The 446,636-nt window shown below is 44.6% G+C and overlaps 1 protein-coding gene across 6 annotated transcripts; it reads left to right on the forward strand.

The window, feature by feature from the left end:
- Nucleotides 1–94,522: 94,522 nt before the first annotated feature.
- GLI3 (GLI family zinc finger 3) lies at nt 94,523–361,320 on the forward strand. 6 transcript variants are annotated; one of them, XM_082692494.1, is made up of 15 exons: nt 94,523–94,671; nt 109,157–109,321; nt 183,352–183,594; nt 245,259–245,364; nt 272,865–273,067; nt 275,638–275,784; nt 280,654–280,855; nt 291,703–291,916; nt 292,852–292,965; nt 294,947–295,087; nt 342,700–342,849; nt 343,950–344,114; nt 349,348–349,638; nt 354,137–354,467; nt 355,534–361,320. In XM_082692494.1, the coding sequence occupies exons 2-15, from the start codon at nt 109,198–109,200 to the stop codon at nt 357,861–357,863; spliced, it is 4,761 nt and encodes a 1,586-aa protein (XP_082548620.1). In that variant the 5' UTR covers nt 94,523–94,671; nt 109,157–109,197; the 3' UTR covers nt 357,864–361,320. The 6 variants fall into 6 exon arrangements, with proteins under 6 accessions (XP_082548620.1, XP_082548618.1, XP_082548616.1 ...); XM_082692492.1 differs by having other exon boundaries at nt 94,649–94,758; XM_082692490.1 differs by lacking the exon at nt 94,523–94,671 and adding an exon at nt 94,882–94,971.
- Nucleotides 361,321–446,636: the final 85,316 nt, after the last annotated feature.

Genomic DNA, 446,636 nt, shown 5'->3' on the forward strand with positions numbered 1-446,636 from the left:
CCAAGCAAACAAGGACACAAGCTATCATATAAGAAAGGTGAAAAAAAGGGGAAAATAGATCATAGAGATAGAAATATATTCTATCTGTTAGATATATAAAATTTTAAAATAAAGCTCCTTCTTATGTTTAAGAAGATAAGGTAGAAAAATTGACTTGTCCTAATTTATATGAAACTTTTCTAGTTTCAGTGTCGGAAATCCTAGCAAATCAAGAGGGTTGACCTCCTGAGAAAAGACAATATTGAAAATTTCCACAAAGAACTGGAAACTATTTTTTTAAATGTCAATTCTACAAATGAAAAATATAATAACTGAAATTAACGACTCAACAAATGGGCTAACTAGTGCAGTAGGCACACTAGAAAAGAGAACTAGTAAATTAAAATTAGGTCAGAAGAAAATATCTAGAAAGAAAAAAGTATCCAGAAGGAAGACAAAAGGAAGTACAATACAAAAAAGACAGTAAGAAAGAGAAGTGAGAAGGGGACTAAAAAACACATAATTTGAGTTCTAAAAAAGGAGAGAGAAAGTGGGTCATGACCAATATTTTAAAAGATAATGACTGGAAATATCTTAATACTGATGAAATACATCAAGACTTGAATCAAAATGCACTATGAACCCCCAGCAGGATGAAATCTTCAGCCCATCAGAGTGCAAGTGCTGAAAAAAAAGGAAAAGAGGAAAAGTTTTGAAGTCATTAGAAGACAGTGACAAATGACTTACTGTTAATAGTGACACTTGGACATCTGACTTCTAAACAGAAACAGTAAGATCCAGAAAACAATGGAAATACCTCCTAAGGCCGTAAAAGAGAACCATATCTAAGACTTCTAGAGGATGAGATGGACACCTGAATCCGAATCTCTTAAAAAATCCTTCAAAAACTAGCTAGAATAGCAAGGAAAGCCAATTAAGCCCTCTGTAACTATGCCTAGAGAATGACTAAGAAATAGACTATCACAAACATATAACTCCCTGAGAGTAGGAAACAAATCCTTCAAAACCAGCAGTGCCAGCTCCAGGACACATGCTTAAGCCTTATCACAGGATGCCCCAAAAGATCAATAAAACAGGAAACGGTATCACGGTATTAACAGTGATGACAAAGGATGAAGACACATTATCTTCTCCCCCCACCAAAAAAAAAAAAAAAAAAAGAGAGAGAGAGAGAGAGAAAGACTTCAATTCAGAATAGAGAAATTCTTACAACCGGTCTGCAACCTAGCAGAATTCCCTGAAAAATAGGTAATTAGAAGAAGTACAAGCCCAGAGGTTGGGTCTCAGGAAGGCAACACTTCTAAGCAGGGGGTGTTGGTGGGGAAGTGGTAGGACTTTGTAGTCTCAGTGGTCATGGAAAGAAGGAATTACAAACAATGAAAATTAGGGGGCTATCGGGGAAAAAATCACAAATTCAGGAGATAGATCAAACTCTGCCCTTACCCCTGCATAGAAAAGGAAACTATTGTTTTTTTTTTAATTGAAGTTTATTATACTAAAAGAAAGGGACATTCCTGAACTAAGAAATCAAGTAAGCCACCTAAACCCATCATATCTTCCTACAAGTGTTTATCCAGAAAAAAAATAAGACCTTTAAAAATGAATAGAAAATAGCAAATAACATCCACACAAGCTAGTAATAGAAGAAAACAAGAAGTAAGAATAAAATATTTCAGCTAAGGAAAATTCTCACCATAAAATAACCATAAAATATAATACTCCAAACTGGAATAAATATCTTTAAGCAAAAACCACATATGTATTCCAATCAGAAATTTTTAAAAACAAAGATTAAAAATACATGAAAACACTCATGTGAAACAGGAATTAAGAGAACTTAGGAAGAAATTTTTTTACAAAGGACAAAATCCTCTTGAAAATAAAAACATAATTAGATGTCAGAAGAAAAACCAATTTGATTAAAAATATATTGGAGGAATTAAAGAGACGAATAAAAATAACAAAGGGAAAAATAAACTCAGAGGTAAATAGGAGCAAAGTAAAAAAAAAAAAAAAAAGGACATAAAAAGACAAGGAAAGAATTGGAGTCACATAATTGGAGTTCCTGGGCATTTAGGCAGGCTGGGGGAAGAGGGACAGTTGTAGAAAACAAAGACAAGGTAGTTAAAAATGTATTTAAAAGTATAATAAATAAAGTTTCTGTATATAAAAGAAACCTGATCCACATATAATATATCCTGCCATGTACCTGGAAAAATTGATCTGGAATGGTTAACTCCAGCATATACCATAATAACTTTATTAGACTTGAAAGAGAAAAGTATTTCTATGCCTGTAAGCAAAAGACCAAGTCACAAAGGAAGGCACAGTATGTCAAAAGCATTGTAACAGAAGTATTCAATGCAGGAGAACACTAATTCAAAATTTCTAAGAAACTTGAGGGAAATGTGATTGAAGAATTTTATATGCAACCAAGCTTTCCTTGAAATAGCAAGGCTAATCTATACATGTGCAAAATTAGAAAACACTGTACTCACAAGCCACCCCTAGGATGCTAGTTAAGGATCTGCTTCATATAGTCAAGAGATAACCAGGCAAAATTCAGCCAAAGCGTTGTTGATGACAGTTGAATATATTTAATTATGGATCTAAGACCAAAGCAAAAGCAGGGACAAGGAAAAAAGGACAGTATGTAAATTCTATACATTATGACCAAAGTAGGAACAGCTAAAATAATTTGAAAGAATAAGGAAGAATAAAAGAGAAAAGTAGAGAAAAAAATCTAATTTACTATTGCACTGAAGACCTGTGAAGTCAAAGTGTATCTTTTAAACAAGCAAACTAAATAGTGGAAACCTAAATGAAGAAACCTAAGTGCTAAGAACATTGTATAACATAATAGTAATTAGTAACCAATAGAATAAAAACAGAGAGTTTCCTAAATATATATAAAAAAAAAACTATAAAAGGGAGCAAAGAAAACAGATCATGTAAAGAAGGAAAACAGTAAATACAACAAAATCTACACAATAAATAAAACATAAAATAATGCAGCATATGAGCAAAGTAAGTCAATCGGAGAAAGACAATTATCATACGATCTCTGATATGAGGAATTTGAGAGGCAGGGTCGGGGGTTGTGTGGTAGGGGGGTAGGGAAGGAAAAAATGAAACAAGATGGTTATCAGGAAGGAGACAAACCATAAGAGACACTTTACCTCGCAAAAAAACTGAGGGTTGCGGGGGGTTGGGAGGGTAGGGATAGGGTGTTATGGACATTGGGGAGGGTATGTGCTATGGTGAGTGCTGTGAAATGTGTAAACCTGATGATTCATAGACCTGTACCCCTGGGGCAAATAATAGATTATATGCTAATAATAAAAAATATATAAAATAAAAGTAAAAATAAAAATAAAAAATAATAACAAAATAATTTAAAATAATGCAGCATAACTATTGTATCAATAAATAATTGATGAACATGAAACATTCATTGGATAAAGGACTTCCAGATTGGTCTAAAGGATCAATCTGGAACTGGAATTCTATAACAAAGAGATTCATAGAGTCTAAAAATTAAGGGGATGGACAAATATATAGCAGGCAAATGCAAATACTGGGAAATCAAGTAGAGAGAGCTTGATATTAGATAAGATTAAATATAGACCAAAAAGCATTAAACATGGTAAAGAAAAACATTTTATTATGCTAAAGGCAACAAATTCCAGTGAAGATAAACAGTTACAAATGTCTATGCAACAAATAACTTAAGATATCTTTGATAAAGCAAAGTATAGAGATGCAAGGAAAAAAATGGACAAAAATACATTAATAGTAAGAGATTTTGAAACAACATTCTCAGTCTAAGATAAACTAAGTGGGCCAAAAATAAGTTATACTATTAAAGTTATAAGCAATATAAGCCATAAAGCAGAACTTTTAGGTATATATTGAAATTTTCCTAGTGTGGTTAACCTTAGCATAATTAAACCATTTACAAAGATTTACCATATGTAATTAGATCATGAAGAAAATCTCAAAAAATTCTATGCAAGTTTTAAGTTAAAATTAATAGCAAAACTTTAAATGCATTGGAATTTTTAAAAATCATATAAGAAGTAAAAAAATAAAAGACCAAAATGGTAGAATGTCTAACACAAACATTTGCACTACCTATTGAAATATATGAACTGAGATTAAGTAAATGATTAGAGAAAACCTAATAACCTTAAATAATAGCCTTATAGCCATCAAAACTGAAGAATAAAATTATAAGAATTAAATGAAAGCCTCTATAAAACTAGAAAAAAGTATAAACTGAAAAAGGATAGAAAAAATAATAAAAGAATAAATGTAATAGAAAATAGAAAGATAACACAACTAGTGAACAAGCCAAAACGCTTTTTCATTGAGGAAAAAATTACTAACATAGACAAACTACCAATTTCTATAATAGAAATGTATTTAAGAGAAAAAAGGAAAAAATATAAAGTAAGAAATACAAGGGAGTAATAAACATTAAAAGAGATGAAATTTTCAAAATAATAAGGCATTACTTTGCAAAATTATGTAATTTGAATATCAAGATCAAATGAAGTAAATAATTTCATAGGGAAATACAATTTGCAAAAATTTACTCCAGTAGAGACAGAAAGTCTAAACCAACCAATTTCCAAGGAAATTGAAAAATTGTTAAATAATTATCCCACAAAAATAAGTCCCAGTCCTGATAATTTCCTAGGAAATTCTACCAAATACCCAAAGACCAGTTAATCAAAATGCTACATGAATTGTTCCAGAAATAGGAGAGCAAAAGTGAAAAACCTCAAAACATTTTTATGAAGCTAGTATACAATGATACCCAAAACAAATAAAGCTAGCATAAACAAAAGAATCTAGAGATAAGTTATTAGAAATAATACTTGAAGTAAATATCTAAAATGTAATGGTATTACTGTGTATCAGCAATCAAATTTGCAGTAATATTGCTTGTATAACATCAAAATTACCAAATACATATGAATAGATCTAATGAAGAACACACCAAATCCTATGCAAAAAGAAAAACTATAAAAAATTGAGAGTTCAAGAGAATGAAAAATAAACCAGAGACTGGGGGAGGAAAAAACTGGTATGAAAAGGACATGTGTTTAAAACTATACAAAGAACTCTTAAACTCAATAAAAAACTGAACAACCCAATTAAACAGTTGGCAAAAGATCTAAATCAACAACTCACCAAAGAAGATACATAGCAAATAAACATATGAAAGGCTTACCAACAACATACATAATTACAGATTGCAAAATAAGACAATGATGTATCACTATACATCTATTAGAATGACAAGAAAAAAGAACAGAAACCATACCAAATACTGGTAAGGATGTGGAACAATAGGAACTCTCATTCATTGCTTGGGAAGACCACAGATTGGTACAACTATTTTGGAAAATTCTTTGACATTAACTGCTAAACAAAAATACATTACGACATGACCAAAACATTTCACTCTTGATTTTTTTATCCAATAAAAATATTATTCCAAGAGATATGTACAAGAATGATTATAGCAACTTTGTTTCCAAAGGCCCCAAAGTATAAACTTAAGTATCCTTTTACAGTAAATGTATAAACGACAGTGAGTTCATTCACAGGGTGGAATTCTGTGCAGCGATGAAAATGAACAAAATGAATAACTTACAGCTACGGAGCAACACTGGTGAGTTTCAGAAACACAGAACTGGCAATAGAAGCTTCACACAGAGGAGTATATACTGTATTAATCTCTTGGTGTGAAGTTCAAAACATGCAAAACTAAGTTGCAATGCTTTGATGAGAAAGAAAAGCAGAAAAGTGATTATCCTGGGAGTCAAGATCCTGGCTGCCTCTGGGAGGAGGGAAGGGGGGTGCCTGGATGGGGACACAGAACAGCTTCCAGAATGTTAACAGGGTTCCATTTTTTCCTCTGAGTGGTGATTGCCTACGAGCTCACTAAGGGATACATCACCAAGCTGCACCTTTTCTGTTTTGTGCAAGTTCTGCTGAGCAAAGAAAACAGTTGGTAGAGAGTCGACAGCTTATTTCACAGTAAAAAGATTCAAATGAAAAGTTATACATGCTTTTTTTAACCTTGTTTATCTCAAGTTTTTATTTAAATTTTAATTAGTTAACCTATATGGTAAAGTTAGTTTCAGGAGTAGAATTTTGGGATTCATCACTGACATTTAACACCCAGTGCTCATTAAGACCAGCACCCTCCTTAATACCCATCACCCATTTAGCCATCCCTGCCCACCTCCCTAATACATACTTTTGATATGATACAATTTAGGGAGTATCAAAAGGTATAGGATGAAAATGAAATATCTCTCACCGGTAATGTGTCTTGTATATCTTTTTAAAGTTTTCTATATATAAGCCGAAGAAAGGAAGGGAGGCAAGGAGGAAGGCGAGGAGGGAGAGAGAGAGGGGAAAGGAGGAATGAAGGAAAGAAGGGAGGGACGGAAGGGAGAGGAGAGAAGCAGGGGTGGAGGAAGAGATAGATAATAGAGGGAGAGAGTATAAAAGAGAGATGATAGATAAAATAATAGAAGGATAGAAAAATAGGTGTTCTAAAGGAGAAACATGCCATGAAAAAGGGAACATAAACTGTATTCACACTCCTCTGCATTGTACCTTTTCCATTGAACGAAATGTCTTGGAGGTTATTCCATATAAGCATATAAAAATATAGCATGTTTTTTTTTTTTTCATTTTGATGTATTTTTAATTTATTTTTTTATTTTCAGCATAACAGTATTCATTATTTTTCACCACACCCAGTGCTCCATGCAATTCGTGCCCTTTATAATACCCACCACCTAGTACCCCAAACTCCCACCCCCCACCCCTTCAAAATCCTCAGATTGTTTTTCAGAGTCCATAGTCTCTCATGGTTCACCTCCCCTTCCAATTTCCCCCAACTCCCTTCTCCTCTCTAACTCCCCATGTCCTCCATGCTATTTGTTATGTTCCACAAATAAGTGAAACCATATGATAATTGACTCTCTCTGCTTGACTTATTTCACTCAGCATAATAATCTCTTCCAGTCCTGTCCATAGCATGTTTTTTTTTAATGACAATATTATACCTGCAAAAATGTACCAAAATTTTTCACCCAGTCATTACTGATGGAGACTTAGATTGCTTCTATTCATTTGTCAATACAAATAATTCTGCAATGGACCTGATATATGTGTTGCATTGATACATGGAACTATATGTAGGCATGTTTCTAGAAGAGCCATTGCTGTCACAGAGTGTGCTGATAGCTACCGATCTCCAGATTTGGATCCATTTACATCCCAACAACAGTGTATGAGAGGACTGATCCCAATCTCACCAACACTGTAATCCTCAATGTTTCGATCTTTGCCAACAAATTTGTAAAAATTGACCTCCAGTTTAAACTTGGGCTTCTGTCATTAAAAGTTATTTTGCACATCTTTTCATATCATTCATATATATATATATATATATATATATATATATATATATATATACTTCTTTTTCTGGAACCATCCATCTCTACCTTTTGCCCACGTATATTTGAAATAAATAACACAATTTTTTAGCTGGGAAGTCGAAGAATGTTAACAGAATGTTAACAGGGTTCCATTTTTTCCTCTGAGTGGTGATTGCCTACGGGCTCACTAAGGGATACATCACCAAGCTGCACCTTGGTGATGTACAAGACTTAGTAAAATTTCCCTCCCATCCTTTGACCTCCATTACCCAGCATCCCTCTCCCATAAGCAACCAATTCTATTACTTCAGCATATATCCTTCTGAAAAAATCCTATGTATAAGTGTGTAAAAATATGCAGGTGTTTGTTTCCCAAATAGTAATTCACTCTACACCTTCTTCAGTACTTAAACCAAAGATTTCCAAAGACTTCTGAGGCCTTCCCCACTCCCAGCTAACGAAGCAGAAGCATGCCATAGCGAATAATTCCTACCATCCAGTGACAGCAAGGAAGGCTTAAATATGGATGGCAGAAAGAAACCAGGAGAAAAAAAGATCTGTTTCTAAGGCGTTTTTCATAAGGCTCTGCCCTGAAACCGCAGGGATAAACAGCCCCTCCCAAAGTGCTGAGGAAAGCAAACAACAGATGTACAACAGGGACCTGAGCACATTGGGAGGGGGGCAGCACAGACGTGGGTGTCCTAGCCAGCAACGGGGAGGAAGGATGGTCAGTGTGAGGCCAGACAGGTGGGAATGTAGCTCGCACAGTAGGGTTGGCAGTGCCACGGAAGCAGAGCTCCGACCCGTGAAGGCAGCCATCGGTCCTTTGCCTGGGTGTATGGTGACGCAGTGTCCAACGGCAGAGGCCCAGAGGAGCAAGGGCAACAACAGCAGCACAAGTCAGAGAAGCACGAGATGTCCTATAAGAGTGGGACAAGGACTTGGCACCGAGAATGTGCAGAGCAACACGAGATTCTAGAACAGACAACATGAGTCAGACAACATGAGCTCAGGGTGGGGCTTAGTCCCACACCAGGATCCCAGCAGAGACATGGCTGCTAGGCACTGTGATTACCAGAGCAGGGATGAGTGATTAAACAAGATCTTACCTGCACTCTGCATATTATAATTAGCTGTGTGCTGATCTAAATTAATTAGGAGGTAGAGTTTTATGTACCTCCTCCATAGGATTGTCTGGTTCTGCTCAACTTAATTCCCTTTCTTGTTTTTCAATATTCCTAATTGAAGAACTTTAGCCATTATTGGAGAACCGAAATACCCAGCCTAACTACCTGACCATCCAGTCGGGCTCTTGAATGCATCAGTGGGGCTACCTTTGCCTCAGTTCAATCATCCATTCTTTGTCCACTGATCACTATTAAGCACCTACTGTGTTCCAGGCCAAGCAACAGAAGCTGAAGGCAGGACAAGTGAAGCAGGGTGTCCCTACTCTCCAGGAATCTAACCTGCTGTGGGTAAGAGAGACAGATAATTAAAGCAAATCATTAAAATCCAGTACAAAAAGTTCTGCAATAAAAATATTAACTGAGTGCTTTACAAGTACAGAGGAAAGAGTCACACCAATTCTGCTTAATGTTGTTAGAAAAAGACTCCCAGAGGAAATGACATATGAGCTAGGTCTTAAAAGGGGATTTATAGGAGCTTTCTGGCTGAGGAAGGGAGGAAGACGTTCTGGGCTGGGAGAACAGCGGTTATAAATGTGGAGTCATATGTAGGCGTAGCATTTCCAGGGAAGACTTAGAAGTTCATTGCAGCTGAAGCAAAGATGTATGGCAAGAGAAGGCGCCAGAGAAGAGGGAAGTGAAATCCCACTTGCCAAAGCAATTGGGAAACCAGCAAGACACAGCCTGTATGGATTCGAACGAGAGAAACCAGTGGCCAAGAAGGTAGTGCAATCAACTTCAGAAAACAAGGAGGGCCACCAGCGACGCACGTACTTGGGATGGACCATCCAGCTAGGACCTGCCTCAAGTGGAATTTTGCAGGTCATCTGACTTTACACATCAATCCTGAGCAGGAATGACCCCTCCCATCCTTTCACCGGTGGTTCTCAGCAGGAGTGGAATGGAGGCCAAGTGTCCCAGGTCAGGGTGCTACGGGCATCTGGTAGGTAGAGGCCAGGGATGTGACTGAACATCTCACCATGCACAGGACAGCCCCCACAACTGGGATAAGCTGGTCCAAATGTCAATCATGCCAACACTGAGAAACCCGTCCCATACACATAATAGAAATATTTAACTCACATACGGATCTCTCCCACTACTGCATAGTGGTTACATCTCTTTTAAAATCCAAAAAATGAGGCCACATGGGTGGCTCAATCAGTTAAAGCACCGAACTCTTGATTTGGGCTCAGGTCATATCAGGGTCCCAGGATGGAGCCCCACTTTGGCTCTGCACTTAGCAGGAAGTCCACTTGATTCTCTCTCCCTCTGCCTCTCCCCTCCCTCACTCACATTTTCTCTCTCTCTCTCAAATAAATAGATCTTTAAAAAATAAATAGATAAACTCTAAGAAATGCCATTTTATCATTTATGTTGACTTCGGTATCACTTTCTCAGTCTTTCTATCTCCTGCCCTTGCCTTCTACCTTTAACTTCCTGAACATCATTTTATCTGTGAACAACCTACTTCCTCACTGCACTATTCTGAAGCTTTTGGCATCATGTCTTTTCATGTCCATAATAATATCCTGCATTTATATTATCTTCACAGTGTTCAGCCTGTTCTCACCTCCATTTTGGAATTTGATCTGAATAGATAGTTCTCCATAGAAGATATACAGATAAAAAACAAGAACAGGAAAATATACTCAACACTAGTAGTCACTGAGGACCTAACAAAACCACAATAAGATACTACTTAAAACTCATCAGGAGGGATATAATCCCCCCCCCAAAAAAAGCAAAAAATAATAAGCATTGGCTAGGATATGAAGAAATTGGAACTCTTCTACATTGCTGGTGAGAATGTAAAATGGTTCAGCCACTGTATTAGTTCAGACTGCTAAGACAGAATACCATAAAGCAGGTAGCTTAAGCAGAAAATGTTTATTTCCCACAGTTCTGGGGGTTGTGAAGTCTAAGATCAAGGTGATGGCAAATTCAGTTCCTATGAGAACCCACTTCCCAGCTTCAGACAGATTCCTACTCCCTATATCCTAACATGGTGTGGAGCGAGGGAGCACTGCTCTCTTCGTCTTATGAAGACATTAATCCCATCCTTGAAGGGCTGCACTCACGATCTCATCTAGACTTTCTACAGTTCCCACCTTCAAATATGGTCATATTTGGGCTTAGAGCTCAACATATGAATTTGGGGGAGGAGAGTAGAGAGATTCAGCCCACAGTGATTTGAGAAAGTTTGACAATTTCTCAAAACGCTAAACATAGAGTCAGCATATGATCCAGCAATTCTGCTCCTACTTATATGCCTGAGAGAAAAAAAACCATGTCAACATGGAAACTTGTGTACCAATACTCATAATAGCCAAAAGATGGAGACAGCGACAACATCCACCAACTGATGAGCTGATATAAAATGTGGCGTATCTATACAATGGAAGAGTTTTGGGCCGAAAAAAAAAAAAAGAAGAAGAAGAAGAAGAAGAAAGTACTGGTACACACTACAATATGGAATGAACCTTGGACACAAAGGAAATAAATAAGCCATGAAGCCACAAACCATATGATACGTTTCTGTGAAACGTCCAGAATGGGCAAACCTAAAAACAGAAAGCAGATCGGTGGTCGTCAGGAGCTAGTGAGGTTAATGAAGATGATGAAACATTGATTCTAAAAATCTAAATCTAAAATCAATTCTAAAATTGATTGTGGTGTTTGGCTGCACAACTTTGTGAGTACACAAAATACCCCTGACTTGTAAACTTTAAATGGACGAATTGTATGACGTGTATTGTATCTCAATAAAGCTGTCACAAAATGAGAAGAAATGAAGAGAGCCCGGATGGCAGTCTCGGGTTTCGATCCACTCCTAGACATTGTATGCTAATAATTATGTTGCTTTTCTTGAATGAGCTAGTTCAAATGGATCTACAATAGTTGTTTCCAAAACTATAGTTGAGGACTGCGTCACCTGCCAAGAATGGGTGTTTTTCACATCAAGGGAACACAGTAAATATTATACTCTGGTCTCTACTTGAGCTGATCCCAACACAGCCTTTAGCTCCAGCCTTTGGGTTTCCCTGCTCACCCTAGAAAGATTGTATGAAGCTTTTATATACAAGATACAAAAGTTTTTTATAAACTTAAAAATTAGCAAATACATAATTAACATCTACTTCCTGGGCCTTTCCATTTTGATATTAGTTTTTCCATTGGTTTTTTATTTTAGTTGATAGCAGAGGAAGAACATTTTAAAGGCCAGGCACACATTCCTTTATAAGTCGGCATGCCATTCATTAAAGCTCAATCTTAAAAATTGAGATACGAGATCAGGGCCTTACAGAACTGATAAAACTTCACACCCGAATGGACAAATGTAGACACCTTAGTGAAGAAGCACTTACACATTGGGTTACATTTGACCACACTGGTCCTCCAGAGATCCCACTCTGGTAAGGCCAGCAGAGAACAGGCAACTGATCTCAACAGCCCTTCCCAGTGAACTGATGGGACGATTACTCTTGCTTGAGGGTCAGTAGGCCTATTCTGTTCCTTTAGGGTAAGTGTAGCCACAGGTTTTATGGCATGGCTCAGACATGAGCCTTTACATCTGGCTCGGCCATCAACCCCTCAGCCCACAGAAAGCACTCACGTCCCTGCACTCTCTCGTGCTGACTTGCTGGTCACCTCCTGACTGTCTGAGTTCCTTCACACATGCTTCCGAGTCATGACCTCCACCTCAAGTCACACACAGAATGAACAAAGACCATTCCAGCATTATTTCTCATGTGAACCTGCTCTAGTTACCCCAGGGTCTTCAGTCATCCTGTCTTCTAAACTCTTGTCTCTCCCTGTGTAAGTCTCTCCTTAACGCTATATGATACTGGTTTCTCATTCTTTGCAGGAATACCAACTTTCTAGGTAGTGAGTTTCTTTGTCCAAGTCTCCCTGACCAGGGGCCCAGGAAGGGCTGGCAGGGATTCTAATAAAGGGGACAAATGACAGGGTGTTAGTGCAAGGCCAGGATGTGGTCAAAGGGGTAGTTCCCAGGCCAGCAGGCAACAGGTGACGAATCAGTGTCCATTGTGAATGATTGGTGCCCATAAAGTCTGGTTGTGAGGTATTTTGAAAATCAACCCTCATAAGAGTTTACCCATATCAGCCTGGAGCAGGACAAGTTATGTACTTGGGCTTAGCACAGTGTCAAAAAGAAGTTAAAGCTTTAGACATAGAAAATAAGGCCAGGAGCTAAAGAGACACAAGAAAAGAAACAAAACCAAAGTGAAGGGAAGGACCCAAGTAACCAGATCTAAGTAGAGAGAAAGTGGTAGTGAAAGAATGGGAGCGTTGCATTCCCAGTTCCAACACCCAAACATTCTCCTCACTTGCTTGGGTCAACCTCATTCAAATTACCATTTTCCAAATTAGTAAAACAACAAACTGAGGTTGCTGGGGGGGGGGGGTTGGGGGGGAGGGATGGGGTGGCTGGGTGATGGACTTTGGAAAGGGTATGAGCTATGTATGGTGAGTGCTGTGAAATGTGTAAGCCTGATGATTCACAGACCTGTTTCCCTGGGGCAAATAACACATTATATGTTAATAAAATAAAATAAAAAAGAAAAGAAAATTAAAAGAAAAAAAAAGGAACCTTTTTAAAGCCCGCTTTTCAGAATTACTGAAAGACCTGGAGGAATAAACATTTTCTCTTCTGTAATAAGATAATAAAGCCCTATGGGGCATGTTCACATGTGGTGGTAGAATATTTCAAGAGTCCGGTAACTACCTATTAATCAGCAAAAACTCACTATTAATCATTATCTCATGGTCTCTCTAGTTCTTGGGTATATTTCCATCGTTATGCTTCTCAGGGTGCATTATCGTTAATTTCCTCTCATTCTTTCTCTCACACTAGGCTGTGGGCTCTTTGTGGACAGGGACATTATCCCAATTGCCTCGCACAATGCATGCCTGTCCCAAAGGAGGTGCTCCATAAGGATATGGTGAATGATTTAAGCGAATGGACCTCCGCAAGATCAGGAAGAAACAGCAGAGGCAGGACAATATAAGCAAATGCAAAAGCTCCTATGGAAGGAATAGAAGAATGTGTCCTCTGCCTTTAGCTGAATCTTAAGGGATAAGTGGGAATTAGCCAACCCAACAAGATGGGAAAAAGAATTTCAGGCAGAATTTCAGGCAGAGGGAACAGTATGGTGGCATGACAATGTGAACAGATGAAAGAAGATAGTTTGTGTGCATCTGGGGAAGTGAAGACAGCAGAGTGTAGGGTCAGGGGCAGGGCCATTGAGCCTTGCCATGGACTTCAAACTTCATCCAAGGGTAGAGGAAAGCTGTTACTTGGGGCTCGGGCAGAAAAGGTGACAGTGTTGCCATGAAAGAAAGGCCAATATGGGGCATAGCAGATCTGATGGAAGGGAGCCCAGTTTGGAGGCTACTGCTATCCTCTTCTTGGGGGAGCATGAGAGCCAAACCAATGCTGGGAGAGTGGGAATAGAGACGGAGCTGTTCAAGGATTCTCTGAGGTGATTCCCTAAAGCAGGGCTCTGTTTATAAGCACAGAACGTCACCAATGATGGGGAAGAAGAGTATTAAAAGGAGACATTTTCTTAATTAAAACGATCCCTTCTGAGTAATTTACATTAGAGCTGTCCTAATGGAGACATAAGGGAAAAATACCACCTTTCCAGTGAACTGCTCTACTAAGTCCAACAGATGGATAGAACATACAGCCACCCCCACAACCCATACATAGCACAGTTCCATCACCTTTAAACACCCTCTTAAAGCCTTCCGGGGTCAACTCCTCTCCCCGTTCCCAGCCCCACCAATCTTGTCTCTGTCCCTATAGTTCTGCTTTTTTTGGACTGCCAGACAAATGGAGTCGCGCAGTACATGTCTTCTGAATCGGATTTTTACCCATTTATTTTTGACTTGTCACAATGTATTTGACAGGCGTCCATTCTGCTGTGTGTGTAAGTAGTGTAACCCTTTACACTACTGAGTAGTACTGTATTGTGTGGATTCCGTTGTTGGCTTAGCCATATGCCTGTTTAAAGGCAGTTGGGGACTTCTGGTTTGTGGCTATTATGAATAAAGCTGTTATAAATACACTGGTGCAGGTTTTATGTGACCACAAGCTTTCACAGCTCTTGGGTAAGTAAATAGGAATGGGTCCCCTGGATGGTAACGGTAAGTATGTATTTAACTCTAGAAGAATTGGTCAACTTTTGTCCAAAGGGACCGCAGCGTTTTGCATTCCTACCGGAAGCTTGACAAGAGTCCCAGTTGCTAGGGTCAGGTACTGCCAGTATGTTGGCGGGTTTCTTTTGACTTTTGTTTTGTTTTGGGGTTTTGTTCTTGTTTTTAGCCATTCCTTTTTGTTTGTTTTGTTTTTGAGTGTGTGTGTTTTAGCCATTCTAATAGGTGTATGCCAGTAACTCATTGTACTTTTAATTTGCATTTCTCTAATACTAATGCTTTCAGCATCTTTTCATGTGCTAATTTGCCACTCATATATTATCTCTGGTGAATTGTCTAATTAAACCTCCACTCATTTTTTTAAATTAGATTGTTTGTTTTCTCATTATTGAGTTTTGAGAGTTTTTTATATATTCTGGATGTAATGTCTGTGTCAGATAGGTGCTTCATAAACATTTTCTCCCCGTTGATGGCTTGTTTTTCATTCTCTTAATAGTGGCTTTCAGGGAGCAGAAGTGTTTAATCTTGATGGAGCCAATTTATCTTTTTTTTTTAATCTTTTATAGATTGTGCTCTAGGTACCACATCTGAGATATCTTTGCCCCACCCAAGATTACAAAGTTTTGTCCTTTGCTTTATTCTAGATGTTTTGTAGCTTTAGATTCTATATTTAGATTTATAATCGCATCCTGAGTTATTTTTTATATATGGTGCCTGATAGTAGGTTTTTAACTACAGTCTAGAAAATGGTAGTTTATAGTCCTAGTCCTAATAATTTTACCTAAATACTAAGGAAGGAAGTCCCTTCTCTCCAAACTTAACTGCAAACAGATCCAAAGTGGAAGAAAGAACATTTGGTTAGATTCCTTCTAAAACAGTAGACAGTTGGGTTTCCTAAACATTTCTTATTTATCTAGAATAAATAATCAGTGAGCCTTGCTTTATCATTATATTTATTTTTTATGATTTCTCTTCTAGTATAATACTGACCTCAAGATAACTCTTTCATTTGTTTATTTCTTTTTTTTTTCATCTCTAATTCAAGAGTTGTATTCTAGTAGCAAGTTTATCTTTTGTATGTCCCCCATACTATTCTGTGATAAATTACTGGGAATTAAATTAAAAGCCTTAAATTCCCCACCAAAAAAAAAAAAAAAAATCTAATGTGGTTTGCTCTTCTGACCACAAGTTCTTAGCCCTGGTGATACATTCATTAAGAGGACTGCTGGTTGGTTTTATAGCCAAATGGTTTATATTTGGAGAAATAAAGCACACTACTTAAACTAGGACAGCAAAACAGAGAGTCACAAGCTTGTTTGCCTAGGTCAACAATAACAGTTTGAGGTGGTTTGGGTTTTTTTTGTCGTTGCTGTTGTTGTTGTTTAACAAGATAGAACTAAATGCTTTCAGCTAGATGAGGTGACATTGGAATCTCAAGCTAAAGTGGTGTGCTTTGTATTTGGGCCAATATTTTTAGAGTTGAAACTGAAATTATTAAGCTTGTCATTGAAGGCTTTTAATTAGCATTACCATTAACAGAGCTGGGCTAAAAAGCAGGCCAAAAAGAACTAGGCTTCCGATCTAAAAGGGACAGGAAAGCATTACTATGACCTTGACTTATGCTAAAAATCTAAAGAAATGGAGCAGGGGGACATTATTTTGTAGCATTTTCAATGAGAAAACTGTGATTAGAGGAATTGTGATGGGTCACATAGGGGTGTGCTGGAGGCGGGGATGGAGGCCTCCACTGAAGCTACTTCAGCATGTGAACTGCCCGCTAAGGCTGGGGGGTGTTTCTGGGAGAAGTGGACATGTGAGGTCCTCCTTTCCAGCCATTTGGCCTCTGCCCATAAATGGAGGCCAAATACCCAGTTTATAAATATTATGTTATGGTCCCCCAAATTATTGGCCTGTGTGGAGGTTCACATACTGCCAGCTTTGCCTAAATCTTGAAGGAGCAGATGACATTGCTGATGCATTAACCCATATAGCAAAGGATTTCAAGAGAGGTTTAGTAAAGACAGATATATGCCACCTAAATTTGATATCCAAATTAAGCTTACACGCTGAGCTTCCCCCGTTTAGGCATCAGTTAGGAGAGACATTACACCTGGGATCAGAAGATGAGCTCATTTGGTTGTTTGGTTGGTTGGTCGATATGGGAGTTTGTTTCAGCTGGGGGAGGGGACCGGGGGTCTATTTCCAGCCACCTTAAAGTCTGATTATCTTAAAAGGTAGATGTGGATATTACTGTGAGAGCTGTCGTTGTCTGTACCCATGATCTCAGAGATCTGTAGAAACGAAGGAGGAAACCCTCACACTGTCTTATAATTTGTCATCGAAAAGCTGCTCATGTCCCCAAGTTCTGGGACGTTGGCATTACCCCCTTTCAGGGAGTGGGTAATGCTGCAAGGATATGTGGAGCACAGCCGGGCTCTGGATGGCATCTGCTGAGCATCCCTGCCCCGTCCCAGAGCTCCCCACGGCAGGCCCCTGAGGGAGGGAAGAGCTCCTTTTTGCCTCCCTATCCCGGCAGTACCAAAAATAAATAAACACACACACAAACAAACAAACCAAGAGTCCATCGGGGCAGTAAATGTCCAGAGAGGGCTGGGACGTGGGCCCTGCATTGATCTACCCGAGGCAGACACTTAGCTGGTGAAACAATTCAGTATTGCTGTTAGGACTTGGAGTTCCTGTTAGTCTCAAATCTCCATTCTGCAGGATCTCCTCATCATTGTGGCAGGAAATAGAAAACGTTTCCCTTTATTTTAGGTTGGCTGAATTCCCCACGAAGAACTTCTAGAAATATACACGACAACGTAAGAATGACTATGAACCCCGCCATTTGGTTAAGAGTATAATCATTCCTAGAAGTGGGAGCCAGCTTGCATTTGTTGTCTGTATTTCTTTTAATTCCAGGAGGAAATGTAAACCATGTACTCATATTGTATTTAAATGAATCATTCCCATGACAAGAATCTGAAAGTGTTGCCAACCACCGGGCATCTGAACCTCCCAGGGCTGCCAAGAACAGCTACTGACAGCTATTAGGTCTGGACTTCAGCGAATCACACGCCCTCTGACGCTTTCTTTGCTCTGGTCGTAAAGGAGTGCGTTAACCTTTGCGGCTGCTACCCCCTCCCTCCTCCCCCCAACGCACTCGAAGCCGACTCTGAAGATAAATAACATGTTGTGAAGTGACTAGGGATGAAAGGTACTAAAAGAACAGACAGGGGCATTAGTGAACCAAACTCCCACCCTGCAAACTCAAGCAGGTGAGAGCTGAGCACCCATTATTATTAAATAATATTGTCCTGGATAAGAGCCAGGGCGTCCAAGACTCATTCTCTATAGCACCATTAAGTGCATGAGAATCAAAAGGAGGCAATTTCCCACCTATAATCAGCCTTTCATTACAAGCCGGTTCTGGGGGCGATTAGTCTCTTCCTCAGGATTATTTCCACCACCCCTTACAACACCCCTACTGTACATCTTGGCTGTGTGACTTACCCTCCAGGAAAGACAGCTCTCCTACCAGTCACTTCCCTCCACCCCTGAGACATCTCTGCATTTCTGAGTTTCTCGGCTGCTCTAGAACGGCCAGGATCTACTTCCATCTTTTTCAACTACAGGCATGCCTCGGAGATGCTGTGGGTTTGGTTCCAGACCACTGTAATAAAGCAAATATCGCAATAAAGCTAACATTGCAATAAAGCAAGTCAAATGAATTTTTTGGTTTCCCAGTGCATGTAAAAGTGACGTTTACATTAGACTGCAGTCTATAAAGTGTGTAATAGCATTATATGTAAAAACAACGCATGGACCTTTGGTTAAAAATACTCTGTTGACAGAGACACAGAACATGAGTAAACGCTGTTGGATAAATGACACCAATTGACTTGTTCAACGTCAGACCCCATAAACCTTCAAGCTGCAAGAAACGCAGGATCTGCGAAGGGCAATAAAGTGAAGCATAATAAAATGAGGGGTGCCCGTGGTTCCTCCCAGTGCCGGTTACTGAAGGACAGCCTTCTGCTTCTAAACACGCATGTGAACAGGGATAAATCTATAGTCAGTTTTTGGAAGTGATTAGAAAGAAAAAGATATTTAATTTGTTGCAGTAGTGAGGAGGCAGAAGATAGAGTGGCCCGGGAGGAAGGCATCCGGCCAGCTGCTCAGAGCTGCCACCACCAGAATGGGGTCCACATGTTCCGGGAGCTGGACCCCGGAAGATGGAGAGCGGACTTGGTCAGTTACGCACAGGGCACCGAATTTAGGGACATTGACCCAGATGTTAATATTAACTGACCAGACGAAAATGGGCTACAAGACACAGAACTTCTGCTCATTAATTTTACAGGGTAAAAAGGAGCATCCAGGCAGACCCTCCTGTTTCTGTCAACTGTTAGAACAACAGAGAGAAAGTTGTCTATTGCAGGCCCTCTGGGATGGCAGGTGTCACCAGCTTGGGGAAGGCGCCTCGGCTTAAGGAACTCTCCCAGGCATCCTTATGCCTGCTGCTTTAGCCAGCACGGAACCCTAGCAAAAACCTCCACAAACATTAGCAACCCGTCCTCTGTGGGAATGCAGTGGTTAAAAGGGACTCCCTGTCTTATCTGGGGACAGATTGTGTAGAGCAAAGCAATGCCCCGCAGGACAGTGTGCTAGAACGTGCACACCTGCCTGGAAAATCTGACTGGGTTGAGTTTAAAAAAATAAATAAATAAATTTCCCATGGGAGTGGGAGATAACATCTAAAAGGCTTTTAGTGAAAGAATATGAATTAGCTAGATAAAGAAGATGGAGACTGCCTTGGGTTCAGGTCATGATTCTGGGGCCCTGGGGTCAAGTCCGGTTTGGGACTCATGTGGGACCCATGTGGGATGAATCCTGCTCAGCAGGGAGCCTGCTTCTCCCTCCGCTTCTGCCACTCCCCCTGCTTATGCTCACTCTCTCTCAAATAAATAAAACCTTAAAGAAAAATACCCAACAGTAGAAAACTACTAAAGTCATTCAAATTGAAATTTGAAAACATTTCTTTAAATTATGTTATTCCCAACATAAAGTTGGGAATAATAATAATAAAGTTATTTATAAATATATAAAGTTATTCCCAACTTTATAAAGTTGGGAAAATAAATTAAGTTATTCCTAACTCTAAACAAAATATGAAGCAGAAGCCCAATATGTAAACCAGCTGAAAACCAAGTTGTGCTGTCTGAATTCCAGGTGAGGGGATCCTAAGACCCTTCCCCATTTCTCATGCCACCCCCACCCCCACAGGAGCTCTGGGGAATCCGAAATGTGAGAACACTTGTGAAAGAGCATGGAGCCGGAGGGAGACCTCATCCTGCATCGTGTACAGCTAAGTGCAAGCAGCAGATTACAGCCCCAGGCAGCCTCTGGCTAAGGTCATGTTCCCAGACAAGTGTACATCCTTAGGTCTGAAGGGTGGACCCAGGGCAGGTTTTGGGGTTTGGTAGGGAGACAAACAGGCTGGGGGCCTCACACAGTGCCAGGCCCTCATGGGAAGAGAAGGGGGCAGGACTGGCATAGAGTCTCAGCTCAGCAGGCTCTCACTATGTTGTCATAATCCGTCGTGGATCTCAGAGTTGTCCAAGAATTCTGGTTTGGGCTCTGGAATTCCAGATTGTTCTGAAAGTTGAGGTGTCAAGGGAAGAAAAGAAAATGCGTTTTAGGGGCTCAGTCAGTTAACTGTCTGCCTCTGGCTGAGGTCATGATCCTAAGGTTCTGGGATGGAGCTCCACATCAGGCTCCCTGCTTTTCCCTCCCTCTCTCCCCCTGCTTGTGCTCCCTCTCTGGCCGTGTCTCTGTCAAATAAATAAGTAAACTCTTTTTTTAAAAAATGTGTTTCATTTAAGGTTGTTGACTTGACTTTTAACCTTTGAAAACTGAGACACTTTGTACATGGACTTCCATTTCTGCTTTTATCCAAGGTCCTTCAATATCACAGGTGCCTTGTTTTTCTTTGATGGGTGATGCCATCTCTTGTTTTCTTTTGGGTTGTATTTGCTGAATAACTATTCATTTAAACTTTTATTATAAACTTTCTGTGTCATTACAATTTAGTTGTGACTTTCAAAAACAATGTATTGGGGCACCTTGTTGGCTCAGACGGTTAAACATCTGACTTTTTTTTTTTTTTTTAAGATTTTATTTATTTATTTGACAGAGAGATCACAGGTAGGCAGAGAGGCAGGCAGAAAGAGAGGGGGAAGCAGGCTCCCCGCCGAGCAGAGAGCCCAATGCAGGGCTCGATCCCAGGACCCTGAGATCATGACCTGAGCTGAAAACAGAGGCTTAACCCACTGAGCCACTCAGGCACCCCAAGCATCTCACTCTTGATCAGGTCATTGATCTCAGAGTCATGAGATAGAGCCCCATTGGACCCCACACTGGGTGTGGAGTCTGCTTGAGATTCTCTCTCTCTCTCTCTCTTCCACTGCCTCTGCCTCCATTGTGCATACTCTCTCTCTCTCTTAAATAAATAATTAAATCTTAAAATAAATACATAAAAATTATAAATCCCCAAAATAATGTAATGCTGTATGTCGATTAAAACTCGATTAAAACTTTATAATTTAAAAAATATTAGAAATGCGATGTTCTTTTTGACTCCTCACAGGTAGAAAAATAAACCATTCCTGTTTTATTTCTTTCCCTTCCCATTCTTTGCTTACATAAAATGAGGTTTTTAAACCAGATTGCTGCTGTTCATTTTTTTCAAAAAGTATTGACATTCAGATTTCATTCTATAATGATATTTATGCATTCTTCCAAATTTCCATCCTTCAGATCTTAACTTGATTAAACTACCAGTAAGGAGAATACACTGCAAGGAATTTTTTACCGGAAATTGAGTTGAGGTAACTAGGACTGTGTGCCATTGTGAGGAAACCTACATGAAATCCCCACACACACTTACTTGGTTTCCCCCAGTGTCCTGCAAAACTCTAGGACAGGCACACTTCATTTTATTGATTTTTCTAAATACTGTGTTTCTTAACAAATAGCAGGTTTGTGGCAACCTGGCCTCCCCCAAGTCTACGGGGCCCGTTTTTCCAACAACATTTTCTCACTTTTTGTCTCTGTGTTATGTTTTGGTACCTTTCACAATATTTCAAACATTTAATTATTTTTATATGTGTGACTGTGATCTGTGTCCAGTGATTTTCGATGTTCCTTGTTTTTAATGTTGCTTGTTATTTGGTGTACTTGTTTTGGGGTGTCACATACCACAAATAAGCGACAGTGAATTTCATAAATGTGTGTTTTCCAACTGTTCCACTGGCTGACCATTCCCTCATCTCTCTCCCTTCCTAGACTCAGGACTTCCCATTTCCTGATACACAACAATATGGGACTTAGGCCAAGGAATAACACTACGATGGCCTCTAAGTGTCTGAGTGGATGGAAGAGTCCTGAGTCTCTCATTTAAAGTCAAAGGCTAGAAATGATTAAGTGAGGAAGGCATGGTGAAAGCCAAGACAGGCCAAAATCTAGGTCTCTTGTACCAAACAGTTTGCTAAGTTATGAATGCAGAGCACAAGTTCTTGAAGGAAATTACTAGTGCTACTCCAGTGAAAAACAGCCTTATTACTGACATACAGCAGGGTTTAGTGGTCTAGATAGAAGATCAAACCAACCACAACATTCCCTTAAGCCAAAGCCTGATCCAGAGCAACTCTCTTCAGTTGTAGGAAGTCTGAGAGGTTGAGGAAGCTGCAGAAGAAAAGTCTAAAGCCAGCCGAGATTGGTTTATGAGACTTGAGAGAAGCCATCTCCATAACATAAAAGTGCAAGGGAAAGCAGCAAGCACTGACAGAGAAGCAAGTTCTCCAGAAGATCTAGCTAAGACAATGAATGAAGGTGGCGCCACCAAACAAGATTTTCAGTGGAGACAAAACACCCTTCTACTAGAAGAAGATATCATGTAAGACTTTCATAGCTAGAGAGAAGACAATGCCTGGCTTCAAAGCTTCAAACCTCAAAGGACAGGCTGACTCTTGTTAGGGGCTAATACAGCTGCTGACTTAAAGTCAAAGCCAATGTTTATTTACCATGACCCAGATTGTAGGACCCTTAAGAATATGCTAGAGAACAGTAGGGGGACCCTGAGCTTGCCTAGTCCCCCCAACACGGCTAGATCAATATCAAATCATTTTGAACAACTAGGAAATTGATCTGAGGATTAAGAGAACAATCCACACAGGTAGAGGGAGAGAACATGACAGAAACAAGGTTTGGAGTCATGAACGGGGGGCAGGGGAGAAAAGCCAAGATACTTCTAAGGGAAGGCAACATTTTAACAGATGAAATCAAGGAGAGAGAAAACAGCATGTAGAGTCCACACAACATCTGTGGTGAGGGGATCCCCTAGGATGCACGTGGAGAGATCACTCCCCTTCCTGGAGTACATTTGAAAGAGGGTAATTTGCCTCTCCAAGGACAAAAGGCCTACCAGGAAGCACTGGGTGGTTGTTGAGCAGCAAGTGTCAGAAGCACTTGCAGAGGGCAGATACCCTGACTGCAGCTTTCCACCATGCATCACAACTGATTCCAGCCACAATGCACACACTGTGCAACTACTTTTCTGGAGCAGAATGGGACTAAGCCTGCCAGGAGGCTCCTTTCTAGAGGAGGGAAGGAGGTTTGCACCTTGCCAGGCCCCTTAAGACTTGGAGTCTTGAATTCCAGCTGTCAGACAGAGATAAAACACAAGAGAACTATGGTACCAGGCAAGTCAATGGCTAGCCACAAACAGGTGCAGGGCAGGGGTCTGACAAAAGTCTGGAACACAGGAGAGGAGATTCTTCACTTTTCTGTGAGGACCTCCTGAACAGTGGCAGCCACCATCTCTTGCCCTCTTCAGGGAGAAACACAGCACTTCTCGTGGAGGCTGGAGTCACTGACACCAAAACTTGCCCTACTGTGCTGGGCAGGGGCATCTTTACAAAGGCAGGTCTGACTGTGAGCCAGCACAGTGGGCCTCCCCCTCAGAACACCAACATAGGCCTCCCCATGTATACCAAGTCTACTGATCATAGAGTGTGCCAAAGCGTCAGCTTCAGTTCTGGTGCAAATAGGATCAGGTTTGTTTGTTTGTTTGTTTGTTTTTTCCTTTCTTTCTTTCTTTTTAATTTTTAAAAATTTTTATTTTATTATTTTTTTATTTGTGATTTTATACTTTTTAAATTTAATTTTCCTTTTTTGGCCTTTCTTCATTAGTATCAGTCTAATGAGTATTTTACTCATTTGTTGATTTCTTTGTTTCCTTTTCTTGTTTTTTGGCTCACAGGCTCTTTTTTCTTTTCTTTTTGCCTTCTTTCCTTCTTATTCTTTGGAATCAGACTTAAGGTTTTGTCTGTTTGTTTTTATGTTCCTTCTCTTTTTCTCTTTTCTTGGGTCAGACCTTTTTATTTATTTATTTTTTTAAATCAAACTTCTTTTAACAAACAAATCAAAGCAGACCTAGTTAAGAGTCCAGACACTCTCTCTCCCCAACAGCAAACATGGAGGAACTCTGTAAAGGACTAGCTTGTGGGAAAGAGCAGCAGAGTATAACAGCAGAGTGCAAACACCAGAAACACCAGACACCAGAAACACCTCCTGAAGAGCCGGGCCCTGTACAGTGCATGACTCCTTCATAATATACTATTACTCTCAGGAGCACAAAACATAACAAGCTTTTATAATACACAAAAGACAGAAACCTAGACATAATGACAATACAGAGGAAATCTCCTCAAAAGAAAGAACAAGAAGAAATCACAGCCAGGGAATTGCTCAAAACAGATATAAGAAATATATTTGAACAAGAATTTAGAACAACCATCATAAAACTACTAGCTGGGCTTGAAAGAAGCATAGAAGACACCAAAGAAACACTTGTTTCAGAGATAAAAGAGCTAAAAATTAGTCAGGCCAAAATTAAAAAATACTATAACTGAGATGCAAAACTGACTGGATATAATCAAAATGAGGATAGAAAAAGCAGAGTATCAAATAAGTGAGAGAAGATAAAATTGTGAAGAGTAATGAAACTGAAAAGAAGAGGGGGAAAAATCTATTAAATTATGAATATAGACTTAGGGACCTAGGCAATTCCACAAAGTGCAGTAATATCTGTACCATAGTAGTCCCAGATGAAGAAGAGTGAGAAAGAGGGGCAGAATGGTTACTTGAACAAATTATAGCTGAGAACATCCCTAATCTGAGGAAGGAGATGGCATTTAAGTCCAACAGGCACAGAGAACGTCTCCCAAAAATCAACAAAAACAGGAAAACCTGTTTGACATGCCATAGTGAAACTTACAAAATACAAAGAGTGAATTCTGAAAGGAACTAGGGACAAAAGGACCTTAATCTGTAAAGGTAGACACGTAAGGTTAGCAGCAGACCTCTCCACAGAAACTTGGCAGGCCAGGAAGAAGTGGTGTGATATATTAAATGTGCTAAATGTGAAAAATACGCAGCCAAGAATATTTTATCCTACAAGGCTGTCAATCAGAATAGAAGGAGAGATAAAGAGTTTCTAAAACAAAAACTAAAGGAGGTCATGACCACTAAACCAGCTCTGAAGAAATATTAAAGGAGACACTTTGAGTGGAAAAGAGAGACCAAAAACAACAAAGACTAGAAAGGGAAAGAGACAATCTGTAACAACTTTACAGTAAACACAATGACACTAAATTCATATCCTTCAATAATTACTCTGAATGTAAATGCATACAATGCTCCAATCAAAAAACATAGGGTATCAGAATGGATTTAAAAAAACAGTACCCATTGATATGCTATTTACAAGAGACTCATTTTAGACCCGAAGACACCTCCACATTGAAATTGAGGGGGTGGATAAAATATAATAATAGCAGGGTACCTTAACACCCCCCACACAGCAATGGACAGATCATCTAAGCATAAGATCAACAAAGAAAGAATGGCTTTAGGGGCGCCTGGGTGGCTCAGTGGGTTAAGCCGCTGCCTTCGGCTCAGGTCATGATCTCAGAGTCCTGGGATCGAGTTCCGCATCGGGCTCTCTGCTCAGCAGAGAGCCTGCTTCCCTCTCTCTCTCTGCCTGCCTTTCCATCTAATTGTGATTTCTCTCTGTCAAATAAATAAATAAAATCTTAAAAAAAAAAAAATGAAATCCATTAAAAAAAAAAAAAAAGAAAGAATGGCTTTAAATGATACACTATAAAGGATGGACTTAACAGACATATCCAGAACAATTTATCCTAAAGCAGCAGAATACACATTCCTTCCAAGTGCACATGAAACATTCTCCAGAAGAGATCACATACTAGGTCACAAACCAGACATCAACCAACACAAAAAGACTGAGATCATACCACACATATTTTCAGACCACAATGCTATGAAATTTGAAGCCAACCACAAGAAAAAATTTGGAAAGACCAAAAATACATGGAGGTTAAAGAACACTCTACTAAAGAATGAATAGGTTTACCAGGAAATTAAAGAGAAAATTTAAAAATGCAGAGAAGCAAACAAAAATGAAAACACAACTGTTCAAAACCTTTGGGATGCAGCAAAAGTGGTCTTAAGAGGTATATAACAATACTGGCCTACCTCAAGAAGCAGAAAAATCTCAAATACACAGCCTAACCCAACATCTAAAGGAGCTGGGAAAAGAATAGGAAATAAAGCCTAAAATCAGCAGAAGGGAAATAATAAAAATTAGAGCAGAAATAAATGATGTAGAAATTAAAAATAAAAAACAGTAGGACAGATCAATGGAACTAGGAGTGCTTCTTTGAAAAACTAAACAAAATTGACAAATCTCTAGCCAGACTTATCAAAAAGAAAAGAGAAAGGACCCAAATAAATAAAGTCACAAATGAAAGAGGAGCGATCACAACCAACATCAACAACGCAGGAATACAAACACTTTTAAGAGAATATTATGAGCAATGATATGCCAACAAATTGGGGAATCTGGAAGACATGGACAAATTCCTAGAAACATATAAGCTACCAAAACTAAAACAGGAAGAAATAGAAAATCTGAAGAGACTGATAACCAGCAAAGAAATTGAATCAGTCATCAAAAATCTCCCAAGAAACAAGAGTCCAGGGCCAGATGGCTTCCCAAAGGGGGATTCTACCAAACATTTAAAGAAGTAATACCTGTTCTTCTCAAACTGTTCCAAAAAAATAGAAATAGAAAGACAACTTCTAAACTCATTCTATGAGGCCACATTACCTTGATTCCAAAACCAGAATTACAGACCAATATCTCTGATGAACATGGATGCATAAATTCTCAACAAGATACTAGTTAATCAAATCCAACAATACATTGAAAGGATTATTCACCATGATCAAGTGGGATTGATTCCTGGGCTGCAGGGGTTATTCAATATCTGCAACTCAATCAATGTGATACATCACATTAATAAAAGAAAGGATAAGAACCATAAGATCTTCTCGAGAGATTCAGAAAAAGCATTTGACAAACTGCAACATCCATTCTTGATAACAACCCTCAACAAAGTAGGGAGAGAGGGAACATATCTTAACATCATAAAGGCCATATACAAAAGACACACAGCTAATATCATCCTCAATGGGGAAAAACTGAGAGCTTTTCTTCTATGGCCAGGGACAAGACAGGGATGTCCACTCTTGTCCTTATTATTGAACACAGTACCAGAACTTCTAGCTTCAGCAAAAAAAACCCCAAAAAGTGCAAGGAAAAAGTCAAAATTTCACTCTTGACAGATAACATGATATTCTATGTAGAAAACCCCAAAAACTCCACCAAAAAATTACTAGAACATCAGATACATGAATTCAGTAAAGTCACAGGATATAAAATCAACATACAGTAATATGTTGCATTCTATACACCAACAATGAAACAGCAGAAAGAGAAATCAAGGAATCAATCACATTCACAATTGTACCAAAATCCATAAGATGTCTAGGAATAAATCTAACCAAAGAAGTAAAAAATATCTGTACTCAAAACTACAGAATACTTATGAAAGAAATTGAAGAGGACACAAAGAAATGGAAAAACATTCCATTCTCATGGATTGGAAGAACAAATGCTGTGCAAATGTTTATACAACCCAAAGCAATCTACAAATTCAATGCAACCCCTATCAAAATAGCACCAGGATTTTTCATAGAGCTAGAACAATTCTAAAATGTGCATGAAACCAGAAAATACCTTGATTAGCCAAAGTAATGTTGAAAAAGAAAAGCAAAGTGAGAGGCATCACTATTCTGGACTTCAAGCTGTGTTACAAAGCTGTAGTCATCAAGACAGTATGGTACTGGCACAAAATCAGACACATAGATCAATGGAACAGAAAAGAGAACCCTGAAATAGACCCTCAAATCTACGGTCAACTAACCTGTAACAAAGCATGAAAGAATCTCCAAAGGAAAAAAGACAGCCTTTTCAAAAATGGTGTTGAGAAAACTGGACAACCACATGCAGAAGAATGAGACTGGACCATATTCTTACACAGTACACAAAAATAAATTCAAAGTGGATGAAAGACCTCAATGTAAGACAGAAAACTGTCAAAATCCCACAGGAGAAAACAGGCAGCAACCTCTTTGACCCCCGGCCACAGTAAAGTCTTACTCAACATGTCTCCAGAGGCAAGGGAAACAAAAGCAAAAATAAACTACTGGGATATCATCAAGGTAAAAAGCTTCTGCAGGGCAAAGGAAACAATCAACAAAACTAAAAGGCAGCCCACAGAATGGGAGAAAATATTTGCAAATTACATCAGAAAAAGGGTTATTGGGGCGCCTGGGTGGCTCAGTGGGTTAAGCCGCTGCCTTCGGCTCAGGTCATGATCTCAGGGTCCTGGGATCGAGTCCCGCATAGGGCTCTCTGCTCAGCAGGGAGCCTGCTTCCTCCTCTCTCTTTCTCTGCCTGCCTTTCCGACTACTTGTGATTTCTCTCTGTCAAATAAATAAATAAAATCTTTAAGAAAAAAAAGGGGGGTTATTACCCAAAATCTATAAAGAACTTAGCAAACTCAACACCCCAAAAGCAAATAACCCATTAAGAAATGCAGAAGGCATGAATAAACTTTTCCAAAGAAGACATCCAGATGGCTAACAGAAACATGAAAAATTACTCAACATCACACACCATCAGGGAAGTATAAATCAAAACTACAATGAGACAATGAGATATCACCTCACACCTGTCAGAATCGCTAAAATTAACAAGTCAGGAGACAAGAGATGTTGGCAAGGATGTGGAGAATGGGGAACCCTCTTGCATTGTTGGTGGAAATCAAAAGTGGGGCAGCCACCCTGGAAAACTGTATGGAAGTTCTTCAAAAAATTAAAAATAGGGCTACCCTGTGACCCAACAATTGCACTAGTAGGTATTTATCCAAAGGATACAAATATGCTGATTCAAAGGAGCCCATGAACGCTGACGTTTATAGCAACATCATCAATAGTAGCCAAACTATGGAAAGAACACAAATGTCCCTCAACTGATGAATAAATAAAGTTGTGGTATGTATATACAATGGAATATTACTTGGCGATCAGAAAGAATGAAATCTTCCCATTTGCAACACCATGGACAGAACTAGAGGGTATTATGCCAAGCAAAATAGTCAGTCAGAGAAAGACAATTATCATATGATTTCCCTCATATCTGTAATTTAAGAAACAAAACAGATGAACAAAGGGGAAGGGAGAGAAAAATAAAACAAGATAAAAACAGAGAGGGAGATAATCCCTAAGAGACTTTTAAATTTAGAGAACAAACTGAGGGTTGCTGGAGGGAAAGTAGGTGGGGGGGATGGGCTAAACAGGTGATGGACATTAAGGAGGATACCTGTTGTGATGAGCACTAGGTGTTTCTGTTAGTGATGAATCATTAAATTCTACTCCTGACACCAACACTACACTGTATGTTAACTACCTTGAATTTAAAATAACTAATTAATTACCATGGGTATATAATAAAGGAGGACTCTGTCCTACAGATAAAGATTGAATAATTCTGAAATTTTGTGATTTACATATAGAACAAATGAATGTATTATTATTATTATTACTGTTATAGAACAAACGAATTTTTTTAAAAAAAGAATTCTGCTAAATCTACTCAGCATGTGCTCTACCAGTGAAACAACAAAGCCTTGATCTGCACATCTGCTTATTACATAGTTTACTAAATGTTTTAAGTCCACTCTTGAGACCTACCATTCAGAAAAAAAGACTCCTTTCAAAATACTACTGCTTATCGACAATGTAGATTGGTCACCCAAGAATTCTGCTGGAGATATACAATGAGATTAATATTGTTTTCAGGTCTTCTGAACACAACATCCACTTAAATGCACCAGAAAACCAAAAACATGGCATTTGACTCGCTTTACTGAGGAGTTTGATTTCTGACAGTGGTCTGGTACTGAACTTGAAATATCTCTGAGGTAGGCTTATACATATCACAACCAGGATATGGACATTGATACAACCCACAGATCTTCCTCAGATTTTCCCAGTTTTACTTGTACTCACTCATTTGCATCTGTATGTGTGTGAAGCCTTTTACAATTTTATCATTTGTGCAAGTTGGAGTATCCACCATCACGGCCAAGACAGAGAATAGCTCTCTCACCACAAGAATCCCTCAAACCGCCCTTTATAAACACACCCTTTATAAACTCATTCCCTTACCCCTCCAGCCCTATCCTGTTCCTGGCCTTTGGCAACGACTAATCTGTTTTGGTTTTGGGGGTTTTTTTCCACTTCAATAATGTTATATAAATGGAATCATCTGGTAAATTACCTTGGGGGACTGCTTTTTTCATTAATCATAATTCTCTAGAGTTGCCGTTGACATCAATAGTTCGTTCCTTTTTATTGTTGACTAGTATTCCATGGGTAGATGTACCACAGTGAAACCATTCATCTTTTGAAGGACATCTGGCTGTTCTAGTTTCGGGCTATTACAAATCAAAATTCTACTAACATTCATGTTTTGTGTGAATGTAACTTTTCATTCCTCTGGGACAAATCCCAGGAATGCAATTGCTAAGTCATAAATAATTGCATGTTTAGTTTTATAAGAAACTGCCAAGTTGTGTTCCAGAGTGGCTACACTATTTTACTCAAGCAATTAAAAAAAAAAAAAAAGAAAGAAAGAAAGATATGAATTTATATTTTCTGGGCTCTTCCTTATCTCAGAAGATCTCTCTGTTGCCTTCACACATATGATAAATTGGCTGGGAAAATATACTTGTTTCACAATAACTTTTCCTTAAAGTTCTGTAGACTCCGCTCCAATGCCTTCTAATAATCTGTTTCAGAGACATCTGTGTCTAGCTCAATTTTTGTTTCTTTGCAAGCAACCATTTTGTTCCGTTTATTTACTTTATAGGATGCTTTCTTTTTCTTTGCTTTAAAAAATCCCCATAAGGTATATCAAAATGGTCTTTGTTCAATGATATTACCTGTCATGTTGTGTTTTCTAGATCTATTTTTAGACTTTTGGTTTAGCAGAAAGACATTCTCACTTGTTGTGGATCGCTGAGGAGTGTGCTGTTCCCGTTGTCTCGACACCGTCATCGTGTCTCCTACTCGTTCTTTCTTTTGGCATTCCGAGAGAGCATCTCAGGTTCTTCTCATGCGACGATGGTTCACTTCTGCACAGTGTCAATCCAGCTTTTGAGCACCTCCCACTGGATTTGAATCCTATTCTGCAATTTCGATTCTATTTCAAACCTTCCATATCACATATAACTTCTTTTCATATTGTTCCGGTGTCTTAACCTCAGAGAAACCCCGCATTAGATCTCTCTGCACCTGTTCCAAGGGGTGATAACTTCTCACATTCAGTTGAAGTTACTGAGAATGCATTCCCCCCCCCCTGCTTCTTATAATAAGTCATTTTCATAGACAGATTTTCCCTCTGAATTTGCAGGATGATGTTTCTTTCTCTAATGCTGCCTTACTTAGATGTTCCTTGTAATTGAAGTAAAATTCACATAACCCAAAAGTTACCATTTTAACTACTTTAAAGTGCATAATCCAGAGGCTTTTTAGTACACTCAGAGTGTTGCACAACCATCTCCCTGTCTAGTTCCAACACATTTTCAACACCCCAAAAAGAAACCCTACACCTATGAAGTAATAACTTCCCACTCCCCTCCACCCTCTGAGTCCCCCGACACCTCTAATCTATCTTCTGTCTCCGTGGATTTACTTCCTCAGGATATATTACATAAACAGCGTCATGTGATATGTGACTTTTTGTGGCTGGATTCCTTCACTTAGCAAAATGTTTTGCAGTATTTGTTAATGTTAAATTTTCGGTTTTGGTCAATATTCTCACCTACACAGACTAAACTGGCCACCATGTTTGACAAGAGATAGCACGGCTGAATGGCCACAGTGATATTTGCGTGGTGGCTGGGATAAGCCCCTTCCCCACTCTTCATCGGGAGCGCTCAGAGATGTGCCAAGATCTTATCCCGGCCCCCCTGTCTGCTGGCTTTCATTTAGTGTTTCCGCCGGGATCCCACAGAATCTTTTCTCCCCTCCACTAGCTAACTGAAAAGCCTGAATTATTTGAGCAAAGTAGTTTCTTTGACCAGTTTAAATAAATGTCTGATAATAATAGCTTTGAAAACTGGCTCCTTCTGGAGCACTAGAGAGCAAAAGAAATGTTTCGAAAGAACAAGAATTCTGTGTTGAAGATAGTTTACGTCATTGGAAGTTTCCAGAATCTGGCAGTCTGGGTTGAAAGCTGTTCTGTCACTTATAGGAGACCTTAAACAAGGAAGCTCCATAACTTCTCTGTACCTACCTAGGTGGAGGGAAATAATAATACTTACTTCACTTATCATTCGGGGATTAAATGAGCTAACACGTTTAGCACATAGACATATGGGGAAAAAATAGATTGACCACTGTCAAATTTTTTAAAAAATGGTTTATAATTATTAACCTTGGGCATGCATTCTCAATCAAATCATAAGACAAATTATCATCCAAGTCCCATATTTTCCATCAATTCAGACAGCCCATGATTTTTTTCAGATTTCTTGTACTTTTTGTACAACATACAAAAGAAGAGAGTAGTAACTAAACTTTTCTGATTTTTGCCTTCTAATCACAAAGTTTGGTACTGATCTTCCTTTCTCTACTCCCAGAAATATCCTTATCCAATAGCATCAGCATTTTTTGGCAACTCGTAATAGGCTTGCTACACTTTCAACTGTGATACCACTATGTTTGATGGAGGTGAATCAGGCAAATGTGTCCTCATTCAGGGGCCCTCTCTGCCTGGTCCAGCTCGGCCCACCTTCCCGGAGCAGACTGAACAATTCTATCACCCTTTGGAGGGTGAAGGCGCTGGGTTCCTTGGGTGCAGCCAAGGGGAAGGACATCTCTTCTGAAGAATCCATTTCTAAAGGCTCTTCCACCTCTACTTTTCCATGAATCAAAGTGAATTTTCTTATTCTTCTTTTTCTTTTTAGCCAGAACTCTCGACTTCTATCATTGCAGAAAAGGACATGCTGTAGACTCTTATTATTCCTCGGGTTTGACACAGTCGTATTTGGGCAAGGACCTGAGGATATATTTCTGCAAAGGAAGATTATTTTCCAGGAGAAAAGTTGACAATACTTGGAAACCTAAGGCCTTCTAAAAGATCTGTGTCTGGGGAAGCACAGCAGGGAAGACAGATTCAGGGAGGAGCCACATTGCACAGACTCAGAGATGAAAAGGTCACGGAGGCCTTTGGGTTTCGCACGTTAGGAAGGAGCCACTTACCTACCTCACTAGATAAAAGACTTCCAATGCCTTCAAGCAAAGTGACTGGGAAGGGATGTTTCTGCCTATTTGAGGTTTTCAGAGCTAAAAATAGCAAGGATTTTTTAAATGTTGTATGTGTGAGACAAGTACTGTACAGCGATATCATCCTGGCCAAGGATTGTATCCCATTTTGAGCCTAGTGGGCTGACCATCTTGGCTCTCATTTTACAAATGGTCAGGGCTCTGAGCCAGGTGTACCTTAATTACTCTCTCTATCAAAATATCTAATTCAGAAAATCATACAGGTGATTAAATAATGCAGTTACCCCTCACCCCCAAAGAATGTAACCATCCAGACCCCATATTATAAGGGAAAGATCACTGAATAGAGAGCCCTAGAGTCAGATGCAACTTTGTTACTAACTAAGTATTTGGTTTTCCCATAATATGTAAATTCTCTGAGTCCTGGTTTCCTGACTTCCTGGCACATGGGCCAGCATCAAGGAGTATTAGTCCGTGCTGTGAAGGAAGGAAGGAAGGAAGGAAGGTAGTTAGCTCTGCCTACCTACTAGGACTACTTGAGATAAAAATGAGTCAACAAACAGAAGAGTATCATAAAATGTAAAGTATTGTCATTATTTAAATTAATAATAATAGTCATCTAAAACTGATAAAGCATGTAAGCAAAAAAAAAAAAAAAAAATAGCAAGCCCTAAATACAACCAAAATACTGCCTTCAGATCCAAGCACTTCCATCATGATTTTTTAAATTATGAGTTGCACAAAATGCGAACACACTTAGAATATGTTTTAAAGCAGAATCGTTCTTTACAAGACAGCAGTTTTTACATTCTGATCAGAAAGCAGTAAGTTAGAAGGCTGGAGAGGCTAGAAAATTGAGAGGGGGATTTCAAGCTGAACGTAAGAAAGGAGACTGGGGAAAAAAAAAAAAACTATGAAATCTCCTGGATTTGAGGGGAAGATTATGATTATGTAATTTAGGTGCAGGTATCCCACTCTTAGACAGCCCTATGGGTATCATTTTATTAGAGCATTTTGCAACAACTGATTTTAATAACAATGATGAGGACAACTTAATTGGTACGAGGATACTCTAGTTAAAAGGCAAAGAAATGATTAGTGCACGTCTTCAGAACAATTTCCATTAAAAACGCTTCTTTAAAATGTTGGTCCTTTACAGAACAGCTCTCAACATGTGGTGGGAGAATATTACATCATTCTAGAGTTCGTTCCCCAGGAGTCAGGTTTTCCCTGCCTTGCCGGTTGCTAATAAGTGAACCTACTAACCCCAAGTAAAACCTTTGTCGTCCTTCCTCTGCCCAGGACATTGCCGCTCAACAGTACCTGAAGTGTAGTCCTTGAGGGTCCTGCTAACATGTTCCAAAGTCCTTTTGTGAGTCCTGACGGGCAGGGGACTCATAATTCCATAGATCCTTGCTACTTCCCAGTATTGTACTTAAAACTCACTAATTGAGATGTTAACGATCATTAACTTCGGGGTTCATTGATGAAAATTAGTGATTCTTTGAGTTTACTGAGGATTCTAAATCTCTGTTTTTATGACTATGTCTGTCTCTCTGACCTGCAAAGATCCTACTGTGTGTGCACACGTAGATTTCAAAATGTCCAGTGTGGGGGGAAATTTCCATTTTGTTTGTAGTTTGTCAGTTTTGCTCTCTCGAGTCGGTGGCATTTCTTAACTGCTGCTGTTTTTGCTTTTTTAAATATAAATTACTCTTTAACCTCTGTTATTATTTCATTGTGTTGTGGGTTGTTGGGTTAGTCTGACCGCGTGGTGAGACATCGTTGCGTCAACAATATTTCTGACATAAAATGTCCAATTACTAGGCTTTACCACATGCATGTTTGTATTTCAAACATGACTCATTCTCTATTACTAAAACATATAGAAAAGTCCTCCTCCGTTTTGTTTTGCACAATGCCTTCGTATTTGTGCTGTTTATACTATTAAAGGTAACCATAATGAAATTACTGGGCCATTTTTTTAAGTTTATAGAGCATAATTTCATAATATAAAACTGTGCTAGAAGCTAATAATGTCTCCTATAAAGTAAATAATAAGCAATTCCTATATACTTCTAGCAACTTTACTTGTGTAGTTTATCCCTGTCTGGTTCTTTGTTATCCCAAAATTATTTTCTACTAAAATCCAATGGAAGGTAACACAGCTGAGGTTGGAGGGGAAGTGGGGAGACCTCTAAAATAGAAAAACATGCCACCCTCCAGAATGCCTCATGCCCCGCAGATTCCAGATAACTCAAGTCGTAATACACATGGAAGCCCGACCAAAGTATCGTTGCCCAGGAGCTTCGCGAACAAGTTCTCAACAGACATGGGTAACTCTGTCGTACAAACTCTGTGTCCCCTGATTCTCCCACTGGTAAGCCAAACCAGCAGAGGAGAATTTACATCTGGATCATTCAAATCAGCCCAAGGTTCTCCCCTGACCAAAGAAATGTAGGAATTTACATTCTCCAGAACGCACGGTGGTCCCCACCACCCAGCTCGGCTTCCTCCCCACGCTCCCTGTGGAGACCTGTTCTAACTGTTCCCTTCTCCCTTCCAGAACCAAGGCAGGCCTCCTTCCTCTTCAGCAACAAGGCCCACTTTTAGTCTTGGTTCTGTCCCTCAGCCTTGCCTCTCTTTGTGGATCTTATAAACAAACCAAAACACTCTTCTCTTTCAATCATGACCTTAACTGCGACATCTACGCTGCTTTGAAGATTTTCCCTGGATAGTCCACTTTGGGGATGTTTAAATCCACTTTTCATACCTGTTTTCACACCTGTTCCGTGGGCGGAGCTTCCAGTGCTTTCCCAAGCTGCACTGTGTACAATGTCATCTCTCTGGCTACAGGGCCCAGCTTCCCTCTGTTCCCTTTCAGAGTCAGGAGGTAAGTTAGAAATAGGGACAGAGAAAGGCAAACATACTGTAAAGTGATGACCATTTAGCTTTCTGGTTGGGACAGATCCTGGCTCTGAGTCGCAGAGTGGGGAAGCAGGGGGAGAATGGGTGTCTTCTCTCCTTCCTTCCTTCGATGTCACAAGCAGAGATGTTCTGAACTAGGGGAGGGGGGTTAGCTACTCTCATTCTCAAATCCATCTCCACTAGTCTTAGAATTTTAAGATTTCTAAAAGATTCTGCAGACTCCTTTCTTTTTTTGAGAAATATTTGTGTACTTCTGCACCATTTGGGGATTTTTGGTGATATGCTAGAAAAGGCCAGACACTATCACTTTGTTGCAAACTGTATTGAACAAAGTATTTAAATTGAAAGGAGGGGCATTCACTTTAAAAAGGTCTTCATCCGGGGTGCCTGGGTGGCTCAGTGGGTTAAAGCCTCTGCCTTCAGCTTAGGTCATGGTCCCAGGGTCCTGGGATCGAGCCCCACGTTGGGCTCTCTGCTCAGCAGGGAGCCTGCTTCTTCCTTTCTCTCTCTGCCTACCTGTGATCTCTGTCTGTCAAATAAATAAATAAAATCTTAAAAAAAAAAAAAAGTCTTCATCCACAGTCCTTTTATAATGACTAGGAAAAAAAAATTAAAACCAAAGATCACAGGCAAAATTTTGAAAAACTCTTGGTAGTATTGCCAAAATTACTACCAAGCATATTTAGTTGCATTGAGAAACTGTATTTCTACATGCTTTACCCTTCGAAATATAAGATCACCTTTCACAAAATAGGTAGGAAAAAGCTTCAAACTTCCCCCACTATTGACTCCTAGCTGGGCCATCCATGGTCTGCAAATGATGGAAAAAAGAAAGAAAAATTCATAGACCCATCACTGCCAAGATACTGATTGATAACGCAAATATTTTTGCTTATCGAATCCATTCAGCAGTGCCCCTAGCAGCATTCTTTTCTACATTTGTCCGGAGGTTCCGACTCTTGGGGGGAAAGGTGTGTTTCATGGACTGAGTGTCATGTCTGTTTGGAAGAAGCACGGTTTCAGCTGGCTCTGGTACCAAGCGAGAGGGCCACCCAGTCCTACAAGTGATTCTCAGATGTGATTGACGGCCATCTACAAAAATCCTATCCAGTCCAGTGGACCTTTCCTTTCTCTGTCCTATGCACGGAGCCAGAAACAGAAGAGTATGAATCTTATTGACAGGTAGGTAGTTCCTTTTACACCCAACAGGACAGGTGAAGCAGGATGGAAAGAGCCCTGGGAGTGTGTGCCCTGGCCTGAGCGCTTTCCCTGTTTGTATCTGTTGAAGGAGTTTCTGTTCACAGAAAACATCAAGGTTTCCCCACTTCTGAGAAAACTGGGTGAGGAACAGGTGAACACTCAGCTTGAATCCAGAAGAATAAAAGGCCTGTTCAGAGGGAACACTGTGTTGGGCTCCGCTCCTGCTTCCTAGCTGGGAGGAATGAGTCTTCACGGGCTCAGTGCAAGTGCACAACCAACGCTCTGGGTGGGTCTCCTGTTGTGAGACGGAGATTAGAGAGAAAACAGCCGCACGATCACATGGCATGGGGAGGGGGGTGGGTACACACGGCACCCCAGAAAGAAGAGTATTACCTGGATGTTTTGCAGGCACAGTTCACCTCTCAAAATTATTTCTGACAGGAGACACGAGAACCTTTCAAGAAAAGGGCTTCCTGGTGTTCTCAATAAGGCGGGCCTGCATAGCTCCTGGAACCAGGACAATAGGCTCCTCTGGAGAGATCAAAGACAAAGAGGGGGGCAACCAGCACCACCTGAGAAGGAGGCCGAGGGGTAAACTCAAAGCAAAGCAAGGCTAGTTTTGAAAAAGTGCAGCAGTGCAAATTGAAATACTCACAGCAGGATTAAGGATAACTTGCATTGGATTATTCATGGTCTTCTGCATTATCTAGGTTTTGTAAAGTGGCTATTTTGTCACAAACAGGAAAACTAAGGGTAATTAATAATGCTACTGTGTTTTAATTATAAAAGCAATATAATAATGGAATAGAAACACTTAAAAGAGGAAAGATGTAAAACTCAACCAACCATCCATTGGGAATTCTCTTCCTTATTTCCTTCCTACTTCTATTTTACATGTTTTAATCGTGCTATTAAAAAAATTGGGGGTTTCTCCTTTTTTAATTTATGTTATTTAGGCATTTCTGTTCATTCTATTTTGCTGCATAATCTTCCCAAGTGTTCATTTAATGGCTGCAAAACATTCCACCAAAACAGCTGTTCAGTAATATGCTTCATGCATCTCTTACTGAAAGACATTGAAGTAACTTTCAAAGTTTTAAATTATAAGTGATTGTAAAATAAACATCTTTGTATATGCAATCTTTTCATTCTTTTAGATTCACTACATAGATTCCCTGAGCAATTGTTAGTTTTATTGAATCTGAAAAACAACACTTCTAAAATAGGTGTTATCATCTTCATTTTCAGAAGAGGTAGTTCAGCTCTAGAGACAGTAAGCGCTTCCTGAAGTCCCTCGGCAGATGTGGTGGAACCGTGCTCCCACGAGGGTGGCTGTGGGATCAGTTCATGCTGTCCTCTCATTTTCCAAAACTGGTCCTTTGCAGATTACCATTGCTAATTGCCTTGCCTAACAGTTCCCATTTTATGCCACTCTTACCAGCAATTGGGTCCTTGTTTTATTTTTTTGATGACTTAATGAGCAAGGCAGGGATGGGGAACTAACACCAAATTTTAGTCTTGATCTTAGCAAGCTACACAATGGCACTGTTTTCTTTGCTGATTATTTAGATCACTAACAGTACCATCTAAACACAGCACAATGCCTACACTTTTTGGGTAACTATACAGATCTTACTCATTCTACAGGGTCACATAAGCTACATCCACTCAAAACAAACATGAAAGCAGAAAAAAAAAGAAACGTAAATTAAAATTGTTGCAAGAATAAAATTAATGCATGGAAAGTAATCTATATGATGGGAGAATACAATGTTGTAGGGAGAAGGTATTGGGCTAAATAGCTTCTTCAAAAGATTGCAGAGAGGTGGCTCAGTGGGTTAAAGCCTCTGCCCCCAGCTCAGGTTGTGAACCCAGGAGGATCAAGACCCACATCGCATGGCATCTCTGCTCAGCAGAGATCCTGCCTCCCCACCTCTCTCTGCCTGCCTCTCTGCCTACTTGTGATTTCTGTCTGTCAAATAAATAAAATCTTTTTTTTTTTTTTTAAGTTGCAGAAAAGAAATTCTGTGGATTCACTGAACAGGGGTTTTGGCTGGAAAGCCATGACTCAACACTGCAGATTTCTACATACCAATAATCATAATAGCCTTTTGTACCTCTCACATTGCCTTATACATGTACAAGTTGGCTACGTCCTCAGGGGAAAAGGAGAGACAATATGTAAGCAATCATTAAAATGAATTCTAAGGGAAGAAAGAATAAAACAACCCTCTTATACTGACATAACGTGAAGATCACAAAATACATATTTCCCCCCACAGTGCTTGTCAATTCCAAATTTTTGTTTTTTAGCTGCTTCTCTGAACATAATGCTCAGGTGTTCCCATGCTGCCAGGCCCACCCCTCATGCCTCTCTTTCACAAAACAGCCATATCTACCTAGCTTTGCCCAATCCCACACAGGGTCCCAGCTCAAAGAAGTACATAATCAATATAAAATCAGCCCTTAGTCTCTGACTTTCTCAGCGAGAAGGTCTAAAAACCAGCTGTGGATGGTAAGGCTTGGGGAGAATAAGTAAGACTAAGTAGTTAGAAAAGGTCAAAAGCCCAGAGGCCAATGGAGAACCTAAAAATATTGGAGAACTCTTAACCAAGTTTTTTGGACACCTGTATGTTTGAGCTCTAGAATGAACATACCAGGCTTTGCAAAAATCTAAGAGGCAAATGACCAATAAGAATATGCCAAAATTCTCAACATCACCTCACTAAGGGAAATGAGAGGAAACACCACAATGAGACATTACTTCACAGCCTTTGGGATGGCTACTATTAACAAGTAAAATAGGGGGCACCTGGGTGGCTCAGTCAGTTAGCGTCTGCCTTTGGTTCAGGTCATTATCCCAGGGTCCTGGGATCAAGCCCCACATTAGGCTCTCTTGTCAGCGGGAAGCCTCCTTCTCCATCTACTTCTGCTTTCTCTCCTTCTCCCTCACCCTCTACCTCCCACTTCCCCTACTTTCTCCCTCTCCCTCTCCTTCCCACTCCCCTGCTTTCATTCTCTCTTTCTCTGTCAATTAAATAAATAAAATCTTCAAAAACATAAAATAAAATAAATAAAAAAGCAAACAAACAACAACAACAAAAACCCTCCAGAAAATAACAAGTGCTGGCAATGATGTGAAGAATTAGAACCCCTGTGCACAGTTGGTGAGAATGTAAAAGGCTGCAGCTGCTGTGGAAACAGGATAGAAGAGCAGGGCCTCAAATAATTAAATCATAATTACTATAGGATCCAGCCATTCTGCTGTGGGTATATTATCCAAAATAACTGAAAGCATGGTCTTGAAGAGATACTTATACAAGGTGGAAAGAATATGGGTCCATCAGTGGGTGGATGAAGAAAGAAAAATACAATGCACATGTTGTGCAAACACACACACACACACCAAAATACTATTCAGCCTTAAAAAAGGAGGGAATTCTGACACATGCTACAACATGGAGAAATGTCGAGGACACTGCCCTCAGTCAAATAAGCCATTCCCAAAAAGACAACAACTGTGAGTCCATTTTATAGGAGGCATTTGGAGTTGTCAACATCACAGAGACAGGAAGTGGGTGTGGGGGGCTGGGGAAGGGAGAACAGAGAGTTGTTGCTTAATGGGCAGCATTTTGGTTTGTAAGATGGAAAAGTCCCCCAAGATTGGTTACACAGCAATATGAACGTATATGATGCTGCTGAACGTATACTTAGAACTGATCCACATGGTAATAAATCAGATGACCGATAACACACGTTGCATCTGTGCTGTGTTCCAGGCTTTATTTCAAATGCCATGACAGGAAAGCTTCTTGAAATACAAAGGTCTGTGCTTTGCTTTTCTTCTCGTCCTCGTACAGCTCCCAGAGAACCTGAAGGAGAAGGGGAACAGTTGAAACCCAGAGAGAAAGAAAGAGTCAGTGTTCAGTTGTTTTGCTTCCAAAATAAGCTCTTGATCCCACATCAGAAACAATACTCTTGAGAGCCAAAGTTTTTGATATGCAAGAGGAAGGCTTTTAACAGAAGAAAAGGCTATTAAGAAGCAAAAAGAGGAGGACTTGGAGAAAGGAGGGCAGAGCATTGGTGCCAGAAGAAGGATTGAAAAGAGGATGGAGGAAGACCAGACTCCCACGCTCCACTCCCACCCCCATGGAGGACAGAGTAGATGCAGTTCAACCTTTCTCGAAGACTGGAACATTCCAGCGGTAGGAGTAGAAGGAGGCCTGGACGGGGACCAGCTGTGCAGGCCAGCCAAGGCCCCAAGACCATCCCAGTCCAACAGCAGCGAGGCTGGAGGACCATGAGAGCCAGGCCCTGTGAGCAGCTGGCTGCGGGGTGAGCCCACGTGGTCTGCACACCTGTGGCGGGGCCAGCCGTGAGCCGCAATCCACCTGGCTCAGAAAGCAGAGCAGGTTCTTTGTGCACGTGACATACAGAGGAGATCGTTCTAGTGCAAAATCTGGAGGAGGTGAAGGGACTGTGGCAGAAGGAAGAAAGAGAGGTTCAGGGAAGGTGGGCAATTGGGGGTGCCCCTGAAGTGCAGCCTCAGAGACTTCATCTCTTACCTGAGAAGAATTCCACGGCATGTGGAAAAGGACTCAGCAGTGAGGCAGGACTTCGTGAAAGACCAAATAGCTCAGAATTTACCAGAATGAAATAAAGACATGAGTCTTCCCAAGAAGTATGCACCAGGTGTTAAGAATATCTACAGTGAAACGGACGAATGCAATTGGTGAAGTTGCATAACATTGAAGATAAAAACAAAATATTAAAATATTAAAATCTAAGAGGAGAGACCTATTACCCATAAAAAATAGCACTTATGGAGACAGCAGTGTTCTTACAAGCAACAACTGAGCCAAATATCAAAGTAGTGTGCTGAGAAGAAGGAGGAGGAGAAAGGGAAAGAGGATGCAGGGGAGAGGGGGAGGAAGGGGGGGCAGGGATTGGTGAAAGGGGGGAGGGAGGAAGGAGGGGAAGGGAGAGAACAGGGAGGAAGGGGAGGGAAAGGAGGGGGGAAAGGGGAGGAAAGGAAGAAGAGGACTGGGAGGGAGAAGAGGGAAGGAAGGAGGAGGAGGGGGGGAGAACTTAGAGGGGGAGAAAGAGGAAGAGGGAAGGGGGACAAGGTAGAAGGGCAGGGGAGTAAGGACTGGGAGGGAGAGAAGGGGAGGGACAGAAGGAGCTGGAAAAGAGAGAGCAGCCAAAGGAAGACTGGGGTGGGGAGAAAGAGAATGGGGAAAGGAGGGGAGGAGTGGGGAGAAGGGGGAGGGGAGAAGGGGGAGAGGAAGGGGGAGAAGAACTTATTCACCTAGATTTCTACATTTTACTAAAAGGTTATCCAGGAGTGAGAATGGAATAAAATCATTTTCAGCCATTCAAAAACTAAAAACAGTATATTACCAACGGACTGTCCTTGAAAGAATTACCAAAGGATGAGATTTAGCAAAAAGAAAAATCAACTGCAAGGACAGAACATGATGCAAGAAGCAATCATCGGCAAAACTAACAGGAAAATACAGCTGCGGGGTGATTAATTATTCACCAAAAATATAACAACAATATGAGTAAGACCCAATTTTGGACTACCCAAAAGGTAGACTAGAGGGAAGAATTTGAAAAAGTACTTGAGTAAGCCAAAATATTTGGTTCTCGTCGGGGGTAAACCAGAGATACTGACTTATCTCCTATTTCATCAGAACACAGAGTGAAATGTTTGTGGTAAAAACTGGGAGATGGCCACTGAACATAGAAATACCAGCAGCAGCTCAGGGATTAGCAGGAGGAGAAAAGTGAACACATTTCATTGGTCACAAAGAGCAGGGAGAGAACAAAAGCATGAAGGGAAACCATGAATGAAAGGCATAAAATAAGAGGGCAGAAATAAGCCTGGACTTATCGATAATCATAATGACCACAGATAAACTGAACTCATCCATCAGATGACACTACGTGTTGGATTGGAAGAAGAAGGCACAGAGAGATGTTTTTGTGTTACACGAACACACTAAAAATTAATGAGCAAGGATCCAAGTACCCATACTGGCATTAGACAAAATGAAGGTGAGATCAAGAAGATGTGGTATATATACACAATGGAATACTATGCAGCCATCAAAAGAAATGAAATCTTGCCATTTGCGACAACATGGATGGAACTAGAGCGTATCATGCTTAGCGAAATAAGTCAAGCAGAGAAACTCTTAAGGCAGAGCGAGACATGCTACAGCATTCTCCAAGGAAGACCCATCACCACGAATTTGAATGCACCTAAAAACAGTTTCTAAGCTTATGAAAAACTGTGTATCTTTGTTCCTTTGACTTTTCAAAAAATCGTAAAGATCAAGGCAGTTTTTTAAATTCCTGCCACTACCTATGGCAGATGCTGTAAAATTCCCAGTTGGGTTAGATCAGGGTGATTTTTGTCCAATGTACCAGGATATTTTTCTGTTGTGATCACACAGCAACAGCAACGAAAGAAAATAATGGAATAAAGTTACTTTAAAAGGTTTATTGTTAGCTCACCTAACTAGAAAGCTGGAGATAAAAATTTCTAGAATTGATTAATCCAGCAACTCAACAAAGACAGGATTCCTGGTCAGTTTCACTCGGATTGCCTGGGCTTCCTCCTCATGATTCCAAGTATTGCCAAAGTTTCCAGAACTTCTACCTTATTCATGGATATCCATAAGCCAGAAAGAAAGCAGGAAAGACCATGTCTCAGAAATCTATTAGCAGACTTCCCAATATGTCCACTGGCCAGCCAGGGGTCCCATGGCTATTCCCAAACCCATCTACTGGCAAAGGGCTAAGGGCCCATAAATGGCAGTTATGGTTCAAACCCTGGGGTGGGGAAGGGGGCCCACGGATACCCACAACAAAATCCATTCTCCTGGCAAGGAAGCAGGGTAGTAACTTTTGCAAAGGCCCCTGAAAGTGTCTGCTAACCCCTGAGAAAGGATTGTTACTGAAGGTTTGTCCTTTACTTGGTTCCTGCTGCCCTAAGAGAGCAAATCTGCATCTCACAGCCTCCTGTTGATTTACCCATTCTCCTTAACATTCTACATCTACTAGGCAGAAAGATAAATACACCTGGAATATACAGTATGAATAACTACAAAGTTATGTTAGGAATGATTCTTCAGAATTCTTAGGAAGTGGATCAAGCAAGCAAGTGGTATTTGGGCAGATAAATGAGGACTCTTGCCCATGTTTAAGTTTGTTTAAAGTCATTAATAAAAATGATACATTGGCATTATTTGTAAGTCATGCCTTAAAGTAACTCTTAAACACCCAGAACCACCGAGAGGTTCGGCCTCAGAAATTATGTGACTCACCCAGCGTCCAATTAGCAAATAGAGATTGAACCTCAGATACCAGAATCGAGCCAGACTACAAGTCACTTTACAATTCACTCATCCTTGGCCAAAAATCCTTTCCTGGCTCCTCCTTACCTCAGACACATAATCCAAACCTCTCAGCAGGACACATATGACTGGACTTTGTCTTTTCCTCTAGTCTGTGGCTTGCTCACTCAACAGTAACCCCCTGAGGACAATGTGAAATAATGTAGTGAACCTGAGTGAATTATTTACTTGTTTGCTTCTTGTCTATCTCCCCCCCACCCATGAAGCTTCATGAGATTAGGACTTTGGCTACTCCTGAATCTCCAGTGCTTAGAAGACTGGCCTGGTGTAGAGCAAGCAGGAAGTCAATTTTTGAGACTGAGTGAGTGGGTGATGGGCGGTAGCCATCTTGGAAGCCTGGGAGTTACCTCACTTACCAGACTGAATACGGTGAGTAACAACACCAACTGCCCACCTTCTCAGAACAAAAAAACAGGATTGCTCATTGTCTCCATTCTGTCCCTCTCTGCCTGTACCCTTTCCCTCAGGAAGTCCTCTTGTGTCTATCTGCAAAATGCATCCCTAATCCTTTCTTTGCCTCCATTTTCACTCTGGTACAAGCCAACATAGTCTTTCGTTGGGATGTCCTTCTTGCTCTACCAACTCCTGTTCTTATCCCATCTCCCATTCTCCACATGTTATTAAACTTTTTAAAAATGTAATTGAACCCACACTACTGGTCTTTCAAAATTACATAATAGAGGGAGTAAACATTCTCACTGCCTTGTTCATCAAAACTTGATCCACTAGAGGTAATCAGGCAGTGCGCACTCTTCCTAACATGTCTCATTTCTACACTTGCATATATTTGTACACACACATGTGTCATGCACATATGACTTTTAAAAATAGCATGTCCTTCATACATGGACATACTATGGACATCTTTCCACTGTCGCCTTGACAGTGAATAAGTAAAATAATGAATAGTTTCCTACATTACTTTTGTTTAAATGAAACACAGTATGTGCAAGGAGCAGTGGGAATTTCCACGGATATGTGAACATCTGTGGAAACACAACTTGATGCTGCTGGTGGGATTATTTGCAGAAAACATGGAAGAGTAGGAGGTGCTTGCCCTATATGTCATTCCCCACACAGTAGAAATGATCATACTCTCTAGAGATTGTGTAGCCCATATGATTCACTACATAATCGAAATCTATGATTTTGATCCTTGTCCCAGTACCAATAATGCTCTTCTTGGTAAATATTTTTGTTTAGAAGATACAGGGCCTTTGGGGCCAGCATTTTCTCATGATAAATTTCCTACTTATTTTTTCTAGATTCAGAAAGAAAGTATCACCCCCAAAAGCTGTGAGAGCACAGGTGTACAATGCTATCCACACTAAGTCATTTTGCCTGAATGTGGAACCAAATGATGAGGAAAAGATACGAACCTAACAGACTATTTAATAAAGATCAAATTTTTGATAATTGAATCCAAGATACTTTGAGTCAAAAGCCCAAGGGAAAGCACCATACAGTTTATTGATTTAGATCCTAAATGCTTTCCTTCATCAGAAATCCAGATTGGAGAAAAAGGTACGACCATCTATGTTTTCTCAAAAAGACATCATCCCAAACCTTAACCACTTGCATGACAGGCCACAAATAGTTTTTTTTCCTATAGAAATCTCTACAAATGCAGACAGCATGCTTTTACTGGTAAGTAATAGTAAATAATAATTTTTAAAAAACTAATAATATATTGTGAGGTTACTATGTGTCAGGCACTATACAAGTGCTTTCCAGAAGTTACATCATTTGGTCTTAACAACAACCCAAGAATAAATTACAACCTTTATCATCTTTGTTCTACAGATTATAAAACTGAGTGAGGATTAGAGCTTGAGTCTAATCAGAACTAGCCACATTCTTAACCACTTCCCTATAAAATACCACAAAAAGCATGAAGTTATGGTTCTAAGCCCTAAAGATAATGCTACCATTTATTTATGAAGGAAAGTACCCCCATTAGATGTTTATATTTGTTGAATGTCAGAGTGCAGTAGACAGGCCCATGAATTGCCTTCTTTATTCTACTCTGCAGACACAAAAATAGTAGCATTTATTTATAAGAATAACATCACAATAGTCAAAGCTTAGATTGAGTTGAAAATTTGAGACCATGCTAAAGACAACAAAAAGATTCTTTTAGTTAAGCTTGGAACAAGATGATAGACAAGTTGAGAATAATCTGACTGCTTGGAGAAGCTAAAATATCAACAGATGACCAAGTTGGTGAACATCTCCCACTGGCCCAGATCTCCAGCCCAGAGATGTAGAGCATAAAAGAGTAAACAACAAACTGGTTCATATGTGCTTAGTCGCATTGTGAACAATAATACAGACTAAAACAACAAGCACAACATTCATGCACCAAACAGGAAGAAGAGTTATGGCGACATCTTGATTGTGAGAAGGGAAACAAAGAAGGCATTCTCAAAAAATTAAAAATAGAATTACTATATGAACCAGTAATTCCATTACCGGGTATTTACCAAAAAAAAAAAAAAAAAAAGGCACTAATTTAAAAAGATATATGCATGCCCATGTTGACTGCAACATTATTTCCAATAGTCAAGATGTGGAAGCAGCCCAGGTGACCAACAGTAGACAAATGAATAAAGAAGGTAGGGTATATATGTGTATATACACACAATGGAACATTAGTCATAAAAAAAGACTGAAATCTTGCCATTTCCAGCCACAGGGGTGGATCTATCTGGTATAATGCTAAGTGAAATAAGTCAGAGAAGACAAATACCATATGATTTCACTCACATGAGGAATTTAAGAAACAAAACAAAGGAACAAACAAATGGAAAAAAGAGACAAACAAAAAACAAGACTCTTAAATACAGGGAACAAGATGGTCGTTGCCAGATGGTAGGTTGGTTGGGTAAACAGATAAAGGAGATTAAGAGTATATTTATCATGATGAGCTCTGAGTAATGTATAGAATTGTTCAATCATTAAATTGTGCACTTGAAACTAATGTAACACTGTATGTTAATTATACTTCAATAAAGAGTGATAAAAATAAGAAGGTATTCCAATACAGTTTGAAGTTTGAAGGTAATGCAAATAATTTGTGAAAGATAACAGATTCTGGATTCAAAATTTGAAAAGATTTAGACATATGTATATCTACACTCCTTTCATTAACACATTCAACAATAAAAAAGACAAAATTGAACTGAACCACAGTATATGGAACAGAGCTAAGTACTAGCAAAAAGCCCTAAAAATGCTGAAGTCTTACAGGTAGTATGTGTATCATGTTCAGATCAATACATAAAATAGTGGCACTTGGGTATCATACCTGTTTATATTCACTCAACAATTGACTTGAGTGTGTATAATACCCAGAGATATACAAGACAGACACATTCTCTAACCTTACAAATCTTGTAGTCTAGTTAGAAAGACACATATTAAAGAAATACTGATTAATCTCTTTATGGTCAAGACTGTAAAGGAAAATCACAGGGTGCTGAGGCAAAGACATCACAAGCAAACTATGGATCAATATTCCTCGTGGACAGAGATACAAAACTCGTCACAAAACATAAACAGACCAAATGTAGCAACATGTAAAAAGAGTTACACACCATGACCCAGTGGGTTTTATCTCAGTAATATAAGGTTGGCTTAAAATCCAAAAAAGCAATAGATGTAATACACTGATAAGCATAGGATCAATGACAAAAAAAGACATTCATTTCAGTAGATATAGATAAATCATTTGACAAACTGAACATTCATTCACAATAAAGCAACAACAATGCACTAGGAATGGAAGGGAACTTCCTCAACTGATCAAGAGAATCTATGAAATGCTCATATCTAACATCACTCTTAACAGTAAAGGACCACAAGCTTCCCTCCTGATACCAGAGTCCTGCTCTCACTTCTATTCAACAATGTGTTAGAGATTCAACAGTAAGGTAAGGGAAGAAAATAAAAGAAAATTAAAGACATCTAGATTGAAGAAGTAATACTGCCTTTATTCACAAATGATATAATACTGTATGTAGAAAATCCCAAAACCACAAGAATTAATAAACCACTTTAACAAAGTTGCAGAATGCAGGATCACCAGATCAATTTAGAAAAGTCAGCTGAAATATATAGAAATATATTTATAGAAACAATATTTATATTTAGTAGCAAATATAGATTTGCTACATATATTTATAAATGCATAGAAATAGTATTCCTACTTATTAGCAAAGAAAACTCCAAAAACAAAATTAATAAAAATACAATTCATGACAGTGTCAAGAAGAATAAAATATTTAGGAATAGATTTAACAAAAAATATGGAAGTCTTTTACACTTAAAACTACGAAGGACTGCAGAGAAAACCTGACAGAGATCTAAATAAATAGGGAAAGATTTCATGCTCATGGACTGGAAGACTTAAAATTAGAAAGACAGCAGTTTGGGCGTGCCTGGGTGATTCAGTCAGTTAAGTGTCTGACACTTGGTTTCAGCTCAGGTCATGATCTCAGGGTCCTGAGATTGAGTCCCTTGTCTCTCCCTCTACCCTTCTCCACCTCTAAAGAATTAAATCTAATTAAATTTAAAACACACACACACACACACACACACGTGCGCGCCAGAAGATAGCAGTTTTGAATAATTAAAATGAAATTGAAATCAACCTTACTAAAATCCCGAGACAACTTTTTTTTTTTTCAAGCAGTTGACAAGCTGATTCTAAAGTATACATGAAAAACAAAGGACCCAGAATGGTCAAAACAGTTTGAGGGGGAAAAAAAAGAACAAATTTGGAACTCATCACTAGCAAATATCAAAACTTACTACAGGGGTGCCTGAGTGGCTCACTTGGTTAAGCGACTGCCTTCAGCTCTGGTCATGATCCTGCAGTCCCAGGATCGAGTCCTCATCAGGCTCTCTGCTCGGTGGGGAGTCCGCTTCTCCTACTGACCTCTCTCCTCTCATGCTCTCTCTCTCTCTGTCTCAAATAAATAAGTAAAATGGTAAAACAAAAAAACAAAACAACAACAACAAAACTATAAGTGGTTAAAAAAAAACCCTATAATCAAGACAATAGAGACGAAAGGAGAGCCATCTATCAATGGAATAGACTTGAGTGTCTAGAAATAGGTCCATCTATTTATGGTCAGCCTGTGCTCAGCAAGGGTGCCAAGACACTTCCAAAGGGAGAAGATCTGTGCTGCAGTTAGTGGATAGCCACACACAAGGATGCACCTGGACCCTCACATCACACCAGGCAAACCCAAACCATGCCTTAGTCAACTGAGTGTCCAACTGTTGATTTTGGGTCAGGCCATGATTTCAGGGCTGTAGAACCCAGTCCCACATCCAGCTCCACACTCAGCAGGGAGTCTGCTTGGATTCTTTCCCTCTCCCTCTGCCCCTCCCTGCCTCAAATAAATAAATGAATCTTTGAAAATATAAAAATTAACCCAACCCAGGTTATAAGCCTAAATCAAACACATAAAATTATAGAACTTCTAGGAGAAATTATAAGAGAAAATCTTTAAGACCTTGAGATGCACAGAGAGTTCCTAGGAAAACAAAACATGATTCCTTAAAAAAAATAAAAAACAAAAACAAAAACTGATAAATTGGATTTCATCAAAATGAAAAATTTTGTGCTTCAAAAGACAGAAAAAACAAGGTGAACCTCACATTAGGAGAAAATATTTGTAAGTCATATACCTCAAAAATGGCTTGTATCTATAATATATAAAGCACTCATAACTCATTTAGACAACTTAATCATTTTAAAAAGCAGAATATTTTAGTAGACATTCCACTAAAGAAGAGATACAAATGGCTAATATGCACATGAAAAGAAGCTCATAGTCATTGCTCACGGGGAAAATACAAATTAAAACCACACTGGGATATCATTACACACTCACTATTTAAAAAGACAGCATCAGGTATTGGTGGAGATATGGAAAAACTGGAATCCCCATATAGTGCTGTTTACAATATAAAATGGTACAGCCATTTTGGAGAACAGTTTATCCGTTTTTTTTTTTTTTTAAAGAAAATGTAACTTACCCTTTACCCTGCAATTTCACTTCTAGAAATAAACTGCAAAGAAAAGAAAACACGTGTCTGCATGGAGATATGTACATGAATGTTCATAGCAGCATTATTCGTCTTAGCCAAAAATAGAAAATGAGTCAAATTTCCATCAACTGATCAATGGATAAGCACAATGTGGACTCCACATGACAGAATACTATTCAGTGATGAGAAAGGGTAAATGTGATACAACATGGGTGAACCTCATAAACCTCTTCAGTAAATGAATCCAGACATTAAGAAGTACATATTATGTGATTCTATTTTTCTAAGACATTATTAGAGTGAGAGCAAGAGAGCACAAGCAAGGAGGAGAAGGAGAAACAACATCTCTTTGAGCAGGGAGACTGATATGGGGCTCGAACCCAGGACCTCAGGAGCATGAGCTAAAGCTAAAGGCAGATGCTTAACCGACTGAGCCTCCCAGGTACCCCTATGTGATTCTATTTGTATGAAATGTCCATGAAAGGCAAATTTAGACAGAAAGCAGTTTGTTAATGTGTAAAGCTGGAGGAAGGAGCAGCAATGGATGGCAAGTGGTCTTGAGGATTTTTTCTGAGATGATGAAAATATTCTAAATGGTGCAATGATGGTTGTACAACCATCACTTTATTGAAAAGTATTGGATTCTCTACTTATAATGTACATACAATGCTGATGGCATGCAAACTACACCTCAGTAAAGTTGTTTCTATGAATAACAAGGCTGAGTGCCATGAAAGAGCATAACAAGGTGACCAAACTAAACTGTGAGGGCCATGGAAACATCTTTAAGGAAAAACACTGATTTTTTTTTTTTTATTAACATATACTGGGGCGCCTGGGTGGCTCAGTGGGTTAAGCCGCTGCCTTCGGCTCAGGTCATGATCTCAGGGTCCTGGGATCGAGTCCCGCATCGGGCTCTCTGCTCGGCAGGGAGCCTGCTTCCTCCTCCTCTCTCTCTGCCTGCCTCTCTGCCTGCTTGTGATCTCTCTCTGTCAAATAAATAAATAAAATCTTTGGGGCGCCTGGGTGGCTCAGTGGATTAAGCCGCTGCCTTCGGCTCAGGTCATGATCTCAGGGTCCTGGGATCGGGTCCCGCATCGGGCTCTCTGCTCGGCAGGGAGCTTGCTTCCCTCTCTCTCTCTCTGGCTGCCTCTCTGTCTACTTGTGATTTCTCTCTGTCAGATAAATAAATCTTTAAAAAAAAAAAAGGAAATAAATAAAATCTTTAAAAAAAAAAACCATATACTGTATTGTTGTTTCAGGGTTACAGGTCTATGAATCATCAGTCTTACACAATTCACAGCACTCACCATAGCATATACCCTTCCCAGTGTCCATAAGCCAGCCCTCCCAGCCCCCCAACCCACTCCCCTCTAACAACCCTCCATTTGTTTCCTGAGAGTAAGAGTCTCTTATGGTTTGCCTCCCTCCCGATCCCATATTGTTTCCCCTAGTCCCTTCTCTCCAATTCCTTATATCAGAGAGATCATATAATTATCTTTCTCTGCTTGACTTATTTCACTTAGCATAATACCCTCTAGTTCTATCCACATTGTTGCAAATGGCAAGATTTCAGGGGTTTAATGGCTGCATAGTATTTCATTTTATATGTAAACCACATCTTCTTTATCCATTCATCTGTTGATGGACATCTAAGCTCTTTCCATAGTTTGGCTATTGTGAACATAGCTGTTAAAAACATTCAGGGGCACGTGACCTTTCGGATCACACTACATTTGTATCTTTAGGGTAGATACCAAGTACTGAGATCGCTGGGTCATAGGGTAGCTCTATTTTCAACCTTTTGAGGCACCTCCTCACTGTTTTCCAAAGTGGTTGTACCTGCTTGCATTCCCACCAACAGTGTAAGAGGGCTCTTCTTTCTCTGCATCCTCGTCAATGCCTATCATTTCCTAATTGGTTAATTTTAACCATTCTGACTGATGTGAGGTGGTATCTCACTGTGGTTTTGATTTGTATCTCCCTGATGCCAAGTGATGTTGAGCCCTTTTTCATGTGTCTGTTGGCCACTTGGGTGTCTTCTTTGCAGCAATGTCTGTTTGTGTCTTCTGCCCATTTTTTAATTGGGTTATTTGTTCTTTAGGTGTTGAGTTTGATAAGTTCTTTGTAGATTTTGGGTATTAGCCCTTTATCTGATACATCATTTGCAAATATCTTCTCACATTCTGTTGGTTCTCTATGGTTTTCTTGACTATTTCCTTTGCTGTGCAAAAGTTTTGATCTTGATGAGGTTCCAATAGTTCATTCTTATCCTTGTTTCCCTTGCGTTTGGTGATGTTTCTAGGAAGAAGTTGCTGCGGCTGAGATCAAAGATGCTGCTGCCTATGTTCTCCTCAAGGATTTTGATGGATTCCGATTGAATTGAGGCCTTTCATCCATTTGAGTCAATTTTAGTGTTTGGTATAAAGAAATGGTCCAGTTTCATTCTTCTGCATGTGGCTGTCCAATTTTCTGAACACCATTTATTGAAGAGGCTGTCTTTTTTTCATCGGACACTCTTTCCTGCTTTGTCAAAGGCTAGTTGATGATAGAGTTGAAGGTCCATTTCTGGGTCCTCTATTCTGTTCCATTGGTCTATGTGTCCGTTTTTGTGCCAGTACCCTACTACTGTCTTGGTAATTACAACTTTGTAATAGAGTGTGAAGTCTGGAATTGTGATGCCACCAACTTTGGCTTTTATTTTTTCAACATTCTTCTGGCTCTTCAGGGTCTTTTCTGGTTCCATATAAATTCTAGGATTATTTGTTCCATTTCTTTGAAAAATGTTGATGGTATTTTGATAGGGATTGCATTAAATGTGTAGATTGCTCTAGGTAGCATAGGCATTTTCACAATATTTGTTCTTCCAATCCATGAGCATGGAATGTTTTTCCATTTCTTTGTGCCTTCCTCAACTTTTTTCATGAGTTCTTTATAGTTTTCTGAGTACAGATTCTTTGCCTCTTTGGTTTATTCCTAAGTATCTTATGGTTTTCTGTATAATTGTAAATGGGACTGACTCCTTAATTTCTCTTTCTTCTGACTGCTTGTTGGTGTATAAAAATGCAACTGATTGCTGTGCATTGATTTTTATATCCTGATACTTTAGTGAATTCCTGTATGAGTTCTAACAGTTTGGGAGTGGAGTCTTTTGGGTTTTCCACATAAAGGATTATATCATCTGCACAGGGTGAGAGTTTGACTTCTTCTTTGCCAATTCAGATGCCTTTTATTTCTTTTTGTTGTCTGATTGCTGAGGCTAAGACTTCTAGTATTATGTTGAGTAGCAGTGGTGATAGTGGACAGCCCTGCCGTGTTCCTGACCATAGGGGAAAGGTCTCCGCGTTGAGAATTATATATGCTGTGGGTTTTTCATAGATGGCTTTTATGATATTGAAGTATATACCCTCTATCCTTACACTATAAAGAGTTTTGATCAAGAAAGGATGCTGTACCTAGTCAAATGCTTTTTCAACATCTATTGAGAATATCATATGGTTCTTGTTCTTTCTTTTATTAATATATTGTATCACATTGATTGATTTGCAGATGTTGAAACAATCTTGCAGCCCAGCTTATATCTCACTTGGTCATGGTGAATAAACCTTTTAATGTACTGTTGGATCTATTCGGCTAGCATTTTGATGAGAATTTTTACATCCATGTTCATCAGGGATATTGGTCTGTAATTCTCCTTTTTGATGGGGTCTTTGTCTGGTTTGGGGATAAAGGCAATGCTGGCCTCATAAAATGAGTTTGGAAGTTTTCCCTCCATTTCTATTTTGGAACAGTTTCAGAATAGGTATTAATTCTTCTTTAAATGTTTGGTAGAATTCCCCTGGGAAGCCATCTGGCCCTGGGCTCTTGTTTGTTGGGAGATTTTTGATGACTGCTTCAATCTCCTTACTGGTTATGGGTCTCTTCAGGTTTTCTACTTCTTCTTGGTTCAGTTTTGGTCATTAATATGTCTCTAGGAAGTCATCCATTTCTTCCAGATTGTCAAATTTGCTGCTGTATAGTTGCTATAATATGTTCTTATAATTGTTGGTATTTCTTGGTGTTAGTTGTGATCTCTCTATATCATTCACAATTTTATTAATTTGCATCTTTTCTGTTTTGTTTTTGGTAAGTCTGGCCAGGGGTTTATCAATCATATTAATTCTTTCAAACCAGTTCCTAGTTTTGTTGATCTCTTCTAATGTTCTTTTGGTTTCTATTTCATTGATTTCTGCTCTGATCTCTATTATTTCTCTTCTCCAGCTGGGTTTGGGCTTTATTGGCTGCTCTTTCTCTAGCTCCTTTGGGAGTAGGGTTAGGTTGTGTAATTGAGACCTTTCTTCTTTCTTCAGAATGGCTTGTGTTGTTATATACTTTCCTCTCAGGACCGCCTTTGCTACAGCCCAAAGATTTTGAAGAGTTGTGTTTTCATTTTCATTTCTTTCCATGATTTTTAAAAAAAAAAATCTTCTCTAATTTCCTGGTTGACCCATTACTTTTTTGGTAGGATGCTGTTTAACCTCCATGTATTTGAGTGTTTTTCAACTTTCCTCTTATGATTGAGTTCTAGTTTCAAAGCATTGTGGTCTGAAAATACGCAGGGAATGATCCCAATCTTTTGGTATCTGTTGATTCCTGATTTGTGACCCAGGATGTGATCTATTCTGGAGAATGTTCCATGTATACTAAAGAAGTGTATTCTGTTGCTTTGGGATGGAATGTTTTGAATATATCTGTGTTGTCCATCTGGTCCAGTGTGTCTTGCTTAGATGACCTGCCCATTTCAGTGAGAAGGGTGTTAAAGTCCCTAAATTTCATTGTATTATTATCAATGTGTTTCTTTGATTTTGTTATTAATTGGTTTATATGGTTGGCTACTCCCATGTTGGGGGCATAGATACTTAAAATTGTTAGATCTTCTTGTTGGACAGACCCTTAAAGTGTGATATAATGTCCTTCCTAATCTCTTATTATAGTATTTGGCTTAAAATCTAATTTTTCTGATATAAGGATTGCCACCTCAGCTTTCTTTTGATGTCCATTAGCATGGTAACTTGTTTTACATCCCTCACTTAAAATCTGCAGGTGTCTTTGGGTCTAAAATGAGTGTCTTGCAGACAGCATATAAATGAGTCTTTTTTTTTTAAGATTTTATTTATTTATTTGACAGAGAGAGGGAGAGAGATCACAAGAATGCAGAGAGGCAGGCAGAGGGGGATTGGGAAGCAGGCTCCACGCTGAGCAGAGAGCCCAACGTGGGGCTCGATCCCAGGACCCTAGGATCATGACCTGAGCTGAAGGCAGAGGCTTAACCCACTGAGCTCCCCAAGTGCCCCTGGGTTTTGTTTTTTTTAATCCATTCTGATACCCTGTGTCAGGGCGTTTATCCCATTTACATTCAGGGTAACTATTGAAAGATATGAGCTTAGTGCCATTGTATTACCTGTTAGGTGACTGTTACTGTATATTGTCTCTGTTCCTTTCTGGTCTGTTACTTTTAGGCTCTCTCTTTGCTTAGAGAACCCTTTTCAGTAATTCCTGTAGGGCTGGTTTGAGTGTTTGCAAATTCTTTTAGTTTTTGTTTGTCCTGAAAGCTTTTTATCTCTCCTTCTATTTTCAATGACAGCTTAGAGGGATATAGAATTCTTTTGTTTTTTTTTTTTTAAGATTTATTTATTTACATGACACAGAGAGAGATCACAAGTAGGCAGAGAGGCAGGTGGTGAGGGGGAAGCAGGCTCCCTGCTGAGCACAGCACCCAATGCAGGTCTTGATCCCAGGACCCTGAGAGCGTGACCTGAGCCAAAGGCAGAGGCTTAACCCACTGAGCCACCCAGGCGCCCCAGATATAGTATTCTTGACTACAGATTTTACTCATTTAGTGCTCTGAATATGTCATGCCAATCCTTCCTGGCTTGCCAGGTCTCTGTGGATAGGTCTTCTGCCAATCTAATATTTTTACCATTGTTAGTTACAGATTGCTTGTCCCAAGCTGTCTTCAGGATTTTCTTCCTGTCTCCGAGAATTCTAAGTTTTACTATTAGATGACGGGGTGTTGACCTATTTTTATTGATTGTGACGGGGTTCTCTGTGTCTCCTGGATTTTGATGTTTGTTTCCTTCCCCAAGTTAGGGAAATTCTCTGCTATAAATTGCTCCAATATACCTTCTGCTCCTCTCTATCTTTCTTCTTCTTCTAGGATCCCAATTATTTAAATATTGTTTTATCTTATGGTATCACTTATCTCTTGAATTCTCCCCTCATGGTCCAGTCATTGTTTATCTCTCTTTTTCTCAGCTTCTTTTGGTCTTCTAAATCACTAATTCTTTCTTCTGCCTCATTTACCCTAGGAGTAAGAGCCTCCATTTTTTATTACACCTCATTATAGCTTTTTTGATTTCAACTTAGTCAGATTTTAGTTATTTTATTTCTCAAGAAAGAGATTTATTTCTCCAGAAAGGGATTCTCTAGTATCTTCTATGCTTTTTTCTAGCCCAGCTAGCATCTTGATAATCATCATTATGAACTCTGGTTCTGACATCTTATGAATGTCTGTATTGATTGGGTCCCTCGCCATTGGTATAGTCTCTTATTCTTCTTTTTGAGGTGAGTTTCTCCACTTTGTCATTTTATCTAGATAAGAATAGATGAATAAGAGAACAAAATACTAAAAGAGTAAAAGGAACCCCAGAAAAATATACACTAACCAAATCAAAAGAGACCTGAAACCAGGAGGATAAGAAAGGAGAAAAATATACATATATATATATTTATATTTTTATTAATTTATATATTATATATTATTTATGTATTATATATAATTATATAATCTATATAATTTATGTATTATATATTTAAATATATACACACATACATATATGTGTGTGTGTGTGTGTGTGTATATATATATATATATATATATATATATATATATAATTTAGACTAGTGAATAGAACAGAGCCACACAATTGGTTTGGGGTATATTTTGGTCTGTTAGAAGAAACTGCTTCCTAAAATTTTAAAGAAAAATTCACATATATATACAAAAATAAGGGTATACATGATGAAGGGATGGAATATGACTATAAAGATGAACATTTAAAAAGATTCTAAAAAAGGAATTAATAAGATAAGTTGGTTGAAAAAAGAGAGAGAGAGAGAGAAAAAGGAAAGGGTGTGATTAAGCTGGAGACTAGAACAAAGCCATGTGCTAGAATAAGGGTATATTTTGATCTGTTAGAAGAAAGTATATCCCAAAATTTTAAAGAAAGAAAAACTTATATGTATTTAAAAAAAATAGGTTAAATACAATAAAAGCATAGAATGTGACTACCTCAATGAAAATTTTAAAAAGATTTTTTTTAAAAAGTTACTGATAAGATGAAATAGTTTAAAAAGGTTAAAATAAGAAAGAGAAAAATTTAAAAAATAGAATAAGAAAAAAATATAATTAAAAAAAATTTTACTTTGAAAGACTAAGGAATCATGGGGAAAAAGCCATGAATTACATTCCCCTATTTCTGGAGTTCTGGAATTCTCATTGATTGTGAAGTTGGTCTTGCTAATATTCTGAGGGAGGGGCCTGTTGCAATGATTCTCAAATGTCTTTCCCCTAGGCAGAATTGCACCGCCCTTGCCAGGGGCCGGGCTAAGCAATCCGCTTGGTTTTGCACTGGGGAGCTTTTGTTCCCTGAACACTTTTCATAGAGCTCTAGAGGATGGGAATGAAAATGGCGGCCTCCCAATCTCCAGCCCTGAAAAGGTTGAGAGCTCAGGGCCCCACTCCTCAGTGTGCCCTCAGAGGAAAACAGTCAATCCCTGTGGCCTCCCGCATTGTTCCTCCCAGGGGAGGAAGGGAGGTGTCTCCCCAGATCTGTCACTTGTGGGGTCCTTAGTAGAAGAGCAGTGTTCCAACTGTGCCTCGTATCATGGTTTAAGGTAGCCCTGAGCTGAGAGCCCCCTCCTCAGCTCCATCTCTGTAGCTGGCTTCTCCACTCCAATACCTGGGAGCTCTGCCACCCTCAGATGCCCCCAATCTTTCTGTGACCTTGCGGGTCCTGAGACAGTACTGTCCCTGTGAGGGCTCCACACTCATCCCCCTCCTCCCTTAGTCTCTGGAGTGACGTTCGCCAGTGGAGCAGACTTTTAAAAGTTCCGATTTTGTGCTCTGCTGCTCTCTCACTTGCCAGGAGTCAGTCCCTCCCCCGGCAGTCTATCTTCCTGGAAAGCACCTCAGATTCACTTCTCCACATGTCCTACCTTCCAGAAAGTGGTCACTTTTCTGTTCCTAAAATTGATGCTTTTCAATCTCCTGTCCAGTTTATAGGTGTTCAGAATGGTTTGATAGCTGTCTGGCTCAATTCCTGGGACCTGATGAAATTTAGGTCTCCTACTCCTCTACCATCTTGCTCCACCCCTCAAGACACTGACTTTTTTTAAAGATTTTATTTATTTATCTGGCAGACAGAGATCACAAGCAGGCAGAGGGGCAGGCAGAGAGAAAAGAGGACGCAGGCTCCCCACTGAGCAGAGAGCCCGATGTGGGGCTCGATTCCAGGACCCTGAGATCATGACCTGAGCCGAAGGCAGAGGCTTTAACCCACTGAGCCACTGAGGCGCCCCCAGACATTGACATTTTGATCTGAAAGAGGACTAGGATTTTGCCATGTAATGTGACAGTGGGGTGAAGGGAGAGCAGAAAGCAGGGAAAAGCATTAATAGTATCCTAGCCAGAAAGAATCACACAGACAAGGATCTTGAGTGCGAGAAGGAGACTGGCAGGCCGTGAAGAACACAAAAGATGTTAGTGCAGATGGAGTGCGGCAAAGGGGGAAGATAACTGTTAAGGAACTTTGGGCAACTACTTAATGTTGTCTTTGTGGCTCAAAAGCTGCCCCTGACAGACATGTAAACAGATGACGTTGGCTAGGCTCCAATAAACTTTATTTACAAAAATAAGTAGAGGGGGCCAGATTTGGCCCTCAGGCTATAATTTGCTGCAGATAGGTAATAGGTTAGAGAAATGGGCAAATCTGGGATTAAGGCAACCAGTTAGAAGGCAAGCAAAAAATATAAGTGGGATCACATAATATTTGTCTTTCTGGCTTATTTCACTTAGCGTAATACCTTTCACTTTCATCCATGTTGTTGCAAATAGCAATATTTCTTTTCTTTCTTTCTTTCTTTTTTTAGGCTGAATAATATTCCGTTGTATATTGATAGAAATGGAGAATAGAATGGTAGTTACCAGAAGTTAGGGGTGGTGGAAAAGGGGTGACTTTATAAAAGTAGAGTGATGGTTACCACATGCTGGAAAGAAGGAATCATGGGAAGGTATCGTGTAACAGGGAGAGTTAGTTCCATCAGACAAAAAGAGTTCTGGAGATGGATAGTGGTCATGGTAGTACCACAATAACCAGCCGTGTCTGGCATGAGTAGCTGGAAGATGGTGGTCACCTCAGTATCTTGACTGAGAAGTGAATGAGGGGCTGAGGTAACAAATTACCATATTTGGGGAAAATGAAAAGAAAACCATAGCAGATTGACATGTAAGTGAAATAGTCCAACATTAAGTGGTTCTTTGAATAATGTTTTGCAATAACACAGAAGACCGATAGAATGAATGAAGTATACTCATATCTCCCTAGTATCCCTGAGGTTCCCTCCACTCTCTTTGACCCGTTGAGACTCTAATAAATTCACACAGGTAGTTGGGGCCAGATTATGGGATTTGGATCTTATTCTATAGGCAGTGGGAAGCTATTGGAAACTTTCCTTCAAGGGGAGCAAACAGATGACAGCCATTTTAGGAGCTGTAACAAGGATTCAGGCATCAAGGTTTAAAGTTCAAGTTTATAGTTCAAGATTTAAAGTTCAAGATTGGCTGAAAGCCAGTCAGTCAATAAATATTGAGTGCCTACATTATACCTAACACTGTGGTAAGTGACGGAGTGCTACAGAAGAAGAAAAGATGCATATAAGAAGCATTTTGAAGGAAAATTGTGAAGCAACTTGCTCACTGCTTAAGCACAGTGAATTTGGGATGAAGAGAATAATTTGAAATTAAACTGAAGTTGTGAATTTCAGCGAGTGGGAAGATTAGTACCCTTGAGGGAAACCCGAATTGTTAAAAATCAGCTAGTGTGAGGGTCAAGGTGAAAAGATCTACATTCTTGTTGGCTCATGGTGATTTGGGGCTTCCAGTAGGTTGAGGGGAGCCATCAGCACCGAGACGTAAGCTAATGTTGCGGGAGCTCATGCGTTTTCAAAGGGAGCGTAAAGAGAAACCAACAATAACAACAAAACAAAACAAAGAACGAGATTTCCTCTCAAACTAACTTGTCTTGCTGTGAACCAGAGGGCAAGAGCTAGACGAATGCAAAGTTGAAAAAGCAGCAGAATGAAGCACTTTCCTGGGGAAAGCGGGATCATGTGGCCACGTGAGGACCCTCAAGAGTTTTTATGTATGATGTTTGTCTCTCTTTCAGATGTGTTCACTTCTTTTCCACGGTGTCCCTTAGTTTGGGCCCCCAGCACTTCCCACTGAACTACTGCATATCCCTTTAACCCACCTCCATGCTCCCAGCCCATCCTCATTCAATCCAGACCCCAAAAGTCCTCCTCCTTCTGTGGCTTCCCCCTCTCTCCACTGGATGACAGCTTTCCATTGGCACAAAGGCCTGAGCCGGTTCCTTGTCTATGCTTCCTGCCTCGCCTTTCTCTCCTACCTGCAGTACGCTACTACCCAGCCCTGCATCTCTGAGCCTCCTAACTGTGCTTGTCTTCTTTCCTCCAGTTTGTGTGTATCATAGGGCATGTGTTATTAAAAATAAAGTCCTGAGGTTTGTGAACATTTGCCTTTTTAATTAATTAGAATGGGTTCAAAAGTGTCACTAAAATGTCACTTTCCCCTGTTTGTACTCCAGTAGGCCACGCTTTCTTGACTAAAATGGAAAGGAGTAGAATAAATTCATGAAACTTGTCATACGTGTGAAAGCTACACACTGTGGGATCAAGATAGGGCAAAGGAAGCACCACTATTCTAGATGACATAATGAAATACACAGTGTTCTGCCCACCACCACTGTCACACTTAATTATAATTATTTATCTCTGGCTCCCACGGGGAGCTGGTCAAGAGTGTATCACTTTCACTTCCGCGCCTGGTACCTGAAAATGCCTACTAAAAATAGAAGGGATTTATTTTCCTACTGACCAGATGAACTCAGAGATTACGGGGCTTCTCATGAAGACTGCCAGGGGTGCCTTCCGGAAGTGGGAAACACATTTCGTAAATGTGTGAATGGCTTTGGCTGGAAATGGAGGAAGGAACGTGTGGGTAGGAAAGGTGACAGCAGAAGCAGGCTATCATTGCAATAATTCTGGTAACCAAAGGAAGGACAAATATAGGGCAGGGAATAAGGAATAGGTTCAAAGGAACCCTCCAGCTTCCTCTCTTCCTCCTCCCTCCAGCCCGGCTCTTCTCTAACCGTTTCACAGAAACTGTTCTGGCCAGCGTCACTAATAACTTCCGTTGCCAAATCCGTGGCTCCTTTAACCGCTTATCTTCTTTGATCGCGTAGCAGTGTGCAACTCAGTAGACCAGTCATCCTTTTGGAAATACTCTTTTCTCCATCCTGTAAGATAGTGTTTCTTCCTCGCTTTGTGGACACTGGTTCACCTGCATTTACTCTACACGAGGCAGTTCAAGACCTTGAATGGAGCCATCCTGTCCTTCCCACTGCGTGCGAGTCGAGGTGATCTCATTCATTTCAGTGACTTTGAAAGCCAACCATACGTGGATGATTTCTTTCTCTTTAAAAGAGTTTGGACTTCACGATTGTACAGACAGAGTTAACTGCATATCCAGACAGCTTCACCTAGCTATCTCACTAGTCCCACAAATGCATGTACAAAATTAAATTCTTTATCTTCCTTTTCAAAACCCAATAGAAGGACACCACTGTCCACCTACTTGCTCAAGACAGACAACTGAGAATCGTCGTTCTCTCCTCCCTCTTCCTCATCTTGCCTCCACATTTTTAACCAGATCTCATTGATACAATTTGCAAAATATACCATCATCCATCTGCTTCTCTCTCTCCTCTTTCCCTAGGGGGTTTAATCTACCAGTACCTTTCCCTTGGAGTTACTGCAAAGAGCCACTAACTAGCTTCCTTGGTCTTCTAATCCATCAGTTTGGCTCATATTTCTACTCCCTCAAAACTCTTCCAAACCTTAGGTGAAAATGAAACTCCTTGACTTGGCCCAGAAGGGCCTGGCAAGATCTGACCATTTCATATGAACCCAGCCTATGGGGTTAGCCTACTAACCCGGCCACTCCTGTCCACAAAGGCTCATGATGCTCAGCCTATTGGTTTCTCTATTTCTGATGCGGCCGGAAGGCTTCGTGGATGTGATTTCTTTAGCCTAGAATTCCTTCCCTGTTCCTGCCCACATTTTTGCCAACTCCTACCCAGCATGCCTTCAGCTTAACTGTCCCTTGCTCAAAGGGAAATCGCCCACCACCCTCCAAGCAGAATGAAGGCATGAAACGACCCTGGTAAGCTCTCGTTTGAAGTCCTGTGTTTTCTTTCTTGATACTTAGCGCAGTCAGTCTGTATAATGTTTGGTATCTTTCTTCCCTGCTAGACTGTCTGCTCCGTGAACACAGGAACCATGTTTCATCTCTATAACCACAAGCAGTTGGTCCAGGAGTGGTAATATGCAGGTTTGTTAAATGAATGACCAGACACATAAAACATTACGTGATTATTTGAGACTAAAAGAGAAAAAGCCTGAGAGCTCAAAGCCTTCATCAATGAAGCCCGTGGCTGAATTCCATCCCTAAACAAGCAAGGCTGAATTCAAGGACTGGGGAGTAATTACTGTGACTCCCCTTTACCCAGCCCTTCTCATCCTTCCAGAACAGGTTTAAAGCATTTCAAGTGCGAAGTCACTGAACTCCCAAAGAGCCTGTGAGCTTACACGCGAGAAAGCCGGGAAATAAAAATTTTAATTAACTTACCCAGAAGACACAGAGCTGAGAGAAGGAGAAGCCAGGACTCCTCCGATCGAGGCTGTCTGGCTCCACAGCCTTCATGCTTAAGCACTGTTTAATTCAGAACTTCCCAGTCGGTGAGCCCCGAATGAGTTGCAGATGTGCTCCCAGAAATCAATTGGTTCGGCCATGGGGAAGCCAGCCCGGTGGCCTAAGGCTGTGAGCAGCCCAGTCCGGGGTTCCTCAGCGGGTAGCAGAGGAGTCTGAGGGCAGACCCCAGTCAGTCCCACTGCAGGAGCGGAGTCCCCGGTGTCTGCATCAGCGGCAGCTGCAGAGGGGGCCACCGTGCACTGGGGACAGGGTGCAGGTGTGCCCCCGGGGTGTGGGGAGCAAACCCAGATGCTGATGCTTGAGGGGCAGGGTGGGAGAGGAGATCGGCCAGGAAACTCTGTCATCCATAAGTGAATACATCTGTCGGGTTCGGCTGACATGACTGTCCCTCGAGGGGGCTCAGCGGGCAGTTCCATGGCCGCCCTGACACGCCCTGAGCCTCCTGCCCATACAAGTTTCATCCATACCTCGAAATGCTTTATTTGTCACTGTCGGACCGCTTTGGAAATCCATTCTCACTTCCACCTTTGTCAGTGAAAAACAAGAAAGACGTTTCGATAGTTTAATACAATTTTTAACTTTTGTATCATTCTGAATGGTTGTAAAAGAAAATGTTTTAAATGTTTTTTTTCCCTGTGTGGGTAAGTTTCTTGTCATGGTGATTATCAAGACTTTGAAGAGAAGACCCTTAGAAAATCTTGGGAGGGGCTCCTGATAGAAGTTTGAAACATAAAACCGGTTTTAAAATAGTTATGTTGATGGAAACAAGCCAAGTTCTTTACCAAAAATGTTGGAAAGATTTTATATAAATTTATATTAAATTTTTCTTTAATACTTTTTCCTTTATTTTTGCCATAATTATGTAATATAAAGAAAATGTAACTGATTTTTCATCAAGCATCATAGAGATGCCCCCAAATTCTCTCCAGCTCCTCCCGCTGGCTGTCCGTGTGTGTGCTATGATCAGAATGAGGTGAGAGCGCATCTCCACACAGTTTAGCTCCAAAGGAAGAGTGTTCAATTTCAGTACATCTATTTCGTAGGTGTGTCCCTGTTCAACTGTACGAGGTAACTCGGAGTTACTTCTGAACACCCCATCCTCTCTCCTGCTGTTTCTCTGCGTAGTGGGTGGCTTTGGGACCAGAATGCCTGGTTTGAACCAGGCACTGCCAGTTACTGGCTGTGGACCCTGAGCTGGTTACCTAACCTCTCTGTTTTATCACGTGACAAGGGCATCATCATCCTAACTACCTCATACACATAGACACCTCGGAATGACGCCTGGCATATAGGAAGCCCCCATATGATGTCAGCTGTGGTGGGTGCTTCTGTCTCCCTCCTTCTCCCCTCTCCACACCTTCTTATCCTCCCTTTGCCTAGCAGGAGCGTACTCAACTTTATGACCTCAGCTTATTGTCATTTCCTCTGGCCGACCTTCCCCGCCCACAGTAGATGAGGCTAGCAGATTCCCTTAGGAGCTCCAGGAGGCCGCGGTATCATGTCACTTATCACAGTGCATGGAAACGTTCACTTTCTTGTCAACTGCCCACCGCTGCCTCATTAGGGCAAGCAGGAACTTTGCTTCGGCTTATGAATTCCCAGCACCTGTCATGGCGCCTGGTCCTCAACAACCGGCCAACAGATGTACCTGAATGGAAGAGCCCTGTCTGTCTCCTGTTTCCATAGCAGTGACACAGGAAGACAGGAGGAGATCAACAACTTTTCTAACAGGTTTTTGGAAGTCTGATTACAGAGGCAAGTATTCATGATATTTACCCACTGACTCTCCCACATTTATGTGGAGAAAAATGGCATCCTCTCCCTTCCTACAAGTGCATCCAATTGCCCTCATGTGACTTTGCATCCCCTTCAGAGTTGTCCATGGATCAGAAAAAGGTCTGGGGCACTTTGGTGTCAGCCATGCGCTAGGCTTTGTGGGAACTTCTCGGGGCGTGTACAGTGTACACATTCGTCATGTGTGAGATTGCTCTGGCTGCTTGGAAGTCAGTTAATGTGGTCCCTGAGTCAAGGCCTGAGAAAGGGAGTTGGTCCAGGAGTCTGGTCCAGGAGTTAGACCAGACCTTGCTGCACAGTGATAACTCCTGACTGATGGCTACAGAAGGTTCTGGCCTCTGACTCCATCAGAAAATTGAAGTACATCTACTTTGATGTAATACAAGTTTGTGAAAGCTTTCTCGTTCTTGCCTCAATGAACCACACATGTCCACCTGGCCATTGTTTCCTACATCTGGACTCCTGAAGATTCAGAGTTTTGTTTGTGGTTTCTTGTTATTGTTTTTATGTCTCTTTTAAGAGCTGAAAATAGCAAAGGGAAAACAAATGGTCCATATTATAGAGAATACCAATTTTCCAGCCATCACAGTTGGGTCTTGCATAAGCGCCACATACTTTAGCGCCATGGGTTAGGTTGGAAAAGGAAGACGGGAAGGAATAGGAAGGAAGGAAAGAAATGAACTTACAAAAGGTGTGAGTTTGAGTGTGTGGACTGTGTGAAATTGCATGGGGCTTGGGGAGTAAAAGGGATGTGCGCATGCACGCGAGTGTGTGTGTGTGTGTGTGTGTGTGTGTGTGTGTGTGTTTGCAATGGAGTTAGGAAGCCGAAAGGCAGCAAAGGGAACTAACACACACTCAGCAGCTGCCGTGTTGACTCCACACTGAGCCCTTAGTGTGTCAACCCCCTCGGTCCTCACAGCCTTCCTCTAAGGTAACTGGTATTACTCACATTTACAGATGGTCAAAGTAAGACACAGCCAAGTTAAGTAACAACCTCAGGGCATGAAAAAAAGTTGAAACCAGGCCTTTTTAACTTGAACCCCTCACCCTTTTGTCCCACTAAGGCAGGTTAGCATGGATTTGGCCTCCACCTGTTTTTGGATAGCCGAAGCAAAGAGCTGTTTTTCTATTTTTAAATGATTGGGGGAAAGAAATTGAAAGAAGAACAACATTTTGTGTCACACAGAAAATATGAAAACTGTATGAAATTCAAATGTCATTGTCCATAAGCAGATGGCCCAGAACACTGTCCCACCCATTCTCCTGCCTGTTGCCTCTCGTGATTTCTGCACTACAACTACGAGGTCTTGTCCCCTAAAATATTCTCCTAAATTCTAAAAAGAATAAGAAAATTATCAAGTAGATGTCAGATTCATCCCTTATTATAATAAAAATACTAGTATTTGGTCATACTGATGAAAAAGTCACTCTTCTGTCTCCTCTATGCATGTTTTTATTCCTTTCTCATTGGTCTTTACGTGTTTAATTTGCAGGGTATTGTTGAGGAAGGACTTAGCGGAGGAGGGGAAATGGGGATCTGGTTATGGCTCTGCTTCTAACTAAATTAAGCGAATCACTTAATCTCCTCTGATTTAAATTTCCTTATCTCCAAATCGCAGACTGGACCAGATAATCACTGAGGTCCCTTGCAGTCATAAAATTACAGGCCTCTGTGACTTAGAACATAATTTTAAAATGTTAAGTGATCACTGAGGTTTATAGCAGTTACGGCTTTGCATTCATGGTAGATTGGTGGCCATAAATTTATGATTTATTTTACTCCATATCCTTAGTCAGTATCTCAACTCCCAATTATGCCACTGTCCCTATAGGAAAATATGAGCAACTTTATGATGATTTGCTCCTCAAGAAGATTTCCAGGGATGCATTGAGGGAAAAACTGTAGAAACTTTTACAGTTCTGTAGTTTAATTACCAATTTGAGATTTGAGGGTCTTTAGAAGAGGACTGAAAACTACGAGCTTCAAATTGGCTATTTATTTATTTATTTATTTTAGTTAAAGAATGTACTTGTAGTAGTTGACAGTTAAAATCTTGAATCTCTTTTCCAGAGTGTTCTGTCCATTGACCTGCAAACCCAAACTCTACAATGAGTACTCATTGCATTTCGTAGTTGTACAGATTTCCATCAGAAGTCTGGGTCTATTCTGATTGATGGATCAGGAAGGGAAACTCAGAAACAGAATTGTAATTCTACCAAGGGCAAGTTCACATTTCATTCTGCATTGCCACTGTGCTGTCAGGACGATCAAACAGTCTGGAAAGAGAAACTCCCCCTACAGGAAGCCTGCCCAGAGCCGGAACTCTAGACTTAACATGTTATGTCAATCTTCCCTGGGGAGGGAGCCGGTTTTTAGGGATGATGGGGGGGCGGAGTGTTCAGTAGTCCCTGCTGGATAGAGCATCAAGGATTTCTCACCCTTTTCTAACACTTGGGGTGTCCTGTAACCCATCAAAGAATTAAGTACTGGATCATGTACAAAAAACTTAAAAGGAACAAGAGACAGAAACCTGGCTGTAGGTTGAAAAGAAACGGAATATTTTGCATTCTTCCCTTTCTGCTGTTTGCTTTGTCTCCCCTGAAATCTAAGGATGTTTGCAACTGGATGGGACTCGTAGCCTTTCAATACATTGGACCGTAATGGTACGGTGTCAGGGTTACTAGTTCTTCATCAACAGGTAGCCTGGAAACTCACAACGACTAGTCCAAATCAGTCCTGGGCAAACTTTTATGCAAGTCAGAACAGAGGAGGGACATCGCATCTTAGTTCAGTGAGCACAGAAGATAGTTGACATTGTTCATTCCCTCCCCTCTACTTCTACTCTACAAACCTTGTCAATGTCCCCTCAAAACAAAAGAATGATATTAGCAACTACCTCTACCCCCAGGCCTTGGAAAGATAAGCATTATACCACATTAGGCCTGCCCCTATATAACCAGTTTAAGGAAATCAGTTAAAATTTATGGTGCAGATAATTTGAGGCTAAATTAATTTTTAAAATGTTGACAGATAAACCACTGGCCCAAGAAATCAACATTCCAAATTCTCAAATGAATCGTACGTGAATGTTTCAAGTACAATCTGTTTGGGTTTTGCTTACACAGTTGTATGCTCCGATAGGCCAAATTCTAAGCAATACACCTGGTGAACACTAGAGAGGCCACGAAAATGGCACACGCCATGTTTGAAGAGGATGGGAGGAGGGAAGGGATGGTTGAGGGATGGAAGGCATTACCTGGAAAACCCTTCTGCTTGTTATGGTTGGCTGACCACAGCGGTACACGTACAGCCATCCGAGCTGCCAGAAAGTTCCCATTTCGGCCCAAACTCTCCTTCCTTTCAGTATTTCATCTCTACTCTCTGACTTCCCAGTATAAACCGACTGCAGTCCCACATTCCCCTAAAACTGCTTTCCAAAGACACCAATAGATCCCACTCTTTCACTGAAAGCCAACGCATTAGGAGCTATATGAGCTATATGAGCATATGTCTGACCTCTTGAGGGTCAAGGTGGGACCTACAGATGAACAGCATGGAATCAGCTGGGGCGGGCTTGTTAGAAATGCAGGATCTCCGGCCCTCTGCAGGCTCCTGCAGCAACCCACCCATGACACCCAGATTCCCAGGCAAGTGAGATTCACATTCAAGTTAGAGACGCATGATGTTTAGCTCCTGCCTTCCTCGTCTTCTCCTCAGCATCTAGAGCAGTGCTTGACCCCTATTAGAGGCTCAATAAATGTTTATTCAGGAAGCCAAATTGCCAAGTTTGTTAGCTACTTTTTTTTTTAAATACTGTATTTTTTTTAATTTTTTATTTTTTATAAACATATATTTTTATCCCCAGGGGTACAGGTCTGTGAATCACCAGGTTTACACACTTCACAGCACTCACCAAAGCACATACCCTCCCCAATGTCCATAATCCCACCCCCTTCTCCCAAACCCCCTCCCCCCAGCAACCCTCAGTTTGTTTTGTGAGATTAAGAGTCACTTATGGTTTGTCTCCCTCCCAATCCCATCTTGTTTCATTGATTCTTCTCCTACCCACTTAAGCCTCCATGTTGCATCACCACTTCCTCATATCAGGGAGATCATATGATAGTTGTCTTTCTCTGCTTGACTTATTTCGCTAAGCATGATACGCTCTAGTTCCATCCATGTTGTTGCAAATGGCAAGATTTCATTTCTTTTGATGGCTGCATAGCATTCCATTGTGTATATATACCACATCTTCTTGATCCATTCATCTGTTGATGGACATCTAGGTTCTTTCCATAGTTTGGCTATTGTGGACATTGCTGCTATAAACATTCGGGTGCATGTGCCCCTTTGGATCACTACGTTTGTATCTTTAGGGTAAATACCCAATAGTGCAAATGCTGGGTCATAGGGCAGTTCTATTTTCAACATTTTGAGGAACCTCCATGCTGCTTTCCAGAGAGGTTGCACCAGCTTGCATTCCCACCAACAGTGGAGGAGGGTTCCCCTTTCTCCGCATCCTCTCCAGCATCTGTCATTTCCTGACTTGTTGATTTTAGCCATTCTGACTGGTGTCAGGTGATATCTCATTGTGGTTTTGATTTGTATTTCCCTGATGCCGAGTGATATGGAGCACTTTTTCATGTGTCTGTTGGCCATCTGGATGTCTTCTTTGCAGAAATGTCTGTTCATGTCCTCTGCCCATTTCTTGATTGGATTATTTGTTCTTTGGGTGTTGAGTTTGCTAAGTTCTTTATAGATTCTGGACACTAGTCCTTTATCTGATATGTCGTTTGCAAATATCTTCTCCCATTCTGTCAGTTGTCTTTTGATTTTGTTAACTGTTTCCTTTGCTGTGCAAAAGCTTTTGATCTTGATGAAATCCCAATAGTTCATTTTTTCCCTTGCTTCCCTTGCCTTTTGCGTTGTTCCTAGAAAGATGTTGCTGCGGCAGAGGTCGAAGAGGTTGCTGTCCGTGTTCTCCTCAAGGATTTTGATGGATTCCTTTCGCACATTGAGGTCCTTCATCCATTTTGAGTTTAATTTTGTGTGTGGTATAAGGAAATGGTCCAATTTCATTTTTCTGCATGTGGCTGTCCAATTTTCCCAGCACCATTTATTGAAGAGGCTGTCTTTTTTCCATTGGACATTCTTTCCTGCTTTGTCAAAGATAAGTTGACCATAGATTTGAGGGTCTATTTCTGGGCTCTCTATTCTGTTCCATTGATCTATGTGTCTGTTTTTGTGCCAGTACCATGCTGTCTTGATGATGACAGCTTTGTAATAGAGCTTGAAATCCGGAATTGTGATGCCACCAACGTTGGCTTTCTTTTTCAATATCCCTTTGGCTATTCGAGGCCTTTTCTGGTTCCATATAAATTTTAGAATTATTTGTTCCATTTCTTTGAAAAAGATGGATGGTACTTTGATAGGAATTGTATTAAATGTGTAGATTGCTTTAGGTAGCATAGACATTTTCACAATATTTATTCTTCCAATCCAGGAACATGGAACATTTTTCCATTTCTTTGTGTCTTCCTCAACTTCTTTCATGAGTACTTTATAGTTTTCTGAGTATAGATTCTGTGCCTCTTTGGTTAGGTTTATTCCTAGGTATCTTATGGTTTTGGGTGCAATTGTAAATGGGATTGACTCCTTAATTTCTCTTTCTTCTGTCTTGCTGTTGGTGTAGAGAAATGCAACTGATTTCTGTGCATTGATTTTATATCCTGACACTTTACTGAATTCCTGGACAAGTTCTAGCAGTTTTGGAGGGGAGTCTTTTGGGTTTTCCACATATAGTATCATATCATCTGGAAGAGTGATAATTTGACTTCTTCTTTGCCAATTTGGATGCCTTTAATTTCCTTTTGTTGTCTGATTGCTGAGGCTAGGACCTCTAGTATTATGTTGAATAGCAGTGGTGATAATGGACATCCCTGCCGTGGTCCTGACCTTCGCGGAAAAGCTTTCAGTTTTTCTCCATTGAGAATGATATTTGCGGTGGGTTTTTCATAGATGGCTTTGATGATATTGAGGTATGTGCCCTCTATCCCTACACTTTGAAGAGTTTTGATCAGGAAGGGATGCTGTACTTTGTCAAATGCTTTTTCAGCATCTATTGAGAGTATTCTATGGTTCTTGTTCTTTCTTTTATTGATGTGTTGTATCACATTGACTAATTTGTGGATGTTGAACCAACCTTGCAGCCCTGGAATAAATCCCACTTGGTCATGGTGAATAATCCTTTTAATGTACTGTTGAATCCTATTGGCTAGTATTTTGTTGAGTATTTTCGCATCTGTGTTCATCAAGGATATTGGTCTATAGCTCTCTTTTTTGATGGGATCCTTGTCTGGTTTTGGGATCAAGGTGATGCTGGCCTCATAAAATGAATTTGGAAGTTTTCCTTCCATTTCTATTTTTTGGAACAGTTTCAGGAGAATAGGAATTAGTTCTTCTTTAAATGTTTGATAGAATTCCCCCGGGAAGCCATCTGGCCCTGGGCTTTTGTTTGCTTGGAGATTTTTAATGACTGTTTCAATCTCCTTACTGGTTATGGGTCTGTTCAGGCTTTCTATTTCTTCCTGGTTCAGTTGTGGTAGTTTATATGTTTCTAGGAATGCATCCATTTCTTCCAGATTGTCAAATTTGTTGGCGTAGAGTTGCTCATAGTATGTTCTTATAATAGTTTGTATTTCTTTGGTGATAGTTGTGATCTCTCCTCTTTCATTCATGAATATTTATTTGGGTCCTTTCTCTTTTCTTTTTGATAAGTCTGGCCAGGTGTTTATCAATTTTATTAATTCTTTCAAAGAACCAGCTCCTAGTTTTGTTGATTTGTTCTATTGTTATTTTGGTTTCTATTTCATTGATTTCTGCTCTGATCTTTATGATTTCTCTTCTCCTGCTGGGCTTAGGGTTTCTTTCTTGTTTTTTCTCCAGCTCCTTTAGGTGTAGGGTTAGGTTGTGTACCTGAGACCTTTCTTGTTTCTTGAGAAAGGCTTGTACCGCTATATGTTTTCCTCTCAGGACTGCCTTTGTTGTGTCCCACAGATTTTGAACCGTTGTATTTTCATTATCATTTGTTTCCATGATTTTTTTCAATTCTTCTTTAATTTCCCGGTTGACCCATTCATTCTTTAGAAGGATGCTGTTTAGTCTCCATGTATTTGGGTTCTTTCCAAACTTCCTCTTGTGGTTGAGTTCTAGCTTTAGAGCCTTGTGGTCTGAAAATATGCAGAGAATGATCCCAATCTTTTGATACCAGTTGAGTCCTGATTTAGGACCGAGGATGTGATCTATTCTGGAGAATGTTCCATGTGCACTAGAGAAGAATGTGTATTCTGTTGCTTTGGGATGAAATGTTCTGAATATATCTGTGATGTCCATCTGATCCAGTGTGTCGCTTAAGGCCTTTATTTCCTTGCTGATCTTTTGCTTGGATGATCTGTCCATTTCAGTGAGGGGAGTGTTAAAGTCCCCTACTATTATTGTATTATTGTTGATGTGTTTCTTTGATTTTGTTATTAATTGGTTTATATAGTTGGCTGCTCCCACGTTGGGGGCATAGATATTTAAAATTGTTAAATCTTCTTGTTGGACAGACCCTTTGAGTATGATATAGTGTCCTTCCTCATCTCTTATTATAGTCTTTGGCTTAAAATCTAATTTATCTGATATAAGGATTGCCACTCCTGCTTTATTCTGATGTCCATTAGCATGGTAAATTCTTTTCCACCCCCTCACTTTAAATCTGGAGGTGTCTTCGGACTTAAAATGAGTTTCTTGGAGGCAACATATAGATGGGTTTTGTTTTTTTATCCATTCTGATACCCTGTATCTTTTGACAGGGGCATTTAGCTCATTAACATTCAGGGCAACTATTGAGAGATATGAATTTAGTGCCATTGTATTGCCTGTAAGGTGACTGCTACTGTATATGGTCTTTGTTCCTTTCTTATCTACCACTTGTAGGCTCTCTCTTTGCTTAGAGGACCCCTTTCAAGATTTCCTGTAGAGCTGGTTTGGTATTTGCAAATTCTTTCAGTTTTTGTTTGTCCTGGAAGCTTTTAATCTCTCCTTCTATTTTCAATGATAGCCTAGCTGGATATAGTATTCTTGGCTGCATGTTTTTCTCGTTTAGTGCTCTGAAAATATCATGCCAGCTCTTTCTGGCCTGCCAGGTCTCTGTGGATAAGTCAGCTGCCAATCTAATATTTTTACCATTTTATCTTACAGACTTCTTTTCCCGGGCTGCTTTCAGAATTTTCTCTTTGTCACTGAGACTTGTAAATTTTACTATTAGGTGATGGGGTGTGGGCCTATTCTTATTAATTTTGAGGGGCATTCTCTGAACCTCCTGAATTTTGATGCTCGTTCCCTTTGCCAAAATTGGGGAAATTCTCCCCAATAATTCTCTCCAGTATACCTTCTGCTCCCCTCTCTCTTTCTTCTTCTTCTGGAATCCCAATTATTCTAATGTTGTTTCGTCTTATGGTGTCACTTATCTCTCGAATTCTCCCCTCGTGGTCCAGTAGCTATTTGTCCCTCTTTTGCTCAGCTTCTTTATTCTCTGTCATTTGGTCTTCTATATCACTAATTGTTTCTTCTGCCTCATTTATCCTAGCAGTGAGAGCCTCCATTTTTGATTGCACCTCATTAATAGCTTTTTTGATTTCAACTTGGTTAGATTTTAGTTCTTTTATTTCTCCAGAAAGGGCATTTATATCTCTCGAGAGGGTTTCTCTAATATCTTCCATGCCTTTTTCGAGCCCGGCTAGAACCTTGAGAATTGTCATTCTGAACTCTAGATCTGACATATTACCAATGTCTGTATTGATTAGGTCCCTAGCCTTCGGTACTGCCTCTTGTTCTTTTTTTTGTGTTGAATTTTTCCGTCTTGTCATTTTGTACAGATAAGAGTATATGAAGGAGCAAGTAAAATACTAAAAGGGTGACAACAACCCCAGGAAAATATGCTTTAACCAAGTTAGAATAGATCCCAAATCGTGAGGGGGGATAAAGGGGATAAAAAGAGGTTCAAAAAGGAAGAAAAAGACCGGAGGAGTCAAGATGGCGGAGAAGTAGCAGGCTGAGACTGCTTCAGCTAGCCGGAGATCAGCTAGATAGCTTATCTAAAGATTGCAAACACCTGAAAATCCATCGGCAGACCGAAGAGAAGAAGAACAGCAATTCTGAAAACAGAAAAACAACCGCTTTCTGAAAGGTAGGACCGGCGGAGAAGTGAATCCAAAGCGACGGGAAGATAGACCCCGGGGGGAGGGGCCGGCTCCCGGCAAGCGGCAGAGCAACCGCGCACAAAATCAGGACTTTTAAAAGTCTGTTCCGCTGAGGGACATCGCGCCAGAGGCTAAACCGGGGCGAAGCCCACGCGGGGTCAGCGTGGCCTCAGGTCCCGCAGGGTCACAGAAGGATCGGGGGTGTCTGAGTGTCGCAGAGCTTGCGGGTATTGGAACGGGAAAGCCGGCTACGGAAACAGAGCCGACAGTAAGCTCACAGCTCGGTGTTACCTTGAACCGATCCCAGGCTCGGTGAGCTCGGAGCGCGGCCGGAGGTCAGGCAGACGGTAATAACTGGGCGCTGTTCTCTGAGGGCGCACTGAGGAGTGGGGCCCTGGGCTCTCGGCTCCTCCGGGCCGGAGACCAGGAGGCCGCCATTTGTGTTCCCGTCCTCCGGAACTCTACGGAAAGCGCTCAGGGAACAAAAGCTCCTGAAAGCAAACCCGAGCGGATTTCTCACCCCGGCCCCGGGTAAGGGAGGTGTAATTCCGCCTGGGGCAAAGACACTTGAGAATCACTACAACAGGCCCCTCCCCCAGAAGATCAACAAGAAATCCAGCCAAGACCAAGTTCACCTACCAAGGAGTGCGGTTTCAATACCAAGAAGAGCAGCAGAATTCCAGAGGAGGAGAAAGCCAAGCACGGAACTCATGGCTTTTTTCCTGTGATTTTTTTTTTAGTCTTGCAGTGAATTTAATTTTTTCTTTTCCATTTTTTTTTTTTTTCTTTTTCTTCTCGCCTTCGGGTAAAATTTTTTTTTTTTAACTGTTACCTTTTTCTTTTTTAACGATTTTTTACTAGTTTATCTAATATATATATTTTTTCTTTTTTACATTTTTCTCAGGTGTTTTCTTTTTAAAAAAAATATTTTTTTCTTTTCTTTTTTTTTTCTTTCTTTCTTTTTGAACCTCTTTTTATCCCCTTTCTCCCCACTCACGATTTGGATCTCTTCTAATTTAGTTAAAGCATATTTTTCTGGGGTTGTTGCCACCCTTTTAGTATTTTACTTGCCCCTTCATTTACTCTTATCTGGCCAAAATGACAAGACGTAAAAATTCAACGCAAAAAAAAGAACAAGAGGCAGTACCGAAGGCTAGGGACCTAATCAATACAGACATCGGTAATATGTCAGATCTAGAGTTCAGAATGACAATTCTCAAGGTTCTAGCCGGGCTCGAAAAAGGCATGGAAGATATTAGAGAAACCCTCTCGAGAGATGTAAAAGCCCTTTCTGGAGAAATAAAAGAACTAAAATCTAACCAAGTTGAAATAAAAAAAGCTATTAATGAGGTGCAATCAAAAATGGAGGCTCTCACTGCTAGGATAAATGAGGCAGAAGAAACAATTAGTGATATAGAAGACCAAATGACAGAGAATAAAGAAGCTGAGCAAAAGAGGGACAAACAGCTACTGGACCATGAGGGAAGAATTCGAGAATTAAGTGACACCATAAGACGAAACAACATTAGAATAATTGGGATTCCAGAAGAAGAAGAAAGAGAGAGGGGAGCAGAAGGTATACTGGAGAGAATTATTGGGGAGAATTTCCCCAATTTTGGCAAAGGGAACGAGCATCAAAATTCAGGAGGTTCAGAGAACGCCCCTCAAAATCATTAAGAGTAGGCCCACACCCCGTCACCTAATAGTAAAATTTACAAGTCTCAGTGACAAAGAGAAAATCCTGAAAGCAGCCCGGGAAAAGAAGTCTGTAAGATAAAATGGTAAAAATATTAGATTGGCAGCTGACTTATCCACAGAGACCTGGCAGGCCAGAAAGAGCTGGCATGATATTTTCAGAGCACTAAACGAGAAAAACATGCAGCCCAGAATACTATATCCAGCTAGGCTATCATTGAAAATAGAAGGAGAGATTAAAAGCTTCCAGGACAAACAACAACTGAAAGAATTTGCAAATACCAAACCAGCTCTACAGGAAATATTGAAAGGGGTCCTCTAAGCAAAGAGAGAGGCTACAAGTGGTAGATAAGAAAGGAACAGAGACCATATACAATAACAGTCACCTTACAGGCAATACAATGGCACTAAATTCATATCTCTCAATAGTTACCCTGAATGTTAATGGGCTAAATGCCCCTGTCAAAAGACACAGGGTATCAGAATGGATAAAAAAACAAAAGCCATCTATATGTTGCCTCCAAGAAACTCATTTTAAGTCCGAAGACACCTCCAGATTTAAAGTGAGGGGGTGGAAAAGAATTTACCATGCTAATGGACATCAGAATAAAGCAGGAGTGGCAATCCTTATATCAGATAAATTAGATTTTAAGCCAAAGACTATAATAAGAGATGAGGAAGGACACTATATCATACTCAAAGGGTCTGTCCAACAAGAAGATTTAACAATTTTAAATATCTATGCCCCCAACGTGGGAGCAGCCAACTATATAAACCAATTAATAACAAAATCAAAGAAACACATCAACAACAATACAATAATAGTAGGGGACTTTAACACTCCCCTCACTGAAATGGACAGGTCATCCAAGCAAAAGATCAGCAAGGAAATAAAGGCCTTAAACGACACACTGGACCAGATGGACATCACAGATATATTCAGAACATTTCATCCCAAAGCAACAGAATACACATTCTTCTCTAGTGCACATGGAACATTCTCCAGAATAGATCACATCCTCGATCCTACATCAGGACTCAACCGGTATCAAAAGATTGGGATCATTCCCTGCATATTTTCAGACCACAATGCTCTAAAGCTAGAACTCAACCACAAAAGGAAGTTTGGAAAGAACCCAAATGCATGGAGACTAAACAGTATCCTTCTAAAGAATGAATGGATCAACCGGGAAATTAAAGAAGAATTGAAAAAAATCATGGAAACAAATGATAATGAAAATACAACGGTTCAAAATCTGTGGGACACAATAAAGGCAGTCCTGAGAGGAAAATATATAGCGGTACAAGCCTTTCTCAAGAAACAAGAAAGGTCTCAGGTACACAACCTAACCCTACACCTAAAGGAGCTGGAGAAAGAACAAGAAAGAAACCCTAAGCCCAGCAGGAGAAGAGAAATCATAAAGATCAGAGCAGAAATCAATGAAATAGAAACCAAAAAAACAATAGAAAAAATCAACGAAACTAGGAGCTGGTTCTTTGAAAGAATTAATAAAATTGATAAACCCCTGGCCCGACTTATCAAAAAGAAAAGAGAAAGGACCCAAATAAATAAAATCATGAATGAAAGAGGAGAGATCACAACTAACACCAAAGAAATACAAACTATTATAAGAACATACTATGAGCAACTCTACGGCAATATATTTGACAATCTGGAAGAAATGGATGCATTCCTAGAAACATATAAACTACCACAACTGAACCAGGAAGAAATAGAAAGCCTGAACAGACCCATAACCAGTAAGGAGATTGAAACAGTCATTAAAAATCTCCAAACAAACAAAAGCCCAGGGCCAGATGGCTTCCCGGGGGAATTCTACCAAACATTTAAAGAAGAACTAATTCCTATTCTCCTGAAACTGTTCCAAAAAATAGAAATGGAAGGAAAACTTCCAAACTCATTTTATGAGGCCAGCATCACCTTGATCCCAAAACCAGACAAGGATCCCACCAAAAAAGAGAGCTATAGACCGATATCCTTGATGAACACAGATGCGAAAATACTCAACAAAATACTAGCCAATAGGATTCAACAGTACATTAAAAAGATTATTCACCACGACCAAGTGGGATTTATTCCAGGGCTGCAAGGTTGGTTCAACATCCGCAAATCAGTCAATGTGATACAACACATCAATAAAAGAAAGAACAAGAACCATATGATACTTTCAATAGATGCTGAAAAAGCATTTGACAAAGTACAGCATCCCTTCCTGATCAAAACTCTTCAAAGTGTAGGGATAGAGGGCACATACCTCAATATCATCAAAGCCATCTATGAAAAACCCACCGCAAATATCATTCTCAATGGAGAAAAACTGAAAGCTTTTCCACTAAGGTCAGGAACACGGCAGGGATGTCCATTATCACCACTGCTATTCAACATAGTACTAGAGGTCCTAGCCTCAGCAATCAGACAACAAAAGGAAATTAAAGGCATCCAAATTGGCAAAGAAGAAGTCAAATTATCACTCTTCCAGATGATATGATACTATATGTGAAAAACCCAAAAGACTCCACTCCAAAACTGCTAGAACTTATACAGGAATTCAGTAAAGTGTCAGGATATAAAATCAATGCACAGAAATCAGTTGCATTTCTCTACACCAACAGCAAGACAGAAGAAAGAGATATAAAGGAGTCAATCCCATTTACAATTGCATCCAAAACCATAAGATACCTAGGAATAAACCTAACCAAAGAGACACAGAATCTATACTCAGAAAACTATAAAGTACTCATGAAAGAAATTGAGGAAGACACAAAGAAATGGAAAAATGTTCCATGCTCCTGGATTGGAAGAATAAATATTGTGAAAATGTCTATGCTACCTAAAGCAATCTACACATTTAATGCAATTCCTATCAAAGTACCATCCATCTTTTTCAAAGAAATGGAACAAATAATGCTAAAATTTATATGGAACCAGAAAAGACCTCGAATAGCCAAAGGGATATTGAAAAAGAAAGCCAACATTGGTGGCATCACAATTCCGGACTTCAAGCTCTATTACAAAGCTGTCATCGTCAAGACAGCATGGTACTGGCACAAAAACAGACACATAGATCAATGGAACAGAATAGAGAGCCCAGAAATAGACCCTCAAATCTATGGTCAACTCATCTTCGACAAAGCAGGAAAGAATGTCCAATGGAAAAAAGACAGCCTCTTCAATAAATGGTGCTGGGAAAATTGGACAGCCACATGTAGAAAAATGAAATTGGACCATTTCCTTACACCACACACAAAAATAGACTCAAAATGGATGAAGGACCTCAATGTGCGAAAGGAATCCATCAAAATCCTTGAAGAGAACACAGGCAGCAACCTCTTCGACCTCTGCCGCAGCAACATCTTCCTAGGAACAACGCAAAAGGCAAGGGAAGCAAGGGAAAAAATGAACTATTGGGATTTCATCAAGATCAAAAGCTTTTGCACAGCAAAGGAAACAGTTAACAAAATCAAAAGACAACTGACAGAATGGGAGAAGATATTTGCAAACGACATATCAGATAAAGGACTAGTGTCCAGAATCTATAAAGAACTTAGCAAACTCAACACCCAAAGAACAAATAATCCAATCAAGAAATGGGCAGAGGACATGAACAGACATTTCTGCAAAGAAGACATCCAGATGGCCAACAGACACATGAAAAAGTGCTCCATATCACTCGGCATCAGGGAAATACAAATCAAAACCACAATGAGATATCACCTCACACCAGTCAAAATGGCTAAAATCAACAAGTCAGGAAATGACAGATGCTGGCGAGGATGTGGAGAAAGGGGAACCCTCCTACACTGTTGGTGGGAATGCAAGCTGGTGCAGCCACTCTGGAAAACAGCATGGAGGTTCCTCAGAATGTTGAAAATAGAACTGCCCTATGACCCAGCAATTGCACTATTGGGTATTTACCCTAAAGATACAAATGTAGTGATCCAAAGGGGCACATGCACCCGAATGTTTATAGCAGCAATGTCCACAATAGCCAAACTATGGAAAGAACCTAGATGTCCATCAACAGATGAATGGATCAAGAAGATGTGGTATATATACACAATGGAATGCTATGCAGCCATCAAAAGAAATGAAATCTTGCCATTTGCAACAACATGGATGGAGCTAGAGCGTATCATGCTTAGCGAAATAAGTCAAGCAGAGAAAGACAACTATCATATGATCTCCCTGATATGAGGAAGTGGTGATGCAACATGGAGGCTTAAGTGGGTAGGAGAAGAATCAATGAAACAAGATGGGATTGGGAGGGAGACAAACCATAAGTGACTCTTAATCTCACAAAACAAACTGAGGGTTGCTGGGGGGAGGGGGTTTGGGAGAAGGGGGTGGGATTATGGACATTGGGGAGGGTATGTGCTTTGGTGAGTGCTGTGAAGTGTGTAAACCTGGTGATTCACAGACCTGTACCCCTAGGGATAAAAATATATGTTTATAAAAAATAAAAAGTTAAAAAAAAAAAAAAAGAGGTTTCCAAGGGTCAAAAAAGAAAAAAAAAAATGCATTGAGTTGCATACTTATAATTTGTTTCCATTTCCATAAGTATGTTATGCTTCAATAAATTCTTACTTTAAAAAAAAAAAAAAAAAAGGAAGAAAAAAAAAAGAAAGAAAAAAGAAAAAAAAAGAAAAGAATTAAAAAAAGAAAACAAATAAGAAAAATATAAAAAAGAAAAAAGATATATATTAGATAAACTAGTTAAAAAACGTTAAAAAGAAAAAGGTAAAAGTTAAAAAAAAAATTTAACCAGAAGGCAAGAAAAAAAACAAAAAACGAAAAAGAAAAATATTAAATTAACTGCAAGACTAAAAAAAATCACAGGGAAAAAGCCTTGAGTTCCGTGCTTTGCTTTCTCCTCCTCTGGAATTCTGCTCTCCTTGGTATTGAAACCGCACTCCTTGGTAGGTGAACTTGGTCTCGGCTGGATTTCTTGTTGATCTTCTGGGGGAGGGAGCCTGTTGTAGTGATTCTCAAGTGTCTTTGCTCCAGGCGGAATTGCACCGCCCTTACCAGGGGCTGGGGTGAGTAATCTGCTCGGGTTTGCTTTCAGGAGGTTTTGTTCCCTGAGCGCTTTCCGTAGAGTTCCGGAGGACGGGAATACAAATGGCGGCCTCCTGGTCTCCGGCCCGGAGGAGCCGAGAGCCCAGGGCCCCACTTCTCAGTGCGCCCTCAGAGAACAGCGCCCAGTTACTCCCGTCTGCCTGACCTCCGGCCGCGCTCCGAGCTCACCGAGCCTGCGACCGGTTCAAGGTAACACCGAGCTGTGAGCTTACTGTCGGCTCTGTCTCTGTAGCCGGCTTTCCCGTTCCAATACCCGCAAGCTCTGCGACACTCAGACACCCCCGATCCTTCTGTGACCCTGCGGGACCTGAGGCCACGCTGACCCCGCATGGGCTTCGCCCCGGTTTAGCCTCTGGAGCGATGTCCCTCAGCGGAACAGACTTTTAAAAGTCCCGATTTTGTGCGCGGTTGCTCTGCCGCTTGCCGGGAGCCGGCCCCTCCCCCCGGGGTCTATCTTCCCGTCGCTTTGGATTCACTTCTCCACCGGTCCTACCTTTCAGAAAGTGGTTGTTTTTCTGTTTCCAGAATTGCTGTTCTTCTCTTCGATCTGCCGATGGATTTTCAGGTGTTTGCAATCTTTAGATAAGCTATCTAGCTGATCTCCGGCTAGCTGAAGTAGTCTCAGCCTGCTACTTCTCCGCCATCTTGACTCCTCCCACCCCCCTGTTAGCTACTTTTTAATCCTCGCCCCGTTTAACCTTTCATTGTATTTGAACTGTGACTACTCCATTCTGTAACAGCCTTTCCTTCCCCAGCTTCATTTCTATGCTCCAGCTTCCTCTTCTCTGTCTTCCTGGGTTTATTGTCATCCTTAGTCTGACACTTAGTGTGGGCCTTGCCCCGGGTTGTGTCACATGGTCTTCCTAGGGTCTATATGACTTTCCTGCTGGATCCATCTTTTTTCCAGAGTTTTCCCTTATACATATTTAGGATTCTCAAGCCTTTATCTCCAGCTCAGACCTGTCCCCCGACCTAGACCCAACTCCATGTTTATAGACCTAGTATCCAAAAATTATTTCTAACTTTTATGACCACCTGGACTTCAAAGCTGAAATATCAAAATGGTACCTCTTCTCCCTGGCCTGCCTCTCACAACAGCCTTCCCTCTGCCACCACACAGCTCTTCAGCTCCATACTCTACCTTTAGTTGGTGTCATCATCTTCCTACCAACACGAGAATTGGGAACTAGCGCATACTCTCCCTCCCCCGCTACAAATCCGACCAATCAAGAAGTCCTAATACCTGCATCTAGGTTTATTGCATTTATTCCATGAGGATTGTGAAAAGAATCAGAGGTCGAGAGTCATTCCCTCCCCAGGGTCTGAAGCCCTAAGTGGTAGATTTTCTTCCCATCCGAGGTCATGTGTTCTACATGTGGTTGGAGAAACACAGTCCTCAGCCAAGGCACAGGGATAAGAGATGAAGAGAAAGTCTCAACGTGATACTCTGGGGGTGTCTGGGTGGCTCAGGCAGCTGAGTGTCTGCCTTCAGCTCAGGTCGTGATCTCCGGGTCCAGGGATCAAGTCCCACATCAAACCCCACATCAGGTTCTCTGCTCAGCAGGGAGCCAGATTCTCCCTCTCCTTCTGGCCTTCTCCCAGCTTGCATTCTCTCTGTCACTTATGCTCTCTGTCTCTAATAAATAAATAAAATCTTAAAAAAAACAAAACAAAACAAAACAAAAAGAGTGATTCTCTGAAGGTCATGTGCATTCTTCTTACCTGAGGCTTGCTCTCATAGTATCCTTTAAATGATTTATTCTTTTTGACTTAAAACATTAGGTTTCCATGACCTGCAAATAAAGACCCATGAGCATCAGGTATCTGAAAGGCCACAGGAGAAACTACCATGTTCAGAGCTCTGTGACTACCGATGGGTAGCTTCGGGGGATGGCACATAGAAATGGGCGCCTACAGACCTGGTCTCAGAATATACTGGGGACAAACTTTTGCCAGACTGTTGCAGCAGAAAGGATAGTATCCAAAAAAAAAAAAAAAAAAAAAGACACTTATTATCCAATAAGCCTTTAACTTCCAAAGGACTAAAAATTTGTCAAATGTGGAAGATAACACCTGGTTTCAGGGCCTTCATAAAGATATTATTTAGAGAGGGAAAACAGCATTGAGAATTCCCTCAGGTACAAGAGTCACAGGTCCAGTGTAGTTCTGTTTTATATTGTATCCAGAGTCTGTTCTCTTAAAATAAATATGATTGGGCCCTGGGTGGCTCAGCTGTTGACAGGGTCCTGGGAATAAAAAATTAAAAAAAAAAATTAAAAAAAATTAAGAAAGAAAAAAATATATTAAAATCAATAGGACTCCTTGATAAGGCACAGTCATTTCCTCTTTCCCTTTTAGGAGGCCACATGCTCAAAGACAGCCTTGTCCATCAAAAAGAACGGATGCAGTTGTTAATAAATACATAAATAAGAACAAAAAACTCTTGCGCTTGAACGATTCCCTTTAGACCATGCCTACATAGAGAGAGAGGCTGGGAGACAGAACCGGAGAGGTCATAAAGCAGTGTTTGGGGCTTAGGTGGTGGGTGGGACCATCCCAGGGGTAGGCTGATGTCAGCCTGACAGCATGACTAGCCATTCCCCTGTTAAGAGTGTGGTATAGTTTCATGGCTTTGAATGGTGACTACAGAAATACACAAGATGGACTGTGTGCCACACAAACCCTCCAGTCCCTATTTGAGCAGAACACTACCCAGCAATGAAGCCGAGTGAACGGTATGGTCTTTCTTTCCTTCTCTCTCGACCGTCTCTGTCATCATCATCTGTTTTATTCATTTAACAAAGGTTTATGGAGATCATACCCTAGAACTACTCTTAAGTATTTTTCAGATAAGAAGGAAAGAAATTAAGTTGAATATCTATGTATTGTTTTATTTCATTCTTTAGATCTTGTTATTAAGTAGGTCTTAGGATCCCATTTTCCCTAGGAGGAACCTGCAGCCCAGAGAGTTGAGTGGCTTGCCAAAAAACATCTGGCCAAGAAGGCACAGAACTAGAATTTACCAAGGTTCTTTGAGCCCAGGCTGTGTCACCAGCACTGAGTTAAATTTTCTGGATAAGGGAGCTCCCATACGGACTTGGTAGCAAGTGGATGGACAATTCCCTTCCATTACTTCCATCGTTGGGTTCTTTCCAAAATGAGCGAGAATGGAAAGCCCAGTGCACCATAAACCAGTAATAGACCCTTCTGTAAAGGCTCCCAGCAAACAAGCTGGAGCTGAAGGTTATGATTCTGGAACACAGCTATCTAGGCATGGTATAACTGGCAATACCAAAAAAAGGCTCGAAAAACCCTAAAACCTTGCCCCTCATAGAAGCGCTATTGTGAAAGGTGCCTTGTCCAAGCTGAATGCCTCTCTCTGGGTTGAAGAAATAGGCAGGAATGTAATTCTTTGCCCAAGTTCCTTTTCTTTGGGCAAGCCTGAATGGATCTTTCGTGGCCTGGCTCCTTCTTTGGGAGACAAACCTTGATGGCTATACAGCCAGCACTTTTCCAGTCAGCACCGCGATTATTTAACGTTTTTGAAAAAAGAGGTGTTTTATTTTGGCTTTCTGATGCGGGCTCCTGATAAGAGCAGAATCTGGCTATTCCAGGCTAACTAACCACTTTTTTGCCTAACTATAAAGATAATTGGCTCATGTCTCCACTCCTTTTTGCTTGTGTAGGTACAATCAGACTGTGATCGTTCAGACCCCGTTAATTCCAGTTAATGGGCAAATAAGGCCGTGGTGTTCTGGTATTTCAGGGTCAACCCTGATTTCCCTTATAGCCTTCATGCAAACGTGCTTGTTGACGGGCCTCACAGATAGACACCACCTGTAACCTTGTATACTCATGCTCTACAACGTACCCAAAATGGTTGGGCTTACAAAGTGGGCAGAATGAGTCTTTCTCATTTGGTATTTCAAGGTGTAAGTAAGTCGAGCATGCTTCTCCAGACGGTGTCTTGGGAACCAAAGCATCACGTAGAATCAGTCCTTTCCAAAAGGCGTGTGAAGCGTTGAGGAAATGCGATCTGTGGTTCTTAAATTAAGTAGGAGTAAAGTTATTAACTAAGCATATGCTGACACTTTAATTACAATAACGTGCTTTCTCAACCAGGATCCTGAAAGCCTATATATATATATATGCTGCCTCTCCCCCTACTTGAGATCTCTGTCTGTTAAGTAAATATAAGTAAGTATAAATATGTACTTAATATATAATAATAAATATATACTTAATAAATAAATATAAGTAAGTAAATATATATGAGATCTCTGTCTGTTAAGTAAAATATATTTACTTAATATCTCAAATAGGGGGAGAGGCAGGCAGAGAGAGAGAGAAGGAAGCAGGCTCCCTGCTGAGCAGAGAGAGTCTGATGCAGGGCTCGATCCCAAGACATTGGGATCATGACCTGAGCCGAAGACAGAGGATTTAACACACTGAGCCATCCAGGCGCCCCTCCTGAAACCCTTTTTGACATCAACTGAGGCTGTGGGGTGGATTTCCTATACCAGGTGGAATAGAAGTAGACCCAACAGCAAGTTTCTCTCCTGGGATCTAGCAAGCTATGCTTAGCTCAGCACTGGCCACTGCTGATCTGGTGGTCTCCCTCTGCTAGGGCCACACTGTCAGCCTATCACTGCTCATTACTCTTGGATCTCAGCCCCAGACGCCTTCTCAGAGAGCACCCCCCTGGGGGTGACCCATTTATGGTAAGGACTTACCTTGCTCTCTGTCCTATAGCGTCCTGCTCTTTTTCTTTCTAGTGCTCACCACATCATGTGTGTTTGCACTGGTGTTTGCCTTCCCCACTGGGTTCTCAGCCCTGTGACGGCAAGGGCTGTGATTTTGGGCTCATCCCCACATGCCCAATGGCTTGTGCAGCTGCTCACGTGGATTCCACTCACTTGCTTGTTGAATGAATCAACGATCGAATGGAGACTTGAGCTAAGTTTTCCCAGATGTATGTAGTCAGGACTAGGAAGGAAACCTCTTCTCTCTGTAGAGCTCTTTCTGCACACTGTCATCCTGCGAGCCATGCTTGCTGATGCGTTTGTATAAAGAAAAACCTAGAGGACCTAAGGGTCAGGCGTTTTGACTCTTCGCTCTTTCTGTACTGGTGAAGGACTTCTCAAAGATCACGAGGGAGGAAGAGTATCGAGCTATCTGGAACTGGCAGTAGTTTCTTTGAAGAAATGTTTCTCCAAAGAGGTCTTTGTGACTAACAGACTCTTGAGATAGCTCTGTGGCTTTGCTAACTTCAGTAGAGAAACTATTCACAGCAAGTCCCACTTTTATAGGTGAGGTAGAACAGAGACTTAATTTCCCACATCTCCAGTGTCTTCCTTAGGGGCTTTCAAAATCTGTACCTGGTAACCTGTGGCTCAGCTGGCATAAAAAAGAAAAGGAAGAGGAAATTTTCTTTTTTTTGGCATCTCCTAGACCAGCCAGAAGGCCCGCCCCTTTAGATATACCATCTACTTTCCTTTCCACAATAACTCTGTAAGATGGATATCATTATATTTCCAATTTACAGATGGGCAAACTGAGTCTGCTGACCTGGCAAAGCTACAAAGATAGGAATGGTGGAGAACAGATTTAAATCTAGGTCTGTTCTGTCTTATATGCTTCTGATTAATATTCAAACCCCAAAGAAGGGAGATGACACTCATTAACATAAAAAGCAGAGTCGTGTGTTTTACCGTAGGGATAGACAGATGAGGAGACAGAGATCGAGAAGGCCTCCCCTTCACCTTGTCCATAGAATGTGGTCTACCCTCCTTAGCCAGGCTGGATCCTGGAAGGGCCCTGAGAGGGCTCTTACAATAACAAAGGTATAAAAGTAATCACCGGCTCTCAGCTCTCAGCCACTGGGTGACGAAGCACAGAGCTACTGTGTCCTTCATTTCCCCACTGTGTGCTCTGAAGCCCGTATTCTCTGTAATGTTCATTCACTTTCTTCCACAGACACTATAAACACTGTTCTACGAGTCCCACCGCTGCAACTTTGCGGTGGGCGGGAGGTACTCACTGTTTGTTCCTCACTACTCATGGGAACCTCTCACTGATCTCAGAGCCCTGAACTCCACATCCGTTGAGGAGAAAGAGGTTCCTCTTCCTACAGGCGTCATGGTTCCCAAGTACATGACCACTGCTTCTTGTCTTTTCTTAAAATATCTGAACTCTTCACGGAGTTCCCAGGTAGGAGGGCTCTGTTTTCCCAGTTTCTTATGTAGCAAATACGGGATGTTTTAGTTATTGAAATTCCTCCTAGGAATTCTTCATGTCCTACTTGGAAAAAGGATGAGTGGCTGGGTACATGTGCGGAGGGCTAGGAGTGAGATCCAGAAGAAAAGATGACAGACCTTCTAAACCTCTTTCTAAGGAAGACGAATCCTGTTGACTGAGGGCCCTTGGTTTGCTGCACATTGGAGTCTCTCAAAACACCCAGTTTAGAGGGGCAGAAGTGGATTGCTCTGCCTGAAGAGAGAGAAATCGGAGCATTGAATGGGAGAAGAGCAGAGTCAATTAAAATAGCGTGGTGGGAGCATGGCCAGAGACAGACGAGAGACAGAAATTCTAGTGGGAAATATTGGTCCTTGTTGCTAGTGATGGGTTTGAGATGACATCCTCTCCTTTACAGCCCATTCAACAAAAAGACTCAAGATAAAACCCACAGTGTGTGACTGGATCGTGGGGGCCAAACCACACAACCTCAAATGCTTTCAGCGGGGAGACAGATCACGTCAATGAGTGTAGCTGCAAGTATGGGAGCGGTGGACACCACAGCAGAATGAAGACGTCAGGGTCAAATTTACTCCCGCACCTCCAATAGTATACTTCGACAGACCACATGTGCCCCGTGGGTCACTGCTTGACCTTTAAGGAAACTCAAAGAAGGCTGAACATTGCCTCCAGGGAGATGGGAGATGATCCCGACAGGGGTAGGGCAGACCTGGGCAGAGGGACACTGAAGAGGTGAACCAGAAAGCCACAAAAAGGAAAAGCAGGAGAACTCTCCGGAAACAGATGCTCTTTGCTCAACTGCTCTATTTGTGACCCAGAAAGAGACATATTTTATCTGTTGGAGAAAATCCACTGAAGCTACCCAAATCGTCAGGAAAATCTACCAGACTGGCCCCAGGCCCACTGTGGGTGGGTTTCCTGTGGAGGGGGAGCTTGTCCTATGGGGCTCTGAACTTTGCAGAAATCCAGAGGGAGGGTTTGAGGTCTTCCCCGACTCCTGGGACTGGCCGAGGTCCAAGCCAATTACAGCTACATCTCCAAGGTGAAGAGGGACACAGCTGACATCTGGGTTACATTTATAATCCCAGTGTTCCAGGAAGATGGAAGAATAAATTATGGGGGTGCTGAGTGAGAGACCCTGGGGAGGGCACCTGTGTGATACATATCCCCAAGCTGGCAACCAGCCAGTCCGCGTGGGGAAGCTCACGTGGGGCCACTCTGCTCCCCACTCAGGGAGTGTTTCCTTCCCAGGGACACTCCTGAGATGTTTGTGTAGCCAAGGATCGGAGGCAACCCCCAGCGCTTTCCCGCCCTGCACCCTGGCTAGTGGGTGCAGTGCGCACCCAGCCACGATGTCAGGAAATGAGAGAGGGCAGCAGGAAGCCGACATGGGCCGGGTGTTGCCCTCGGGAAGTCAAATCAGCTCAGTCTAGGAATCATTTGTCATGGCCCTGGGAGCACGTCCAGGAGACAGCACTTGAGGAAATGAGGAGGTCAGAGTGGGGAGGGTGAGTAGCAGAGAGTGCAGTGAATGGGAGCTACTGGAGTCTGGAACCTTGGTTCTTGCTCTGTCTCCTTGTATGCCTCCCACTGACTTCCCCTCTCTTAGTGACATCCATGGGATGGCTCTGTGCATCAGGGCTTTGTGGCCAGGGAGGGTGGGGGGCTGCCTTTTCCAGCTGCTCTCGCTCAGGGGCAGGTCAGTTAGGGGAGCAAGGACAGGCTTAAGAAACCTTATTTTTGTTCTGGAGCCTAGTGCTCAAAGGTAGGCAATATAGTATCTGAATTCCCACCATTTTTCAAGGTATTGAGAATCTCCAGGGAACGGTATCTTAACAAGTACCTACAAATTTCTGAGATGATCAGATAGACACCCCAGTGGTCCTACTTTCATTGTTAACTGTGTTCTCTTGCTGTAATTCAGAAAGGTTTGGAAATGTTGGGGAGACTAGGTATGCTGTCTGTACGTAGTCTGTTTGCATGCTAGACTGAGGAGCCTCATGGGAAATAACTCACCATAAATGAAGAAAGCATGCAGCATGTAGACTTAGTCCAACAGTAGAGTCTCACTGGTGGATGGGTAGGTGGGTACTTATCTGGGTGTGTGTAAATGTTTGTATGGCCATCATGAGAGCCTTTGTTATCTTCAGTTTAGGGATATGAAAGAGGTGTCAGTCCTCAAGCAAAAAAAAAAAAAAAAAATGTCCTCAGCGCTTCCAAGCAATTTTTAAAAAGAAAATTGGTTAAGCTATTCATACATTAGGAACAACATATTCTGAGCCTTGTGATCAAGTATAACCCCAAAGACCAAGAGAGTCTGTCTTGTCACACAGGCATGGGATGTATGGAAATTTAGAGTACTGGGGATGCCTGAGAATATGTGTGGACAGAAGGCATCACCCCTCCAGCAGGTAGCCCTATGATGGGCAACCAAGGCAAAGATGGTAGTCTTGCATTCGGGGAGGAGACCAGCACAAAAAAGGAAGAAAATGGCAGGCATCATGGTGGGTTTTATACAGCATATGGGTTCATCCTATACCTGGCATGCAACTCTCTCTTTTGTCTGGCCAAGAGGAATAGTGTCCCCTTGGACAAGGTGCTTAATCTCTGGGAATGCAAACAATAGGATTGCCTAGGTAAAATGCAGCTATGTTCAGCCATCTCCTTGGTAGCCTAAATAAAGTCTGTCTTAATGTGAATAATGTCCAGGTGAAAGACACAAATAGAATTTAGCAGACCTCAGTTGAACCCCTGGATCCTACCTTGCCTGAAGCTTACCTACACACATACAGACTTTTTATCAACACCTTCCCGTCCCCTCCTTTAAATTTAAGTTCAGCCAATCTGAGTTGGAATTTTGTCCTTGCAGACAGGGGATTTTCAGTACACATGACATATCCCCATGGCATTTTCCAACAATTAATTGGGGACCACTGTGAGGAGATGGAAGAGCTACAGCAGTAAGGAAGGGCAAGAATGGTAGTTGTGCACAGCACACATGACAAGGCAAAGAAATGCAGAGGAGCGTCTGGGATTTGTTCTCAGGCCCATCCTTTGTCCTCTCATTGCATATTCTTAACACTCCCCCCCCACACACAACTAAGTCTTTCAATGTGATTATGAATTACTCTGGAAAAAAGGTATGTTGCAGTTCTAACTCCGGGAACAGCAGAATGTGATCTGATTTGGAAAGGGGGTTGTTACAGATGTACTCAGTTAAAATGAGGTCATGCTGGCCTAGGGTGGGCTTCTGTATGTATATCCTGTATGACTGATGTCCTTAGGAAGAGGAGCAAGAGACACACGGAGCATGCCGTATGATGAGGGAGGCACGAATAGGAGGGAAACAGCTTCAAGCCAGAGAATGCCAGGGACTGACACACACCAACCAGAAGCTAGGAAGAGGCAAGGAAGGATCTTTCTTTAGAGGCTTCAGCGGGAGCAAGGCCCTGCTGAGACTTTGATTTTGGGACTTGTAGCCTCCAGAACTATGAGACAATAGATTTTTGTTGTTTTAAGCCACCCAGGTTGTGGTAGTTTGTTAAGACAGCCCTAGGAAGGAAATACCAATATCTTCAAGTCTCCTACTTGATCCAATTTTTGCCAAAGAAGAAAAAAAAATCTGTCTTACACCCTTAATCATTTTGAGGACTCACTATATTAAAATTTCCTGGGATATTTGCATTTGAAAAGAGAACTGATGAGACAGAGCAATAATGAATGTACCATGTTGGAGTTTTGGATATGGAGGAAGGGCAACCTCAGAGCCCAGCACATCTGTAAGTGCCTGTTCATCATTACACGCAGGTTCCGGTGTTTTCAGCATGGTTTTGGGATTTTTTGAGATATCTTAGGAGCCACTGCAGAAAAAGGGTGGATGACAAGAGAAAGGCAAGCGGGCTGGGCTCTGAGACCCTATCATTCCAATATGACGGGAGTTACTCTTTTTTTTTATACTTTAGGATTCCATAGAAGATTTCATTGGGAAGAAGAGTTTTTGTGTTAAAATAGAAAGTCATAGCATTATGGCATTCTTTAATTCACACTGAGGCAAATCATTTTTTTTTTTTTTTAACTCCACCATTTTGCAAAATGTGCCCACTTACATGTTTACCACTAAGGCGGAGAGTGGTCAGGCTCCGCCAAGGACCTAAGCTGGAGAAATGGGCCCGCACAGGAGACAGCCAGCATCTTTCCCTTTTATTTTTTCCCTATTCCGATGGGCAAAAGAGGAGAGATTAGCTGCTTTTCCTTTGTTCTTGTCTTTTAGAAAAGTGCGAATCGAGATCTTCATGATCCAAAATGTGCTGTTTTAAGTAAAAGTCAAAATATCTAGTTTATTCAAGTTGTTGATTTATTGGCTGTCTTTCTTCTTTTTATTTATTTTTTGCCAGTGGGTGAACAGAGGAGGCTATCGGGATGTACTATTTGCATTCATGTGATTGAGGCAGACGCAGTACTCGAATACAAAAAAAAAAAATTGTGACTGATGTTGGAGGAGTTTGCATGGGAAAGAGAAGCTTGCAGTTCTTTGCAGTTGCAGAGGATAATAATTCTTACACATTTGTGTCCCTTTCACATGCATTATCTCATTGCAAACCCACACACATCCTGGGAGGTTTGTGGCCTGGTTTTCCTATCATCATCCCACAGATGGACTCAGAGCCCACGGAGCCTCAGAGAATCCTCCCTGGCCTGGGCCTGAGGCCAGTTAGTGAGGGGAAGCTGGGACCACCACCCAGGTATCCTGAGACACCCCCCTCCCCTGGGGCTCTGCGTGATGAGTGAATGGTGGTTTATTTATTTATATATATTTTTCCAAAGAGTGCTGAGGTAGAGAGAGGAATCTTAAAAGAAATGGCTAAAAAGGTGCTTCCACCCTGCTTGATTTCCAGCTTCTACCATAAAAGCTGAAGTCAGGGTCTCCTTCAGTCGAGTCTTTGAGATAAGCCACAAGTCTCAGGAAACAACTAGTGAATACCACCATCAATTTTGTTAGAAAATTCTCCAGTTAAGCATTTGAATCTCAAAATGCTCTTCAAATCATAATAGCTAATCATTCACCCACCCACGTTCTTCCTTCAGTGAAGCAGCTCTGCGAGTGAACACAAGTGTGCCCTCAGCTCCCTGCATGGCTGGCAGGCGGCTGGTGGGTGGGGTAGACTCTCCGCTTACCCTGGGAAGAATGGATTTTGGAATGTCACAGGGTTTTCTTTTCTTTCTTTTTCATTTGTTCTCCCCCCCAACCAATTCCTTTTTTCAGCTACAGGTCTAGGTTGGGTACTTTCAAAGGGAACTGAGGAACGCAGCCTGCCCGGTTGAGGAAGGAGGGAAAATAAATTTCACTAGTATGGGCCGCTGCAAATAAACCCGGGACAGAGACACTTTGTAGCTCAGGGGAAAGCACCACGTTGTCGTCCAGGCTCCCAAGCCGCGGGGTCTTTGTTTTTGTGTTCTTTTATGAAGTGGCCCATGGGGACTGTAGGCTGTGTAGTGGGAGCTCCCACTTCCCAGATTTGGCCCCAAGGGCAGATGAGTCCTGTGGAGAGGAAAACCCTGAACTTCCAAAAGCATCCTCTGGCAAGCAAGGGAGTTTCAGGGTTGGCTTGGGGAAATGTAAAAGGGGGGGCAATGAGGGGTGTGATGAGAGAGAGAGGCCTTAAAAGAAGAAAGGGGAGCCCAAACTGGGAGCAAGAGAAAGGAGAACAGAGGCGGGGTGGGAGGCGATGGGAGCAGACAGGACGCAACAAGGAGCGCGGGGCGCTGGGCTAGGGGCGGCGGGGGCGCCCGGGCGGGGCCGTGGGCGCCGGCGGGGAGGGCGGCCGTGACATCACACCCGGGCCCCCTTCCCCTCACCGGGTGGGTGGGGCCTCGGCGCGCCGAGCGGGCGCGGGGTCAAGGAGGGGGAAGAGGAGGAGCAGGCATGAATATGTCTGAGTGAGGACCCGGGAGGGGCGGAGGAGGCGGAGGAGGCAGAGGGCGGGTATAGGCGCGCGCGTGGCTCGGGGTGTCCGGGCTCCCCGCCCCCCTCACCCCTAGCTCCAGCCCCAGTCCCCGATCCCGGCCTGCGCGCCGCCTCCTCGCCGCCGCCGCCGCCCGCGTCGCAGCTGGGACCCGCTCCCGGCGCGGGGACCCGGCGGGCGGGGAAGCGCGGCCCCCGGCGCGGCCTGGAAGGAGCGAGAAAGCAAAAGTAAGGCGAGCAGCACTCCCAAGTTTTCCCAACTTCGCCCCCTGCGGCGGCAGGCGTCCTGCAGCTCGGCGCGTCCCCACCGCGCTGGCGAGTGGCAGAAAGAAAAGGGACGGGGCGGGGGCGGGGGCGGGGGCGGAGGCAGAGGGAGCGCGGGGGAGAGGGGAGAGTCCGGCAACTTCTGTTAAAACTTGGGGGAGGAGGAGCGCGAGGAGGAGGAGGAGGAGGAGGAAGCGGAGAAGCAGAGGGAAGGAGGGAGCGCGAGGGAGGGAAGCGAGAGCCGAGGGACAACTTTTCCACCCCGTGAGTAGCGCCGGAGGCGCGGGGTCGGGGCGGGGGGCTCCTCCACCCTGCGCGGGCGGCCCGGCCGGGATGGGACCTTCTTCCAGAAAGTCGATTGGATGCCAGGAGGGGACTGCGGTGGGGGCTCGCTTTCTTTCTCTTTCTCCTCCCTCCCGCGGGTGAACCAAATCAGAACTGTCACTCAGGGCCTGTGAGTCAGAAGGGATCGGATTACACGATCCCTGAAACCGATGCCTGAGCTGCACGAGCGGGAGGGAGCGGGCAGGGGCAGCGCCACCGGCACCGGCGCGCTCGCACACTCGCCCTCGCGCACACTCGCCGCCCGGACTCGCCCTCGCCGCTCGCCCGCCCTCCCCGCGCGCCCGGCGGCCGCCCGCGCCGCACCATGCCCGCGGTGGGCGCACCCCGCGCCCGGCCCGGCCGCTCGCCGTAGCCCGAGCCGCCCGCGGCCGCGCGGAGCCCGAAGCCGCCCGCCCGCGCCCCGGACGCGGGTCTATGGGAAGTTCGGGGACTTGACAGCCGTCGCCGCTGCAGGTACGTCCCGCCCGAAGTTCTTTGTTCCGCGGGCCGGGCACCCGGCAGCCCGCTCCTGCGGCCGCGCCCGCGCCTCGGGGTCGAGAGCGGGGTCCCCGACGCGGGGAGCGGGAGGAAATGAAAATGGCTGTCAAAAGGCGCCCAGATTTGGAGAGCAACCCGCGCGGCGTCGGAGCGAGGCTCTTGCATTCGTTTCCTCCACCTCGGAGCTCCCTTGCCCAGCGCCTGAGCCCGGAGCCGGACCGGAGAATTTCCCATCCCGGAGGGGGACGAAGTTTGCAGCAGCCGCGCCCCCGCTCCCCGCCCGGAGCCCCGGCGCCCTCCCTCGTCCGGCTGCGTCTCCCCCATCGGGTGGCGGGCGCAGGCGGCGGCGGGCGGCGGGGTGGGTTTGCGCTGGGAGCGCCGCTGCGGGGGCCGCTCGCAGCCCGCGCCGCCTCCGGGGGGCGGGGGTGTGGTGGGCGCGGATGCGGAGGGGCGCGCCGCGGTCGTCGGAGAGGAAAAGTGAAAGTTGTACCATCTGTGTATGATTTGGGATTCTTTTATTTCTCTTCCTTTCCAGGGACAGCGGAAAAAGAGAGAGAGGGAGAGGGAGAAAAAAGAAATGAAAGCGCGTTAGAAGCGGCAGGGAGTGTGTGCAGGGGTGCGTAATCGTGTCCCGTGCAGTAGTCATTCAGGAGACCGCATTTTTGCAGGGCAGAGCTGGGTATGAATCGCTCTGCAGGGAACAGTTACTTTCTGGAGTTGCAGAGCGAAAATGGGCGGGAGGAAGTCGAGAGGGAGTAAATATTTACCCCAAACTTGGAGAGTTTTTGAAGCGACTTTTAAGCAGATTGCCAGATGCCAGAGAGCACCAGCGCACACCCAGGCCTTTTATCCTTCCCTGAACTTTGTGCTCCTGTCCTTGATTGCACCTCCTCCAGGAGATGCCCTCCAGAGAGGGGCTGGACCCAGGCTTCCCTTGCTGACCCCGCTAGAGAGAGGATCAAGGAGGCATAGCCCTCCTGCCGCCCGCAACTTCTCATCCCCTGGTGTGCGGTGCCGAATGGATTCTGGCCTTGGGTACAGTACTTGTGGCCCTCTGCCAGTTCATATGTACATATATTTATGTAAAACATTTTCTCCCAGCTCTTTGCCAGCTGTTCCACATTTTCCAGCTGCCAGTTCAATTTGAAATGATGGACTGTCCGCATCTCCAAGTAAAAGAGCCCTTTAGCTGGAGGTATGGAGGGCCTGCCTCTGTGCAAAGACATGGGCAGTGCCATTATCTGGACGGGTATTATTAGTTCTAAAAATCACCTTCTGCTCTCCTTTTCCTCTCCTCCTTCCTCTCTCCCCAATTAGTCTTTCCCAGAGTGGTCTGCTGGAAATTCACAATAACTAGGCTTTTCCCTCCAAATGTGATTTTGCCCCAAATTTGGATGAGGCCATTTTTTTCCCCCGTCCTGAAATGTGTGTCTGGTGGAAATAAATTAACTTTTAAAAAGGGTTCCAGCTTGAGTGTGTTGGGCATGGCTGGTGGGGGCCTCTGCCATGGCCAGTTGAAATGATCTCATTTCGGTCTGTTTAAGGCAGAAACTATTCATCGTTTCCATGTTACACTTTTTAGGTTGTTTGATGTCTTAGCATAGTATAGACTGAAATCTTCAAGAACTGGCCTAAAGTATTAATTCTGAGTATTTATGTAATTGTTCTGTAATTTGAATAGGTGCCTTATTGATTGATTCCTGTAATTATTTCATTTAGGTTTTAAATTAAAAATTAATAATAGTCTGACAGTTTCTTAATTACATGTGTCAAGATTATTTTGAAGGAAGAAAGTGCTCTGTTTTAAAGTAGTGAAACAACCTCGAAATCTCTTCATTTTTCTAAAGCAAAACAGTATTACAGTCTAGGGGCAATATTAAAGCTGTGGTGCTTGGTCTTAACAATGTAAACTGTGTGAAGCAGCTAAAGAATTTGTTTACATTAGGAAATATTGTTCTTAATAACGTGGTACACAGATGCTTTGGCCAGTTAGACTATAGTCAGACCTAAAGCAAACATGAAATAACATTTAAATTAGTTGTAATAGCATACTTACTGAGAGAAGAGAGTTTATTTTATACTAAAAGCTATTTAATTAGAAACTCCCTGCCTAAGGGGAGATCCTTTCAGGGTCTATAATTCTTAAAGTCAGCCTCGGGGAGCTTTGGTTTAAGATGCCTGGAGGAGTCCAATATGAGAGGTGTCTAGTGAAATTTCACACATGCAGAAGCACTTTACAAGGTATAGATTGTGTTATTATTCATGGGCTAGCTGGTCTGACTCGGATACCTACCATTTCCCAGCACCTTTGACATGTGTGTATTCCTCGATCGAGTCCTGATATAAACACACTTTCACCGTATGCCTCCTTTACAAAGGACTACAGACAGAAATGAGAAAATTCAGTACTGATGAAAAATGGCTCTGAGTTATTTCATTACTTATTTAATGAAAGGCTCATTAATTTATCAACTTGATGCCCGAGCCTAAAAGTTGGACTTTCCTTTGTTTCTTGGCCCCTTTTCTTAATTACCTGCACGCTGGAAGGGTTTCAGACTTCCTCTGTGCTTAGCCTTTCTGAGGTCCCTCCCTGGATGTAAAGTATGCTGCTTACTGAGATTCTCCCCCCCCCCTCCCTTTTTGAGGCTAGGGTTTGGAAGTGTAGGAAAGGAAACAATTTAATGATCATTGTTCCATGCACTCACTTATACGGAGACAGTAATGGACTAAGGAAAACCAGTCTTGAAGGAGAAGTGAATCAATGAGTCATGAAATCCTCAAGAAAACCTGAGCAGTGGAATGTTAATGCTTTTAGACTATAGTAGATTATCTTAAAAGTCAGACTTTTCTTCTTTATGCAATTGTTGTAAATCCCCAGCTAAAGAGTGCTTTGAAGGAGGTTTTAGTTTTGCTAGCTTTCATAGTCCATAGTCGGTCTGACTTGTTTTGGAAGATTCAAGGAATTTTCTGCCAACTTATATCATGAGAAGCAATTACAATGCTGAAATGACTAGAGAGGAAGTGTGTGTAAATGTGTGTGCATGTGTGTGTGTGTGTAAGTAAATTTAATTTGTTACGCAAAATATTCCACTCTCATGATGACTTCAGGTTGTCTTTTCATTAAAGGCTAGTAGAAGATGCTGCCCTTCACTTGATATCATTTTCCGAGAGGAAAATTGATTTGTTCGAGTTTCAAAGCAAATAAAGGGAGACAGAATAAACAACAACAGGGCAGGGGTACTGCTGCAAACTTTTTCAAGTACTTTCAGTGTATTTTTCATCTTTACTTTTATGTGATGGGCCTGTGAAATAGAGCTGTAGACTGGCGAAGACTTTAAATGAAATTTCACACTTTGATGATTTTTTTTAAACTTTGATATATTGACAGCAAAAGGAGCTGCAAAGCTTTTATATAACTTGAGCAGTAACGCCAAGCAGCAGTCAAACGTCTCTATGCATTTGTGTTTAACTGCAGAAGAAAAACATGTCCATGGGCAGTAGAGGTTCTTATCAACCCCCTAATCCCAGATCCCAGCAAACCTTGAGGGCATGCCTCAGATCTTACTGAAATCACTGTAGACTCCCACAGTTTGCAGATTAAATATGCTATGTGTTCCTGGCTCCAACAACAGTTTTATGAGCTCACTAAGCTTCCTGTTTTAAGATCCTTTTCTTAAGTTTTTAGGAGCTGCTAAAGGCAATGCTGTCTGGAGTAAGTAGTGTTGTTAATTTAGAGACACTTAGGATATTTCATTCTCTCTTTAAAAATTGCCAAAATTATTATTTGTAAATTGAAGGGCTCGTTAGGCAGGGAAGAGGGAAGGGAGCCCTTTTCAACGAGATGGGATGTTAGATGCTTGCCTAAGTGCAAACTTCACGTGGTGTCTCAGTTGTTCTGAGGCACTCTTCCTTCACCCAACCCCTTAAAATTAGACTTTTTCCACTTGTAATTCCAAATGTACTATAGTTCAGTGCCATACTTCTTAGTTACTCGTGACCACGTCTAAGTTTTTTTTTTTTTTTTTTTTTAAATGTGAAAGTGTTTTTTGTTCCATGTGTGTATATTTCAACCCGACAAAATGTCCCAGAAAATCTATGGCTCTCTAAAGAAACTGAATGAACACGCCATTACATATAGTTAATAAGGTGGCACTAGAACATTGCAGGCCCCTCCTGAAAGGCAACATTGTGTGGAGCTCCACATCTGCATCTGTCCTATCTATGGTCGTGTCCTCCTATAGGGCACTTTTGCATTTTGCATAAGAGTCATAATTACCAAAGAAAATACTTACATCATCGTCCAACAACATGTCATCTAATTCCCCAGAGAACTCAGCCAATTTTGTGCTTAAAGGTTATTCAATGAATGAAATTGTGAAAGCCCATTTGTCAAAGTACTGCATGGTTTCTGTTAGTTTTCAAGCCCCAAATTCATTGTCTGCCCTGGCCCGGCCATTAGTCATCAGTGTATTAGCGTTGCCTTCAGGCCATGCTGCCCCGCACTTCTTCACACCATTATAGCTTTGAAAGTGTACTCTGTCGACTTGTAGAATTACTGCTCTGATTTCCGCTTGGCTGGGTTTGAGGTAAGTCCCCTCCCTACCTTCTAGCTGACTGTAATCCTTGCTTTCTTTTAAAGCTCCTTTGCAGAGATTTAGGGGAGAACTTTCTTAAGGGCCCTGTTGGCATCATACTGTGGTTTTGTTGTGGCATGCACTGTACATATAAATCGTACCTGAAGTAAATTGGATTGATTGCTGGCCTGAAACAGCTTTGGGGCTTTTCTTTTCTTTCTTTCTTTCTTTTTTCTTTTCTTTACTTTTTTTTTTTTTTCTTATGGGAGGGGGTGGCAATGTGCCTGTATGTGAGAGAGAGAAAAAGGGAGGGAGGGAGAGACTGAGAAAGATGTATTGTTTTAAATAGAAGCATTTGATTGTATATATTTGAGTCATTTTTATGCCACAAAATTAAATAATGGGAGACAATTGTAACTTTGAAGCTCTGGCTGTTGACATACCTTCAGAATGCAGTGGGATCTCTTAAGTGCTTAGTTTTAGCTTTAGCCACTTTGACTGGTTTTGAAGATTGCATAAAATACTTAAGGATATTCCAGGACCCCTACTGGTTCTTACAACAAGGAACAGCATCTACTCCCAACTTGGATGCAAGATAACTTTCCAAAAAGGCAGTCATGAAGGCATGGGACGGTTAAACCGTCTTATTGATTTCATTTGGTGATATTTTTAAAAAGAGTAATTCCCATCTCAGGAGAGCTACCTGTGTGGAGAGAAAGCTCAGCCAGCCTCCTCAGAAGGAAGCAGTAATGAACTCCCATGAATGGAAACCTGAATGGAGTGGCCAGGAGTGTGGACCAGGTCGTGCACCTCAGAGCAGCATCTGCTGTTTGAACTGTGGGTATTCAAATGAAATTCCATACCCAGGCATCTCACTGGCAGAGTGTGCCACTGCGGGTGTAGTTTGCACTGACTGTTTTGTAGCTGATCGAGGGTGTGGGGGGCTGGTGTGAACGCTAACCTGAAGAATTCTGTCTGCGAATAAGCCAAGTTTATAGGCTCAGAGGACCAGGGCGTGGCTTGTACTGAATAAGATTTGATGAAACTTCTGTACATTTTTGAAAATTTGCCTTTAAAACTGCATCTAGGATTCAGGAATCACAAGCTTAAAAGTCGGAAGGTTAAAGTATGCTGAATACATCACCAAAAAAATGCACTGAGTATCTCTGGGATATCTGTAGCTGATTTTGACACCCAACAGGTATTACTAGTCTAGGATTTAAAAGTAAATTACTAATTCATGGGACATGAATAGTAGACATCCATCCCCTGAAGCGTCATTGTAAAGATGCACGTGACTTTAGAAACCAAAAGTTAGGTCAAGTTGAAGAAAAATTTTTAAATTGAGGATTTTTTTTTTCCTTGCAAAAATGTGTGAAAACTTTTAATTCCCTTAAACCTCAGTGAAGTGAGACAAGGAACACCTTTGGGCAGAAGTGATGTTTTTGTGTGATACGTGGGCTTCAGAGAAATACAGTTTTCATGAGCTTAGCGGGTCTGGGGACAGATAAGTGACTTCTAGATCTCACTTTCTGTCTGAGGACTGCCTGTCTCCAGCACCCCCCAGCAAGTGGGGGGCCAGCTTGCTCGCCTTATTGCTCTTTTGTTAATGGCCCCTGCCATGCTGGGTGCTTCCTGCAGAGCCTAACCACAGTACATTGGTTGGTGTTTCCCAGTTTTGCAAATGGTAACAGGTATTAAATCGAGACCTTATACTCCCCTCGAATATTTCTCCCAGAGTCCTACTGGCAGCAGAGAGAGTCAGAGCAGCTGATGCTCTTTTAAGTACAGATGGCAGAAAAGTAAAACGGGCGCACAGAATGCCATTTGCGATGCCACCCATAATAGCAGTGGTCACTTCATGTCCAAGAAGATTTTCAGCAGTTGAAGGTAAATATGTGGAGTTCGTAAAAGTTTAGATGTCATTGATTTACTAAAGCCAAATTCACTACATCCATAGCCAGGCAGTGATTTCCCCTTAGAGGAATTCCATTCCTTTTGGGATGTCGATCATGAATACTGCTTATCTGAGATTAGCAGTCTCAGAAATATAGGAAAGAAAGATTGAAAACACCAGGCAGCAGATTGGGGGAACGTTCTAGGATACCAAAGACCATTTCTGGCAACTTGAACAGCTCTCTTATTTGCAGGCAAGGCTTTAGGCTTATCTAATTAATGAAAAGTCAAATCATATGGAGAGGTAAAATAATCCTACATTCAAAAATACTATAATTAAAGATTCATGAAGGTTTCATTAAGAACTTATGAAGTGAGCTTCTTTTCTTGCAGAAAAGGAAAGCAGTGCAGACAGGGAAGGGTGAGGAGAGAAAAGAAAGCTGTTGCTGTGGGTCACAGGTTCTGCATATATAATGGATCTGAAGTTCAGGAAAGATAGTTGGAGCTCAAGGAAATTCCACCACATTACAAACCTGTAAGAGATTTTCTACAATGCGTGTTTACATGAAATCCACTGAAACATTTTAAATTCCCTCAATTTTGCTCATTGAAACTCAGACCATTTTGTACTTTCAGAATTGATCTGAAGTTAAAATCAGCATTAGTTTGTGCTTCTTGATTTTCCCTCCCTCTTTCTGAAGGATTTTCATTAATGCTACAGGAAGGTACAACTATTTAATAGGAATTTTACCTAAACAGTTGCTCCAAGAGTAGCATCTTAAAGTAGCAGCTAATCTGCTAGTAATAAAATGTGAGAGCAATGTCACTACTCAGTGATACAGGGGAGACCCCTCAGAAATCCTTACACAGGCTGGCTCCTTCTGGCTTTTTAAAACACGAGCACATTAAGGAGATCATTCAGCTCATAAATATACAGGCAGGTGTAAGTAATGTAATTTCTCTGGAGGAAAGCCTTATTCCACTTGAGCAATAGTTCCCTAAGCTGCACAGAATAATTTCTCACTTAAGGCCTAATCATGGTGCTGTTAAGAGCTCTGCTCTGCCCGTGGAATGCCTTCTCTCTGATCCCTCATTGGCAGGAGCTGTTTTAACCCATCAGAAACGCCTCAGGTTCCCACATCAAGCTTTTAGCTTAGTTTTTTACATCTTTAAATGCATTAAGACGAAAATGAAAGAGAATTATTGCCCAGGTTCAGGCAACTTAAAAATAAACCAACTGAATTAGGGAGGTAAGTTGTCTGCTGTTCACAAAGGATGTATTATCAGTTTATAACTACTGCTTCAGTTCACCTTAGATGAGAAAGTTGTATACAGCTCAAACATTTTGCATGTTGGTTTTAGCCCAGGTGCTGGCTTTAGAAATTTTTTCTGTGTAAGTGGTGAAGAAATCTTATTTGTGTGGCTCCCAGGTTTCACTGCAGGGCCCTGCCATGGGAAAGGCTGATTTTGCCCATGTTCCCAGAATTGTGATTTTTCATCCTCCCCATTGACTAAGTAAAGCCTCCTGGTGGAGGCTGAACTTTGGAACCCCACTGAGCGCCTCCCTCCCTGCGAGACAAGGTGCTGTGTCTTAACCCTGAACCATTCACAAAGCCTGAATTGGCTTAGGGCAGCAGGAGGAGAAACAACACTTGGGGGCCAGGTTAGGTTAATGGACAGTGAGTTGGAAGTTTGGGGAGTGAAGCCCTGCAGTGTTCCCCAGTGTTTTAGTACAATGAGAAGCACAGGGTGTTTCATTGCAAAGTACCTGGAAAGTTGCACCTCCCTGGGTTCAGCTGGTGCAAACAGCTGTGAATGAAAGCAGGGCTCCCGCACCTCCCCGGATTCAGCTGGTAGAACAGCTGTGCGAACGAGAGCAGGGCCACCTCGGACAACTGTCTGCTGGAAATGCTGCCGGGCCAGCTGCAGACAAGAGCTTTCCAATGCCCGGGACCATTCCCAAGGAGCAGGGCAGCCAGGGCGATCAAAGTGATAAGGGACGCTTCTCCCTGCACAGAGGCCCTGGCCGGTGGCGATCGTTCAGCCCCGCCGTTCGCACTTCCGGAAATGCGACTCGGAGCGGGGCTGCCGACCCCGCGGCCCCCGCCACCCCCACCACTCCCGTGGCTACTGGGAGCGGGGCCGGTGCCGGGGCGCGCGCGGGGCCGGGGGCAGCCGGGCGGACGCGGGGGCGCGGCGCCCCGGAGGCGCAGCCGAGGCGCGGAGCCCTCTCCCGGGCGGAGTGCGGCGGCCAACTGGGGAGCGGCCGGGGGCCCGGAGCGCCGCGCGTCCGCGGAGATCCCGCAGGCCCGCCGGGGGCGGCGCAGGGAAGTGGGACAGCGGTGAGGACCGGGAGCCTGGGACCGTCCGCGGCACCGCACGCAGGGCTGCGGGCGCGGAGGCGCAGGCCGAGCCGGGAGCTCTCCCGAACTGACCACGGTCCACAGCCTGCCCAAGGATGACAGGAACTGGGACTCGTCTTTGCCGCGATCAAAGTTCCTGGGGGTTTGTTCTGTGTTTTGTTTTCTTCCCTGCAGCTCCAAAGACAGGGCCCCTGGAGGCTTTCTGTGCGAAAGCGCCGTTTCAAACGTAGGTCCCCACGGGCCTGGCCCCGTGGGGTCTGTTGCATGTGGAGCTGAGCACGAACTCCACCTTGACCAGGTCGGGGCCTCAACAAGCGTGCAGAGGCTTCCTGGTGTAGGAGGTTGATGCAGGTTCGGATTTGTAACTCAGAGACGGAGGACCACCTGCAGGCAGGTTGCTGGTGGGTGAACGAGTAGGTTTGAGAACAAGATCTGGAATGAATTGTGCCCTGGGTTTAGGCCTCTGGGAAATGACCAAAAGTCCAGGGACAGCTGAATGGGGAGAAGCCATGACTGCTCTCAGGAAGGAATTTTTATCCCAATATTTATTTACCTATGCACTGCGAGTTCCTTGGCGGTTTTGTTTTGTTCATATACTCCAGCTGCTGGGACTTCCAACCTCAGCTACAAATATTTTTTCTCCCCCATAAGCATAAAAAGTGAAGGGGCATGCCTGCAAACCTCGCTGGTAATGTTGCAAGTGCTACAGGGGCCTAGGAACAGCGTGGAGCTCTGAGAGGAGGAAACGCGGTGGGGTGGGGGCGGGGTGGGCAAAGTCGCCTTTCATTCCCATCTAAAAACCAGTGGCATGTTTTTTTCAGAGAAAAGTCTTTGAAGTGAAGCAGAACTGAAAAGTTTTCCTCGCAACTTGTGTTCTAAACAAATTACATGTTCTTATTTTAAGAAATCCCAGGTTTTAAAACCTGGTTTCAGTTAGTTTCGAGATCCCACGATGAAGTTTTACTGGTCACTTCTGTATCTCACGCCCTCAAATACCAAGTCAGGACTGAGTTTCCAAACTGAGCTTAATGTTCTATGGAAAAAAAACAAAAAACAAAACCACAATCAAACCTGCCACTGCAACTAGAAGCAGACCCTTTTCTGATACCTCTTCATGCATAGTTTTGATGAGGTGTGAGAGCCTAGAATGTTAAAACTTTCCCCTTTGTAACGGACAGGGACAAAGTTGTGTTTTTATCAGTAAAATAAGCTGATAGAACTTAGAGGGATATACAGGAAGCAGATGTCTACCTTGGCAAGTTGCCATTTTTATAGTCCTGTTCCAAGCCTAAACCACACTTTTAAATAATTAGTTACTATCTAATGAGATCCAAAAATAAGTTGTCAAAATAGAAGAAGGGGGTAGATTCTTGAGTGACCAAGGGCCCATTTTCAAAAAATCCCTTTCAAACAGGGGGAGGGGGTAGGAATTAGTATTCTCTAAGACCATTAATTAGTGCAATTTCAGTCAGTGCCTGGGGCTTTACCTCTTCTCACGTGAGCCTCTCTCTCTGGTGATGAGTACTTGGAGGGTTTATTGCTTTGTTAAAACCAAGTCCTTTGCTTGGGGGAAAAACCAACAACTCCACAAAACCTAAGTTTGTCAAGGAACTTTGGTGACTTGTCACCTCACTAGTGTTAATTAGCTCCCTCTACTAAAAGAGAGATTTACTTCTTAGCCAGGAAGGAATCCTATCTCTTCATGATTTTTTCTTCTTTCTGATCCATTGGCTTATTTCCATGTGCAGTTTTAACAGCAAACTCCATCCAGATTTGACCAATAAAATTGTATGGTGGGTTTTGAGGGGATCAATTATAGTAAATGCCTGTTCGTCCAAAATGGGTGTGAATGGAGTGTTGTGGTGAAATATCCCTGTTAAAAACTAGTTAAAACTAGATAAAAACTAGTTTTTGTGGAATCTGTCAGTTTTCAAAGGAACACTGGATATAAAAGAAAAGATACGTAGTGCAGTCAATGGTGATCAAAAGTGAAGACACTGCAGAATTGTCCGGGTCACCAGGTCCTCTCAGGATCATGTATTTACTCGGTACATATTCTTAGGGGTATGAGGTGCTAGGAAGGTAAAACATGGCGCTTGTCTTCATGGAGCTTAGGATCTGGAGGGGAAGCTGGGCATGAAGCCATTCGGCAAAGATTCCGGAAGATGACTTCATTATTGTGATGGGTGCTGGGAAAGGCTTAGGGCAGGCTGTTGAAATTCAGGAGTCTGGGGTACCATTCATCGTTTCTTTATCTGGTTGGCAAAAGCTTCACAGGGTACCTGTTGCACTGGGTACATAGCAGTAAAGAGAACTGTGTGGAAACGTCCGCAAGCTTTGGTGAGCCTGGTGCTTACCGGTGCTGGCTAAAATAAAGGTTCTGGGCACTACCTCTAAGACATCGGGGACTGGACCTGGGAATCTGAATGTCTTGCAAGCACTGTAGCAACACTGATTTGGGTGGCTCTTGTCCGACCTTGGGAATCAGTGCTCTGGATTGGGTTGGACTGTTCTCATGGCATACCAGAAAGATGATCTTTCCATCAATTTGGGGGGAGCTTTCCGAAAAATTAGAATCGTTCTGAGATCATTAGGGCAAAAAGAGACTGTTCAAAGTCTCTCCTTCAGGGGTCCTCTGTCTGGATTCATGGAAGAGTTTGGAGGGCCTGTGACCCTTGGAAATCAAATGTACACTCTTTGGTGTGTGTTAAAGAGTGTTTTTCTGGGGGAGAGGATCCATGACTTTATTATTTATTTTTTTAAAAAATATTTTATTTATTTATTTGACAGAGGGAGATCACAAGTAGGCAGAGAAGAAGGCTCCCTGCTGAGCAGAGAGCCTGATGCGGATGCAGATGTGGGGCTAGATCCCAGGATCCTGGGATCAAGACCTGAGCAGAAAGCAGAGGCTTTAACCCACTGAGCCACCCAGGCGCCCTGATCCAGGGCTTTAAACATACTCTTAAAGAGGACTGTACCCACCTTCCCCCAAGGTTAAGTCCCAAGTCCCCGGGTGTGATTCTGGTCATGTGACAGATGAGAAAACTGAGATGCAGGGTAACTCCAGGCGGCACCACTCAGGTACCAGTCTCTGCAGAGGTTAGGGCCTCTGGACCAGCGCCTGGCCTCAGCCCAGTGGAAAGCTCAGCAGCTCCTTTGCTCTGGGACTTTGTGAGCCCTCTTTGAGGGATGTTTCAGAATTTGGAGTGGATCTCACAATTGATATGCAAATTCAACTCAGTGCTGCTTTTTTTTTCTTTTTTGTTCTAGAAAAGCTGTTCTTAAGTAACTTGTGTGTTTTACAATGAATGACAGTGGATAATCAAGGCAAAGAAATGGAAGTTAACAGAAGAGGGAGTTCTCTAGCTCTTAGCAGCCTCTGGACCTTAGCCTTCCCAGTTACTTGAATTCCAGACCAAAGGCAGAATGGCTCACACAATAAAGAAAGACTTGGCAATTCCCTTGCAAGTCTGAGTTAAGGATGACTAGAAAGATTTCATCTGGTATTTCAACCCTTTCAGTTGGTTAAGTAGTTTTTATTTATTTTATTTTATTTCACTTATCATTGTTTGGATTGAATACGGTGGCATCTGCTAATGCCCACCGTGAATGTTGCATTGTAGACAGCTTGAGGAAGACATGCTGGAGAGGACTGTTTTCATCTTGCTTTCTTGGTAGTTCTTGGTAGGTGCAGCTCACGACTGCAAAAAAAAAAAAAAAGAAAGAAAACAACAAGAACCAGAGAGAGTGAAAATTGATGAATGATGAGTTAGGACAATTATCGCTTGAATGAAGCAGCCAGTGAAAGAGGACCCACTCGCCCCACTTGCTTGGAGCTGGGTTTTCATATTTCTTAAGTGGTCTCCCGTCTTGGCTGTTGGCAATCTTTTGACTTTTCCTGTGGCATCCAGAGCACGTTGTTCTGTTGCCTTTGTTGGTTTTCAAAATGTAGCATGAGTGAATTGAAACGTTCTCATGTGTTTAAGAAAGCCTGCAGAGTACGGTTCACCTCCGTGAATTACGATGGAGGGGCGGATTGCAGTTCAGGTAGCTCAGAAAAGGGGAGCATATAATATCACGGGCTCCTTGGCCCACATCACTCTCTGTTTCCAAACTTGGATTGGGCTTGGGTTTGAGAAATGGCCATGCTCTTTGAAACTTCTAATTAATACTTAAAAACCTTCCCCCTTTTTGGGAAGTCGTCACCATGCTTATAAATTTGGCTACCTGAAGAGACATTTGTAGATGTGGCATAAGAAAGCCATGCAACCCTTGGGTTTCACACCGTAAGCACTGCTGAAAATTGAGATCTTTAGACCACTTAATAACAAATGTCCAGTAGAAATTTGGGGAGAGACTCATGTTATGGATAATTCCCTCCCTTCCCCTTTTGCATGTGTAGACAGGATTCGACTGGCTTGGTATTACAACTTGGAGGTGTTTTTGCAAGGAAACTTGTGGGCAAGGTTCTTGAACTTGCTAAAGTTCTAGGCTCCCCTTCTGGCCAAAGGTGAAGTGAACTTTCTTTTTTTTTTTTTTAAGATTTTATTTATTTGACAGAGAGAGATCACAAGTAGGCAGAGAGGCAGGCAGAGAGAGAGGGAGAAGCAGGCTCCCCGCTGAGCAGAGAGCCCAATGCGGGGCTCGATCCCAGGACCCTGAGATCATGACCTGAGCCGAAGGCAGAGGCTTAACCCACTGAGCCAGCCAGGGGCTCCCTCAAGTGAACTTTTAAGTGAGATTTTTTTTTGTCCACCCTTGCTGGAAGTTGATGGCACCATTGTTTTGTTTCAGGCGTTCCTGGTAGCAGAGAACTGAAGTAATGAGAAGGCATCATGGAGGCCCAGTCCCACAGCTCCACGACCACTGAGAAGAAGAAAGTGGAGAATTCCATAGTGAAATGCTCCACGCGAACAGATGTCAGCGAGAAAGCCGTGGCCTCCAGCACCACTTCCAATGGTGAGCAGCCACGGGGATCTCCCGCAGCCATGCCTAGGGTCGCTTCTGTGTTCTCCGCATTCCTTGTACACTGAACATTTGCACCTGGACCAGGGTTTGCTCCTTTAGAGGCTAAAGAAAGCAAAAGGGGGGTGAGGGATGGGCAGGCTTTAGTAATCTCTACTTTGGCATCGAAACTACATGTTTTCTTCCAAATTTTCTAATTTGAGATGTAAATGTGATAGCTTATTTATTATAGGAAGTTCCTGTTGTGGCATTTTGGAAATCATCTTGATTAGTCTGGCAAGAGTTCAAAATACTTTGCATTTCACATGGAAAATCTACACTAGTTGGAATAATTAGTTAGTAGTTATCACAAAAGACACTGAAGTTGCCTTGTCAGGATTTGGTGGGAGGATCCGTGTCTCCCCCACCAACTCCATGCAGTTTGCTCCAAAGGATTTTAAAAGTTGTTCATGATTGGACCTCAAGGTGACACTGGTGTGTGAGGCACAGGTTTTGCTGTTGGCTTATAGAAACGGACTTAACTGTGTTCACAGGCAATACCTAGCTGCTGTTTTGGGGCACTTTTTTTTTTTTTTTTTTTTTTAATATTTTAAGCACAATGTCGAGAGGAATTTCAATTCAATCGTGGAGCACGGCAAACAAATTCCAGAGCCCAGATTGAACAGGTTCATGGTGACCACTTCCTTTTCCCGCTTTCGTACTCTCCTAGGCCAGTTGGTGCCTTTACTTGTTGTAGATTTCCTAGCCTCCCCAGCCTGGCCCCTGCTCCCTGTGCCCATCCTTGTCCGTGGCTCCCATTCCTGGCCGTCACCAGTGTGCGTTGCTGGCTTTGCTGGCACAGGCTGGCGTTCAATCCGCCACTTATGAGTTTTGAATGGATGCTTGGGAACATCTATTTACATCGGAGTTAAAATAATGAATTTACATACATGTGGAAATTTGTTCCTGTTTCTTCCTTTATTTGTGGTATTTGAAATCCGGGCTGGGTCTTATTTTAGTGGGGCTGGATCGTTGTGTCATTCTTCTGGCGTGCTTATAGAAACCCTGTTTATGCCTTAAGAAACATTACGGGACCCTCGTTTCATTTTTTCCTGGAATTCGTAAAAATTAGGCAAATTGCTTATTTCAGAGATAGAGTCAGCACCTGCAAGGTAGGTTGGACAACAAATGGTTGTCCAGTCATTTCCGACAGGGACGTCACAGGAATAAGCCCTGTTGGGTGTTAAGCTTCAGGAAACATCGACTTTGGTTATCTTGACAGCTTGCAAGCGTGTGAGGGTGTGTGAGAGTGTGCGGAAGTGTGTGGGCACATGTGAGCCTGTGTGCATAGGAGTGTGCACGTGGGTGTGTGAGAACAGGTGAGAAGGAGAACGAGTGTCAGCTGGCCGTCCTGTGGGGACCCCCGGGAAGGCGCTGTCCCCCCGTGGTCCATCTGTCCCAGTGAAGGCACTGCTGCTCCTGTTGGCCCCACCCACGCCTGGGAGGGTTTCGGTGCCACCGGGTTTTTCCTGAGCCACACTGACCACAAGCTCCTCTCATGAACCTGTTTAGGGTGACTCAGAACAGAATCAACCTAACCAGCCCCCTGGGAGCCCAGCCGTCCGTCGAGGACATTAGCCAGTCTAGAAGGAGCGGTCTAGATTTACCAAGTTGGGCCTGTCTTCTGAACGAGTCACGGACCCTGAACCAAACTCTGCCGGCTTTTGGCCCTGAGCGGCCCGTGTCCTTGAAACACATGTGGTCCCCTGCGCCTGGGTGGGGGTGGGGTTGAACCTGCCCTATTTGGGGCAGATGTTCATGAGGTTTGTGGGGCACAGGCCTGCAGGAGGGCTGTTCTGGCAGCTCTCTGTTTCCAGTGTTCCTTTATCTCCTAAGGGCTTCATTAACTTCTGATATATATTGGGTAATATAAAGACCCAACCAAGTGAAAGAAGAATGGAACTGGTGGTTTGTCGCACGGTTTGCCGTTGAGGAAGATTCCAGGAAAACCAGAGAACAAATTTAAAGACAAGAACTAAAGCCTTTTTCTTCACGATTTTTCTGCTTAAGCAATGCTAATAACCCTCCCGGGTCCTCAGCAGGTTTTCCTAACCAGTTCGCAGCCTCTTTGGAGCCCCAGGATCCTGCTCCAGGGGCTGGAATGACCCAGCCTCTTACTTGTTCTGCAGACTCCTAACTGGCCTCCTGCTTCCCTCCATACTTGGCTGTGGGCACCCAGCTTGGCTGTGGGCACCCAGCTCGGCTGGGGGCTTTGGTCTGGGTTCCCTTTGGGTTTTAGCAGACGTGGGGTTGCTGGCACTTATTGTCTGCTAGCAGGTGGCTGCCATGGCCATGGTCATCTGATCTTTTGTCCGTTCTGTATCCTTTTCTCTCTTTTCTCTTTATAAACATTTCGGAGGTACCCCGATACCTGCACAGAAGCTGTTCGCACAAAGGACATTAAAATCATTTCCATCTGATCATAGCTAGTGCTGATTGCTGCTGCGTCCAGGGGTGTCCTGGACTTTCTTTACAAAGCTCTGAAATTCAGGGATTTGCCCATGAACGGTTAAAGATGAGTTTAGCCTCAAGAACCAAACGGAGGCAATACACGCGTTTTCCCCACTCCCGTCCGCAATTTCATGATTGCAACAAAATAAAACAGGCAAACAAGAAAGTTTTGTTATTGGTGCTATGTTAGGTTGATTTAATTTCTAGCCATTATGTGCTACGGTTTGTTCCCGATTGTGAACCTTCCAGCCAAACCACGCACATTCCATTGCATGTCCTTGCACATCTGTTTTCCTCGTTTTCTCAGCTGAGTATCTCGTGCTAGAACAACACTCATACAGAGTTTTGTTTAAACACACACATTCACTCAACCCAAATGTATGGCTCAAAAACAGAGCAGCCTTCTAAATAAGCATTTGACTCTTAACGCTGAAATTTAAAATGACACACATAAGTGACAAACTGTTCTGAGACTTGTATGGGGTGGGAGGGTGGGCAGAGAGACAAGCCACGTTTGATTTTTCTAACATTTAAGACCCGATATCAACCTAGAAAGCATTTAGTATTCTTACCCAGGAACCACAATGTGTGTGTTTCATGTGTTTGATTTTAAGCTTTAGGGTTATTTAGTCAACGTAAATGACAGAAGAAAAGACTTTCGGCTCTCTGAGTCTTTGTTACATGCAATTGTGAGTGAAGGATTATTTTTGGCATCTAATATATTTCACATACACAGTGAGTGCTCACATATTTAGGTGGCATTGTTTACTTAAAAACTGCCAAGTGTGCTAATATGCTAGGACCGCAAGGAAAATACCTGAATAATCTGTTTGTTGCTGGTACGGATTCGTTGCTTTTAAAGCTCTATGTTATGTTTTGTATATAGTAAATGGATTTTAGTCCAGATATTTTGAGGTTTTAAACACGATCCTTACCCCGTAACATTTCCTTCCATGCCTTGCAAACACTGACTTTCCAATTTGAAGTCTTTTAAGTCATTGTGGGCCGATGATTTTCTTTGAAAAGAGTAATCTGATCTTTCTTATTAGCCTACTACTCTGCTTTAAAAACAAGAAAGGCCCTAATAATGAACGTATGTAGGCCATGGTCTTGGAGATGTTTTATTGGCTCTGATGGTTATTGGGAACATACCTTAAGTGATAGAAAACAGAAATTATTATCCTAATGGTGATGCAATATGAAACCACAGTTGATAGATTAATAATGGAGAGGAAGTTCCTTGTTCACTTTCTTCTTTCAAGAGGAAGGGCCTTGGTTCTCCTCTGCTTAAAAAAGACTCTTAAAGCTTTGTAAGGGGAGAGTGTTATGGTCTGCAAATATGTAAGGAGATACTTTTTTTTAACTTTAACCTTTGGTTACTTCCTGGCCCAGGGATTTTCTTTCAGACTGTCCAGTAATACCTGTCAGTGTATTGTGGTAGCAACTGGTCTCCTGGCTGAGAGTAAGGGGGCTCAGAGTTTGGTTGGGAATTTGGAATTCATTGGCTGTTCTCCATCATGAGCTCTTGTCTCCTTGATTTTTCTTTTTTTAGAGATTTTATTTATTTATTTGACAGATAGAGATCGCAAGTAGGCAGAGAGAGAGGAGGAAGCAGGCTTCCTGCTGAGCAGAGAGCCCGATGCGGGGCTCGATCCCAGGACCCTGGGATCATGACCCGAGCCAGAGGCAGAGGCTTTAACCCACTGAGCCACCCAGGCGCCCCTTGATTTTTTTTTTTTTTTTAATGTCAAGATGTACTTAATTCTGCTCAGAAATGGGTGAGCAATTTTTACATTGTAGACTGTGACTTTTAGTTTTCTTGTGCCTTTAGATGTTCAACCCTTTTTTTTTTTTTTCTTGGCCACATTTTTTTCCTTGGGAAGGACTGTCAGATAAAATGAATTTCAAATGATAGGATGATTGGTTAGGAGAACCCCCTAAGTTTGGGATGGGAAGGCTTGGATTGAGTTCTGGCACCAGGTTAGACTAGCTGTGAGTGCAGGCAAATTAACTTTTCAAAGTCTCAGTTTCCTCATCTTTTTAGCAAGAAACCGATGAGACTCACTTCACAGGATCTTTAGGGGATTAAGTGAGGCAGTGTCTGTAGCCTTCTGTCGAAAGAGCAGATGTCAGCCGTTGTTCTGGGACAGAGCCTGTGGATGAGTTAAATGTTACGAATCCAAAACAAAAGGATTGTGTTTTCTTGAATATACACATAGGTTTTGAAATTAAGGGAAAAATGTTTGGGAAAAGTAATTTTGAATCTGCCGGACCCTGGAAAATAGTTCAAGATGTTTCACAAATCCTGACCAAGTTTGCACATTTTTAAAAAAATTAACATATAATGTATTATTTGTTTCAGGGGTACAGGCCTGTGATTCATCAGGCTTACACAATTCACAGCACTCACCATAGCACATACCGTCCCCAATGTCCATCACCCAGCCACCCTATCCCACCCCCCCCAATCCAGCAACCCTCAGTTTCTTTCCTGAGATTAAGAGTATTTTAGGGTTTGACTCCCTCTCTTGGTTTCATTTTTCCCTCCCTTCCCCTATGATCCTCTGTTTTGTTTCTCAAATTCCTCCTATCAGTGAGATCGTACGATAATTGTCTTTCTCTGATTGCACATCTAAAGGAAGGATAGATAGCAAAGTTTCTGCACTATTCTTCTGAATGCTTCCTTAAGCCAGAAAATCAGGAAAATAATTTGGAGAACATTTATTTTGAATTCTTTTGACCTTGAAAAACTAACATTGATTATATGCCTTAGCATACGAAACAGTATGTGCATGTCCCTTTTCTTGATTCTTTTTTCTGGGGCAAAGGAGATGGTTTGTGTTGTATTAGAGTTAGATTTTATGCTTCTTAAAGAAGCGTTCACCTTTTTATTTATTTATTTTTTTTAATTTTTTTTTTTTTTTTAAAGATTTTATTTATTTATTTGACAGAGAGAGATCACAAGTAGGCAGAGAGGCAGGCAGAGAGAGAGAGGAGGAAACAGGCTCCCTGCTGAGCAGAGAGCCCGATGTGGGACTCGATCCCAGGACCCTGAGATCATGACCTGAGCCGAAGGCAGCGGCTTAACCCACTGAGCCACCCAGGCGCCCGCGTTCACCTTTTTAAACCAACTAACTAATGATAGATAATCTGGTTTCCATAAGAGCTCTGGCTCCCTTGCACTCCACACTCATGTGTCCCAGAACCCGGCAACCTCTGAATCTTATTTTGGCTGAGGAGATCACCTTTCCTACAGTCACCCAGGCTTGAAACCGCACCGTCACCTTTGACCCCTCTGTCTCTCAGGCTTCCCACATCCTACTAGTTTTGAAGTCTGGTAGATTTCCCTCTGTAATTATTCACCCCTGTGTCCCTTCAGGCCACCCTACTGTGCTGTGCTATTTAAAACCTACTACCTCATGCCTAGACAGTTAAAGTGACCTTCTGTCCAAACACCTTGCCGTTGGTCTCTGCGCTTCTCATTTATGGGACTTGTTTCTGCCAAATGAATCTTTTTATGGTTCTGGTCATGCCCCGCCCCTCCTCTAGAACCCTCAGTGATTCCCAGTTACATATAGAATACTGTTCAAAACCCTTTGATTAACATTTAGGTATCTTCCAAAAATCTGACCGCAGTCTGACTTTCCAGTCTGATCTGTTACCATACTTTCCCATCTGTAACCCATATTTTAGCTAAATTGAAGGGCTCTTTGCTTCCGTTTATGTTGTTCTTCCATAGAATCTGTGTAAATTCTTCTCAGCTGTGACTGTCCTCCATCTCTCTCTCTCCACACAGACTTGTGTCCTTTTGGCAACTACCTGGTAGCACTTGTTTTTGGGGATACTTTATTTATGATTATAATTTTCATGAAAAGATTATATTTTAGGGAAGTTTTAGATTTACAGAGAAATGGAGTCGAGGGTACAGAGGTCCTGTCCACCCCCTAACCCCTTAGGTCCCCTTTGTTACTTGTTAACAGTGTGGTACATTTGTTAAAACTGATGGACCAATATTGGCACACTATTGTTCATTAAAGTCCCTAGTTTTCATTAGAGGCCGCTCCTTGTGTTGTAGATCCTGTGGGCTTGGACAGATGTGTCAGGACATATAGCCACTGTGACTGTGTCCTACAGAACAGTTTTACTACCCTAAAAGTCCTGTGTGCCCTACCTGTTTGTCTCTCTCCAGTCTCCATAACATGTTTATCTTTCAGTTAAAATTTTTTTGGGATTTAAATTTTAGTTCGTAAACATAGAATGCAGTTTTGGCTTCAGGAGTAGAATTCAGTGATTCATCACTTCCGTATAACCCCAGTGCTCAACCCAAGTGCCCTCCTGAGTGCCCATCCCCCACCCACCTCCTTCCAGCAGCCCTCAGTTTGTTCTCTGTCGTTAAGAGTCTCTCATGGCTTGTTTCCTTCTTTCTCTCTCCCCCCCCTTTTCTTAGCCCCCTTCCCATGTGTTTGTCTGTTTTCTTTCATAAATTCCACTTATGAGTGAGATTCCATGGTGTTTGTCTTTCTCTCATTTATTTCACTTAGTATAATGCCCTCTAGTTTTATCCACATCATTGCAAATGGCGAGATTTCATTTTTGATGACTGCATAATATTCCATGGCATACACACCACATCTTCTTTATCCACTCATCATTCGATAGACATCTGGGCTTTCTCCAGAAAAGTTAGTGCTGATAATGCTGCTGTAAACATCCGGGTACGTGTACCCCTTCAAATCTGTATGTTTGTATCCTTTGGGGTAAATACCCAGTAGTGGGATTGCTGGGCTGTGGGGTAGCTCTATTTTTTTTTTTTTTTTTAAGATTTTACTTATTTATTTGACAGAGAGAGATCAGAAGCAGGCAGAGAGGCAGGCAGAGAGAGAGAGAAGGAAGCAGGCTCCCTGCTGAGCAGAGAGCCCGATGCGGGGCTCGATCCCAGGACCCTGCGATCACGACGCGAGCCGAAGGCAGTGGCTTAACCCACTGAGTCACCCAGGCGCCCCGGGTAGCTCTATTTTTAACTTCCTGAGGAACCTCCACTCTATTCCCTAGAGTGGCTGCCCCAGCTTGCATTCCCAGCAACAGTGCAAGAGGGTTTCCCCTCCTTCACATCTTCTCCAACCTTTGTTTTTTCCTGTGTGCTTGATTTTAGCCATTGTGACAGGTGTGAGGTGGCTTGTCATCGCGGTTTTGACTTATATTTCCTACATTTTTTTGAATGTAGCACCTGATTTGTCCCCCATGCCCCACCCCACTTCAGTGTCTTGTGCTGGGAGGTCCCCAGGGGACATTCAGTGGGACTGCATGGTTCGCCGCCCAAGCCTGCTAGGACTGATGGCCGCTCCATGGGGACAGGCGACATGTGGAGCCTAGCGGCAATGTTAACTCCGGAGCTTGGATCCCAGCTCTGTCCCTTCATTGCTGTGTGATCTTGCGCTAATTGCTTAATGTCTCTGAGGCCAGCGCGGTGAGTACCCACCATGTCAGCTGTTACTAGTAAATGGGCTCTTCAGAGCAGCACAACATCGTTTGGAAATAATCTAGGAGTGGGTAAACTTTAATCTGATCAAGAGAATCAGAGGGTACTGGTTTGCCCAAAAGTCTTAAAATGTGGTCCTCAGGACCTAGTTTAACAGGCAAGGAGGCAGATGACAAGAGCTGCGATCAGCACACTGCTTCAAATCATTGGTCCTGAAATGGGCACACGTTTGGATTTAACTAAGCAGATGCTCTCAGGGTCTCCTTCTCATTCATAAATACTCATCCAAATTGTGGGATGAAATCAGTAATTCTGTGCCAATGGGTTTCCCTAAGGGCAAGGCTCCTTTTTTTCGTGTATGTAACTATTGGATTTCGCCTCTAAAAGGACAATTCTTGGGCACCCAGATAAACAAGGAATGAATATCAAACCCATCTTGCCAGAGCCTCGCACAACTTGGGACTAAAATGCCACGGGATGGTGTGCATGGCTTGTGGAAAGTTCTGGGCCACTTTGCTTACTCTTGATCAAGCGATGTGGTTATTTCGCATTTCCAGAATTAACCTGGTTCAGAATCAGAAACAGTAATCGTAACAGCAAGAGCAGCAGCTCAGGGCCAAGACAGCGCTTGTGGGAGGGCGTGCTCGCCTGGGGAGGCGGCCTGGTGGCCTTCTGCCTCCTACATCTTGGGCCCGGGTCAGGGAAGGGCCTGCGGGTCCAGCAGCTCATCCAGCAGCTCGCAGGATGGGATCCTACAGGATCGCCACACTGAGCTCTGGGTCCACCAGGGTCCCAGGCAGAGAAGGAGGTGGGGCGGGTGGGGGGATGGTAAAAGTAAAAATCCCCCTGTTCTCTCATTTACATGGAAATCTTTCCAAATACCTCTGCCATCATTCACATTTATTAAAAGAAAGAACTTACACGGTGCACAATTCACTCTTCTCATTGTGCATGCCTGTGAGTTTGGACAAATCGATAAAGTCATGTAGCCACCACCACAGTCAGGACACAGGTCCAGGCGCCACCCCTCCTCCCACCATTTGATAATTGCCTGCTTTTTAAACTTGGCTTAGTGATATATGCTGTTAAGAGTCGGTAGTAATAGCAGGAAGCTTTAGAACTACAGTTGCTGCTGGATGTTACGTGTATTTCGTGTTTTCAGAAAGTCCATTTTTTTTTAAGGCCCTGTACGTATAGTTTTTTCCCCTTTCTTTTTAAGTATTTCATGTTGAATTGGTAGTGGGAGTAAAACGTTCTTGAAAATTGCCTAGAAGTATATGGCCTCGCGTGTCTCCTAGTCTGTCTTTTCTGAGTGTCCGGTCAATGTATTGTTTCCTTTTTGGCATATTTAAAATGTCACTTTACTTAAAACCCAAAGCACTCCTATAACTGAGGGCTTTTTCGGCTGTTGTTTTGCCTCTGTGAATTAATTGCACGAGAACATTAGAATCAGAACACGTAACGCAGCTCTAACCTAGAGGGAAAAAAATAGCAAAGCCTTTGTTAAATCTGTTTTCGTTCCTTTTTTATGGGCAACTTCCTTCTCTTTCCCCTTTACTTTTACAGATGGGACTTCATTTCAGGTAGGGGGCGTTTTTATTTTAAAAGTTCTTCCTCCTCTGACTTAGATTGCTGTTTTTTTCCTTTTTCGTTCCCTTTTTTTTTTTTTAACCCCTTTCTTTGACTCTTTCCTCTTCTTGGGCTCTCTCTCTCTCTTTTTCCCTTTAGTTGTAGAAAGTTGAGTTCCATCCCAATTATTAAATCTTCGGAGACCATTCCCACATGGTTCCGTAAATGGTAGCTTCACCCCGCGTCCTTTCATCTCTCCCCCTGCTCTCTGGCTTGACAGTTGAAAAGGTCTGGCTGTGCCGCACAATGGTTTGATTGGTTTCTCTGGGGGAGACTTTTCCCTGGCTCATCATTCGCCAGGCAGGTGGACCAGAAAGTCTCTTGATTCTTTTGTTGCCTCTCAAAGTCCCAGGTCTTTGACTGAATAAATCCGCCGTCATGGGATAATTTGCTAAAAGGAGCTTGGAAGATGTGAGAGAAAAGCCTCCCGACTTGGGTGCCGCATTAATGAAGTAACGGAGCCTTGGAGTTTGCAATTGAAAAATCACCAGGAATGCAGTGGGTGGAGACGGGCTTCTTTTATTTCCCATAATCAACTTTTCGTTCTATCATTTAAAGCCTGCCCGGCCCTGTGCTTGCCTGCCGGCCAGCTCTGGCCACATTTGCACCCGTTTCAGGGGACAGCCCTGTCCGGCTGCAAGCCGTTCGGGGGCTGTGTCTCGTTAGTCATTAGATTATTACCCGGGGATGGAAAGAATTCCATATGACAGGACTAAGGTTGAGTTAACACAGGACGAAAAGTAATTTACAGATAGGCTGTCCCCAGCCATCTTTGTAGCCCCTGATAAGGTTTCATTTCAGAATGGATAGGCGACATTTCCACTCACGGGCCCATTCCGCGACACCTGTGATAACAGCTTCTGGATCCTAATTGAAATTGGTTTCAAAATGGATTTTCACTTTTCTCTGTCTGTGGAAAATATTGAATGGACTCAGAGCTGCCACAGAGAACCCCGGACCTTGGGAAATGGAGCGGGAAGCCAGGATCATCTTTCATAACAGTGTCGATGATATGACAGTTTTGTTATCTATCTTATTAATGAAATCATTGATCACCTGATGAGGGAGATAATACACTACGTTCCACCGTGTTCATGAAGCTCAATTAGATTCGTATTACAAATAAGAAGGGGGGAAAACAAACAATGGAACTAAAGTAGTAAAGGTCACTTAAAACTTTTCATGCCCAAAGGGAGCGTTTCAGATCAGGGCATTCTGAGTGATGGCTGTCCAGGTCATTTTGAAATGATCAGAGCTAATGCGACGTCCCATGTCCACCTTTTTTGGCCAGTGTGGAGTCACTCCTGATTTTAGTAAAGATTCATTAAGTGAAAATCAGAAGTCCACAGGGGAGTCGGGGGTTGGGATGGGGAGTGAGCTCTGAATGAAATGCTTTGGAAGGAGCAGAATGGGAAAAACAAAATCTGCAGAACCTCTTCCCTCCCCATGGCAAAGGAATTTGGGGCTTGTCCTGCATAGGTCCAGCGGATAAGGAAGACCAAACTGAAAGAAAAGTAGCTTATTGTCTGCTCCTGCCTTAAAGCGCTTTGGGAATCCTAGTAAGATGGGAATTCGGTTTGGGTTTAACGAGGTGGCTCTATTGTTTGGGGTCAGGCTGCCCTGGAATGTGCTCTCTGTTCCTCCCCAAGGAGGCGACGGGATGCTGATGACTGCTCATGTTTCACGGTGAACTGTACTCCTAGGTGTTTCTCCTTTCTCAGTGCCAGCAAGGATCAATCCGGTCCCATCTGAGCTTGAAAGAGGAGCTGTGATCAAAGGCTCTAATGATGTCACTGATCTCTGGTGATTGATTACGAACAGAAGTTCTGGGGAATTCTGCCTTCTAATTCCTTATATTTCCTTATCACTTCAAATTCATTAGTGTCTCCCATTAGAGGAGCTAGCTGCTAATGTGCAAAATTACAAAAATGAAGGATAGAGAATGTGGTGTATTTTTCTTCTGGATCTGTCTGTGTCTATTTTTAAGTTTATTGGAGCCATGGCTACACTTTATAAGCAGCCTTCCCCTTTAAGTGTACTGCAGAGAAATCGAATTCCTTCTGTAAATCAGGATACGTATTTTGGAATTCTGTGTATAGGTTGGGACAATATTATTTGGGAGCGAAAGCATTTACATTGTTTCCAAAGCAGTCTAATTATAGAAGGTAGTTATCCATTAGGTAGGTGATCATTAAATCTATTTGAATGTTTTATTACCTTGGAAATTAAGGATTTTAGGATTTCAAAGATCCTTTTAGTTATTTTTGTGGAATTAGTTAACATTTTCCTCTTGCTAGTCAAAAATAAAAATCAAGGCATTCCATGCCAAGAGGTGAGAAACTGGGACAACTGGGGAAGATTCGACTTGGAAGGAAATAATAATAATAAAAAAGAAAAAAGCAGGAGTGAGTGAGAGATCTCTTTCTGGAACCGCTCTCAACTGTACTGTAACTCTTGGCTTAGGTCCACCTCGAGTAGGGTTGATTGCGAAAGCACTGGAAAGAATTCTGTTTTGGAAGGCACTGCAGCCCGAGAAAGAAAAATTGAATGGAAAATGGAGAATGTACGATATTATTAAAGTTACCGTTACCTTGCGTGGTATGCTCTGGGCTGTCAAGGACTATTGCTTCATGCTTGCTTATAGCTGATTTCTTTCACAGAAACCTTCATTTTTGAGAACCACTCTGAGTAGGACTGATGAATGTGTTCAGAACCTAGAGGGAGTGTCTTTAAGGAGGAGAAACCATGCAAATGAGACTTTGGGAGAAGGTGCCGAGGTAATTATGAATCCTAAGCTGTAAGGGATGTCAGAGACTCCCCCTTCACAGAATATGTGTGAGTTCTATTGGCAGTGATAAGAAAAATAATCCCAGACCCTCGCCTACAAGCAAAAGAAAACTTCTAGAAAGAATAGAACAATGGTATGGTTAAAATAATCAACTTCCAGCAATGTTAGCATTTTCTGGTAAAATATGAACCTAATACTCAGTTGAAGACTTCTTCCAAGCATTTAAAAGCTAGAGAACACACAGTGGCCCATTTTACATTAAGTTTAAATCAAATCTGTCTTGAGAAACTAATGTTTCTAGGCTTGTTTTCAAATCCTGGCAAGTCACAGAGCAGTAGAAAAGTTCCTTTCCTATAAATGTTGACAGCAGTTCCGGTAGAGGCTAACAATGTTTTATAAATAGAGTTTACTTAGCAAAAACCATATGTATGCCGAGTGAAATAACCTCACATTTATTTATGTTTTGATTTATAGAAAACATGTGCCCCTTGACAAAGCCTTTGGGCTCTTTTCCGCAATTAAAAGGAATCACATTTGAAAAAAAAATAGCTACCATCTTAATGGGAAACTTTTTCACATAAATTCAAAGCACCTTCTTTGATCATTGTCACACAAATTTAGACTATTTCCTTCCATCATTTAACCCCCAAAACTGGGTGAATTGAAGGAAAAAAAAGATGCTTATAAGCACGTACACACACACATACACACACACACACACCAGTGTACACATTGGTTGAATATTGAGGAATCTAAGGGTGTAAAAGCCTGGGTAATGGGACAGTGGCAGTGTGCCCTTGAAACAGGAAAATTTCTATTTTTCCTTCCTCCTGCTGGTGACTAGTGTTGGTGTAGCATGAGGTCGTAGTCCTCTGGTTTGCTTTGTAGTTTTTTAGACTGCAGAGGGGAAACATGGTTCCATATGTACCTGTTGCCAGGTCCCAACAACACTAGATGAGAAGGAAAGAGAGGGAGAGGAAAGTGCTCTATAAATTCTTTACCTAGTTTCTTTTTCTTTTTGAAAATTGTATGAGCTGGGGCTGGGCTATAAAATGCTGCTTAATTACCATGCTAGACTAGATCTATGATTTTTGTACCATTGATGCCAGGCAGTGGAGGGGGTAGGCTTGGAGGCAGAAAGAAAGTCAGTGCCTAAATATAGAAATTTGATCATACATGGGTATACTAATGAAATACGTATAAATCTTACATAAAATCGCTGGTTTTTTTGTACCCTGTTTTAATTTGGGAAGCTTCTCGTTTTTAAGTATAAACAAGGGATTATACGTGCTTAGAAAAGGAGAGTTAAATTTTTATGGAAAATCTTTCTTATGAAGGTAATGTCAGTTTTCCAGGCCTTCCTAGCCTAGTTCCTGCCTCCATGCAGTTGGGAACAAGTTCTACTGAGCGTAGTGGGAATTGTTTCAAGAGTAGCATGGCCTCAAACAGAGATGAACCATCTTTTTCAGCATGGGGGCTTAAATGGCAATCCAAGAACCCTTGAGGTTCACGGATAGGCTTCAGAAAATGGACCGACCCCTCAAAATTGTTTTATGTCATGCTTTATGGGGATGTGCCTGTGCCCTCTTTGTTTGGGTTCTTACAAGCATTCATGACCTCATATTTGCCAGAAGCACTTGTCTACAGGCCAGTTTTGCAGCTCTAACTTTCATTAGGAAAATATTGATTGAGGGGCGCCTGGGTGGCTCAGTGGGTTAAGCCACTGCCTTCGGCTCAGGTCATGATCTCAGGGTCCTGGGATTGAGTCCCACTTTGGACTCTCTGCTCAGCAGGGAGCCTGCTTCCCTTTCTCTGTCTCTGCCTGCCTCTCTGGCTACTTGTGATCGCTCTCTGTCAAATAAATAAATAAAAATCTTAAAAAAAAAAAAAAAAGAAAAGAAAATATTGATTGAATGATTAGAATGGTTCTTTGAAGGAATGATTATTTATGAGATGAAAACCCAACAGTGATTAGGGACTAGGAAACTATATCTTTCTTATATAAATTATAAAGGGATAACCAAAGCTGTGACCCAGCTTAGTTGCTAGGGGCTTCTCACTAAGATTCTGCATGCATATCACTTTATCTATTTTTTTTTTTAAGATTATTTATTTATTTATTTATTTATTTATTTGACAGACAGAGATCACAAGTAGGCAGAGAGAGAGAGAGGGAAACAGGCTCCCTGCTGAGCAGAGAGCCCGATGCGAGACTCGATCCCAGGACCCTGAGATCATGACCTGAGCCGAAGGCAGCGGCTTAACCCACTGAGCCACCCAGGCGCCCCTCACTTTATCTCTTTAAATGAGGAACTTGGGTATGTGATTTAAAGAGCTCCCTCCTCCCCCCAAAAAAAACCTCTGTCTCTATGATAGTTACCGTAGGTTCTCCAGGAATTTAAAAGAAGGAGGGTCAAAGCAGTGAGTTAACATAATTTAAGTTTAGGAAGGGAAATCCAGGGGCACCTGGATGGCTTAGCTGGGTTGAGCGGGGTTGTGGGATGGAGCCCTGTATTGGGCTCTATGCTCGTCACGGAGTCTGCTTGTCCCTCACCTCTGATCCCCACCCCAACCCCACTTTGCACATGCTGCCTCTCTCTCTCTCAAAGAAATAAATAAAATCTTCCAAAATAAAAACAAAAACAAAAGAAAGGAACATCTACAGTTCTTTCAAATTAATCTGTACAGGTTTTATGCATGAGTCTGTCCTGGGTTAAAAGCTACTGATGACTTTGTTTAGGTTACTGTGTGCTGTCCTAATGGTAAGTTGAGACCATCCCAGGTATTTCTTTCTTTTTTTTTTTTTAAGATTTTATTTATTTATCTTATAGAGATCACAAGTAGACAGAGAGGCGGGCAGAGAGAGAGAGAGTGGGGGAAGCAGGCTCCCCGCTGAGCAGAGAGCCCAATGCGGGACTCGATCCCAGGACCCTGAGATCATGACCTGAGCTGAAGGCAGAGGCTTTAACCCACTGAACCAGCCAGGCTCCCCAACCCCAGGTATTTTGAAGGGCAGTCTATAGAGAACAGTTTCAGGTGCAAATCCAAGATTTTGGCCCGAATTTGACTGGATTGCTGATAATTACAGGTAATTGCCATGAAAGCAGTAGATCCCCCCAAATCTGAGATGTGTGTGTCCTTGATTTAGACATGGTTTCATTAATTACTGACTGGACTTCCGGCACTCATCTTCCTGGAAGCACGCAGTCATGGTCTGTGTTTGGGGCTGCTGGAGGAGCATTTTGCCTCTCCTGTGACTAACTCCACAGAGCGGGACCCTCCTCTAAGTCTCCGGACGATCCTCCCAGAGCACTCTGCACTGTCTTCTGTCTGGCATCTGGTTTGATGTCCTTCTGTTTCGGCTGGGCTTCACTGTGAGAGCCTTTGCAAATTTCTTTGATGCTAATTGACTTGCTTTAAACTCTTTGGAGTGGAAAAAAGAAACAAAGCCAAGAGCACAATAAACTTTGATTACCAGGCTCCTAAACACTGAACCTCTCGAATAACCCATGTTTTGTCATTATTTTTTGAGAGCAGTATTTGTAGGCTGGAGCTGGGGAGTGCCATTACTGTCTTCCTGCAGATACAGCCCGGGAAAGGGGGCCCAGCCAAAGGCCAGAGGACATGTGCAGATGTGAGATGATGCCATGCCATGTAAGGAAGATGACGTGGTTTGTTGCACAAAACATAGTCGAGTAATGCCTCTTGGAAAGTGTTTCCATGAAAGTGGACACTACAGAGTGTGTGCAGTGAAGAGGGTACCTTAGACCTTAGGACTCCCATCTGGTGTTCTGCTTTCCGCTCAACCTTTTGGTTCGTTCATTTTTATTAAAGGAACACCTGCTCATTGGGAAATCCAGAAAGGCACAAAGAAACACGGGAACTGGGGTGCCTGGGTGGCTCAGGGGGTTAAAGCCTCTGCCTTCAGCTCAGGTTATGATCCCAGGGTCCTGGGATCAAGCCCCACATTGCGCTTTCTGCTCAGCAGGAAACCTGCTTCTCCCTCTCTCTCTGCCTGCCTCTCTGCCTACTTGTGATCTCTGTCTGTCAAATAAATAAATAAAATCTTAAAAAAAAAAAAAAGAAACACAGGAATTGGTAATGCTTGGTTATTTTCTATCTTTGCTCTGTTCACGGTCTCTGTCTTGTGCTGCGCGTTCAGGTAGCCCTACATTGGGGACACTTGGCACATCACCTACTAGTCTCCCGCAGCTTGGTGTGATGCAGTCCTCCAGGCTCCTCTTGCTGGCCCTTGACATATCTCTTTTCTTTTCCCAATTTCAAATGAGGATATGATGAAAGTCCTAAAAAATTCCGTGGCTTTGACCACACCTCACCAAATTAGCTTCCAGAATTGTAGCACTTAGATTTCTGTCTGACTGTTTCTGTGAGCGCTTATTCTCAGAGACTTGGCAGCATAACAGGATAGGTGCAATCGTTTCCTCGTTTCTTCAACATTTCTGATGGAAGTATAACATGCTGATAGAAAAGTGCACATGGCTGGGTGCCTAAGGGGCTCAGTCGGTTAAGCGTCTGCCTTTGGCTCAGGTCATGATCTTGGGGTCCTGGGATTTAGCCCCACATTGGGCTCCCCACTCAGCGGTTGGCCATGGGGTACTTGATTTTTGGTGGACCTGGGGACACGTTTCTTTTGGGTACACACATGGGAGTAAAATGACTGCTGCAGAGAGAGGACACTCTGCACCCTGGTTTTCCCACGTGGTTGTATAGATTTGCTCCTTGTTCTTGCCAGCACTAGGTTATGTCCTGATTTCTCATTTTAGCTCTTCTGTTGACCGTGTAATGGTATTTAGGTGTGGATTTACCTTGTCCCTGATATCTAGGGAGTGAAGCATCTTTTTGGATATTTATTCGTTTGGATATCCTTATTGGTGAAATGTCAAAGTTGTTTTTTTTTTTTTTTTTTTTTTTTTAATTTTAGTTCTTTGGTAATTGTTTTCTACTTGTCCTGTCACTGATTTGAAATGATCTTGTATCTGATACTGCCTTACTGTGTTGTATAGCCTTTTCCTATTTCATTCTGTTGACCTACCTGTTCTTTAGCCAAGTGCTACCTTCTTTCAGATATTATAATGTATGATACATCTTATCTGGGAGTTCCCATTTATTATTGTTCCTTTTCAAGTGTTCCTTCACTCTTGTTTAGTTTTTTTTTTCTAGGTGAACTTTCAGGACACCTTTTTGGAATCATGTTCTTAATGAACTTACCTATGATAAAAGTATAAAATCATGGATCGATGAAATCGGTTAGCCATAGTGATTACTTCTGGGGAGGGTGGAGAGGGACAGGGTGGGGAGGCTTCAGATGTGTCCATATCACCTTGTTTCTTTAAAAGGAAAAGGTTTTGAGCAAATACGGCAAAATATTAATGTGTAGGTCCGGGTCGTGGGTATCTTGATGTTGATTATATTTTGCTCCCAGATATGTCATGATTAAAAGATACCCTTTCCAAATTTCATTTAGAACTATATATAGCTCTTTTGTCCAGGCTTTCGTGGAATTTTGTTGTCATACGAAATAGTCTGGATGGTTTCCTGCTGCATCTGTACAAGGTGACTTCCGTCAAAGGACACGTAAATGCACAGTCACTTGGTGTCTACGTTCTGTGTTCTGCATTCGTCTTCAGAAGCATTTTTTAAAAAAAAATCTGTCACTTACAGGAAAATACTTAGGAAATAACAGTGGGCCAGACCTAACAGGTGTTTGCTTTACTTTCTCCTTATATGCTTTAACTCGATCTGGAAGCAATTTAATTTTAGTTTTGTCTCATCTGTCTTGAATTGAAAGTTGCAGGTACATCGATCGATAAGTGCTTGAGTTAATGCAAATATCTCTGGAAAAATACTGTACTCCGGCTTCCCTGCAGCATCTGGCTGCGTTTTTATCCAGTTCCAGCAGCTGCCCTCTGTATTCCCTGATAGTGGTATCTGTTCCATGGTGGCTTTTTCTGCCGAAATCAATCAATGCCAGGGTCAAGGATCGGGGGTGGGTGGGGGCTCTTTGTTATTTATTTGTTTGCCGTTGTTGTTGGGAGAACTTTGACAGCAATGGAAAAGGCCAAAAGAATCTTGACATTTTGACTTCTGCCCTGAAGTTAGTCTATCGTTGGGGTAACCTTAGCTCCCCAATGAGCGGGTGTGCTGGCTTGGAGATGACGTTGGTCATGGCAAATCACAGAGCAAGGTAGGTGAAGCATATGGTCTCGGGTCTGTGCGGGCTGTGTTGCCGTGATGCACCCATACAAAGCCGAACTCATAAAAAGAAAGCAGACACAGACATCTTGAAAGATGCCAAGTAGCAGAATATACATCCCTTTGAAGATAGGAAGTGTTGCCGCCAAAGGTGTAATTCCAGTAGTTTCTTAAGCCTCAACTTTCTACACTTGAAAGCATGCCCACAACCGGCTGCCTAAAGCTTTTGGAAATAATCGAGAGACATGACTCTTGCTTATTCTCCAAATTTCAAATCATTCAGCATTTTGCTGGCCTTTTGTCTGGGGAGATACACATTCACCAGAGCTATGCCAATAAGCACAGAAAATTTGCCAGCCCGCAGAGAAATTCGAACTTCCTTTTTCTCCCGCAGGAGTGTCTCGGGGAAATCGTGGATACAATAGGACTTTTCATGTCTAGACCCTGCCCAGGGGATTTCTGTCTAATAAGAACCTTTTCTTTTTTCTTAAGCATACTCAATGGAACAAAACTCAGGAAGAGGTTGGGGATAGAATGCAGGGAAAGAAAATACAGGAAACCCCGGATCACCATGTTTTCCCAACTCTTTCGCACCCAAGTCCACGTAGTTGTAAGTGTAAGGTTCTTTCTTACCGTTGTGCTGCCCACAGTGAATAGATACTCCTGAGTCCTTGTTAAGTGCCCAAACCACCACATCTGGTTGCGAAGATTAATAAGGTATGGGGCCGGGTCTTAGGATGCTTCCGAGTAGATGAGCAAATGACCACCGTACAGTATATTTACTAGATGTATATAAGTGAGGCCTACAGAGTGTCAAAGCAAGTCTCACAAAAGAGGCGATTCTCGAATTAGATCTTGTAAATGGTTAAAGGGGAGGGGGTTGACAGATGTCATAGGGGTGTGGTTGGAGAATAAGATAAAAAAAAAAATATTCTAGGCAGAGGAAGCAGCCAAAGCGGACTTGGAAGTGAGGATGTTCTTGCTGATTTGGGGATATGATGTGCATCAGTGCCGGCCACATAGTGGACAGGCTGGGGCTATGGGAGTGCCCCTGGAGAGCCATCCGGAGGCCACATGGTAGAGGTCTGTGAATGCACAACTGATGAGTTTGGGCTTTCGACTTCATGCGAGTGGGAAGAGGGGAGCAACAGTGTCTTCTGCTGATGGCCCTGGTCAGGAGAGTGGAGGCGTGGAGGGCCGAGGGCGCCTCCGGCGGGCCGTGCACCTGCTGCGGAAGTGGAGGGCAGAGCGAGGTCATGTCAGAGGAAGGCCAGAGAGGCAGTGGAGAGAGCAGTCAGCGGGGCCTGGAGAGCCATTGGATGTGCAGGAAATCAGGAGAGGGAAGGAGGGGCCCGGTGGGAGGGAGCTTTCTATGTTAAGCCCTGTGACTTTCAGAGTGTATCTGAACTGGACAGAAGGGCCTTAGGAGAGAGGCAGGCCGAGGATATGGATTCAGGATTCATCTCAGACGTATGTGGGCAGTAATGACATCGGGTACGAGTGAAAGGGAAGGAGACACACTGCAGTGGGTGAGCCCTGGGAGGGGCGTGGGACAGGTAAGAGGGGATTGGGCTGGAGGACCAGGACCACAGACGCTGGGACACGGGGTGGGGGTGGGGGGGACCTGGCACCAGGTTGCTGTAGGGCAGGGGCATGGAGAGCTGATATGGCAGCAGGGTGGTCTGCAGGGGGAGACCCAGCAGGTGGGTGTGGGAAGGGATGCTGTTCAAGGTGGGTCTCGCTTTAAGGAGATGCAGGGCGCTCCAGCTGAAGACGTAGGATGGGCCGTTTGAGCCTGGGTTGAGGGTGGAGGGCAGTGGGGGAACAGAGAGTAGGGGGCTGGGGGCCTTTGCAGGCCCCCTGCAGGTGAAGCTGTGAATAAAAACTGGAGGGAAGGGTGGGAATGAAGAGATTCTGTGCCCAAGGGCCTCTGGTTCCTCCGTGAACTTGTAAAGAGCAAGAGGAGAAAGCAGAAGTCGGCGTAGGAATGGCAGGTTTTGTGAGGAATGGAGGACATCAGAGTTTGGCTGAGGGCAGATGTGCTGGGTTTTGGACAGCGTCCGTGGGCCCCCCATCCCCTGGTGCAGCTGCCGGCAGAGCAGAGTGAGCGAGCGACTAACCTAGGCTTAGGGACGGGCAGCCAGCGGTCTGGAGGGCAGAGGTGAGCCAGATGCAGGGGTCCTGTCTCTTCTTACCCCCGCAACCTGGTAACGCACACACATGTGCGAGGAGGGGTCACACCCTGGGTCCTTTATTTGTCCCCAGAGGACGGTTATGAAAGCCCCATTATAGGGAGGAGGGCCATGGCCATGACTTCGTCCGTGGGGATGGTGACCAGCGATGCAGACGGGGTATTGACGTACAACGAGTAAAATCAATACTGACCACTCCTCTGACATACGGTTGCTTTTAGTAGAATCGTTGTCTTACATGGTTTCAGAACCAAGGGGGAGAGCTGGCCAGGCCGTGGAAGGCCCTGCCTGTGTATGTATGTGTGTATGTGTGTGTGTGTGTATGTGAGAGAGAGAGAGAGAGAGAGATATCCTATGAATTTCAGGTGAGGTCAGGTTTTGGGGATAACACTGACAAAAGACGGGCCAGTGCTCTTATCTTTGGAGTCTTATTATAATCTTATATATTGGTATGTAATATTACTTTTTTGGTGCAAAAAGTTGCTTTTATTTTATTTTTTATTATTTTTTTTTATTATGTGATGTTAGTCACCATACAGTACATCATTAGTTTTTTTTTTAAATGCTGGTTCCTTTGTGTGTGTGTGTTTGTGTATCCACTTTGACCTTTTAAATTCTTTTATATAGGGGCACCTGGGTGGCTCAGTGGGTTAAAGCCTCTGCCTTTGGCTCGGGACATGATCCCAGGATCCTGGGATCGAGCTCCACATTGGGCTCTCTGCTCAGTGGAGCCTGCTTCCTCCTCTCTCTCTGCCTACTTGTGATCTCTGTCTGTCAAATAAATAAATAAAATCTTAAAAAAAAATTCTTTTATATGGAAGGCATATTCAGATACCTTTCTTATTTTCTGTTCATGGATTACCTAGTATTTCTTAAAAGGCGTGGTTAGGATTTGAATTTATCTCTGTCTAGAAAAACACTGGAGTAATACCGAGAGCTGAATTTTACACACTCATACATGCGCACACATCCTCTCTTCTTCCTCCCCACCTCTAGTTGGTACTCCTTAAAGGCCTGCAGCTGGGTGGGAGGGCATGGCCATGGGGCGCTGACAAAGGCCAGGGAGAGGAGGAGAAGGGGTCTGGCTTCATTGTCTTGGCAACTGGAGAAAGAAAATCAGAGTCCCTGGGGTCCGTCAGGTAGCCAGGTGTGTGGAGGTGAGGGAGGAAGCAACAGGTCATTGGGTCAGGAGCTACCCAAGGACCGGGCCAGGAAAACAAAATGAAACTATTTCCTCACCCCATCTGGAGAAAGCAAATTATTTTCCTGGGAGAATGCACCATTCTCTATGTGGAAAAGTTCTACCCATAGGGTGCCTGGGGCTGGGTGGGGGGGCGCGGGGGCAGGAGGTCCAGACTGCAGGGTCTTCCTGCCTGAAGCTCCATGGAAACCCCGAGAATATCGAGAGACCCCCTAGCACCCCTGGCATCCTCAGCACCGTGTGACGACCTGCCCTGGGCAGCCCGCAGGACCCAGTAGGCAATTTCATGGTTTCTAGTTCTCTTCTTTTTTTCTTGTATTAATGATGATGGAGTGACAGCCTTGAGGGTTTGGATGTGGGGACAGATACATATGTGAAATCCTAGAAATTGCTTCCTGAAAAATAGCTTACGAGGTGCGTGAGGGCGAGCATTAAGGCGTCTGTGTTTTCTTGGACCAAATTAGGTTCCGTGCCTTTGGATTCAGGAAGCATGACCGTCTTATTACACTGAGTAAAGAGCTTCTTGTGGACAGCTTGGGTGTGTGAGAAAGATGGACAGGAGCTGGAGAATGAACCTCGGGGCTTCATGAGCCCCCAACATCTACCTTATGACCCCTGGTTGCCGTGGCCCAGTATTTATGCCAGGTCTGTCTAAGAAATTCACCGTGCTTTTGCAGAGAGGTCCTCCTACTTTCTGCAAATCACAGTTTGCCAGAACCCAATGGAGTCCTCCGTGCCCAACACCCATATTACAGATAAGGAGACTGAGGCTCGGAAGCTGGGTTTTCCCAGGGTCTCAGAGCCGGTCAGAAGCAGGTCTGTCCCAGGCTCCTCCTCACCTGGCTCTTGGCCCCTGACGCTCAGAGCGGGGTGGGGGTAGTGAACCACAGAAGGGTGGTGGTACATTTTGGTGTCTTGCTAAAAACAAACAAACAAACAAACAAACAAAAACCACAAGAAGTGGCAGCTCTTGCAGAATGTGAGAAATGATCATTTCTGCTGGGTGAAGTTTAGTTGCCAACCACCGCGAAATTCCCATCTAATATGTATATGAGTAAATGCCACAGAACATGTGTCTTTCTGTTTCTGTATCAGTACACAGCCTGCGTGTTTTTCTCTCTGAAATCTGTGTACTTTTTTTGCCATTGGAAAACTGAAACATGATTCCATCTCTGCACAGCAAACTGAGAAAGGACTACTTTGAAGTACAAATGACAGTGTCTGGAATCCCTTTAAGAGGCACTTAAGAACATCAGGGGGTGCCTGGGTGGCTCAGTCCCTTAAGCAGCCAGCTCTTGTTTTCAGCTCAGGTCATGATCTCAGGGTCACAAGATCGAGCCCCATGTAGGGCTCCCGGCTCAGCAGGGAGTCTGTTTCAGGCTTCTCTCCCTCTGCCTCTTCCTCTACTCTCTCTGTCTCTCAAAATAAAATATAAAATAAAATAAATAAACAGTATAAGGGTTGTCCTTGTGTCCCTGGCCGTGGCCAAGGATTGCTAAGCTTTGGGTCTTATGATGGGGAGCTTCACCTGCCTCGTAGCTCTGGCAGTTAGAGTTCTACCGCATGGATTGATCTGTCAACCTTGTAGCAATGCTGGACCCTTACTCTTTACTCATTGATGTCGGGTAATTCTAAAACGCTCATCATCTTGTTGTCTCTCAAATCCTAGAACACATAGACCTGGGACCATCTCCAGGGGAGCTCCGTGTGTTTTCATCTCTGTGGTCAGACGGGTTCATCTTGAACCGACCCAGCTATGAAGGTCTTATTTTTTATTCCTGGAAATAAAAGGAGATTCTCCCATCTCTTGATTGTCCTGCAGTGCCCAGGAAGTCACAGGGAAATAAGGCTAAACCTTGGAACCTGAACAGACTAGCCTGTCTAATATCAGAAGCATTCTTTCCTACCCAAGAAAACTGATTTTGCCAGGCTTATTGTAAATCGACACAATTTGTTGGCCTGCGAGCATCCCCCCACCCCTTCAAGGGAGACAAGTTCTTTTAGAAAACCAGCACAACTAGTGATTTTTAATTGGCAATTTTCAGAACCCGATTCTGCAGGTAAAAAAGTAGGGTTAGTGGAATGCTGACTTCAGAGTCTTGTGGGAACAAAGCTTCTAGGGACCCAGTTGAGGTAGAGACAGGGAGAGAGGGGTTTGCCTATCTAGTCTGTTCCCTCCATCCCAAGTTGGTGGCCTCCCTGGGGAAGCAGGAGGACACTGAACTGAGCCGGGCCTGGCGTCGGCATGGGGAGGTGCTGTGTGGACTGTGCCTAGGCTGTGGCCACATGTGGTAGCCACCTCCCTGACTGGGAAATGCCTTACTGCCCCTGGCACCCCCGGAACCCCCTCAGGGTCCCTACTCCAGGTAGGCTGAGATATGCTGCAGAACAGGAGGTTGGGCTGTTGGAGAGCAGCTTCTAACATGTCTGGCGGGAAGTCTTCCACCCATTCCAGCCACTGCTGCCAGCACTGAGAGACATGCTGTGCTCAGGCCTCCCTTTTCGGTTTTTACCAGAGGGATGCTTTTTAATAGTTAAGGGCACGAGTACACAGACTGCCCCTGCCCCCACCTGCTAAGGGGAAGGAATCTTCATAGAACCATCGGCTCCTGGAGGTGGGGAGTCTGGGCGCTCCTGGGATCTGTCCCTCCTCGGATGCCCAGGTCCGTTGGTCAGAGCCCTGAACAGAGGGACGGCGACCTTTGCCAGCCTGCCCATCCCGCTCTCAGACTGGGCGCCCTATCCCAACGCTCTTCCTTGTGAGGGGCAAACACCCAACCCTGCCTGTCCCCTTCCTGCCCTGTGGCCCTCAGCAGCCCTCCCAAGCTTGGATGTGGGAGGCCTGGTTCGCACGAGGGATCCAGATCCTTCTGGATCCATAAGGGCTAGTAGATCTTCTAGGGCCACTCGGGAATATTTGAAGACTAAGGCCCCCAGGCCTCCGTCCCTCCCTTCTTCTCAGGGTCGGCTTGTTGTGTTCCATGTGTACAGAGTGTAGCCGCCTCTGTTATTGCCTGAGACCCAGGGTCAGGGGTTTGGGTTCAGCCGCACTTCCTGGTGGGAACGTGCACCTCCAGTCGCCTTTCGCGTTCGCGGTGCCCTATTTCTGCCACTCGGTGAAAACGCCTGGAGTATGGATTTTTTTTGGTCCTCAGCATAAGCCTCCATATTTACCCGTATTAAATGTCTTCTTCTCCTAGCTGGATGAGACTCCTGCCCTCAAAGAGCTCGCCTGGTGGTGGATCGATGGGGCTCATGCGTGGGTGCACACGTTTGCACGGCAGCCGCCCCACACTAAAAACCCACTCCAGGTGGTGGTGCAAAAGCAAAGCAAAACTGTTGGAGAGGGGAGAGGAGGAGGCGTATGGGGAGGCGCGAGTGGAGGAGGGCACACCACCTGCTGGAAAATTAGGATTAGAATGACTCTGCTTCCTGCAAACGGACAGACGGACGTCCTAGAACTAGTTCTCTTGCCTGTTGTCCCGCTGTTTACCTTGCGTACGAATGTGTGTGTCTGGATGGTGGAAACTTTTCATCTGGTCCCAAAGCAGTCTAGCGGGCCTGAAAATCATTTTCAGAAATTTTAGAAATGTTAGTAACCCAACTTTGTGGTGAGCAGCGAAAACCACATCTAACATTTGGATCAAACTGTGCGTTTTCAAAGCAGCGCCGCCCCTTGCGCGCCTAACTGGGGTATTTCTAACTCTGTCCTTCATATTTGCAGTGCATCGTTTTGTTTTTGGTTATTGACCCACTGCTTTACAGACGCCATTTGTTCTCCATCATCATCGTAAATTTAGGGGAAAGAATGCTTTGTCACTCCGGCTGGCAGGGAGACTGTCCCCAGTCTTTCCTCCTTGGCTGGAAAAAGATACTTTCAGAAAGAAGTTTGAGAATCGCAAGCTATGCCTTTTTACGATCGTTGATGATGTTTTATCTGATTGTTTTTAAACCAAGAGTCCAATGTTTTCTCTGAAGGAGAGTTTACGTGCCTCACGTATGTGTGCACATGCATGTGGGTGTGGGGGGGAGGGGGCGTGTCTCAGGGAGGCATCGCAGTTAGACCTTAGAGGGATATACTGATAAATTGAAAGATTTAGATATTAAACCAAGCCCTTGTGGGTTTGATACCCTCAAGGAGTGCAGGGCCATTTGCCTAGAAGGCCTTAGTTCCAAGTCTTGCCAAACCACAATGAGATGAGGTAGGAATTCTTTGGAGAACAAATAAAACTTGCCCTGGCCTGTGAGGCCAGTCGTGCAATCCTCCCACGTGCCCTGAGTTCAGTGCCCCCAGTGTTGGCTCTGCAACTTGGGTCTCTGGGCAGCTGGTCTGACAGGGAGGGGGTCTGGGGGAACTCACACCCAGGGATCTGGTCTTCCCCGGGGCACGCCTGCTTCCTTCCTGCTGCGAAGCAGGAGCTCCTGGGGGGTTCTCTCTGTAGCCCCTGACCCCTTCCTCGTCCAGCACGTCCCATCCCATTTCCCTTTATTTTTTTTTTCCTCAAAAAAATTCGTCGCTTTATGAAGCAGTGAAGTTATTTTACTCTTTATGTATTTGCAAGTTTACCTGCCTTAGCTGAAGAAGCTTCTTTCCTTGGCTTCATCTTCCTTTGGCATCTTAGAGATACGGCCTGGTGATTGCAGTTGGTGCATCAGACAAAGCCTCCGAGTAGAGCACTGGTTGCCTCATTAGTCCTTTAGCTGCAGACATTGCATAGCCTCGGAGAGGCTGAGAAGATGGGATCATTCTAGGGACGCTTGGAGATGTCAAGTACGCTGTGATGTGAAGAGCAGTATAGATGGTGGAGAAGTGCACTGAGTAAAGGCGGGTTCTATAGCCAGACAGACTCGGGTGGGAGTTGTGCTTCCGTCCTTCGTAGGTGGGGCCTGCGAAGTACTTGGGAGACATCAGTGTCCATATTTGTACGGCCGGGATAACTGAGCAGTCAGGAGTGATGATAGCATGAGGAGGAGGAAGTCCCTGCATGGCTGTCAAGTCCATGTTCAACTCCCTTCTTTTGGAAAATGTTGTGCTCTGGCTTCTTTCACATTTTGTTCTGTGAATAAATACGATGCCAGCCATTATTAAAACAGATTTTTATTCTTCTTTTATTTCTCTTTCCTCCTCTCTGCTTTTATTTCTTTTATTCCGCCTTGATCAGAAAGGCCCAAATTCTCTAGCATCTCGAACGAGACATGAAATCCCCTAGAATATCTCTTACCAAGTTTACCAACAGAGTTTGCGGAGGAAAACCGGAGTCTTCCCGTCAGAAACAGCACTGCTGTCATCAGGATTATCAGTCAGGGCCAGGAGGAAACTCAGGTGTTAACTTGGGAGTGACAAAGGTGATGACCTCTTTAAAAACAGACATAAATCAAAGCTTTAATGCTTTTTAAAGGGAGCACTGGCCAGTGTTTCTTATAATATGCATCCCTGGTTGCTGTTGTCCTGTGTGAACATAGATTTTTGCAAGGTCTCTCTTGGGAGGTACGTCTTCTCTCATAAAATGTTCAACAAGAATGATCTGTAGGAAGAGGAGACATTTAGCCTTTCGTCTGTCTGCCCTCTCCTCTGCGTTGCCTGAAGCTCTAGCTGCACACAATTGAAAATTGTTAGATCACACGGGAATTGCTGACCCATAGCTCTGTTTCTTTACCACTTCTTACTGAGTGGTTTCCCCACTCTCCGAAAGCATAGCGTTCCCGCAAAACCTTTCGTAAGTCGATATAGTGTAAAGTGAAGAAGCGGTCTTTTATCTTTTTTCATTTATTTATTTTATTAACCTATAATGTATTATCTGTTTCAAGGGAGAAGCGGTCTTTTAGAGGAAACATTTTCTTTAGTGTTCCCAGACCCCAAAACAACCTGTCAGCCTTTTCTGACACCTGAGGACACATCTCGATAACAGATACACAAGAGAAACAGAGATAAGGCGCATGTTCACGGACAGGGCGCAGAGCCACGGCGGGTCAGTGCTGAGATGCTGAGTCAGCAGGTCCTGGGGAAGGGCTTGGTTCTTGGTTCAAGCTGCTCTTCTCGCTGCTTGGGCTGGGTGCCACCTCTGTGGCTGTGAGTGCTATTTTTGCTGTGTTTGATTTTTTTCAGAAAAGCAAAAATCCTCCCCGGGCTTTCAGAAACAGGTAGTGATGTCAGTCTTTCTTAGAAGCAAAGTGGTGGGATGTGAACTCTTGAAAAGTGGGGGATGCCTCCCTCTACCCGTAGGTGCCTTGGAAAAGTATTTCTCTTTCTTTTTAGGACCATGACATTGTCTTGAGTCATAGCTAAATGAATGGGGCCAGGATTGTTTCCTGAAGCATCTTGGGGACCTGCCTCTTATATAGATGTGTTACTTGATATTAGTGAGGACAACGGGCGGTTTTTACTTTTCGGACTCTTAATTTTGGTGTTTGACTTTGTTTAGCTTACTTGAGACAGTCCACCTGGACAAGCTGGCAACGAAATCATGTTTGAAAAATGATCAAAATGGAAGTAAATTTAATTATAGCATTCTAGCTAAAGCCAAGGTACATAGAACATGACATACTGTGTCTGTTCTGTTGGCCCATGTATCCTGGAGAGGGAAGACAACAAGCCAGATTTATTGAATGCCTGCTAAAGCATCCATCCACCCAGCCATCCATTAATTTCTAAAGTAAATATTTTTCATAAACATCGTATGTGCCAGGCATTGCTTTTGCAACGATTGCCATCATAGAGCACAGAAACAGTGACAACTGTTGGGACTGGAGCTGGGCATCTGCAAGACTTTTTGGAAAAAGCATTTTATTCAGGCTAAAACATATAAAATAAAAAAAAAATCAGAAGGAAGTAAAGTAAGAATAGTGGAGGAGGTAGGTAGAGGGGAAGTTACCGTCCAGACAAAGGAGCAGTAGGTGGAAGGGATCCTTGTGTATTTAAGCAACTCAAATAACTTCAGCGGAGCTAGGGAATGCAGGGACAGGTGACGTGTACTGCTGCGATGGGGCGAAGGAAGTCCAGGAGGTTGTGGAAGTCCAGGAGGCCCGGTTCACATTCTGTCCGAGGGGCAGTCAAGGAGGTGTTCAAGCCCAGATGATGGGACCATATTTGGGTTATGTCACTGTAGCTCTATGTTTTTGATAGGGTGGAGGGGGCACAGAGGTAGGAAGACCTGTGGAGCCTACTGCATTCACTCTTGTGTGCTCACATCCAGGTCACTTGTGTGGGTTCTTTGGGTAGATGGCGGCGGTGCCCTTCACTGGGACTGGAATGTGAGTGGGTTTGGAGACTATCATGGCCTCAATTGGATGGGCTAAGTTTAACAGCATCTGAGAGAGAAGGCCTAGGTTGGACATGCTGATGGTCATTGGGAAGGCATGACGTCACAGAACCAGAGCAAAAAAAGACCAAGGCGGGCCTAAATGCCATGGACAACAGTGTGCACCCCAGTTAGAGGAAGAAACGTCCTCGCTCCGAAGGAACGTGGCCCCAAGGAAAATGTGTGGAAACCATCAAGTTTGGACCTATCTTTTCTAATCATGAATATTTATGCATTGTTTCCCTTTTTACTTTACTGCGTTTGTTCTCCTCATTTTGGTAATTGTACAGGCAGGCATGTGCCCACAATAAGGTCGCTCGATACTGGAACATTTATCGTGTGTGTGAGACGGAAGGCTCTTCTTCTTTTTTTTTTTTTTTTTTAATATTATTTATTTATTTATTTGACAGACAGAGATCACAGTAGGCAGAGAGGCAGGCAGAGAGAAAGGAAGGGAAGCAGGCTCCCTGCTGAGCAGAGAGCCCGATGCAGGGCTCGATCCCAGGACCCTGGGATCATGACCTGAGCCGAAGGCAGAGGCTTTAACCCACTGAGCCACCCAGGCGTCCCTGGAAGGCTCTTCTCAAAGAAGATTTGCAATATGGCATTGATACAGGCTGGGAAGAGGGCAAGGGACTGTCCTTTATGCATTTTTTTTTTAAACCTAAAAATCAGTCTTGTTGTCATGGGCTCATGGGCCAAAAAGCAAAAACAAAACAAAAAAAAACCACAGGAAACGTAAACACCAATTCAAGTTATTTGCTGTTTTTCTGTTTCTGGGAGAGGTAGGGAGGGAAGGAATAAGTCCCAGTTCCTTAAAGCTCTCCGAAGCAAGTTAATGCAGTTTAAATCTGGGCTGTAGTTAACGTGGATAACTCGACCATATCATTCTTTGTACTTCCCTGTACATTTGGAATATTTCATAATTGAAAGTTTTAAGAAAGAAACAAAAACCAGATGAGGATGGTGTGTATGCCTGTGTGGTTCGGCTCTAGGAATCCATGGAGACCAGACAGGTCAAAATAACTAGTAATGAATCAGTAGTCAATGTGTTAAAAAATAAATAACAAATTAGAAGGGTTAAGAGCGTCCCGCCATCCAAGCACACTTCTGGCGTTCAGAATCCTGGCCTCTGGTGGATGTGGATGTTCAGATCTATGTACAAGTTGCAAAACAAAAAACGAAAAACAAAAAACTACCAACAACAAAAAACCAAAAACCCCTACTGCTTGCGTGCACAGGAGGAAAGGCCCACCAGAAGCTGATTCGTCCTTAGAGGAGGGCTTTACTTTGCATTCACCTTCTGCTGCAAGTAGAGTTCCGGAGTCAGGGAGTTTTTTTTTCTCTCAAAGCTGCTGATCAAAGGTGTTTCCATCCAAATGAAGGCAAGAGGGGGCTCACTGGGGCGGGTGCTCCTGGGTAGAAGAAAAGGGTGAGCTCCACTTTGGGTCCAGGAGATAGAGCTTCCTCCAGGCATTTTTTTTTTTTTAACCCCCTTTTGAATGGACTCATTGTTTATAAGAACAGCTCTTTAATGGAAAAACAAAAAGGCAAGTGGGTCTGTAGCAGGCTCTCTGCTTTCGTGCCCTGGCCTCATTGTTTATTTGATTTATCAAGTCTCCGAGTAGTTGCTCTGCTCTGTGACCTTCCTTTAGCTATTCCTTTGGAGTATCCATTTACTTTATTTAGAAACATAATATTAAAAAAAAAGCTGGAGCTGAGTCAGAAAATCATCACCTTTTTGATGTGGCCATTTCCCCCGTCTTTTGAAACTTTAAACTTGCTGAGAGCCATGAAGTGGACTTGCTGTCTCCGAATCAACAAGTGTTTCTGGGCCTGGCTCGTGCTCCCAGATGGTGGTCTGCCAGGCCTGGGATGGGGGAAGGGGGCATTAGGTCTGCCCCTGGGTCCTCCAGCTCGGCAAACAGACCGAGAGAACGGGAATGCCAGAGAGCCGTTGCTAAGTGGTAGAGGGGGACTTTAAAAGGTGCTAGCTCTGGGGGTGTTTCAATTGTGGGGGACCCCAAACAGGGGTGCTCATCTCAGGAGGTAATGGTATAAAGGGTGGGGTTCGGCATCCATCCCTTCCTATTTATTACCGTGGTTGGATGAGTCCTCAGGCTCGCATTTCCAGATGAAACATTCTGAACGTATGCAGCCTTTTAAAGAAGTTTGCTTTTTCTAAGATGAGCTTTTTAAAAAAGATTTTATTTATTTGAGAGAGAAAGAGTGCAAGTGCTGTGGGAGAGGGAGAAGCAGACTCCCCACTGAGCAGGGAGCCGGATGTAGGACTCGATCCCCTTGGGACCGTGACCTGAGCCAGAAGGCAGACAATTATCCAACTGAGCCATGCAGGTACCCCTAAGATAATTTTTAGTTTTCTTTTTTTTTAAACTTGTCATTTCTCCTTTTCCTTGCCTCTTTTTTTTTTTTTTTTTACTTTTAGTGGCAAGATTCTAAGTTCGAAGACTTAAGATTAGGTATCAAAATGTAGTATCATCACTTTAATGCAAGAGCTGTTTTAAATTTTAGCCTATTTGCTTTTGAGTCTTCAACTCCCTGTTGTTATTAGGTTTTGTACATTCTTGGGCGCTTCTCTGACCCTTCTGAAAACTAGGGGGCTACCAGAGGCGTCTGTAGAACTCTTAGCAAGAAGTTGCGCTTAGAAACAAAGAACTGTGTGGATCCAAGCCTGTAGGAGACGGTGACTAGCATCCGAAAGGACAGTTTAATCCCAGTTATTAAAATTTCTTGGCTGGCTATCCACTTCTTCTTTTTCAAGAGGAACTTTAGAATCATGTTATTAAACTCTGTCTCCTCCCACCATCTGCCCAAGGAAATCAAGCATCAACCAAAGTAATACTATCTCTGTAGGGGATTGTGATTGGAATTACATTAAATCTATTTATTATTTGGGGGCTAATTGACATTTTTATAAGGTGCAATTTACCTGTTGTGAAATATGGTATGTCTCTGTTGGAATAGGGTCTTGTTTGTGATTGTCAGGAAGTTTTAATGTTTTCGTTCCTTTGTGTGCGTTGCCTCTGTTTCTTGCTGTGTTTAATCGTGGGGTTGTTGCTTGGGTTAGGACTGTGTTCTTGTGTGGGATTGGGAGGCCGGGTGGGCTGGGAGGGGTGGGAGGGTTTTGTATGCAGATGATCTGCTTCTCATACCAGCTCTGCCCATTGTATGCAGATGATCTGCTTCTCATACCAGCTCTGCCCATTGTATGCAGATGATCTGCTTCTCATACCAGCTCTGCCCATTGCTACCAGTGCTCCTTCTGGCAAGATATGTAATCCTGCTGTGTCTTGGCTTTCGCTCGCTGGTAAATGTGGATGATCATGGTATCTACTTCTTAGACTGGTTGTGAAAATTAAAGGAGCTAGTATATTCAGAGTTTCACACCATTCCTGGCAGTTAATACATGTTCAAAAAATATGTTTCTATTAGCTGGTAATTGCTGTTAAATAGAAAAGCTGTTGATTTCTGGATATTTATTTTCTATAATTTGGAGATATTAAATGTCCTATTTGTTTTAATAATTTTTCTGTTCCATCTTCTTTGCTTTCTAGGATACACTATAATACTAGGTGCCAATAATAACATTTTTCTTTCCATTCCAATTGCCGTATGCTTAATTTCTGTTTTATATTACATTGAACTGCCTTCAACTTCCTGGATAGTAGTGATTAAGAGTGGTGATAACTATCTTGGCTGTCACTTCAATTTTATTATTATTATTATTTTAATATGCTAAGGAAATATCTTTCTAGCTTGGTTTTGGAAATTTTGGAAATTTGGAAATTTTTTAAAATTGAGTGTTGAATTTTCCCAAATACCTTTTTTTTTTAATCACCTTTCATTTTTGGGATGTGTAATTTTTCTCCCTTGACCTATTGAAGATCTTTGTATGTTTTCTCACAATCTTAATTTTAAAAGTTCAGTTTGCTTAAAGTAAAACAAGTAAATACAACTGTTCACTCACACACCACCTTCCTCCGCCTCTGGGAACCCAGGTCTGTTCTCTGTGTCCAAGTCTGTGAGCTTTTTTTGGAATCCATATGTAAGAGAGATCATAGGGTACTTGATTTTGTCTGACTTATTTCACTTAGCATAATGCCCACGACGACGTCCATTCATGTTTTCACAAATGGCAAGTTTCATTCTTTTTTATGGCTAAATAATATTCCATTATATATATATGTGTGTGTGTGTGTGTGTGTGTATGTGTGTGTATAAGATACACACATATATATCTTATACACACATATATTTTATAAATATAAAATATATTAATATAAAATATAAATTGTATAGTTTATATATAATCATATATTCATATTACAATGTATTATTGTTATATTCTTATAATATATATTTATATATTATATAATAAACAAAATATAAATTAATATAAATTTAAAATATATATATTTTATACACACATATATTTTATATACACACACATGTATACACACACATACACACATATATTACATTTTACTTTTCCACTTATCCATCAGTGGACACAAGTTGTTTCCATATCTTGGCTGTTGTGAAAAATACTACAATGAACATGGGTATGCAGATACCTTTTTCAGTTAGTGTTTTGTTTTTTCTAGATAAATACCCAGAAGTTGGATTCCTGGATCATATGGTCATTTTATTTGTAATATTTTGATGAACTCTCTGCTGTTTTCTGTAGTGGCTGCAGCTGCACCAGTTTCCATTCCTACCACTAGTGCTGTACAGGGTTCCCTCTTCTCCACATCCTGCCAACACTTGCTATTTTTTGACTTTTTCATACTAATGGCCATTCGAACAGGTGACAGATGATACCTCATTTTGGCTCTGAGTTGCATTGCCCTGATCGTTAGTGATGTTGAACATCTTCTTGCATTGCCCTGATCGTTAGTGATGTTGAACATCTTCTTACGTGTCTGTTGGCCATCCGTATGTCTTCTGGGGAAAAAAGTCTGTTCAGATCCTTGGCACATTTAAAAACTAGATTGTCTTTTGTTTGCTGAGTTGTATGGATTCTCTCTATATTTTGAATCTCAGCCCTTTATCAGATATATGGTGTGCAGATATTTTCTCGCATTCAATAGATTGCTTTTTTTAAAATTTTCTTGATCGTTTCCTTTGATGTGCAGAAGCTTTTTACTTTGACGTAGTCCCACTTGCTTATTTTTGCTATTATTATTTTTGCTTTTGGTGTCCGATCCAAAAAATATCACCAAGACTTGATGTCAAGGAGCTCATTTGTTGTCTGTGCTTTCTTCTAGGAGTTTATAGTTTCAGGTCTTATGTTGAAGTCTTTAATCCATTTTGAGTTAATTTTTGTGTATGGTGTAAGATAGTGGTGGCCCAGTTTCCCCAACACCATTTATTGAAGAGACTGTTCCCCATTGTGTATTCTTGGTTCCTTTGTTGAGGATTAATTGACCACATATGTGTGCTCTCTATTCTGTTCCATTGATCTCTGTGTCTGTTTTTGATGCCAATGCCATACTATTTTAATTACTACAGCTGTGTTACATGGTTTGAAATCAGGGAGCATGATGCCCCCAGCTTTGTTCTTCTTTCTCAAGAAATTTTTCTTTGGTTATTTGGGATCTTCTGTGGTTCCATACAAATTTTGGGCTTGTTCTATTTTTGTGGAAAATGCCATTGGAATTTGGCCAGGGATTGCATTGAATCTGTATATTGCTTTGGGTAGTATGGACATTTTAACACTATTCATTCTTCCAATCCATGAACATGGAGTATCTTTCCATTGAGTGTCTTCAATTTCTTTGATTAGTGTTTTGTAGTTTTCAATATGCATCATAATATTTTTCATCATGTTTTCTGGTATAAAATCTATTTGATTTTACTTGATTCTAGGTTTCTTGACATGATTTCATTTGCTAATACTGTATTTAGGATCTTAATAGTTTTATTGTTGGTCTAAGAGTAGTTTTCTTTTTATTTTTTAAGATTTTATGTATTTATTTTTTGGGGAGAGAGTGAGAGAGAGAATGCTTGTTGTGCATGAGCAGGGGCGAGAGGCAGAGGGAGAAGCAGACACCCCCTGAACAGGGTGCTCATCACGGGGCTCGATCCCAGGGCCCTGGGATCATGACCCAAGGCAAAGGCAGATGCTTAACCGATTAAGCCACTCAGGAGCCCCTTAACTTAATTTTCTTTTGTTCACATAGTATTAGATTTTGACAGTTGAATCGAATTAGTTTTTTAAATGAAACAAAACTTTTTCCAAATGTTTTCATCTAGAAAATTTTTTGTAACATGAGATCATTATCTTTTCTTTGGAAGTTTGAATAAACTCACACTTAACTACCAGAGTCTAAGTCTGAAGCCTTTATTGGAAATTCTTACAAATGGCTTTTTCAGTTTCTTCACTGTTACTGGAGCCTTCATATTTTCCACCTCTTAATTCAAGATTTTACAATTTAATTGTATAGAATGCTTCATTGAAGGAAACAAATGACTCTTCCTTATCCATATTTATATCTTCCTCTCAGACTGTGCTTGTATTTTTTGTCCTTTTAATCTTGGGTAGATTTTGCCAGTGGTGGTTTCATTTCATTGTGCCCCTGTCCTTGCAAACAACCTGCTTTGGAATGTGCTGGTAAATTCTGATGGTCTTCAGTTTGTCAAGTCATAATTCTTCTGACATTATCATTACTTTTCACTTATTCCTGTTTGCTTTATTTCAACTTCTAAAAACAAAACTTGGCATGTGAATTTGTGTATTGGGTTTTATAGCAGGAAAACGCTTCATGCTACCAGTTTTGTTACCGTATACAGTGACTACTGGCCATAGTATGTGCACATGCAGATATGTTTTTTGTTGTCCCTGTAGATTTGCGAGACATGAAATTGCACGTGGGTGCACACACTTATCACTTGGGCATGAGTGTTCATTGTAGGAAACACCCACATCTATCAAGTTCTATAGTATTAGTTCTGGGAGCGAGTGCAAGATTGCAATTGATTTCGGCCATTGCTTCTTCGAATTCAAGAAAGGAAGTGGTTCATTCTGTTGCTGCTAATTGGCAGGGAGGAAGACAGACTCCTGTTATTCTTGCCAATTTACCCCTGGATTCTGTAAGATTTAGTTAGGAATATTCTCACTTCCCTGTTGTCAGGTCTTACTTGCTATTTTTTGAAACCGTTTCCTTTCTTTATTCTTCAGAGCCATGAGACTACAAAGTGGGTGTTCAGAGTGATATTTTACATGCTTGAAGGTATATGTTGGAGGATTCAAACTCCCATATTTTCTTTTCTTTCTATTTTCTTTTCTCCACTGATTGTTTTATTTTGTCGGGCTGATCGCAGATTTTTAGATTACCTTTTAAAAATGGAGAACAGAAAAAACAAACAAACAAACAAACAAACAAAACCCCAAACCTTTACTTTTGGAAGAACATGGTTAGCGCTTCATGCAGGAACTCAGAAATATTAACTGCTGATCAGATTGTTCACGTTGGTGGTTTCATGTCTTTTTCTATCTTGTTCTTAAACACACTGACTTTTCACACCACCTCTCCTGTATGAGCATCTCTATACACCGCGTACTCTCTCTCAGTTGATGATTGCTCTGTTATTTTTTTCAAGGTTTTATTTATTTATTATAGATAGTGTGAGTGAGCACGAGTGGGAGCAGGAGTGCACAGAGGGAGAGAGAGAAGCAGGGTCCCTGCTGAGCAGGGAGCCCAATATGGGACTCGATCCCAGGACCCGGGGATCATGTCCTGAGCCAAAGGCAGATGCTTAACTGACTGAGCCACCCAGGTGCCCTCAAACCTTATTAGCACTTTAAAAAATTAAATACATGTGGGTTTACTCGGATGGAAGGCAGATAGCTTTCTTCTTAATTTTATTGTTAATATTGTTCTAATAATAATCATTAACACTACTTAGTCATTCTTATTTTAGAGAGTACAGAAACATTTAAAAGCTCTCTTTAGCTCTTCTTTTATTTAATTCCCAAATGCAGATGTCACGAAAATGACATGTGATTGGCTTTGAAAGCTGATATGGTATCGAAGCAGAAGTTAAGTCTGTTTAACTAACTGAAAATTCAGGTTTTTAAAGATGGTGTTAAGACTTATGGGCCACCTTGGATTTATTTTGTCGTAGATATTGTGCACATTCTAATGGTGAAATATGATGAAAGACTTTGGTTCCTATCTCCTAGCGCAGTCACATTGATGGGCCACCGGTGGTGGATGTGTGGTTTCCCAGCTTTCTGTCTGTGAGTCTTCTTTCTGCCCATGGTGTTGCTTTGGGAGTGGCATAGGACCTTTAAAGTACCTTTTTCCCAGTAAAATCAAGAGCGTCCTTGTCTTTTCTGTAAATCTTTCTTGAGTACCTGCCTTGTGCCAGGCACTGTGCTGGCCACTAGGGGTGCTGGCCAAGATGAGGACAGATTTCCAGGAATTCAGACCTTGATTGAGCAGAGTAGCATATCTAAAAATTCTTGAATAATACCGTGCCACCGAGATTTCTGGCTGGGGGTTTTTAAAAGTGCTGTGAAGAGACAGAAGAGAGACTGATGATTTATTTAATCAGAAGGGAATTGTCAGGGAAGGTTGGTGAGGAGAGGTAATTAACTGTTTCAGATACTTAATTTCTTCTGTAGCAGGAAGCTGTGGTTTTGTGAGAACCCCGGTTCCCGAGCCCCCAGATGCACTTTAAGGCAGAATTTCCTATCTGTGATTGCTGACGATATGCTTGGGTGTGTGTGATCATTTGCTTAATGCAGGGTGACCGCCAGGCCGCATTCTCAGTCCCTGCTCTGATTTGGCCCCATAGCCACTCTTGGTACCTGCCATAGCGCGGGGAGGGAGCTAAGTGGACTGTGTGGTGGGGGGGGAGGGGCGCGGGACAAGCTACGCCCCTGTGCTCTGGGGGTGTCTACAAACAGAGGTGATCAGTCCAACAAGGCAGGTCCTGCCAACGGCCGCCCCGCGTGTTTTTTAATCGCAGGGCTCCGTCCTCAACGCCAGTGATCCCTGTCGCCAGCCGGAGGGGACCGCAGGCTGGCCAAGCGCACTGCGCACGTACTGCGTGGGATGGCACAGGGGAACCAAAGTGCGCGGGCGGGCTCTAGAGTGGCACAGGCAAGGCGTTTGGAAATTTGTGCTTGCTTAGCACTGCAGGACAGAAGCTAAAGTTCATGGGTAGCGTCTGAGAACTGCACACAAGATATCTGAGCATCCTGCCATCATTACTAGGAAAGCTCGGCTGTGGGTGTGCGGTTCAGACTACCACTCCCGGGAGCAGCTCGGAAGCCTCCCAGCATGGATGCTGGAAAAGGATGCAGGAGAGCGTGCCTGAGGGATGGGGAAAGAGAAAACAGCCAGGGAGTTTGAAGCGGTCGTTTAGATTTACTTTGCAGAAGTCTGGAAAGCAAGCAAGCAAGCAAAACGTGGCTGAATTATAAGGAGAATACCGCTTGTAGATTTGAATGGGTGTGGATTCTGTTGACCCCAGGGAAATGTGGTCTCCAGGGTCAGCATCACTGTGGCAAGGTGGGCTCTGAGCCCAGACACGGAAAAAAAATTCCATCAGTCCAGGCAGGACAGAGGGCTCAGTAGCATGGGCAGGAAATGCCAGGTATGAAGAAAGGCCCTGGCCGAGCCCAGGGAGATGGGGGCCAGTGTCCACCTTAATGGCATAGCATATACTGCCGGTTGCATTTGTGTGAGGCAGGGAGTGCCCTTGAGATGTGTCAACGAGGGGTAGGGGGAGCGGGAAGTGACAACTGCAGGGAGATGTCCAGACGCAGTGCAGGCTGGCCCACAGGGAGTGCTGCAGCTGGAATGGATCGTGAGAGTTGTCCCAAGTTGGGCTGGGATGCCAGACCTCATATTCCCACATAGAGGAGTCATCCAGTGAGTTGCTCCAGCAATGAGGGTGACTTAGCTCTCTGGGGCTCAGGTGATCCCTGCATGGGCTGATCTGAAGGGTACCGGCCAGGAATCGCTGGGGCAATAGTGGTTTGGTGAAGCGAGATCTGGGCTGGGCATTTTGTTGATCACCATAATATATGTCACGTGGTTGTATTTGTTTTTCCATTCGTTCATTCGTTCATTCATTCATTCCCGGAAGCAGTCCAATATTAGTCACAGTGCTTATTGGCAACTGTTCCGGGTCTTGGAGCTAGAGCTTTGAGGGAAACAGACAGGGTCCCCACGCTGGGGGACGGGCCTGCCTTTTGCCAGGACACCTTTGGTACACAAAGACCTGAAGGCAGCAGGTGGAATGGGTGCTCTGATGGTCCTCGAAGGACTGAGATGGTGAGGGACCGAGGGTTAGGACACCAGAAGGCATGGCCATGGGAGCAGAGGGGAAGAGCCTTTGGGCTGAGGGCATGCCGAGGTCTCATAGGGACCACAGATGTGGTGTGTTTGAGCACAGACAAAGAATGGTAAGAGCAGGGAAGAGTGGAATGAGAGGAGGCCAAGGCCAGGAGTTTGGGATGGGAGTTACTTGAGGTTTGGAAACACGAGGGAGCTCTTCTAGAATGGGCACAGCAGAGATGCTTAGCACATGCTGGTTCTGTTGCGAGTGTTTGCTGTGAGTAGAGCCCTAACGTGGAGGGGCTGTTGGTCTCCCCATTTTGCAGATGAGGACGCTGCATGCACACAGGTTAAATGACAAGTAAGTGGCAGAGCCAGGGACTTGCATCTGGGAAATTAGATTTATCTTCCTGTGCCCCTGACCTGCTTTGTTCTGGGAAGACTTGGTTCACATGTGGGGTGAGGGTAGAATTCCTACCTTGGGCAATCTGGGAGCCTGCTGCAGGTGGCCTCCCTCTGGGGATGGACAGCAGTGGCTTCACCCAGCCTGCGATGGGGACGTGCGGAGGGACTTGGTTGTGGGAGGTCAGGGACAGGAGGGCAACCTGAGTTGAGTGCTGGATTTTGGCTTGAGCGAATATGTAAGATAAACCTAGATATGGTAGGGTGCATCCTCTATGTTCTTGTCTATTTTGGAGTTATCTTGGGAGAAGCCCAGACTGTCACAGGTCTGTCAGGGACCAGAAAGGAAAACTAAATGGTCTTACCCATGAGGGACATGGATTCCTGCCAGGAACCCCTCCCTTGCTGCTGTTGCCAGAAACCCTTCACTTTCCAAAAGCTTGCTTGTACTGAACTCTCGGTATGGGACTGGTTGGGGTAAGATGATGTAATTTTGAGACGTCTCAGGTCCCTTCCACACTCACCCCCACAAAGAACAGTCTGGTATGTGTGAGTGTTTTGGGTATAGGCACCGGTCAGGGTGTTCACCAGAACACAGTGGAAGGCAGTTACAGAAGTGGGCATCCCTAATGCAGTGGAGTTTTACCCCAAAAGGATGCCAAGACTGATATTTCATAGGGATTTGTTTCAGACTTTGTTAAAAAATTAATCCTGGGTGGCTCAGTTGAAGTGTCTGCCTTCAGCTCAGGTCATGACCCCGGGGTCCTGGGATCGACCCCACATCAGGCTCCCTGCTCAGTGGGGCGTCTATTTCTCTCTCTGCTCATGCTCTCTCTCTTTCTCCCTCAAATAAATAAATTTGCATTCCCTTAAAAAAATTAATCTTTGTATTTAGAAAGAATATAGTTTTCATTCTTTGTGAAGCCTTATCTTCCACTGAAAGAAATTTGATGTTGGCTTGGTAGGAAATAGAATGTGAGCTCTTCCTGAGAACTGTTTAAGGTAAAGAGTGTAACTTTATAGGGAGTAATTTTTTTTTAAAGATTTTATTTATTTATTTGACAGACAGAGATCACAAGTAGGCGGGGGGGGGGGGGGAAGCAGGCTCCCCGCTGAGAAGAGAGCCCAATGTGGGGCTCAAGAACAGGACCCTGGGACCATGACCTGAGCCGAAGGCAGAGGCTTTAACCCACTGAGCCACCCAGGTGCCTCAGTGCTTTTAACAATAAATTCCAACCTAGGCCATTACCTATCTGGAAAATGGGTATAATAACTTCAGAGGGATGCATGTGGGCCCAGTGGAAGTGCTTGTCACAGTTTGAAATTACAGGTGAGAGATATTTATACAGTTCACCTAAGAGAGATCTACATAAATTAGAAATAGCCTGTGGAAGCTTTATATTGACTTGGAATTTCAGTCACGTTGTGCATTATGAACTGTGTTGAGAAGTTATGATACTCTAACGATATTCTTGGGAGATGTCTGTTTTCTAGATTTTCTTTTTTTTTTAAGATTTTATTTATTTGACAGAAAGAGAGATCACAAGTAGGCAGTGAAGCAGGCAGAGAGAGAGGGGGATGCAGGCTCTCTGCTGAACAGAGAGCCCGATGCCGGGCTCAGTCTCAGGACCCCGAGAGCCGAAGGCAAAGGCTTAACCCACTGAGCCACCCAGGGGCCTCTGTTTTCCAGATTATAGGAGTCTTCAAACTGCAGTCTGAGGGTCAACGGCAGGGTCAAAGGCAGCCCACTGGCTGTTAGGACAAATAAAGTTTTATTGGAACACAGCCACGCCCACTTGTTTGTAGTTGTCTAAGGCTGCTTTAGCTGTCTTACTGCAGACTTGCAAAGTTGTAACCGAATGGTCTGCAGAACTGAAAATACTTCACAGGAAACGTTTGCCGGCCCCTGGTCGAGATAATGGTCAAATGATACAGAAACGGATGAGCAAGCCAGCTAAAAGGCTTTTAGGGGAAGCCTGGATTTCCCCATGCTTCCAGAATTTTTTAAGGCTATATAATTCTGAGCTGAGATTCTCTCAGATTATTTCTTCTTATATCGAACATCCCCAAATTCCAAAGAGAACTGGAAGTAGAAGAAAGCCATTGAGTTTGTGGGAGGACACTGGTCTCCTTCCTTTTTTTTTTTTTTTTTTTTTTCTAAGCATTGTTGATGCATCCGAGTCCTTGACAGCATTGATTAGATGTCATCAAGAAGTGAACTAGATGATACCAGATTCGTGTAAAATAATGGGTCTTTATAGAGAAAAATAAGCTTATCTTTCAACATCCCTGTAATGTTTGCAGTTTAAGATGACCACGCTTGGGACATAGGTATGTTAGGATGAAGCCATCTTATTCCACCAAGCATAAGTTTTGTTGAGTGACCCATAGAAAGGGTAGTCCCACATCCTGTGTTTTTGAGCCTCGAAGATAGAATGGGACTTCCTGGCAGTGTATGTCCCTTGTCTTCTGCCTAGAAGGTTGTTGTGTGTTTTCTACCCATGTTTCCAGTAACTTTCTTCCTCCTGTTCTCAGCAGGTGGCTGAGCTGCTTTACTGAGCAAACCAAAGCTAACAGAGGGGAATTTCAAGCTCCTACATTCCCATCTTCTCACCTCCCAGGATCACTGCTCAGACCCTCTGCTGTCCCACTGTTGGCACATATGACCCTAAAGCCAGATCCTGTAAATGTCCCCTGGTCCCATGCCAGCACCATCGTCCCCTCCCTTCTAGGTCTTCTATTTTGCTTTTCTGCCAGATCGCTCCAATTCATATATAAACATCCATCCTCGTAACAGAAACAACCCTCCTGGTCCTGTTCACGCGTACCAGGGGCCCCTCGTCTGAGCAACTCATCCTTACAGGTGTTCGTGTGCATGGTCTCCGGGTCTCTTTAGCCGTCCCCTTTCACACCTGCGCTGGCTTTCCCCCCATCCCTTATTGCCTGGACATGGCTCAGCGAGGCCATTGGTGACCCCACATCGCTGACTCTGGTAGTCAGTGTTCAGTCCTTAGCATACATGTCTTGTTGGCAGCCCCCCTCCTCAGTGTAGTTTCTCCTTTCCTTTCCCTTTTTCTTTCTTTCTTTCTTTCTTTTTTTTTTTTTTTTAAAGATTTTATTTATTTATTTGAGAGAAAGAGAGAGAACATGAGCAGGGGGAAGGGCAGAGGGAGAGTAAAGACTCTGAAGCAGACTCTGTGCTCAGGGGATGTGGGGCTCAGCCCCACGACTCCCAAGATCATGACCTGAGCCGAAATACAGTTGGATGCTTTCCATCTGAGTCCCCCGGGCGCCTCCTCAGTGTACTTTCTTCACTCGACATCTCTGCCTGCTTTCTGCTTTCTGTCCACTGATTGTCCGTACCCTCTGCTGCTTCTCTTTTTTCCAGCCATTTAATTTGGGGTGGCCAGAAGTTCAGTCCTGGGTCGTCTTCTCTCTTTCTTTTTATTCCTTTAGAGAGAGCAGCCAGGCTCATGAATTCAAATACCACTGATTTCTTGACTTGCTCATAACTCCCAGATTTGGTTTTCCATGCCAGACCTCTTTCTCCAAAACGCGGCACACATATATTTAACTACTGTGAAACCTTTCCTTGGCAATATCTGATAGACATATTCAACATGAGCTTGAACACCCTCTCCTTCCCTGTCTCTGCTCCCGCCCCACTGGCTGTGCTGGAGCCTCTGGTCCAGCTGTTTCTTCTTACACATCTGTTCTGCTAACTCCCCATTTCCTCTAAGTCTGTGTTCCAGGGTCCATTTTTCCTTGCTATCAGTGGGGATCACCTGGCCCCCATGGCCCAACTGTACTTCTATCAGCTGTCCTTTTATTTTCCGATAGCTTCGGATGCCCTCTAACAAGCACTGCTGGTTCTCTCTATTGCTGTGCTCCCATGGGTGGGATCCGTGTCTGTTCCGTTGACAGATAGAGCCTGGGAGCCTGGTTCTGTCTGGTGGAGCCCTTCTGGGTGCTACTGGACAAAGAGCTCTCCATTCCCCTTGAGAGGGGATGATGAATTCCTCGGAGATCAAAGGCGAGTCTTTTTGTTTTACTCCCTTTCAGCTTCAGTAGTCAGAGCAGGCTATCTTTTCCAAACCAAATGTTCTTGGCGGGGGTAGGGGTGGAGGTGGGGGTGGGTCCTTTGGTGGTTTCTGCACGGTGCTGTGCCATTACTGCACCTGCGTTTTTGGTCTCACTGATCTGACCAATCAACTACCCACAGTAAACCGGGGTCCCCTGCAGAGGCCGCATGTGTTAATTAGCAGAATGGTCAGGACTTTGGGTGGTACACGTTTTTGCCCTTTTCTGGAGCTTTCTTTTCCAGAGGAGAGCACTTGCAGAGGTGGTTTCTGGTCCACTGGGACTTTTGCATGCTGTCTTGGGCCAGCTGTCTTGGGCCAGCAACCTCTCAGCTGGGCCACTGCTGGGCCCTCATTGTCCTTGGGCCCAGAGGCCGGGCATCTGCTCTGAGTCCCCTGACATCCAGCCCAGTCTCGCGCATGGAAGGCTGGGTTTGAAGAATATTCATGGGACTATGAGTGATAACGCGTGCAGCAGAAGTTATGTGCGAGGCAGATGTAAACGGTTCTGTAGCTTCATGGTGGTGGTGCTTAATTCCACAGTATGAACATACTTAAAACCATGGAACTGTCCACTTAAAAGTGGTTAGGATAGCAAATTTATTGTTGTGTATTTTACTAAAATTTAAAAAAAAAATGGGGGAAAATGTAATGAATTAGACGTCCTATGGGGATATGGTGCTCTAGCATTGACCTGCTTGGCAGGCCGAGGCCAAGGAGGCGTGGAGAATTGCTACCAAGGAACACATTAGTTGTTTCCATCGGTTTTGAGTGATTAAAGATGCCTCTTCCTTGTCCCTGATGATCCTTCTATGGTTGTAAATTTGATTCACTTTGTCTTCAGTTTACGTGTCTCTTTGATAAAAACCGCTTGTTAATGATCACCTTTCCCTCCAATTTGACATTTTACATTGCTGCCTTTTATTTTATTTCAGGATAGTTGACATGCAGTGTTACATTATTTCAGGTGTGCAACAGACAAGTCCCGCCCTTAGTCCCCATCTCCTATCTCACCCATCCCCCCGACCCCGCACTGGTGGCCATCAGTTTGTTCTCCATAGGTAAGGGTCTGTTTCTTGACTTGCCTCTCTCTCTCTCTCTCTCTTTTTTTCCCCTTTGCTCATTTGTTTTGTTTCTTAAATTCCACGTGTGAATGAAATCATACGGTGTTTGTCTTTCTCTAACTTCTTTCCCTTGGCATAATACATTGTAGCTCCATCCATATTGTTGAAAATGGCAAGATTTCATTCATTCTTTTTATGGCTAAATAATATTCATATATATATACCTGCATCTCCTTTATCTATTCCTCTACTTGTGGACACTTGGATTACTTTCATAATTTGACTATTGTAAATACTCTTGCTGTAAGCATAAGGGTGCATGTATCCCTTTGAGTTAATGTTTTTGGATAAATACCCAATAGTGGGATTGCTGAATCATAGGGTAGTTCTATGTTTAACTTTTTTTTCCCATATGTTTAACTTTTTGAGAACCCTCTATACCGTTTTCCAGAGTGGCGGTACCAGTTTGCATTCCCGCCAATAGCATGGGAGAGTTCCCCTTTCTCTGCATCCTCTCCAACACCTGTTGATTCCTGTGTTGTTAATTTTAGCCATTCTGACAGGTGTGAGGTGGTATCTCACTGTGGTTTTTGATTTGCATTTCCCCAACGATGAGAGATGTTGAGCATCCTTTCATTTTGATTTGCATTTCCCCAACGATGAGAGATGTTGAGCATCCTTTCAAGTGTCTGTTGGCCATCTGGATGTCTTCAGACAAATGTCTGCTCATGTCTTTTGCCTACTTTGTAATTGGATTATTTGTTTTTTGGGTGTTGATTTCTGTAAGTTCTTTATATATTTTGGATACTAACCCTTTATTAGCTCTGTCATTTGCAAATGTCTTCTCCCATTCCCTGGGTTACCTTTTAGTTTTGTTGGTGGTTTCCTTCACTGTACAGAAGCTTTTTATGTTGATGTAGTTCTAATAGTTCATTTTTGCTTTTGTTTCCCTTGCCTCAGGAGACATTTCTAGAAAAATGTTCCTATGGCTGATGTCCAGAAAATTACTGCCTAAGCTCTGTCTTACAGCTTTTGGTTTCAGGTTTCATGTTTAGGTTTGCAATCTGTTTTGACTTTATTTTTGTGTACGGCGTAAGAAAGTGGTCCAGCTTCATTTTTCTACATGTTGCTGTCCAGTTCTTCCAATGCCATTTGTGGAAGAGACTGTCTTCTTCCCATTGCGTATTTTTTTTCTGCTTTGTTTAAATTTCTGCATTTTAAAGCCATGGAAGAGTGGAACTGGATCTCATGGGTCAAAGGCATGGGTCCTGGCGCCGGAAGGAGCTCACATTCCCCTGCTGCCACTTTCCTTCTCGTGCTCTTGGCCTTTTTGCATTTGGGTCTCCACACGTGCAAACTGGTGATGGTGAGGAACCTGGCCTCCTGTTGGCCCTTTAGTAGACTTTTCACTTTCAGTGCCCCAGTGTCCACAAGATCCTTCATGATGAAATCTTCCTCTCTGCTGGAAGTCACGATGGGAACCCTTTATGTTTTCGTTCTCTGGATGTGCCTACCTCCCCCACTTCTCTCTCTTCCCAGTGCTGGCATCTCGGGAAAGTTCCCATTATTCAGTCTGAGGGTCCCCAGAGGCCTTTGCTGACCCCCACCTTTACTCGCTGCCACCCCCCCCCCCCGCCCACCAGAGCATGGGTCTGTAACAGGGGCCTGCCTGTCAGCTCCCAGAGGGAGGGAGAGATGGAGTTGGTCCACCGGGCACCAGCCACAGTGCCTTGTGTTACACAGCAGGTCTTAGTAAATGGAGTAATGGAGTGAGTTAGACAAGAATGGATTCAAGTGCCCTCTTCTTGGCCCTGTGCAACATTCACTTAAGACTTGGGTCTGGTCCGTTGTTTTAGCTTAGTGTGTCCTTTCTGTTGAATAGCTTGGCCGTTGCCTTGAAATTCTGGGAAAGGTTTTACAAGTACCCAAAGGAGAGCAGAGCCCCTCCACTCTTCCTGGGCTCCTGGTCCCTGCCTGCCTGCATTCCCAGCCCCTCTGGGCAGTGGAGCCGAGGACCTGGGCTGTAGACCCAGCGACCAATAAGCCGCCTTCAGTTCAAGTCCAGAGGAGAACAGCACAACTAGTCGAAAATTCGAGAAGTCGTGCCTTGGAGGAAATCCTTGCTGAATTAAGTTTTGGACTTTTTATTTTTCTCAGTCGCCCAGGGCTAAGGGAGCAGGTTGTTTCAGACACTTGGAGGGTGAGGAGGCAGGCTGTCCCTGCAGAGTTCAGACTGGAGCTGGGAGGTTGTTGTTTGTACAACTGACTTTGGGCATCTGTTTGCATGAATTCACGTCTTGTTCAGTTTCTTCTGACCAAATGAGGAGGTTTGGGGGCCAAGCTGGGCCAAGCACCTGGAGAGGAAGGAGAGGAGGGAGAGACAGAGAGCAGTCTATGGGCCTAAACAGGTTTGTCAGGACGGGGGGCAAAGCACCACACAAAACCGTGGAGTGGGCGTTCTGTGTACCTCTGCTCCGAACCCAGCTGCCTCTGGCATCTTGACGAATCCCTGAGGTTATCTTTGCGTCAGCCCTAGTAGATATGGGGTACCAGTAGTGGGGTTTGAGTATGTGTTAAATCCAATTGAGATGGGATTTCACAACCAGCTGGTTGGGACATCTGGCACCTGGTGGTCACCATACCTGATTTGGACGATCTTGCCGGCTCACGCATGTGGCCCTCCTCCTCCATCATTGTGTGTGTGTGACCTGGAGCTCAGTAGACAAGTCCAGACCTGCCGCAAATGACAGGGACTTTTACTGTCCATGGTTGAGTATATGTGCTGGGGAGTCCCTAGACCCAGGCTTTGTTTCTGATTCTGCTGTGTGACCTTGGGGAGGTTTCTTACCCTCTCTGATCTTGGGTTTTCTCATTGGCAAAATGGGAACAATAAGATTGTGGTGAGGATTCAAGGATCCAAGGAAATCAGAGCTGTGAAGTGTTTTGCGTTGGCAGACTTTCAATAGCCGTTGATATCGCTGTGTTATTTTTCATCTTGGGAGGCCAACTGGAAGAAAGTTCTTCCCAGAGTGTTTGCTTTTCCATAGACGTCTGTATCACTAAACCTCTTTCCTGGGCACAAAAGCTTCATAAGGGAAGCCACTGTCACCTCCGTTTCTTCAAACCGGAGCTCAAAGCAGTCACATTGGTTTCCTTCACTCGCACATGACACGGAAGCGTGGCAGGAGAGCATCTTGGGGAAACTGGCCCAGCCCATTTGATTCACACTAGCATCACTGCTCAGTGGCAGCTGAAAACATGATCCCTGCGGTTTACACACCCAGAGGCACATGAGGTATCACACGGGGGGTGTGTTTCTGATCAGCTAGCCTCAAGGTCTCCCTTGGAACTTCATGGGCTCCAAGCAGGGGCCCCTCTCTGGTACCAGGCCGGATGCATAACCATTAGGCAGCAGAGACGTCCTGTATGCAGCATCGGTGGGGGAGAATCGGTCAGTTCTGAGAGCAAACGTCTAGATCCTGCTTCTCCCGTGCATCAGCCTCATGGTCATGGCGAACCCGCTGCCTGAGCCCGTGTTCCAGGTGTGAACCTGGCACTTCGTGCAGAGAGGCGCAGGCCTTGAACCCTGGCTGCCAGACACCACGGCCGCCCCGTCACCCTCTGTGCGGCCCCGGGGGGCAGTTGTTGAACACAGTTCATCAAACAGGAACTGAACCGACGGATGAAAGAGGAGGTCCGCGAACCCGTGAAGGCTTTTCTTGTCAACCGAAATGCGCTTCCCTTATTTCTCTGTGTGTCGGCCACCGTGAACTCCCAGGTCAGCTGGCAAGGGGCAGATTTCTGCAGATTCGCCGGTCTTTGAATGTTTCCAGGGAGGGAATTGAATAAACAGGCGCTGGGGATGAAGCAGGCCATGTCCGTGGGGTTGGTGGAGAGGTGAATTCAGGCGAAAGAAGTTGGTCATGCAGGGCAAAGCTCTCTAGACCCAGTTTTGAACCAGAGCTCCCAGTACACAAGTCAGGAAATGGGAATTGGAGGGTCTGTTCTCCATTCTTCTCACAGATAAGAGTCCAGTGACATTCGTATTATTGGGGGTAGGGGACCTGGTTTCAGCTCAGTAGGTCAGAAAAGAAAAACTAGCTGCTCAGATATTAACAGGCGAAGGCCATCCTTAATTGATTTTAAATTTGATAAAATTGCCATCTGAAATTTTTGAACTGTTGGAATGTTTATATCTTTTTACTATATTCCAACTATCAATGCCTTGTGCCTATTTACAAAGCTTTTATCCAGTAGAAGATATGGAACCATCCTCATTTATTTGTCTATTGTTTTAGTTGGATACCATCAGGAATCTGCTTTGCATCCCCCTTTTTGTCTTTGGAAGAAACATAAAATTAGGATACTTTGTAGAACTGTCAATGGTTGGCCAAATATTTCTGTGATCCCTCAATTGAGTGTGCGGAAAAAAAAAAAAAAAAAAGCTGCAGTGGTCAAGTGCATGGCCAGGAACTAATGACCAAACACAGAAAGCTTTAAGTACCGGAATGGACAAGCTCTGCTTTAGTTTTCAGGTTCTGACAGCTTCTACTTTGTCCCTCACCTGCCCCGGGTCACTTTCACTTTGGTGTGAACACACATGCTTCTCAAGGCCGTCAGCTGTATTTTGGAGTTCCTACAGAAGTCCCCCATGTTCTCTCTGGTTGGGGGGAATCTGTGACTCAGAAGAGCCTTTGTGCTCATGAGAGAAGCCTGGCTTGGAACATTCTAGTCAGTCTTCTGGTGACTCCATTTTGGCAGGGTAGCAAAGAAAGGGAAGGAGCATGGGAAGATAGAAAAGAAAAATGATTGGAGAATATTATGCTACGTATTTGCTTCCAAATCCGAATAAAGGGGCTGCTTTGCACAAAATTAAAAGTAGAATGCAAACTTATTACCCAGCTCGGGGCTTGACCACAGATCTAGTCATGTCACAAGATTTATTGTAGAGACTGTAAGGGTAATATTAACATGATTTTTTAAAACAAACAAACAAACAAATCCCCTTGCCAAAATCAGAGCCAGACTTGGGCCTTACAGAAGAAAGTACCGGAAAGTGACGTGGGATGTGAGGGAGGGCACGACGGAGGAGAGCTCTCAGAGTGTGGTCGGCTCTTGGGTTGATCTCTTCAGAACAGTTCTTGCTGTGGGTCTCAAGGATAGCTCTGCTCGCCCAGCCTAGTGCTCATGGAGGCTCCGCCCCCCACCTGAGCAGGCCTCCAGATGTTTCAGGATCACCTGCCATGCATCCAACTGAGACAGGATGCAAATTGGAAACCTAACCAATGTCATGACAGCCCAATTTGACGGGAAGATAGAGGAGGACTGCCCCCACCCCGCCAAAAGGCAGTCTGCTGCCCATGGTGCAGCGGGAGGAGGGCTGCACTCCTTGGCTGCTGTCTTGACTAGTGGTCTGCCTCCCTCTGACCTGTTCCATAATGATGCGATTTTGAATAAGCCAGTTTATCCCTTCCAGCCTCAGTTTCCACAGTTGGATAATGTGTAGGAATCTTCATAGCTCCTTAGGTCATGGCAGAGTGATCTTAGGTAGAAGGTGAGTGCGACTGATAGAAATGCAGTGTGTGCCAGCCCTCCGACTTAGGGGTCCTCCATGGGGACTGTCCATGGCTGTGCTCCGTCTCCTCATCCACAGGCCTGGGGTCGGGCAGGGAAGGCGGGATCCCGCTGGAATGATGTGTTGGGGCTTGAGCAACAGGTGTGAATCCTGCAGACCTCCCATGCCTCCTTTTGGAGTTGTTCTGTCATTTTATTCTTAGAGTCAGTGTGAGGGTATGCTCTGTTTAACTTTTGTAGGTAAAAAACAAAAAAACAAAAAAACAAACTTCCATCCCCTCAAAACAAACAAACAAACAAACAAACAAAAAACCCATTAAAATGTAGGTGATGGGGTGCCTGGGTGGCTTAGTCATTAAGCATCTGCCTTCTGCTCAGGTCATGATCCCAGGATGTCGGCTTGTTCTGCTGGTCACATTTGCGGGGACAGAGGCAATAATTAGGTTTCAGTCAAGGAGCGGGACCAGAGCTAACACATGCAACTGTAGACAAGCCGACCGATGTGGCATTAGAACAAGGGCTCTGGTAAGGCTCCAATCCCACAACAGCAGAGCCCAGGAAATATATCTGAGGCCAGAAAACACACCCATGACAAGTTCCACTCAGGAGGAGAAACTCCCTATGGCTTTCAGGGGCCCCTGTGGGAGTCAGTCGTTAGGTGTCTGCCTTCGGCTCAGGTCATGATCCCAGGATCCTGGGATAGAACCCCACATTGGGCTCCCTGCTCGGCGGGAAGCCTGCTTCTCCGTCTTCCCACCGGCCACCCCTCCCCCCGCATGTGTTCCCTCTCTCTGTCAAATAAATAAATAAAACCTTTAAAAAAAAATGTAGGTAAGAATTTCTAATAGAAACAGATAAAATATGCTCCTGGTTCTTTCCTTTATTTTTCCTGTATCTAATCCCATATGGATAATAGATGTCAAATGTTTTCTGCAGTGAGAAAGGGGATCCTCAGGGGACTCACGTGCCGAGATTTGGGTAACTTTGGAAGAAATACCTTTGGAAGGAAGCCTGGGAAAGTATAAATTGAGTGTCGGAAGAAGCCCTGAATCCTAAGGGCCCCTACTGCTCAGCCTCTCTCCTTGCTGTCTCACTGCACTTTCTGTGTCTCTTAGCATATAATTATGATTTTCTAATAACAAATCAGTACTTACTCAATGTAGAAAATATTGAGAACCATAGCAGAAGAAACTGAAATTCACCTTTCTTCCACTATTCACAGATGGGTGAAAATGAACATTTTAGCACATTTCCTTCGAGTCTTTTTTCTACCCATGTGTATCTTCACACTGCTTCAGCATAGTGGCAACTCTCTGTTGGAGTTGGACACTTTTCTACCTAATTCCTTCCTTATGTACTTGGACTCATTATCTCCTCAGTTCGCCCCACAGGAAAGGATTTTTAGAATCCCGAAGTTTTCCCTTACGGAACTCAAACACATACCATTTAGTGAAGCCCATAATGCAATTGTTTACATGATTGAAAAGGCAGTGAAATCGCATCTCATCCAGAGTTCTGAGCAATCTTTGAAAATTCTGCAGTCAAGGCTACTTTTGCGTCTAACACTTATTCAAAGCTAAGGTGTGAGAACTGGACAGAGTGTCCTGATATTGTGGCGGTTGGAGCTACGGATAGTCAGAGGAGCTTGGAAAACAGTGTGAGTTTGCAGTGGAAGACATTGCCGTTTTTCTAGAATGGTGTGATTGCACGTAGAATGATTAATACATAGCCGGGTGCTGAGTCAGCTGGGTGTTTGCAGCAGGGAAGAGAGACACATGAATCCTCACAGGTTGTATTTTGTCTGGGGAATCAGGGTTAAACTGGGCATGAGCTCAAAGGGTCTGTAATATCTCCTTCCCACCCCTGAGGGGGATTTAGGAAAGGGGGAAAAAAATAGTCAAGCAAATACATGATTGTGGCCACTGCGGTGAAGGTTCTGGAATCTCTCTTATTTACCACTAACTCAGATTTCACAAAGACCAAGAGCTCTCTTAAAGAGCCAATGCGTCCTATGTAAGAAACAGATACTATTTGAGCTTGCAATAGCTCTGAAACAAGACCTGTTTATTCCTAAATTAAATATTCTTTGAAGAAAAAAAAAATTTTTTTTTTGAATTTTAGAAAAGTGTTAGAAAATGCAGCAAGTGGAAGAGAGTAAAAGCTCCTTGGGATCGACTGCTGCCATTTTGGTCTATGTCTCCTTCCTCTGCTCTCGCCTCTCCCTCTTCTGTTTCGTGGATGTTCTAACTCTCCTGTGGTTGGTCATTTAGGAGTTTCCCCCTCTGTTATACATGACATTTCAGCAAGGGTCCTTGAAGCTAAGTCTGTGCTGGGACCTAACTGCCTGCTTTGGGTACAGGTCTAGCAAAGGGAGTATCGCACCATCTGGTACACACATGTAAGTCTTGTCATACAGGTCACCAAACTGGTGGATGGAAGCGTGGGTGCACCCAGTACCCAACAAAACTACATTTACCCTGTTGGTAATAGTGTTCTATCCTTTACTCAGCCTTTACCAACCCTTCCTGATTTAGTATCAAGGCCAAAAAGCCAGCCAACCAACCAACCAGGCAGCCAGTGTCCCATTCCAGGGTTCATGTCCTTCATTACGTAATGAAGTTAAAAACTATGTCTTATTTCCTTCTGGTGCATTTAAATTTCTTCTTCAGTGAATTGGCTGTTCATTCCCCCACCCCACACTCCTGCCAATCCGGGAGGTTTTTTTCTGTTCTAGAGTCACACTTTTTATTTTTTTAATGATGCGGGTTTAAATGTATTTGTCATCGTCTCCCTGAGACACACAGTTGTAAGTGTTATCGTTAAGAAAGAGAATCGCACTTGGGAATGGGAGCCCAAGAGTGAAAACGGAAGAAGAGGGTGTTTAGGAATGGTCTGGAAGTTTGGAGAACCGACACCACTTGTTACCGAAGGAGGTATGTGTGTAGCAAAGTGTGCGTGTTGCAGGTTTTTACAGACCAGACCCGTTTTGGAAGCCAGCACCAAACCCCAGGAACAGACTGTCGCAAGCACGTTGAAGCCCCTGATCCCCTGACCTCGAGCAGCATCGACGGGGTGGGGCTGTTTTTGTACCTTAGCCATTTGCGTCTCGCATCTCCTGTCTTCTTCCACGCAGTGTCTGCAAGGGGCATCCCTGGTTTGGATAGTTGTAGGTATTTGTTTCCTTTTACAGTGTCCCACCACGTGTGACTGTGCCACAGTCTGGAACCCCTTCCTAGCGCGGATGGGTGTTGGGTGCTTTCAGATTTCTGGTTACGGATGGCACCGTGGTAAAGATGTTGTAGATGTCTTGGGAACCCTGGTGTTAGATAATGGTTTTTTTGTCTTTTGTTTTTTGTTTTTGTTTTTTTTTAAAGATTTTATTTATTTATTTGATAGAGATCACAAGTAGGCAGAGAGAGAGAGGGGGAAGCAGGCTCCCCGCAGAGGAGAGAGCCCAAAGTAGGGCTCCATCTCGGGACCCCGAGATCATGACCTGAGCTGAAGGCAGAGGCCTTAACCCACTGAGCCACCTAGGAGCCACTAGAAGATGTTTTAACCAGCTTCATGTGGCCACATCCTCCCCCTGCCCCCTCTACCCCCATCTCTTAAGCAAAGCAGAGAGCAGCATGAACTTGAGTGCACAGTGCTCTTCATTTGTCCTTACATGGAGTTCAGAGGGGAGTAATACTGTTCTCTTAAGGTGCGGAGGACAGATTTAAATTGTACATAATAGCTCTTGGCTTCAGGCTGGGTTATTGTCTTTATGTGGGGAATTATGTTTTACATCCTGTTATTTTCTTCTCTATCAGTTCTTAACTCACCCTAGCGAACCTGAAGGTTCAAACTGTCTTCGGAGGAAAGAGTTTATTAACACAGTGGTCTTACAAGCGGCGTTGCTGGGTTTGCCAGTATAATGAAAACCACGTCTTTGGGGTAAGGAACTGGATTTAGGCCATGTGTGTGCGTGAGTCGAGTTTGAGAGATGTACCAAATCTAGATCACATTGCTTTGTGATCTTTTGGTAGAATTAAATAAAAGGCATTAAAAAAATTTATAGCTGCCTTTTACCAGCTTTATGTCTGATCCCCCCCGCCCCCCCGTCTCTAGATTCTTTGGCTGACATGAGTTTTGAAGTTCTGCCACATTCACTTATCAGCCTGTGGCAAATGCTGTGCTCACCAGAGAGGAGATGAAAGCCTGAGAGTTTAAAAAAAAAAAAAAAATCCATGTGCTACATAAAAATGCCCTACCCTTGCAGGGAATTGGTAGTTACCTCCCCCCGCAACCCAACACCGTCCCCTTTCTCCGTATGTGCAGGAAAAAGGCTTATTTCTTGAATTGTTCTTCTGTAATCTACCAATTATGTGTCTCTCCTTAAAACTCATCAATACATTCTGCAAACACATCCAGCCTCACAATTCAGGATCTCAAGGAGGGCCAAGTATTTTTCGGTGGGTGCAATTTCAATTTTACGGGTATCTCTGTAAACTATGAATCGCTTTGTCCTCCTCGCATAGGCACGGGCAGAACTTCAGTCTCCACAGTAACTCCCACAAAGTGAGTAGTGAACACACAAGAACTCTCCACCTACCAGGGAGAGGAGACAGCGATGCTGGGAGAGAGGGAGTTCGTGGAGGAACAGTGCGTGTCTCCTCGTCCTTCATCTGTGTGCTTGTTTTCGTTCTCATTGCTTTGGAGTCTCCTTAAGTGTTTTATCTGCCATCAAAGGACACTAGGCTTCAGCTGATCAGTAGCCCCACAAGCTGGTTGCAGATCGTTAATCTAGCAACAGCAAAGGGGGCCTAGAGAGGCAGGAACAACCCCTGGTAAAATGCTGCCATAGGTGACTTCCTTCCCTCCCTTCCTTCTTTGTCACTCCTCCTCTGTTTAGAGCTAGGCTTCCATTTCTGGCATCTTGTTCCTTGGGGCTCCATGGCTGGGGCTCCCGTGGACACCCCAGAGTCCTTTCCTTTGTCCAGGTGGATGCTGGTGCTGTTCCCCCTTGGAGACCACACAACAGCTGACTTCTCCATTGCCACAAGAAGGCCCCCGCTAGTCCTCCCGTGTTCATTCGGCTACTGGTCCACCCATAGGGGGATTTTCTACTGCCTGTGCTATGTGTGGTGTGGGAGACACCACAGCTAGGAAGACCCAGCCCCTGCCCTCAGGGACGTCGTGTCTAAGTGGTTCCAGTGGTGGAGATGTACAAATCTGTAGCTGGTTACGGAGGGTATGGGAGATGCCCTGGTGGTCACTGGGTGGGTGGGGATGGGGCAGCCTCAGAGGCTGGAGGTCCCGGAGGCCAAGGGTGTCCCCTCACACTCAAGAATCTTAACTCAGACCAGGCCGCTCAAGGTTGGTCTTATAGACCCCAGGCTTTGTGGCAGGTTTATGAACAGAAGTGTGACATAGGCTTCCAGAACATTCTCCGGCAAGTGGATCCCAGGAACTTCCAACAGTGTTTTAGTCTTCAGGACCGAAGTTTGCTTTGCACTCTTGGAATTCAGATAGAATGTATGAGATTCAAGGGTTCACTAGATACCCATTTCCCAGTGTTGTGTTCTGCATTTTTTTCTGTGGGAAACTTCTTTGCAGGACTGGGTTCTACATTTGGTTGAGATTTTCAGAATGTTGGGATGTTCAGTGACCTGACAGAATTCGCTTGTGCACTTCTAAGGGGATGTTTTAGGTATTCCTCTGTGTGGTCGGCGAGGCAGAGTGGTAAACTGGTTTGGAACATACTGTCACCAGCAGCTAGTTTTCCATGAAACAAGGTGCAGCGGTGTCACAAGGAGGAAGGAGACCCCAGAACGCACCATTTTTTAATGACAGGTGGCACGTTTGTCTCGTCATGCCTGATCAGCTGACTGGTGACTTCTGGTTTCTCATTTTTGTTCGGTGTTCCTGTATGTGGAAGAATGGCTCCATATTTGGGCCTCTGGAATATGTATTCTGGGGGGATATTTAAAAAAGCAATTAATAAAAAAAAAGCAATTCATGAAAAACCCTCTAACCCCCATGAGAAAAACCTGGATGCTTTGGCAAATTATTTTAACTCCTAAAACCTTCAAGTGGAAACACAACAAGATGGTTTTTGTTGGGTAAGGAAGTATTTCATTAGAACTTTTGGTGGTTTCTGTGGTTTTGATAGCAGCTACTCTAAAGCAAAAGGTGTTCAACAGATTCGCTTTACCCCCCACAAAGAGTACAGTTTGTTGACTAGGTTTTAATTCTTCATCTGGCATTATTGCTTTCTCTTACATGACTATAAGATGCTCCTAGGTTGTGGAGTTTCATTCCTTAAAAAACAAAACCTCTCTTTGGACTCCTTAAATGTGTTGAAACACAGGAGTATCCAGCCATATTAAAACCCCACCTTTCAAAGCTTTATAAAAGTGCAGGGGTGTGTACAGGATTTTTTCAGCGATTATTTTTGCTAGACTCATTAAAAGGGTACATAAATTTACAACGGCCTGGATATTCCACTGTGAGCCATTCAAATTTAAATGATAGAAAGAGACAGGTCCCCAAAGGTTACTTGAACAGCCCATGGGAACATTAAGCATCAGCGCACCAGAGAGGAAGCCGTCATGTTGGCCAAATGGTACTTCTTGGAAACATTACAGACAACTTCAGGCATCACGTGCAAGCCATACAGGGTCAAAGCCCTGGTGGTCAGGCAGTCTTAAGATTTGTTCTGTGGTTCTGATGTATACGGGAGAGAGATGGCATGTCAGGTGGCGGTGCTGGGGCCCGCAAAGCCTTAGCTGGAGAAAAGGCAAATCAGAGAGCGGCGACTCTAAGGAAGAGGCGAGCTGGTAGCAGGAACAAGCACCACTTGCCAGCATTGGGATGGGTGTGGCAATCAGGAGTGACCTAGAAGATCACTCTTTAATGTGGGGGGAGAAAAGGAGCAGAACGAAAGGAAAGGCGGGTGTGTAGAAGTAAGTGCGTTTTCTCAGTTTTTTTTTTTTTCTCAAGTCACTGATGAGGCCATTGGCAAGGAAGACTACAGCCTCAATATTATAGAAAGAGGCCAGTGTTGCCCAGAAACGGGGTTTGGATGGAAGATCTGTAATTGGCGACTACGGTTATTTGACAGGGAAAAGGCAGGTTTGTGGCATAGATTTGTAGATTGGGTGGAAATATACAAAAGTGATTCCTTCTTCCTCTCCTGGACCAGTCCTCCCCAGGAGTCCAGAGCCAGTAAGGCATTGGAAGGAAGACAAATAAATACGAGCTCCTTTTACTGTCGCTTTGTGAGGCTGTGCTCTGTAAGAGTCAAGGGGAGGCAACTTCTCTCAGAGCCGGGATGGAAGTTGCAGTGTTTGCTAGTGTTCCGGTGAATGAACTGAGATGCACTGATTTTATAGGGAAGGCTGTTGCATTTGCTAGCTGGACCTTACTAAGATTTTTTTTCCCCCCTATAAATTACAGAACAGACTCAAGAGACCCAGTAGAACTAACAACATTGTCAGGCACAATAAAATTGCCCAGATTATGTGTTCGGGTTGCTTGCTGTCTTCTCCAGCTCTTCCCGAAGACTTGAGTAGAATGGTTCCAGGCCATGAGATGAGGAGGGAAGAATTTTTATCTGCATGGCTTGGCAGTAGTGTTAAAGTTTTTCTGCCAAGAAATATGAATTTCCACTTGCGTCAGCAAGATGTGAATTGAAGAAGAAAGAAAAGTACAAAACAAACAAACAGAACTATGCAGCCCTCGAACCCAAGGTGCAGTGTTGTGGAGCTTTGGGGCAATTGTTAAGACTAAGTTATTCAGTTGACTGGATCCCTAAGGGATTCGATGGGGGTTGACCAGCCTTCTGGAAAATCTGACTTTCCAGAACCTCCTCTAAGAAGGTCCACCTGGTCTGCACGCCCACCTCCCAGCACCTGAAGGACCTTCTCTCACAGCCAACTTCCCACTTGTCCATTGTGCCAACACTATGGCTGTACTTCTCTCCTCAGGTCTTTGCAGGTCTAGAAAAACCGCAGTTCCCAGGAGGCATGAGGGCAGCAGCCTTTGGTTCTTACACCTCTCAGGTGGGCAGGCTTTGTGCTGGGACACATGGGGACCTTGACCTGGGTGTGTGTGTGTGACTAGAGCACAGAGAAGAGCCAGCCTGCGCCTGCTGTGTTCACTGTGTTCTTCGACTCAGCCAAATGCCGTGAACCTAGTTCTTCATGCAAGTTGCAAAAACACCCTCTGGGAATCCTGGCTGCCTGTGCTTCTGCAAATTCCCAATTTGGTGGGCATTGGAAGTCTCATGACTTGATTCTCGCATGGGCCTCCTCCATCCCTATTAGCAAAAGTAGGCACAGTCCGGTCTTCAAAAAGATGTCATGAAGGAATATATTCGGCTCAACAGGGGGTACGTGTTCTTGGTGCTAGAAAAAAAGGTGCAATGAATAGCTCAATGTGTGGGGAACGGCCTCTGTCTCCTTTTAACTTCCAAGACGAGTGGGCACTTTTTTTTCCCCCAGAGAGGGAGAGAGCACGTGCATGTGTGCATGTGAGCAGGGTGTTGGATGTGGGGGAGAGGGGCAAGGGGAGAGAATCTCAAGCAGACTCCTTGCTCAGCGCAGAGCCTGACATCGAGCTCAATCTCACAACACTGAGATCATGACCTGAGCCAAAATCAAGAGGTGGATGTTTAATTGAGCCACCCAGATGCCCTGAAAGTGTGGCTTTTTTTTTTTTTAAGGATTTTATTTATTTATTTGACAGAGAGAGAGAGAGATCACAAGTAGGCAGACAGACAGAGAGAGAGGAAGAAGCAGGCTCTCTGCTGAGCAGAGAGCCCGATGTGGGGCTCAATCCCGGGACCCTGGGATCATGACTTGGGCTGAAGTTAAAGGCTTTAACTCACTGAGTCACCCAGGCACCCCAAAATGTGGCATTTTTGACCAAAAAAATGTGCACTTGTTTATTCTGTGATTGCTCTTAAAAAAAAGAAAACAAAACCTAAACAACACCAGACAAACGCTAAGCTGGATAAGAGGACCAGCTCTTAGTCACACAAGCCTCAGATTTTATATTTAAAATTCATTATTTATCTCAACCCTTAGCACATGGAAAGAGGAAACAGGAAACGTGTTCTATCTTCTGGTATATGAGAAAAGCCCAAATCCTTCTTTCACCACCACAGAAATTGTCAGGGTTCAAATCACGGGGAACTGATTTCATTCCCAACTTACTGACTTAGGACCTTGGGCTAGGTCATTTTTCCAAACCTAGTCCTTCATCTGTAAAATGGGGTGATGTTAGTATCCACCTCAGAGTTTATCTTAAAGTTTGGAACCATCAGTTCAATACTAAGTTCTTCGAAAATGGTGTTGCCTTATTTTGTAAGTTTCCCAGGGATGTTTCATCATCTCACTGATGGGTGTTCAAGCATGGCCTGAAACACAGAAGTCAAGGAATGGCGCATTTTTTTTTCCATTAGGGACCAGCTACTAACAATTCCAGGATTTGAGTGGGCCAGTCGGTGCTATCACCACTCTGTTCTGCTCTTGTAATGCAAAAGCAGCCAGAGCTGATAGGAAAACGAATGAGCTTGGTTGTGTATTTGTGGACACTGAAATTTGAATTTCACATACTTTTCCCATATCATAAAATACTCTTCTTCTTTTGATTTTTTGCAGCCATTTAATAAAACTGTAAAATACACTCATAGCCCATAGGGTATACCCAAACAGTGGGTGGGGGTTGCCAACAATTACACTCAAGGAATTTGCTTCATCTTTTTCAATAAATATTGTCTATAGAGAAACAAACAAACAAAAAATGGTTTCTTAGGAAGATTCCAGTGTCTTCAGTCATCTTAGAAAACCAAGGAGAGAAGAGATGGATCTTTTCTTTCTTTGTTTTTTTAGTGAATTGCTTGCTTGCTTGCTTTCTTTCTTTCTTTCTCTTTTAAGATTTTATCCATTCATTTTGAGAGACAGAAAGAGAGAGCAAGAGAGCATAGGCCAGGGGTAGGAGAGGAAGAGGGAGAAGCAGACTCCCGGCTGAGCAGTGAGCCTGATGCGGGACTCCATCCCAGCACTCTGGGACCATGACCCAAGCCAAAGGCAGACGCCGAACCAACTGAGCCACCCAGGCGCCCCTGGATCTTTTCCATGTAACTTTCAAGGAGGCAGGCTCTGTCAGTGTTGATGATGAGCCTGACCCAGGATCCATCAAAGAAATGGGTGAAAGAGACGGTCAATTGTAATTACAGGTCGTTAACTTGAATCTTTTTCTGAAACAGCAGAAATGCTGTCCATGTTTAACCTGGTTTGTGGTGAAGGTAGGCACTGGTTTATTCCCTGGGTTGGTGGGGGTAGGGTTTGGAGCACATTTCAGCATTGTCCTGTGCAGTCGTTTGGTGGAATGCACAGACTGGTGCTGTATCATCTTATGGGGAGCTCAGCCTCCTGGCTTCTGACCCCGGGCACTTGCCGCCCACTGTCCTGCTTTGCATCATCATCAAACAGATAATGAGGAGATTAGTGTGGTGCCCCGAACTCATAAATGCCAACGTTTATATAGGTCTTCACCTACTATTTAACCCTCAGAAAACCCGATCAAGTCAGAGGGACAAGCTAGATTATTTGCCCATTACGTAAGTCAGCTAACAATCTGCTGTATTTCAAGTTACCCTGGGTCACACACCCATGAAGGGCTATAGGCAAGTCTGGGAACATGTGTTTCTAACTCTTTTTATTATGCCATTCTGCCTTATTACATGACAACAGTTTATGTCATTAATACCCAAACATTAAAAAATAAATTGAAAAAGAAATAACATCCTGCCCTGGTTCCAGCCCCTGGCAGTGATTTTTAAGTGGAGAGCTTTGTGTTATGAGAATTTTTGCTTTCAAAATGCTACATGCACCTCCTGTAAAAGGTTGCATTAAATGATTTTATTTTTGGTGAGTGGGCCATGTAAGTTTATTATTTATTTATTTTGGATCTTTTTGCTTCAGCTCCTTTGGCTAAACGAAGCAGCGCTGTATTTTTATTGCATACGCCATCATTAAAAGAAATTGAAAAGATGCTTGTTAGTTTAATATTGCATGGATGGAAATATATCTGGCACTTTTAGGAACAGTTACAATTCCTAATAGTGCATTTTAAGAAGTAGTCTGGTTTTGTTCTTGATTAAAAAAAAGAGAGAGAGAGAGAAAACTTTCTTAAATTTGCTATAATTTGATAATCATCTTTTCGATGGGGAAAGAGGTCTCTGCTTAGCGTGACGCTGATTTTATGGACTCATTCGGCATTCCTTTCTAGCCTATGGGAGGGGGGTAGGCTCTGGGGCGGCATGAAGGGCCTTTCATTTGTTGGTAAATAATCCAAGCAAAGCTGCTTCCGAGCACAAGTTTTCCCCCTTTCTCTATAAACCATATGCTTCTTTAGCTATTGGACATATGCCCCTTTCCATAAACCGTGCGCGGCTTTAACTGTTGGAGCTGTTGTTAACTTGAACGCAAACCAAGTATGCAGGCTGCTTCCTGCATCTAAGCCTGCAGTGCAGTCCTGCTGAAGACAGAGTCAAGTATTCCTTTGCAGAACAGCTCGCTATTCAGAACCCAGAAACTCTATGGGAAGGTAATAGGTCATTTAATGACTGTCTGAAGCGTCTTTTCTGGGTAACTTACAGGGTGAGGGAGAATAATTTCAACAATGGTGATAATTTTCCCATATACATATAGGAAGATGGGAGGCAAATCAGTGTTCTGAGGGCTTCAAGAGACTTTGTAGGGGTTACTAGTCCTTTATAATGGATAAGAGGCATGCCAATTTTGCCATTTACCTGAAGTACGACTCCAAGCGGGTTGCTTAAACTCAACGGAGCCTCGGGTTGTTTACCTGAATGATGAGGGTGGTGGATACTGATGGGATTAATGGAGACGAGTGTGTCGCACACAGCCTGGCTTTTCTTGAGTGCTCCGTACATAAGAGCAAGAGCCATGGTAGTAGTGATCCTTTGTAATGCAGTATCCCTTCTGCACCTTTCCAGGTGGCCCCGTGAAAGCTGAGCAACCCAATGTTTCAGGGAGGGAGGTTAGAGCATTTGTGTATCGATAGGAAATGAGCAAAAATTATTAAATTAGAAATTTAAAATCTGTATTTAATATTTACATAATCATTTAATAGTAATATAAATTTAAAATGAAAAATAATAGAAAGTAATCACATAGGGGTGCCTGAGTGGCTCAGTGGGTTAAGCCTCTGCTTTCGGCTCATCAGGTCCATGATCTAAGGATCCTGGGATGGAGCCCCACATCAAGCTTTCTGCTCAGCAGGGAGCCTGCTTTTCCCTCTCCTTCTGCTGCTCCTCCTGCTTGTGCTCACTTGCTCTCTGTGTGTCAAATAAATAAATAAAATCTTTTTTAAAAAAAATATATAGGTTTAGGAGTGCCTGGAGGGCTCAGTCGATGCAGTGTGTGACTCTTGATCTCAGTGTCATGAGTTCGAGCCCCCCGTTGGGGGTAGAGATTACGATATAAATACACCAATCTTTAAAAAAAAATCATATTTTAAATAAACAAATTTATTGAAATCTCTATATACAGCCCAATATCAGTGTAAAGAGTTATTCGTAGGTATAAGAAAAGCTTGCCAGGCACTTAGATTTTAAGAGGTGGAATAAATTGTTTAAAACAAGACACTAGGAGATATATGTGTGGGTTAATTTTTCAATCTATGTGAACTTAATCTGGACTTCCCTAAAGGTTTACTGCAAAAGTCATACTTATGGTAGAAATAAGAAATAAAATAAACCTGTTATTTATGCTATCTAAAGTGATAGGAAAATACTGAAACATATGGAAAAAAGTAATATTTTCATGCTCATTTAGTCCATTTCCTTTAAGGTTTTTTTTTTTTTTTTTAAATTTAGAAATTTTGGAATAGAAATAATTATCTATTTCTCTTTCTCCTACTTTCCTTTTCTCCAGAGGTTTGGTGTCATGATAGTCTAGTGGGTAAGTGAGTGGACTCTGTTTCCTTGCACACATGTGTCTCAGTTCTGTATGTAGGAAGTGAGGATCAGAATGACAGTCACCACATACGATTGACCTGGAGGCCTCAGAGCAGTACCTGGGACTCCGTGAAGTTTTTGTTCTTTAAAAATCCTTGAATGGACTGTATTTAATGACACAACATTCCATCATGTAAGATAATGGACATTAACTTTCTTAATGAATTTTGCTTATAAATAACACTGTGATGAACATCCTTGAAAATTAATCGTTGTCTTCTTTGCTACTTTCCCCTTAAGGTGCACTCTGGAAGTGGAATCATGTGATACGTCTAGCCAATTACAGAGATATTTTAATATCCTGAGAAAGTGAGTCTTTCTCTGTCTCCCTCCTAGCACTTGATACTATTGCTTTTACAGCTTTACTGGAATGTTCACTGGTGTTACCTGGGTGAAAGTTTTATGTCCGAAGTATGTATAGTCCTTTAGGGTACTGCTTGGCCTCCGTTGTGGCCAAATCCAGTACCCTACCTATTTTTGTATGGCCCATGAGCCAAGAATGATTTGTTAGATTTTCTTTTTTAAAGATTTTATTTATTTATTTGACGGACAGAGACACAGCGAGAGAAGGAATACAAACAGGGGACGTGGGAGAGGGAGAAGCAGGCTCCTTGCTGAGCAGGGAGCCCAACAAGGAGTTCCATCCCAGGACCCTGGGACCGTGACCCAAATCGAAGACAGATGCTTAACAACTGAGCCACCCAGGTGCCCCTGATTTTTTAGATTTTAAATGTGTCATGTGAAAATTATATAAAAATTCAGAATTCACCATCCATAAATAAAGTTTTATTGGAAGACAGCCATGCTTATTGGTTTAGGTCTTTTCTGCGATTGCTTTTATCCTATAGAACAGAGTTCAGTGGTTGTGATGTTTGCAGACTTACGCAAAACTTGAATTTTGGGTCAAAATTCAAATATAAGTTTATTTTTTATTTCTTATCCCTGAGTCAGGAGGACCAGTAGCCAAATATGTAAGTGTGGGCTTTGGTGTCTCACTCCCTGGGCTCCAGGTTCTGCCTCACCTGAGAACCAGCTGTGTGACCCGGGTAAGTAACCGAGCTTCGCTCTGCCACACAGTTTTCTCACCTGGCCAATGAGTGTCATGACCGTGCCTTTGCAAACAAGTTACAGTGATGTGAAAGCAAGATGGGGAAGCCCTTCCTACCGCATAGTACATAAATGTTAGCTGTCATTAATTGGTACATGGTTATAGCTTAAGTTGGCAGACTTTTGAGAAAAGAGATTGGTAGGGAGAATGGCTGTATTTTAGGAAGGTGGATGTATCTGGTCTTTTGTTTCCTTAATAGCTTTTACTGGGATTTCTTAGGAAACAACAACAGCAGCAAAAAACCATTCCAACATTGGGGCGTTAGGTTCTTCTGAAGGTGCCTGGAAATCTGGAACAAGGTCAGGAGAAAGGTCTGACTCGTGTCCCAGTTCCCATTCTCATCTCAGGGACGATGGCTGGTTGGTGTCCATCCTGCCCCCCTGACTGGCGGAGCGGGCACCACAGCATCCTGTGTTGGCCGTGACCATAAAGACATGCTCTGGGAAGATTAGGATTTGTGGCCCTTCCTGCCTGACTCATAGACAGTGTCTGAGCTGTGACCTGAAAAAAAATTTTTTTTTTAAAGATTTTATTTATTGACACACAGAGAGAGATCACAAGTAGGCAGAGAGGCAGGCAGAGAAAGAAGGGGAAGCAGGCTCTCCCCTGAGCAGAGAGCCCTATGTGGGGCTCGATCCCAGGACTCTGAGATCATGACCTGAGCCTAAGGCAGAGGCTTAACCCATTGAGTTACTTAGGTGCCCCCAAAATATTTTACATAGTTGCAGATTTGAGGGGCTAAGGAGGCTGGCGGGCACTCTCATGCCTTACTTGTGGTAACTTTGTGAAGGATCCAAACGCGATATTTGATTTGGGGCTCTCAAGTGCACATTTCATAGCTGAGCTCAAAGTGGGTGGTGGCTGGAGGGAGCTTCTGTTGTTGAAACTGGACCCTGCACCCCGGCCTTTCCCAGAAGCTAAGTCAGCATAGGGGAGCTCTGCTCCCTGGCCCCAATCTTGTCATAGAGATGGAACCTCTAGCTCATTTTGGTACAATAATGATATTCTCTTGATATTTAAATGTGCTCTCCAGGAGGGTCTGATTTCTGCAATGGAGTAAGCACGGTCTTTAAATTTTTATTAAAAATATAATACCACCATATGCTCAGGCTTTCTCATTATGCAGTCTTCTAAAAACAAAAACCATGCAACATAAACACACCAGATGATCCAGTTAGGTCTGTGTTCATTCTTGCAATTTAAGAAATGGTAGAAAGGTTAGGGAAGGGGACTTTGATCTTGAGCAGGAAGGAGGGGTGCAAACCTGGAAGCCACCATTCCAGAGGGCTGCCAGAATGTTCCTGCGAGTCTTCAAAGGCTGAGTAGGCCTGGAGTCCTCCTGCTGGACGGGCTGATAGGACTGGTCCCATCAGAGGATACACTCTGGCCTTGTGGACAGGTCTCCCATTGTTTTTGTTGAACTGTTGGTTGTGGGTCTTGTTGTGGAATCCTCACTACTCACGTCTGTTGGGGCAAAGTAAGAAAGAGAGGCTCTTTATTCTTTGCTTCTAAAAGACAAAAACCAAGTCTTCAAACAAATCTCTAATACCTAAATATTCGCGAGACTGTTACTCACAGATAGGCATAAATGCGCTATTAAGCAGAAGGAAAAAAAAGTGTGGCCCTCCTGAGAATTTATTGTACTGCTTTTGATGTCCCTAATTAACTCACTCTGTGTAAGCAGCGACTGGCAACTAATAGCAGGCTAATAGAAGAAGCCGCATGACATTTCCGAATTCTTAATGCAAGGAGCGGTCTTCACAGGCTCGTGGAAATGAAGGAAGGTCTCCTCCTCCCTTTTACAGGAGGCCCTTTGGGGACCCTCAGGGGCCCGATTCATCTGTTCTATTTTCTCTCCCCTGGTGTGGGCGGGACTTGGCTGGTGCTTTCTGTCTGGAACTTTCCAAGTTGGTTAGTGCTGCTGGGTTTGGGTTTAGACTTAAGAGTCCTGGCATGCTGGGCAGTGTTCACCGAGTCACGGGAGCGCTTTGCTGTCCCTGTCAACGACGCCCATAGTGGGGCAGGCAGGGGGGCAGGGGTGCAGACCTTGGATTGGTGAGGTTCGGAGCATGGAGGAGAGCACACGGAAACCCTGGAGGCCACGGGGCATGCCTGGTGAGGCCTCAGACAAGCTGATAGCATGTTATCGGCTCCTGACTTTCCAGATGGGCAAGGAGCCCTCATTGTGTCATCTTCGAGGAAGGCAGGAGGCCGCTTGCTGCGTGTGCCCGCAGAGCTCTAGGCTGCGGTGGGGCTCACAGCCACTGCTGCCTTGGCCTTTTAGGTTTATCTGAATTGTCATCTTGCCTTCTCTGCCTACTTTTTCTGTCCCAAGCGCCCCTTTTGAAGTTGCATGTAGCTCTGTAAGTGGAGGGAGGTGGGAAATGAGCTCTTTGGAGCAAGGAGTTTCTGGTGAGGGGCCGGTGGGATACTGGTCAGTCTAGACCCCCTTTCGTCCTTTGGCCAGAGAACTCTAGAAAATGTTAAAACAGTAGGGATACTTGCGTGCCTCTGACAGACAGCCTTTTCTACTTTCTCTCCTTTTACCTGGGACCTTTTACCTTGATGAAAGCAGGACGAGCGAGCTACCCCGTCATCTTGGAGGCAGAGTTTCCGCTGGAATTTCTCCAGAGCCTCAAATCCTCCCGCTGGCCTCGTCTTGCAGGCCGTGCAGTTGGTTTAAAGGTTGCAGACAAAGCAGAGAGCTCTCTCCTGATCCTGGGCCACTCCCTCTGTCATCAGTCATTGTCAATGGGAGATGTATGTGTAGCCGCACAAGGGCGATGTCTGACCCCAAGGGCGTTGGAAATGTTCTTAGAGAAGGCATTGTTTGCTCGCTGCCTTTGGAAGCCAAGCTCCAGACATCCTAGGGACTAGTCCCAGGCCAAGGCATGACTGTAGTCTGGGTGCAAAGAGGCAAAACTGTGCTTCTAAAACCTATGGGCATGCTAGTCCTCCTCCTTGCCCTCATTCTACCATGCTTCTGAATCCACGTCGCCTCCCCCCCTTTCCTTTCTGAAGTCCCTCTTTGCTCCAAGTCATGGGAAAAATTCTGAAACACGTGGAGCCAAGGACCTCGGTCCTACTGGTTTTTATTCAAAGAACATCAAAACATAAATAACCAAAGAAATAAAGCCAACAAGACATAACACATGCATAATAGGGAAAAAATAAAATCATGCTCTTTCCAAACCCAGAGAGGCAGTTTCCTGGGAGGAAAGCAGAAAACGGGGCTGTTCTCTTGCCCAGATCAGGAAGGTGGGGCCCCAGGCTTCTGGAAGCACACTGGAAACTTCAGGTGTGCACAGACCCCATTGGCTGAGCCTCAGTGTGCGGTGTTTTGAAGGGGGGGCGCGGGAGGGTGTGGCCCAGTGGAGGGTGTGTGTGTGGCTGACGTCCGTGCAGCGAGCATGTTCCATGGGACCGAGCCCCTGAGGTTGGACGTTGACTCCCCATGGATTTGTCATTTGGGCCCCCTGGGTGTTTCCCAAGAGTGAGTTACAACGGTAAAAACCTGGTGGGGCAGTAACAGAGTTTTGACAATGCCCGTGCGTAAACTTGAGATTACTTTCTGTCCTCTTCTGTTGATGGTGGTGCTGGTGGTAGAAGTGGGGAGTGCGTACAGACCCCAGGTGTCATTCCCTAAACCCTGTCCACAAGTAGACGTACCCCCGCCCGTGAACAGGTACCACGTGGCCAGTTTCTACCTCGGAAGCAGGCAGCCTGTCTCTGGACCTGGCCCCCTGTCCCATTGCAGAACGGTGGCTCTGGGGACCCAGGGAGATGGCAGAGATGATCGCATTCTCTGACCCTGAAGGAGTCTTTCCTTGCTTAAGGGAGGGGGCCACATCTGCCTCTGAGGGGTCAGGCAGAGTCATCTGCATACTGACCGAGCCTCAGACCTATGTTTTAATCCATTTGAAGATGACTTTATTATATCATTCCGTATGGAAATGACACAGTCTCACAAACTCAGACCTTCTTAAACATGGAAATATTATTCTCTTGTTAGAAGCCCCATTCGGCTAGAAATCTGAGTACCCGGTCTTTTTTTGTGCCCCCCCCCCATTTTGTTGCCTCCTCCCCACCCCACCCCCCCATTCCGCCTCTCCTTTTGGCTCACCGAAATCTGAGTGCCACTTTTCTGGGAAAGCCTGATATTCTGACTTCAGTTTTGTAATTTAATGATGGAGAGTTTCCTTAGTAAACCAAATTTAGAGTCCTAGAATGCTTATCTTATATCCAGACCTTGAACATAAAAGGCATTTTATACCCGCAATTGTTCATTTAATGAGCAATTGCAGAGTGCAGGCCGGTTAAGGGATTGAGCTATATGCACTATTATTGCAAGAAGTATTCCGAAATACCAGAAATAGGACGTAAGCTCTGATCAGGGAGACTGCGAGCACAATTACCTTCTTTTCAAATCCTTCTGTGACACTGCGGGAGGAAAAAGGACTTTGAAACTTGAAAGGAAAAAGCTTGCTTTCAACCTCAAAAGCTAGGAGGAAAGGGCTCTGAAATTTGCTCAGAATTCCCAATTCACCATTAGCCTGTTTCTTCCTTTAGCCTCAAGGCATTCTCCGCTTTTTGAAAAGATGTTAAGAAATTCAGTCACAATAGAGAGCCTAGTTTTGAACATGTTTCACTCGGTCCATTGAGGTCTGGGCTCCAGCCTTTGTGTGGGGTGAATTGAGCTGAACGGCTAGCTGGTTGGAGACAGGTGAACGAGGAGTCGCTGTGCAGTCGCAAATTCTGGCAAAGAAAGGCTTCCCCCCAACCCCATCCTTTATTTTACAATATGCATTCCTGTACAACGCTGCTCGTGGTAATATGTGAAGCTGAGCCCGTTCTTAAGTCAATACAGAGTACTTGGTTTAGAGCAACTCTTGTGAAGTTTGTCTTGTAATTGAAGCTGCTGTTGACCTTGCTTGGGGACCATTTGTAAAACCGTTTATTTAGCATAAACTGAAATAATAAACCCTCCTTCTCTCGGGCTGATTGTGATAGGGTGACATTAGTTTGATTTAATGATTAGCCGCCTGACCCTTCTGCTGGAGAGAGCGGCTTGAATAGAGAGAGTTCACTCGGAAGCACTCAGAATACTAATGAGCTTGTTAAATTTAGCATGGCTCCAACCACTTTTAATTCATCTAATGGGAGCAGCACTGCCTGGGAGAGGGAGAGGAAGAGGGAGGCAGGGAGACACCGAGAATGTTCCTAGAGGGTCTGCACACTAGAGGAAGCCCACCAAGAGAAGTTTGCAGAAAGTAGCTAGCCAGAGCCCGGGGTCCGAGTTGTAAGTATTGCCCGTTGTCTTATACTCTGTGTCTTCTCTTGTCCTGGGGGACGAGAGGAGTAATGGCGTGAAGACAGGATTTAAGGGAGCAGTTTAAAGGTTGATGTTAATTTTTTTTTTTTTAAAGGTGGCCACGTGCATGCACCGTGAGCTCCTACTCAGCTCATTTTGCTAGGGGGGCTGGAGGTGTTCTAGCTGACGATGCGGGGCAGGGTTTTATTTTTATATTGGAAGAACCCTCTGAAACTGTCATCTGAGGTCCAGGTGGGAAAAGCCCTGGCTTCCTGGCTCGCGGTGTGAAATGGTGCAAGGGATTGTGAGGACATGCCCAGGAGCGTGTGTTCGAGTCCTGCTTCACGCAGCGCTCTGTCTGCAAGCCTCCATGGTGAACGGTCCTAGCTGTGCAGGCATCGAAGTGACTTCGGAGTTTTCAGAACTCATGGCACGGGGACTCGGCGCCATTTGCCTTTGGATGAGTTCGGAAAACCTGGGACAGTTTGTAAAATGTGATGCTTGGGCAGCTCTCCACTGGGGGCGGGATTTTGTTAACTTCCACTTGAATGTGGTTATACACAAGGAAGGAGGTACCAAGGGGGGTTATAATAACAGTATTTAAAATAATTTTGTTCCTGAGACTTTTTAGTGAATTGCATGTTTCCCCGTGACCCCCGCCTCCCCCCCAGCCCCGAGTTAGCAGCTGTTGAACACAGAGAAGCAGGAACAGTCCCCTTGTGTTTGGCCGGGGAAGTCCATTGGCAGATGCTCCTAGAGCAGTGGGCTGTTTGCTTACATTTTTGCTGCCGACTTCTGCTTGTTGCCATGGTGGACAGTATGTTTCTGTCAATAATTTGGCCTGGCGTTGCCTGTCTGCACTGACTCTCAAACTTTATTGAACAACTCGGCACAACTGAACAAGATTAGACAGCTTTCGTCTTTTGGCTGACTGAAGTGGTTGCTAAATTTATAAGGGCAGGCAGGAATATTGCTTGGAAAGTTGCCTTTTCGCTGTGGAGAGCGTGCTCTCCAGCCTCAGAGCTGGTTGGACTGTGGAGCGTGTGTCCTGTCAAGTTTTGATCTGAGTGCCCGTCAGGAACGACTTAGTACACAAGGTAAACTTCATGAAATATTTGTCTGCTGGAATTTTTTTGGAGAGGAGGGGAGGGTAGGTAACAGCGTGTCAGCATCAACTGCTGTAAAAAAGTCAGTCTGGTGAAAGTTTCTACACTCAAAAATTTCGTGCCTGACGTTGACTTTACTAAGGCAATTAGTTAGAATTTTTTCTTGTATTATGTATTTAAACTTTGCTTAGTTCCCCTTACAACTTTCATGTTCGCACGTGTTAGTTTAACTCACAGTGAGAAAAATAATAAAAGTTTAGTACTTGTGAAAAAAATCACTTAGCTGGAAAGACACCCCCTTTCCACTCTCCCCACCCCCCCTACCCGCCCCACCAATTACTTCCTTCTTCCAGGAGGCTGGGGAGGGAGGTGGTGGGGAGGGACGTGGGAGGATTCTGGTCAGACCATGCCAATTATTCAATTATTTGTGAAGTTGGATTCAACTGCTCATCATAAAGGCTTGGCTTCTAAGAAACTCACTCTATTATAGGGATGTGGGTTTAAGAGAAGAAAAGTTAATTTCTTTTAGGAAGATTAAGTCAAGGGAATCCCGTTTTCAACCTGGAACAGATTAGCGGAGCTTGGTTATTCTTTTAACCAGAGAACACTAATTACATGTCGCAGTGGCTCTTGGTCAGGGCTCACTGGCTTTCCAGACGGAAGGTCCACTCTCTGGAATACAGAATTTACATCTCAGTGCCACAAGTTCATTTCAAGTTGAAATTGGGAATAAAGATTTTATACAGGCGCAAATTAGTGGAAAATATGACTTTGGCCATTGGTAGGTTATAGGAGTTTTTATAAAACCGACTGAGAGTTTAAATGTTTTTGACACCCTTTTGCTTTACAGAACTGCAAACCCTTATTCTATAGCCTGCAACTTTACTGCTAACGAATTACGAGGGCAGAGTGGTGCCTCCAAGTATTAGAAAGAAAAATAAAAATGTAGGTTTTTTTTTCCTCCGGTATTTTGTTTTTAAATTAGCAAAAGTGTGGTTTGAATTGCCTTTGTAAAGATCGATGTGTGAAAATGGGGTATTACACCCATTTTGTTTTTCCTTTTTAGTAGTTACTTGATAGATTAAACTCATAATTTATCCCATCATTACAAGATTAGGTGGCGAAGATCTGCACAAAATGATGCTAAATAATGTTTCACAGTTATCCTGCAGTAGTCAGCAAATTCACCGTAAAGACCAAAGCATATCTCATTGTTTCTTCTGTTTTGCAAGTCATTTGCTAGCCTGAGAAACAAAACAAAACAAAACATGCTTATTTCTTCCAATCCCAGACACAAGCAGAATGATGAAAATTGCTCCTGGCTTTGGGTAGTTCAAGTCATTAGTCATCACAAAACAGTAGTCGTGACCGTAGGTTATATTTTCACTCTTACCCATGTTTATAGCTGCACTTCCTTCTGAAGTTGTGCAAACAGCCATGAAACTGGTAAAATATATTTTTTCCTGTTTTTTAGGTGGCTCTCAGCCAGTTATTACTGCTTTATGAAATACTTGGAAGATCAGTTTATGTGTTGGGATAAGATGTATTCAGAATCTGTCCGTCCAAAATGTACAAGGCCATTAGTACTTACATATAGATGTATATTTCAGCTCAAGAATGGGACATCATTCTCAGATTAGATGTCCGAGCCTTACCCGAACAGCTTTGTTTCCACGAGCACTTACCTTCCAGAACAGTCTGCTGATGAAATGCAGGGCTTGTTTGGGAACATGGAATGTAGAATGTGTGTATGACTCTTAACAGATGAATTGGCCCATTTGTTGTGGATTCAGATCACTCGTTTAGTTTAATTTTATGCATGGGCTCTTTGATCTGCTATTCTAGAAAGGTCATCCAATCACATTTGCAGAGAGCCCTAATGGGTAGATGGGAAGTTCCTACAGATCAAAGGGGACGGAAGTATTAGGAAGCTGGAAAACTGAATGTTTGTGGAATTTCGTCAAGCTGTTTCTGAAGTATGTGAAGCAGCGTCTGGACCCCAGCAGAGAAGGAGCCTGTGTCCGCATCACTGCCGCCTTCCTCACCCCCAGAGCCATCTTGCCCTGGGAATTAGTCTTACCCCATTTGTTCTTGGTTCTCAGCTCTGTTCTACATGTCTTGCAAAGGGTACTATAGGTTTACCTTTACCCCTCATAACTGGTGGGTCTTTTGTCCCATTTTTAGCTCCACTAAACCAGTGGGTTATATAGATCTGACTTTAAAAAAAAAAAAAAGAACAAAAACAGGAAAACTTTTGGAGCACTTTAGGTCGTTCCATCCGCAGATCACCCAGGGGCGCAGCGGGTGTCCGAGCTGCCATCGCGACCCCTGAGCAGCCCGGCTTCCTCAGACACACAGGGGGGAGCTGGGCACCCATGGCCTCAGGCTGGCAAAGCTTTCCCTTCACTTGGGACCCGCGGGGATATTGGCAAGTCCATAATGAACACCTTCCCTGGCAGGTTCACTTGTCAGCTGGCGATGATAATTTGTGGACCCCTTCCATCTCAACTATTTAATAGGCTCATTTCCTGCTCCCCTTCGCCCTCCGATTGGTATTTTGGACCCTCATTCATAAGGTTTTGTCTGAAGACTATGTCATCATGGCCTAGCTTTCAAAGTTGCCAAGAATGAGAAACAGGCTTCTTTGGCGGGGGAGGAGGGCTGGAGAGGGAGACCTAATTGATGACTGGTTTTGAATCGTTCCTTCAAGTGGCTCACAGGGCTTCCATTTCCCCCTCTTTCTCTAGAGGATGAAAGTCCTGGACAGACCTATCACAGAGAGAGAAGAAACGCGGTCACTATGCAGCCACAGAGTGTCCAGGGCCTCGGCAAGATCAGCGAGGAGCCTTCGACATCCAGCGAGGAGAGGGCCTCGCTGATCAAGAAGGAGATCCATGGGTCCCTGCCGCACCTGGCCGAGCCCTCCCTGCCATACCGTGGGGCCGTGTTTGCCATGGACCCCCGGAACGGTTACATGGAGCCTCACTACCGTAAGTGGCCCCTGCCCCGGCCCGCGTGTCCCGGGAGCGCAGAAGGCTGGGCGCGTGGGCGCGCACGCGCGCTGCAGGGATAATTACGCTCGTATTAATTTGTATCAGTGTTTAATTTACGGCCCAGTTTTTTTTTTTTTTCTTTTTCTTTTTCTTCTCCTATATCCTGTCCATTCCTCTTTTTAGAGAGAGCCATTGTCTTATATCTCTTAACCAGTCCAAGCCTCCGCGTGGCAGATATGAGGAAGGTGTCCATCTGTGGCTAATCCACATGGACCTTTGCTGCGAAGGAGAACCAGATTTCTTCCACCCAAGCAGACACTGCAGGAGCAGAAGTGGTTGATGGGGGTAGTTATTAAAGTGGGCTGCACCGGCAGAAGTCCTGAACCACCGCGATCCTCGTTTTGAATGATTTTTGGCTTACTTGTTGAGTCTGAACAAACAGACCCTTTTTTTGAGCAAATCAGTGCTAGATTCCTTAAATGTGGAAGATTCTTCTACAAGTTTTACTGGCTTCTCTAACCAGCAGAGCAGAAACATGGGAAGCTTCTTTTCTAGCACTAATAAAGTTGAAGTAATTCACTAGGACTCAGAACACAAACAAATATACGATAGCTTTCTCCAAAGAAAAATGTATAAGGGTTGACTCCGTTTGTGGCCTGTTTCTAGTTAAAAAAATATACTTTGGTTGTGGAGGTAATGAAGTTCCTAGGTGCCAAAGCTAAAGCTCTTGGTTACAGATTTATCACCTTGGCAGGATACAGACTTGCCATTTAACCTTCCTGGCTCCAATTCCAGATGACCCATTGAGCTCCAGAGAAGGGGACTGGTTTGTGTTTCCCCTTTTCCACATCATTCAGAAATTTTAGTGTTTTAAGGCAAAAGGTCATTAGCCAGATGACTGATTAGCGAGGACAGCTGATTAGTGCCTCTCCCTACCCCCCCCCCCCAGAAAGTGCCCAGGATAAAAGCTAATTTCATCCCTTCGTTAGCTGGCTCGTAGCAGAGGGAAATGTTCCCTCATCAGGGTACAGATCAAAGAACCTGGAGCAGCCTTACGTCTCAGTAACTGCTTTCTCCCCGACCAGGTTACATTGTTGGTAAAGATGGAAGTCACACTTTTTTTTTTTTTTGTAAAGCTGCCGTAAGGATGGAGGAAAAGGTTTTATGGATTCTTCTAGGTTTTTTAAAAAAGACTGCGACTTCTCTGATTAAAAAGTGCTTCTCAGCCCTGTGGCTACTGTTTTTACAGATCCAGAAGTGAGGAGAAGGTGGGCGCTCACTTCTTTTTCTGCCTTCGTTAAAGTTTATTTCATTTTCTTTTAGGAGCAAGAGTTTACGATGGTGTTGGCAGGGTGTTCCTGTTTTCTCCGCTGTGTTTTTATCTGTGGGTCTCTCTGAGATCGCGTCCTTGCAGAAAATGTGAGGGAACCTACACACTTCCTCCCTACATTAATACTCCTGAGTGTATTTACTGTTTAAAAAGAATCAAGTCTAGTTTATTAGCCACAAGTTCCCTGCATTGTTTTCATCCTCATGTGTGAACACAAACTTTCCCAATCCCATATTTATGTTTTGCTTTCTGTTGCAGACGCCCACTAATTAGTGAGGTCTATAATTGGGCAGGACAGCTGACGAATACTTCTTGTCTGATGGATGGAAGTGAGCAGATGACCGTTAAGTCTCTGTCTGTGCCGTTCAACTTGCAGCTTGCTCTTGGTTCGTTTCTTCTAACGGTCGGCCCGTCCACCCCTCTCCCCTTCGTCTGAGGGATAGGCTTTCTGCACACCTGGGATCCTTGACACTCTTGCCAGTGTGTGTTTTGACCCACCTCTTGGGTCTCAGTATTAATTAGCACAGTGCCCTGTGGAGCTCTTAGTGGGGCTTGGAACGGTTCTATTTAGGACATAGACCAATACATTGGATGTCCCTAACTTTCCCCACTGTATTGTTCAAAGCACCGTTAAGACTGCGTGATGACTGACAGACTGTGGATGTTGCCTGTAACCAACTGACAGATGCTATTTTGACCAACCCCCGCCCTCCCAATATACTCCCTGAACGGGTCGTAAGGAAATGAGATCCTTACATATACAACATGGATGGAACGATCTAGAGATCACACAGATTGGATTACCATTAAGGGGCAGAGGGCTCAACTTCCAGCTTTGCCATATAGTGCCTGTGCGGCATGGTCAAGTGTGCCGACCCCTCCAGGAGTCATGTCCTCACCATTTATTTGGTGTTGTAATGTGAGCGCTGCTCCACGGTGTTTTGCTGAGAATTAAGGGACACAATGCAAATACGGGATTTAGTAAAATCTCTGGCTCATGGTGAGTGCTTCAGATTATTATGGCACGTGTTTTCCTGTGCCCCTATTTCCTCCTGTTCCTTCCTTTCCATTGTCATTGCCATCATGAGCCATCATGACCATCATCACCACCATGATCATAGCTACCATCGTCACCATCACCACCACCACCATCATCACCACCACTGTCACCCGTCACCATCATTCCTATCATTACTACCACTACCATCATCATCACCATTACCACCACTGCTACCATCATCACCAGCACCACTGGCACCACCAATATCACCATCCCCACCATCATCACCATCATTGTCACCACCACCATCACCTTGTTACCATCATTGCCATCATCACCACCATTACCGCCAGTATTGCCACCACCGACACCACTGCTGTCCCGGCCACCACCATCACCTTCACTAGCACCCCCATCATTACCAACACCACCATCGTCACCACCACCACCATCACTACCCTCATCGCCATCATCACCACCACGACCACCTCCACCGTCACCGCCTATATGTGATGAGTTCCATCTCCAAACCGAGTTATTTTTTTAGTGCTGCAGTCATGTTTCACTGCCTCCCTGAGATCTGCATCTTCTGGAAACAGATTAGAGATTGAGTGGACTGTAAACTTTAGGAAGAGTGTTGGTGTGGTCAGCACTGTGTACGGTAGCCTTCTGAGCAGACCCTTTCTCCCCGAACCTTAGTGAATTGACTATATATATTTTTTTCTATTTTGTAAGTAAGGATTTACTTTAATAACAAATATAAGCAATATATGTGGAAAAAAGAAAGCTACAGAATTATTCATATGAGATATTTTAAAGATATCCCCAAGGAGTTAGATAGGATGTAACTTTACTTTTTCTAGAACCATATTGGATGTTTTAGTCTTATACCAGCATAATGAGTGTGTCTTGGCACTTTAAAATAAAATCTGTCTACCTTATCTGGATTTAATTATCCAGAGAAGGCTAATGAATGACCAATGCAATGCTGAAGTTGATCGATCCTTCCCAAATTTTTAGTGTATGAGAAAAGTGCTGTCTTTTTAAAAATGAGGCATGAAAGTTCGATCACGTTTCTTTACTTGTCAGTCCCGCAGCAAAACTTCAAACCACAAGTTCACTGCAGTCAAGGTTCAGAAACATCTTTGTAGGCTGTTCCCCTTTCCTGTGAACCATTGTCAGAGATTGTTGGAGAGAAACAACTTCGTTGACAACCAGGTTGTCGGAGAGCAAAGACTCCTCATATCCAGGGTAGCTGGGCATGTGAACACTCCCAGGAATTCCTTCGTTTCTCTGTGGTTGGAAAATGTGGACTTTCCAAGATGCCTAATTTGCGTTTCTATATATACTGACTTGGTATTTCTAACGTGTGGGCAGGCTTCCTGTAAGACCGGAAAAGGGAAAATTGTTTCTTCCCCCCTCTGAAGGACATCTGTACAATTTTTATGGCGCAAGACTTGATTATCCTTGGGTATGCAGTGTTACGTCCTCACAAAGGGTACTTAGGCTGGATTCAAAGTCTTTTAGGTTTTGTGGGTTTGACTTTAAAAAAAAAAAAAAGAAAGAAATACCAGGGATAGCGGATACTTCAAACATTCATAACATATGTTTGGAATAAAATGCTCCCAGGGGCCACTGGAGGGTATGCTCTCCTGGAGGGCTGCCGTGGAGGGCTTGTATGTCAAGGCAAGAAAGTAGGCGCTCGAGCCGCACGGCTTAGACCTCAGACATGGTGTGATGCTGACAGGTCGGTGGCCGCAGGATCACTGGCGCTTTGTGACTGGGGAGAGCGTGGGAGGGGCTGGTTTGCAGAGACCTGAACTGCCTGCCCCCGGACTTGGGATTAGGACCCCCATTTCCCTCCAGAAGATTGCTCAGCAGTTTCCAGCTGCCTCTGCTCCGTGGGTCGCCAGGTACTTCGAACTCCATCACCCCCGCGTCCCCTCACTGCCAGGCATGTGTGTGTTCTCTTAGGGACCTGGCGCAGGCAAGTGACATAATAGTTAAAGCATCCCTGTACCCTGGCCAGTGCCTAACTTGTTTACGAGAAAACATGTGTTTCATTGTCTTCTGTCTTCTTGGGGGAGTCTCGTTTTCTGACTGTCCCTGCAGGAGGCTTTGTGGGGAGCGTCTGGGATGCAGGGAGTCCTGCAGCATAGGGGCCCCCACTGGTTCTGTTACGAGGAGTAGAAGGACATCCGCTTTTCTAAAATTTCAGTTCTCTTTTTGCAGTTTGAGGGTCGTGAAGATGCTTTTCTTCTGCCCCCCGCTGCTCCCAAGCAGTAGTAATCCCTCACGGAAAATATGATTCATTCCTCCGTGCAAATGCTTTGATTGAAAACACACCACTGGTATCCTTCCTTATGGTTCCCCAGCTCAGATGACAGAACTATTAGTTGCTAATTAGCAAAACCTGAGGAATTAGCTTAAAGAAAAGAAACTGAATTTTTAATTGCTTGCATTTATTTTCTGTGGAAAGCTGATGTGCCAAGCCCACTTGCAGTCTTGTGTGCTAAAAAAAAAAAAAGTAAAATTTTTTTTTTCTACCTGTCTGTCTTTATATTAGGTGACTTCCTAGAGCCCTTAGAAATATACCTTCTAAGCAAGTGGAAGACAAGATGTGTATTTTACATATTTAATAGGTGCACCTGCTCACGTCTCTCTTACTATCTAGAGACAGAGAGACAGAAATGCCTACAAGGCACAGATGAACCATTTGGGGTCGACCACACTGCACAGACAGTGACAGTTCCCCGAGCACTCACCGTTCCATTCTCATCCGGGCTGTCTGTTACTGCTTTGGAGAACAGTTGATGAACCAATCAGGGGTGTTTGTGTCTTTCGTTTTGTTTTTTTGAAGATTATACTGCTGAGCCAGGAAGACTGGTGGATGCTGGGTCATACTTTGAGGACTTTGCCAAACATTACTTCTTCCCCTGACAGTCTTGAACTGTAGGGGGATCTGGAATGGGGAGACACAGTCCACGAACCTTTGTAGAACTGGTATTTGTGAGCTCCAAGATAGCTCTGTGATTATTCTTGTCCTTCTATGAGAAATTGGATGTAACGACCCGGGTTTTCTCTCAGTAATCCAGAGGTCACATTGAAGGCTTGCAAACTGTGAGCCACTTCCAACAGGTTTTTTTTTTTTTTTTTTTTTTTTTTAGGATTTTTATTTATTCATTTGACAGAGATTGCAAGTAGGCAGAGAGGCACAGAGAGAGAGGAACGGAATCTGGCTCCCCGCTGAGCAGACAGCCCGATGTGGGGCTTGATCCCAGGACCCTGGGATCATGACCTGAGCTGAAGGCAGAGGCTTAACCCACTGAGCCACCCAGGTGCCCCTCCAGCAGGTTTTTAAGGAGCTATTGCAAGGTCACTAACTCAGTCTTGCTGAAAGTGGTAGACGTTTAGGGATAATCCTTAGGGTTTCAGGTTGAGTCTAACCAGTGAATCTTGATTACTCTTGGGCCTAATAGGACTGTGACTCTACAGTCCAGTCTTGGGATGTGACCCGAGAAGCTGGAAACCAGCAGTGAGAAAAGCTGTCTGGAAAGTTTAATTTGATTTTATTCATTGAATTTGGGGGGATGCATTGATTAGAGGAGAGTAGGGAGAAGTCTGAAGGCCATTCAGGAGAAGGATGGACAGAATGTTCTAGGGAAAGTCAGTTGGCTGTCGGCCATGCCCTGGCCCAGAACCCCCTTCCCTGGTGGCCCACCACAGTCCTCCCCTCAGGCAAGCCCAGCCCCCTGGCCGCTACCTCAGCCACCCTGCTCCTGCTGTCATTCTGTGCTTTCCTCCTGTCTTCATGGTCTACTGACTCTCAGGGTCTTTCTAGAAGCCACTTCCTTTGAAAGTCCATTTCACAAAGGTATTTCCCTTCCCTGGACACCGATGGACGTGTAATTCTCACCTCAGCACCTCACGGCTGTGTTTTGTGCTGGCCCGTGTATATTAGTGTTTGGAATCACGTGGTGGCCAGGGGCAGTCCCCAGCTCTTACACCTGCCCAAGTCCTGGGACAGGACCCAGAAGGCCTAGCTGTTCTGTTGCTTGACTTTCATTGCCCCACAGATGAAGTGTGTCCTGAGCCTGCCACTCAGGAGGGGCCCCTTGGCAAGACACTGATGCTTCTGCTTCTGATGCTTCTGCTTCTGTTTTAGTGCCAGTCCCCCTACGCCAACTCGGACCCAAACACAGTCACCCAGTCCTTTCTGCAAGTAGGCATTTGTGACACATGGATATATTTCTAAATTGCACCTTTCAAAACCAACAAAAATACTTGTTCTCGTGTACTTACAGCAGCTGGACAACTCCTCGGGTTCTCCTCTGGCATGGCTGGAGGTACTTTGGAATAAGTTGGCAATTTACTCGCTGACTTGGGTGAGGCTCTTTTTTTAAAGAACCATGGGATTAGCCCAGGAGATCTGCCTGGCTCGTGTGTTTTCACGCCTGTCTAAAATCAAACAGGTAGGTAATTTTTTTCTGTGGCTAAGGTGAGCACGATATCTGTCTCCCTTTTTCCAAGTTTTAATGATTTGTTTTGCGCTTAGCAATCTCTAGGCCATTCAGGATTTTGGTAACATCTTTCCAACTTGTTAGTGTCCAAGTATGCGTGTAATCCATATTAAAGGACCCTCCATCTATAGATTGGTTTGGGATTATGAACCCGGTTATTTAAATATTCCATGTAATTATTTTCCTTTTCTAATTTGGCGCCCGCCCAACACAGCGGCCTTTTAAAAAATTTTTTGGTAGCTTTTAGTACCCCCACCGCCCCCACCCCCACCTGCTAATCCCTTTCTTAGCCTGAAGCATGAAAAACACAGCAACTCTGGCCATTTCTCAGCCATCTGCTAACAACTTTCTGTCCCATTTCCTAATGGAGCAACATTTTCCTTAGTCCCTCCTCCTTTTTCTTGTATAATTAAAGAATGTTACCTTTGATGTCTCTTGAAAGTTGTATCTCCTGTCTTGCTTTAGCTTTCTTGATCTTGTACCTATAAATTTGTGCTGCATCTTCATTCTTCTTAGTGAAAGGGCCGGATTTTTCTCTCTTTGTGCCTTTTACAGTTTGATTTAATAGAGGGTAACCGATCTGGCATTTTATGGCTCTGTCCTTCCTATGTTCTGATAGCGTTTGGATTCTTATGGTACTCTTTGAAAAGTATCCAACTTCCTCAAATCTTTGAGCTTTTACATTCTGCTCTTTATACTTTGGGTTTCTCCTAAAATTAATTGTTCCTATCTTCCTAATGTCTTCCCTTCTTTTGGGGGGAGGGGGTCTGGGCTTTTCATCAACCTCAGTTCTGATGAGTTTCTTCCTCTTAGAACATAATGAGGAAAATTCTTGATTTTTTCAGCTGTTGATATTTTTTGTTCATCTGTTAGTCGTTTGTTTTTTTGGCGTGTGCTTACTAGTGGCCTCCCAAGTGCCAACCCATGTTAGAAAGAACGAACAGAGTCACTGCTTCCATGGACCTTCGGGCTGGTGGGACATTGAGACAAGTATATAAGCCCATACAAAAAGCCAACACAAAGAATGTTTTAGAAAGGCAAATGCAGGGTCCTTTGGGAGCAGGTAACAATATGCCTGACCCAGACTTGGGCCCAGAGGGCTTCGTGGAGGAAGGGACATCTGAACTAAATCCTGTGGCAGAGAGGTGGAGAGGATCCTTCATGGAGGAAATCGTTTTTAAGGACCCAGGAGGAGTGTGGTTGGAGGGTAGAACTCAAGGAAGGGGGTGTTAGCAGACATCTTCCTGGGGAGCACCTGCTTCTCTGCCCAAGTCCCCGGGGCGATCGCTAGGACGTGTGTCAGAGCTTTGGGGTATTTCAGCTTTGGATAACTGTGTTTCCCATTGCTAACCCAGAGTTTCTTTGTCTCAGGGACTTTGTGAGTGAGAGCACAACTGAGGAGGGGCAGTGGGAGAGGGAGAGGCAGACCCCCCCACCCCCGCCTCACCTAGCAGGCAGCCTGATGTGGGGCTCGATCCCAGGACCCTGGGACCATGACCTGAGCCGAAGGCAGCTGCTTCATGGCTTAACTGACTGAGCCACCCGGGCGCTCCCCACAGTATCTTTCCTGATCTCAAAGTGCAAATCCCAAACACTGACAATAAATGGGGCTTAGTTTCTAATGAATTAAGAGTGTCCCATATCATCAAGAACCATTTTAACTTCAAAATATACAATGTTCACAAAACGAACAAACTGACCCTGGAGGTGTGTGTGTTGTTTTTTTTTTTTTTTTTAACCGCAAATGTAACATCAGTCAGGCTAGAGAAAGTGCAAGGGGCCCATGGTGAGGTTGGGGGTGGGGGCCTGAAATGAATGAAGTGAAATTCAGTGGGGGAATCCAGTCGCTGATATCGCTGGGGGGAAATGGGAACAAAGCCCTCCAGGGGTGGCAGAAGCCGCCATCCAGCCTGGACAGAGAGGATCTCAGGAGAAGGTGGTGGGACCCCTGAGGAGGAGACGCGTCCCCTCCGCGGGGGCTGCCAGGCTAATCAGCAGACATTGTGCAGGGCAGACGAAGCCCGCTCCAGGAAGCTGGGTGTTTACTTGACCCCTGGGGGGGGCCCAAATCTGCATCCTGATTGTGTTCATGACTCATGAGGGGAATCGAAGGAGTCGCCTGTGTCCTAATTTACAGAGAGGATCAGATAAGCGCGCATGGCAGAGGCTGGAACAGGACACCGCCTCTTGCTTCGTCTTGCTTTTGGGGAATAAGCCTGCTTCCAAAGGCAGCAGGAATTCACGTTTCCTCCCCATTCTTTTTTCTCCTCTTAAGTAAGGCCTGCCATGAAACGTCATTGCCACTCTGCTTCCCGCCCATCTGCCTTCTGACAAGATCTCACCCGTGACCCCTGCGATCTCAGCTTAGATCCACAGATCTAACCCTTTTGATCAAACAGGTGATTTACTCCTATATTTAATGTATTGAAGGCTGTGGGATGTATCTTTAGGTAGCCTCTATCTTTTATTGCTAGTGATGTCTTGAATGTAGTCTGGGTATCACTTGCGACAAGTCGATGATATAGGAAGACAGTGGATAAGCGGTTGGAGGCCCCTGAGCGCCTCTGGCATCCCCGGGCCCTTCTGAGCATGCCCCTGGTGGGTGAGCTTCAGGTCTTACCCCACTGGGTATGTGGTGCATGATAATTATCCTATTTCAAAAATCCTCTGCATTTTGTGAGAGCCTGCTGTGAGCCAGACATTGTCTAGGTCCTGACGGGTCCGCTTTAGCCAAGATCAGCTCACCCTGCAGCTTGAGGATGTGCACCAGAGCCCGGGGCAGAGGGGTCTCATTATGGAGCCGGCACAGCTGATGCTTGGAGCCTGACAGAGTGGCTGGTGTTGAGGGGAGAGACTCAGGGCACAGTAACGTACCAGGCCTTGCTCGGAGGTGTCTTTGCTGCTGAGGCCCAGAGGACAGAAGAAGCCAGCCATGGGAAGATTGAAGGGGAGAGCATTCCACATACAGAGTGGAATTTGTGGGTGTGCTGCTATCATGTCCAGGAGCAGAGAGAGGGTTAGCAGGATGGTTTGGTGAGGGAGTGGGGCAGGTTTGGGGGGGCTGGGGACAATTGTGGGCCAAAGGAAAGGCCTGGGAGGGAGTGATGTGGTTGGGTTTTTTCCTTGGGGAGTATTACTCTGGCTCGTGTGTGGGCCTGTCATGAGGGCAGAGTATAGAATTAGGAAGTGGCTCAGCTCAGGTCACAGTGACCGAGGCAGGAGAGAAATGGTCCTGCTCTCTTAGAAATCATAGCAGGCAGAAATCAAACCCTCTCTTTGTGCCACGTATTACGCCAGGACTTGGAATTCATTAAATCCCCACAGTAACCTTAGGAGAAGTTGTCATGATTTTCCCCATTGATAGACGGGGAAACTGAGGCCAAAAAGGCTAAGAAAGTTGCCGATTTTTACATGGTTCTGAAGTGCCTGAGCCAGGGTTTGAACTCACATAGTCTGGCTCCAGAGCTCAGATTATTAAACCATGCTTTCCAAGTGGCAGTCCAGGTGGGCCATGGTCCCTGCTAAGCCCCACAGGGGGACCCTGGGGATAGAGCCAGGACGGGGAGGCGGTGCTGCCAGTGGTGACAGGCAGGGGTCTGGTGTGCCCATGGGAGGGTCTGCTGGCACTGCTGAGTGGATCCCAGTGGGTTGTGGGGGGCAGAGGGGGGGTGTGGGCGGTGTACAGGAGCGCCCCGTGCTGTCCTCTGTGGTCACCGTGTTCTAGGAATCGCTCTGTGGGAAGGAGGGGAAACTCTTTCTCAGTGATGCTCTCCTGAAGAGCTGGAAGCTACCTGTGACGTAATCACAAGCAGGCCTCCTAGCTCTCTCCGCACCCCTCTGTTTTGGGGGATAGGCGTGTTGGGGAACTCTGACAGACCCCACGGCAGACCCCTATGTGGAGCAGTTACTGCATGCCGGGTGCTGGGCTAAGGACTCATTTAGTTTTTTGTTTGGTTTTGTTTTAAGATATATATATATATATATATATATATATATATATTTATTTTTATTTATTTGACAGAGAGGGAGAGTGAGAGCAAAAGAGCACAAGCACGGGGAGCAGCAGACAGAGGGAGAAGCAGACTCCCCACTGAGCAGGGAGCCCAATGTGGGGGGGACTCGATCCCAGGACCCCGGGATCGTGGCCTGAGCTGAAGGCAGACGCTTAACTGACTGAGCCACCCAGGAGACCCCGGATTCATTTAGTTTTTGCACAAACCCATTTCAGGCTGTGAGGTAATTGAGATTTAGAGGGAAGTTACTCACAGAGAGGTTTGAGGCTGGACTCTGTGGCTGAGGGTTTGGACACTGCTGTCCTACTCATCTTGTTCAACTTCGTCCTCCGCCAGCGCATCCTTGTTAACCACTAATCCTGCAGTGGCTTTGGGGACCTGGGCCATCCATTTGGACCGCAGATAGATTCGTTATGTGGACTTGACTCCAAAGAGCAGCCTGTAGAGGTGACTGGAGCTTTCCCATATCAGCTGAATAATCTGGACCCACCTAGGCCCCACCCCAGCAGCCCCTTACTTGTCCCTCTGTGTGATGGCACAGGGCAGCAGATCACCTTGACTGCATGGCGAATTCAAATCCAGTTTGAAATTTCTCCTAATTAACATTTCCCTTCTTCCTTCCAAATACCAAATTTATGGACTCTTAGGAAATTCACAGAACGCATATGCCGATGCTGTGTTTTCTTCCCGCTTGATGCATCCCAGCTGTTACTAACTCTCATGTCTGCCTCTCATGATTTTATGAGGGGTTCTGAACTATGATCTGAAATGCTGCCCTGAATATTAGACCTTTGGCGGGGGGCGAATTTCAGCATTCGTTGAGAGTGACCCTTGTGCCTGTTTCAGCCAAGCATGCGTGCTTTATTTCTCTCCGGTGCTCTCCCCGGGGCCCTGTGGTGATGTGTGTTTGCAGACCTTGTCATGGCCTGGAGGGCCACATTGTGAGGGCTTGTCAGTGCTCCTGTCACTGTGCCTCCCACCCCGGCTGATCGGACCTCAGCATCCTCAGTATCCTTGGTCCTGCACACAGCTCCTGCCCTTAAAGGCAAAGGAGATTTTCTGCGTTTTCATTGGCATCCTCCTGATCCAGGGCAGATACAAGTTCCTTGTAGCACTTTAGTGAATCCTAGAGGCCGCCCCAAAATGCTCTTTTCCTCTCTTCTTTGTCCTGGGGTGGTTCGCAGGCACAAGGAATTGAGTTGAGGGCATGAAGGGTTCAGACGCAGCATTCGGTCCCTCACACTCAGTTTTTCCTAAACACGAGTCCCTTTTAAGCGTGGTTGTTTGAACTTGATAGTTTATGCGGTGGCCGTATGTTCTTACCATCCAAGAGCAGTCACCACATGGGGGGACGGAAATTGCCCGGCGATGACAGAGGCCAGTGGTCAGCACTTGGGACAGTCTGCCCCACAGAGGAGAAGAGTGTGGAGACCTGCCTTAGAGTGCCTTCTTGTGAATCTACTCCAGTAGGATATTCCTAAAACATTCTTACTTTTGGAGAACACTGAGCCTTGTTCCTTTGATGCCAGTCCCCTGCTATCGGTCTTTAGATTTTCTGAAACATTTCTCTAATAATGAGCCACTGGGTAAGCTTGACTTTAAGGCATGTGTTAGCTTTTTAGTTTTGTTTTGTTTTGTTTTTCTGTTGTTTTAGGTCCTGAATATTAAAATTCCAATCAGAAGCTCTGTTACACAGAGATTGATATCAGAGCTGTCATTGGTCCCTCTTCTGAGAAGAGTCGAGATCCTGCAGGGTGCAGATATAGGATGGAAGCCTGAGTCTTCATGTCATGTGTGAATTCCTCCCTGACAACAGTGTGTTGAAGGGACTCAGTTAGGAATGACACCCTGGTTCCGTCTGGCTAGAGGCTTGGCAAAACCTGTTCTTGTAGTGTCCTCTCTGTCAAGTCATGTCACATTGAGTAGAACCATGAGAGCTAGTATTCGGTCAATGCCAAGATGAGATGACATTTGCGTCTCCAGTCACTTAACTGTGGCCGGGTTTCGCTAGGATGCCACTCCCTAGTGATGAGATTCCAAAATGGGAAGCTGAGGCAGGTCTGAGCAATGTTGTCTCCTTGAAACCGATTGGTAAAAACCAAACAGGAAAAATGGATTTGTAAAAGCTTGTCTCATCTGTGATGATTATTCAATTACTCCAATATTAGATATTTTCCCTAGAAAAGACCCAGAGAGAAAACTTGAAGTTCTCTTTGTAATGTAAACTTTTACTATATTTGTGTTAAAATTAGTAGAGCCTGGGTGGCTCAGCTGGTTAGGCGCCTGACTCTTGATTTCGGCTCAGGTTGCAAGCTCAGGGTTGTGAGATCGAGCCCTGTGTCTGACTCCACGCTGTGTACGGAGCCTGCTTAAGATGATCTCTCGGTCTCCTCCCTCATCTTGAAAAAAAATTATATTTATAAATGGCACGTGCTCACTTCAGCAAATGATAAAGGGTCCAAGGGCTTCAGATGGAAAGCTAAAGTTGTCCCCATCTTTTCTCCTTCAACCCCAGTGCCAAGCACAGTTTTTGCTATTTCTGTTTTAGTTCTTTTGGTAGACAGCCATCATAACTTGAGAATGTGCTTACACTTTTATTTCCTGACATTGACTATCGATACTTTCCCTCAACACTATTTATTGACTCTCCAACAGGAGAGGAAACCTTTGATATCCCCACATTGTACGCTTCTCTTCTTTCCACATTGATATTATACTGTTGGTGTTCCTGTTATTTCTCTGGTGGTTATTCTTTGAAAGAATAACTTAAATCTCTATTGCTTTTTTCATCAACTCTTCATAGTAATGTTTGATTTTCTAGTTCAGAAGGTGAGAATATTAGGTGACTATCTCTGGCCTGTCTTTTGGAGCCTAGCTTTTCCATTATAGGGTCTGTGTTGTTAATTTCTCCATGGGATCAGGAGGCTCATTTGGTTGGGCATCTGCTTTTGGCTCAGGTCATGATCCCGGGGTCCTGGGACACAGCCTGGCATTGGACTTCCTCTTCCTTGGGGACCCTACTTCTCCCTCTGCCTACTGCTCCCCCTGCCTGTGCTTTCTCTCTCTGACAAATAAATAAATAAATAAACCTAAAAACAAGCAACCAACCAACCAAAAAAACTCTTCTGTAGGATCTTCTAGTCAGCACCGCATCTGCTGTGTTTCTGTCCACAGGTTGACTTTATTTTTTTTTTTTTTAAGATTTTATTTATTTGACAGAGATCACAAGTAGGCAGAGAGGCTGAGCAAAGAGCCCGATGCAGGACTCCATCCCAGGACCCTGGGACCATGACCCAAGCCGAAGGCAGAGGCCTTAACTCACTGAGCCACCCAGGCGCCCCCATGGGTTGACTTTAAAGGCTGAAAATCAGTCGAGTATCTCCAGCCTTGCTTCTCTGTGCCTCTAACGTTTTAATCCTTAGCAATGATGGGTCTAGCAAGTGCTAGACAAGTGCTTTATCTCTTCTTACCTTCTCTTCACTGCTTACATACCTGTTTTATTACATTTTTCTAGTTGCTTCAGCTTTTCCTCTATTATTTGTCTTTGTAAGACCCTTACAGTACCCCTCAAACTCCTGCCTTTACCATTTGCACTTAAAGGAGAGTGTCCATCTTTCCTGGGCACTTCGTTCTGCCAGGCAGGCTGGACTGGGTGTCTGGGTACCAGCCTTCACCATCGTCAGCACTGGAATGACTCTTTCTTGGGTCTTACACCTTTGTCATTCTTGTTATACGTTGTTTTATCTGGTATATCCAGTGACTTCCCAACAACAGATCAGGTACATGTTCTGAGTTCTGGCATGGGGGAACATACCTTTATTCTGCCCTTGTTTTACTAGGATTTGCACTTGAAAAATCGTCTCGCCTGTTTTGTTGGAAAGTGTTGCTGCATTTCATGTTAACATCCAAAGTTGTAGATGAGAAGTCTGATGCCTGTTTGATTTTCAGTCCCTTTAGATGCAGATCTTTTTGCCCTTAGTGTCTGAAAGCCTGCCTCTGGATGCAGATAATTTAAATGGAATTTAATTTGTCTTCATTCTGCTTATCCAGTTGGTAGACCAGTTGGAAGCCGCACTTGTGTCTCTGGAGAATACTTTGTGTTCATTCTGTCTAATTATTCTACTGCCCCGTGTTCTCCTGTTCTCGGTTCACCTTTTCTAGATTCTGCTTAGTTGACTGTTAGGCCTCCCAGGTGATTTTTCTGCACCTTGTATCTTTTTCTTTCGTATTCTCTGTTTCCTTTGGTTCTGTGGTCTGGGAAATTTCATTGAATTCATCTTTCAGTGCTTTTGGTGATACATTTAGTGATCTTATTTTCAATTTCTGAGTGTTCTTTAAAAAATTCTCTTATGGCTCCCTTTTTGTAGCATGTGGCTCTTGCCTTTTATATGTAATATTTTCTCAGAATCCTCCAAAACTTGCCTCTAGGGTTACTTTTTCTTGATGATTCCTCTCCCTGTGCCCTTCATCCTCTCCCAAGACTCTTGATTCCAGTGTCCACTGACCCTATAACTGTGGGCAAGGGGTCTGCCCTGGGCTTCCTTTGCTCAGGCTTATGTAAGGAAGGAGGCTTGCTTTCCTCACAGTGTACATACTGCCCATACAAATGAGTTGGCAGGATTTCCTTGAGAGAAATACGGCAGGGCCTTCCACATTCCAGGATGTGGAGGGCTTGATTCTGGGGAGCAGTGGGAACTAGTGTGCTTTGGGCATCTACCAGGGCCCCCGCTGGACAGACTGGAGGTTGGAGCTGGTGTGGCTCCCACGGCGAGTGCAGTTCAGTGAGACACTAGAGTTAATCCACATTAACTTCACTTTTACCCAATTTTTTGAAGAAGAGGCATGATGATATTATTTGGGAAAAGTCCAACTACCTTTGTCCTTGGTGCCTTGGGGCAGGTCACATGACAGAGGTTCCATGTAAAGATCTGCCCAGGCCAACACTTTCTGCCAGGCCAACACTTCCTGGGCCAGCTGTTCCTTCTTTCGTTGCCCTCTTAATATTCTAGGCTGTTGCTTCTTTACAAGCTTAAGGTATAATTCTAGTCTTTGCCAGGTTGTGTCTTACAGATATTAGTTGAAATTCCTTGTCCTGATTTTGTTTCATTGACTGTGTTACGAGGTTGGGCTCTGTCCCCAGGCTGCCTGGGTTCGAATCCTGGTTCTGCCACGCCTAACATGTGATCATGGGCAGATTACTTCATTTTTGCTATGGAAGCCTTTACCTTCTCACCCCTGCAATGGAGATTATAACAGTCCCTGCTTCATAGGCTTGTTTTGAGGATGGAATGATGTAACATACATGGGATTTATAGGCGTGCCCAGCACAAAGTGCTTTTGCAAGTTTTTTTATTCTTTGTAAGTATTTTTATTATTGCTATAACATTTCCTTCCATCTTTGGATTTTAAAGATATCTTCAGAGGGAATGGCATGAAATCTATTTGCCTAGCCTGCCCCTTGAATCGGAAATGATAAACTGATTTTTTTTTCCACCTACTGAAAAAAAACCTACGTCAATTAAACTTAGGATCCAGTCCTGACTCTGCCACCTTCTGATGGGGTGACATCCAGCGAGCATTTCACTCTGGTTTGATCATTTTTTAAATAGAGGTAGTAATGGTGACACAGAGTGGTGGCGGAATCGGTAGGAAAACACATGAACACTCCTGGCTTATTGGTTCCCCTTCTGTGGGCACCATGGCTCTCGTCACGCTCATGTCTTGGTCTTGAGCCTGGAGGAAGGTTCTCACACACCAAGACAGTGAGACTGAAGGGCTGTCCTCTTACGTCTTCGGATGCTGTTGGATCCCCTTTGATAGCTCTCTTTACTTTTAGCTTTTAGAATGGATCTTATGCTCCCTATGATTTTCTTCGAGAAGCTTGAACATAATGAAATTTAACCCTGAGAACTGGGAAGAGTCTGTCTACATTAAAAACTAGGAATGGTAGTTGTGTTCTATTTTGTGAAATCAGCATACCAAGATGAACTAGTACAACTTTCCACAGGCGACTGCCATCCCAGCCAAAACACATTTTAAAAGTCTTGCTTCTTCTCATGTGAGGAGCTAGTGGTTCATTTCCTTAGGAAAGCTTCCTCTCGTTTATTTTCTTTATCCAAATAGACCAATAAAATAAAATAGCAACTAATATGATGGTTCAGTAGAAACTTGAAGTAAATAGTTCAACTCTGTCTAATTCATAACAATTAAAATGGGTATATCAGCAAATTTGGTCTTAAGTCGAATGCCCATTTACTACAGACTTGTACATACAAGTTTTTCTCTTAAAATCTGTGTATGTGTTCCTATATATATGTATGTTTTCTTTCCTTTTTTTTTTTTGTTTTGCATGTTAAGTACATTTTAAAATAATTGGCTAATTTGCCTTCTTTTTAATTAATTAATTTTTTTTTAGCAGCACCCATTTTAATGTTGCCACGCTGTCGAAAAATCTTAAGTTCAGAGAGATCAGAAATACTGTAGAAAGCTTAACCTTGTCTTTGAATTGGAGAAGTTATTTCCGGCCTGCCCCAAATATAGTTAGGGTTTTACGATTTTACGTCGGTGCTGTATTAGATAGACTGCTGCGTTGTAGAAATTGGCTGTGGCGAAGAGCGGGGCATGGGGAACCATGGGGGTTGCATGTGCTGGGTAGTGGATACCACAGTCTGCAAACAGTTTTACAAGTCAGATCTCATTGAGAAGAAGGAGGTGAGCAGATTTATGAGCTTATAAGAACATGCTTGCCCCTTTCATATGAAGTAAATATCAGCGTGTTCCTTTTTTAAATCAAGCATAGTGGGCTGTAGCGTCAGGGAAAAACGTCTCTCTTGCAGCTTGGATGGAAGAGTACAAGACCAGAAATGGGAAGATGGGCTGTCAATCAGAGAACAAGATCATGTGGCTAGAAGCTGGTGAAAAATTGCAGAGCTGAAAATCCCAGCAGCAAGCCCTTGTATGGGCCTAGAAGTTGGTGTAGCCGAGCCAGGGATGGGGAGCAGAGCAAGGCTGGCCCTGGGCTGGCCCTCGTCTCTGTAGTTTTCTGGGGGGTCTTCACTCTTTGGGCTGGAGCTGGTCCTACAAGCCAGAACCAAGAACGCCACTACTTCCCAGCCCTTTAGCTGCCCCTCTTCTGAAAGAAGGGGTTACAGAGCCCACAGAGCCCAGAACGATGAAGAAGGTTCTGGTGGCAGTTTCAGAATTGCTGGTGACCTGTACGCTTTTCTGAAGTTTTCCGACACTGTTGAGACTGACAGAAGACTCCAGTCCCCTTAAGACAGGGAGCTTACATGACTTCTTGCAAAAGGAAGGTCATGGAGCGGATTCTGATTCTCTTTTCGCATTGGCTATCGGGGAAGTCAGACTTCAATGGGTTGTTTAGCGAGAGCAAAGCTTGTGGTATCTGGGGCCCCGCATCTTTTCTACTTAACTTTTCCAACGTCTCAACCACCTCAGCCGTTCTCTGACTGAGTTTTTATTCAGTCAGCGTTTTCTACGTTTTCCCATGCATTTGTCTATGCCGCTTGGAATCTTCAGCAAAGTGAGGCAAAGTATTAAAATAATACTCCTCCAGTCAGTCAGTAAGGAGGGTTAGAATTTCCCTGGCCATGAAAAGCAGTCCCAGAAGTGAGCCTTACTGAAGCACTCTGTGGAGAGAGACTTGTGTGACAGCGCAAGCCGATTGCTGAGAAATCCAGTATTGGATGAATTCGGAGCTCCCCTTAAATGGCAGACCTTTTCACAGAAACACAGATACTGCCCTTTGTCCCCGGCTGATTGGGAAATGTCAGATATTTGCAGCCTCTGAGACAGGCCCCAGAGGCAAACGAGTGTGGGTTTTAAACTTTTCTCACCTGCCATCATTGTGTGTATTAATGTTTCTCTTTTCAATCAGCTTCTTTTTCTTTTCTTTTTTTCTTTTTTTTTTTTTCTTTTAAATCCCTTGACATTGAATCAGGTTGAGGGACATTTGCTAGGGGCCTGTCCTATTCCGGGTCCCAGAGGGCAGCGACTGGGTAAGCGCGTTTTAATATTTTAGGATTGGCATTCCTCCCGTTAAAACATGGGATTATTAATTAAGTTCCGTGGGGCTGGTGGCGCGTTCTTAAGCTATCACGGGCGTGCAGCTTCAGATTCTTGGCGCCCAGCGCCATCGAGCCCCACCGCCTAGCTCCTCCGCATGAATGCAGTCTAGTTACACTCAAAAATAAGAGGCTTGTCTCCCGAGGACAGCTCCACATTACGGGCGGAGTATAATCCTTAACATTGTTTTTCTTTGCTTTCAAATGGCTGGGGACAGTGAGTCAGAGTGAGAACTCCCTTTGTTTCATGTCGTGTGCGTGGCAGGGGAAGAATGTAGCAGGGCAGAAAATGAAGAAAGACATAAAAGGATCTCAGCTCAAGGAGGTCAGATCATCAGAGGCTTAGCGTCGCCTTCAAAGATGCCTGGGACAGGTGGCAGTTCAAGACAATCACAGCGGCCGCATCCGCTGGAGCTGAGATAAGGGATTCCTGCAGCAGCCTGCTATCTGGGGCCCGTTTGCTTTGATGTAACTCCGCCAGCACGACTTTGGGGAGCAGGCGACTGCCTTTCTCCGCAATAGGCTGCTGTAGTTCAGTCCTTTAAGGTCTCATTACAGTGCTCCTGGAGGATTAATCCTCTTTAAGGTTTACATGGGATGGTTTTGTCCGGAGGCCCAGCTGGGGACCACGGTGCCACCTGTACGTGGCATTGGGACAGCCTCTCTCCCCCGCCCCCAGCTGCTGGTACTCGCACTGAAAACTTTAGCATCCCTCGCCTTCCTCCCTGACAACGGCTTCTGACACGGAGGACCAATAGCACTAAGTCGTCAGCTTCTGCTACTCCTCCAGCCGGATCTTTGGGGTTTTAATATCTATTTTTCCGCTGTGTTCCCACATCTAGTCTGTCCCATTTTAGAAAGAAATCGCCACGTTGCTCGGCTCCACGGTGTGCTGGGAAGTTCTTTTGCCCCACTGCCCTTAAAAACACAGTTTTGTTTTTTTTAAAGATTTTATTTATTTTATTTGACAGACAGAGATTACAAGTAGGCAGAGAGGCAGGCAGAGAGAGAGAGAGAGGAGGAAGCAGGCTCCCTGCTGAGCAGAGTCCGATGCGGGACTCGATCCCAGGACCCTGAGATCACAACCTGAGCCGAAGGCAGCTGCTTAACCCACTGAGCCACCCAGGCGCCCCTAAAAACACAGTTTTGAAGACAGATTCTGTTGGGGGCATCAAGGAGAACATCTGTTTGCATAAATTTGGAACAGTTACTTTAAAAAAAATAAATTCCTTTAAAGAACAAGCCAAGCTTCAATTTTATGAGGTTCTCTGTTTCAAATACTCCCATCGGTTGGGGGAAAAAAAAGTGCAGATTTTTATTTTTGACTTAATACACAAAAAAGGCAACGGACCAAAACTCCTTCCTGAATCTCAGAAATCCAGTTTTTTCCTGACAGTTGGAACTTGTGGTTGAACAAAGCATGTCACAGACCCTCAAGCGGCACTTACATGGGGCAGCGGGGATCTCTGAGGCCTGTGTTTGAGTGGGAGCACGTGGAGGGGTAACTTTTGGCCCCAGGGGGCCATATGCAGCTTCGTGCCCTTGGGGCTGGGGCTGGTTCCAGGATCAGTGGTGGGACATGGTGGCTTCTCATCCTTAAGTTAGTGCTTCAGGGCAAACTGAAGGTAGTTAACATCCAGCAAACTGCCTTTGCCCTGCTCCTCTGGTGTCAGTCTGGTTCTTCAGGGGAGAGGACTTCGCTCAAAACAAATGGCGTAACTGGTCAGTTTCCCAGAGTAAGTGTCATTCACGTGTGAATTCTGCGCAGGTCAGACTCTTTGCAAATCTGACATAATCTTTAAGATGACAGAAGCCAGCTAAGCTCCAGAAGTGGATTGAGTGAAGGAGAAAGAGCTAGTCATGTGGACCACTGTTCATAACAGCATGTGCTTGACTTTGAGTCTTCTGCAAGGGGTGGTTTTCTGGTGTGTTCACACTGCTTGAAACTTACCTGGCTATCAAAAGGTGTTTTTTGTGAGGCCGTTGAGAATCCTGGACCTCGCCCCAGACCTTCTGAGTTAGAATTCCTGGGACCTGAGTCTGGGATTCTGTGATTTTAGCCAGCGTTTATACAACAGAATGTGAGAACCACTGCTTTAAGTTAAAGATCGGATGTCAGTTGAATTCTTCAAATTCTTAACAGATTTTTCTGTCTTAAAAAGAGCCTATAAATTTGCTCTACTGATTGCTATACATTCTATCCCTGTTTGAATTATACTTTACCTTTTTTGATAGTTGCTTAAATATCAATTTGAATACTCATGATAAAATCAACTTACTTTCCCAATATGGTAAAGAAGGTTGGTTACCAAATTATTTGATGCTATGGAGAATTTTTATTTATTATTTCTTAATTGTTGTGCCTAAAGTGAATTAGCTACAGGTAGTAAAGGATAATCTGTAGAATTGTTTTGTGTACCTGAATTTTTGTTTAGGGGATAGAAATGAAAACCCCTAAAGGCTTTTTTTTTTTTAAAGATTTTATTTATTCATTTAAGAGAGAGAGTCCTACTTGTGATCTCTGTCTGTCAAATAAATAAACAAAAAATCTTTAAAAAAAAAAAAAAGAGAGAGAGACAGAGACAGAGAGAGCACAAACAGGGGGAGAGGCAGAGGGAGAAGGAGAAGCAGACTCCTAGCTGAGCTGAGAGCTTGACATGGGGCTCCATCCCAGGACCTGGAGATCATGACCTGAGCTGAAGGCAGACACTCAACCATCCGAGCCACCCAGGTGCCCCCTCTTTAGGCTTTTTAATGCAGAAGTATCTAGATGTGTGTTGTCAACAAAAACATAGACCTTACTAAATATGAAAATGCTGTCATTTGCTAGAATAACCACCAAATTTATCAATTATTTGTCTATTGTTAATGTTTTGGTGATCACTTTGCATTTGTTTTAAAGTAAGGTCTTTTTGCTGAGATTACCAGATTCAGGATATGGAAATGTTCATTGAGCTTATCTCCAGAAGTAGGGAAATATAGACATGATCTGTTTCAAAAAAAAAAAAATTTGGCCTGGTGTGTCCAGTAACTCATCAAAGTAGAAGCTGAGATTGAAGAGCTGATTAACACGGACTTCAGACAGACATTTTTAAAATAAATGCATCAGTGGGCTTGCCATTAGATTTTCCTTGATATGGATGCTAACATTTTGTTAACATTTATCATAAACACTGTGAAACAGTAAAGGCATGAAATAAAATGAGATGTTTGGTGTAGTACAAGCTCAGTATTTAATATCCAGATTTATCCTTTTGTCCATTTGGTTGGGAAGGTCGAAGAAACACTCTTGTTTGTTCTAGTAAAAAGATTCCCTGTTCAATCATTTCTCGCTCTGCTTAAGGTTCTAGGAAAATCTGATGATCAAACAGCGTGATGTCTTTTCTGAGTTGTCACTCGGCACATAGGGGATTAGTGAGCCTGGGTTCTTCTCAGCTCTTCAGAGGCTTGTCCTGAGGGATGGTGCGGGTCTTTGAAGCACAGACTTGGGCATGAGATGTACCCTTGGTAATGGGACACTTTATCCCTGTGGAGAACCTACCTCCTCAGTGGATTAAGTTAGCAGAGTGTGATGGCTGTAATTAGCACTGAGTATGGTATTGGAAACTTGCGAAGAGAAGTCCCCATCACAGGGAAAAAAAATATATAACTTTATGAAGAGGCAGAAACTATCTACTTTGAAACAAACCTACTTTGGTCATCATTTTGCAATATATGTATGTCAGATCATTATGCTGTACAGCTTAAACTTATCAGAGCTGTATATCAATTATACTTCAGTAAAAACAGGAAAAAAAAAAAAAAAAGGAATACTCTTGGCACAGAGCAGATGTATCCTGCCCTAGCAGTATCATTTTTGGCCAGTTTGAGCTCACATGCAGACCTTGTCATTCTTCTCCAATAAAAAATCATAGGAAATCTGATTTTACGTACCAGAAGGCATTGGTTTTATAATTGGAGAAACTATGTAAAAGCCAGGATCGTCTCTATAAAATATTTTAAGTTAAAAAAAAAAAAAAGACACTCTAATTTTCTTGCCTGACTTACTTTTACCTAATCGCATTTTTAATTTCAATATTCCTCCTTGGTTACTGATACATTTGTCTCCACGGCACGACTTTGGTGAGAACTTGCGCTGTGCGCTGGTGTGAAGAGCGCATGTGCGTGTTGGCAGGTGCCGGCGCGCATGCGCACCACAGTTAGGGCGTGGTGAACTTGATCCCTGTGTTTGCTACTCTTCTCACCAGCCCTACGCATCATATGACTGCTTGGAGTCGTTCTTATTTTAAGATCTGGGACTTATTCATTACAAATGCTAAATTTAAGAAAATCCAAGCTGCCGGGTTGAGTTTTCAGCCTCCGGGGAAAGCACAGCTATTCTCCTGCCTCTGTTTTTATGCTCTAGTTTGACCCTAGTGATCAGGATTTTAAAAGGGGAGCAGCTCCTATTCAGTGAGGGACCAATGCCTGTTAGGTGCTGTCCAGGTGCTGCACCTGGTTGTGGGTGCGCTGAGGGAGGAGGCGGGGAGCGGAGGGCAGTGCAACCCTTAAAGGATCAAACATGCGGGCTGGAAATCTCACTGCCTTCTAAATCCTCAGAGAGGGGGGGCTTCAGACAGAGGGAAAGGCGGGACTGGCTTTGGCCATCGGAGATGGAGGCAGTGACCTCCACTATTTGTGTAAGTGGGTGGCAACTGGCATCTGTGGGCTAAAATCGCACACATTGGTATTTCATTTCTGTAGGAGGAAAGAGGATGACATGCAATCAGGTTGTCGTTACTTGCTTTTATTTATTTATTTATTTATTTATTTATTTATTTTGTACCTCCTGCTTCACTGCTCTGAACTTGCTGCCCATCTTCCTGCTAGAGGGGCAGTTCTCAAAGTGAGGTTCCAGAATCGGCTGCTTCTGCATCCCAGAGGGAACTTGTTAGAAATGCAGATTTTGGAGCCCCATCTCAGGTCTGCTGAATCACAAGCTCTGGGTCTGGGCCCCAAAGATCTATTTTAACAAGTTCTCCAGTGAGGATGATGCATCCTAAGTTTGAAAAGCATTGTGTTAGAGTATCTTGCAGAATGATTCAGGTCCGTCCATAGAACAGGGACCCTGAAGCAGATAAAGAGGTGTAACTAAAGTGGGGAGGGGAAAAAGAATGTCACCTGTCTAGTGACTTCCCTTCACTGCTAAATGAAAACCCAAAGTAACAGGTAGGAGGGAAAACCTGAGACAGGAGGCAGTGACCATAGTATCTCTTCGTTTGTTGTTTAAGTCGCTCCCTTATAAAGCGAAGACCTTCTGAGCCCATTGTTGCTTTATCTCTTTGGAGCTTGGGCCCTTGAGCACTCAGGATTTGCAAGCTCCAGGTCAAGAACAGGAACAAAAATTGCATAGGTGAAAATCGTCCTTGTTGATTCCGCACTGATGGGTTCGTGGAAACTTACGGATTGAAAAGAAAGTGAAGATTTACAAGATGAAATCAGAACAAAGTCTGGAGCCGTGTGTATGCTTCACCCCCAAGTTCTGTCAGGGGTAACAGCCACTGAGGGTACTTTTCCAATTTCAGCTTCTTTCTTACATTCTTTGAAGTACTGTTTTGGCTTGTTAATTTAAAGAAATGAAAAAGGCCAAACACTTTATTCTTCTCTGCAAGGCATCAAGGAGAGGGGGTAATAAACAGTACCTCGCTGATGTATTTTAATAAATACTGGTTTACTGCATCCCACAACGGAAAGCAAATACATGCAATTACTTGCAAATTTCTTCAGTGTTTGTACTTATAAATCTCTGCCTAAACCTTCCCAGCTGGGAGTTCGGTTAGTCTTTCTGCTGGGGAACCAGGGCTTTGTTCTCATGTTCAGCCTCGGTACGGTCTGGAATAATTCAGAAACGTATTAGAGAGATTGCTGCTCCCAAAAGGCATAAGGAAATAACCTTCACTCCCGGCCTTAGGGAAATCAGCCCAATCAGAGTTCGGGCAGATTTCTCGATTAAACAAAGAACTAACTGTGCACAAATTGCACCTTGACAATTTGTAAGGAGTCCACCTTAGAAATGTCTTGCAGATGGAAAGCTGATATTTTTTAATCAGGGCAGTGGGGCTGTTGAAGTCAAAATGTCGCCAGCATTTTCCACTGCTCTGCAATTAGCATCCCCCCAAATTAAATTTAAAGTTGCGTTCATAAGCAGTTCCTAAAGCTTCAGATCCACTGCCCTGAGTTGAGGAATGCAGATGGAAACCACCCCCTCCATCGGTGGGGTGGTTCAGGGTGTGTGTGTGTGTGTGTGTGTGTGTGTGTGTGTATGACTCAGTTCATCTGGAACACATCCCAGGAAGCTTTGGGCTGTCAATTTTTATTTCAGTAGATTTCATATTGGGAACCAAAAAGGGGGCAGAAAGTTATTGCCCTTAATGTTGTTGTGACTTTATGTGCTCCTAGTCAAATTATTCAGAAATTCAGGCCAGTGCCCTGTGGAACGTGTCTAGAACGGGCTTTTGGTGAAAGACTTAGTAGATTTCTGCTCATTGTAAGAGATATTAATGCCAAACCACACCCTTATGAAATTCATATTTTTAGGCGGGAAACGCGAGATAGTGGATGTCATGAATTCTGTATTCATTCTTCAGTGCTTTGTGTTTTAATGCACCGAGGAGACCCACGGTCAGGTGAGAACTAACAGGCACTTGGGAGCCACAGTGCTCTTAGACAGGAGCTCCCAATCCTTGCACTGAATTTCAGAAGAGGGCGTACATTCTGTGAGGCATGGTGGCCTCATCCTGGCCCTAGGACACGGCCCCCCTACCTCAGCCTAGCAGAACCACCAGGGCTGCTGGTCACTGTGGTTCACCTGGCTCAGTTCCGTTTTTGTGAAAAGAAATTACCGCCAGCGGTCCCACGGAAGCCTCTCGAGAACTCCTCATGGGAATCAGGAACCAGCCTGAGAACACCATCTCTGTTTGGATTTCTCCAGACTTAAAAATGGTTTTTGTCAAGTCTTTTTTTTGGTTTCCTTTGGTTTACATAGAAATGCAAGCACTGGACAGATTCATCCCTAACAAGTGTCTGAAAGCAAGACTCTGCCGCAGAACTTGGAAGACCGGGCTTTGAACCCACTTCTTGATGGGGCAGGCTGCAGTGAGGGTGGCTTCCTCCCACCTCTCTCTGAACCCATCTCTTCTTCTGGAGGGAGGTTGACCCCAGCCCCGTAGGCTGTGTCACCCGGACGCTTGATTGGAGAGGCCGACTGAAGGCCCCAGCTACACAGGGAAAGGGGACACACGGCGGTGCTGGTGTTATCCTGCCTCTCAGAAGTCGGGGTCCCTTTCAAAACGCTGGTTTCACAGTTTGTGAAACTGTGATCGCCGAGCTTGTTTAGAATCATGTCTGCCCCCCCTTACCTTAGGGGCTCTGAACCTGCAGTGACAATCTGTCATTCTGCATTGACCGTATCCAACGAGTGAGTTAAACTGGTGGTAACTGGGCTGCGGAGCTGGCAGGACCGATGGATGGTGCGGGTCACGAGTGCGCAAACACATGCTTGGTGGCTCGGCCCCTTCCTGGCTCTGTGACTGTAGACCGCTCCTTGGTCTCCTCTATACCTTGGGTTCAACCCCTGGACATTGGAATGGAGGTACTGTCTTTCCAGACACTCTGGCAAGGAGGCTGATGAGCTAATCTACCCCTTTACCCCCCCCCCACCACCACAAACACCAAGCCCACAGTGACGCTCCATGAGTCAGCACTGCAGGCAGCAGAGAAGCTATTTTTGGAGCTAACTTGTGTGTGAGAAAATTCAAAAAAAAAAAAAAAAAACCCAAAACCGAATTGGAAGGTGAAAATACCTCTGGATGGACTCACTATGGTTATTAAGCTTTAGAGAGAATGAGAGTGTTTGCAAATCTGAAGTTGGTACTTTGAGTTCTATTTATGAAAAAAAAAACATTCCCCCCAGTAAAGATCAGCTCATCTTCCTTTGTGTTTCATGTTGGGCAGAACCTTCTGACATGCTTGCCTGTGTAGCTACACTTGCAGGGTTAGACGACAAGCACCGATGTGCGAGTGAGAGTTCAGTGAACTATGGTGTTGTCTTGCCCACGAGACAGCCCAGGTTCTCCTGGAGCAGTGCCTCCCAGCCCACGGAAACCACCGTGATGGTGGGGAGCAGGAAACCCCCAACTTGGCTTTCTTTTAAAACGGCATCTCGGGGACACCTGGGTGGCTCATGATCTTCTGCTTAGGTCATGATCCTAGGGTCCTGGGATCGAGTCCCACGTTGGGCTCCTTGCTCAGCAAGGAGCCTACTTCTCCCTTTCCCTCTGTCTGCCTTCCCCTGCTTGTGTGTGCAAGCTCTCTCATTCTCTCACTCTAAAAATAAAATCTAAAAAAAATTTTTTTAAATAAAAAAGCATCTCAGTGTACCCCAGATTCACAGCCATCAATCTCATCTAATCGCTACTGTAAATGAGCGCATATGGCTTCTAGAGATACTCTTTCACGTGACCTGGCATCTCCAGCTTGTACCATCATTGGTCCCACTCACCAGCAAGAGGAGGCATCAGACAAGTTAAAACTGTTTTCTGTCATGAGTCCTGTTTTTTTTTTTAAAGCTTGAGTTTCAGACATTGTTTCTCCTGCGTCCATTTCATGGAGTCCGGTGGTGCCCCTTAGATGAGACAACGTCCCCATTCAAAATGCTCAGTTTTTAATTTTCCTTAATACCAAGTTGCAGCCATTAGGGTCTCAAATGCCTTTTGAGGCTCTCAAAATGATTCTACCGTTAGGAATTTGGTGGTCAGTACTACAACACAGAAAACTGTCAGAGAGCGGAGGGCATTATAAATAAGGAATTCAGGTCATGGGAAGGTGCTCCTGGGTGGTGAGCAATGAAGACATTGCTTGAAGTCACATTCCTGGAATCAGAAGGCCCTGGCGTTGGTTACTTCCTTCCTCTCCTTCCTGGGCTGTTGCTTTTCCTCTCTCTGCTCTCTTATGTTCTTCTGACCAACCTATGTATGAAAGCCAAGCCAACCATATGCCTTGACATAGTGATATTTAAATGCCAACACCCCAAATTAGTATTGGATGAAAGACCTGGGAATCCCAACACAGTAGGGAATTCTGGTTGGAGGGTTGAGTGTTCTCCCTGATTGAAAGTGTGCATCTGTGTACTGGAGGACAAGTGACAGGTGACATCTGTCTGTGGAGGGACCTTCAAATGATTCACTCATATTGCGAGACCTTGAACCGAACTCCCGCTAAGTTAGGGGATGTTGGAAGGGATGTGGCTTGAACTATCCGTGTTTATGGGGCCTGTTAGCATTTTGCATTGAGATTCCCCACCCTTTGAGGCAGGCTGGCCTGTGTAACTGAGGAGACCCCTGATATTGTCTGGAGAAGGCTTTGACCCCTTCAGGTGGCCCATGTTGGCTTCCCCGACCTCTCAGGAGGACATCTATCTGGCGTTTTATACATGGTTCCTACCACAATAAAAGCATGTGGGTCTAACAAATGAGTTTAAGAAGTCTCCTGCACCTTTAAAGAAGGATTAGAGAAGTTTCAGTTTAATCCATTTCTTTGCTGAGCTGCAGTTTGGGTCCGCACCTCTGGTGATTAACGCAGACGTCCCGTTATGTATTCGTCCAGTTCAAAGGCTCAGAACATCCCCGAGTAAATGTAGCCTGCAGGTTGTTCACCTTGCCCTCCCCCTCTGTCTCCTCTGGGCATTTAAACCAACACCCACGTTGGATCCCATTAATCCCCAGAAGCTCTTGCATTGCTGTTGAACAAAATTTTAGAGATTTTATTTTATATTTTTAAATATTTTGTTTATTCATTTATTTAGAGAGCGTGTGCAATTGTGCACGAGTAGGGGGAGGGACAGAGGGAGAGGGAGGGAGGGAATCTCCAGCAGACTTTGTGCTGAGCATGGAGCCCGGTATGGGGCTCGATCTCGTGACCCTGAGATCATGGCTGGAGCCAAAACCAGGAGTTGGGTGATCAACCAATCAAGCCACCTGGACTGCCCCAAAATGTTTAGAGGTCTGATCTGAGCACTTCAGAAGGAGACCTGTGCCTGAAGCTTGGTCACATAGAAACATATGCTCCTCCTCCTTTGACTCTGACTTTTTTTTTTTTTACTTTGACTTTGACTTTGACTTTTGCTTCCATATTTGGGATCAGATAGTTGTGGTCAGGGCGGGTTTTGCAGAAATGTATGTTAATAAAAAGTTTCTTGTGGCTTTAGAAAGATTTCCAAATGGTTCTTACACGTTGGGAGTGTCCACCTTGGTCAGCTCGGGCTGTGCAGTCTGTCGAAGACTCCTGAACATGGCGCTTTCTTCCTCAGGAGTTTTGAGGGAAACCCAGCCCAGCCCACAACCATCTCTAGTTCGGTCCTCCCTCTGCCAGAGTTGTGGGTAGGTGTGACAGATGTTAGTAGTTGCCACCAACCCAGAATTACATAATGTGCTATGAAAATAAGAATCTGTATGCCAACCCCTTCCTACTCTCAGGTGTGACAAGAAAAGAGCAGGACATAAAGCTCCCTGTGTGTACTTTTGGTCACCATCAAAAGACCTTGCTTACAGAAGAAATTTTGTTTTTTTCACCCAAGCAACTTACCACAGGTTGGCTCCCCAGGGTTCCCTGCTACAGGAAGCACATGCACTCCAGAGGCCAGACGGGAGCTCGTGCAATGGCCCTGTCATCTGAGCTCTTGGGTGCACGCAGGAGAAGAAGAGGGATGATTTGCCCAGCACTCTCTTTGGAAAAATGAAAATGCAGGATAGTTCAAAGTTCGCAGAAGTGAAGAAAAATGATCAGGGACCCATTTGAGACAAGGGCCTTGCATTTTTATCCTACCCATTTTTGGTTCCCTTTCTCCTGTATTTCCTCATTTTTGAAAATTCTGTGCTGTTGGTTTCTGAAATTATGCTCCTCCAGAATATTCACACGTGTACACGTTTAGGTGGACAGATTCTGACAAAATTAATACTATCCAGGTGAGAGCCTCTGGCTAAAATATGACTGTAGGTTTTTTGGGTTCTTCCTTCACAGAACAGATGTGTCCCTGAGAGAAGGCAGAGGAACACCTGCTTCTTCCTCGGGCCTCTTTGCCCTAGTGGCTGACTCCGTCCTACACACATTCTTGCTGTGAAGAAAGTACTCCACTTCTTACATGTCCTGCTGCATACCTCAGCCTCCTTTTTTTAACTAATCTCTCTCCTGGCCAGTCAGGGGTACGAAGTCTCATTTCCTTCATATATACAATGGTGATGACTGTGGTATCTTCTTCATAGGGTGGACATGTTTCCAGCCTGTAGACCCTTCTGGCATTCAACATGAGGTCGGGCATCATTATCATTCATCACTATTAGTTGAAAGAATGTTAGAAGGTTAGAATTATTACGTCATGGAACCTAATAAAGCTAACTAGGTTATTAAGGAATGGAATGTATGTCACCCTTCAGCAACGGAGGTTGCTTGATTGGCTTCTTTACCTGTGACAACAATGGGCACAGTTTTGTGGTGCCCAGATGTACATGGTGAACATAATCCATTGGACAAAAAAGGCTTGGTTTCCAGAAAGTCTTCATGAGGTCTTCTCAGGCCCAAGATGAAATCTCTGTCACACAAAGGTAGTTGGGTAAAGTTTTCCCAGTCGTTGTTTGTGGGGGGCATTAGCTAGAGCCCTTGCCTCCTTGGTGGCTTGGTGTCCCATTGTTCCCCTCAGGCCTGTACTTCCTTGATCTCCAGGGCGTTATCCCCTGGAATTTGGTGCTAGGATGGCCATTCTGTGGGCCTCACCATGACATTCCTCAGGTCAGGTCACCTCGCTGGAGTGCCTCCAGCTTACCCAGTGGGCCCAGAATGCTAGCCGTCACACCATAGCCTATGCTCCAGCCCCAAACCCTGGCTACCTGCGTTCTGTGTGTTTTCCTGACTCTAGAGTGTGAGCTGACAAAGGAGCAGAGCCAGCCGGCAGCGGAAATGGTGCTTGGCCTCAGGGATCCTGAGGGGTGCTCCAGAACTCTGTTTCTTCTTGTGTCTCATATGCCGGACGTTTTTCTACCTTTCTGAGGCTTCCCCTCCTCCCGTGGAAGATGGCCCCATGTTGTGAATTTATCACTTTTATTCTGCTCCTGATATGTGCACTGTTACGGCAGCCTCAGGGTTTCTTATCTCGGGTCCGTGCTTCCTGTCTCTGCCTTATGGATCTTCTCTAAATGCCCCAGAAGCGTATTACCCTCCTGCTTGATGGCCCTGGCTCCCACTGACAGCACCATCCAAACCCCTCCATCAGATCTTCGACTGCCCGCTATGGGCACCTGTAAGAACGCTTGCCTTGGAGCACTCAGCTTGTCCTAGGTCTACCGTCACCCACGCTGGAGTGCCCTCTGATCCCGAAGCTTTGCATGGACGCCCTGTCCTTGTTTGGGCCTCAGTCCGGTGTAACCCCTCCCGGGGCTTTCTCTGCAAAACGTAGTTTGGAGAATGGGCAGATCTGACCATTCACGTTGTCACTCCTCCATTATTTATTTCTGCTAACTATGTGGTCAGTCCTCAGTAATCTTTACTCCTCCCTTTCCTACTAGGACCCTTAGTAAGTATAGAGGGGAGCTGAGGTTCAGAGAAGATGAATAGCTTTCCAAAGTTTTCGTAACTAATGGTGGAGCTGAGATTCGAACTCAGGTCCAGCTGGTCTCCAAAGCTTATGTCGTTCTGGACTCCACCTCCCACTCCACCCAGACTTGCTTTGCTCCCAGCCAGAACTGGGTCTGATCTGTGAGGAAAATGTCCTGGGTGTCCCGCTGTCCTCTAAGTAAACACCCAGCAAATAAACGGACCTCTCTCTGTAGGAACATATCTGCTACAAGAAACAAAAACTATCTGTGCTATGAGTTATCCCTTCGTTGCAAGCCCCTTCCCTTCTCCCCATCACCTAAAGTTGGTAAATGACTTACTTCTCTTTAAATAGAGATATTAGGGGTGCCTGGGTGGCTCAGTCATTAAGTGTCTGCCTCCAGCTCAGGTCATGATCGTGGGGTCAGGGTCCTGGGATCCAGCCCCGCATCAGGTTCCCTGCTCAGCGGGGAGTCTGCTTCTCCCTCTCCCACTCCCCCTGCTTGGATCCTCTCTCTTGCCGTGTGTTTCTCTGTCAAATAAATAAATAAAATCTTTAAAACAAATAAACAAATAAAGATATTGTATCATTATAGTTTTAATATAATAAGATAACTGACAACACTAGTAGCCACAAAACTGATGACCAGTTTGGATGTTCTGTAGATTTCCCCGAGTAAGCCTTTTGGCTATGAGTTTGTTCTGAATTACCTGGTTAACCGTGGATTTCTCATCACGTTAGGCTTTGCTTTCCCTGGATTCGGCAGTTTTTAATTATGCACTTTTTTGGGATGAATTAACATGTTTCTCATGATCCAGCTGACTGCCCGAGACCAAGGGCCACCACGTCTTGCTGCTGAGGCCAGGCAGTGGGCGCCCAGCACAGGGCCTGACACACAGTAAGGATTTGGTGTCTGCTGAAGTTTGAGTAAGTTGAATGAACAGATGGGGGCACATTTAATCATGCACGCTACATGGGGCTTGCAGAAAAGTTGGTTGTTAATGGAAATTTTTTTTCTGTCAAATCATAAGACAAAATTTATTTAATTGAGAGACTTCAGGTCAACTTTGGAGATATTTGAAAAAAAGAATTAAGGCAGAGGTCTGGTCTCCTTTGTTACATATTGTTTTTTGTGAGCTCCTTCTGCTTGTTACTTTATATTCTCTTGGTAATGCCCTTCTGGCATCAGACACGACTCCTGCTGTTCTCATAAAAGTGGTGTTTAAGTGAGATATGCACAGTCCTCACATTTAACCCCAGTCATGGGAAAGTAATGGTTGGTTGGTTTTTTTAAGTAGGCTCCATGCCCAGTGTGGAACCCAACGTGGGGCTTGACCTCAAGACCTTGAGATCAAGAGCTGAGCTGAGGTCAAGTTATTCAGACACTCAACTGACTGAGCCACCTAGGCCCCCAGGAAAGTGATGCTCACTTTCCTGTAATCGCTGGGCAGCCCTTCATCTCACTTGTTGATTCTGTTCTGAAGCCTCGTTCGGGAGGACTAGCTTCAGCACCGGGAACCAGGGCTCTCCGGAGAAGGCCCATTTCCACTCTGCGGTATGTTTGGTTCTTTCTTTCACTGTCAGCTCAGAAAGCTCAGGGGGAGGATGCTAGTGCTCCCTGGTTCGTCGGTCGTCGTCTTAGTTTCAAGTGCAGCCCATCTCACTGCTCTTCATGGTGGTCTCTTGCCCCCTTTCCTCTTGTGACTCTCCGCTGGGTACCCGCTGAAAACATCAGTTTGGGCTTATCATGGCCCACCAGGTTTGGGGGTTTCTTAAGTTTCTGAGGTACCAGATTTCCAGAAATTCTTCCCAACACATGGGCTTGCCCATCCATGGAAGCAGGTTGTTCCTCACCTGACTCAGCTGCTCTGAAGTTCTGGGGACAAACCACAGATAGGCGTATGTCCAGTATCCACTACCAAAGTATTAGCGGAGCGAGGGCCTAAGGCAAGGGCTCTTAAGTAGATCAGAAAAGAAAAGATTTGGGGAGCAGTGGTTATCTGTCTTCAATACTTAAAGAGCCACCGCTAAGAAAAGCAATTGCATTTAATGTAGGTGGTTTCCAAGTCCTAGAGCAGTGCGAATGGCTGCTTCAGACACAGAGTACTCAGACCCTGGGGTGGGTGGCAGGCTCTGTGGGAGGGATCCTTGCAAGCCAGGATTGTGGGAGGTAGATCATTAGATAACTCTCAAAGTGCCTTCCAGCTCTGAAATCCCATGCTTTCATTATACTAAGGAAAACTACTTCCGGGGAGTTTGTTATCTGTCTTTGCTGTCTTTCGTCTTTGGTTTTTCTCTTCTCTTCTCTTCTCTTCTCGTCTCTTCTCTTCTCTTCTCATCTGCTCTATTTTCTTTTCTTTTCCCTTTCATGGAGCAAGGATTGATGGATTCTTTTTGCAGCTCAAGTTAAAGAGGAAGTCTTATCCTGGTCCATGTCCTAAACCCTTGCTTTGAAATTGGTTATACGTCTAGTTATATTTGGACACTGTAGAGGGAGGCACAGTAAAGTTGTACAGGCTGTTCACTGCACAAAGGAGCCAGCTCAGAAGGTTGAGCTTTATACCTGTATGTCCATCCAGAGGAAAGGTCCGTCTTTCTAGTTTGCGAGAAGATACTGTCACCTCGCCAAGCTGAATGCTTGGTGAGCTGGGTTTCCTCATCTGTGGGCTGATAATGTCCCTACAGCTGGTCATGCCTCTGGAGGGAAGTATAACATTTCATTTTTGGCTCATCAGGATTGACAAAGTTAAGCCTAGAACACACCTGTGGTTTTACTGGTGGACTGTACTAAGCACAGCGCTATTCATGGCCCCCAAGAGTGAGAAGTTACACGAAACATCCCAGTATTTTTTCCAACTCACCAAGCATCCAGGTTCTCAGAACCACCTGGACGGACTGGCTGCATTTCCCACTTTTCTTCTGGCTGTTTGGCATTGCGTGAACACAGCTCGGTGCATTTTCCTGAGCCCGAGTTCCCTTGACTCTCCCCTTGAGCGCAAACCCTTAGGGGCAGTGAATTTGGTCAAAAAGTGGTCAGCGACTTCTGAACGCTGGGCATGTAAAGTCTTGGGTTTTTCAGACTTAGCTGAAGCAGCCTCGTCCGTGTGCTTGGGATGAGAAGGAGCCCTCAGGAATCCAGCGCACCCCAGGCAAGAGTGGTTATTTTTTTAAACTAACAACAGCAACAAACAAAATGGAAACAGAATCCCCCTTGGGTGGCTGATACTGGGGCCCCAGGTCTTTGAACAGGCCAGAGATGCCGGTCGTCCTGGAGAGAGAGAGGGATTCTTTGAGCATGCCAACACCCTCCACTGTCACCGCCCCTCCCTCCTCTGGAATGCTCAGGAAATGAGCGCTCCACACCCACCCATTCACAAAATCCCTGGAACAGAGCCATCTTCCCTCCACTGTTCTCATCTGCCAGCCACCTCCCTGTCCCTGTCCCCCAGCCCCCAGCGCCTGCTCAGGCAGCAACAAGTGAGGAGCTCAGGCTGGGCCCCGCCAGCCGCCTCCGCCCCGTGACTGTTGTACCGTGACCTATTTCTTATGCCAAACACACTCCGTCTCCTGAATTTCATCCCTGCCGTGCTCCTGTGCACGTCCCCCCGGGACTCACGCCCTCATGCTCTTGTGTTTGCTTTCTCGCTTCAGGACCCTTCCCTGCTTCTTCATGACCACCAATCAGGGGTCCCCAGATTTAGAGCACTAAGGTCTAACAAAACAAAACACTGTGGGAGAGACCCAGCGTCATAGGGATGCCAAGTCCTTGTTTGTCCCAGTAAGGACATGAGGGCTGGGGTGGGTTGGGATGTTGGGAAATGTAAAACAATAACAAAAACATCATCTGCTCTTGCCATCAGCTCAGAACAAAAAGGCTGCTTTCGCACCATCGGGTCAGAAAAACACGTTCTTGAGCACAGAACATTCTTTTAAGAAGGAGAACTTCACCTCTGTGAACACTTGCTGCCTCTAGTATGATTCTTGCCGTTTACCTTCTCTTTATCTGACGTAGTTCTAGATTTACAACCGGTATTCCGAGGCCACTGCTGAAAAAAAAAAAAAAAAAAAAACACATCAAAGAGTGAGCTTCCAGTAGTAAACGAGGTACCAAGGCCACCAGGGAGGCTCGCTGTACAGGGGCAGGGCCCATCCCTGGTCACGGGGCTACGAAACCTGATGTCACTGGGGATCCTGTTGCCACGCACCTTCATCGTTAGCCCGCCGCCCCTAACTCTCTAACCCTGACACCTGTTGTGACTTGGGGACACTCGGGCTCTGCTGCTGTGGCTTTTGCGGTGGCAGCTCAAGGGACACTGAGAGATTGAGGTAACCATGGGGCAGAGATTTTTGCCAGAGCCAGTTAGAGGGGAAAAAGGGTGTCCCGGGGCCTGAGGCAGGAGGCAGCCCAGTACTGAGGGTGCTCAGCTTCTAGATTTTTCCCTCCAGAGAAGATGCACATATCAAGCATTCAGTGTTGGCAACACAGAGATGGTAAGCTGTACGTGGGGCCGTGCTTGCTGGACGGTGAGGTGAGCCTGTACCGTATTAGAACATACTGGAACTGCTGTGACATGGGGTGGGGGGTGCAGAGAAACACGTGCTCCCCGCCCGCTCACCCTCCTGCTCCCACGCCAGCCTCATTTGGCTGTTAAACCGTTTAGCTCGTGTGGCCAAAAACCAAATGTAGAAAGGATAAGAGAAACCTTGAGGGACTGAAAGGAAGGCTCAAAGTTTAGGGATGGACTGAGAAATTTGATTTCCTGCTGGGGTGTTTGGGCCCCTTGGACGAGCTGAGACTGTTCGCTCACACCTCGCTCATTAAAATCTCTCTTCTGTGACCGTGGCCAGGGAGGTGTTCACACACGACAAGCAAGACCGTCCTCTGGGCTTGAGGAAAGTTCATTTCCATTCGGCAGATGTGAATTGTGTGCCGGGGAAAGCTCCCAGCCTGCAGATCCTGCTGTTTGACTACCTCAGGAACACTGCGTTTGAATTCAGACAAACATTTCCTGAAAAGATTTTCTCTCACCTCTCATTTACCCAAGTACATGCGCTCTTTTTCTTAATCTTCTCTTTTCTTTCTCCTCACCCACCACCCTGCTGGTTCTTTCCCACACTGTCTTTGGCATGTCTCACTTTTCTCTCTATTCGCCAGTAATTTTTTTTTTTTTCCACAGAGTTTTGCTTTCAGGTAATTTTTATACATATTTGAAACTAAATTTATGCTTCTCAGAACCAAGATTCTTTCTGCAAAAGAGAGGGAGATTCAAGTTATGATCCAGTTCTGTATGTAGATATAAAACATGAAGCATAAAAAGGAAACAACCGTTTAGAGCCTGGTTATCAGGCTGCTGACAGGAAAATTCAGAATGTTCTCCTGAGTTTGCCCACCTGAATTCAGAAGGCAGACATGTGCCTGGGTAGGAGTTAAGGACACGTAGTTAAAAACACAGAGCGGGGCGCCTGGGTGGTTCGGTCTGTTAAGCGTCTGCCTTTAGCTCAAGTCATGATCTCAGGGACCTGGGATCGAGTCCTGCATCAGGCTCCCTGCTCAGCTGAGAACCTGCTTCTTCCTTTCCCTCTTTCTGCTACTCCCCCTGCTGTGCGTGCTCTTTCTCTCCATCAAATAAAAAAAATCTTAAAAAAAAAAACAACAGAAAAATAAGAAAACACTTATTCATACCTCAGTTTTCTGATCTCTAAAATGAAGAGACAAGTCAGTGGTTTGTTTTTTGTAGATAAATCCCAATGTTAATGTTCCTGGCTGTCTTAGTCACTTAGGGCTACTACACCAGATTCGTCTACAGTGGGTGGCTTATAACCAAAGAAATTTTTCACAGTTCTGGAAGTCCATGTCAAGGTGCCAGTAGATTTGGTGTCTTGGGAAAGCCTGCTTCCTGATTCATAAATGCTTGTCTTCTCTCTGGGTGCTCACATGGTGGAGAGAAAGGGTTAGCTACCTCTGGGCTCTTATGATAAGGGCGTTGAATCCCCTTCATGAGGACTCCATCTTCTGGACCTAATTACCATCACTTGGGGGTGAACGTTCCACCATATGAATTTTGGGTCCATCATAACCTTAAATGTTTCCTTAAATCCATCTCTCTTTAAACACTTGGAAGTCGGGAATTTGAACCTCAGAAATGTGCGTTTGTCTCATGATGGTTTTATTGTCTTGTGCCCATGATACATGATAATCTCAGAGGTGGTTTGCTAATTCAGTAGGTATTTGGAAAGGCCTCTGCTATGCTAGATTCCCTACTGGGTTTATGGATTCAAAGGTTAGCAAGACATTTTTTTCCTGCTATCTTTTTTCCCATTGTGAAAAGGGAGGGTGGGGTTTTCTAGAACTGGAGCATGAGTGAGAGTGAGAATGTCAGGGAAGGCTTTGTAGAGCAGGGGGCATTTTGGCTGGGTATTAAAGGATGTTAGATACCGAGTGTCGTATTAAAGGATGTTGGATACTGAGTACCTTGAGGTAAGTTTTATATGATGCATTATTGCCTTTCCTAATGACCTCTGATTTACATGTAACATTGAGAGTCAAAGAAGTTAAGTTCAAGATTTTGGTGAGTCTGATAGGATCTTAACTAGTGGCCTGTCAGGCAGGAACATTTTACTACATGATGCCTTTTCTTCCTCCAGTGGAAGTAACAAGCATTCTTGTACACGTGGCATACCGGTCCTTGCCAGGGTCACAGTGAACAACGGGAAAGAGAAGGATCCAGTAAATGCTGACGGGTTAGCTGACTGCTCACCTCACACACCACCCTGGAGCAAACCCATCTGTCTTCATGATTATTACCTCTTCTTTTATCCATTTTGTTCTCCTTTATGGTTAAGGGGAATGCCTTCTCAGGTGGCCTGCTTTTATGTCTATGTTTTGTTTTGTTTTTTCTGAAACTTTCCAATTGTCATTTTACCTCTGAAGAGGCAGATTTAGGGTCCCTCCCTGGCTCCTGTGTCATCCTGGGCAAGTTATGCAACTTCTTTGTGGCTCCGTGTCCACGGCCGAAAGAAGAAGGTTCGGATACCTGCTTTGTGGGCCTGTGAAAAGGATCTGATGAGGTAGCATGGGTAGAGCCCTTAGCACGGTCCTTGGCCAGAGTGTAACAGCTGAGAGAAGGAGTCGCAGAGAGTTTTGCCAATTATCTCAGGTCCCACGGAGCGACTGTCGGAATTGGATCAAAGCCACAACGTCTGGCTCCTCGCCCTGCTTCCTTTTTAATAGGATACATTTGATCTTTGAATCATTTCACTGGATAAACTGGAGATTAGAAAAGAAGTTCAGCTATTTATAGCACGGTGTAGTGGTACGGATGTGTCCGCACGGTTTTAATTGTCCTGCTTCGAGAGGTGGGGCTCATTCCTCTTCCTTGTGTAGGGGCTGGACTTAAAGGCCCTTCTAGTAAACAGAGTGGGCAGAGTGAAGGGAGGTCACTACTGAGATTAGGTTATTGAAGGATGATGGCCTCCTTCATGGGTGGTTCTCCTGCGTGTTCTCGGAGCACTCGTCGGGGGACATAGTGAGGTCATGTCGGTGGCTTATGGAAGGACCTAGGCAGCTGCAGGAATGGCTCAGTCAGGCCCCAGGGTGCCCACAGACGGCTCTGGTGAGAGCCTGAGGCTGAACGAGCCAGCTCAGCTGCTCCTCCATTTTTTTAACCACAGAAATGGTGAGGTCATAGGTGATTGTTGTTTCAGGCTGGAAAATGTGAAGCAATTGGGTATGCAGCAGTGTCGAATTAATGCAGGATCTCACCTGCAGGATGGATAGGGTATGCAGCAGTGTCTAATTAATGCAGGGCCTCACCTGCAGGATGGAGCTTGAAGGGTTTTGAGTTTTGAATTTGCCATGCGCTGGGCTATGCCCCAGTTAAGCAGCCTTGTGCTGGTGTGGTCGGTCACCGAGATAGCACTCTGCTCATGCTATTTAGGTAGTTTTTAGGACTGAGCTTTCAAAAAACACTGCTCAACTTTTGGGCAAGCCAGAGCAAGGCTAGCCTGTACTTGGAGTTCCCATTCCCATTTCCAGACCTTTGATAATTCACCCCCTCAGCAGAAACATTTAGAATCCCAGACAACCTAATCATAGGCATTGGAAGAGAATTTGGGGTTAGCTGACCCAGGGCCTGCTTTCAGCCAGTTAAGCAGTGGTACCCTGACTTCCCTGAGGGGTCCCTGTGGTGACCTCAGCTTTCAGAACCAGGAAGGAGCCCTGCCTGCCCTGAGGCTCACAGCTTTTTTGTTTGACCCTCCCTATCATGAAACCTAAATACCAGAGAGGAGTAACTCCGGGAAGGAAATCAGAGATTTTGAGGAACAAAGAATGGAGGCTTCACAGCCAAAACAAAAACAAAAACAAAATGACCAAGTCCTACTGGCACATGCTTTTCTCGCCTCTGATTTTCTGAGGCTTCTGTATTGTTTCTTGTAAATATTCATCAGTGCTCCTGCCTGAGAAGAGAACACAAGGAGGGCTAGGGCTCCTCTTCAAGACTGCGACATTTCCAAGGGCCACCGTAGCAAAGTACCACTTACAGGGTGGCTGAAAACAGACATTTGTGCTCCAAATCTGGAGGCTTGGGCCCAAGATCAGGGTCCGTGCTCCCTTGTGACACCTCTAGGGAGCGACCCGCCTTGCTTCTTCCGGCTTCCAGTACCCTTAACTGTTTCTTGGCCGTGGCAGCCTCACTCTGTTCCTCCAGGCCCTTGTCTGGTCTGCCCTCATCTCCTGCTCTTTGGAGGACACTAGTTCTGCTGACTTAGCACCACCCTCCCTCCCCCCACCCTGCCATGACCTCCTCTAACCTGACTCCTTCTACAAGTACCTGTTTCCACATAAGATCATACTCACTCATTCCCTGGGGTAGAGCTTCAGGGCGTCTTTTCAGGGGACACAGTGGCATCTGCAACACCGGGTGACTTATGACCTTCTTATCCCAAAGCGTAGAGGCTGGGCACATGCTGCTGGAGAGTCACTGCCGCTGAGCGGTTTGGCAGCACTGGACAGCTCCCGGAACATGGCCCTTAGCTTCCTGAGAAAACACTTTGGGGAGGGGAGGCATCTCCTTGCTCTGAGCCACTTGGCTTGCTAACTTCCCACCTGCCTGCACTGGGCTCTGCGGAACAGCATTGAGAGGATGACCCAGACCATAAGATGTGTAGGTGCCCGTTAGAAGGAGGAAGGCAGAGTAGCACGGATGTGGAAATCCTCCCACTCGTACAGAGAAAGTACCCTGGGATGAACACGCTTTCCACAGAATCTTCTAGACTGCCAGATTCTGTTTTAAAAGTGGTGTTTTGTGTGTGTGTGTGTGTGGTTTTAACTTTTAAAATATTTTTGTAGAAAAAATGTGAAGTTATGGAGGACAAGAAACCTAGTAAAAAATACAGCTACTACTAACTTAAAACACTATTCGATGTGCTCTGTATTACGTATTGATTGATTGAGTCACTGATTGGTTGGTAGATTGATTTTCTGTCATAAATATAACACGAGAGGCGGCGTTCAATTCAAAAGAAGTAATCACTCAAAGTTAGCATCGTGGTGGGAGTGTGAAATCTTAGTTTGCTTTTGTATTTCCTACCTCTCATTTTTGTTACTAAGTTTATCAAACAATGAAGTTATTATCATTTTTAAATTTTTTTAAAGATTTTTTTTTTTTTTTCATTTTGAGAGAGAGAACACGAGTTGGGGGAGGGACAGAGGGTGAGGGAGAAGCAGACTCCATGTTGAATGTGGAGCCCAGCACGGGGCTCTATCTCACGACCCTGAGATCATGACCTGAGCTGAAGCCAGGAGTTGGACGCTTAACTGACTAGCCACCCAGGTGCCCCATGAAGTTACTATTAACACAGCAACCGGTTTCTCAAAAAAAAGGCACATCCTGGAGGTTCCGTGTGTGGGCAATTTGGAAGCTGGTGAATGCTGGCTCTCATGGGACAGCGCTTCCCTGGCCTCTTCAGACAGTGCTCCTGACATCACCATCCTCTCCAGGTGGGCTGGGGGCTTTCCTCCCTGGAGGCAGTGACTCATTTCCATCAGTGTCGCACATTCGAGTTCGGGAGTGCCCACAGATGTCATCCCTTGTGTTCATCCAGGCTGGTGTTCATGTCCCGGCCCTCAATCATGTGACAAGACAGTAGGCACTGAACTGTCCCATTTGTGGTTCATCCTCCCGGAGCCTCGCGGAGCATCTGGTGTGGTTTTTTTTTAGGGTCTCTGAGCAGTTGGACCCACGAGGGACTTAGGGACATTGAGCAAAATCACTGTTCAAAACAAGGCGTTAGGATAGTTCCAAATGACGGGGGTCGGGGGAGAGATGGAGATGGCGCTTTCAGTTTCTAGAACACTTTTCTATGCATTATCTTCTTTTGGTTAGGATTCCTACATGACCCGCGGGTGCATGCAGCAGGCTTCATACCTGAGAAAATGGGTGTTCAGAGAAATGGGTCATCTGTACGAGGTGATCCCAGGCGACATTTGGCTCAGGGCTGTTTACTGGTCGCAGCATTGGTACACCATGAAGGGGAAAGGGATCACCTCCCTGATGCTATAGGGACGGAAATTAGTCAAGGGGCACCTGGGTGGTTCTGTGGGTTAAGCCTCTGCCCTCGGCTCGGGTCGTGATCCCAGGGTCGTGGGATCGAGCCCCGCGTCGGGCTCTCTGCTCGGCAGGGAGCCTGCTTCTTCCTTTCTCTCTGTGCCTACTTGTGATCTCTGTCTGTCAAATAAATAAATAAAATCTTAAAAAAAAAAAAGAAAGAAAGAAATTACTCAAATCTTAAGAGGGAGGGCTCCGAAGGTCTTGACTGCTAAGTGGCTGAAGTGGGGCTGACCCTAAGAGCTGCCTTTTCCATTGCTACGGACGGACCTTCCTTCAGTATATGGCATGGGGTGGAGAGACAAGGGAACCTTTGCCGCCTTTGGATTGGTTGAACATGTGCTGGAGAAGGCACATGCAGTTGTGCCCGGGCTCACTCCAGCTTTCCAGTGGGCGTGCAGCACCCTTTTTCATCTCTCTAGATGGCGCCAGGTTGGGATGGAAAACAGATGTTTTAGAGCCCCAAAGCTCTAGGTATAGATCTCGCTCTTGGCCCTTTGCTCTCCCACACGCAGGCCGAGACTGAGGGCCTGTAGCTTAGCCTCTCCGAGCATGATTCTCCCTATCTGGGAAGAGACTCCCTGGGCTTGTTGCAAGTCTTGAATACGGTAAATCAAATTCTCAGAAGTGGGCTAGACACACAGAAAGCACTCAGCAGACGGTCTTCTTTTTCTTTCCCTTGTGTGTTGAGCGTGGAGCCCAGCAGACATCCGTCCTGTGGGGACACGGCAGGAGCAGAGCCGAGACCCCGTCTTTACTCAGAGATTGTCATGCCATTGTCATGACGCGTTCTGTGCCTTCATGTAGTTTACTCACTTCGGCATGGAGAAATTAACAGGATAATGTTTAAAAAGTTGTATTCTCCTCCTTACAGTCTGCCTGGAGGCGGACGGCCTGGGAGAGAAGATTTTGTTAAAATTTTGATCAATTAAGAGGGCGTGCCAAATAATCTTGCCAAATTGGTGTCTAAGGCCATGTCCTTGGACACTGCTGGCCTGGGTGTCGTCCCCATGCTCCCGGCGGTGGAGAGCAAGGAGTGCTGCAGGGGCCCTGGGGGGGCTGGGCTCTGGGGCATGTTCTGGCATCACTTGCCTCTCCCACCGGTAGCACCCATCCTTCTGTTGGGAGCCTGGGCCCGCAGGACTGGCAATGTCTGGGGTCTGATGCCTGCTGCATTCTGCCTCACGTCTTCTCCCCCACGCCTCTCCATCTTCCGGGGGGAGAGACTGTCTCTAGTAGGGTGGCTGTGACAGATGCTGTGGGAATTCGGAGTTTGGGATAATGAGCTGTCATATGTCATTTCACTTAAACACAATAATACAAATATTTTGATCAAACATTTTCTCCAGCTGTTGAGCGAATGCAATAAAAGCAGCAGGGAGTGCCTGTGAATTCTCTGTTTCTGAAACGCTTTACCCTGTGAAAGCTGTTGCCTGTTAACTCTTTCTGCCTGTGTCTCCCTTGTCGCTCCGTTCCTGGCTGTTCTGAGCTCCCATAGCGTGTCCAGGGCGGTAAATAAAGAGACCCAACTCAGCACCGTGAAAGGGGTGAAATTGACCACAGCTTTTATTAAGCGCCGTCTGCCTGCCTCCTGCCAGCTGCAGCTGCCCACACTCGGTCAGACCCGCCCAGCCCTGCCCCTGCAGCCTGCACCAGTGTCCCCGCCTGCCTCGGCCCCACGCCCCAGTGCAATCATGCGCCTGAGGTCTCTGGGCTCACATCCAGCTTTTAGGCTACTGTCTTCCGGGGACACCTGGTGTTGGGTCTTTCTCCTGGGCGGAATCTGATTCGTTGGTGGATTTCTACTCTAGATTTCCCTGTCTTGTTTCTATCTACTCTCCACTGCTCTGATCTGGCCCCTGGAATCTCCTTCTTTCTGTCTTGGCCAACAGCATCTCAGGGGTGACGGAAGTGCTGTCGTGGGTCAGAGATCCAGAGGGACCCAGGGGCACAAGCTCTTGGCTGACTGCAGCAATTCCATTTGCCGGTGGGAAGGAAGCGAGGAGTGTCACCATTCTGAAGGCATCCTTCCAGCCAGAATTCCTAAAAGCAATAGACTACACCTACCTTTTGTTTAAAAACAAAAGACAAAAAGCTATGGCCTCAATTTTAAAAGAGCTGTCTCTGACCCAGCAAATGCCATGAAGTCTGTTATTTCTGAGTAAGCCACGGATGAGAAGAAATTAGGTCCTTTACCCAACACTTGAAAGCCAGCCCTTTCCCTCTCCTTTCTGGGGAATGAAGAGGGCTCACCGGCTTCTTGTTCTGGGCTGGTGACTGGGGCCATTCCCTCTCCCTCCCATGGGATCAGACGGCCCCTCTCAGCATCTCCAGTGTCCTGGCCAGACGTGTCTCTGGAATGCCAGATGTGGATTCCCCGCGATCCAGGCACCTACCTGGAGCCCGGGTGCCATGGTCTTCCCAAAGCCCACCCATCCCAGACAGACAGGAACCATTCCCCTCCTGCCTTTCTTCTGCGTTCTGCCTCACTCCCAGGGCTACGGAAGAGAGACCTGAGGATGTCAGCGCACCTTCCTCTGCTCACTCTCACCCCTCTGCCCCGTCCTCCTCCCCCATTTTCCTTCCCCCCACCTCCCTCCCATCCCCAGGGCCCTGTGCCACTTCTGAGCCTGCCCATTTCTTACTCCTCACCTAATTCATCCTGCTGCAACCCGGCCTCCCTTACCACCAAGCCTGGACTTCCACATGCGGGTCTGGTGTGTTCCATCTCTCCGGTGCCGTCCTCCCTGACTGTAGGCCTGCTCTTGTTTCCTTCCAGACCCCTCCAAGTGGGTCTCCCTACCAGCAGCATCAGCACGACCAGGGAACTTGTTAGAAAAATGCAAACCGCCCCCCCATCCCCACCCTACTGAAGTAGCAGTTCTGAGTGTGGGCCTAGGAACTGGCATTTTAATGAAGCAGCCAGGGGTTGGAGGTACCTTAAAATTTATGGACCTTGCTCTAAAGCAACCCCGGATCCTTACAGGTCACCAAGTACAGCTTGCTACTCTGAGCCTCTGTCTGCGGGTTCTCTCCCCTGGCTTCCACAGGCCTTTCTTTCGTTCTTTTTTTTTTTTTTTTTAAGATTTTGTTTATTTGTCCGAGAGAGAGTGTGAGCACAGGAGACAGAATGGCAGGCAGAGGCAGAGGGAGAAGCAGGCACCCTGCTGAGCAAGGAGCCTGATGTGAGACTCGATTCCAGGACGCCGAGATCACGACCCAAGCCGAAGGCAGCCGCTTAACCAACTGAGCCACCCAGGTGTCCCTCCACTGGCCTTTCTTAACCAGGATCTTTCCTCTTCAAGAAGAGGCTTTTCCGAACTACCCCCCACCCCCGGCCCACTGCTCTCACCTGAGTGCCGTCTTCTCTCTAGGACGTGGAGCTAGAGTCTTTGGCGGTGGCTTTGTGACACGTGGGACCCTTCGTGCCTTTTGGGTGGGACTGTCAGGGTCTTTGTGTCCGCAGGACCCACATGGCGCCTGGGAAGCAGCAGTGTTGGTTAGGACCCTGCCGATTTTTCCTGATTTGTGTTCTACCAGCGGCTCATTTAGTCCTGAGCTGTAAGACTTGACACAGTCCCGGACATTGTTACTGATTCTAAGGATCCTATTGAAAACGTTACATTCAGAGTCGTTGAAGAAGTGAGAAAGAGTGGTTTATCATAGAAGTTGGTACACGGTCATAGGCATGAAGTGGTAACATGGTAAAAACTGTGACTTTCTCCTAAAACTTCCTTTCTTTCTTTTCTTTTTTTTTTTTTAAGATTTTATTTATTTATTTGACAGATGGAGATCACAAGTAGGCAGAGAGGCAGGCAGAGAGGAGGAAGCAGGCTCCCTGCCGAACAGAAAGCCCAATGCGAGGCTCGATCCCAGGACTCTGGGATCATGACCTGAGCTGAAGGCAGAGGCTTTAACCCACTGAGCCACCCAGGCGCCCCCAAAACATCCTTTCAAACCCCGGATGTTTCTTGGACAGAGTCTACCCTTGTCTTCTGCTTTCCTTCTCCTCAGATCCTTTCTGTTTTCCTTACCAGGATTAGGCAGAAGTAAACTTCCGGTGGTGTTTGCCTGTAGTAAAGAAGGATAATATGTCTTTGGCTCATGGGACCATTGGCTTTGGATAGGAAAACGGGCAGACTTCATTTACGGGGGCACAAAGATTTGTCACAAAACTCAACTACACGGGCATTCCCTGACTGTTAAGATTCTGCATTAGAGTGTGTGTGTCTTTTTCCCTCTTGTAGATTTATTACATTAGCACTTAATTATTCTCCATGACAGTATTAAATTTCATGAGTGATTTATAGTTTTAATAGAGACTTGTATGATTTATCGCAGTTGGCATTTGAGGTTTGCCAACTTCTTGAAAGCCATGAGTACTAGAATTGTTTCATCTGACCCCATCCAGCACAACCGCAACATGGGTGAAGCCCCAAATTCAAGTGTGATAGCAGGACGCCTGTACAACGCAGACCCTTCTCGCCTGATGTACCGGTTTCCTGTTGTGATGTGTGTGTACGGCAGTGGTGGTGGGTATATGTGTGTTCTTCAAGAAAAAAGAGAGGGGAGTCCTCCGTTTTTTAAAATATGCTCCCCAGATGGCTTCCTATGCTCTGGCTCTGTGTGGACAGGTGTGATGAGAGCCCTTGAGGTCCAGTGGCATGGGAGCAGCTGGTGACAGGCCAGGGGCTCTCCGTCTGCAAAGGGGCTCTGAGGCCGGGCTGTGTGCCCAGAGCCATCGGGGTGTGCCTGCTGTCCCACGGGTGGCTTCGGGTTTCTAGGGGGCCACCGACCCTCTCCACTGTGGGGTCTCCCATGACAGCCACAGAAGAGGAACTGGCTCTCATCTGCTCACTGCCCCTCCCGCAGGCTCTCCAGGGCGCCCCAAGTATTTGCTGGGAAAGCTGGGATCCTCAGGATACCGCTGTGGGCCTGGAGCTCCCGTCTGGTCCCGGTCCGGAACGTTCTGTCCTGGTGTGTCTGCTTGTTGCCCAGGGCCCCTGGTTGTTCCCAGGCACAGCTGTGCAGCTGTTCCCAAAAGGAATACATTGTTTCTAAGGGGTGTTGCTTTGCTATTTTAAACGGGATGGGAGGGGTGGGGGTGGGGGCTGGGGGTGGGGTAGTAGCTGTTCACTTTGGTGTGTCCCCAGATGATTTTGTTGACTTGAACTTCTAGAAAAAATGGTATGCCCTCCCTGCCCTGCCTTCTCCAGAGCTGCCCTGCGGATAATCCTCTAGGGCCTCAGCCTTCTGGCAGATAATCTCTTCGGGGTTATCTGTTAATTACCAGCGAATGTGTGAAGTATTTGTGAAAGGGCTTTTGAAGCGAGTTCCACGCGCTGCCCTCCCGGGCTGGAGCGCCGGCCCCAGTTTCCCTGGCGGAGGGCTTCCCCGGGCCGGCTTGGTTCCCCTCAAGTGCTTGGTTATTCTCTTGCTAAATTGTTTGCCTTTCTAATGAAGTGAACTGTTTGTTTGACTCTGCCGTGGAAGGTATTTAACCGGGACTAAAGTAAACGTCGGAGACATTCAAATAAGCCATGCATATCTGCTTTGTGAAGGGAAGGAAAACAGTCTGGCCTGCTCCCCTCCGGGAAGAGTCGTTAAGGAACTGTTGAAATGATAAAGGAGCCCAGCGAGCGGATATTGCCGGCCAGGCTGGGGCTTTTGTGCGGGTCCTGGCGGGCCTGGGAATTCCTCTGCCGAGGCCACGGGGGAGGAGAGAGAGCCGTTCAAGGCTCTCGGTTAGTAATTGTGATTTATTTATGTGGAGCGGGACTTCTGCTTCATTCAGTCTTGATTAAAGCTAGCCAATTAGCCCTCGGGATGGCTGGTGGAGGGTGGCACGGTGACTCCTTTAGCGACCCGGGACACTGACTGGCAGGACAGGATCAGGACGTGGGGGACAGCGTGCATCCTCCCTGGCCGGGCCTGGGGCGGATCCCTCCCAGCCGAGCTGGGTCCCCGGTGTCTGGGAGGGGCATCTCGGGTGCTGGCGCGAGCAGACCCGGGAACCTGGGGCTGATTCGGGGTGCGCCCTGGCCCTGCGTCTGGCCCTGGGGTGTAGCTGAGTGGTAATGGGGCGGATAGGGGAGGAGGAGTTTTGGCTGCTCTAGACTTTGTCAAAGGGGAAAGCAGGCGGGTACCTGCGAGGGGAGGGACGGCTGTGCTCGGAGCGAAGTGATTTGTGGGGCCGACTGCCAAAGGAAAATGCTGGGCCCTTGCTCAGAAATCACTACGAATTGCAAGATGGCGGTGGCAGGACATGGCAGCAAGCGAAGGCCTTCTGAGTGGGGCTCTGGGTCCTGCATGCAGCTCCTGCCCGCACTCTGCGGTCTGGGGAGCCCAAGGGCTGTCAGTTTCTACCTGATGCCTTTAACGTCTCTGTTTTCTCCTGCCTGTTTCCTCATTCGCAAAACATTGCGAACACCTACTTCACTGAGATGCATAGTGTAGTATTAAAAATACATGAAATGTGTTGAGGGAAATCCTTAGTGCACAGTAAGTGCTCAGTGAGCGAAAGCTATTTATTATTTGAATCTTTCTGTGGCTGTAATTTTCCCCCCTTCTTCCCCGATGGTTGAGCTGAAGACCAGGTATGGCTACTCTGGAATTCGGGTGACAGAGCTGGGTCATTGCCACAGAACTCACTGAGAAACAAAGGCACAGAGAACCCTTCGTGTGCCTCCTGATCAGTGAAGGCTTGAGTACAAAGGAAAAACATGGGCTGGGCCATCAGAGGAGGTAGGAAGTCAAGGATACCCGTGTGAAGATGTTGAGTACTATGGATGTTTACCTGGATGTTGGTACTGCAGGAGAAGCACTTAGAATTAACAGTAGCCCCCTTAAATGTGAGTGCTTTAGAAGTTACGAACGATCTTCCACTTCTGTCCCTTGGCCTTTGAACGACTTTGTGGAGTAAATAGGGCTGGGTCTTACTGGCCTTATTTTATGGGTTAAAAAAAATCTTATTTTGATTATAGTCATTGTTATCATTGGCTTCTATGTAAATCTATAAAATGTGGTATACAGTGGGAAGCATCTTCAGCTGTGTGGACAGATGGAGAGAAGCCGTTTACTGTGCAAGGATGGACCCAGTAGATATTGTCCTCCAAAGGCTGCTGTGTGCATTCATTTTTCCGTGTTCCGAACGTTTGGCCTTCTGATTTGGAACAAGGGGCAACTGAGTGGGAAGGATGGCTTTTCTAAACTTTCCTACAGTAAGCGTATTAGATATTGTGCAAATACACATTGGCTTCAAGACGACCATTGCCATCAATTTGGTCAATTTCATGGCATCAATTACTAAACCCACGCTTTGTTTTAAATACACCGAGATTCTCTAACCATCATTCTTTGGGGTCTTTCTTAACACTTAACAAACAGCAATGTGTGAGAAGCAGCCTTGCTGTCTAGAAATGTGTCTAGATTCTACTTGCTGACAAGTGGAAACTCATCGAGAAAAGTGCAGAATCCAGTCATCTTTGGAAGGATATGTCTCCTATTACCAGAGGGAGAGCATACATGTGTGTGTATTGAGACCATAGTCCCGAGGGTTTTGGTACACCCAGGTGTAGATATGGACCCTAGAAGTAGATCATGTTCTCTGTCCTCAGGGGCTCGTGGGAAGAACAAATGGACGTCACTGAATTTAGACACCTGCTAAGTATGCTTTGTAAGGACCGGGTCCCATGCAGTTGGTCTAGAAACCAGGGTCACTCTGAGGAGAGGGAAGAGAGGACATATAGGTAGTCCTGGGAGCAGTAGGGGAAGTGGGCAGGCACGCTTGGGCCTCCGGGAGCTACAGGCTGCAAACCCAAAGCCGGTCTCCCTGAAAGTGGTCTCAACACCATTGGCCTTTCCAGGGAGAGCTCTCTCTGCGAGTGCCCAGCCAAATAGACCAGAAGGTTCATTGACACCCCCGTTTACCTATCAGTACCCCAGTCCTAAAGTGGACTGCTATTGGGTGTTTTTGAGCTGCTAAGCTTGCCTGGACTGTAGGAAACATGGGGGGCAAGAGGGAAATGAGGGGCCTTGTGTTCTCTGTCGGCAAGGTGAGGCATTGTGCTGGAAGTCTGGGGGCACTCCGAGTGAGGTGCCTCTAACCGGCTTACAGTTTAGACACCCAAGGCCATTACCATGACAGCAGGTACTCTATGAGACGGCACATCAGAGATGATATGAAACTTATTTGGCACCCAAAAGGAATTAGGCTAAGAATCCAGAGGAAGTCAGATGAGATGGTGGGAAAAGGGAAGGGGGCAGCCAGCAAGAGAGGAAGTCCCAGCGTGAATTTGGGAGCGTGGACCTCGGTGTTGTTCTGAATGCACATGTGGGCAGCTCTGGGCTTTCCTGCCCGCGCTGGAATTTGCATGGTCAACTAAGGACGCCCGACGGACCTCAGAGGGCCTTCCCTTCTGTCAGGCCTGCAGCGTGGGGGCTGTGCATGGACAGTGAGGGAGCAGGTAAGTTCAACGTCCCTGTTCATCGGGGGACTGATGGCTGGCCCTGCAGATGGCCAGCGCCCCAGGAAGGGTGGAGGGACAGTTCAGGTCTAATAGTATGATTGAGCTTAAATAGGTTTTGATTTTTTTTTTTTTTTCCTTTGACTGATATCCTTTCCAGGTCCAAACTATCCGTGAGATGATGAGCTCAGGTTTTGATAAGTTTAGCTTTAGTAATGGACCAGGGGAAGTCTCAGGCATTGAGAATTTCCACTCTCTGGTCACGTCCATCATTACAGATGGGGAATGACGTTAAGTTCAAATGCTGTATCTGGGCATTAGAGCCCTGTTCTTAAGCAGAAAGACGTTTCCCGCCAGTGATGCCATTTGATCTATGTTAACATGGTCAATGTCTTTGGATGTATGTGTGAAAAACACGGGCCTAGTAGCTAATACAGGATTGGAGAGAAAAGCGTAGTATAAGACAAACGAAGAACGGTTTAGTTCTTACATTCTCCTGAGCCAAAAAATGTGACGGAGATTTATTTTTTTTTATATACCCTAACAGCAGCGGTTTCTCCCCGTTCTCTTGGACTTCCTTGCTCACCCTTGCACGGCAATCACATTGTGGGCTTTAGTATAGGACAGTGGTGAAAGGAGCCCTTAAAATAAACTCTTTTCTTAAGAGCTTTGTGTGTTCCTGCTTCACGAGGCTTCATAGACAGTGAGAAGTCAGGGTTTAAGGGACAGGAAAGTGGAGCCTTTCAGGGTTCCCGGTGTGCAATAAATGTGCTGGAATTTCAATGGATTCCAGAGGCGTAACAATAATAGCATTAAGAACAGGCCAGGGCCTTTGATGCCATTGACAAAAAGAGGGAGAGTGTGGGCGAAGGGGCCCCTGGCATTTGTGTCCTGAGCTTTTAAACTTTTGACCTCCGACCTTTTGTGTCAAAAAGCTTTTTCCATATGGGTGTTAGCCCACTCAAGTATCCCGAATTCACTGAAGCGTCAACATCTTCTTGGCGGGAAAGGGCATTCGGAGTCTTGGAAAAGGTCCAGTGTGGGGACATTATTGCTGATTGCCCACCATTGTCTTCCCCAGGCTGGGGGGCAGCGGGGTGGGTATGGATGATGGCTTCGCATGCCCAGGGGAAGTGACTGGCCATGTGGCAGGCAGCAGGCAACCTCGCAGGGATGGATGGGGAGACAGAGCTCTGATGTGGCCCAGCATGTGCCGGGACCTCTTGGGACAGGCCCCATGCGTGTCCTGCAACACTGGCATGGGAGACTGGCCTGGTCCACTGCCGCCATACTGTGGCCTCAGTTTCCTTCCTAGTCTTCCCTACACCCTTCACCTCTACTGTAGTAGACATTTAGTGGGTCCCTACAAGGACAGGTGCACCTCTTCTGGGCCTGGGACAGAAAGTCGACAGTCCTGATCTGACAATGTGCCAAGACAGGGACGCTTGGCATGATTGCAGAACAGAGGAAGCACCCGTATTCTTTATGGCTGTTCATCTCCCCCAGCTGGGCTTACAGCTTGGTCTTGAGTCATCTGATACTCGTCCGAGGGAGAGCGCTTGGGGAGGAACACCAGGGCCCTCTGAGAGCCTAGAGTCTAGTGGTGGAAGTGAAGATGCGGGAGCACGTGGAGGTGCGGACCGCGTTGCACAGGTCGTCCATGATGCTCTCACACAACCCAAATGATGGAGAAGGGAAGAAGGAGCAAGCGTTCCCTCTGGGTCCCTGGGAAAGCTTGACGGAACAGGTGGCATTTGCGTGAATCTCGAAGACAGAGGAAGAGTTGAGAAGGAAGGAGTTCATTCTCCACTGAGGGGACGACCCAAGAAACGATGAACGGCTGTGCACCGGAGGGCTGGTGTGGGGACGCGGCCTGGCGGTTGGGGGCCTTGGCTGTCCATCGGAGGTTGTGTTGGATCGGAAAGGTGGTCCTTCCACTGCAGGCTTGGGGAGCAGGGAGGGACGTGGCCTAAGTGACAAGAATACAAGTCTGGAGAATGCAGTTTAGATAAGAAATGATAGAAAGCTTAAACCCTGGGAGCCTCGGAAGAGCCTCGGAGGGCTGGCTTCGGAGTGTGGGAGACACTGGCTATGCTGTGCTCTCCTGCATTTGCGGGCACGAGGGCCGTCACCGGTGCTCTCGTCTCAGTGAACAGGTGTACTCATCATGCCTGCTCCCAGAGTCATAGGGAGAGTTAAGTGAGGCCATGAGTCCAAAAGACTTAGCACAGTACCTGACGTGTATTAAAGTACTCCTACTCGTGACTGTTTCTATTATTATTAATTACTGATAATGAGATAAACCTAAAAAGACCTTTGGTTACTGAATGGGAACTGGAAATGGGGCGGACAGTGGAGTTTAAAGAGGGGAGAATGAAAAGTCTTTTTTTCTTTTTTTAAAGATTTTATTGGGGCGCCTGGGTGGCTCAGTGAGTTGAGGCCTCTACCTTCAGCTCAGGTCAGATCCCAGGGTCCTGGGATGGAGCCCTGCCTTGGGCTCTCTGCTCAGCAGGCGGCCTGCTTCCTCCTCTCTCTCTGCCTGCCTCTCTGCCTACTTGTGATCTCTGTCTGTCAAATAAATAAATAAAATATTTAAAACAAACAAACAGACAGATTTTATTTATCTATTTATTTGACAAAAAGAACGAGAGAGAGAACACAAGCAGGGAGAGTAGGTGAGGGAGAAGCTGGTTTCCCATGGAGCAGGGAGCTCAATTCGGGGCTCGAACCCAGGACCCTGGGATCATAACCTGGGCCAAAAGCACACGCTTAATGACTGAGCCACCCAGGCACCCCGAAAAGTCTCTCTTTTTAGTTGAAGATCGAATTACTTAAGAGAGTGAGAGCGTGATTGGGGAAGGGGCAAAGGAAGAGGGAGAATCCCACCCAGATTCCTCACTGAACGTGGAGCCTGGAGTGGGGGTCTGTCCCAGGACCCTGCGATTGTGACCCAGGCTGAAATCAACACCCAGACTGACCAAGCCACCACGTGTCCCCCAAATCTACTCTTCCCTAGTCTCTTGTCTGGGATTAAGCTAAATGAATAGGTGCCTCATTTATTTCTCCTTGGTGCAGAGCCGGCCACTAGCACTCCCTTGAGGTCACTGCTGGTTTTCCATGGCCATCAAAATATTTGTCCCGTGGACTTGGCTGAGTGGACTCACTATGTGCCGGGGGACTCCACAGACACAGCTGAGCTCCCCGAAGCTCCCAGTGTCAGCCCTGTCAGTCTCTGTCCACGGCGGGCTGGGGCTCCTCCTGCCTCCTGCTTCAGAAGTAGGACCGAGACTCCAGTGGGGCCTCTTGGTGACTAGAATCCTGCCACCTCCAGCCTGCTCTGCCCGCGCAATAGGGAGGGCACCATCTCGGGTCATAAGGCCTTAGTTTTCTGCAGCCCTGGGTAGATCACTTAATTTTCTGAGCAGATAGTGAAAGTTTCCCTTCTTAACTCTCCAGATTGTCATGATAATAGGAAACAAAGAGAAACAAGACTCAGGGGGATAATAATAAAGCTTTGGAAATGATTCTTGGGGTTGCCAAAGGCATCCCATGAGGAAATGTGTATGAGTTTTATAAAATATAAAGCCTTGTATTCCTTGGCTATCACATTTCACTGCCAGCTTCTGCTAATTTTGCAACCTGAAAAAGTGCTGGGGAACTCTTTTTTGAGTAGATTTATGTTGGATAGGATACAACTTCTAGTATACGAAGCGAGCACTAGGGTACAACTTCTAGACATTACTTTTGTTGATTAATTTTTGGCTTACTAAGTAAACCAGGTAACTTCCGAAGCCGTTGTTGCCTCGAAGACCTCTGTAGTTAGATCCCAGATATCAAACACTTTTCCTGCAAACATTTCATCCTCCACTTTCATGTTATCGGCCTTAAGAATCCTACTGCCCATTTTTGGAGCTGTGAATTTGACTTTTGAGTCGTGCTGTACCAAAAAGTGGTCATTGATATAAGGCTTTGTGATAAGTAATCAATTCCCATCTTTTAATTTACAAGCTTACTTATTGTCACTGGAAATACACCATTAGTATATTTCAAAGTGAATGAAATGTGGTGATTCCTTCTATGTTGTCACGTGGTTTCCCCCACAGAATTCTGCAGTTTAGATAGAATGGCTGTGACCCTTCTCTCATTTCTCTGTGCTGCCTTCTCTTCTGTTTACTATTTCTTGCCTATCCTGGCAGGAAAACTAGAAACAACAAAAACATCACAGATGCGCATGTATGGGATCATAGGCAAGATACATTCCAAAGACTGGAGGGAAGGAGTCCTTTGGTTGCCCATAGGTAGATGTGGTCTTTTCCACCATTGAGGATGTAGCAGATGAGATTTGTAGCTGAGAGAAGTGTGCAAAGGCTTGCTGATGAAGGAAGTTAGAAGGAACCAAAAAGGGGAGAGATCAGTTGTTTGTTTACTACCCATGACACATTCGAGGTGGTAAAGGCAGGGGGCTAGTTGTCATTTTCTTGTGGAAATGCATAATTATGTTTGTTAAGGAACATGGGTCATAGTCTGACCAGACTGTAGTGCTGGGTTACATTTAGGTCTAAAATACTAATTAATATCATATGCCTATGTGCTTACATGGAAGAATTGATAGAAAGATAGCTGTTTGAGTAGTGGGGAATGCCCACAGAAATTTACACATAGGGGTTCCAGAATGTTGGATAGTTGCCAGAAATAAAATTGTCTGGGGTTTAGAAAGAGCATATTTTTTGTTGTTAATTAGCTCTCTGTGGGGGCACCTGGGTGCTCAGTGGGTTAAGTGTCTGCCTTTGGCTCAGGTCATGATCTCCAGGTCCTGGGATCGAACTCCACATCAGGCTCCCTGCTCAAGAGTCTGCTTGTCCCTCTCCCTCTACCCACCTGCCTCCCGCTTGTGCTCTCTCTCAAATAAATAAATAAAATCTTTAAAAAAAAGAATTCACTTTCTATGAAACTTTGTATCTATTTTACTTAATTTATAAGGAAACTTAAATTTACAAGTGTTAAATGACTACTGCCAGTATTTGCTAAATTTATAGGCAACTTCATCTATCAACATGCCTATCTTAGAATCTGTTTAGGATGGATTTTGCTAAAGTCACAGGATAAGTATCCCTTTTCAGAATGATGATTAGTATGGACACTTCTCCAAAGATATTTTTCAGTGACACAGATTTGTATTAAATACTTCATACATTGTGCTATCACTCAAAAACTGTGTGGATAGGAAAGAAAAAAATCTGTGGGCGTTTTTTCTGAAAGGTAAGAATTTCAGAAAATTACTTTATTGTGGGCTCTAGGACATGCAGGGTTCATCAAATAGTTTTCTGTAAAAGGCCAGGCAGTAAATATGTCAGACTCTGTGGGCTGTGTGTTCTCGGTCATAACTAGTCACCTCTGTTGCTGTACTGTGGAAGCAGACATAAGCAGCTTGTAAGCAGAAGAGCACATATGTCTTTTAATAAAACTTTATTTACAAACAGTAGCCCCCGCAGGCAATAGTTCGCAGATCCCTCCCATAGCATATTTTTTCCAAGTAAGGCTCCTGCCATGGTAGAAAGTAACAAAATAATTAATCTTTGTTTTTAAGAGCAAGACATCTATAGATTTTTAGAGTATATTAGAACCGGTTTCTAAAAACTTGCACCATGCTACAGAGGGTATTATAAATGTGAATAGCACTCTGATGATGTTTCCAGTTGTGTGCCACATGTGTGTGAGACCATGAAGAAGATACCTCATGCGCTGTGGGGTCCGCTGGGTGTTTAAGTCAGTCCACTGGGTGATGTCTCCCTCAGGCCACTGAGCCCTGGCAAACGTCCCGTGGGGACCGAAGTAAAGACTGGAGATGCCCAAGGTGGAAGAGGCAGAGATAAGAACCCGGTGACCCTCACCCTCTCCCTGAAGGGGGAAAGGGTCTCTCTCTATCTCCCTTTCTCCAGTTTCAGACCTCTCATTCAGCAGTCACCCAGGGATTATCTTGGTTCTGGCACAGTGGCTGTTGGGCACATGGGATTTTAATAATTCTGCTGATGACAGGCGGTTGAGTGAATTTGTGACAGGAAAAATAATCTCTAGTTCTGGTCTCGAATAAGTTCTAAAGTGAGTGCACAGACGACTTCAGTATTTAAATAAGCCCAGAGAACCTGGGCAGTGGGCTCTCCGGGGCTCTGTACCTATGCGGTTTCCTGGGTATTTTTGGCCCCTCAGGTACCCTCTGTGAATTCTACCCCTTTAGGGCACGAAGTGAGCCATCTTTGATCTCTCTTTTTGAATCTGCAATGTTTATGTGGAAATTTCCTGCCTTACAAGACAATTTTCCAGAGTGACATCGAAGGGATCTTCTAGCCCGAGGGTACCAAAATCATTTCTTGGGAGAAAGACACAACCCAACCTAAATCTGCAAGTGTCCTTCTCCGGCTACAGGTCTTGTGATCAACCCAGGCTGTTGGGAAGAGACCTAGAAATCAATGCCTCTCATTCCTAATGAGACGCTTCATGTGGAGACTGATGACAGCCAGCATGACATCGAATGCTGACAACTACACCCAGCGCAAATATTTTTACTATGCATTTCAATTTAAACACGTGTCAAGCCAATTACATATTTATGGGGTTAAAGACTGTTCCACGGAAGACTCGGATAATACGCCCTCCTCAAATCTCAGTTTCACATAAGAGGAATTTGGTCTAATAGTCAAGCCTCTTGCGAGTATGCAATAAATCATCTTTGCAACCATAAGCGTGTACAGTTGACTGCTTACCGGGGCCCCTCAGCCCCCCCCCACCCCAACCTGGTAGAATTTTAATTCCCTCAGTAAAATTGATTCCCCCGGTTCTGCACATTATTCTCCCTGTCTTCCATTTAGCCCGTTAGTTTGCTGACAGTAGAGTACACAGCACTTAGCAGCTGGTTTGTGGACCCATCAGTCAGGAAATTGTATGATAAATAGGAGGTAGCCAGGTTTGGTGGCACTTCCTTCTGCTTCAGCAGTTTTCGCCTGGCTTCGGAAAAGCTATCATGTGGTGTTTTGTCAAGGGCCCGAGTGGGAGAGGGCTGCGGAGCGGGGATCTTACCGTGCAGCCCCTTGAATTATGATCCCCCGCCCCCGCCCCTGCTGCTCCCGTGTAATCACCTGCGAGCAGGAAAGTTCTGGTTGCTGCTGGCGACACGGGTCTGTTCCTTTCGCATGGGTTTTCTTGGATATCTTCTTGGGCCCATGATGGGATATGCTGTCGATCGTCCCCATACAAATGACAGGCCAAGGAGCAAAACGGAAGCACCCAGAGTTGGAGGATTTGGGAACTTTTCTCAGGTTTGAGAAATGTGTGAGGGTTCGTGCCACACGATGCCACAGATGGGATGGGACAGGACCATACGCCCCCGCTCCTTTACACTGTAACACTGAGCTCAGGCATGTCTCGAATTGGAGGAGGGGTGTTGCAGGGTGTTTGTTCTGGAAGGTACCTCCAGAGCCGTGGTCTCCACTGACCATGGGTGCACCAGGAATAGCTGTTTGCACAGATGCTGTGAGTCCAAGAGAACTTAATTTAGGCTACGTCAAGAGGGAAGCCAATAGAAACAGAAAAATGCTTAAATTAAGACTGGATGCATGTGTTCAGATCAGATCAGTCCCATTAATTATTTTTAAAAGATTTTATTTATTTATTTGACAGATAAAGACACAGCGAGAGAGGGAGCCCGATGCTGGGCTTGATCCCCGGGATCATGACCTGAGCCAAGGGAGATGCTTAACCGACAGAGTCACTTGGGCGCCCTTCAGTCCCATTAATTTTTGTTCTTTATTTACCCTAATTCCAGACTGCAGAATCCGCAGATTTCCTTAGGACATAAATAAACACATACTCTCAGTCAGAATGAACTCTTAAGCTCACAGGACTCCAGACTCAACAGGGAAGAGGGACTACGAATGTCCCAATAATTGTGTCTTCCCTTTTCCTCTCAAATGGTTTTGCCGTGCTTGGTCATTTTCTCTTTCATTCTGAAAGGGGAAAGGGCGAGAATAAGAGTGAAATAAAATCTTGTTAAAATATCTTCTTGTTAAAAAATGAAAAGTCAGTGGTGCCTTTTTTTTTAATGAATTTTTAAAAAAATTTTATCATGATTTTTTCCATGTTCCAAGATTCATTGTCTATGCATGGTGGTGCCTTTTAAATGTCCGCAGCAACCCTCCAGGTTTTTTGGGGGAGGAGATTTTATGCTGCTTGGGTACACACTTGATTTGATAGAATCAACAGGTTGGTCTTTGTGTGCAGACAATTAGGACAACTTCATCATCAAAACTCAGATGGTAAGAAGGGGTGTTACTTCCTGGATGAAAGGAGACAGATCCTGAACAGGGAATAAATTCACACATTTTGAGCCCTGTGTATATGAAAAATGTGGATTTGTGCCTTGTCGTAATTCATCGTTGAACCCACATAGAGAAAATCTGATATGGTTGACACCCACTTACCTGGTGGAGAGAATTTAATCACACAGACCACAGCCAAGAGCCTAGAAGGGAAGATGTGAAAAGATCTTCCAAGTCTGATGTACTTGTCACAACGTCCTTCAAAACGGTTCTGGAAAAGGTGTCAGAGAAACCCCCAGGTGGCAGGTCAGATTTTATGAATGCTTCACTGAAACGCAATGCCGTAGCCTTATTTCTCTGATTTCCAAGAGCAGAGAACGGGAGCTAAGTTTGACGTCCATGGGAGGCAAGCATGTTGACTTGAGTGGCGACCACTGAAAGGACCACCCCCACTTCTGGGGGCGTCTTCCTCACCCTGGACTCAAACCCGATGCACTGAGTCCCAGTTCAAAGTTCGAAATCAGGAACTATTTACTGAATGTGTGTCAGACTTACAAACTCGTGACAAAGATGACTCCATTCAATTGTAGGTTGTTTTAAGAGGGAAGAATAATCTTCATCGAAGATGGTTAAGTGAAATTGGACATTTTGGCTTCCCATGATGACTGATGCGAGGCTCCTGCACTGCATTTGACAGCAGGGCCCGATCAACTCTCAAACTTAGCACGCCAGCCATCAAGATTTGCATTTCGGATGAGTAACTCCAACTTTCTTTAATATTAAGTCCTAAGCAGTGCACTTAAAATAGAATTGAATTTTTGGTGTGTGGAATTTATACAGTATGTGGTGTGGCAAGGTGTGACATGTTTGGAAATCCCTTGCCCGTTCAGTCTCCAGCATGGCTGTTCTTGGTGAACTCACAGTGACAGTAGCATGGCCCCACGATGATTCCTCACCTCCCTGTTGGCCACTCCCTCCCCCCTTTATCCTACAACAAGCCCTGGATAGTCAGGAAGCCTTTGCGTTAGAACATTCTTCTCCCAGTCCCAGGGGTTTTCCAAGAAAGGTTCCACATGCGGTGGGACCATAGCTTCGGGCGACACCTCGGTTCTGTCAACAGTGTGTCTGTAGTTTTTTGGTCTTATTTTATCTTTTTCTCCTCATAATCTTACTGGTTGCTTCTCAGAGGAAGGCAGCAAGGGCAAAGTTCAGACAAGGGAAGTAAGATTTCCCAGTTTTTTTTAAAAAAGTGGTTGTGTTGACATTCTCAAAGATGCTTGCTGAAGAAAATTTAGGAGAAAGAGAAATGTATAGAGAGAAAGAGGAAAAATACCTGAATTCACACACACACACACACACACACACACACACACACCCCACTTAGACATGGCGCGGGGTGTGGGTCACACCTGGTCTGTGTTTGGAACAGCCCCTCACCCCCCACCTAGAGGTTCCATGTCACTTCCTGCATACACAACTCAGAGCCTGTTCTCAGGTCTAGGCAAAACCTTCACACCTTCAGAAAATGCTGGAATTCCTCCTGAGGCCCCTTTGCTGTGCACATCAGTCCCTGGGACTGTTTTCAGGCAATAGCAGCAGGATGGCTTTGTGCACATGTGGAAGGTAATATTTGAAGAGAGACCTCAGTGTACATGCTGAAACACAAGGACCATGGCCCTGGAGACACACCTTCGCTCTGTCACTTTGCTTCTTGAAAAACTTGTGTGGGGAGACTTAGGATCAGCCAAGCTTCTCATGATACAATAGGGCAAAATTCTCTTCAGTGTCTGTGGTCAATTACTATTCAGAAAATAAATAAATAAATAAATAAATAAATAAATAAATAAATGAACTGATGTTTGCATTTGTGAGAGACCATCTGCTTAAGGTATTATAATCACTGGGAGTCAAGGAGCTGGGCTTCAGGACCCAGGAAACACTAAAACCAGCCTGAGCCGGACAAGAAGGAGGCCGGTCTGGGTTCAAGGTGAATGTCAGGGCTGCGGGGCTTGCTTTGCTCCCAGCCTCCCCCTGTCAGTGCGAGAGGATCCACAAACCTCTTCCAGCGGGGTTAGCCCATTTTTCTGGCCAACCTGTAGATTTCCTGCCCTCGTCCTGTGTCAGGACTGTGGAGGCCTGACCCAGGACAGGAAGGAGGGGAGTGTGTGTTTAAATGTTCAAATTGTGGTTTTGTGTGTGTGTGTGTAGCATACACCTATATGGGAGTGCATACGCATGTGTACATAGACTCATGGAGTCCAGCAGGGACTTTAGAAAAGGCTCCTTCCTTTAGAAAGCATCATGGATACGAAAGAAACAAAATTCATATTTGTGTTACATCTTTGTCTTAATTTCACTAGACAGTACAATTACAAAAGGAACTATGTCTCTTGAAATCTGTTCCTTTTGCTTTTGTGGCTCCATTCAGCCCTTCCTTCAGGGAGGGACATGCCTTATCCCCCTTGCTCGCTTTTCCATGTGGGTCGTCACTGCATTCCTTGCCCCCACGTCCTCAGGCACAGGTACGAGGTGCTTGGTCTTACTTCTAGGGTCCCCGGTGGCCTGCTAATGAACTTGGAAGAGTGCTCCCACAGATTCTTGAACATGGACACGGCGTACGTGGCAAAGGCAGTAGAGCGGTGCAGGGCCTGGGTTGGGATTCTGTTTCAGGGCATTCCTTTCATACATGCTGGATTTTCTTTCTGTTTCAGACCCTTCTCATCTCTTTCCTGCGTTCCACCCTCCCGTACCGATCGACGCGAGGCATCACGAGGGCCGTTACCACTACGACCCGTCCCCGATTCCTCCACTACATGTGTAAGTAGTAAAGCCTTACCCTTTACCAAAGCAGAACAGAACACACGCTCTTCCTGTCTCACGACATTCCATTAACAGTGTGGCTCCTGGCTTTGAAGATGCTATAGGACTCTAAGATTTACTTTTGAAATACGGCAAGCCTGTCTGTTTCTGGGCTCACTGGAGCAGAGCCCCGTGGCTTCCCGAAGTTACGCCTGTCTCCCTAGGTGGCTGGCACATATCCGCTCCGTGTTTTGCTGACATGTGTTCTGTGGGCTGTAAATACAAAATTAAAAAATCAAGGTCTCACGGAAAATGAGCCCTCAGAATATGTAAGTGGGGGAGATGGGGTCTGAGGGCCTCATGCCTTCGTGACCAGCCGCCCGGAAGTCCTTCCTGCCCCAGCCATCACAGCGAATCGTCATGAAATTTTTATGGGGAATTTTCAGGGCCCCCGCAGTGTGTACAGCGAAAGGGACTTGACTGATGGAAATGTCTCCCAAACAGAACGGCACCCGTGATCAAGCGTGTGATTTACACAAAGATAAAGGGAGAGAGGGATGGTGGTCACGTACATTAGAAAAGAAAGCAGAGGGTTGTGCGGAAACGAATATCATCTCACCCAGGCTGGGGGTAAAAAGAGTAGTGGACTTCCACCCTAAAATGGCATTTTCTTGTCATCACGGCCAGAGAACCATCTGGAACTGTGATTACTGGACCCAGCGTCTGGGAGGGGCCGCCCTTTCCTAACGGCCTTGATGTATACATGTAGTCAGATCTGGTAATCACCCTTCATTCTGAGACAGTGACGTTAGAGACGTACAAATAATACTTGAAGAATAATGCTGGTTATTTAGATGGTGGATTGCATCTCCGTGGCCATTAGTTAAGCTGTGTAATTACGTATATGCCAAAGAAAAATGAAGTTGTTTTAAAACAAGTCCTCCTCTGTGAACAGAATTAATTGATATTAACAGCCATAACTACATGCCCAAGTACACATATAATATTTTACCAACAGTTTTTTGGATCTATCCCCCATTATTGAATTGTAATTTCAGAGCAGATTTGCCTGGAGGTAAGTCATAAATCTGTGTTGCAGACTTGCTTGAGCATTAAAGGAGAAGTGGGTATTTATAGAGAGACTACAGAAACTTGTGACTTAGTCTTTGACTTTTCACTGGAATCCAAGTAAGTGTTTACAGGGTTCCGAGGCCTGATAAAAATATACTCAGATGAAACCGTGAGGCCAATTAAAAGCCCCAATATAAAAAGGGAAGGGCATTCCAAATTCAGGCAGAAACCCGCCATGTAATTCGGCCTGTGGAGTGGAGGCTTTGCGGGACAGATGGGCCCACTAAGGTCCTCGATGAGCCTCTGCCCTGTGGTACAGAGCCAGCAAGGGCCAGACCAGCCTTGAAGATGCACGTGGCTGATTCCTCCCAGTCGCCAGTCTCTGTGCTGTGGTAATTTAAATCAGATTTTCTGTGGAATTTCAGAATTCCTTAGACTTTCAAAAATCTTATTATAGAGAAACTTCAAAAAAAAAAAGGTGTTTATATAATGCAATGAACTTGTTCCTATGGGTTTATTATAGCTTGCCTTGTAGTTAATTCAAATATGAATTTAACCAATAAAAATCCCAAGCCTTGGTTCTTGGGCAGAATATAATAATAGCAAGCCCTTGTCTAGCCACACATTGTATTCTGGGCCCTGACTGCTGCGCCTTCAAGCGCACAAGATAAGATAGGTCAACTTTGGAAATCCCTTGGGTTGGAGGTTGCATTTCAGGTGTGACTGCTGAGCTGGGATTTTTATAGGTTTTAGAACTTCCTGCTTTTCCAGCCATGCCTTTGGATACTTTCACAGAATTGACTTAGGATCTCTAGCTGCCTAAACGGATAGTTAGCAAAATTCATAATTGAGGCTCACTGACTATCCTGAGGCCCTCAGGAGAGTCCTGGAGGCTTCTGGGATGGAGCATCATTGCCGCAGTCAGAGCGTAGTGAGAAGGTGGGTCTGTGGCCACCCAGGGCGGCTTGTCCTGGCAGGGTTCAGGGTGGGGACCCCAAGTCTGTGCGCTTGGCTCTGGGAGGCCAGGGCACATCTCTCCCGTGTGTCTTTATAACAGCACATTCTCTCCGTGATGCCCTCGGTGGCCCTCCCTTGCTGCATGGCCTCATCCTTAAGGCCTGAATCAGATGTTATCTGCGCTGCAGTCCCCGAGGCTTTTCCTCAGAACACCCGATGTGTGCTTCACTGTGGCACCTGTCCCCTTTCCTGGTGGTTTATTGTCCACTGGTCACCGCCCCTGCTCATTTGGCGGTCCGTCTGGGACACGGGATGAGCAGGACAGCCCCAGACCCCCCATGCTTGCTTTACTTACACTCGCCTGTTCCGGGAAACATGGTAACATACCTTTGCGTGGGTCGGTTTCATCCCCTGCAAAAGTAGTTTTCTGCCTTCCCGGACTCCGAATTGCAGGAGGAGTTCAGTGAAGTCAGAGCACAGAGCTCTGAGCAAATGCTGGGAGTTAGCATTCAAGGCAACGGAAGCCTGGGAAACACTTACCTCGCTAGACCACGAACCCTTAGATGCCTGTGATCATTTTAAGAGCGGAGGGTCATCTGGGCAAGGTTGGCTTTGTTGCTGAAATCTAGACACCTTTGCTGAGGGTTGAAGCGGTATCCTGGAAAAGTAAAAGGGCTTTAGGGTTAAGGTTTTGGAACTCAGGTTCCAAAATACTCATTCATTCTGTCATTGTCTCCTAAAAAATGAGATCAAGTGCGCTTACAGAGTTTGTAGAATAAACATTTTTAATTATACCAAGACAAAGTTTTGGGGATATTCTCATTATTTTGTACACATAATTGTCCTTCTGGTGCCAGCTTTTAAAAATGAAATTATAAGTCTCTTGCAAACAGGATTTGTGTTGATGATGGAAGTACCAGGAGATCTCTGTTTGGAGGGATGGCAGGCGCTGTGATAATTATGCTATCATATCCTATCATTAAAGATTCTATTGAAAGAGGTTTATAAATTGCTCCTCTTTTTAGATAAACCACCCTATATTAAGGCATCAACGATATGGTGCAGAATTAAATTAAAATCTCATAAAATGAAATATGTTCCGTATTAGCTGTTTGACACTTAATTTGCCTCTGAATGAGTAGAGGAAATCACAAATTAACCTGCCTTTGTTTTTTCAACCATGGCTTATTAGGTGTTAGAACAACTACAATTACAGCCTAATAATAACCACCGAGCCTTATAAATATGTACGGAAACGCGTCCGTTTGTGTTACAGAACCCAGCTTGTGAAAAGCAGTGCCTTTAGCTTACCCTGCCTCTCTCTGGGGGCGTTATCCCAGGGTCCACGGTCAGGCAGCGGAGACAGAGCATAGAAATTCACATTGTCTAAGTACTCCTGGAAATAATAGCAGAATTTCTCAGTATTTCCTGTCTTTGTCCAAAATCATGACTTTAGATTCACCGCCTTACAGGTGGGATGGAAGAATGTAAGCATCTTCTTTCTCTGAGTTGTCAGGGAAAGGTTGTCCTCGAAAATGTAGGATTCCTGCAATATATTCATTTAATTCAAGTAGTTTGGAAATGAAGAAACACTGGAGGTGGGAAATGTCCCCTTTTCTCCTGAAAGTTCCTCTCCACTGACTTCACCAGGACTTCTGCCCAAACGATAAATGATTCTTTTAGATCATTCTAAAATCATTTAAATCATGATTCATTTAAATCATTCTTTTAGATCATATGGAAAAGGGCAGTGTTTTGGAAAAATATCAGTGAGAGCATTTTATGAGATGATTGAAATTTTTTCTGGAACATTCACGACAGAAGCTGAATGTGTATCCGGAATGGAGTAGATTCTTCCTTCCTGGTCTTCTCCATATCCCATGCCTTGCGTGGTTCTCCTCAGGCCCGCAGCCCTGCACAGTTCCAGGAGGCATCACTATGTTCTATGGGGTGCGCGATGCTCTTGAGGCTAAAAGTTACTGCTTGTTGTCAGATTTCGCATGGAAATTTAGACAACTGCCATATCACGCTCCCTTCCCTCAAAGAACAGTTATAGGGACTATGTCTGTCCTCATGAAGGAAGTATCTTCCTCCTGCATTCTTGAGTGTGGGTTTTTTTTTTTTTTTAATTTTTAAGTGTCCAAAATTGTTGAATGATGCTCCTTTTTTAAAAACTGGACATAGAGTGTCCCTAGAAACCCAAATGATAAAACTTTACTTTTGGCATTTATTCTGGATTTTCTCTTGGAAGAAATGTCTATCTTGTACTTACAACTTTTGTGAGCCAGAGTTTTCTCACTTATGGGTCCCTATGAATCGAATTTCGGACCGTCCATTTGCTTCCTACTGAACTCCACAACTCATTTTCCAGAGCAGGAACCTTGGTTCCTAATCCGCTAGGATCGTTCCAGCCCCACAGACCTTCTTGCCTGCAGAGGCGAGAGCAGCCGGTGTCTAGAGCTGGGGGTGCGAATGGGGCTGTACCCCTTCCCCATCCACTTCAATCACTGGTCCCAGAAAACCAGCTGTACCTTTTCTCTCTTGGGGGACGTGAGAGCTCCTTTTCGGTCTTATTTATCAGCTCTTTATTCTCTTGCTTGAGTCAATGTGGCTCTTTCCGGGGCTGCCCGAGTCCCTGGAATGATTCCACCTAAGAAGAGGTGGTCTTTCTACTGAAAGTGGTCCACAGCCTGGCCCCCAGGGGGAGGACACTAGGCCCAGCAGGCACTCATGTTAGCAGCGAGGTCGAGGGCACTGGAAAGAAGGCTTTGTCCCAAGATTATGACAGCCTCTTAGGGGGGAAAGCAGGAAGATGAGTAGCAAGTATGGACATGAATAAATAAATTTTTTTCCAGGAAGAAAAGGCCCAAGAAAAGACATGTCATTACGGTAAAAGCTTAGACAAAGGAGGGCTAAGTAGCCGGCCAGTTCTGCTGTTCCATTTCCTTCCCTCGTTTCTTCCTTCTCTCCCTCCCCGAATTCAGCACCTTCAGTGCTGTACCAGGGACCGTACCTGTCTGGAGCTCATGTACGAATATTCAAAAGCACCCTCCAGTCTAGCTGCCTACTTAAAACTTTGTGACGGGCCCCGACACAGAATAGTGGTTTCGTTCTTTTCAGTAAAGTACAGACATTGAACAAAACCTTGTATTTGTATCTGGGGCCTACCCAGTTTGGACGATTTGAAGAGAACCATTTAAAATCAACAAAGGAAAGGCCCTTTTTCCCCTCAGTGCTCTACCATAACCCTTATTAGGACTGGTAAAGGGTAGTGACAGATCTCATCAAATGACTAGAGCTAATAGAGTCTAACAGTCCATGCCCCCCTCTACTCTCCCCCACCATCAAAAAAAAAAAAAAAAAAAAAGAAGAAGAAGAATACAAAAGATGTGTAATTGCATTTTTTGAGTACAAAGACCATCTGTGTGGGTTTTTTTGCATTTGCTGGGCCAAATCCACACCTTACGCATAGTGGCTCCTTAATCAGTATTACTTTCAGGAATGATAAGGGGCTGTTTCTTTTAAGACCCTGTGTGATCACAGCCAACACCTGTCCTTTGTTTTTGTTTGTTTACTGCAGTCAGAGCCTGTCACCTTTATGCCAACAAGTCTAGCACACTTAGAACTCAAAGTCAAAACCTGAGTAAGTTAATACGGTTATATTCTAGTACCTCTCACGATGTCGGATGCCCTGATATTTAATCAGTTACTGGTTGTAAAAGGCCAGAGTTACCTTCTATGACATTTATTACTGGTTCCCAGGCCTTTCCTGCAGAAATAAAGTTAATGAAATTAGCGATCTTCCGTGGAAACCCAAAAAAAAAGAGAAAAATTTCAAAACTAAGATTGGGGGGGGAAAGACATGAATAGACAGCACAATGTGAGAAAATACACACCGACCACAGCTTTCCTGTGACATTTGTGAATATTTAACCATGGGCGAGACACAATTTTATTTTATTTTTTTAAGATTTTATTTATTTATTTGACAGACAGAGATCACAAGTAGGCAGAGAAGCAGGCAGAAAGAGAGGAGGGGAAGCAGGCTCCCCGCTGAGCAGAGAGCCCGATGTGGAGCTCGATCCCAGGACCCTGGGATCATGACCTGAGCGAAAGGCAGAGGCTTTAACCCACAGAGCCACCTAGGTGCCCACGAGGCACAATTTTGGAGACTTAAGACATAATTATCTTGTGTTAAATTTAGAGAAGTGCTGAGACAGAGCTGTCATGACCCAGCCTCATTTTAAGATACGGAGGCCTCACGCACAGCATTTACGCAGCTTGGGAGTAAGCCATGCCCCCAGACAGTCCCTCCTTACACTTGACTTTTATCCTACGCTTGTGAAAATCAGCTCTGCACACTTTGCTGGCTCGTGCTTCCTGGGTGGCACAAACCATCATCACAACAACACCCGACAGGAAGTTCTCCGTGTCACCAGCTGTCCGTGTCTTCCGCAGATTTCTGAGGTGGGAAATATGGCAGCGTGAAGGGCCACGAAAAGCCTTCTGACAGGGCTGCCTGGCTGCTCATTTATTGAACCTCTGCCCTTGGCTCAGGTCATGATCTCAGGGTCCTGGGATCAAGCCCCACATCTGGCTCTCTGCTCAGCGGGGAGCCTGCTTCCCCACCCCCACCCGCCTGCCTCTCTGCCTATTTGTGATCTCTCTCTCCTTATCAAATAAATAAATAAAATATTTTAAAAAAAAAGAAAAGCCTTCTGACCTAATGAGCCTATCAATTGTCAGCAAAATGAGTGACACATCGGTGTTTGCTGCTGTTTAATCTGTGAGACCAAATGACTGGATGGTGTCCATATCCAGCCAGAGGGAGGAGGTTTCAACCTGGTACCTGTGGGGCAGTGCTTCACGGGTGCCTTTGAGAAGAAGGGATCAAAACATGGGTAACTAATAGTGATTACAGCGGTGAACTCCATTACATGAAAGCCACGTGTCTGCCCAGCACCTTCTTCCCTCAGAGCCCCGCCGCTCGCTCCCTCACTACAAACACCTCCCAGCACTGACGTCTTCTTATCAGTGAGGTCATCTGTGAGGACTGTCGATGGAGTTTGACAAAATGCTGCCTGTGAACCTAGTATACCCGTGGCCTGTTATTGCGAATAAAGTTTTATTGGAACACAATGACCGCTCCTTGTTTACTCTTGTCTCTGGTGGCGTTAGCAGTCCAGGGCCTGCTTGAGTTGGGTACCTGAGACAGACCGAATGTGGCCGCAAATTCTGAAAGATAGACTTTGCCAACCCTGACCTAAAATAACACCTTCTTTCCAGCCCTCTTCTTTGTCCCCTCTTTCTGCTTTAGTTTTCTTTCTTTTTTAATAAGTGAATGCCAGGCACCGTATTTCCAACTTTTAGACTTTCCTACTGCGAATCCCAACATTTTTCATTGCGTATCCTGTCCAGTTCAAAAAAAGAAAATAACTCTTACTGTTTGGTTATCATTTCTCATGCTTCACTGATAAAATGTCAAGCCCGCCTAATTTTCAAGAACGTTAGGCCACCGATAGCCACAGTTCCTTGTGCAAGTATGAAAACAGGTATGAGTTTCAGTTCCTCAACTACAAAAACTCTCACGGGCTGGCCGCTTAAATTCAGACCAACGGGGACACACTTTCCTTTGCATTTAGAAGTGAACACGACACCATGTCTACCCTAACGGCATCACTCTTATTTCTGTTTCGCAGGATTTCTAATAACTAGAATATTGAATTCGGTCATCGGCTGCGGAGAAAACAGGCCCTAATTATCGTGCGCATATTCACGGAGTCTGAGCGGCAGCTTCTTGGATAAAATTCCTGTGTTCTTTGTGCTGTGCTCAGCAGTCAGGTCCGGGAGTGATATTGACTGGAGGCATTCACGGTCACTGAACCAGAAGCCGCCGGCTCTATAGAGCCTGCTGTCAAACCTGTTGCAGGGGCCTGGGGGGTACTGGACTGTAACAGACTTTTTTCTCTGAGTACAATGCTTCCACTCATGTTAAGCCCGGCTTCAAAGAAAACAGAAATTTACTGCCATGGTTTTATTTATTTTTCATCCTATGCGTTTGAGAACATTGAACTCTCACAGCATTTGTCCCAAAGGGAAGAAGACACTTTCTCGGGTGAGTCCCGTGGGAGGACGGCCGCCCGATCGAAAGGGGCCTTCAGCCCTTCCTACAGGGTCCCCTATCCTTCGCTTAGGTAACAGAACCCGCTTTTTCCGACTAAACAAAGACCTGCCATTTCCTATAGTAGCAAGGCACGCTGAGTTCATTTCAGACCTTTCCCCAGGGGAACAAAGGCCCATGACACAGGCATGCCTGTCATTCATTTCCTTTTGTTACTGCCGCACCCCCCCGCCTCGTCTCTGCCCCCAGCGAAACTCATACATCAAAAACTAAAATGGTCGCAGACTTGTTTCCAGAAACCTGCTCCCTCGCTTTCTGAATCCGAAGTAACAAATTAGCCAGATTTTCACATCTTTGGTGACACAAGGGAACTGGGCACGCTGAAAGGAATTAGCAAGGACCCGGTGAGTTAGGAAGCTCGTCCTCTGAGTCCTAAAGGATCAGTGTCTGGGCAGCACGGTCATTAGATAACCGTATTGAGAAGAACTCTGAAAAGCAAAATCCTGACCATTTTTAGTCTCGGTGTTATCTTTGTGGAAAACACATCAGAATCCTAATGGGTATCATTGCACTGCACGTGGGTAAAAATTAACAAGTTGGTCCCATGGCTTCTGAAGCCATGTTTCCCTCCCCTCTCACCTAGCTAAGCTGGCGACAGTTTAAGTCTGGTGTTGAGAATGCGTCCCGGGCCATGCTAGATCTCTTCTCCTCTGCACCTCTGCCTCTCCCCTCCTTTCTGTCTCTGACTTTCTCCACACACACAGAGGAAGAAAAGGATGTAGAGAAAAGGGTTAGAGGTGGTAGAAACTGCCTTTGAGATATAAGAGTGCATGGCCAGTAAAGAAAGAAAAATAAAGGTGTGTCGTCGAAACCCATAGATTCTCTGAAATCCAGTCGCTTAATATTCTGGATTATGTAGCCTCTCCCCTGTTTATAAGTCATAGGTACTTGAAACTTTCATAGGTGGCTTCGGAGAAATTATAGATTCCTTAAAAAGTTCTTGGTTGGGACTGCTCCAAAGGGAGTAGGACATTGAGTCCCCATTGGACGATCAAAACTAATAGCAAAATGTACTGTGTATGTGTATAGTCACAACTGAAGGAATTCTTTGAAAGGTTCACCTCTGAGAACCCTGCAACATTAGTCACTAGTCTTACCTGTGAACTGTCCCTACGGAGCCCCATCCTCCCTGGGCCCCAGACTCTGTCACCCTCACACAGTCAGAGCTCTGAAGAATGCACATGAAGTGGTCCCCAGTGCCTCACAAGTCTAATGTGTGTCTCCTGCCACCTGAGAATGAGTTGGGTCCTAACCAGAGAACCACTGGTCCTCTTCTCACTACATTCAAATAGGATCCAAATATTGCCAAGTTCATCAGCAATGAACAGCATCTCCATTATAGGGGGGCTAATGGGGGGGAGGCTCTGGCAGTTAAGTGATCTGCCTCATTTGCAAAGCAAATTCGAGCAACCATGTTGCATGAATATGATTTACATGTTTAAGACAGAGTCCAAAGAAAGCATTCCGGGCTTACCAAAATGCTTCTCGCCTCTATTCAATGGAGTCTCTAACTCCCCCGTAGAACAAAATTCCCATATTCCCAGCCTGCATTGTTTTCAACATAAACTGTGCACACCAGTGAAAGTTTTCAGACATAAACTCAAAATCATCAATCCATAACAAAGGTTATGGGAGTTCTAAATGGGGCTCTGGTTTTAAAAGTTTTCTCAGGTCATATTTGCCTGGAATGGAACAGATTGTTAGAATTACAGTTAACCCTTGAACAATGTGGGGGTGAAGGGCACTGACCGCCCCCCCCACTGCAATAGAAAATCTGTGTATAACCATTGGCTCCCTGAAAACCTAATCACTAACTGGCCGGCAGTTGACCAGAAGTCTTAAACAACAACGTCAATGGTTCACGCATATTTTTTATGTTTTATGGGTTATATACTGCATCCTCACAATAAAGTAAACTAGAGAAAAGAAAATATTACTAAAAAAATAAAAAGAAAATGTTACTAAGAAAATCATAAGAGAAAAAACATTTATGGTACTGTTTTCCCCAGAAAAAATCTGGATAAGTGAACATCACCTCTCAAACCTGGATTGCTCAAGTCATATATATTGGAATATATTATTTATGTTACATAATATGTTCCTTGGATTTATTTATTTAAAGTAAGGATTCTATGTATCTTCATTGTTTTCCCATACATAGCCTATATATTCTGTATTACGCACACACATGGAGCTCACTTCTGTCCATTTTCCGTGTGGTAGTTTCAGTTTGTCCTTGGGATTAGTTCACATGATCTTCGGTCTTAATGGAAATCGTCAAGAAGGGAAAAGAAGGTCAGTCTGTAGTATTTTAATCTTGTTTTAATGATCAAAATCTGGTCACCTCAGACTTGGGATTTCAGGACACAGCGATACACGTCGTCACAGGTATTGTGAGAGGGACAGTCTGAGTCAGCGTTCCCATGGAAATCAGGGAGGGTGGGGGCGAGGGCTGGAAGCAGGGGTCCGACTTCCTGTAAAAGGCAGCTCGAAGCCTGTGGGAGGCTTCTCTTCTGAGTCTGAGAGTCATCTGGCTGTGAATGTCCCCTGCTGTCCCTGCGATAGGATTTTCAATGTGGAGTCCTTGAGCGTGTCACAAGCCTGTCCTCATCCTCTAGAAGGTGGCTTGCAGGCCGTGTGGGTCAAGCTGGGCAGCTCACACCCTGGCGAAGGACTTCCTATGATCTGGAGAACAGTCAGAAGATAGGTGGCATCATATGGAATTTGGGCTAATCTCCCCACCTTTGCCCATCTTTTGACCCAGGCAGACCTTGGACTTTTCGGTTATTTGGGTGATCGTTGTATGCTGCTTCTCTGTTTGTGGGGAGGAGGGAGGTATGTGGAAGCTGCATGGCAGAGCCTGAGAAGTGGAGTCTACCCCTTCCCCGCCAAGTGTATCCGAAAGAAACATCCTTCTTGGTCTGTTTGCTTTGCAAGGGTGTTCTTTGATGAGGCCTTTGTCTGAGGTCCCCACTGAAAGCTCAGTGTACTCAAGCTTCAGAAAACGCTATTGGCCCTTCTTTGTTTTCTTTGTTGAACTGTTTATTTTGCTTTCTTCCCACGAGGTTCCCTGGCCTTGCTCTGACAACGCTTTTCTGCATGAATTACATTCCTCGGAGCCACAAGTCTCCAGATTCTTCCAGCCCATTTGATTCTGGCCTGTATGATTAGTCCATCAGTGCAACCTGCTGTGGGTCTCTGCCAAGCAGGGTGCTTACTAAGTGCCCCTCACAGGGAGACCTAAGGACACTGGGCGCCTCATTAGTGAGAGGGTGGCGTGTCACTCCAGGGTCTCAGCTTAGCCGCTGTTGAACCATCACTAGGTCTAAAATCACTGAAGAACTCTCCTGGTCATTTGGCTTCCTTTCACTGCAAGGGAGGCTGTTGAAGGAGGTAGTTCAGGACACTGCATTCGTGCCCTCTTCAGTGACAGAAATTGCCCTGCGTGGGGAGTGCTGGAGAGCTCCTTAAGGCCTTTTCAGTTAAATTTACATTTTGAAGGAATTTCATAATCATTTGCATAAAATGCATTTCCATCTGTGAGGATGTAATGAACAGCAATAGTAAAAATTACTCAGATATCTTAATCTTGGCCATTATCTTTTCTTATGCGCAATGTATGTCATTTTCTGAAGTATGGTTCATGACTGAGACAGACAAACAGTGAACAGACTTACGAATTACGCTTTTTTTAAACTTCTCTTAATAAAGATTAAACATTTGTTTAGTGAGTTATACCTCCATTACGGGTAATGCTGAAACACTGGGATACCACTCTTCAGTTCAGCTCCCTTAAAAACCAAATTCTAAGGGCAGCCGAATGGCTCATTTGGTGAAGCATCTTCCTCTGGTTCAGGTCACAATCCTGGGGTCGTGGGATCGAGCCCTGTGTTGGCGTGGGACTCTCTGCTCCTCGGGGAGTCTGTTTTTCCCTCTCCCCCTACCCCCTCCCTTACTGTGCCCTCTCTACCTCAAAAAAATACATAAATATTAAAAAAAATAATAATAAAATTCCACCAGGGATCTTTTGCCCATTGGGTGAACATGGGCTCTGTACGAATCCAGTCTTTCACTCATGAGTGTCTTGACTCTAACAGGCAGGTGGGGAATGCCGTCCCTAACGGGGAGCCTGCATTTCTCGATCACGCGTCTGGAAGTAGTACTGATGTGGAACTTCCCAAACGGAGACCCAAGAATTGGTCAGAAATGACTGAACCTAGACAATCTGTGATGAAAACTGTATGCATTATCAATACCTCTTCATACAGAAGCTCTTCTTTCATGAACTGGGGAGGACCCCCAGACAGCTGGGCCAAGGTGTGGTTCTGGTTCCTTGAGATCCACTTCTTTCTTTGCAGGGCCTGGTTTGAACTGAGCTGTTGGTGTCTGGTCTTCGGGAGCCCTGGAATGGCTGTAAACTGTGGGCCACAGACTTTCTGTAAAGGGTGCTCAGCAGCCTTCTCTCTCTTTTTTATAATACTTTACTTACTTATCTGACAGAGAGAGAGCACAGGCAGAGGGAGAAGCAGGCAGAGAGAGAGGGAGAGACAGGCTCCCTGCTGAGCGGAGCCCAATGTAAGGCTCCATCCCAGGACCCGGGGATCATGACCTGACTCGAAGGCAGATGCTTAACCCACTGAGCCACCCAGGCGCCCCTTGCCTTCTCTTTGGCAAAGACACGGCTTCACTCTGTGGAATCAAGGTTCTTCCTCAGACAGGGGGGATTTGTCAGGAAGGTGAGGGTTAGCCCTCTTTGGGCTAGAAGAGGCACTTTCTCCTTGGAGTGGGCTCTCAAAACAGGTTCCCCAGGGAGCTGAAACACAGCTGCCGTAATACTTCCCGTGTGACACAATTAAAACTCTCACAAGCGGGACCGGATTGCAGTTTTGCTCAAGAATCCTCTCTGAGCACAGCCCAGTATAATGTTGGCTGCATTAGCTCATGATAATGCTGTTTTCTTGGGTTTCAAAGCGCAATTTCAGGAAATTCGAGCAGAACTCCGTTGGTATATGGCTTCTGGTGAACCTCTTCTTAAAACCAGTTTATAAATTCTTTTCAAAAATCCACGTAGTCCTCAGTTAAGTTCCATTCTCTGCTCTGCCTCAAATTGGATCGTGGAACTGGATCGTGGAACACTTTCCCTGACCCCTCTGGGCTTCTTTGTCTTCATCTGTGAAATAATGAATGTTGGAATGAATGATCTGTTTTCTTCTTAGCATCCCGTAGTTATGGGCAAGTTAGGTTGGTTCATTGTTTTCTTCTTGCATGTGGGCACTTAGAATAGGAACAGAAAATGAAAACTCTTTGACCCCAACGTGTAAATGCCCTCATGTCATGTTTGCCTCCTGCCTCTGTTTCCTGATGGGGAGATCTGCTGAGAGAGGAGCATGGCTCCCTCCCTCTTTTTCCTCCTGGCCAAGGGATGTCTCGCCCTTCCCTGTGCCCCCAGCACATAGGGCCATTTGAATATAAACTCCAACAGGTTGCCTTTGGAATGGAGAGGTCACTGGAAAGCCGTACCATTGGTTCTAGAAGAGCCTTAAGAATGTCAAAATATATATAGGCATATATGCACATATTTGTGTTTGGTTTGGGGTAATTTTCCTTTGCGTTTAAGGTCATAGACTGGGTTTGAATCCAGCTTAGGTATTTAGGTGTTAAGGGCAATTTATGATTTAATCCCGTTTTATATCACGAACCATGTGAAGGAGCAGATAGCGAGCCCTTAAACCGGCGTCTGTCATGGCACAGGTGTTTGACTAATGGCAGAATTACCCAATAAGTATCCGGTCTGTTACCCTATTTAAGTCTAAGTCCTACAGCCTTTCCCCACCTCTGAAATGGGAATGCATCTTACAATCGGTAGTGTCTCACTGTCGCTGTTGGTGAAGGCGTGGTCACCGGGAGGATTCAGGGAACTCAAAGTAAAATACTTTTGCCTTGTATTTTCCTTTCTGTGCAAGAGCTAGAGTGAGGCATGATAAAAAGTAGGTGTGAGTAGGTCTCGGAGACCTCCTTTGGGGAAGTATAAAGCAGAAATGGAAAGTGATAAGTATTGTCGTTCTTAGTGGCACCTAAAATAATGTTGCGTCTTTAGATCAATAGCAACATCGCTTCGATGAAATCCAGTATATCTCATAAGTAGCCCGTATACATTATGTCTGCAGGTATGTAGTCGGCAGGCAAAAAGCTGTCTCACTGTCAAGTTGGTCCCCCCCACTCCCAAAAGTGCAGCCAGTTTTTCCTAAATGTTATAATAATGGATCTTGTGACAGGACCTTAAGGTTAAAATGTAGACGATGTTTGGAAAATGCTCTTGCTCCCCAAATCCTACAAAACGTGAGGGAGGACAGCTTCAGCCTGGAACAGTATAAAGGAGGGAAGCCTGTGTCGCATGCTGGTTATGCTGGTGTGTTCGTGCAGAAGGATAGCCCTGGCTCTCTGAGGTAAGACTCCATGATTAATGGTGTTTATTCTTGACAGAAGCCTCCTTTATTTATCTGCAATACAGTTTAGCGATTTTATCAGGCACCTGAATGAAAAATATTCAGTCATACCAATATTGCAGTGTAAATTGAGTAGAGTCACTTTTTATTATATCTTTCTGCCTTATCATCTGCACAGTAATTTTCTAGCAGAGGTTTGATATGGAAAGGCTGGATTTAGCTGTACTTGACACAAAGCCTCTTCAATTTCCCCTAAAAGTTCAGGCTGCTCTTAGAAATGTGTGTGTGTGTGTGTGTGTGTCTCTGTGTGTGTGTGTCTGTGTGTGTATAATATATAAGCCCTCCCTCTTATCCAGGCAATTTCAGGATTTGAAAGAATAAAGATAAAATGCACAAACCTGGATGGGAAAAGTGTTGTTAATATAAAAATATCTAATAGCTGTGAACTCACTGGTAAAAAAGCTTCTTTAGTGTTTAAGCTGTGGCTCAGTTCTGAGGCTTTCGTGTGGCCACGCGGTCCCACTTTTTTCTAATCAATCACCATCCAAATCCAATCAGCATAAAACCAGACCCTTTCATTTCTCCTGGGAGTAATATCAAAGTTGAAGTCCAGAGTGGCCCAGAGGGGACATTAGTCGCTGCCGTGATGGAAAATGCCGTTCCAGACAAGGGAGAAGGGAAAGAAAATGAGGTCTCGTTGGTGGGACACTCAAGGAAGGAGTCCCAAAATTTTCAACCAAAGTTTATTCAAGTAACAAACGTGATCACATTAGATGCCAGAGCAAATCGGTGACAGATGGGGACAAGCGATTTGAATCATAGAAAAATTAGGATTGTAGGACCAATGAGACTTTTTAAGCCTGGAGGGTGGAATGGTAAATCGTCTCTCCCATTTTACCAGTGAGGAAAGGAAAGCCCAAGCAGCTGTTAGCAGGAAGCGTGTGGTCCTAGGCACCTGTTCTCTAAGGGTAATAACCTCAGGTCATTCCAGCACATCATTTAGACATTTCTGTTTCCTTCAATCTGTCCCCACCCTGGCATCAGAATAGTGGCTTCCAGGGCACCTGGGTGACTCAATGGGTTAAGCCTCTGCCTTTGGCTCAGGGCATGATTTCAAGGTCCTGGGATCGAGCCCCGCATCGGGCTCTCTGCTCAGCGGGGAGCCTCTTTGCCCCTCTCCCTCAGCCTGCCTCTCTACCTACTTGTGATCTCTCTCTGTCTGTGTCAAATAAATAAATAAAAAATCTTAAAAAAAAAAAAAAAAGAATAGTGGCTTCCACTGGGAAGAAGGAACGCGGGGAGATCTTGTGGGTCTTTTCTGTGTTTCCATGGTGTTCTGCTGGACCCTGGGACCATGGGCTCTGAAGCCAGGAGAGCCAGAGCCCTGGGGAGGTCCTTCTCTCCTTACATGGAAGTTACTGCTTCCTTTCCATTGAGTAATGTAGACAAATTATTCCCTTGTACGTTAGATGTATTCCTTTGCCATATTTAATTTATTTTTGAACAGTTTGATATCTTCCCAGGGGATGAAATTCTGGAATATTGAGAACTGTCCTGGGATATAAAGTCTTAGCACATAATAGAGTCCTATGATGTCTGAACAGCCTGCCAAATAAAAAAGGCCCCCTATTTTACCTTCACTAGGCCAGAGGGCCCTAGCAAATCTTAGAGGCTTTATTCTGGAGGATAACAATTCAGATAATTAATAATAGTTCCTTGATGGATGTTCCTCTTACTTTTACAATAAGGATAATTTCAAGAACAGCGGAAAGTATGAGTCAAGGATCCTAAGAGGAAGAACCCAAGAACATGCTAGTCAGTGGTTCATTAAGGGTAATAATAATCATGAGGATTTCTGATGGCGATGGAATACGGGAAACGTCCATACCATATATGTTTATATTGGGTTGGGGGACCCACCTACGACCAGCATGCCAGACAGCTGCCGAGAAGGAACATTCTAACTGGTTCTTGAAGGAACCCATCAAAATAGAAATTGAAACGGAGGCCTCATCTTCTTGGCTGTTTTCCAGAGGCACTCTTGTCTTTGGTATGAATCAAGCCCCTTCCACCTCGCTAGAAGACATGAAGCAAGGATTAAACTGTTGGAACCTGACTTCCTCTTTCTAGTTATTTCCACGCAATCTAAAGCCTCCTGCTGGGCGACCTCTCACTTAAATAGCAGATCCTGGCTTGGGGCTCTCGAGATTTTTAAATGTTTCTTTACCTTAAATTGTTGACATTTCCAGGTAAATGAGGTAAGCACAGACTTGTTTGTTGAGTTGGTTAAATGCAGTGTTGAATTGAGTTTCTTGGATGTACTTTATGGTCCTCTTTCTTTACACGTGCTGGGTACCACGGTTCAAACCCAAAAGTTCCCCCCAAAGGTATCACAGTTGATAGGAAACTCTACGTTATTAGAAAACCTGATAGCTGGATGAGCGAACGCAACGCGGCCCAGGCTTCTTCTAGATACGGTTAGTCCGCGGGACTTAGGTTTGTGCTGAGTCTCCCACGCTATCGTCTTCCAGTATCTTTTTATTTTGCTGTGTGTTTTCTTTTTGGAAAAGAATACTGCTTTGCCACTTTCAGTGCTGCTCTTGGATAGAATGGGTAATTCATTAGATTCCAAAAAATAAGGCCTGTTAGAATGAATGGAAAATTGGCAACAGTGTCAGAGAAATCACACTTGGAAATTTCTGTCACACACACCCCTCCCTCCATTTTTTTTTTCTTTTCTCACAGCAATGGATTTTTGAATCAAAACCAAGAGTCACCATGCCCTTGAGTTTGCTTTTAGAAAAAAGAAATCCTGTACATGTTTACCGAGGTCGAGTAAACTCAGTAGTTTATTTGCTGTGTTAAAAGAGCTGAGGTGGGGAAGGTGGGGTGCTTCTAAATGATACCAGGGGTGTCAGATGGTTGACTCCCTATAGGGGAGAACAGCCCCCTCCCTGTATGGTCCTAAGAAGTCGGTACACGGGGAGGCCACAGAAGCTGGGTGAACTTGGACTTACCCAACCCAGAGCTCTATAGTAACAGCATGTGGAGGCCACAGAAGCTGGGTGACCTTGGACTTAACCAACCCAGAGCTCTATAGTAACAGCAGCAGCTAAGAAGGTGTTGGTTGTAGGGGCCAAGGTTTGCTGAGAACGTCCCACGGGACAGACACCGGGCTCAATGCTCTATGCATACTTCTTGTTAATAGTTAAACACTACTTTGTCTCCCTCCAGGCCTAAAGAGCTTGCCGCAAAACCATCTTTGAAAGATCTGGCTCTCCCAGCACCAGGCTCTCTCAGGGCTCACCACTTCGATGTGCGTGAGGATTACAAATCGTCCCCCACAAATGGGGGGCCGATGGGTGTGGTTGGAGCAGTGAGACAGGATGGCTCCTGGACCCCGGCTGGGTCTGGCTGGACTGACCTCCCCTGTGGCCTGCGTACCCCCTACAACCCCCTCCGCCCCGGAGAAAGAAAGAGCTTCCATAGGCAAAGGTGACTGTTCAAAGGGACAACATGTTGTGTTAGGGAAGGAGGGGAGAAAAGGACCGTGTTCCTTCACTGTGTTGCCCCAGACCAGTCGGGAAGCTTTCCAGAAAACAGGCCCCGGGAAGTGCTCCAGAAGCTGACCGCTGGGAACAAGCTCTAAGTCCCTCCATCTGCCGGGTATCCTGTTAGGAAAAGAATCACGGCTGGACTTTGGTGTGTCCTAGGAACCCACCGAGGGTTTCTCACTGAGCCGTGTTTCTGTGGACTTTGTGGAGGAAGATACAACCTATTACCTCTTCTAACCATTAGTTCTTATATTTACATTAATTCTATCATATATAGTCTATTCATATCTAACATGTAAGTTACATATTAAAATATATAATTACATATTTTAATAATACTAAAACTGCATAATCTTCGTTATTTTAAATGGTCTTATTTTTCTCACAAACTGGATAATAATTGGGGCAAGAAGATAAAGAAGATGGTCTTTCATATTTATTACACATTGGAGTAAATACTTCTCTAGTACACCTTCTTATGGAATGTTTGGAATCTATAAGGACAGCCAAAGAAGCTGCCAAACGTAAGAATTTAAAAATACTCTGCCTTCATAGAATTGAAATATTAAAAATGGATGCCTGGTTATTTAGAAACGGGTTTTTCAGCTGTCATTCAGAACAGAGATCCCTCCTTCCTTACTGACTCTCTCTCTTCTGCGCTTGTTTGAAAAGTGTTCCGGACGCGCACGGGGCTTCTCTGTCCACAACCTGGGATGGAAAGGAGACTCAGGCTGTGGGATGTGGTCATTTAGCTCCAAGGGTTCATATGAACCATATATGTTTGTTTTTGGAACCCATTTTATAACAGTACATTACATGTTGTAGTTATTGGAATGGACTTTCTTTTTAAATTTATTTTACTTTTTTTAGTTGAGTATAGTTGACCCACAATGTTACCATAGTTTCAGGAGCACAAGAGAGTGATTGGACAGCTCTGTACTCTACACCGTGCTCCCCACGATGGCCCCCCACGACGTAATCATAATACCATGCTGTGCCTTTTGAATGGCTTTTCTTTTAAATTCTTTGACTATCTTCCGGACCTTGGAATCTCAACCTGTTAACGTAGAATTGTATTTATAGTACAGAAGGGAGGTAAATTTTGTCAGATTATTTTTTGCTGTCGTCTCAGGAGGGAATTTAAAACCAAATTTCGCCACAAACACCACAAACAATTGCATTATTCACGTGATGCTACAAATCTACCGATGTGGAGCATCGTTTCAGTTGCCAAAGGAGATGACGGACAGGGATTGGAGATGCTCACTTGGCCTCTCCCTTTGACTGGCTTAGCAGGGCCTTTCATCCCCCAGAATTAACATACAGAGACCCACTGCCCATAGTTTACTTTGAATTTGCACTAGTGTGTCCACTGCACTATCTGCATAACAGCAGTAAATATGTTATTATTTATGGTGTCCTTTAAGCATCGATAATTTGCAAATTTATGTATACACACATATATGTATTTAATTACCTGAAATTAATGGAAATGGTTGAAACCACTGTGGAAAATTCTAATATATTTGACACATGGGAAGGGGTGTATCCTTTTTCAAAAAACTGTAATTTTTTTAAATAAGGCACAAATGGAAAAGCACACAAAATATACACACACAGCTCGGTTAAGTCTACTGAGTTATCACAGAGTGAAAACCTCTAATCACTAACCCAAGTCTAGAAATAAAACACCAGCACCCCAGAAGCCCTCCTTCCACACTTAACCGACCTGCCCCGGCTATCCTGCCCAGGCTCCCATTTCAGTTTGTGTGTTACTGACCTCTACCCAAGTAGGATCGTACAGCATCTTGGAACCTTTTTGCACCAGGCTTAAGGACCACCATAATGTGGTTCACATAATGCTTACGAGATTTTGCACACTGTGATTTGTTCATTTTCATAGCTGTTTGCTGTTCTGTGGTGTGAATGATTTACCCATTCTACTGTTCATGTGTTTGAAGATTTTTATCTTTTTAAGGACTGTCTACGCCCAGCTTGGGGATCGAACACATAATCCCAAGATCGAGAGTTGAGGGCTCTACCCAGGGAGCTAGCCAGGTGCCCCCCCTGCCCACCCATTCTACTGTTGATAGACACTTGGTTGTTTCCGGTTTTAACAGGAAGGAGAAACACAGCTGTAAACGGTTGAGGAGACCATGAGGCTTGGGCACTTAAACCATTGTTGCCGCTACACCAAGGAAGGGAGCGGCCGGTCATAGGTGTGCGTTTACTTGAGCTCATTATGCCCAACTGTTTTCCAAAAAGGTCGTGTCAGCTCATATGTACGCACATGGTTGGAGAGTTCCTGTTGCTCCAAACCCTCATCGCCACTTGTCATTGCCCCTCTTCCTAATGTCAGCCATTCTGTGGACGTTCAGTGATCCCCCATTATGGCTTTCATCTGCCCTGCACTTAACTGGTGACATAACTGGTGACATGTATGCAGTCTGCTGAAACATACTAGAGAAAGCTTTTAATGTTGAGGGAGAACGTGTAATTCAAAATATACTTTTATTTGACTCTGTCAGAGGCATCTCATGCCTGAAAAAATGTCGGTCTAAGTATGTTGAAATACTGACATTGGTCAGATCCAAAGAGCTTGGCCATAAGGAATAATGGTTTTTTAGTGCTCATTCAAAATAATACCAGCTTTCCCATTTACGGATGTAAACTTCCATTCTCAGACATAAATAAAAAACAAAAATAAAGTCGTTCTTAAATATCCCTTGGAAACGACATTTTACCGTTAAAACAAGTATTGCTCTCGCTTGTGCTTTGTTAGAGAAATGAATCACAGCTCGGAAATTTTATATGTAAGATAGTTCTCAGCACCCTGAATCAAGGTACACAATAGGCAATATTCCAACCTTCCTCTTCAGTGGCCTCTTCTATTCAAATCCTGTCTACATTTTGTAGCACAGTTCATGTCCCCTTTTTTTGGTAACCAGCATGTATCACGGAAGCCTCCTGTCGGGGCCTTTTGACGCATCAGGTAACACTCGCTCTTACACACCCGTGTGCATGTGCCCTTTGTGCATTTGGCTATCTGTTCTTTGAAAGCAGGGACTAAATGATCATATATTGTGTTTACTGAAATTCCTCCAAGTTCTGAAATCATAAGGGATTCTTAGTGAGTGGATCTTCCATGAAAATACCTACCAAACGAACAAATCATCGAAATATTCATCAGTGCAGTTACGCATACAGCTTTTAAAAAACTGAGATCCAACACAGTGAGTTTGTAGAAGATTGGAGTCAATTACACCTTCACGGGAGATACTTTAGGTGTAGAGATGATGGCACCGGGATCTGAAATGGACCCATCTTCTAGGCTTGGGCTGTGGCCGTTGTGTTTATGGGGGGCGGGGGGGTTGACAAGGTTAAAGGCCCCCAAAGTAACAGTAGAACCTCTAGGACTAGCAGAAGTTGAAAGCACTGACCACCCATAATCTGAAGGCTATAGCCCTGGAAGGGCTCACCTTGCACAGCCATGGCCGTGGGGATTAGAATGCCACCTGTAGAGCCCCAGCCAGCAAGAGGAAATAGTGACACCAATGCCTTGACTCTTCTGTCCATTGCCAGCTCCCCCTGCCTGTGCATCTTGCTCCAAGACTCCAGAGGGGGAGAGTAAGCCCGCTGAGTCAGGCCATACAGACCAGTCTTCCTGGGCACGCACTGGTTGCAGGGGGAAATGGAAAGTAGCCGCACGGCCATCTGTATGATTCAGGCTCACACGAGGCTTCTGGAAGGGCACCTCGAAGAGAGGAAGAGAAGTCCCGGATCATGCCCATTTCTGACCACATCTCACGTATTCGCTGCGGCCGTTTTTGTTATTTGTTTCCTTCACCGGATGGAGAGCTAATTTTTATTATACATTGTGATTTATTAAAATGGCATTTATTGAATAATTAATTAGTTGGTTAAAAATACATTATAAGGGATAACTCCCCTTTGTTCTCGGTTAGGCCATTTCTTGAATATGGGGAGTATCTTCTCGTCAGACAAAGCACAAAATTAAACAGAAAATAAACTTGTTATGTAAAAAACCCCAACATTTCAGTCCTCGGGTAGTTGGAGCCCTTGTGCAAAGAAGCAAGGTGTATGTGTAATTTCCAGTGTCCCAAGCAATGTGAAAGCAATTGTAACAATCCAGCATGTAAGCCTGCTTTCATGCTCTCATAATGGGTAATGCAGGTGATTAAATACTGTGATTTTAACCTTGGCATTTTAGTAACCCAATAAGATAGATGAAAAGGCAGTAACAAATCAGATTATATAATGATATTTCATTCTAAGAAAGTCCAGTTCCTCTCTGTAATATGTGGTTTTGTATTTTAAGTTGATCATGGTATACTGCTAAAAAAAATGCTCTAATAAGAATACGCTACTCTTTTTGTTGTAAATCTGTTTTCATGACCTTGTAAAAAAAAATAATCTGAAGTCAAATTTTCTCCACAAATACAACTTTATACTTCTTTATTGTCTTCTGGGAGAATACCGAGATGATCACCACGTTCTTTCTTGTTTGGAACTGTGCTGCATTTATCTGGTGGGCAATACAGAGACAACACGCCCTCTCTTTGCGGGGTCTTCCTGGCCTGGGAAAAGCAGATGGGTGGCAGTAGGACAGCGCGGTCATCCCCGAGGGGACGTGTGGGTCCTGGCATGTGTGGGCCAACACGCAGAGGTGACAGGACATCAGCTGCTCCCATCTGCTGCTTCCTGAAAACCCTCTGCTTCCCGGACAGTAGTTTGTATGATTTACTTTGGAAGGTCACCGGCATATTTCTGTACTCTTTGGCTACTACATAAATTTCATGGAATCTCTGTTCTCGGTGAGGTTTAAAGTGTCAGTGGTCTCCCCAGAATGTCTGTTTGTTTCTTGTGTTAATTTTTTCTCTCCATGGTTTGTGCCACATTCAGGGACCACACAGAGCAGGGAGAAAGCCAGAAGTTACAAAGGCAGAGAAAGGCTTGGAAGGCCAACTGTAATCTTCAGTTCCATCTCTGTGTATCTACTGAAAATGCAAACCAAGATAAAGATGCCTCTGATTTCTTTTCCTGGGGATACTGTCATCCTCAGTGAAGATTTTTAGCGAGCTTGGCAAATATACTTACCAGCCCATGTTTTTGATGGTTTGTGAAATAATCTGAGTCATTTATATGGAAAATTCTGTGAGTGCCTTTTCCACCCATCCCAGACCTTTTCTTCCTTCAACAGAATCCATCCCTGTGGTCATAACCTTCTGCGGAGCCTTCATGTAACAGTGAACACATCCACCTGTTACATTTAAAGAACCTGACCTGCCCCCTCAAATTTGCTTTACTGTTTAAAACATAATAACTGATGGATAATCTATCTGCTAAGAATTTGGAACAGCAAGGAAATTGGAAACAAGTTTCCAACAGTCTTGCCATTTGGTCGGTTCTTTGCTAAGTTTAGAGTCACGCACACAAACAAGTTTTGTAGGATGATTCTGCCAACCACGGAGAGAATATCACCCGCCACTGTTTACTGAGTGCCCCCCACCCCGTGTGCCTCAGCGGGGTACGGGGGCGGGCAGCCCCAGGAGGGAGCTACTGTTTCATTTTATGTCTAAGGCAACTTATCTTGAGTGACAGCCAGTGACAGATGGCATTCGTATCCAGTTTTCTGCAAAGCTCCTGCATTTGATTACTGAGTTCATGTTTTAACCACCTTGTGTGGTTTTATGATTTTACCTGGAAATCCAAGGAGGTGTTTCCAGGGCTCTGTCAGGTTGGGGAGCAAAGCAGACAGGAATGCTTCCCCCGTATGATTTGCTATGAAAAGAAGGTGCCAGTATTTCAGTGTTTGAGAATCACCTGTATGCTATATTTGCCATCTGTAATGTGTGTGTGTGTTTATGCACACATATATGTGCACACATGTATACACATACACATATGTATACATACACATGTACACATGTCGGTATCATATGCCTGTATATTAGGAGTAGCACACATTATATTTAATATAATATATGGTGATATATAATTTAATGGGCACATATTGTATTATAATATGCAGATATGCGATATGCATGCATACACCAAGCATTGATTTAATGCCAACCTCAGTACTTGAGGCTTTACTTAGATTAACTTGCCAAGCTCCCCAGGAGGTAGGAATCCTCCTGGTTGTACCGTTACAGACCAGGAGAGGGTGGTCATTGCCTAGGAGGTCACACCACTGTCTGATGTCCACATCACTTCCCCTCAGCACCCAAACCTTTCTGTGGTACCATCGCTCTAGGGCTCTGATTCACCTGTCCCCGGAATTCCTGACGACCCCATCACTGGGTAACCCTTACTAAGCAGTTTCCTGTTTGTATCCTGGGGACGACTGGCCTTTGAGTGCTAGCTGGTTTGTTAATTTAGGGTAATTACCTTACAGCTGTAATTAACTTACAGCTCTCTTGTGGCATTCCTGTCTGAAGGGATCTCCTACCCCATTGTTTGGGACCAGGTGACCCCATCGCTCCCTAGTGTCATCTATCTGGGAGGCGTGTGCTTGGATGTGACATTCACCACAGTGGGGGAAGGTTCCTGACTTCACCTTCATGAGAAACCAGGCCTAGCTTCTCTGCTGTTACTTCTTCCTGGACTGGAAGGGGGAACGGGCCCTGGCGCCCTGCAGGGATGCTGTGACCAGGTCCAACTGCTCACTCTCGGCTGTTCCTGGAACAGGTATCTTCAGTCCTCTTGCGGGACTGGGCCGTCAGACGTCCTGGGAACTTTGGCAGAAGGAAAGCTTCTCCTATCTGCTGGCTTCCTTGTTTCTTCGGGATTGGTGACTGCCAACCCCACCTCGGTAATTTTTATGTTCAGGACGCTCGGTTTTTTTCCCCGGCTTATAATTCTTCAATACAGTATTTAGGCCTCTAGGAATATTCTTACTACCGCGGTCAATTCTGGGATTTCAGAAAAATTACAGGTTATCAGGTTACCAGTAAGATGTGCCACGGCCCTCACCGATGTTGAGTCTGTCGTATTGTGGATCCTGAGACGAGCCTGGCGGGGAGCTAGCATCCCACAGATTTCTGGAAATGTCTGCTTTTGCACCTTTCTGCCATGCCGGTCTCTCATCATAAGTCTGAAAATACGTTTATGTTTTGTTGTAGTTACTTTTGAATCGGTCTGGAAAGATTGATTTTCCTTTCTAGTCGAAAGCGATTTAAAGAACTGGAGCCTCCTGTGCTCTGAAGGAGCAACATATGTAAGTGGAACTTGGCATTGAACCACAGCCCAGAGCTGACTGGCTGTAAAGAACTAAAATCGGATAGGCTAATGGGCTGTGCCGATTTCTATTTAGACATAAGTCATTTTACTAATTTCTGAGTGAGTATGGAAAGTCTCAAGTTGCTTTGAAAAGAGAAAGCTGTTTCCAGGTGGTGAATGCTCACTCTGCCCATATGGAAATTTAGAAAACTCTGGGGTTTTATTTTACTTCACCAAACGTGGCATCCGAATAACAAATAAAAAGCCTCTTTTTCTTTTCTTCTTCTTCTTTTTTTTTTTTTTTAAGATTTTATTTATTCATTTGACACAGAGAGAGACACAGGGAGAGAGGGAACACAAGCAGGGGGAGTGGGAGACGGAGAAGCAGGCTTCCTCCTGAGCCGGGAGCCAGGCTCAACCCCAGGACCCTGGGACGACCTGAGCCAGAGGCAGACGCTTAAGGACTGAGCCACCCAGGCGCCCTACCTCGCCTTTTTTTTTTTTTTTTTTTTTCCAGTTCAAAGTGAAAAAGAGTAAGAAACATCACTTGAGCACCCCTGCCCCCACCATATTTCAACCTCTTATTTTCTACTGAGAGAAAATGCATTATCTGATCTGTGGTTTCATTTATCCCTGTGCCTGTGCTGCGCACTTGCCCGGATTGTGTTCTGACCGGGTGATGGGGGCCAGCCCCCGGCCGGGGGCTCCTTTGCTTCAGGAGGTGTGATGAGAAAAATGCATCTCCCCTCCCTTTCATTTTGCTCTGAAAGCGGGTGGTGTAAGAGGAATTTGCCGCGCTCTGTGGATCTGTCTCTATCACGGCCTCCCATTCCCGTGGCCATCCCCTCGGTGAATGAGGACAGTTCACTGGATTACTCGCACAACACGTTTTCTATTAGAGAAGAACAAGGCAGTGGGGGCTGGGGGTGGGGGCTGGGGGTGGGGGCGTTCCGGAACCAGTGGTCCCCGGGGAAGGAATCCCCTGGAGCCATTCAGGCTAGGGCGGCAGCACAGTGTGTTGCGAATTTATCTTCATCAGCCTGTCAGAACCAAGGCTCGAGCTCGATCAAGCCCCGTTCTCTTCCAGCTTCGTAGCCCCAGGAGTACTGAATTCCTGGACGTGGCTCTCCAAGTGCCACTTGAAAGATGAGGGGCAGGGGAAGGGCGCAGTCAGGGCTGGCTCCCAAAGAGGAGGAGTTGTCTTTTGAATGGTGAACCTCGGATCTGTGAAGCTGGTTTTACCCCCAACTGCAAGACTGCTGCCCTAAAGGTTCGGGCACGAATATATAATATAGTGCCAATTGCACATTTCTTTTTTTTTTTCCCCTAAGATTTTATTTATTTGTTTGACAGAGGTCACAAGTAGGCAGAGAGGCAGGCAGAGAGAGAGGAGGAAGCAGGCTCCCTGCTGAGCAGAGAGCCCGATGTGGGGCTTGATCCCGGGACCTGAGCTGAAGGCAGAGGCTTTAACCCACTGAGCCACCCAGGCGCCCCCGACTGCACATTTCTTAAAGACCTTGCAGTTTGCCTCCTTCCTTTATGGGCAACTCTGCTGTGTGTAATTCTTTCTTTCCTTTCCTTTCTTTTCTCCTTTCCTTCTTTCCTTTCTCTCTCTGTTCTTTTTTCTTTTCTTTCCCTTGTTTCCTTCCTTCCGTCCTTCCTCACAACACTGTGATGGTAAGAGGGAGGTTTTCAGTGGTGAAAGTAATATTTGGGTCAAACGTAACACGTAATTGCAGAACTACTTAAAACTCAGATGCCTGTGGTTTAGAATTTCCTGTCATCAAGGAAGGCCAAAGGCAAGCTTTTCTTTTTCTGTATTCAGGGTGCCATCAGATTTCACAGAGGTTCGTCTTCTTTGCCCAGATAATTGTGTAGTATGAGTCTACCTGCTTTTGTCACCATGACTTTAAGGTCCTTGTACTAGAAACATGTGCCCGATGTCTTTTCCCCAGGACACCTTGAATTCATGTCAAGTTGTTCTCATTTGCCTTTACAGACAGCCTCTGCCTGTGGGGATATTGGTCTCACCTGTACCTCCTGTGTCTGCTTTTCTTTTTCACCCAGGCCTTCTGCCTTATCTAGTAGTCCAACGTATTCAGACCTGCCCTTCATCAGGATCTCCCCCCATCGGAACCCCGCTGCAGCCTCGGAGCCCCCCTTCAGCCCTCCACACCCCTACATCAACCCCTACATGGACTACATCCGGTCCCTTCACAGCCCGTCTCTCTCCATGATCTCGGCAGCCCGGGGTCTCAGCCCCACAGACGGTGAGTCTGTCCCCAGCCAACCCATTCATGTTTCTGCTTCATGCCCCACCTGGAACGTGGCGTGGAGCGGTTCTAATGTTGACCGAACATTTCCCATGTTCCAGACACTGGGCTGATTGCTTCAAGGGTACGATTCAGGTCAAGGTTACGGATACCTCCATGGGGGGAGGGGGTCATTGTTTCCATTACAGGGTGAGGAGAGCAGTGAGGAGACAGGCCAGGTAACTTGTAATGTGGCCCACTGGTTACTGCGTGGCAGGGATGGAACTCAAGGCCCGAACTCACGGACTCTGGACACCTTGCTCCTATCCGCTGTTGTGTCCTCTTGGCCTGGTTGCCGTCCGCACAGCGTGCAGGTGTAAGGGGCCATTCTGCTCACCTCCCAGTGAACGCTTTTCTGTTCTGCACATCTGAGAGGTGTGTTCACGCAGATGTGTCTATTAGACCGGCGCTTCTCAGATCCCACTGTGTGTGTGGACTACCCGGGAATGATGAGAAAATGTCCTTCTGTGTGGGGTGGATCTGGGATTTCTGCACACTGGAAAGTTCCCTGGTGGTGCCAGGGCTGTGGTCCGTGGACCGCACTCTGAGTAGCAAGTCTTCGAGAACATGATGGTCTAGATTTGCTCGTGCCCTCCAACCTTGACCCTGCCCAGTGAAACCTGGAAGAGGGATGTGATGGGAAAAGAAACAAAATTTTGACTTTAATTTTATTATACTCGATGCTCATTTTAAGCTCTCAAGGGTCAAATTCCTGTTGGTTCTGTTAGCTTCCCAATTAATTACTTTTCACAAGACTAATTAGAGCCATGTATCCCATAACTGTCAAATTATAAAACACTCCTTTGAATCAGGAAGAGCATTTCTCATCTCATGCACACATGCAGACTCACGTGCCCACAGTTGCCAGAATCTGAGTTAAGGTCCAGAACTATATAAGCCATATTAATGAGAAAGAGAGATTATGAGTTCTCTACAACAGCACACAGAACCTCCACCGCGCCGTCTGGGTAACTGTGTGGTGTGACCCTGAGCCGTCCACCTTTTCTCTGCCGGCCCCTCTTGGGACTGGCTGGGCATGGTGGGGAGAGGTGGGAAGCCCTGGGAGATTTCTCAGTAAATCCCTACTAAGTTCTACTTTGAGTAGCAGCTGCGATGCCCCAATGGCTGTTCCGCTCATCTCTTTCTTTCCTTGTGCCATTTGGACGAGCTTCACATTACAAAAAGGAAACAATAAAAGAGTCAGACTCAAGTATTGGATTTGGTGTCCCAATGGGGAGTAATAGAGTCATCCCCATGGAGAACTTTGGAGTTCAGAGAAATGACAACACAGGAGAAGAGAGGGAGGGGGGGTAAGGGAGGCCAGCTCACAGCATACTTGGAGTTATGCCTGGCTTGCAAAAATTTCGTTGGGTCAGTGGCATGTGGAACCTGGAGTTTAAAGCATCTTGTCACCTGTTTTCCATAGTATTTGATGATGAGTATGAATAAAACGTTCTTTAATTGTTTTTTTCTGCCTTCCTCTTCTTCCCTTTCAAGAGTCTAATTAATAATCAAAATCAAGTCACAGATGTCTCTCACATGTAGGCTAAGAGGTGCATGTATATCTGTGCCTAGACATTTTTATCATGTATAAAAGTGTGGACACAGAGAACATACGCAGCCCTATTGCTGGAACACCCATGTTTCTACATAATAATTGTAAGACTGACTTTTGCCGATGGAATGCTGCATGCTGAACACTGCTGCATTCATTGCTACCCACAGCCCTTTGGAGCAGTAAGAGGAGGAGCTGGGATTTACCTCCAGATCTTGGAGAATCTGGAGACCACCCTCAAAACGTCTCCAGTATCTCGCTGCTTTTGCACATAACTTGGCAGTAGAAACACATTATTATCCCCACTCTTACAGAGCTGACTCTTGCCAGTAAATTGCTCCAGATTGATAGGTATATTTCCTTTTTGATTTTGTAATGAGAAATGGGGGGGGGGGGAAGAACCTTAAAATTATGGGACACAAAATTGCAGCTTATCACCCTGACATGCGTTATTAAAACTATGCTGTGTCTTCCCCTCGGGAGCCCTTGGGCGCTCCAGGTAGTAGAGCTGACTCGGGCTCTCCAGCCAGGAGCTGAGGGAAGTATTCTAAGTATGTCTGGAAAGACATCACAGTGGCCTCAGTTGTCAGCTACCCCTGGAAGAAATATGGACATACAGTGATTGCATCTACAAAGTGCTTTCGTTTGGGGAGGGGGGCGCACATGGGAAGGAGAACGTGCATACATTTTAATCATTTGGAATTCTTGGCTCTTTCTTTAAACAGGCCTCAAACCTTTTATAATACATTTGATTTTTTCTCTTCCTTTTCTTCAGTTTTACTTTTCAAATAAGAGTTGTCTGGTAGGCTTCCGTGGGAAACACGGTCTGAGTTACCGATGTTTTACTAACATGAGCCATAAAAGGAATTCCCGACGTGGGCTGCTCAGCCCGTGGGCTTCGGGATGTCTCCAGAAACATGTTTTGTTGACCTGTTCCAACTAGTCACCCCGCTTTGCTTGTGTGCTCTTCCAGCCCCCCACGCCGGGGTCAGCCCCGCGGAGTACTATCACCAGATGGCCCTGCTCACTGGCCAGCGCAGCCCCTACGCGGACATCATCCCCTCTGCGGCCGGTGCCGGCGCTGGGGCCATCCACATGGAGTACGTTCACGCCATGGACAGTAAGTAGTCGGGGGTGGGGCGGGGGGGGATGTTGAACTGTGGAGGGAGACGTGACCATTAGGTGATTCTCTGACCTTTGAAACCAGAGAAGCTGGAAGACCATTTGGTGCTCGGCTTTCTTTGATTTTCCGAGGAGCTTCTCCTACTTATCAGGCCGTCCTGGGGCTCCTGTGGAGGGCTCCGGGCTACTCACAGACTGGAAGAGGCAGGCAATTGTGATTTGGCAGGTCTCGAAAGAACTGTCCTGCCCTGATTGTCCTGAGAACAAAAATACGGGAATGGGTTTCATGATGCGGACATACTTCACCCAGGCCCTCTTTGGTTTTCTCTATTTCATGCTTTAAAAATTGATTTTTTTTCCCAAAGATTTAGCTATTATATTTTAGAGAGAGATAGCGTATATGAATGGCAGCAGAAGAGAGAGAATCCTCAAGCAGACTCCCTGCTGAGCACAACTGGGGGTGGGCGGGCTTGATCCCAAAACCCTGAGATCACCTCCTGAGCTGAAACAAGAGTTGGACGCCTAACCCACTGAGCCACCCAGGAATCCCTAAAAACTAATTTTTTAAAGAAACCTAGACTCCGTTTCTACATTTTTTTCCCCGTGGCTTTACTTTGCCTCGTATGTTTTCTTTACATTAAAAATCATATTTCACTAAGACCTTTTCTCTAGGAAAAACAAAAAGCATTTCCAAGTCAGAAAGAGCTGTTTTTAGTGCATAATGGTAGAAGATAATGGCATCCTTTGATGTTTTTTATATAGCTTATTTAGGGATCCCTGAAGGCTTATGGTGGTGCCTTAGGGTCACTTATCTAGACATAGACAAATGAGCCTACGAGTATCACGGTTCAGAACATCCAAGAGTTCTTATTTATTCACATTCTTTCAGTTCCATTTGCCGGGTGTCAGGAAGTGAATGCGAAGCGTTGTCTGAGAGATCCCTCAGTGAAAGCCTCTTCCCTTTGACTATGACAAAGGGTATGTGGCTTTGAGAAAGGCGTATGCTGGGGGAGGTTTGTTTGTTTCTCCTGGTGGCCGCACTTTTTCATCTACAATCTGTTTGGATTCTTCTGGGACAAAAGCGTGTCCTGGGCACAGCCTTCAGGCTTGGAGTGGAGAGGGGGATACTGGTTTAGAGTGAGAGCTACGGCCTCCATCTTCTTACGGCCCTGAAGGAACTCGTTGAGTTACACGGGGTCCCAGCTGGCGACGGTTTCCGGCAGGAAGTTCATTACCACAAAGCAAGAGAAACATGCTCCCTTCTGCGGGGGGGTTTGTTGTTTGGCTTTGTAGAGTCAAGAGCTTGGAATTCAGAGTCATCAGAACCACATTTCAATTAGGGATTGTTGGAAACGAAGTTCAGGTTTATTATGCAAATTCGTTATTTAAAACTCTGCAAATAAAGAATGAAAATAAGGGAGCATCCTTGGAAGGTCGGCCCGCATTACCTTCTACATTTGATGAGAATGTGTTCAGTCAGGCAAAGGCGGTTTTTATCTAAATAAAGGATGAAGCTACCCTTTTACTTTGTAAAAACTAATTAAAGGAATTTTAATTTGCCTGAGTATATGGTAAATTGATTGTCATTAAGTAGGAATTTAGATGTCCTATCATTCATCACATAAAAAGAAACCTCCTTTCTCTTTGTCAGAATTTTCTTATTAGAACAGAGAAACAAAACAATTAACAGAAAGCCAGATTGGAGAGATCTGTGTTGGAACAATAAGAATGCTGGTCTTATGTGTCAGAGGAAACGGTAGGATCAGTGAGGAACTGGGCGACTTCTCTTGCAGCGGTCTTCAAAATGTTCTCCTTGTGTTTTAGCTGTTCCCCTCAACAGGGGATCCCAAATCACCGTTCCAAAACGCTGACTTTCTCGGTTTCCTTGGTTATTAGGGGGTTAGGAGGAGCATATTAAAGGGTTGGGAAGTGCTTAAAATACTACCTTCCTTCTAAAAAAAAATGAAATAGCATTTAGTTAAACATAACATAAAGAGTGTGCAAAGAATTTAAATCATAGGTGACTTTTCTAACAGAGAAGCAGAAACTCTTATAGATCACTACCTTGGGTGTGGCCCTGCAGGGCAAAGCCTAGAAGCTAGCTGGTCACTCTCATCCATTGTTAACGGATCTTCCAGAGTCCTCAGTTGGCAGAAACTGCAAGAAACTAGTGTTGGATGAGCACTTGCCTTTTAAACGTGCCAACCATGGGCATACCTGGGTTTCTGCCACCTAAGGGCAGCGTATTTAAATGTTGCATGTTAGAATAAGCAAGTCTGCTTTATGGATCTAATTCTGTCTTTCGGGATTAATTACCTTAAAAGCAGGAAAGCAAGTAATCCCGATGAGGAACATTCTAGAATTGAGGGCTCCTGAAAACCTCATTATTTGTATCGGTGGAAACTGACCAATGTAAGAGCCCATCCTGGAGGGAAAAACAGAGAGGAGCCAGACCAACCAGGCCGTGGGCAGCAGGAAGGCTTCCTTGGAAGGGATGAAGGGAAGCCTCTGGACTCTGGCTTTGGACGATGTAAGGGGCCCCTAAGACCTCTGTTGCTTCTTAACATCAGATGGCCACCTTATCTAATTAATGATATAAGAAATTAGAGGTGTTCCAGGCATCATATCTATGTCTAGTGTGTCCTGTTATTCTTAACTCTGCCACGGATCCCTGAGACCCATCGAGAAAGGTTATCACTGAAGGTTATATGGAAGTAGACAGGAAGTCTGGAGTCCTTGGAGTCATTTGGAAGTGGAATAGATTTCTTCATTAAAAGACTAGGGGCACCTGAGTGGCTTAGTGGGTTAAGCGTCTGCCTTCAGCTCAGGTCATGATCCCAGGTTCCGGGGATCGAGCCCTGTATCGGGCTCCCTGCTCAGTGGGGAGCCTGCTTCTCCCTCTCCCTCTGTTCCTCTGCTTGCCTGTACTCTCTCACTCTCGAATAAATAAATAAAATCTTTAAAAAAAAAAAAGAAAAAGAAAAAAATCTGTGATGAAATTAGCCTCTCATAGTGAGTAAATGTGGAACATTTCTGTGTAAGGCAGATGTATAATAAAAGTAAGATGGTGGTTTAAACACTAAAAGATGTGTATCTAGCTGGGATAGCTATATTGGTACTAGCATGGCCTAAATCAGGCTCATAATGAAATTACTCTAAATGAAGAAACTCAATTTTGAATGTGTCTGAAAGAAAAATTTGAGGAGGCACCGTATTCATCTTTCAAATCGGTTTTCCAGTTTTATACATGGTACTAATTTCCTAAGCTTCATTTTTGAGATTTATTTCCTAAGCTCCAGTTTGCGATTATTTCAGATAAAGTATATCTATTTATTCTGTGATACTACCTATAGTCTCTCTCATATCCATCGATTTCATTTCATGATCTCGAAGCATGTTGGATTGTTATCTTGTGTCAAGGTCCATGATGAAGAAAGTATTCCCATAGAAGTTGCCAGAGACCAAGTGCCTAGTCTGTCTCCTATAAAGAAGGCTTACCTTCTACTTCGGCGCTCTGTGTACCACAAAACTGTAGTGTCCCCTTAGGCAAGTAGACCCGTACTATCAAATAAAACCCCTCCATTATTACTCAAAACGAATTATGTTTCATTTGCTCCTTATGGAGTTGGATTATGTTCTCATTCATTCATTCAGCTGTAGTTTGATGACTTGATGATGGACATGTGACCTTAGAAGAGGCAGGAGTGTGGGCCTCTGGGCCATATGCATTGTTGGTCCCTGAAATTCACATCTCTAGGATCTACCAAACTGAAGGCAAAGAGGCATTTCATTTTCAACTCTTTAGGTAAAAAACATTGTACCAAGTTGGCATGCGTTGAAGTGTGAGTTACTAACCTCCCGATTAGAACTTCTGGAGGAATCTTAATAAAGACTGAGATTTCTAATAATAAGTGCTTTATTCCCTATTATTATGACTGGAGAAGCAAGGTCCAGAGAATTAAAATAGATTCATCAATTCTCATAATAATGCTTACATGGTCCTCCCCCACCCCTGACCTTGGAACACCTCCAAACGAACCACATCCTGAGATTGGGAATGTTTATTGGAACTTATTCTTCTAGGTTGTAGAGAACTGAGGCAGGGTTCCTCAGTCTCGGCACTCCTGGGGAGAGAGACTTCTTCATCATGGGGGGCTGTCCTAGGCATTCCTGGGCGTTCAGCAGCACGCCTGGCCTCTACACACTCGATGGGAACTCACCCCCTGAACTGTGATAACTGAATGATCTCCAGATGTTGTCCCATGTCCCCTGGAGGCATAATTGCCCCCGATTGAGAACCGTCAATTTCAGATAATGCATTTATCAGTGTTTTAGTAAAGCTTTACGTATACGTGGATCAGATAACTACCAAAATCATGGGGAGATGAGAGCATCACTAAGCTGAATTTCTAATCTCCGGGTGCTTTAATTCATTTCCTCCTTCGGCTCATTGCCTTAAAATGGTGTGTGTTGGGATGGGGAGGGGTGTGTCGTGTAAACTGTGGGGACCACTGTCTTTGTCGCTTGTGGTGAATTAATGATGGGAATATCTAAGCAGCCGTCAGATTCATAAATCACTAGAAATGAGAGGGATAACACATAAAAGTCTTTCCCTTTTGTTTAGCAATTTATCATTTTGCCTGCACATTAATAAACAGAGCTCCCCCGAGGTAAGCCCAAGAAGATAAATATTTCTCCCTAATTTCCTCAGTGGTAGCCAGGAGACCACAAGTGGGCAGAGAGGCACTTGTCACTGCAGGTTGCTGGCTTCTTAGCTGTCCCTTCCTCCAGCCAGGCCCGGAGCAGTGACTCACAGGTGTGGAGTTCCAACCGCAGGTAACTGGGTTCTGTTCTGTTTCTGCAACAGGCACGAGATTCCCCAGCCCCAGGCTGTCAGCCAGGCCCAGCCGGAAACGTACCCTGTCCATATCACCGCTCTCCGATCACAGCTTTGACCTTCAGACTATGATAAGGACGTCTCCCAACTCCTTGGTCACGATTCTCAATAATTCCCGCAGCAGTTCGTCGGCAAGCGGCTCCTATGGTCACTTGTCCGCGAGCGCCATCAGGTTTGTATTTTCCAGAATCCGCGATGTATTTCTTTTTATTAAAGGGGCAGCGCCCGAGGGGCCCGCCTTAGCGGGACTGATGCCCTCTGAGGGTGACAGCGATGGCACGACCTCGGGCCTGACCCGGGATGCCAGTCAGATGCCTCTGCCGTGAATTCCAGAGCCAAGGACTGGACCAAAACTTTTTTTTCCCCCAGACTTGAATTAGTAGCCTGTATGCACATCCGTAGCTATTTCCTTATGATGGAGGCCGCTGTGCAGTGAGACTGGCGAGCCTTCATCCAAGCCCCTCTTACTCATTATAGTTCTCTGGAGAGAAAACCCATTCATACCTGGTCGTGCAGCACGTGGGAGGAGGGACAGAGCAGAAGACAGACAGTCAGACATGGTGTAATTCACATTTGTTAACGACGGGGGGAGGGGGGGGGAGGGGTGCATTTGAGGAAGAAAGAAAAGGCGTCAGCAGGATTTCGAATCTAAGGAAAAAGAAACGTGATGACATAGGAAGGCACGTCTCTCCGAGGAAATACGGCAAACCAAGATTTCCTTGTTTTCCTACTAAGCATTTTTAGCTTAATTTGAAAGCCTTCTGCTTTGTCATCCTCCCTCGCTGGGGGACGAGAACATTTTGACACTTCCTTTGTTGAAATGCTTTCTGTCTGCTCCTGCATGGGAAGGTACAAACGCAGGCTTCTGTGAACACGCTTACCATAAAATATTTCTCGCCGCTAATGATCAAACATGGGCTGATGTCAATAAGTGGGAACGAAAGTAAGCCAAGTGAGGAATTTTAGGTGTGTTTAGTCTGCTTTTATCAGCTAATCACTTACTGATTCGTGCTGTGCTAGTTACCAAATGGTTGTTTCAGGCATCAAATTAGATCATGTCCTAGTTCATTAATTAGGGAACCCTGCTTGTCGACTTCGCTTATCCCTTCCCCTAAGTTTTTCCTCCCATAAATTAAGAGTTCAGTTCCTAGCGATCTTTTTGAACTGGAGTTTTGCAAACTATGGGTGATTCCTGCCGCAAAGGCAAAGGCAAAAATTCCTTGCTTTGAGTAAGTGAGGGTTTTGTTACTGGTATGTTTCTCTAACTGGACAGTAGTTTTGGTTCTTTGTTGAGGGGTGCCCCACGATGGACATACACATTAGGGAGACCCCAACCATCTGGGGGAAAACCATGTTAGCGGTAGTGACGCGCATATTTACTAGAAATGGTGTGTACCTCCATTTTTTCCATAACGTTCTCAATTACACCTGTAATCCTTTGCTTGTTCAATTACCAGCAGTCCTCTTCAGCACACAAGTTAGTGTTTAAATATCATAAGCCCTAGGTTGATGTGAAATCATTTTCTTCTGCTTTTCTTTGTTCTTTCAATATGGTCATTAAAGGGTAGACACGGAGCAAAGCAAAAACATGGCTGATGTGACCATCATCAGGACATAGATGGGAGTCCTGGGGTGTCTTCAGGACTAGCCAACTTCGTCACCAGTGGAGGCTTTGGAGCTGGGCACATCTGTAGTCAGATTTCAGCTTTGCGACCGCCTCTGCAAGCTGTCCTTGCCTGTTGGCTCTCCCAAGTCCAGGCTTCACACTTGTAAGCAAAAGATGAGATAGCCCCTATAGGATAGGACACACTTTATCAAAGCCGGTGTGTGTGCACAGTGCCAGGATGAAGACCCCAGCTGGGGGCCAAGTCCTGGGAGCGCTGGCCCTGGAATGGCCCATCCGGGACCCTAGTAGCATGGCCCAGCTGGGCGACCCCTGTGATCACCCCAGGCTCTGAGGAAGGGTGCCCATCTCGGAACTGTGGCCTGGCTGTTCCGGCCCTCCACAGATACTCCCAACATCGTGCAGACTGCCAATGACCGCAGCTCGCTTTGCTCAGGTTATGTAACGATCATGTGGCTGAACTAGAATTCATAGCATCAAAGTAGTAGAAATACGGTACACCAGGATATTCACAAAATAATGTTCTCACAGAATTCTGTTCACACAGAATCACTGGTGAGCATTGATTTCTCTCGCTTCTCCCTAATTTTTCCCCTCTGGCTTTCTACCCACCTAGCTTGACATTCTCCAGTACGTCACAGCCTCATGGTACAGATGGTCACAACATTATCTGTCTTAATTCTTACCCGCCCCCCATCTTCTCCTGCCTTCTTGATCTGCTCACCTCCGCCCAGGTGACCTAGTACTGGATCCTGACTGGGGTTGATCATTTTCCCCTGCCTCCAAGGAGCTCCCACAGACCCTGCCATTCTCAGTAGAGCTGGAAGAAGAGGTTTGCATCCATAGTCATGGGCCCAGCCACTGTGCACTCCTGTTCTTCCTTTGGGTCCTTTCCATTCTCTCTTCTCTCTGGCAGCCTGACCTCTCACTCTCCAATATTCAGCTGGTGTGTGTTGGGACCAGAGGTAGCTTTGAATGCACATAAGTAATGCAGATAGCTCAGAATGACATCTGCATGGCATATAACGCGATGACTAGAATAATTATCATTGGTAACATTTGCCTGTCCTGTAGTGCTTTGCTTGCCCTGTTCTTAGTTCAAATTTGTCAACTAAAAACCGACTTAAGGAATCATCAGTCAAAGTGGTAGGACCACTGGGAGGCAGGGAAAGGGTGGAGGTGTGAGCAAAGGCACAAAGGGTCGCTAACTTTCTCTGGAGGGAAAGGCACAGGAGCCAGTGTGGACAGAGGGTGCGTGCAGTCCGGGCTGTGGACCAGCCAACAGGGTTGGGACAAGAGGCACACTCCTTATTTTTGTGCCACAGAGATTTGGAAGAACGTTCTGTTGCCCTTGTTTTACTTGTCCACATAGTGGGTCTTTGCAGGAGAAAGTTGGAGAAGGTTGCATGCCAATCTTCCAATGCCCTGCTTTGCAATGGACCCCAGGCATGTTTGACTTTGGTGCTATTTTCTGGGGTCTGACCTACAGCTGGTAGAGGCGTGCAGTGTAACGCTGTTGGTTGAGTTGCCAAGATGGTGTTCCATTTGAAGTCAAGCATTCTGTCTTCTGAAAAAATGCCGTAGCAGTGATCTCCTTCGCACGGCATTCTAGTTCAGATGTTACCCTCCAAGAGGCTGGTAGTCACATTTGCCTCTGTTTGAAATGTCTGCGTTGACCAGCTCATCTAAGAGTCTGCTGTTTGTTTCCCCTCTGCTAGAGTGCGACTAACAGAGGGCCACGGGCCTTGTTCATGGCCGCATACCACCACCCCCCAAAACACCTGTGCCTTCTCACCTTGACACCACTCAAAGGTTGTTTCTTGAGTGAAGAAATGAAGGAGCGCTTTTTTTAGGGGGGACAGGGGCAGAGAGAGAGGGAAAGAGAGACATGCACTCCGTGCAGAACCTGATGTGGGGATTGATCTCACGACCCTGAGCTGGTTCCTCTCCTGCCCAAATCCAGAATCAGCCGCTTAACTGACTGAGCCACCCAGCTGCCCCTGAAAGAGCTCTTAAATGAGTAATCAGAATTCTCATCAGCCCTTTTATTAAAGGAACTTTCTATGTGTCAGATGAATAATTCTGGTTTTTAGGTTGTTACAGTCTTTATGAAGAATATGTTACATGTCCATAGGTTGAGAGCTATAGAGAGATGGAGAGATGGATACAAAATGAGGGGTTAAAAAGCAAATGTCTATCCTTGAGTATGGTTCTTATGTTTATGTATTTAGCTAGTAATTCTGTAAAAATTGCTGTAAAAATACTGTGGAAAGCAAATATTTATTCACAAAAGCCCCTAAGCACACTCAGTTATGTAACACTTTTCAACCCTGTGGTCCACGTCTACATCACAAATCCTACCCTTTTATATCATAACTGAAATGACCATTCTGAAAACCCCATGCACTTGGAAATGTCGTTGTGAACAATTTGACTGTCTCAAGCAGTTTTGACTTGTCCATCCCCCTGAAGACTCCCATCTAAGCCCAGATGACTCACGTTTATCCATTAACAACCTGTAACCTCCACTCCACATAGGTTTTGTAAATATAATGGCAATATAGTGGAAATACCTTTGCCTCTGCTAATACCTTCCCCTAGAAATTACACCACTGTCACAAAGAGGAGTTTGGGGTGACCTTCCTCTTCCTGTAGTCTCCTTCCAAAGGTAAATGGAATGAAGAAATGAGTAACCCACTCGTTTACAACTCACCAGTTACAGTGTTCTTGCTTTGAGTTTATGGCTAAAACGAAGATGAGATTGTGTCCTCAGTGGTCTCTGGTCTGGTATGGTCAGGACAGACATCTTGATGAAAGTGGGAGTCGGGTGCCACAGTGGGACAGGTGTCTGCAGCCAGCACCATGGCTGGGACAGTGGGCTGTGTTCTGTGTTCTGTGTCCTGTAGTGGCCATCTTTTTCCCTGGAGGAAGCAGATGTCTCTTGCCACTTACCAAGGCAGGAGAGGAACCAGCTCGGTCTCCAGAGCAGCTTGACTTTGGATCTGTTGATACCCTTTTTACACTGGGTGGGTCACAGCAAAGAACAGAGAGTAGGGGAACACAGTGCCCAATGACCAGTGTCCCGAAACACTGATGACATCTTCTGAAAGTGGTGACAAACTTCTTCTCCCCCAGCAGTAGCCAAAGTGATTAATACTGAGAAAGGTAGTTTTTATTGCCTCTCGTATGTGGCTATTGGTTTTAGAAAGCATTTCATTGAATCAGTTACTCATTCATCCCCTCTCGTATTCAGCTGCATGTTCAACTCTGTGTTAGTCACCGCGCTGGGCGTGGGGGCTACTGGGATGGATGAGAGGCAGGACCCCTACTCTCACTGAACTCCTGAAGGGAAAAAGGCTCCAGTCAGGTACGAATGAATGAGTGGACCAGATGAGGCCACGGGTTGGGAAGAGCTTGGGTGTTGAGGGAGTGTCAGGAATCCAGGAGATGGAGGGCAGTAAACAGGCAGGCAGGGGCCCGGTTAGGCACAGCCCTCGGCCCCTGCTCTGGGAACAGCAGGAAGCCTTCCAAGCTCCCAGCAAGGCTGAATTGTTTTCAGGTCCAAGGAACTGATGCTCAGGGAGGCCCAGTGAGCTGCTTCAAAGAGAGATCCCACATAGGCAGAGAGGCAGGCAAAGAGAGAGGGGGACGCAGGCTCCTCACTGAGCAGAGAGCCCAACACGGGCTCCATCCCAGGGCGCTGGGATCATGACAGGAGCCGAAGGCAGACGCTTAATGACTGAGCCACCCAATGGCCCCAGTATGCATTCCTTTTGAAGGATGTTTCCAAAATTCACATCTGAGCAAAATACAGCAACCTGAGCAATTGAAAAACACATGTTTGTAGGTAGGTAGCATTGACCTTATATTTAAAACAGGACATTTCCTAAGAAGGCAGAGGCACCCTGTGTCTGTCACTCTTCACACCGGCAGCAGGTGGTGAATAAATATTTAGGGAGTGATTTTCAGCAGCATGAACTTTCAGTGTCCCCACTAACAGGTCATTCTAGAAATTAAATACAAATGCATGGATTGATCACAAGGTTTCTGTACAAACGTTGGCTCACATTACTTCCTTGGTGTGAGAAAACAATGTGGTGAAAGTGAAAAATGATTATGAGTGTCAAAGTTCCATGTCTTGATTATAATAATATCTAACTGTCTAGTTGCAAAAAATATTTTATGCTCTGGGACTATAAATGAGATACATAAAAAGTATTTGGTTAAAACTTACTGAATTGATACAAGATTTTGTGTGTGCATTTTATGACATTTATTTCGCTTAACATTTTCTTTCTAATTGCACTCCAAATGTTACCTGGATTGAGGGTAGTTGCTGAGATTCCCAGGTAGGAGACTTCCTGGTAGGTGAGGTGTGACTATGCTGTTTATTGCTCATGAAGAGACAAGGCCCCATTTGCAAAACTTGGCCAACTTTGCAAAAAGAGTATCGACAAAACTATACCTCTGATTTTTGATAGAGGATAAATATATCAAAACTTTTTCAAAGTTTCAGACTTTGGGAGTTTTCATTTTATTTTATTTTATTTTTTTAAGATTTTATTTATTTATTTGACAGACAGAGATCACAAGTAGGCAGAGAGGCAGACAGAGAGAGGAAGGGAAGCAGGCTCCCTGCTGAGCAGAGAGCCTGATGTTTGGCTCGATCCCAGGACCCTGGGATCATGACCTGAGCCGAAGGCAGAGGCTTAACCCACTGAGCCACCCAGGCATCCAGGGAGTTTTCATTTAAATCTTTGGAAAATAGACAAACTTGTTCCCACTCAGACAACACTATGTTGATCACTGTTAGCTCAGAGCTGAACATAGAGTGGGAACTGACTGTGAGTAATTTTATGTCCGTGTGCTCAGAGCTCTATCCCTGAGTCACCACAAACACAGAGGAATGCTCCTTTAAGGTATTTTATAAAGCAAAAAATTTGTATCTGTCAATCTGTTCTAATGGGTAGAAATTATATTGGGTGGCTGAGGACATTCTCCACGCTAGAGTCAAGGACCTAAAACCCTTTTTTCCTTTTCTGCTCTTGAGAAAAGTAAAGGCCAAATTAATACTGAAATTAATTTCTTCTGGCTTGATAACTGTTGTCTTAGAAGAGTGCTTCTCGGAGTGTTTTGCAAGGATCACTAGTTTCTAGAAGGTTTTCTTATGACCGCTGCAAACTGTTTCTGGGGTGGGACACTTAGAGGGCATGTCCCATGGTGACTGCCCTGCGAGAGTCCTCCAATGTGGTGACTTGAGCTCTTCTTTCTCCTCACCATCGTAAGACTTCCTTTCAGCCTGTTGTCTGGAGAAGCCTGTGGCCTAGTTAACACCTTCTTTGGGAAGATGGGGGCCACCTGACACGTTTTCTCCTCGTCTCATTGACTAAATATAGATAAATCATTTTAAGTCACATTATCATAAATGTTTTGTGTTTTAAGTCACCCCATCTTTCCGATAGTCATTTGGAAAAGAAGTGAAAACTAAAAAACAATGGTTTTTTTAAAAAATTATATTTAAAATGTCAAATACTGAGTGAAGAGAATGCAGAAATCAGATGATAAAATTAAGCTTTCTTCATGGGATCCACAGGAAAGAATAGGGTGAGCAGAAATATAAAAAAGTTTGAGGTAATAAAGCTCAAGTAGACCGAGTTTTAAATTAGATCATGTCCTCCTTTGGAGGACACAGGAGGTTTGTCAAAGTCCTCAACAACATCAGTAATTTCTAGGAAATTATGGAATGATTCTTTTCAGGGTTTCTAAAGGTTAGGATTTATTTTTTCTTCTTAATTCTGACCTCTGTAATCGGCAAAGACCGTTCAGCCGCTAAAGTTGTCTAGAAAGACATGAGTCTGGCTTTGTTTAGACTGTTTTACAGACGCATTGTCAAATTGTAGTTTTCAGAGGAAGACATGGTTTTCTTTGAATTGACTCTTCTGTGTGTGATCGGCCCCAAGGACATTCACATCGTAACCCCAGAAATGAACAGGCCTTTTACCTTACAGGCAGAAGGAATTATGTAGCTGCGATTATGGGAAGAAGTTTGAGATGAGATTATCTGGGATTATTCCGGTGGCTCTGATGTAATTAAAAGCATCCTTATAAGAGGAAGGTGGGGGACCAGAGTCAGAGCCAGGGAAGAAGATCAGCCAATATGCAACCATCAACAGAGGACGGATCGGCCTCTAGAAGCTGCCGGAGACTCCACAGAAATGCAGTACTGGTTTCACGAGCCAGCGAGAGAGGAAGCGTGTGTCGTTTTCCGCCGCTCAGTTGCAGCAGTAAATGGACACTGTAGTACGCTGAAAAGAGACTCGGTCGCTCAGGACTCCGTATCGAGGGCCTGCTGTGCACCGGGCAGTGTTCCAGGCATCAGCGGGTCCACCCCGTTGGGACCTCAAGGTCTAGAGGGAGACAGGACAGACTGTGACCTCAGAGAGTGCGGGTGTGGCCAGGGAACAGAAGGGTCCAACAGGAGAATGTGATCGGACCCGCCGTGCAGGGGGGCTCATTTGGATGGGGCAGGGTCTCAGAAGGCCAAGACGCAGCTGATAGAAAGGATGTGACCATGCTCCGCTCTGGAAGGATGTGGGTGGTACCTGTGGCCCGGGGGGACTCTCCTGCTTCCCCCCCAACCAACACCCCACCCCCAGCCGCCCGGGACCCTGAGGTGGAGCTTCCTAGGGCCACTTACTGTCAGAGAGTAGGGGTAGTGGCTGATCCCCGACTCCGCACCTGTGGAAATGCCCCAGTCCTTCTTTCTGTCGTCACTGACATCTCCACGCGGTGCTGGGACGTTGCCCATCCTTGGCTTCTTCCTTCCAAACCCTCTGTCCTCCTCCATGCTCTCCTGAGAGCGTCCTTGCTGATGCTGCGACACTGCCGAGAGCGACGTGTGTCATCGAGTCCTAAAGAGGCTCTGTGACCAGGAGGAGCAGGCAGCTTGCCACAGCAGGGGCTCTGCGGGTGGGGACCCTGCCTGCCACCGCAGGAGCCTGCCATCACCTGCCTTTCCCACGTGGTGGAGAGAGCCTTCCTGTGGCCAGCTGCCTACACTCTGAGAGGCTCAGCTGGTGCTTATCGTGTCCCCTGGAAGCCAAGACTGGACATGGATTTCGGAGAAGGTTTGTTCCTGGCACCTGCTTTTTATCTGCAGGAAAGCAGCCACAAGAGGGGGGTGGGACATTCCCAAAATGTATCGAAAGCTGTCCCTGCCTTTCCCGATGTCTGCTGAGGTCAACCTGAGTGTATCTGAGGACGGGACCCACAGCAGGAAACCCAGCCTGGCTCTCCTTCCCTCTGACACCTTTTGAGAAGTAAAAATGGACCCATCCTGCCTGCCCAGGAACATCTGGAAATCGCTCATAGACACAACTGAGGGCATGTTCCGCCTCTGAAATGTTTTCTCTAGTGGCCCCGAGCCTTAATCAGGTCCTGACTTTTTGAGCCCCCAAACGTTGCGCCCTCCGGCATTAGAAGGGCCCCTTCCACGCCTGCCCCACCATGTGGGCTCAGGAAACTCCGCGAAGGTGTCTGGAGGCTTCCTTGGACTGTGTCCCATTGCACATATATGTCCAGTGGGGTCTTTGGGCTTTTGCTTCTTTAATGAGTAGAATAATGTAGTTGTACTTAGTCATGCCCATTCACCAAAAGGGAAAGGGGTGGGGTGTTAAATCATTGTGGGTTTTCTTTTTTTTTTTTTTTTTGATGAATGGCTTGTACACCGAAAAATAAATTGGACAAACTGGCATAGAGCTCAGTGAACATGAAATCAGCTATTAGAAGAAAGCTTGTGAACAAATTCTGGGGCAGATATGCATCTTTTGATTAATGCCCTATCAGTCATCCACGCAGCTACCTTAGCGGAGTCTTGCCGTAATCATTCACCGTTGCTTTCGGAAACGGGCAGAAACTATCGCACTGCAGAAACGGAATATTATTACTGATTTCTCCCTAACTTGCCATGAACAATGACTGTTTTCAGCACACTCCTGCTCGCCTTTATTATGGAGTGACAATGCGGAATGAAAGGAGAGTTCCTCCAAGCTGGGGGAAATTCTCTGAGGGTAATCTTAATGATATTCAGTGTTAAATGGGCAAGCTATTGTAAGGCAAGGTTCTCTGTAGGAATAATAGTAATGTAATCCCATTGAAGCAGCCTTTCATGGATTGTCGTCAAATAGGCAAAATGTGGAGTCACATTAATGAACAGAGTATATCTTCAGAATTATTACTTAAAGTTGTTGAAATGGTGTGAATTTTGGTATTGTAATTATTATATTCTCAGTTAATGCGCTTACCAACAGCAGTAATTAACCCACCAGATTGGAAATTTGCATGAATTCTACCTTTGACATTACAAGAAACTCTGATTCTTTCTGGGTATTACACAGCAGGACGGAGGAAATGCATATTTTTATTATCGCCCCCCCCCCCACTGATTATTTTTAAGAAGGAAACGTTCGGGAATGCAATTATAGTTTTTCATGCATTTTTAAGCCATGGGCAGATTTCCTCGAGAACACTTCATTCTTTTAAGAGGATTTGATTCTTAAACCGTGCCGGCACAAAGAACGATTTGGCACCGTGTACCCATCGAGCAATCTGTAGGTAATAGTGCGGCTTCTTCGCAACTCGCCGTAGGCTGGACGGAGCTGAGGCATAATGGAGCGGTGACAGGCATTAGCATGTATAATGGGCTTGTGTAGACATTTAATGCCATTTAGCTGGGAGAGGGAGCCGAGCTCTCCCACTGGAATATTCCTCCACCGGAGCCCATTGATCACCGATCGGAGCCAGGAGAGGTTAATCCATCAGCTTCCATAACCAGATGGCACTGATGGAAATTCTTTAGGTGGCATTCTGGATGAACCGAGCTTTCCATCTTTACAAACAAATGAGTGATATGACAAGCATGGTGTTCAAAACACATTTAACCAATTGATTTTCCTTCCTCTTGTAATAAGATCTGGAGACATATGAAAGCACGCAGTGTGAGCCGAGATTAAAGGGATTGCTCCATGCACGGGGACATACGGCGCTGAGAGCCAATAAAAATACTATAAAGCATGTAGTCGCCCATTCTCTTTTTTTATATAAAGTTTGTTATTGCAATAAATAGCTGTTATTGAGCCTTTTGTTCCCGTTTGCCGAGTCTCGTTTCAGGTCTGTGTGTCTGGGTGTGGGCACACGCGTGTCTGCTTCTGCAGGCGTGTTTCTCTCGGAAGTATGCACGATGTCCATCAGTAACCGTTTTTGCCTTCTGGCCTGCACAGGCAGACCTGATGTCACTTGGGAGGGCAGCACCGGGTGTAAAGACGCAGACGCGGCGTGTTGGTGGGGTTGTGCGCATTCCGTGTGAATGAGCGCTGTCTGCTCTTTTTCTCCTACAGCCCTGCCCTGAGCTTCACCTACCCTTCTGCTCCCGTGTCTCTCCATATGCATCAGCAAATCCTAAGCCGGCAGCAGAGCTTAGGCTCAGCCTTTGGACACAGCCCTCCTCTCATCCACCCTGCTCCGACGTTTCCAACGCAGAGGCCCATCCCTGGGATCCCCACAGTCCTGAACCCTGTCCAGGTCAGCTCGGGCCCATCGGAGTCCTCACAGGTGAGAGACACAGCCCGAGGAGCTGATCTGTCTTGCAGCCGCAGAGGAGGGCCCTGCCTACCCCGGGACAGGTGGCTGCCCCCGCGTTCTCGTGGTCTTCCGAATCCAGGGCCCTACGTAGGCTTCAGGTTTTGATGAGTACGGCACGTGTGTGCGGGTTTCCTGCCCCAGAGTCGTTTCCTCCTCGGTGGGACAGCGGGCTGCTGCATGAGGGTCTGTAACCCTGCTCAGGTCAATACGCCGCATGAGGGGCGTATTGGGTGACTCCCTGCAGGCACTTCGGGTCCTGTGATAACTCCACGGGAAGAACCAAACCCGCCATGCCCTCTGCTCTTACCTCCTCGATAATCTCGCTCAAAGAGTCTGAGTCCTCTAAGAACATCGCCAGCTGTTTCTTTTGGTTTCCTGCCCACCTCTCTACTCTGTTCTTTGAAGCACACGATTGGAGCTCATGAAAACCCAAGCGCCCTGCTCCAATCTTCTAGCATTTAAAAGCTAGGGAATTAATTTTATGTACTTTTAAGGCTTTATGTATCTATTTGACACACACAGAGTGAGAGAGAAAGCACAAGCAGGGGGAACGGCAGACAGAGGCAGAGGGAGAAGCAGGCTCCCCGCTGGGCAAGAAGCCCAACATGGGGCTCAATCCCAGGACCCCGGGATCATGACCTGAGTTGAAAGCAAATGCTTTACCGAAGGAGTCCCCCAGGGCCCCTGAAAGCCACAGGGGGGTTCTCCCCCCGAGGGGAAACCATCATAGATGTTTTCTGGCCTCAGACATGTTTCCTGGGCTCTGCTCTTGTGGGATTGGAGACTTAACAAGCCCTTGTTCCAATGCCACATCGGCCGGCTTGTCTACAGCATGTTTTAGCTCTGGTCCCGCTCCTTGATCGAAACCTAATTACTGTCTCTTTCCCTGCAAATGTGACCCGCAGAACAAGCCGACCAGCGAGTCTGCGGTGAGTAGCACGGGGGACCTGATGCACAACAAGCGGTCCAAGATCAAGCCCGATGAAGACCTCCCCAGCCCGGGGCCTCGGGGCCAGCAGGTGACCACTGGGGGGCTCTGCTGCTGGCCTGTGGGTCCATCCAGGCCAAGGTCTCTCACAGCATGTCCATATCCTCTGTGTTCTGGGCCTTGGCCTTGACCCATGCGCTTGACCGGAGGCCAGTGATGCAGTCTGACTCCACCGGATTCTCTAACTCAGATTCTTAGGTTGAATAAACTGTAGCTTGTGGTGTAAGCAGTTGGATTAATTTGTAACCAATCACTGACGGGACCAAGCTTCAGTCCCAAGCCCTGGTCTCGGGCCCTGGAATACCAGCTCCTGGCCATAAGCCGGAGCTGGGCGCAGTTGATGATATTCCTTACACCGGCTGTGTTCTTTTTTGTTCCTATTTTGCCTTTACCCACTTGCCAGGAGGGCTTGGAGAACAGAAGGAAGGATCAAGGCACAACTTACCCAATTTAAGGCCAATTATATTCTGGGCCTTGACACAGGACAAGTGTAGAAAGTCCAATCTGGGCTCTGCTTTTAGGCATTTAGACCCTCTGAGCTTCTATTTTAAAATGTGTTTATTATGCCTAGAATACCATCTCCTAAGGTTCCCGAGTCTGACACAGGAAGAAGGTCAGTGAATATTAATCCCTGGAAGTAGGGGTTGGACTGGAGTCTAGATGTCTACAGACTCTGGACCTTTCTATATCTGGGCTGCTCTAGCCCCAAACTCAGACGACCTCCACCCACATTTTCCTTTCGAGGGAGGAGGGCTTTGAAGATGGAGTGAATGGATGTTAGAGGTTCTGAAATCCATCCTTCTCCTTGAATTTTGCCAGCCAACATCCTTGCTGGTTACATGTAAATGCTTATGGGCAGTTTTTGTCATGCTGACCCACATGAGATCCCAAATTCTGGAAATTGTTGCATTTTCTTTCTTTCTTTTTTTTAAGATTTTATTTATTTATTTGACAGAGATCACAAGTAGGCAGAGAGCAGGCAGAGAGAGAGGCGGAAGCAGGCTCCCTGCTGAGCAGAGAGCCCGATGTGGGGCTCGATCCCAGGACCCTGGGATCATGACCTGAGCTGAAGGCAGAGGCTTTAACCCACTGAGCCACCCAGGTGCCCCAATTGTTTGCATGGTCTTTGCAGTGAAGCTGCCTTGGAGAGTAGAAGAGACTCAGCTGCTAAGCTCAGATGCTGTGGGTCTGGGGCAACAGCCCGTATCCTCGGAGATCAGAGCTTGAAACAGGAAGACAGGATCCCTCTGAAACACAGAAAGTGCCTGTCACAGCTCCAGCGGCAGGGAAAGCAGAATTAGAATTACTAGTAAACCACTGCCCTGATTCCAAAATAGGAGAATCAACAAACTAACACACTAAAAAGAATCTAACCGAAAGAGAAAAAAGGCCAGTCTTTTGGGTAAAGACGGCATGACCTAATTTAATTGCCTCCCTTACGGGATGACGTTTCCATTTCTTTTTTTTTCCTCTAGCATTCGGGGGCAACATTTGGGCCTCAACTTCTTATCATCATTACAGTTGCGACTGTTGTGTTTTGTTTTGTTTTAAAGCTCTTATATATTTGACAGACAGAGATCACAAGTAGGCAGAGAGGCAGAGGAGGAAGCAGGCTCCCTGCTGAGCAGAGAGCCCAATGTGGGGCTAGATCCCAGGACCCTGGGGTCATAACCTGAGCCAAAGGCTGAGGCTTTAACCCCCTGAGCCACCCGGGCACCCCAGGACTGTTGTTTTTAATCCCGCATTAACAACCTCGAAAACATGCACACAAATGATTCCATATGTTTGACTTCTGTTCACAAAATGCAGCTGATAAACCTGGGCTCTATTTTATTTTTCCTGAAAAATTGCCTCCAGGAAGAAAGCCTGTGCAATCAGGGTTTCCTTTCTTTTCTTTTCTTTCTCTTTTTTTTCCTTTCTCTTATCTGCCCTTCCATTGTGTCTGATCTTTTTTTCCCTCTCTCCTCCCCACCCTACCCCGCCCTGCTTCCCTGCCCCCAATGCACCTCCAGGAACAGCCAGAAGGAACAACCCTGGTGAAGGAGGAAGGGGACAAAGACGAAAGCAAACAGGAGCCTGAAGTCATCTATGAGACCAACTGCCACTGGGAAGGCTGCACGCGGGAGTTCGACACCCAGGAGCAGCTGGTACACGTAAGTGGGGGGACACCGGAAGTGGGCTTTACAACTATGTGACCTTTCCTGCGGGGTCAGCTGCCCTGACCCTGCGCTGAGTCAGGTTTCTTAGCTAGCAGCGTTGCAAACGGGAGAGGGCTTTATGACTTTCTGAGAATAAAGAAAACTCTGAGCCACGGTGCTTGACCTGTTCAGTCAGCTAAAGCTTAGTGTAAAATTCAATAAAGTCTTCAATAGAGAGCGTAATGACTCTGATCCTGTAAGCCAGAAAACACTATTTTGAGTTAGCGTCTTTGATGGTTATTGAGTAATAGTAAGCTGGACATGAATTATTATTAACCTTTTAACCAAGTTTGATTCTCCTCTCCTAGACCCAGCCACAGCAGAAAAAAGTGTAGAGGTGGGGGATTCCTTTTCTTGGTTCTGCCTGCTCCTTCCAAGCTCTCAAGGTCCAAGGAACCTCCCACTATTTTTTGCAACAATTAGTAGGTAGATGCTTGGGGAAGCCATTAGCACAATGTCTTGACTGAAGGCCAACACTTGCGGGGTGAGTAGTTCCGTGGAAAAAGTGATGTGTGTTTTAAAATGTGCTCAGTGGCGTGTCTGCAGCACGGTCCAGCCCAGATCCACACCTCGTCTCACTGTACCAGGTCCAGAAGTGTTGCCCCCATGGGTTTTATTTCCAATGACGCAGTGCGCTCCGTGCGCTCATGTGCATGTACCTTATGAGGCACATTTCCTTTGCCAGTGCTCCCTTTGATTTGGTACTCTCTTTCATGCCAGAAGAGTCTCCCTAGCCAAGGGGACTGGGAGTAACTGAGATGGAAGTGGCTCTCGATGCGGGACAGGCAGAGGCTCACGCACTCCTGTGAACAAACACAGGGTCTCATCCAGGCATTACGGATGTTCTGCTACGTGTGGCTGGTTCTTCTGCTTTTACTGTGACGGAACATCTGAGAGAGCAGCCTTGCTTGGGATGCCCTGCCGCCCACCCCACACACGCACACTGCACACACTTGCCCCATTCACTCTTCTTTTCTAGTAACTTCTAATTTTAGAGGATCCATATTTCTTGATAACCCTTCTCCGCTGAAACACAAAAATTCTACAATTCTGGACACATCCCCCATCTTTCATTGACCACAGTGTCGTCTTCAACTTGGCTCCTCTTCTGGGAGATGTCCACACGTCACCGTCACGGCAATGACGTGGTTTTGCCAGCGTTCGCAATCTGTTAGGTACAGAAAGTTGCAAGATGTTAACATGACATCAGCAGGGTCTCCCCGCTCCCCCATTTCTTTTTTTAATCATGTCTCCTTGTAATTGTGTAGGAAGGATTATGGATTTCTCAGCACAGCAAGAAACCTACAAAAGTCAAATGTTTTTAATTAAGGTATATTTCCAGATTTTTCCATGAACCTAATTCGATTCTTTCTCTTTCATTTGATGCGAGAGTTATTTTTAAGCCAAGCCTTACTTAATAGCCCTTTCTTCTTGCTGACTTTTAATGGAAACCACAGACACGGTCCTACCAAAGACAGAAAGAAAAAGTTCAGAATTTTTCTTTTAGGGTAGACAGATATTCCCGAAGAGTGAACTGTGCAGAGAGTACCCTTAGTGATAGGAGGAGGGAACAGCCACCTTCGTGAGGGGAATCGTTTGCATGGGATCTGCCATCGTGAGCAAGACCTTACCAGAGCTGTTTGCTTTTGAAAATGTCCTCCTGAGAGGTGACACCGTCTTGTGGTGCCTTTTCTGAGGATAAGTCATTGTAGTTTCCAGGGAGTGCTATAATTATAGTTCCCCGGGTGAGGGAGCTTATTCGGAGTCTGTATTTCAAAGGAATCGTGTTCCTCATTAGAGACCAGGTTTGAGGAAGCATTTTTAACCTTCCTGCTGCCTACTTAACGCGGAAGCTTTTAAGAGAGTGACTTTGGAAGGTGTATTGAATCTCAGTGGCGAGATGCCTCTGTTTTAGTAGAGAGATCTCAGCAGTTTTGAGGTAAATCTGCTTAAACTATCGACCTAAATGACCACCATGGTGTGTGTCTTACCATAAAATATTGGAATGAATCCACGTACGGTGGAAATTTTTTATTCCAACCCAGCTAGAGGGAATTCATGTCAGGATTAGGAGAAAATCCAAGGTATTACCTTCATGATATTAATTTTAGTCTGGGATAAATTATATACATGAAGTGGGCTGAAGTTACACCTTGCAACAACCTCCATAAAAGCACTCGTTCGTATCACTTATTTTCCACCTTTTTGCTCGTTACCTGGAATGCGGAGATTCCAAATTTGTGCGTTTAAGTAGATTTTACTTGGTGTGACATTTAAGTCCCTTCCTCCTCGTGGGCGTAGCTGGTGGCATCGGCAGTGGCCTGGGAGAGCACGGACACTTTACTCTTTGTCGATCGAAGGACTAGCTCCACATCCACCTAATTAATTTTCCATCCACGGGGGAAAAAAGTACCAGTGGCAAACCCCACTTTTTTTTTTTTTTTTAGGACAGAGGGAAGTCTTAACTGTTTCCCTTCCCATGGTTGTCCTCGGAGAGGCGACATTTAGTGAATTAGTTGGATTTTCATGCTACATGCAACCAAGAGGCAAGGTGTTAAACCATTCTGAAGCTCTGCCTTATTTATAGCCATGACCCATTCTTTTTCCCCCTCTTACAGTTAATAGAAAGATTCATGATTCTTCATGGTTGTCTATCTAGTGTCTGACAGGCCCGACCGCCTGCTAAAGCAAGTCACTATCTATAATTGATATCCTTCCGTGGAATAGGGTGCTGGCTGCGATTGAAGGGCTTTGCTGAAAGCTCTTAAATCCTGACAAGTTCTCCCCTTGTTCTGGTTCAGTCGCTGAGCCGCACGGTTGGAATTCCAGAGTCATTTGAACTTGGTGCAAAAGGGGGACATATGTTTCACATTAGCAAATCACACAGTTGAAGAGGAGAATTAGGGACTTGGCGGGCTCTGCCCGCCAGGTAGTCTCATTTCCAGCATAATGCGCCCCATGTTCTCTTGAAAAGATTACCTTGTCCCATTACTGTCCCAACAGATGGGCTAAACATTGCCTTTCCCTTCTCTTCTCCTTTATTTCAAGCGCCTGTCCTCTGCCAGGCGCGTGTTTGTTCTAGGTTTGCTGTGGGGTCTTTATCACGGGGACGTTTAATTAATTTCTCTTCCCAGCAAGATAATTATAATTGGGCTTAGTTACTCTCAAGCTAGTATTAAATTTGTCATAAATTGACTTCTAGGCCCGGAAGCTAAGAAGATAGATCTATACTTTTGTTAACGAGGTTTTGGTTACACTTGGTCCCTTTCTTGGTGTCGGTTAAAGTAGAATGGAACAAGAGAGTAAGAAGGGGATCCCGTATGAAAATAAATTCAAAATACCTTTGATTAAGACTGAACTGATTATTGATTTGTCAAGATGCAAACGCTTTCGCTTCCCTTGACATCTGAAAGCATGTAGTCTAAGACCTCCAAATGAGGTGGAAAGTCCACATTTCTCCTTCAGGTCCAAATTATTATTTTTATTTTTAATTTTTTATTTTTGCTGTCATGCACGGTACATTTTTTGCTGTCTTTGCTGTTGTGCATGGTATGTTACAAAAGACACGAATCTTACATTTCAGTTTATTTCTGAAAGTGGCAGAATATTGGTTCTCAATGTGTTTGTTGTCTCGTGGCTTTTTTGGCGGGGGGCATACAAAAAACTCAGCTTCCATCTTCTGGGCTGACCTCATGAGTGCAAGAGAGAGGCTTCCAAACCTTCCTGAGACCCATTTCCCGCTTGCATTCCTTCTGTCCCAGAACTCAGTCCCAGCTTCGGCTCTGGGAGGGTTGGATGCCTCTGAAACAATGCACAGCAGGTGCCCAAGTCCATCCTAGGTTCTCCAAAACCTACAAGAAACCTGCATGTAACCTGCACATGTTGTTTCTGAATGCCCCATTGAGTTTTCCGAGGGACTTTTTCAGAAGAGGAGAAGGAATGGATGTGAAGACCGTGCACCTCACTGTGGGTCACCAGCGCTTGGTGGCTGGTGGCGCTTGCAAACATCACTGCTGGGACCCCGTATCCCCACCCTCCCTAGCATCCCCCTGTTTGCTGGATCACTGTACTCCTTGATCCTCTGTTACAGTGACTTAACCCTCTTTCTGTTTTAGAAGTAGCACATACAATATTCTTTCCTAAGGCCTGGAAATTGTCCAATTATGTTTTTTAACAGTCTGCGAGGAGCCCTAGGCAGGTGGGGGGCGCCATCTCCTGCTAGCGAGGCCAAAGGGGCAGAGAACCTGAGTTGTGTTTGTATTAGTCTCAGCCTCATCCGGGCTGGCATTTCAGTCCCTGTGCTCCACGCGTATCTTTTAAGCCTGGTGTCAGAAATTCACTTTTTTGTAGCGTGATTAACCACCTACTTAGATTTTCAATGCTTTCATAGGCTGCAAATTTTGATCTCTAAAGCATGCTGGTGTTGCCTTTATCAGAAGAATACAGTTATAATCACCTTTGCTGCCGTTCAAAAACAAATTCTGGACGTAGGCAGCATGGAGACGAAAGGCTTTCTTTGTAATACCCTGGAGATTGAGATGTAAAGAAGGCACATCGAATCTGGGAAGAATTCGTGCATCCATCGAAAACGCAGGGACGTTAGGATGAGTTGGAGACATTATTTTCATATTAATACCATGATCCTAAATTTGCATTTTAAATGTTTTCCATCTAATTTTGATCCCTTTGCTGAAGTTGCTTTGTATAGCCTTACCTAAGAGAAAATTGAGTGTAAGATGCGATAGGGGTCTCAGATACGAGCAGAAATTAGTTTTGTGTGCACATAAAACGTCAAACGGATGAATGGAGATTTTGATCTTCTTTTCCCTACGTGGAGTTGCTAGTTAATTTCGTTACTCTAATTATTTGGAAATGTTGCATGTTAAAATGCAGGCTAAGGAGCACAAACTTCAAAGGCGTCTTTTGACAATTGCGCCTCAAGGGTCACATTCTTTTTAAAGTTAGGGACTGAACTGCACCTGCAGAAATGCTTTCTGTAGGGAAAGGAGAGAGCCTGAATGGGGGGCGCAGAGGGCCCTGTGGGCTCCCGGGGCCAGTGGGATTCTGAGTGGCAGCGTCATCTCCACCCTGACCCTTGGGATGACCTCCCTGGAAACATCTGACCCTCTAGAACGTTATTTTCTCACTTATCATACTGTGAAACAGCCGTGAAAATAAATGCCCTCCCCAACATCCAAGGCCAAACGGAGATCGCATGCAGGAGGCCTAATGAGAAACAGACAGAGGGTTGAGAAGACCGCCTGGACTCTCTTTGTTTTATGTATTTGTTTTTGCAAGGTTGAGTCGGGGAGGGGAGGGGAGTGGCACTGATGGGTCTGTGGTTTCTGCCTGTGGGCTCTCAGGCTCATTTTATATTCATTGTTGCTGAACCTGCTCTTGACGGAGGCCAGCACACTGTTCTTCCCTGTGTAGGTCTGATCGATGGGACTTGGCCAAGCCATTTCACCTCCTTGGACCTCAGTTTTAGCAAAATCAAGTGAAAGATTTGAATTAGATAATCCTCAGGATAGGGATGGCAAACAGGTTTCCTCTCAAGTGCCCACGTACTGGCTGGTGGGGTGCTGTGCTGAGCCTTTCAGCCCCAACCTGCGCCACCCGCCACATTGCAGCCTGGGAGGGGGAGGGGTGGGGATGCAAGGTTCTTTATGGATGGCTGCTCCCAGGTGGGGTTTGGGGAAGGCAGTCACGTAGTCACATGCCATCTTTTCTTCTAACAATGCACCCTGTAGATTAAGTGCCCTCCAGAATAATCGTATTTAATACTTCAAGGAGGTGGCATATTAATTACTTGAGTAATTATGGAATTATAAAAATTTCCCCTTTACTGAGGGTTCTTACCCCTTGAACAAAGAATAAGAAATCAATATTTCGAGTGAGATGTCACTTTACAGGATAATGTGTTAGTTACTTTCTTAAACTTGTTCTGCCTCGGGGTACCCCAGAAATGTTGCATTGCATCTCCCCAGAATACTTCATCGGAATCTTTAGCCAAGTAACTCTTTCTGCCACTTGGAGAGGATTTTCCTCGGAACTGGTTCTGAAGGCTGCTTTGGGTCAGATCTCCTGGAATGTTCTCAGCAGGCCCACTTTATACAAGAAGGGATGATGGTCACTTCGGGTCGGGCTGCGTATCGCGTGGGGACACACTTGCCTGTAGATCTTGCCAGCACAGTGTGTCTTCTTTGTGCCTCGGGAGTATGACGAGCGGACAGCAGCAGATCAGACATTCGCTCAGCCCCTCCCTGGAGACAGCGGGGAGCCGCCTACATGCTGCCCACTGCCCCAGCTTCGTGGTGGGCTCACTGCCAAAGTCAGCTCAGCCCTGACCCTCCGGGATGGGTCATTCTCAGGGGAAGGGGGAGACAAGGAAACATAAAAGCTTAGAGTGAATGACATATGAGCCGGACATAATGAAGCCGGAACTGTGTCGTTGAGATACTGAAGGTTTAGAAGAGGGGAGAAGCGCATGAGGAGTGTTGGGAAAGAGAGGCCTCTGGGAAACAGGTGGGAAGGGTTAAGGTCAAAGCAAAGCAGGGGGGCTCTACTTGGGAGGCTTGAGGATGATGACGATGTTGGTGATCGTGACTTTGGAAGAACCAGTAGCACCCGATCCCAGAGACTACTCGGGCTTGCCGCTGTTCTCCTGCGACAGCACAGTCCGTTCCAAAGCAGACAGACCTGGGTTCAGAGCCGGCTGCTCTCTATCCTGGACACGTCACATCCTTCTCTCTGAAATAAGAATAATAATAGTATTTACTTTCCAAAACAGCTGGGGGGGTTCGTTAAAAATTATACTCAAGAAAATGTTAGTGGTTCTTTGTCTAAAAGTGCGAAGACATTTGCCAGCTGCTAAATTCATGCACTTTGCCTCGAAGAACCTGGTTTAGGTTCGTGTTCAGGCAATGTAGCCGGTCACCATGAAATTAGTAATTGCATAAAGATGTTAACTGGGCCCCTGGTCCATGAACCCCTAAGAGAGAAGGACTGGGTTGGGGGGGAGGTCTCCAGCTCTGTTCCTTACGCTCTGGCTCTCTCCTTATTCTTGCTCATGCAGTGTTGAGATTCAGAGCCTTACACTGTCTGGTGCCCTCTTGTCTTGAAGTCCTTCCCGAAAGTTCTTGGTGAGCAACCAAAACCAAGGCTTCTCCCCCCTGGACCCACTGAGGCTGAGAATTTTTTGTCGTGAGTGCCAGCCACCCTTTGTGTTGTTATCGGAGAGTTAACAGCATTGCTGACTTCTGCCCCCTAGGTTCCTGGAGGGATCTGCCCCCATTGTAACGAGAAATTTCTCCCAACATTGCCAAATATCCTCTGGAGGGCAGAATCGCCCCTTTCTGCCCCAAATCTTTCCCTCCTCAAGCAGTATGGAAAATAGTAACAAAGGTGTCTTTGTGATGAAAGATAAATTTTCTCCTTAGATGTGCTATAGAATTTTCAAATTACAAGGAAAATGAACTTGTTAGTCTCTAACAAAAGGGCATTTAATATATATGGGTGTCTGTGTGTGCGTGTGCATATGCGTGCGTGTGTGTGTGTGTGTGTGTGTGTACACCTTGGTAGAGCTTAATTTTAAAGCCACATTTGTTAGGTTAGGCACTCAATACCTCTCCGCAAGGACTATACCCAGCCAAGTGCTTTGTCTTGGTGAAGAATTCCATCACTGCTTTTTTCTTTTTGCAGACCAAGGGAAGTCACTCAGACTTCCAGCTTCTGAGATCATGGCAGGCATGGAGATCAGGCTTCTGCTTTGACAGAAAACAGAACTCCAGAAACAGAAAGCAATTTTCTAATGCAAGGACTCTTGAAAATTCAGGGACGTTTAGGATTTCCTGGGATTAGTTAAATACTGCCATAGATGATTTTTTTTTTTCATTTCTAGAACAATTAACGTTAGCAAGAGAACTATAAGTGGCATATCCTTATAAGAGAGGCCAAGGCCTTAAATATAAGCCATTCCTTCCCCAGCCCAGCCAATTACCAGTAAAACTAGCATTAATCAGTGAATGAAGGGAAGGGATATATCTTTGATTCCCACATCTGCCAAGAACTATTTCTGACTCTGAATAAGTCAGTCTACAGCTTTGGTCCTCAGTTCCTCCTCTGTAAGGTGGAGAGGGTTTTTAATTTTTTAGTTTTAGTTTTTATTTTTTTGGTAGGGATAGAGTGAAATCATATATACATACATATATCCATCTATAAGGAGTCCCAATGAGGAGACACAGTCCTAATCAACCTAATTGAAGAATAGAGAGATTAAGGAGACTTTTAATCAAAGAAATTTGAAAGAATATATAAAGGCTTTTCATGGAAATTTTTTAAAATGTATATATGTCATGGATTCAGCCGCACGTGCTCACCTGTGTGGGCCAGTGGTTTTACCCGTATGACTCATCAGCACCACCTGGTGGCCAAGGCCCAAATTGCAGGCATAGTGTTAAAAGGAAAAAGCCTCCTTGTCAGATTTCCAGAGTTGTGGTCAGTGTTGGGGTCAGGGCCAGAGCCAGAGAAGGGAACAAGACCAGACACATACATCATTTATGTCTGAGAGTGAGGGGAACATATGGGCAAGGCCATTGGGAGGACCAGACACATACAAGCAGAGCAGCAGGAAAACCGGTAAAGTTAAATTTGCAGAAGTCACCAGAGAAAAGTCTGGTGGGTTTGGACATGGTTTTGAAAAAACAGGTCGATTTGAACAGGGAAAGACCATTGCAGGGAGGTGTTGGGGTTTCCATGTGGAAAAAAAAAACAGCAGGAAGAAGTTAATGGAAGCAGAAGTTATAGGAGAATTTTATCTATGATAGTAGCTAAATAAAAGGCTGGGATTTTTGGCACTCTGTGGGGTTAGAAATATAATTACAGGATGATTCATTCTGCGCTTTGGGGGCTGAAGAGTGGTCAGTAGTGACCGATGTGGAACCAAAGCTCCTGGAAGGCAGGGGGCCACAGGAAGTGAGATTAAAGCCCAGCATGATGGTTTCCTGAGATCTACCTAGTGTGCTGGGAAACTGACTTCTGGTCCAGGTGGAGGGAGGAAAATCATGTGTTTCCAAGGCCAGGAAGGCATGAGCCTTGTGTGAGCCCTAGAAAGATCAGAGCTGAGCTGTGCAGAGCCCAAGCAGCTGTCCCAGCAATGTCCCGAATGGGGCAGGACCAGAAGTGAGCTCCGCAGTAGAGATTGTGTTCGGTTAGATCTTAAAACTTGGGAGGACGGTTTGGAGATGTTTGACACTGACCATTTTTGCGGCTGGTGCGGATATCATGGATGCCCTTTGGAGAGCAGTCAGCAGCTTCCGGGCGACCAGCTGAGCATCTGGAGGGTGGTTTTGCCCGTGGAACCCTGTATCTTGTGTGCATGGCCCCAGGCTCATTCCCTAAGGGCCCCAAGACTCTGCTGTCTCTGTAAAACCGATCGGTCAAGTCATTGGAGAATGGTCTCTGATGACTTACAGAAGATGCCGACCACATATTTTTAGGGCCCACTTAGTCACAGTTTTATTGTGATTATTTAACATTTGTCTTTTCTCCTTGTTTTGGTTTTGGTGTGCCTCCTAATCTGAGGTTCCGAAAATGTCTTCCTAATGATTAGGATAACAAAATTGCCATCATCTGTCAGCTTCCCCTCCCCCACCCCGTACAGCGCTGGGGAGGGCCCTGCTTTAGGTGCCTGGCCCAATTCTGTCTCACCTGTTCTCTCCATGCCACCTTCCTACACCGTGTGTTTCTTGGGATGTTCACCTTGGAGCTTCCGCCGAGCGCTGTTTGCAGGACAGGCAGGAGAGTCCTGGTCCAGGAGGTGCAGGTCTCCCCAGGGGCTTTTCTAGGTGGTGGCAGAAGTTCTCACACCTTCCTCTCCCGTCCTGCTGCGGTGAGTGATGGCGCAGCTCCTGGGACAAGATAAAGCAGTCCTACATCGAACACGACCCAACCCTCACTGTACTCTCCTTATGTTCCGTGGTGATAAACTTTGCTGGAGTCTCGGTACCGAGCCATTTGGCTTCTGGCAGGAGCTTTAATTGCTAAAATGCAGATTTTTTTTTTCTTGATCAAGAGGGGATTATTCTTGTTATCAGTCTAGAGCATCTTATTTCGAGATGAAAAGCCTTTACGGAATTACAGATGCCAACGTTTGTACAAAGCTTTTTGGCGATTGACAACTCAAAGGGAAAGTATGATTTATTAGCCTATAATGGCCAACCCTGAGCGATGGTCGAGGTCCCACTGATTTGTGAAATTGCTTAATGTGAACTGCCTTTTTACGCCACTCGAGCCCCAGGTTACCCAAATAAATGTAGAGTCGACGCTGTGTGATATGTTATGGGAGAGCGGAAAAGAAAAGGGGCCAGAGGAGGAAAGGTGGCTTCTAAAATCCATCTTGGAGATGCCTTTTACAGTAGTTTGGCTGATAAGCCGGTGGAAGAAAGATTAATAACACGGCTTGGCGCTATCAGTACCTGCCTGTCGATTCTCTGTAACAGGGCTGTCTGTTCAGCATGGAAATTATTGATTAAATAAAAATTGCTATTAGATTGTGATGTGATCCATAATCACAAACAATGGTAGACATTCCTCTTTTAGATCCTCAGCCGTGTATCACGTTGTTTCTGTTTTATCCCTCACCGTAATTTATATTACGCTGACACTTGAGCTCCTGAGGTTTCTTCTTTCTGCTGGGAGGCAGGAAAGCTCCGGCCAGAGGGAGAATGAAAGGGCGGCCAGTGGTCCTGGTTAGGGGTCCAGCTGGTTTCTTCACTGGGCTACAGCCCGGTTTACGTTTATTGGTTGGTTTTTCAACTTAAAAACAAAAAACAAAAACTGTGGTGGAATGCACATAACATGAAATTTACCTTTTGATCAATGTCTTTTTTTTTCCAGCTTTATTGAGGTATAACTGATGAATGAAATTGTTTATTTTCTAAGCATACAAAGTGATGACTTGGTAGAACACAAAGTTAATGATTAACACCAAGTTCATTAACAGATCAATTACCTCACAGTTATCCTTTCTCAGGTATGTGGCAAGAACTCTTCAGATCTGTTGTCTTGGCAAAATTCAAGTATGCAATCCGCAATTCGGTATTCTTTTTTTTTTTTTTTTAAAGATTTTATTTATTTATTTGACAGACAGAGATCACAAGCAGGCAGAGAGGCAGGCAGAGAGAGAAGGGAAGAAGCAGGTTCACTGCTGAGCAGAGAGCCCAATGCGGGGCTTGATCCCAGAACCCTGAGATCATGACCTGAGCTGAAGGCAGAGGCTTTAACCCACTGAGCCACCCAGGCGCCCCCACAATCCAGTATTCTTAACTGTGGTCACTGTGCTATACACAGATCCTCCAAACTGTTTCCTCTTATCAATGAAAGTTTGTACCCTTAAAATAGCATCTCCTCATTTCCCCATCCCCAGCCCCTGGCAACCACCATTCTAGTTTCTGTTTCCATGAGTTTGACTTTCTTTTCCTATTCTTGGATTTCACTTACTGTGTTTGCCCTCTTTTATCTAATTTCCCTTAGCATGATCCCTTCAGGCTCTCTCCATGTTGTCACAAATGGCAAGATGTCTTTCTTTTTTTATGGCTGAATAATACACACGCACACACACACACACACACACACACACACGGAGCTGGCCCTTGAACAACACAGATTTGAACTTCACAGGTGCACTGATACTTGGATTTTTTTCAATAAATACTGTGAATGTATTTTCTCTTCCTTATGATTTTCCTAACATTTTCTTTCCTCTAGTTTACTTTCATATAAGAATCAGTATATAATATATATAACATACGAAATATGTGTTAATGGACTCTTTGTGTTATCGGTAAGGCTTCTGGTCAACAGTGAGCTATTGGTAGTTAGGTTTTAGGGAGTCAGAGGTTACACATGGACCTTCAAGCGTGCTGGGTGTCAGGACTCCTAACTACTGTGTTGCTCAAGGGTCAGTTAATTACACACACCATGTTTTCTTTATCCACTCGTCTGTTGTCAGACCCTTAGGTCGCTTCCATGTCTTGACTATTATGAATAATATTGTAATGATCACGGAAATGCAGATACATCCTCAAGATACTGGTTTCATTCCCTTCAGATGTGTACACCGAGGAGGGGTGGATCCAATGGGAGTTCTGTCTCTAATGTGAGGAACCTCCATACTGTTTTCCATAGTGGCTGAACCAATTTACATTCCCACCAACAGGGCACAAGGGTTCCCTTTTCTCCATATTCTTGCCAACATGTGTTATCTCTTGTCTTCTTTATAAGACATCCTAACAGGTGTGAGATGGTATCCCATTTGTGGCTTGGATTTGCATCCCCCAGATATTAGTGATGTGAAAAGCCCCTTGTCGTGGACCTGCTAACCATTTGTATGCCTTCTTTGAAAAAATGTCTGTTTAGATCCTCTGGCTACTTTTCAATAATTGCATTATTTGGTTTTTGTCCCCCCCCCCAGTTGAGTTATATGAGTTCCTTATTTATTTTGGATATTAACCCCTTATCAGATATGTGGTTTGCAAATATTTTCTCCCGTTCATAGTCTGCCTTTTCATCTTGCTGATTATTTTTCTTTTGCTGTGCGAGAGGCTTTTAGATTGATGTAGTCCCGCGTGTTTATTTTTGCTTTTGTTGCCTGTGCTTTTGGTGTCAACTCCAAAACAATCATTGCCAAGGCCAATGTCAAGGAGCCTTTTCTGTATGTTTACCTTGAGGAGTTTTATGGTTTCAGGTCTTTGATCCATGTTGAGTTAATTTTTTCTATTTTTATGTAAAAGGCCGCTGGAATGTGAATAGGGAATACATTGAATCTGCAGATCAGTTTGGACACTGTGGATGTTGTAGCAATACTGATTCTTCCAATCCAAGAACATGGACTGTCTCTTTTTATTCATACCTTGATTTATTTCATTAATATCCTGTCATTTTCGGTGTACATGTCTTTAGTCTCCTTGGTTAAATTTATTCCTAGAAATTTCATTATTTCTGCTGCTGTTGTAAGTGGGATTTCTTTCTTGATTTCTCTTTCAGATAGTTTATTGGTCGTGTATAGAAACACCACAGATTTCTGCACATTGATTTTGTCTTCTGAAATGTTACAGCATTCACATATTTATTCTGGTGTAGTGTCTTTAGGGTTTTCTATACTTAAGATCATGTAATCTGCAAACAGAGACGGTTGTACTGCTTTCCATTGGATGTCTTTCATTCCTTTTTCTTGCCTAATTGCTGTGGCTCAGACTTCCAGTACTATAGGAATAGAAGTGGTGAGACCAGGCATACTCACGTTGACGATGTTAATGGTCATTAAATTAATCACCATTTAGAACATTCACAGTTTGTGCAACCCATCACCACGATGTATTTCCTTGACATTTTCATGACTCTGAAAGGAAGCTGAACCCACTAAAAGTGGTCACTTTCCTTCCTTTCTCCTCTGCAACCCATGAAAACCACTCAGCTGCTTTCTGTCTCTTTGGAATGCTTGTCTATTCTGAACATTTCATAGAAGTAGAATCCAAAATATATGACATTCTGTTTCTGGCTGTTTTCAGGATTTGTCTGTGTTACAACAGGAATGAGCTCTGACAGTCTTTTGGGTGTACCCCGTGGCCTCAGATGGGCTGCAGCCAGATCTGGGGGTGCGTGTTCCCTTGGAGCCGGTGGCTTTCAGGTGACATATGGTAGTGAAAACGGAATAGCTTCCTTCCTACTTTGTTCTCTGTTTGAATGAGCGTGCCCTTGGGACAAGGACCTGGGGGTGCAGCAGAGACGTGACCGAAGCCTATCCTTGGGGCTCCCCTTGCAGAACAGGGACAGAAAGCCAACAAAGTAGAGGGCCTTTCCTACTGAAGTGGGAAGCAAGACCGTGGCCCATGTATCAGTGCCCCATTCCTTTTTTATGGCTGAATAGTGTTCCATCTATGACTCTGCTACATTGAGTTTGTCCTTGCATCTGTTGACGGGCCTTTGGAGTGTTTCTATCTGCTAGCTATTGTGGTGATATGGGCTTTCATGGATAAGTTTTGTTTCAATACTCATTCTACTTCTTTGAGGTATATATCTAGGAATGGAATTGCTAAGTCATACGGTCATTCTGTTTAACATATTTGAGAAGTAGCCAGACCTACAGCAGGTTTTCAGTTGTGCTGTACAGCCTCTGCCTTCCCAGGTGGTCCCACCAGTGACCTCATTAGCCTCTCTGAAGTGCTCCTCTGCGCACCTCCCATCCCCTTGCACGGCACCTCACCATCTTGCCAGGGCCTTGCCTCCTGTCCTTGAGCTGTGGACCAGACTTGCTCATGGATGCTTCCCTGTAGAGTGCCATGCACCACTGCCATCCGTGGGCTCAACAGGCATCCCTCAGCAAAAAGCCCCCTACATCCACTGTTACTTTTCCCCAAACAGGGTAGGACTGTTCTGGACAAACACAGAGACTGAACAATCAAAGCAGTAAGTCAGATGGGCTTAGACAAAGAAAACAGATCAAGAGGTCGGCCAAATTTCACTTCCAAATGGTGGTTTGGATGAATGGGGACACGGCTGATGTTCTCTTCAGTAGAATGAACATAAACCCCTCACAGTAGTAAATTTGGGGGTCCCTTGCTGGATCTTACTATTGGGATCCCTTCTAATGGGAGGGTCTTAAAAATGATCTAACTCACTACTTGCCCCCTCCCCTTTTTTTAACCAGGTACAGTGAGGTCTAGGAAAGCTAACTTATTTAAAACCACAAAATTTGTTCATTTACACACCAATCATCTTGTTTTAAATGGCTGTTCGGTACATATGATGAAGATTCAGTTTTTTGACTTCCATAGCTAGTCAATGTATACGTTTTGAACCCCCCCACTCCACCACTCACCCCTTCCGCCAAGACATGCAGTCTCCGCCCCTCTCTATTTCCATTTCACTCTTGCAAGGGGAAACTGCCTGAGATTTACCCTGAAGCCCCCCCACCATAGTTGACAACCACTGAAAGTAGATACAACTCTTCTTCACAAACTTAAGATCCCTTATCAAAACAGAAGAGAAAGTCAGCTGCTTAAGGGCTGAACATCTGGACTCAAGATCAAACTCATGACCTCACCCAGAGCATGCGTGTGTCTTACGCTTTAGAGAGGATGTGCATCACTGCTTCTATGACGCTCTGGGATGAGGCAACACTTTGGAACCTGAAACGCGGAGCTCTCGGCTCTCTGGCCACCCGCCCCTATTGCTTACCAGCTCTGCTGCGAGCTGCCGAGGGGCCAAGACAGGACATCTCTGGGGTGGTGGTCCTTGGTGCCTGGCACAGAGCGCGGTATCAGCTACAAAGGGACAACACAGATAGCCTGTCCGAGCTGGGTCGGGCTAATGAACCGGAGACTCTCGGAAGTGGAAACTACTGCAAGAGAGAGAGTTGGGGGTCTCAAGAAAGCCATGCTAACCGAGCAATGACAACTTGGGTTCTCAAGCAAACACAAACATGAAAAATAGGGGTCCCAGTGAAATTCTTCGATAAAGTTGGGTTTTTGAATCGTACATACAAAAGCTGGAAAGAAAGTGCATACATGGAGACAGGAATGAGCTCTGACAGTCTTTTGGGTGTACCCCGTGGCCTCAGATGGGCTGCAGCCAGATCTGGGGGTGCGTGTTCCCTTGGAGCCGGTGGCTTCCAGGTGACATATGGTAGTGAAAACGGAATAGCTTCCTTCCTACTTTGTTCTCTGTTTGAATGAGCGTGCCCTTGGGACAAGGACCTGGGGGTGCAGCAGAGACGTGACCGAAGCCTATCCTTGGGGCTCCCCTTGCAGAACAGGGACAGAAAGCCAACAAAGTAGAGGGCCTTTCCTACTGAAGTGGGAAGCAAGACCGTGGCCCATCAGGCCAGAATCTTCCAGGCAGATGGGCTTCTCCAGACCCCCAGGGCCAAGGTTCCTGATGCAGGTAACCCCAATCAGGATCAGACACTGGGAGCCATCATGGAAGATGGATGAGGCACTGGGAAGTGATGGTGGGGAGTGTCAGTCTACACTTTCCAAAGGGCAAGAAAATGAACTCTGAAAATTAGAAATGGAGCACAGTGAGTCGGTTCCAGAAGAAGCGATGCTCTTTGACGATATTGTTAGACTGGTTGGTCAGGAAAATGCAGTACACGGGTACGTCAGCAAAACAACTTAGGCCAAGCCAGAAAGTGATGTGCTCAACAGCAGTTAGGAGACAGAGTCCTTGGATGGGTGATAAGGGATGGCTGGACATCGGCCAAGGGAGCTGATTCTAGAAGCAGGCTGCTGCTGGGCTTGGCCCCCGGGCCGTGTTTTACTTAACAATTTGGTGTTTGTTTGTTTCCAGGCAGGAGGAAGTCACTGAGCCGCAGTTATCATCAAAGATGTTTACAAGGAATTTTCAAATCTAGTTAATGACTGAATCAGGGTCCTCAAGGATCTTGAAAAATCAAAATACTGAAATAGCTCCAAGGAGATTAAAAATTATGATAATAACATAAGCCTTTAATTAACTATAAACTCACTTTGACTAGGCACTGAGATTTGCCGCCAAAACTCGCTAATGGGATTCTCAACTACAGAAACAGAAGTACCTTCTATTACACTCATGTTCAGACTCTTTCTGGAAAACACCACTCGGCCCAGTGTTCTGTGTTCTCAGGATACACGGATTTATTGTCATTGGATTGAGCAGAAGAAAATTCAAACGTGACTTCTAAGGGTGGTTGATAGAACCAAGGAAGAGCAATCTGGGGTTTTCTGGTGGGCAGAGAGAGCCAGGGGCAGGATAACCATCTTCACACCTTTGAGGGTGTGTTTTGTGGAGGGTCGATCTGACTTGTTTTTGGATCAGATCGAGGGCCAGAGCCTGGAAACCATAGGGAAACAGATCTGTGCTCAGTGTGAGGAAAACTGATTTGACAGTGAGGGCTGGACCCAGTGCTGCCCCAGGAGAGAAGCAGTCCCTGAATGGGACAGTCAGGGATTTAACAGGACAGTCTGGGGTGCGGGATGTCACAGGTATCTCGGAACTTCCAGTGGGTTCTGGACTCGAGGAACCTGAGTCCCCCTCAAAGCTGAGAGAAATCCTTTTACTACAGAGGCTTCTTGAAACCATTTACGTGCTGTGTTCAGAGGAGGGCAGGTTGGCATTTGGGCTTAACTAAGAATAATTAATAAAATTATCTCTGTTTTTGTGTATTCCTGACAGTATTTCCTCTCTAGTCCAAGCTTTAACTTCCTTATTGGTTTTTTCTTACAAAACGAATTACTGATGAGTAAAATGAACTCAACTGACACGCCGTTTGAAACGTTCCCCGGGTAACAATCTTGAGATGAGAATTTGGGTTTGAGAGACCAGAGGGCGTCCTTGTATGCCGGAGCTGTCTGGAACCCAGTAACTTCTTGGGCTTCAGGGGCTTTCCTCCTGTTACTTTGATGTGGTTATCATATACGAAGATTCCCCTTGGAATTTTCTGCGGAAATCAGTCTGTTTTACTGTGATCGCGCATTTATCTCTAAATCACTTACTTTTTTTCTGAGATACTGCCAGATACAGCTGTTAGTGCTAACCTGATTGACAGGTAAATAAGCAAATACTTTTGGATACTAGAAAAGGAATAGATTCCTCAAAAAACACTTCAGCTCTCTCGTTCGGGCCTGGGCCGTGGGTCTATGGCATACATATTTCTGCAATTTGAAGGACATAAAACAGCCTGGTTATCTGGGGTTTTGCACCAGTTTTTCCCAGGCTGCAGTCCTGTGTGTAGTCCCAACCAAGAATTTTGCAATTATTTCCCACGTATTAGAGATTACAGAATACACTTTAAACATTCCCACGTTTCCTCCATCTCCCTGTTCTGTAGCAGCAAGTAGCTCTTGTGGGCTTCTTCTTTTCTCCTCTCTTCTTTCCTGCTTTTTTTCTTTTTCTTTTTAAGTTTCCTTCCCTAGCATCACTACCTTGAGAATTCATTTCCTTGCATCGCCCAGTGTTCTGGGCTGAGCTGAGATTTCCGGGGTGATGTCGGTGATTTGCTGGTAGGTCACCCGCCCTTCATTTCCTGCGTAAAGAATGACTGCTTTGTTCTGAGGGGTCTCCTGAGCCCAGGACATCTGGTTAAGCCACATCTGCCACGTGTGGGACCTGCCACTACCCTGTACCCTGAGAAGTGGCGGGACAGCATCACTGCTCCTGAAAAATGTCGAGGAATTGAGAAACGAGTAAAAAGAACGAATAAGAATGAATAGTGCTTTACCCACAAGGACTAAAAAAGAATTTTAAAGGACACATGACCATTGTTTCTTTGGCCACGTCCTTTAGGGTTCTGGTAATTTGAGGTCAGTAACATCTCTGCTGTGGAGTCCAGAGCTGTGTGTCTGGTCCACTTGAAGGGAGAGGTGTTTCCTTTGGAATAGCACAGTCCCCATATGGGAATGACCTAACAGACCCTGGCTGCCAAAACCTGTTGTTTTAGTCCCTGGGGGGTCATGTTAGGCCTGTCCCCTAATATCTGCAAAGGAATAGAGGCTCACATATTGTTTATCTAAATATTTACAAGCTGTAAGTCAAGCTTAGTGAGCTGTTGAACATTTTATACTTGGTATTATGTAATATACCTGCAGAACAGCTGAGAAGACCAGAGTTAATAGAGAATTCTCGGGCTTCTCTGAGTCCTGTACCGGGGTGGTGGCCCCTGAGATGGCTGTGTCCTGCCTTCCCCCTTATCCTCTCAGGTCTGCCTGAGGAAGTGTGGAGATGTGTGCCTGCATGTCCTGACCCCCCAGCCACGAGTCCTGGGCCCAAAGACCGCGTGTACTTTAGGTGAGGGTCTGGTTCGTCTTCACAAACAGGAGCCCCAGGAGCATCCGTCCAGGCACTGACAGGAGGCCTGGATTCTGATTGGCTGGGAGATCCCAGAATCCCAGCATCCCAAGTGTGGTCCAGAGGGAGGGTGGGTGCCAGGTCGCTCTGACTCTTCGCCCCTCGGGGGAGGTTGTATGGCTGGAAGAGGCCAGCACAGGCCCTCTGAGGCAGCATCTCTCAGAGTGCGCTCGCAGGCGGCACTGGTCTGCAGTGCGATGAGAAGGCTGTGCCCAGCGGAGATCGGAAGTTTCGCCGCAGAAATAAATTCTGTCTGCTGAACAAGCTGTGTGCTTAGCTGGTTTAGCAGTGGCCCCGAGTGCTTTATTGGAGAAGCAGAGGTCTGCTGGGTCTCACACCTGAACCGCTCAGCAATTGGCTTCCACGGGTCCCGCAGGTTCTTTCTGGGGTTCTTACCTTGTTAGAGGACCTAGTCCGTGTTTTCATCTCGTTGGATGCCTTGCATATTCCCTCCTTGGCCTGGAAAAACCCTGAGGAGGTGAATTCTTGCTGCCCTTCCTGAGTCTTCCCCAGGGGGCCCGGGTCATCTGCTCACGGCCCATCAGAGTGGGTGTCCCCTCCGTGGCCCAAGGCAGCATCAGTCACTGTTCATCCTGGGCCTCACCCTAGAGCTGGGGGAACCTGGGAACCTGCAGTTCTGACAAGTTCCCGGGTAATTCCTGTGTGTGCAGAAAGCCCTGGCCTCGCAGGCCATCTAGAGTAGGGCACGCCAGCAGGGGCCCGCTCGGGCTGTGTGGTTAGTGGCTCCCGTTTCTTACATCGCGTAGAAAATCTTAGCTATTTGCTACCTTCTGAAGGGGGACACGTTCCGACAAGACATAGTGGGCAAACAACTAGGCTCCCAGGGGTAGAAAACGTGCCTTCAGTTTGGCTCTCAGAACTGTAGCCCCATTCCGACTGTAGAGGCTGTGCTGAACTGGGGGCTTCCAGGAGGCCGTGATTTGTGTTCTCTGTCCCCTCCCCCCATACACTGCCTCCCGAATTCCTTCCTTCCCGCTTCCCCTCCTCAGCTCCTCTCATCGCCAGTTGACTTTGGACTCTGGAGACTAGAAATGAGTACAAGAAGGAAAGAGAAACTGAGCAGCAAACAGGAATGTAGTAAAATAAATGGCCTTTGCCTTTAATTCCTGACCCTTGTGCCCCCACCCCTCTGCCCAAACCTGGCAGCGGGCTCGTTGGGCTGTGGCAGAGCCAGGGGGACATTGTCTGAATAAGGGACAAAAGGGGGCACTTGGTGGTATATGGGCTTTCTCCAGGTCTGGGTGTCAGCCTCTTCCCACCAGCAGCATGCAGAGGTGGGCGCTGCCCCCAGCCTGGGCTCCGGGGAATTTGGAAGTGCCTCTCCTTGGGGGCACTCATTGGCCCTTGGGCTCCATGGATGGATGTGTGTTTGTCACAGAAACAAACAGGGCAGTGTGGGCCCCTGATGGCCCTCTCGAAGGGCTTATTAATACAGTGAATAATCACAGAGGATGATGAGGTCTTAGGTCTCCAGCATTTTATTTTGTTTTCAAAGCTCCGGAGCCTCCCTGGAACTCTCCATCCCACCACACTTCATGAGGTTTTTCAAACCTGTAATTTAGCCCTTGGGATTAAGTGCTTTGTCTGTGCTCATAAAAGGCTATAAAACTGCTGGCCTCTATAGATGCATTTAAACTCAAAGAGTCAGTTGGTTCCAACATGCTGGAAGTTTCTTTCCAAATTTTTTAATTGCAACGCAGTATAAAATTTAAAAGGGTTTTGGGGGGTAATTAAATGTATGCAATTAATGTAGTGTATAATGGCCCTTCCTGTTAATTTTCACAGCCCCAATACTGTTTCTCTTCCATATCCTTTCCAGCCCCGTGGGCCTCTTTTACTATTACTCATACGCCAAAGGTCCCTCCCCAGGACCTTTGCACTTGCTTGGATCTATCTTCTCATAGAATCCACAGACCTTCCTCCCGGCATCTGCCCAAGTTCCCATCACATCGGAGAGGTCTCCCCTGACCTGCCTGCAGACAAGGACATTTGCACACTTGGTATCACTCTCTTTATCCTTCTTTTTAATTTTTTACACATCTCACAGTGGGAAACATTATTTTCTTAAACATCATATTGTCTGCCTCCTACCACAAAGCTGTGAGCACCATGAACTTAGAAACTTTTATTCTTTGCTGAACTCCCAGGGCCAAGACTGTCCCAACACATAGTAGGTATTCTGTACATGTTGTTGAATGAATGAGGACTGGTTTTCTCTTTAACCCGAAGGCTAGAAAATGTGTGTGTGTGTGTGTGTGTGTGTGTGTGTGTGTGTGTGTGTGAGAATTCAGGGTGGTGAATACTTTTTAAGTAGGTCAAGACTTCTCTACCCATACATCCATCTCTCCGTCCTTCCTTAATATAGACTTCAAAGTTCTAAGGGGACTACACCTGCCTCGGCTGTAGATGGGGGAAAGTAACGAAGAACGCCAAAGTGACAGGAACCATTAAAGTGCAGATAACTTAAAAACCCCAAAATAATCCATAATGCCTTTAAAAGAAACACCAAAGGCAACTTTCATTAAATTTTTTATTGAGTTTCTCTCTTCTTACAGTATTTTTTACAGCAGAGAACATACTGAGCGCACTGGTGTGCGAATTTACATTTTGGATCTTATTGTCGACGTATGACCTCATTGTCATTGTGTGATATTTAGGGGTTTCCCCGACGTTTTTTTTTTTTTTTTTTTTTGTCATGATCAGAAATAATAAACACCTTTGTGTAAAGTTCTTTGTTCCTATTTTGGATTCTTCTTTTTCAAATATAATCTCTAAAATGAAGGAATGGCGTTAAACATGAACTTCGGGATGATTCTGACTCCATTTAAAAGAATGTCACTGGAATTTGGCCCGAGATTTCATTAAAACATTAAATTGAAAAGAATCTGTGTTCTCCAAAAATTCAGTTTTCCCATGTAATAACGGGGTATAGTTTTTATATCTGAGCTTTCTTTTTTTTTTAATTTTTAAATTATTTTTAAGTAATCTCTACACCCAACTGGGGCTTGAACACACAACCCTCTGATCAAGAGTTACATTCTTTACCCACAAACCAGTCAGGTGCCCCTATATCTGAGCTTTCTAACTTCATATTTTTTTTCTTATGATCACCTTGCATTTCTCTTCTTGCCCATTCTTGGGTATGAAAATTGGTCCCCACATTTTCTTATTTTGTTTTGTTTTGTTTTGTTTTTTCCCAATTAGCTGTTGCTTTTAATAGGAACGGTGCTGGGGTTTTGCATTTGCTCACATTTATTTCGTGTGCGGTTAACCTCCTACATGTTCTTGATGGTCCTTATCTAATAGACTCCCATCATCTGCCAGTAATGATGATTTTGTCTTCTTTCTAAAAGAGAGAGATTTTGTTTCTCTCTCACTGCATGGGATAGATTTCTTGAAATAGTGTTAGATAATTCTGCTGGTAGCCGCAACCCTTCTTTTGTATCTGGTTTCCATGAGAATGTGTTTAATCTGTGTAATTCATGTAAGATGGATAGTATTTGGACATGTGAATGACGTGCCGTCTTTCTATTCTACATTTCTAAGAATATTATCTCAAAAGATTTTTATGTTAGTTACTGGATTACCCTCTTGCTACCTAAGGAACTTGCCTCGTGCTATGATATATTTCTTGGTCACCCTAGAAGTTTCCAGCCAAGTTATCAAATAGGTTAGTGGTCAGTTCATTCTGGTTTATTATTTCCATATTTTTATCACTGAGATTTATACCTTTGTTTCTTTTTTGTGCTGTTTCGGTATCAGAGTTACGCCAGACTCTTTCTTTTAAATGTTCAAAGTTATTTCTATCATTTCTGCCTCCACAGTTCCTTCCACAGCATAATAATCTAGTCCCTGGATATTTTAAATAATAGCCCTGTAAAAGAGAAACCATGAGAGATTATTAACCTCAGAAAACAAACTGAGGGTTGCTGGGGTGGGGGGAGGGATAGGGTGGCTGGGTGATGGACACTGGGGAAGGTATGTGCTATGGTGAGTGCTATGAATTGTGTAAGACTGATGATTCACAGACCTGTACCCCTGGAACATACATTATATGTTAATTAAAAATAATAATAATTTAAAAAATGATTGACTTAAGTAAAAAAAATAGTCCCATAAAACTTTATGGGTCTAGAGTCTTCTGAGAATAAAATTCTTTCATAACTTTTAAAAGTTCTTCTTATGGTTTGGGGCATATTTGGATTTTTAACTTTCCCAGTTAATTTGAGTTATTTTGATTTTTTCTAGAAAGTCACCCATTTCCTGGAGATTTTCAGTGTCGTGTTATCTGGCTGTGGTTACCTCAGCTCTTTTATAAGTGTCCACTGTGTGCTTAGTTTTGTCACCTTCATTTGATTTGATTTTCTGTCATTCGTATTGTCCCCCAGCTGCATGGGCACATTCGTGGTTTCTCTTTTTATTTTAATTTTTTTCCTCAAAAATGCATTTCTGCAATTAGTTATTAATTCTATTGTGTTGCATTTTGTCTTTTTTTAATGATTTTTTTAAAAAATTTTAAAGATTTCATTTATTTGAGAGAGAAAGGGTGAGAGAGAGAGAAGGAGGAGTAGGGGGAAGGGCAGAGGGAGAAGCAGACACCCCACTGAGCAGGGAGCCCAAGATCATGACCAGAGCCGAAGGCAGAAGGCTTAAGGACTGAGGCACCCAGGTGCCCCTAAATGTTTTTCTTTATCATGCTATTCTTGGACTGATTTTTGCTTTCTTCTCATATGACTTCTGGAATGAAATGTTCTTTTTTTTTTTTTTTTTTTTTTTTAAATAACACACGCACTTAAAGACGTCAGCATTAACTTGAATTCACTTTGACTCTGTCTCCTAAGTTTTGACAGTCTTTTCATATTCCAGAATCAAATATTCGATTTTTTTAAGAGATTGTATTTATTTATTTGCCAGAGAGAGAGCAAGAGAGGAACACAAGCGGGGGAGTGAGAGAGGGAGAAGCAGGTTTCCCACCTAGCAGGGAGCCTGATTCAGGGTTCAATCCCGGGACCCTGGAATCATGACCTGAGCAGAAGGCAGATGCCTAATGACTAAGCCACCCAGGCGCCCAAATATTTGATATTTCACAACAAATACGTTTGACCTGCTGCTGTGAGCCAGGCACCGTCCTGGGTTCTGAAGATGACCTGTGAACAAGACCTGTCCCTGGTCACGTTGCCAGCAAGCAGTAGGGGCAGCCTGGCCTCTTCCTAAGTGGGTTAACCAGGATGCTGTGACTTATGCCCCTGGGCGTGGGATTTTGTATGTTTATTAGTACATTTAAGCTTGTGTCACTTCATAGTTTTATACATAACAGGAATTTTGGTGTGCAGTCTCTGCATTTAATGAGGTTATTTTCGTGGCGGGCTCTCCATTCAGTTCCTTAAACATTCTGTGTGCAAGTGGAAGCAAAGCAAGAGTCTGAGGCGAGATTTATTCGTTCATTCAGCCTTTCTGATGATGTTATTGCCGATCTGCCTCTACCTGTTTCTTTGTCTACTTACTCTGTGATAGGCCAGTACACTGGTGTGTTAAGTCTCGGGTGGTGATGTTTCTAGCTATATTCCTCATAATTTTAACAGGTTTTGACTTATATATTTTGACGCTCTGTTATTTGGTAGAGAGACATGTTTCTTTTCTTTAAGGTTTATAAAAATTATATAATAATATGTAAATTTATTATATAATAATTATTATCAATTTAAATTTCATCAAGAGAAGACAACTCCCTTTCCTTCATTTAAACCTCTTTGTCGTAAAGTCTAATTTGTTTAATATCAAGATTACTATCACTAATAAGCCTATTTTTTTTTTTTTAGCGATTCTTTATAATGTTGTTTCTGGGAACCTCCTCTTAAGGTTTATGGTTCCATTTATAATCATGTGAGGGATTTTGTCTATAGTGGGTCCACTGGAGACATTTATTTTGAATGTGAGTTTTTGTGTGCTTTTTCTTTTTTCTTTTCTTTTTTCTTTTTTTTGGGGGTGTGTGTGTTTTGCCATATTTTCCTTATTTTTACCATGGCCAATTTAAAAGTAAATATAATGTCTTAAATATTAGTATGTTTGCCAGTATGTTTCTTAAATATATAAGTAAATTCATGATTTCTAATTACCAAAAAATTGATATCAAAAGTAAACCCACATGCTACTTTACAGGGCAAGTAATTTATCATCTTAAAGGTTATTTTCCTCCTCTTTCTTCTCGTGTACCTTTTCCATTTAATTAGGGCTTATAGACTCCATTATTATTAAACAATTATTAATTTTGTGGTTTAAGTCACCTGCTTATTGTTACATATTTTTACTTTTATAACACTTTATAACATTTTTTATAACACTTTTTACCTTTTCCAGCCATCTCTACTTTGCTCTTTGTGTCTGATTTTGGTGTTTTGTCCTCTTATGCAACAGCTTTTCCTGCCTCGGGGTTTTATTTATTTGTTTGTTTGTTTGTTTATCTTTTTATCAACAGCAAAAACTTTAAAAAATATGCCTTTTTGTATTAGTAACAATTCAAATGAATCAAATATGTGGGGGAGAAAATTTTTATTTTCTCTTAACCCATGTTCTGCAAAAACTAATTCTGTGTGATACTGACAGGTGCCCAGTGAAAAGCTAGAATAAACAAAATACGTTCATTTTCATCCCAAGACTCATCTAAGCCTTTGCATACAGAGACGTCTTACGGCCCTTGCATAGGACAGTGTGGAGGCACAGCCATGAAGTCATGGAATCCTCTTTCTGATTTGTACATAGCAAAAGTGTGTTATCTTGTGTTCTCTTCTATAGAAGGATATTTCTGTATTTTGTCTCTTGTTTTTTTTTTTAAACTTCTTAATGATGCCAGATAAAGCTAGGTGTTTTCACTAAATTCAGGTGTGGCTTGTGCTAAGAATACTTTTTGCTATGATTAGATTTATCTCTACGTTCAGTGTTCTACCCTTTTTCTTCTGGGACATCTATGTGTTCACACGACACACTCTGGTTTGGTTTGGTTTCTCTGGGTTCCGTTGTGCTCCCCACGGCCCCCACCGCAGATCATGCTCTGTTGGACCGTGTTTTACGCAGCCTCCCGATCCCCTCAGCCTTCCACCTGCTTGTTTCTACACTTGATTTTTTTTTTCTTTTCTTTTTTTTTTTTTTTTTTTAAAGATTTTATTTATTTATTTGAGAGAGAGAGACAGTGAGAGAGAGCATGAGCGCAGAGAAGGTCAGAGGGAGAAGCAGACTCCCCATGGAGCTGGGAGCCCGATGTGGGATTCGATCCTGGGACTCCGGGATCATGACCTGAGCCGAAAGCAGTCGTCCAACCAACTGAGCCACCCAGGCATCCCAATTTTTTTTTTCTTAATTTTGTTCTTTGTTGTTTGCTTTTTTGTGAGGCAGCGGAGCTTCTTTTATCCTGTTTGGGAACAGCGAGTAGATATTTCTAGTGGTTTTTTTTTTCTTCCTGATTGTCTTGTAATTCATTATTTAGAGCCTCTGTGTTTCACTCTGAGACTTTCACAGCCTCTGCCCATTTTCTCAGCAAGCGACTATTTGTGGACCTTGTGTGATAGCAGATGTTTCTGGCAACCGTCTGTATGTAAAACGGGATGGCGGATTTCCCATCTCAACCCACAGATCTTGTCATTTGGGTTTGTTTGTTTTTTTCTGGCTTATTTTACATTATTTCTAGACTTTTTAAAAATCAGAATACACTCATGTTAAAAAATAAAGCCCCACGTTTTGTAAAAACCTCTTCACCTTCTTTGTCTCCCAATCCTCAGCTCCCTCTACAAGTAATAACTGTTCTTAATTTCTGTATCATTCTGGAATTCCTTTCTGGGGACATAAGCAAACACAATATAAATTCTCATTCTCCCGCACACACTCCGCATCTAACCGCGTAGACAGAGACGTACGCTTGGCTCAGCGCAAACCCCTTCCGTGCTCAGCGGCACTCGCCTCTGCAAGGCTGAGGGGAACGTTCCTTCCGCTTGTCCAGGTTCGTTCTTCTGTCCTGGGGGCAGTGTGTCCTGGTGTGGCTCTGGGGTCCAGTGTGGTTCAGCCCATGGAACACAGTCGTCAGGCACAGTCCATGACACACCATGTGCTGCTGACCACCCCCACTTCCCCAACTATAGCGTGCCCTGGGACAGAAAAGACGGTGTCCACTTAGACACTTGCGTGGCGTCTTAGAGTGGCCACCGGTTTGGCAGCCAAGTTCGTCATCAGTGGCTTCTCTCCAACAGCCTGTGGACCAGTTTGGGTGTGAGTGCACTAGTGTGATGAGACCACAGCTCCCTCAGCAGCAGATGGGGGTGCAATGGTCCTTCCCCGCAGAGTTTGAGGACCGCGGATGACAGCACTTGGAGATTATGTTTGGCGAGCATAAAAGAGAGAAGTCGATGAGGGCGGGAAGAACCACTGGGCGACTTGGAAAGACTTGTGGTGTCTGTGGGAGAAGGTATTTGCCCAATTCTGTGGCCGGGTCAGTCCCGGGACCCAGTAAAAACAATCAACATCCTTTTCTACTTTTTCAAACAAGTCTGCCTTCTGGTTGAGACTTACCCAAGGGGTCTCATGACTTGATTCAAGACTGCACCAGGTTCACTAGTGATATCCGTCATGCCCTGCCTTCTCAGGGCTGCTGTTATTCCGAATGCAACAATGGAAACAGGTATTTTCTGTCATTTCCATGTGGCTCCTGTGTTCTTCCAGGTGGTTCCATTTGTTTCTTCGTAGTTCTTGCCATCTGAAGTTCGACTTTTACCCATAATGATGTCTCCTATGCACTTGTGCCCAATGGAAAGTGAAGAAAATGGCGCCCTACCCTTTCAGCAGGAAACCCCACTCATCGGAATAATGTGATTTACAACCAAAGCCACCTTCCAACTTTTTCAAAGAATGGCATGCTAAACGTGGGGAACGTTGGGTCCTCTTGAACAAGAGTTAGATGTGCTCATCATATCCCTGGAGGCTGAAAAGCCATATGTGATGAAATTTGGTTGAAAAAATACTTTTAGGCAGAAAGAAAGAAACAAAATAATTGAAGATGTGAGTCCATATCCACCGCAAGCTTTCTTTAACAACAACAAAAAAGTGATTTGACTTCTCATGTGTAGAAGTGGACAGATAATTTGGTGAGTCGTGTATGAGGGGCAATGTCCATCCATAACTTGAGCATTAAGTTGGCTCCATCACTGTAACTTGTCAGGAGCCAGTATCCTGTTAACACTGTTCCCAGCCTCTGGCAGTAAAATTAAATACTCTATTGAAATACTATAATTCATGACTCTACTTCCTTGCTAGAAGTAGTGCATTTTGGACTTAGAAGTTAAAAGTTAGAACTGGAATATATTTTGGAGGCATTCAAGAAGGCAGATTTTCTATAACTGATGGCTGTGGAGGAGGCCAGTTAATAGTTCATTGCCAATTTGACATAACCCACATCTCGCCATGGTGAGCCACGGTTGGTGGCAGCAAATCGTGGGCATCCTTTGAACGGTTTTTCCAGGCTCTCTGAACTCTTCAGATAAGAAGCAGCGGGAGAGCTAGTTTTTTTTGTTGTTGTTTTTGTTTTTATTTTGTTTTTTTTTAATATGTATAAAGAAAATACAGTGTTCTCTGTCACCTGCTTAGAATTCGAGCCTGTGGTGCGAATGCCTTGGAAGAGTCGCCATATATTGATGACTTCATTTGTCTCCATTTACTTATAAAATAAATGAAGTCAGCTATTGGCTCCTCTAACTCCCTAATGACCACTTCCTTCATTCACCTCCTCTTCTCAAGCACTACCCTTGGACGACTGGTGGGACCTGTTTAATGACAACATCTGAAGGAGAAAGAATTCCCGATCCTTGCCTCTCGCCAACAGAACAAACAAACAAAAAGGCAGTCGGGTGCAGCAGGCATAGAGATGTTCTTAGCCCTGGAGCATAAGCTCCCCTGCAAAGTAGAGCAAGAAAAAAATATCTTGATGACAGCTGGATCAGGACCATCTTGAGGGCTTCTGGGTAGCCTCACGCCCCCTACAGGGAAACACAAGGAAACTGACATGATTGCATCCCATTACGGGTTCCTGTGCTTCAGCCCAGCGCCGTTTCCTGAGCTCTGGCTGTGTGGAGGTCATGGGGAAGGCTGTGGGGACCCAGGTGAAGGAGACAGAGGGACTAGGCTAGGAAGGCTAACTAACAGCCTTGCTCCTGCAGGGTAAACCCAACAAGAATGCAGAGCAGAAGGTATCCTCTGGGGAATTTCAGGGGTAGGAGAGCTGGGGCACACTGTCCTTCCAGTCCTTTCCTTCCTTCCCTCTTTTCTTTATAAGGTTCTGTCTCGCTGTATGTTTCTTCTCCTCAGCTCGTCTACTCGCAGGCATGGCCAGAGCAGCAGTGGCTCTGAGAGTCCGTGATCTGGAATGATCGTCGGCTCTGCCAGGAGTGGTCAACAGCATCCACTTTAATAAAATGTGAACATTGACAACCCCCTAGTCACAGGCAAGCCCCGTGTAAAAGTTAGGACAAGAATGTCAGCTGCGAAGCTGGCCAAGTCCAGCCACCACGTAGCAGCTTTTAAGGATGTTGTAAAATTCTTTCCATAAACAGTGGTAAGGGCAAAATATAAAAGCTGAACTTCTCAGAATGTCAGGTTTCTTTACTAGCTCTCCAACTGGTAAGGCAAGGATGCAGTTCTTCCCTGGGAGAGGGCATCTTAGATTATACTGTGTATGGAAACATCGGAGGGTAGAAAAACCCAAAGCTCTGTTAGGGGAAAAAAAAAAATTCTTTTAATAAAGCCATAAAAGGGAAACGGCTAGCACCCATACTGGTCTCAGCTGAGATGAAGGCAGTGTCTCTGCCAGCAGCTTTCCAATATGAAGAAATAAAAGTCCCAGTCCTTCTGCCCATGGTCTCATGGCCCCGTGGCCTTGCATAGGAAATCAAGGAAGACTTGTAAAACACGGCATTCACTGAGCTCAAAGTTTCACTTTACCACACTTGCCACATACAGACGCATCGGCTCAAATCGGAACAAGATGTGATCTTACTGAGAAAGAATCCTTACAATATCACATTACCTCCCCCTGGAAATTCCCCCAAGCACGTATAAAATCCAGAAGACCTAGAGTAGAACACCGAAGAAAGCCTTTCAGGCTCACAGGCGAGCGGCAGTGACTTTCCTCGCATCATATTATATATACATATTACAATTATGTCAGCGATTAAAAGCATTGTCATGCTGCATTATGAACTGTTCTTATGTTTGGGATTAGGTAACTCCCCTCCATACCCCCACGGATTCCTTTTATGTCCTAAGGGCAAATCCTTTCTCTTGGGTCAGGAATGTAATAAGGTAGGTTTTCCTCTCTCTGGGATATTGTGTCTGTCTCACTGTGTTTAAATTGAGGCAGAAAGCTCTTCAGAGCAAAATACAGTATTTTCTTTGTATATGAGCCAGCAGTTGACTAACCCACGGGGAATTCTCTGTGTTGAGCATTTTAAAGGTACAGGTTGGGTATGTTTGAACTGCTGAAGCTCGGGGAAAGCCACTGGGAGAGTGGGTTGGCCATGGCTCTGAGAAGAGATGACTTCTTTGTCACGTGGTCTTGGGGGGGCGGGCAGGAATCACTGTGCTAACCCATAATTTTTTAATGATAAATTAAGCCAGGAAAATTACCCAGCTCATTTTAATAGTAATTGTTCAAGACAGGAATAAATAGGGATTCCAGTTTGTGTAAATGTAGGTTACATATAATTTAAAGGCATTTCATTACCAAAAAAATGAGTTGCCTAAAAAAATCAGTTTTCTCCCATCAGATGTATGAATTGTTAACATATCCCTCCTGGGAGTTGAACCACAATCCCTCATATCCAAAACCAGCAAATTCGCCATTTGAAGTAAAGGGCAATATCTTTTTTGTTTTTATCTTTCCTCCTTGACCATCGGTTGCCAGAGGTTAAGGCCATTTCCAACCAAGGATAACTTATTTAACCCTCGTAATGTTGGTTATTGATTTTGATAGTACCCCAGAGTCTAGGATCTTGGAATTCATACAGAATCTAAGCATACAGTGTCTGTGTGTGTGTGTGTGTGTGTGTGTACACACGCGGGTGCCTGAATTCCATGTGTAGTCTCCTGTGTTTAGATTAAATGAAAATCATACCATAGCTATAGTGAAGTCTACATCTCCATCCTTTCTTGACCTTTCTATAGCATTTTATTTTTTAAAAAAATTCTATAGCATTTTATTTTTTTAAAAATTTCCCCTTCTGGTGAGCCCTTTGGCTGGCTATTTCTGACAGATTACTCTTCCTTGACCTTGACCTTGAGTTTACCACTGTTTCTGCTCAGTCCCCTCTGTGTGTGGGTGAGAAGTCTTGCCCTGGATTCTGTTCTGATCTCTTCCACAAACTTGGGGTGCTCTAGTAGATCAGTTTCTGAACCTCTCTGAGCATCAGGAACGTCCTCCTGTAGGAGATGAAGGATAAGAGAGAATTAGCCACATGGAAAGACATTGGCCAAGCAGGCCTGGCACAGGAGGGGGCATGACCCAGCGTGCAGTGCACAGAGCCTGCCTGACCCATCCCTAGAAACAGAGGGCAGGAGAAGACAAAGACAGAATGTTCATAACGCTGGCCCTCCCTTCCCACGGCCTTATACAGTGCATTTATATCGGTTCATGGGAAGGGCCTTGAAGAGAATGGCCTGGAACCCTGGCGCCCTACTTGACTCCCTCCTAAAACATTCTGGTGATACTCATTGTTGTGCTTGAGTTACCTGAGAAATGAAATGCGTGGAAGTCACTTTGCAGGTAATTTAGATAAGATGACAAATAGGGCGCTTCTACTTTAAATAACCGGGTGACAAAATGCAGACCCAACATTGAGTTTCAATTAGCTTCAGTCTCTGGGTTTTTCCGGCAAGCGCATTCACTATTTTTCCCCTACAGAGTGTTAAAATTCATAACCTTTTAACCCATTTCTGCGCTATTATAATCACGCTGTATTAATATTCTGTTCTTATGCAATGTGGAGGCAATTAGGAAAGCCACCTATAAGTTGAAGGCGTACGCTTAAAGGCTCACAAGAAACTTTAAAGTTGCACAATTACACAATACATACTGGCCACATTGTTCCTAGGGAAATGTGCTTATGAAAATATGTTTTATAGAATCAAGTCCCCAAATTAAAAGCATATTTTTAGGAATAAATTAGCCCTTCTTGAGAAGTGAAATTTTTGCTTTACTAGGGAGGTAAAAGGCAAAAGGACAAAAAAAAAAAAACAAAAAAAAAAAAATTGAAGTGCAGGAATGGCTGAAATTCTAGGAAAGTCACCACCCCCAGGAGAGATTTCGCCATGGGAAGGGCGGTGTTCAGCACAAGGCAGGCTGGCTTCCCACTTCTCTTTTGGAAGGACCACAGGTCATTACACACACACACACACACACACACACACACACTTTTTTTTTTTTTTAAGTTGCAAGTTCAAACCTGTGCTGTCCTTCTTTATTTCTCCAATCGAAACAAGATATGAGCAAGCTTACTTCCTCCTCGCTGCCTTTCCCAACACTTTCATCCTGGTAAGGGCCGATTTCCATGACATTACCGAGATATGCACAAGCAGAGTAAGGACAAAATCTGCTCTTCAGTCTTCTACTACCTATCAGCACTGCTTTAGGAAGAAAATTCTGTATAAACGAGTGACAAAAACAATAGCCAGGAACAGAATTCCAGTGTATAGCCTGATCACAAGGGTAACTTGGCCTTTTTTTCCTCACCATCTGCGGCATTACTGGATTATTTCAAGAGAACCCTTCGGTAAAACCTAAGATTCCGTGCCTTCCGCAGCCCGTGGAACGTCGCATTCACAGTGAGGATCAGCGCTCAGAGGACAGAGCCCTCGCCACAGACCTGTATCAACATGGTGATGGCTGGCAAAAGAGACCACAGAATTCCTTTTCATTAACAATGTATAGGAACCAACTCAGATAACTCTGAATTATGTCACTACTAGCTCAGAACTTCACTCTATGGTCACAGTATAAAAGGGGGCTCTGGGGCGTCTGGGTGGCTCAGTCCTTAAGCATCTGCTTTCACCTCCGGTCATGATGCTGGGGTCCTCGTATTGAGCCCCGCAATAGGCTCCCTGCTTGGCGGGAAGGCTGCTTCTCCCTCTTCCACTTCCCCTGCTTGTGTTCCCTCTCTCACTGTCTCTCTCCATCTCTGTAAAAAAAAAAAAAAACAAGAAAACAAAAACACACACACACACACAAAACAAAACAAAAACACTTAAAAAAAAAAAAAAAAAAAAGGAAGGGGTAGGGGAATCTGTTTGGTGGGCCCTGAAGGCGTATGAGAGGCTGAGATTTATCCGATCACCGAGAGTAGAAGAATCACAGGAAATTGCTTCTGTTTCCTGTGGCTTCTGGTTCTCCAAGCACAGACCAAAGGCGGCCCACTGGGGGTAACGCTGAGACCTGGGGCCGCGTCCGTTCTCAGCATGGTCTTGCCAACAACACATGCCTCCAACAAATATTTATTGAGCATTTACTATGTGCTGGGCACTGTTCCAGGTACTTGGAAAACATCAGTGAACGAAATCAATAAAAATCCCTCCCTTTGTAGAATTTACATTCTCATGGGGAGGCAGGCGATGAATCAGAAACGGTCTGTACAGACAGGATAGTGTGTACAGACAGGATAGTGTGTTCGAGGTGAGGAGGGCCGTGGGGACAATGGAGCGTCAGGGCCAGGGGCTGGAGAGTCCAAGGCTGAGGACGTGGTACTGTAAATGGGGTGAGCGGTCTCATTAAGGAGGTGACGCTGGAAGGAGGACTTGGAGGAGAGCCAAGAATCCTGGCACCGTGATCCCAGCCCAGATGAAAGCTAGGCATCTCAGCTCCACATCCGGGGCGTTCGGCCCGGAGTGACCTTTGCCTTCATGGCACTGGCTCTGCGTGTACCAGGTCACGGTGCCCCCACCCACTCCCTGCCATGCTTGGTCTCCGTGGTCCTGGGGTGCCTCCTGCTTCCATCCCATCTTAGGGGACAGTCGGGCACAAAATGCCGGAAACTGTCTTTGCTTCCAGCCCGGCAGGTCTCCTCAACGGGAGGCTGTGTGACACAGAATAGACTGGAAGGATGGCTTGGGGGGAGTCACAGAGGATTTAAACCAGCCAGGAGCCTATCCCGATGGAACACACTTGGAGTCGGCCAGACTGCCCTGCTGAAGGTCGCCTTCCACATGTCACTCTCTTCCCCGTCTGATCTCCCCGAACTTACTACAACTGGGAAGCTGTCACCGGTAGAGTCATCTCAGCTTATGCCAGGGGCCCTCCAGATACATGCCTGCGCCCCAGCCCCCCCTCCCCCCGCGTGCCATCTGCTCTGTCTCTCCCCCACCTCGTCTCCCTCCCCGTCTCCCAAACACGGGTTTCCCAGCATTATCTGCAGGGGCTTCCCTTCTTCCTCTATGCAGTCTCCGTAGGTCGGGCTTTGCAAATTGGTCCTTGCAAAGTCCTGAAAGTTCTGTGGGGGGCTCACCGAGGATATAACGCGGGGTAGAGAAGGGCTCTACTTTCCTCCTTGAGCTACAACCTTTCTTAGATCCTTAAATCTTCACACGTGTCTTCTGTTGGAGCCCCTTATGGCGATGTCCTGGGGGCACGTCCAAAATGCTGTGTCCCAGACACCCCGTCTCACAAATGCAGTCTATCTAGCTAGAAACATTGGTATCACCTGCTACTTCTCTCTCTCTCTCTCTTTTATTTTATTTATTTGACAGAGATCACAAGTAGGCAGAGAGGCAAGCAGAGAGAGAGGGAAGCAGGCTCCCCTATGAGCAGAGAGCCCGATGCGGTGCTCGATCCGAGGACCCTGGGATCATGACCTGAGCCCATGGCAGAGGCTTTAACCCACTGAGCTACACCGGCACCCCTCCTCCTCTCTTGGATTTGCAACTCACAGGTTATCCGGAATCGGCTCTGTGAGCCCTTTCTCTCCATCATCGTCTTGGTGGTTTGGTGGGTTGCCTGGGGTATAGCGTAGGTGCCTTCAATCACTTGGCACCCCTCGTGGTTTCGCTCCAGCCGGCAGCGCATCCTCCTGCTCCCTCATTCACCCCTCCTGTTATAGGTATGTGCACACACGCGTCCTCGTCCCATACGGGGGACATTTGCCAACACGTCACACTCTTCCTTGACGCCGGACTTCGGTAGCTCGGGTCCCTCCTCTGGGACGCACTTCCCTCTGTGCTAAGTTCCCTCTCTTTATTCTGGATTCAACTCATTTACCTGCTTGTGAAGCCTTCCCTGACTTCACTTTCTCACCTATCCCATTTTCTTGAAACTACTTGTTTCCCATTCACCCTATTTAAAATAGCATCTTTGAGGCACCTGGGTGGCTCAGTGGGTTAAGTCTCTGCTTTCAGCTCAGGTCATAACCCCAGGGTCCTGGGATCGAGCCCCGCACCGGGCTCCCTGCTCAGCGGGAGCTTTTCCCTGCCTCTGCTCCTCTCCTTGCTTGTGCTCTCTCTCTCACTAATGAATAAATTAAGAAATACTAAAAATAAATAGTAAAATTCCATCTTCTCAGACACAGGGCCCATGCCTTACTCATATTCCTTTTGCCACCCACAAAGACGAATGAATTTCTTTTTCCTGATTTCTGAACCAATGTTGTTGTTATTGTTGTTTTCCTCTAAACTCTTTGCCTTGATACTAACTTGGTAAAGAAAATTGTCATCTACATGTGGAATAATTAGTGTGTGCCCATGTCGCCCAGGATATTTTATTCTCACGTTCTTACGTGTGTCGGCCATAAGGGATGAAGGTCTTCCGAAGGGGGACTTGCCGTATGAATGAGTTACAAGCTCGTTGAAGAGTGGCAGAATAGTTCCACATGTTGAAAAGCTCGTTACAGGGGAGATGTCCTAGGGCTTCTTCTCCTGTTTTAGGGAGGCAAAACTGGGAAAGCCCTGGGCACGGGCTGCTAGTTTTCTGTGACACGGGGCCGTGAGGGAAGGCAGAAAGTCATGCATTTTGCGGGGGTAGCTTGCTTTTTTTCATTGTGGAAGTGTCCATGATGTGAAAGCCGATTTTTCAACAGTACCTCTTTCTGCGTTCCTACAACCAGATTTGGACGGCATCCAGTGGCCGTGTCTTACTCAGTCTTTCCTCTTCAGAGTTCAGCACAGTAACTGTGATATCATAAATAAGCATTGAGTTAATAGTGAATGAATGAGTCAGCTCAGCGGGGACGTGTGGGCAGACTTCCAAGGGGATAATTTTGCCTGCTTGCCTGCCTTCTTGCTTTCTTCCGATAGCCCTTGAGATTTGCCCGGGTTTGCGTCATTGATGGCCCCAGACCCTTATTTACACACATATGCACACACTCACCTAACCTCCTTGTGACTCTGAAGGAAGACTCCTTCCTTGCGCTTTCCAGGCAGGAACCTCCCGTAGCAATGTAATGGGCAGAAGCCCTCGGGAACGAGGATTGGTCTGCTGCCTCGTATCTTCAAAGGATTCCAGGAAAAAGACTCTTGACTTTTCTCCAAATATGAAAAATAAACTCTCATTTGAAATTCAAATACAGTTTATTTTATCTGTTATTATTTTAACAAGTCTTTTAGTCATCAAAAATTATGATTTAAAAACTTACAAGCCCATCTGCAGACTTAAAGGCTGATCGTTCCGAATCAGCCTTCAGGAACGTGGATGGATCAAGGTTGCTTTTATGAGGGCGTTGAGGACAGAGCCCACCCATTCAACTCAGATCGCATCTGTCCCTCATCTCTGTTTATGTTGTTCTTGGATTTCAAATTTTCTCGTAACCACATTATAGATTCAGGTATTTTTTGTTTGTTTGTTTTTTGTTTTTTGGGGGGTTTTTTTTAGATTTAATTTATTTATTTGACAGAGAGATAGAGAAAGTACAAGTAGGCAGAGCGGCAGGACGAGGGAGAGGGAGACACAGGGTCTCCACTGAGCAGGGCACCCCAGGCGCCACCCAGGCGCCCCTATATTCAGGTTCTTTGCAAAGAGCAGTGCCTGCACGTTCAGGCTCCTTGGAGATTGCCAAGATGATAAAAGTTAAGGAGTAATTAAAGGCCAAAATTTTGTATACTTCTAGATAATGGAAGTCTTAATATCAGAAAACATTTACACCTACCTTTGCATTCAGGGAGAGTTTAAAATTCAACCTTCCTTGTTGTATTTAGAGTAGGGGTGTATGTGTGTGTGTGTGTGTGTGTGTGTGTGTGTGTGCATTAAACACCTTAAAATTCGAAGTTTAAGGGGTCCTGTTATAATTGTATTTATATTATTGTTCCAAGCCAACCTACCTTTTAAAGTTTTATAACAAAAGAAAGACCTGTTCTGACAATGGATTGGAGAGCACGACGGCTCTATGCAACCAGCAGGAATTATTATTCTACAAAGAAACTTCCCATTAACCTTCTTTCCTCTTCGTGGCAGACATCCAAGCCCACAAGGTGGGAAGATTTTAATCCTCTGGGACACAGTTCGGCTTCTGAAATCTTTAATTTGGAGATCTGTGCCATTGCTGGGAATGGTAATGTTTTCTAGATACCCTCGACTCGTAGAAATGATCCATTCCTCTGAGTGACTAATTCCTCTGGGTCCTGGGAGAACTTGCTTCTGGTGGCCGTCCATGCTGGGCTCTCTGGTCTTGCTGGTTTTCCCAGTTGAGGAACAGGGAGCTCTCTCTGTGTCTTTGGAGCTAGCGCTGTGATCAGAAACCTTGGCGCTCTCTGTATTTGGTGAACGGCTCATTGCCAAAAGATGGAAAAGAAAATATTTTGGAGATTTTGTTTTCCAAACTGTTTCATCCTGTGATGAGACAGCTAAGATTACCTTGCCTGCCGGCAGTTAGCATGCTGCTTCTTTCCAGAACGGATGCTACGAAATCCTTCCTTGCTATCTATCTTTGTTTTTGCTGACTTAAGAAGAGTTTGTGTTTTTATTGTTATTTTGACTGAAACAAAAGTTGGTACTTAAAGAGAATAAGATAAAAAGTAAGACGAGCCCAGTAATTTGTAGAAGGGATGTAAACAGTCTTAGATTGCTTGGAAGATGTAATGAAACCATTTTTTCTCTCTTTTTAAAATTTCAGTGGGCTATAAATGCTGGCCCTTCCAGAAGGAAGCTCTCAGAAGTTTGTTTTGTTTTGTTTTGTTTTTAACAAAACACACCTTATTGAACTGCAAGAGATCCTTCTTAAAAGAGAAGTGTAACAATGATGTTTTGTAAAATAATTTAGAAGTCAGAGAACAAAACTGTGAGAGAAAGAGAATTTTTACTCTTCTTAAAAAAAATGAGAGGACCTTAACCCACTTTCAAGAATGAGGGTGTTTTCTTTTTACCGAAGTATTGTAAGTAAATTAATCCATATTAATGGTTCCATTTTGCTTTTTAAAAATTCTCAAAAACTAACATTTCCTGAGGTTTGAGGTCATCTTAACATTAGTCAATACACTGTTTTCCTGTGTGTACGTGATTTGGAATGAGTACCACATGCGTTTCTGCGGGGGAGGAGATGCAGGCTAGGTCAATCCTGCCACAAACCAGGGACGCCTGGGGGGCTCAGTTAGTTAAATGTCTGCTTGACTCAGATCATGACCCCAGGATCCTGGGATCGAACCCCTGCATCAGGCTCCCTACTCAGTGGGAAGGCTGCTTCTCCCTCTCCTTCTGTCCCTCCCTGTGCTTGTGAGCTCAGTGTCTCTTTCTATCAAATAAATAAAACCTTTAAAAAAATTATATCACAAATTAGATCCTTATGCCTAGTAATTTCATAATTCAAGGTAACAACAACAAAACCAAAACTACAGAAATTCTGAATTAACTGTACTTGAATTTTCCATGAGGTTTTAGTAAATTTTAAACTCCATCACGTCTGAGAAAACGCCAGTTTTTTCAAATCATGAACTGTTTCACATTCACGCCCTTGAACTAGTACGAGCATATGGTGTTTTAGCTTTGTTTTCAACTCCGCACAAAGTTCAGTGTTGTCCATCTTCCCATTCATCTCTATAACTTGAAGGATGAGGAAGGGATAGAAGGAGAAATTGTCATCTAGGCGATATTATCAGGCTTGTTCACTCTGAGTCCAGTGTCAAATCCACTAGGAAATATTGTGTCATAGAAGTATGTTTTGTTTTAACTCAATCTGTATGTAGTTCGTGTGTGTGTGTGTGTGTGTTCATTCTATAGTAGAAGTTGTGATTAAGGTGTTTCCATGAGAAACCATTGGCTAGGGCTGACCTCTGTCTGAGGGATGGACACAGGGAAAAGAACCTGGCTGTTCCCTGTTTTCACCCACTTTTCCTGTCTCCCCCACCACTCTTCCCTCTGTCACCAAAGCCCATCACCAAATACGTTAACCCTTGAACAACACAGGGATTTGGAGCATTGACCTTCCATGCGGTGGAAAATCTGTGTATAACTTCTGGTTCCCCCAAAACTAAAAACTAAAGCCTACTATTGACCAGAACACTTACCAATAATGTAAATAATTGATGAGGACATATGTTGTATATGTATTATTTACTGTATTCTCACAACAAAATAAGCCAGGGAAAAATGTTATAAAGAAAGTCATAGGGAGAGAAAACACATTTATAATAATGTACTGTAAAAAAAAAATCTGCAGATACATGGACCCATGCAGTTCAAACCCATGTTGTTCAAGGGTCAGATGTACACTTCCATGGTTCTTTCTTTTTTTTTGGGGGGGGGAGGATGGGAGAGGGGGACAATCCTTACTGACATATAATCTAGATACCACGTGTGAGGTGATCACTTTAACCGTCATACCTCAGAAACTCATGTGATACACCCATTTAAAGTCTACCCTCTGTGTCTACACAGAGCTATGCAATAATCCCTTCAACCAAATTTACAACATCTTCACTGCCCCCAAAAGAAAGCCCGCCTCCCAGACTCTTCTCAGATCCAGGGAACCACTAGTCTAGTCTAGTCTACCTCCTTATCTAGACTTGCCTACGGTGGGCCTTTGTATAAATGGAATCACACAATTTGTGTCCTTTGGTGGCTGCCTTCTTCCACGGAGCACGCTGTGGTCAGGCCAGGGGTGGGGCAAGGCTGAGGTAATATCCATTCTCTAAATCCAAACCATGGGGGCACCTGCATGGCTCAGTGCATTAAAGCCTCTCCCTTTGGCTCAGGTCATGATCCCAGGGTCCTGGGATTAAGTCCTGCTCGGGCTCTCTGCTTAGCAGGGAGCCTGCGTGTCATCTCTCTCTGCCTGCCTCTCTGCCTGCTTGTGATAAATAAATAAAATCTTTAAAAATAAATAAATAAATAAATAAATAAATAAATCCAAACTATGAAGCCCTCTGTTCCACAGTTACCTTCTCAGAGAACTTCGTCTTTCTTACCCGTGAAAGGAAGTAGTTTTGTCGATTTGTACCTAGACACAAAAATCTGATTCCCTGTTAGAGGGATCTATTTATTTATTCCTTCTGACCCAGGAAGCAGATTTTTGCTCTTTGTGTCCACCGAATTCTTAATTTTCACAGACCAGAAAGAAGAAAATATTTTATTTTTATGAAGAGAATGATGTTTTGTACCCCAAGTCTGGAGTCCTTTTGATATTTTCCTGTATCAGAAAACTGAAAGAAAGGTGGTGCCTGGATATTTTATAAGCCAGAGAGATTCAAGCAGTTGTGTTGGGGAGTCTTTAGGGAGATCTTTCCCACAGCAAGTGTCACATTGTAAACACCGTTGGGACAATTGATGGTGCCAAGAAAACCCTTTCAGTTATTTTATTTATCTAAAATTCAAGTACCTATTAGAGATAAAAGGCCAGTTTCAGCCCTGATCGTCTGTGGTTGCTGCTTTTTCCTGCTTCTGCCTGGTGAAGCGGTTAGGAATTTAAACATGGTGTGCCCCTAATAGAATCTGTGTCATGAAACTTGTACAACTTTTCAGAAATGGCACATGAATTAAATACCCACAACAAGAAGGCACATGCTGGGTGGTCTGGGTGGCTCCGTCAGTTAAGCATCTGCCGTCCTGCTCAGGTGGTTATCTCAGAGTCCTAGGATCGAGTCCCACATCTGGCTCCCAGCTCAGCGGGCACCTGCTTCTCCCTTTGACCCTCCCCCTCTCAGGCTCTCTCTTTCTCATTCTCTCTCTCAAATACATACATACTAAAAGAAGCAGTAGGCCTCCTTTCGGATGGAAAGTTTTGAAGGATTCTTGTGTAGTTTCTTATAGGCAAACAATGTCAGTTTCTCTCTCAAATCAGCTTTAATGTACATATGAAACTTTAATCCCTTATAAATTATTTTTCCTCTTTCTGTTTTGGACTACTAAGAGATAGTACAGGTGACTCTTGAACAACATGGGTTAGAACTACATGGGTCCACCTATATGTGGATTGTTTTCCGTAAATACAACAGAACACTGTAAATGTGTTTTCCTTATGATTTTCTTTTTTTAAAGGATTTATTTATTTATTTATTTATTTGAGAGAGAGTACAACAGGATGAAGGGCAGAGGGAGAAGCAGGCTGAACAGGGAGCCCGATGCGGGACTCGATCCCAGGACCCTGGGATCATGACCTGAGCCAAAGGCAGAGGTTTGACCTACTGAGCACCCCCGGCACCCTCTTCCTTATGATTTTCTTTTTTTCCAGCTAACTCTATTGTAAGAACACAGTATACAGTACACATAAGATACAAAATATGTGCTGATTGGCTATTACTATTATTAGTAAGGCTTCTGGTCCATGGTAGGTTAATAGTTAAGTTTATGAGGAGTCAAACTTGCTTGCACATGTCTTGGTGTGCAGGGTGTCGGCATCCCAACTCCGGTGTTGTTCAAGGGTCAACTGCAGTAAACAGATAATATGACATCAGGGAGCAAACTGAAAATTGAGGTTACTTAAAACTGTTTACTTGGTTGTATCCTATCCACTGTCACAATAGGAGGTTTTCTCAACATACACTCTCAGCCCGTCCTTAAAAGTTATAAATTATTGAATTCTACAAAACATATTCACGGACTCGAGCCTGGTTTCTGAGCTCAGCTGGCAGCAGTGTGAAAAGATTTAGAAAGCATCAAGTGTTGCAAGTTCCTGAGAAGGCAAGGTTTCGGCTTGATTTCCTTCAGTTTTAAAATAAAATCACGGCATCAAATAGCAGCGTGTTTATGGGTTAAGATACAAAGAAAGGTAGCGAAGGGATGAGGCAGAAATAAAACCGAGGATCCAACGACCATCTGTAGGCTTCACGCCCATAATGCAGGTTCAGTGTCTCAAGCATTCATGTATGAAATACACTCCTCTCCCAGTGTGCTTCCTTTTCTGTCAAACAGTAGTACGTGTGCGGACACGTGTGTGTTTGCGTGCACATACGCACATGGGTGTTTGTGCCGAGACAGATCTTAGGTCCTTGAGCACCGTGCCACTGAAGACCACGGTCTTTGGACCTCCCACTGCGAAAAACTTGTCAGGGTGCTTTGTAGAAACCTTTTATATGGGTGACAAACTCTGTTGTCTGAGAAACAGTGGGAACTGACAGCAAGACGGGTGTGTGACGCCTGTGCACAGGGGAGTCGTGCGGAGATCGTGGCAAGGGCTGAGTCTGAAGTTTTACGTGTCCCGCCTTCCCTGGTTTTAGTGTGTGCTTGACAGTAGAAGTTTCATTACAGCAGCGGGAGGAATGTACCTTCTGCCTGGAAGGTTGCTGTCTGATTTGGGGAGTGAACTGACTTTGATCATCAAGGTGTTTGTCTACTGACTGGTGTGCTGCCTTTGAGCTGAGTTTGCATGGGGATGTGTGTGCAAGTCTTCCATGCTTCCCTTGAGCCCCATTTGCATGGAGATGTATGTACAGGGCTTCCACGCTCCCCTCGAGCCCAGTTTGCACGGGGACATATGTGCAGGGCTTCCACGCTCCCCTGGAGCCCTACTGTCACTTCTCCTCTGAGGAACTTGCCCCAATGGAGGGTGCTTCCACATCGTGAAAACTTGTACTTTCTGAGTAGGAATCGGCTGGGAATCTGCCCGAAGGCAAGGGTGACATGAGGGTGCTTGAACAGCAGCTTTGCTTGGAGAGCCACCGACATCCAGGGCTGATGGACCGCACATGTGTACTTCATCCAAAGGTTAGCAGTTAAGGACACAAGAAGAAAGGATTCTGATTCGCTTAGCGAAAGCCATTGCTTCTTCCATGGTGGTGGTGACAGGAACCTGCCTTTCCCCCATTTTCCCTTAGGTCTTCCTTCCCACAGCAGTGGCAAGGCCAGCAGACAGACCTCTCCCCACCCCTGGTGCCCATGGGGCACCTCGGAGAGCAGAAGGATGGGAATGTGGGGTCCTGGCTCACCTGGCTGCAGACCCATCCCGCTGGGGACACAGCAACTTTGTTGGTTTGCTGTGGGCACCTGAGAGATTGTATTTGCTCCATGAGCCAGGAGTTTCCCAAGGCAGATGCTTCCAGTCCTGCTTGTAGGAGGAAATCCTGGAGCAGCTGTGCGGGGGGACTGGGCCTTCCTGAGAGAGTGGTGCAGTCCTGGCATCCCTGCCCCGTTTGCTCAGGAGGGAGAGTTCTGAGAGCCCCGCCGAGGGAGCTGGCTTGCCGCACTGTAATTTGCACCATCTATCTCTTTCTGGAATTCGGGCCGGTGGCAAATTGCATATCTTTGTGTTGGATTAGTTTGGACTTTAATCATGCATTATTTTCCCTCCAATTAAATTATTTATATATTTGATTAACGTTTTCACTGCTAGGGAGTCAAATGTTCAGTGAAACCACAAATAAACACACGCCCATTGAATTTCAGGCTAGCTTCACGTGGGAGAACTCTGTTGGTGGAATGCTGAGAATTCACTGTGTGTCTGTCTTCTTAGTTACCTGGGACTCGGGGGGATCACAACCCACCACTGGGTCCTAGAAGCACACTGCAGGGGTGGGGGGCTCTGTCTGGCCTCCCTCCCTCCCCTTATTTAGCCAGGATCCCGACTTTTCTTCCTTCTGTGGTTTTTGTCTTTACCCCGGTGCTGAAACCTCCCTCTCTAATTTAACTTCCTCAGGCTTGACCAGCCTGACCAAGAAAGTCAGGGACTCTGCAGCCTAAGAAGGAAAGCGAAATCACTTAGCCAGGGGTGAGCAAACTGATGGCCCACAGGCCAGCTCTGGACCCCTGCTTGCCTTTGCACAGCCCCTGAGTGAAGAAATGGTTTCTACAGTTTGAAATGGTTGGGGAAGGAAAACAAAATCTTAAGACTATTTCTTGACATGTGAAATGTTCAGCCTCAAAGATAAACAGCAGCACCCATTCATTTACACATGGTCTGTGACTGTTTGCCTAAAATGGAGGCCAAGTTTGAGTACCTACGACCTTCTGGCCAGCAGAGCCTAAAATAGTTTCTGTCTGGCTTTTTACAGAAAAAGTTTGCCGATACCTGATCTAGTTGATCACTGGGATTTAACAGAAGAGAAAATTAAGTTTCGAGTAGGAGATGCAGAGCTCATCAGAACTCGGTCTGGGAGGCGTCTTCCAATGTCCATCCCACGATCTTTCCGCTGGAGTGTAGGGTCCGCCTCCTTGCAGAGGTCCAAGCAGCTTGTGAAAGAAAAGTAAACGTTTAGGACACAAGGACAGATACAATCGATTTCTTAGAATTTTAATTTTCTCTTGCAATCCAGCGTCAGGAACTGCATCAAGCCTACAGTGCATTTGAACTACCCGAGTAGGCAGAGGGACATTTTCGTGTTTCTTTAGAATAATGGATTACATCTTGTGCTCAGCCCTTGGACCTGGTTCCCACCGGCCGAGGGGGTAGAATGTCATTTCAAAAAAAATAACTCGTGGTCTCAATCCAACTTTGTACTCAAGAGCAGTTTCAGAGAATTACAAAAGCCTATTAGACGGAACTGCTTTCTGCTGTATGGGGGTCAAGAGGGAAGACCCCCCACCCCCGATACTAACCTTTCTGGAAGCGAGGCTGGTCTTCCTGGCTAGCCCAGGTTCTTCTGCATCTCTCCCCATGGGAGATCCGCCGGCTGATCGACATGGCATGCCTGGCCCTTTCAGACATTGTCCCAGAGGCCAAGGTCAGTGAGCACTGATGAAGTAGACAAATAGGAAATGGGGTCTTTCAGTTATGGCTCTCTTGTCAGCTCCTTGCTGGATGCCTCCTGTGTCTGCTTGACCCATCTACCCTTCCGCGCGAGTTCCTCATCCTGTTCCTCAAAGGCAGCGGGTTCTGTCCCATGGGTCTAGCTTTTTGGCCACGGGGACCCATTCTCCACACAACCTCTCTTATCTGCACACTTGGTGGGTCTCCACGTGTCGCTCAGGTCCTACCATGAGTGCCCCTTCATTGAAGAAGTTGACCCTGCTCTTCCATGCGCCACATGGATTTGAGACCCCTTGTTCATTATTTTTAGAAAACCTTCTTCCTTTCACAACACTGATCACAACTGGAATTGTATAGTCATTTCAGGCATTATTGATAGATTGTCCGTTCCTTAGGGCAGGAAGCATGTCCAGCTGGTTCCACAGCATGGGGCTTGGAGTGGAGAGGATCTCGGTATAATGCTGAACAGAGTAAATACTGTTTATTATTCAGTATTTCAGTAAATACTGAATAGAGTGTTGCCATCACATACTGTGCAGTAAGCATTTATTCATCAATGAGAAAAAAAAAAAGTGTTTCTAGAAAATGTGAGACTCTGCTCAATGCAACATCCACTCAGAAAATTAGAAATTCTAGCTCCTACTTGGGGAATCGCACCTTCTCCTCTCAGAGACCTAGGGATATTGGATAACAAGCACTCAGCTCTCTTCAGGAAGTGTGTGTGTGGAGCAAAAACAATATGATCACCCGGTGTTCCCAGCAAGGTGGGGTTCATGTTTGGGTATCACTCAAATCCTTTGGAGTTCTCGATAGTGTATCGTCATAAAGTCATAGAACACGTTACGTTAAAATCATCTTGTATGGACACTAGGTGAAATGAAACGAAGTCAAGACAAGCAGAAGCATCAAGTTCAATCCCTTTTGTCCAGTGAAAGTTCAGTCTACCACCTGAGTCCAGTCCAATCGCAAATATGTACTGAGGACCCGCCAGATACCAGGGACCCCGGCCACTTGCTGAGACTCTGAAACGAGAAGATATGGGTCCTGTCCTCTAGTAGACTCAGCCTCGTTCTAACTCTGGTTTCCAGCTCCTCCCGCCTTCCTCTTCCTCCGTGTCCTTGGCAATCCAAGGAGGTTATTTCCAGTACCTCGGGGAAGAGTGAACCAAGGGCAGTTTTTATGGGATGGATTTGTGTGATCAGCAACAGATGCTCAAGGAGTGGGGAGGTCACAGGCACTGCCTTTCTCCGCCCTCACCCAGTGTTCAAGTCCAGAAGGCAGAGCAAAAGTCATTTTATCCGCCCTCTGGAGGAACAGGGTAAGGCCAGCTGAGGGCAGACTCTAACCTGCAGGCCCCCAGAGACCACTACTCAGGAACCAGAGCCTGAACAAGAAAGTCTTTAAACATTCTGTCATGACCACACAGTACATGGAACCCAAAGGGGGCTTTCTCTTATCGAACGGACTCATGTGTGGTGTGTTTCTACGTACACTTGAGAAGTGCTTACAAGAGGCTTAAATTAAGGCAAATAGAATGTGGGGTAAGGAAACCACAGAATAAAACCAACAGGACCCACCCAGGACCCTGACTTCTTCAGTAACTAAATGGACATTTAAGTCACATAATCATCGTACTGAAATTGACTTAAATTTGATCCGAGGTGAGAACCCTCTCTTCCTCAGGCGTTTCTCTAGGGTTCTTTGTGTCTTCCTGTTGTAGGACAGTTGAGGTATGACTCCCCACCCAAGGAACTATATAAAAAATGGTTCTAAAACTTTGAATGAATGAGACATTCAGAAAAATTCATCTTCACTTTAGAAATGGAGTTAAGAGGGTTCTATAAAGCTGGGTATAACGTTCGAGCCTAGGTAAGCCATCACTGTATTTTGTACAAGAAGGCTGTGAACCAGACACTAAAGCTTTTCACTGGTCTCCTGGTCCTCTTCAGTATTTGTTTCTTTTGTCTGTGATTATCATCTGAGAAACAAAAATCCCACTGATTGGAGCTAAAGTGTAGTTCAGGAAAGTGCTTCCTTGGGTTTTTGCTGCTCCTGTCAGGGAACAATGCGTGTGCGGGCACACGTGTGTGCATGGGTGTGCATGTTCCCTTCCTGAGATCACAGCTGTAGTTCTAACTGGAGGCCCGGAGTGCATGGGAGCTCCCCTGTGCTCTGTTGACCTTGACCCCCACTGGGCAGGTGAAAAAGGCAGAGGCCCAGCGAGGAGCGTGGGCTCACCCCATGTCCCGCCTCCCCTCTTCTTGGCCAACACGCTGCCTCCAAATAGCACCACAAAATACAGGTGCATGATTACTAAGGGCAAATTTGTTTAAGACACCTAAAACTAAAAAACTAAAAAAAAAAAAAAAAAAACCCAAAACAACAACAACAACAACAACAACAACAAAAAACCCACCATCTGTATTTCAAGTTATCATACCTTCCTTAGGGCTGAGGGTTGGGAGGCCTTTTGCCCTCCCTTCTGTCGCCTTCAGAAATGAGTCCTGCATTCCCATGTGCTCTCCCTTTCTTTTGTCCCCACCCCAGCATATAAACAACGACCACATTCACGGTGAGAAGAAGGAGTTCGTGTGTCGGTGGTTGGATTGCTCGAGAGAGCAGAAGCCCTTCAAAGCCCAGTACATGCTGGTGGTGCACATGAGGCGGCACACGGGGGAGAAGCCTCACAAATGCACTGTGAGTACACGGTGTGGGCCGTGGGCGTGGGGCCCCTGACGGGGCGCTTGTCAGGGTGGGGCTCGGCTCCCCCGCAGGACCCAGGGGGCGGGGAACGCCCGGTGGTGGGAGGAGCCGGGCGCTGTGATGAATGCAGAGAGGTCTGAGAGGGGGTCTGGAATTGCGGGGGAAGACAGAAGTGGAGAAGGAGCCGTGACAACCACACTTTGGGGGACAGCAGAAGCGCTCTGACCTGCACTGTCCAATAAGGTAGCCGGGGACCCTGTGGGCCCCGTGGGGGTTTTGGATACCTGGCCAGAGCAAACAAGGAATTGATTATTGTACTTTCATTTAATTTTTTTAAATGTAGATATAAACAGCCCCCAGGGGCACACGGCTACCACATTGGACAGTGGAGCCGTGGGTGGGCGGAGGCAGCTGGGATCCACTGGTGGGCACTAGGAATGAGCGCATGGACTGCATGTCTGCCCCAGCAGAAATGCCCGTCACGCTGGAAGACACGGAGGGCAGAGAGACGTGCCAACTTTGACTTAAAACCCATAAGCTCACTTTTAAAACCAGAACCCACGTGACTTCAGAGTTTTCCTTTGCCTTCCTAGTCCATCTCCATGGCCCGGTGTAGACACACAAGAAGGCTGGGACTAAGCCTCCTTTCACACAGGGGCCTCCAGGAGCACTGGGCACTGCTCAGCCCTGCGCTTTACATCTTAAAGGCTCTTTACAAACATGATCAAATTCCATGCCTTTGTATGGACCCAAAGCCATATTAGTGAACTTTGTGCTGAATCTAAAATCAGTGGGAATTTGAGGAGATCAGTGAGCAGATAATGAAACCCATTGTCCACATTGAGTGGTCTATTAAAAAAGAAAGAAAGAAAGAAAGAAACCTCCAGGACTTTTTAGTAACCTTGAAAATGCTGTCTCTTCAACAGCACTGAGCCCCATCTGAATCCCAGTAAATGCAGAGTTTAGTGGACTTTTGTTCCTTGGTTTTGAAAAGCTGCTGACCCTCGAAATGTCAGTCTTTCATCAACTTTGGGGGAGTGTTAGGCCTAAGCCCATACTGTGTGGAGTGATGCAGATTTACCTGTTGTCCTCAGTTTGAAGGTTGCACAAAGGCCTACTCGAGACTAGAAAACTTGAAAACGCACTTGAGATCTCACACTGGAGAGAAACCGTACGTCTGTGAGCACGAAGGCTGCAACAAGGCTTTCTCGAATGCCTCGGATCGCGCCAAGCACCAAAACAGGACGCATTCCAATGAGGTGAGGCTCCCCCACGAGGCGCTGTTTGGGCCCAGAGCTCAGGGTGGTAGCAGAGAACCCTCGCAGGCAATGCACATGGAGACCAGGCCCATTCTGTTTCATTTCCTCTTGGCCTTCCCGGCAGGAGTGGGCGCTGGGCTGCAGGTCAGGGCCTGGAGCCTCCACCCCTGGGGCTGACTGCAAATGGGCCTGGTCTGGTGAGCAATGTAGACCTGGGGGGGTGGGGACCTCAAACCCTTGGCAAGCAGGTTTCGCCTTGTTCAGAACTGCCACCTACTGGTCAAACAGTAAGAGCATTTTTTAAAAAATATTTTATTTATTTGTCAGAGAGAGAGAGATAGCACAAGCAGGGGGAGTGGGAGAGGGAGAAGCAGGCTCCCCGCCAAGCAAGGACCCCAATGCGGGCCTCAGTCCGAGGACCCTGGGATCATGACCTGAACCAAAAGCAGACACTTAACCGACTGAGCCACCTGAGCATTCCCCAGTAGGAGCATTTCACTTTGGCATCCCACCCACTTGCTCTGCCCGGAATAGCGTGAATCCATGCGGAGAATGACCTGGTAAGCAGCCAGGATAGACGCCCACCTTTCCTTGCTTTCTCCAGGCGGTATCTTCCAATGCAGTCTAGCCAAAAAGGCCTTTACAGGCCACCGACGTTGGCCAAACAGGATTTCCAGGCATTCTCATTTCCAAAGGCTCTTGGGAGCTGTTCTGTCCACAGTTACCCTCCAGAAGTTCAGAACAGCATGAAGAATGAAGATGATAGCAAATGATTTGGCCTGTGTTTTAAGGCACATCTGCCTGCAGGCCTCCAGTTTCTCTTTGACTAAGGTCGAGCTCAAAGTTCGGGTTCCTCTGTGAAGGCTTCTCTAGAATGAGTCCAGAGATGAACAGGAAAATCTCCCCGCATTTTGCGTAGAAGTAGGATTTTGGGCCAGACTGTGTTAATGTGAGACATAGTTCTGCTCTGGCTAAGGAGGTCATCGGTTTGCTTGACATGTGTGAGAGAAGACACATTTGACCTGGGTTAGCAGCTCAGGGACCATTGGCTTTAAGGTCCTCTCCAAGTGTCCCTTCAGCTCTCGGGGACAGAGCAAACACATCTCTAATGGAAGGAGCCACGCTTTTCTTAAAAACACTCATACTTCAGCTCACATGTGCAGGTCCACACGTACAGACACTTTTTAGAAGGGCTGTGGTGGAATGAGGAGACATCCGTCATCTGGAACCTCTTATTATCAATCAGCTGTTGCAGGAAGGCTTTAGAGGAGATGCCTTATCTCCATTTTTTAATGTCAAAAATGCCTGTACTATGTACAGTGGTTACAGTGTAATCTGCTGTTCTTGTTTGGTGCAAAGTTTTAGGGAGTCTAGGTGAAGCCATAGAGATGGAAAACAGATTAGCCGTTTGCCAGAGGCTGAGGGAAGGGACTAGGGTGACTCCTAATACATACAGGATTTCTTCTGGGGACATTGGAAATATTCTGGAATCTGACTGATAAGTGGAGACAGTTGCATAAGATTGTGGAAGTACTAAATGTCATTGAATTGTGCAATTTAAAAGGGTTTTTTATGATATGTGGAATATATCTCAATATAAAATGTTTTTGAGGATTTGATTAAGTTAGAATTAAATTGAATTAATACATTTAACTGCACTCCATGTATTTAAGTACAGTTAGGACTAGACATCTCGGAGGTATTCACTCCTATAGATTTTTAGGCCAAGTTTCCCTCCTGTTGCTGTGGAGAAATTGGGGCAAAGGAGGGGTTGGGATTAGCAGTGCACACATACACACACACTTACTCAGCTTTTTGTCTTGCTTAGGGACTTAAATTATGTGCACAGCTATTTGCTTTTAAATACACTAGAGTTGAGCTTGTCCAATTCTGGGAGGTCAAGAGTGTAGCTTTGTCTGAGCGTTTATCCAATATGAGATTAAACGAAACACTGTTCGATCATACCTTTCACCAGGGTTGAGCAGCGTATAGAAACTCAGTTAGCCACCTTGACCGCACAAGGCTTTGGCCCTCTAGAGGAATGACGGACAACTTCAGTTCCACCAAAATTTAGAATCTAGATTTGTGTCAGGAGCCGGTCCATGATAAATCTAGATATCCTCTTTCATTTATTGGCTCTCTCTTATTTGTACTTTCATTCATTGCCCCAAACAAATATCGAGAGCTAGTTAGGGGGCACATGCTCTGCTGTTGAGGTATGGAACAGAATACTGTGAACTCGAACAAGAGGGGCATTTTTCCCATTCAGGAAGCCAGTCTGGCATTCCCGCTACACCCTTAGGCTGCCTCACCCATTTGGGGCCACAGCAGTGGCCTCTGCCAGGGATCCCGACTTGAGACCACACAGCTCATGTCCCCCCAGAGCCATGCTATGCAAGAATCCTTGAGCTTGGACTCAGTGTGTCTCCCTCTCCAGAATGTTCCAATGGCCTCCTCTTTCCTAGAGGGAAATTTTAAACTCTCTGGGTCTATACCTGCTGGCATCCAGCCCATGCCTGCCCTTCCAAGCTTGACCTCTTACCTCTGTGGACATGCATGGAACTGGACAGCCTCACCCGCAGGCATGAAACGCTCCTGCCTCTAGACCCTGGCTTTACATTTTACATCCACTTACCTTCACTTTTATCCCTCAGAATCTTGGTTTTCTTTCAGGACCCAGCTACAAAGCCCCCTGGTAATAAAGTTCTGTTCACTGATTAATTACTCTGTGCAACAAACACATTGTGGTGAGCATTTTATACATTGTCTCATTTAACCTTTAGACCCCAGGAGCTGGGTGTTATACCCAGATGTAACAACGTAGAAACCGATGCCTCCCACAGTTACCCCAACTGAAAAATGATTGTCCTCCATCCATACCCTTCGGGGGCATTCATATTTGGGACTGGTGATAATTACAGGCTTTCTTATTTTTCCTGCACTTTTTATAACCCCAGATATTAAATCCTGCAGCTTATAACTTGATGTTCTCAGAGTCTTGCCTATAGTGGGGACTGTTACACATTCATTGAGAACTGTAGTTGGATAAATGCTACAAAGTCAAGTGAAAAATGCAGCAGTCTCTTTCACAAAGTACCCTTCCATTGGGTGAGTCAAAAAGGAAACGACCATGGCAAAAGTCGAACATCTAGGACAGGAGACACAGGTAACTCAGGGAGACTGACAGCATTTATCCCTGCCGACAGTTCTAGCATTTCAGTCACTGGTCACACGCAAAGACCTTCCACCTCTAGCTGTGTCCTCACGTCCAGGCTAACCCAGCGTGGACACATGCATATACTTGTGGGAAGAGCAGCGGCTCAGACGCGAAACACTGGCATGACTTGGCGCTCTCCCCCTGCACGCCCTGCCCCCAGCCCACCGACGAACGCCTGCGCTGTGCATCCCAGTGTGCCTGCGGATGGCGCGGCCTGTCCCAGCAGCATGGTGAGCAGGCGTAGGGCCCATGTCAGACGCTGCAAGGTAATGGCCACTCATGGCTGGATCCATTCTTCTGTCCCTAATGCATAGAAGTCGATGCGCTCGTTTCATTATATATGGGCTGCAAATCACAGCAGCCCCTGAATAGAAGTAATTCATAGTTAATGGGAATCAATTCTCCCCAAAAGAATCTCAAATTTGGAGGTGAAGTCTCTCGGGATAATTTTCGGAGTCTTCTCTACATTAGGACATTTCATCATTTTCTGTAGCACTCAGTCTGTTCTTGGGCTTTTAGTGAAAAAGCATCTTTTAGACACATACATTCTATAAGACAGGGCAGCTTTTTTTTTTAATATAATGGGTACATTATACTAATCATGCTTTTGATGACTGTCGCTAACCTAATAGCTCATCTTCTGGTCTACGTAGATACGTATTCTTGGAAGGAGTCACGAATATATTATATTTCAAGCCAGGTAAACAAAATCCCAGTTTTGATGTTGGTCATGAGTAAATGCCAGCGATTCTGTGATTTGAGTAAATAATTTAGCTGTAAGCATCCGTAGAATTTTTAATGACTGCGTTTGTAGGTTTGATCACAGGCCCACATGGAACATGGAATCCTTCACAGGCTTTGGCACTCAGGGGCAGACCCAGACAGGCACCCTCCTTTCTAGGACACCAACCACCAGCCCTTCTCAGTTTGTGAGTGAGTGTTCACAGACGGTCAGACAGGGCTTTGCGACTTTGAGAATCAGGAAGGTTCTGGATATTCTGAGTCCTGAACATCCCACACAGTTGCAGCATGACCCCAGTGGATGTATTTTAATGATCTCTAACACAGAAGAGGCTGTAGGCAATTATTTTTTACATGCTTATGTGCACATTTTCACAAAGGGTATAGTGATTTTTGATCAGAAAACCAGGACATCCCTAAGAAATGTCTTCACACGACCTCTCCCAGAGGCACATGGCGTTCTGATGAGGTGATGTGTGCGTGAGACTCCTTCTGCAGTTGTCACCATCATTGTCATTGTCTTCACTGTCACCTTCAAATACCTACTGAGCAGCTACCCTGACACCAGGGGCCTTCTTCTTACTTATAGGATAAATGTTTCCAAGAACATACAGGCGATCTGCACATTTGCAGCTGTCCTTGAGCATCTTTTAAAATAACAGTCTATTTTTTTTTTAAGATTTTTTGTTTATTTGTCAGAGAGAGAGCACAAGCAGGCAGAGAGGCAGGCAGAGGCAGAGGGAGAAGCAGGCTCCCCGCTGAGCAAGAAGCCCGATGTGGGACTCGATCCCAGGACGCTTGGATCATGACCTGAGCCGAAGGTAGCGGCTTAACCCACTGAACCACCCAGGCGCCCCAATAACAGTCTATTAAAGCCAAATTCGCAGGCCCTGAACAGTGTTCAAATGGCCCCTTTTTTTTTTCATTTTATTTTATTTCTTTTCAGTATTCCAGAATTCATTGTTTATGCGCCACACCCAGAGCTCCATGCAATCCGTGCCCTCCTTATTAACCACCACCAGGCTCACCCAACCCCCCACCTCCTCTGCTCTAAAACCCTCAGTTTGTTTCTCAGAGTCCACAGTCTCTCATGGTTTGTCTCTCCCTCAAATGACCTTATTAAACCCTTAGCATCGAGAGGTGTCTGAAAACCTCCCAGCTTTGCGGAGGTGCTTTGAAAGAGTGAAAGCTGCGGTGTGCGTCCGTGAGACTGTTGGGCTGGGGCGCGAGCGCTTTGGTAACAATTTCTTATTTCATTCGTGGGGCTTTTGGCAGAAACCATATGTGTGCAAAATCCCAGGCTGCACGAAGCGCTACACAGACCCGAGTTCCCTCCGGAAGCACGTGAAGACAGTGCACGGCCCAGAGGCTCACGTCACCAAGAAGCAGCGTGGGGACATACATCCTCGGCCCCCCCCGCCCCGCGATTCCGGCAGCCATTCACAGTCCCGGTCGCCCGGCCGGCAGACTCAGGGAGCCCTTGGGGAGCAGAAGGACCTCAGCCACACTACCTCAAAGCGGGAAGAATGCCTCCAAGTGAAAGCAGTCAAGGCAGAGAAGCCCATGGTATGTCACTCGCTTTCCTTCTGCTGGTCCCCAAGCCATCCTAGGTTATTTTAAAAAGTCAACGAGGGCATGAGGACAGACTAGACCACCCAGTTCCTCATTGCACTGGACTCCCTGATTGAAGGGGTCAGGAGCTCAGAGACCCAGATTCCTTACTTAAGGTTAATCGGCATAGAGTAACTCAGAAAAGAGCATCAGAGTTTCCTAACTTTTTAAAAATCAGTCTGGAACCATAGCACATCAGGGCAGATAGAAAGAACGGCATGACTGACTACATTTCCAGTAGACCTGTAATGGAGAAAGCCCTTCAGGCTTTCTATAAATGCATATTTTGCATCGTGCTTTTCCCTGGTAACTCCGAAATAAATAAGCACAATCCCTATTCTTTAGGTGTTTATAGTCCCGTGGGCTAGACAGACCACCAAAAAGCAAATACTAGAACTCTGCATGATGGGTTTTTCCCACAAGTGCGTGTGAGAGCATTTGAGAAGGGAACAGACCACCTGTGCACTTGAGGATGTGATAGGAAAGGGGGTGTGGGTGGGTCTCAAGTTCAGCTCTCAAAGTGGGGGAGGTGCAGGCCTGACATTGCAGCAGGAGCCAGCGGTGGGGGTGGAGGGTGGGGGGGTGGTAGTGGTCCAGGACGATGTGCAGGAATGAAAAGGAGTGAGGAGGAAAAGGGGTTCTATTTTACTGGTGATGGTGAATGACATGCCCGGCTGATTTTTAGAAAAGCCAGCTCTAGGGTCAGGCTAGGGATGGGCTTGATAGACTGGAGACCATTTTAGCAGTGGAGCCCGAACCATAGAGGTGAGGAGCAAAGGAAGCACCAGAAAGCTGTCATCAGGAGAAATCATTCTGGTCTGGGGACTTAGCGGTCACCAGACGGACACAGGGATCATGCTACAGCTGCAGTTTCTTTCAAACTGCTCTTGATTTTTTTCCCCCTAAGTCTATGCCATACAAAACATCTAAACCTGTAAGAAAGGCAAGGGGAAGAATGAAAGGAGTAGCTATTGGGAAAGCTTTGGTACAATTGTGTCTGGCGGCATGTGTCACGGGGTCAGCTCTGCCAATGTGCTGGGGTCTCATCTGGCTACTCTGTGTACAGAGGAAACATACCCGATAGAAGTCGTGGGCTTGGATTTCCAGATGCACACGACTGGTCAGGCAGGCATCGCTATACTCTGTTTCGCAAAGTGTCTTCTTAAAATCCGAAAAGTCCAGCAATTGGATGGACATCCTATGAGTTCCTGAGTGATGTCACCACGCAGCAGTACGTATGGAGAGGAAATGACGCCCACGTACAATTTTGGAGTTGACCGAATGGAATTTAATGATTGGTTGAATTTTAATGACTTGCTGAGTTTAAGAGTTTTAGAGAGTGACATTAAGTGTAGCCAAAATAACACCAAGAAATTGTCCAGATTTATCATGAGTTGCCAGTGGGTACCTGTAGTTTGCTTTTAGAAAGAAAGAGAGAGAGAGGAAGGAAGGAGGAGGGAAGGAACACAAGAAGGAAGGGAAGGAAGGGAGGAAAAAAAAGAAAGAAAAATAAATATCAAAAAATAAACTATGATAAAAATAAAAAGCACCTTAGTCAAAAGGTGATGTATGTCTTACGACTCATCACTGTACGTTAATGTTAATCAGTTCATAAGTGGTGTTGTGCATACTTTTGCGGGGGATCGCATATCTGTTTCCTAAAATAAAGTCTACCGGTACAACGTGCAGAACATTCAACAGTTTATCCCCAGGTGTTTAATGAAACAAGGAAAATGAATTTGTAGTCTCCTAGATTATGTCATCAAAAGACAATGATTTATGTTCTTCGGACATCCTAAGGACCCAGAGCCTCTTGTACCTTTAATGTACATCCCTAGCTCAAGAAAACGTGTCATTTCCTCTCCAAAGACCCATTATTTAAGAAGAAAATTGGTAGAAATAAGAATGTATAGTTATTTGGTTCAGTGACATCTGAGATGCCCCAAGATGTGAACTATTTTATAAAGCAATGAAATCCTAGAAACATACACTGGAAGGGACCATAGAGAGCCTTGAGACAAGGCTCTATATGTTATAGGGAAGGCTAATAAATTCATCTGATTTCGTACACGGGACTATTCTGTCTGTATATATCCATACCCATATAAATATAAGTAGATCGTTTTGTAGACATTTACTAATGCATATGAGATTTACATTTCTAATATTCTTTCTTTAAAAATGTATTCTTGATCATCGTGCTATGAATTAAATTCTTTCTTCTTTTTTCTTATTAATTCCACATCTCTTCTGTGTAATGCTCCTAAATGTCTTGTTCTCACTTCCTAAGGACAGTGGGTAATAAGGTGAGGGAATTTTGGCTTCTCTGCTCTTTTTGTTTTGTGTTTGTTTTAACGTTTCACTTCTGTGCATTTGATTTTTCATTTTTGTGCTTTGTGGTATCTTTGGTAGTGAACAGTACTCAGCTATGTTTCAAATGTAGAAGCAATGTGTTTTGAACATTCAGCATGTGGAAATGTGGAGTCAGATGGTGAAATTCATTGTTCTGTTTGTCTAGGTTTTCATAACAAATCACGGCCGGCCGACCAAGCAGATGTTCTCAAACACTATCACATTATCGAACTGATGCATGTAAACTCATTCTGGGACCAGACGGGTGTCCTCCCTCTTTGAGGGTGATCTGGATATATTGTTGTTCCCAGTTAATCTGTGTCGAAGGGTCTGAGCTCCTCTGAGCGATTCTCTGGTCTTAAAGGCCTTTTTGCCTCCTTCTGTGCCCTGTTAGAGGCTTGAGTCTATGGTGTGTGTGTGCATACACATAGACACATACACAGACACACACACACACGGATTCACCTGCACACACTCTGAGCTGACAGTCCAAGAGTCAAAGACCTCGAAATCCTGGATGCTCCAAGTCCCTTGGGAAGGAGCAGGTGGCCTGGCCCTCCAGGATTCTGCCAAAGCAAAACACGAGCCAGGCTTCCCAAAGTCCCCATCAGATTTGTGTATCTCATTTGGCTCTGCTTGGTTGCCCGGGACAAATCTGGTGTATCACATGGCATTCACTTAGGACGTCTTCATTTGCTTGGCTGTACTTAGTGTGGTTGCGAAACGAGTGTGATGGGCTCTGCTGAGAAGCCCTATGCCTAAAACCCCTTCCTAAAACCCCTGTGTACCCCACTGGGACAACAGTGGGGCTCCATAACTGAGTGTGTGTGGTTCTCTCTCCCAGGAGAATTTGTTCTTGGGGCTGCTGGCAGCTTCTAGTTGTCCCAGTAACGCTGGAGAAGCCTCTGTGGGGAGATGGAAATGGTGCTGGGCAGGGAGTTTAGGTTGGTCTTAGCACTGACCTTGTGAATTTGTGACTTTGGGCAATCACTGAACTTCTCTGAACGTCAGTTTTCTTATCCACAAAAAAGGGGTTATCCTGTATATCTATCAATGGAATTTAAGATAGAGCAGTTCTAAGCTGTGCAGACTGGTCATTGAGGGCCATTTTATAGGGTGACCCCCCCCCCCAGATCTGAGGACCAGTTCTCCCTCATTCCCCATCTCCAGGAGCCCTGGGGCTGAGGGGGGGGGGTCCTTTCCCTGATGGAGAGCCTGTGTACTGGCTCAGGTTTCTCTCTAGTTGCAGAACTGGCTTATACAGTCCACACAGTGGTGATGAGGGAAACATTGCCTGATTCTCCCAGAGAAATGCTAGGGCACTTTAGGGGAATGGGAAGATTATTCCAGACTCAGATGGCTGTAACTTGGAGCATTTCTTGCAGCTGTCTTTATGCACAGCCTTGCTGGGGTTCTGTGGAGCAGGCAAGTGTAGACAGAAGTGGGGGAGGTTACAGAGAGCTTGAGCAACTAGCCCTGAGCAGCTCAGAGAGGGTCTCATGGGAGAGGACCTAGTGTGCCCCTCAAGTACCCATCTCCCGCACCTGCTAGAGCCAAGCAGAACAAGCCTGTGGACTAAAGCCACCTGGGATAAGATGAACTGCGAATGCCCTCGGAGCTGAATGGGAACTGTTTCCCAGGTCTTTGTCTATTTCGTGGCCTCTCTGGGCCTCACACTTAATTCCCGCCACAGTCCCAAAGATAAGTAAGTTGTCCCCATTTTGTAGATAAGGAAACTGAGGTTTAGAGTGACTGAGTCTTTTGCCCAAAGGGTCAAGTCAAGTCGTGCAAGTGGGATTAGAGCTGAGGAAGCTTGTTTGCAGAGCTGGCATCTGGGGAAGGATCCCGTGGCTGGTATCATGCCAGTCACTGCCCCCAGCCCCATTCAGCATTCCCCGCTTCCATTGCCCCCACCACACATCTGCTGGGTATCCCATCAGCCCCTAGATCGTGAGAGGCCGCTTCCATTCACCGGCACACAGCTCCCCTCACTGCACCTCTGGAGCACCCTGGAGGTCTAGGGTCTGTATGAGCCCTCGTTTTTGGCTTCCTTTGCTTTCTTCTTCCCAGTTACACCTCTTTGCTTTGCTCTTGACCCCAGCAGACATCTCAGCCAAGCCCTGGTGGTCAGTCTTCATGCAGCAGCCAACAGTCCCCCATCAGCAACTTTTCCAACAGTGGGCTCGAGCTTCCTCTGACCGATGGAGGTGGTGTGGGAGACCTCGGGGCCATTGACGAAACCCCAATCATGGACTCGACCATTTCCACTGCAACCACCGCCCTCGCCTTGCAAGCCAGGAGGAACCCGGCAGGGACCAAATGGATGGAGCACGTAAAACTAGAAAGGCTCAAACAAGTGAATGGAATGCTTCCACGACTGAACCCCGTTCTACCCCCCAAAGCCCCTGCAGTCTCTCCTCTCATAGGAAATGGTGAGTCCCATGTGCCCTCTCACCTCGGCTCCAGGCTCTCCGTTCTGTTTGTACATCCAGGCCGCAGTGGGAAGAACCTGGCTTGGTGTGTACTGGTGTGTCTCCTGGTCCTAAAATTACACTGTCACCACACCCATCAGTGTGGCCTCTCTGGAGAGGCCATGTTTTTATTGTTTGTTTGTTTTTTTTTTTTTTTAAGGATTTTTTATTTATTTATTTGACAGATCACAAGTAGGCAGAGAGGCAGGCAGAGAGAGGAAGGGAAGCAGGCTCCCTGCTGAGCAGAGCCCGATGCGGGGCTCCATCCCAGGACCCTGGGACCATGACCTGAGTCAAAAGCAGAGGCTTTAACCCACTGAGCCACCCAGGTGCCCCGAGGCCATGTTTTAAAAGCAGTTTGTAAGGGGATAATAATGTAGGACTTCTGTTCTCACGGTGAGATCAGAACTGTTGGATGGGGCTGAGGAGGTCCCTCCAGCAGTGGCATCTGGGTTAGCACGGCCATCTGGTTTCCCATCGGCACCGGGGAGATCAGCAGCCACCTTGACTGACATGTCCCCAGGTCAAGGCAGGCCAGGCAGCCTTGCGCATTTGCAGCCCCAAACCCATGTCAGGTTTTGCTTCTGAGAGGGCACTGAATGCCCAGACTATATCCTCAGGGTGAAGCTCCCACCCACCGACCCAAATGTCCTCCACCTTCAGGGGATGTCAGAGGAAGCCCCAAGTAGATAGGACACTCTGGGAATGCCTTTGGCTTTGGACTTGCCTGTCCCCAGAGCACTGTACCCTACACCTGTGAAGGAGCTTAAGTGATCCAGGCTGTGTCTACTGCTCTGTTGAAGCCAGGGGTCTGCAAACTTTCCCACCCACTCGCAAATAAAGTTTCTTGGTACGCAGCCGCACCCACTCCTTCACTGTTCCTTTGGGGACACGCAGCAGAGGCTGGGGGCTGTGGCAGACTCTGCACATGGCCGGGGAAACCAAAACTAGTTTCACCCCACCCTGCACCTGACGGGTTTCCCGCCCTCCCGAAATGAACGCGCGTCTCTCCACCCTCTCTCTGCAGGCACGCAGGCCAGTACCAGCTGCAGTCTGGGCGGGCCCTTGACTCTCCTCCCGAACAGAAGCGACCTTGTGGGTGTGGACATCACCATGCTGAACATGCTCAACCGGAGGGACAGCAGCACCAGCACCATCAGCTCCGCCTACCTGAGCAGCCGCCGCTCCTCCGGCATCTCCCCCTGCTTCTCCAGCCGCAGGTCCAGCGAGGCGTCCCAGGCCGAGGGCCGGCCCCAGAACGTGAGCGTGGCCGACTCCTACGACCCCATCTCCACCGACGCCTCGCGCAGGTCCAGCGAGGCCAGCCAGGGGGACGGGCTGCCCAGCCTGCTCAGCCTCACGCCGGCACAGCAGTACCGCCTGAAAGCCAAGTACGCGGCGGCCACCGGCGGGCCGCCCCCCACCCCGCTGCCCAACATGGAGAGGATGAGCCTGAAGACCCGGATGGCCCTGCTTGGGGACGGCCGGGAGCCCGCGGGGGCCCTGCCTCCCGTGCACCCCCCGCGGAGGTGCAGCGACGGGGGCGCGCACAGCTATGGCCGCCGCCCTCTGCTGCCGGCCGACGCGCTGGGCAACGGCGTGAGGCGGGCCAGCGACCCGGTGAGGACGGTGTCCGAGAGCCTCTCGCTGCCCCGGGTGCCGCGCTTCGGCAGCCTCCACGGCTTCAACCCTCCGGCACTGCCCGCCTCCCTGGAGAAACGCAACTTAGTGCTCCAGAACTACACGCGGCCGGAGGGCGGCCAGCCGCGCCACTTCGCGGCGTCCCCCTGCCCTCCGAGCATTACGGAGAACGTCACCCTGGAGTCCCTGACCATGGACGCGGACGTGAGCCTGAACGAGGAGGACTTCCTGCCCGACGACGTGGTGCAGTATTTAAATGCCCAGAACCAGGCGGGGTATGAACAGCCCTTCCAAAGCGCCGTCTCTGATGATGGCAAAGGGCCCCATGGGCCCGGCCTGGGGAGTGGGCGTGGAGACTTCGAGCCCCCCGGGCTGCCCGACAGCCACGCCGGCCAGCAGTACCGGCCGCTGGAGCAGCCTTGCCCTGAAGCCAGCAAATCCGACCTGCCCATTCAGTGGAATGAGGTCAGCTCTGGCAGCGCCGACCTGTGCTCGTCCAAGGTGAAGTGTGGCCAGCGGTCGGCGGCGCAGCAGGCTCGAGCCTTCGGCTTCTACGCCAACGCCAACATGGGTGTTCACCCGCAGAATCCCTTAAGGAACGGGGTCGGCCCTGCTGGGGGGTACCCGACCCTCGTGGAGCACGGCAGCTCCTACGGCGGCCCCGAGCACTTAACGAGCCACAGTGGCGGACCGGGCACCAGCGGGAACACCTTCCACGAACAGCCCTACAAGACCCAGCAGTATGGGAACTGCCTCAACAGGCCGCTCGCAGCCCCCGGCCTGCTGGACGGGGCCTGTGGTGCCGGGATTCAGGCGGCAAAGCTGAAAGGCACCACGGTGCCGGGGAACGGGAGCCAGCCAGATTTTGGCCTGTCGGTGGTGCCCCATGAGTCAGCGGGCAGCGCTGTGAATGGCATGGCACCCCAAGACCTGGTGGGCCAGGGGTACCTGTCCCATCAGCTGCTCAACGACCACCAAGGGGTGGGCCGCGCCGGTCAGCAGGTGCTAGAGCAGGTCAGCGCTACCTCACATGTCAACATCTATCAGGGGCCAGAGAGCGGCCTGCCGGGGCCCCCCTGCCAGGGCAGCCAGTCGTCGGGCTTGGCAGCCGCCAGGGGCTACCAGCCCTGTGCGGGCTTCGGGGGCAGCAGACGCCAGGCCGCGCTGAGGGGCAGCCTCGCTCTGCAGCAGGGACAGCTCAGCGACACGAGTCAGGCCTGTAGGGTGAACGGCATCAAGATGGAGATACAAGGGCAGCCCCATCCGCTCTGTTCGAACCCACAGAGTTACTCTGGTCAGTTCTATGACCAAACCGTTGGCTTCAGTCAGCAAGACATGAAAACTGGTTCATTCTCCATTTCAGAAGCCAACTGCCTGCTCCAGGGGGCCAGCGCCGAAAACTCGGAATTACTCTCCCCAGGTGCTAACCAGGTGACAAGCACAGTGGACAGCCTCGACAGCCATGACCTGGAAGGGGTGCAGATTGATTTTGATGCTATCATCGACGACGGGGACCACGCCAGCCTGATGTCTGGAGCCCTGAGCCCCAGCATCATTCAGAACCTTTCCTACAGCTCCTCCCGCCTCACCACCCCGCGCGCATCCCTCCCGCTGCCCGCGCTGTCCGTGAGCACCACCAACATGGCCATCGGGGACATGAGCTCTTTGCTGACCTCCCTCGCGGAAGAAAGCAAATTCCTTGCAGTGATGCAGTAGGCAATAGGGAAAAGGCTGCCAACCAACGTGAAACTTTAGGAGTTTAAGATGAAATGGACTCGGGTTTTGGCCGGTTTGTTTTTTGTTTTAGTTCTGTATGTATTTTAGCAATCTCATCTCACCTAACTGGGATGTGTTTCAAGTATATTCCTTTTATGGAAAAGGACTCTGAACAACCCTAAAGTATTCTAGGGAGAAACTGTCTTCCATTTCAGTTTTGAATCAGTATTGTGACACTCAAACCATCCTCTTGGTTTCCTTTATTTTTTTTTTTAACTGCAAGCCCCCCCCCCTTTTAGTAAACAGTGTAAATGTGTGATGTGCACGTTCTTTTCGAAGAGAAGTCATGCGAGAGTCGATGTGTTTCTCATACGAGAGTTTTGATGTGTCTCTCTGTTACTCAAAGGAAATAGGAGTTGGTGTGCTTTTGACCAAGGGGTTACACTTACAGCTTTTAAAATTTTCCCTTACATGTGCTCTGTGTTTCTTTTTGTTTTTTGTTTTCTTGGGTGTTTTTTGGGTGTTTTTTGTTTTTGCTTTTTGGTTTTGATGGTGTTTGTTTGTTTTTGTTTGTTTTGGTAATTCCCACATTGGGCACAAAAACCAGAATATGGATAGTGAATTTAAGAATCCTTTGTGGGTGTGCTGTAGCAGGCATAGCCAATTTTTGACGCACTCCCCATTCCTGTTCAGGTCAGGGTTGCATGCAAGCAGGAATTTGGGACTCTGGCAGATAAACACTCGTTTGCTCACGGTTGGGGTTTAGAATTCCTCCTGTCCCTTTGTGCGCTCAGGGCAGGTGCATCTATGTGCTCACTTCCCAGTTATCCACACTGCCTCTCCGCCCTCCGTCTCCACAACTATTCAGTGTTGCTCCGCGCTCCAGGGAGAGAAGGGAAGGGTGGTGGGTTGGCAGCTTCCATCCGTTCTGGCAAGAAGTTAGGTAGATTGTAGAGTGAAGCTACTGGGTAGAGATAGTGTGGGGAACATTTGTGGGTTTGCTGTGTTTGTTGATTATAGTTCCATCTCTTCACTCATTATCATAGATAACTGAGAATTGATTATATATAGTTCTAAGTATTTAAGTATTTAAAAGACCCAGTGGCAGGCTATTTCATTAACATACCTTCATTCCACTGTAGCAAAGGAGTATTTCTATTCTAAGTGTCCTATTTTAAGGGATTTATAACAGTTGTAAAGGAAAAAGCTGACATACAATGACATTTGGAATAAATCACTTTAACCATTGTTAGTGTTTGTAAGTGCTAGGGAAGATGGTCAGTGGCTGAGTGGATGCCTTTTCTTACACCTTCTCTATTAAACAAGGCATCTGGTTAAGAAGTTAAATGTTCTATGCACTCAGTCCTTCACGTGGACTTAATTGGTATTTTTGTTTGGGATTAAAACATTTAAAGACTAAAAAAGCGCAGCTACTTCCCATGTGCAGCTGATACACATAAAAGACATACTATGTGTGTACAGAGTACATGGATTATCCAACATTTTACATTCCAAAACGTGTAAACTATTATAAATAAAATATTAACACCTCGGACTACCTTCTCTGTTTCATCCCATTGACCCTGGAAGTTGGATTTAGCCAAAGTGACTCATGAGTCAGTTGTGTGGCTTTTTGCCCCCTTTATTCCTGCCATTTAAATTCATATTAGACGAGTCAAGTAAAATAAAACATTAGACAATAGGAAAAAATGTTAGAACCAGCCCATTTTTCTCATATCCATGATCTCTCCTTTGGACCAAGAATCTCAGCGTGGAGGGAAATTTGCCCTTTGGAACTTTGTGGCTGAGAAAGTTGGGTTTGTTTTCAGCGGAATGTTCCTGAAACCACTGGGAAGGGTGCCGAGACTTCTCCTGCTGCCCTCCCACAACCAGCACCTGCTCTTAAGTCCAAGGATGCATCTGCTTTGGAACAGAGCCCAAAAGCGAAAGACAGCTACTGATCTGAGCTCAATGGATCTGAGCAACAAAAAAGAGCCAGGCTTTTTCTGTGTTCCTCAAACCAGTCCATGACCCGGTCACAAAATCAGTGGTCCACTCCCCGAATCTCTTTTTTCCACAAAAAGCAGAATCACTACATCCTAATCTTACCTTACATGCTCTCACGGTTTGACCTGACCCTGTTCTTGGTTTCCAAGCTTGGGACCTAGGCGTTCTGCAGCCACTGAGTGAGGACGGCGGCCCCTGGCACCACCCTGCCCTCCTCCTCCATCAGAGTCCCTCCCCGGTCAAACTCCCAGATGTGACCTGCACTTCTCAGTGACCCTAAATTCCTACCTCGCCTGCCCTCCATGGAAGGACAGACGGCAACTGGCCACCGTGGGGGAGGACCGTTGTCATCCTGGGTCTCTGCTTTGCCCTGTGGTGATTCAGGGGATTCTCCGCGTGGCTACCATTCTTTACCTTTCCATGCTTGCTTTTCTTCCTCCCGCCCTTAGGTTTGCAGAGATAGACCTACTTCAGCGCAGCCCTTGGCTTCTGTCTGTGGAAATCTCAGAAAGATGGGGAAGAGGGGAGAGGGAGGAGGGGAGTGTACTTTTCCCCAGCGCTGCGATGCGCCCCGAAGGTCAGTGGAAGGAAGGTCTGTTGGGGCCACTTGGAAGCCTTCTGTCTATAGACTTGGCTTCTCCTCTGGCAGGACGCACCCCCATTCTCCAGCCGCCAGCCTCCTCCCCATGTCTCTGACCCTCCCTGCTGAAGGAGACCGCAGCGACTCACGAGTGTCCCCCCTTACTTCTCAATGCAGGCTCGTGCCTGCTTCTCCTGTTGAACATCCGTGTGAACCGTGTTTTTATTCGTTAAACTGTTTTATTTCCTAAAGAGCTAGTGAGACTGCCCCTGCTCCTCATACGTTGGCTCGTCCCCTCGAGCCGCAGAGTTGTGATTCTTGCGATGTATGTGCCTTATTTTCTGTTGATCTTGTCGATGCGAGGGACCAGCCCCTGTTGCCCGATCGCCGCGCGGGGGTGCGCGCTCCGGGGCCCCCCGAGCGCGCTCGCGATCCGAGCAGAGTCCGCCGTCTTGTACCTGGTTTCCCGTGTTGTTTGAACTGATGGAGGATGTTCTCTTCGGACAAGTTACTGTTGTGTATCCCGCAAACGTGTAAAAGAAAAGACGAGTTCATTTTTTTCACCTTTTTTAGATTTTTAAAAAAAAAATAAAATGTGTAATCCTTTTTTAAAAGAAACACATGTAAATACATTTAAGTATTGTAGGCATAGTGTTCGGATGTGGCCGGCTCTGGGCCTTCTCGGATCAGCCTGCAGCCGTGCGATGCCCCCTCTCCGCGTGCGATGCCCCCGTGCCCACCTCATGCCCAGGGCCGCAGTCCCGCCACACGTGAACTCTACTTTTGCTTTCGGAACCACCTAGTCCTTTTGTAACAAAAAGAAAGAACAATGTTTCTTACAATGTCAATAAAAAACGCTTTGTACTGAAATTGTTCCGGGGTTGTTTATTCGATCCCTAGCTAAACGGAAAGGTGCTGCCTTGGGAAAACTACAGAGCTGGCACTGGGACGCACTGGGACTCAGAGCCCGCTCCCCCCACGCTTACCCTCTCCTCCCCGCCCTCCCCAGCCCTTCCCCCATGGGCCATATGCAAGCTGAGCTGCACTTCTACCCCAGACTCAGATTCCTTGTCCCCAAGGCTGAGAATAAGAGCTGGTGCGGCTGCTGGTGGCGACCTCGGGGTGTGCACCTGGGAGGCACACCAGTTGTAACCCTAATTGTTTTTCTTAATTTCATCATTTTGCCAAACTCTGGGGAAGGAGTGTGAATATGGTTCAGTGTCTAACAACTGAGCTTGTTTCTCTTCTATAAATTATCCTCTCCTTTCAAAGGATATAGGGTATAATACCGTTCACAGGAAACGACGTGGTGGAAACCTACTTTTCTGTGGCTTTTAAGAACTGACTTTAGACAGAAATGTAAGTGATTTCTCTAATTTGTCTTTTCTTCTATTTTTTTTCAGTATTATTCTCTAGATCACCATAAAAGCCTCCAAAGGGTCCCCTTTCTGAGTAGCAGCAGGTGTCCTCTGAGCCCCTAGCTTCCCCTGGTTGGCAGGATCCCAGGCCTCCGCAGATGGGTGTGGCCTTCGAGCACAGGCTGGTGGCTACACCAGCAAGCCCGAAGGGGACCCCCAATCTGTGAGTGATGAATGGGTGCCTCCCCCACGGGGCTTCTGCAATCATAGAGAGGATTCATGCTCTCCTAATCCACAAGAGAACAATTTCTCCCATAAACCCAGTATTCTTTGCTTTCATAGCTATAGCCCTCATGTAAGGTATCCAAATGAATTCAGAAAAAAAGAGGAAAAAAATGAATTTATACTCTACCATAGGAATAAATCGCCAGCGTACGAAGATGTATTCCACGTAGTAAGTCAGAGGAAAAGAGGAAAAATGAGGCTCATAGAAAGGACAGGAGGGGATTGGGATGCCCCCAGGAATGGGGTATATTCCAGAGATGCAGCTCCTGTGATCAGACAGACAGGAGCGGCTCAAGGCTTGGTTTAGTTATTTTTTAATTTGTTTTTACTTTTAAAGATTTATTTATTTGATAGAAATCACAAGTAGACAGAGAGGCAGAGGAAGCAGGCGCCCCACTGAGCAGAGAGCTTGATGCAGGGCTCGATCCCAGGACCCTGAGATCATGACCTGAGCCGAAGGCAGAGGCTTTAACCCACTGAGCCACCCAGGCGCCTCTTGAGGATTGGTTTAAAACATGAGAAGGAGACTTCGAAGCAGAGTTGAAGGTAAAATGGTACAGATGTAATGCACTCAGTATTTCATAAAGGTTTAAGTAATTTGGAGAGTTCAAAGATGTTATATATTACCCAGATGAGAACTTCATAAGAGAACACTAGGATAGATGGAAAAATTAATCCACTGTCAAAATGAATTCAGAAAAAAAGAGGAAAAAAATGAATTTATACTCTACCATAGGAATACATCGCCAGCGTACGATTCATCCTTTCCTCCTCCTGTGTTGATCTTTTCTTGGCAGTCCGCACTGCCCCCAACACTTTGGTTTTGCTTCGTGATGCCTTTACTATTCCAAATAGTAAAGGGCTCATCTTTCTGTTAATATTAGCTTTCATTTAAAAAAAAAAATTATTTTACCAACATAGACCTAGATGATTATGCCTACCTAGTTATTCAACCTCTTTATATTTTTTAGAAATAATCATTGAATCTAAACTATTCTTTTGCTTTTTGAAATTTCCCGTGTACTGTGTGGCCATGGGTATCAGTGCCTACCCATGAGGCAGAGGCATGAGATCTTGGGTTCTTCACATTTTCTCACCTGAACGGAATCTTCCACTTCTTCCCCTGCAGGTTCTACCCTCCCTCAACCCGCAGGAGTGGGTTATGAGGGTCGGTGGCTGCAGGCGACATACATTTGATTTGGGAACGTCACACAGACAGTAGCTACCACAGCGGTGTCTGGGTGACTGATACTCTGTCCGTATTCCTTGATCGGGACTGGGGAGGGCAGGTGGACCAAACACAGGGGTGTGTGCCTGTAGGCGCCAGCCCGGTAGGAGGGACAGACACGGAACCACAGAATACAGTGGCATGCGCAGTGGGAGATGATGAGAGGGAGTTCAGTTGGGGCACTGCCCCTCGGAAGTGCATAGGACAGGGCTTCTCCACATCTGTATTGCTGACATTGTACCTCAGTGAACCCTTTTTGGGGGGAATTGCCCTATATTCTGTAGGATGTTTAGGGAATTCCAGGCCACTGCCCGTTAGGCACCAGTAGCATCCTCTCTCCCAAGTTGTAACCACCAAAAATGTCTGCAGACATTCCCAGCTGTCCTGTGTGGGGAGGATGTTTCCAGAATGAGAGGGACGGAAGGCAATACAAGGACGGACATAATACAGGCAGGTGCCCCAAAGACACACTGGGTACAGACCCAGACTCCAGGGCCTTTGATACACAGGTGACAGATGAAGTCAATGGTGAGAGCTCCATTACCAGGCGCAGGTGAGCAGAGTTGAGGAACAAGCTCCAAGGGACCCTGCCCTGTGGCCCGGAGCAGGGGCTGGCACTAGGGAGAGGGGGGCAGAAGAGGACAGGGCATTTGGGAGGCAGTAGACGGTGTGGCCTAGAAACAGGCAAATAGCCAGGAGGCCCGTGCGGTCCTACACACCACGTAGATCAAGTTAAAAGTGGCGTCAAAAACACTGGGTTCAGGAATTCAGACCCCCCTGGGAGGTGGTGGGGAGTGCTTGGGGACAGAAACCAGGTGGAAGCCGCTGAGCATCAAACAGCAGGAGAATTTCGTGGCCTTTTCTGAGCAGCGTGACCCATTTCATCACATGCGAGATGCCGTCGACACTAAGACACCGGTTACTCCGCGTGTCACCAAGAGAGACAATGCTGGGATAACACTGTGACGGGCGCCTCCCGTACTCTAGAGGGCTCCTCACGAGGTCAGTGGTGTCACTGAGGTGGAGAAATGGGCAGGCCACGGAGTGTGAAATGCGTATTTCCAAGGGAAAGGAAAGACAGGGGTCAAGGAGAGGTGGAAAGTGGGATTATTCTTGTGTTTGTTCCCCTCCCCTCCCCTCTCCTGCCTTCCCCTCCCCTCCCCTCCCCTCCCCTCCCCTCCCCTCACCTCCCCTGCCTTCCAGTCCTCTCCCCTCCCCTGCCCTCCCCTCCCCTCCCTTCCTTGCTTCCTTCCTTCCCTCCCTCCCTCCTTCCATTCACCCATCACGCAAAAAGCCTGTATTCACCCTCCAAGAGGAAAGAGGCGGAACAAAGGGTGGTGGTGGTGTTAGAGCGAACAGAACAAGCTTCACAAACGACTGGATGGGGGGACAGACGCCTGTCCTCCTGCGAACTAGGGATGGGACGAAGAGGAGGGCCGGTTTAGACAGATGTGTGGAATGGAATTTATGGGGGACAAGACTGAAGGGGGAAATTATTTCGATCTTCTCGGGGACACTAACTTCTAAAAGGTATTTATGTATTTTCCTTATTTATTCATTTTAGAGAGAGCGTGGGAGAGGTGCAGAGGGAGGGGCAGAGAATCACACGCAGCCTCGAGGCAGGGCTTGATCTCACCACCCTGCGATTCAGGACCCTGAGATCATGACTGAGCCAAAACCAAGAGTCGGAGGCTGACTGACTGAGCCCCCCAGGTGCTGCCGCCCCCCCAGGGCAGCGAACTTTCAAACCCACCTTTGGCACGTATGGTGGGGGCCGTGTAAGACAGTGGGAAGGGGAAGAGCCACCTTGGACTCACCTAGAGCCCAGAGCTGCTCTGCTCTAGGAGAGCAGGAGGGGGCACCGGGAGGGGCTACTGTGGGCCCTGTGTGATGGGTCCCCAGCTTCTTCCCACTCGCCAGGTGGCGGACTTGCTCCCCGCCATGGTGCCCAGGACCCATAGGCTTTCCATCATTCGCGCTTCACCAAGGACACAAGGAGCTTCCGTGGAAACCTCAGTCAGTGGTGCACAGGGGTAAACAGGTTTTCAGGTTCCAGGCCTACTCTTGAAAAGCTCCAGGCGGACTTCCCCACTCTTGCCTGGGCTTGCTGCCTGCCAGAGCTCTGCGGGGCCCCGTTCATACCACTGTGTCATTTCCGCCGTCCCCTCTGTGAGCCTTCGCAGGCCCCGGTGGAGGCCGGACAGAGCTCCAGCAGCACAGGCCCCCTCAGCCGAGGGCCCTCCCCGGGGGACGGGACAGGGCCTGCTGCAGGTGCACTGTGGGAGGGCAGTGCTCCTGGGCTGGCTTCGGCTCCCCTGCAGGGCTTCTAATTAGCATGTGTGCACAAGTTCCATCTAGAAGGTTCCCCAGTCCCTCCCCTGAGAGGCAGCTAGAACGCTCACCTGTCCCTGCTTTGGAAAAAGGTCTAGCCTTTAAATGTGGGCCTCTGCCTCCAGGGTAAGAAGAACGGTTTTACATGGGGCACCTTGGGTGGCTCCGTGGGTTAAAGCCTCTGCCTTCAGCTCAGGTCATGATCTCATGGTCCTAGGATAGAGCCCCGCATCACATCAGGCTCTCCGCTCAGCGGGGAGCCTGCTTCCCCCTCTCTCTCTGCCTGCCTCTCTGCCTACTTGTGATCTCTGTCTGTCAAATAAATAAATAAAATAAAATAAAAAATAAAATCAATCAATAAATCAAAATAACCCGACCTGCGTTTGGTGACGTTTAGGACCCAGAGCATCACTCCTGGTGCTGTGCCAACGCCCTGACTAAGGAGCTGGATAGCTCCTGACGTGGAATTAGGCCTTCTCTGAGGGCAGCTGAGGGGATGCAGGAAGAGAACCCAGTGGTCCGCTCCTCTGCACAGCCGACCCGCTGGGACCGCCACGCCGGCAGTGGCCTCCCAGGGGAGGCGAAGAGAAGGCTGACCCTCTGGGGAGCAGCCAGCAGCTTGGTACGGATTGCATTCTGCGGGTCTGTGTTGTTCCACTGGGCTGCGAAGCCTCCCCTGCTCAGGGACACCACGTGACACGCCCCCCCCAAGTTGGGCTGCGGATACTCTGAGATCCAGCCCTCAAGGCCTACAAGGGCCAAACGCACTGCGGAGGTGTGACTCACGGAGCTCCCGGAGGAAAGAGAGGCAGCCAGCTGGCAGAGGATCACTGAAGAGCCAGGCCAAGGAATTACGTTGCTCTTCGGATGGAGGCAAACAGCTCGCTACCTCCCTTCTCCTCCCTCGCTAGGCGCAGAGGTGGGTGTGAGTTGGGGCTCCCCGGCAGAAGGGAAGGAACCAAGCTGCTTCTCTGACCACCAAGATAATAAGGGGTCGGTGGCCACGTCCCCAGGGAGTCAAGGCCAGAAATACCTGCGTTTTCTTTTGAGGGTGATTCTGACACCCCCACAAGTTGACCCAAAACATACCCAGGCCCATGGCCCAGGCACAACTTTTAATAGGCAGCAAGTGTGGTAGGCCAGGAAAATCGCATCGACTAACAGACCAATGGGGAAGTCCTGCGTCACGGCCACGATTGTCCACGAGCTCCTGAACAAGAGACCACGTTCCCCTGCACCTCTCGGGCTCTCTGGCTCACTGTCTGTCACGACCCAGTGACAGCCAGTGGTCCCCCCCGGCTGATCTTCAGAAACTGGCTTCTCCGTGAACCCAGGCCGCTCTGGACGCCTCCCATTCGACCTACATTCTTCCAAAGATGAAGTCATGAGACGGCATAATAAATATTTCCCCTGAAGTTCACGCAAAGAACAAAATCCACAGTTCCCGTGGAGGCTCCCTCCCAATTCCCCTTGACCTTGGATAACCATGTCCCTTGAGTGGAGGTAACAGGTAACCTGTGCTGCAGGCTCACCCACCCCTCCCTCTGCTCCCTCCTGCATCTCCAAGGCAGCTGGGAGAAGAGAACAAGGTTCCATGGACCTACGAGACAGAAGGTCAGGGAATAACCCTCCTGTGGGTCGCCTTGAGCTCGAGTCTCTCCCTCCCTGTGTAGCTCCAGACGACTGGGGGTCACTTCCCACTGCTCCGACTGGGCCCCTCACAGCTTCCAACATGGCAGTGATCCAGCTTGTTTGAAAAGCATTCTGAAGCCATTGTAAATCAAGAGGATTTAGGATTCAGCCAAAAGGAAGGTTTTTGGAAATAAGCTGATTTTAACCCAACCTTGCCAGCCGGGTGCCCTAGAATTTCAGCTTCATTCAGACCTAGGGTTTCCCTCAAAGAAGGACCGTGAAGCCAGTGAGGGGAAGGGATGTTCTGACCCCATCCCAGCTGGGGTCCTGCAAGTTGGTTCTGGTCCTCTCCACCTGGCCGGTGGTGTTTGCACGGGTCCCTCGGGGTAAGACTTTGTTTTCCACAAGTCTGCTCCCCCTCCCGAAGCCAGCTGCAAGTTCAGGGTTCCCCAAGCCTCCCTCACTCTGATGGACTATAAGTTCAGGTGTTCCCATGATCCCTCAGGTCAATCATTTTCTAGAACCACATGCAAATATTGATGTTCATTTTATTACAAAGCGTGCAGTTCGATATTTGGCCAAATGAATGCAGGCAAAGGGCACAGCCTAGGAGGTTCTTGACCTTAGAACTTCTCTGCCCCACCTTGTGTGGTCAGAGTCCGTCACCTTCGGGACATATCAGTGCGTTCACCAACCATGAATCTCCCTGAATTTCAGTGCCCAGTGGTTTTATCAGGGCTCATTATGAAGGCATAATTGAGAAAATCACTAGCCATATGACTGACCTCAATCTCCAACACCGCCCCCCAGAGGTCAGGTTGGCTCAAGATTGCAAACTAATCTAATCACAGGGTAAGTTCGCCAGTGACAGTCCCCATCCTGAGGCTATCCAGGACCCATCTTGGTCACCCCATTAACAAAAACTCACCTGTGATCCAAGAACTTCACAGATAATGAAGTCACTGCTCTCACTGGGGAAATGCCAAGGGGTTTTCAACCTCCCCTAGTTCTCTACTATGCAATAGGGGGCTTCTCCTTGGAAATATCCAGAATGAAGAAAGAAGAGGTGAGAATAAGCTGTGCTTGGAGCAGAGATTCCTGCTCCCTGGAGAGCAGCTGGCCCCAGCTGCCTCAGGACAGAGTGCCAGCTCGATGTGCAGCTTAACCTCTGGGCCTCAGTGTTCCCATCTGCAAAAGGGGCTCAATTATAATGTCTCCCCCAGAGTGGTTGTGGCTTGAAACAGTGGACGTAGAACGCCTAGTGTGTGCGCAGTGCCCAGCAAACGCTCCATGGAAGTGTTTATTGTTGCTGTGCCTCCTTTTCCCTCACCGGTCCACTGATTCCACGCAACAGGTGCCTCCAAGGAGGCCCACAATGTGCAGGAAGACAGAGGGCTGCCAGAGCCAGAGGCCTCTACAGGGGCGCACATTCAGCCCCTCACTCGTCAGCCGGCGTGCCTGCTTGTCTGTTTTTGACTCAGTGCCCACGTAGGATGTGCACGCCAGGCTCATCGGGCCCGCGGGTCCCTTCCTGCAGACCTGAGACAGAAGAACCGAAAAGTCCAAAGGAACAGATACCAAAGCTGGTCTTTCTGAGGTATAATAGGTCCCAATGAACAGTGATGCTAGGATGTAGACGTCTTAGCTCTGAGAGAGCAAAAGAGTGCAACGATTTTTTTTTATAAAGATTTATTAATTAATTTATTTATTTGAAAGACAATAATCTTACCGATTATTGTATCACACGTTTTATTCTTGGGATGCTTCAGGTATTTAGATTTTGAGATAAATGATTTTCTATAGAACTTTGGAATATATGGGACACCTGGGTGCTCAGTCAGTTAAGCGTCTGCCTTCAGCTCAGGTCATGATCCCAGGGTCCCAGGATCGAGCTCCGCATCGGGCTCCTTGCTCCATGGGGAGCCTGCTTCTCCCTCTGCCTCTACCTGCTACTCCACCTGCTTGTGCTCTCTCTCTCTCCCTCTGTCCAGTAAATAAATAAAAATTCTAAAAAACCCCATGAAACCTAAAAAACAAACAAAAAACTCCAGCATGTGACTCAATGGTAAGTCTGGTGACCAGAAACAGTTCTATGCAAAGACAGACACTCCTAATATCTCAATGTGCTTACTTCCAGTTTTTGTGGTGATGAATTTATTTTTTTTTCAAATAAAGCTCACTTTCTTATAAAATGAATACATACTCCTTGCAGGAAATAGGAAAAAAAAAAAAAGATCACTTGTCATTCAACCACCCAGAAATAACTACTGTTAACATTTTGTGATCTAGTTCTGGGCCACTCACACATCACATCGTCACAGGTCAGACGATGAAGGAGCATCAGCCATAGGTCTGCGAAGACAAGATGGGCCATCCAGGCCTTTTACTCTTAGCCCAGATCCTAGATCAGGTGAGTGCCCCGGGGGCTGCCTGAAGCAGACCTCGCACATAAGCCAGGTCTGCAGGTGGCTGTCAGATGGCCGGAGGTGACCGAGGGCTGTGGGGCTCCCAGGAGCCGGCAGGTTCATTCCTGTTCCAAGAGCTGCTCAATGGCTAACCCCCAGGAGGGGTGGGGCCCTTCTCTACATGGCTGAGGTCCCGATGGTGCTCTCTGCATCTCTGTTCTTCCTTGTGGGTTGCCCTTTCCCTCGACCTGGCAGGGCAGGGCACCGGGGGCTGCCGGCGGGGACACCAGGACCCTTCGATCCTTGGTCATGGCACGCTGGGGCCTCCAACCCCGGCAGGGCGCTGGAGCAGCCCAGACTTTGCAGGCATTAGTGGCACGTGTGTGGGGCTGCTGGTGGGGCTGAGGGGGGAGTCCTGAGGGCAAGTGTCGTCTCTCAGAGAAACTGGAGCTGAGCCTGAGTGTGACCGTCAGCGTCTCTCTCTCCCCCTCCTTTTCTGTTGCCTTATTGCCATCCTTCTCTCTATACCTCTTCTGCAACACACTGGCTTGTGTGGTGTGGCACGTGGCAGCCCACGTCCCCCGGGTGGCTGTCACCCGAAGAGATGGATTTTTTTTCTCAGTCCCGGCTCCAATGTTCCTGGGAAGGGTGTAGGGATGGCTCAACCAGCTTAGATGCTGTGCTTGTCTTAGCCAAGGATCAGAGGTTGGAGAGCCACCCTGTGCATGGCTGGGGGACAGTGGGGCTCTCTAGGGGCTGCACACTCACATCAGGCCACAGGCTAGAAGTGGTGGGGACGAGGGGTCCCTCCGAAAGAAGGTGCTCTCTGGAAATGAGAAAGAACACCTTGAATGCCAGCTGCTTCCCTCGAGTTCCGATGGAACCCAATCCCATGGTTATGAAGACCACCCCTGTCCGATCCTTCTTAATACATTTTCATCCTTCATTCTCCAAAGTTTTCTTGTCTCCCGTCACATGGTCCTGAGATACGGTGTTTACTTAGAAAACTCACCAAGCCACTGGGGTTTAGTTGCATTTCTTGGTGCTTTCGGAGTAACTGAAGCTGAGTCCCCGACTTCGGGGTCCAGTGAAGTAGGGTCATAGCTACTGTATCCACAGAGACGGCCACAGACCTGGCCGCGGACCAGGCCACAGAGCCAGCCACAGATCCAACCACCAGACCGGGTTGTATTTTGCAGCAGAGAGAAGAAAGCTTCCTGCCTGTGACCACTCAGCAGCCCTTAAGTGGCACATGCCAGACTCTGGATTCAACCGTGTCTTCACGTTTCCTGTTAGGGACTCGAAGCATGATCGCAGGGGGTCACTGAGGAGTATGGCGACGGTCAGTCCTGCTGAGCTTGGGGCAGGCAGTGTGCTCATCTACACAGAGGTGGTCATTTATGGTCCTTGTCCCACTGATGTCAGCTGGATGACCTGGGGCAAGTTGACAGGGCTGTGCCTCAGTGTTCCCGTCTGTGAAACAAGATGACAGGACATAGGTTACTGCCTCAGTGAGAGAGAGAGATGAGCTAACTCTTAGACAGTTGTGGAGGCGGGGCACCAGGAAAAGAGCTGGAGTTCACAGTTCAAGCTCCAGAGAAGGGGTCCAGGGACATGAGCGAAATGTTGGGACCAGGCAGTGTCCTTTCAGGGGAATGACAGGGTAGCAGAGGAAGGCATAGAAGATGGCATGAGATGGGAAGGGGGGTGGGAGACGACAAGGTTGGCCGGAGAAAGGGGTGGACTGAATGGGTTGATAGGAGCAAAGACTCAGGCTAAGTTTACCAGGTCCTGACTCCCAATGAGGGAATCTGGGCTTGGCCACGAGGACCGGAACCTGGGGGATGGGTGACAGCAGGTGAGCTGGGGGCTGAGGGGCTGTGCTTTTGGAGAACAATTTAGACGGGGACCTAGAAGGCCAGAGCGAGTCAGCAATGCCCTGTGAGGAGGGAAGCCCCATAGGCTACGAGAACAGGCCAGGCCTTGTGGAGTTTAGGGTCCAAAGGCAGGACCTTAAACTGTGTCCTTATCCCTATGAAAGGAAGACATGGTGTATTTCCAGAACACTCAGCCAGCAGACCGTTTCCCACTGCCACTTCTTTCCCTCCCTACTCACTCCCCTCAGCGCACGTTTGGAGACCCTGGAGAGGAGCTGGCTGTAGGGCATTTAATAGTGGTCTCGGGGCAGAACTGAACTTTGCCGGCCTCCGCCCGTGCTGTACTGCCACCCTGTGGTGGAGGCGGGAATTACACCCACTCCCTTCCCCGTTCAGAGCTACCCTAGCCCAGTCCATATCTGTCCTCTGGGCTGATGGGGAAAGAACTGAGGAACCCAGAACGTGGAACTGTTTCCCTTTTAGAAGTGTAATGTAGGGATCCGGGGCGCCTGGGTGGCTCAGTGGATTAAGTCTCTTCCTTCGGCTCAGGTCATGATCCCAGAGTCCTGGGATGGAGGCCCATATGGGGCTCTCTGCTCAGCAGGGAGCCTGCATCCTTCTCTCTCTCTGCCTGCCTCTCTGCCTTCTTGTGATCTCCATCTGTCAAATAAATAATTAAATAAAAATCTTTTAAAAAAGAAGTGTAATGTAGGGATGGGGTATTAGGTCAAAAATGGTATCCTGAGAGATTAGTTCAAATGTGCTTGGGATTCTAAATTTATTTGGAGAAACATCCCTGCTGCGACTGCTGACTTCCCGTCATCTGAACACAAACAGGAAGGAGTCCTTGGGCTGCCTGGGACGGAGAGGCAGCTGTGTGCTGGCACCAGCCCCCCACCGAACACACGTGCATACTGCCTGGACAGTGTTGTCCAGCTCCGTGAACCAGGACAGCCCCTAGGCTGGAGTGAGCAGATGTGGCATTCCCTAGAGTTCTTGCCTACTTCCAGTTTCCTTTCTTTTTATAAAGCTGTGCCTCCTTTTCTTTTGGAAGGCACACACAGGATGCCTTCTATCAACCCCCCTTCCTTTAACCCCAATGTCTTCCTTGTTCCCCCCCTCTGTCCAACTCCGTGAGACGGGGGTGAGGCCAAGTGTTCAGAAGCACAAGTTACAACAGGATGAGGATGAACTTTGAATTCTGTGTCCCGGAGGAACCATGACTCTGTCTGGGTCATTCACTCTTAGGTGAGCCTGGTTCTTTCTCTGTAAAATGGGGTTGATCTCTACCTAGTAGAAGGGTTGTAAGGATCACATGAGGTATTTGCTCTTTATTCCACTCACCCCAGGCCTCCCAGCAAAGTCCTTTCCCCCCTTACTTACTTGACCTTGAAACTTCATTGGGTTGTGATCCTTATGTGCAAGTCCAGACATTATCCTCCAAACGCAGATACACGTAACATCTGTACAACCAGAAGGATGCAAATCCACCCTCCAAAAGGAGAGGAGCAGGTCACGGTGATGACCACGTATGCCCTCCGGGAAGCCCAGGGACAGGGAAACTCAAAGACTTGAAGGGCAGAAGGTAAAAGAGATTAAGGCAAGTATCCAAGGCTCCAAGCTGCATCTGGACAGAGTTCGGCCAGCTCAAGGGCAGAGCTCACACAACTGTGGGTGCATGGTCTGCCTCCGGGAGGAAAGCACAGCAGGCCAGAGGGTTACGGGACTCAGAAGCTGTGTGTGCAGGGGGAGGAGGATCCCTGCATGCGAGGAAGTGGGGTTTCTTGGGGGTCCAGGAAAGGAGGGGAGAGTGAGCAGAAGGTCACGGACAGTCTGGGTGAAACAGAGGCCATGAGACGCGGGGCGGTGGGGAGGGGAGCCAGCATGGGGGACTGGAGGAGGAGAGAAGGACATTAGGCGCCAGTGTCCAAGAGGGCAGAGAATCGGAGCTCCTGTGAGGGGCATCTCCGCTCATAGTTCATCTCAGATGGCCTCCAAGTGTTTCTTCAAACAGAAATTATGTACTTGTGGGCGAAAGGAAGGATAAAGACAAAAGAAATGCAATGGTGTCCCAAAGGGTCCCAAAGGGGACCCTCTGAACAGAGGTCAGGTGTCCCTTGCCCACTGACCTCTAACGACCTGTGATCCTTTGATTATATACGCTCTAGCAATAATCCGGCAGCCAAGGCCACCTTTTCCTGCCACTGAGAATGGCTCAGACTGTGGGTGGTGGGCGTTTTTGTCACGAAGTTCAGCTTAATCACTTGACGAAGTCCAACAGAGAGAGGCGAGGCTTGCTTTCCTGCTCTCTCCAGAAGTGCTTTGAGACGGTGACGCCGGGAGCCCGGGAAGAAACGGCGGTCACACACTGCCACCTGGTGACCGCTGCGGTCGTTGCACCGTAGCTGCCGGCCACCTGCCGGACCTCCCTCCTGGTATTTCGCGTTTCTTAGAAGTGATCTTCCCAACAGTCAAAGGCGAGGACCAATTGGGGTGCTTGCCAACCTGTCTGCACAGGTGTAGGTCCAACCACCCTGCCAGGGTGTGTGTGTGGGAAGAATCCCAGAAAAAGTGTGGCAGTGGGGTCCGCACGACCCCTTCTGCCGCAGCCCTCCTGGGAGAGCGTTTGTGTGATGGTTAAAAGGCAGGTGCATTGCAGACCCAGTGGGATTCAATTCTGGAGCTGCCGCTAGTAGCTGGGTGATCTAGAGAATGGGCAAGTCGCTTAATCTGGCTACTTCTTCTTTATTCAGTCAGCTGAGTTCTGAGCTCAGGTGCCACTGTGCTAGGAAGCCCGAGTTAGCAAAGAAATGGATGCTAACCTCGGGAAGGGTATAACAAGAGGTCCAGCGCTTAGTCCTCAGGAGATGATTCTCAACGATGCTCTCTAGCGTCCGGGAAGGGCGTCTTGGGGATACCGAATGTGAGGACTGGGGACTGCGGTAACTGAACATTTCTGAGATAACACGAATGAAGCATTTAGTGTGGTGTCTGATGGACAAGAAGCAAGCTCCAAAGGAATCTTACCAAGGAAGGAGACAGCAGGAGGGGTGGGGACAGGGTGGGTGCGGTAGTCTGTGGGACGGATTGTCTAGACTGGCACCCTTCAACAGAAATAGACCGTGAACCACAAAGGCAAGCCACAAACGCAGTTTTCAATTTTCAAGTTAGCCTCATGTGGAAAGTTTTTAAAAAGTGAAATTATTTTCACAATAGTTTCATGTAACCCTCTATATCCAAAATACTGTCAATTCAGTACTCACTCAACGTCAAAAGTCATGAATGAAAGCTTTCACATGTTTTGTTCACACCAACCCCGTACGGTCCAGTGTCTACACATTGGTTTGGACTTGCCCATTTCAGACAGTTGATGGCCCTGTGGCTGGCACCTTCCATGTTGGATCCTGCACTCTAGAACGCATTGCCCTAGGGCATGGGAGGAGACAAGACACTGCCTTGGCTCCTAGCCCTGTTGTTGAGCTGGAGCTGCTGCAACCTCTTTGACACCAGGAGACACGGAATCAGTTCTTGTCAAAGGCTGGCTCAAAATCATCCACAAGGAAACTTCTGGGCTACTGTGTAAGCAAAAAACTAGATTCCTGGGTCCTGTCCCATCTGAATTTCTGGCAGCAGGAAATGTGCAATTTCAATAGGCTTCTCAAGTGATTTGGATGCATTCTTCCCTCTCCTTGCCCATGGAGAAAATGTATTGCTTTGAAGTATAAGATAATATATGTTCCTTCTCTCATGCTTCTCTTTTTGTGTCTGGAACAAGGGTGGACTATTAGAATTATGGAAGCGGTCATGACTTGGCTGCCAGTTTCCCTGTTCTTCACCCGGAGTTTAGACTTGCCTGTGTTCAATCACTTCCCTTCACTTGTTCCTGCCCTTGGACTTGGTGGAGGCATACACAGTAAATTTTACAAAGTACCTGAGGAGGCAAAGCTTATGTCCACCAGTGTCCCAGTTTTGCGTCCCCAGAATGTTCCCTCATTCTGCTCTGATTCTCCTACCCCTAGGAGCCAGAGGGGGGCAATTTTTACTTACCTAGTCCACTTTCTGATTTCTATCTCTTATCTCCTCTCTATTGAGTTTCCTACCATAAAAGTTTCTGGGCATGAAGGTAAAAGAAAAGGAGATGGGATAGTACTATTAATGCAAAGTTGATAAAAATCAAAATATTTCATATTTTAAAATATTTCATATTTTAAAAGCTTTACATATGGGGTGTTATGTGTCTTTGATATTATATAGTTTTATTTACTCTGCAAAGACCTTAATGTTTCCCGCAGCATGAGAGATAGCTATTCTGTTCCATTTTACAAATGAAATTAAAATTCAGAGAGGTTTAGTAACATGTTTAAGATTACATGGCAAAGACACTTAGCTTGGGATGCCTGGATGACTCAGCTGGCTAAACATCCAACTCTTGATTGCAGCTCAGGTCATGATCTCAGGGTCATGAGATCAAGCCCTGTACCAGGCTCTGCGCTTTTTGGGTTGTCTGCCGGAGATTCTTTCTCTCTCCCTCTACCCACCCCTTCGCTCTCTCTCTCTCTCTCTCTCTCTCAAATAAATAAATACATCTTTTGAAAAGAAGATTACATAGAAAGCAAGCAGAGACAACATTAGTGTCCATGAAGATAGGAGAGAAAACAAGCATGAGCCCAGTCATGTACGGATGTCCTACTCTGTCCCTCTTTGAAGTCACGTGTGACTTACCATACATCTTTTCCTTTTTCTGAACTTCAGTTTCTTTCCTTGACTATGTGATAGTTGTCCTAAATGGACTTGACCATCTCTTTTTTTTTTTTTTTAATATTCATTTTTAGATCACTTTTCTGGGAAAACAGACCAGGATCTTGAGCTTTTTGTACAAAATATGTATGATGTATGTATTTGTACGGTGTGTAGATGTATGTTGGGGAGCACTCTTGAACAAAGCCTGGAAAGGAGGAAAGAAACAGGACGGGACAGAGGGAGAAGCTGAATTACAATACAGCTTCAACAGGAGGCACTGGTACAGCTCTGATAACTGTCCACCGGAGGCGAGAGAGCCAAGCCTGTGTGTCTTCACAAAGACTGGTCATTGGATTCAGGCTATGCCCAAAGAGAAGTCAGTTTCCTTTGGTTGAGGACAATTCAGGGAAGGGACTCATCTGGGACCATCACTACTCCCCCCTGCTGCCCACACACTCCCAGCAGCTGAGGGAATGGGCGCTACAACCAGAAGAAGGGTCCTGGCTGTACCCCACAGCATCTCCTCCTGTCTTTACCCTGTGCTGTTCAGATTCATTCACTCCATCTAGTGAGTTACCGTGACATCGAAACAGATGCTCCAGTGCTGGGGCTGGTCCCCCTTCCTGAGGAAGCTTTCAGGAAGAAAGCCAGCAGAAGGAACTATATCCACCATCACAACAGCCTTCAGCTGCAAGATATACTCACCATCTCCTTCCTCTATTACTAACTCTTCTTGTTCGCGTTGCCTCTCATCCTTCGTTAGCACCTCTAGGGGTGGCTTACTGGTATGTCACCTCTGTCCCTGAGGGATTGGAGCCCTAGTACATGATATTCTCAATTCAGAGCTGCTACACTTACCTATTTCTTGTCACATTTGGGCTGGAGAATTCCAAGATATGGTTTGCTGGGTCACGTGAGGGCCAAATCTCTTTTTTTGCTCTCATCGTGTGATAGCAGCTGTACCTCCTCCCAAAGATCAAGGTCAATGACACCTGCAAGTCTGGTGATTCCTTCCTCAATTGCTGGACCCCTAACACAAAGACCATCAAAGTTAGCAGGCTTCAGACATAGCTTCAAGTTTAATGGGACCCTTGCAATGTTCCTCATGATTCCACCTCTGGGAATCAGGACCTCTCCTTCTATTGACCCTGGAATTTCAGGAATGGGAAGAACAGATTTCCCAAGTAGATCTGTGGAAATGATAAGCAAGATCATGCCTATTTCAACCTCTTGGTTCTTGGACTTTGTATTCTGCTTATCAGGGTTAGAACATCATGTGTGATTTAGGGCTATACCAAATCTGGAGGATGGCATCCCACTCTCACGGAGCAGCATCTCCAAGATGGAGCTGCAACAGGTCTTCCTGTTGTTCTATCAGACTGGGAGCTTCTGGTGGTGTGATTTGTCAAAGAACCAGTGAATTCCATGGACATGCGATTCCTGACACAGCTGCTTTGTGACCCCTCCTCAGTCTGAAGTGGTTAAGTGGAATCCCATGTAGGTGGATCAAATACTCCACAAGTCCTTGGATAATGGTGCTGGCAGAGAACCTGTAGGCAAGGAAAAAAAAAAAAAAAGGTTGTACCCAGAATATTTTTTTCAGTCAAGATGAACCTCTACCCCTTCAAGGGTGGAAATGGCCCAATGTAATTAATGTCACTAAGTAAGCATTTGGTCACCCTGAGAAATGGCACCATATGCTTTGACTCAGCATTGGTATCCATGGCTGGTAAATCAAAACTTGTGCAGGAACTGTAGCTAGTTAGCAGTACTGGTGAGTGGGAACCTAGCTGTGGGACCCGTGCACAGCCTCCCTCTCTGCTGCTCAGAATGTACCAGTCACATGCCTATTGCACCAGATCTGAGGTGGCCAGTACCAGAATTTGGCTCTTGTCAATTCTGAGGGTCATTCTTTCTATTTCGTTGTTTACTGGCTCTTCTGTGGTGGTTGCTCACAGGTGGGCATTGACATGTGCTACAGAATCCTCACGTGTTGTACCCATGCTACAGGCTTACCCACATGCCTCTTCCATAGACCTTCTTATTCCTGATCTTCCAGGGCCATGACCCATGGCCAAGACTTTCACTACTGCCCACAAGTCCATACATATTCTCACTGCAGATTGCATTTCTTTTCACAAGACGTAAATGACCACGTGTGCCACCTGAGCTCTGCCAATGAGGAAGATTTAGCCTTGTCACTGACTTTCTGAACCACCACCTATGTTGGGTGTATCTTAGGACAATCCATTCCATTTGGCACCAACGTACTCAGTCAACTCATCAGTGAAACAAATCCAGCCTGTTTCCTCCTCTGTTCAGTCAATCAAGAGCTGAGGAAGCAAGAGACTTCAGTTACAACAGTGGTGGTTGGCATGATGGTATGGGCTGTATACTGATGCATTATATTTGTGCCCTGTTTGTGCTGGTCTCCAACGCACCACATCTAACTTAAAATTGGAACCAGGTGGGTCTAACAGAATCCTGCTCATGATGGGTGGTTCTGGCTCCATGGTTGGTCCCTCGATGCCCTATGGTCCAGCCCACTGTGAAATCTCAGCAACAGGAGCTATTGTTCTTAAGATGGCCTTGCTCCAGAACCTTAGGGATATCCATGGGGATGGTCCTCTCTGGACTTGTCAGAAACACTACCTGATGTCTTTCCCACCATAGATCCTGCTAAAACCACTGGGCCTCTGACATCATGTGGCCCGTGTGAACAGACTATCTACACAGCAGCCTGAGTCTGTTACAGAGTCCTGATCAGCTCTTGGCCCCGTTCAAAGGGAACGATGTGATGCTCCATAGAACTGTTACATATGTGAACCGAAGATGACCTCTGCGTGTGAGCCCCTGGATTGTTTGCTCTTCAGAGCAAGCTGAGACCGATCAGCTCACAACCCCACTGGCATCTAACACAAATTTTTACATATCTAACTGTATTAAACATAACTCAAACAATTTTAGGCATGTAGAGCCTTCCTGTTTCGCACCACCTGCCAAATTACACCCAATATCTGACGGCACAGATAAGCCCCAGGCTTGTAGATATCCTAAGCCGGGGCATTCTCTGGAGCTGGCTGACCCAGAGACTCCCTGTTGTATTGCCGGGCAACATCAGCTAGACTCACAAATCTCTGCCCCGGAGTTCCTTCTGCCCACGGAACATGGTCGGCTGGTATTTTATGACTTTATATAGTTTATCTACACTCTTGTAAGCTCACTTCTTGGGGCATCATGATCCCGTTCTCCACCATGTGACCCAGAAGGTTCTGGCATCTCTGCTCTAGCTCCAAGCTCCCAAGAACTAAACCAGCAGCATGCGAGCACCATCTGCTGGAGCCTTGCCCCCACATTAACTTTTATATCACAGGAGATATAAGCTGTGCATGAGCTCTTCCTCTCCCTTCCTCCTCCCCGGGATCCATATCCATACGTCACCCCCCCCCCACCCTTCCTCCTCTAGTCCACACTGGTTAGATCCAACAGCTCCCTTGGGGCTGGTCCCGTTATCCGTCGCTGTATAATGAACTATTCCTAATATGATGGAACGAACCAACAGTCTTCCACTATTATGATCTCTTCATGGTTTTAGGGGGTGACCATGCTTAGCTGAGCAGTTCTCACTCTGTGCTTAGAGACAGACACTGGCTGGGCTGAAGTCCTCAGGTCTTATGCTATCCCATTTATAGGATTTGACCAGAATCAGAAAATAATGAGAAAAAGAAAATGACTTAGTGGTTGCTTAGAGCTGAGGAGGAGTGGGGGGCACTGGGGGGTGATAGGTAGGGGTGCAGTGTCCTTTTTGAGGTAATGAAAATGTTCTTTTTTTTTTCTTTTAAAGATTTTATTTATTTATTTGACAGAGATTACAAGCAAGCAGAGGGAGGGGGGGGAGGCAGGCTCCCTGCTGAGCAGAGAGCCCGATGTGGGGCTCAATCCCAGGACCCTGAGATCACGACCCGAGCCGAATGCAGAGGCTTAACCCACGAGCCACCCAGGCACCCTGGTGATGAAAATGTTCTAAAACCGATGATTATGATGGCGACAAACAATATAAAGCTATGGTTGATATCCTTTAAAGAGGTGAATTGTACAACATGTGAATTATATCTTAATAAAGCTGTTACAAAAACAGTAAAGAGAAAGCAGGGTCAGTTTGTGATGGGGTGTCTAAATAAATCCTATCTACGGAGACGGGAGACGTAGAGCAAGGATGACGCTGTGACTGACGAAGGGGTGTGTGGTAACATCACTCATATTTGCCAAGAAGGGGGTGTGTAGTGTTTTCTTAGTGACCTTGTTTTTGTCGGCGCTCAGACAGAAGTATGCGGTAGGCGTGTTATGTCTCGCTCCACTATGGTCTCTGAGTGACCATGTCTGGTGGTGGCGTTGGCGTTCTGCAAGACTGCTGACGTCCCCTGGGGGAATAATTCAGACCAGCTGCGAATGCCCACGAGCCCCTACCCTTGCTGAGGCCAGCTCTGGGGGCCGGACCCGTCCTTGGTTATTAAGAGCTGCTTTTCATCTTTCTCATGTGGGTCTACGGGAGATTTATGGACACAATCAGTGGCCTTGTGAGTCCCTGAAATTGTGTGTCACATTTCAGAATGAGAGTGTGAATTTTACAGAGAAAAATCCGTGGAATGTATTAGATTCTTCAAAGTGGCCTGTGAACCCGGAGAGATTAAAAAACGTTGGTCCAAATTTTAATAGTGAATGAATAGGAAATAGGAGACCCTGAAACTCCAGACATTTAGAGGGTACAGTAGGGGCTGCCAAGCTGTATGGGAAAGAGAGGGAGAGAGCGAGAGAGTCCAGTCCTTGAAGCCCCTGGAGAATGGCCTCAAGATGGAGCCTAAGACTGCATTGTCAAGGGAGATGTCAGGAAGGGTCGAAACGAGACTGTTGGAGTTCACTGAACAGTTATATCTCGGTGATGAGCCATCACCGTGGGATACTATCCCAGGAGAAACTTTTGTAAGAAAAATAGGCATCTGTTTTCCCTGAATGGTTTAGTCATTGACCTGCATGAAATACCTTATGGTTTTCGGATGCTTTGAGTGTGCGAGTATGAGAAGGCACAGCGTCTTACCCAGAGGCAGGGTCAGGCTACAGAGGTCACTGGCCTCCGTGAGTGACTGAGAAAGCCAGGCAGAGTCTGCAAACCTCCCCACAGCCGACGATCCCAGACCAGCGCCCTGACTCACCCCATCCATCCTTCAGCGAGCTCTGGAGGGTGACATTAAATGGAAATTTTTAAAATTCCCAACCGAATGTTTTGTGAAGCATTCACCAGGGAAACAGGAAGTTGCACACCTCATAGCTCTGTGTCTCCAGCTTACGAATGTGTTCCTTTTTTCCATCCAGGAAGGGTTTGCTCACAGCCTTGCTTGGTCTGAAAAATGCCAGAGATGGGTTTTCCTGAAATATAGTAGTCTCCCCCATTCCTCTGAACTGACAGTGGGGTTCTCCATCTCTATCTGCCTCCACAGCACATGGGAAGAAGGAAAGGGGACAGTTAGTCACCCTCTTGACTCTATTTGGAATATTTCCGAAGCGACTCCAGGGCTCTGAGTATGACTAATGACCGGGATTCCGAGCTGAATCTGTTCTCTGCTGCTCAATTTTGTTTCCCCTCAAAAACAGATCATGAGAAAGACTCTGGGGAAAGAGTCATGGTGATAGTTAGTATCTCCTGATCGTTTACTATTCACCAAGTAAGTTCTTTGCACACCTCAGCTCCCGTAAACTGCATAACTTGGTTCTGAAACTACTGTGCCATTACCATGTTACAGATGAGAAATGGAAGAATGGCTAATTTAACTGTTATTACTGCTATTACCTGTTCTGTATGTAGTGTTGAAAGTCTAACTGGCAAATATTCCAGTGTTACTAACTTGAGAACAAGTAGCATCATTCCCATTTTATAGAAGATGAAGTGAGGCACAGAGCATTTTAGTAACTTACCTAAGGTCCCACAGCAGAAGCAATGAGGAGGAGGGAGCCATTGTGTTTTGGATGTATGCTTACTTCTCATTAGCAATGTGCTGATCACTAGCCCCAGCCTTCGTGGCAAATATCAGAGGCTCCAAAGAGCTCAAGCAGCTTGATGGGTGTGCTTGGTTAGCTAGAAATCAGAGAAAACGGGACTCTTCATGTCTCATGGGGCTTCCATTTCTTCCCCAATACATTTATTTTAAAGAACTTTAAGGCTGACATTTGAAGTGTAATTGACAGGAACTTAAAATTTAATGTTCCTGCAGCTGATGGCATCTGCTTAGAAACTGAAGCTGGACGATACAGGGTTGCAATTCTCAGAAATACAAGACAACTGTAATACACATCCTTTGCGTGATGTATAAAGTGAGAGGTGGGAACTAGGACCCCTGAACATCAAGGACACCAAATGATGACACTTCCCTCCTAAGCAGGTCACAAACTGATGGACAGACAACCCCCTGACTGCCAGATACTTAATAGCATAAATTTGTCATCTGTTTTTGTACGTAGTGGAGAAAGGAGATGGGGACATCAGAGTGGGAGAAAGCTGGAGTTGTTGGGACTGTGTTTGCTGACATGTCAGGTGCGGCGGAACCAGATTTTGCCTTTGTGAGGCTGGTAGATGTGTGACTCTTGAAGGGGCAGCAGGAAGGATGGTGCAGACATGTCAGAGAGACATGCAGAACAGACACCCAGGACCAGAGAAATGCACTCTCTAAGGGAGGGAGAGGAAGTCAGATGACGAACGTCAACAGCTCAGGGCTTGTTAGTGGAGCCTAGGAGTACAGACTAGAGACAACAACGGTAAGCAAGAGGAATCCTGGAAGAAGGTCAGGGAGGGAGGTGGCTGGAGGGCAGGTAGTCCAGATCAGAAACTACAAGAGTTATTCAGAGCCCAAGAAGTGAAGATCCCGTGACAGTCTACCTGCGTGTGGGTGGCGGAAACTGACTTGGCAGGAGCAGCAGGTGGACAACCAGACCACCAGGAAGGGACTTTCAGACAAAGGAAGACCAGAAAGGGATGTTTGGGATGTAAGATCTTTCCCAGACGATTAAGAAAGTTCAAACCATCCAGTATTTCCTGTTGGCTTTATTGGGCTTCTGTGTCTGTGTGTTGTGGTGCAACTGAGTTTTACACTTGAACCAGCAAGAGTTCTGGACTGAAATGAACAATGGGGTGGAAAAGAAAAGAGAGCGAGACTGTCCAGGCCACAGTGGCTTGATCGTTGACCTCTGTCATCAACAGCACTGGGCTTCGGGCACGTCACATATTCTAGTTCCTTCTTTTCCACCACAATCCAAAAGTTGGGGTCACCAAGGCACGTGCTGGTGAGGAGGGATGAACTTAGTGAGCTGGTTAGAGAGATAAAGATGAGGTTTAATGAGGATAAAAATCACCTATATTGCGTTGTTGATCTTGCCACGTCTGGGAGCATGGCAGCTCTGAGAAGAGCATGTGTGCCTATCTAAACTTTTGATCTGGGCAAACCCAACTGTCTTTATTGTTGCACAATCTTCTGTGTCATTAGTGGGGGAAGTGCTTCCCTTTACTCTAAACTCATCTTCTATCATGACCTGTTTGGGGTGTTTAGATCCTAGTAAGTAGACACTGAGCTCGTTGCTTGGGCCACATAGCTCTGATGTTCTAACAGCAACATCACAACACCACAGCAGTAAATACCTATGTGCACTTTGCATGGATTATTACCTTCTTGAATCCTGCACCAGCCTTAGCAAGTGGGTAAAATCTGTATCCTCATTTTATACCTGAACCAACTGGGGCTGGGAGAAATTAAGAAACTTGCCCAACGTTACCAGCTTAGACTATGCTGGGGTCAGAATTGGAGTCTAAGCAGTCTGTCCCCAGGGTTGTGGGCTCTTAGCCAAATGTATGATTTGAAGATACTCAGGTTTTTGTTAAGCCACCATAGATGAATGAACTACGTTCCTGGGCAGCCACATTTATAGCGCCCTACCCCATGAAACCAGCTCGCCATGTATATCAGAGTCCAAGAGTTGGACAGCCAGTGAAATTTGAGTCAGATAAGGTAGGTTGTAATCCTTTGATCGCCACAAAGCCATGGAAAATTTTAGGTGTCCTTTTTACGTCCCTTTGTCTCAAATTCCTTGAGTAGAGACAATAACCCTCTCTCAACCATGTCATTGGATTTTGGGTTGTATCAGGTAAAACCAGTTTAGGAGAAAGGGGGTTGGTAAATTGTGAAGGAGTGTGGCTACAGCTCCATGGACACCTCTTCTCATGGCACAGTGAATGACAGGCCTAAAGTAGGACCTGGGTCCATCACTTACAAAGGGCGGCATATTAACTTCTTCAACGTCACTGGGAAAATGAAAACAGGAAGCATCCCAGCCTTCTCTGGAAAGCTGGGGTGATGGGTTTGGGTCAGAGGATGTGTTTATCCTGACCCATCATGACAACTTAGTTATGTTCTTTTTGGGAAAAACCGTAAAAGGCTAACATACTCAGGGTCCGTGATGACGCCAAAGGGCACTGGTGAATGTCTATCTTCTTTGGGTTTATCCCGCAACATTGTTCGCACTATCCCTCAGGAAGACTTCCAAAGAGCACAGATAACAGCTGGACTTGTGAGTTTTACTCCAAAGGCAGGCAAGGGTCCCAGACAGAAACTTTCTTCTTCCGAAAAGTAACGTGAGTGCCTCAGAACTCAAGGCCACAAGTTTAAACTTAATTCACATCAGTGTGACTAAATCTTCTACTAATTACTGTTCAAAGGCTGAAGAGGAAGACATTGGTCAAGTTGGGAAGCTCCCAGGAGACACATCAGTCTCAAATCACAGCCACAGCAGACACCATCTTATTGGCTTGATGACTCTTCTGTAGACACATGGAAGACATAAGTCATAGAAAGTAAATCTGAGTGAAAAATAGGAGAAAACATATGTTCAGAAGAAGAAATAGCCTGAGAAACATTCATTTAAAGATATGTCATTGAAGAGTTTCAAACGTTGTTGAAAAAAACACATATTCTATAGTTGTTGGATAAAATGTTCCATATTAGATCAATCATCTATTCCAACTAGATCTCCTGAGATCTTTGAGACCCAAGTGATTTGTAGGTTTGCCCTATCAGTTTCTAATATAATTGTACTAAATTTTTGTTGACCTATTGATATCTCTCTCTCTCATTTTGCTAATTTAGGATTTCTATATTGTTAGAATCTTTGCATAAGCACATACAAATTAATGATTACTATAAGTACATGATGATTACTCTACTGTTATTATGTTGTGCTCCTACTCATTCGTATTTAAGATGTTTTGCCTTAAATTTGTCTGGTACCAGGGCACCTGGGGGTCTCAGTCAGATGAGTGTCCGACTCTTGGTGTTGGTTTGGGTCATGGTCCCAGCATCATGGAATTGATCCCTGCTCAGTGGGGAGCCTGCTGGAGATTCTTTTTCCCTCTGCCCCCTCTCCTGTGCTCTTTCTCTCTCTCTCTCATAAATAAATCTTAAAAAAAAAAAGTATCTGATACCAATACTGCCAAACAGCTTGTTTTGGATTATTATTTTATAGTATATATTTGTTTATCCTTCTAATTTTAACCTTTCTTTATATTTTAGGTTTAGGCATGTATCTTGTAAGTTGTATTTTGGATCCTGTCTTATTTTACCTAATGTACTCATTTGGACCTTTCAATTACATATAATTTGTATATATTTATTGTGATTAATGATATATTAATGATTGATTTCAACCATATAGTTTTATATGTTCTATGGAACATTTTAATTTTTTGCCCTTTTTTTCTTTTTTTCTGTGTTATGTTGAGCTAAAAAAAATTTTTTTTTAATGTTTTTCTCATTCTCTGCTGGATTGGAATGTACAAATTATATATGTATTTTTAGTTGCTATTTTAAACTTCTAACATACTTTTATTTTATATTTTTCCAACCAGGGCTAAAGTTATTCCATATTCTCTCTGCTTCTAGTTATCACAATAAAACCTATTCATGCTTTGTCCTCCTATTCTCCAATCTTGTTTTTATTGTGTATAATTTAATTTGCCCTTTAAAATTGAGTGCTTTTTTCAGTTAAAAGATAATACTCACAATGAATTAATATGAAAAACAAAATAAAACAATTAAAAAAAATAAAGTTCAGAAACTTAAAAATTAGAAATAGTTAAGAGAATATTTCATTCCAGGCCCTTATTCTTGCTTTATTGCTTTCAATAGCACATTCCCTGGAAGTTCTTGGGGAGGGGGACAACTCTGCACATAGTAAATTTCCACAATCTTCATAAGCTTGAAAATGCCATTATTTTTCTCTCAGTCTTCAATAATAGTTTAGCTGGGTATAAACTCCAAGTGTGATGGTTACTTTCCCTTCACTCTTGGAAGGCATCATTGAGAAGGCTGCTATCTAATTTTCATTCCTTTTTAGGTGATTTCTTTGATCAGCCTCAACACCTTCAAGATGTTCTCTTTATCTGACTTTATCTCCTTTTTATCCCTTCCTTGAAGTTTTATTTTACTTTATAAGCTAATGATATTGATATTTTGGGTGTGAATTCATCTCTATTCTTGGCATTTGGAATTCATTTTCAACTTAAGGATATTTTTCTTATTTCTCATTCCTGTAAAATTCTTTGCTAATACTGCTGCTTTGCGACCATTTCTTCCTTTCTTTTTCAGGGAACTCCTTTCAGACATACTCTGAACATTTAAATTATCCTCCAAGTCTCTAAGCTGGACTTTCTTTCTCCTTAGATTTTTAGATCTTTGTGTCTTTCTATGACGTGTTCTCTTTTTAGAGGGCAGTGCTCTTGTCCTCTTCTAAACATGGCATCAATGTCCTGTGACTGTGGTATTTCTTATATGAAAGTAAAGCCAATGTCTCTATTGAACAATGAAAGTTCTAAGCTAAAGACTGAAATCCTTATTTCAGCAACTGCTATCTTACAGGTTCAAATAACCCCTCAGCATGCCACACAGGAACCATTCCCATCTGCCCCTTGACTCCTAGCCACACCTACAGCTTGCATTCACTTTACCTTTCTTAGTGTGTGGACACCATGTTCCTTCATGGCTTTGAGTCTTTACATATGCTATTTCCTTCTCCCGGTGTGCCCAAACATCTTTTGAGACCCTCTTCATGGCCAAAAGTTCTGCAAGATCTTTCCCACTCTCACCAGAATTAGCACTTCTCTCCTTGCCTCCATGAATTCCATCAAATCACAATATACCGTAATTTCCTGCTTACAGATCTATTTCCCCAGGGAAGCTTTCAGAGCTATTTGAGGGCAAGAATTAACTGTCTCTCTATATCCAGCTTCCAGTTCATTGCCTGTCAAAAGTTGTCATGAAATGTTTTTTGGATGAGTCTTCAATGACAAAAGGAATTCATGGTGCTTTAAAACTAATCTCTTTCTTCTCCTCAATTTTAATTCTGGACCACCCTCCACCGACAGTTGGAGCTGCTTTTGATTTGGTATTGTTCATTTTTTTTTTCCCCTTCCCAGGAGGCTGCAATCACATCCCGCAAAGAGGAACCAGAAAACCCAGTTCTGTCCTCTCATTATGTGGACTCTGACACTCTTGCAAATGCCTGGGTTCAGCAAGTTCCCAGCCATATTCAGCAATAACACTTCCCCTGCTGCATTTTGAAGCCAATACGGGAAAGACAATCTGTCTGGTTTTGATTGGTTAACACTTAACTCGTCAAAAATGTGTTTTGTAACACATAGTCCATGTCCAAGAGGTCTTGCGAGATTTCCAGAGCCTTGCCCACACCCCTTTTCTTCTCACCCTCAAAAAAAGCAACAGTGTTTTGCCAAAAACAAATTATCCCAATTCTCAAAAAGGAGTGTTCTTGCATAGGAATCTTCAACCCACAAGAGTTTATTTGGGACCTAATCTTGGCCAACACTTACTTCCATGGAGCCTGGGTATATCTAATTTGCCTCTGGCTCAAGTAGCCAAACTGAATGCCAGCACTGCTTCCTCAACCCTCAAGGCTTCTGGCCTTGAGTCAGTGTGGACAGACATAACCAAGGCCTCGAGTGGGAAAGGGGGTTCAGGAAATTCTTTAGGATTTACATACCGTAAATGCTCCCCAAGCTGGTTGTGGTCTATAACTCCATTTGCCACAAGGCAGGGAATGATTCTTCCTTTTGTAAGCAAAATGAGAACTGGTTGAACTTCACCTCAAATTTTGCCTTGTCACCAGGTTGAACTGGCCTGGAGGAAAAGATTGAAAAAAAAAAAAAAATCTAGAACAACAAACTCCCTGTTTATTAACAACCAAAGTAATTTCATGTAAAGCCTGTGGTGTCTGATCACTAAAATGCCTTTAAAATGGTTCTGTAGGAAGGGGGCGAAAATGAATCTAAAAGCATATCAAAGGAAACAAAAGAGTTGAAAATCTGTATAACTTGCAGAAATTTAAAAAAAAAGTGACATAGATATATTATGTTAGTTACATTTTCACTATTATAATTGGAAACTGAATGCTTCTTCTCCAGGAAGTCAAACTGAGGGAAATACAAAGTGTCTTTCCTACCAGGCTAGCCTCGTGGACGCTGCCAGAGACCAGTATCTTCTAGGACATTAGAAGAGCTTCCCAGAATCTGATCTCTGCATCCTCAGAGTCATCATACTTGCCATTGTCAGAGAACTTTATCTAAAGTGCAGACCTGGCCATACCAGTCAAAACCATTCTACAGGTCCCTACTTAAAGCATCTTACCTTGACCTCTATTGACCTGCAGAATCTTATAGAGCACCCCATATGCAGTCAACCTACACTCCTGCTAACCCAGGCTAAGGGAAATAACTTATACACAAAAGTATTAATACATTTAGCTACTATACGACTAAAGAAATAAAGGAAGGAATATAAATATATATATTTTTAAACCGGGCACTAAGAAAAAAAAAAAAAAGACTGGTATGTTGATAGTACCAGAAATGAAATTAATTGAATCATTGAAAGTAAGCCCTCAATAGACAGTTTAAATAGGCAGGCTGTGGAGAGAATTAGAGTTGAAAGAAAAGGAGATATTGCTCAGAAAGCCTCACAAAGAGAGAAAGAAAGAAGATTTTAAGAGATAAGTAGAAGATTCAACATTTGTCGACTAATAATTCACAAAGGAAGTAGTACAGAGTCAGAGTGAGGCCAGTGGAAGAGATTGTGATTGATGATTTCCTAGAATTGGGGAATACATAAATCCTGATATTGGAGTACCACAGCTTGAGGATCATAAACCCAGACAAATTAAAAAAAAAAATTCACGCATAAAGCACATTGGAACAAAACTGTAGAATTACCAAAGAAAAAAGTCCTAACAGCATCAGAAAGAGAAGACAGATTATCTTGAAAGGAACAAAAATTAGACTCATGGAAGCCTTCCCATCAGCAAGTAAAACAAATGAATGGGAAAATATCTTCAAAGTGTGGAGGGGACATAGCTGTCCTTTTAGAATTCTACACACCTCAAAATTAGAATTTAATGGTGAGGGTGAAATAATGATAATTTGGACAGAGACTGAGAGAATTTACTGCCCACAGGTCTGTTACAGAATGAACTTAAAAAAGAAGTGAATTTAACTCAGAAAAAGGAGTGAAATATAGATTAACTGGAATGATATTTTAGAAGTAGAATCCACTTTGCTTGACTCCTAGACCAGGGCTCCCAATAAAGCCAAAAGTCCCATTAGAGGGGGACATATATACTTTTGGGGGAATTTATTAAAACTTTTGTCCTCGATTTGTTGCTTTCATTTCAACATTTCCTCTATGTTGATCAGAAGTTAAAAGAATCTTTAGTTAGCCCTTAGAACACAAGCTTACTGATTTTTAGCATCTGGTGGCCTCCAATAGGATTTTGGAATTTAACTAAAACAGATATTTTGTCTCAAGGTAGAACTTGGAGGAACTCTGATTATATTCTGGAAATATCTTAGCAGAAACCATTTATGGCCAAAAACACTGACTCTTTATTTTCATTTCTGCGTTCTAAATTTATAATCTACTCATAAGTTTTGTAAGAATTGCTTTAGGGACCATTTTTATCATTAACAGGATGTTGAATAGAGCATGACACAGAATAAGCAAAGCTATTTCAAGCCTCCAGTTATTAACATTATGAATTTGTGTAAGTCACTTAACTTTTATGAACTATAGCTTTCCTCATCTGTAATACAGAGATCATAATCATTTCCTCTCTGAGTTATTATGATGATTAAGGGGATTTAAGTATGCGTACTTTTCCCAGCTACACGTCATATCAGAAAATCCAGCACTTCCTCCGGGGAGAATTCTTCCCTGGACACAGGAGTGGAAGAGTGTTAGCTTCACCTCACCTTGACACTGTGTGAACGCACAGCCCATCCCCTGTCATTCCCCCAGCACCCCGGCCAGCCCATCTATCTCTTTCAGAAACCTGGGATCTCAGGTCATGGGAACTGGGCCCCAGGCCCCTTTCCTCGACTCTCTGTGGAATCCGGACCAGAAGATGTGGTCATTGAGTATACCAGAAGGAAGACCTCATCTGGGATGAGTGTTGTCAGAAAATTTCAGGTCATGGGCATCATTTATCCTAATCTACTGAGTTCCCCGCCCTCCGGAATGTATCACAGAAGCGTGGCTTTCCTTCTCTTTCTGGTGCTTTTCTCGTAGTGTCTGTGACTCATGTAAGTAGGACCCGTGTTCCCCACATGAGGACTAAAGTTTATTCACTAGCCTCAGTTATACTTAAACTAAACCGTTAGTGCAAGGATTTTATCCTTCTTAGTGGAAGCAGGGTATGCATCTAATTTAGTTTAAGAGAAAGGAGAAAGAAATTCTCCTGAGGCATCAGTGCCTGGTGCTATGGGAAAACTATCCAAAATCTGTTATTTGAGTCCTGTGACTGATAGGTGAATGGGACATTAGTCGTCCATTTACCTCTTTTCTCCAGTTTAATGGTGAGGGAAAAAAAAAATTTGTTATATGATATGAAAGGACCTAAAGGAAAAAGAGAGAAAGCAGGCAGTGAAGGAACATAGAATGTGCCTTGAATAAAGTTTGTGCTGGGCACTGTGGAAGGTTCTGTGCAGGTGTTATCCTGTTATTCTGTCATTTTACAGATGATGAATCAGCCACTCACAGAGGTCAAGCAACTTTCTTCATGCTATAAATCTGTTGCTTTTTCAGCTACATCATATTGGGAAATTAGAATTCATTCAGTTTTCAATTGCTGTTGTAGGTGATGGTCTGTGTGACTCACAGTTTATGATATTCTAAGTACATAATCCATGTTTATTAGGAAGAGACTGCCTTTACTGGAGATTATAAATCATGTTCAGAAAATCTCATACAGGTTCAATGCTAGGCAGACTGAAAAGGCTAAGAGCCCTTAGAGCCTTCAGAAGGAATGTAGCCTTTCAGGCATGTTCATTTTAAGATTTCTGACCTCCAGAATGGTGAAGATTACAAATTTGTGTTGTTTCAGGCCACTCAGTACAGCAGCCATTGGAAATGAATACAGAGGTCATGAGTGGAACCTCTTTCCAGATGAATCTGGAGATAATTTCAAAGAAGGACTGCTTTGCGTAGAAAAGTGAAACACTTGTTTGAGAACATGTTGAATTTGAGATAATGGGAGGACACCAGAAAGAAACTAATATTTAGAGATTCTATTAGAGTTTAGGAGAAAAATTAATGTATAATAGAACTTTCCCAGTGGTGAGAAATAAAGCTGGAAACATGAATGATATCTCTGAATAAATATAAAATTCTTAGGGGAGAGAGAGAGAGTGGGAGAAGGAGAAAGGGAACTAACAGAACTTATATAAGCTTGAGAATGTTGCTTTAGAAAAATGAAGAAAGGAAACAAAGAAGCAAGAGAGAAACCAAGACAGTTCAGTTGGAGAGGACAAACAGAAGTTTCCTACCAGGCTGCTCACCCACACTACACAGAGGATGAGGAGGATGGCAACATGGTTGGGGGTCAGGAGAGTCTTGATGGCCATCTCATCAGAGATGTGGGACGGGGAACCACCACAAGCAAGGTTAAAGACATAGTCACACCATAAGAACAACAATGGAAGCACTAGTGGATATCCACTAAGTATAAACATTATAAAACCACAGGCCTTCTACCTGTCCTTAATCAACCTCTCAGTTCAGGCTGCAAGCATGCTTGGTACCCCATAGAAATAGTATCAATTTCTAAGTGGGTCACAGTGTGACAAAAGATGGGATGCACCCATTGATGGGGACAACATTATTTGGGTCTTGCCTCTCTAGCAGCACTCACAGTCCCCCAAGAGTCAAAGTGCAGTGTTACCAAGAATCCAGCACCAACAGACACACACTGAGAGCCTCAAGGAGGCCCTAAGATAGCCATGTCCACCCTTTCCTTGTAGACAATGCTATCATCTTTCCACATCCGTAGTCGTGATGGTTGAAACAATGATCACCCTGCACTGACTGATGTGCTGTTGATTGTCAAGCTATACAAGGATCTATAATATGAAGCAGAGTGGAAAGTACAGAACAATTATGGAAATGTCTAGCGTCTTGGGTCTTGGCGAAAAAACATGAAGGAGAAGACCAGGAGCATGGTTCTGGCAAAGCCCAGTCTAGGCCTAAGAAGGAAGAAGTGAATCAGAGCTTGAGAATTTGGAGCTGGAAGGGATCTTGGGTGTTATCTATCTAGCCCAACATTTCATAAAATGTTTCTCAGAATTCTTGTCTCACTAGATGTTCAGTGACTCTCCCCCCAAAAAAGCTCTAATCAATTAAGTTTGGGAAATGTGGAAAACTATGTTCCCCTAGGGAAATTAGAGCTCAAAACATTTGGGAAACTCTGTGGTAAAGACACCTGTTATCCAAGATTTTCCAAACAAAGTTTAACCAATAAACATTAATCTAATATGATGATGTTCTGGAGAATTCATTCTGGCAATCAATGATCTAGTCTTATCTCTAATGTCATGAAGAGTAAACTAAGGCTTATGAAAACTAAGAGACTTGTCCAAGGGAAGATACAGATACAGACTAAAGATTTGTTTCTTGATTTCCATGTACTTGGTGAAATGGCCCTTATTGCTTTATATGTTTCTCTATATATCATATGTATTTTATGTTACATAGAACGATGTTTATGTATAATAGCATATATTATACATAACAATTATGCATATAATAAAATAAAAATTATATATCTAATTTTTATTTACTCACTGAAACATTAAACCCATACACTTGAGAAAGATATTCCACAAAAAATTTTTGAAAACTAACTTTCAGTCAAGCAGCAACTCCCATTCCTGCATGCATTCCAGATACTGGAGAGTGTACTTTACAAGACTTCATTTTTTCTTTTAACCTGTGATTATTGTATGTATCGTTCTGTATTTTCTTCCTTGGGATATAAGTTAGCAATAGTCAAGCATGCATAGTGTTCCAGTTACAAGTGAGGGTTTTCTATCCATTTTCTCCATTAATCCTAATGATGATTCTTCAAGTTGGTTGACATCATCACACCACTTGAATCTGAAGAAGCTGAGGCTCAGAACAGGAAGAAGCTTGGCCAAAGGGACAGAGCTCCTGGGTGAAGGAGCTGGCTGCCTCCAAAGCTTCTCGTCTTAACCGCTATGTTTTCATAATACTCAGGAAGCTGTGTGGATTTAGGAGGTGCCGCATGGACATCCCAAAGTGTTCCAAATCATCGACTCCCAGTAGGAAAAGCAAGTGACTCAACGTCTAAAGAATTCATACTAAGGCACTGACATGTTGAGCAAGGCTCCAGCCTGCTATTTATTCTACAGCCTTCTATAAATCATGAAGCTTTAAGAAAGAGGTAAGACTTTGTGTAGTCAACTTTGAAAAAGACCACAGAAGCGCAAGTTGCATCATCAGGTTAGGTCTATGGCTGACCACCTACTGTGTCATCACTTGACCAGTTGAGTCAGAAAACCAGCCCTTGAGAGAAAACATAAAGGATTTATATGCACCCATAAAGGCACGCTATTATTTGCTTCCCCTTTATTAATGACATTTTATGGAATGCTGTGGGAAAACACTCAGTTCCTGCAGTTCCTTTGACTACAGAGACAAACAGAGATATTTGAACTCACTCTTGCTAATAAACCACAATTCAGAAAGACGCAGACCCGGTCACAATTGTCGCTGTGAATTTCATTTTGTTCTCTTCTATTGTTTGTAAATGAAATTGCCTTGGAAAATTGCAAAGCCATCTTACTTTCCATGTGTCGAGTTTATTAGATGTAAAAATCTAGTTAGAGATAAAAACGTGTGTTTAACTTTTAAGGAAAACCAATATCAGAGTTATAAACTCTTCCATCTGCACGGTGCTCTGTGACTCAAAAATCTTGATCACATCCATTCCATATTTCTGATCCTTACAAGAGCCTTTGAAAGCTGGTAGGGCTGCTAGTCTGAGTCCCCTTCATACTCACTCACTCATTGACTATGTTTGAGTGGCTATTTTGTGCCAGGCAATGGCAATATACTAATAAACAAGGTGGACAGGTCCATTGTCCTCATGAAGCTTGCACAGTACCAGAGGTGGCAGTCAATGAAAGAGTGAATGGATAATGGCTAATTATATAAGTTTAAAAAAAAAAAAAAGAAGAGTCTAGGTGCTATTCTTTAGATGAGTGGTCAAGGAAGACATCTTGGAGCAGAGACATCTTAGCATGGGACATAAGTGATGATGAGCTAGTTCTGCAAACATAGGGCCAGATATTCTCCATAGATAAGAAAACTGAGGCTCAAGGGAATTCAGCAACTAAAGGATACTGAATTAGTTAGTCCATGACTTGCACTCCAAGACCAATGCATTTTGTCCACCATATGCTTCAACAGTGTTCATGGCACAATATATAAATAATGCTCATCACTCCTTTGGCTCATAACGAGAACCAGTTTAAATAATATAAATTGTCATTTTGAGCATTTAGTGTTTATATATTCAGTTAAAAATTACTTCTAAATGAGTGAGAAAATTAGAGTTTGAACTTTTAAAATATGTGTAGTTAAACTCAACCCTTGCATGGATGATTGCTTATTTTCTGGTCAAAAGGAATTTATACCAAGATAATTTCAAGACTTCCTTCATCTTTCAGTCTGTCTCCTTCCTTCTCATATGTGAGTATCTATTGGTTTGGGGCAGTACAGGGACACTGCTCAACAGTCTTGGTTGTCCTGCCCAATTACTAGAACTTAAAATTTCTAGTTCCCTCTCCACTAGTGGAGTGATGGATAATTTGAAATATGTGAGTCTCTATTTGTAAATACATTAACAGGATCACAAGGTAGGCCCTTTGGTAGAATAGTGCCATTACTACAGCTTAAAAAAATACCCCACAGGGCGCCTGGGTGGCTCAGTGGGTTAAGCCGCTGCCTTCGGCTCAGGTCATGATCTCAGAGTCCTGGGATCGAGTCCCGCATCGGGCTCTCTGCTCAGCGGAGAGCCTGCTTCCCTCTCTCTCTCTCTGCTTGCCTCTCCATCTACTTGTGATTTCTCTCTGTCAAATAAATAAATAAAATCTTAAAAAAAAAAATACCCCACAGTTCATGAGCAAAGATGATTAAGAAATCTTTTAAGATAAGTGTTGACAAGAATACTTCCCAAATGGGTTAAATGAAAATTATAAAGGGATATAGATATTATTTAGACTACAGTCCTTAGAAGCTCTTTCTGTTTCTTTTAGGAAGAAGAACCAATTGGTTCATGTATTTTTAACTGGATCATTTGATACTGGGACTTGAAAATTTCATTCCAACTGGGAAAGACACAAAAATCTCCTGACTAAAGCAAACTCCAATTAAATAATAGTCCTATTATATAGCCTCAAAAACTTGCTAAATTAGTTTTTGTTGATATTTATCCATATACTGTACAATTAACCATTTGTTCATCTTTTTATTTCTTTCTGTTTCATCTTTTCAAAGGATTACAGCCATCCTTGGGGTATCTCCTTATGCTTGACTGGTATCTCACTGCAAGTTTAGTTTGTGTTTCCCTAGAGACTAAAGATAGTGAACATCTTTTCAGGTGCTTGTTAGCCATTTGTGGACCATTTTTGGAGAAAGAATGTCTAAGTCTTTTGTCCAGTTTTAGATTTAAAAAAAAAAAATTTGTGGTTGTATGACTTCTTTTGTGTATTCTGGATATTAGATCCTTATCAGAGATACATTTTGCAAATATTTTCCTTAATTCTGTGGACAGTCATTGTTATGGGTCATTTACAATTATGGATTTAGACATACAATTATGGATCTAGGCAGTGTAGTATATGTGTATTATTTTTGTCTACACCATATTTCTTCTTTCCCCCTCTTATCTGACAATACTCTCCTTTCTTATTCTACCTATGAGTTTCTAGCTGGTCTTTCTTCTGTGTGCAGTGCCCCATCCCCTCGTGTCCAGGATGGGCATATGAGCCAACTAAAACCCATGGCATAATTTTTCACTCTGGTTGGAGGTTAAAGATCCGTTTCCTTTCTGTTGGCAACCCTGTGAATATGTAGCAATAGAACGACCCTCTTCATGTTCCCTGCATGACACAAAGCCATTTGGCAGGAGGAGAGAATGAAATCCACAAGCAGAGAAGCAAAGCAGATGGGGACAGAGTAGTGGTCGTGTCAAGGACCCTATTCCACTTGTCCCCAGCAATACCCTTGCCTGCTTTTCCCTGTTGTAGGAGCAAACAAAGTCCTTTTTAGGATTGACTGAGTTGGAGTTTGATTTCTGTCACTTGAAATGAAGTACTTCCTGACTAATGCAGTTAGTGTACAGCTTATCAAAGACTTTACCAGCAAGTCTTGCATAGGGAGGGTTTGTAATACTTGTCTGTGGGAAGAGATGCAGGGAACATGTAACTGGGTCAAATATGGGAAAATACAGACCAACACATATGGGTAAATAGGATAAAAATGTTTGAGTTTATGGGAAAGAGACTTGTAGGGAAGAGAGTCATTCCAAAGTAGTTGCAATGAGTGGTGGATGACAGTGAATCATAATGTATGAATCGATGATATGAAATGACAAGTAAAACCACCTTTGAGGTAGAAAAGAGATGACAGTCAAAGGTATGGTGAGTCACAGACATTCTCATGTCCAACATACACTTCAGAGTCTTCCATGGAGACCACTTGTCGGAACCAGCTGGCGTGTCTCCCACATGAATGTGCTCATGTTTTCTCTACCTTCCTTCTGCGTCATCTCTTTGCGCCTTTCTCCGTTCTTCCATCCTCCCCTCGCAGTCCATCCTTTGGTCCCTCTGTTTTATTTATTTATTTATTTACTTACTTACTTACTCACTTATTTATTTTTAAAGATTTTATTTCTTTATTTGAGAGAGAGAGAGAGAGAGAGAGCATGGAGAGGGTCAGAGGGAAAGGCAGACTCCCGCTGAGCAGGGAGCCTGACGCGTGATTCGATCCGGGGACTCCAGGATAAAGATCTGAGCCAAAGACAGTTGCCCAACAAATTGAGTCACCTAGGTGCCCTGCCCCACTGTTTTAAAGATTGGAAAGACCATGTAAATATTAGAAGTCCTTATACATACATATATATATATATAGAGAGAGAGAGAGAGAGAGAATCATTTACAAACTGCACAGACAGCAGTGAATTCTGCTTTGGTATTGCTTTCCATAATATGACCCAAGGAAAATTCCTGGTACAGACTTGCTGTCCCTCCGAGTTCCTTAGTTTTCCTCTCTGAGGTGTGGTCAGTGACTTTGGGCAACAAGGCTGGTGAATAATGAAAAGAAAAAAGAAAGAAAGAAAAAAGAATGGGGAAGAGACAAATTTAAAAACACCAACAGTTTTACACACTTCACAGCACTCACCCCTGGGGATAAAAATATATGTTTATAAAAAATAAAAACTTAAAAAAAAAAAAAACACCAACAGTTACGCTGTGTTTTAACTTGCCTATGACTTAAGGAAAGAGTCTAAGGCTGAAAAAGCTATAATGAATCTTACATAAGTGTGAAGTATTATTCTGGTGTTTTTTGCATAACCTATGCTTCTGAGGTGACCCCCATTCCAATCTGAGAGGAACAGCTCCTCTCTCTTCAATAAAAAGTATTTAATGTCCATGTCTTTTGAATTGGAGTACTTCTTGAGAAAAAGCCAGAGGGATGATAGTAGCCATGTGGTTTTCATGGTGTATTAGTTATTTCATTACTGTGTTAAGAAATTACCCCAGAGGGGCGCCTGGGTGGCTCAGTAGGTTAAAGCCTCTGCCTTCGGCTCAGGTCATGATCCCAGGGTCCTGGGATCGAGCCCTGCATCGGGCTCTCTGCTCAGCAGGGAGCCTGCTTTCCCCTCTCTCTTCCTGTCTCTCTACTTACTTGTGATCTAAGTCTGTCAAATAAATAAATAAAATCTTAAAAACAAAACAAAACAAAAAAAAGAAAGAAAGAAAGCAATTACCCCAGAAATAAGTAGCATACGCTATCAAACATCACCTCACAGCTTTTGCAGATCATGTATGAGGGCATGGCTTAGCTGGGTGATGCTGGCCCAGGGTTTCTCAGGTGGGACCATCAAGGTGTCTTCCAGGCTGCCGGTCATCTGAAGACTTGAATGTGGCTGGAGGATCTGCCCCCAAACTCACTCAGGACTCTGTTGTCAGGAGGCCTTAGCTCCTGATGCAGGACTTTCCACAGGTTAGCTAGAACATCTTCTTAATATGGCAGCCGGCTTGCCCCAGAGTGAGTGATCCAAGAGAAGAAGAAAGCTGAAATTGCTTTCATGATCTATAATTGGAAGTCACTCTCCTTCATTTCTGCCTCACTGTCTTGTCTGCATAAGCCCATCTTTAAGGGGGGGAGGGGACTCTGGAGGAGGGGGTGTCAGAAATTTGTGGAAATATTTTAAGACCACCACAGGTCATAAATATTAAAGATCGTTATAATGGAAATATGAAGATGACAAACAATATTAATTCAATAGACTAAAAGAATGAAAAGAGAATGATTAGCACAAAAGGCCATTTGATGAAAATGAAGAAAGAATTATATCTTTATTTAAAGACTACAGTGGTATAGGTTACACAAGCTATTTTCAGAGCTTCTTCCTCAAATTAATGTAAAGAATGCTTTCATGGAAGAATTTTTTTGAATATATGCACATGTTTAAAATAACTGAATAGTGCCAAAGCCTTAAAATGCTAGTGTCTCTTGCTCCCAGCCTTCTAGCTAATAGGCCTACACTCTAGGGGCAAACACTTTAGTCCTTGTGCCTTGAGTTATTATACCTTATAATAACTCAACCCCACATCTCCAAGTGGTATGTCTTTACTATGATTTTCTGGTTCATCATTTTGAGATATTTCCTATTCATTAATTGCTGGGATGGATGAGGGTCCATCTCTCTTACATGTCATCCTTACTGAGTTCCTCTGCCCTTCCCATATATTGTAGAGATCTTACCAATATAATCAGAACTGGTGGTTGATCATTTAATTGGAAAAAGCAGGTATTCATAAAAATTACATGTAGAATTTCTTAAGTGTTTAGTTTTAGTTGAAAACAAATGATCTTTTGATGTAGGGTAAAGGACTTGTCCTTCAGTGTGTCTCTTGCAAAAAAATTAAACCCACGACACATCTTCTATGATTAGTTTCTAGTCTTGGTTTCTTTAAAGTGGTACAGAAATTAAAAACACTGCAAGGCAAACTGAGTAGAGAATTCTTCTAGACATTGAGCTCCCCCCAACACCCCAGTCATTAACAAGTGTCTCTCAGATTTTTAAGAATATTTTTAGTGATTTGTTAGTATCAAATTTTCCAACTTCACTTCGCTAGAAACAAAGAACTCTTTGTAACACCCTTATTTCATTAGTTTTTGTAACAGGAAGCAAAATCAAAGAATTGCCATAATAAATACAATTAGAGTAAACAGGTTTGGAAACAAACCCATTGACTCTGGAAAAGCACAGAAGTCCCCAGTGGGAGCCCAAGTACACAGTCTGGGACTTACTTGCTACTTCTGCACTCCTGTCCCCTGGGGGCGGGGTGGGGGAGGGGCAGGTGCTAAGCTGACCTCATGCCAGGATCTGAATTAAGTTACTGACTTAAAACCATTAAGAATTCTAATACCTAACTCCGAGCATTTTTCCTATCAGAAAAAGAACCTGAAGTTTGGAAATACCCAGGAGACAAGCTGCGGTGTTCTTTCAGTACGACACTGAGATTTGACATTCTATTAACTGGGCTACTTTACAAACATGCAGGGGCAGAGGTTAATTTATAGATTTTGTTTTTTTTGCCTAATAAAGATGCCAATAATTTTCTTTTAAATAAGAAATAACCCCAAAGTTTATGGTTTGTGGCAGTGTTGGATATTACCAAGTTTGTGTTTAATCCAGCAATCTTACTCTAATATTCTAGTCATTAAACTGTGTGTGTGTCTTCAAATTCTCTTTGAACTGATTTAATATCTTATGACCTTACTCCTTTTCTAACAAGTTCAATAAAATGTTTGACCCATGTTTACTTCATATTCATACAAGAGCCATTCTTTTGTCTTCTTGAAAATTATACTTTAACATCCTCTTTTTACAGATGAAGATAATAAGGTAAAGAATGGTTAATATCTGTCCAAGGAAACACAGAGCTAGAAAATGATATAGTAAGGGCTTGCATTCAATGTGCATAGGAATTAGTCAGTATAAATTTTCAGATGTAGTGGAGAGTGCCAACTAATTTGGTAAGTCAATAGTATTGAGACCAGTTAAGAAAACATCCATTGTAGTTACATGACTATTCTTACTTAAACTCATAAATGGTATTTATAGTAATATGACTATGAAAATATTACTTGCTCCAGATGCAATTGATCATATTTCCTGTAATGTACAACTTCTTTGCTTCTCTTGGAATTTCTAATTGTCTTTGCTTTTCATTTTGCATTGTCTTCTACTACTGTCGAGTTACAAACATGTATTTCTCAGGAGTTATTGAGTGCCTGAAGGGCAAAAGCAATTCCTCAGTAAACAAAATGAGCAAAAGCTCCTAAGTTTGTGGATCTCATCCTCTAGTGAGGGAAGCAGACAGCAATCAAAACAAGGCACAGTTTTCATAAAAACAGAAGTGCTTCAGAGCAGGAGAATAAAGCAAGCTAAGAGACATGTCAGAATGGAGGGAATGCAATTTTACATGGGGATAGGGAGAAGTCAAATGTTGAATATGGACCTGAAAGAAATAAGGAGGAAAGCCATGTAGATGACTGCATGTGGAATAGTGGTCCAGGCAGAGGGGACAGCCAGTGTGAGGATCCAAGGTGCAAGGCTGGTATGTTTAGGGAATGCCAAGGAGGCCAAAGTGGCTGAAGCAGATTCAGTAAAGGAGACAGTACAAAGAGGTGGCTCACAGAAGTAATAATTAGAGGCCTTTTGGTAGATTGAATTACTTGCCCCATCCTGTACCCAATCCTTTGCCATGTGACTTGACTGCCTTTCCAGCTTGTTCTTCTCTGTTCCCTAAGTCTGGTGTCCACTGTGTGACTCTGGCCAATGAGGTGTGATTCGGGACTTGAATGCACCAGTTCAAGTCTGGGCCTAAGAGACATCACAAGCTTCTCTTTGCCCTCTTGTGCTTCTGCCATTGCTTTGAAGAGAACTTCCCCCACATATCTGCTGATCCTTCAAACTCGTCATGAGAGTGAGCATAATTTTCAAGACCCCTGCTCTCTTACAACGAGGAGCCATGCCCAGCCAACACTGCAGCTTGAAGGGGGGCCACCCTGAGAGCAGCCTCAGTTGGCCAAGTCACGGAATATCTGTAGACCTATGACCAAGACAGTTCCTATTTATTACTGTAAAGTGTCACAACACTGCTTTTCACACAGCATTATTGAATATATTTTGGTGGTAGACCCAATATTGTTTGCAGTTTGGGTCAGGGTGTGAGAGAAAAAGGGGACTTGTGGAGAACACCAAGACTTGGACTGAGAATCTAGAAGGATGCAGTCAGTGCTCACTGTGACAGGAAAGGTTGCAGAGAAGCTAGCCTTGGTGTCAGAGACATCATGTGATTTGCTTTGGACATACTTATATTTAGAAATCTACTGGGAATTTGTGCTCTCTTAATAGTGGAATAAGAAATTCAAAGCATCCTGTCACTGAAGACCTCTTTTAAAGCTTGACAAAGTATTTAAAAAATATGCTTTAATGCATAAATGGGCAAAATAAGGTCATGAAGAAACCTTGAGGGACAGCATCACACAGCAGGACCAAGAGTAGACTAAAGTATCCTGGTCTTTTCCCAGATTACAATGTCGGATCATCTCTATCTCTGACACTATAGTCAGGTGGTCCCGAGAGCAGCGAGTGTAAATCCTCTCTAGACCTAAATTTAGTTTTTTAAAAACGGCTTGCAAATATAATTTCTGACACATGGAAAAAAAAAAAAAAGGAATAGGCAGAAGTAAGACAACACACACAAAACTCAGCAGAAATAGTGGGCAGTAGGAAAAGATAAAGGGCCATAGACAAGGAGGTTTCCAAATTCCAAAGTTTCATAACTATGGTTCTGATGAACTCTTGGCCAAAATTTTTAGCAGGTAACTAGAAAGTGTAAAAGTTACTAAAAAGAAAATAAACCATTGGGAAAATATATTAACTGAAATTTAGAACTCAGAGGATGAATTTCAAAGCATATTAGACACAAAAGAAGAGAGAGCTGGTGAACTGGAAGATAAAAGACAAAAATATTCAGAAAGAACTACTGAGGGAAAAAAGGGCAGAAGTTAGAAGATAAACATTTATAGAGAATTGAGTGAGAAAATCTTACATATGTGTAATTGGAGTCCAGAAAAAGAGGAGAAAAACTTGGTAAAGAATATGTATTTGGATAAAGGTGAGTAATACTCCTAAACTAATGAAAAACTAATAATACACTCACATAAATTACGTAGCTCTTGGAGGCTGACCTCTCTCATTTGGCATGTTTTGAAGATTCATCCATGCTATCCATGAGTTAGCAATTTGTTTCCTCTTATTTTATTTTTTGTTTATTTATTTGAGAGAGAGTGAGAAAAAGAGAGATCACAAGGGAGAGGGAGAGCAGACTCCCCACCAAACATGGAGCCCAGTGTGGGGCTCGAGTCCAGTGCAGGACTCAATCCCAGGACCCCGAGATCAAGACCTGCATGGAAAGCAGACATTTAACTGACTGAGTCACTCAAGAGCCCCAGTAGTTCATTTCTTTATAATACCAAATACTATCCCATTGTGTGAACATACTACAGTCTATTAATGCTTTCACCAGTTGATGGGCTTTTGAAATATTTCCAGTTTTTGATGATTATAAAGTGACTACACTCATGTACAGGCTTTTGTGAGAACATTTATTTTCATTTTTCTCAAGGAAATGCCTAGAAGTGGGATTGCCAGTTAGTATGCTACATGTATGTTTCTTCACTTTGTAAAGAATTGCCCAACTGTTTCCAAAGTGGTTGTTAGCAATTCATCATTCTTCATTCTCTCCAATAGCCAGTACTGCCATATTATTTGTTTAAGTTGTAGCCATTCTAATCAGTTTGTAGTAGCATCTCCTCGTGGTTTTAGTTTGTAATTTCTTTTATGATTAATGATATTGAGTGTTATCTTCCTTGATGAAATCATTGCTTAAGTGTTCACTGCACTTATAAAGAAGTTAGGCTTTTAAAACTGTATTTTTGAGCTGTGAGTGCGCTCTTTCTGGTCTCTGTAAATATTTTCTGTTTGTGACTTACCTGTATCAATCAGCTATCACTGCATAACAAAATCCCCCCTAGTCCTAGTAGTCTGTAACATGGCATTATTGTCTCTCTTGTCTGTGAGAGGACTGAGGGTTGGCTGATCTTTCCTGGGCTCTACATTACAGGGCTCTAGCTGAAGGTTGTTTTTTAATTTTCTGTACGTGTCTCCTATTCTTCTCAAACTGGTGTGCCAACCTAGGGTACAAGAGAGCAAGCAGGAATACATGAAGCCTCTTGGGAGAAATGAGGAATAATAGGAATAATAATGAATTTTTATTTAAGAATTATGAATATGTTCCAAAATTGATGTGGTGCTGGATGTACAATAAACTAAATACCATGAAATAAACTAAAGATTATTGAATCATAGCATTTAAATTGGTATTTAACATGAGCTATATTTCAATAAAGGCACTTAGAAAATAAAAGGAAAGGAAAATCATATTGTAACAACGCATTTCTCCTATTAAAAGTGTGTTGGGGCTTGAGAACTATTTATGAAAATGTCATTTTTTTTCTTTAAATAACTATAGATTCTGTCTTCTTCTTTCCTAAGGAAATAAAGCTTTAAAAGCATTAAGAAAGAACGAGAGAAGGAGAGGAAGAAAGGAAGGAAGGAAGAAAGGAAAAAGAGAGAAAGAAAGGAAGGGAGAGTGTGAGAGAGGGAGGGGGAAGGGAGAAGAAAAAAAGAGAGAGAGAGAGAGAAAGAAAGAAAAACAGGGAGGGGGAGGAAGGAAGGAGGGAGGGAGAAAGAGAGAAAGGAAGGGAGGAAGGAAAGAGGAAGGAACTAAATAAATAAATAACCCCCTTAAGGCCTAGGCTCAGAACTGGCCCCTTGTGACTTCCCACCACATTCCCCTGGCCAATACTCATCCCATGGCCAGGCCCGTTGACCGGGAAGTATACTCTACCTTAGTAGGACTGACAGAGAAAGGGCATGCGTACAGGGAGGGCTAAAAAAATGAACATGATAATTTAACCTATTACATAAATGCTTAGACATTAAAATTTTAAAGAAAATCAAGGGAGTAAATGTCAAAAATCGGGTCAGTGGTTACCTTGGGGGTGGATGGCAGTGATTAGGGGAAATCCAAGGACCTGTGTCAGACACTCCTTCTAGTATGGGATGTAGGACTTTGTGACTACAATCGGATTGTACAGTCTATTGTAACAATTTACATATAGTCTTTAATTTCTTGTTAGACTATCTGCTTGCTTTTTTCCCCCTCTCCTGGGTTTTATGGTCCAAAAAATTCTTCCCACATTTTCTCCAATTTTTCATTTAGACTTACTTATATTTGGGGGGAAGTTCAAAGGCCTTTTATAAGGGTTTCTGTGAAAACAAAACAATGTTTCTTGGGATCCTCCTTTAAACTTTAATCTCCTACTGTCAAAAGGGTATTTCTCTATTCTTCCTGCAATAATTTCTGAAGGTCTGCTCTTCATTTAGAGACTAAGATGTTGGACAGGATTTAATAAGAGATGAAAAGGATAACCATGAACTGTATTTTAGAGTCTTAGGATTCAGCTGAGTAGACACATCCCAACACCTAGGAACAAGTTACCTAGTGGTGCTGTGGAGTAGAGAGAGACAGAAAAGGGGAAAGCATAGCATTCCATGCAGCCACTAGTTCAGAATTCTTAACACTGGCTGCACGTTAAGATTACTTGGGGACCTGTGAAATAATAGCGAGGCAGAGCAAGCCCCCAATGGAATTGATTTGGGGTAAAGACTCCAGAATGGAAAACACTACTCTCATCGTGCAAGGTGCTTAGGCGACTCCCAGAATTTGGCATTACCAGCTTCTTTATTCTGCAAAGTGCAGACGTAAAACACCCATCAAAACTCATCATCAGGATTCATCACTGTCTTATGGAAAATATACGTTGCCACTCAAACATACCAAGTACATGATTGAGAAATAAAGTGTGGTTTTTAAGGAAAATTTTCAGCTTAAAAAATGCCTCCAAGTGTCGTTGCCTAATTTTATCTCTCCTCGGCTTGCAAACATCGCAGACTCTATCATGAGTCATGGCCCTCCGGTAGAGAGACCCTGGAGCACATTGGGAACCAGATACACTAATGGTCACTTTCTTGGATCACAAGTACCAGAGTTTTCATGAAGGCAAGGGTTGGCTCCTCCCTTCCCTATCCCATGAATTTTTGAAAATGAGGCCATCTTCTCTCACCTTTCCCTCAGGCTTCTAGCATGGACTTCTTGCAAACACCTGGGAGCAGCGAGCAAGCAAACATTGATTCTCAGAGCACAATGTCCTTTTGTCAAGTTGCAAAGAACAGTATGTCAGCCATGACACTTCTCTTTGAAGGAATAGCATGTACACATTCCTGACTGACCCATTTTCAGGCGAATTCGGTAAAAATCTTTGTGACTACCAATATAAGTGTGGCGAAGTTCAAACAAAAGCTGAAGGGTGAGGAGGAACAGCCTTCGCTCTCTTGCTGTTTCTGTGTTCTTGGCTTTCTGAATATTTCATCCTGTGGTGAATGTTGATATGATGACATAATCGGAAGGCAATGTGTGACCATCTGAGTTGCAGGAAAGAAAAAAATCACTCTATGCAAATGCAAAGTGGTATAACCACTTGGGGAAAAAGGGATGGAGGTTCCTGAAAAGATTAAAAATTTAACCAGCAATTCCACTCCTGAGAATATATCAGAAGGAAACAAAATCACTATCTCAAGATCTCTAAACCCTCATGTTCATTGCAGCATTAGTCACAATAGCCCAGACATGGAAACAACTCTCTTAACAGGATTCAGCTGAGTAGACACATCCCAACACCTAGGAACAAGTTACCTAGTGGTGCTGTGGAGTAGAGAGAGACAGAAAAGGGGAAAGCATAGCATTCCATGCAGCCACTAGTTCAGAATTCTTAACACTGGCTGCACGTTAGATGAAGAAAATGTGATATATATATATCTATTATATATCTATTAGATATATCTAGATATATAGATATATAGATATATCTAGATATATCTAATAGATATATAATAGATATATATATATATATATAATAGATATATATAGATATATATATAGCTTCTCTTTTTTGTGAATAATATTGTATATATAAATGTATAAATAATATATAAATATAAATATATAAATGTGTATATATATAAATGTTATTCATAAAAAAAGAGAAATCCCACCATTTATAACAACATGGATGGACCTAGAGGGTATTATGCTAAGTGAAATAAGTCAGTCATAGAAAGACAAATACCATATGATCTCACTTATGTGTGGGATCTAAAAACATGGAACTCATAGAAACAGAACGTAGAATGGTGGTTGCCAGGGACTGAGGGGTGTGGGAAATGGAGTTGGCAGTCAAAGGGTCCAAACTTTCAATTATCAGATGAGTAAGTTCTGGAGAGGTAATATATACAGCATGGTGACCACAGCGAACAAGACTGTGTCGTATTCGTGGAAGCTGCTATCAGGCTGGATCTTAAAAGTTCTCTTCACAGGGACAAAAAAATTGTAACTCCAGGAAGTGATTAAGTATTAATTAAACTTATCATGGTGATCCTTTCACCGGAAATGGTATCAGATCATTATGTTGTTCACCTTAAAGAATGCAAGTCACCTGTCATTTACAACTCAATAAAACTGGGAGGAAAGTCCCTGTAGCCTCTTTGTTCCATCTAGGATGGAGATAGTGGGTCAGGGACAGAGTATGCTATTAAGTTAAAAAACAAAACAAAATAGTACTTGAAAGGAAAATTCCTCAGGGAGAACATAAAAGAGAAACAAATGTGGATTGTTTGATCACCAGCTTCCTGTCAAAGCTGACATCTGCAATTTTGTACATTTCACAGCTTCCTCCTCCCCAATTCAGTTGCCAGCTCCTGTGTTTTGGTGACTTCGTTTCTAGTTTTTCAGAAGCCTTGGCTTAGCTCTCTTGTTCTGATCTTTGTTGGAACGAAAGGTAAAGATAATAATTTTTCATGTATAACGGTAATCATTAAGAATGTCTGAAAAATACAACCTCAATGGATTTTTGTATTCAGACATGAAAATAACAAAGTAGTTTATTTTCTACACATGTCAGGCACACTAAATCACCTCCTACTGTTTGCTAAATTTCCAGTGAACACCAAGAGCAAAAACTGTTTTTTCTTTTTGCTTTGTTTCTTTTTTCCCAGCAAGGTCCTTGAAATAGAGAGTTGTGATAAAAAATTTCGAGCTAACTTGAGAAAGGAGAGTTGAGTATTACCATTCTCACTGTGCCTTGGATGCGAGTCTTCCTGGACTAATGCCTGTTTTGCTCTGCTGGGAGACAGCGTGGGGACCGTGGAGTTGGTTGCAAAGAGAGGCTGTTGAAGGCCCATTTGATGAACTATCCTCAGAGAAAAAAGCAAAATACTTTATTTAGGGGGAAAATATTGTTTCAATCCCTGGCATACAACTATCAGAGGAGAAGTTGCATTATCAAGCCAAATTGCAGCAGGACCCCAGGTCACGTTCCCTGTAAGATTCCTACAAAGCACTGAGGGAGTTAGGCATCCAGAGAACCCAATAAAGACATGGGTCTCAGAGCAGCAGCGAAAATGCTCACAGCTTCTGACGTAAGACCGTTGAGTTTTCTGTCTTCCCTGATGACTGCCTTTTGCCTCTGCTTTGAGTCCCGCTACATTCCTATATTTGACCTCGTGACTCAGTTTTTACCTCACGGATCTTCTGATCTCAGATGTTCTGGCATTTCAAATATAGCTACAATTGCAGGATGAGTATGCCAGTATCTTTCTGGGGATTCCTCCCACTCGATCTCAGAAGTAGTTATCCAAAACAAATTGTCCAGATCAGAGGGGGATTTGTAGAGTCCAAGATAAGACTCATGTTTAAAATAGGGTTGTGCAATTTCGCAACAATTGATAAGTAAGTACCACATAGCCACGATCATAACTGCGGTTGACGTAGTTATTATTTGGGTGTAGGAGGGCAGAACCCTTTCTTTTCCCTCACGTTTATCCCTTAGCAGTGTCAGTTAAAAGGATGGATTCCATATTGACTCTTGAGAATGAATTACCGTCATAAGACTTGCCTTGACATTCTGTCAACCATGTCAAAGAGAAGAACTCCCACAACACCTATTATAATCTTGGACCTAGGGGGTACTGACTTCGAAATAATCAGTAGGTAGTCTGTAAAAGGGGAAAAAAGAGGTGTTACTTTAGGACTGTGATCTACATTGATGTGAGGATGCTGGCAAGGGGTTGGGACTGGCATTCTTGGTGAATTTTCTTTAGGACTTGACCAGAGCTGTCATCTGTCTCTCCTACCATGGATTTGAATTTTTTTAAACAGCACCCATAAGCATCCCTCACCTCTTTTTTTTGCTAGTCATTTCCTTTCGCTTCCGTGTTCCCTGTGAGCCCACATCAGAGTAACCATTAAATGCCTTAATGATAAGAAGTATCAGGAAGGGCGGCTCAAGTCGCACCATTCCAGGGGCTACCACGGTACATTCTGTTGTGGTTGTGAAGTCGCTTAAGACTGGCGGGAGATTTCGGAAGTGTTTCTAGGATTGAAAATATGCGGGATTGGATATAATATGTGAAACCTGTCTACTGCAAAGAGCAAAGTGCTAAATTTCGGAGGATTGCTTCTGTGTTCTTGGAGCAGTTCTCTCCTCCGTGGGAAGCAGGGAATGCATTTGATGCAATAGGAGAGTAGGTGGGTGCTTGCTACAAGATACTGGAACCACTGCATTCCCAAGAGTGACAATATATTGGGTTAATATCTCAAAAATATCACCCAGATCCCACATGGGGCTGTGCATAGCAGAGAAGGAAGACCTAAACCTATTTACCAATAGTCATGTAAGCCCCCACCCGGTCAGGGTGAAATTCAAAATTATGGTCTACAAGTAATACAAGATATCCCAACACAAGGAAAGACACCCTCCAAGACACAAACAATGGTATAGTGCAGAGTGGAGGGCGATACAAAGTGCTGCAGACTCGAGATGAGGGGGAAAGAGTCGACACAGTCTTCCCAATGAAAACTCACCTAACTTGAATGGAGACGAATCAGAAGAGCAATGTTCTTGTCTCCTGGAGTCCAAGAATGAATCTCGAGGACAGAAGAGAGCAAAGAACCAGTAGACTTTTATTAAGCAGGGATAAAAAAAAAAAAAAAAAAAAAAAGGAAAGGAAGAAAGAAAGAAAAGAAAAAAGTTCTCAGGAGTGAGAGTGATGTAGTTTTGAATATAGGTGAGGTTTGGTGGGGTGAGGTCCGGAACTGAGGGTCAAGAAAGAATTCTTGAGATGACTTTGGTGCAAAATGGTGGCTTTATTAAAGCCTGAGGACAGGACCCACAGGCAGAAAGAGGATGTTGGTTGGTTGTTGAGGCTGGCTGATTATATCCGCTGGGGTTGGGGGTGGAAAGATGGGAGGTTTTCAAAAGAACTTTCATATGCTAAAGAGGACCTTTGAGTTACTGGAGGCCTTGGTCATGGTCAAGTTAAGGTTGTTTACCCCTCTAGGAAGGCATTAACAGTAAGACAGTTGGGAGCTTCTTGGAAGAAAGTTATACTTTGCCTGCCTCAGGGATTTGTCAATGGGCTGCAGATTATAAGGACATTTAATTCTATCTGCATTCCCTTCTTCAAGTTAGGTTATTGGTAAGAATGCTTTTTTCTTATAAATCACTAAGACATTTATAAACTGAGGGAGACTCACATCTTGCAGGACTGTGCTCTCTATAAATTAACTGTTTGGGTTTTTTTTTTCCCCCTTCCCTTAGCATTAGCCCAGAGTGCCTGAGGAATGTCACAGATCACACATGGGAGGTGGGGTGCAGGGCTTTGTCCTCAACTTGCCTTCCACTCCCTAATCAGAGGGACTCTGATGTTTTATTTACTTTATAATATCCTTAAATGAAATCTTTAGGGACAGCTACAGACTTTGGACTCACAACAGATAACAGTTACTGTCCACGTTTCCTGCTCCAAACTCTAAGTTACAAATCCTTGAGAGCACTGTTCCACTGAGTTAGGTTCCTGGGGACCAGGTAGAGCTGACCAGCACTATAGTTCCAGTTCTGGGGTCAATGGGGAGCAAAGGATGGTGTCAGTGTCCCCCACGGCGGGGGTTGTCATCCTGCACAGTTCTTTCTGAGGAACTCAGGACATACCTGCTTCAGGAAGGGAGTACCTGAGGGATAGACCTGTAATTAAAGTTCTTTTAGGGGCACCTGGGTGGCTCAGTTGGTTGAGCATTTGGGTCATGATTTCAGCATCCTGAGATTGAGCCCCATATCTGGCTCTGCGCTCAGCATGGAGTCCCCTCGTCCCTCTCCCCCTATTCTTCCCCCCACAGCCACTATTTGTATACTCAGCCTCTCAAGAAGAAATAAAATCTTAAAAAAAAAAAAGTTCTTTTAGGAAAATTTAGAAAATATAGAAAAGCCAAGAGAAAGTGTTTAAAACATCCTGGGGTTTTGCATCTCACAAAGTACCTAAGATCACAGTGTAAATCGTTCCATCTTCATCACTGTCTTCTCCCTCTTCTCATTAACCTCTACTCTCAGAGCAGCTTCCAAGTGTACGATATAATGTTGTTAACTATGGTCACCATGCCATATGTTAGATCTCTGGAACTTACTCATCATCTAACTGAAAGTTTGGACCCACTGACCACCTTGTTCCATTTCTCCCACCCCTCAGCCCTTGGTAAGCGCCATGTTTTTAGATCCCACATATAAGTGAGATCATATGGTATTTTTCTTTCTAACTCTGACTTGTTCCATTCAGCATAATGTCCTTAAGTTCCATTCATGTTGTTACAAACACTAGGACTTTTTTTTATGGCTGAACAATATCCTTTTATACATAATATATGTTATATGTTGCATAACACTTATATAACATTTATGATATGTGTCATATAGAATACTTAGAAAATGTATGTGTGTATCTTTAAATACCACTTATATAACATTTTCTTTATTCGCCACATGATGGGTACTTAGGTTATTTCCATGTCTGAGCTATTGTGAATAATGCCACAAAGAACATGGAAGTGCAGATGTCTCTTCAATATTGTGACTTCATTTCCTTTGGATATACACCCAGAAGTGGAAGGCTGGATTGGTAGTTTTAAATTCAATTTTTTGAGGAAGCCTCATACTGTTTTTCTGCTAGCGGCTATACCAGTGTACGTTCCCAGCAACTGTGCACAGGGCTCCCTTCTCTCCACATTCTCACCAGCAATCATTATAGCTTGTCTTTTTGATAATAACCATTCTACCACGTGGAAGGCGGTGTGGCATTTCAGTTTTGATCTGCTCCGCGTGCCAGATGGTATGGTGGCGCTGGGTCCAGGGGCCATGTGGTCTCATCAGCTTAACTCACTGGGGTCGATGCTGACCATAGTCAGCCGGCCAGCTTGTAACCCATTGTGGTTATTTCCTGTGTAAGGTTCACTTTCACTCTCTTCACACGCGCATGCATTCCGTGTTACCTCTCCAGCTTCTTTGGTGGGGCCAGAGGGAAGACTCCATGTTTTGTCTTCCTTTGCATTAGACCAAGATAGGAACTGAAGGACCTCCTGGGCATTTTGGCTGCTGGACCTGGTGCTGGGACACAGCAGGTGAAGCCATCTGGTGTCCCCAACTTCCCCAATTCGTTTGCTCTCATTCAAACACACGGGGTTTTATTCTTGTACCTGGGGAGGGGCAAGAAGTGATGTCCTTTGCAGGCCAAGCGAGAAGAAAATGAGGCAGATGTTTTCCCAACTATGCTGAATTTTTTTGCAGAGATGGGGAGAGGTTGGCTTGGGGAGGATTAGAAGCTGATAGAACTGTTTTCCTAGTACATTTTTTGTGAGGCTTTGGGAATAAAAATCACCTCCCTGGACTGAAGAGAAAAACCAAGACACCTGGGTGGCTCGGTTGGTTAAGTGTCTGCCTTCTGCTCAGGTCACGATCCCAGGGCTGGGAGATCGAGTCCCACGTTGGGCTCCTTGCTCAGCGGGGAGCCTGCTTCTCCCTCTGCCTGCTGCTCCCTCTGCTTGCACACTCTCTCTCTGACAAATAAATAATCTTAAAAAAGGGGGGTTGTGATAAAAGTGAATTTAGGGAGGCCAGTCTTCCATCCTAATGAAACCAACTGTGAGCTCATGCTCACAGGTAAAGGAGGCTTCTGAGTGTTGACAGCCAGAGTTGAGATGCAAAAACAGAGGTCACTGCATGACCCAAAAGGTGTGCATCTCAGGTATCATCTGGAGTCTCCCAGAAGTAACTGTTGTGAGGTAAGATCTCACCGAGAGTGGGGGTGTGTGGCACCCCAGGATTTACTCTCTTTGGAAATTCCTTATGTATCATATAGCAGCATTTGCTATAGTTATCACATTGTACATTATATCCCTAGTGCCCATTTATCTATAACTTTGTACTTTTTGACAACCTTTCTCCAATTTCTTCTCTCCACCTCTGTGCCTCTGGTAATCACAAGTCTGATCTTCTGATCTCTTCTTACTACGAGTTTTTTTTTCTTTTCTCTTTTAGATTGTACATATAAGTAAGATCATATAGTACTCATGTTTCTCTGACTTACTTCATTTAGCATAATGTCTTCAAGGTTCATCCATGTGGTCACAAATGGTAGGATTTTTTACATTGCCCAATACTATTCCATCATGTATGCACATGTGTGTGTGTGTGTGTGTGTGCGCGCACGCGCGTGTAGATATAGATATAGATATAGATATGACTCACAATTTTATCCATTCATCCATGATGGATACTTAAGTTGCGTCCATGTCATGGCCCTTGGAAATAACGTTGCTAAGAACATGGTGGTGCATCTATCCTTTCAAGAGGGTGATTTTATTCAGATATATTCCCAGAAGTAAAATTGCTGGATCATACGGCAGTTCTATTTTGAATTTTTTGAGGAATCTTTATACTGTTTTCCAGAGTGGCTGCACCAATTTACTATCCCAGGAATAGTTCGTGAGGGTTCCCTTCTCTCCACATCCTCACCAGCATTTGTCATATCTTGTCATTTTTATGATGGCCATTCTTTTTTTTTTTTTTTTTTAATTTTATTTATTTGTCAGAGAGAGAGTGAGTGAGAGCGAGCACAGGCAGACAGAGTGGAAGGAAGAGTCAGAGGGAGAAGCAGGCTCCCTGCGGAGCAAGGAGCCCGATGTGGGACTCGATCCCAGGACGCTGGGATCATGACCTGAGCCGAAGGCAGCTGCTTAACCAACTGAGCCACCCAGGCGTCCCAATGATGGCCATTCTGACAGGTGTGAGTTGATATCTCATTGTGGTTGTGATTTGCATTTCCAAGATGATGAGTGATATTGAGCATCTTTTCATCTGTCTTTTGGCCATCTGGATGTTTTCTTTGGAGAAGGGTCTATTCAGGTCCTTTGCCCATTTTAAAAATTAGGTTAATTGGTTCTCTGCTTTTAAGTTGGATCAGTTCTTTATACATTTTGGATATTAACCCCTTAGCAGATATATGTTTTCCAAATATTTTTGCCTATTCTGTGGGGTTTTTTTTTCTCACTTTGTTGATGTTTTCTTCTGCTGTACAGAAGCTTTTCATTTTGATGTAATCCCACTTGTTTGTTTGTTTATTTATTGCTGTGCTTTAGTATCCAAATGATTCAAAAATAGTTACCAAGATTCAAGTCAAGGAGCTTTATTCCTACATTTACTTCCAGGGGTTTGAGGGTTTCAGATCTTACTTGAAGTATTTAACTTATTTTGAGTTAATTTTTGTGAGCAATATAAGATATGGGTCCACTTTCATTCTTTTACATGTGAATCTCTAATTATTGCAGAGCCATTTGTTGAATAAACAATCTTTTCCCCACTGAGTATTCTTGGCCTTCTTGTCAAATATTAGTTGCTTGTGTATGCCCTGGTTTATTTGTGGGCTCTTAGTTCTGTTCTGCTATTTGTCTGTTTTTATTCCAGTACCATACTGGTTTTGATGCTGATAGCTTTAGAGTATAACATGAAATCAGCAAGTGTGATACCTCCTAAATTGTTCTTTCTCAGGGTTTCTTTGACTATTTGGGTATTCTGTGTTTCTGCATAAATTTTAGAAGTGTTTTTTACTCTTTCTGTTAAAAAAATGTAATTGGAATCTTGATAGGAATTCTATTGAATCTATAGATGGCTTATGATAGTATTGATATTTTTACAATATTAATTTTCCAATCCGTGAAAATGAGATACTTTCCATTGATTTGTATCTTCAATTCTCTTATAGTTTTCAGAGTAGAGATTTTTCACCTTCATAGTGAAATTTATTCTTAAGTATTTTGTTGTTTTTTTTTGTTTTTTGTTTTTTTTCAAATTTCTTTTCAGCATAACAGTATTCATTGTTTTTGCACCACACCCAGTGTTCCATGCAATACATGCCCTCCTTAATACCCACCACCTGGTTCCCCCAACCTCCCACCCTCCGCCCCTTCAAAACCCTCAGATTGTTTTTCAGAGTCCATAGTCTCTCATGGTTCACCTCCCCTTCCAATTTCCCTCAACTCCCTTCTCCTCTCCATCTCCCCATGTCCTCCATGTTATTTGTTATGCTCCACAAATAAGTGAAACCATATGATAATTGACTTGGTTTTGATACTATTGGAAATGAGATATATTTCTTTATTTCTTTTTCAGAAAATTTGTTGCTAATGTACAAAAATGCTTCTTATTTTTGTATGTTAATTTTGTGTCTTGAAAATGTACTGAATTCACTGATTAGATCTAATAGGTTTTTTTGGTTATTTGAGTCATTAAGATTTTTTTTTAAGATTTTATTTATTTGTTTGAGAGAGAAAGAGAGAGAAACAGAGCACAAGCATGGGGAGGGGCAGAGGTGAGGGAGAAGCAGATGCCCCACTGAGCAGGGAACCTGATGTGGGGCTTGATCCTGTGACTCTGGGATCATGACCTGAGTCAAAGTTAGATGCTGAACCGACTGAGCCACTCAGGTTCCCCTAGGATTTTTTTCTTTTTTTTAAATATATAACATCATATCATCTGCAGATAGAGACAATTTTACTTCTTCCATTCTAACTCTGATATCTTTTATTTCTTTTTCTTACCTGATCACTCTAGTTAGGACTTCTAGTACCACGTTGAAAAGAAATGCCAAGAGTGGGCACCCTTGTCTTGTTCCTCACCGTAAAGGGAAAACTTTTAATTTTTCACCACTAAGTATGATATTAGCTGGGCTTGTCATATGTGGCCTTTCTTATGTTGAGATATGTTCCTTCTATGCCTAACTGTTAAAAGTCTTTATCATGGATGGATGTCAAATGCCCTTTTAGGCATCTATTAATGTGGTATATCACATTGATTTGCTTATGTGGAATCATCTTTGTATGCCAGGAATAAACCTCATTTGATCATGGTGAATGAGACTTAGTGTGCTGCTGAATCTCAATACAAAATTTTACTGAGAATTTTTGCCTCTCTGTTCATCAGGGTCTTGGCCTGTCGTCATCTAGCAGCGTCCTTTCCTGGTTTTGATATTGAGGTATGAACAGCACATGAGATCCACGGCTGTGGGATTTTGGAGGGTAAAGCATTTTATTTTTTACATAGAGTCTTACTGGGTTTTATTCTTTACATTGAGTGCATTTTGGGGTACCTAGTAATGTTGTATTGTGTCCACAAATGATGTCTTCTATTTCCATAAGATCCAAGATGAATGGTATTGGACTCCAGGAAATAATGCCAGACTCTTCTCCCTCTTCATGTCTTGCCCCTTCCCCCACGACAACCTTGAAAGCTAATTTGTGGAAATGGACTGATGGGAATATTACTTGGACTTGACCATGGGCTTTGAGTTCTTATTTCTCTCCCCCTGTTCCCAATAAGCATGGTGCTGATTCCAGTGTGTATGTCTATTATTTTTCCACATCAAGCAAAACTGTTACCAACTGGGAGCCCTACAATTGAATTCAATTCTGACATTATCTACCTGGACATAGTGTCACATCTTACAGGGTAAGGGCTCAGTTCTGTAAGACTGCACCTACCCTCTACCCCCATTTCAGAGGCCAATCACGAGTCCAGGCTGTCACCTGTACTTCTGACCAACCTACTGCACAGATTGGAGTTTCTCATGATTTCCTCCTTGGGTTTGATTAATTTGCTAGAGCGACTCACAACTCAGAGAAACATTTTAGATTACCAACTTACTATAAAAGGATATAACTCAGGAACAGTCAGATGGAACAGGTGCAGAGAGTACGTTTGTGGGGAGGGGAGGGGAGCTCCCATGTCCCTCTCCAGTCTCCACGAGTCCACCAACTGGGAAGACCTCCAAACCGTGTCCTTTGGGGTTTTTATAGAGGCTTTATTACCTAGACACGGTTGAGTAAATCATTGGCCACTGGTGATTGAACTCAATCTCTAGCCACTAGCCACCTCCAGGAGGTCAGGGGTCTGGACTAGATGTGCCAATCAAGTGGGTGGTTCCCCTGGCAGCTAGGTCTTATCCCTTGGTAACCTGGGGGCTTTCCAAAAGTCATCTTATTAACATAACAAAACTCACCTCTGTGGTTCTCAACTCCGAGGAAATTCCAAAGATTTAAAAAGCTTTGTGCCTAGGAAAGGCTGAAGACTAAATATGTATTTCTCATTAAAAATCACACCCCTCCACCTTCCTCTCTGTGTTCATCTCTCTCTCTCTCTGTCTCAAAAGCCTGGGATGGCAGGAGGGCCTGGGCTGCTCTAATAGGTAATTGCTCTGCCATGGAAAAGTCTGGGGTGGGTGGGACACAGTCCCTCCGTCTTGGAGGTCTGACCTAGAGGCAATGTTTGCCTGGTGAGAGGGCTAAGCAAAAGCGACCCAAGAGAACCCTCCACCCTCCTTGAGCCCAGTCCATAGAGGACCACTCTAGGTTTTGTTTAATGTAAGCCTTTCTTATAGCACCCTAAGTTTATGAGAAACATTGTAACTGGAAGCCTAGAACAGTGCTTGGCTCATGGTGGGAGCTGAAGTAACATTGACTGACTGACTGACTGTAGCAGTGAAAGAGAGGGGTGCTCACCTGTATGTGAATCTCTATCTGGAACTTTTGCAAAAAAAGGGAGAGTAAGAAGGGAAAGAGTCTGAAGGGAAGATGTGGCTAGGGCAGAATAAGAGGTATAGAAGGTTCTGGATCCCAACCTCACTGTTTCAGAATGTCTCACAGACTCCACATCATTTTAGGTGCTGCTAATTAATAAAACATAATTTTCAAAGTTTTATATTTTAGGTTTTCTTTAGGCTTGTCTCAATTCATGACATATGGGTACTTTTAGTCTCACAACTGTTGACCAATTTAATTGCTAATCCCCCCTGGAACAAGCCTTTGCGAGACAGAGAAAACAGGAAAATCAATATTACCTTTCTTCTTCCATCTGTTAACCCCCATCAGTCACCATGATAAAAACAGATCTACAGAAGCAGAGGAGGATGGAGCCAATGGCCAAGGCCACAGACACACCATAGCTGTGAGCAAGACCACATGACATGGACCTTATGAACTAGGACTGAATGTGAGCAGAGACTCTTTGATCTGAGAGTAACTGTAACAACATCCTCTCACACTTCTTGACTTTGTAGTTCTTTTTTTTTTTTTTTTAAGATTTTATTTATTTATTTGATAGACAGAGATTACAAGTAGTCAGAGAAGCAGGCAGAGAGAGAGGAGGAAGCAGGTTCCCCGCTGAGCAGAGAGCCTGATTTTGGGGTTCGATCCCAGGCCCCTGAGATCATGACCTGAGCCGAAGGCAGCGGCTTTAACACACTGAGCCACCCAGGCGCCCCGACTTTGTAGTTCTAACACATTCATGCATGTGTTACTGCTTCCCACCCTGGATCCCCTTAACTAACCAGGGCACCCACCTCCCTGTTGGCGGTATTGGCTGCTAATTCTCTGGAGCTGATGGGACTGTTCTTCCTGGTTGGATCTCACTTTTCCATCCACCCTTTTCCTGAATTATGATCGTTCAATACATAAAGGAACAGCGAGTATAACTGTGTATTAAAACCCTGTGGGATGCTGTCTCCAGTACGGGTACCCAGAACCTACCCACCCAGAATCTACTCTTAGATCAGCAACTCCTTCTGCTGGTTCTTACGTGGGGAGCCTTGCCCCAGTCTGGGCTTGTTCACCTGGCCGAGAGCGCTCTCATCTGCCACTTTCAGCTGGGTGACTTGGCTGGAGTTACTCAATCTCCCTATGCCTCCATTCTCCCACATATGAAACAGATGCCAACAAACAAACAAATGGAAGGAACGTTTTGTTAGAAAAGACCTACCCACTTATGAGAAAAACGAGACTGCAATGGTTTAAAAACGATGAGAGTTTATTTCCTTCCCAAGACCTCGAAGGTAGACTAATCAGGGCTGGAAAAGCAGATCTATGATGTCATCAGTGACCTTGGCTCTTTCTAACTCTCCCATCTGGCTTTCCCAAGGCTACCTCTTGGTCCAAAATGGCTCCTGGAACTCCAGGAATCACATCCATGTTCCAAACAGGAATACAGAGAAGGAAAAATAAGTCCCTCTTTGTTACGAAACTTCCTGGAGTTCCTGCATTATTACTCTGCCACTTATACTGCAGAGGGCAGAACTTACTCATAGAAGGGCATCAAGTCATAAGGAAACTGAGAAGCAGTGGGTGTTCTGTTACTAAGAAGCAGTGGGTGACAGGGGTCACACACACTGCCCACCACAGAAAAGGAGCTTCGAAATCAGCCTTCTTGGATTCAAATCCTAGCCTCACCAGCTACCAGCTTTGGGCAAGTTACTCACAGCCCCTCTGTGCCTCAGTTTGCTTATCTGTAAAGTGGTGATAATGACATTATGCACCAACCAAAGCAGTCATGCCAGTGAAGTAGTCTTCAATATAGAGCAGAGCATTGAGCACACAGTGGGTGCTCAGTAAGTATAAGTGATCTATGACCGGTTCCCCCTTCCCCCTCAGTTCTGCACCACACCCTTTGCTAACATCTGAGGAATCAAAGAACAAAATGACATTGGCCCAAGACTCTCTTTCCCCAGCCTGATTCTGGTGTCATGATCTTCTGCTTGGCCCTGAAGTCCCTCCATGGGAGCCACTTTTCTGATTTGTGCCATCATGTTTTCAGAAAATTACACTCTGGGTTTTACGGGTCAGCGACTTACAAGAACCACAGATGATCTGTGACACTTGGGTATTAATCCCTGCCTCTGGGACAAGGATCTCAAGCTCAGGAGAACTGCCAAAGAACTCTGGGCTCCTCTGCACTTCTAATCTTGGCGTTGATGCTGGGAAGAGTTGCACCATCCATCAGACACCCCAATGTTAAAAAATGGGGATGAGTAAGGACACGTGTTCTATACTGAGTGGGAAGTACACGGCAAATCTTGTATATGTCTGTTTGCTTCTGGGTGAGGCCATGGTAGCACGAGAAAGCTAATCAGTAATGTGATCTTTACCTAAAAAAACAAGTTTGGGATATTGTTGGCACACGTCCCCTGAGAGCACTGAGGAAAGGAAGGAATCCAGTGTGTGGTATTTGAGTCAGTTTTCTTAAATCTGTCTACCTGTCTGGATTGAGGGAGAAAAATCCCATGAAGATCCCAAGGGACTGTGTACATAAAGCATCTGTAAGCTGCTAAGCCCTATGCAGATTCTGAAGTTCACCCTTGGCTACAGAAGAGTTTACAAAGGTGGTGACACAGGTGGTGAGGGGTGAGGAAGGGCCTTCCAGGTGTGTGTGGGGGTGTGGCTGGAAGGCAGGAATGAGCATGGTCAGGAGAAATGGGGACTGTCCTTACATCGGACTGGAGAAGTTGGTCTCCATTTTCCACACACGAAGCTAACAGGGAGCCAAAGTGAGCCCAAGCCTTCGGCTCTTCGCCCTTGGCCTGTGAAGAAGTTTCAAGCTCCCAGTCAGATAGAACCTAAGGTCAACAGGCTTCCAGCCTAAAATTCGCCTTCTGGAACTCGATTTGCTACCTTGTGCTTGGCGCTGGCAGAAGGGGTGTAAAGAGGTTGGAGGAGGCAGATCCTGGGGCTTTCAGCTCAAGGCTTTGCGAGCGGGCGCCGGGGCCTGGAGGCCCGCAGGCCGGACAGAGGGCTGAAGACCCAGAGGGCTGAAGACCCGCATGTTTGCTAAAAAGAACTCAGAGAAGTCAGAGGACACAAATCAGCAAGATCTAATTAAAACAAGGGACATGTAAGGCACAGCTGAGATACAGAGAGCAGGGGGAATCCAGGAGTGAGGCTACCGGACAACACACAGTGTCCCTTTCTGCACCTTTGCTGGAACGGGCCGTACAGCTGTCTCTGCCCCGCGTGATCGGGGAAGGAACACCGGTCGCAGGATCGGGGTCGTCCGTGGGTGACAAAAGCAGACGCGAGCAGATTCCAGTGTCAGGCTGGGGCAAAGGGAGCCAGATGACCTGGCTTGGTTTCTCCAGAAGGCCACGAGGGCCCCGCTGGGTCGAGTCCTTATCTCTGCTGCAGCTTCCAGGAAGGCGGCTCCGGGGCCAGGAGGGCGGCCCCGAGGACCGGGGTGGGGGGGTGGGGGGTGGGGGATGGGGGGTGGGGGGTGGGGGGTACCGCTGGGGGGCTCGCGGCGGAGGCGGACGGAGTCGGCGGGCCCAGGCCACACGGCTCCCGGTAGTGCCCGGCTGGACCCAGCCGCGCGGTCTGGGGGGCGGACCGCAGCGCCCCCGGGGAGGCCTTCCCGGCAGCAACCGCCCGGGCCGCCCCGCTCGTGGCCCCGCGGGAGCCTTCTCGGTCCTGCTCGCGGCGGCCGCGTCCTCGGGGCCGGGAGCCAGCGCGCGGGCTCGGCGGCTGCCCCTGCTGACGGGTCGGGGTCCGCGGGGCCGCAAGCGGGGCGCTGGGGCTCGCCCGGGTCCCGAGCCGCGGAAGGGGGACCCGCGCCGGCCACCCGGAGCCGCCGGGGCTCCGCACCTGCCTCCGCTGCCCGCCTTTGACGCCCTGCTGGAAGCTCCGCGAGGCCGCACCGAGAGCGAAGGCGCCGGGGAAGGAGGAGAAACTTCTCCCTCCCGCCCTCCCGCCCTCCGCGCCCTCCGCGCCCTCCGCGCCCTCCGTGCGCTCCAGTCCCCGCGGGCCGGCTCTGGCCCCGGCCCGCGCGCGCACCCACCCTGCGGGTCCGACCGCCGGCGCAGAAACGGCGCCCTTGGAAGCGGCCTGGCTAGGAGCGTCCACAGGGCGCGCCCCCAAGAAGCGTCAAATGCCGCGTCTGCGGATCCCCCGGGGGAAGCCCACTGCGCGTTTCCCGAGGAGCTTCTCAGCGTCCCTGGGCCGCTGCCCAAAGCCCTCAGACCCAGGCCAGCCCGGGGCTTTCCCGAGCAAGCCGGGCTTTCTTTGGACGCTGTTCTCTCCTGGTCCTTGAACCTGTCGCAGGAGACAGGAGGGGGACTGTAGATCCTGGGAGCGCGATGCAGACTGCAGGGGTGAACCCTGCGCTCCGTGGTGGGCGCGGGCCTGGAGGGCGGGGAGAGCCCGGAGGGGCTGGGTCTGGTCTTGCTCTCCAGGCCATGCTGGGCCATTTACAGATGTGCCGCACGAGGTGGGTTTCTCAGTTTCTGAGTCCTGGCCTCCAGCCACGGACTGGAACGACCTGCCTGTGCTTGGGGTCTCCTTAGGAGCGCTCTTGAGGGAAACTGAGGCAGGGAGGTCCTGTATGTGTATCTCTGTGTGACATGATGTCGCCGCTGACTAAATCTTCAGCCAACGCAAAAGCTGAAGACTTGGAAGAAGAGTTCACTTGCCTTTAACGGGCGGAGATTTAGGACTTGGTAGGCATCCTAGCCCTGCTTCTTCTCAGGGCAGAGGGGATTCAGTCCTTCTGACATCTTGTGTGTGTGTGTGTGTGTGTGTGTGTGCGCGCGCGCGCGCGTGTGTGTTCACACTCGCAGTGCCAACAGCACCCGGGGCAGGACATAGGAAATAGAGGACAGGGAGAGAGAAGTGAAGAGGAGGGAGGGATAATTGGACATCGTCTCCTGGTGTCCTGTGGAAATTTCCAACACAATAAACTCAAATTTCATTTGGTGTCCTTATTCCCCACATGGCTCTTCTTTCCCTATGACCCCTTGTTCCTGTCCCCAGTCCAACAATCTAGTCACCCAGGTCTGACTGAGTTTACTGCTCTCAACCTCACCTATGCCCACTCTCCCCTCTGCCTGCTTGGTGGTCACCTCCCCCAATCTGACCCGGAGCCACATTCAGTTGTCTTTAACCGTGACTCTACAGAAAGGGCTTCCATGTTGCTACTTGCCAACAGGCCCAACTCCAAAGCCCTCACAGGCCCTCGACGGCTGCAGAAGGAGAGCCAGCCTGTCTCTGCCTCTGGCGTCTGGGCCCTGCTTCAGTTTCTCGCCGTCTCTCACCCCTGAATCTGCACACATGGTTGGCTCTGCCTGAATAATTTTCTTTCTTGCTTGGCTATTTCAGATTCATTCTCCAGGTCTCCGCTTAAATACCTGCTTCCTCTAGGAGGCCCTTCCTGGTCAATTTCCGGACTCTGTTCCCTCAACCGCTGCTAACTGTAGCATCCCTGATAGTCATGCCCAAACTCTGGGAGGCAGAAACCATGCTTCTGTTGTTCTGGAGAATTTTCTAGAACCCAATTCAGGACTAAACACGTAGTAAATTCCTTCTAAATGTGTCCTGAGCGAATGAGGAAGTGGGTTAAACGCAGACTTCTGGCCATCAGGTGCCATTTGAAGAGGGAGAGCCTGTACTTGAAAACCCGAGGCCCAGAAGGGGCAGGATGTGTTCGTTTTCTCCAGAAGACCTGGATCAGTAGGAGATACATAGGAAAGGGGGATAGAGAGGGATAGGGAGAGACTGAGATTTACTGTAAGGAATGACTTCTCCGTGATCATGGACGCCGCCATGGCTGATTTCTGCTGGAGACCTGGGGGAGAAGCTACAGCCTGAGTCTGAGGGCAGCCTGCCGCAGAATTCCAGACTCTTCTTGTGGGACTTCAGTCTCTCTCCTCTACAGACCTTCAGCTAGATCGATGTAGCGCCCTCCCATAATGGTAGGTAATCCGCTGAGGGTCAGTCATTCTCTGCCCCCTCCACACCAGTCTCCGTGAAGCGGAACCCTCCTGAGAAGGACACTCTCTTCCTTGCTCCTAGAAGGCAGGGAGAGTGTGGCTCTTTCCTTCTCCTTCCATCCCTTGTGGAAAAGGGGATCGAAGGGATGAAAATCGCTGGGGTCAGAGTTGCGTGTGGCCTCCTGGGAGGAAGGAAGGGTAAATGAAGCCTAGCCTGGCACCTTGTAGATATTGTTGCCCCCGTCAAGGCTCTGGTTCCGTCTAGGCTCTGGAATCACAGGAGGCCAGAACACAAGATTTTATTTCCACAGAGGGCCCCTGAGCAACTTCTCTTGGTCCACAGGCATTACTCATGTATGTGCCTACATACCCCTGTCGCATGTATTTCATTTTATTTCCTTGAAATAGTCAGCGATCATTTTGTGTGATTAGAACAAAACACTTCAGAGCAAGACCCCTAAACCTCCTTCTGTTTTAAGCAAAATTAGCTCTTTCTCTCTCTCTCTCTCTCTCTCTCTCTTTTTTTTTTATAAAAAGGGAAGAAAAAATATTGCCTATCATGTGTGTGGCCTGAACACAACCCTCAGAACATCTTAAAGGTTATCCATCAAGGTTTTTTAAAAAGAAATATATTATTCTTAATTATTCTTATCTTCTTATTATAGAATAGTTTGTGGATTTATTTTTTAACCTGTAATCTTATGCCAGAAGAGGCCACTCAGGCTTATTTTTATTTGCGGACTGAAACAAAAACAAAATACATGGGACAATGTTTACTGTTGAAGATTTTATTCTCTACGACTTTCCCTTTCAACTGGAAAAGGAGTTTTGTGCTGCAGATCGACGTTTGGCCCTGGGTCAGTGACGCTCCCTCCAGGCCGGCGGGGACCGCCTGAGAGACTTCTGGGCCAGCAGGCGGTCGTATATTTCTTCCTTAATCCTGTGTGCGTGGGCGAAGTATCAGGCAATGGTATAAATAAAATGTTCTGACTCTACATATGGTATTTTGGGTTTAAAAATCCTTCATAAGCTTTTTCCAGCCCTATCAGTAGTTTTATTCATTATGGGACATCCAGCAATCCAACTCTGGGGATCATTTGAGAAGCAGTGGAGTCTTCTTGTGAAAAGAGCATGTTTGCTGTAGAATTTGTGCAAAGAGTGAGTGCCCGTGGGAGTCATCCCTACATCGCCTATCTAAAAATTTTGGTGGTTTTTCTCCGATTGTTGGCTTCCGTGTTCTCAGGGGGCAGAGAACCTTCCATGGCGGAACTGTACTGATGGACAAATGCTTTCCCACTTCCCTCTGGCGTACCAGGATCATGTCCCGGGGCTAGTGGATGGGTTTTCTCCTTCCTGTCTATATTCAGCTTGTGTTTTACTAACCGGAGCAGGGGAGGGGGCGTTCAGAGTGGGAAATTAGACTAAAGTCATTCCAAAAATATAAACCTGTGTCCCGTTCAGTTGGCCCCAGCAAAGTGAAGTTAGATACGATACTGGGATTTGGCTAGGTTGGGGAAAAAAAGTGTACCTTTCATCACAAAGAGCCAACAAATGAGTGTGCCCTGGATGGCAATGGATCTAGACACATCCTACCGGGTGGCCTCACTCATGGGAACAGCGAGAAAGCTCTGGTACTTGCTAAGTGGCCCCAGAAACAGACACTGGGCTGAGGTTGGCAAAGGCTGCTGGCATGCTGGGGGACACACCCCACTCTGCTCAGCAGTGAACTCCACCTGGCACGTCATAATTAGGTGTTGATGAATTTTTTGGGCAAGTTGGAGATGGGCAAGCAGCAGACCAGATGGTCCCACACTCTTTTCTCTGATTCTCCCACGTTGAATCATTGCCACGTCTCTCTGATTCTACTGCCCCATTGCCATTCCTGTCTGATGTGTTCAGATGTGTGTGTGTGTGTGTGTGTGTGTGTGTATATATATATATATATATATTTAAAGATTTTTATTTATTTGAAAGACAGAGATCACAAGTAGGCAGAGAGGCAGGTGGTGGGGTAGAGGGAGAAGTAGGCTCCCAACTGAGCAGAGAGCCTGATGTAGGACTCAATCCCAGGACTCTGTGATCATGACCTGAGCCTAAGGCAGAGGCTTAACTCACTGAGCCACCCAGGCACCCCCAGATGCATGTTTAATACATATATGCATATATATGTTAAAATGTATTAAAATATTATATCTATTAAATGTATTAAAAGTATGATATATTTAACCATAATTGGTTAAAACTGTTTTCTCTTTCCATACCAACTTCCCCAACCTCTACTGTTGGAGTGTTAGCATAGTTGTGGGCGATTGCCCAGCGGGGGGGGGGGGGTCTAGCTAAAGGGACGTCGAGTTGGGAATACATTTGGTTCCGGTTTCACAGAAGATTTTTCTGGGGGTGGCATTTACTTCCAGATGCAGTGAGGGTACTGCAAGCCACCCTGGAGTAGGGATGACTTCCTGGAATATTCTCTTGGCCCACTGCATTGAAGCACCCAGCTCTGTCTGTGACACAGAGCAGAAGGCCAGCTCTCATGTCATGACAGGAGTGTCCTCTGGTGTCTGATCCCAGACATTTGTGCAGAGTCAAGGAGAAGTAAAGTTTGAAATGTACCAAGCAGAAGCTAGTCTGAGGAAGAGTCTTCCAAAGGTCAGATATATAAAACTATAAACAGAAGACTGTTTTCAGCAACAACTAATCACGACAGAATTTCTCTCCTTTGGGGAATATAGTAGGTCATGCTGTGTATTTGATTCTAAAGGTACCATACTTTCTCTCTCTCTCTCTTTTGATGAACATTTCACAAAGTAAATTTATAGGAATTCCCATGTTTTCAACCTGTGTTTGTGGTGTTTATTACCATTCTAATTTTTTTTCTTTTGTTTTGGCTTATTTTCTCATTCTAAATACATTTTTGCTTTTCTATCTAATTATTTAAATTCTTTTGTTTAATGATAGCTCTCTAAATTCTATAATCTTTGGCCAATATCCAGAATCTGGCTAGGTTACTGACTGTCCTTCAGACCATAGTTAAGCTGGTCTTCTTGTTTTTCTTCCTTTTTTCTTTTAAAGAGAGAGAGAGAGCACCAGAGAGTGAGTGCATCAGCTGGGGAGGGCCAGAGAGAGAGCAAGCTCCACACCCAGCTCAGAGCCAGAAGCAGGGCTCAATCTCATGACCCTGAGATCATGACCCAAGCAGAAGTCGAGAGTTGGACACTTAATTGATGGAGTCAACCAGGTGCCCCCAAACTGGTCTTCTTAATGCAGAAGTCTGACCAGGTGACATTTTCCTAATCTGATGATTTTCACATTTTCTTAAACCGGCACACACTGCCCTAACCTCTGCCCTTCTGCCTCATCCCTTGTGGGCACCAGAGATACCGTACCCCCTGGCTCCTAGAACGCGCTGCCTCATTTATGTCTTTGACCATACGGTTTCCTCTAATCACAGTGCCTACTTCAGCATTTGCCTGATAAACTTCTACTGGTCCTTCAAAATGCAGGCAGGCAGAAAATCAAGAACGTAACTTGGAAACCTGCCAAGACTAGAGCTGGGGTCGGGTGGCCCGAAAGGCTCTCAGTGTCCGTACTGGCTTTTGTGAGCCAGCCTGGGTACGCTTGGGAGTTGGGTGTGGTGGCCAGCAGGAAGCTGGCACTTCTCCCGGTGGCTGACTCCTGGCTTGGCACCGAGCCGGGGCCAAACTCAGGGTGTGAGACGGGACCACGCAGCATCCGACCCCCTAACCCCAAGGGCTACAGCGGGAAGGACTGCGACTCTCCTGCCTTTCTGGTCTTCTGGCTTTTCCTTAGTCTGTGTCCCGTGACGTTCTCTCTGGGGCATGTGGAGCTCCCCTCCCTGCCACCATCACCCACCTGCCCATGCTGCCTGACATGCCTGCTTTGCTCTTTCTTTCAAGGCCAGAGCTGTGGGACTACCCTGGAGAGAGTCACTTGTTTCCCATTTTACTTCCTTTATCAAGGTCACTCACGACCTTACCCATTCTTAGTTAGCCTGCCAGGAAAATGGTATCTGTGAATAGCCTTCGTCATATATCTGTGATTAACTGGTCTATCCACATGTGGCAAAACCAAGGAGGGCCGTCATAGACGTCTTCTGATTTCATGGGACAGTGTTATTAGCAGCAACATTAATGATAATAAAACAAAGCCAATTATCATTTACTACTTCACCAAAAGCCTTTTTATTTAGGCAAGCACTTCTTCATGATCAAGTGTGTGCTTTAATTAGGCATAGCATGGTTATACCAAATTGAGCCAGAGTTTTATTAACATTAACAGATGTTCTTTTTACCTCTTTATTTCCTTTCCCATTGTCTGAGTGTATCTTCCAGATTTTCCATTAATTTAAGGACTTACACGCAGGGAAGATCATGCCAAGTCGCATCCACCCCTCCTTGAACCCTTTAGAACACACACTGTGTCTCAAGAAGGGGTGTAGGGAGAGTCTGAGAAACTTTCAGGCCAAAGACAGCAAACACTAAATCTACCATTCTTTAAGCACTCTCTTGAACAGTGTTGGAGAACTCTCCTGTGATTAGCTATTTTTTAGGGGAAAAAAACGAGAACAGTTCCCTTTGCATCCTTAAGTTTATGCACTTTATTTCTTCTTCTGGATTTCTAAGTGGCCAGTATGACTCCACTCCCTCCCAAGTCTCTCTGCCTGGACAGGGCAAAAATGCTTCAACTTCCCCTAAATCCTCAGGGCTGTGAATCTGCATCGAAAAGGTGGCTCTCAAATTTGATGTCTCCAATATTACTTCATTTGGATGAGCTAAGAGAGGAGTTCTAAGGACAGATCTTGGTGTGCACCTGTCTTCAAAGAAAGCAGAAGTTTACTATTGTTCTGTCAACTTGACCATGGCAGGGGAATCAGGTAGGAGTGCTGTCTCCCGGCCTCTCTTTCTCCAGGTCTGGAGCTTTACAAATAAGACCAGGCTGGAGGTGAGACCCCTTGAAGTATGCTGGGCTCAGTCAGGGCTGAGAAGTCCCTGGGCCTTTCAGGCTTACGAGGCGACTGGGACTTTGGAACCACTGAGGGACTGACGTGAGATAGATGACGATTTCCCAAATACGGCATTGCACACTTGGACTTGACCCCAAATGTCAAATACCAGAGAATCTCAATAACCCAGACAATCATCAAGAGCAAGATGCTTTCAAGGACACTTACTGTTGTTCCAACCAAAGGACAGTCCAGTTTTCAGCTCCACAGAATTCTGATCTTGCTGTCCTCTCTTGTAAGTAACAAGGGTTACGGTAAGATCAAGAACACAGCTGGGAGTAGAAGATAAAGGACGACTCGCAGCGCCTTCTATAGAATACAGAAAGGGGACTATTTATTTTATGCAAAAATAGTTATAACTTTTATATATGCTCAGCAGATCTATTTTGACCCAAAAAGATAAGCAGCCTTTTTTTTTTTCCTTTCTGGAAGATAATTAGTAGTTTCTTATCTATATTTCCCTTGTCCAAACTGTGCTGCTAGGCAGAGCAGAAGCAAAGCAAGAGCATGTTCAATAAGCTAATTATAAGGTTATGACATTACAAAATGTAATCCAAATACAGTGGCCTCAGAGATTCTGAGATTTGTGCCAAAAACGAATTGCAGAAGGACCTAATCATAGCAACATGTTCCAAAAGTGACCATCTCATGTGTTTCTTATTTATCCACCGTTCCTGTGAATAGAGTGGATGTTACTCTTTAACTTTCTTCTATTTGTCCACTCTTTTAAGTTCTACACGTGTTCATTCTCTGTGAGATGAAGGGACTAGGCACATACCTTCCATGAATTTTGTGAGGCTGAGGTGTGTGTGGTACTTTAAAAAGCTGAACACATACAGGTGCTTGTTGGCATGTGGTTTGAGTGGATCCCCATAAGTGTGCTTTTGTTATCTAGTCATTGTCCTGGGTGCTGCTCTCAGAGTCAATAAGAAGCCCGAGAAGAGGTTGCTCAAGGGAAACAGGCAGGTTGGCCTTAACCTGAGAATTTCTTGCCACTGTATTTGTGAGGAGAAGGAAGTCCTGAAGAGAGGCAAAGGCAGAATTCCTACTTCCAGATTCTGCAGTAAGCTGGCTCAGAGTTTAAGCCACTTTTTCCTACGCACGTCCAGTCTACAGTCCTCCACTCTACCAGTGGAGACAGCAAAGGGTGCACTAAGCCACTTTCTCCTAGAGGTGGAACAGGTTCCTCTTGTTTCTCTTCCCCTTGGGCTAATCCCCTGGGAGCTAATATCATCAATAAAATTCAATGATTTCTTCTTCCTGTAAATCTTGTTTCCGAAAATTGTGTGAGTGTGCCTGTGTGTGCTATAACTTAGAGAAAAGCTTGGAATGTGACATCTTTTCATATTTTACATCTGACCCTCATTTTATCTGAATTCAATTTTTATTCCAAAATGAATAAAATAACAAATAAAAATTATTCTGTTCCATTTTGAAGGCAACTCTCCCCAACCAAACGTCTGTGTGCCCAGCCCACCTGTAGGCTCTCAGTGAGGAGTGCCTTTCAAGGTATAAGCTCTTTTTCATCCCTGGCAGGTGGGGGGCACTGTGGGCTGGGGAGGTGGGCTTCTACTCTCCCAGTGCTTCTGCAAAGTCAGCTGCCTGTCTTGCAGTTTCTCCTCTGGGGACTTCCCTAAGACATTGCTCTATCCCACCTTCTCCACCTCTTTCCTCTCCATGCCCCCACTCTTGGTTTCCAGCCCTGTTCCAGAGTTTCTCCACTATCAGCCAAGGCCCCACCTGCATCTGCCACTCAACCCTGGATTTCCAAAGAGCGTCCTGCAGCTGACCTGGCTACACTTTGGATGCGGCATGTACTACATATCATTTTTCCAAATGACTGGCCTTTGGCAGGCCCCAAATTGTATTTGGCCAATCACTTTTTTCTCTAAATTTTTAATCCCTTGTGTATTGTAAAAGAAATTTAGTCCCTCTGTTTCTGGTTCATTTGCGATTGCAGTAACTCCTCAGAACCTTGTGTTGTAAGACTTATTTGATGTTCAAGAAGTCTTATGAACTTTTTCATGGTGCTTTAAAAACATTCTTCCTTGAACCTGGAAGAAGCCTTTGGCAAGCTATAAACCAACTTCAATACAACAATGTGTGGCTTCAGTTCAAGGCCTGGATTAGCTCAAAGGTATTTTCTCACCCCCATGAAGCAATGGCTCAGAGTGGACTTGGTTATTGCTAGCCCACAGGAAGAAATTTAAGTAGGACTGCATGTACCTGGAAAGCAAAGTTTCCCAGAGTGTGTGCACCTACCGGGTCAGGTGAAATGGGGTGGGGAGGGAAGCCTGGAGAAGGTTGCTCTAGAGTTTAACCCTTTGTGGTAATCCCTGAACATTAACATTCACAGGAATGTGGAGAATTCCAGCCCCAGTCATCTCAAGTCCTCATAGGAGGTCATCTTGGGGACATTCTTAGACACACACATCCACATCCGTGAAATAGCCAACAGAACGGGATGGTGGCCAAAGTGGGGAATGTGTATAGCAGGGGGTCTTTCGGGATGGAGTCACTGTAAGTGGAGCCGTCTGTGGAAATGACGTGTAGACAATTGAAGTGGGGGCCGGAGTTTCCGTGGCAGGCCATCCTGAGAGAACTGAAGAGGATAGTTTTAACAGCTCTTGTTGTGCTCAAGAGGGGAAACTGGACCCAGAGTGGAGTGTTAACTGGGCATTGAGATGTCTAGACTAACTGAAAGGCTGCAGACAAGAAATTAACTTCAGGAGCAAGAGCTCCAGTAGCAAATGTTCTGAGTGCTCTGGGGAAACCCGTCTCTACCGGTGCTGTCAAAAAGAAAAACCACAGGTCCAAAATGGAGCCACTGATGCTAGGCTGTGTCACCAAACTTAGTATCTAACCTAATTGCAATTTCAACACCTCCCCTCCCCAAAATATAGTCTTCATCAGTCAGTCAGGAATTTTCTGGTCAGCACCAATGAGGTAATCTGCCACACGGGCCCTCTCCATCCCTCAAAGGAAGATGAGGTAATCCAGCTAAGAAGACTCCCTGCCCTTCCCCCTAAGGGAAAGTGACCTTGTCTGAAACAACCTTTTTCTAATAACTTCTTGTCCCACCCTCCTTCCTATCAAGGCCTTCCATTTTGTCCAACTCCTTGGAGCTCCTTGCTATTCACTAGATGAGGTGCTGCCCAATTCACGAATTATTTAATAAAGCCATTAGACCTTCACATGTACTCAGCTGAATTTTATTTATTTTATTTTTTTTACAGACTGATGCATACAGCTAAGGTTCCCAAACAGCCAGCATGTGATACCATGTCTTTGTAGAATCAGAGTGGAAACTGGGACTGAGCTGGGTCTGCCCTGACAGGTCCAATAACCCAGCCGGTATGTATGACTACCCGGCGGAGTCCATTCTGACTGGGAGTTATCCAGGCCGTGCCAGTGGTTAATTATTTTTTAGCTTTCACTTTCTTTCTCTTTTGCCTTAAACTTTGTAATCCCATCTTATATACAAGCTTATAAAAGCATATTTGGGGTTCCAGAGCAGTGACAAACATAGGGTTCTTCTGATTAGTTCTGATATGAAACGTGTGTCTTCCACCAGGACAGTGCTCCAGAGAGGACATGGCAGTAGTCACACCAAGAGAAGTTATGAGAGAAAAAAAAAATTAGAGAAGGGAGATCCAATTTTATCATGGTTAGGAGACCAGCTACAGGCCACTCTTGGACTTACACTGTCTCTGATTCCACAGAGACATTTGGATCTCGTGTGGAGGGAGCCATGAGCTTTCTCTCCAGGAAATGAAGGTGGCTGAGTGTGGCCAACACAAGAAGGAGAGGAGCTGCTTGGAGAGATGTGGAAGCAGTAGTCAGCCCAGCCTCTGTCCTTGTCGCCTGCTTCTTCTCCTTTCTCACCATGTGTATAAATCCTATGAACCCCTCCAAGCCCAGCTTAAGCCCCATCTTTCAGTGGAGCTTTCTTTGGTCCCCTCTGTCCTTGTGGCACCCCTGCTCGTCCCTCTGCCCTGGACACTCACAGTCTACGAAGTTCCATTGAGCTATCCTTGCATTGCTATTTTCCTTTTTGTAGATATTTGTCTGGTCTCCCCCACTTAGGTGGTTATAATCTCCAAGAGAAGGGCTCTTTCTGCACCGCTTTGATTTTTTCACAACACCTAGCACAGAACCTTCAGTAACTGACCACACAGAAGCCTGTGAGGCTACCTGAGCCTCCTGAGCCCTGCAGTGTCCCCAGGTGGCCACACTGAATAGTTTTTGGTTAAATGTTTTAGCTGAATAAGAAAATGGGCTCTTGGACTCTGGAAGAAGGAGAAGAAAGGGGTTGTTAGGGGCACAGCAGAAATGAGAACTTGAGAGACAAGCTTCCTGTAGGGGGTGTGCAGTGGTGGGTGTGGGGAAGGAAACTAATCTATGTGTCCATTGCATTACAAGAACACCAAGTCTGTGGCAGAACAAAAATAAAGTGACCTTTTGTTTTGGGGTGCATCTGATAAGATAATGTGAGGCAGCCTGGAACTGTTCTCTTCCCTACTGGGAGCATTTTCCCCTCTCATCTGCTGCCTTTCACCCAAATGATGATGCATGGTAAATGTTGGACCATATTCTGCCTGCCCCCTTTTCTCATGCAGAGAAGAACCCAGACCACTCCACTGAGGGATACTACATACCTTAGCATCACTATCATTTAAATCAAACTTGGACTTAAAGTATATTTTTTGGTAAAATAAGCTTTGTCCAATATGAAGTTTAGGATCATTCTAGGTCCATTCTTGAACCTCACTATCCATAGAGAATGCCACCTTCTTTTAAGTTTGTTATTTCCTATAATTTTTACTGTACCTGTAACTCCACACACAGGGATTATCAATGCCCAGCAAACTATGGCAAGAGGGAATTGGTAGTGAAACAGAGAGAAGAGCAGAAAGATTTGCAAGAAAGTGTGAGTAGCCAGCTGCATTGTGAACTGTCTTGGATGCTGCAGGGAGATCACATACTATGGCAAAAAAATGACCGTGTGTTTGGAGATATGGATGTAGTTACTCCAGACAAAGGCAGATCAGAGAGGTATTTGGGGAGGAAGTGAGATGGGAATTCTTTGAAGATGGAAGTGGAGGTAAGAGAGTAGTCACTTGTGAGGATAACCTTCAAGACTGCTTAGCTGTGAAGGAGAGAAGGGAAATAACCTACACACTTAGCTTCTTTCCTCCCCCCACCTGATTTCCCACTGTGTTGTGGGACTCACCCCCTATCTTTCCCTCTTGTCCGCAGTCTGGTCAATTTATTTATAAATTGGTCATTTGTAATAGCCAATAGCGTGTTCTTCCTTCACGGTAAAGACTTTTGCTCTTTGACCAAATCAGATGCCGAGTCTCCCTTTGAAATGCTTCTCCTCAACAGGTCACCACGTCCTTTCCCGGTATCCCATTCAGAAGAGTAATCTGCTAACCATAAAAAGGCTCCATCCTTAAAAACAGGAAAATCCACCAAATGAAGCTTCAAAATTAGCTCCCCTCCCCTCTTTGCACTATTTCCATTCAAATACAAATATTAGGTCTCCATCTTCATGGTTCTCTACAGGGAAAGGAAAACTATAGAGAATTTTATTCTCCTATCTAGCAGGTGTTCATGGGCTCTGTGTGTGTGTGTGTGTGTGTGTGTGTGTGTATGCATTTGAGAGAGAATAGAATAGAATAGAATAGATAGAATAGAATAGAATAAGATGCGCAGGCTGGTAAGAGCGATGAGATTCAGTGAAAGACACCTCCTTATTAAATTATTCTGATTTCTTACAGCATTTCTGCAGGCATGTGTGGAAGCATCTTGTGTCCTCAAATTCCAATCCAGGTCTGAAAGTTACTGGACAAGATAGAACAGCTATTTGTCCTCCCCCCATGCATTGTTTTCTAATAAATTTTCCATTGATCTTAGGGTTTCTGGATGCACAAACTTAAGTACAAGGAATTCTTTTCTTCCTTCTTCCCAAGAGTTACATGTTAGTTTTCATTTCTTGTTCATTTGCATATCCAGGGCTTCAGAGCAATAGTAAATAAAATAAGAAAGGGTGGGCTTTCTGGTCTTGTTCCTGAATTCTCACATTATAGCATGAATATGATGCTGGCTGTTGGTTTATGTATCCCTATTAATTCTTAAGTTATGGAAATATCCACTTAGTACAGTTTTTCTGGTTTTGTTTGAACATGAGGAATCAGTGTTGAATGCTACAGAATGCTTCTTCAGGATCTACTACAAAGTTAGTAAGATCTCCTTCTTGAACCTATGGTGATAAAATTTGGAGTTTCTAACCCTCAAAAGTTCTTGCATTCTTATAATAAATTCAACTTGCTCACACACTTATTTGTTGGTTGTTTTTTAATGAATTAGGTTTGGATTGGAATGTTAAAAATTATGTAAGACAATTATGTATTGCCTGTGTTTACAAAGGAAAGTTGGTTTCCTTCTCTCCATTACATTGTCAAATTTTGAAAAAAGAGCTACACTAAAGTGAAGTAGATTTCTTCTTATATATTTTCTAAGTATTGGACTATTTATCGGGCATTGAAGTTAGGATAATGTTAACTAGTTGCTACAACAAACAACTCCCAGTCTTGGGGCCTTAACTCAGCATGTTCATTTCTCAATATTGGTTGCTCTCCTTTGGAACATTCAGTTCTTTCACAGGGATTCGTATATTCTGGTACCAGGACTAAATATTCTCATTACTATAGCCTCATATTTTAGATCAAATTCCCCAATATTTTCTTTGTTATCTCTGCTCATTTGTGTTTTATTTTTATTACACTTTTTTATTTTTTTAGAGAGGGGGGAGGGGCAGAGGGAGAGAGGAAAAGAATCCTAAGTCGGTTCTGTACCCAGTGCAAAGCCCAACACAGGGTTTGATTTCACCACCCTGAGATCAGGACCTGGACTGAAATCAAGAGTCAGACCCTTGGCTGCCTGAGCCACCCAGCTCGTTTGTTCTTCTAGACTGATTTTAGAGTTCATTTGTAAAATTCCAAGAAAAAAATATTCCATTTGGGTTTTTTTAATTGTGTTATTAGATTTTTGGGGGGGTAAAGGTGACAAATTGATAAATATTACACTAATAGATTTACTAATATTAATACTTTTTAATTCTGGGAATTAAACATTCAAGATCACTGTGTGTTATTCATTTAATATACTGTTGACATAGAATGGATACAATTTGATTTAGAATTTTTTTTTTCCATAATCCCACCCCCTTCTCCCAAACCCCCTCCCCCCAGCAACCCTCAGTTTGTTTTGTGAGATTAAGAGTCACTTATGGTTTGTCTCTCTCCCAATCCCATCTTGTTTCATTTATTCTTCTCCTACCCACTTAAGCCCCCATGTTGCATCACCACTTCCTCATATCAGGGAGATCATATGATAGTTGTCTTTCTCTGATTTAGAATTTTTATATTTAATTGACAAATGGGATGGTCATCTATTCTTAGCCTTTGTCTCTCCTTTATCTCCCTTTTTATACCATTGTCAGATTTTATTATGAGAAAACGAATTGAGAACACTCTCACTCTTTTCTATGCATTATGCAGTTCAAACAGCCCGGAAATGATATGGTCCTTGACATCATGTGACATAGTTTGCCAGCTTTAAAAATGTATCCCACAATTCTTGGTTTACCTAGTTTTCCTACTTATTTTTGATTCAATTACTTTAGTAATTACAGACTTAGAAAATTATTTCTCCAGTTGAGAAATTAGCATAAAATTCAATATAATTATGCCAGGGGTGGGAGAATGGAGAATTGACTGGGATCATAGAAATGTTCTCTATCTTGCTTGTGGTAATGCTTGTGTGGTGTATAAATCTGTCAGAACTCATTGAAATTTGCACTTAAAATCAATGCCCTTTACTGTCTACAAACTATACCTCAATAAAGTGGATTTCTTAAAAAAAATCTCTTTTATGTTTAGTTGTTTTCAACGTGTCTGTCATGTATGAAATATGTTTGTATTTTCAGCCTTCATTTATGGTCACAGAAGAAAACTGTCATCCTACCACTTTCATGTTTTTCCTTTCTTTTTTAAGGTTTCTATACTGCTTCTTTTGTTTCTAGCTCTTGCATATATTGTTTTCTTTTTTTACTGAAGTGCAGTTGACACACAATCTTACATTCATTTCAGGTATAAAACATAATGGTTCCTCATCTGTATACTTTATGTTGTGCTCACCCTAAGTGTAGCTGCCATCTGCCCCCGTACAACATTGTTACAGGGCAATTGACTCTATTCCCTATGCTGTACCTTTCATCCCCATAACTTATTCATTCCATAACTGGAAGCCCGTATCTCTTATTCCCCTTCACCCATTGCTTTCTTTTACTATTTTTCATTAATTAAGAGGTATGAACTCAGTTTTCAATTCTATTAGGATATTCAATCAAGTCGAGGGGGAAAAAAGCACCTAAAGGTATCTGCTCTCCATGTTCATTGTAACGTCATTTATAATAGCCAAGACATGGAAATGATCTAAGGGTCCATCAATATATGAACGGATAAAGAAAACATTTTAAATGTATACCGTGGAATATTATTTGGCCTTTAAAAGGAATCTTGCCATTTGTGACATCCTGGATAGACCTTGAGGGCCTTTTGCTAAGTGAAATAAATCAGACACCATATACTCTCACTCATATGTAGAATCTAAGGGGGAAAAACAAGCTCATAGATATAGAGAACAGACTGGTGGTTGTCAAAGACAGGAAGGCGAGTGAAAAAAGGTGAAGAGAGTCAAAAGGTACAAAGTTCCAGTGATCAGAGGAATAAGTCATGGGGATGTAATGCACAGCATGGCAACTATTGTTATTTTTTTTAAAAGATTTTATTTATTAATTGACAGACAGAGATCCCAAGTAGGCAGAGAGGCAGGCAGAGAGAGAGGAGGAAGCAGGCTCCCTGCTGAGCAGAGAGCCCAATGTGGGGCTCGATCCCAGGACTCTGGGATCATGACCTGAGCTGAAGGCAGAGGCTTTAACCCACTGAGCCACCCAGATGCCCCTGCAACTATCGTTATTAATAACCCATTGTCTATTTGAAAGTTGCTAAGTGTAGATCTTAGAAGTTCTCATCACAAGAAAAAGCTTTTGTAACTAACACTGTAGTAATCATTTCACTCTCTATAGAAACATAAAATCAAAAGAAAAGAAGAAAACCCCACCTGATTCCTCTGATCATCAATGTCAAGAATTAGGCAGTATTGCTGATCTCCCTGAGGAAGAGAGTACCTAGTAATTTCTCTGATCCTCCCCATCTTGCCCAGATCAGGTAGTCAATAAATAATAGAATAAATGGATAATTAGAAAAGAGACCGATGTGCTCAATTAGCCCTTCTCAAACACCAACTGTGGAATATACGTATTCATCGTGCACCACCTTTGGATTGATGGTGGGTTTCTCCTCATTCAAACAGCAAGTTCACTGATGCCGTCCTTATGATAGCACCATAATATTACATGTGGGCTGATGGAATGGATGAAAATTATTCATGAGAAAACAATGCTCCGATTGCCTTGGCAAACATCAGAAGTCAGAGGTATATGATTGCCTTGATCTCAGTTTGTCGCTTGTCATCTAGTACTAGCAGTGAATGGAAACTTTCATCGGGCCCAACGTTGACCGGATAGGGTGTCAGTTTCATGAAGTGTGCAAATGGGGGAAATTAAAAAACACAAAATGACTGTTGTATCTAATGTCAAAGAAGACTCATACTTAGTCTCTGGGAATGGAACTTTAGCACACTTAGTGTACCATCATCCTCTCCCTACAAATTATAACTTGCATTGTTATGTGTAATAGGGTTACTGACTATCCTGGTTTACAAGGGACCGAGGGATTTCCCAGGATGAGGGGCTCTCAGTGCTAAAATCAGAAAAGTCTTAGGCAACCAGGAAAGTCCCACATGAACTGGGATGAGCTAGCCACCCTAAATACAAACAGAACACACATAGAGGAATGTACACAACCTGTTTTATATCACACACAGTAAACAGCATACTACCAAGTGATGTGAGGTAATGAGAGCTGGGATTTTAGAGACCAGGTAACGAACTTACTAGAGCATAGTCTCCACAGCAGATAGAATTTACACGGTAAGTGATTTTTTTAAAATGGTGTTAGGAGTGTTTGGTTAACTGGTCTAATGTTGCATCAGTGGTAATACTTATAGACTGTGAGGACGAGGCGCCATACTGATTACCCACCATCACTCGGGTTTATGAAGACTCCAGTCTACTATCATGAGAAATACCAAACATTTACCAAAAGTGCCAAGTCACTGGACCCATGGGGTTAGTTTATTTTGAAAACGGAACTGATCTTTCTACCAAGAACCAGAAAAAAACGTCGAAAACAACAAAAATCTGTGGTGTATTTGTAAAAAAACAAAGACTCTCACCCTGATCTAAACCAGACTGTTTTGCTCCTGGTTCCCTCCCTTTCCCCCTTAATTAAAACTAACTGGAAAAGAAAGGCTTTCATCAGACCCAAAGGGCACTCTTCCTATCCTAATCTCCAGGACCAAACAGAGAATCTGGTCTGGAATTGAATTTGAAATATTAAAGAGAAATGACTACCAGCTTAATGCTGTCACTGTCCCGTGTTTATTTTTCTTTCTTTTATGTCTGATATCAAGGAGAAAGTAATGGCATCTGCTGGAAATTTGAGCATGTTTGCATTTTGCGATAATGAGAATTAATGTTAGAGGGCCAAACTAACCCTGGACCAGCCCTGTTCTTCCCATGTGTGTAAAACATTTTGTAATGACTTTCACTTAATCTGGGAGCCTGGCAGGCTGCCGCAAACCACCTAGATCCAAGTGGCTGGGTTTCTTTTTCAAAAAGAAAAATTTATATGCTAGAAGTCAGAAATTAGGGCATCAGGAAAACAGAGCTCTGCAAACTGCTTTATCCGTTTGGATTTTTCCTCCATCTCCGTCTGCTCCTCTTTCAGGAGCTGGCACACACAGCAACGCTCTCTTACCTCACAGCTATTGTAAAGGCGAACCTTCCAGAGAAAGGGGCAGAGATGAATTTTCCTTACAGAGCTGTAAGCTGAGGGAACTCAGCGCTGAGCTATCATCTGTGGGATTCATTCGGTGAGGAGGCCTGGACACAATGGTCATTTGTTGTGGGCCAGACAGAAGTTGACAGGATGTTTGACTTTTCAGTAGGCTGTTTTGCCAACTGTACACACAGTCAGTGTGATTTGAGCGTAAGAATTTCTTGCTTAAAATCTTTCCGTAGCCTCTCAACACCCACAGGGTAAATTCCAAACCCCTAATTCCTTGGGCAGGAGGCCCAAGCCCTTCCCTACAATGGTCATCTTTAACTCTGTGGCTTCATTTTCCTGCTGTCCATCCCACAGGCCACAGGTCAAAATATCAGATGCTTGACAGTTCCCCAAGCACATTGTGCTGTTCCCTGTGCACACACTTCCCACCACTGAGGAAATTCCCATTTACCTTCATGCATAAGCAAGCACTCAACGTCCACTATATTTGTTGAAGGAATAGATTCCAAAATTCAACTTCAACATCATTTCCCTGTCTTCCCAATGTGGAAGGACTCTATTCTCTGTGCGTCCACAAATCTTTGACTGTGCTTTTGACACAGTGGTTCACATCCAGTCATGATTTCGCCTCCCAGGATCATTTGAAAATGTCTGGAGACAGTTTGGGTTGGCACACTGGGGGTATGCTCCTGGCATCTGCTGGGCGAGTCAGGGATGTTGCTGAACATTCCACACAACCCAGGGTGGTCCCTCATAACAAAGAAATATCCAACCTGAATATCAGTTGTGCCAAGGTTGAGAAATACGGCTTAGCAGAACTCAGAGTTTGGAATAGTCCTCTGGGAGCCATCTGTTTACTCCATTAGACAATAAGCTCCTTGATGTCAGGGATTGTCTCTTCATTCTTTGCCATCCCACTGTCTAGCACAATGTCTGGCATGAGTAAGACACTCCAAGAAGAAAGAAATGACGCACTGCCAAAGTGCTAAGTAGAGATCCATCTCTAAGGGATTGGGAAAAATAAAGATAGGACTTGCTCCAACATGACATGTAAACTTGAACTGAAATATAAGCTCAAAAAAGTTGCCCCATTTCAAAGAAATGGCATCTTTCCACTTTTTCCACTCCAAAGGGATTTCTTTTCAAGGGTGCATAACCTTACCAGTAGTGCCGGGTTAGAAGGCACCTTCTGCCTTGGGACGAGTAGCTTGTACCTCATTGTACTTTTCTTAGCCCCCAACAATTCCCATTACGGTTGATGTTCTATTTTCATGCCAACTCTCAAAAGCACAGTGTCTTTGTAATTTGTGTCAGCTACAGTATTTCAGAATGCCCCATAAATAGGCCCCATTCGGGAGCTTTTGGGAAGTGCTATTTTGATACTTCTTCCATGCGTATTCACTTGGACTCCAGCCATTTGTCAGGGAAACAATTTGAAAAGGCAATTTGGAAGCCCACCCACAGGATCTCGGTACCTCTTTCTTCATGCTGATGGTATTAGACTAAAATTGGTCTTGTTTTGACTTCACCCAGCCCTCTGACTAAATAATTTAGATTATGTTTAGAATAAGAACTTGAAGCAAGATGGTCCAACTGCGAAATCTGTGTCCTTCAGAAGCCTTCTCCCAGCGCTGCCATTCCCTCCATACAGTTGTGGTTTGCTTGGAAACACTGCAAGTAAATTAGGGTCATAGTTGGTGTTTGCCATAATGAAAATGTGAGAGGAACGATTTTCATTGAAGGTTTATCTTCCCAGGAGAATCACCCTGCTTCACTGATTATTTGAATGGGGATTATCTTTACCAGCCAAATAAAAGCACACATAATTCTGTTTAGATCCCCCCAGAACTCAGTTGACCTCACATGGGCAAAATCCATTTTTCTTTGAGAGAATTCTACCCAATAGCCTTCTTGAAATGGGAATTTATTACATTGCAGACTATGCATTTAACCTAATTAAACAGTTTATGAACCTCAAGGAATATGTTTCACAATAGCCCTTTGCTTTATTTAAAAAATTATTACATGTTATGATGTGCAAACAATAGACAGGGTTTCAAAGAAGGAGAATACTTGAACTTCACATCACAGCCAAGAAGCTTCGACTGGGACCAGCAGGTGTTCCGGCCAAAGGCCTCTCCATGGAACCTGACAGTGAATGATTGACACATGGTTATCTCAGTAGCAAGGAAATGAGGACTTCAGAAAAAGAAAACTATCAGTGTAGACTAAAGTGCTCCAAGAAGGTTCCTCAGAGAAGTAAAATAGATAAGTGTTTTTTTTTTTATTTTTTCATACCAGACTATCATGGGGCTTTATTTCTCTATTTTGATGCCTTCAGACCTTAGGTTGGAGTTTTCGTTTCTGCTTGCTGACGTCATCACCTTCTGGAGGGCAGAAGCCATGGCTGGCTGTCTCCTGATCTCGGTAGCATGTATTCCGGGTCTGCTACTGAGATTTCCGTGCATGTTAGTTGAAGAGAAAGTGAGAACTCTCTTGTTACTTTCTCACATGCACTGGGCAGGAGTGCTCAGTGTAATGACATAGAACAAGATACCGAAGAATGTGTTGAGCTCCATGGTGTCAGGAGGCTGAGGGGAGGGTGGGCCAGCTGGTGTGACTCATCGCCTTCTGACCCTGCTTTGCATTGCACCAAAGTCCAATCTCTTTTGCCCCCTCCTGGGGTTATAGAGGATGAGAATCTAACCTGTGTTCCCACTTGAAATAGTTGATCCCATTGGCGTTCCTAAAATGACTAAGTTCCCAACAATTTCAAAGCCACATTAAAAATAAAGTAAAAATCCACAAGTCCATGCCTTCAATCTTTTTCTTCACGGCCTAATTCACAACTTCTTTAGAGTCTGGAATTTACTCCAGGGCGACTCTGCCAATATTCTGTATTTAATGGCAGATTGTAGTTTGAGATCATTATTCCTGCTCACGAGTTGCATTGTATTTACACATAAATTTTACTTGTCTAATTTACTAATTACTGGGAGGGAGAAATGTGGCGGCAACTTGATGGAGGAAAAACATCTCAAACGCTTTTGCACACGTTTTCTATTTGGCATAACCTAAAACACATTTCCCCACAAAACTTGTTCCCTTAACTCTTAAGCCCCTGAGTATTTCAGTGGAAACACAATACTTTTTATCTGGATTCATTTACACTCTCATTTACTCATCAGCACGATGTTTTGTAAGATATTTAATATTCTCCAAGAGCCCTTTTTTCTTCTGCACTTTTCAAAGTTTTTCCTGTAGGAAACACTGTGTTCCAAGCCATAAATCGAGTCTGGATCCAGAAAACAGGAGTTGGGGGAAACCATAAATTCCAAACGAGTTCCAAGTGGTACTGATCTGAACTGCCCGTTATCCACAGAATGTGGGGGGACAAAATGAGATAGGCAGACCCGGAGAGAAGACGTTTTGAGTCTGGTGATGTCAGTGCTGGGGCTCAGGAAAGAGGACTTGTACCCTCACTCCCACTTTCTTGATTCTAGGAGAGCGTCTTTCTCAAGAGACAGGTGTCACCACTGGCGGGTCCTCTCTGCAAGCACTGCAAGCACCTCGCCTTCCGGAGGGAGTTTCTGTGTCCTCCAGGAAGTGGAATGCTGCGAGGAAGCTGCCTGTGGCAAGTGGCAGAAGGATGTTCTCACCTGTGACCGCTGACTGACAACAGAGCGGACGTCACTGAGCCTGTCATTCACTCAGGCTGATAGCTGACGTTCCTGTCCAATTTCTTTTTATTGAAAGTATTGGAAACCAATTCTGGTGAGCGAGTTTAAAAATACTTTTATTGGCAGGCTATCAAGGCCGTTCTTGGAATTCAAGGAAAAGTTGTAAATCTGGCTCCCGAAGACATATGGCCAAAAGAGGCTGGTAGAAGCCCAGGACTACGGATGGCTCGGGCAAATCACAGAACACAAAATACCGCTGAGCAGGTGCCCAGATGGTGTCTATCTAGGCGGGCTACCTGCTGAAAACTAGTATTTTCCCCAAATGGCCACTCTACCAACTAACTAACCCACAGTTTGTTCTTCTGATTCTTTTCTTCAATATGGGGATTGTGGCCTCCATGTTTTCATTGGTTTTTAAGAATTACCTTATCCTTAAGTGATTTGTCTGTGGAATCGAGCATAGTATTGTAACTTTCAGATTTTACATTCAAAATTGACTATTATTTTCCACACATAATCTATTCGTGGCTTCTCCTGAGACACTGGAGTCCTTCAATGATTAAACAATTTCTGCAATTGACTCACCCTGTTCATGAGAAACAAGTGTTATCACATTGTGAGTCCAAAACTTCTCTTCTAGCCTGAAGGCTTATCATCACTGGATTTTTTTTTTTTTTTGTAACAACCACATCCTAACCCTCTGAGAAACCTGTTTCAAAACAGATGAGAGAGTTCCTCTTTTTCAAATATTCAGTTTTCAATCCAAAACATATTTTGAAGTAATTACTTGGGCAATATACTTGCCTAAAGGCATGCACATGAAGCTAACGCATAATTATTAATTAGATAGTCAAAATTTATATTTTTATAAAAATTCATGAGATGTATTTAAAATTGCTGATAGAAAATTGATGGTCTGTTTTGAATTGCTCAAATCCATGTTTTGTAAATATGGTAAACTTTCTGTTGGGATTTCCACATAGCCAGTGATGCCGAAGGCTCAGATTCAAGGTCTACAATAAGAGAACATGGAGGCTCTAAAATGCTACCTGACGGAACGCCTGGGTAGCTCAGTGGGTTAAAGCCTCTACCTTCGGCTCAGGTGATGGTCCCAGAGTCCTGGGATCGAGCCCCACATCGGGCTCTCTCCTCAGCAGGGAGCCTGCTTCCCCCTCTCTCTCTGCCTGCCTCTCTGCCTATTTGTGATCTCTGTCTGTCAAATAAATAAATAAAATCTTAAAAAAATAATAAAATGCTACCTGACAATATTAATGCAAGACAAGGGAATCCACATATCTGCTTATCAGTGAGCAATGACTTCTCAGCCTCTCTAGGTAAAGCTTCCTCCTTGGGACCTCAGCCCCTATAAAAATCTTATCCTATATCTAAAAAGCAGGTCTATTCAAAGGCTGCAAATAAAAGACAGCCTTATTAAAGGCATATCCCATCCTTCCCCCCCAGTTCTGCTGTTTATTGGCAGCCTTGCCAACACGAATGCAAAGTACTCATTTTCAGGAGACATCATGTCCACGTACTTAAGGTTGAAAAATCCCTGCAGAGAGGAAAGTCACTAATGTGTTCTTTCTCTTTTTCTGATTTTACTGGGTCAAGAGAAAAACCTGTAAACAGAGCTTGCTTTCATCATCTGCCAAACACATGGACCCAAGGTTTTCTTCCAAAGGGAGGAGATCTTAATGGCAGTCTAAGAGAATAACTTTGCCCACAAGGAGCAAAAAAACACCATTTGGCAAGCATCTTCTCCTCAGGTATACACAGGTTTAAAATTTTAAATATCTGGAAAGACAATATTCAGAAGAAAATACGTATCAAGAGGAAGCTATATTAATGAATGACACAAAATATAATATTTCATCTATTCTCAATATGGTGGTACACATTCCCACAAATTAGCATGGGTCTGAAAGAAATCAGACTGTGGTCAAATAAGAATTTGAATTTAAAATGCTGTAAGATGTGTTTCTCACTAACTATGGTATTTTGCATAGAAGCTTAAGAAAGATAGTATGAGTTGAAAATGCTTCCTATCCTAAAACAATAAGGCAGAAGCATTCTTGATAGAGCAGTACAACCCTTGTTTTACAAACGAGAGAGTTGAAACAAGAGAATTGAGTTTCCCCAAATGGCATGATTGTTACGTAGCAGATTTCAGAGCGGAATTAGAATTTCATGATTTCCCATAGTCTTTCCTAGTGTATTTGGGATTAAAGCATGAATTATGATTTGAGGAGTTATGAAAATAATTTACAATTCCACCATCAGAGGCCATCTGTGTACTCTGTGTACAGAGAGATCATGGAGGTTTCAAAGGAGAGTAAGAGAATTCCTGCTCTAAAGTATGTGTGACCTAAACACGATATGATTATCTGGCTCCATCACCCATAGAAAGTGTGACTATAAGATAATATTTTGCAGAAAATATTGTAAATGAATTTTAAATAGACTTTTATATTTACTTCCATTTGAATACCAGAAGTAATTAAATACGTGCATGACTAATCTTAGGAAAAGGAGACAATTTGTTTGTTTCAGTTTCTTTACCTGTATTATGGGGGAACTAACTCATACTTTTTTTTTTTTTTAAAGATTTTATTTACTTATTTGAGAGAGAGAGAGCATGAGAGGAGAGAGGTCAGTGGGAGAAGCAGACTCTCTGCCGAGCAGGGAGCCCGATGTGTGACTCAATCCTGGGACTCCAGGATCATGACCTGAGCGGAAGGCAGTTGCTTAAC

The sequence above is a fragment of the Mustela nivalis genome (genome assembly GCF_964662115.1).
Source record: "Mustela nivalis genome assembly, chromosome: 12".
Taxonomy (NCBI): Eukaryota; Metazoa; Chordata; class Mammalia; order Carnivora; family Mustelidae; genus Mustela; species Mustela nivalis.

Bases quoted from the DNA above. Each gene is read 5' to 3' on its own strand.
- GLI3 (XM_082692494.1), top strand. From the start codon at position 109,198: ATGGAGGCCCAGTCCCACAGCTCCACGACCACTGAGAAGAAGAAAGTG. The intron at 273,068-275,637 runs GTGAGTCTGTCC...GTGCTCTTCCAG, and splicing joins GGGTCTCAGCCCCACAGACG to CCCCCCACGCCGGGGTCAGC. The intron at 292,966-294,946 runs GTGACCACTGGG...ATGCACCTCCAG, and splicing joins CGGGGCCTCGGGGCCAGCAG to GAACAGCCAGAAGGAACAAC.